We start from the raw sequence: 487,587 nt of genomic DNA on the forward strand, positions 1-487,587 counted from the left end.
CTCTTATCTAGATAAAAACCTCCTAGTTAGCCCCCTGTTTCTGTCTTGCCTCTCCCATAGCTTTTCTTTACATGGGCTCAAGAGTGACTCCACAGTGTAAGTAAGACCATTTTACTCCCTTCTCAAAACTCTGGAGTGGTTTCCTGTTTCATTCAGATGAAAAAGACAAGCTTATAAGGCTCCATTTGACATAGCCATTATTGTCTCCTCCATAATCTCTCAATTTCCTCACTCTGCTCACATTCTGGACATTCTCTTGCCTCAGGCCCTTTGCTCTTCCTGATTCCTCTGCTGGAAATGTTCATCAGAAAGGACAAAGTTTGGCTGTAAAAGATGGAAAACCCAAAATAACCATGACTTAGACAAGATAGTAGTGTACTTCTGTCAAAGAAAAGTCCAGAGATCATGGCTCCAGGGCTGGTAGGCTGTTCTATGGCCTCAAAGCTCCAGGTTTCTCCAACCTGGGAAGGATTTCATTCTCAGACCCCCTCATGGTCCAGCCAGCATGAAGGAGCAAAAGGTGCAGAAAGATATGGGTCAAAAGAAAGAAAACGGATATCTTTAAAGAAAGGGCTGCTAAAACTTCCTCTGTACTTGTTGCCTGACATTCCATTGCCCAGAATGTAATCACATGGTCATAACTTGCTTTGAGGGAGCCTGGAAAGTGTGGTATTTATTCTGAGGAGCGATGAACCTAGTGGAAACTGAGAAGTTCTACTCCTGAAGACGATGAACTGAAGGATATTGGGAGGAATACCAGCAGTCCCTATCTCAGCAACTATTAAAAAGACAAAGATGGGGCATCTGGGTGGCTTAGTCAGTTAAGCATCTGACTCTTGATTTCAGCTCAGTTCCTAATTTCAGGGTCATGAGATTGAACCCCACATCCAGCTCCACACCTAGCATGGATTCTCTCTCTCTCTGCCCCTTTCCCCACTTGGGTGTGCTCGCTCTCTTTCTCTTTCTCTCTCTCTCTCTCAAAAACCAAACCAAACCAAACAAAAAAGACAAAGATGCCTACTATGGCTTGGGCAAGGTGGTATGAAATTAGATTGGAGAGACAGGTTGGTGGGAAAGAGAATTTCCAGAAATGGTTGCCAAAAATTCCTCCCATTCTTGAACATTTAAGTCACTCCTCTAATCAAGAGTCAAGTCTATCTTCCCTCCCCTTGAGTCTGGGCTGGCCTTGTGATTTGCTTTGACCAATAAAATGTGGTAGAAGTGATGTTATGTGTTTGGCTTAGACTTTAAGAATACTGGTAGCTTCCTTTTCTGTCCCTTTGAGATTCAGCCACCAGGAAAAGACAACTGACCTTGCCCACTAATGCAGAGGGACCATGTGGAGAGGGAGAGGCCCAGGCAGCCATCCTGGCTGAGGAGCTAGACATGTGAGGAAAGCCATATTGCACATTTCAGCCCCCTATGGGTTCCCAAACAAATGCAGCCATACAAGTGATCCCAGCCTATACCAAATGGAGCAGAGAACTGACCAGCTGTTCTTTTGCTGAACATCATGAAATATAATAAATTATTATTGCTTCAAGTACTAAATTTTGGGATAGTTTGTTATGCAAGAGTAGGTAACTCAAATAGCAGGGGCCAGATCATGCAAAGGTTTAAGGCTCGAGAAAGAAGTTTGGCTTTTATTTTTAGTGCAGAAGGGAGCATTAGAGGTTTTTAAATAGATCAGTTACATGATCTGATTTATACCCCCAAGAAGGTTACTCTGCTACTCTCTGTGTGGAGAAAGGGTTGTAGGACCTCAAGAATGGTTGGAAATGAAACCAGGCAACTGCTGCAGTTGTCAGAATGAGAGATGGCAGGTGAAGGTGGCTACACCCAGGTCAGTTAACCCAGTAGAGCTGAGAAGTGGTTCCATTCCAGAAATATTTTAGAGGAAGAGCCAATAATACTTATTTATGGATTAGACCAAGGAATGAGAGAAAGACTAAGAAAGATTATTCTTAGGATTTTTTAACCTGAAGCTGGGAAGACAGTAATATCATTAATCACTAGATTATGGAAGAGCAGGTTAAAAAAAAAAAAAAAACACCAGGAATTTTAATCCAGTGGTAGCTGTAGGTGGGGGCTCAACAAGGAGGAAGTGCTGAAGATATAAATTGTATGACGACGAAGGATCCTTGTGCTATTTCAAGGTAGGGCTGTTGCTTTGCCCTGTCCTCAGTTCAGGCTTCAATTTCTTGTACATGTGTAATGTATTACTGAAACCAAATGTTAGACTTTTATACCTGGAAGTAAATTTTTAAAGCACATTGTCCTTGACACAGAGTTTCATGACTTCCTTGGCACCTGGTATGCCCATGCATTGGGTCTGGGATGATTAATGGACAGGATTGTTCATGACCCACTTATGGGCTGTTTCTTCCATTATAAACCATTTGAAATCTGGAAGCCTGGCTGGATTTCATTTCAGTTGGAAATGCTACCATTCTTTGTCTTTTTTTTTTTTTTTTAAATCATAAAACCAAACAACCCATCCCCCAAATCCTATGGTCTAGTCATAGATCTCTAGATGTTTTGTTATTAAAATATAGTGTTTTGTTATTAAAATATAGTGTTTTATTATTAAAATATATTATAGCATCTGTGTGTTGTCAAAATATTGTCTTATCTGTTAAACTATTCATGATGGGAAATAAAGATCTGAAGCTGATTAGCTCTCGGTTTTAGTGATCAACGTTGATCATTCAAGAGAAACTTACTGTGGAATATTCGTGGCTTTTGTTGTTCACAACGTCTCACCAACAGGCAGTGCATGAGGAAAGAGGAGCAAAACCTTCTTAATACCTTTTCCTGATTGACTAATCCAATAAGCTGAAGTCAAGACTCATCTTTTTGTGTGACATTGAGGAGTTTGCTATCTAATGGGGAAGTTAAGACACATACACAGGCATCTAGCACACTCTGGCCACTGGAAGTACCTTTTCTTTATTTTTTTAAATTGAAATAATTCCCTTCCCCAATCCCATTAACTCTCTAAGGCTGAGAACAGGCCCAGTGCAGCAGACATTCTGGGCGCTCTTCTCCCACGTGCGTGGTTCCCCTGTAGTCCGGTTCTCCTGAAGCCAAGAGGCCACTGCTGCCGCTGTTCCTTGTCCCAGTCGGCATGCACTGGGCTCCCTGTCCAAGGCAGACTTCTCTCTTGGCAGTCCCCTTCCTTCTATAAAGCCTTATGAAGCAGTTGGGTAGTCTTCCCATCTGAGGTTCTGCTGCTGCCTGGGTCCTGGGTTTCAGAAAGCTGGTTGTTTGAGGGCTCCACCAACCTTTTATGGCTTCTCCTCCCAAAAGCTGGAAAGGTGGGTTCTTGCCATTCTACTTCTCAACCCCAGGAGCACCTCCGTCCCCTTCCCTCTTGTCCACTCAGCTTAAAAGATCAAGGGTCTGGCAAACTTTCTCCTTAAAGGGCAAGACAGTAAAGATTTTAGACTCTGGGGGCCATCCAGTCTCTGTCACAACTATTTAACCCTTGCTGTTGTAACATGACAGCAAACATAGATCATAAGATATGGATGAGTGTGCTTGTGTTCCAATACAACTTTATTTACAGACACTGAAATTTGAATTTTATATAATTTTTCTTAATCAAAAAATGGTTTTCTTTACAATTGTTTTCTAACCCCTTAGAAATGTAAAAACTAGTCTTAGCTCACAGGCCTTGCAAAAGCAGGTATCAGATAGGATTTGGCCAGTGGGGCATCATTTGCTGATCCATAGGCTAGGCTTTCAAAAGCAAAGTTCTGTTTAGATTTTGTTATGCTGCTGAACTTCTTTAATTGGTATTATTTAAATCAAATCTAATGTTAGGAATGTGTTCAATCTATCAATGCCTGACATATTACCAACAAATAAATTCTTCTAAGGCAAAAATAATATCCCTTTGCATTTTTCCTATCGTACCTTATGTGGTAGTCTACATAAATCGATTTATAATAGCACCAAAAGCAGGGAACTTATTATTTGTTCTTTACTATGCTTCATTGTTTCCTCATTTGAAGAAGAAATGATAAAACCCACACTAATGGGTTGCCATGACAATTAAATGACATTGTTTCTGGGGTGATGCTTTGTCAATTGTTACTGTAAAATGTCAGGTGGTATTGTGATCATGGTTTGTAGGTATTAGATACGATGATGTCTCACAGGGTGGTGGTTCTGTAGAGAAGAGAAATTTGGATTCTATTCTTTGATCTCCTACAGTATAGTTTTGTGACCTTGAATTCAATAATTTCTCCATCTATACAATGGTGATAATGTTCTTGACCTGCTTGTCATATGGGAATCAAATGAGAGAGATTGCTAAATGTCATAATCATGGAAGATTTAACTCTAACATTTGAGGTCTGTGCTAGGAGGGTATGTATGTTTCTGTGTGAGTAGGCAGAAATCTAAGATAACAGTCAATGTTCCTACACCTTGTATATATACTTTATATAATCCCATCCTCTTAAGTGTGGGCAGGGCTGCATATGATGAACTTCAGTTCCTTGGTCAGGTTATATTACATTGGAAAGTTGGAAGAAGTTTGCAGATGTAATTAAGGTACCAAACTGTTGATTTTGAGTTCGTCAGAAAAGAGATTATTCTAGGCTACCTGAGCTAATCAAATGAGTTCTGAAAAGGGACTGGGCCCTTCCTGGAAGACGAGGGATACAGCAGAGATGTTCTGCTGCTGGTCTGGCAAAAAGTAATCTGCCATCTTAAAAGAGGACATATAGATAGGGCCATGAGGCCAGGAACTATAGGCAGCTTCTAGGAGCTGAGAACAGCCAGCCAGGAATGAGGATCTCAGTCCTATAACAGCAAGGAACTGAATTCTGCAAATTATCCCTTGAATTTGGAAGGGGGTCCTGAGCTTCACATGAAATCATAGCCCACTTGACCTTGATTTCAGCCAGGTTAGACCTGAGCAGAGAACCCAGCTCCTCTGCCTGCCTCTGACCTATAACACTGAAATAACAAGTGGGTTTACAATAAATTTGTGGCAATTTGTTATACAGCAATACAGACTAATTTAATGTGAACTTCCTGTCTAAATGCGGTGATGAGGATAAAGCGTGTAAAAGATCAAAGTCTAACTGATGTGGTCTGGGTTATAGGTTATGTATTGCATTCTGAGAAGGTCAGATTGAGGGAGAATGTGGTGGGATGGGAGCTTCATAGACAGAAGTTTCCAAAGGTCTGCCTGCCCTGCATGAAAGGAAGAAGGAGAGGAGTTTCCTGGGAGAATGTGGGACTAGAACATGAGGGTTTTTTTTTTTTCCTCCATATAGTATGAGGCCCTAAAGACAAAGGTGAGAATTTCAAGAATGAGACAGTGCCTCACTGTCTGTGTCAAGCATTGCTGAAGATTTCAGAGGAGCTTGTAGAAGAGACCATTTGGCTAGGTGGAGGTCATCTATATTTTGAGCAATGTCAAGGGTGCATGATGAGTATTTCAAAAGTGAGTTTACCTTCACACTGAAGATGAACTGATAGTCAACAAGAGTGTCAAGACACTTCAACCAAGAAAGCATCGTCTTTTCCCACAAATAGTGCTGGAATAACTGAATATCTATATACAAAAGAATGGAATTAGACCCACATTTCATATCACATTCAAAAATGAATTCAAAATGAATCAAGAACAAAATGTAAGTGCTAAAACTATACAACTCTTAGAAGAAAAGAGGCATAAATCTTAGTGACCTAGGGTTAAGTAATGGTTCCTTCTGAGATGATACCAAAAGATACAAACAACAAAAGAAATAAACTGGGTTTCATCAAAATCAAATAATTTGGCGCTTCAAGGACACCATCAAAAATGTGAAAGATAACTCAGAATGGGAAGGAGGTTTTGAAAATCATATATCTGATAAGGGATTTGTATTTCAAACATATAAAAGTTCTCATAACTCAATAATAAAAAGACAAATAATTTAAAAATGGGCACAGCCTCTGAGTAGATATTTCTTCAAAGAAGGTATACTAATGGCAAATAAACACATGGAAAGATACAAAATAATAATCATCAGGGAAATGCAAATCAAAATCACAGTGAGATACCACCACACCCATGCAAAGATGGCTACAATCAAAAAGACTGATAAAAGCAAGTGTTGAGAAAGATGTGGAGAGACCAGAGGCCTTGGGCTTTACTGGTTGGAATGTAAATGGATACAGCCACTTTGGGAAACAGTGTGGCAGTTCCTCAAAGGTTAAACACAATTACCATCTGACTCAGCTATTCTGTTGTGGTGTATGTACCCAAGAGAGATGAAAACCGATGTCCACACAAAAAGTAGACCTGAATGTCCATAGCAGCAACATTCATAATAACCCCAAATTGGAAACAACTCCAATGTCTGTCAACTGATAAATGGATAGATACTGTATCTTCCTTGGAAGTTTGGTATATTGGGAAAAAAATCACAATTTCCCTCTCTGAAGGCCTCTAATGAATACTATTAGACATCTTACTGAAACAAACTTTGTTAATAAATCATTAATAGTATATCAATTTAGTACATTTTCTCCAAAAATTTAAAGTTATGCCTTCCTACACCATGTAAAAATAAGTGATAGGATTTGAACATTCCTAAAAGGGGTTATAGATATTATGTATTACTGAGAAGTAAAATTTTGATCAGAAGGCAATAAACACTTTTAAAATGTCACTCATTGAACACTTATGATATAGGCCCAGAACTGTATGCTCTTAACATTTAAAATCTCCTTTAATTCTGACAGCAGCCCTTTGAGGTAGGTGGTGTTATGCCCTTTCTACACATGGAGGTGCAGGTTAATTAAGTGGTGTACGCAAAGTCTGCAGTGAGTAAAAACTGGAGTTAGGACTTAACCCCTGGTCAGTGTGATCTCACAGCAGACTATCCTTGACACTGTCTGTTTTAGCGGAGTGTAGTTTTACCCATTTCCAGTTTGCTCAATGTTATTATTGGACTTTACTGTAACTTCATTCTAGGGGGTCCAATTTATTTATCTTGTAGTTTCTTTTTAGTCTGACAGGATGTGGGTATATCTTTTTATTCTTTTGCCTAGGTGTAGACTTTCCTTGTCCCTTGTCAGTTTTTCTCTTAGTGACTCTTGGATTTGTTCAGATCATTTTCTGTTGTTAACTTGGAGGGTTCGCCTGGAAATAGCTAGAAGGGAGGAAGAAGAGGGCATATTCTGTTTCAAACTCTGCCTCTCCTCACTCAGCACAGGCTTTCCTGTTTTCTTCGATGAAAGGTGTGGAGAAAGGCCTGCTGATTTAATTTTACACTCAAAATCCTCTTAGACAATGATGTCACTTCACTGGTTCCCACTTGGCAACAAGCTTTGTCATTTTGGCAGAACGCCTTCTGAACTTCTGAATATATATATATGTGGGGGTTTTTTTCATACTTATATATTTTAATTTTTCCCAATCTGTTTTATACCATGAGCATAATATAGTTTCCTATACATTTTTTAAAAACATGGTTTTAGGGGAACCTCAGTGACTCGGTCAGTTAAGCGTCTGCCTTTGGTCATAGTAGGTTTGTGATCTTGGAGTCCTGGGATCAAGCCCCACATTGAGCTCTACGCTCAGCAGGGATCCTGCTTCTCCCTCTGCCTGCTGCTCCCCCTCCTTGTGCTCTCCCTTTCTCGGTCAAAAAAATGAATAAAATCTTAAAAAAAAACCCCACATGGTTTTAATTGAGATACATATATGTAGCAAAGTACACAAGTGTTGAGTGTTTACCTATGATAAGTGTTTACCTATATAAATACCCATGTAATCACCACCTAGCTCATAGTTTTAAACCAGAAGTTCTCAAAATCTTTGGCCTCCGAGCCCTTTCACACTCTTAAATTGTTAAGAAACTCAGTTTTGCTTTTGTTAATTCTGTCTGTATTGCTATGTTAAAAACTGAAACAAATTTCCAAAAGTTGATCAATTCAATAAAATGACAGTAATCATGATAAACCCATCATGTTAGCATATTACTAGCATATTATAAAACAGCATATTTTAAATAAAACAATATTTTTTATTAAATATATATAAAACAATATTATTTTATTAAAAATACCTGTATTTTCTAAAAACCTGTGAGAAGAGTGGCATTGTTTTATATCGTTGCAAATCTCCTTAATGTCTGACTTCATAGATTTCTAGCACCTTTATCTTCAGTCTGTTATGATAGTCATTTTGATTGAAGTATATGAAGAAAATCTGGCTTTCCACAGAGATGGACTTGGGACAGGAAGACCTCAAGAAGGATGCTTGGTGCACAAAGGGGCCCTTGGTGTATGCTTTGAGACCATTCTCCTTCCCAGGGAGGAGACCACTATTCTGACCTCCTCCTTCAAGATTAGCATCACCTTTTCTTAATCGTAAGATTAACCAAGCCCCAAGGCTTGGCTGGATCAGCTAGCTATCACTACATAACAGACCATCTTCAAACTCAGTGACTTAAAATAACATTAATTTACCATTTCTCATGAGTTTATGGATTGGCTGGGTGGGTCCACCAGTCTGAGAAAGGCTTGGCTGATCTTGGATGCCTGCTCATGCAGCAGCTATCAGCTGGTGGGATGGAGGAGATGACAACATTTCACTAGTTTTCCCGCTTATTGGAGGCAACCTGTACATTTTCTCATGGCAGTGGCAGAGATCTGAGAGAAGGAGAAGAAAATGTGCCTTTGGTTGTGTCAAGTTTGCTTGTTTCCATTGGCCAAAGCAAAGGACACTGCCAAGCCCAGAGGAGGTGCAGGAGGATGATACACAAAGACTTGGACACAGAAGATCATGAAACATTGGGACCATTAGTGCAATCCATCTCCTGTGCTGGGATGTCCTCAAAGTATAATTATAGATAGTTTTTTTTTTTTTTTTTTTTTTTTTCAGCATAACAGTATTCATTATTTTTGCACCACACCCAGTGCTCCATGCAATCCGTGCCCTCTACAATACCCACCACCTGGTGCCCCCAACCTCCCACCCCCCACCCCTTCAAAATTCTCAGATCGTTTTTCAGAGTCCATAGTCTCTCATGGTTCACCTCCCCTTCCAATTTCCCTCAACTCCCTTCTCCTCTCCATCTCCCCTTGTCCTCCATGCTATTTGTTATGCTCCACAAATAAGTGAAACCATATGATAATTGACTCTCTCTGCTTGACTTATTTCACTCAGCATAATCTCTTCCAGTCCCGTCCAAGTTGATACAAAACTTGGGGATTCATTCTTTCTTTCTTTTTTTTTTTTTTTACAGCTTTATAAACATATATTTTTATCCCCAGGGGTACAGGTCTGCGAATCGCCAGGTTTACACACTTCACAACACTCACCATAGCACATACCCTCCCCGATATCCATAACCCCACCCCCTCTCCCAACCCCCTCCCCCCATCAACCCTCAGTTTGTTTTGTGAGATTAAGAGTCACTTATGGTTTGTCTCCCTCCCAATCCCATCTTGTTTCATTTACTCTTCTCCTACCCCCTCGACCCCCCATGTTGCATCTCCTCTCCCTCATATCAGGGAGATCATATGATAGTTGTCTTTCTCCGATTGACTTATTTCGCTAAGCATGATACCCTCTAGTTCCATCCACGTCGTCGCAAATGGCAAGATTTCATTTCTTTTGATGGCTGCATAGTATTCCATTGTGTATATATACCACATCTTCTTTATCCATTCGTCTGTAGATGGACATCTAGGTTCTTTCCATAGTTTGGCTATTGTAGACATTGCTGCTATAAACATTCGGGTGCACGTGCCCCTTCGGATCACTATGTTTGTATCTTTAGGGTAAATACCCAGCAGTGCAATTGCTGGGTCATAGGGTAGTTCTATTTTCAACATTTTGAGGAACCTACATGCTGTTTTCCAGAGTGGTTGCACCAGCTTGCATTCCCACCAACAGTGTAGGAGGGTTCCCCTTTCTCCGCATCCTCGCCAGCATCTGTCATTTCCTGACTTGTTAATTTTAGCCATTCTGACTGGTGTGAGGTGATATCTCATGGTGGTTTTGATTTGTATTTCCCTGATGCCGAGTGATATGGAGCACTTTTTCATGTGTCTGTTGGCCATCTGGATGTCTTCTTTGCAGAAATGTCTGTTCATGTCCTCTGCCCATTTCTTGATTGGATTATTTGTTCTTTGGGTGTTGAGTTTGCTAAGTTCTTTATAGATTTTGGACACTAGCCCTTTATCTGATATGTCGTTTGCAAATATCTTCTCCCATTCTGTCAGTTGTCTTTTGGTTTTGTTCACTGTTTCCTTTGCTGTGCAAAAGCTTTTGATCTTGATAAAATCCCAAAAGTTCATTTTTGCCCTTGCTTCCCTTGCCTTTGGTGATATTCCTAGGAAGATGTTGCTGCGGCTGACATCGAAGAGGTTGCTGCCTGTGTTTTCCTCGAGGATTTTGATGGATTCCTTTCTCACATTGAGATCCTTCATCCATTTTGAGTCTATTTTCGTGTGTGGTGTAAGGAAATGATCCAATTTCATTTTTCTGCATGTGGCTGTCCAATTTTCCCAACACCATTTATTGAAGAGGCTGTCTTTGTTCCATTGGACATTCTTTCCTGCTTTGTCGAAGATGAGTTGACCATAGAGTTGAGGGTCCATTTCTGGGCTCTCTATTCTGTTCCATTGATCTATGTGTCTGTTTTTGTGCCAGTACCATGCTGTCTTGATGATGACAGCTTTGTAATAGAGCTTGAAGTCCGGAATTGTGATGCCACCGACTTTGGCTTTCTTTTTCAATATTCCTTTGGCTATTCGAGGTCTTTTCTGGTTCCATATAAATTTTAGGATTATTTGTTCCATTTCTTTGAAAAAAATGGATGGTATTTTGATAGGAATTGCATTAAATGTGTAGATTGCTTTAGGTAGCATAGACATTTTCACAATATTTATTCTTCCAATCCAGGAGCATGGAACATTTTTCCATTTCTTTGTGTCTTCCTCAATTTCTTTCATGAGTACTTTATAGTTTTCTGAGTATAGATTCTTAGTCTCTTTGGTTAGGTTTATTCCTAGGTATCTTATAGTTTTGGGTGCAATTGTAAATGGGATGGACTCCTTAATTTCTCTTTCTTCTGTCTTGTTGTTGGTGTAGAGAAATGCAACTGATTTCTGTGCATTGATTTTATATCCTGATACTTTACTGAATTCCTGTACAAGTTCTAGCAGTTTTGGAGTGGAGTCTTTTGGGTTTTCCACATAGAGTATCATATCATCTGCGAAGAGTGATAGTTTGACTTCTTCTTTGCCGATTTGGATGCCTTTAATTTCCTTTTGTTGTCTGATTGCTGACGCTAGGACTTCTAGTACTATGTTGAATAGCAGTGGTGATAACGGACATCCCTGCCGTGTTCCTGACCTTAGCGGAAAAGCTTTCAGTTTTTCTCCATTGAGAATGATATTTGCGGTGGGTTTTTCATAGATGGCTTTGATAATATTGAGGTATGTGCCGTCTATCCCTACACTTTGAAGAGTTTTGATCAGGAAGGGATGCTGTACTTTGTCAAATGCTTTTTCAGCATCTATGGAGAGTATCATATGGTTCTTGTTCTTTCTTTTATTAATGTGTTGTATCACATTGATTGATTTGCGGATGTTGAACCAGCCTTGCAGCCCTGGAATAAATCCCACTTGGTCGTGGTGAATAATCCTTTTAATGTACTGTTGAATCCTATTGGCTAGTATTTTGGCGAAAATTTTTGCATCTGTGTTCATCAAGGATATTGGTCTGTAGTTCTCTTTTTTGTTGGGATCCTTGTCTGGTTTTGGGATCAAGGTGATGCTGGCCTCATAAAATGAGTTTGGAAGTTTTCCTTCTATTGCTATTTTTTGGAACAGTTTCAGGAGAATAGGAATTAGTTCTTCTTTAAATGTTTGGTAGAATTCCCCCGGGAAGCCGTCTGGCCCTGGGCTTTTGTTTGTTTGGAGATTTTTGATGACTGTTTCAATCTCCTTACTGGTTATGGGTCTGTTCAGGCTTTCCATTTCTTCCTGGTTCAGTTGTGGTAGTTTATATGTCTCTAGGAATGCATCCATTTCTTCCAGATTGTCAAATTTGTTGGCGTAGAGTTGCTCATAGTATGTTCTTATAATTGTCTGTATTTCTTTGGTGTTTGTTGTGATCTCTCCTCTTTCATTCATGATTTTATTTATTTGGGTCCTCTCTCTTTTCTTTTTGATAAGTCTGGCCAGGGGTTTATCAAGCTTATTAATTCTTTCAAAGAACCAGCTCCTAGTTTCGTTGATTTGTTCTATTGTTTTTTTGGTTTCTATTTCATTGATTTCTGCTCTGATCTTTATGATTTCTCTTCTCCTGCTGGGTTTAGGGTTTCTTTCTTGTTCTTTCTCCAGCTCCTTTAGGTGTAGGGTTAGGTTGTGTACCTGAGACCTTTCTTGTTTCTTGAGAAAGGCTTGTACCGCTATATATTTTCCTCTCAGGACTGCCTTTGTTGTGTCCCACAGATTCTGAACTGTTGTGTTTTCATTATCATTTGTTTCCATAATTTTTTTCAATTCTTCTTTGATTTCCTGGTTGACCCATTCATTCTTTAGAAGGATGCTGTTTAGTCTCCATGTATTTGGGTTCTTTCCAAATTTCCTCTTGTTCTTGAGTTCTAGCTTTAGAGCATTGTGGTCTGAAAATATGCAGGGAATGATCCCAATCTTTTGATACCGGTTGAGACTTGATTTAGGACCAAGAATGTGATCTATTCTGGAGAACGTTCCATGTGCACTAGAGAAGAATGTGTATTCTGTTGCTTTGGGATGAAATGTTCTGAATATATCTGTGATGTCCATCTGGTCCAGTGTGTCATTTAAGGCCTTGATTTCCTTGTTGATCTTTTGCTTGGATGATCTGTCCATTTCAGTGAGGGGAGTGTTAAAATCCCCTACTATGATTGTATTCTTGTCGATGTGTTTCTTTGATTTTGTTATTAATTGGTTTATATAGTTGGCTGCTCCCACGTTAGGGGCATAGATATTTAAAATTGTTAGATCTTCTTGTTGGACAGTTCCTTTGAGTATGATATAGTGTCCTTCCTCATCTCTTATTATAATCTTTGGCTTAAAATCTAATTGATCTGATATAAGGATTGCCACTCCTGCTTTCTTCTGATGTCCATTAGCATGGTAAATTCTTTTCCACCCCCTCACTTTAAACCTGGAGGTGTCTTCGGGTGTAAGATGAGTTTCTTGTAGGCAACATATAGATGGTTTTTGTTTTTTGATCCATTCTGATACCCTGTGTCTTTTGATTGGGGCATTTAGCCCATTAACATTCAGGGTAAGTATTGAGAGATATGAATTTAGTGCCATTGTATTGCCTGTAAGGTGACTGTTATTGTATATTGTCTCTGTTTCTTTCTGATCTACTACTTTGAGGGTCTCTCTTTGCTTAGAGGACCCCTTTCAATATTTCCTGTAGAGCTGGTTTGGTGTTTGCAAATTCTTTCAGTTTTTGTTTGTCCTGGAAGCTTTTAATCTCTCCGTCTATTTTCAATGATAGCCTAGCTGGATATAGTATTCTTGGCTGCATGTTTTTCTCATTTAGTACTCTGAATATATCATGCCAGCTCTTTCTGGCCTGCCAGGTCTCTGTGGATAAGTCTGCTGCCAATCTAATATTTTTACCATTGTACGTTACAGACTTCTTTTCCCGGGCTGCTTTCAGGATCTTTTCTTTGTCACTAAGACTTGTCAATTTTACTATTAGGTGACGGGGTGTAGACCTATTCTTATTGATTTTGAAGGGGGTTCTCTGAACCTCCTGGATTTTGATGCTTGTTCCCTTTGCCATATTGGGGAAATTCTCTCCAATAATTCTCTCCAATATACCTTCTGCTCCCCTCTCTGTTTCCTCTTCTTCTGGAATCCCAATTATTCTAATGTTGTTTCGTCTTATGGTGTCACTTATCTCTCGAATTCTCCCCTCGTGGTCCAGTAGCTGTTTGTCCCTCTTTTGCTCAGCTTCTTTATTCTCTGTCATTTGGTCTTCTATATCGCTAATTCTTTCTTCTGCCTCATTTATCCTAGCAGTGAGAGCCTCCATTTTTGATTGCACCTCATTAATAGCTTTTTTGATTTCAACTTGGTTAGATTTTAGTTCTTTTATTTCTCCAGAAAGGGCTTTTATATCTCCCGAGAGGGTTGCTTTAATATCTTCCATGCCTTTTTCAAGCCCGGCTAGAACCTTGAGAATCATCATTCTGAACTCTATATCTGACATATTACCAATGTCTGTATTGATTAGGTCCCTAGCCTTTGGTACTGCCTCTTGTTCTTTTTTTTGTTGTGAATTTTTCCGCCTTGTCATTTTGTCCAGATAAGAGTTTATGAAGGAGCAAGTAAAATACTAAAAGGGTGGCAACAACCCCAGGAAAATATGCTTTAGCCAAATCAGAAGAGATCCTGAATTGTGAGGGGGGAGAAAGGGGATAAAAAGGGGCTCAGAAAGAAAGGAAAAAAAAAACTATTAAAAAAAAGAAAGCCGATAAAGAAATAAATATAAAAAGAGGAAAAAATATATATATATTAGATAAACTATTTAAAAAACGTTAAAAAAAAGAAAATGGTAAAAGTTAAAAAAAAATTTAGCAGAAGAAGAGAAAAAGAAAAAAAATTGAAAAAGAAAAAAAAATTAAATTAACTGGAAGGCTAAAAAATCATGGGGAGAAAGCCATGAGTTCCGTGCTTTGCTTTCTTCTCCTCTGGAATTCCGCCGTTCTCCTTGGTAGGTGAACTTGGTCCTGGCTGGGTTTCCCGTAGATCTTCTGGGGGAGGGGCCCGTTGTAGTGATTCTCAAGCGTCTTTGCCCCAGGCGGAGTTGCACCGCCCTTACCCGGGGCCGCGCTGAGTCATCCGCTCGGGTTCGCTTTCGGGAGCTTTTGTTCCCTGAGCGCTTTCCGTAGAGTCCGGAGGGCGGGAATAAAGATGGCGGCCTCCCGGTCTCCGGCCCGGAGGAGCCGAGAGCCCGGGGCCCCACTCCTCAGTGCGCCCTCAGAGAACAGCGCCAAATGACTCCCGTCACCCTGGCCTCCGGCCGCGCTCCGAGCTGACCGAGCCTGCGACCGGTTCAAGGCAACCCCGAGCTGAGAGTCACTCCTCGGCTCTGTCTCTGCAGCCGGCTTCCCCGTTCTAATACCGGTAAGCTCTGCGACACTGAGACACCCCCGATCCTTCTGCGACCCTGTGGGACCTGAGGCCGCGCTTACCCCGCCTGGGCTTCACCCCAGTTAAGCCTCTGGAGCTATGTCCCTCAGCAGAACAGACTTTTAAAAGTCCTGATTTTGCTCCGTTGCTCCGCCGCTCGCCGGGAGCCGGCCCCTCCCCCCGCGGTCTATCTTCCCGTCGCTTTGGATTCACTTCTCCGCCAGTCCTACCTTGCAGAAAGTGGTTGATTTTCTGTTTCTGGAATTGCTGTTCTTCTTCTCTTCAATCTCCCGTTGGATTTGTAGGTGTTTGCAATCTTTAGATAAGCTGTTTAGCTGATCTCCCGCTACCCGAAGTAGTCTCAGCCTGCTACTTCTCCGCCATCTTGACTCCTCCCCCTATAGATAGTTTTTTAAAAGAGTATATTACTAGTAAAAAAAAAAAAAAAAAGAACTAGTTGAAAGTGTAGAGCACAATAGTAGCCTTCTAATAAATATATATATTTTCCCCTTTTAGGATGTATGTACCAATTTTTTCTAAGATTTTATTTATTTTCTTGAGAGAGAGGGGAAGAGAGAGAGAGAGAGCACAAACAGGAGGAGCAGCAGACAGAGGGAGAAGCAGGCTCCCCACTGAGCAGGGAGGCCCAATGTGGGGCTCCATCCCAGGACCCCGGGATCATGATCTGAGCAGAAGGCAGCCACTTACTAATCCACTCGGGGTCCCATCCAGTTCTGATTTTTATTTTTTTAATTTAAATTCCAGTATAATTAACCTATAGTGTTGAATAATTTCAGGTGTATAATATCATGGTTTACCAATTCTACTTTAGTCACTGCTCATCACTGAAAGTGTATTCTTTCACCTCTTTTTTTTTAAATTTTTTATTTTTTCAGCATAACAGTATTCATTATTTTTGCACCACACCCAGTGCTCCATGCAATCCGTGCCCTCTACAATACCCACCACCTGGTGCCCCCAACCTCCCACCCCCCACCCCTTCAAAATTCTCAGATCGTTTTTCAGAGTCCATAGTCTCTCATGGTTCACCTCCCCTTCCAATTTCCCTCAACTCCCTTCTCCTCTCCATCTCCCCTTGTCCTCCATGCTATTTGTTATGCTCCACAAATAAGTGAAACCATATGATAATTGACTCTCTCTGCTTGACTTATTTCACTCAGCATAATCTCTTCCAGTCCCATCCATGTTGCTACAAAACTTGGGTATTCATCCTTTCTTTTTTCTTTTTTCTTTTTTTTTTTTTTTTTTTTTACAGCTTTATAAACATATATTTTTATCCCCAGGGGTACAGGTCTGCGAAACGCCAGGTTTACACACTTCACAGCACTCACCATAGCACATACCCTCCCCAATATCCATAACCCCACCCCCCTCTCCCAACCCCCTCCCCCCATCAACCCTCAGTTTGTTTTGTGAGATTAAGAGTCACTTATGGTTTGTCTCCCTCCCAATCCCATCTTGTTTCATTTACTCTTCTCCTACCCCCTCGACCCCCCATGTTGCATCTCCTCTCCCTCATATCAGGGAGATCATATGATAGTTGTCTTTCTCCGATTGACTTATTTCGCTAAGCATGATACCCTCTAGTTCATTCCACGTCGTTGCAAATGGCAAGATTTCATTTCTTTTGATGGCTGCATAGTATTCCATTGTGTATATATATCACATCTTCTTTATCCATTCGTCTGTAGATGGACATCTACGTTCTTTCCATAGTTTGGCTATTGTAGACATTGCTGCTATAAACATTCGGGTGCACGTGCCCCTTCGGATCACTACGTTTGTATCTTTAGGGTAAATACCCAGCAGTGCAATTGCTGGGTCATAGGGTAGTTCTATTTTCAACATTTTGAGGAACCTCCATGCTGTTTTCCAGAGTGGTTGCACCAGCTTGCATTCCCACCAACAGTGTAGGAGGGTTCCCCTTTCTCCGCATCCTCGCCAGCATCTGTCATTTCCTGACTTGTTAATTTTAGCCATTCTGACTGGTGTGAGGTGATATCTCATGGTGGTTTTGATTTGTATTTCCCTGATGCCGAGTGATGTGGAGCACTTTTTCATGTGTCTGTTGGCCATCTGGATGTCTTCTTTGCAGAAATGTCTGTTCATGTCCTCTGCCCATTTCTTGATTGGATTATTTGTTCTTTGGGTGTTGAGTTTGCTAAGTTCTTTATAGATTTTGGACACTAGCCCTTTATCTGATATGTCATTTGCAAATATCTTCTCCCATTCTGTCAGTTGTCTTTTGGTTTTGTTCACTGTTTCCTTTGCTGTGCAAAAGCTTTTGATCTTGATAAAATCCCAAAAGTTCATTTTTGCCCTTGCTTCCCTTGCCTTTGGTGATGTTCCTAGGAAGATGTTGCTGCGGCTGAGGTCGAAGAGGTTGCTGCCTGTGTTCTCCTCGAGGATTTTGATGGATTCCTTTCTCACATTGAGATCCTTCATCCATTTTGAGTCTATTTTCGTGTGTGGTGTAAGGAAATGATCCAATTTCATTTTTCTGCATGTGGCTGTCCAATTTTCCCAACACCATTTATTGAAGAGGCTGTCTTTGTTCCATTGGACATTCTTTCCTGCTTTGTCGAAGATGAGTTGACCATAGAGTTGAGGGTCCATTTCTGGGCTCTCTATTCTGTTCCATTGATCTATGTGTCTGTTTTTGTGCCAGTACCATGCTGTCTTGATGATGACAGCTTTGTAATAGAGCTTGAAGTCCGGAATTGTGATGCCACCAACTTTGGCTTTCTTTTTCAATATTCCTTTGGCTATTCAAGGTCTTTTCTGGTTCCATATAAATTTTAGGATTATTTGTTCCATTTCTTTGAAAAAAATGGATGGTACTTTGATAGGAATTGCATTAAATGTGTAGATTGCTTTAGGTAGCATAGACATTTTCACAATATTTATTCTTCCAATCCAGGAGCATGGAACATTTTTCCATTTCTTTGTGTCTTCCTCAATTTCTTTCATGAGTACTTTATAGTTTTCTGAGTATAGATTCTTAGTCTCTTTGGTTAGGTTTATTCCTAGGTATCTTATAGTTTTGGGTGCAATTGTAAATGGGATGGACTCTTTAATTTCTCTTTCTTCTGTCTTGTTGTTGGTGTAGAGAAATGCAACTGATTTCTGTGCATTGATTTTATATCCTGACACTTTACTGAATTCCTGTACAAGTTCTAGCAGTTTTGGAGTGGAGTCTTTTGGGTTTTCCACATAGAGTATCATATCATCTGCGAAGAGTGATAGTTTGACTTCTTCTTTGCCGATTTGGATGCCTTTAATTTCCTTTTGTTGTCTGATTGCTGAGGCTAGGACTTCTAGTACTATGTTGAATAGCAGTGGTGATAACGGACATCCCTGCCGTGTTCCTGACCTTAGCGGAAAAGCTTTCAGTTTTTCTCCATTGAGAATGATATTTGCAGTGGGTTTTTCATAGATGGCTTTGATAATATTGAGGTATGTGCCGTCTATCCCTACACTTTGAAGAGTTTTGATCAGGAAGGGATGCTGTACTTTGTCAAATGCTTTTTCAGCATCTATGGAGAGTATCATATGGTTCTTGTTCTTTCTTTTATTAATGTGTTGTATCACATTGATTGATTTGCGGATGTTGAACCAGCCTTGCAGCCCTGGAATAAATCCCACTTGGTCGTGGTGAATAATCCTTTTAACGTACTGTTGAATCCTATTGGCTAGTATTTTGGCGAGAATTTTTGCATCTGTGTTCATCAAGGATATTGGTCTGTAGTTCTCTTTTTTGTTGGGATCCTTGTCTGGTTTTGGGATCAAGGTGATGCTGGCCTCATAAAATGAGTTTGGAAGTTTTCCTTCTATTTCTATTTTTTGGAACAGTTTCAGGAGAATAGGAATTAGTTCTTCTTTAAATGTTTGGTAGAATTCCCCCGGGAAGCCGTCTGGCCCTGGGCTTTTGTTTGTTTGGAGATTTTTGATGACTGTTTCAGTCTCCTTACTGGTTATGGGTCTGTTCAGGCTTTCTATTTCTTCCTGGTTCAGTTGTGGTAGTTTATATGTCTCTAGGAATGCATCCATTTCTTCCAGATTGTCAAATTTGTTGGCGTAGAGTTGCTCATAGTATGTTCTTATAATTGTCTGTATTTCTTTGGTGTTCGTTGTGATCTCTCCTCTTTCATTCATGATTTTATTGATTTGGGTCCTTTCTCTTTTCTTTTTGATAAGTCTGGCCAGGGGTTTATCAATCTTATTAATTCTTTCAAAGAACCAGCTCCTAGTTTTGTTGATTTGTTCTATTGTTTTTTTGGCTTCTATTTCATTGATTTCTGCTCTGATCTTTATGATTTCTCTTCTCCTGCTGGGTTTAGGGTTTCTTTCTTGTTCTTTCTCCAGCTCCTTTAGGTGTAGGGTTAGGTTGTGTACCTGAGACCTTTCTTGTTTCTTGAGAAAGGCTTGTACCGCTATATATTTTCCTCTCAGGACTGCCTTTGTTGTGTCCCACAGATTCTGAACTGTTGTGTTTTCATTATCATTTGTTTCCATAAATTTTTTCAATTCTTCTTTGATTTCCTGGTTGACCCATTCATTCTTTAGAAGGATGCTGCTGTTTAGTCTCCATGTATTTGGGTTCTTTCCAAATTTCCTCTTGTTATTGAGTTCTAGCTTTAGAGCATTGTGGTCTGAAAATATGCAGGGAATGATCCCAATCTTTTGATACCGGTTGAGACTTGATTTAGGACCAAGAATGTGATCTATTCTGGAGAATGTTCCATGTGCACTAGAGAAGAATGTGTATTCTGTTGCTTTGGGATGAAATGTTCTGAATATATCTGTGATGTCCATCTGGTCCAGTGTGTCATTTAAGGCCTTGATTTCCTTGTTGATCTTTTGCTTGGATGATCTGTCCATTTCAGTGAGGGGAGTGTTAAAATCCCCTACTATTATTGTATTCTTGTCGATGTGTTTCTTTGATTTTGTTATTAATTGGTTTATATAGTTGGCTGCTCCCACGTTAGGGGCATAGATATTTAAAATTGTTAGATCTTCTTGTTGGACAGTTCCTTTGAGTATGATATAGTGTCCTTCCTCATCTCTTATTATAGTCTTTGGCTTAAAATCTAATTGATCTGATAGAAGGATTGCCACTCCTGCTTTCTTCTGATGTCCATTAGCATGGTAAATTCTTTTCCACCCCCTCACTTTAAACCTGGAGGTGTCTTCGGTTGTAAGATGAGTTTCTTGTAGGCAACATATAGATGGGTTTTGTTTTTTGATCCATTCCGATACCCTGTGTCTTTTGATTGGGGCATTTAGCCCATTAACATTCAGGGTAAGAATTGAGAGATATGAATTTAGTGCCATTGTATTGCCTGTAAGGTGACTGTTATTGTATATTGTCTCTGTTTCTTTCTGATCTACTACTTTTAGGGTCTCTCTTTGCTTAGAGGACCCCTTTCAATATTTCCTGTAGAGCTGGTTTGGTATTTGCAAATTCTTTCAGTTTTTGTTTGTCCTGGAAGCTTTTAATCTCTCCTTCTATTTTCAATGATAGCCTAGCTTGATATAGTATTCTTGGCTGCATGTTTTTCTCATTTAGTACTCTGAATATATCATGCCAGCTCTTTCTGGCCTGCCAGGTCTCTGTGGATAACTCTGCTGCCAATCTAATATTTTTACCATTGTACGTTACAGACTTCTTTTCCCGGGCTGCTTTCAGGATCTTTTCTTTGTCACTAAGACTTGTAAATTTGACTATTAAGTGACGGGGTGTGGACCTATTCTTATTGATTTTGAGGGGGGTTCTCTGAACCTCCTGGATTTTGATGCTTGTTCCCTTTGCCATATTGGGGAAATTCTCTCTAATTATTCTCTCCAATATACCTTCTGCTCCCCTCTCTGTTTCCTCTTCTTCTGGAATCCCAATTATTCTAATGTTGTTTCGTCTTATGGTGTCACTTATCTCTCGAATTCTCCCCTCGTGGTCCAGTAGCTGTTTGTCCCTCTTTTGCTCAGCTTCTTTATTCTCTGTCATTTGGTCTTCTATATCGCTAATTCTTTCTTCTGCCTCATTTATCCTAGCAGTGAGAGCCTCCATTTTTGATTGCACCTCATTAATAGCTTTTTTGATTTCAACTTGGTTAGATTTTAGTTCTTTTATTTCTCCAGAAAGGGCTTTTATATCTCCCGAGAGGGTTGCTTTAATATCTTCCATGCCTTTTTCAAGCCTGGCTAGAACCGTGAGAATCATCATTCTGAACTCTATATCTGACATATTACCAATGTCTGTATTCATTAGGTCCCTAGCCTTTGGTACTGCTTCTTGTTCTTTTTTTTTGTTGTGAATTTTTCCGCCTTGTCATTTTGTCCAGACAAGAGTATATGAAGGAGCAAGTAAAATTCTAAAAGGGTGGCAACAACCCCAGGAAAATATGCTTTAGCCAAATCAGAAGAGATCCCAAATTGTGAGGGGGGAGAAAGGGGATAAAAAGGGGTTCAGAAAGAAAAAAAAAAGAAACTATTAAAAAAAGAAAGCCGATAAAGAAAAAATATAAAAAGAGGAAAAAATATATATATTTGATAAACTATTTAAAAAACATTAAAAAAGAAAACGGTAAAAGTTAAAAAAATTTAGCAGAAGCAGAGAAAAAGAAAAAAAAATTGAAAAAGAAAAAAAAATTAAATTAACTGCAAGGCTAAAAAATCATGGGGAGAAAGCCATGAGTTCCATGCTTTGCTTTTTCTCCTCTGGAATTCCGCCGCTCTCCTTGGTATTGATACTGTACTCCTGGGTAGGTGAACTTGGTCCTGGCTGGGTTTCCCATTGATCTTCTGGGGGAGGGGCCTGTTGTAGTGATTCTCAAGCGTCTTTGCCCCAGGCGGAGTTGCACTGCCCTTATCCGGGGCCGCGCTGAGTATTCCGCTCGGGTTTGCTTTCGGGAGCTTTTGTTCCCTGAGCGCTTTCCGTAGAGTTCCGGAGGACGGGAATGAAGATGGCGGCCTCCCGGTCTCCGGCCCGGAGGAGCCGAGAGCCCGGGGCCCCACTCCTCAGTGCGCCCTCAGAGAACAGCGCCCAATGACTCCCGTCACCCTGGCCTCTGGCCGCGCTCCGAGCTGACCGAGCATGCGACCAGTTCAAGGCAACCCCGAGCTGAGAGTCACTCCTCGGCTCTGTCTCTGTAGTCGGCTTCCCCGTTCTAATACCGGTAAGCTTTGCGACACTCAGACACCCCCGATCCTTCTGCGACCCTGCGGGACCTGAGGCCGCGCTGACCCCGCCTGGGCTTCACCCCAGTTAAGCCTCTGGAGCGATGTCCCTCAGTGGAACAGACTTTTAAAAGTCCTGATTTTGCTCCGTTGCTCCGCCGCTCGCCAGGAGCCGGCCTCTCCCCCCGTGGTCTATCTTCCAGTCGCTTTGGATTCACTTCTCCGCCAGTCCTACCTTTCAGATAGTGGTTGATTTTCTGTTTCTAGAATTGCTGTTCTTCTTCTCTTCAATCTCCCATTGGATTTGTAGGTGTTTGCAATCTTTAGATAAGCTATTTAGCTTATCTCCCGCTACCCGAAGTAGTCTCAGCCTGCTACTTCTCCGCCATCTTGACTCCTCCACTGAAAGTGTATTCTTAATCCCCAACCCCAGTAACCATCAGTTTGTTCTCTGAACATCAGAGTATGTTTATTTGGTTTGTCTCTTTTTTTCTTTGTTCATTTTTTGTTTCTTAAATTCCATATATAAGTGAAATCATGTGGTATTTGTCTTTCTCGGACTGATTTATTTCACTTAGCATCCTACCCCTGATTTATTTCACTTAGCATCCTACCCTCTAGATCCATTCATGTTTTGCAAATGGCAAGCTTTCATTCCTTTTTATGGCTGAGTTTGTTCCATTGTGTGCATATATATATAAACATATACATATGTATCTTTTTAGTCATTCATCTATGATGGACAATTGGGCTGTTACCATAATTTGGTTATTGTAAATAACACTATTATAAACATAGAGGTTCATATATCTTTTTGAATTCATGTTTTCATATTCTTTGGGCAAATACCCAGGAGAGGAATCACTGGATCATATGGTAAATATATGTTTAACTTTTTGAGGAACTGCATACTATTTTTCACAGTTGCTGCACCAGTTTGCATTCCCACCAATAGTGCATTAGGGTTTCTTTTCCTCCAGATCCTCACCAACACTTGTTTCCTGTGTTTTTGATTTTAACTGTTCTGACAGCTATGAGGTGACATCTCACTGTGGCTTTGATTTGCATTTCCCTGATGATGAGTGCCATTGAACTTCTTTTCATGTGTGTGGCAGCCATTCGTATGTCTTTGGAAAAATGTTTTTTCATGTATATTTCACCCATTTAAAAAATGGATTATTTGGTTTTTCTGGTGTTGAGTTATAGAAGTTCTTTATTAATTTTGGACACTAACCCTTCATCAGATTGCCATTTACACATTGTCAATCTAAAATGAACAATTTTTTTTTTTAAATTTTAAAGAGAAAGGAAAAGAATTTTACTTGAACCCAAGTTAGGACAGCTGCCTGGAATACACAGTCTACACACACACACACAAACACACACAGTGCTTTGGGAAAGGAACATTTGATACAGGGTTGTAAAAGTTTTTACATAAATAGTTACAAATCAGCATAATATAAGACATTCCAGAAAACTACAAACTTTATCTTATGCTTCTAGTATGTATAAGGTTATAGGCTTCAGAAGTATGGGAACTTAGATTTTTTATTCTTTAGTTTGAAATGTTTCCTTTAGGTTATTTGCTAATGAAGCAGATAGACAATATGTCCGGGGGTGGCGAGCAGAAATAGAGCCCTTGCTTTGAAATTTGGTTAAGTCATTCTGACCTTGGTACAAGTTAAAGTATAGTTTTCTTGGGAGCCTTAGGAGCAGGGCCCACAAACATTAAAAGTTGAAAGCTTCCTATATAATTTCCCCATTTTGATCAGTAATCTTTCTTTAGGGATCCCTGAGTGGCTCAGTCAGTTGAGCCTCAGACTCTTGGTTTCAGCTCCCATCATGTGGGATCAAGCCCAGCGTCCAGGTCCACACTCAGCCCAGAGTCTGCTTGTCCATCCATCTCCCTCCCCCTGCTTGCTTGAGGGCTCTCTCTCTCTCTCTCTCTCAAATAAATAAATAAATAAATAAATAAATAAAGTCTTTTAAAAGTCTGTCCTCAGAGAGCATTGATGATCTGGGTTTTGTTTTTATGTCTCTCAATGTGAAGGTGACTGGCTTATCTGCCCTGCGTCTACCAAGTCTCTTGTGGCTAAGTATGAGTATTTATACCATTTTAGGGTTCCTCATTGGGGAGAAACTTATTATAACATCAATGGCGGGAAGCTTATATATTTCTTTATTAAGTTGAATTTGCAAGCAAGCAAGTTCATGTGCTTGGCTTAGATTGTTTGGTTTTGCATTTGGTAAAGCATTTATAACAAAGACACATGGACAGTTAATGAATTCCAGTAAGTACAATTTAAAGGAAAAATGTGATGTTGGAATAGACTCAGGAGAAAAAAAAATCCAAAGACTCCTTCACATACATCTTGATAAAAGGGTAGGGAAATTTATGATTATTCATCAGAAAAGATGAAGCCTGTGCGTTGAACAAGCATAGATGCCTCATATATCACATGTTCATTTTGGGATGGAGACTTAATATTGGAAGAAGGCAAAATTCTTTCGTCCCTGACATCAGAAGTTTAGGGCAAGAAGAAGGGACTATGGGCATGCTTTAAGAGCTGGTTTAACCTGTGTGGTGTCTTTGGCTTGTTGACTTAATTAAGGAATTCAGGGCGTTGCTTGCTAATAGGCTGGAGGCAAATCAGTTGCCCTTGAGTCCAGGCTTCTACAGAGACAGCTGGTGAGTTTGTCTGTGGCATCTGAAAAAACACACTAGCTGATTGGGAAAATGGTTCTCTGAAAAACAAGCTTTAGTTCTTTTGCTAGTTTCAATTTCATTGACCTTATGGGGCATGCTTTTAATTCCCCTCTGAGTTATGATCGTACTTGAATCTCAGAGAATTGGGATCATGACCACTCTCGCTACTTCCTTATTTCCTTGGGCGAGGTGGGTTTTGGGTAAAGAGCAGTTTTTGTGTATCTTAGCTGTAGCATGCCTATGTGCAGGGCTAAGCAGAGGTTCTTAACCTGAGGTCATAGCAACAAGGGAAATAGAAGCTATATGAAGTCAGACATGCTGAGATTTTTCCTGTTATAATTTCCCATTATTAGTCCTTTATGCCATTTATCTGGAACATGAGTAGAGGTCTATCTTCTGTAACTTCTTCAAGTTGAATCAGAGGGATTTGACATCATGCAGGCTGCGACTTGTGGTCTCTTTTTCTAATGGAAGGAATATTGGAGATAGTTCCTTATCTGTGAACTTGGGTATTTTCCTATATAGTTGAGTACTATACAGGATCATTAATTTTATCCCCAGTGTATTCGAAGGACTAGTGACAGTAGAGTCAAATGCAACTTTATCAGTCCTTCCCACGTTGATCTGATATCCACAGGTATCCTGGAGAAGAGATCAATAAACCAGTCCCAGCCACCTTGGGAAAGGAAGGTATGGTAGTCAAGGGCTTCCTGTAACCAACTGGCTTACTGCCTGCCTTTATCTCTATGGATTCTAATTACTGGGAGGAGTTAATATGGATACAGCAAGTAGCATTAGTCATCATATAGACTCTGCCTTGCTCAGTAAGTAGGCAATGAATAAGGGGCATTTCTATGGAAACTAAAGAAAAATACAGGCTAATGTTTGGAACAGATCATAAACCCAGTATCTGAGTCTTGAGTGCTGCCCAGTGAGAAGATTTGTAGATGTCAGACTGGAAGCATCCTCAGCTGGCGTGGGAGAAGGTAGCAGCGATCTGATGAATATTACCGGTTTGTAGTTCAAAGGTCTTTGGTGATGTTTTGAGTGGCTCCTAGAGCAACAGGCACTCAGACTGTCTATATAAAAGCTCTAGTGGCAATTTCTCAGAAGTTTATCTCAAGCTGTCAAGCTTCAGTTTGCAGGGCTTCAGGGAAAAAAAAAAGCAGTTTTAGTTCTTCATGACTTGGGAGAAGATGGGGAACCTTAGTTTGGAGACTCACAGCCAGATATTTGAGAAAACGAGAAAGATTCAGGATCTAACCACATTTTAACAGGCAACCAACAAACACTCAAAGACCATCAGAACTAGAATCTAACATCTACAAAACGTGTGTTACTGAGATTTAATTTCTCTCTAAAATCAGCCCCATTTCCTGTCAAAGAAAATCAAATGAAGGGTAATTTATTTGTAAAATCAGTCTGGTTTTAATACACTGGGCCACTTGTTTACATAAGCACAGCAAGAATAGTGATTGACCAGATCAATTCTTTTAAATCTGTTTTGTTGGGCCTTTTTATAAGGACTTTCAGATTGAGCCTTTAACAGCTTTTTAAGGCCAAAAGCTAAGCCAAATATTTTCCATCAGACTTGCCTACAATACCTGTAGATGTGGGTGAATTCCTCTCTTCTCAAGTTCCCCAAAACATCTTGAGGTTCCTGAACCTGCCAGGAAGTAACCTTCTTTACTCACCTCGTAGGGCTCCTGGGAACGTGGTGAGCAAAGTATCAGGCCATTACCAAGGACTCTATTGGCTCTATAAAGTCAACCCTACTGATTTAAAGCTGTCCGGTCTTATCTGAGTCTATGCATGTATATCTCAAATATGACATTCCAGTCAGAGCCTTGGCAATATAACACATGTTTCCAATAGTGTCCTGTTACAAGGAGTACAGATTCTCATTGAACCTATGCAAATAATTATAATTACCATGAAAGGAAGAATACTCATGGAGAGTCTCTGAATTCTGGAAAGTTCAGATAAGGAGAAAGATTAATGTTCCAATTTGTTCACAAAGAGCTACTTTATCATACTTTCCTAAGTCATAAATATCTTAAGAGAAAAAGTTTCCTTAAATCTGGAGGAGCAAACATTAGAGAACCAGCCATGTTTCAAATGAGAGTCAGGAAAACTGTAATCATCTTACTTAATTTATTTAGTCCTATGTTAATAATTCTTATTCTGTTGAATACAGTTTTCCTACTAGTTCTGGAAGTTCTTAGTTTTAGGATCTTAAGGGTATCAGAAACCTTTGTCAAAAGTCCCTTCTATCAATCTCCTTGAAGCTGAAACTCATTTTGCAAGAGCATCAGAACAATAACTGTAAATGACAAAACACTCAAAAAATTGTTGTGGTTGATGAGAATTCACTATAATGCAACTGACAGGGAAATTCCATTGTTTCTGTGACACACAATATATTAAAAGAATTTTAAGCAATGACATTACACCAGAATGTAGGGGAGCCTGTGTGGCTAAGTCGTTAAGCCTCTGCCTTCTGCTCAGGTCATGATCCCAGGGTCCTGGGTTTGAGTCCTGCATCGGGCTCCCTGCTCAGCTGGAAGCCTCCTTCCCTCTCTCCCACTCCTCCTGCCTCTGTTCCTTCTCTTGCTGTTTCTCTGTTAAATGAATAAAAAATCTTCTAAAAAAATTATACCAGAATGTCATAAAATTTTAGGAGTTTTATATAATTTCTGGAACACTTACAGCATTTACCCACATAATGGAACCCAAGAAGTCTTATGAAGACTTTTGACAGAGCTTCCCTTATTACTTAACATATCAAATAAAGAAGTCCAATTAGAGGGAGACAAGATGGCAGGGAAGTAGGAGGAGGCGACCTTTCAAACTGTACCCTAAAGTGAGCTGATTACCTACCAAAGAACTCCGATCACGCATGAAATCAACCTAAGATCAGAATTATACACGTCTGGATCTCTATGGGGGCAGAAGACGCCAGTGGGCAGGTAAAGCGGAGTGGGAACATCAGACTGATATCGGAAGATAAGCAAAAGGGGGAGGGAGCCACCAGAGGTGACCCATTGGAAAGTAATAACCCAGTACGAGAGTGCCCTGTGACTGGGGACCAGCATTAACTTGGAGTCTGGTTGAAAGCACTCAAAAGAGCAAAGGATTGTGGGTGGAAATTGTGGGAATCAGGGTGGTTAGGGACAGGGGCTTAAGTCCCTGGACCCAGGACAGCCACCCCTGGTGCTGAGCCAGAGAGAGTGCGGCGGCAAAACCAGGTCTTGGTCCCTGAGCTGCCAGTGTGCCTGAGAATGCATGGGGTCTGGCTCCCGTGAGGGGCTGGGAGCCTTGCCAGCTAGCAGAAGTACAGCCTTTTTGCACTCTCCACACGAGTGCCCCACCATGCTAGCAGAGCCTGAGATGCGCGCGCCCCACACCCTCCCTGAGAGAGGTGCGCGAAGGCGTCAGCCCAGTGCTCTCGGACCCAGAAAGACCAGGCCAGTACCCAGCCTGGGCCAGCGGGAAAATCTTAGTGTGTGATCCACTGCTTAGAACCTCTCTGGTGGTGCAGAGCTGCCCAGACAGCCGCGGCTGTCCTGGTTTTGGGTACAAGCAGGAGTTCCTGCTTCCCCAGGGACCACGACTGGAAACGTGCTCTGCCAGCGGCCGTGGGGGAACTTATGTGCTCTGCAGCACCTAGAGGGGAACAGACTGAGGCTTCTCTCTGAGAGGGAGGTTGGGGTGCAGTTTGCTTTCCTCTAATCCTCCAAAAACCATCAAAAGCTGTCAAGGCAAGAGAAAAACAAACAAACAAACATAAAAACCTCCAGAGAACAAAAGCCTGAAAAACCGGTTTCCTCAGAGCCCACCCCCTTGAGAGGGGTGGGAGGACTTAACTCAGGGGACATTGACTGAAAACCCACGTGGCAGGCCCCTCCCCCAGAAAACCAACCAGGAAAAAAAAGAAAAAAAAGATGACAAGAGAACAACCACCACTACTTCATAGATACAACTTTTATTTTTAATTCGTTCCTACTATTCTGGTTCTTTTTTTTTTAAATAGATAATTTTTAACCTATTTACCATCACAGTGAGATGTGCAGTACATCAAATTCCATAATAACCTTTTAACCTGAACTTTTTGATACATATACCCGTGTTTTTCTTTTGCTTTTCTATTTTTTAATTTTTTTTAATTTTAGTTTAGTTTATTTTTTTTTACATTTTTGTTTTTTAATATTCATATAGAGTTAAACTTCAAGGTAATCCCCTGTCCCAGATAAATGCTACCCTTATTAGGTAAACCAATTTTTAGTCCCCCTTTATCTTAGGATAGTTGAGTCCTTTAACAAAGATATCAAGATACATCCGGGAAGAATCAAAATAAACCTTCCTCGCCCAGGCTAACCACTCTTCCATCTTTTTCTTCTGCCAGTGTTTCTATGTATTTGTGTTTGTCCTGATAGTATATAAATCTTATACTTGGGTTTTTGTTTTTTGTTTTTTGTTTTAGATTTTGAAAAACATTTAATATGGCTTTAAATTATCTCCTGATTAATTATAAACTTTTACCTCCATTTTGTTTTGACTACTTGGGGTTCTTTTTGACGAGATTCTTCTTCTTCTTCTTCTTCTTTTTTTTTTTTTTTTTGCATATATATATATATATATATATATATATATATATATATATATTTCTCTTGTCAAATACTTTTATCAGTCTTTTTGTTTGTCTGTTTTTGTTTGTATACTTCATAAATCTTACCTTGGGACCCTTTTGGGCTGAGCCTTCTCTTTTATCTTCCCTTTTTTCCCTCTCTCTCTCTCTCTCTCTCTCTTTTTTTCTTTTTCTTTTTTTTTTTCTCTTGTTTGGGTGGGGACTCCTGATTGCTCAGAAGCATTCCAGGGTGCACCTTGACTGCACCACGGTCGATACATCCAGCTACATCCGTTCAGGCATCTCTCACCAAAATGACTAGGAGGAGGAATGCCCAACAGAAGAAAAATACAGAGGATGGGCCTTCGGCAACAGAGCTAATGGCTATTGACATAGACAATATTTCAGAAAGGGAATTCAGGCTAACAATTATCCAGGCAATAGCTAGGTTGGAGAAAGCCATGGATGACCAAACGGAATTGATTAGGGCAGAACTGAAAGCCACCAGGGATGATGTTCACAATGTTAGGGCAGAACTGAAAGCCATCAGAGATGATGTTCACAATGCTCTCAATGAGTTCCAATCTAATCTAAATTCTCTAAAAGCTGAGTAACTGAGACAGAAGATAGAATAGTGATCTGGAGGACAAACAGATAGAGAGAAAGGATCAGGAGGAAGCCTGGAACAAACAGCTTAGAAGCCATGAAAACAGAATCAGGGAAATAAATGATGTCACAAAACATTCCAACATCAGAATTATTGGAATCCCTGAAGGGGAGGAGAAAGAAAGAAGTCTAGAAGATATAGTGAAACAAATTCTCCATGAAAATTTTCCCAATCTCGCGAATGGAACCAGCTTTCATGTACTAGAAGCAGAACGGTTTTCCCCCAAGAGTATAGATTCTCAAAAGTCCTCCAGACACCCAATAATAAGAATGAAGAATTATAATTGTAGGCAGGCCCTCTTGAAGGCAGCTAGGACAAAGAAGCTCCTTACGTACAGAGGAAAGCCCATCAGAATAACATCAGACCTGTCCACAGAAACCTGGCAAGCCAGAAAGGGCTGGCAAGATATTCAGGGCACTAAATGAGAAGAACATGCAGCCAAGAATACTTTATCCAGCAAGACTGACATTCACAATGGATGGAGAGATAAAGAGTTTCCAAGACTGGCAAGGCTTAAAAGAGTATGCAACCATCAAGCCGACACTGCAGGAAATATTAAGGGGGGTTCTATAAAAGAGGAAAAATCCTTAGAATATCATTGAACAGAAATATAGAGACAATCTACAGAAAGAACGACTTCAAAGGTAACACGGTGTCAATAAAAACGTATCTATCAACAATCACTCTCAATGTGAATGGCCTAAATGTGCCCATAAAATGACACAGGGTTGCAGATTGGATAAAATGACAGGACCCATCCATATGTTGTCTACAAGAGACCCATTTTGAACCTAAGGATACACCCAAACTGAAAGTGAAGGGATGGAGAAGCATCTTTCATGCCAATGGGCCTCAAAAGAAGGCCAGGGTAGCGATTCTCATATCAGATAAATTATATTTTAAACTAAAGACTGTAGTCAGAGATACAGAAGGACACTACATAATTCTTAAAGGGACTATCCACCAAGATGATCTAACAGTTGTAAATATCTATGCCCCCAATATGGGAGCAGCCAATTACATAAGAAAACTATTAATCAAGATAAAGAGTCATATTGATATGAATACATTAATAGTAAGAGATCTTAACATGCCTCTCTCAGTAATAGATCATCCAAGCAGAAAATCAATAAAGAAACAAAGGCATTGAATGATACATTGGACCAGATGGACCTCATAGATATATACAGAACATTCCACCCTAAAACAACAGAATACTCATTCTTCTCAAGTGCACATGGAACCTTCTCCAGAATAGACCACATACTGAGTCACAAATCAGGACTCAACCGATACCAAAAGACCAAGATAATTCCCTGCATATTCTCAGACCACAATGCTTTGAAACTGGAGCTCAGTCACAAGGAAAAGTTTGGAAGGAACTCAAACACCTGGAAGCTAAAGACCACCTTGCTTAAGAATGCTTGGATCAACCAGGAGATCAAAGAAGAACTTAAACAATTCATGGAAACCAATGAGAATGAAGACACTTCGGTCCAAAACCTATGGGATACAGCAAAGGCGGTCCTAAGGGGGGAGTACCTAGCCACCCAAGCCTCCCTCAAAAAAATTGAAAAATCCAGAATACACCAGTTCTCTCTACACCTTAAAGAACTGGAGAATCAACAACAAGTCAAACCAACTCCACACATAAGAAGGGAAATAATCAATATTAGAGCAGAGATCAATGAGGTAGAAACTAGAGATACAGTAGAACGTATCAATGAAACGAGAAGCTGGTTTATTGAAAGAATTAATAAGATCGATAAACCATTGACCAAACTAATCCAAAAGAAAAGAGAAAAAAGCTCAAATTAACAAAATTATGAATGAAAAGGGAGAGATCACAACTAACACCAAGGAAGTAGAAACAATCATCAGAAGTCATTATCAACAGTTATATGCCAATAAGTTAAGCAACCTAGATGAAATGGATGCATTCCTGGAAAACTATAAACTCCCAAAATTGAACCAGGAAGAAATTGACAACCTGAATAGACCAATGTCTAGTAATGAGATTGAAGCAGTGATCAAAAACCTCCCAAAAAACAAGAGCCCAGGACCTGAAGGATTCCCTGGGGAATTCTACCAAACTTTCAAAGAAGAAATAACACCTATTCTCCTGAAGCTCTTTCAAAAAATTGAAGCAGAAGGAAACTTCCAGACTCTTTATGAAGCCAGCATTACCTTGATCCCCAAACCAGACAAAGACCCCACCAAAAAGGAGAATTTCAGACTAATATCACTGATGAATATGGATGCTAAGATTCCCAACAAGATCCTAGCAAATAGGATCAAACAGCACATTAGAAAAGATTATCCACCATGACCAGGTGGGATTCATCCCTGGGTTACAAGGATGGTTCAACATTTGCAAATCAATCAATGTGATAGAACAAATCAATAAGAGAAGAGAGAAGAACCACATGGTCCTCTCAATTGATGCAGAAAAAGCATTTGACAAAATCCAGCATCTGTTCCTCATTAAAACGTTTCAAAGTATAGGGATAGAGAGAACATTCCTGAACTTCATAAAATCTATCTATGAAAAACCCACAGCAAATATCATCCTCAATGGGAAAAGCTCACAGCTTTCCCGTTGAGATCACGAACACGACAAGGATGCCCACTCTCACCACACTTGTTTAACATAGTATTAGAAGTCCTACCAATAGCAATCAGAAAACAAAGAGAAATAAAAGGTATCCAAATTGGCAATGAAGAAGTCAAACTCTCTCTCTTGGCAGATGACATGATACTTTATATGGAAAACCCAAAAGACTCCACCCCTAAACTACTAGAACTCATACAGCAATTCAGTATCGTGGCAGGATACAAAGTCAATGTACAGAAATCAGTGGCTTTCTTATACACTAACAATGAAAATACGGAAAGAGAAATTAGAGAATCGATTCCATTTACAATAGCACCAAGAACCATAAGATACCTGAGAATAAACCTAACCAAAGAGGTAAAGGATCTGTACTCGAGGAACTACGGAACACTCATGAAAGAAATTGAAGAAGACACAAAAAGATGGACTACAATTCCATGCTCTTGGATCGGAAGAATAAACATTGTTAAAATGTCTATACTGCCTAGAGCAATCTATACTTTTAATGCCATTCTGATCAAAATTCCACCGGTATTTTTCAAAGAGCTGGAGCAAATAATCCTAAAATTTGTATGGAATCAGAAGAGACCCCGAATTGCTAAGGAAATGTTGAAAAACAGAAATAAAACTGGCAGCATCACATTACCTGATTTCAAGTTTTACTACAAAGCTATGATCACCAAGACAGCATGGTTCTGGCATAAAAACAGACACATAGACCAGTGGAACAGAGTAGAGAACCCAGATATGGACCCTCAACTCTATGGTCAAATAATCTTCGACAAAGCAGGAAAAAATATACAGTGGAAAAAAGACAGTCTCTTCAATAAATGGTGCTGGGAAAATTGGACAGCTATATGTAGAAGAATGAAACTCAACCATTCTCTTACACCGTACACAAAGATAAACTTGAAATGGATGAAAGACCTCAACGTGAGAGAGGAATCCATCAGAATCCTAGAGGAGAACATAGGCAGTAACCTCTTCAATATCAGCCACAACAACTTCTTTCAAGATATGTCTCCAAAGGCAAATGAAACAAGCGAAAATGAACTTTTGGGACTTCATCAAGATCAAAAGCTTCTGCACAGCAAAAGAAACAGTCAACAAAACAAAGAGGCAACCCACAGAATGGGAGAAGATATTTGCAAATGACAGTACAGACAAAAGGTTGATATCCAGGATCTACAAAGAACTTCTCAAGCTCAATACACACAAAACAGATAATCATGTCAAAAAATGGGCAGAAGAGGGGCACCTGGGTGGCTCAGTGGGTTAAGCCGCTGCCTTCGGCTCAGGTCATGATCTCAGGGTCCTGGGATCGAGTCCCACATCGGGCTCTCTGCTCAGCAAGAAGCCTGCTTCCCTCTCTCTCTCTCTCTGCCTTCCTCTCCGTCTACTTGTGATCTCTCTCTGTCAAATAAATAAATAAAATCTTTAAAAAAAATGGGCAGAAGATATGAACAGACACTTCTCCAATGAAGACATACAAATGGCTATCAGACACATGAAAAAATGTTCATCATCACTAGCCATCAGAGAGATTCAAATTAAAACCACATTGAGATAGCACCTTTCACCAGTTAGAATGGCCAAAATTATCGGGACAGGAAACAACGTGTGTTGGAGAGGATGTGGAGAAAGGGGAACCCTCTTGCACTGTTGGTGGGAATGCAAGTTGGTGCAGCCACTTTGGAGAACAGTGTGGAGATTCCTCAAGAAATTAAAAATAGAGCTTCCCTATGACCCTGCCATTGCACTACTGGGTATTTACCCAAAGATACAGATGTAGTGAAAAGAAGGGCCATCTGTACCCCAATGTTCATAGCAGCAATGGCCACGGTCGCCAAACTGTGGAAAGAACCAAGATGCCCTTCACCAGACGAATGGATAAGGAAGATGTGGTCCATATACACTATGGAGTATTATGCCTCCATCAGAAAGGATGAATACCCAACTTTTGTAGCAACATGGACAGGACTGGAAGAGATTATGCTGAGTGAAATAAGTCAAGCAGAGAGAGTCAATTATCATATGGCTTCACTTATTGGTGGAGCATACCAAATAACATGGAGGACATGGGGAGATGGAGAGGAGAAGGGAGTTGAGGGAAATTGGAAGGGGAGGTGAACCATGAGAGACTATGGACTCTGAAAGACAATCTGAGGGTTTTGGAGGGGTGGCAGGTGGGAGGTTGGGGGAGCCTGGTGGTGGGTATTAAGGAGGGCAAGTATTGCATGGAGCACTGGGTGTGGTGCAAAAACAATGAATACTGTTATGCTGAAAAGAAATTAAAAAAAAAAGAAGAAGAAGGCCAATTAGTCAAAGTGACTTCATTTAGAATTTGCATTTTGGAGAAGTTTGTTAAAAAAAATCTCCTAAGGTTCTAAAGCACATACCTAAACAGGATTACAGATCACTACAAACTTAGTACTTACCTGTTAAACCAAGGTGGCCAGAAAAGATTCTATAGAAGGTTGTAAAGTTGTTAGCAAAACTTAGCTCCTTGCATACTGAGAGGTTGTAATTTTTTTATGTAATTAAAGGCCTGATAAAAATAAGTATGGAGTTGCTTTCCTTTTCTTTTCTCAGCAGGTTCAATTTTATTTGGTAGAATTTTAACTCTTAGAAATTTTAGTCTTCAGTGAAAACTAAGTAGTAATTAGTTGTGATCTATTAACTGAGAATTTTTTAGAATGGCAAATCTAAGAATATATTTCATAATTTCTAGAAAGGTCTTTTTCTCATGGTATAATTTCTAATAAAGCATAAAGCATGCTTACTTACAGCCTCAAATATCTTTAGTTTCTCTGTAATATGTCAAAAACAGATAAACCTCTGTTTAGTAATGAATGTTTCAGTACTTTTTCTTATTTGGAAGAGTTAGATATCTGATGAATTCAACCCAATTTATCATTGAACTTAGCAAAACATCGAAGTTTGGGGTTACTAATGACTTTGATAAGCTATTCAAAAGTTTATCTATAAACCTTTTTATTGATTTAATCTACTTGTTCTTAATAATTATCCATGAAAACCTCGAGATAGACAAAATCAATTATAATCTTAAGCCATTTCTTTTTCTTTTCTTTTAAATTCCAGTATAGTTGAGATACAGGGTTATATTATTTTCAGGTGTATAAATAGTGATTCAGTGCTTCCATACATCACCTGGTGTTCCTGCGTGCACTCCTTAAATCCCATCACCACCTATTTTACCCCCACCCCCACCCCAACTCCCTTCTGGTAACCATCAGTTTGTTCTCTATAGTTAAGAGTCTATTACTTGGTTTCTCTCTCTCTCTCCTTTTTCCTTTGCTCATTTTTTGTTTCTTAAATTGCACATATGATTAATTCCTATGGTATTTCTCTTTCTCCTACTTATTTCCCTTAGCATAATGCTATCTAGCTCCAGCCACATTGTTGCACATGGGAAGATTTCATTCTTTTTTGGTGGCTTCCGTAATTTGGCAATTGTAAATAATGCTGCTATAAACATAGGGGTGCATGTGTGCCATTGAATTAGTGTTTTTGTATTTTTGAGTAAATACCCAGTGATGTGATTAATAGATTGTGGAGTAGTTCTATTTTTAATTTTCTGAGGAGTCTGCATACTGTTTTCCACAGTGGCTGCCCCAGTTTGGATTTCCAACTCTGAAAGAGGGTTCCTTTTTCTCCACATTTTTGTCAACACTTGTTTCTTGTGTTTTTGATTTTAGCTATTCTGACAGGTGTGTGGTGATAGCTCATTGTAATTTTTGCATTGAGTGATGTTAAGCATCTTTTCATGTATCCGCTGGCCAGCTAGATGTCATCTTTTTTTTTAATATTTTATTTTTTTGACAGAACACAAGAAGGGGGAGTAGCAGGTAGAGGGAGAGGGAGACTCCCCGCTAAACAGAGAGCTGGACTTGGGGCTTAATCCCAGGACTCAGGGATCATGACCTGAGCCAAAGGCAGACACTTAAACAACTGAGCCAACCAGTTGCCCCTGGATGTCATCTTTATTTAATTTTTTAAAGATTTTATTTATTTATTTGACAGAGAGAAACACAGCGAGAAGAGAACACAGGCAGGGGGAGTGGGAGAGGGAGAAGCAGGCTTCCCGCTGAGCAGGGAGTCTGATGCCAGATTGGATCCCAGAACCCTGGGATCATGACCTGAGCCGAAGGCAGACGCTTAATGACTGAGCCACCCAGGCACCCCTGGATGTCGTCTTTAGAGAAATGTCTGTTCATGTCTTCTGCCAATTTTTATTTGGATAATTTGTTTTCTGGGTGTTGAGTTGTATAATCTCTTTGTGTATTTTGAAAAACAACCCTTTATTAGATATGTCATTTGCAAGTATCTTCTCCCACTCAGTGGGCTGCCTTTTAGTTTTGTTACTTATTTCCTTTACTGTGCAGAAACTTTTCATTTGGATTTAGTCCCTACAGGTTATTTTTGCTTTTATTTTTCTTGCCTCAGGAGACATATTTTTAAAAATATTCCTATGGTCAATGTCAAAGAAATTACTGCCTGTGTTCTCTTCTAGGATTTTTATGGCTTCAGGTCTCACATTTAGGTCTTTAATCCATTTTGAATTTATTTTTGTGTATGATGAAAGAAAGTGGTCCAGTTTAATTATTTTGCATATAATTGTCCAGTTTTCCCAACACCATTTGTCAAAGGGACTATTTTTTTCCCATTAGATATTCTTTTCTGCTTTGTCAAAGAATAATTGACCATATAATCATGAGTTTACATCTGAGTTTTCTACTCTGTTCCATGGATCTATGTGTCTATTTTTGTGCCATTGCCATACTGTTTTGATTAGTACAGCTTTGTAATATAACTTGAAGTCCATAATTATGATACTACTCGGGGTCTTTTGTGGTTCCAAATAAATTTTAGGATTTTTTTGTTTTGGTTCTATGAAAAATGCCATTAGTGTTTTGATAGGGATTGCATTAAATCTGTAAATTGCTTTGGATATTAAAGACATTTTAATAATATTTTTTCTTCCAATCCATGAGCATGGAATGTCATTCCATTTTTTTGTGTCATCTTCAATTTCTTTAATCAATGCTTATACTTTTCAGAGTACAGTTTTTTCATCTCCTTCATTAAGTGTATTCCTAGGTAGTTTATGACTTTTGGTACATTTGCAAATGGGATTGTTTTCTTAATTTCTCTATTGTTTCATTACTTGTGTACAGAAATGCAACAGATTTCTACACATTGGTTTTGTATCCTATAATTTTACTGAATTCGTTCATCAGTTCTAGGAGTTTTTGGTGGAGTCTTTAGGCTTTTTTATATGCAGTATCATGTCATCTGCAAATAGTGAAAGTTTTACTTCTTAACCAATTTGGATGCCTTTTACTTCTTTTTCTTGTCTGGTTGCCGTGGCTAGAACTTCCAGTACTATGTAGAATAAAGATGGTGGGAATGGACATCCTTGTGTTGTTCCTAACCTTAGAGGGAAAGCTCTTAGTTTTCCCATTTGAGTATTATATTCACTGTGGGTTTTCCTTGGATGGTCTTAATTATGTTGAGGTATGTTCCCACTAACTGTACTTTACTGAGGGCTTTTATCATGACTGGATGTTGAACTTAGACAAACACTTCTTCTGCATCTATTTAAATGATCATATGCTCCTTATGCTTTTTATAAAAATTATTTTATTAACATATAATGTATTATTTGCCCAGGGGTACAGGTCTGTGAGTCATCAGGCTTACACATCTCACAGCACTCACCATAGCCCATACCTTCCCCAATGTCCATAACCCAGCCACCCTATCCCTACCCACCACCCCCCAGCAAGCCTCAGTTTGTTTTGTGAGATTGAGTCTCTTATGCTTTGTCTCCCTCCTAATCCCTCTTGTTTCATTTTTCCCTTCTCTACCCTCCACAACCCCCCTGCCCTGCCTCTCAAACTTCTCATATCTGAGAGGCTGTATAATAATTGTCTTTCTCCGATTGACTTATTTTGCTCAGCATAATATCCTCTAGTTCCATCCACGTCATTGCAAATGGCAAGATTTCATTTCTTTTGATGGTTGCATAGTATTCCATTGTGTGTGTGTGGTGTGTGTGTGTGTAAAATCTCCCCCACATCTTCTTTATCCATTCATTTGTTGATGGACATCTAGGTTCTTTCCATAGTTTGGCCATTAAGGACATTGCTGCTATAAACACTTGGGTGCACATACCCCTTCAGATCACTACATTTGTATCTTTAGGGTAAATACCCAGTAGTGTGATTGCTGGGTAGCTCTATTTTCAACTTTTTGAGGAACCTCCATGCTGTTTTCCAGACTGGCTGCACCAGTTTGCATTCAACCAACTGTGTAGTAGGGTTCCCCTTTCTCCACATCCTCACCAACATCTGTCATTTCCTGACTTAATTTTAGCCATTCTGACTGGTGTGATGTGGTATCTCGCTGTGGTTTTGATTTGTATTTCGCTGATGCCTAGTGATGTGGAGCACTTTTTCATGTGTCTGTTGGCCATTTGGATGTCTTCTTTGCAGAAATGTCTGTTCGTGTCTTCTGCCTATTTCTTGAATGGATTATTGTTCTTTAGGTGTTGAGTTTAAGTTCTTTATAGATTTTGGATACTAGCCCTTTATATGATATGTCATTTGCAAATATTTTTTCCCATTCTGTCAGTTGTCCTCTGGTTTTGTTCACTGTTTCCTTTGCTGTGCAAAAGCTATTGATCTTGATAAGTCCCAATAGTTCCTTTTTGCATTGCTTCCCTTGCCTTTGGCAATGTTTCTAGGAAGATGTTGTTGCAGCTGAGGTTGAAGAGGTTGCTGCCTGTGTTTTCCTCAATGATTTTGATGGATTCCTGTCTCACACTGAGATATTTCATCCATTTGGAGTCTGTTTTTGTGTGTGATGTAAGGAAACGGTCCACTTTTATTCTTCTGCATGTGGTTGTCCAATTTTCCCAACACCATTTTTTGAAAAGACTGTCTTGTTAACATTGGACATTCCTGCTTTGTTGAAGATTAGTTGACCATAGAGTTAAGGCTCTATTTCTGGGCTCTCTATTCTGTTCCATTGATCTATGTGTCTATTTTTGTGCCAGTACCATACTGTCTTGATGATGACAGCTTTGTAATAGAGCTTGAAGTCTGGAATTGTGATGCCACCAACTTTGGTTTTCTTTTTCAACATTTTTCTGGCTATTTGGGGTCTTTTCTGGTTCCATATAAATTTTAGGGTTATTTGTTCCATTTCTTTGAAAAAAATGGATGGTATTTTGATAGGGATTGCATTAAATGTGTAAATTGCTTTAGGTAGCATAGACATTTTCACAATATTTGTTCCTTCAGTCCATGAGCATGGAACATTTTTCCATTTCTTTGTGTCTTCCACAATTTCATTCATGAGTACTTTATAGTTTCTGGATACAGGTTCGTTGCCTCTTTGGTTAGGTTCCTTCCTAGGTATCTTATGGTTTTGGCTGCATTTGTAAATGGGATTGACTCCTTAATTCCTCTTTCTTCACTCTTGCTATTGATGTATAGAAACACAACTGATTTCTGTGCATTGATTTTATATCCTGACACTTTACTGAATTCCTGTATGAGTTTTAGCAGTTTTGAGTGGAGTCTTTTGGTTTTCCACATAAAGTATCCTATCATCTGCAGAGAGTGAGAGTTTGACTTCTTTGCCGATTTGGATGCCCTTTATTTCTTTTTGTTGTCTGATTGCCAAAGCTAGGACTTCTAGTACTATGTTGAATAGCAGTGGTGATAGTGGGCATCCCTGCCCACTATTAAGGGAATTAAGGGATTAAGGGAAAGCTCTCAGTTTTCCCCCATTGAGAATGATATCCATTGTGGGTTTTTCATAGATGGGTTTGATGGTATTGAGGTATATACCCTCAATCCCTACACCCTGAAGAGTTTTGATCAAGAAAGGATGCTGTACTTTGTCAAATGCTTTTCCAGCATCTATTGAGAGTATCATATGGTTCTTGCACTTTCTTGTATTAATGTGTTGTATCACACTGATTGATTTGTGGATGTTGAACCAACCTTGCAACCCAGGAACAAATCCCACTTGGTCATGGTGAATAATCCTTTTAATGTACTGTTGGATCCTATTGGCTAGTATTTTGGTGAGAATTTTTGCATCCTCTTCATCTAGGATATTGGTCTCTAATTTTCCTTTTTGTTGGGGTCTTTGCATGGTTTTGGGATCAAGGTAATGCTGGTTTCATAAAATGAGTTTGGAAGTTTTCTTTCCATTTCTATTTTTTGGAACAGTTTCAGGAGAATAGGAATTAATTCTTCTTTAAATGTTTGGTAGAATTCCCCTGGGAAGCCATCTGACCCTGGGCTCTTGTTTGTTGGGAGATTTTTGATGACTGCTTCAATCTCCTTACTGGTTATGGGTCTGTTCATATTTTCTATTTCTTTCTGGTTCAGTTTTGGTAGTTTGTATGTCTCTAGGAATGCATCAATTTCTCCCAGATTGTCAAATTTGCTGGTGTATAATTGCTCATAATATGTTCTTATAATTGTTTGTATTTCTTCGGTATTGGTTGTGATCTCTCCTCTTTCATTCATGATTTTATTTATTTGGGTCTTTTCTCTTTTCTTTTTGGTAAGTCTGGCCACGGTTTTATCAGTACTATTAATTCAAAGAACAAGCTCCTAGTTTCATTGATTTGTTATACTCTTCTTTTGGTTTCTATTTTATTGATTTCTGTTCTGATCTTTATTATTTCTCTTCTCCTGCAGGGTTTAGGCTTTCTTTGTTGTTTTTTTCTCCAGCTCCTTTAAGTGTAGGGTTAGGTTGTGTACCTGAGTCCTTTCTTGTTTCTTTAGAAAGGTTTGTATAGCTATATACTTTCCTCTCAGGACGAACTTTGTTGTGTCCCAAAGTTTCTGAACAGTTGTGTTTTCATTTTCATTTGTTTCCATGAATTTTTTCAATTCTTCTTTAATTTCCTGGTTGACCCATTTATTATTTAGTAGGATGCTCTTTAGCCTCTGTGTATTTGAGTTCTTTCCAGCTTTCCTCTTGTGGTTGAGTTCTAGCTTCAGAGTGTTATGTTCTGAAAATATGCAGGGAATGATCCTAATCTTTTGGTACTGGTTGAGACCTGATTGGTGACCCAGGATGTGATCTATTCTGGAGAATGTTCCATGTGCACTAGAGAAGAATGTGTATTCTGTTGCTTTTGGATGGAATGTTTTGAATATATCTGTGATGTCCATCTGGCCCAGTGTGTCATATAAAGCCTTTATTTCCTTGTTAATCTTTTGCTTAGATGATCTGTCCATTTCAGTGAGGGGTTTGTTAAAGTCCTCTAACATTACTGTATTATTGTCGATGTATTTCTTTGTTTTTGTTATTAATTCGTTTATACAATTGGTTGCTCCCATGTTAGGGGCATAGATATTTACAATTGTTAGGTCTTCTTGTTGGACAGAAGCATGATTTTAAGCATGGTATAGTGTCCTTCCTTATCTGTTACTATAGTCTTTGGCTTAAAATCTAATTTATCTGATATAAGAACAGGCACCCCAGCTTTCTTGTGATGTCCATTTGCATGATAAATTGTTTTCCACCCAGTCACTTTAAATCTGGAGTAGTCTTTGGGTCTAAAATGAGTTTCTTCTAGACAACATATCAATGGGTCTTGTTTTTTAATCCATTCTGATATCCTGTGTCTTTTGATTGGGGCATTTAGCCCATTTACAGTCAGGGTAACTATTGAAAGATATGAATTTAGTACTGTTGTATTGTCTGTAAGGTGACAGTTACTGTATATTGTCTCTGTTCCTTTCTGGTCTATTACTTTCAGGCTCTCTCTTTGCTTAGAGGATCCCTTTCAATATTTCCTGTAGGCCTGGCTTGGTGTTTGCAAATTCTTTTAATTTTTGTTTGTTCTGGAAACTTTTTATCTCTCCTTCTATTTTCAATGACAGCCTAATTGGATATAGTATTCTTGGCTGCACATTTTTTTCTCATTTAGTGCTCTGAATATATCATACCCGTCCTTTCTGGCTTGCCAAGTCTCTGTGGATAACTGTGCTGTCAGTCTACTATTTCTACCATTGTATGTTACAGACCCCTTGTCCTGAGCTGCTTTCAGGATTTTCTCTTTGTCACTAAGACTTGTCAGTTTTACTATTAGATGATGGGGTGTGGACCTCTTTCTATTGATTTCAAGGGGGGTTCTCTCTGCCTCCTGGATTTTGATGCTTGTTCCCCTTGCCATATTAGGGAAATTCTCTATTATAATTTGCTCCAATATACCTTCTGCCCCTCTCTCTCTTTCTTCTTCTTCTGGGATCCCAATTATTCTAATATTGTTTCATCTTATGATATCACTTATCTCTCAAATTCTCCCCTCATGGTCCAGTAGTTTTTATGTCTCTTTTGCTCAGCTTCTTTATTTGCTGTCATTTCATCTTATATATTCTAATTCTCTCTTCTGCCTCATTTATCCTAGCAGTAAGAGCCTGCATTTAAAAAAAAAAAAAAGATTTTATTTATTTATCTGATAGATAGAGACCACAAGTAGGCAGAGAGGCAGGCAGAGAGAGAGGGGGAAGCAGGCTCCCCACCGAGCAGAGAGCCCAATGCTCTCTCAGGCTCTCTCAAGGCTCAATCCCAGGACCCTGGGATCATGACCTGAGCCAAAGGCAGAGGCTTTAACCCACTGAGCCACCCAGGTGCCAAGAGCCTGCATTTTTTATTATACCTCATTAATAGCTTTTTTTATTTCAACTTGGTTAGATTTTAGTTCCTTTGTTTCTCCAGAAAGGGGTTTTCTAATATATTCCATGCCTTTTTGAGCCAAGCTAGCACCTTGATAATCATCATTCTGAACTCTAGTTCTAACATATTACCAATGTCCATATTGATTAGGTCCCTAGCCATCACTATTGCCTCTTGTTCTTTTTTTTCTTGTGGTGAGTTTTTCTACTTTGTCATTTTATCCAGATAAGAATATATGAATGAGAGAGTAAAATACTAAAAGGGTGTCAATGACCCCAGAAAAATATATATTAACCAAATCAGAAAAGACCCGAAACTGGGGGAAGAAAGGGGGAAAAAATTATACACACACACACACATACACACACACATATACACGATATATATATACACATGTGTATGTACATATATGTATGTACATACACATGCGTATATATATATGCATATATATATACACACATGTGTATGTACATATATGTATGTACATACACATGCATATATATCGTGTATATGTGTGTGTATGTATATATGTGTATGGGTATGTGTACATATGTACACATGTGTGTACATACATATATGTATATGTATGTATGTACATACACATGCGTATATATCATGTATATGTGTGTGTATGTATATGTATATGTGTGTGTGTGTGTGTGAGTGTATATATATATATGTACATATATATATATATATATAGTAGACTGGTGAATAGAACAGAGCCACCTGCTTGATTTGGGGTGTATTCTGGTCTCTTAGAAGAATCTACCTCCCAAAATTTTAAAGAAAGAAAAACTTACATATATACAAAAATAAGGGTAAACACGATGAAGAGATGGAATATAACTGTAAAAATGAAAATTAAAAAAGATTCTAAAAAAGGAATCGGTAAGATAAGTTGTTTGGAAAAAGAAAAAAAATGAGAGAATGCGATCGGGCTGGAGCTAGATTTAGGGTATATTTTGATCTATTAGAAGAAATTGTATCCCAAAATTTTAAAGAAAAAAACAACCTATATGTATACCAAAAATAAAGTTAAATACAATGAAGGGATAAAATGTGACTATAACAATGAAAATTTTAAAAGATTTTTTTAAAAAAGGTATTGATAAGATAAAATAGTTAAGAAATGTTAAAAGATGAAAGAGGAAAAGTTTAAAAAAATAGAAAAATAAAAAATAAAATTAAAAAATTTAACTTTGCAATTCTAAAGGATCATGGGGGAAAAAGCCATGAAGTCTAAGTGTTGCTTTCCCCTAGGTCTGGAGTTCCACAATTCTCATTGATCAGTGAACTTGTTCTTGGCTGGATGCTCTTGCTGATCTTCTGGGGGAGGGGCCTGCTGCAGTGATTCTCAAATGTCTTTGCCTGAGGCAGAATTGCACTGCCCTTGCCAGGGGCCAGGCTAAGTATTCTGCTCCAGTTCACTCTCTGTAGGTTTTGTTCCCTGAATGCTTCCTGTAGAGCTCTGGAGGACGGGGATGAAAATTACGGCCTCCTGATCTCTGGCCCAGAGGAGCCGAGAGCTCAGGGCCCTACTCAGTATGCCCTCAGAGAAAAGCAGTCAATCCCTCCCATTTCCCTGGTCTCTGGCTGCGCTCCATGTTCACCCGGCCTGTGACCGAGCATTTCTATCTCTGGCGTACAGCCCCGTTTGGAGTCTCCAAACCCAGCAGATTCCTACACTGCTCCTCTTCCTCTCCTCCTGGAAGAGAAATTAGAGGGGCTCTTTGGATCTGCCACTTGTGGGGTCCCTTTTCGAAGAACAGTTGCCCGACTGTGCCTTGGATCGTGGTTTAAGGTAACCCTGAATTGAGAACCCCTACCTCTGCTTCGTCTCTGCAGCTGGCTTCCCCCCTCTGATACCTGGGAGCTCTGCCACACTCAGACACTCCCAGTCTTTCTGTGACCCCACAGGTCCTGAGACCACACTTTCCCCATGAGGGCTCCACCCCCACTTAGCCTCTGGAGTGACGTGCCTCAGTGGAACAGGCTGCTAAAGGTCCTGATTTTGTGCTCTGCTGCTTCATCACTTGCCAGGAGTCAGCCCTTCCCCCAAGGTCTATCTTCCTGTCACTTTGGAGTTACTTCTCCACACATCCTACCTTCCAGAAAGTGGTCAATTTTCTGTTCCTAGAATGCTGCTCTTCTTCTCTTCTATCTCCTGTTGAGTTTGTAGGTGTTCAGAATGGCTTGATAACTGTCTAGCTGAACTCCTGGGACTTAATGTTATTTCAGTTTCCCACTCCTCAGCTATCTTGCTTCCTCCTGCCTAGGCTTTTTATTCATTCTCTTATTGCTGTGATGCATCATTTTGATTGACTTGTGAATATTGAACCACCCTTGCATCTCTGGAATAAATCCCACTTGATTGTGTGAATGATTTTTTTAATGTATTGTTGGATTTGTTATGCTACTGCTTAGTTGAGGACTTTTTCTTCTGTATTCATCATAGATACTGGGCTGTATCTCTGATAAAAGAGAACCTTTTTTTTTTTGTGGTGTTGTTATTTGGTTTTGGTATCAAGGTGATAGATTATCACCTTTATAGAATGAATTTGGAAGCTTTCCTTTTGTCTACTTTTTGGAATACTCCAAGAAGAATAAATATTAACTCTACTTTATTATTTTTTTTTAAGATTTTTTTTTTTTATTTGACAGAGAGAGATCACAAGTGGGCAGAGAGGCAAGCAGAGAGAGAGAGAGGAGGAAGCAGGCTCCCTGTGGAGCAGAGAGCCCGATGTGGGACTCGATCCCAGGACCCTGAGATCATGACCTGAGCCGAAGGCAGAGGGTTAACCCACTGAGCCACCCAGGTGCCCCTTAACTCTACTTTAAATGTTTGATAGAATTCATGCATGAAGCTGTCTGGTCCTGGACTTCTGTTTGTTGGAAGTGTTTTTAATTACTGATTCAATCTTGTTGTTAAGAAGTCTGTTCAAATTTTCAACTGCTTTCTGATTCATTTGGGATATTATAGGTGTAGGAATTTATCAATTCTTCTAATTTGTACAGTTTGTTGGCATATAATTTTTCATAATATAATTCTTTGTATTTCTGTAATGTGGGTTGTTATTCTCTTTCATTTCTGAATTGGAGTTATCTTTTTTTAATGAGTCTAGCTAAAGGTTTATCAATTTTGTTTATCTTTTCAAAGAACTGGCTCTGGGATGACTGAGTGGCTCAATCAGTTAAACATCTGCCTTTGGCTCAGATCATGATCTCAGGGTCCTGGGATTGAGCCTCATATCAGGCCTCCTGCTCAGTAGAGAGTTTGCTTCTTTCTCTCTTTCTCCTTCTACCTATCACTCATTCTCTCTCTCTTTCAAATAGATAACATCTTTAACAACAACAACAACAATAGAAAACAAAGAACAACTCCCTGATTTCATTGTTGTGCCCTTTTGCCTTTAGTTTCTGTTGACTTTATTTCTGCTCTAATCTTTACTATTTCCTTCCATCTACTGGATTTTTGTTTTATTTGTTCTTCTTTTGCTTGCTCCTTTAGGTGTGAGGGTAGGTTGTTTATTTGAGGTTTTCCTTATTTCTTGAGGTAGGCCTATATTGCTATAAGCTTGCCACTTAGAACAAATTTTACTATATCCCAAAGACTCTGGACTGTTGTGTTTTTATTTTTATTTGTCTCCATGTATTTTTCACTTTCTTCTTTGATTTCTTGGTTGACCCATTCATTCTTTGCTAGCATATTATTTAACTTCCATATATTTGTGTTCTTTCCAGATTTTTTCTTGTGGTTAATTTCTAGTTTTACAGTGTTGCCCAGTATGACGTCAATCTTACTGAATTTGCTGAGACTTGTTTTGTGGCCCAAGATATGATCTATTTTGGAGGATGTTCCATGTGCACTTGAAAAGAATGTGTGTTCTACTCTTTTAGGATGGAATAATCTGAATATATCTGTTAGATTCACCTGGTCATTGTGTCATTCAAAACCACTGTTTCCTTATTGATTTTCTGTTTGGATGAAGTATCCATTGATGTAAGTGGGGTGTTAAAAGTCCCCTGCTATTACTGTATTACTGTTGATTACTTCATGTTTGTTATTAGCTGCTTTTTGTATTGGTGTTCTCCTGAGTTGAGTGCATAAATTTTACAATTGTTGTATCTTCTCGTTGGAATATTCCCTTTATGGTTATCTAGTGTCCTTTGTTTCTTGTTACAGTCTTTGTTTTAAAGTCTATTTTGTTTCATATAAGTACTTTTATCCCTACTTTTCATTCATTTCCATTTTCATGATAAATGTTTTTCCATTCTTTCACTTTCAGTCTTCATGTATCTTTAGGTCTGAACTAAGTCTCTTGTAGGCAGCGTACAGATGGGTCTTTTTAAAAGCCAATTCCCTCACCCTATGTCTTTTGATTAAAGTGTTTAGTCCACTTACTTTCAAAGTAATTATTGATAGATATGTACTTATTGCCATTTTGTTTTCTTTTATGTGGTGGGCTTTTTTTTTTTTTTTTTTTTGTAGTTCTTCTCTGTTTCTTTCTTACTCTCTTCTCTCATGGTTTGCTGGCTTTCTTTAGTGATATACTTGAATTCCTTCCTCCCTATTTTTTCTGTATCTATTACTGGTTCTTGATTTGTGGGTACTATTGGGTTTATATATAGCATCTTCTGCCTATAGCAGTCTATATTAATTTGATGGTCACTTAAATTTGAACCCATTCAAAAAGCACTAAATTTTTATTTCTTAACCCCACCACCAGCTTATAGATATATGGTGTTATATTTTATATCTTATTATTTTGCGAAGCTCTTGCTTGATTTTTATAGATATACTTAATTTTAGTGCTTTGTGCTTCCTTCTTTTCTTACTTATGCTTATGGTCTTTGCTTTCCACTCAACGATTCCTTTTAACCAGCTTGGAAAGGCTGGTTTATTGATAATGAATTCCTTTGCTTTAGTTCTCTGGGAAACTCTATTTCTCCTTCTATTCTGAATGATAACCTTGCTGGATAGCTTATTCTTGGTTACTTTTTTTTTTCTTTCAGCACTTTGAATATATCATGCCACTCCTTCTGACCTGTAAACTGTGCTGAAAAATCCACTGATAACCTTATGTGTTTCTCCTGAATGTAATGTTTTCTTCTCTTGTTGCTTTTAAAATTCTGTCTTTATCACTACTTTTGGCCATTTTAATTACTCTGTGTCTTGGTGTGGACCTGCTTGGGTTGATTTTGTTGGGGACTTTCTGTGCCTCCTGGTCAGGATTTCTGTTTCCTTCCCCAGATTAAGGAAATTTTCAGCGAATATTTTTTCAAATAAAATCTGCTATCTCTTCTCTCTCTTCTTCTGCTGGGATCCCTATAATGCAAACTTACTACACTTGATGTTGTCACTGAGTTCTCTTAATCTATTTTCATATTTTATTATTTGTTTTTCTTTCTCTTATTCAGCTTGACACATTCCATTATTCTGTTCTCCCAGTCATTGTTCCATTCTTCTGCTTTTTCTAGTGTACTATTTAGTCCCTCAATCATATTTTCTTTTAAGTTACTGAGTTCTTTATGTCTGTTCCTTTTTATGTTTTCTTTCTCCTTGTTGGGAGTGTCCCAAGGTCCTCCACTGTTTTTCCAAGTCCAGTGAGTATCTTTAGACCATTACTTCAAATTCTCTACCAAGCATATTTCTTATCTCTGTTGTGTTTAGCTCTCTTGGTGTGACTTTGTCCTGTTGTGTGTGTGTGTGTGTGTGTGTGTGTGTGTGTGTGTTTTGTTTTTCTTTCATTTTGGACATATTCCTGTGTCTCCTCATTTTATCTAACTCTTTGCATCTGTTTCTCAGTGTTGTCTTGCTCTTACAAACTGTGGTCCTATGAGGAAGAGATCCTGCACTGCAATGTCCCCTGTTCATGAGAACTTGGTTCTCTTCTGTGTGTTACATGCACCTTAGTTTTGTGGCTGAGCTAGGTTTGCCTTCAGTTCAGTCATTTCTAATGGCTCATTTTGATTGTTATGGGCAGGGTTTGTTCCCTGTGTTAGTAGCTTGAGTTGAGTCAGACCAGATGTTTGCCAGAGCTGAGGAAGCACCAAAATGCAGGGAATTTTCCTTGTGTTCTCCCCAGAGAAGTTATTGTTGGTGGGTGGGGCCTGAAGGCAGAGCAGATTTCTGCACCCAGCCACTGCTGGGGTTATAGTCAGACTGGTGTGTATAGTTTCCTTCTCTCCCTGGGGTAGGAGTCCCTTTGTGGTGATGCTTGCCCCTGTTGTTGTTGCTTACACATTGCCATGCTTGTGTCACAACTTTGGTTGCACACCTGCCATAGGTGTGTTGGAAGGGGCAGGGTGTGCAACGTTAGCAAGGTCCACACTGTTTGGCTACAGGAGGGACCTGCAACCCTGGGAAAATTGCAAAGGCCAGGATGGTGGGTGTGGGTCCCCAGAAGAACACATGGGAATTGTTAGCAAGCTAGGTGAGTGTGTTCCTGTTGCTTTCATTCCCCAGGTATCTGTGTACCTAGGCTTGAGGCAGGGGAGGGAAATGGCATGCACCAGCTCTTTTGTTCTTTGAGAAGTCTTTCAAAGATCACTGTCCCTCCAGCACATGCTCTGAGATTAGTAAATTAATTATCTTCCCAAACACCCTAGGCATTTTTCAAATTGCTGCTTCTATCCTGTGTCTTAGTGGAGCTGTTTTGCTCTCTCTTTAAGGGCAGGGACTCAGTTTCCTCTCCTCCTCTGGCTCTCCTAGACCCCAGCCCATTGATTTTTTTTTTTTTAAACATTTCTGGTGGTAAGCCCCACAGACGTTAAGAACTTTTGAAGTTCCCTCTTGGTTTCAAAGTCAAATATTATGAGGATTCATCTTCCTAGTGTGGGTCCCATGTGCCTGAGGTGCCTGGAATGAGGGTTTGCTCCTCTCTCTTCTTTGTGTCTGCAGCATCTTCCCCTCTCACAGATAGTCCCCTGGGTCCAGTTAGTTCCTCCCTGTGTCTCTTCTCTTGCTACCCTTTAATGTGGCTTCTTCTATTCATTTAGTTGTGGATAGTCTGTTCAGCCAGTCTTTTGGTCATTTTCTGGGCTACTTATACTGATGTGGTTGTTTTCTAGTTGTATCTGTGGGATGAAGTGAGCCTAGGATCCTCCTACTCCACCATTTCCCCCCAAATTCTAAAAAATATTTTATCAATGAATAAAGTTAGTTCAATGCCAAAGTTGTGGCCAATATAACTATCTGGGTGAGTCAAGGTTTGTAGATGGATTTATAATATAGTGTTACAGCCTGTAGAGTTTAATATGCTGAATATACTGTATTATCCATACTACATTGAACACATATACTAACTTTTTTCTAGGGAAAATCAAAAGATAAAATGTGTGTGAATTCTGAGAAGATTATATACATACATTGCTTAAAAGGGATAAATAGTAATTATTTTGATGGACCAGTATAACATTCTTCACTCCAATTTTAAGATACCAAAATTCAAAGGCAACCAAGGATATTTTAACCTCTGGTTTTTTTTTAAGGTTTTACTTATTTATTTGACACAGAGATAGAGAGCACAAATAGACAGAGCAGCAGGCAGAGGAAGAGGGAGAAGCAGGCTCTCCACCAAGCAGGGAGCCCGATGCAGGGCTTGAACTCAGGAACCTGGGCCCATGTCCTGAGCTGAAGACAGATGCTTAACTGTCTGAGCCACCCAGGCACCCCTGTTTTAGTTTCAATACATTATGATTCACCTAAAGCCTTGGTCACGGTGTGAGTAATTAGGTAACAATATTAAATTGGCTTCCTTAGGGAAATTTTTCTAAATTTTATCTTGGTGGAGATTTGAAAGGGTCTCAAATATAAAAAATAAAGTTATATCATTCAAGATATAACTTTAGGACTGTTCCTCACCCCATATTTCCAAGAAAGTGAAAGGAACCGTATCACTTACAGAGGTGAGCACAGCCACCTATTTTTTTCCTTTTGGTATAGAAAAAAAATTGCTATTTTTAACCATCTCCCTGCTCCCTCCCCTAATATTTTTTCATTATTCTAATCTATGGAGCAGAACGCTTTTCATGAAATATTATTAAAGAAATGGCTCATAAAAATTCATCCCAGAGGCACTACCCTGGATTTATTATGACATTAAAGATGCAATTATTAAAGTTTGTGTTTGGGATTCTGTTAAATGCCAAGCATCAAGAACAAGTTGTAGAAAAGCATGGTCTTATCCCAGATATACAGAAATGATGGGGAAGAAAAGGGTAACATGAGCTGTTCCCTCTTCACTCTCCATAATCACACTTAATGTTGATGTGTCTTTTAAGTATCAGTTGGCCATAGTCATATTGTTTTGAAAGAATGCTAACAGTAAGACTTGAGGAAAGTTATTTTCTTGAAATTGAGAAGACAAGTCACAAGAAAGCTTAGGTTAGCTCTTCATTCTGGTTTTCAAAGACACTGGCTGTCTAAGAGGCCACACAGAGGCAGTTACAAATCCTTCATTCTGCCTCACAGAACATAATTTAAATAGTCATTTTATAAATACTGACTATCTGTTTTTCACAATGGGAATAAACAAAGCCTGTAAAGCAATTAGTCTGGGCTAGTGGGAATGCTATACAGTTAAGTAGCTTTTAAAGCATAAATGGATAAATTCAGAAGGGAGAAATACAGAAGCTTTTAAAGTCTAAGTGGAAAAAATCAGGATATTATTTCTTTCTTGGGGGAATGAGAGAGTTTTTGGAGATGGTATCTTAAGGACTGATAGAACATCATTATGTTATGTGGCTAGAAAAGATGTGTGCTATGTATGTATGAACAGAGAACAGTGATAAATGCAGTGAATAAGTAGGTTGGGACCAGAAACTGTTGACATCAGTAATTTTAACATTGTTCTTTAGGTAGTGGGTAGGAATTCAATATTTTTGAGCAGAGTTAATCACTGGGAGAGATTAGTCTATATGTAGATTTGAAGGCCAAAGAAATTCAAAAGGAAGTTACTAAAATTAAGGGATAAGAGAAATTTTAAAGGAGCAGAGGGAAGCTTCCAAGACAGGGTAGAATTCATAGATTTTATCAATAGATTGGATGTGAGAACAAATGAGATGGAGCAGAACAAGATGGACCCATAGTTTAATATCTGTTATGGGTTATTAAAATAGGGCAGGAAGGGTCATTGATTTTTATTAATTACACACAATGAACATGTGGGCCATTTTTTTTTTAACTCTGAAAATGTAAGGGGAAGAACCAGTGTTTAACAAAAGAAAGGTCAAGGTTAAAGTTAGGGGTTTGAGATTATATTCAGAGAAGTAGAAATTGAAGGCATATGATGATCACATAAGACAACTAAGGGAAAATACATATAGACAAGATCCTCTGAATAGATGGTGAAAGATTTCTTTCCCTTTCGTTGGGGGTGGTGCTGGCAATACTGTAATATTGAAGCAATGATGGGTTGGTTTAACATGTATTTTCATTTCTGAAACTATACTGTATTTTTAGATTATTAAATTTTACATTATGAACTTTATAATTAAGAGAATGGGACTATGTCTCTACTTATATAGAAATATTTCCAAGATACAGTGTAAAGTCCAAAAGTAAATTGTAAAACAATAGCTATAGTATAAATCCATTTATATAAATATCTCAAAAACCATAAAATAATATTACATATTTGTGTATGTAATTTTCATTTGTGTAATCAAAAACAAAGAAATTTCACTTCACCTATAGAGTAATTGCAGGAATCCTTAACCATATCTATGTGAGAGAATTCTTAATGGGCTAGTTTTTTCTTAGTTCTAATTTTAGGCTGACAAAATTAAATGGAGATATTTTCTTAGTGTCAAATCTACTCCAATAAGAAGGGAGTTGAGGGAAATTGGAAGGGGAGGTGAACCATGAGAGACTATGGACTCTGAAAAACGATCTGAGAATTTTGAAGGGGTGGGGGGTGGGAGGTTGGGGGCACCAGGTGGTGGGTATTGTAGAGGGCACGGATTGCATGGAGCACTGGGTGTGGTGCAAAAATAATGAATACTGTTATGCTGAAGAAAATAAAAAATTAAAAAAAAAATCTACTCCAATAGAAATAACTTGTCTAATGACTTGCCTCTTTAAATTTACTTTGTTTCATAAAGCATTAATTATATCTATATGTTACATACCATACAATAGTAACATAAATACTACATATTTGTACCATACATATTATATAGTACATACATACACCATATATACATACACATATAGTTCATATATACTACATATACTGTGTATAGACCATGCACATAGACACCATATACATATGCCATATAGACCATAAACATACACACTCTGTGTGTGTGTGTATCCACCATATATATACATACACACACATTACAATATATGTCTTATTTAATTCCAGTATAGTTAATATACAGTTTCATACTGTTATTTTAGTTCAAGGTGTACAATACAGTGAACCACAAATACTGTTTGTTACTCAGCGCTCATCACGATAAGTGTACTCTTAATCCCCTTCACTTATTTCACCCATCCCCTCACCCACCTCCCCTCTGGTAACCATCAGTTTGTCTTCCACAGTTAAGAGTCTGATTTTTGGTTTGTCTCCTTTTTTCTTTGTTTTGTTTCTTAAATTCCATATATGTGTGAAATTGTATGGCATTTGTCTTTCTCTGACATCTTATTTAGCATTAAACCCTCTAGATCCATCCATGTTGTTTTAAATGGCAAGATTTCATTCTTTTTTTATGACTGAGTAATGTTCTATTTTATATATATATGATGTATAATATATAATTATAAATATTATATATTAATATATATAATACATATAATCTTTCTCTATATATAGAGAGAGATCTCACATCTCATCTATATATGTCTCACATCTTCTTTATCCATTCATCTATTGAGGACACTTGGACTACTTTCTTCATTTGGCTATTATAAATAATGCTGCAATAAACATAGGAGTGCATATATTTTTTTGAATTCACATTCTCACATTCTTTGTGTAAATACCCAGGAGAGGAATTACTGGATCATATGGTAATTCTATTTTTAATTTTTGGGGACCCTCCATACTGTTTTTCACAGTGAGTGCACCAGTTTGCATTCCTACCAATAGTGCACAAGGGTTCCTTTTTCCTCCACATCCTTGCCAACACTTCTTCTTTCTTGTGTTTTTGGTTTCAGCCATTCTGACAGCTGTGAAGTGCTATCTCATTGTGGTTTTGATTTGTAATTCCCTATTGTTGAAGGCAATTGAGCATCTTTTCATTTGTCATTTGACCATCTATATGTCCTTGGAGAAATGTTTGTTTATGTCTTCTGCCCACATTTTAATTGGATTATTTGGGGTGTGTGTGTGTGTGTGTGTGTGTGTGTTGAGTTATATAAGTTCTTCATATATTTTGGCTACCAGCCCTTTATTGAATATGTCATTTGCAAATATCTTCTCCTACTTTAGTTTTTTTGATTGATTCCTTTGCTGTGCAGGAGCTTTTTATTTTGATGTACTCCTGGTAGCTTAATTTTGGCTTGTATCCCTTGCTTCAGGAGACACATCTAGAAAAGTCTTACCTCGAAAAATGTTACTATGGCCGATGCCAGAGAAATTACTGTCTGTGCTCTCTTCTAGGATTTTAGTTTCAGGTCTCACATTTAGGTCTTTAATCCATTTTGAGTTCATTTTGTGTATGGTGTAAGAAAGTGGTCCAGTTTCATTCTTTCCCATTTACATGACCATTTTTCCCAACATAATATGTTGAAGAGACCTTTCCTGCCACTGTATGTTCTTGCCTCTTGTCAAAGATTGTATAGTCATGGGTTTATTTCTGGGGTTTCTTTCAGCTCTTCTTTTGGTCTATGTGACTCTTTTTGTACCAGTCCCATGCTGTTTTGATCACTACAACTTTGTAGTGTTACTTGAAATCTGGAATTGTGACACCTCCAATTTTTTTCTTTTTCCTGATGGTTTTAGCTATTCAGGGTCTTTTGTGGTTCTATACAAATGTTAAAATGATTTGTTCTAGTTCTGTGCAGGGTGCTGTTAGTAGGTGTTAGTATTTTGATAGGGACTACATTAACTATATAGATTGTTTTGGGTAGTATGGACATTTTACCAATACTTTGTTCTTCCAGTCCATAAGCATGGAGTATCTTCTCATTTGTTTGTGTTGTGTGCAATTTCTTTCATCAGTATTTTATGATTTTCAGAGAAAAGGTTTTTCATCTCCTTGGTTGAGTTTATTCCTAGGTATTTTATTATATTGATGCAATTTTAAATGGGATTGTTTTCTTAATTTCTCTTTCTGCAGCTTCATTATTGGTGCGTGGAAGTGCAACAGATTTCTGCACATTGATTTTGTATTCTACAACCTTACTAAATTTATTTATCATTTCTAGTAGTTTTTTTGGTGGTCTTTGGGGGTTTTCTGTATATGGTATCATGTCATCTGCAAATAGTGATAGTTTTACTTATTCCTTGCCAATTTGGATGATTTTTATTTTTCTTCCTTATCTGACTGTTGTGGCTAGGACTTCCAGTACTATGTTGAATAAAAATGGTGAGAATGGATATCCTCATCTTATTCCTGATCTTAGGGGGGAACTTTCCAGGTTTTCACTATTGGGTATTATGCTAGCTGTGGGTTTTTTTTCATATATGGCTTTTACTGTGTTGAGATATGTTCCCTCTAAACCTACTTTGTTGATGGTTTTTATCATGAATGGATGATGTACTTCGTCAAATGCTTTTGGTGCATCTTTTGAAATGATAATATGCTTTTTACCCTTTCTCTTATTGCTGTGATGTATCATGTTGATTGACTTGTGAATATTGAATGACCCCTGCATCACAGGAATAAATTTCACTTGATGGTGATGAATGATTTTTTTAATGTATTATTGGATTTGGTTTGCTAATATTTTGTTGAGAATTTTTACATTTATGTTTATCAGTGATGTTGCCCTGTATTTCTTTTTCTTTCTTTTTTTTTTTTTTGTAAATTTTTAAAAAAAGATTTTATTTATTTATTTGACAGAAAGAGATCACAAGCAGGCAGAGAATCAGGCAGAGAGAGGAAGGGAAGCAGGCTCCCCACTGAGCAGAGAGCCTGATGTGGGGCTCGATCCCAGGACCCTGGGATCATGACCTTGAGCCGAAGGCAGAGGCTTTAACCCACTGAGCCACCCAGGCACCCCTGCCCTGTATTTCTTATTTCTCTCTCCCTCTCTCTCTCTTTTTTGGTGGTGTCTTTATCTGGTTTTGGTGTCAGGGTAATGCAGGCCTCATAGAAGGAACTTGGAAGCTTCCTCTCCTTTATCTCTTCCCTATCCTTTACCTCCTCCTTCTTCTCCTCCTTTTCTTGCATGTAATGTTTTCTTTTCTCTTGTTGCTTTTAAAATTCTCTTTATCCCTAATTTTAGCCATTCTAATTACACTGTGTCTTGGTGTGGAACTGCATGGGTTGATTTTGTTGGGGACTTTCTGTGCCTCCTGGATCTGGATTTCTGTTTCCTTCCCCAGATTAAGGAAGTTTTCGGGTGTTATATTTTCAAATAAATTTTCTGCCCCATTTTCTCTCTCTTCTTGTGGAATTCTTACAATGCAAATGTTACTACACTTGATGCTATAACTGAGTTCTCTTAATCTATTTTCACTTATTATTTTGTTCTTTCTCCTGTACAACTTAATTACATTCGATTACTCTGTCCTCAAGTCAATAATCCGTTCTCTATCCTCTAATCTACTATCCATTCTCCCTAGTGAATTTTTAATTTCAGTTATTAAGTTCTTCATTTCTGATTGATTCTTCATTTCTGTTTTCTTTCTCTTTGTTGAGAGTCTCACTGAGGTCTTCCACTGTTTTTTCAAGTCCAGTGATTAGCTTTATAACCACTACTTTACATTCTCTACCAACATATTACTTATCTCTGTTTTGTTTAGTTCTTTTGGTGTACTTTTACTCTGTGTCCTCAATTTGTCCAGCTCTCTGTCTCTTTCTATGTGTTAAGAAAGTCACCTGTTTCACCTGTGTCTCTTGCTTTTGAAAGTAGTGGCCTGAAGAAGAAGAGGTCCCACAGTGGCCTGCAGTGCAATGTCCTGTCTACCAGAACCTAGCACTTTGGGTGTGTCTCCTATGGGTATTGATTGTACCCTACTGTGATGGCTGCACTACCTTTGCCTTCAGTCCTGTCATCTGCAGGGGCTTGCATTGCCTGCTTATTCTCTGTGTTTGTAGTGGGCCCATCTGGGCCTGCCTTGGACTCAGATTGTGTCAGACCAGGCATTTGCTAGATGGTAGATCTAAACTACTGGGCACTTTCCTTGTGTTGTCCCCGGAGAAGCTTTTGTTGGCGGGTGGTGCTTCCAGTCAGACCAGAGGCCTGCTCCCAGTCCCTTCCTGGTATGTGTGGTTATCTTCCCCTCTCCCTGACACAAGTCACTTTGGAGTGGTGCTGAATCCCTGTCGGGTATGCTTGCACACCACTATGCTTGTGACACCACTTTGGATGGGCTCTGGCCAAGGGTGTATGGGAGGGGTGGATATGCAAGAGAATGTGGGGTGGGGCACATGGTGCTGGCAAGTTTTGTTGGGGGTCTCCTGTGGGCGGAGATCTGGGACATGTCTGTAGAAGATGGGGGTGAGTCTCACTGTTAGTAGACTAGATCGATGTTGGTTCTGTGTTGATTCCTGCAAGTAGCCTTGTTGGGGGGAGCAGGGGAGGGAAGTGGTGCCTGCCAGCTCTTTTTATCCTAGGTATGTCTCTTATAGATTCCTGCTCCTCCAGCACATGCTGTGAGATTAGTAAGCAAATCTCCTTCACTTACATCCTAGGTGTTCTTCAAATTGCTGCTTCTATGCTGTATCTCAGCCAGGCTATTTGCTGTGCTCTTTAATGGTAGGAATTCAATGTCCTCTCACCTTCCAGGCTCTCCCAAAGCAGAGCCCTCTGATTTTTAAAGCTCTAGGTATTAAGCCCCACTGATTATAAGAACTCATGACATTAGGCCCCTCTTGTTTTAAGAGTTAAGTATTATGGGGACTTGTCTTCTCTGAGGGCTCCCGTGCCTGGGTAATAAGGTCTGCCTCTCTACACCTGTGGTATCCCTCCTTCCCATGGACTGTCCCACTGGTCTATTAAGCTGCTGACTGCACCTTTGCTCTTCCTACTTCTTTGATGGGGCCTCTTCTCTTCATTTAGCTGTAAACAGTCTCTTCTGCCAATCTATGGGTCATTTTCTGGATTATTTATACTCGTGTGTGTTATCTAGTTGTATCCATGGGAAGAGGTAAGCTTAGGATCTTTCCACTCTACTGTCTCCTCTGGAAATCCAATTTTCTTTTTCTTTTTTTTTGAATTGCTTTGAAAGAAAGGTCATAACTAAATAACAGTCCCAATCACAGAAGTGTTCTTTGCTTTAGGTTTTCTGATATGATGTTCCTTTTGCATCCTGTCTTCAGTACTTGCCTTCCTCCCCCACCTCCCATCAACCCTCAAATCTTGGGATTTGATTAGCTTGTACAATAGATTTGAAATACTATTTAATGGATTCCAAGATACACATATTTTCACATTTTAACATCTCTGAAATTGAGGTGTCTTTCAATCATGGGGTGATGTGTCCTCATTTAATTGGCACCATGTTTTCATTCCTTTTGGTATATAAAATGATGATGATGTTATAATCTATGCTGTTTTAGATCTGATGAACTATAAATACTTCCCAGAGGGTTTCCTTATTTTGGCAACCTTCCCCCCTCACCACCCCCTGCCGGAAGCTTTTTATCTTCCCAAAAGAAAAGAACAATCTGCTTAGGAAGGAGGAATACAGTCTTGTATGGGCATTCCAGTCATTCAGGAGTAAGCAGTTTCCAAATCTTTTTGGGCTGAGGAGAAAGAGAAAGAATTGAGACTCAAGTGTCCTGACTCCCAAGTTGAACCAGAAGTCCTGCTGGGTGGGAGAAGCAAGATATAGTGGAGATCCAATAGGCTTGGGACCCGATATAAAGCAGTCTTGCTTTTTGCTTCTTCGGCCATTGCTCTAACAAATTGCAAGCCTCCTGGAGAAAGCCTCATGATGTTGGAACATGGCATCTAGTAGCTGACAAATGGCAAAGGTGATATTTAAATGAATGGACTGGAGTTAACACTTCTATTTCCCCCATGGCCACAAAGATCCAGAAGTTCCTGCATCTCCCAGAAGAATGCTAAAATAAACTGAGTCCAGGGTGAATAATTGACTGAGCAGAGACCTTGAGCCATTGGGATGGAAGGACCCATTTTGCAGGGCTGCAGCACAGGGCAGTTCGGACTGTCCAACAGTGGAGAGACCAGTGCCCCTCCCCATTACCATCTGGGGAAAGTTGTAGGGAGACCTGAATGGGGCTGGGACTCTAATGGGGGTCTTTTAAGTCTTTTAAATGCCTCTGAAATAATGTGATTTTTAAGCTGGAAAACACTGAATTGGCAAGATTTTGTTTCCTTCATTAGTAAGAATGCAGAATTTGAGTGCAATCTGAACTTATAATTGAAAGTAAAACATTGTTTTGTTGAACATCTGAGCTGTATGCACATTTTAACCCCACTACAGTGGAATCTTTTTTGAGGAGGGGGGTGATAGGAAATCTCAAATACTGGAAGTAGTCTGGGTTAAAGAAAAAAAAATGGCTCTGGGCATAGTCCTATAAAATAGAAATATTTATGGTGGTGTGAAAGGATGAAAAAGCAGAGAAGATCAAAAAAATGGGAAAATTGGGAGTGCCTCTTGGAAGCAAAGGAAAGAGGAGGCATTTGCTGAATTCTGAAATGCTCTTGTAGAAGTCCTTTGATTTGATGAGGAGCCATTTGGAATTCTTGAGAATGGGTCATCCCAATGTGTTACTGTTTTAAAAAAATTTTTTTTTTTTAAGATTTTAGAGAGAGAGTGAGTGAGTGAGAGTCAGGGGAAGGGCAGAGGAAGAGAGAGAATCTCAAGTAGACTCAACACTGAGCATGGAGCCCAAGGTGTGGGGCTCGATCCCCTGACCCTGAGATCTTGACCTGAGCAAAAACCAAGAGCAAGACACTTAACTGACTGAGTCACATTGGGGCCCCAGTGTGGTGCTATTTTAACAACCATAGGTTCCCATGGGATGTTGGTGCTGAAAGATGTAGTCTAACCTCATCGTCCTACAGATAACGCATACAGGGAACCAGAGCAATTTCACAGAAATCAGTTCAAATGATAAATATGAGAAAGAAAAGAAAACAAATACATTAAGGAGTCAACAGGAATGAGCCTGTTTTGCATCAGTTGGGGAGAAGAATATTTTGGGGCATGAAGAATCCTCCTCTGGAAATAATGAAGAGGTCATTTGTGAAGAAGGCAAAAAAAATCTACTGGAAAGTATACATGCTGACAGGCGCTAAATGTGTTTTAATTTTTTATTAGAGAAGTTGAAAGTTTAATGTCAGTCTTGACGGTAACATAATTTTCTTTGCTTTGTTCAGAGGAACACAGAATCCATTTGTACAAGCATATACAATTCAGTTGGTGCTTTGTGTCCTAAAATCAATCCTCTGATTAGTTCTAGACTACTGTTTCCATGCGCTCCTCCCGGCTTTGGCAGCATGGCTCAGTTCCCTGCGGAATACTTTTTCATGCACTGTCTGCAACGCAACTACGGCGGGCTTAAAGACCATGCAGATAAACACTGTAGCAAATTGTTTTAATATTGAACAGACGTAAAAAGGTTATTTCCTGATATGAAATTCTGAAAATCTGCATAAATATTTTTGTGTAAAATTAAATTAGTTATGTATTTTTTTTTGAAACTAGAACTTGAAGTATCAAGAATGCCCACATAATTCATATACACATATATATAGACTTTTTCATTATGCTAAAAGTCTTGATAGTCAAATTATATTCTGTGCCATACATTTATTTAGCCAGTGTTTATTTGGCATTAGGTTAACTGCATGTGTACGGATTAGTCCTAATGGGTGCCTATGTATCATGCAAACATAGTTCTAGTATTCCTGTTGACTAATCTTGTCATGTGGCAATACTTAGATGATTTTGCTCTATAACAGTATGAATTAGGAGTATAAATACTTTATACATGGTCACATTTACAAACGTTTGCCAATAACCACTTCACAATCTTCATGGTGGAATAGTGTGTTATAATGTCTGGAATCGGCAGAAGCAATTCCTATAAAGCAAATATCAGCTGTAAACGGTCTTATGTGTACCTAACAGAGTTCTCCCTTGAGCCCTGATGAGTTTTGGCACAGGTACACTGCTCTATTTTTTTTTTTTTCTCTAATAATTTCCACAACTGTTATAGGAAATTAGCTTCTTATGGCATGGCAGAGACATGGCACTTACTGATGAGGTAACTTAGATGTAAAAAATTCTGCAAAATTATTTGTCTAGCAGATTGCTGCTTCTGCTGATGAATTCGTAGACAGAGTTTTGTTTTTTTATCCCCCTAGTGCATGCACTTGCTATTGAATTACTAATGCACTATTTTTGCTGCAGCTCAAACATGTCCTAAATGCATCACAGAGCAGAGTTGTTAACACCAAGCTCATTCACTTGTGATGGTATTTTATAGCAAACATGTTTAAGTTGTAATAGCAAGGGTAAAACTCTGCCTTACTGGGATAGTAATTTTGGTGGATTCGGAGCTACTTTTGGTTGGCCAAAGAAACCCAATACTCAAAACATTACATAGAAGTATTTCAGTCTCTATGGTTTCGGGTCACCTCTCGTCTGCGCCTAAAAGACAACAGCCGTCTTGCGTGAATCTGTGTTGGGAAGGTTGGGGGTGATCTTTTGATGCTGTGTGGTGTTGCTTCAGTTTGAATTTTGGAGTTTCACACTACTGTTGCTGGCCTGCGGTCCATCTCGGCTTCCAACTTCACCATCTGCTGCATCTCCTTCGCCTGTAACATCAGAAACGAGGCCTTAGGATACTGCACATGCAGCCACCCCAGACTCTCTTCTCCTGCAAATCTGATGCTATCACTCTATCCCTGCTACTCAAAGTGAGGTCCAGGGATGATCAGCATCAGCACTGCCTGGGACCTTGTGAGAAATGCACAATCTTGGATTCTAACCCAGACATATGGGATCAGAATGTGCATTTTCCACAAGATCCCAAAGACATTTTTTATGCACATTAAAAGCTGTGAAGGACTAGTTCTACAGCATGCCAGGAAAACCATCTGAAAAGAGGCTAAGCCAGTCAATACTTAAGACTAGGTCATGTCAAACCGTTTGCTTTCTAGAGATGGACATGTTGCCTTGACTGTGTGTAATCTGAAATTTTAGGAGTGTTGCTTATGCACACAGTTTTCCTCCAATAGCCTGAAATTTAATTAATTCCCTAAGAATCTGACTGATGGAGAAATTTAGGTGGGATCGTATCACGTTGGTTTGGCTCGAGTACCTTGCAAATAAAACATTACATGAATATGTAGGGTTCCTAGAAGCCTATTGTCCAGAAATTCTCCAGCTCTCACTTCTTTGGGGTAATTTTTTATAGGCTTCATGAGACTGCGTTCACCATGGCTTAAGACTGTCACTAGACAACCAGGTGGTTTTAGAGGTAGAAAGGAGTCAGAGGGTCAGGGCGGTGGCGCATGGTGGGGAAGATTCCGGTGACAAATGAACTCTCTTATTTCAACATTTACTTTCCAACTGGTTTCTGGATGTTTGGGTCCAACCCAATGCATGCATCTTTTGAAGGAAAAATAAAGCATCCCTTTCGTCTTCTTGTGACCTACCACTTTGAAATAAAGGCCATTTAGGAATGGAAACATGAATATATATAGCTATTACTCAGAGGAGGACTCTGAAGAGGTCTGATGTTACTCCTCATCTCTGCTTAGGTACTCCCAACTCAATGGAAGGTCAGTGAGGGAGGGGGAGAGAGGAGGTCAAATCCATAGGTCATCCTACGAGTATCTAAATGTCCCCAAAACTAGTTTGATCCATGGACATACAGGAAGTCTCTTATTTCTACATTGTGGCTTTAAATTTCCTTTTGGCAAATATAGATACAGTAATACCAAAGAATTTAATCTTTCTGCTCAAATATGGGACAGATGGTTCCCTCTACCTAGAGAGTTTTCACTGCCTGAAGTATACTAATATTGAGAGAAATGAGAAATGGAGAAAAATATACAAACATGAAACTATGACACAAACAGTATTCATAAGAGATGACAGTGAAAACGTATCAGCATTGGAAATTAAATACTTTTATGTTCCAAAAGTAGTAATAAAAGATGCCCTATTCTTCTCCCTGCTTAGCATTTAAAGACGATATTGAACATATGTCGTTATAGGGCTAGTCTCAGAGCAAGGGTCTCAAATGAGCAGGGTGACCATTCATTCCCAATTGTTGGGGACAGTTCCAAGTTATGCCCATAGTCCTGGCAAGTATGAACATCATCCCCTCTCACTTGCAAAACTATCCTGGTTCAGATAATAAATTATATGGTCACCCTACTTATAAGAGGTGATTAGGGTCCTTGGCAGACCAGATCTAGCAGAAAACATGACAAGAGTCACTGTATAATGACACTGTATAATGAATGTTTCCACACGCAGACTATAACTCTGTCATTAAAAAGCACCAATGAACTTTTAGTAGGGTGCTTTAACAATTAATTGCAATCCTATTAATGCTTGTGAAAGTGCTGACTTTGTGACCCAGTCTTAGCTGTGGTCAGTCCAAATGACAGTTATATATCACTGTTCTTGATGCCTGGGAATATCTTCATTAGCATGACTTGAGTTTTCTAGGTCTGCTGTAGGAACCATTGGCTAAGACTCCTTCAGAAATAATTCTCAAGATTTTGGGCATTTCCATTTGAATATTACCTCAGAAATCCAAGCATGAAATAATCAAGCTTTTAAATCCAAACCCGTGAGATACTAATAAGTTATGATCAGAGGTGAATCATAAATGGAGACTGCACCGAGCATACTAACAGAGCTGAGAAGGAAAGCAATGTCTTGCTTATCAGAGTTTCGGTCCTACCTTGTGTTTGGGACACTGCATGGCAGGATTTCAATAGCTGTTTGTACAAAAATAGTAATGTCAAAATTGAGTCATACATATAAAACAAAGAAAATAAATGAATACTGAATAAATGAATACTTGAAAAATGAATGCAAAACCATATACAGAAAAGCAAAGAGCTAAGAATAAAACATGTATATGCCCATCAGTGACGAACTCCCCTCCCAGGTTGGTCTCAACAGAAAATTAAAAAACAACAAATAAACAAACAAACGAAGAAAAACCAAAGCAAACAATCAATGCCTAGGACCCCAGACTGTCCTCTCCTGCAGGAGTGAGTGGGAAACTGTCCCGTTAGCAAGAACCTTCACTTCTCTTTATTAAATGATAGGATTGATGACAAAAATCAACTTGTAAAGCTTGGGTATGATAGTAATGGAGGGTTAATGTTTGAAATGGTACATGGCAGGATGGATGACATACTCGTGGCTGGAAAGTCTATGGGAATATTTAGTAGAAAACTGCCCCCCGACCCTTGGAGTTTGAAGCATTGGATGACCAAGTAGGCAAACCCATTAGGTGGCTTAAAAAAGAGCACATGAGGTTAGGATCCAGAATTGGGGCCAATTATATTAAATTATAAATTATATTAAAACTTGAGTTGTTTCTGCTAGTCCCCCAACGCTGGTCTAGCTAATTAAGTAGCTCCTTGGGGGGATGGAGTGAGCTTCTGGGAGTAAGGTCACAAGGAAGCAAGTAAGAAGCCTTAAAGCAATATTATGGATGAATGTTCAAATTATTTTTGGCTTAGAAACAGAGAATAGTCTTTGGGTTTAACAAGGAAAAATTTAGGATTATCTGGAAATAGGAAAATGTTCTGCCAGTGAAATGTTTAATTGGTTATGAAGGGAGCTCTTCTACCTGATTCCAGACCTTGCCTAGCATGAGGGAAGAGATGGAGTGACCTTGTCTTTTGCACCTATACCTGAGTTTGTAACACATGGACAGGATAACTAATAGCTCTCTGACCTTTAAATTCCAAACCAAACAAAACCACACTAGAAAGGCCTGGGACTGAATTTGTGATTGAACAGCCCATGTTTTGGTAAAGCAGGGCTTAGCACAGAAATTCAAGTCCAAATTCTACCTCTGCCAGAAGCATGGATAGAATATTGTGAATTTCTTTTCATTGAATGTCCTTAACTCTTCATCAAATCTCAAGCTTCCTTGCGATTTGTGCTTTCCTAAGCTTCTGTGACTCAAAGTGTCAGCTGTGGGTGGTAGACATTGTTTATGACATATCGAAAGGCATTACATGAATTTTTGGGGAAAAAAAGCCACTATCCTCCCGATACGCTCAATCAGTCCAGTTATCACTAATCCCATATATTTTAATTGCAAGAACTCTGGTGTGGTTTGAGTTCTCCATGGGTTAGGATAAAAGCTCAAAGTGATTTTTTATTATGTACTTGGGATCTGAAATGAAAAACAGTAGTTAGGTGTATTTTCCAGCTCTGATATTCACCACTATTGTAGTAATGAGTAATTTTTAGCACATTTACATTCCTTAGCCAAACTTGTTGCTAAGCAACACAGTAATTTCTAAGTAGTTTCTTAATTTAGTTAACTGAAACATAACGGTGCCTTACCTTCATTGTGCCTTCTTCTGAGAGGCATCCTTATCCCACCCAGCCCTGAATCACTGAAGTAGATCCTAATGTTTTGGAGATGGAGACTTTACCTTTATTCACATTCCCATTTTGCCCAATGGGAACACTTTCTGGAAAGTGCTTTAAGAGCAAAAACATAAGCTAGGTATCCTGTACCAGAACATGATGTATCTATGAGATGGTCACATGAATTAGACCCACAGGACAATAAACGTTTATTGTCCCCCTTGAGGATCTGTGGACTGTTCATGAATAGAAGCATTTAGCTGAAAAGGAAATGTGAAACATAACTCAGAAGTATGCTGATGAATAGAACTTTGGTCTACTGAAAAGTAACAAATCTGAAACCGGAAGTAGGATTTGTTACCCAACTGTAATACAAAAAAGAAGATTTTATGGTTTTGTTTTACTTTCTCAAAGATACATTTTAGTGTAATTCCAACTGAAGTGTTTTTCAACAGAAGCCATTTACTCTGAGAAATATACCTTCAATAGAAGTGCTTTATAGATGAAATAGGAAAGAACAATGTAGTATGAGAACCAATTTCATCAAACCCTCTTCACAGTTTCTAGATGGAAGTAGATTATCTGGATAAAAAAACTTCTAAACAAGCTATACCTTACGACTGAAATTTGAGACAGACTGAAATTGAAACTGCTCTGTAGGGTCATTTTAAACTAGAGGGTTTTATATATATATATATATATATATATATTTATATATATATATATATTTTTTTTTTTTTTAGCTGTAGGGTCTTATAAGCTAGAGCTATGGCCATCAGCTGAAATAAATGGCCGATGGATTGTGTCACCCATTGGGAAGGAGCCCACCTGCACTGCCTTTTAGGTAAACATACAGAGATCTTGCTGTTGCTCTCTAACAACAGCTGATGGCTAACTCAAGAGGTGGATTTTGGATAACTATTGGTGTTGACTTCTTAGTGTTTTGTCTAAGGAAAAACACCAAGAGTATAGTATCCACTTGCATTCAGTGGTTTGTAGAGTTTTGGCAGCTCCTTTCTGTGGGTCCCACTTGAAAGCCCTGAGATTGTTTTAGGACTTTGTTTTTTAGATTGACATTGAAAAGAGGTAGTTTCTCTCATTTGCTCTTAAGCATAGCAAATGTCTGAATTTGCTCACTCCTACGTTGCAAATTCTAAAACTCTAAATGAAAATGAAAAAAACAATTTGTAACCTTCCTCTTCTCTTCTCAGGGGCATCATTCTTAGAACCATCACCATCTATTCAAAGGATGACTTTGGGTTCCCCGCTATGCCCCCCACCATGGCTATATTCCTCTCCCACTTCCAAAAAGAATTCTTTGTCTTGTTTGATGAAATGGGGAATATACAGCAAAAGGGGTCACATTTTTACTGGCCACCTTTCGACACCACTACTCATGGCATCTGCCCCCCAAAGCAGGCTGGCTCTGTCTTTTCATGCCTTTTAGGTAAGATACCTGCTCATTCTGTTTCTCTAGGAACTCAAGGTGTTCAAGCTGGACTTTTTTCAACTGATCCATTTCTTTGGACTGTTTCATTGCAAGCTGTAAGAAAGAAAAATTCAGATAAACTTTGGGTTGTAATCCGAAAACTTACAGATGAGGTATGACTGGTAAGTTTACAATTTAACTGAGGGAGATGTTTATAAAAAAATCAAGAAAAATAGTCTGAAAACTGAAGAGTTTAAACCCATAATTATTAGTGGGAAGATCTTCTCTGCTAAAATCTTCTCAGAACATAATAGAATATTTATGCACAATTAAAGCTTGGCTTTCTTTTCCATATAAAATGGTGCCAGATTAATACCATCAAGATTTAAGAGATAGATTAGTTAGCTCTCAGGGAGCAGGCAAGAGAAGGTTTGGAATGTTTAATGTACAGAAAAATCAAATTAAACAAATTACCCAGAAGAGGTTTGATACCTAAGCATGAGTTATTGTTTACAGTGCCAAGAAAATTACAAAATACTTACTCTCTTTCTTTCTTCCAGAAACTTTTTGGTGTTGCTGCTATTTAACTCCCTGACTCGCCTAAAAGTAATCAGTACAAATAACAGTTGGCATGACGTTGAATAGAATTAACATAATATTACATAAGAAAGCGTTATATTCCATTTAATTCTCTGGATGGGATTATCACTTTTCCTAATTTTTGCGGAATTTTTAAAGACATAATGTAGAGAGAGAAATACAAACATCTTTGTACCCATCACTCAGGTTAATTAGTATTAATGTTTTGCCCTTCTTGGCTCATCTTTTTAAAGGAAACAAAGTGTTACAGATACAATTAAAGTCCCTTTTGTATTTTTCCAGATTCCATTTCCCTCCTTCCTTTCTCTCTAAGACATAACCACTATTTTGAGTTTGGTGTGGACATTCCCATCCATGTTTTAACATTTTTATTTCATATGGATGTGTATCCCCTTTGTAATACAACAAACACTTCTCAAACTTTTGGGTGCCTACAAATCAAATGGAGATACTCTCAAAAACACAGATCGCTGGGCTCACTGCCAGAGGATCTGATTCAGTGGGTCTGGAGTAGGGCCTGAGATTCTGCATTTATAACAAGCTCCCAAGTGATACTGCTGGTCTCCATTGTTCTGTTTCCCAAATTTACATAAATGGTAACCTACTCTGGGTTTCTCCCCATAACTTAAAACTAGAGATATAACCGTGTTGCAAACTATTTCATTACTTTCATCGTTGTATGGATTTTTTCCGTTTATGAAGAGAATACAATATTTCCAGTTTGCCATTAATGACAAATAGGTTATTTCCCAACAATGCTCCAATGATCTGGTGCATAGGGCCCTGCAATGCTTGGAGTGCTGACGGTCTATTGATTTAATAAATGTAGGGCATACCTTTCTGTGCATATGAGCATGGACTTCTCTAAGGTATATGCCTAGATTTGCAGGTTGGTAGGGAATGAACAGCTTCATCTTCACTCCAAAGCGCTTATCTTTATTGGCATTCATAACCAGCGTCTGAATGCTATACTTCCTTCAGGTCTTTGCCCCTGGTATTGTCAGACACTCACTTTTGTGTCAATTAGTTCTGTGAAATGGCGTAACAACCAGCGAGGCTGGCATGATCTTCCTGACTGAATAGACCTCTAACTGATTGAATTTGCCTAAAGCTATGAGTCTCTTCAGGTTTTCTCCTTCCTTTTCAGTCAGTTTTGGTTATTGGTATTTTTCTAGGCAATTTTCTATTCCCTTTAAGTGTTCAAACTCACTGCCAGTATTCTTTAAGTAGTCTTCCTTTTCAAAAATACTGGTTAGATCTGCAGTGATTTCTCCTTTTTATTTGTATATTTATTTATTTATTTATTTATTTTCATTTAAAATATTTTACTTATTTATTTGACAGAGAGAGGGAGAGAGATCACAAGTAGTCAGAGAGGCAGGCAGAGAGAGAGGGGGAAGCTAGCTCCGCATTGAGAAGAGAGCCCGATGCGGGATTCGATCCCAAGACCCTGAGATCATGACCTAAGCCGAAGGCAGAGGCTTAACCCACTGAGCTACCCAGGTGCCCTCTATATTTATTTATATATTACTAACTTGTGCTTTTTCATTTCTTGAGCAGTCTTGCTGGAGGGTCACTGGTTTTATCTTTTTTCAAATAATAAGTTTTTGTTTTTGGTGATATTCTACATTGCTTTTTTGCTTTCTACTTCGTACTTTTTGCTTTTTTATTTCTCCCTATCTGAGATCTTTGGGTTCATCCTGTATTTCTAATTTTAGACTCTCTTGAGTGTTTAACTCACTAGTTTGCATTTATTTTCAAAAGTATATACACCTAGGGGCACCTGTGTGGCTCAGGGAAGCATATGGCCCTTGATTTCAGCTAAGGTCAGGATCTCAGGGTTTTGAGATCAACCCCGCGTTGGGCTCCCTGTTGGGCATAGAGGCTGCTTACCATTCTCTCTCTTCCTCTGCTTCCCACTTGCTTGCTCTCTCTCTCTCTTTTTTTTTTTTTTTAATTTTATTTATTTATTTGACAGAGAGATAGAGAGCACAAGTAAGCAGAGCGGCAGGCAGAGGGAGAGAGAGAAGCAGGCTCTCCGCTAAGCAGGGAGCCCGATGCGGGGCTCCATCCCAGGAGCCTGGAATCATGACCTGAGCCGAAGGCAGCTGCTCAACCAACTGAGCCACCCAGGCGCCCCTCGCTCTCTCTCTTAAAAAAAATGTATATACAGTGAGTCTATAATTAATTCTCAATCTAAACATCACTTTAGCTACCTTCTTTTTTTTTAAGGTGGAAACATTTAAGACCTGTTCTCTTAGCAACTTTCAAGAATATAATACTGTTAACTATAGTCACCACGCTCAATATTATATATCTGGAACTTACTCATCTTATAACTGGAAGTCTATCCCCTTTAACATTTTCCCATTTCTCCACTCCCTTAACTCCTGGAAACCATTGTTTTACTCTAAGTGGAAGCATAAGTTATTTGTCTTTCTCTGGTTTATTTCACTGAACATTATGGCCTCAAGGTCCTTCGATGTTGTCACACATACTAAAATTTCCTTCTTTTTAAATGACTGGATAATATTTCTGTGTGTGTGTGTGTGGGCGCACGCGTGTGTGTATGAGGACATACAATGACACTGACTTTATCTATTCATCCGCTGATGGGCACTGAGGTATTTCCAGGTCTTAGCTACTTGAATAATGCTGCAGTGAACACAGGTGTGCAAATATTGCTTTGGTATAGTGACTTCATTTCCTTCAGATAGCTACCCAGAAGTGGCGTTGTAAGATTATATGGTATTTCTATTTTTAATTTTTGAAGGAACCTCCATATTATTTTTATAGTGGCTGCACCCATTTACATGGCCCCAACAAAGCAGAAAGCTTCTCTTTTTCCCACATCCTCACCAACACTTCTTTCTTATCTTTTTGATAAATAGCCATTCTAACAGGGAGGTTTTATTTCCTTGTGGGTTTGATTTGCATCTCCCTGATGATTAGTCACCTTGAACACTTTCCGTGTATCTCTTGGCCATTTGTATGTTTTCTTCGGAAAAATGTCTATTCAGGTCCTCTGCCCGTTTTAAAATCAGATTGTTTTGTTGTTGAGTTGTATGAGTTCCTTAAGTATATTTGGATATTAATCCCTGATACGTGGTTTACAAATATTTTTTCCCATTCCACAGCTGCCTCTTCATTTTGTCGATTCTTTTGCTATGTGCTTTAGCTCCCTTCTACACACTGATAGACAGTACTTGCATTGTTGTTCCATTTTCAGTGTTGCACTGTTGTTGAAATGTCCTTGTTGACTCGGGAATAGAAGTCAGCTTCTATAGGTCCTTCTAAGCTATCTGATTGTAATTTCTTAGATTTTATTTCTCAGTACTTTGGTAAAGTGGGCACACATATATAATGCGTGTGTTTGCACACACGAATTATTTTTAAAACCAGCTATTTGTAGGTGTTTTAGTACCACCTACCACTGGAGACAATGTCAAAACAAAAAAGTTAAAAACGTCGTTAATTATCAGTAACTTAGAATTTAAGATAATTTGACCTCAACTGGGCTGAAGTCAACTTTGTAACATACTTGAAAAAAAGTGAAAAAGAGCTCTTTAATGATTAGCACATTTATCCAAATGAATTCTGTATTTTCAGGGAAACTAAAATAGTTCATATTGATGAGGTTTTCCCATGGCTGGAATATTTTACGTTTCTGAGCTAAAGCAGATGTCATTTCTACTATACAAGGCCCTTAAACAAAGTTCCTTGTCTGAGAATAAACAAAGAACCACAACCGGATGGTGCGAAGAAGTATTGATTAAATGGAGTAATCATTTCCCTAGATGCTTCATGTTGACTGAGAAATTTCTCGGCCAACATTTTATTTTATTTATTTATTTGACAGAGAGAGAGACAGCAAGGGAGGGAACACAAGCAAGGGAAGCGGGAGAGGGAGAAACAGGCTTCCCACTAAGCAGGGAGCCCGAAGTTGGGGCTCGATCCCAGGACCCTGGGATCATGACCTGAGTGGAAGGTAGACGCTTAACAGACTCAGCCATCCAGGTGCCCCTCGGCCAACATTTTACAAAGTCAATTCATTTCCAAGTCAAATTACTGTGGAATTCCATACCCAAATGATGACCCATTCCCAACTGTACTTAATTCAAACAACACTTCTGCATGAAAATGCACTGGATGGCAGGATGCTTCATATTTTATCATACTTCATGGTTAACATTATTTATAATTGAGTTGTGCTTTTAAAGAAATCAACGAAATTGAGGTAGTTGGACAGCAGTTGTTGCCACATTCAAAACAAAAAGGCAGGGGTGCCTGGGTGGCTCAGGCGTTAGGTGTCTGACTTCGGTTCAGGTCATGATGCCAGGGTGCTGGGATCGAGTCCCAACATCGGACTCCCTACTTAGTGGGAAGTTGGGCTTTTCTCTCTCTCACTCCCCCTGCTTGTCTTCCCTCTCTGTCAAATAAATAAATAAAATCTTAAACACAAAAAAATGAAAAGAATAAAAAACCCTTAAAAAACAAAGAGGCAACATTTGGTATCCAGTGAGCCTCCATGAGAGACCACATAGACAGGGAGACCGTGAAACATAGGCACTTTCCTTTGCAGCTGTGAAGTTCTCCAGCAGCTCAGCCTCTAGCTCAGGGAGAGCAGACTGCCTTGAAGCCCTCAACACGCTCACGTCTCAGTCCCAAGAGCTAATCTTCATGCGGCTCGGTTATTTTGGGATCACTGAGAATCAAGGGATCTCAATGCCCTCTCTTGGGTGACAGGACTCCTGATACCCTCTCAAATCCCGTGTGCCTAAAGAGTTTGCACCTGGAAACTTCTCTGGAGGTCACACACACCTTCCCCCACCCCCAGGTGGCAAATGGCTGATCAACACAGAAGGACAAAAGCCAGATGCCCTTGGTTCAAAGAGATCAGATAATTGTGCAGCTTATCCTCCAGATCAGGCTTAGATGAGGCTGGAGAGGGCCTGTAGCAGAGACCGATATACTCTTGCTCCGTCACGGCCTTGGACCTTCCCTGCTTCCCCTACTCCTCTTCTCTGAAGATCCCTTCCTCAGTAAATGACTTGCATCCGAGTTCCTGTCTCAGTCTCTGTTTCTAGAAAACCCAACCCAAGACAAGGTGGAACCAGAAAACTCGAGTGGGGACTTTTGAGGTGTTCCCTGGGTTCAGGGACAGCACAAGGCAAATCAAAGGGAGAAGACTGCCCTCCTACAGGCTGCTAGTCAGAACCATCCCATCCAGAATGCACCCACACCTGAGCAGGTGAGTTTCTTGAGTATTTTATGCAATTTGGTGTGTAGACGAGTGCACGTATTTTACTAGTGGTAGTAAAAAATCAGAAGACCAGTGTTCTATAGCAACCTGAATACATCTGCATAGCAGTTCTAACAGCAGAATTCATAGCCAACACTCACGAGGATTATGAGTAGTGTGTGTGCGCGCATACCAACGTTGTGTTTATGTCTCCCAGTCAATGTTCCATCCCCGCAGGGAGTGCGCTCAGTCTTACCTTTCCCGTTCTGCTTTGTTCTTGATAGATTTATCTTGGCTGATGGCTTTGCTGTTTTCCATAGAAATCTTAGCCTGGTGTGCTCGCATTTCCTTGCTTTCCCTAAGTATTCAAAGTAAAGAAATAGGGATTGGGGGGAAATGGGGAGTTAGTGTTTAGTAGGTACAAAGTCTCAACTGAGGAAGATGAAAAAGTCTGGGAGACCAATGGTAGCGACAGCTACACAACAGTGGGAGTGTACTGACTGCCACACACTTTTAAAAATGGGTAAAATGGGGCACCTGGGTGGCTCAGTCAGTTCTGTCGGTTCCGGTCATGATCCCAGGGTCCTAGGATCGAGCTCTGCATGGGGCTCCCTGCTTAGGGGGTAGTCCGGTTCTCTCTTTCCCTCTGTTCCTTTTCTCTGTATCACATTTAAAAAATCTTAAAAAAATGGTTAAAATGGCAAATTTTATGTTATAGATATTTTACTATAATAAAACAATTCTACAAGTAACAACAGGACTATGTTTGCTTTTTTTTTTTTTCCACTATTAAGATCATCGAGTTATTTTGTATCCTGTGGGAAAGAGGGAAAGAGCTCCAATACATGAGAAGTAGAAGTGGGTCACCTACTGAGGAAGTGTCAGTGATGAACGGGAATAAAGAGACATTACGTTTGTCCATTAAAAACATATTTTCCAGTTTTGCCCTACATTTCTTGGGATCAAATGGCCTGGAAGAGAGAGGATGTTCTGAACCTCACTAGTGACCTTCATGTTCTCTGACAGCTCATGGGAAGGAAGGGTACTGAGTAGTTATAGATAAGCATGGGATATCAGAGGGCTGGGGAGGGGAGGAAGCTTACATAAGGCCCCTGATCCCTGCATGTGCTGGGATGTCAGTGTGTACATGAGAAAGACTCATAGATTATTTATGTGTACATTAAAGGTATACATTTTGGACCACTGAAATGAGTATGGTTAGCAAATAATTTTTTCTGAAACCTATAGAGGTCTCTTTGAAATCCTGCCTGGAAACAAATGACCAAGGAGGAGTCAGGTGTTCTAAGTAGTGTCCGAACTGTCTCAAAAGAGATGGACAACACTGGGCCCACAGAGACAAGAAAATGCACAGAAACTCCTGGGCTCAAGCAAATGGCTCTCCAGTTGTTCCTTCAGTTGGTGTTATCAACCAACCATTTCCTTATTAATTTATTCGACAAGCACTTCTCAGTGACTAAATGTGGCTGGCCAGTCTTAAAGGGGGCAAGATTTTTTTAACCAAGAGCATCAGCTGTGATTGTAAGGAAGACATACATCACACAGGGTGCTTGAGAAAAATCCAAATGCTCCTGTTACTTGGGAAAATGTCCTGGCTGTGCATTTATTTTTTAAGGAAATTAGTAATTAGGTTATGCTTTCTTCAAATAACTTCCAAAGCAATGCAAGAATTAGTGAACTTTTTCTTTTGAGAGCTAAATTCTTTTTTTTTTTTTTTTCATTCACTGACAAGAAAGAGGAGAGAGGAGTAGCCTCATCCTGTGAAGTATCTTTGGAGAAGGAGGGATGGTTACAATCTGGTACCGGGGCAGTGGTCAAAGACAGAGTGGTGAGCAGACCTTTTTGTGTACTCAATCAAGAGCACCTCGCAGGGAAAAAAAATAAAAGACCACTCCTAACCTATATAATTTCATAGGATACTTTAAAACTTAGCACCGTCTACCTCCTTTAGTTGCCTTGAATGAGAATTGGCCACCATATTCTTTTTTTTTTTTTTTTAAAGATTTTATTTATTTATTTGACAGAGAGAAATCACAAGTAGGCAGAGAGGCAGGCAGAGAGAGAGGAGGAAGCAGGCTCCCTGCTGAGCAGAAAGCCCAATGTGGGGCTCGAACCCAGGACCTGGGATCATGACCTGAGCCGAAGGCAGCGGCTTAACCCACTGAGCCACCCAGGCGCCCCTGGCCACCATATTCTTAACGGCGGGATCGATCTCTCCAGAACCAGGCTGGGAATTCATGAACGTGCCCAGATAATTTTTGCAGTTGGCATTGAAAAATGTTTTTGTTTGCTTTGTTCATGTAATGCTTCTATTTTCTACTCTTGAGTGTGTATCAATAGACCTAACAGTGGCATATGTGAGGCATGAAGGGCAAAGCTGCCAAGCTGGAACAAAGCAGTGATCAGAGGATGTAATTGACATGGACGCTCTTCTGCTGGGGGTGGGGGATCTAGCTCATCATTTGCAGAATTTAAAAAGGATTCTTCAATTCATAAACTAATACTTCTTCGCTGTTTCTTGATTAGGCCTATCTTCCTAAAATTCCTAGAATTCCTAACCATGTAAAGTAGGATCTCACCACATTTAGCCACTGAGTGATCAGATCCAATCTGATCAAGGAACTTAACTGGTTGGTGTTCATCTCTTTCTGTGTCCTCTCTCCTAAGAAGCTCCAGGCTACTTTCCAGAGCCCAGCGTTGGGCCTAACATTCTGTGAAGCCTCCATGACCGCTCTAGAGTCAGCAGAGCTCCTTTGGGCTGCTCTGCTTTTTAGTACACATCCCATACTATTTGTAAGTCAACTGAATTTTTCATGTGTGTGTTAAGACCTTGCTAACACTTGTAAGCACTTTGATGGCAGAGGCCATTGCTTATAGTTCACGTTGCTTGCCTCAGCTGTATGACATGATACTCATAACAGCTCAGGACTACTACAAAATTAGTGGTTCCCTCTGGGGAAGGCGCACTTGCCTACCTGTCATGGGACATTTTCAGCTGCTGGGTTTGCTGCTCATGGGCATTGATCAGTAGTTTTCTCAGGAGCTCACACTGCTGGCTGAGGTGTAGGTCCCGGATTTCTTGCTCCTCAGCACTGTGGGTGTTGATCATTTCTGACCACTCCTTCGTGTGCTGGGCCACTATCTCTTTGACCTGTGTTGGGGGAAAAAGGGATGGTGCCACTTGGAACTCTCACAGATCAGGTATAAAATGAAAACACAGTATCGTTCGTGCATTTCAAATCCCACCCACCAATTTAGCTGGTGAATCAGTAGACACTCCAACCTGAAAAAAATATGTACCAATCCATGGGAATCAGGAAGTCAGAGCTTCTTAAAATAATCCATCACTTTGGTTCTAAATATTCAGCCATGACCTGTGATTTCATTGCCTAACTTGTCCATGTTCCCTTTTGTCGGGACTCTGGCCTCTTTTATGGATTCTTTCAGCTTCTCATTTCCTCGTGCTCTTCCCGCTTCACATCCACAAGGCCACAGGTCTGAATGGAAAAACCCTATGTTCTCTTATGGCTGGATTATGACTCATTGTGTCAACCCTACCAGACGTTGGGGTAGAAAGTCTCCCCTTCCCCATATCCATGCTCTTTGCAATGTGGTTTTGTACCTTTCCTCATCAAGAGCTAGTGTCCATTTCCCCACCTCCTTGAATCTGGCTGCCCTTGGGACTTACTTCATCCATAAGACAGTGGCCTTGGGACAGAGCCTACACTAGCCTGCTGGAGGATGAGAGATCATACAGGAAAAAGCAACCAGCCACCAGCTAATGACCAGGGTATCTGAGTACAGCCATCCATCCCAGTTGATTGCAGACACAGGAGTGAGCCTAATCAAATACCTAGAACTATTCAGCAGAGTATGGCCCAAATTCTGACACAGTCAGTTGTAGGGTAATAACTGGTAGGTGTCTGAAGTCACTGAAGTTTGAACCGGTGTACTGTGAAGCAAAAGCTAGCTGATATCATGGCCAAGGTTTCTACTTTCCTCCTTTCCTATCTGTGCAAAGCTTCTAGAAGTCACAGCATGTGTCTCAGAGACACAGAGCTTCCTGCTTCTATAACTTCACATAAGGGACACAAAATACGTAGCATGAGGAGAACCTCTGTTAAAACCACATTACTTGCCCATGTGAGCAGCAGGGCTACTGGCCAGATGACAGAGCTGTGTAGAGACACAAAGAGGCTGGCTGGTTTGACCAAAAGCTAGATTTGGGAGTTTTAAGAGTACCTTATCCGCTTCTGTAACTATTATTGCTAGAAGAATTATTTGTGTCCTTGACTGGAACTTGCGCTCAGTTCCTCAAAGGTCTTCGAGCAAGTTAGTCTCCCAAGTTCTTATTTTCTTGTGCTTTTGGGGAAATATGAGTAATTGAACTCATCTCCTATAATGTCAGCTCTTGATTTTTTTCCCCATCCTAAACTTCCACAGCAAGGTTAGAATGGGATAAATATCAAAGAGTTACTCAATCCCCAGGTTGGGGGCTTTTCTTCCCATGTTTAATGTTACTTCTCTAGAGAAGCATGTTCTGTATTTTATATAGTATTTGTCCTGTTTCACTTGATGCCCCAGAGGCAGGAGGCAGACAGCGTACAGACGGTATGCATATCTCTACAGATGAAGGAAACAATGTTCCATGAATGGACCTTTTCAAAGCCAGTGAGTCTGGAATGAATGTGAATGCAGAGACCCCTTGACTTCTCAGAGCAGCCCCAGGTTACTGTTATTTCTGATTTAGGTTAGGTAAGGTTTCTAAAAAATTACAAAGTATCTTCTGCAAGTTCCTGATGTAAAAATAGGCATTTTCTTACCTTAGATTTGTGATCTGATGTCAGTGTCTGAATTTTAATTTCAGTTTCTTTTTTCATTTCGAGACAATTACTTCCCCTGAAAATGGAAAATCATAAATGTGTGCCAGATGTTAGATTTCTTCCCATTCCCATGGGGCCTTGCTCCAAAGCTTTCTAATGAAGACAATTTGTTCATCAAACATGGGATGCCATGGCTCATTGGGCAACATCAGTATTTCTAGTAATAGATGTACACCTTACAAAACCTCTACATCGTGATTACTCAATTCAACCACTACACAAAGAGACACTTCCCATCTAACAATGATTTCATTGTTAAGAGTCTGTGGTCAGAGTTTCCATTTTGGTTCCTGCTTTTCTCGAGGCTAATTTTTCATTTATTCAATAAAATATTATTGGAGATAATAACTAGAAAATAAGTCCTCAGCCTGGAAGTGAATTTTTAAATTCTTTCTGGTTATAAGGCCAGATTTTTGTCTTTTACACATGCCAGAAAGGCAGAAAATAGCATTTCTTGGCATCCTAGGGCAATTTTTGCTTTTTATTCCATTGTGACTAGGAAATACATACGAGGCAATTTCCCAACAACCATTACTGCTTATTTCAGTGATAATTTTTCCCTTTTGGAAAATCTGTAGTGTAGCGGAAACCAGAACAGGTCCCAAGCTTCTGCCTTCAGCATAAACGCTCTGATGTATTATGGCCTAAGTCAGAATGCCTCATTATATTATGGAGAATGTCTCTGAGAGAAGCATTATTCTAAAAATGCCAGGACTCTGATCAAATCTATTATTTCTCAAGGGCAGGCATGGAGGATGCTCTCCCTCTAGTCTGTTATTCAGTGAGCTTGTGCCATCACAGAAAGATCCCCCTGGCTTAATTCTAGACAAAACTGCTTTATAGTAAATGCAGGAAGAGAGTTTAACAGTCTTGTCTGTTGGCATCCACTGAAGATTCTTGTAATATTAAAAGTCAAGACTGCATTTTTTTTCCCTCAGGAGAGCATCAAACTTATTTTCTGGCTATGCAAAAGGATTTCTGTAATTTCAAAATTTCCCAACTTTAGCTTGCCCTTCCTTCTGCCCCCATTCACCTTAAAGATACCTGAGTGGAAAACACATGAGAGACATATTTACGGTGTCATCAATGAATGGCAGTCCTACTGGAATAAAGCTCCTCTTTTCTACTTCAATCCCTGCCCTCAGTTGGACGAGTCTCTTATTTTCCAGGAAAAATTTTTAATGGGATGAAAACACAGTCAAGACTATGTTCTTCTTTGACCCAAATAGTTAACTGAACTGTTGGGAAAGACAAAAATATAAAAAGGCAAAAAGCATCCAGAAGGTAAAGAGCCATTACCCTTTCTTCTTCATTGCTTTCTCTAGGATTTTCTCATGCGTCGACTTCTCTTTGTCGTACTGTGCCACGATTTTGTCAACTTGTGTGCAGTGCAACTTCTGCATTGTGCTGTGCTCCTGAAGGAGAAGAATCTGCTGTCACAAGTTGGACTCTGGCAGGGTCTGACAAAATTTACCTGTGTTGGGCTGGCATGATTTTCAACAGCTTTCCCAGAACATCAGTTTGAGGTGAAACCAATTCTGAGAAGTGGAAGGATTTCCAATCTCCCACCCAACACAAGAGTTTCTGGTACAGAGGCAGCCCCAACAAAGGAGTATATATCCTCAGCCTGAAGAACATGCCCACAGAACATGCCCAAAAGGTATCCCTGCACACTACTGGGCAGGACCAATCATCCCAAAGTTCTCTCTTCTACACATTCATGTTCTCCACAGAACTTCTACCCACTCATCTTTGTTCTGTTAGAGACCACTAATTAGTCTACAGTACCTTCCACGCCTTGGTTCTCAAATACCCAAGTTCAGCTACCATACCTTCTCTATTTCACATGCTAAGTGTAACTATTCACATGTGATATGGCTTCTCAATACCCAACATATTTTTGGAAGATCTTAAATACCATGACCAAATGGTAAGAATTGCCAGTAGGGTTGTCACTGTCAGCTGACTTCAAATCCCCATCATGCCTTTGTGGGAAGACTTGGAGAAGACAGGGGCTGGGTGGGAGAGATCCTCGGGACAGGAAGTGACAACGGGGACAAGAGAGTGGTCCAAGGGTGCTGTGGATTTGGGATCAGGGAATCATATGGAACTGTATCTTCCTTAATTTGTGGTTGGAACAGCTCATAAATCTAGCCCCATTCCCAATATGTGTGCGCTTTGTGTTAGAAACACATTTCAGCCAGGGTTTTTGCAGTATGGTAGATTGGGTTAAGGCCATGGGTTCTTCAGGCTTAAGTCCTAGGGCAACTCATCTAGCCTCTTGGTCTGTTCATCTTTATAACTGGGATAGAGATATCTAGGTCACAAGGTTGTTAGGACTGAAAGTAAATATAGTAATATTTCAAATCCCTGTTACACCTTATTCAAAATATAGTAACATGTTCATATTATTCAATATCTATGATAATATACAGAGAGTGACTTGGGATAAAGGAGAACAAGTAGAATGATTAAATCAGTCAACGTTCCCTCCCACTGAATCAGCCCCCTCAGGAAATCAACATGTTAAGGTCTCCTTACTTGAATGGATTTAACTACTCTTGCATTGCTGTGGACAACAACGAGCCTACTAAAATGCCTTACTAATAGTCTTCCTTTTAAGATTTAAAGGCATCACGCCTGCCCAGCACATGCGTTAATTTTCCTGGGCAAATAAATAAGGAACTCTGTGCAAGTGCAGATTCAAACAGATTAGAATAATCTTTCTGCTTTCCTGTTTCTTGCAAGTACCAAAGGGAGGGTGGAGAGGATCGTTCTTTAAATAGCCTAGTGCAGCACAAGAAAAGGAGTGGATTTTGAGGCTTGGAAGTACACTGACAGACTATTTCTTAAGGAAATATTCTGGTGAATCTTATTAACCCAATTAGAGATGACAATGAGGCTGTTTGTGACAAAAGGCATTCATGATGGATTCCAGTAGGTAAGACAGGTTCTACGAAGGCAACTCAAGTCTTTGTTCAGCAATACATGGCAAAAAACTTGGTTCATAGCAGGTGCTCATTAAATATTTGTTGTTCAAATGGAAAACAAAAAAAGCCAAGGGAAAACAGCAGTCAGTAATTCTGGTCTTAGTTCAGTCAATAATTAGCCAAGTGGCCTTGTACAACTTATATAAATCTTTCCAGCCCTCACCTTCTTTCTTAGAAAACTGAACAAGAGCCATTTGCCCCACCTCATTCATGGGTTGGTTATGAGCTGCAAAGTTACCGAATGTATGCAGGAGTAATATGGAAAATAAGGGGGCACCTAGGTGGCTCTGTAGGTTAATCATTTGCCTTCGGCTCAGGTCATGATCCTGGGGTCCTGGGATCAAGTCTCGCATCGGGCTCTCTGCTCAGCGAAGAGCCTGCTTTTCCTTCTCCCTTTGCCCCTCTCCCTGCTTGTGCTTTCTCTCTCAAATGAATACAATCTTTAAAAAAGAAGTATGGAAAATTAGAAGCACGTTGAATCAAAGTGATTACTGTTAATACAAATAACAAAGTTGGTCTTGAAAAATTATCTCTGTGTTTCTGTTTCCAGATCCCGCTTTTCCTTTCACAAAGGAATGAGCTCCTAATTATGTGATGGTGGTGAAGCCTTAGCTTCCTGAAGTGTAAAAGAGAAGAGCCAGGAAATGGTCCATTTTAATTCAGAAAAAGTCCATCATTGGTTTTATTCCTTGGTCCTTAATTAAATCATGAGACACCATCGAAGGGGCATAAATTTTTTTTTCATTCATTCAGGTCAAGAGTACCAAAATTAGATATGTTGACTGGAAAGTCAATCTTAGTTGGGATATTTTTGGGGAGAATACATATACAGCTTTTAGCAGGATTTACAGGTTTCTTATTAGAGTTAAGAGTAAATTCATCTTCTTGTGGAAAAGACTTCCGCTGCAATTCATTCTTGTGACTGATGGGGCAGTGGGCATGAATGACTGTACCACAAATATTGCTGAAAAACTGGATTAAGTCATGATTGCTCAGCATGAAATTCTGAGGTCACCGGTAAGCTGCTTCTGTGGGTGGTTGCCGTGTCTCTTCCTAACAGAGTTGTGGGTCTGGCTCTGGGTCTTACTGCTAATTACAATTGACAAGTTTAAGAGCAGTCTTGATGTTATCAGCTAAATTGCTTGCATAGCAAAGAACAAATTCTCCATGAGTAGATTTACTGAATGCCACATGTTAGTCCGTTTCTCAGGCATTTCATTTGACTCATCTGCTGGTGATCCTGCAAACCAGTGGCCCCAGGGATGCATTCTGCCTACAAATGTGAGATTTCTCCCCGCTCTACATGATGTTTTGAGAGAAGACTGAATTAGGACTAATATTTAAAGATCTAGAAGTTCATATAAGATTTCATATTTTAGGAGTCCTCTTTCAAGAATGAAGCTGGCCCATGGACTCTCAAGGTACTGATGGTGGGGAGCTAAGTCTGATTTGCCTTTTGGGTGGGAATGAATGCTCTTTTCCTCTGTCTGACCAACTGCCTTCATTTACTTGCTTAATCCCTATAGGCATTTAAGTTGTAATTATTCTTCTAACATGTTACTGGGGATACTTACCGAACTTTGCTCTAAGGATCTGACCACATCAGGCGGTTGAACAGTATGCCCATTTCTTACTGAATGAAGCTCCAGTTCTGGACTCTAGTGACTCATGCATTAGGGGAGATTACTGTTATTTAGTTCTGCTTTTGCTAGCTCTCATCTAATGGACACTTGAAAACCATTCCCCCTAGTTTCCGTTTCAAATTAGAGAGCTAGTTCTAGAAAGTGAGAAACACAGAGAAGTCTGATTGCCAGCTGCACTCACAGGGTCAAAAGCAATGGCCAATGACCATTGCCAACTGCCCGAATGTAGGCATGTTAACTAGCAACCTAATCTCATTTGGGGCTCACATGGCCATTGTCCCTAACTTTTCTGCTTGGTGTCCTAAAAGCAGCTGACACACCTACTTCTGTGTCCCTCTTGCAGAAGGCAGATCCTCATACACCACAAGTCCTCCTCCATCCTATAGCTAACCTTCAAGTTGGAAAAGAAGATTTCTTTTGCATATTACATTTGTGTCTTAAGCCACTGGGATTTATCTCTTGGATTCCCTTTAGTTCTAAGAAGTGGCATTACTTAGCTAGGCTGATGTCTGAGAGCTGAGAGTGCTCTATAGTCCTAATATGGAATAGGCAGGAGTCTCTGCTCTTAGTTGCCAGTTGCCAAGGTTGATGCACGGACGCTGTGGTTGGGAGCAGACTGCCTGAGCCAGATTCCCTCCTCAGTAGGTTACTTTATAACCCAAGGCCTTAGGGTGGCAAATCTTAGCCCCATGTTAGGGGGCTCCAAAATTGTTAAAAGGGAGTTGTAAGGTGTTATTTCACAGAAAGGTTGGGAGCATTTATTCTCATTAGTGCTTGACAATAGGTCAAAATCTGTTTTTGTAAGGAGGCCTCATCCTCAGCTTGCGGAAATTAGGGGGACTTCCACTAAGGGGTCAAGGGACATAATAGAGTACCAGGTTATATTCCTAAAGAAACAATTCTCAAAATGTAATGTGTGCAGGAGAGGTGCTTAAATTTATCTCCTAGACCTCTTCTTGGAGATTATAACTAAGTCTCAGATGCAAGAATATGCAGTTTTTACAAAGCTTCCACTTCTTGGTCCAAGAATCATATGTTGAAAAAAGAGTCCCAAAGGAGGCCAAGATATTTGTGCCCCAAGAGAATCATGACTGGCTTTAAAAACCTTTTACTAAGGCCATCAAGAAGATGTAAGAAATAAAAATCAATGTGGGAGTACTCAGAGATAACACAGTAGAGTGGTTAGGAGTGTGAATTTCACTACTGGGTGTGTGAAAACACTAACTCCAAAAGATATATGGACCTTTGGAATTACAATAGCCAGGTTGTGGAAGCAACGCATGTGTCCACTGATAGACACATGGATAAAGAAATTGTGTTGTGTGTGTACAAACACTCACACATACATATAAAATGGAATATTATGCAGCCATAAAAAAGGATGAGCTCATGCCATTTGTAACAACATGGATGGATATAGAGGGTATTATGGTAAATGAAGTAACTCACAGAAAGACAAATACCAAATGATTTCACTCATATGTGGGATCTTAAAAAAAACAAAACCAAATGAAGAAACAAACAAAAAGCAGAATCTGACCTATAAATACACACTTATGGTTGCCAGAGGAGAAGGGAGTTGGGAGATGGGCAAAATGGGCAAAGGGGAGTGGGAAATACAGGCTTCCAGTTATGGAATGAATAGGTCACATGAATAAGAAGTACAACATAAGGAATATAGTCAATGCTATTGTAACAGCATCATATGGTGACAGATGCAGCCACACTTGTGGTGAGCACCGCACAGTGCACAAACTTGTCAGATCCTTACACTGCACACCTGGAACTAATTGAACATTGTATGTCAACTATACTAAAAAAAAAAAAAAAAAAATCTTGAGTTCTGGAGTCAGAATTTTGATTTACATCCTAACTCCACCATTTAAAATCTAGGTGGTTTAGTCAAGCTGTGTTCTTTTAAGCATAAATCATCTCACCTTACAAATGATTAGTAGAAAGTTTACAAAAATGGCCACAATTCATATTCTCTCTGTATCCACTCTCTCCATCCCCTGCTATTTTGTAATGTGACTTTGTGGCTCCAACATTCCTGTAAATCCTTCATCTTAGAAGACAGTTCAGATGAGACCATGGCAAGGGAGATACTGTAGACTGAAAAATTATAGAAAGTTTATATACAGGAAGCTCAATTTCAAATGATTATTTGAAATTATTTGTGAAACCCTTAGTTAAAATAGATGAAATGTATTTTTAATAAATGGTGATAATGTGGTGAGTTGTAAAAGGTGTGGGTTAGATGTATGCAAATGAGGCCCATAATCAGCATTAACTAGTTATATGGCAGGAGATAAGGGACTCACCTCTTTGAATTTCATTTTATTTGTTTTTAGAATGTGGACAGTGTTACTTAGGCTTCAGGGATATTGTGAGGAGTTGCAAATGTGCATAAAATGTGTAACACAAGGGTGCCTGGGTGGCTCAGTTGGTTAAGTGTCTAACTCTTGATTTCAGCTCAGGTCATGATCTCAAGGCTGAGGGATGGAGCCCCTAGTTGGGCTCTGCACTGGGTATGGAGCCTACTTAAGATTCTCTCCTCTCTCTCCTTCTGTGACCCCTCCAAATGTGTAACACAAAACTGGCACTAAATAAATGTTAGCCTTATTAGTAGTCTTATTATAGAAACACTACAGAGCTACCCTATGACACAGCAATTACACTACTAGGTATTTACCCAAAGAATACAAACATAGTGATCCAAAGGGGCACCTGCACCCCAATGTTTACAGAGGCAACATCCACAACAGCTAAGCTATAAAAAGAGCCCAGATGTTCATTGAGAAATGAATGGATAAAGAAGATGTGGTCTATATATATATGTGTGTGTGTGTATATATATATATATATATATACGCACAAAATGGAATATTACTCAGCCATCAAAACATGAAATCTTACATTTGCAACAATGTGGGTAGAACTAGAGGGTATTATGCTAAGCAAAATAAATCAATCAGAGAAAGACAAGTGTCATATGATTTCACCCACGTGGAATTTAAAAAAGAAAACAGGATCATAGAGGAAGATAGGGGAAAAAATAAGACAGAAACAGAGGGAGACAAATCATGAGACTCTTAACTACAGGAAACGAACTGAGCACTGCTGGAGGGGAGGTCAGTGGGAGGATGGGGTAACTGACTGATAGGCATTAAGGAGGACACATGACGTAATGAGCACTGGGTATTGTACGCAACTGGTGAATCACTGACCTCTGAAACTAATAATATGCTAGATGCTAATTGAATTTAAAAAAAAAGGAAAAAACCTTACAAAAACACCACAGAATTCAGAATTCATAACTTATACTGCCAAAGCTATCTGAATAAAGCAGGTCCCCTGTGTATTTAATGTGGGAGAAGGGATTCATTTGTAAGCTCATAATCACACAGTTGTAATGGGAACTTCTGCAGTGCATGAAGGTCTGAAAAAGAAGCTGTGAAATGCATTGCCCTGCTCAGAAATACTCCTGGAAAGCCCTCTGGAAAGCAACAGGCAAGCATGGCATATCTTATCGGGGCAATTTTCCCAGATGTTCGACCTAAGGAATTTTGAACACTTCCTCCAAAAATGCACACTAAAGCGGTTCTGTAAGTCCACACAAATGCAGATAGTTGGATTTAGGGAAATTTAAAATCTCCTTTTAGGTATTAATTCTACTATATATATGGGACTCCAAGAAGCTCATTTGTTTTCTACAAAGGAAAGCAACATGGATTCCCTCAGCCATCTGGGATCTACTGGTTATTAAGTAACATGGAGATGTCCCTGCCAGCAAGCGTGAAGAAATGGGATTGGCTGAATGAAGTACAGTGGTGTCTGGGGGCAGGGGAAAGATCTACCAAGGCCAGCTCAAATGTATCACAGAATAATAATTTTCCACCTATTAATGGACTGAATGTTTCTATTCCCCCTCTGAATTCCTATGTCCTACCCTCATTCCCAATGTGATGGAATTTGGAGGTGGGGCCTTTGGGGGTGACTAGGTCATGAGGGTAGAGTCCTCAGAGATGGAATCAGTCCCCTTAGAAGAAGAGACATGAGAGAAATGATAGTTCTTTCCACTATGTGAGGACATAGCAAGGAGGCTCTTTGAAGTTCAGGAAGGGGGCTCTCAGGTGGCATGGAACCTGCGGCACCTTGACCTTGGGACGTCCAGCCTCCAGACTCTAAGAAATAAATGTTTGTTCGTCCATGGTCCATGCCAGTTTGTTACAGTGGCCCAAGCTGATGTCAACACCATCTTTGTTTGCCACTTTTCTGATAAAGCAGATGGTCCTGTTTGTTGACCTGAGTGAGCTTGGACTCAAAGGTCCAGATGAGGAAATCAACAGATAACTTTGCTCCGTGGTACATAGGTCATGTTCTCAAGAATCGAGGGCCATTTCTTAGCAGCTGTACAGATAATGAGTGTACGGACACCTTCCAGGCTAGATGGGGATGTTCCTAACATCCCATGGGCTACCCCTGCATTTGATGCAACAAGGGGAACTTGTCTAATTACAAAAGCATATGATGTCCTTCACAGAATAATGCAGTAAGTGTATGGGTGCTAGACTCAGGTGGTTTGGGTTAAAATTTTGGCTCTGCAGCTTTCCGATGTGGAGTGAGCAGCACAACTGCTTAACCTCCCTAATCATTAATTTCTTAATTACACATGCAAAATGGCAACTGAAATAGAATTTGTCTTCTAGGGTGGAGAGTATTAAATGAAACAATAAATATAAAGCGATGAGCACAGCATCTGGAAAGTACTGAGCATGCAAAAATTCTAGCCACTATCCTCCTTATTTTTATTGTTGGTCACAGTATATGTTTCCTGGTCGTGCCTCAAGGAAATATTTAATGAAGGTAAGGTCAAAAGTTGGAAGTTTCCCCAAAGCCCACAGGCCATGGATATGCCTGCCTAGTGACAGAGATCCAAATTGAATGGAAGGAAGATCTGCGGGACGCTGTCTTACGATGTGGGTACCAAGTCCATCCCTATCACCAAAGTCAGGTAAGTTGCCTTTTCTCCCTCTTTTCTGTTGCCTTTCCATATTCTAGGTTGTTGCCAATGGCCAACAAAATCGAAAGCACTGCTTTAAGTGGCTCTGTCTCCAATAGTCCCACACTTCTAAAAATCTATGGCAAGAGTGCCCTATGGGCAATAAAAAGGAATTCTATTAAATGGACTTAGTCATGACATTTAGGAGCAGAGAGTGTACAGAGTGACCTCTAGATCAGCAAACCCACCGAGCTATCAGTTCAACAACACAGGGGATATTACGAGGCCTCGATCAGGTTGAATTTCTCAAAGGAGCTCAGACTTAAAATGGAGTCCATGTGCCCAGCAGTCTAATATTTGGAGTGATTCAGAGATAACGTCACTCAAGTCTGGCTCTTTAAGACATGCCTTAGTTTGAGTACTGAGTCAGATTACAAAGAAGTGGAATACAAAATCAGTTTAAAAAGAACTCCGAAGTCCTTTAAGAAATTGAGTTTCTCTTGCTCCCGTTGCCCTACACGGATGAACCCACACGTTACCCTTCCAGCCCCAGGGGGTTGTTGTGATCCGTCTTGGGAAGGAAAGAGGAATTATGTTCTCCTCCTTTCCCTGTGAAGAGTGACGGGGACCAAGATGATGCCTGAGTGTGGTGAAGTTTCCAACCCACACGAGAACTCCTGAGGCCAGCTGCTGCTGTTCTCTTGAATTTGCCACCAACTCTCAGAATTTCTCACAATCACTGTCAAAAAAACCCTCTTCTTATGGGCAAAGAGGAAAAACAACTCTATTTTAGAAGTAGGCCACTGAGCAGAGTTTACATAATGGGGAAAGTGAGAGGTGTCCCCTTCTCCTGGAGCCGTGGGTAAGAGGTTCAGATCCAGCTAGTACCCCCCTCTGTGCATGGTGTGGCAAACGACTCGCAAGCCAGGGGCTCTGGGTGCTTCTAGGCTGAGACTATGAGCTGGTCTTCCAGAGTCTGACGATGGCCCACTATTTTAGATAAAGTCTGACTACTAAATGATTTTGAAATGGGCGAAGCTTTGTTATGCTTTTGAAAGAACTGTTAGAAATGCAGATTACAAATCAGTGATGGCCAATCCCCAAAGGATTCTGTTTTTAAATTTCATTTGCCAATCAGTGGAAATGAAGGTACTACCGTCCAATTGGCTGGGGTCAGTTTCTAAGCCATGGTTTTGCCTGTGAAGAGTCCACTGGTCCACTCCACAGAATAACGACTTGAGGTTTTCATCAGAGAGCAAAAAGTAGAAAACAAACAAGCAAGAAAAATCGTACAGACATATTTAGGTACGCACATTCAACACACCCTACCTTTGCGTGCTTCTTCTTTAAAGAATTTAGTTCCTTCTGTTGTTTCTTTAAGTGCTTCAGGTAAGCCTGTGGAAGAAACCAAGAGAATACCAAATCAGTGTTTTGCAGCCACGATGAATACATCTGGTGAGAAACAAAAATATATCAGTGTCACCAATATGTGTCACACAAGAGTGCTTGCAAAATGAGTGAGCCATTTTACCTTCATCTGCTTCAAATCTTCTATCCTCACTTGAGGGATAAGTTCGATACCTTAAAAAAAATTAAATCACTGTGTGTATTAAAAATTAGAATAACAGATAACACAAAATTCACCATTTTGAAATCTCATCTAAAGATTTTGAAGCAGCTTTACATGTAAGGTTATGGATATAAACATCTTCATTTCTTATTACAAAGCAATTAACTAGACACTTCACTGGCAGGCTTACTGTCTTCGGTCAGGTTCCTTAGAAGCAGAGCCTGAGCTGGAGTTCTGTGTGCATGTGGCTTACTGAGGGAGGGCTCTCAGGAGAAACCCCAGAAGCGAGAGAAGAATAGGGCAGAGGAAGTAGGCAGGGGGCACTTCCGGCCAAAATCCAACCTGATCCTGCTGGGGGCTCTTAAGCATAAATGGTCATCCAAAGTTGCCGGACCTTGAGGTACGAGACTGGGCTTTCATCACCCCAGAACAGCCAGCCAGTGGCTTCAGAGACTGTACAAAACCTTCCAGGCATTTCCAGGCAAGGGAACTCCCACAGTCTGAGGGCAATCCTCTGAGAAAGTGGCAGCTGTGATTTGCAATCAGCCAATACACAGAACAGCTGGAGGGAGGGGGTGCTAAGCCCACAAAGGATATCAGATCAGGCACTGCAGCATCTGTGAGTGTTACTTTACTCTTTGTATTTCAGGGTCTATCATCCCAGTCAACTACCTCCCTCTTCATCGTCATCAAAGAACAAAACTTTTTTTTTTTTTTCCTCAGCTGCTTTTGAGTACTGCCATGCCTTCAACACACAGGAAATCCTGGAATCAAACTGTGGTATAACAGGATGTTGACATGAGGACCCGGAGTCATATACTCCATTATCCTGCTACTGGAGGGATGCTAGGCCAGGTGTTGTCATGGCAACTGGAGTTGTCGGAGAATCCCCAAACATTTTCTGTTTGACTGCAGATTTTTCATCTTACAAATTAAAAGGAATGTGTGTTTTGTACTCTAATTGAATTCCATTAGACTCCAAAAAGCGAGGGATGAGATATTCAAGAAAGAGAGGCCTCGAGTCCCAGGCTCTTGTTTTTTAGTTTTGTTCATTTTAAGAGGAGGTGCACAGCCAGTGTGGGGGTAGGAAGGCGGGAAAGGGAGTTAGGGCTAAGAGAAATCGGTCCCGGGATCTATACCATCTATGATAGGGGTGTCCAGAGAACCTGGGGCTGTTCTTCATTTCCTAAGTCTGATGTCACAAGGCAACTCCCCGCTTTACTGCAAGAGCAAGGGGGCACTATAGGGCAGAGATGTGAATCTTGCCTGTAAAATGAACAGAGGACTGGGGTGCGTGCTGGGTCCTCCAGAGAGCTAACAAATATTAAGACTGAAACCAGTCCAATGAGACTTCTCTTTTGGTCTTGGTTAAGTAAATCTTGATTAACGGGAACCTACGGAAACATGAACTTGGTTTTACATTCTCTTGGGAAAGATAGAAATAAGTTGTAAAAATTTTAGTTCCTATAAACGATGTATCTAGGAAACACCCACACTCTGCATGCAGAACAGGAACTGGTACATGCTTATTTCCCTCTATGGGCCTAACAAAGTGTGTCTGACAGAACTTTCGGTGACCTTGGCAGGGTTCTATGTGGGGGTTGTCCAATGGAGAGCCACGAGGTATGTGTGGCTCTGGGCACCTGAACTGTGGATAGTGCAAATAAAGAGTTCAAATGTTCATTTTAACGTTGAAATTTATAGAGGCACACGTGGCTAGTGGCTGCTCCACTGGCCAGTGTAGTTCTTCTACAAGCTTCCCTGGTTAGGGAAGGGTTAAGTACGGAACTTTGGGCTCCAAAGATTGTAGTTAATTCAAGTTTCACTACGTCAAGTTTTTGTTCTTATCAACAAAGCTCAAAAAGAACTTGTTTGCTCTCAAGCCACCTTTTGGAGGCCAACTCAGAGTTTAGTTTTAATTCCTTATTCTTAAAATTAAAAAGAAAATCAATGCCTGGTCAGTCAGCACGGAAGCTAATTTTAAATAAGGAATATGGTTGCAGCCCTACCTACTAGCTGAATGTTAGCACATGGGACCAATCATTCCTTGTGGTGACACCTCTTGGGATATTTTGGTTCACCCACAGGAAAGTATATAGAATTGGCCTTCAAATGTCCATCTGATAATTTTACAAATAATCATGGATGCTGTATATCTACTCATGGGAGCAACCTGTCAAGAAGGGAATCTAGAAATATATGAACAATGATGATTCTGTTGGTTCATGAGCCCACTGCCTGTCCAGATGAGTGACCGGAGGGGTATCCAGGAGAGTGTGGGGATGACTTAGCAAAGTTCACTGCGTGGAAGTTCTTTCCATTAGGGAGTCTAAACCCTTTCTAAAACTATGGATATGGTACCCAGGGCCCTAAGTTGAAGGGGATCTAGTAGATGAAACAAAGGTTGACTTCTGTTAAACACTCCGGGAAATTAAGTAGTTTGTCCAATCTACAAGAAAACATGCTGCTCTTGAGTTTTACAGGGCAATGAAAATTGGAAAAATTAGCAATTCTAAATACCCTCATAGAAGGCTATTCAAAACGAGTCTAAAATTGCCAGAACAGTTAAGGAGCCCTAACCCCTCCCCTTTACCTTTCTTTGCTTCCACGCCAGACCCCAGGGCCGCCGTGGTGGTTGGTCTGAGCTCAGAGCTGCTCTGTGGGGTGACGTTTGCTTTGGCAGTGTTGGCTTTTCCTTTCTTGTCATTCTTAGAAGTATCACTGGGCACATCTGCTATGTCACTCTGGAGCAGAAATGTTTATGTTAACCTACGCAAATGCCACCTTGCTTTCAACTGTCTTGCCCTTTCTCTCTTTTACTGAATCCGGTTTGAATCACTCAGCATCTCCCCTACAACTCTCTTAATGGATCACTGCCTGGCAGGAGAAAGATTACATGGTTTTCTCAGGCTTGAGGCAAAGGATGAAGCCAAGGAAAAAAGATGCCACTCTTTTACAAGCAGGGTATGGTAAAGGGAGCTTTAAAAACAAAGGCACAATCAAGGCAAGTGTGCACAACAATGGGGAAGGTTGGATGCAGGACTGGTAAGCAACAAAGACACATACATGTCAATTTCACCAATTTACTGACTTGGGTTAGCTGGTAGTCTAGTGTATCACAAAAGCATCCTCTATCTGAAACATTACTAAAAGCATTATGGATTTCCATTTCATTTAGTAAATGTTTTCCATTTTATTTATTAAATATGCTACACTTTACAGACCCTTGAAAATATTTTGTTGAATTGATAAATGTAATTTCAAAAACACTCTTCAAGTTTGGTCTATGAATTTATCACTTTGTCTTGCTCTTATAATCACTGACCACTGAACTTCCCCAACTTATCTGTCCTTAGCCAACCACTGCTACTTACAGTTTCAATGCCCATAGCTCTCATTTGGTCTGCTCTCTTTTCCGTAATGGAAAGAAATTTCTTTGGATCTGATAAAGCATCTACGATATCTGAAAAAAAAAAAAAAAAAAGTCAAGGGGCTGTTGATTCTCTGTTTTACCGTACACACACAGGAAAATTCAGCTAATGAACAATTCATAATCCTAGACCTCTGTTAAGTCTTCTGTTAAGTACCCTCGCCTAGGACTAAGACAGAATTAGGAAAGCACAGCAGTTATAGAAAACAGAAATAAGGGCAAGGACAAAAGCCAGATGACTCTCTCTTATTTTCTCTTTGGTTTTCGCCCAAATAAAGATGACAGTGTGGCAGGGTAGGCCAAGTGAATTGCCTTGTGTTCTTGACTATTTATTTATAAGCAAGTTGATTCATGTCTCCAGCTCAGTTTCTTCATCTGAATATTAGGGCTGATACCTCCCACTCTGAAGGGATACGATGAGTATTCAATGAGATGATAACTGTAAAAAGTGCTTGGAACATAGCAGACACCACTGGTATCTAAGTCTTATTTTTAGGTAAGAAGGCTAATACATATTTAAAGCCAGTTTTGGTTCCATTGTAGTTAAAATGAAGTATTCTCCTGCATCATCTTAGCTACACATTAAAATTGGTAAAATTTCATGTTTTACATAATGTCATTGAAGAGTTCCAAGTACTTTTCAGTAGAATCTCATGTAATTTTGCATTATTTACCAATACTACAGAGGTAATATTATGTTCATTACCTTAAAACAGTACGTAATTTACAATTTTCAGAAACTCTATGTACATCAATTTCTTCCAGTAAAATCACCCTCCCAATTATAGACTTAAGATAATTTTTCTCCATTGAATATACGTATTTCCTTTTATAATAGAAAATAATACATGTACATGATAAACATTCAAACATATAAAATGTAAAAATCTCCTCTCCTGCCAATCCTATCCTTCGTATATACTGATAACCATTTCTTGCGTCCTTATTGAAAAAAAGAACAAAACAAACAAGCCAAACTCCAAATGGGTTCACAGTTTCCTGCACCTATTTTTTATTTTAAACTTCACATATCTTGGAGACACTTCTTTATCGGTAATGTAGGTCTACTGTATTACTTTTAAGGGCTGCTTTGATATTCCATTTTCAGAATGACTACCATTTCTTTAACAGTGTTCCGTATTGACAGACTGTTAGATTACTTCCAGTTCTTTGTTATTATAAAGAGGTATTGCAGGGAATATCCTCGAATGTCAAATCTCAGCGCAGACATTTGCAGTATCCATAGGATAAATGCCTAGAGGTTAGAATGATGTGTAAGGGTATTTGTCCTTTTGGTCATAGCATTGCCAAGCTACCCTCCAAAGAAGTTGCATCAATTTATTTTCTCCTACCAGGGCTATATGAGAAGGTCTGACTCTAGTTATCACTCAGGTCCCTAAGAACTCTTTGTCTCGTAATGGGGGATGTTTCCAAATCAGCTCTTAAATCTTGCTTAGGAAAAATGACAGATAATCATTTTTTGGAAGTTAAAGTTCCAAGGCTATATTTACCTACTTTAAGTCCAAATTACAAACATTTTCATGCATACACAGAAGTTAAAATAACCCCCCATATACTGTTGAAGCCCTGTTTATAAATAGCCCACTACATCTCCTTTATCTAGTTATCCTTCCCTTTTTTCCTTTCTCTCTTCTCTCTGCTGACACATTTTGAAGCCAATTGCAGACATTATAACATTTCATTCCTAATTACTTCTCTATGCGTCTCTAAAAAAAAGTGCATTTTCTTTCAGAACCAACTGTGGCAGCACTATGTTCAACCAAGCTGGCAGTGATTCCTTACCACTAATATAATAAATGGCCCATCTTATTATTTCCCCTATTGACAATTTGTTTGAATCAAGCTATAAAGCCCATACAAGGTCCCTGATAACTAAGTCTCTTGAACTTACTTTAATCTAGACTAGTCCCTGCTACTATTTATTTTTCATAATGTATACATTTGTTGAGGACACAGATCAGGTATCCCATAAAATGTCCCACATTCTGAGTATCAATGCTTGCTTGTTGTGTTATGAGGCTCGACTTTCCCTTTTTGTAGGAAAACTCCAAAGGAGATACCATGACATTCAGTATGGGTCCCATATAAACAGATAAAGCTTGACTACCCCACTAGCCCTGGTGCTAAACTCACTGAGTTGGCTCAGGACCTTTAATCCATCTGTGTCTGACTCCCATATGCCTCCTCCTTGCCCTTGTCCACACTGTTACAGGCCAAGGTGAAACTCACACTGTGTGCACTAAACCCCCTGCCCGTGGTGGGGAGGCCCTACCTGTACACACCCACACTGGATACACTTTGCCTTGGCTTCCCACTGGAATATCTCAGTGGATGGTCCACATGGCTGGCTTGTTAGGAAACAAGTGCTCGCTTTTTTTTTTTTTTTTTTTTTTGGTGATATACAATTACGTTGAAGGCCTGGAGGATATATATGGTATTTTTCAGTGGTTACTGGTAGTCCTTTCAGTAGGAATAACAAATAACACTTAATCACTTCCAGCTGATCATAAAACCAAGAAAGCAAGACCTTAACGTGTGAAATGAGCCATAATCATTCTAAACTAACCAAACTACTTCCCTTTTTGTATACTCTTGTGTCATTGTTTTCCACGTGAATACATATTTTATATGGTTTATTTAAAATTATATAATCTCCTTTTATCATTATTAGGTTATACCTGTATAGTTCTAAAGCTGAACTTCTATTGAATGAATAATGTTTCATAGAGTTTATGTACCAAATTATTCTCTACTTCTAGATATTTAGATGGACTTTCAATTTTTTTTTTTATGAAAGATGACTTTGCAAGAAATATGTTAATATAGAAAGAGGTCATTTCTTTTTATCAGAGAATTTGTAGTTTAGATACATAAGATAGAAACTTATATACTTGATGAGTATCACTAACAAAATTTGTTCCTAATAAGCTTTAAAATATTTAAGAATAATTAATGGAAGGAATGAGTACAAGGAAACTATAGCAGAATTAAGAGGGTATAGGAAGTTGAATACTGCCCTTCAAAATTCATGACTACTGGGGGACCTCGGGACATCAGCTTATTTACAATAGGGTCTTTGCATATATAATTAAAGACTGAGATTGCACTGGGTTAGGGTAGGCTCCAAATCTAATAATTGGTGTCACTCTAAGATGAGGAGAGGTCATACAGAGAGACAAAGAGAAAAAGGCTAGGAGATGACAGAGAATAGAATAACATAGCTATATGCTAGGAACACTGAGGACTGCCAGGAACCACTAGGAGTTAGGAAGAGGAAAGGAAGGATTTCTCCAAGAGCCACCAACTCTAGGATTTCAAACTTCTAGGCTCCAGAACCGTCAGAGAATACATTTCTGTTGTCTCAAGTCTTCCAGTTTGTGGCAAATCTGATTACCAATGGTAACTGAGAAAAAAGTTGTTGCTATTGTTTTAGTTTTTGTTGTTTTTAAAGGAGACAGAAGTTTATTGAATACACTGCAAGGTAGCAGCAGAAGCAAAGGTGGGACTGTCTGCCACAAGGTGGTAGGGAGGGGTCATAGTTGCAGGGCAGAGTGAAGAGGTATGGGAACGTATGAATTTTGCCTTTTTTGATAACTGTGCCTGGTTGTGAGTAGTCCATTGGTTAGTTAGGGCCTATGGTTATTTTGAAGTAGGTTGCTTAATGAGCCTGTTTGCATGCTCGAGGTTCCATTGCTCAAGCCTGTTGCCTAACGGCCTAAAAGGGCCTTTATATTCCCACCTGACAGATCGACAATGACAAATCTTTGGCATTTGGGTGGAGGCCTCATCTTCAGTAGCTTCTTCCTGATGAAAGAGCTGTGGAGAGGTATCCCTATCCATTGGCCAACATTGGTCCGTTGGGAATTTGTACATAGGAATTACAAAGGTAGAGGCAACTGAGTCTAAGGTAGACAAGATATACGCATTTCCCTAAGTAGAAGGGATCATCTGTCAGCTTGAAATTATGGCAGCGAAGGAGTTTTCTATTCTTGGGTATATCTTTCAAGCAAAGTAGGCTTTTTCATTGTTAATAAAAGCATCCCTCAGCCCCTGGAGGCCTCTTGAGGACCCGTCATGGTGTGATCAAAGAATATATCGGACCCTAGAGTATTCTTCTTGTTCCCTGCAGCAATGTCTTGGTCCCAGCCTTGAGGGCTGATTCTGCACAATTCTGACTGAGAACATAAGTGCTGTATTTTATAACAGAGTCACGAAACAATACGTAATTAGGTCATATATTGTTTTGTATTACATGGACAAACTGGCTAAGATGTCCTTGTCAGCCATCTGCTGAAGGATTGTGTAGATAGAGCCTAAATTATACATCAAAATAAGATGCCACAGATTTATCCATTAGTTGGATACATATCATTACTTAAATCCGTCTTCAATTACCAGTATTAACAATTCTAGAAGCTATTAGAGAATTATGTTCCCAGATCCTGAAATATTGCCTTGTTACTCAGAGTTTAAATGAGATGCTTTTTTCACAGTTACGTGGGCTTTTGATATTTTTCTAGTATACGATATAACTCAATATAATAGTGTCTTTGGTCAAATGATAACAGAAACACACAAAGTCTAAATAAGGCTTTCAAACTGAATCACATGGGACAAAAACGAGATAATGAAATGCCTTGAACAAGGCTTAGGTTAGCCGGTCACTTAAAACAAGTACTTCATTCCTGGCAATTTTGAATAATAAATCAGGTACTTCTAGGACACAGGAATTTGCCCTGTGGTGGCAGGTGCTCATTCTGTAGCCAGAGCAACAGATCAGTGCAGAGGGCAGCAACTGGGATAGTTTCACCAAAATAAATCTGGCGTTATCTTGGCCAAAGATTTGCATATTTAAGTAACCCTGTTATCTTTCTTTGGTGCCAATGTGACATTTCAAAGGTATCCTCCCCATGTATTAGAGGAACATTGTGGCTAGGTAGATCCCACGTAGTTCTGCATTCCACGGGACACCCCTCTGTGGCAAGAGTGAAGTTTAGATGCTGGTCAACATTGACTCGTGTGCTAGGTGTCTAAGGTGAGGCCACACTGACCTACTAACAGGGTAGAGACCTGTGCACACACTTTGATTCTATGGAACCCACAGGGTGAGCTGAAACCTCCTGGATGCACAGGCTTTGGAATCTTCTTTTAAAAAAGGAACCAGTCTGCCTTTTCTCATTTGCTTCTTTCTTCTGGACTAACAGAAGTTTTACTTATTTGTCCTTGAAAAAAAAAAATGCCATCTATTTCTAGGTTTAGTGCCATTTCCAAAAGTCTGGTTGCTTCTGGTGAAGACTTTCCATGTATATTCGTTTTTTCCTCCTCCTTCCCTCCTACCCATCCTTCCTCATTTCCATATAGAGTTGAAAGCATCAATTTAAGCATCCCCCCCAAACTGAAAAGAAGATAGCAATTCCTCAGCACAGACTTCCAGATACTTGCTGGTTTTCAAGGGAGCTCTGTCTTTGGTTTGTCTGCTTCTTTAGCGGTTGCTTTCCAAGGCACTTAACTTGGGTGTCTTGGTGGTGAGCACCAACTGTGGCACCTAGACAGTGTGGCTCCATGTGCTTGCTCTTGGCTCAGGTTCCCTCGTAGTCTCCATTCTACTGCTTCTATCTTAGCAAGAGGTAAAGGCAGCAGAAGAGTTTGTGTTCCCTTAATGGCTACAAAATGATGTTAATGAAGATCAACAAATCCTGTAACTATGATTTTAGATGAGGTCTTTTAGCTTCTACCAAATGACTAAGCATTTCCCAAACTACATTTCTAGAATGTGAAAAGATACATTGGGGGGGGGGTGGTTGGTGCAAGGATCCTGTGGTCAAATAAGACTGGGAATTGCTTATGTGTTCCCTCTTCCCAGGTTCCACAGTAGATCCCAAGGAATGCAATCAGGAGCCTGATTAAACTCACCTAGCTGGGCAGTTCCTGAGGGAATGTCATTTTAATCCATCCTGCCCCATTCTGGGCACTTTTCTTTAGTGTTCTTCTTTTTTTTTTTTTTTCTTTCTTTAGTGTTCTTACCAACATTTTCTATAGTTCAGAGGAAGCCATCAAAATGGTTACTACTGCAATGCAAATCAATTTTTCAACAAATATTTGATGGAATAAAGCATCTTATCATCCATCAAGGAGAGGACAAAATAAATGGAAGGACTTTAAATTCTATCAGGAAATCCTGAGATCATAGCCCTGAAATGGCATCTCAATTAACAATGTTCCTCCTCTGGGGCTATGTCATGTAAGGGACAGTCCACTCTCTTTGCAGAGGGTTTGGAAAGCAACCCTGGGAAGATGGTGGGCAGAGAGAACAAGAAACACCCATACATCCCTGATGTATCTTGAATCCCAAGTCAGGCAGAAAGGGGGAGCTGGCAAATAAAAAAAAAGGGCCGCTTCCTCTTTGCTTGCATAAAACAGCCTAGGTGCAGAAGAGAAAACAAAATGTCCAGCTACAGAAGTGAGATGAGCACTGCGCAGGGAAGGAGTGTCGAGCAGCTCACTCAACCCATCTCGGAGCAACATTTCCATATAATGCCCATGTGCCCTGTATTCGGGTAGCAGAGCATCAACTCTCTTATTTGTTCTCCTTACCACTCAGTGATAATAAAACCTTTGCAAGTGATCAAGTCCATCAAAAGTAACAGTGGGTGGCACAAAAGACTAATGCTCATTTAATTGCCATCTGCTTGGGAACCGGCTTCCCATCACCAGCAGCAATGGCTCACAGGGATAGAGCTGGGCAATGGGTAGGCACTGATGTCCTCCACATTTGCACCTACAGATAAAGCAGCAAAGACAACCCCAGTGCTCCGAGGCTCAGTGGATTTGACAAAGGAAAAGTCACCTTAGCACCCAACCTAGCACTTTCCTTCTGTAGAGGAGTGTGAGGGGTAAACAAGAGGGCTCTTTTACTTGATATTCAGCAGAAAAATAATACTGGAGAAATCAAAGTCTTTTTGATTCATTCCTAGTCATCCCTCTCTAAATGTCACCATTTGTTTTTTTTTCACGTGGAAATCAAGTTTTTGATAGTTAAGAGTCGTGATCTCTTCTTCCGCCCAGAGATATTTTACCACCACATGGCTTAGGAACAGAACCATCTGTGGAGACAGCTCAGAAGGGCTAGCAGTCATTTTTGTTCTGTGTTTTCTTGTGTGTGTTGAGAGTTTTTATTCTTTAGCAACGAGGAGAAGGAATTGCACTTAAATTCCCTGGCTCTGTCTCCTGACAGGGCAAGGAAAGATAACAGGGAACTGACAAGAGAGGAGAAGGGTCGGGGTGGAAAATACTGGATCTAGACCCATGTTGGGAGGGAACTGGGGCAGCCCAGAGTTCAAGGCTTCTAAAGATTACCGTATGCGAGAAGGTAAGACTAGTTAGGGGCAATTGAAAAATCTATGAAATTATCTCCGTCAGGAGGGATTCCTCATTCTCTGGTGATCTCACAGCACAGAACCTCAATAAATAAGTGAACCAAAGCTCCTGCCGATGCTCAAACCCTCCCTAAGGAATTGTCTTAACTTGGAAGAGCCTCTTAGGAACACTTTTCTTGTTTCTATTAAATGATGCCACCCACCTGATGTTACCAAGATTTAAAATTCATTTAAAGATCATGTAGAACACTGAGTTGCTGGTGCTTAAAGAAAATCATGGTAAAATTACTAATGCATTAGAATTCTGAAACTTTGTAGTCAGCACGGAATTAGAAGATTTTTCTTACGACGACGAATTGCTCAAGACAAAAGAGTTTGCTGCAGCAAAGTAAAGGGCAAAGTTGGGGAGAAGAAAATAGAACAAACGGATTTCTCTTGAGCTTGTTACAAATAAATACAAATGAAAAAAAAAAATTAATGGAAGGATTGCTGTGGTGAGGTGTTACTCCTAAGCTGTGGGTCTCCAACCAGTGTTGTCAACTATGACCTCAATGAAACAGCATCCTGGCAGGCCAGGAAAAGTAGACAGTGTTTGAATCCACAACCATTACTTTCTAGACATTATGATGTATTGGACACCGCTTTGAAGTTATATGAGGTGGGGGGGGGACTTAGAAGTAAAATAAAATTTGATTTGAACAATTACTTAAAAAATGAAAAACAACCCAATTAAAAAAACAAAAACAGAACAAAATAAACAAACAAACAAAAAAAACCAAAGACCAAAACTCAAAAAAACCCACAAAGGGTACTAAGAGAGTATTTTTCAGGAAAGGGAAAACGAATGACCAAGAAACAGATGAAATACAGTCAATCTGACTTATAATTGTAAATACACAAGTTAAAATGATGAGATACCACTTTTATTACCATTACTGGGGGAAAAAAAAAAAAAAAAAGATTTTTTTTTAGAATCCAGAACTGGCCATGGTGAATGAGAATAGGAGTCTTGTAGGCACTGGGTGGGAGTACTGATCCAACCAAAGGGCTGGCTAAAGAGATAGTGGTAGATACACATATGGAATAGTACATAACCTTCAAAAATAATTTAAAAGTCTTATGTGCATTGGCAAGGATGTTCTCTAAGATATATTATGTGAAGAAAGCAAAGCACAGAACAGGATATATTATATTATCTTTTGAGGTTTAATTAAAAAAGAAATATATCAGGGCGCCTGGGTGGCTCAGTGGGTTAAAGCCTCTGCCTTTGGCTCAGGTCATGATCCCCGGGTCCTGGGATCGAGCCCCGCGTCGGACTTTCTGCTCAGCAGGGAGCCTGCTTCCTCCTCTCTCTCTCTGCCTGCCTACTTGTAATCTCTGTCTGTCAAATAAATAAATAAAATATTAAAAAAAAAGAAAGAAATATATGGGGTGCCTGGGTGGCTCAGTTGTTGGGCGTCTGCCTTTTACTCGAGTCATGATCCCGGGGTCCTGGGATCGAGCCCCACATCAGGCTCCCTGCTCGGTGGGGAACCTGCTTCTCTCTCTTCCACTCCCTCTGCTTGTATTCCCTTTCTCACTGTGTCTCGATCAAATAAATAAAATCTTTTTTTTTTTTTAAAGATTTTATTTATTTATTTGACAGAGAGAAATCACAAGTAAGCAGAGAGGCAGGCAGAGAGAGAGGAGGAAGCAGGCTCCCTGCTGAGCAGAAAGCCCGACGCGGGGCTCGAACCCAGGACCTGGGATCATGACCTGAGCCGAAGACAGTGGCTTAACTCACTGAGCCACCCAGGTGCCCCAATAAAATCTTTTTTTTAAAAAAGAAATATATGTGTGTGATATATACACAGAAACTGCACATTTATGCATATACATATGTATTACATATGCACAGATAGGCTTTATGTTTTATAACCTTTTGATGTTTTAAGACATTTCTGTCTTTCTTTTATTTTAAAATGTTATTAATGAGGGCACCTGGGTGGCTCAGTGTGTTAAATGTCTGCCTTCAGTTCAGGTCATGATCCCAGGATCCTGGGATCAAGTCCCACATCAGGCTCCTTGTTCAGCAAGGAGCCTGCTTCTCCCTCTGCCTGCTACTCCTCCTTCTTATGTTCTCTTTCTCTGACAAATTAATAAAATATTTTAAAAAATGTTATCAAGAACTATCTAGGTAGCAGCATAATAGGTTGCTTTAATTTTTTCTAAATTTAAAATATATATCTATTTTAAACTCTTTGTGCCGTTTTTATATTACACCGTTGTTATAGAAAAATAGGGCAAAATACAATTTTTAGAAATTTACAGAGGTTACATATGCTTACTTAAATGATCCAGAAATAATAAGTAGAGTCCTACCATATGGGATACTGTGCTCTCTGTGATGTTCCTGGAAGTTGTCCAATGCAGTGGGCCAGCTTCATTAACCCTCATTCATTAACCCTTACCTCTATTCTCAAAGAGATAACTATTCTTTTTTTTAATTTTTTTATTTTTTCAGCATAACAGTATTCATTATTTTTGCACCACACCCAGTGCTCCATGCAATCCGTGCCCTCTACAATACCCACCACCTGGTGCCCCCAACCTCCCACCCCCCACCCCTTCAAAATTCTCAGATCGTTTTTCAGAGTCCATAGTCTCTCATGGTTCACCTCCCCTTCCAATTTCCCTCAACTCCCTTCTCCTCTCCATCTCCCCTTGTCCTCCATGCTATTTGTTATGCTCCACAAATAAGTGAAACCATATGATAATTGACTCTCTCTGCTTGACTTATTTCACTCAGCATAAAAGAGATAACTATTCTTAAACTTGGATGTATATCCTAACAGAATTGTTTCTATCTACTTCATATGTGTGTGTGTGTGTGTGTGTGTGTGTGTGTGTGCGCATGTGTGTGTGTAAACAGATAGTTAAGGATCTTTGTAACTAACAATCGGATCATTTTGCAATTCACTTTTTCTCTTGGTAATAAATGTCATATTTGTGTTCTGAACACTAAGATCCAAGTCATTATTTTTAATAGCTACATGGTCTTCTACAGAATGGCCTTCCATATTTTACCAGTCTCTGGTGGACTTAGGTTGTTTCTGATCTTTTTTATACAAATAATGCTGCATGAAATTATACCATGGATTTAAGATAATTGCTTGATTTTCGTTGTCAGATTAAAGAAATACCTAATTCCTAGGTTAAGCATTTGGTGAATTATAAAAGTTGAGATTTCGTTCACTTGGTCAGGTGTAAGAGGTCTTACTTCTATAATTAGTCTAAACTTGTGAAGTGATTTTGGAGAAATGGACCCACTCAAAAGCTAAGAAAACATAACTAACCAAATTACTTAGTGTCCTGAAAATGTGACTATTTCCCTTAAAGTGCCGAAATTATTCAACAAGAAGAGTACACTCTTCTTGGTAAATGACACTAGCTTTTCATGATACATCGTCAAACATGAACCAGAACTTTTCAGTTTTAGTATCATATACCCTGTGTTTCAGCTTCCTCAGAATATGTAAATAAGTCCAGCACTTCCCTGTCTGAAGAGAAAATCAGTTTACCTCTCTGCTGTGATTCATCTTTCATGGTCCCAACATGGCCACCGAAGGACCCCTCAACCCCACTCTAATAACTTCTTAGTTCAATGCCCCCAATATCCTCTGGTTTACTACCCTGTGGGCACGGATATAATAAATTACACTTATTATGTATATGTACATGTATATGTGTACAGGGTTGGAAAATTCTTGAGGATAACTGTAGATGATGTTTTCAACTTTATATCTCTTACTCATAGAGTAGGTACTAAATAATAATGACTATATCTTTTCCTTTGAGAAAAATAGTTTGAATTTACTCAGAAATTGTCTTTACTGATTAAACTGGTAAATGTTAACAAAAGTTGCAATCTCATACATACACTGCTGATGGGTTATTTGGCAATCTGTATCTAACGCTTTAAATATACATACAACTCTTGGGACACCTGGGTGGCTCAGTCAGTTAAGCGTCTGCCTTCAGCTCAGGTCATAGTCCCAGAGTCCTGGGATCGAGTCCCACATCAGGCTCCTTGCTCAGCCGGGAGCCTGCTTTTCCCTCTGCCCTTCCCATCACTTGTGCTCTCTTTCTGACAAATAAATAAAATCTTAAAATACACACACACACACACACACACACCACACGCAGCTTCAAAGAATTCATCTACAGGAAGTGATCACGAGTATTTCCAAGGCTTTACATTTAAGGTTCCTAGGCACAATATTTTTTATAAGAAAAAAATGGAAATGACTTCAATGTTTATCAAAACTGAAGTATGGATAATACATAAAATGGAATCTCATGCAGCTAATAAAAATATTTCTATGACATAGAAAAATAGTGTCTATTAAGTGGAAAAAAATTAACTCTCTGAAGAAATGAGTCCAAATGACTAGGTGCAGTAAGCACTATTTAATTAAAATAGAAGAAATGAAATTGAAAGTAAAGAGACAAATATGGCAATAGAGCTCTCTCCAGGTGGTGGAATTATGGATGACCTTTTTATTCTTTGTGCTGGAAGAATCTCTTTCTGATACATAGACATCTATTTTGCCTTTTTTTAAATTAAAGATTTTATTTACTTATTTGACAGAACAAGTGTGTGTGCACGTAAGCAGAGGGGGAGGAAGATGGAGGAGAAAGAATCTCGAGCAGACTCCACGCTGAGTGTGGAGCCCAACTTAGGGGCTCCATCCCATGACCCTGAGATCATGACCTGAGCCTAAACCAAGATTTGGATGCTTAACTGACTGAGTCATGCAGGTGCCCCTATTTTGCCTTTTACAGAATAAAACCTACCAAACATATTTGTGGAATGAATAAATCCATATTATCTTTCTTTGGCCATATAAAAATCTGAGATCTATATCAACAATTTACCTTTTTGTTTGTTTGTTTGTTTGTTTGTTTCCTAGAAAATGCTGGCTTGCAAGGCGGCCAAGTTTCATTTTGAACTTTCCCCTATGGAATCAACATAGAATATCAATGTTCTAGGGAACAGGGACTCCACAGATTTCCTACTCTGCGGGCTCAAGCACATAAATGTTCAGAACCGAATGTGGGAGGTTAGTTACGCAGATGAAATAAGGACAACACACTGTGTAAGTCAAGAGGCCGTAAAGAAAATCAGAAAGCGAGGAAGAGATGATTCTTATATTCTTATGTTGTTCTCCTCAGGTAAGTCCCTCAAGTAAATGCTCATGGCGCCTGCCCTCGGTTTCGTCACATATGAAAGAGATGACCGACAATTCTGAATAAGCAGTCTTGGAATGTCATATTGAGGTTAAGACATGAACTGCAGAATCCCACCCATGATAACACAGTATAGAAATTTCAAAGGCTTCTGATACAAAGTAAGTGACTACAATGACACTGTAGGAAAAAAAAAATATGAGACTATTTTTAAGGAGATTAATCTGAATCCATATGTACACAAATGCAGACCCTGGGAAGGAGCTGCCCTATAAGTACAGACATTTCTTCAGCACAGACCTATAGGCGCCCACATCCCTTCTCCGCAACTTTTGGAATTGATGGACAGTGCTTGACACAAAGTAGGAACAGGACAAACTATTTCTTTCCCTTTTCTATTCCAGCTGCCCATTTCTCTGGAATGAATTCGAGAGTTCCAGCTGGAAAGTAACCCATGCAGAGGGAAAGAGACTTGTAAGTTTTTGGCCATGTTTATTTATACAGCCATTTCTAAAATGTATCAGGGATAGCGCACTGCCCACGTTCAAGTATGGGGAAGATGGTGTAATTCATCTGCTGATGTCCTAAAAGCATACTGTAGGTTTTTCGTGTCTCTTTTCTTATCCACTTACCCAGCCCCACGGCGTCCCACCCAGACTCTTTTTTGTGCTTTTATATCCGCTACAGTATGTTCTGGCTTCTAATATAGGCTTTCTTTTTAAATGAAAAGCAGAGGAGGAGGAGGAGGAGGAAGGAGTCTTTACTCTGGATTTGGTAACTGAAAAAATCCTTACGGTTCATGTCCCTTCTTGAATCTGCAATTGGGTTGGTAAAGCTGAAGATTAGAGAACATCGGCTCTTCAGAGATGCAAGCAGTATTAAAAAACAAACAAACAAACAAACAAAAAAACCACCACAGTATAACCCCCAAATCCCCAAACAAAACCAGGATGTGTTCCAGCATACTACAGAAACAATACTCGTATCGATAGCAGACATACTTGTGTGTGCACATTTCCGAGCCTTCCTAGGTCACGTGCTGTAAGGGTCAGTCCTTCACAACAATGCTGTGAGGGAGGCAGTAGGAGCATCTTCACTTTACAGGCAAGGGAATGAGGGTTTGAGAGGTTGTCACTGTCCCACGGTCACCCAGCCAGGAGTAGAGACTTAGAATTTGCACCTTGGTTAATTTGACATAATCATTGTTTCCTTAGGGCTCAAGAGACTGAGAGTATAGAGGATCTTAGTCTTCTTTTAATGTTCTTGGCTTAACTGATGGTTACAAAAAGTTAGCATGCTAGGGTATAAGCAAAATCTTATGATTTGGTCTGGGTTTTTATTTCTCCCATTGATTATCTTAGTGAAACCAAAGATGGTCTCCTGTGGATGGATGACTGGGATTTTTTTGGGCAACTGAACTCGCTGGTGGATTTGGAAGAAAATCCAGAAAATCCATGTTGATATATGAGTTCAATTTAAAATTTTTAGGGATACCAAATGATATCTATGGTTCCATGTTACTTATGTCCTTTCTCCCTTTGGATGACGATGTAAGTAAATCCTTCACAGACGTATTTGCAAAAATTGATAAACCATACAAAATTACAGTATTTTAAAATAAGAAAGAACCTTAAAGATAATCCAGTCTTGCGCTCTCATTTCTTCCTAGGAAACCTGAAGCTACTCTCTATCCTTGAATTCTTTGAGGCTACGGGAGTTGGCAGCACTGGTAGGAACATTTTTTTTTTTTTTTTAGCGATTGGTGAAATATTTTATAATCCTCTAATTTAGGACTTCTGTACTCAAATGTTTAACTTACCTCCAAATCCATCAGGCACATATGTTTTAAGAACAATATTGCAGAAAATGGTTGGCAGTGATAATGGTTTATTTCCCTCGTTTCGAAGGGAAATGTGTCGATAACCTGCTTGGAGGCCATCCAGAGGAAGGATCCTCTGGCCTATGAGCCTGTTGTTGTCGTCATACACTGCTATTCTCAAGACTGCCAGGTCAGGGAGGATTACCTGCAAACAAAGAATGGTACCTTTCAGGGGTATTTTGGAAAGCTGTCCCCAAGAGCCCTGATTCGAGGAATCTGAACCATACCCACACTGTCCTTAAATGTGCCTTTATGGTGAAAAGAAGCCCAAGATTGATTTGGATTCCTGAAGGATACTGTCCAAGCTGCGGTATCCAAGCTATTGAGAAAGCAATTGAACAGGCTTCCTGGAAATCATCTCTTTGAAAATTTTAGATGAAAGGGATGTGAACGATTACCAGTCCAACCCTTGTCATCTTTGCCCATCCCCATGCATAAAAATGGACAAACAAAAGGAGGCCCCGAGAGATCAAGTGACTTTCCTTAATCTCTGAGATCAGAACAGCTGGGCCTGGAATCGGGGCCCTTGCCTTTGAATCCTGTGGTCTGCCTCCTACCTGGGGTGCTTCTCTGCTTTTTAGCTTGGCCTGTTTTTGAGAATATGGAAAGTATCTTTGAAGAAATGTTCCACGTATAAAGGACAACGTACACAGAAATTTGGATTTTCCCTTTTCCTTGCACTCCCAATATTTTGGGATATTAAATAGAGTGAGATGGGGCAGCTAGAAATATTAAATTATATCTAAGACATCTACTCTTGCTATCTTCAAAATAAATAAAAGGACATAAAATCTGAGCTCAGCCAGCAGAATCCTAATTCAGATATAAAATAGCAACAGGACACAAGAAAATCCCATGTTTTAAATCAGGAATGACTTTTCATTGGCTAAGAACAATGAAGACATCTTGGCTAGTTTGAGTACTGTATCTAAGGCTAGACAATGGATCGGTTGTCTAGTTCTGCCTAGAGATTATAATTTAATCGAATTTCAAGATGATGAAGAGGAGAAATCAAGTTCAAATTCATCCAACTTCATTTGCGCTATCGTTTCTCATGTGGGTAAAAGGGGGTTTGCCTTGTGAGATCAGTGCAAAGACCAAAAATATTAAAAGCAAGAGAGAACAAAAAGTGAAAGCACTTGGTCCTGACGAAAAGCAATTTAACTTCTGAAAAACAGTGAAGGGTGTAGAACTGGCATCTTGTTTCTGGGGCCAGTAATCCTATATGTAAAAAAGCAAGTCTGATGTCTCCTCACTCATCAAAAACAATGAATGTCTGAAGTCAACTTTCTGAATTTCTAGAAATGTATCTAGGGATTATTCATGCCGCCAAAGAACACTGGCCACACTGACAACAGATCCAGCTATAAAAAGCCATTAAAAAAATGGTGGAAGAAAAAAGGCGCATGACAAGTCATATCCAATTTCCACCACACCCTGTAGGAGAGAAGGTCATGGTGGGGGTTGCATGGAAATAACAGCGCTCACATAACAAGGGGAGCCTGAATCTCATAATGGCTTGTTTCACTGAACTACTAACCTTCTGTAATCTGGTTTCTGAAAACCAGTTAGCCAATTCTGAAACTGCTAATCTTCATTTCTGTTAAGCTAAGAAGCCAAAGATCTGTGTTGGAGGACATGCACGTGGAACAGAAACACTGGAAGCCCTGGGCCTGAAGCAGCAGCAAGAAGCTATTCTGGTTGGGATAACAGAGCAAGTGAGAGAGAAAAACAGCTCTAGTTGGAGATGGCACTACCAATGCATGGATTTTTCAATACATCTTACACTGACAAATGAGAAACAAAGGGAAAACGTGATTACAAGATAAAAATGAAATCATTATAGAGTATGACTGTGGTCTGGGGATCAAGGTACAATGGTAGGAACCCCCCCAAAACCCAAAATAGCACATGAAGTACAGACTGTGGGGGTGGCAATGGGTATCACAATTTCTAGAGGTACAGGACAATACCAGCTGATCTATTTAAGGACATTTATTGGTCTTACTTTTGGGTTCACCATCCTACCTGTCCTCTTGGCTAAAGGAGCATTGCAAGTTACTAGCCACTGCCAGGGCACAAAAGAACTCTCCCGTGTGTATGATACCCACCAGTGAGGACACATTCTAAGGACCACCCATCTGGAACTTGAGCATTGCACACAGAAGATGGGCTCCTTGGAGGAGAAAAGGAGAGCCACAAGGACAAGAACAAACAAAAGTAACAATTACACAGCATCTACAGAACTTACCCACTGGAAGAAGAGAAGAAGACAATATTTGGGGTTGTATAACTGCCCCATGTCATGTAGTATCTATGTAGCCTATGCACTAAAATGTGGCCCCTGAGTTAGCACAGCGAGTCTGACACGTTGAAAGTACCCTACCTTCCGGAACACAAATGATTCTTCATTGTAAACTGGATTGAGTCCGTTGTTCATTACCATGCGAGTTCGGAATTCCTTACGTATGGTGTCTGTGGGCAACCCATACATATCCACTTCTACGTATGTACCAATTTTCTTATCTGATAAAAACTGACCTGATATGACCTGCAGCAACACAGAAACAGGGTGAGAGAGAAGTCAAGTCTGTGTCATTATCAAGAGCAATGAATAATCCAGAAGTAAGAAATTGTCTGTCCATCTTTAGAAATTTTAGTTACCTATGGAAGTAATGTATTCATTCCTTACTAAAACATTATTGAGCAACTACTTTATGCAAAAACAAAACAAAAACAGAAAACAAAAAACCCTGCTCAAGACGGAGGTTCTGATGTTGAGAACTGCCTATAAAGAGAAGACAGAAATAATGAACCCTATAATACAAAGAAATAATGTCCACAAGCAGCTTAATTCCACCTAAATGTCCACAAAGTGATGGGTTCAAATATGCCCTAGGATCCCATCAGAGCTCTGAAATTCTGCCCTCTTATACTTTATTAAATTCTTTTATAAGTCTTAGAAAGAGATGCAATAAAGAAAAAAGCAATGCTAAAATGCCTGTTGCCTGTTATCCTTTACTGATATCAACAATGGTCGGAGGTATATACTTGCAAAGTCCAGCATTAAATTCCATCTATTATAAAGCCATGGACAGACTATTTTTCATTTACTTTCCAAAGGACTATATAGCCACGTAGCAGGGTTTCTTTCTGTATTATTGAATAGATCATAACGTCCAAAGTTTTTCGAAGTAAAATCTGACATACAATAAACCGTACATTTTAAAGTGTACATACGGTCCATTTTGACGTATGTGCACATGTATGAAACTGTCACAGTTTTCACTTTTCCAGAATGTCACGTAGTTGCAACCATACAGTACAAAGTCTTTTCATTTGCTTCATTCCCTTAGGAATATGCACGGAAGTTTCCTGTATGTGTTTCCATGACTTGCTAGCTCCTCTCTTGTCAGCACTGAATGGTGTGGGTGCGTCACAATTTATGTATCCAACACCTAAGGAAGGATATCTTAGTTGTCCAATTTTTGGCAATTTTGAATAAAGCTGCTACAAATACCTCTGTGCAGGTTTTGTGCAGATGCAAGTTTTCTATCCATTTGGGTAAATACCAAGGAGCATGATTCCTGGATTATAGGATAAAAGCATGCTTCCGAAGTGGCCGCCCCATTTTGCATTCTCACCAGCAATGATTAAGAGTTCCTACTGCTCCATATCCTCCAGTAGGTACTTTTTCGATCTGGTGTCTTCTGCTGAATGTAGCTAATAGTTCCACTAGGGAACAAAATGTATCTCTTAGGAAGAAAAGGGGAAATCGCAAAGTTGAGAGCAACAAATGGGCCTTGCAACTTGACATTAAATATTTCAATGTGGCTTCTTCAGGCTTTTCCAGGACCATCCGCAGACATGTTTTTACAGTTCTGAGACAGCAGGGGGCTTACCTGGACTGAGCAAGTGGCTGCAATAACGCCATCGACAGGAGTTTCAGAGAAGGGATCGAATGTTCGATCGGGCCGTCTCATGAAATCTGGTTTGAGGAGGTACCTGGTGGGACCAAAGCAAAGAAGGAGTTTATTAGTTGCATTTACAATGACCAACACACTCATGCTTCAGACACTAAGTACTTCTTTTCTCCTGTCTCTAATTTAAGAGCTAGGGTTTTAGGTAGAGGGGTCTAAAGATTGAAGAAACTATTCCTTTCCTACGGATAATCCTGAAGAGAGGCAGGAAACGAGGAATGCTTTTAGATTCCAGGCTCAGTGACACCAAGCTTCCTGATGCTATTACATTCTCTTGAACTTTTTTATGCCATGGACCTCCTTAGATACTTACTCTCATGCACACAAAATAAAATACAAGGAATAACCAATTATATGAGCTCTAGTTACTAAAATAGGGCGCCTGGGTGGCTCAGTGGGTTAAGCCTCGGTCTTTGGCTCAGGTCATGGTCTCAGGGTCCTGGGATCGAGGCCTGCATCGGGTTCTCCGCTCAGCAGAGAGCCTACTTCCCGCCCCCCTTTCTTCCTGTCTCTCTGCCTACTTGTGATCTCTCTTCTCTGTCAAATAAATAAAATCTTAAAAAAAAAATAAAATATGAGAGTACATGATATCCTACTTTGTGTTTTAATGACTGCATTGAATTATGAGATATGATGCTAAGTTGATAACTATAATTTTAAAGTACTGATATGCATAAAAATATTTTGTGAGATCTGTAGCAGTAGTAATGATACAAAAATATCTGTGATTTACATTGGTGTCAGAATCACAGGTACTGTTAATAGTATTGCGGATTGTTGTCTTTGTTCACAGTGAAAAGAACCATGAAATTTCAAGTTAGAGGCAGGTGAACATAAAGATGTAATTATTTCCCTATTTCTAGCTAGTGCCATTAGGCAAGAAAATGGAATAAAAGGTATCTAGATGGAAAGAAAGAAGTAAAACTCCTCTTCACAGATGACATGATCTTGTATATAGAATATACTTAAGGAATTTACCTAAGGAATCTACTAAAAAATGATCAGAGGGGTGCCTGGGTTCAGTTGGTCGAGTGTTTAACTATTGGTTTTGGCTCAGGTCATGATCTCATGGGTCATGAGATCGAACCCACACTGGGTTCCACGCTCAGTGGGGAGTCTGCTTGAAGACCCTCTCCCTCTGCCCCTCCCCTAGTTCATGCTCTCTTTCTTTGTAAAATCCTTCTAAAATCTAAAGAATATATATTTTTTAAAAACCCATCAGAACTAATAAATGAATTCAACAAGGCTACAGGGTTAAAAACCAATATACAGAAATCAATTGTATTTCTAAATACCAACAATGAATAATCCAAAAACTGAAATTAAGAAGATTCCATTTATCATAGCACCAAAAAGAATAAAATACTTAGGAATAAATTTAACAAAATAAGTCCATGTAGTTTGAAAGCTACAAGATACTGTTGAAAGATGTTAAAGAAGATCTAAGTAAATGGAAAGACATCTTGTGTTCATGGATCAGAAGATTTAATATGGTTAAGCTGGCACTATTCACGAGATTGATACACAGATTCAATCCCTATCTAGATTCCAACCGGCTTCTTTAGAAAGTGACAAGCTGATCCTAAAACTCAAGGACCAAGAATAGCCAACACACCCTTGAACAAGAAAAACAAAATTGAAGTTCTCCTATTTCTCAATTTCAAAACTTTCTACAAAGCAACAGTAATCAAGGCAGTGTGGTATTGGCATAAGGATGCACACATACATCAATGAGATGGAACTGGGAATCCAGAAATAAATGCATGTATCTATGCTCAGTTGGCTTTTGACAAGGATGCCAAGATTATTCAAAGAGGGAAAGAATATTCTTTTAAATAAATGTTGCTAGGACAACTATAATGGCCGCATGCAAAAGAAGAAAACTGGTCCCTTCCCTCACATCATATACAAACATTAACTCAAGATGGACCAAAGACTTAAATGTAAGAGCCAAAATGATAATTTTTTTAGAAGAAAAATAAGGATAAATCTTCATGACTTGGCAACGGGTCTTAGACATAACATCAAAAGCATAAGCAACAAGAGGAAAACAAAAAGATAAAATTAGCCTTATCATAAAAACCTCTGCACTTCAAAGGACAATATCAAGATAGTGAAAAAACAAGCTATAGGATGGGAGAAAATATTTGCAAATCACATACTGATAAGAGGTGTGTGTCTACGATATCTCAAAAACAACCCAGTTGACAAGAGGGCAAGTGATCTGAATACATATTTCTCCAAATAAGAGAAACAAATGGCCAATAAGGACATGAAAAGACGCCTGGTATCATTAGTTTTGAGAGAAATGCAAATCAAAATCACAGTGAGTTGTCACTACACACACATTAGGATGGCTATAGTAAAAGAGTCAGATAACACTAAGTATCATCAAGTTCACGGAACAAATGGAACCCTCATACATGGCTGGTGGGAATGTGAAATGACACTAAGACAGTCTGGCAGTTCCCCAAACAGTTAAACAGAGGTGCCATGTGACCCAGCAATTCCACTCTTAGTAAATACCCAAGAAAAATGAAAACACATCTACACAAAAACTTGTCTGTGAATGTTAGAGCAGCATTATTCCTAATAACCAAAAGATGGAAACAATCCAAATGTCTATCAATATATAAGTGAATATATAATATGGGGCATATCCACACTATGGGAAATGACTTGGTAGAAAGAAATGAAGTACTGATATGTGCTACAGCATAAACCTTGAAAGCATAATGCTAAGCAAAAGAAGCCAGTCACAAAGACCACATACTACATGAATTAATTCCTATAAAATGTGCTGTCTGTACAAATACAGAGAGACAGAGAGTAGACGGTGGCTGCTTATGACTGCAAATAGGGAGCAGGGGTTACTGGGAGGTGATGGCTAAAGGGTATGAGTTTTCTTTGTGAAGTAAGGAAAATGTTTGGAAATTGACCCAACTCCACAATGTCTGTCCCTTATCTCCTTTGGTTACAGTCACATAATCAGACCTCAGCCAGATTCCATAACTACCCTGAACTTGTATCAGACTTGATCTAAGAAAAAAAATTTTGTTTTTACAAAGGACTATAACCACAGGTAGGAAAAGTCCATCCTAACCTGAACAGCAGATAAAGGACAATAAACGTACTTTCCCCCAATCTATGGGTTTACTTTTAAGTATAAAAGAATCAAAATTAGAGGGATCAAGTCTTTCCTATTCTTTAGGAGTGTAACTTTTACTGATTTTAACTCTCATGCTGTCAAATTTATTATCTTTTAAAATCCAACCAGAAAGGATTCTGGGGCGTGACTTTTCTCCTTAAAGACAAATTCCCAAGTTCCATTTTTGTGGTTTTGACAAAGTTGTCATTCGTTGTCATCTTCTAAGTTTGAGCAAAAAAAGTGTTAAAATAACCACACATTCAACTTAGATGTAATCATCAGTAAAGAACCTCCAAGGACAGCACTGATTTTTAAATTGAAGATATACAGAGTTTTCAGAATCATTCAAATATTAAAGCTGATTTTGAACTTTCACCTGTCTCCAAGAGAATGTAACCCTAAATATTAATTTAAAATTTAACTGCACAAAACACATGGTTTCCTATATTTACAGTTTTAGATTTGGGACTCCCCCCTTTTTTGTGGCTAGTGTTAGACACTGGAAAATATGATGATATGGCAAAAATTGAAGTCTTAGAATGGAAAGTAGATGAGATACTACAATATTAACACACACTACTTCAAGCAAAGCCTACCAGCGTTGACAAAATATCGGCCGTTAGCTTCAAGGGGATGTAAGAGAGGATGGTTCTGGCTCTCACAAGAAGGGGAACATGGATTCCAGTTGCATGGAATGAGGTATTTGCCTCCTGAGAAAAGCAGGGGCAGGGGCTCTCTGGAGATTCCGTACTCTCCACTCCCCACAGCCATTTCTGAAGGGACCTTTCTCACCAAAAATAAAAAATTGTGATGCTGATGATTTCTGGGTGTCCAAAACATTCTTCCATGTTCCTTCCTTCCACATTGGCTTAGAAGAAAACTCTTCTGTGAGAGCATGAACCAATACAAAATAAGAAGTGCCAGGGGAAAAGGGCAAGAAACCGAAGTCCAATTCTCCAAGGCAGGCAGCCTTCAGTGTAATGTATTGATCTTATATACTTAAAAAATAATAATAAATAAAAGAAAGCATGGAGACGTTTGACAGGGCCAGGAGGTAAGTCCTGGCTTGGGGGTGACACTGAGTCAGCTTATCTTGAAGGGGTGTCTGCTTGGGGCCTGTGGGGACCTGCAGATGCAGCAGAGGCCGCCACTCACTGGTGCCCCTGCAGGTCCAGGGAGCCCCGGTCATCAGTAGGACCTGTGTCGTTACACAGTGCTCTGAACTTAGAAGAGTTTTGTGCCTAGTTTAATGCTCTGCAGCTACTGTCTCGAAATGCTTAAAAATTTGTGAACAAGGGGTCTTTATTTTCATTTTGCACTGGGCCCCACAAACCAACCATAGCTGGTCCTGCCTGGTGTTTTTTGGTACAGAAAATAAATTCATTCCAAGCACCCAGGTCTGTGTGGTGGACTTGGGCAGAGACCAAAGCCAATGACAAGTGAAGGGAGCCTTTGTAGGGTCCTGGAAGGCAAGAGAGGAAGAAAAGAAGGGCCTTCAGCCAGGTGGGTGGACAGAAGCCATAAGAATCAGAGGATGGAGTCATAAGGAAGGACAACCTATTTCATCACACCCAAGATGGCGCCAATTGTTCAATACTTCACCATCTTCTCTACCAGCAGGAAAGCAAAACGGCTGATTGTAACTATAAGACCGTCATGGATTTCAAGACACATTTCACCCTGAGAAAGTTCTACAAAAAGTATGCATCTTTGGATCCTAAAACATCCTACTATGTTGGTCTCAGCCATGCCAATTTCCTCTGAAAGTATGCGGACTTGAGAAATTAACTTGCTCTGTCTCGTTTCCTTGGGAATTATACAAATGCCTTCCATTTTTATACCTTTAGAAAGGAGTCTATCATGAACTACCACTCACTTTCCTACTGAAAATCACACTTACTGAGCTCAGGGGCACAGTCTTCCAAAAGATCAGCCTGGAGAGCAGACAGGGAGTCCCGGGCAGGTTCCCAGTGTTTTGCTAGCATTGGTGGATTCAGAGGGTCTGCATGTGCTTTGCAACACTGCTGTTCTCTATACAACCACTACCGTTTGCCATCCTAAGCCTAAACGGTTCAGAAGGCCTCTGTACACCCAGCCCTCAGACACGCCAACAAGGAGTGTTTAACAAGTCCCTGCAGGTGGGTGGGTGAATGACAAAGGCAACATAGGGAAAGCCAGAGTGTCCTGGATGCCCTCGCTCCCCAGAAATACACCTGCGTGGCCAGCCCCGTATTTACCAGCTATGACCGATCCATCGCTGAGAGTGATGGGATCGAGAAACACACAGCTGAGGAAGACTCTTTCCCTCTTCCCTGCCGGTGACAAACTCTACCTCCAGGAGGGGCAAGGAAAGGGTGGGGGATGGTAACACATGACAGGACATGACTGTCAATGGCTCTTCAAGGCGGGGCACCCCACTGAACAATCCTATTTTCCTAGTCCCTCTGGTGGGACATAGGTTTTCGGTCACATCACTCCAACACTTCAGCATGGAATTCGGGCTCCAACAGCACTGTGCTTGTCTGGGAACACATTTTAAAATAAGCAGTGGTGCCTAAAGGGAGACACTGATCATGTGAACCTGGGTGAAACAGGAAGGGAAAGGAACAGAGGGCACGCATACAGCTCCTGGTGGGACCTCGTGACCTGGCAACAGTCCCCCTCCCCGTGGAAGTACTGGCTGTTGGACAGCTGCAGCCAAGAGGGCAAACTTTTTAGTGTCACTGGGCCACAAGGGAGGCTCTGAGGAGGGAGCGCCGCAAGGGGTCGGGGTGTCTGGTATGAACCAGGACGGCTGGGCTTCAGTGTGAGCTGTCATCCCCACACCACTGCTGTCCCCCACAGCCTCGCTGCCTCAGTTTGCCCCCATCAATTTATGTGCACCATCTCCTGGTGATGAACGCTGTGCATTAAATACAACAGAGCTGTAAAGAATTCTAAAATGCAGGGGCACCTGGGTGGCTCAGTCCACTGAGCATCTGCGTTGGGCTCAGGTCATGATCCCAGAGTACCAGGATCGAGTCCTGCATCGGGCTCCGTGCTCAGTGGGGAGATGGCTTCTCTCTCTGCCCCTCCCCCTCACTCATGCTCTCCTCTCTCTCTCTCCCTCTTGCTCAAATAAATAAATAAAATCTTTTTTCTTAAAATATTTATTTATGTGACAGAGAGAGAGACAGTGAGAGAGGGAATATAAGCAGGGGAAGTGGGAGAGAGAGAAGCAGGCTTCCCGCTGAGCAGGGAGCCCGATGCAGGGCTCCAACCCAGGACCCTGGGATCATGACCTCAGCAGAAGGCAGATACTTAATGACTGAGCCACCCAGATACCCCAATAAATAAAATATTTGAAAAAATAATTCTAAAAATGTGTATTTGGCAGTTTTCTTTTGAATTACATAGCTTTTACTTCTTTCTGTAATTGACATATAACATATTAGTTTACGGTGTAAGACTTTGATTTCTTTCAAAGCACACAGCAGAGGAAAACATAACATATGTGCCAGCGATGCATGTGGGGGTCACTCATGGGTGGAGGTACACGGGTGGAGAACCGTCTGGCAGGAGGAAGGGGGCGAGTGTGCCCTCTGAACCTGTGACAGCTGAAAAATGTTATCTTGGCTGGCTGTTCTTAGTGATAAAATTGAGGTATTCAACCAGGGAGGCTTAGAATTTCCTGACAGTAGTATTATGGATGGGATGGCACTCCACGGGATTAATTTAGAGGCTCCGGGACAGATGCATGAAGGAAAAAAATAAATATGGCCACACTGGTTTTCTTCTCCACAGAATTTAACTTCACATTTTCACTTAACTTTTCCGTGTTGTGTTCCACATTACAAAATTAGGAAATCAACATTTCTTATTCCACTCCTTGGTTCACAGATGTTAAAGAATGCCAGTTAACTAAACTAGAACAATATTCATAGCATTAGTTTTTGATAACCACTCTTTACAAGACATGCAAAAGAATCAAGACAGGACAAAGCTTTCTTTCTAGGTCTATTACATTCAAATTGACATTCATAACTTCCTTCCATACTAAATCAACTTCATTCCTCTGTGTGTCTTAGGGAAAATACATATACTTATTATCTATGTTTCCAGTTAATGTCCAAATGAGCAGGGATCATTATTTGTCGTAGCTATAAAAACCTCCACTCTTGAATTTAAAGCGAGGGAATTAAACTCGAGTGTGTATGATAAACTGCTTAACTTATGGTTCAATTTTTAGGGGGACAATTCTGCTTAATAAACTGCGTAGATGAAAAACGTATACTTACAAATACAATCTATCTAGGGATTTCAATTGTTTCTATCCAATTCCTCAAACTCAGCTTAAATTGAGCAGCCCTTAATTAAAAATGACACAGTTCCATTACAGCTGTAGTATGGGTTCAGGAACACAGTGACAACAGTTTAAATCATATTACTCACCCGCAGGATCCATTATACTCAAATTTTCCCTGATTCAATTGCATCGCTAAATCTGTCAAGAGACGAAAATAATTTTAGCATCTCATCTCCCTGCACAAAGAAGACCACGATGGGTGATTTTAAACAATGGAAGTCAGATACGGATCCTAGACTGAAAGGTCTTTTTTAACATTTCAAGTTACGTGTGGGTCTGTTGAGTGCACACGACCCTCTTCCCTGTTGAAATCATCTGTGTTTAAGTCAAACATAAAATGTGTTTTCATAAAGATCATGCTAGAATTGCATTAAAAATTGGATTCAACATATGAGTCAAATGATTGTCCAATCAGTGTTGAAATTATAGGTGTCCAACTGGGGAGAATGTGCCTTACGGTCACAGAGGAAGAAGGATCGGCTGCAGACATTCCAAGAAGGTCACAGGAGTACAAACTCGATTAAAAAAAAATAATAATAATCCAGGTAGTATCATGGAAAAATTAGTGGCTTGCTCCTACTTTTAAACCTAGGGAGAATTCTTCTAGCAGTGTCTATGCTGGCAGGGCATGGCTTGGGATTTTTCGCTCACAAGTGGACACAATCTTCCCTTTTTTCATTAGCAAAACAAAACAAAACAAACAAGCTGGTAGATTTTTTTTTTCCCCTTCTTCAGCATGTTGTGGTTGATCCTAATGTTATAGAATAAAACACATGCTGACCTAGTGAATAAACTGGTTTAGGATAATTTAATCCATATAATGGACTGACAACTGAAAATACAACTTGACCTCCCCCACCCCCCACCCCCGCTTTTTTTAAAAAGTAAAAGCAGCACTCTATTTTATTTGGTTTCTGCTAGAAATATTATGGGCTTGTACTGGTATCTGGTCATAGCAAGGACTGATGGGGATGTTGTGCAGACATTTGACCCCAGCTTCCGGTCCCTGAGAACTCGTCAAAAGTACTATTGAGCCCACATTTATGGCAAAGGGATGAAAGTCAAGAGGACTTTTGGTCAGGCCAGATAATAGAAAACAAAGTGGATAGAAACTCTCAACGTATGGTGGATGGACTGGAAAAGGAAAATGCCCCCCAAACCAGGAAACGTGGGAGGCACCGCCTTATACAGCAAAGGACTGAACAAGAAAATGTTCTTGTTTTGCCAACTTTAGTGACCAGGCTATGGGATTAACCACAGCATGTGAATGGTTTTGTGGCATATTTATTTATTTATTTATTTATTTTTTATTTTTAATTTTTTTATTTTTTCAGCATAACAGTATTCATTATTTTTGCACCACACCCAGTGCTCCATGCAATCCGTGCCCTCTACAATACCCACCACCTGGTGCCCCCAACCTCCCACCCCCCACCCCTTCAAAATTCTCAGATCGTTTTTCAGAGTCCATAGTCTCTCATGGTTCACCTCCCCTTCCAATTTCCCTCAACTCCCTTCTCCTCTCCATCTCCCCTTGTCCTCCATGCTATTTGTTAGTTGTGGCATATTTCTTACCTCTTTTAGGTAAACAACTAGAGCCCAGAATTTTTCTACCTCTGATCTTAAAATTGTGATACTTGGCTCTTAAGCAGACTTTAAAAACTTGAAAAAAATTGTTTATGCATTTTAAAAATTCACTCCTCTCCTTCCAGGGAGGGGGAAAGATCATATATTGGAAGCCTGCCTTTGAATACACTTTGGAGGACCAAGTTACGGATTAGTGCCTCTAAGAATATATAAATCCTTACACACTGTTTTAGTGGAGTTTACTCTTGAATATTCTGTACTTTTATGATGAGATGCTGTGTTATTGATACCTGCTGAATGTTAACAGGGAGAAGGGTACTTTCTAAAGGAGAAATGAGTCAGAGTTCCTGACAGAGATACTCAGATTTTTCTCATTTAATTCTGTCTCTGGGAAAGAAGATAAGTTTGATCTGAAAAGAAGAAAAATTAAAAACATTTTGGAAAAGGGGACAATGTTTGGCAGATTAGTTGTGGTATTTATGAAAGGAAATTCAATTTAAATCAAAATATTTTGTCTTCCACCCTTTACAGGGCTCTATTTTTGGTGTTTCGTATCTCACCATTACATAAATCCAACATCACATTGTTTTGCCATATGTCTCCTTCCTTTAAAAAAAAATGCCCACGGCCAACGGATGGCAATGGTTGGCACCATCCTGTCAAAGTGTTCTCCTGGAATTTGAGGTCACTGGACATCAGTTCCTACCTGGGGTTTGATAGTTCAGTGAAACCATCTGGCAGCCAGCATTCCAGAAAATCTGAGGCATGTAATTACTGGAATCGACCCGGCCTCCCTTGGGGTAAATGCGGCTCATTTGCCGTTTGTTATAACTGTGTAACTTATTAAGGAGAATGAGGGGACAAAAAAGAGTATTCCAGAAGTAATAAATACACAACAAAGGCTAGACCAACAATGACAAACACGAAGCTAACAGAGAGGAAATTTCTCATGTATGAGTGAGGCTGAGGAGAAAATCCAGAGTTCACTGTGTAAACAATTCACATTTGGGCAGGTTTTCACAGTTGCTGTGGTCTTTCACACATACTATTTTATTAGCTCGACAACCACAATTATCTATTCGCCATTCATCTGTTTCAGAGACTCCCGCCAAACTTAAAGGGCACTGGCCGTTTACTCCATTCACTATGTAAGGATACTTCACAAATTCAATGGCGTGCGTCTTCAAGTAGCCCAGGCCGACGGACTCATTAAAAGAAGACATGTTATAATGAATATTGCGCTCTGTAAAGAAAAATAAAGATGCACTCAGCAACGCTTCCATCCAACCTTGTGGAAAGACAAGCAATAAATGTAATTACATCTCAAATCACGAGGCTTTGGAGGCAGGTGTTCCATTATGTTATCAGTACTGCCTACGTTCATTAATGTCCTGGGGCTGGAGACAGATGACTTAAATAGTGATGGATTAAATCTGGAGTCATGAAACAAATTATGTGTATATGGCCCACACAGCCACCCCCAAGATATGTCTATTTGATGACTAGCGTGGCTTCTCCAGCCCCAAAAACTGATTATGAAAGTTTAAAAATCCTGTGGATATTTCTGGAGGTCTGCTTTTGATCAAAAGGGGTCTTCGTGAAGATCCGAGCTAACAGGATCCAATGGTACGTTAAAAAGATTATCCACCATGACCAGGTGGGATTTATCCATGGGATGCAAGGGTGGTACAACATTTGCAAATCAATCAATGTGATAGAACAAATCAGTAAGAGAAAGAGAGAAGGACCACAGGGTCTTCTCAATTGATGCAGAAAAAGCATTTGACAAGATACAGCATCTGTTCCTGATTAAGACAATTCATAGTATAGGGATAGAGGGAACATTCCTCAATTTCATAAAATCTGTCTATGAAAAACCCACAGTGAATATCATCCTCAGTGGGGAAAAGCTGACTGCCTTCCCTTTGAGATCAGGAACACAACAAGGATGTCCACTCTCACCACTGTTGTTCAACATAGTACTAGAAGTGCTAGCAACAGCAATCAGACACCACAAAGAAATAAAAGGTATTCAAATTGGCAAAGAAGAAGTCAAACTCTCTCTCTTCGAAGATGACATGATACTTTATGGAAAACCCAAAAGACTCCACCCCCAAACTACTAGAACTCAGGAAACTCAGTAATATGGCAGGATACAAAATCAATGCACAGAAATCAATTGCTTTCCAATGTGGATGGAACTAGAGGGTATTATACTGAGCGAAATAAGTCAATCAGAGAAAGATAATTATCATATGATCTCTCTGATATGAGGAAGTTGAGAGGCAACGTAGGGGGCTTGGGGGGTAGGAAGAGAATAAATGAAACAAGATGGGATCGGGAGGGAGACAAACCATAAGAGACTCTTAGTCTCTCACAAAACAAAATGAGGGTTGCTGGGGGGAGCGTGGTAGGGAGAAGGTGGTTGGGTTATGGACACTGGGGAGGGTATGTGCTATGGTGAGTGCTGTGAAGTGTATAAACCTGGCAATTCACAGACCTGTACCCCTGGGGCTAATAATACATTATATGTTAATAAAAAAATAAAAAAATTATTAAAAAAAAAAAAAAGAAATCAGTTGCTTTCTTACACACAGGAAGATCCACAGAACGCAAGAGGCAACACTAAGAAATCTGCAGTACCTCAGAGCCACCCTGTGGACAATGTGGGGAATGGCAAAGCAATCTCGAGGCATGCCAAGGACAGGAGGCTATAGGCACAGTCTGTGACACAAAACACAGTGAGGAGGAACGGGGCTGTGCTCAGGAAAGAAAAATGGCGACAAGTCAGAGCACAGTTCAGCAGTATGACAGAAGAGAAGCAGACCAAGAAAGGCAATAGAATTTAACCTTTGGTGTTACCTTCAGCCACATGGAAACCTTGAAACTTTACGGGTTGTGCATAGTTGATCATTGTAGACAAATACGGATGGATGTTAGTGGTAGCACCTACATATTTATAAGACGCCATCCATGCCTGTTCATCTTCCACGGTCACCAGGCCCTACGAGCACAATGAAAGGAATATACATGTTGAGGACTCAGGTGGGACAGGAACCTGCTACAGACGTCCTCACGAAATACGACCTGCACGCATGAACTGAAAGAGAAAGACCTTTTCTTCCTCCATTTTGCTACAGGATAATTTTAAAAGCACCTGTCTCTGGTGCCTGCCTGGTTCAGTCAGGAGAGCAAGAGACTCTTGGTCTCAGGGTCATAAGTTCGAGCCACACGTTGGGTCTGGAACATACTTTAAAAAAAAAAAAAGGTTCATGTCATCATAGCCCCTAATAATATAAAAGGAGATAATAATAAAATATAAGGCTTCTCTCTTACATTTTTCTAAGATTGCCAGAGGACTTTAAGGTATACTGAGGTTCATAGCAATCTATGGAAATATGTAGCAAGTATTATCATTTATAATCTCAAAAATTGTGGCATAAAATGGAAAAACAACTTCAGTATGTATCAGAATCCCCTGGAGGGCTTGTTAAAACATACATTCCTGGACCTCATCTTTAGAGTTTCTGATGAAGTGAGTCTGTGGGGGAGGCCCAAGTATTTCCTTTTCATCTAGTTCCTAAGTGGTAATGACGTGACTGGTCTGGGGACCATATTTTGCTTAACACTGGTTTAGAATTTAAGCCACATATAGTAGTCTATGGTACTTTTTAAAAAAGCTTATTCTGAAAATAATCTGATAAACGACTACAGAGGACATGTCAAAATTGCATCATTTTACATAGAGGTAAATTATTTTGGTTTATTTCTTGGTAAATTGGAACAAAATAAACAACAAAAACAATTCCTTCAAAAATGATCCACATTTTGTTGAGAGCTAGCTCTGAAAACCTGATGAAGACTCACTTTATTGGAGAACTCAGAGGATGAGGTCCAAGAATTCATGTTTTAATATGCCCTCCAGGGGATTCTGACACACACGGAAGCTGTTTTTCCACTTTGTGCCATAATTTCCTGCATCGACTGATACAGGTGGATGAACTACTTACTTAGTCCATTCCTATGGACCAGTCCTTGGAATGGACTAGTGAGAAAAGTGGTCAGATTATCTTATCTGATGATTTAACAATCTGAGCATTCTAAATCCTCAAACTGATTTCACCAATAAAAGCCTGAGGTAAATAATCAAATAATGTAACTTGTTTTCATTTTTAGTCATTTCTTTATATGTCCCATCCACCCAAACAAGGGCAGGGGCTGCGTGACTCCTTTCTTGGGTATCTAATGATGGTAAGTAACACCAGGACCCTGTGTTGGGCAGTGGGCTGAATTCCTGCATGCACAACTTCATTACTGTTAGTAATCATGTGGAGTAAGGAAGAGAGTCCCACCCACTGACCATGTGAGAAGACCGGGGCCTTGGGGATGAAAGCGATTTGGTCGCAGCTATTCAGCTAATACACGGCAGTGACCAAACACTAACCTCTGCTTTGTTGACCTCAATATCCTCTGAAATTCTAGAAGAGAAGTTCATGAACATGATGGGGGGGGGTTGAGATTGGTCTTATCCAAACTTACTCTTTACACAGTAAGCAGATAGTGTCTCACTCCAAATAAGATAGGGCCCCACAGACAGCCAGACATGATGTTCTCCAACTCCGAAGAACGGGAATCAAATTACAAGGCAAATTCCTGTCTGTGCCTGCCACCAATCTCCCACCCATAACAAACCATTCGCCTGGACTCAGAGAAACCACTGTGCTACCATGAAGAACGTCAAAGAGGACAAAAGAAATAAAAAATGGAACTCGATTCATAATAAAGTCCGTATCTAAGAACACCAAATTGAAGTCCTAGAATGCAGGCAGTGTAAAATTAAATTAAATTAGATTAATTAATGATCTTTTAAAATGCCAGTGTAGTCGGAAACAAGATCACCTTCCTAGTATGCTGGAACATCTGATGACCTATTAGGTCATTTTTATTTTCAAATTTGATGTGTTGACGATTATGTACTCTTGTAGAAATGAAATCTCTAATGCCAACTAAGTGTCTGACTGTACTAAACACTTATTTTCAGGAAAACCATCTTATTCACCTGCCTTCGTTTTGTGATTTTTATCAGGATTTATTTCACCACTGTGAATAATTCTTTCTTTTGAAGACTCTTGCAATGAGATGCATTAAGCATGTGAATATGGTAAACAGTAAGCCTGACATTCCACGGGTGGAGGTGGGAGGGACACAGGGTTAACAACATTTAGTACAAACTGTTCAATATTACGGGGGCACATTTGGTACTCTGTAATGAAAGCAAACTACACAAGGAAATTATTTTCTTACCTTTTTGTTGATTTCATGTTCAAGGTCATCTGAAGCCTAAATTAGAGAAAGACTAATTTGTTTACTTCTCTAAAGGGCAAAATTCCAAATTTACCAGCCATGTATATGTTAATGTTTAAATAAATATGGGTAAGCCTGTTATTGTTTTTATTTGTGAAGGTGGAAAATTACTGATGACATAAAGCCATCAGCAAAATAAGGAGGAAAGATACAACAGCCTGACTTATACACCAGAAAAATAAATCTTAATACTGTCTCCCCTCCCTTCTTGATAGTCTTTCCTATTTAGATGTTTCCTTACAGTAGATTAATTATTTCGTCATGGGGTTTAGGAAATCATTTGATGTGGCCACCTCTCCTGATATGTAAAGGGCAGGCAAGCATGAATGGTTACTCGATTCAGCATTCATGTGTGGCTAGTGATAAAGGCTTTATGTGGTAAGGGAGCGTCAAGGTAGGCACTGAGTCTTAGTAGGCATCCAAGAGTCCCAAAATAGAGGCAATACTCTCTATCAGAAGAGGGAGGGTGTAATCAAAGTGTTCCTTTGGCGTTGCTCTTCCAACACTCTCCCAATTTCAACTACTACCAAATGGATGCACCTACCTACACCTTCAGCCACTGTCTTCAATGATTAAGAATCCTTGCCCCAAAACATCACCATGAATACCATCCACTCCCCCCTTCTCCAGGAACTCACAGACAGTTATGCCTTCTCTCCCTCTCGCAAGCCTAATCTCTCCCTCTCTATGGCCCCACTTCCAAAAGTTTGCAAACACACTCCAGATTCATTCCTTCTAAAAATAACGCTCCCTTGACTCCTCTGATTGCCATTACCCCCCAGCCTATTCCTTGCTTCCCTTTACAGCAAAACTTCTCAAAAGTATAGTCTCTACTCATTCACATCTGTCTGTTTCCGTGGTCCCCACCACACCCTTGCAACTTCTCTTTTCAAGGTCACCAGTGACCTCCATGTTGCCAGCACCGGAACTCTGGAGTCTTCTTACTGAGTTAATCAACAGTAGTCAAACACCAACCACTTTGCCAGGGTCCAGGAGGTGGGAGAAATGGGGAGGTGTTGGTCCAAGGGGACACGTGTCTAGTTATAAGAGTAGAACGTTCTGGGGATCTAACGAACAGCATGTTGTTCATATTTAACATTTTACTGCATACTTGAAAGTTACTCAGAGAGCAGATCTTAAATGTTCTCACCACATAAACACACACACACACACACACACACACACACACACACACAGGTAATTATTAGGCGATGGAGATATTCACTTACCTTATTGAAAAAATCATTTCAGAATATATACAGGTATCAAATCATCGCTTATACACCTTCAACTTACACAATGCTATGTGTCAATTATATTTTAATTAAGCTGGGGGGAGAACACCTCTCTTCTTGTCTTCCACCTGTTCTCTTGGCTTCCTTGATCTCATCGATTTCCATCCTACCTCTCAGGCCATATCTTGCTGCTCTTTTCTGGCCTGCCGTCTCTGCCTCTTCCCATAGGTCATCTCACTTATTTCCATGGCTTTAAATCCTATCTCCTGAACTTCCAGTTTATATCTCTAGCCCCACCTCTCTTCTAGTACTTCTAGTTCTAGATACAGGTGATTACGATGCTCACAACGGTGAAGATGAAAATGATAACAGAGCAGCAGTAATGAAGGCCTTAATGGGAATGACCATGTGCTAGGCACCACCAGAAGCTCTTTACATATTCTAGACCCATCAACTCTTCAAAATGGACCAGTGAGGTAGGCACTATCTTCACCTTGCAGTGTAGAAAACCTAGGCACTGGGAGCTTCAGTTAACTTACCTGAGGTTACACAGGTAGGAAATGAAAGCAGCATCAGGGGTCAAGGCTATGGGTGCCTTGGTGGCAGTGCACCGGAGTATCTCACAGCCCTCAAAGATCCTGTCCCACTTGAGACACTGAGTTCTTCCTCTTCCAGTCTTCCCCACTATCCACCCAGGTCCTCAGATTCAGACACAGAGAGTCATCTCGCTTCCCCATTCACTCTCATTTGCCCACATTCAGTCCATCAGCAAGTTGGATCATTTGTGTTTCCTCAGTTGACATTGAACCCACTCAGTCCTGTTTCTACTGTCCGGTTTAAGCCTCAGGGTCTGGCTGAGTGCAACAGCCTGGCCTAACCACTTTTCCTGCGTTCTCTCTTATTCCCTTCTAACCAGTCTCCATATGGCAACTGTAGTAGTTTTTCAATAACCCCTATCAGGCTGCCCTGCTCCCTTCTTTGAACATTTTTAGGGGCTTCAGATTCCACTTAAATTAACATCTGAGTCTCTCATAGTAGCTTCCGAATCCCACGCACCACCTAGCTCTTACCTGCCTGTATGATCTCATCTTGTTTCCTCTGCCCCTCACTCAGCCCGCTCCATTCAGTGTCTCTGCTGCTGTTTTCCCATAACTGGGGCCCTTCCTCTCCTTTTGTGCATGGCTGGTTCCTCTTTACCTTTGGGTTCTGGTTTTCTTATTCCTTCAACCTCGTGATTCTCCCTTTTAGCCCTCATTTTTACTTTCATAATAGTACTTATCACAAATTGTATTTACATATTTGATGGTTTGTCGTTGTTTCCTATTCTCTTCCAATAAACTTCCATCAGTTTCCAATAAACTTCCATCATCTAAGCTCCAGGAGAGCAGAAACTAAGCCTGTTTTGACCTTTTAGGGTTGTTACAGCCTAGGCTATGCCTGGCACGTAGTAGGTACATAACAGCCATTTTTCTTGGCTGGATGGAAATACGTTCATGTTTATTCTACATTAGGAGGGAGAGGAGAGAGCTAATTGGTAGGACTAGTTTTCTAACAAGGACTTGCTTGGGATAATCAGGTAGGTCATTTCCCCAATGACTTCATTGGGACTTCAATAGGCTGCTGTTGTTGTCTCCCTATTCACCTAAAATAATGCAATAAATGATACTACTTAAAGGATACTGGAGAAACAGGTGGTGGCCAACAGTGAGGATGGCTAATGAGCCATTCAAATATCCTTTCTAACTTACTGCCCATAGCTTGCATTAAGATATTGATTCTGGCCACCCAACATAGAAGGGGGAATTATAGGCTACTTTATTTTCATGTGGTTGTCACATTTTTAAAATTTCATAGCTATTAGCTACTACCTCTTCTTGACAGTCTTGAAAAAAAAAAGGAATACTGAGACTCTGACCTTCTTGACACTATTTGCAACAGCCTCCTTGTGGCCCAAGTCATCAGCAGAAAGTTCGTTTCCAAATTTGTATTCGGGGTGAGCTTCCTCCTCTTGGTCAGCTGTGTGCAAGACAAAAGAAAAATCCATGAAACCTAATTACTGCCCATCAGTCAGATCTTCAGAATCTTGGGTGGAGGGGAAGAAGGAAGCTAAATGAAGATGGGAACATTTAAACAGGCAAATTTTTTTCAAGTAAAATTCTCACTAGCTCTCAAGTTCAAGGAGCACATCTTGTTAGCTGTTATTTCTTGCCCGTCTAGCATGATGTTGGACACGCGTGTTGCTTAATGCATTTCTCTTAAGTGAGTACTGATTTCCATCCCAGTACACTCACTGTAAAAATTAAAGCCTCAAGTACTCAGGAACAGCTGTGACTCTCAAAGGGTGTTATGATCTTCCCTGGGACTTAGGGAAAACACAAGGAAGGTATAAGAAGAGGAAAATACACTTGATCATTTTTAAAAAGAGATTAATGTGTATGTGAACGTTATGGGTATAGTGACTTGTGGCCAGGAGTGGTGAGACATAAAAGAGAAAGAGCTTGGAAAGACTAGACTGCACCTGTACACCACCTTTGAACCCGGGCTTAGGTTTCAGAGACTCTAGAATCATTCCTAGAGCTCATGCCAACTGAGAGGCTGGAAATGGGAGCTAGATAAAGCCGATGGCCCGGGAGCATGGCCCAGGCTGTGAAAGGAGGTACAGAAGCACCGGTCCAGTCCAGAAAGTGACAGGAACTGTGGCATCTTCCTGAGGCTGGTACCCTCCCAAGGCTGTCAGTGGAAAAAAGATATCCACTAGAAAATGACACATGTTGGTGTGAGATCTGGATTCCCATGATTCCTCATTCTGCAAAAAACTCCCAGGTTAGGAATCTGCCTAAAAACTTGTCAGGATCAGGAGAAACCCACAGGCCTCCCGTCAAGGCCAACATAAATCCACACTGTCACAACACAGGGCTTGAGGGACCCCTACTGGAAACAACAGTGAAATAATTTCTGAGTATGGACTCCTGACAGCGGGAAGCAGACCCGTAAGAAGTGGCGTTGTGTGTGTGAGTGTGTGTGTTTTAAGCATGTTTAAAATGTGCAAACAACTCAAGAATAAGATTTCATCACTTCTAAGATGCATTTTTTTCACATAGTAATATTTCTGATGTTGTAACGTGTTCTTCTAATTGATGCTGTTTTACAATTACTTGGAAGCAGCTTTCTTTCCTAGTCATTATAAAATAATGTTGTCTTTCAACTGATGGTGTCTTCGATCTGGAATTTCTTGAGGGATTGCTTTTTGCAAAGTGTTATTTTTTACCATCTGTAAAACTTAACCTAAGTTAAGGAACTGATTTTTACATAATATTCATCTTTTCAAATTTTAGAAGTATTTTATTGACCTTTTCAAATAATATTCTTTTCAGGATTTTATTCTGAAATCATGTTCAGGTTTATTATTTGCCAAAAAAAAAAAAAAAAAAAACAACCCACAAAAAAACCAAAACGTGAAATAATAGGGCAGAATGGTTGACAGCATTTTCCAAACACAGCTCCAAGAATACCTCTCCTACATGCACTTCTAGAATGTGATCTTGCCCCTCACCCACCCCCTCGAAGCTGGGCGGGCCTTAATTTTGCTTTGATGAATGAAATATACAGGCAATGATGATGGGCCAGTTCTGGGCATTGTTCTTAAAGTAGTTTAGCAGCTTTTGTATTCTGCCTCTTGGAAAACTGGCTTTCACGGTGTGCCATCTAGAACCTTGGCCACCATGCTGTGAGAAGCCCAAGCCACATGGAAAGGACAAAGGGAGGAGTTCTGGTCCTCAACCCTGCTGAGCTCCCCACAACAAATGCCAGCCACAGGAGTGGGCCATCTGGGACATCTGGCCCAACTGAACCGTCAGATGACTCCAGCTCTGGATGTCATCTGCCTGCAAATGCATGAGAAGCTTAAGGGAAAATCATCAGTGTGAGCCCAGATGTCCCCACAGAACTATGGGAGAAAGTAATAATGTGTTATTTAAAGCCTCTAGATTTTGAGGCGGTTTGTTACCTAGTAATAGAAAATTATAACAGTCACCAATTAAATAATTCCAGGTATCTCTGCCTTCTTGGACACTCATTGCCATGTACAATATATGAAAGTCAGTCAGTATTTGTGTTCTCTGGGAGTGGGGCTGAACCCCTGGTTTGGACACACAACACACACCGTCCCGGTGAAGTCTGTTTCATGGTGAGCCATCTTTATAAAGCTCTCTTTTTTACTGAGATTAGTTAATTCTCACGACTTTCAGGTTTTCACCTATAGTAGCAAACCTTCCTAAAATCTACTCATATATTTCAGATTTTCATATAATAAGTGGAGAGAGTTTCTCCAAGTGTTTCTACATTATGTAGCCCCAACCGTGACGTAAATACAAGACAGTAGTCCAACCAGTAGACACACAATTTTGCTAATCAATTTTCATACTACATAACGGAGAAAGAATTTTCTAAAACATTCCAGACCTTTCAAAAGGTCCATTTAAAGCCAATCATTATGGCTGTGGCTATATGGCCCAAGTAATGTAGAGGATAGTAGCAAATATTCTGATTTTTTAAGCAAGGCTACCTTTGCTAAAATCACCTACCTGTCTTGGTAATTCTGGTGAGCTGGTTATTTGAAAGAATATTAACTGGAAATTTTAATACTGGCTTTGAATTTCCAGTTCATTTCATGTGTGCGCACAAACCCATCATTTCCCTGAGGGTCCCTATTTGTGTTCCTTTCGTGGTAACTTGCCTTACTACTATCATCATTAACAACGCTGAAGTTTATGTTTTTGTTTATAGAAAGGATTACAAAATGTTCTTTTTATTCCAACCCCTTGCCTTCTATAGCAAGGATTCTCTGGCTCTGAATTTCAGATGAGCAGCTGATTGCACAACAGGAAGGGAGATGACTAAGCCACAAAAATTTAGTGCCCATGTAAACTGGAAGGAACATTTGGGAAAATATCAAAAAATACCAAAATATGAAAGTTTGGTGCTTGAGTACACACCTGACTAATTAGACTTAAGCCATCACATTATGTAAAAGGATCCATGGAGACAAACTCATGTTTTTCTTATTTTAAAAATTATTTTTGTGAGCACCTGGCTAGCTCTGTTGGAGAGCATGTGACCCTTGATTTTGGGGTTGTGAGTTCAAGGCCCACGTTGGGTGTAGAGAGTACTTAAAAATAAATAAATAAACTTCTAAAAAATATATTTTTGTGAAACATAAATTAGAAGAAAACTGACTCACCACTTTCTATTTCCTCTTCATTATCATCCTCTAGGATGCTAACCGGGGCAGCAGATTCTCCAGCTTCCATCATGCTTTTCAAAGCCTCGAGCTGTTCTGTTATTCAAAACAAATAGGAAGGAGATGGTGACACATGCCAGATGACTTGCAAAGCCCGAGTCCTAAGATCAACACCAAGAAGGGAATGTATAGTCTAAGTCCCTTGTGGTTACATTCCTAAGGTCACTGTCTCACCCAGATCTGCTGGTCAGACTTCTCTTGGGATGTGCAACCTTCATCAACATTTGATGAAGGACTATGGGACATCGGTGAAATGCCCAAAGTTCTGGTCCTAAATTGAGAGGAAGCCTCAGTCACTGAGAAGGATTTAAGTCTTGGTGCCAAAGGCCCACAGTTTCGAGAATAATGATGTTAAGTGACAGGAAAGAGACAGGCACACCGGAGAGTGATACAACTTCAGAGAAAAAGTATCTGTGATCGACAGACCCGAGATTATTATTCTCACATATAAAAAGCCCTTATACGTCAGTAAGACAAAGAATTTTGAAAATGGAAAAACATGTAGAAGCACGTTATAAATAATGATATTATCAAGAAACGAGTTACTAAGAACATTACTATCAAAAAACTAGAGTCTTGTTCTCCTTCGACCCATCGGACACACATACGTACAAGCTGGCCAAGAGCCAGCAGTAAGAGTATCACTGGGAAACAGGCATTCTCGTGTATTGTGGGGATACTGTAAGTTGGTACACTTTTTCTGAAAGAAAGTATAACAAGATACATCACAATACAAAAATGCGTACATGTTTTGGCCAACCGATGTGAATTGCACCAACTGATTTCAAGGAGAAGCTGTGCAAATCGGACAAAACGAACACTGACTTAGGTTTATCATTGTTGTTTTTATAGTAATAAAAAGCCATCGACTTGGGACTGGTTAAACGGTAGCTTATCCCACACAACAAATTCTATGGAGTGTTTCACACATCAGAAGTCAAGTTAGTATGTAGTAACATTAGTAGGAATGTAAGTATACTTAATTGGTTTTATTAAAGATAAAAAAAACAGCATATTTTTGAAAGATTTTATGTATTTATTTGACAGAGACAGAGCTCACAAGTAGGCAGAGCAGCAGGTAAGAGAGGGGTGTAAGCAGGCTCCCCGCTGAGCAGAGAACCCAATGTAGGGTTCGATCCCAGGACCCTGAGATCATGACCTGTGCCAAAGGCAGAGGCTTTAACCCATTGAGTCACCCAGGCTCCCCCCCAAAATCAGCATATTTAGACTGATCCCAGTTTTATAAGAAATGTATGTCTAAACATGTAGCTGTAGTACATGTATCTATGTGTAAAATACAGTGCTATTTTATTGTGTTCTTATATTTTTCTTTGTTTTCATTTTCTCATGGTATTACTTTTGTAATAATGATTACTATAATTTAAAACTGAGATATAGATACAGTATATATATACACATATATATGTGTATACACACACACACAATGGAATACTACTCAGCCATCAAAAAAAGAAATCTTGCCATTTGCATGATGTGCATGGAAATAGAGTGTATTATGCTAAGTGAAATCAGACAGAGAAAGGCAATTATTATATGATCTCACTGATATGTGCAATTTAAGAAACAAAACAGAGGAGCATAGGGGAAGGAAGGGAAAAATAAAACAAGATGAAGCCAGAGAGGGAGACAAACCATAAGAGACTCTTAATCATAGGAATTGAACTGAGGGTTGCTGGAGGGGAAGAGTGTGGGGGTGTGGAGTAACTGTGTGATGGACATTAAGGAGGTTATGTGATATAATAAACACCTGGGTGTTATATAAGACTGATGTGTACCTGAACTTTACTTCTGAAACTAATAATATACTATATGTTAATTAATTGAATTTAAATTTAAAAAATAAAACTTAGAATACCTAGGGTAAAAACACAATGCAATCATCCCCATATTTCATGTTACCAATTCACTGAATTAAGAGACTAGCCAAAAGAAAATATTTTCAAAGAAAATCTCTAGGGAAAATACAGGGGAAATATCTATATAAAATCACTTCTCTCTCGCCACACATACACACATTCATGCATTCTCACATTCACCTAGGACCCCAAGATATGTGTATTTCACAGAGGCAAACTGTAAAGGGAAAGCTTTTAAGAGGACTTTAAAGCATATTAACTGAAAAAAAAAAAGGAGTTCCTTCTATCTTGGTAAATTCTAAAATGCCTCTTTCACTTTCTTCCCATTTTGCCTCGGGATCATTCCAAATCCTGCATCTTATGAATATATGAATATGCTTTTCCCACTGCAGGAACCTACACTTAAATGTCAGTGTGGCCACTTTGCTCTGAAAAGTAAATGCAACACTGTTATGCTCCCTTCCTCCCCCAAATCAGTGGTTTTAAAATAGATTTCATTTTAGACAGCTGAACTGTCCAAACACACAATGTGTGCATGCTTTATCATTGGTGTGTCTTTGACTTACTTTTTTCAACCTCAGGTTTCAGCCGCTTATTTTTGATGAGTATTTTTCTTTTGAGGTCATTGGGGGATGGTAAGGGCCTGCCTGGTTCAAGCTAGAGAAAAACAGAAAAGGCTGAATTAATGATGTGCTTCTTCAGTCTCATTCCCAGCCCAGTGTGAGCACGGAGGCCTGTTATACAGCCCAACATCCACTAGATGGCAGTCAGCACAGTTTTATGTTTTCATTCCCCAAAGTCTATCAGCCTACTGCAGGAAACTCTGCCTTAGACTGCAGACTTGACATCTACAGTCTCCCAGAGCTGTGCAGAGCTACTCCACCTTCCCCAGCAGGAGCTAGGTCTGACCTGGAGTGCTGCTGGGCGAGGGGCTCATGCTCAACTTCCGATCTTGCTCCTTTTATGTATCGGGTAAAGTACAAGGAGTCATTGAGATGGCGGGGGTCACAACGGCTTTCCCGGGCAGAAGTCGAGGGCTCCCTTGATCCCCTTAAATGTTAGGTTGTATTAGGAAGCCTGTTTACTCAGTAGGCTGATGTAACCCCAATACTTGGGATTATGGTTTTGTAGGTTCAGTAAGAGAATCAAGAAGGGAGTGGTCAGTTACCAAAACCTGACCTCTATTGTGATTTCATTTGCCTGGATTTATGGCTGCAAAGGCAGTGTCCTTTCTTCTATCACCTCTGACCCATACAACTGCGCCATATCTAGTCACCCCCTCCCCATTCTCTCATGCATCCACATATGCACCCACCCACCCCTCCATCCACCCGTCTTCTCCATGCATCCACTCGTTTTTTCAAAAGTAATCTTTATGCTACTTATTACATGCAAAGCACTATGCACTCCTATGTCTGTGTTGCCCCAAACAAGGCTCTTTGCCAAAATTCTGCTTCCTTCCAAAGCCTGCTATAACCGGTCAATTCCCCGGGGATCTCTCTTGAACCTGGGTATCTCTAGTGTTCAGTATGTCACAGGCCATCCTCCTCTGTAGCTCTAATTTTACCTGTGTTCTGTGTCTCCCCCCTGGCCCCCCTCAAGACTGAAAGCTTTTCACTTCAGGGAGGTCCCACTCCCATATGTATTCACATACGCTCCCCACAACATTTTCCACGTATGTGCATATCACTCTGCAAAGAACACAGTAGTCTTTCCACAGGAACAAGCACCTTAGCCCAGTCAGAAAAGTAAACAGAAGGTCTAGGTAAAACAAAAATAAAATTAATAAAAATCCGGGCTGTTTCTTAGTTTGGGTTCCCTCAGAATCAGTCTCTGAGAAAAGGATGTGAACAGACCCAAAGTCTCTTTGGGAGGCAGCCGCAGGAATGTCCAACCGGAGGGTGGGGGTTAGGAAAGTGAGAAAAAGGCGGCAAGTAGCCAACCCCAATGGGGTGTTATCAGGCGAGTTGTCACTGAGGGGAGCAGGCGTGTGGTCCTGCTGGGGAGCCTGGCAGCTGGTGTAGATCCCATGCTCTGGAGCTGTCCCTCCTGCTGCGTGAGGGGACTGCGGGGGAGGGGTGTGAGCTCTGCAGCCCTTCTGGCCTGTCCTTCCCATATGGGCAGAGCCTGCTCTGGTGACCAGAGCACCCCACCTCACCTGAAAAGCCGCAGGCACTGGCAGCCATAAGCAGGCCAGTGTACAGGGAAGATAGAGAGCGAGCGCAATGCAGGGCTGGATCCCAGGACCCTGGGATCATGACCTGAGCCAAAGGCAGAGGCTTTAACCCACTGAGCCACCCAGGTGCCCCAATCTTTGTTTTATGAAGCAAGTTACAGGTGTAAAAATGAAGCTCAAAAGTTTTAAGTATACCATTTTCCAAGTGTTTGTTAGTTGTTGTTGTTAAGATTTTATTGTATTTCTTTGAGAGACACAGAGAGAGAGTGAGTGAGCACGTGTGCAGGCAAACACACGAATGGGGGGAGGAGCAGAGGGGAAGGGAGAGGGACGGGAAAAAATCTCTCAAGCAGACTGCACTGAGCATGGAGGCTGACCTGGGGCTCAATCTCAGGACCCCGAGATCATGACCTGAGCTAAAACCAAGAGTCGGACACTCAACCGACTGAACTACCCAGGTGCCTCCATCCCTCCACCTCCGCCCGATTATCTGTTTTGGAGTTGGGAGCTTGAACGTCAGACTCTTTTGATTTCAATTTAGGGGACTTCTTACAGCAGTGGGGTCCTATGGGTGCTGAACCCTATGTGCACATTTTATTCACCTGGAGGGTTTTTTTAAAAAAACATCATGATCAGGCCTTACCCCAGATCAGTTCAAAATCTCTGAGTAAGGCCCTGGCAAAGGTATTTTTAATAGTCCTTCTAGATGGTTCTATCAGGCAACCAAGTTGAGAACAAATGCTGAGCATAGACCCTTGGCCAGTGGGCATTTTGTGAAACTTTAGGACAGAGATCTCAAAAACCATAAAGGCCTTGAGACCCTTTAAATTAAAGTGAACCAGATGTTTACTTTATGTCTCTCTCTACACATCTGTCCAAAGCACGAAAGCTTTCCATACCAATGAATTTAAATAAATACGAAGATCTTTAGTCCTCTAGCACTACTTGACCCTTTAGAAATGAATTTCAAAACAAATCCATTCAGGTTAGAAATATGGTTTGCTAAAAATACATACTGGATGTGATTCAAGTGCTTGTTTCAACAGGAGATCCCCAAATAGATCTTCGCAATATTTGGACATCTTGTACTGCTGATATTTGCTGGAGAGAGAGAGAGAACTGGCATTCGTAAATTCAAACATCCATTATGTGTCCAAGAACAAGAAACATCCATTCCTAGGTGATTCAAAACTCCCACTCTGCAAAATCCATACTTGTGCTCTTGATGCTAAATGAGACACTCAGTTACATGCCAGAGACTTTAACTGGAATGGTTTCAAAAGCAGATCCTAACCTCCCCCCCCAAATAAGAGCTGGAAGGCAGAATAAAAAATGGCTTTCAAGTTCATCAAGTCTGCTTTCCAATCCACTGCCACATCTTCCAGCTCAGCGGAACTTTGAACAAGGTGTCCTGATCGCTCACCATTTAGAGGGAGCATCTCTAAAACACAGCAAGATGACTTGTTTTTTCCCCTTTGAATTTTCCTTTTTTTTTTGAGGTTGGGGTGGTGGTACTGGTGGTACTGGTTTGAGGCTTTTCTTTTTTCTTTTTTTTTTTTGCATAAGACTAAGTGTCCTTACCACTACCCCCAAACCATTCAGCTCTTTAAAAAGATGTAGAGCAGCAGTGGGAATCAGGTGGTAGATATTTCAAATAGAACTCGTCGTTATACCTGCAGTGATTTTCAAAGGAGAGAATTACAGGATATTCGGATGTGACAAATGCGGTTTCCTTGATGGCTTGAATAACATCCTTTAAAGATAAAAAGTGTTAATGAGAGAGAAGAGCCAAAAAACAAATTAAGGCACCTGAACCCATTCAGAGACTATTAGTTTTGGCTTTTCAGAAAGTCCGTTCTGGCAATTAAGACCTGGAGATCCCATTCACCTTGATACCGGCACAGGGAGAGCCCCCTTGCGGTTAGACCCAAGCACAGCTAATGGTTAATGACAATTTTTTTTCAAAGCTACCGTGGACTGCTCCAAAATTATGATGCTATTAACTGACAAGGAATTTCGTCTCAAGGGCATGCTGGCTCCTTGCTCGATTACCTGGCAAGACAGGTTCAGAGCTCATCTTTCTTGCTGAAGAGCAGGTGGGGTTTTGGCTACATTTCATTAATTCGATGAAGATTCCTGTGACATTCGCAACATCCCTTGTTTCTGATTAGCCTGATGAAAATGGCGGTGGGGGGAGGGGTCAGGTGACGAGGGAGGCTGTTCTCCTTGATCAAGCAACGTGTGAGGTGAGACAGGTGGTATTCCGGCTGCCCCTTTCTGAACTGGAAGCTCAGTCATCTGAAACCCCCTTTGAACAAGCTGAGCATATCCTTCCCACAGACAGCTGGCCTTGCTCTCGGCTTAGCTTTAGAAAGCGTGGTTTCAAACCAATGTTTCTACAACCACAGCATCATACTTGGTAAAAATCCCCAAATTCTTACTGGCTTATTGCTAACCACAGGGAAAATCCCACCATTCAGTTATATTATTAAAAATTATACAATAGTAATCTAGGCTAGTCCCTTTGAAACCCATCTAATGCCTTGGGTTAGAGAATCATGGAGTGTTTTCAGGAGCATCCTTATGCCTAAGGTGGTCCTTTAATTATTCTTGCTTCAAGTTTCTTTAGGTGAAAACTTCTGTGACCTTGCTTGCCAACTTGAGTTGACCAAGAATTACTCCTTGAGGAAAATTTTGGCTCTGCCCCAGGGTTCTCCTTTGCTCACCTCCAAGCTGAGAAGAAATAGCCTTCTTTTCAGCTAAGCTTCTATATTAGGCCCCATAATTCTCTAAAGAGGACAACCCTTCCTGTCAGTTTAGTTGGCTGTGCAAATTCATGGCTTCCTACTGGAGTACATTCTTGGTATTTCTCAGGCAGTGCAATTCCTTCTCAGGGAACATAACCCTGAATTTGCTGCTGCTCAAATTCACCAACATCTGGCTAAGAGAAATGGTATGCATGGAGTGTCATAGGTATAGGGCCCAGGCATCTTTTCTTACAAATACCTCTGGTGATTTCCCACATGCAGGCAGGGTTGAGAACCATTGCTCCAGATGTTGCAATAACCATCCCAAATTACGTGCAACTGACAGAGACAGATGTACCTGAACAGTGGCCAACCACAGAATTGCATTTTTTTTTACTTGTTTTTTGGCAGGCTATCACTGGAGCATATTGTGGAATGCTGTAAGAAACTAACCTTCCAACTGTACACAGAGATCACCAAAAGGCCATTACTGAAATGCCTGTTTGTAAAACTGTAGATGCCTCTCTTTGAGGGTCCTTGGGGAAAAGCCTTCTTTCTGGCATCAGGACTGGGAACAACTATGCTTCTTTGGATCAATGGGCCAGGTTCTATTTTGCAAAGCTTGTGAATCATCATGTTTCTCTCCTCGCCATGAATTCTAGACAGTTTGGAACCCGTCTGCGGCATGGCTTGGAAGTTTATAGACTTGATATTGAGGATTCATCAACTTTAACCTAGTCAAAGTAGCTTCTTGCTCTGATAGGCACTATTTATAATCTATTTTATTTTCTGTATTCTATTTATCTTCTTATGCCATTTTGACGTTCTTCAGAAATAACGCAAAATAAGCAAGAAAACCAGACTTTTTAAAAGTAGTTAGAGTCGGGGGATTCTGACAGAAGAAGCCTCATTATATGGTGCTGTCACCATCTGAAAGCAGCAAAGTCAGAAAAGGAAGGTGCTATGAAGTGGAGAAAACATTTTTCTTGACTTTCTCTTCAAAGCTGGAGGAAAGGAATACGAAGGTAAAACACTTGAGAAAATGAATAATTTGTTCTCTCCACTTCATCTATCTCTACTGTAGTCTGGAAGAGACTATGACTATTTTGAAACTTACCTTAAAAAGGATATCTGTACACATTGCTTTTCCATGAGTTATTATTGGTTCTTGGTCTTCACCTTTTCCATCCCAACAGTCAAGTTCAACGCATCTAGGCACACAGTGAAATTACAAGACTGAGCCCTTACAATAAAATACTGAGTGTGTGTGCAAATTAAAAGGAGAGACATCAAAATAAGTTGTTTTCTTATAGAAGCAGAACATGGGATGAGTTAAGTAACATGATTATTTCATGGAGTATGCAGGTTAAAATCACATTATATTCTTTATCACGTTGCTGTCATGAAAAAGGGACTGTCAGAGATGAAGTCAGACTTTGGAGATACAACCACCAGTGAGGTTCTGGATGAAATTCCAGTCATGACAAATCCACAATGAAGGACAATTTGGGGACAACTGGGAACATCTGAATGTGGGCTGGGTTTTAGATGATGTTAAAGAACAGTTTTGAAAAATTTTGTTAGGTGAAATGATGTTACTTTGGCCATAAAAGAAAATGTTCTCATTGTGTCAAGTATTCAGAGGAAGACGTAGTGATGTCATTTCCTTAGAGTCTCCCCATCCACAAAAAATAGTGAGTTATTAAAAATAAGGTACGGCTATTAATAACCAAGAAAAAATATCATAATGTAACTACATTTCTTATATTTCACTTTCAGCATTTTTTCCATATTTTAAACTTCAAATATTTGCCAATTTCCACAGAAGGAAAATCATTTTCAAAAATCTTCATTCTCAGAGAATGACATTTTAAGACTTCTAACATTAAGTAGAGCTAAATTTGCAAATGCTTCAGACCAATAAGAAACTTAACATGACTTCTTGAAAAATTTTTTTGCAATTTTGAGGGGGGGGAATATTTGTTTACTTATTTGAGGGGGGATATTAAAAAACTTATAGTAAAAACTATCTTTTGGCCCATAGGAGGATTTTAGAACTTTCTGGAGCAAAGATTATCTGTTCTTTTTCAAGGTTACATGACCAGCATAATCAATTAAAGAGAAAGAAAAAATGTCCTTTCATTTGGAATACTACCTCCTACTTTTTTAGAGAAAAATCTTAAATTGAAGGGCATCATATTAAAAAAAAAAAAAAAAAAAGGAACTGTCCTGAGTTTCTGACCTGCAACCAGCCAGGAGAACCTGTCTGTACATTTCTACTGAAGATTTCCCGCCAAACTGTCGGCCCGTGAGATAGGTGTTATGGGAAGAACTGATGAAGTAGTGGGCCAGAGGATGGTCCATTTCTTGGTAAAGTTCTAAACGATCCAGGAAGACTGGGGCATTTTCATCTGACATCAGGTATCTGCAAAACCCATCGCTTGATATGAGGCCTGGGGGAAGAAACAACAGCTAGTAGACATGTGGCTCGGAAGATACACCTCTCACATTTTTCTTCATGTAAGTTGAGGCAGCTTAATCTGGAGTAAACGCTTCTCATTATCTTTCCCAAGAACCTTCATCCTTTGGAACTTGAACAAAGTAACAGAGTTGCACATGACAAGTAACCTAACTCATTCCACAAAACAGGGCACTTTCTGCTTTTGTAAGTAGGATGACAGAAGCACAGATTCCCTGAGCTCAGAATCGTAGCGCCAGGAGTTGTAGCGACCAGGGGTCAAGGGGACCTTTTTCAGTTCCGCTTCTACCACTCACTCCCTACGTTCTTGGGTCTCAACCTCCTCTTCTGGCAAATGGGGGAGAAATACTGGCCACACCCGCTTCCCAGGACTATCCCGAATGATAAAGGACAAGACATACGAGAGGGAGTCTTAAAAAAGTGGAAAAGAGGGGGGCACCTGGGTGGCTCAGTAGGTTAAGCATTGCCTCTTGAACTCAGCTCAGGCCATGATCTCAGGGTTTTGAGTTCAAACCCTACGTTGGGCTCAGGTGGAAAACCTACAACTGTAGGGCACTACTGTTCTCACTGGATTGGAGAAGGAATGAGCAACCTCTCTGGGTTTAAACAATTCATTTCTCCTATTTTCTCTATGCACAGGGTGTAGGACTGGTGAGAAGAGTATTTAGTCATCACTGAAATGTGCAGTGGCCCTAAGAGCCACTGTTCATTTTGGTCAGTCCTTTCTGATACAAGGCCGGTCCCCTGTGGTCTCAGGAGAAGTGATCAATATTTCTACATCTCCCACCCCATCAACCACCAACTGCCTCAGCCTTTTGGGTTGTTTTTTTTTTTTTTAGGCTTTTGTTTTTACTTAAGCATTTGCAAGTTATGAACTGATTTCAAGCTTATAAATAACTTATAAGCTTATAAAAAACTATGGACGCAGACCACAACTTCATAACATCTTCCCTTATTTACTGTTCATTTTTCCAGAGGAATACATAATTACGGATGCCTCTGCAGCACCCTGGCCTCCCACCCTCCATTCTACTGCAGTTCCTCTTTCTAGTCCCTTGTAGACAACCATTCCCAACTTTTTGTATTGAACATTCTCAAAATGGCTTTGTAACTCTACTACATACGCCTGTATCCAAACCATAGGTAGTTGTGAATATTTAAAAGATTGTATAAAAGAGAGTCCATTATTTGCATATGCAAATTTGCTAATGTTTCATTTTCTTATAACTGATTCAGTTAGTATAAAGAGCTCTTGGTCATTTATTTTCCCCTGAATAATGTAGAGTAGTAGGTATAGGGGTGGTATGTAGGACTGTAGAATATAGAATAGGTCCATGTCTGAATACATCCATTTATTGTCCATGATTCTGTTGATGGGTATTTAGGCAATTTCTAATTATAATTAAACATACTACAATAAAAATCTGTGCACCTGTCTCCTTGGGCACACACATCCATTCTAAGAGCAAGTACTTTTGAAGGCACTGGGACAGAAGAAGTGATGGGAGACACAGACACGCCCAGCCTTCACAAAACATACTGCGGGAAAGAGAACAAATAAATTAGCAAATAAATATAAGTATAATGTAATGTCATGCAAGTGCTAGAAAGAAATAGAAAGCAGGGAATGAAGGTGATCAAGAATGCCCAAGATGCTGTGTTAGATACAGGGCCAGCAAAAGCCCTTCTGAGGAGGTCACAATGATGAATAGGGAGCAAGCCGCATGCAGTCTGGGGAATCATCCCAGGTAGGACAAGCAAGTGTGAAGACCTTGACACAGGAGTGTATGACCCAGGGGAGAGGGAGTTAGAAATGAGGCTAGAGAGGAAGCCGAAAGCTACATTAGTTGGCCTGAAGTCTTCGCTAAGTACTGTGGGTTTTACTCTACGTGTGTTGGAAAGCCTTGGGAGGGTTCCAAAGAGTGGAATAATATGATTAGATTTAGTTTTCAATTGTTTAGTCTGGCTGCTGTGTGGAACATAAACTGTAGGGCACCGAGTAGAAAGAAGATTAGTTAAAAGTCAGTTGCCATCATCTAAGACGACATGATGTAGGCATGGATAGACCAATGAAGGTAGAGATGGTGAGAAGTGATTTATTCAGGACTTATTCTGAGGATAGATCTGGGAGGTTTTACTGATGGATCAGAAGTGACATGAAAGAACAACAACAACAAAAGAACAAGAGCAAGTCAAGGAAGATTCCAAGAGTTTGGGCCTATAAATTCAGGTGAATCATGGTAACATTTATTTTCCGGGCTGAGAAGGGAACAGGTCTGAGGGCAGGGAGAATCAAAACATGTTGTACATATACATTTGAAATGCCCATCAGTATCCAAATGGAAGACTCTACTGCAGGTCTGTAGTTGAAGTTAGAGGTCAGAAGTGGAGAATTTGAAAGTCATGTGTGTAGAAGAAATTTAAAGCCACTGACTTGGGTGAGTTTGCTTCCTCTGACATCCAGAGCTGGGAACAAGATGGGAGGTTCTCTAGGATACATACCTGGAGGTGGATAGGCTGGGCTGTAGAAGGGCATGTTTTCTACTCTACCCCTCATTGCCAAAATATTCAAAAAGGTGGTTGTTTGTAACAGTTTAAGCTCCTCCCAGAAGTTTATAATGCCTTTGCACCCCATTCTCACCCATACTTAATAATGGAAGACTTTAACATTTCTGTCATTTATGATTTGGTGAAGCTATGATTTTTAGATGCATCAATGCAATTTCATAGACATTAGGATCTGGAAGGACTTTAGAAATAATGAAAGATATACCCCTATCATAACATTTATCATACTGCCAAGGAACTACTGAGCCTTGTCCTTCAACAGATCACAACTGTCTTACTTTTGAATTCCCAACATCTGGTCCAGGGCTTGGCAACCAGTCAGCCCTCTGTAAACTTCAAGAAATGAAGGCAGGGGAGCAGAATATTAGTTGAATGACTGTATGAGCTCCACTGTGTTACGAGCAGGGAAACTGAGGCCCAGGAATAGGGTCCCTTGCTCAAGGTCACACAGTGACAGGACAGCAACAAGAATCAGATCAAATATTGCAAAGTGTTATATGAGCTATCAAGCCACCCCTTCCTTCACTTTAATCCCAAGCAGTGTAGAATAAAGACTACTACTCAGAGTGTTGGCATAAAGGTAAATAAGGAAGCACTCATGCTGGAAGGAGTTATTTGGGGCCCTAGAAGGAAGTGTAAGTGTATGACAATTTGACTTGGAAACAGATCAGGCTGGGTCATGTGGTGTGGCAGGCCAGCATGAATATACATGGGTTCCATGTGGGTCCAGAGATTATATAAACCTTTTAGCCACATTCACTGAGATACAAAGAAAAAAGAACATGGAAACTGAGGCCATACTATCCAGGGACACATGGGAAACATAGAACTTGAACCTGAATCTCCCTTCAACCCCCCACTGGGACACAAGGCTGAGGCTCAGGTAGCCCTTGTCTCAGGACCTCCTGTCCAATTATAGTAGCATCACCTCTCCCATCCTTTGCAGGTGCCTCCCTCTGCTACAATACTGATCTTCAATTTCCTCTCCATGCCTTTTCTTTGTCAAATACTGGAATGGACAGCATACTGCTTCCAATGTTTCATTGAAAGAGACAAATATTCCGAAACCCTAATAACTGATTCCTGACCATTTAATTTCCTATCAGTTGCATTTGTATTCCACAACAGAGGTCAAGTGATGGGTAGGCTCATCAAATCATGTATTAAAATTTACTCGGCTTGGCAAAACAAAAGGGAGAAAGAGAAGGTATAAACTTTTAAAAGACGTAAAATTCTTTCCAAGCTGGCAAACAGAGACCATATGGGCATTTTTGCAGTTTAAGCATTAAGTAATACCAAAGATCGAATGTGAGAGATTACAATGGGGAAAATATCACTAACATGTGTTTAAAATACAGTAAGTTTACATTATGCCTCAGGCAGCATGGGCAAATTCTAATGTAAGGTAAAATTTATACTAACTTAAAACAGGGGAAAAAAAAAAATCAGTCCATTAAAAATTCTTGGCTCTAGGGAGCTCCAAAGCATTTAAAGATGTCGTTAACTAAAAATCCAAGAATGTTTAAAGTTGCATATAGTCTTGCTTTTTCTTTAATAAAGAAAATTGTCTTTTTTCACTTTTGTTACCTTTTTTCTTCAAATCTTCATCGGGCTCATACATCTCGATGATCTGCATTGCCCTTTTAGCATCGTAAAATGGGAATAAAATTTCATTCAGTCGAGGGTCTCGCTGATGCTATGATGAGAAAATAACCTCATTTAGGTTGACATTTCTCACCCTTGGGTCATAACACATCATTAAAGTACGTAATTTCTAAAATAAGGTCTATTTAGAATTAATCACATTTATAGTTACAAAGATAGGATCTCACTGTCCTACTGTCTTTCTCCCTAAAATATACTTCAAAAAAGTCCAACTTTGGGAATGCTTTGTTGGTTTCCCTCACTGAACTAAAAAGAGAATACAGAATATATATTTTTTTCCTTCATAAGCTCAAAGATATATAAAATGGTGTGCATGTAAATTGTACTGTCTTCTAGTTCCCATACCACAGGTGAGAGATTTAGCATAAATATCTATAAAAAATGAGGTAAAAAAATCTTTGGGGGAAAAACAAAAGCAAAAACCAAAAAAAAAAAAAAAATAAAAACCCAAAAACCAAAAGCCAAAAAACAAAAACCCAAATAACTCAAATTGGTAATGTACTAACTTAAGTGCCCAAAAAGAAAAACAATAGTAACAACAACAACAACAACAAAAATCCCTAAGGTTAAAACAGGCAAACATCATTTCATTTTCTTTTTTTTTTTTAAACATAAAAGTTTTTCCGGGCAGTCTGCAAACTTCATTTTCTTGAGTAAATGTTTATCAAATCAAATCAGTTATAATAATGATGACAATTAATCAGCACAAGGATATGTATCAATTATTGACAATATGAAAATCTGCATTTGAGTATCAGTAGTTCAGAAAGTCTTTTTCACTATGAACTAGAACTGGGTTTGCCCTGAGGAAATTCTCTGGGCAAGGCAAGTCCCTGAATGATTAAGGCACCTAGGAAGCTGGCGATGCCATTCTTTTCAAATCAGCACCTGGATGCTCATGGTACTTGGAGACACCAGGAAAAATGCCATTTCTGCAGTTCTGTCATCCAAAATTCACAGCAGTGGCGAAAAAAGTGCAATTTACTGACTCAGCTACAGTTTTGTGTGTGTGTGCCTGTGTGTGTGTGTGTGTGTGTGTGTGTGTGTGTGTGTGTGTGTGTCTATATCTGGAGGCAGTGGGTCCATGAAACTTCCTTAATGTTCACCGTGACTTGGACCCTGGTCATTCATCAAATCTGTAACTTCCATGGCAATAATGGGAGATAAGCAGATGTGAGCAAAACCTGGTCAACAGGTAGAACCTCGGCAACATTTCTTTACCCAAATATATGCACAGACGTTAGAAAACAGTATTGAGATGTTGTTTGAGAAACAACTGTGAAAGGTTCATATGGATTTCCCTTCCCCATTTGTTGTGAAATGAAAGTTTGAAAAGTGGGTAACACAGAATGAATGCCTTTGGCCAACGCAACACGCACGACGTGATTTCCTCCAGCCCTGGTGGCCTAGTCTAGTCTGGTCCTCCCACCTCTTCGCCCAGCCAAGAGTGTTAACTCATAAGGAATCGGTATCTTTTGGTCAGTTTATCCCAATGAAGCATGCTTCTGTTGTAATCTAAGAAATTACAGCTCACAACAGCTCACGTCCATGCACGTGCAAGAGCAGAAACTTATTTTAACAACAGGCCTGGAAACCATAAAAAAAACAAAACTCGTGGGGCGTGCAGAGAGAAACCGTGAGGTGGACCGTGGAAGGCCAGGCACGTGAAGGCATGCTACAATCTTATTTATGAAACAGAGGGGCATCATGCAATTCTAGAGCCTGCAGGGCCATGACAAGCACCACCCCTCCGGTGAGAAGGCATCGCTTTTAAAAACCAACAATTACACCAACGAACAGAAAACTCTTTCTAGGCACATTCCTTCTCCCGTCTCTGTAAAATATCGTCTCGGAAGAAGATGGCGATGGGAGGAAAAGTCCTTTTTAGACCCCACTGTAGTCATTTTCATGGTTGGCCACTATGTTATGCTTCCTTATTAAAAGTAGGTTTTGTTTTTTTGTTTTATTTTGTTTTGTTTTTTTTTTGTTTTGTTTTTGATTCAAAGATATGCTCATTGATAAGAATTCTGGACTCATGGTGATGATGGGGGCAAATCCATATGAATTTAAAAAGTGAGAGAAGGAAGAGATTAAGCTGCAGAAGAGAGAAGAGATTATATTAGATAAAGAAGGAGGAACCCGGAAGTTCCTAGGTGCTTTTTATATGCCTATATGCCTGTTAGTCCGGTGTGACTTATAATGTGACCCACTGATGGCAGCGGTGGCAGCACCTGGCCCTAGAAGTTAAAATGCAGATTCTCAGGCCCCACGAAAGACCTACCAGATCTGATTCTCTGGGGTGGAACCCATGAATCTGTGTTTTTAACAAGCTTTCCAGGTGATTCTGCTATGTTCAAGCTTAAGAAACACTGCTCTAACATGTAAAAGTATGCATTTTTAACATATTTGTATTATCAGTAACACAAAAAAAAACAACCAACCAACCCAAAGACCTACATCCTGCAAGGATAGAATGCTAAATCTTTGAGATGTCCTCCTAATTAAAGCCCATTGAAATTTAGTCGCAGGGCACAATATTCACTAGAACATCCTGTCTATCAGAAGCAAAAGCCAGGAAAACCAAGCCCTAAAATGGATTTACCATCACCCCCTAATTGTACATTTAAAGCAAACAAGCACTAAAAGCGGACAGTACGAAACCGTATTTGTCTTTGCATCGTCCACCAGATAATATGATTTTTGCTTCATTAAAGCTTTCATATTTCACAAAGAAAGCATAGCACACCCTGGATAGTCCAAAGGCAAGGAAGAAGATAATAAAATTTGCATTAGAGTCACAAAACAATCATGTTTATAGGAAATAACAAAGAGGAAGAAGATCACTCCCAGGTGAACTCAGAGTAATGAGGTCGCAGAAGAGTCCCACCCAGTCGTAAGCACAGTGGGGCAAATGGTCTACAACTCTGAGGGTTCTCTGGTTTTCCGTAGGGATTTGGGGGAGTAATGAACCTACGACATTCACCTCTGGACCTACAGAGCACTGTAAAGTGAGATCTAAAAAACTTCTAAAAGTAGGTCACAGAACTGTGCCCACGTGCATGAGGAGACAGGGGTCATCACTCCATTAGTATGTCCTTACTCTTACTGAGATAAAGCATCATCTGGCTTTAACCCAAGCAGCATTGGGAGAGACAGATGTTGACCAAAAAATATTCAGATGAGATACAAAGAAGATAAAGGAATAATTTGCAAGAGGGGGCTTACCCGAAACACTAAATACCTCCTTTTCTTCCTGTGTCTATGTATTAAAGAATAAAGATATTATAAATGGAAAGTGATCACGAGCCCTTTCCTATGCAACAGCAAAATAAAACAAACAGGTCTAGCCCTAACATGATCATATAATGTGTGTGAGGCAGGGGGGAGATCACTAGCAACAAGTAAAGCCGATTCTGGAAAATTGTGGTCTTCTCAGACCTTTTCCTTCTTTTTTCTCATCTCGATCTCTCTCTCCAGGCCTCCATGCATCTCCTGATTCTGTAGGCTGTCCCCATCAGTTATCACATTTGTGAGAGAATAAAGGTAAAACTGAAAGCAATTTGGCTTCTCATTGGAAATGTGGAAAGAGAAGTGAAATTAACTAAAGCTCAGGGACATTAATTCGCTCCACCACAGATAGCTGAGTTGGAAGCAGTATCTAACCACATGGCAACTCACAGTGTGTATATCTCTACAGGCTTCCTCCGACTCTGGTTTACTATTTTCATAAAACAGGAAGGAGAAAAGTTTCTCTTGGTCCACTGATGTGATCAAGAGGCATAGCTGTGGCAAAATTTTAGATCTGAGTGCTGGATTTCCATGACTAAATCCATCACGGAGAATAACGGAAGGTATATGATGCTCACACTCTTCCCATCCATACTAAGCATTCCAATGAGGAACCTATGTAATTCACTAGGGCAGTGCTTCACAAACTTTAATATGCAGACAAATCACCTGGAGATGTTGTTAAATGCAGATTCCAAGTCAGTAGGTCTGGGGTGGGACCCAAGATTCTGCATTTCTAACAAGCTCCCACAGGATGCTGCTGCTGGTGGTCCATGGATCACGCTTTGAGGAGATACTGAGAAGCAGATGAGAAGAAGGTCTAAAGCTACTAATGAAAGTATCCATGGATAGGGAGGAGGTGGTACAAACCCCTATGTGGTGACCAAGAGAGTAAATGGCCAGTACTCTCTTCTCTCATTCCAGCTTCCTGAAAATACACATGAGTACATTGAACGTAAAATTTTATCTAGAGAATAAAAGGATTTACAAGCTGGAAAGTGGTGGGAGGTAGCATGACTTTTTCCCTATTACTTATTCTAATGGTTAATGCTGGTATACATGTGTCTATTGATTTTTGCTCTGTCAGTCTGGTTATTCTGATGAACTCTTACTCAAAGAGTTTTTCAGTTGATAATTTTTGATAGGGTACTCAATCATCATCTTCAAACAATGAGTAGAACCTTGTCCTTTTGCATTCACGAGACTCATTTATTTTTCCTATCTTATTGCATAATATGGTGCTCTAACACAATGTTGAATTTTGGCTTGTTGACATGATGTAGCTAAGGCATTTTGAAAACATTTGGATCTAAGCTTTTGGAGCCATAGACTCTTGCACTGCAATGCCTGCTTCCTTCTTGAGTGAATTCTGTCTCCTTTCATTATGGGCTTTGAAGGTGTTCTGCCTAAAGTGTGCTTCTGATTTTGGAAAGAGGAGAAGGGCCACTGTAGGACCCAAAAGAGGGTACAAGGAGCTGGCAGAATATTTTCTAACTCTGACAAACTTCTTCAAGGGTACTTTCAGATTGCTCTCTAGTCTTTCCAATTCCATTTGCTAGGATAGAAAAGGATGAGATTTGGGCACTTAGATTAAAAACAAAGGCTGTACACATTCCTGGACAATCTTACAGTCTCTATGATCTAAAGAAATAAAGAATCATACTGATTCCATGTGTCCCACCCCAAACGGAAAGGTGCTTCCTTACCATGAGTGAGAAGCCAAACAAAAGAAAATATAACAACACATGAGTGCTACTGGCCACTGTGATATTGATGTATAAAAGCTTATCAAATAATAAGTATTTGAAGAAAGAATTTGGATGGCAGAGCCAGGAAGCATGGATCGATCATATCTTTTAAAAATTAAATGTTACGTCTTAGACTCACAAAAATGACAAGTGATGACGGGGTAGGCTTACAGAAACAACCCATAAGAGAAAAGACATGAGATAAGAGCCCACGGATGTCGCGCCTGTCCTCAAGACTTCAGAATTTTTCTTTATTTTCATGGTGACATACATCATAAGGTCTCTGTCGTGTTTACTAGATGCCTGCACACCAGCTTCATCTCAGAGTAGGCAAAGACCTTGTTCCTAGGAAGGAGCAAACCAAAGATATAGATTTTCTCCATGCCTCCCAACAGTCTTCCCTCTTTAGCAAAAAGCAAGACTTTCCTGCCCATCTCACCAAAACTTAAGATGATCAGTGACCCAAAGTGCATGAAGAAGCTGAAGGAAATAAAAGAATACATCTTAAAAATAAAGCAGAAGAGGGGAAAGGAGTTAAAGGAAACAAAGCAAGGCAACTTAACTTCTGAGTGATAGTGGCACAGGAATGTGGATAATATCTGGGTAAAGATTATGAACATAGTATTCACATGACCAAAAACTATTGGGGTGGGAAAACTTGAAATGTCTTCAAGTGAAATCAATTCTGTATTGTACTGAGAGGCTTATTAAAAGTAGAGGCATCTGTGTGATAAATGGAATAGCTAGTCTTCCCAGCACAAAGGCTATAGGCTCTGGTTATTGTAGCATTGACGGGGCGAGCCTACCAATGGGAAGTCACTGAGCCCTAACAGGGCAAGAAAACAGAAGCTCTTTGGCAAAGATGTGATTTGTCTCCACAAACTGCCAAATCAGTCTGCCGGCTGCTGCCCATTCTTTGGGGTGGCACCTCATGTCTGGTGTGATACTCTCTCTTCAAAGCTTCTCTCTTTATATGGGATAATGGCTAAATTATACTAAAAACATTGTTTTGAAACAAAAATATATTGTCCATTCCATTAATGTGCTAGGGAAAGAAAAAAAAAAAAAGGACATTTTCCATTGTGGATTAGCAAGAGCTTCAGTGGGTTTCACTGAACAGAACAATCTTTCGTACGTGTAAAGAAAAAAAAAGTTAATTTTAGTTGTCACAAAAGTTGCAACCATTACGTGTTCCAAAATACTTTTCTCTTGTGCTTCAGCAAATGTTGTCAACCAGTGCTGGTTGTTGAGTGAATCATATTCTAAATTGAGCCCTAAACTTGTTACAAAAATAAAATGTAAAAATTTGACCCGCCATCTAATTGACCTATTATGTACTATATTTTCACCCAGGAACTCCACTGTTGTGCTCGTTGTCAAAATATTCTCTTGGAACCTACATATCGTTCTTACATGCAATCCATTAAAAGACAAAAATAAAGCTTTCCAGTCCATGCAAAGGTATGAGAAAAAGTTAGCAATGGAGAATCTGGCTACAGTGTGGATAATTTCAATCCATTCTCTATTTAATGAGATCAATAGGAAGAGAAAAAAAAAAGTACCTTAAATATCATCTTGCAAAAACATAGACACATTTAATTAAAGGAAAATATTATAAAATTCACACACACACACACACACAGAACCAGAGCTATACATCACAGCAAGGAAACCAACGAAAAAAAGCGGTGTGCAAAGCCGACGTGTAAGAAATGCACGAACACAGGAGCAGCAGCTGATTTTCGCACCTGGTAAAGGAAGCCATAGGGAAAGATCAGCAGGTCAGAAGCAAAGCGAACAGGGCCAATGGAGGCGGGCATGCAATGGGGACACTGGAGGAGGCAAGCCACTGCACACAGACTTTATGGAGTTAATGTATGAAAAAGCTTACTTCATTTAGAAAGCTCACTAATTGGTCTACCGTTAAATAATCAGTTTTGTCTCCATTGCTGAAAAGAAATTTATTAGAAAAAGTAAGTTTTTGTATATGATGCTACAGTAGGCACGATTTACATGTTGACATTTGTTGAGGATAATTCTAAAATTATCTTCTAACCCTGAAGTAGTGGTGCATTCTTAAAATGGCCAGAGACTGTTTGTAAGAACAAAAACCAAAAAACCAAAAAACCAAAACCAAAAACAAAAACAAAAAAACCAACAGCAACCCAACAACAAGAGAAAGAAAACACTCCCACTAGCTCACGGAAAATGTCTACAATTCTTCCTTTTAGCATTATAGAAAGCCGTTACTTTAAAAACAACATGTAAGTCATCCATTTGAAATAACTAGAATGAATGAACTTTTCCACAACATAGTAACATTCCAAATCAAATCTAGTTAGTTCACATAATGGGTTAATACCTAAAGGAGCAGGTTAAAATTGTAGGTAGTTAGTAAAGCCAATGCAAGGGGTGGAGGGGAGATCGTTCCAGATGCTGCCATTAATTTTTGTAAAAGTTTCTCAAAAACTCAGAGTGAACTTTTACAGTGATAAGCTACGGGGTGAAAAATGGAACCCTAGCTACATAATCCTGGAGACTCTCAAAATACTATATTCAAACATTACCACAAAAAAATGTTTTAAAAGTCTAAAGGGACAAGAACGTGACATTTTCTCAGAAGGAGAACTTACATTTTTTTAAAGAGATCCTCTATATCTGTCCGAGGACAAATTTTTTGTGTCAGTTCATAGAACTTTTCATAAGTAAATGCCGCAGGCTCAATTTCGTCATTCTGTAAAGAACAAAAGAGTGTCATAACTCATGCAACCTCCTTCTCCTTGGAGGGAAAGAATGTACAGGATCATGAAGCAAAGCAAATGACCACCTGGGATCCCAGGGCCCCTATCTTTGAGTCTTACTGAAAGAAGCCAGAAGGCCAATCCCGGCTGTGACCAGGCCATCCCGTCAGCACCCCTCGTGTGTAAACGGGTGTTTCCGGTGACCAAGGGCGGCCGTGACTTGTGTGTTCAAACACTCACTGACTACAGCTGGGCTCGCTCTGAGAAACACTCCATAAAACAAACATAAAGAAATATTTCCTCTTTCTCTCTTTGACAGGGAAAAGCAAGTGCCTGCCTAAGGACGCTGAATAAATCCAACCTAGTGATTACTTGGGCTTATCTTGTGAATTTTCACAAGACCCCATGAAGGAGCTCAGGACAACCACGTAAAATTTTACTTCTCAATACTGAAGTTTGTATTTCCAATTGGATTTGTTAAAGTAGTAACAGGCTTAAGTCTTTCTTGCAGTCCATAAATTAATTTCAATTATTCTAAATCCAAAGGGCCAGGAACGCAAATGGTTTGTGGAGGGAGGGGTGCTTTATAAAATACCCTACAGCCATCTTGAAGCACTGGTTATATTAGTCAGTTCAGTCTGACATTGTGCTTAGTCAAGGCAATGTGGATGGGCCTCTCTAAGAAGCTTTCCAGGGGCGCCTGGGTGGCTCAGTTGGTTGGGCACCCAACTCTTGACTTCTGCTTGGATCATGATCCCAGGGTCTTAGGATGGAGCCCAGCATCTGGCTTTGCGCTGGGCATGAAGCCTGCTTGAGATTCTCTCTCCCTCTGTGTGCCACCCCCCTCCCTACTCTCTGTTTCTCAAAAAATGAGTTTTCCAGAAGCTGTATGAAAAAGCAGCCTGGCTGTCATTTCCTTTTCTTAATAAAACTGATAAAAACATTTTCAAGTACACTATTTGAATTTGAAAACATTTAGTTTAAAATGCCCAGAAAAACAAAAGGCAGGCAGGCAGGCAGACAGGCAGGCAGAAGGGAAAGCTACCTGTACTTTACGTGACTGAAACCAGTTTTGAATCTAAATAGCGTCAGCTGAACATAAATCACCTGGCTTATTACATATGAGAACATAAACAGACAAAATCATTTTAGAAACACATGGTTAAATGAATAAATACCTTTCCACTGGGAAGACCTAATTCCTTGAGTGCTTGAAAGATCACTTTTTCTGTTTTCCCCGATGCAAAGGTTCTAGTAATACTAGGACAGAAAAGAAAGGGGGGAAGAAAAAGTCAAATTATTGTTAATTCTGTTTTCTGTAAGGCAAAAATCCAAGCAATACTCAGGACTGTAGGATGGCAGGGGGAGAGGGGGAAGGAAAAAATACACTTAGTTTTCATTTCTAGGTATTTTTCACTTCCCTAACTAGCTCCCACAATATCCCTCTGGTTACACTCACGAGGCAACGTGATTCTCAGAGGGGTGTCCCCCTGGGTGTCCCAAGAAGCCCTGGACATACATAATGTTGGACCGAAACAATGACAAATGTTGGTCCTACCAAATAACTTTCTCAGGAAAAAGGAATGTGGCAGATGGAATAGGTCTAGAATAAAACTCATGTTGACGCTATCCAGGCTTGGGGAGAGAAACAGTCTCCTCTGAATTTCAGCCTCTGCCTGGGATGGCCCTTATACTTTGCTTTCATACTTACTACAGCTGAGATGCACTATCAGATGAGTTTTTCATTTTTTTTTAACATTTTATTTATTTAAGAAAGAGGGGGAGAGCATGAGTGGGGGTAGGGAGGGGCAAAAGCAGAGAGAGAAGCAGACTCTGTGCTGAGCCAGGAACTCCCCAACAAGGCTCGATCCCAGGACCCTGAGATCAAGACCTGAGCCGAAGTCAGATGCTTAACGGACTGAGCCACCAAGGTGTCCTTACATTTTTTTGAGCTAAGTAAGCACCCTTGAGCTACTCCAAAATGCCAGCTGCCTCAAAGATTAGGAACTTTACTGAGAAAGGGATAGGTGTGGTGGGGGGGGGGTTGGGGGGGACAGGGGAACACTCCTTCAGTGTTTCAGTAGAATCTTGGTACTGCCCTAATGCGTGGTATTTCTGAATAATGGTGCCGCCCTTTATCCTGTATGGTATACATCGAGGCTAGTAAAATGGGTAACACCTTAATGAGCCTGTTTGTCTTCTGATAAATACACTTGCGACACTCAGAATGACCTATTGAGGGGCGGAGCCGGTACCCTAGAATCCAAGTTTGGCTGAGCTGTGCCTTAGCCAACCAACGGAGTCTTCATTCATTCTGTGGCTGGAAGCCTGGGGAATCTGTCACTCTAATAAATGAAACTCTAATTTCGCCAAGTCCAGCCTTGACATGAGGGGAGAGCTGTTTCGTGTGGCAAGCTTGGCTTTGGAAAGCCTCCTCTGTGAGCACAGGGGGGATTTGTAAGAGCACCTCCCCACGCCCAACCCTGTCACACACTCCGCCATCCATGTTAAGTGGAAGTCGGCTCCCAATGTAAGCATGGAGAGCCAAATATTCTGGATGAGTAGGCGAGAGCACCTCTTCAAGTGCCCAGTACAGCTTCCCAAAATAGATTGGGGAGAGCTAACTTTAGGTAAAGGAATTGTTATGTGTTCATTCAAAGCTTTATTGTTTCAAACTTGGTCCAAGAATACTTCAAGAAGTTCATTTTTAAGAATGGACACAGCAGCACTCGGCTCCAAGGAGGCCCACGGATTCTCTTTAACACATCTACAGACATGGTAGAGCGTACATATTTGACATCGAGTAACCTGGTTTCTAGTGTAGACGGTGTTATGTCCACACTTTCCCACTTCTCTAGAGTTCATGGAATTTGGATACATTAAATTAGGTTGAGAAGCAATTTAGCTGACCTTTGTAAAATAGGGGAAAGTAGCTATTCAATATTCTCTCTCTCTCTCTTTTTTTTTCCCATTTAATTATGTATTAATGTGAGAGCCAAAGGAGCCAGCATCTTCACAATCGGCGTGCCTGCAGGAGAAAACGCTCAACCTCGCTATCTCAGGGGTATCTTGGCGAACTTGAGCCTCGGTTAGGTTCGGATAGGCATGAACAAGGAGATGAGAACTGATCGACGTGGCCATGAATGTAGCTGGCACAGGGCCTGAGCCTTTCCAGCGAAACAGAACTGGGTGTGGGGTCGAGGGACGGAAGGGCAGGGAGGAAGGGGAGAGTGTACAGGAATAGAATCTTTTGGCTAGGACTTGCTGAAATGCCAAGAAATAAATAGGAAGCAGAATAAGAACGTCTCGCAGGAGGAGGAGATCCAAGCATATGTACTTGGGGTGGGGGTGGGGGGGGACAGATAAAAAGATTGAGAGAGAAAGAAAAAAAAACAGGGCGTCCGCTGCCAGGAGAGTGGAAAATCCATGTAGGACTATATTAGTGAGGGCAAAGTCAAAGCCCAACAACACAACTGTGCAAAAACTAGAGGTAAGAGGTGGCCATGTGGCTAGAGGGGCTTATTCTCTGCCCCCCCCCCTTCCTGAGGGGGCAATGTCACCAAGAATTTTCCCACCTCATTCAAAAAGAGACCAAACCCAGGATGGAAAATAGGAGCAAGGAAGTTGAATAAGAGTAAGACCATTCCCCCTGTCTATCTAATAAAGGGCCTTTATGGCCTTAGCTCCAGAGAGCTATCGGACAGCTTGGGCCTCAAAATGGATTCCCTCAGGGGTAAGGCAGGTTAGGGTGCAAAGGTGAATTCTTTGAGTTTCCAGTTACATTAGAGGCCCAGGAGAATGTCCTTTAGCAGGGTCCTGAGAGAAAGGCCATTTTTTTTTTTTTTTTAGATTTTATTTATTTATTTGACAGACAGAAATCACAAGTAGGCAGAGAGGCAGGCAGAGAGAGAGAGGAGGAAGCAGGCTCCCCGCTAAGCAGAAAGCCCTATGCGGGGCTCGATCCCAGGACCCTGGGATCATGACCCGAGCTGAAGGCAGAGGCTTTAACCCACTGAGCCACCCAGGCTTCCTGAGAGAAATGCTTTTATCAAAGCCTAGGGACATTTTAGATACCGTCATAGGCATTTGGTGGGAGAGTATTTATCAAGAACTGTGACTGATTCAATCCTTGCTATACACCCCCATGCCCACAAAGTACAAGTTAGGCTTTATGGCTAACAGGTACTCAGTGAGTTTTTGTTGAGTGAAAATAAACCACCTTCCCCAAAGGAAATGCTACAAAAGCAAATACGCTTGAGTGGTGCCCAGTCCTATTAGAGTTCTGGTTCAATTCCATGTTCCAGCAGACTTTACAGGTGACTAAGACAGTAATGATTCTAGAAAGCAAGTGAATCACACTCTTTCCTTGCCCTCGATGGGCCTACAATTCACTGAGTGGTTTTAACACCATCTTTGGAAACATTCAGGGAGGGCTCATGTAGTCAAGCCTCAGTAGAATCCTACCCCCTTCACAGACAAGCTAAGCTTTGGGGACATAGATGGATTACACAGGAGCTGGGCTGCCATGACCATACCGGAAGCTCTCAGCCCTCTTTAACACAACAGTCTTCTTTAAGACTACTTCCAGCCAGAGCCCACAATTATTGTCTGGCTACCATTTCCCGACTCTCTAGCCATTGGTTCCAACTCCAGGTTACAAGGAATAGAAAATGGCAAAGAAAAGAGTGACTTTCAAAGCCTTGGTCTAGGTGGGACGATACTGAGTGCAAGTTCGTAAGTTTGAGAGAAAGACAGACTACGTAAGTTCATATACAGGAGGGTAAAAAGAGAGGGAGATAAAGAGTAAGACTTTCTTCATTAATCATTTGGGCAACGTCCTGGATATTAAATTTCAGCTTATACTCAAGAGCAGGGGCCATTCCCAAGCTATGGAATAACTACGAAGCCAGATCCCTTCTAACAATATGTACACTATACTAATAGTTTCCATCTTCAGAACTCCAGAATGAAAGCGATGAAGTTGACATTTTAAAAGTGTTTACTCTTCATATCCATTAAAACATTCAGAACAACTTCCACCTAGCCCTTGGCAGCTCATCCACCAGGAGACTCAACCGCTTTTGTCTGGCTTGGTGTCAATTCTCCATTGACTCTGAACAAACGGCCCCTGAGTCACAGATGTCTTGTGTCAAACACCTGTTAATGCTGGCAGGCACCAAAGGGGTCATGTCAAAGCGAGCTAAAGAAAATGACAAAAGGATGGTAATAATTTTGGATGCGAACATACCCATAAAGATCTTTGAACCATAAAAAAACTTCCAAGTTTGTCTAACAATGGCTTGATTAGAAGGATGCATATAAATGAAACCAGAATTGCTACTTAGAAGTGCTTTGATTGCAATCTATGTCTTCTACTTTGTAGAACCATTTCCTGAGCCTTATCTTGGAAGAAAAAGCAGGATGGCAAGGTATGTAAAAACAGATCCAACCTAAATTTCTGTTATCCACAGTGCTGTCTGTGCAAAGTTTGGACTTATTACTTCAATATAGATTTTAAAGAAAAAAGGTACTATATGTTGGTCAGTAGCTGTAGAATGCTGGGATATATGAAAATAATTGTCCTGCTGTTGCTCAGCAGAGCAAAGGATTTGAAAAAAAAAAAAAAAAGAATCAGTGTAAAGTATCTTTGCCAACAATTATCAGTCAAGGGTGCTAGCAGGGCATTTTTTTTTTTTTAATTTATTTTATTTGACAGAGAAAGACTCAGCAAGAGAGGGAACACAAGCAGGGGGAGTGAGAGAGGGAGAAGAAGGCTTCCCGCTGAGCAGGGAGCCAAATGTGGGGCTCGATCCCAGGACCCTGGGATCATGACCTGAGCCGAAGGCAGAAGCTTAATGACTGAACCACCCAGGCACCCCCCATCCTTTTCTTCCTTAAGATTCATTTATTTATTTTATCTCTAAGATCAAGCGCTTAAGCCGGGGGCAGGGGTGGGTGGGGAGAAGAAGGGCAGAGGGAGAGGGAAAGAGAATTTTAAGTAGCCTCCACGCTCAGCACAGAGCCCCACACAGGGCCTGATCTCCCTGAGATCAGTACCTTTTAAAGAAAGATCTCTCTGAGATCAGGACCAGTGACTGAGCCATCCAGATGCCCCTGTTTCCTTCATGCTTGATTCCATTACCTTGGGCAGAGCAAGGGGGAAAAGTGACAGCTCTGAAGAGTGTGTGGTAGCAGGGAGAGTACACTTAGAGACCAAATGTCAAGAAGCCAAAGGTGTCCATGTGCCCCGTCCACCAGAGGAAGAACAAGGTCCAAACAGAGAAGCATCACATCTCCACACAGTGGAGACACAGTCTACACACTTCCACTACAATACAATTTACGATAAAAACTTCTTTCATTTTAGCTAATAGTTGCTCAGTGTAAGTAGATGAAAGACATTAAAATCCTAAAAAAACTTGAAGATTAAAAAGAATACATCTTCAGATGTTCTTTGTCGAAGTAGAGTTAATGCTACCTATTCTGAGGAAAAATGCAAATTTACATGCACAAATGACTTTTACAAACTGAACACAGCATTTGATGGAGTGATTTAAACCAACCTTCCAGAAATATCTTTAGTGAAAGCGATTAACAAGCACTTGTGGTGGGCTCTGTCTTTGGTCTGGTATCACAAGGGTTGGCCCAGGGTATGGAACCCAGACAGAAATGACTGACTTACCTCCTAACTGGAATTTTACCATTCGTGTTGGTCATAAACGCCAATTTCATCCAGCTGGAAAACAACCGTGACAACACTGTTTCAATGTTTCTTAGGAAGAACACTTCAATCCAGCTAAGAACTTTTAAAGAAAGTTCATTCAAACAAAGAACATTTATTCTGAAAACGGGAGACAGTATAATACACTGTGAGATCAATTTATGGTTGTCAGGATTGGCCAATACAGGAACCTCGGTTAAATCTGAATTTCAGAAAACAACCATTTTTTTTTTTTTACAAGTATGTGCCAAATACTGCCCAGGATATGCTTATACTCAAAAATTATTACTTTATCGGAAATTTAAATGTAACTCGGAGTCCAGTATTTTTCCCAGCAACCCTAGATGAATTAGAAATTTGGGTGCTTGCACTGAGCATAACAAATTTGCAACTGGTACTCTTAAAGCACCTGCCAAAGAGACCAAAAGTAAGGGTGAAGGTAGCCTGAGGGCTGCCCTCTGTTCCTCCTGCTGGACAGTCCAAGGATTCACACCCTTGGTGCTGGGCCTGTTTGCGAGTGCAGGCTTATTCCTATAATTTCTTAGTATAGTTCCCTTCTGTACCTACAGCTGCCAGCCCATGGCCTCTTGATGGCAGGGAGCCTGCTTCCTCCCTAAATTCCTGATTTTTAAACAGGCTGACTTGGGCTTTGGCTGGTCTTTTGACTTGAGTAACTTTCACTTCACTCTAATGGAATAACTTTGGAAGGGTTAAAAATCTACAACTGTGATCTCTCTCTGGATTTTGGATTCTGTGAGCTGGGCTAAGGCCCGCACGTTTAGATCCCTGACTGAGTGCTGAACAGTCCTTGGGGCCAGTGCTCCTTTCTGACACTAGAAAAGGGAGCTCTTGGAAGTGCTTCTCTTGGCCGCACTCCCCAGTTCTCAGTCTCACACAACAGAGGTTCCAGCTACAATGGCACCCAACTATGGCCTGGGGCATGGAGAAATCTTTACCAGCACTCAGTCTGGGCCTAGGACCCAAAGACAGTGGAGTTCCAGCACCTTCCTGCCAGCAACCATTCCTTTCTTATCAGTTTGGGCCATGGGTTGATCACACGTGCCCTGCCAAGTGGCATGAAGAGTCCAGGTGTGTGTCGGGAACTTTTTCTCCATGTCGGGAGCATGGAGGGGAAGACAAGGATGATGTCGCCTGGCCATATATTAAGCCTTCACGTCCTAAACCGACCTTTTCCTTTTTAACATCCAAGAACAAAGAGTGATGTAAATAAAACTCACTGTTTCTTGAGGCAGGTCATTGGACTGACATTGTTGGCCCTGAAGTTGTGTATGATTGATCTCAGTCCTTCTACCCATTGCTGAAAGAGAAAGAAAAAGCATTCCTGGTGAGCAAAATCCACAGGAACTGAAAATGGTGGTTTTTATTAGACAGCCTGTATCCACTCAGTATAAGAATAATGTAAATTTTTCTTTTATCTCCTCCCTGCCACAGAGCAATCTTCATTTTGCATGCCATACTTTATTCTTTAATAAACAGCTTTCATTCTTTCCATGAAGATAAATGTAACATCTAGAGCATCATTAAACACTGGGTTGTCACAAAGGAACGCTGCCCACTGATTGACTTGTTAAACCTTCTATTTCCAGCCTGTTTAAATAGAAATCCTTTCTCAGCCACTGGCAATCTTCATTATTTCCAAGCAACGTTATACAACACATGATGACATATTTAGCTATTTCCATTTTTAGAGGATGAATGCATTTGGGGTTCATTAATTTTATCGTGGGATTCTATTTCAATCTAAGAATTTGGTACATAGCTTACCTGTCTGTGTTGTCCAGCAGAGCCTTAAAAAGGAAAGCATGCACGGATTGCCGGGGAATCCAGTGCAAACAGCAAAGGGCTTACATAATTTCTGTATAAGGGCTTGGACCTCAGTTTTAGTTCATAACATCACTCCATGGATTTACAAGGAAACGTGAAGGAAGACTGTACATGGCAGTAAAGGAATTTGGGTCTCGTAAGGACATTCTATTAGAAAAGGCTGGCCTATGAATTAAGGCCAACTCTGCCCTTGAGTCCAATAACTGATACCAATGAATGCCACACTAAGTTGCTAAAATAAAGAACCACACCCTTGGAAACATGTTTTGCAGCAAATTGATACTGGGGGGTGGAAACAGAGCGGAGGCCTCCACAAAAGCCAGTATCTTACCTTCTTTGGTTTATAGTCTGACTGCTGTAGCTCTGTGCTGAGGAAGGGAACATATTTGGGGATAGAGAGTAGTAAAGCCATATAGCCTACCTGCACTGTCCACTAGGCACATGTGACTGTTTAAATTGAAACTGAATAAAGGTATAGTTCAGTGTCTCCATTTCACTCATCACATATCAAGAGCTCGAAAGCCAACATGGGGCCAGAGGCTTAACCTGCTGAGCCACCCAGGCGCCCCAATATCACCAGGTTTTTTAACATGGACTAGTGATTTAGTCCTTGTAAGGGCCAGAGATAAAGACTGAGTTCTGTAACGTGTGTGTGGTCTTAATTCACTGTGATAAAATGCAAGTGACATTAAATTGATTGTCAGAACCATTATTCAGTGAACAGTTCCATGGCATTAAATAATATTCACAATGTTGTGCAACCTTCACCACCATCCATCTCCAGAACTCTTCTCTTCTTGCAAAACTGAAACTCTGTCTCCATTACACAGCTCCCTATTTTCTTCTCCGTCCCTAACCCTGGCAACCACCATTCTATTTTCTCTCTCTATGAATCTGCGCTTCCTAGGTTCTTCATAAAAACGAATCATAGAGTATTTGGTCTTTGACCAAGTGCACTGGTATAATGTCCTCAAGGCTCAGTCAGTTCACAGCATGTGTCAGAATTTCCTTCTTTGTAAAGGCTGAATAATATTCCGTTGGCTGTGTAGACCATTTTGGCTTCTTCATTCATCTATTGATGGACACCTGGGTTGCTACTGTGATTAATGGTAGCTATTGGAATAGATGCTTCTGTGAACACAGGTGTACCAATATCTCTTCAAGTGCCTGCCTTCAATTCTTTTGGGTATATACTCTGAGGCAGAATTGCTGGATCCTATGGTAATTCTGTTTCTTTTTTTTTTTGCAGAACCACCACGCTGATTCCCATGGGAGCCGTGTCATTTTCTATTCCTGCCAACAGTGCATGTGGGTTCCAATTTCTTCACGTCCTTATCGACACCTGCTTTGTTTTGTTTTTTTCCTGTTTTTTTCATTATGAGAATAGTCATCCTAATGGGTAGGAGTCTAATGGAGAGTTCTGGCTTTCCTCTTTATGCTCCAGTCATACCTAACAGTTTTCTGAAGGAGGACTTAGGAGCCAAAAGAGGTCAGTTTCCTTCCACAACTAGAAAAGGCCATTTCCTGAGGACCATAGATAGCACTGAAAGCCTCATGATGGTGACACCAGGATTGTGAGAGAGGAGGAAGAAAGGCAATAGTAGAATTAAAGAAATGCCTTATTATTTTCATCATCAGGCTTTACTTCCTCTGTCAGGCTAAATATGGGACTCTAACTCCCTGGGGACCATCAAATATCCTGCTGTTGGTCTAACAAACCACAGGCTCACACAGTTTCCCAAGAGGAGACAGAAAAACGTAAATAACTAGGTTGGCATTCACTGGGTAGCATTTTCTCAACCTGAAGGCTTGTTACGTGTCCCAAAACACAAAACAGAGTCCATGGTTTCCTAGGGCAAAGAACTGGGCAATTTCTGAGACTGTTCACTGGCTTTTTCTGAGCATCCTAATTTAGTTGTTCCTAAAAATAAACTACAGAGATACCAGACTTTGAGGAGGTTTAAACAACTCATCCATCTTTTGAAAATGTAATGCTGGTAAAGAAATCTTGTTTATTGTGACAGAAAGGTCTCTGGGAGTGACCTTTAAGGTCACCACTCCAGGGACAGTATTCATGCTTTAGTTAGTAGGAAATGCCACTAGAATCCTCCTAGGCCCTAAAGGGCACCGGGGTCGGGGAGATTGTGGCTTCTTCTCTTTGTGATGATGAAAGTGAGGGTCAAGGGCCTTGCCCAAGATCACAGAGCAGCTGGCACGGGGCTGAGAGGCAGTCAGAAGTCTGTTGTCTGCCCGTCCTTAGGGCTTGTTCACACTTCTCCCTCCATGACATGGAAAAGTCCCATCAAGCCATTCCTTTTCTCTACCGTCTCCCAGGTGATGGACACCTAGCATATTAAGGTCAAGAGACCTTAGGAAATAATGTTCAGTGGTTTGTTTTGCTGTTTGTAACAAAGTAGATGAAATGCCAGCAGGTGTCAGTAGAGCCCTAGAGTTTAGCGGAAAAGTTGGACCCGGGGTGAACTGGATACATAGAAACTTCGTTGAATGTTTCTAGATGAACAGAAGCAAAAATAAAACAAAAAACTATGACTTAGGTATGTTTCCCTGAATTGCTGGAAATAAGCACATACATTGACAGTCTCTGTAATGCCCCAAAAGGTGCAACTTCAAGCCCAGGACTACACGTTTCTAGAAGGATCATTCCCTGACACATGTTGCGCACGCTCACTGGCTCAAGGGTGACACGCTGGTGATAGGATTCCTGCTACGCTGGGTGCTTCCCTCTGGCCCGGCGATGCTGAGTGGGCCCATGCAGCCTGGAGGCAGGAAAACCAGCCTAAGGGATCCACTGGATTCAGACGTCCAAATCAGCAGTTTCTCCCCGTCCCCACCAGGTTGTTCTCTTCATGTCTTCGATCTTTTCTAATAACTTAAAGCTTATTTCAGCCCATCTTAGGAGAAAGGCAAGAAAGGTCCTTTCAGGGACTCTTGTGGGCTTGGATGGATGGCTTAGGAGAAAAGGAGGGAGGAAGAGAAGCTGCCTCTCATTTCCTCCTAGGGACTTACAACCTCCCCTCTGGTACTCCTTGTTCTCACCATACAGGCCTGCGTCCATTTTCCAGGCAAAGGGCATGGCCTCGCCCTTAGCGGTCTCCTTTGCACCGCCCCCGGCAGGGGGGGGGCACTGGACTGTCAAGGGCAAAACAATCCTATTCCCACTGAAAAAAGCAGCTGAAGGGCATAGACATAACAAAACGAAACCAAAAAATTACGAATTTTTACAGGGTGTATACCTCCCTTTTTCCCTTTAAAAATATTTGATAGGTTTTTTGTTTGTTTGCTTTTTTAAAGGTTAGGGAACCAGTATTCAAATGTCTTTTGCAAAAGAATGTAAAGCAAGAAAGTATACAGCAAAAAGTAAACATCACCTCAGACTCCTACTGACGTCAAGAGTGAGCCACTGACAACTTTTTGGTATTTGAACTCTAAGCCTTTTTTTTTTTTTTAAATGTACATATAGCTTTGTCATCCTAAAATAACTAGTCCCATTACTTGCTAGTCCGTACCACGTCAGGTAGAGTTGATGTTCTTTTAACTCCATCTTAGCTCTAGGTTTTTTTCCAGAAGCGTCCTTTTCAGTCTTTAGTCAAAACAGCATGTTGTCAAAGTAAAAAAATAACACAGACCCTGTGACACTCTCCAAGTGTGCTATGTGATTTTTTTCCTCCAAAGGGAACACTCAGTGGCATCCCCCTTCATCCTTTGGTGGGTGATTCTTCGCTCTCAAAGAGGAGGCTACTGGTGGAAGTGGCAGAGGCATCTTAACTAAGTCTGCTCCAAGTTAACTACAGACTTGTTACTCGGGGTGTAGTCCAGGACAACAGCGTCACTTGGGAATTGTTAAAAGGCAAATCAGTAGGCCCTATCTATGAAACCTGTCTCTAGGGCTGGGGAAGAGAAACCTGTGTTGGAATGAGCTTTCCAAATGGCTCTTTTGCAAATTTGCATATAAAGGCACAGTTCTGAACCCAAGCCACTCAGACAAAAGGTTGGATCCTAGACCAATACCATCAGCATGTCCAGGTTGCTCGTTAGAACCACAAAATCTTAGGTCTCATCCCACCGAGACCCACTGGGTCAGAATCCTCCTTTAATAAGATCCCAGGGGCACGTGTGTGCACACCCCAGCTTGAGAAGCACAGATCTAGAAGAGGGCCCCCCCCCACACCTGGAGTATCTACTTCTGTTGCCCACCTAGGAAGATCCGGGTTTCATTTCCTATGGGAGAGGATGGTTTCCTACAGGGTCTTTGGCTGGGATATCCGGTCTTCTAGTAAGGGCTCTGGAAAGAGCTCCCCTCCAGTTCCCGACTTACTTTGTTTTTGTCCTATCCCTCCCTACCTGGGCTGAACAAATCTGCATTTTCTAGCATGTGACCTACTTGGTTTCACTATCCTACATGTGCAAACAGGAGGTAGCAAGACTTTGCAGGGAGTGACTTTCACCTTCCCGATGTCCACGCTGTGAAAAGAATCAATGGACAGGGCCCTCTGAGATGTTTAAAATATGGGACCTTCTTGTTACATATAACTCATAAACCCTGACCCGTGGAGAGCTTTTGTTTTTGGTTTTGGTTTAAGTACATGGGGATCAGAAAAAGTCAAGGCAGATCTCAGCTGGCTATTCTCAAGGTGTTCAATTGCTCTAAACAGTTACTTCCTTGTTATTTGCTCAAACAACATGAGCCAGGAATTTATAGAACTTGAAATACAGCCTTGATTCCACTGTACTGTGACTTCTGGTAATAAGACTCGTTTTACTGATGGGGTTCAGGGCGGGTCACCCCAGAATGTGCCACTTTGGCACTGCATTATTCTGAGCTGAAGACAATCAAGGCCAGATAAACTCAAGAAGAGCTTTTTACCTCTCTCTTAACTGCCTAAAAGAATTTAGATAGAGGCCTGTACCAGGAAGAGAGCTACTACCAAAGATAACTATTTTCTTTTTCTTTTTTCTTCTTCTTCTTTTTTTAAACACAATAAAGTCTTCACCACAGGGCATGACAATCATTTGTTTCCAAACATTTGCCTTTCTCATCTTCCTGTGAATTGTCTTCCTCACCTCTGAAGCCCCAGAGCCTTGCCCCCTTTCTCCTTAGCTCAGGACGGCAAGTATACCTCAATTACCTGATTATCAGAGAGCCTTTCATATCTTGGGGGGCTCCTGTACACACGTAATTAGATTTCTTTTTCTCCTGTTCATCTCTCTCTTATTAGAGGTGGATGTCTCAGCCAGGAACCCAGAAAGGTAGAGGGAAATTCATTTTTCCTCCCTTAAAACCATGCACTAGAGACAAACTATGAAGCTTTCCAAGATTTCCACAGGGTCTAATGTTGCAGCAAGATAAGACTCTTTATAATGTGCTAGGATGTAAAATTGCAACATCTCACAAAATTCCAGAGGAAGAATCAGAGTGGCGTAACTATCTTTATATTCAACCAGAAACTTGGTTTTAGGAAGGCATTTGAGCTTTAAAGGGTGTTATTAGACTGAAAAGACACAGTAGGTAGAACTCTACATATTTCCTCTAATGGGTCTATTCATGTAAGGGGAAGGAAATGAATTCAGTTGTCAGGGTCAGGTATCAGTTGCCATTAAATTGTCAATACTGACCATTTCAAAGACAGGCCAAGCAAAAGCCATTTCCAGCTGGTAAACTGTTACAGCAATACTGTGTGGCTATTACTCAGAGACCAGATTAGTAGTTCCCAGAACTTGTTGTACCTTAGAAGCCTCTGGGGAGCTTATAAGACATTTCAGAAGCCTGGATGCCTCTCCTGGAGATTCTCATTAACAATCTGAGCCCAGTTGGACCATCAAGCTACCTTTTAGAGACTGTAGGTAATTCTAATGTGAACCTACAATGGAGGACCACTGAACCAGACCACGTGTGCTACATTTGGTGTAGGCCAGTATTTTTCAGACTTTACCCGGCATCTGGATCACTTGGGAAATTTTCTCAAGACAGATTTGAATTTAATAGGTCTACAGTGTCTGTGCTGAAGAGTCTACATTTCTTGCAATCTTCCAGGACAGGCCATGGGGGCTGGCGTGACCTTCTGTGCCCTGTTCACACAAGAGTAGCAACGTTTGGACATCATTTCTAGAAAAAAAATCACTTATCTTGTACACAGTTAAGAAGTCCACCGATGAGAAAGCAGTCCTACTCTCCATTATGCCGGCTTTTCTCAAGTGGCCCTCCGATCAGCAGCATGACCATCCCAGAGGAGCATTATTAGAAATGACAACTCTCAGGCCCCATCTAAAATCTACAGATTTGGCCATGCCGGGGAAGGGGCCCAGTTACCTGCATTTTACCAGGCCCTGCAGGTGCCTCTAATGCCACAATCACGTGATGCTAGTGTCAGAGTACCTGGTACTGATCACGGATAAATATAACTGAAGAGCGTGTGGAGGTGGCCACAGGAGGACCGACTTATCTGGTTTCACTTTTTGAACAATTTTATTGAGGTACAATTTATATACAATGAATGGCCTAGGAGCTGTTGATTCAAAGTTCTTAAATGCTAACTAAGCATGCTTAGGGTTAAGAGTACTGCCAAGGGAGACACTTTGCATTTTAAATCTTCATTCCCTTGTTTTGGATGAAATTCACACAAAAATCGCAGTATGTGCTCAAGTATTTTAAAGAAAGTTACAAGCACCACAAAAGCGGAACCAGTGCCCAGAAGGAGGCTGGCTCAAGGGCTATTCCCCAGCCCCAGCATATCTAGTTGCCAGTGATGTTGTAGGATCTCATCAGGCAGCAGGAGATGGCCCCTGGGAAGGCCCTTAGAAGTAACAGCTCTCTGGGACTGTGAGAGAGGGAAGCATAGCATCTGGACAGGTCAGATCTGGAAGTCTGGGCTTTGGTGAGAACATTTATTGAATAACTTCGACAGGGGCGCCTGGGTGGCTCGGTCGTTTAAGCGTCTGCCTTCAGCTCAGGTTATGATCCCAGGGTCCTGGGATCGAGTCCCGTGTGGAGCTCCCTGCTCAGCAGAGAGCCTGCTTCCTTCTCTCCCTGCCTCTTCCTCTCCCACTGCCTGCCACTCCCCCTGCTTGTGTTTTCTGTATCAAATAAATAAATAGAATCTTAAAAAATGAATGAATGAGTGAATGAATGGTACAGAAACAAGACAGATGTCTGTTTCCCAGAACTAGGGTACTTGTGCCCCCAACGGTCCAGCGAACAGGCCTGAGCACCAGAGCTGGAACCAACACAGCAGCAGGACTAAGTAGGGGCCAAGGGCCTGTGTTCTTAAAGTCCTGGTCCCTATGGCCTTCACCCCAGTGCTGGAGCAGAGCCTGGCCCAGGGATGACCAAACCCCAGAGGCAGACACAGGAGAGCAGAGAGATTGGTGACTGATACAGGATTTGACGACCCCCCCACCCCGCTGCCAAAATCACATTTTACTCTCCAAATGTGCTCATCTAAGACGCTGAATCCATTCTAAAATGATGTGGGAGCAGATCTACCAATGTCTGGATATCACAGACCGATTTCTACGTCACGTTAAGAAGAAAAAAATACAATCGTTTTCTCTTTCATGTAAACAACTTCCTCCAGGTTCTCCTAAGGAGAGAAAAACACAGGTAGAACATACGGAGTGTCAGTCATCAGGACAGATCTGTAACAGTGCTGGAAACTCCCTCCTGGCCGGGGACGGCAGGCAAACAGGCAGACAATGACAGCACTGACTGCAAGAACAAATCGGGCAGAGAAACCTGAAAGTCACCCCTGTTGCTATCCAGAGAGAGAGAGAGAGGGAGAGGGAAGAGGGGAAGATAAGGGAGAGGCTGAAGAATCCAAACACAAAATGCAGAAGCTCAACTTGAGATCCCAGATACAATCCAGCTGATAAGCCCCCGATGGAAGGGGAAATGAGGGAGCCTATAATGACCAGTGACGACCGACCGAAGCTAGTGCCCAAACAGTCATGGGGATCTTGCAGAGAAAAACCCAAGGTCAGTCGAGCGACAACTCCATGGTAATCACAAAGGCCCTTGGGAAGTCGGTAATAATTCTGATAAAATTTTCAAATCTCAGAACCAAGACAGGAGTGAGGAAAAAGGGAAGAGCAACCTGGGGCCCTTTTCTCTTGACATGGTCTGAGTATCTTCCAGAAAATACAAGTTTTTCATCTGCTGTTCTCTGTCCTCAGAGGAAAGCTGATCAAGGTGAAAGGAGGAAGGTACTGAGTGCCATCTGATTCTCCAGTCACCTGCAGAGCATGGGGAAGGAGTATTTGGGCAGGAACCAAGCTGCCATAGATGGGTTTTGTGTGGCTGTGTGCAGAAGACAAATGTGGATGGGCCTGGATAATATCTGTGCTTTCCTAGTCAAGATTAGTTTAGTCACTCACAGATAGTCAAAACAGTTTGTCAGCCTGGCTGGTTATCTTGACAACACTGGGAACAGTTAGGTCAAAAAGAACCTCTAAATAGTCATAAGAAATGAGAGGACACTGTGCTGTTCTAGGTCATCGTTCAGAAGCTCAAGTGTTGAACTCCGCTACCAAATGGGTTTCTGTTCATTACCATTCCAAGAGACAACTTTTGCATCACTTAAGCCGGCTTTTACAGATCCCCTGTAAACATGTCCTAGTACATCTATAGAACCTTGTCTCAAATAATCACATTTTATGCCAGGTATCTACTCCGATAAATATGCTGTTGAAGGAATCATAAGCCACCCAGAATATGCCATTTTGGTATAAAAATTATTTTGAGCTGAAGGTATCCGAATTCCTGAAATCCCTTGTCTGACTACAAGCAGGGCCTTCCCCAAAAGAACCCCACTGTCAAAAATCCCCAACCAGGAGCAGCTCTAACCTTCCTTTCTGGAAGACGCAACGGTGACACCACACTCAGACAGAAATTGTCACAAAATTTTCATGTCTATATATTTTCCTAAGGGCCCTTGATCTTTCCTAAAAAATCATTTGCTCTCCTGAAAGTTGCCTTTTGCCTCCTTTCTTTCCCTTCCTCAGAAGGGAAACCCCCAAATATCCCCGCTCCTTTGGGTATTTACTTTCTCATGTGAGGCTCCATGCACACAAAATGAAAAATGAACAAATTTGTGTGCCTTTTCTGTTAATTTGTCTCTTGTCAGTTTATTTCGTAAACAGACCTAGCTGAAGAAACACGAAGAAAATCTAACCGCAGCTATACACTCAGAATACATGAACGCCTTACATTCACTTGTGCCTACAGACTTTAAGTAATACGCGATGTTCTTTCCTGACTCAGGTTAAAAGAGCACCTCCATTCCTACAAACTCCAGAACACATTCAAAACCCCAGTGAGAAAAACTGAAGAATTTCAAGATTTTAAGAAAACCAGGATACCTCCTATGCCAGGTAGAAGCCAGTTTTGTGAAAGTGACTTTGGGGGTTCAATTGTCAAATCTGCAAAGTCCTGGTGGTAAGAAAAGCATAAACAGCTGGTGAATGAAAAGGTATTCATGGGGGGCTCAGTTTGTTAAGCATCTGCCTTCAGGTCAGTTCATGATCCCAAGGTCCTGGGATGGAGGGCCATGTCAGGCTTCCTGCTCAGCAGGGAGTCTGCTTCTCCCTCTGCCTCTGCCCCTCCCCTCCTCAGCTCCTGCTCTCTCTCTCTCAAATAAAATAAATAAAATCTTAAAAAAAAAAAAAAAAAAAGAAGGTATTCATGAAGTTGTTTCACTGGCTGATACCTGTACTTATAACCCCTGAAGCCATACTCCTACTACACGAACTGGTGGATGATGTTGGCAAAGTAAGCCAGGCCAAAATGAACGCTATCTCACCATGCGGAAGCTCAGTGATAAATATAAACAAATCAGGGAACCTCTGGTGAACTCTGGCCTAGAGCTCTCAACCTACAGAGTGTGGGCGCATCAAATCGAGAGGTACTCCCATAAGCTAATTAGGATTTTCAATACAAGATATCAAAAAGAATCTAAATCAGTGCGTTTTTGTTTCATTACCTTTCTGTTTTATGGACGAGTCCCCTGACCTTCCCAGGCAACAAGAAAGGTGTGGGGCTGGAGGTGGTGTGAGGGGGAGGGGAATGTGGCAGCAAGAAAATGGAATCAAAAGCATATGTATGTAAAGATGAATCAATAAGGGGTGCCTGGGTGGCTCAGTGGGTTAAGCCTCTGCCTTTGGCTCAGGTCATGATCTCAGGGTCCTGGGATCGAGCCCCACATTGGGCTCTCTGCTTGGCGAGGAGCCTGCTTCCTCCTCCTCCTCCTCTGCCTGCCTCTCTGCCTACTTGTGATCTCTGTCAAATAAACAAATAAAATCTTTTTGAAAAAAAGATGAAACAATGAATGTTTAGATGACACTGCTTTCATACTTCTGGAAAACTATGGGGCTGAGAATGCCTCTATGATACTGCTTGTTGACTTTCCTCCCCAACAAAGCAGTAGTCCTGGAAGGTTTTCATGTGTGTGTCTTCAATAGGCAAGAACAAACAAAGAAACAAAAAAGTCTGGTAAATAATTCAATACCACCCCCTGTGCGTGGAGAGTCCACCAGAACATTACAGCTTCGTGGAATACTACGGTAAAGAAATCTAACAAGGCCCTCTCGGGCTTCGTTGACCAGGGAGCCTCCTTTACATGTAGGCTATTTTGCAGAACCGCCCCCATTTGGGAAGTCCTGGTGTATGATTTCAGCTCCCACAGATAAGGACATTAACTTTTACCTCAAAAGTAGTGTACAATTTTATAATGTTCAGGAGGAAGTCACTGGGCGGTGACAGAATACAGAATCTGGAGGGAGGCCAATGCCTGGCTTCAAGACTCTGCTGCATATGGGCTGTGTGACCTTGGGCAAGTGACTCAACCTCTCTGGGCCTAGTTCTTCCTCTGTAAAATAGTAACAACCATGTCCATCCTAGAGGATTGCTGTGAGAATGAAATGAAGAATATATGGTCAAGCACTTTGAACATTACCTGGTATCCAGTATAAACTAAAAAACCCCATGGCTGCTGCTCTTATTAATTATGGGGGATCTCTGGTCAGCATTTCTCTAAAGGGCCAGAAAATATGTAGTTTAGGTTTTAAGAAGGCCGCCGGTGATTCTGTGTTGTAGTTTTTATGTTTCATTAACGCTTTAAAAATGTCAAAGCCATTCTTAGCTCACTGGCCATACAACCTTGGGCTGACGGGTGGGTTTGGCTCTGGGCTGCACTTTGCCAGCCCCCCATTGTGATTATTAAACTCGTTCTAGAAAATATTACTCAGGGGGTGAGGTATCCGACCCATCTCCTCATGTATCCTATTCTTTAAAGAAAACAAACCAGCGTGTGTGAGCTCGTCTTCCACATACACTCTGTTCACAACAGCCACCTCTGCCAGCAGGGAGACCTGGGGCTGTGTGGTAAGTAGAGAAGCAATTTAAAGCTAGAGACAGTTTCCTCTCCCAGGGGCCAAAAGGTGAAATCCCAACCTCCTATTATGCTTTTGGAACAAACAGAGGAACTCATTTTGCATTCCCTTGGTGGAGTCATTTGATACCACTCACAATTAGGGCAAAATGAGCTGCTTGGGGCTAGGCCTAGAGCACAGAGTCTCTTCCTAGGAAACCTGTCAAGTTCATGACACACAGCAGAGAGAGCCCCCCCATCCTCTACTCGCCCCCCCTGCCCCTGCAATGAAAACCTGTCTCCCAAGAAGCCCCTGCATTCTGCCCAGAAGCCCCCAGGGGGGCTAGAAGTTTTCTGAGGAAGACTGGGCAACACCAAGAAAATCCACCTCCAAGATCGTGGGGATTTACAATTATACCAAAGCCCAAGAAAAACACTGTAAGGATCAAGAAAATACATGTGATAAAAATTTTAAGTGAAATACAGTACATGAAACTCTATAAACAGCACAAGCCCAACTGTGTTTAGAAGAAAATTGTGTGAATTCAAAAGGCCCACTGGGGTGGCTGGGCTGGGGTTGCAGGGAGTCGGGAATGGGGTTTCCTTTGTGGGGAAGATGAGACTTTTTTTCAAGTTTTTATCACATGCCCCTATGCACGGCCTTCTGTCTTCTGGTGGACCGCACACTGCAGACATCACCATAATGGGACCAGCAGCAAGTCCTGCCTCTTTTATGAAAAAACTTCTCCCCTCTCCCTGTCTGACCACAAAACCTCCTTTCTTAGCAGTGTGAGGACTGGCTTTGGCGAGGGTGATATAACCCACATTAAGCTAGGGACGTCTACCTATATACAAATGTCCTCCAAAGCAACTAAGCCACAACCTCCTTGGCATCTAGTATATTTTCTCTTGCAAAGAGAGTCCTGAATCCTTAGAGGAGAAAATAACTTCCAGGGTCACTTGGTACAACTTCCCCATTTTTTTTTTTTTTTTTAAGATTTTATTTATTTATTTGACAGAGAGAGAAATCACAAGTAGGCAGGGAGGCAGGGAGAGAGAGGGGGCAAGCAGGCCCCCTGCGGAGCAGAGAGCCCGATGTGGGCCTCGATCCCAGGACCCTGAAATCATGGACCTGAGCCGAAGGCAGAGGCTTAATCCACTGAGCCACCCAGGTGCCCTGATGTCTTACTTTTATCAATGAGAATAAAAAATCCCATGTACTGGAAATGATTTATCCAAGCTTAGAATCATCAAAAAGTAATTCTTGGATGAGTAGCTGGATAAAAGAAGGTAAAAAGGAAAACAAAAACAAAAAACCCAAAAAACCAGGCATCTTCATTTAAAATGCCAGCAAAGTAAACACATTAGGTAAATATTAGTATTTATCTTACTCTAAGTGCCTTCATGCGGCATGCTGGCTGATGTCTACAGCTAAGGTTGTAAATGAGCCACAGAGAGTCTGTCATTTGGCACATTGGTGTTTAAAAATGAATATATTTGTCAACATTTTAGCTTCAGGAGATTTCATGTAAAAATAAATCCATGTCCAGTATCTCATGGAAAACACACCACCATCTTCAACCATCCAACAACCTCAAGGCGTATATTCCTACATCATTGGAAAATTGACTGGAGACAGGTAGATGTTGCCCCCCTACCTCCCGAGGATGTATGGACACTCCAACTCGCTACCGTCTCTACCATCCCTTATTTGTCTTCACCTGGTACTTTTTCATTATTCAAATCAACTTCCTCTCTCCCAAGGCACCTGGGGTCGCAACTCACCGTCTAAAGGAACTACTACTTTTGGTATCACAGGGAGAAACTACGAAGTTAGGGCTGACAGTGTGCCACCGAGGAGACACAGAAGAACTGAGTTCTGGAACAGATGGTCTTGAAAAGCAGGACGAGAACCAAGGGAGCCACAGAGATGGAAGGTGGTCGTGGGTGGCCCACGGAGACAAGTTTCACCCACTCCACAGATGAACCAATGATCTCAGCCCTCCCTCCGAAGGCAGACAGAGAGTGGTGGTTTCTAAATTCAACCCAGCAGTAAGTCAAATGAACCCCATTATCTTCATTTGCAAGAAGTGAGCGCCCAGGTGGGATGGGGGCATTGAAGCTTACAACACCCACTCGCTCATCTGCTGATTCACAGCTCTGTCCTGAAGCAGGCCTTTTAACTGGCCCTCTCTGCTTTGCTTCACAGGAATTCAAAATGGTTTAAAGTGAAAACAAAACAAGAACAGGCCAACTTTCAGCTTCAGAAACGTGAAAACGCACACACGTCTCATCCCAGAGTGGAGCCTCAAAACCCATGGAAGCGATGGGGGTGGGGGGAGAATTCAATCAATCAGTGTATCGGGTCTTGGGAGATAAGAAGCTGAGATTTACAATTTGGCTACTTCGGCATTCAGTGGACATTGGCTCAGGAGAGCCTGGACAGCCCAGGGAGTCAGTGGTAGTTCTTTAACAGAGCGGGATCTAGATGCTCCTTACTGAGCAATGCTTCTCACACGTGAGTGTACCCCAGACCCATCTGGAAGGCTCATGAAAACAAGGTTACCGATTCAGTAGGGCTGAGAATCCGCCTCTCTGATTCAGTTCCCAGAGACTGGGGAGCTGCTCGTCTGGGGACCAGGCTTGGAGAACCACTGGCACAGACAATACCATTAAAACTCTGTGCCGAGGGGCGCCTGTGTGGCTCAATGAGTTAAGTCTCTGCCTTCGGCTCAGGTCATGATCTCAGGGTCCTGGGACTGAGCCCTGCATTGGGCTCTCTGCTCAGCGGGGAGCCTGCTTCCCCTTTCCTCTGCCTGCCTCTCTGCCTACTTGTGATCTCTCTCTGTGTCAAATAAAATCTTTAAAATCTTTCAAAAAAACAACACAAAACAAAACTCTGTGTTGAGAAACATCATTTTGCCAGGGAATGCTCTGAAACAAAGCTATTGCTAGGTCACGGGCACGAATTCATTTTAATGGTGCTTTTGGGTGTTCTTAGGGAATTCTGAACAATGACTAAGCCAGTGGAATCCACAGGTCTACAGATTAACCTGTTTGCTGTGGTCAATTTGACAAAATAATTATTTGAGTTCACAGTCATTGTCAATTTCAGACTAAGTCCATTTGTACACTAAACCAACAGGACTCATACTTCACCCTGCTTGAGAATCCCACAGCAGGCTAGTTTAAAAGAGATTATGGGGCTCAGCCTCCAGAATTCCAGATTTCTGGGATTGGGTAAATTTGCATTATGTAGGGGCTCTCCAAGCTCTGTGTTTGGCAGGAAAGAGAAAACCTAGATGAGGGGAGGGAGGCTCTGCAGGGCCTTTCCCACAAAACTTTGCAGTTAGCCTTTCATTCAACATAATTCAAGTTCAGCAAAGTGGTTTTGGCCTTCAACCCAAGCTACTAAAATAAGATTTTATTACCTCTAATAAACTACCTGACTTTATCTTTTTTGTACACGAAAGAGAACATGTAACATTTTTCTCATTTAATTTCTATAGTACTTTTTCATGGGCTTATTTGAGGACCTGGTTACAAAGCATAATTTATAGAGTTTGCCAAATATTTACAACCTGCACGAAGTATAATGAGCAGTCTGGAAATTGTCTAAATTCAGTCCAAATCTTTGCATTTTGAACCTCATAAAAACAGCTTATTTTTGTAATCAAAGGAAAATTCAACTTAGTATAAAATAACACACTTATTTTTGGGGATTTTAAATGAGGGCTGCATTTCCATCTTATGTACAGTGACTCTGTGATTTCAGTTTGCTGTGCAGCGCCAGCTGTAACTTAATGAAAGACATCTGAACTCCCTTCAACAAGCCAGAGACATAATCCTTCCAAGCTGGTTGCATTCTGAGAGAGAAAAAAATGCAGTAGAGAAACCGAGTTGCTTTTCTAAGGAACGCAGTCACAATGCTCCATGTTATTTGCAAAGAGATGAGGATGAGCCGGGGGGGGGGGGTAGTATTATTACAGATCAGAAAAAGATTGGAAAATATCTCTTCACGTGGCTGCTTTTATTCCCAGGCACGTTAAGCTGCATATCTAAGTCACCTATTACCGAAAGGCACATATGTTTGAGGAAGAAATGCCAAGATCCGTTGGCCAAGCCTTTTAACTGAGGGTTAAGGAGAGGGGAAGAAAGCTAAATTTTCTAACTGGAATGACAGGAAGGATTTAGGCAAGCATAAAAATAATGATCCAAGTTGGAAAGAGGAAAGACACCAGGTGAAAACCTCCAGTCTTGATTTGCAACAACAGTCCCCTTGTCTCCTGCAGTGACTCTAAAAATAACATCATGGAATCCCAGACCTTTGGACTATCAGTACATCACATTCTCTTGGGCTTGTGGTCTAAAAGCATTTTCTGAAATTTCCTTAGAGCTAAACGGTACAAAACTGGAGGTTATAGCAAGAGGCACCACATACATATATATGTGTGTGTGTGTGTGTGTGTGTGTGTGTGTGTGTGTGTGTGTGTGTGTGTGTGTGTGTGTATACACATACACATACATCTATCTATATCTATAAATAGATAGATATAAATAGATCGATTGATCAATTGGGTTAGAATTTATCAATTCTGTTCATAGAAAGATCTCAGCGAAGCTGGTATTTATTAAGCACCTACTAAAAGTTGGGCACAACCATTCCAGATGTTGGGAATGCAGCAGGAACAGGACATTGCCCTCACGTCAGCAGAGGAAGGGACTAAATGAATAAATGCTACGTAGCGATCAATGCTATGAAGACAATACAGCAGGATAAGGAGTGAGGGTGAACCACAGGTGGTTCAAGATGTGGAGCTGAGGCGATATTCCCGCAGAGACGTGAGAAACGTGAGAGAGAAAGCAGTATAACTGGGGGAACAGTGTGTTCTGGACAAAAGGAACAGCAAATGCAAAGTCCCCAGAACTGGAGGGAAATGCAAAAGAGGAAAGAGGGAGAAAGGTAAAGGAAATGCAGGTGGTTTGCTTACAAGGTCTTGTACGTCTTGGAGTGACACAATCTGAATCAGATTTTAAAAGCGTCCCACCAGCTGCTATTTTGAGAATAGACTCAAAGGGGCCAGGCCAAGGCAGAGAATCCAGCGAGGGGAGACAGGATACGGGCTTCGATCATGCTATAGTGATGGTGATGGTGAGAAGCAGCTAGATTCTTGAGACAAGGGTTTGTGTCGACAATGGGCTGACATGGGAGACAAGGAAGGCGTCCATGGTCTCAGCTGCTGGTGTGGACAGTGGGTGAAGGGTCTAGATTTGGACGTAAGTTTACAATACCAGTCAACATTTATTTTGTAGGGGAGAACAAGCACAGAACTGAGATCAAATTTCTAAAGAGGTACAGCCACAAGGCAACCTCTTAACTCAAAGCAGAGAAGGCAGCTAGAGAACACACAAGCCGAGCTATAAAGATGTTTTTTTATATCTGTGTCCTCTTTTATGGAAGAAAAGCACAACCCTATTTTCACAGTCATACGTACTGGACAATATTTTGCATTTATTTGAAACCTCAACTCTGAGAAACTCAGATACTACGTAAAAAATACTATTTATTGATTCTTTTTTTTTTTTTTAAAAAGATTTTATTTATTTATTTGACAGAGAGAGATCACAAGCAGGCTGAGAGGCAGTCAGAGAGAGAGAAGGAAGCAGGCTCCCTGCTGAGCAAAGAGCCCGATGCGGGGCTCCATCCCAGGACCCTGAGATCATGACCTGAGCCGAAGGCAGCGGCTTAACCCACTGAGCCACCCAGGCGCCCCCTATTTATTGATTCTTAAAAATCCCACTTGAAATAAGAAGAAAAAAAAATATCAGAGACCCCCTTGGGGAACAGGAAGAACAAAGAACATGAAATGTCTTGCTCAAAGTCAGGAAAGGTTCCTCTTCCGTGTGAAAGCTGGTTCTCCAGGGAGAGCCCACAAAGCTGAAAGTTGGCCCATTCGCCTGGATGAAAGGTTTGGTAAAGTTGTGTTTTGCTTTTTTTTTGTTTTGTTTTGTTTCCCCCAGAATGGGCAGGTCATCAGTGTCAGAAGAGCCCAGGAATTAAGAAGAGGTTCAGGAATCTCATAGGATAAACACTCCTAAGCAACTTCTCTACTAGAAACTCTCTCGTTTTCTCTCTCACTGGTTAGACCAGTACTTGTCAGATGTTCACACAACAAGCAAAACTCTCTGACCACCCAGGGAATGCTGAACTCTCATAGCAAGGTACTGTCCGGGTATGTTGAGACCCTTTGTTCTTACTTCACATGCTTACTACGAGTTACTCATGTTTGTTATCAAACCTGTTATGTCTATTGCAATTTGAAAATTTTATGAACTGGGACACCTGGGTGGCTCAGTTGGTTAAATGACTGACTCCAGATTTCTGATCAGGTCATGATCTTAGGGTAGTGGGATTAAGCCCCACATCAGGCTCCTTGCTCAGCCAGGAATCTGTTTATCTCCCTCTGCCTCTGCCCCTCTCCCCACTCATGCTCGCACACATGAGCACTCGCTCCCTCTCTCAAATAAAGAGATAAATCCTTAAAGATATAAAAATTATATGAACCCATGAAATATGTTTGTGGGAAGAAAGAGGGCTGTTGTTTCTCTAAGTTGGATATTTTGGAAAGATATCTTTAAAGGCAAGTTGCATCACGTATTTTTTTTTTCTCAATCCGAGTGAACAAAACAACTACAGGATTAGGGAAAGAAGTTCTACAACTGTAGGATTCTGCCCTTCCATTGCTCCACGGGTTGTCTTTAAAAGCCTCACTTCAATGCAACCAAACTGGGCATTTGAGACCGTGCTTCACAGGTCAGATAAAGGCAAAAACTCCCTTGACCCCAATCCACAGACCCACACTTCATGAAAATACTTCATCCCTGACCCAAAAAGATTGGCCAACAACTGAACCCCATTTATATGCTTCTAGTTAAACAATCAAGTGTTTAAGGTCCGCATGTGTTATTTAAGAAAAATGATGACTTGCTTTAAATGATTCTTGTGATAAATTGACCAGGAATGCAGGGAAGGAAGAGGAGGGCAGTTAGCTTACCCTACAGTACCATGACTCTAGGCTCGTAGGTCGTACTCAGGCTGAAGTGGTACATAGAGTGATAAATGCCATTTTAGGAACACTGGGCTGTCTCTACATTTCTCACCTGACCTGACGTGAATTGTGAATTCTGCCATCATTCTGACCTGATGCCATTACATCTGTGTGTATTCTGTATAGATCCTCTCACCTCAATGGCTTGCGTGTTCTGGTGGGGATACGAACACATACAGAGGAACAGGAATAAAATGGAGGCGACAGGGAAAATATTGTCAGTGCTGGAGGGAGTATTAGGATATGAATTAGTACAGTTAAGTTTTGAGATCAGGAAGCAGGCCAAATTACCTACATATATGTATACTCCGTGAATAAGTTTTTCCAATGCCTTGGATAAAAACCATTTAAACAATGCTGGGTAAGGTGTTATTCTCATAAAAGCATCTTCTTTCAAAACAAATGTATTTCTATTTTCTATAAAAGTTATAGTTACAGGCTACGCTAAACCAGAGTTAATTACTGAGATAATATGAAAGAATATTTTGAAAGACTTGTAGAGTAGGACCAGATAATGACTTACATCATTATACTAAACAATTACACAGAACTAGAGAACTGACTCAGTAGTAAAACTGAGTTTTTTTCAATATCTCCTACTCTGTCAGTGGAAACACTATTACAAAAAGAAACCTAAATCTTAACTTTCTCTCCTTACCCCTACTTCAAAGATAGACATATCTACTATCTCCTCAGAAAGAGAGGTTTCGGACCACGGTTGTTAAATGAAATGGACTATGATTGATAGCACTCAACTCAGGAAAGAAAAAGGGTTATGAGATTTACTGGTCTGAGCCATCTTTCCAGGACTGTACCTGCTCAGGGCATCAGGTAAGATGGGCAGGAGTATCTCATGGGATATCAGAAAGCCCGAGTGTGAGGCCAGACTCTGATCTACCTGCTGTGTAGTCTAACATGAGTTCTTTTAACTCCTTGGCCTCACTGAAAAATGATGTGGTAGGAAGTCCTTTCTAAACTCCATTTCTGGCTCTAATATTCTGGGACCCTGGTATCATCAGGGCTAACACTCATCCAAGGCTTTCAATGAGTGACACTGCACTAACCACTTCCCAGGCAGTAACTCATGCAATCCTCATGACACGCCTAACAGCAGAGGCTTTGGTATTATTCCCATTTCACAGACGAAGGAAATGAGGCACTGAGAGGTCAGGTGTCTAAGTCACACAGCGGCTAGTGGAAGAGCAAGGTTTTGAACCCAGGCCACCTGATCCCGAAGCTCAAGCATACTGCTTGTAACATGACGAGATGACAAAAGCCAGAAGACACAGGTCTACAGAATGGTCTTTTTGTAAAATTTGGGGCAGCTCAACATCTGTATCTGATTAACGAAGTTTTTTCTTTATGAGTGGTCAGCATGGACTTCTGGGATTGAATGTTGCTATGGCAAACGGCTACTAAAAAAGACCTCTGCAGCAAAGAGGCAGGCGTGAACTACAAAAAGCAGGAAAAATACACGTTTAGATCAGCAGGGTTCAAGGGACCAAACTGGCATCGATCTAAGCAAAATAACAAAAGAACTTGAAGGCTTTGCAATCTCTATTCTCCCAAAGTGAGGTAACTTGGAACAAGAGCACAAAACCAACAAAACCACCATGCGGCAGATACAAAGGCTCCCCTGTAACGTGGAGTACCCATTCCTGGCTCCAAAGTCTGAGTCTGGGAGCGGCTTGGACTTCCCTGCACATCTGAGTCATCTGCGGCAGGGAGCGGGAGGAGTCTTGTTAAAAAAATGAAGATTTTGGATTTGTAGGTCTGCATGGACCTCAGACCCCCAGGTGTAAGGAGCTCTAAGGTGAGACTGTGTCGCTGGAATGTGGATCATCCTTTGTGAGTTGGGGGTAAAGAGCTTAGAGGGTCTCAGAGTCTACAGGACTCACTTCTGCCACCGGGTAGCTCTGGTTCACAGTCAAGGCTTCTAAGCTTGGTTCTGTCCGATGAGCCTATCTGTACATTCCCGTCTAGCTCTAAAACCCGATATGTGTAATGATGACTTTCTCATTCAACCCTACATGGACTTTCTTCTGGTAGCATTAAACGGGAAAACGAAATGCCTCCCACAGCCCCCACACCTGGGTCTCTGTAACAGGAGAATCAAGGCTCAGGCCTTCCCACACCTGTTACAGAAAGATACTGAGAGCTCTGTGCAGAGGTAAAGCCACCCCTCAAAACAAATGTCTTGCAGAAAAGTGATTTATGTTTGAGGCTTTTGGCTTTGGCCAAAAGCTCTTGGAGACTCACTTGCCAGGGCAATGGTACGCTGGGTACAGTATTAAAAGACAGATCATGACCCAGTACTGTAATAACTTATAGGGGTGAGGGGGTGTGGAGCTTAGATATCTTCACCATCTAGACCTATGCTATCCAGTATGGTAGCCATTAGCCATATGAGGGGGTGTGGAGCTTAAATATCTTCACCATCTAGACCTATGCTATCCAGTATGGTAGCCATTAGCCATATGTAGCTATCGAGCACTACAGATATAGCTAGGCTGAATTGAAAGTACATATCAGATCTTGGAGACGTGCTATAAAAAGAACGTAAGATGTCATTAATTCATTTTATATGGGTTTTAAGTTAAAATGACAGTATTTTGGGTATGAACAAACTGTTTTACTGAAATTAATTTCACCTGCTCCTTCTTTTTAAATGTGCCTGCTAGAAAGATTTAAATGACATCTGTGGCTTGATGGATAATTCTACTGGGCACTGCTGATCTAGCCCCTTGTTATTCAAACTGTGGTTCTCAGAGCAGCGGGATGAGTATCAGTTAGGAACCTGGGAGGGATAATTTTGTTGCCATCTCGGACCCATCGAATCACCATGTTCCTTTTGACAAAATCCCGCGATTCCTGTGCACCTTCTAGTGTAACAGGTGCTGGGCTAGTTTCTCCTACAACATATTCACAGACGTACTTGTATTCTTGGTATATTTAGGTGATACACTCAAAGAGTACTGTGCTTGCTGAATTTTCTACACCAACATTCCACCTAGGCAATGGAAATATGTTTTTTAAATTTTAAATTAAAGCTATTACTATACAATATTACTATATAAATCAAAATTATACATAACATATTAGGCAGACCACATATGTACATATAGGGAGGGGAAAGAGAAGGGAGGTTTTTTTCACTAAGGCTACCTTAGTTACTTCTGGATTTTCAGCCACCATGTATGTGAAACTGATGTTCACCAGATCTGTGCCACTGCAAACACAAACTATCCGCCCTTCCAGATCATTCTCTGACTTTCCAACAGCTTCGAGAGCAGCCAGGATTTTGGGATCCTGTGTAAAGCATACAAATAGGAAAAAATTGTTAGATCACAGAGCATGGAGGGAACATGCTCATTTGATGTAAAAATACACAGAAAGACAAATGTTTTCTTTTTATTGAAAAATGCCCTGATATGTAGCATTATCCTTTTTTAAAAAATTTTTTTACTGTGTTATGTTAGTCACCATAAAATACATCATTGGTTTTTGGTGCAGTGTTCTAAGATTCATTGTTTATGTGCAACACCCAGTGCTCCGTGCACTACATGCCCTCCATAATACCACCACCAGGCTCACCCATTCCCTCATCCCAGTCCCCTCTAAAACCTTCAGTTTGTTTCTCGGAGTCCACAGTCTCTCATGGTTTGTCTCCCCCTCTGATTTACCCCGATTCAGTTTTCCTTTTCTTCCCCCAATGTCCTCCATGTTATTCCTTATGCTCCACAAGTAAGTGAAACCATATAATTGACTTTCTCTGCTTGACTTATTTCACTCAGCATGATCTCATCTAGTCCCATCCATGTCGATGCAAAAATTGGGTATTCATCCTTTCTGATGGCTGAGCAGTATTCCATTGTATATATGGACCACATCTTCTTTATCCATTCGTCTGTTGAAGAGCATCTTGGCTCTTTCCATAGTTTGGCAATTGTGGCTATTGCTGCTATGAACATTGGGGTACAGATGGCCCTTCTTTTCACTCCATCTGTATCTTTGGGGTAAATACCCAGTAGTGCAATACACAGAAGGACAAATGTTTTCTTTCTGTCAAAAAATGCCCTTATATGTAGCATTATTCTAAAACATGCAGAGGGAAAAGTTGTAACACTACACACTACCTGAACTCATTTGGTAAGAAAAGTATTCTAATATTACTGATTGAGAAAACTAGGTGCAAGGGTCTTTCTTTAGGTTCTTGGTTGCAACTATAGGAGGCCTGGAAGATGATAATGGGATGGAAAGGCTCTGACCAGGACCTGCTTGTGTCCACAGAGATCAAAGGGGCCTTTTAGCAGAGGACAGTCCCTGACGTCTCATGCCAATAAACATAGACATCTGCACAGCCAGCAACCAACGGTTATTAAAAAGTAAGATTGAGGGGCGCCTGAGTGGCTCAGTGGGTTAAAGCCTCTGCCTTCGGCTCAGGGCATGATCCCGGGGTTCTGGGATCAAGCTCCACATTGGGGTCTCTGCTGAGCAGAGAGCCTGCTTCCCTTCCTCTCTCTCTGCCTGCCTCTCTGCCTACTTGTGATCTCTGTCAAATAAATAAATAAAATCTTTAAAAAAAAAATAAGATTGAGTCTTTCAAGCAACCCGGACACAAAGAGTGAGTATGTTCAGTCTCCTAGAAGCCACGGCATCTTTATTTGGAATGAAGACAGTGTAAGTTTACCCTAATTAGCACGTAAAATAGCATCTTTGTCCTCCAAAAAACTCAGGAGGAAATGCCAACAGTTACTCGGAAATTTTAACTAACATAAAAGAGGGCAGCTTTGAAAAAGACACACAGAAACAAAATGAGGCACGCAATTTTGTTTTTCAACATCTAAAAACCTGCAGGGCTATTATGAAAAAGGGAATACATATTGTGCTTTAATATTCTAGAAAAAAGCCAGCTTCCAAACTCCCAGCACCACTACGCAAACAGCTTCTTATTCAAACAAGTCAATCACTGTGAAGAAGATTTATATGCTCTGTCATCTTTTTCTCTCAGAGGTAAACGGAGCCTCCAAGGTGAGCCACTGTCTGCGTGCACAGGTGCACAAACATGGAACTAACCATGCCATTTAAATTCCCACATCAACTGCAGGCCAGAAGTGACACAGTTTGCTTAAGGAAAAAATGGCAGCAGAGGGAAGGGGCCCTTGATGCATTAATTTCTGAGTTAAGGAAACTGTTTCTTTGATGCAAGCATCTTCTCTTTGAAAGGTGAGTAACACTTCTCGCTTCTCATAGAACTGAATACAACGCAATCCAGACCACCCAAAGGATGTAGGTGAAAAGACTTCTAAACCGTGTGTTCTTAATTCCCCGCTGATGAGTTTGGGGCAGTGAAAGCTTAAATAACATCCCGGCACCCTTTTCCAAACTAAGTCAATCTGTGTTTAGAAGAAAAGCAAACACCAATCAAGGGTACCTTGGGCGTGGCTCCCAATCGAATACTGTTGATGAGGGAACATTCTAGCACTTGTCCTTCCTGGAAAGAGAGAATATAATACAGCAGTGAGCTGAAATCCTGCCAGACCTGCGGCACAGATGGGCGACGCAATTTTGAAGGCAATGCCAATGACAGGAAGGTAGAGAGGGAGCAAAAAACAAAGGACAGTCATCGAGATACCCAACAATCAGAAATAGTTGTGACCCCACACGTTTCATCCACTTCAGATATACTTGTCTATGTGGATGCAGGTCTGAATAATTATTTATGTTTATAAAGTGTTGTTATCTTATGCATATAATACTGTGCTTAGAGTAAGACAGCATTAAATGTGAGTGTACATGTAATATTAAGTGAGTACCGCGCTTTTGTAGGATTCCAATTCTACTTCCTTAAACTCAGTTCAAAGATTCATTTAATGTGTGCGCTGTGCTCTGTATTGAGTGAAGTCCCGGAGTGTAACAAGATGAACATGCTCTTAATGCAGCTCTGAGACTCAGCTTGAAACTCTCTTTTTCTACGAAACCTTCCTAATTCCAAAGATTAAATCAGATCTGCCTGTTTTAACTCTTGTAACAACCTGACCTCTTTCACAACATTCAGTGACTTGTATCTTTTTTTTTTTTTTTTTTTGGAATGCCTCCTTCTCCTAGATTGGAATTTATGAGATCTAGGACAGTATCTCCAATGCCTGCCATAGGGGAGCACGTTTTTAAAATCTTGAATAAATAAGTGTAGGGGTCCATGCCCTTAAGAGGCCTTCTGCCTACTCGTTGAGAAATACAAGGGTTTAAATCAGACGGCAGGAAAGAACAACTTGCCTACCTTGCCTTCACTCCTCCAGGTCAGAAAGAAGCCAAATTCATCCACTTTGAAGAGGCAGTTGGGTTCAAACACAAAGGATTCCTGTTAAAAAAGAAATGTGTTGATCTGTATGACTCAGCCCCATTTTGAATCTAAGAGAAATGCAAATATCTTTTAAGTCTCTAAATGAGGGAAAATGAAAAACCAGCCTTTTGCATCCTAAATCTAATGACCACATTTCCTATTATGGAATAGTTTCATCTTAAAATCTCTCTGCATTCGCTTCTGTATTGAAAGACTGATCAACTTTATGCAGCATTTTCCTCTAGAGTAGCTTTAAGGACAAAAACGCACTGATGTCCTGTAGGTCATAGAGGAGAAATTTCTTCCAAGACCTGGAAGGAAGAAGGACTCCCAGATTCCAGCCAACTGGTCTCCCTCCACAAAAGAACAATTGTTGCCTATATTTAATATAATGTAGAAAATCATATTTTTTTAAGTCACTGATTTTGTTTGTCTACATCTTTCAGCATTCAGATGTTTACTCAGAAAATTTCTGAGATTTTTGTTTTTACATTCAACCTCATGTGGTATCCTCTAAACCAGGACTCGAGCAGGATTTTGAGCTAAGCAAAGTATAGTCCTTGGACCAGCAACATCAACATCATCTGGGAGCTTGACTCAACTGTGGAGTCTAGGAATCCAGCCCAGATGAACCGAACCAGAGTCTCTGGGAGCACGGCCCAGAAATCTGCATTCCAACAACCCCTCCAGGTGATTCTAAAGCATGCTAAAGTTTGAGAACTCCTGCTGTGTTCTTGGACACCAGAAACTCTGTTGAAACTTAGAGAATCAAAATTTGCATCAAGAAGGAATGTTAGGGGGCGCCTGGCTGGCTCAGTGGGTTAAGCTTCTGCCTTCAGCTCCGGTCATGATCTCAGGGTCCTGGGATCGAGCCCCACATTGGGCTTCCTGCTCTGCGGGAAGCCTGCTTCTCCCTCTCCTGCTTCCCCTGCTTGTATTCCCACTCTCATTGTTGCTCTCTCTCTCTCTCTCTCTCTCTCTCAGATAAATAAATAAAATTAAAAAAAAAAAAAAAAAGAAGAAGAAGGAGGAATGTTAGGCCCCACATGCAGGGGTTTGGGACAGCTATGCTGTACTTTCCGAAACATTTCTGGTCTTTAGAAGGAAAGTACCATTGTGCTTATGAGCACCAGGTAAATTCTGTATCAGTAAAAGAAAAAGTGTATTCAGGAAATGAACCCAGATGCCCTCTGCCCTCTGACGGTATTGTACCAAGACTTGGCACTCCTGCATCAACAGATCCACACTTCCTTCTCAGGATCTAAATAAGTGGTCTTCCTTGATAATTACGGGGCCAACAATAGGGAGCCTGTCTGCCACATGTGGATCAGGGCAGTGATTTAAAACAAAGAGTAATTATAGATTAAGACTTTAAGGGTAGTTCAGACTTATAGTTTCACCCATCAAAACATATCTTTCTAAATTTCAGGGAAGCAGCAGCATTTATCAAGGTAAAGCCAATGTCAAGAGACTGGGCCACCATAAGGTGTCAGGATTTAGAGTCCCCGGGGCCTGGAACAAAGCCAGCCTTCAAATTTGTTTGGGGAGTCTTCTGACAGGTGAAGAATATCATACATATTTCAACTGTGTACCAGATGCATGCCAAGCGCTGCAAATATAGCAATGAAAAATACAAAGAATGGGGGCATGGTATGACCTTTGCCTTTGGAAACAAAACCCAGTTCTGCCATTTGTTTTTTATCATCTCCTAGAAAGGCCCTTCTAAGTCTCAGAATCCTTATCTAATGGAGGTATTTACACATATGTTTCAGGCTTGTAGGAATTACGTGAGTTGATAAATATAAAGTGTTTGGCACACAGTTACAATTCGGTGAGTGGTAGCTACTATCAGTAATGAATGGCTCAAATATGCATTTGTGATAACAGATTACTAACAACATGACATTGCCAGTATTTGACCCACAAAGATGGCCCTTTTGGATGGTTCAAGTTTTTTGAAAAGCCTTGCCCCAGGAGCTCACACTCTAGATGGGTCTTAGAAAATGGGTAGTAGTTATCCAGGTGAAACAGCACGCTGAGCAGAGGGAGAAGCGTTTGCAAGGACATGTACACCTGACCTGACATTGGGAACTTTGGAGGAACTGGTATGGTCAGAACATCTCAAGGGAAGAGCAGCAGATAAGACTGGACACATGAATTGGGCTAGATCAGAAGGGTGTTGCATGCCACACAAAAGGTATTAAACTTGACCAAAAGGCCACAGGGAGTCTTGTTATCGTTACTGATAGAGACACAAGAATCACTAACTAAAATATGAAAATTAACACATTTTAGAAGATTTCCTAAGCAGTATCTTAATGGCGGTACAGAATTCTGGTGCATAACATTCAAACATCTGTCCTAATATGGCATTTGCAGAGTAGACCCACAGTAAATCAGCTACCATCGCTATTACTTATTTATGTGCACCCTCTCCTTTTCCAAATAAGGATTTGAAATGATCCATGAAATATACATGATAAATAAGAATGGTTTTACAACTTACTTTGAACTTTCAGTTCCTTGGCATCCTTAACTGTCATGATTTCTCTTTCTTTCTCTGTCAGTTACAAAGTACCCCAGGGCTGATCACCACCACCTTGAAATTTCTATTCCTAATGTCCCACTCTTGGACCACGTCACCTGATCTCTCTAGTCCCTACCTTGACAGTACCCATTCTCCTATACCCATTTGACTTCAAAACTTCTTATTTGTTAACCTTGCTGATCACTCACTGTCCACCAGACTTCTCCCTCCTTTTACTTCCGCCCTTGTCTAGCTTATTTCCATAGTCCAGTATCACAGTCATTCCCTCACAGATACCCTCAATCCCCTAACCTCATTTCTGATTTCTTAGTCACAGAGCCAAGTCCATCTTATCCATATTTTATCACTGAAACTGATGAAGAAAATCACAGAACCGGATTGACAAGCTTGAGTTGACATTCAAGATCACAAACGTCACATGAATAGTCAACAATGATTTCCAGACTTACTAATTCTTTCTTAAAAGTTTCCCAGCCCCATGAAAGGACTATTTCATGGCTTCTTCTCAAACTCCTTTAGTTCCAGCAATTACTGTGCTTCACTGAGTAAAGAAAACCCATCCAATGAGCACCTCTCTCTTTCTTCCCTCCTCAGGAAGCATACTTTCTCTGAACAGAGGTCCACCCACCCTCTGCCATTTCTGCTCCAGATGCAATCCTCCTTCACTCACACAAGCACTGCAGTCTTTCATTCATCACCATCCAACACACATCAGCTTTTCATTTCTCTATTGGATCCTTCCTGGCAGCACCCACATGTTCTAGCTGTTCCCACTTCTTCTTTCACTTATTACTTTGTGTCTCTGATCCCCTTTAGGGTATATCTTGAGAAATTTGCCCATATTCACTGCCTGTCCTACCTCTCCTCCATACTATCTTTGATCTTCCATCTGCCTTCTGTTCCTGTCTCCCTCTCTAATTTCTTTGGCTGGGTTTACCATGGCTTTCATGCAGCCAAATGCCACACACATGTTCTTTTTCTCATCTGATTTGATCTCTGAATGGTAGACTATTCCCTCCTTCTTGAAACACTCTCCCACCTTGGTTGCATACCATTCCTTTAGTCTCTCTTCCTTCTATACTCAGCTTCTACATGCTTTCCAGGACTTGGTTCTGAGAATTCTCATGGCCACGATGTTCCTAGATCTCCTTTAACCCCCTGGTTTCAATACCATCTATTTCTTGAAGACTTCCAAATTTGAACAGCATCCCAGTCCTCTCTGAGTTCCAAACTTTACTCTCTACTTGACATCTCCACTCAGATGTCTCCAAATTAAATGCCCATAACAGAATGCTTTATTCCCTAGCCTCTCTCTAAGCCTTTCCAGCATTAAGACATAAAGTTCAAATAATGTCCCCTGTATCTACTAATTTACAGAAACTGAGCCATCCTTGACTTTCCCCCTCACTTCCATTAATGAGTCTCCTTCGTATTTCATACATATACATTTTTCTCCATCTCACCACCACCTTGATCCAAACCATCATCATAACGCCCAAGGACCGATTTTTTCACCTCTATTCTTTCTTCCTACAGCAGCCAAATGGACTCTTTAAACTTTTCATCACTTCATTAAAACCATTCAGTGGATTCCTGCATTAATTAGGGTAAAACCTACTCCTTACCAAACGTTCTAGACAAGCTGGATCCTTTGGACCGTATATCCTGCCATTTTCCATTGCTTTCCTTTCTTCACTATAGCCATGGGAACTCTTTTCCTTGAACTCCTCAAGTTCTTTCCAGCCTCAGGGTCTTTGTGCTTTACCTTCTCCCTCCCAGAAATCTTTTCCTTCTGCCCTTGGCATAGCTGGCTCCTCTGCATCCTAGGGACCTTGCCTTAACTTATCTTCAGAGGGGCTTCCCTAACCTCCTTAAAGTGTATCTCATCTTTTATTTTCTATCACAATATCTCGATTATTTCCTTGCCTGCACCAATCACAGTCTGCCATTATAGGGATCGGTTGATTGTCTGGCTTTCACACCGGAGTATAACATCTACGAGGGCAGAGTCCTTGAGAGATTCTTATTCATACCTGCATTCCAAGTGCCTAGCACAGCAAAAGCACCCTGAAACCAAATTCATGCACTAAAAAAAAATCAATGAACACATGATCTCCTGTTTCAAATAAAATAGTTTTTAGCAGGCCAGTCTATAAAACAGATAAACAAGCAATTACTTGAATTGAAGGGGTTGTAGCAAGCCCAGAACCCATCACGGTCAGTCCTTGGAAGGCTGCCACGGACAGATGCACAAATCCAAGGGCACTGTGTTGAGGCTGTCTGCTTGGCATGGGGCTCCTGTTTTAAATTCATACAAGCTCATCTCAGAGTTTTGGTGTCTCTTTGAGGCACCTCCAAGGCTCCCTTGGACCAGGAGCACTGTTTGAGTGCCCTTCAAAGAAATCATTTTCAAAACAGGACAAGGAATGTGGGCAAGGAGAAGACAAGTAAGATAGTAAAGTAAAATAAGCTTAAAATTAAAGCTCTAGAAAGGCTTGTCATAAGATCCTAATAGAAGATACCAATTTGGCTCTGGGCTCCCTAGCAACAAAAGCAAAAAGGGGAAAAATAGTATTTACTAGGAACCCATAGAGTTCACAGATAAAAACACTTTGGGGGTCAGGAGAGGCAGTTGCCAGAAAAGAAATTCTCTGTGGGAAGCTCCAAGAAGCTCTGACCAATGCTACAGACAAGTTTCCCAGTAAAGAAGCCCAAAGTAATGTCGTCCACTCTGGCCACAAGTTTCACAGACTAAACGTGTTCAAACTACCCATAACAGTCAGAAAACAAAGCTGGGGAGCATGAGGCAATCGTCTGAAAGGAATGGAAACACAATCTCTTTGTCTCCACTCCCAGAAACACACAGAAGGACCTGGCCCTCGGGGTGAGCAAACATACAGTCCTTAGTCTTTTTTCCCTACCAGCAGTGTTAAGTTTCACACGGATACCTACTGACCACAACGTGGGTTGTGGCCCCATGACCTGGCAGAGGCAGTACTACCCTCAGTCCCCTTCTCAGGAAGAACTTGCCTCCAGACTTGGAGCATGGCTGTGGAGGTCATGAAAGGAAGCCAGCTTCTTTCTTCTCTGCCAATCTGTTTTGCAGTTAGCAAATGGGAATGGGATTCTCTAGTAAGGAAACAAACCGTAACAGAACTTCCTCCAGGGAGCTCAGAGTTTCAGTTCTCACAGGATTCTGTTAAAATTCGCCACAGTCACACTTTAGAGCTCAAGGACTGGCCAACTCCTCCAGCCAAGCTCACTCTTTCCTCAAGCCACTGGGAGAGACAGGATGAAAGGTACAGCAGCTCCTTTGGTGAGACTGTGGACAAGCGGGGGACCAGAGTGGGGCATGCTGTTTGAGAGGCAAGAAGGATCACTTTTTCTGGAGTCACTATAGCTAGAAACTTTCTCTGCCTCAAGGATCCCTGCTTTGAAAGGCTTGTGCCGTGATGGGCTTCCTGAGCACTTCCCTCATTTCATCAAGGATAGAGTATATTTAAAAGCCGTGTGTCTCAACATTATTTTTAGCCTATTTTTCCCACTAAACACATGTCACTGCAGCATTATTCAATATCACGACCTAGCTTTCAAAGATTTAAGTCACTTTCAAAATGACATAGATTGGGGCGCCTGGGTGACTCAGTGGGTTAAGCATCTGCATTCAGCTCAGGTCATGATCTCAGGGTCCTGGGATCAAGCCCCACATCAGACTCTCAGCTCAGCAGTAAGTCCGCTTCTCCCTCCTCCTCTGTCCTTCTGCCCACTTGTGCTCTCTCTCTCTCAAATAAATAAATCTTTAAAAAGTATGACATAGATTAAAATATTTTTCCTTTGTTTCAAGTTTAAAAGTCTTTTGGTTAAACAAAATTTAAGCCCATTTCTTATAAGGAATGGCAGAAGTCTGGGCAGGGGGAGTACTCTGGAGGATGCAGGTACTCCCAGGGGGTTTCCAGACAACAGGTGGTTGAGTTTATTCTGCTTGTGTTCTTTCTTACCTTTGCTCTCCTGACTCTTGCCCACCATCATTTTTACCCAGGCGAAATGCTATACCTTTCTACTGTGGGGTCTGCATCATCAAACAGGGAAAAAGGTCAAGTCTTACCACCAGCCAGGGATAGGGATTTTGGATTGGCTAATCAATGCATCCACTCCACTTTATTTAAACATTAGCCGCTTGTGATTGATGGGTAGATTGGGAGACACAGAAAAGTGAGATGGGTGGGGACAATCTCATTCCAGCAGAAGTCCCCTACTTTCGGAGGAGGAAGAGGACCCTCATAGGAGGTGGTGCTGGGGGACACCTGGGTGGCTCAGTCGGTTAAGTGTTGGCCTTTGGCTCAGGTCATGATTCCAAGATCCTGGGATCTAGTCCCACATTGGGCTCCTTGCTCAGCAGGAAGCCCGCTTCTCCCTTTGCCTGCCTCTCCCCCTGCTTGTACTCTCTCTGACAAATAAATAAATAAAATCTTCAAAAGGAAAAAAAAAAAAAAAGAAAAAAGGAGGTGGTTCTTGGCTCCAAAGCCAGCCTCCCCACCAGGCATCTGCTGCAGAATCTTGGTGGTGGTGCTGCCCGACCTCACCAAGCTTCACTTTTCCCATCTGTAAGTTGAGAACATGGATACCAATCTCACAGAGCTCTCAAAATTGAGAAAGCCCGAGTGCCTGGGACAAGGCAAGTGCTAAATGAATTGTAGTCGTTATTAGAAAACAGCATACTATTTAATTTGGGGCTACGGTGCAAGACATTTCACAAATATGAGCTCATTTAAATCTGCCAACTTAGCAAGGTTTTAGACTAGATCAACCCTGCCCAATTGATTTTTCCATATGCACATGTTGGCAATGGGCATAGCCCAACATGGTAGCCATGAGAACCACATGGGGCCATGAAACACTTGAAATGTAGCTAGTGCAACAGAGGTGAATTTTTTATTGTAATTCATTTTCATTTAAAGAACCACAGGAGGGGCGCCTGGGTGGCTCAGTGCGTTAAGTGTCTGCCTTCGGCTCAGGGTCATGATCCCAGGGTCCTGGAATCGAGCCCCATGTCTGGCTCCTTGCTCAGTGGGGAGCCTGCTTCCTCCTCTCTCTCTATCCCTTCCTGCTGCTCATGCTCTGTTTCTCTCTTTCTCTCTCTCTCTCAGACAAATAAATAAAATCTTTAAAAAAATAAATAAATAAATAAAAGAACCACAGGAAATAAATAAATAAATAAAATCTTTAAAAACAAAAAAGTAAAAAAATAAATAAATAAAGAGCCACAGGTGGTCAGTGGTTACCATATTGAACAACACAGTTGTAGAGATAAGGGGAAACTTTTTCAGAAAAGACTAAGTTCTTTAAAGCCACAGGTGGTAGGTATCAGACCCAGGATGCAAACTGGTTTCTTGGATTCCAGAGCCCATGCCTGTTCTACTTTGTCAGCATTGACCAAACAGCTCCCCCTCTGCTTGTCACCAATGGATGACTGGATGGTCAGTAAATGAACACTGCTTTTGTAGGCTCCAACTTTGGGGACACATGGGGCTCACTGTCCTTGTTTCCTGGTTTGTTAAGAACAGACAGGAAGAAAAAAAATGACTTTATTAAGATTGGAGAGAGTCAAGGGACATCTGAGTTAGGGCCAGGCCACGGGATGGGGGGGCTCTGATCAAACATTGATAATGTTATAAACCCCTACCACAAAAATAGATGAGCTTGGGAAGGGCCTTAGGTTGGAGACACAGGTGGAGTCTGGGATAGTTAACCAAAAGCTCCTGCTTTCTATCAGATCCTGGAATCCCAGAGCCCGAGTGATGCCACATGGCCTATTTGTTTCAGTTCTTTATTCCAGAGGAATTGGCTAAGCTCTGTAGTTAGCAGCAGCAGATCCTTTCTCATTCTGCAAACACTTCCTCTTTCAGATAGAATCACAATTTTTTTTTAATATTTTACTTTTTCAAGTTAGAACTAAAGCCCTTGGTGATGACATTCTATCATCAGAATGATTTATAGACTGCTGTAGCAGATGGGTCCTTATGTTGTTTTTACCCTCGTGGGTCTGCTTTCCCCTTGGAAGAATCCAGAATGTTCATTCCATGTGTTAATCTCCCTTCTAATTTATAGACCTCATGAGAATGATGGGACTCTGGGCTTCTCAGCTCACATGTCATAGAGCAGCAGGAGGACCTCGGTCATGGCTGCCCCACCTCGGACCCTTGTGACATGCTACCACCTTGTGAAGAGATTTGTCGGATAACACACGAGCATTTGCAGCTTTTGTCTTCCTTTCCATGGCCTTTGATTCTTCGGGCAGAATGTCCCTCCTGGATTACGTTGTTCAAATTTCATATAGACCTTTGCTCCTCTCTCTAAGGCTCAGCCAGAAACCAAGAAGGATATATAGTCTGGGTGTCGCGAAAAGCAACCCAAAATGTGTCTGTGGCACCTACTGCCCAAGGTTCCGCTTCTGTTCCGCGGCGCCAGCGGCCCCTAGCGGAGATGCGCAGTATTACTGAGCACCGGTGGATGCCCCCGGCCCTCCGTACACATTCACCTGCTAACCTCCCCGCACTCCTACAAGAGAGGTACTACGCTTATTCCTGTTTGAGAGAGAAGACCCTCGAGGCGCAGGAAGGAAGCATCTTGCCCAGTATGGGACAGCTGGTGGGGCAGAGCCGAGACCGCCCACTCCACCGAAGCACACCCCTGAACCACACCTGCGCCCAGGCTGGTAAGTGACAGCGGCACTCTCGGGAATGGGCCCAGGGAACTGCTCAGCAGTCCCATCTGGAGGCCCCACTGTTCTCCCTGTCGCTGAATGCCTGCAGCCATCGCTAGGGTTAGAAGGGCGCTGGGAGCTTTTGAGGTTTAATTACCCCATTTCTGAACCCTCCCTTTGACACCCCCCCCCCCAAACCATCCTTCACTGCCTCCCAGCTGCACAGATGGTATGTATTACCAGGGTGGAACAGAAGGGGCTTTTCCACTGCCTTGCATCATGTCAGAGTGTGTTCTGGGATCCTAGTACCAAGGAAAACGGTTTGTCCTGATCTGTTGCTTCCCTTGCAATCTAGTGGACAGGGTGAGTCCTATAACTGCCTTTCCTGCATCGCTTTGACCACCAGAATCACAAGTAGCCACTCCACAGCTCACTTATTCCAACTTCCTGGAACATTCTTGCTGCCCACAGAGTGGCTGCCTGCTCATTTTCCTGCTAATTTGATGTCTTTCGCATGGTTCTTTTTCCCGCACTCTCTTCAGCCTAAATCCCGGTTCCATTCACTTTTTTCTGGTGGTGCCTATTTCTGCATGACAGCTTACTTAGGAATATGGAAGAAACGTGTATAAATAAGTACAGAAACCACTTCAAGAACACCAAAGGGGGGCGCCTGGGTGGCTCAGTGGGTTAAGCCGCTGCCTTCGGCTCAGGTCATGATCTCAGGGTCCTGAGATCGAGGCCCGCGTCGGGCTCTCTGCTCAGCAGGGAGTCTGCTTCCCTCTCTCTCTCTCTCTGCCTGCCTCTCCATCTACTTGTGATCTCTCTCTGTCAAATAAATAAATAAAATCTTTAAAAAAAAAAAAAAAACACCAAAGGGACACCTGCGTGGCTCAGTCCGTTACATGTCTGCCTTCAGCTCAGGTCATGATCTCAGGGTCCTGGGATCGAGCCCCACATCGGGCTCCCTGCTCAGCAGCAAGTCTGTTTACTCTCTCTCCCTCTGCCACCTACCCCTCTGCTGCTCATGCCATATCAAATACATAAATAAAATCTTTTTTTAAAAGCACCCAGAAAAAAAAAAAGCACCCAGAAATTACTGGGTGTTTTGCATTGGTTTTGGGGTCAGATAGACCAGATCCAACTATGGCTGGCTCCATTACTCCATCGCCAAAAGCAGGGATAACCAAAAATAATTGCCCATCTCACAGGTTACCTCTGGACATTCAAGTGCTTGATGCATAATCTGAACCCTAGTAAATTATCACTGATTATTAATAACACAATAATAATAATATTGTGCCAGTATTATGATTCATCATCCAGGAACAAAGGTAAACACCACCATCCCTCCCTTATGGATGAGTAAACTGATCTTAACTGAGGTTAGCAAGCTGCCCGAGAGGACACAGATAATAAGCAGTGAGCTCTATCCGCATTGTGGTGGGAAGAGCATTTCTGTCATGTGGATCCTTCCGAGCAATGCTATCACAGTGTGCTTATCTCCACCGACCCAGGAGGCACATCTGGGAGTCTAAGCATGGCGGAAACCCAGCATTTGTAAATTTCTATTGCACTAGACTCAGTGAAATTCCATTTTTTGCCCACGTAAGTCAGGTTGTGTTTGTTCTCTGCCTGAGCTAGCCTCGGGCTATATCAGGCACAGAGGTTCTGTCCTCAGAACACAGTTTTAGCTTCTACCTTTTTCACTGGCCACGTTGGGGAACAGTGACCCAAGGAGATGATGCGGGGCTTGGGCATCCCCCCTTCCACCCCTGCACCTCCCTGATATGGTGGATCGTACTCTCAGATGGTGAGAGGGTAACCCAGGGAATCATCTGGCAAACTTCGCAAGGTGCTAGAGACCCACTGTCTATCATGACTTCTGAATTCCAGAGAAACAAAAATGAAATGTTCTCCCCCTCCATAACCAGCCGTGAGCACATAACCTGCTCATTTCAGCAATGACAGAGATAAAGTGAACCATTCTGGTATCAACTGGAAAGTTTTCATCCACTCATTTCATCTTATTCTTTCCTCAGAAAAAAGACTATCATCAACTTTCCAAGCAACCTGGGCTTGGGAGAGCCGATGAAGGATACTGAAAAGCAGCAAGGGGAAAACACAACACCTTTCCTGCTCCTTCATGTTCTAGATTTTTTTAAAACCCTGAAATGTGGCCCGATGATACTTATTATTAACAAGATCTCTGACAGCCTTCGCTGTGAGAATCTGTGGTCAGCTCAAGTAGGATTTAAATTTGGGAGGGAGAGAGTGAGGGCACGCATGGATGAGATACCTAAAAGTCAAACTCTGTTTCTGTTTATAGTATAGTCATGAGTAGTTGTGAAGTCCCACTTTTCCTTCTACTTCCAGATAAAGACGTTAAATCCCTGGGGTTCAATTTTTAAGGTCTGCCGTTTAGCGATGCTGGACTCTAGGTCTGTCTCTATTCCTCTTCCATCCTGAAGCATCTCTGATGTGGAGATTCTGAGGCCAAATCTGGATGGTCAGGCTCTAAGAGAGCATTGTGTTGTGTTGTGTCGTGTTATGTTATGTTATGTTGTGTTGTCTTAAGACAATGGGACAGGCTCCCTGATTTTTGCCATGGGACACCTGAAACAATTATTCCCAGGATATTCAGCGAACAACTTCTCTGCTTACAGAAGGAAGAGCAAAGTCTAGGAAACATGCTTTCAAGGAGTGGGTGGTCACTCAAAGTAACTCACTTGGACAGGAAAACTGTCCTGTTAGCCAAAACTTAGCAACTTAGTAGTCTTAGCAACTAAAATAAGGAGAAATTAAAGAAGACCAACTTACACAGGGCCAGGGAGGAAAATAACTGGTTTTGTAATAAATGTTTACAACAAACTTTTTTTAAAAAGATTTTATTTATTTATTTGACAGAGAGAGAGATTACAAGTAGGCAGAGAGGCAGGCAGAGAGAGTGGGGGGAAAGCAGGCTCCCCGCTGAGCAGGGAGCCCTATGTGGGGCTCAATCCCAGGACCCTGAGACCATGACCTGAGCTGAAGGCAGAGGCTTAACCCACTGAGCCACCCAGGCATCCGTTTACAACAAATTAAAATACACATGTGCCCTTCCTCCCATTTCCTTTCCCCTACCCCCAAAGGTTCTCTTCCTTGAGTAAACCTTAGGCTCCTCTGAATCTTCTTCCTGACTAGACCTCCACTGTCTGTCTTGTCAGTGATCAATTTTTAGCAGGAATCCTGCTAAGTTGCTTTAGCCAGACCCTCCCACCCTCAATATCTGAGCACCTTTGCTATCTGATCAGGTGTCTCAACCTCCACCATCTCCAGGTGACCTCCACCTGCTGCTCTTTGGCTATAAGCCCCCTTTCCTCCTTGTGTTCAGAGTTGGGCTCAACCTCTCCCCAAGTACCGCATACCCCCCCCCATTGTGTCATATCTTGAAAACAGTATGCCCGATCATTCTTTAACGAGTGAGTGTCAGGAATGGCTTTTTCTTTAATGCCTCCCACCACACCCAATTACTCTAAGAACAACAGGAGATGTGCTTTGCTGAAGGGCCTGAAGCATGCCCACAAGCGGGAAAATCCTTTTCAGTAAAGCACTTCTCATTAAACCACAATTTGTTCCAGAATAATAAACTGCACTGAGCAAATGATTAGAAATATGACACAGGGGCGCCTGGGTGGCTCAGTCCTTTAAGTGTCTGACTCCTGGTTTCCCCTTAGGTTATGATCTCAGGGTCATGTGTAGGGCTCTGTGCTGGGCATGGAGACTTCTTAAAATTCTCTCTCCTTCTCCCTATGTACCTCCCCTTTGCCCAGCTCACACTCACTTGCACTCTCTTGAGAAAAAGGAAAGAAAGAAATAGAGTGACAGAGAAGACATATATCTGAAGAAGCGGGTCAAGGGAAGAATGTTTTGAGCTACTGCTATGTGGAGATGACAGTCCATGCTGAACAGAGTCATTGAAAGGAATCTCAAATGACATCCATGAAATCACCCTCTGAATGTACGCATTTCCTAAAATGCCTGTCTTTACACTCACTGCATGAGATGTCACTCCTTTCCACTTTGTCTTCTGAACTAGCTTCTATTTGGGCCTCAGAGATACAGTCCCACTGGATCTTGGGGCCAATCCTGGCTCTATCACTTTTTATTGTCTAAGAGAAGTACAGAAATTACTGGACCATGCACACAAAGGCCTCTGCTATCACCTTGAGAATTCTGCAGAGAGTGCAGAGCTGTAGAAAACTGCAGATCTGAAGGCTTAGCATGTGGTTGTTCGAACCAAAGGGGGCTGCAGCATCAGGGGAAGGGGAGATGAAGCAGGGAGAGCCCTCAAACCATGAGGTGGGACTAAGACCTGTGAGAGAGGAGAGGAAAGAGGAAGGGTCCCCGAGGACAGCATGGCTCTGACAACATCTCCACCAGGTGGATGGAACTCCCAGAGCAAGGAGTATCCACTGGCCTCATCTGGGGCAGACAAGCGCCAGCTCTAGAATCTCTGCCATGTTGCTCACTGGCTGGGAACCTCAGCATGAACATTGTTAAGAGTGCAGAAGCTGAGGCAGCTAGAGGCTGCCTACTGACCACACAGCTCATGGCGGGATCCACTGGAAGGAGAGGTTAGTGGCCTACCTCCATGGCTGCCAGAGACAGGATCTCTTGCTAACTCTTCTCCAGATTCCCGGAAAAGGACCTCCAGTTCCTGTTCCTTGGTACCCTTAAGATTCCTGAAAAACTAGGGGCCATTTAAATACCCCCAAAATTGGGGTCCCAGATAGGTAACTAAGGATTCGTTGGATCACGATGGGTGCTTATTAGTATCTGTTGGGTGATGAATAATTTCCCCGCTGGGAATACAGCAGCAAATAAAAACAAAGGATCTGCCCTCATGGCCTATATTCTAGGGGGAATTTGCACAATGAACAAAAAATAATATATCAGGAATTGATAAACGTGACGGTAAAAAAATCTAAAAGGGTAAGGGTAACGTGTGTGTGTGTATAGGGTAGGTGGGTATACTGATGTAATAGGGGGAAGGGCAGTCCAAAGAGGGGACTGGAAGTGCAAAGGCCCTGAGGTTGAAGCGTGTCTGGTATTTTCAGGGAACGTCAGTGGGACAGTAGAGTGACGGGGTCATGTAGAGGGACTGTAGGCCATAGGAAGGAATTTGGAAATTATTTGAAATGAGCTAGAAAGCCCCTGAAGGTAAAGCTATTTCTGTTTAACTCCAAACCCGTGCCCTTAACCAACTGTGTGTATTTCAAACTCTTCAATAAAGAGCTCTCTGGCCAAGATTTTTACCCTAAATACCACCTAGTACAAACCCTTTCTTCATTGCAAACAATATCCTGGCAGCTCGACTTTGGTGAGGATCCAAACACTAGGCTCCTTTTTGCAGTTCACCATTAAGAGGATCATCTGTCCTTTCAGGTACCTGGGAGAAGAGAATCCACAGCAGGAGAGCAACAGGGGTGCCAACAAAACTGTTTCCAGGGGAACTCCTTAGCAGAAAGAGCAAGGCAGACTCCAGACCTGAGAAACCATACTGGCTCAGCCAACACACGCATTACATGTTTCCGACAAGGTACCATTTCAGAGAAATCGCTTACTATTTATAACTTGAAGAGTAAGGACTTTAAAAACATATTTATTAATCTATCAATATTAAGTATTAAAAGATAGGCTTCCCCGCTGAGGATATTTTATGTCTATTTTCATTGATTGAAAGAAAATATTATGTTCCTTCCATATACTGCATTTTACCTAGTTTTCCCCCACCCACAAAAAAAAGTTAGAGACTACAAAGTCTGGGTTAATACTTTTCTCTTGTTAAAGGCTGATCTTCACTGATTATAAGGTAAAGGTATTAATGTTCTGAGGGACACTTATTTGCTGTGTGAGACAAACAGATGAAAAATAAATTCTTTCCATCCTCATTTCCTTAAAAGAATCAAATCAAGAACTCCTGGATATAGGGGGCGCCTGGGTGGCTCAGTGGGTTAAGCCGCTGCCTTCGGCTCAGGTCATGATCCAGGTCCTGGGTTCGAGCCCCACATCGGGCTTTCTGCTCAGCGGGGAGCCTGCTTCCTCCTCTCTCTCTGCCTGCCTCTCTGCTTACTTGTGATTTCTCTCTGTCAAATAAATAAATAAAATCTTTAAAAAAAAAAAAAAAAAAAAAAGAACTCCTGGATATAGTAACATAATTATGGTCTGAAATAAAGCAAATAGGTTACTAAGAAAGTTAAGTAGCCTCCATTACTATGTGTATGTGTGTATACATAAATATTTTAAAAATATCATGCATATCTTCAAAAAACTGGAGGGGAAGAAAACATTTGGGGGCACCTGGGTGGTTCAATCTGTTAAGCATATGCCTCACCTCAGATCATGATCCCAGGATGTTGGGATCAAGCCCGATACTGGACTCCCCACTCAGTGGGGAGTCTGCTTCTCTTTCTGTCCCACCCCGCTCCCCCCACCCCCACTCATGCTCTCAAATAAATAAAATCTTAAAAAAATTAAAAAAAAAAGTTTTCCTTAATCCTCTCAAGGTCCCTGACTAGGTCTGAAAATTAAACTGACAAAGACAGATCAGCAACAGAAAAGCATGCAAATTTATTTACTCTAAATTTTATGTATAATAAAAAGAACCACAGGCCCCAAATGAGGTCACTTATGTGAAGGTCCTTGTCAGCAAACCAAGACTTAAAACCTAAAGTAACTGTAGTTTCAACCCTGAAAGTAATGTGACCTGCAACCAGCCAACCCGGAGTTTCAGGGTCAGCCCTAGGAGGCAGCCCACTGGTAGACCCCCTCTGTTCCCCTTAGGAAGACAACTTTGCCTAAAACCATGCGTTCTTTGCTAACAATCCCCCCCTTTCCATTCCCTCCTTGCTTTTAAAAACCTTTCCTTTCCCGCAGTTCAACAGAGCGCCTTTCTACTTGCTGGATGGATTGTGGGATGTTATGCAATTCGTGAATTGTTTAAGGAAGCCAACTTGATCTTACATTTACTTGGATGAATTTTGTTTTTAAACATGTGACATGATAGTCTGCATAAGAAAGTGAAGACAAGAAAAAAATGGCTAAACCTGAGTATTTTTGTGTTAGGTGTGATGAATAGTGTGGACAATTAGAAATAGCATAGGTCAAGGAGTATGAGATTAAGTGTAGTCAGCTGGGGGTGGGGAGTGTCTTAGAAAGGCCTGTTTGTTCAGATTCTTCTCAGAGCACCTTTGTCATGGAAGATATGGATGCTTCTTTCTTGTAGGTATAGGGAGGACACCTCTCACATGTGGGTTTTTTATGACCTGCTTTGGGAGTGGGGGAAGAGGAGGGATGCTTCTGAATGACCTTCAAACTCCTTCTGCTTAAAATATCCAACATACCGAGGTGCCGTATTTTGAACCTCATCATTTATAAATGGCAGCCATTTCAGGGTCCCAAGTCATGATACAGGTAGCTGTGATTCACGTGTGTTCTCTTGGTCAGTACATCAGATCTGGAGGCAGCCTCCAGCAATCACTACATGTTGAATAGTAGGCAATTCCTTAATTGATTTAGGCTTCTCTTTCTTTTGTATAATGTGGAAAATAATCTCATTTAATCCTTAATGCCATCTGAGGGTTTGAAAGATGATGACTGATGTCAGGTGCAAAACATACTGAAGAGTGAAATAAATCTAATGCATTCACATCCTCTGGAAAAAGAAAAGTTTCTTTTACTGAACAGTCCCCCCCCTCTTTATCTGCATTGCCTGTTTGGGGGAGATCAGCTGTGAAGAACTTTAAATGCATTTTTTTTTCCTTCTGTGGAAATCCCAAACTCCCTGACTTGCTCTATGCCTTGTGGTTCTCAAACTTGAACTGCATCATCAGAATCACCCTGGCGGCTTTAAAAATAAGGATTGCTGGAGCTCCCCGCCCAGAGTTTCTCATTCGGTTGGTCTGGGGTGGGGCCTGAGAGTTTGCATTTCTTTTTTTTTTTTTTTTAAGACTTTATGTATTTATTTGACAGACAAAGATCACAAGTAGGCAGAGAGGCAGGCAGAGAGAGAGAGAGGAGGAAGCAGGCTCCATGCTAAGCAGAGAGCCCGATGCTGCGGGGCTTGATCCCTGGACCCTGGGATCATGACCTGGGCAGAATGCAGAGGCTTTAACCCACAGAGCCACCCAGGCGCCCGAGAGTTTGCATTTCTAACAAGGACTCCAGGTGCTGCTAATGCAGCTGGTCAAGGACTACACTTTGAGAACCACGACAGGCTAGCACATGGAATCTTTCTGGTCAGTTGTGAGCAGCTATGTGGCCTCAGATGAGGTATTTAACCACTGTAAGCCTTGGTTCTACAGTTTATAAAAGGAGGTTAGAGATCTACCCAACAACAGGCTGCTGCTGCTTTTTTTTTTTTTTTTTTTTAAGATTTTATTCATTTATTTGACACAGAGAAAGAGAGAGCTAGAGATGGAACACAAGCCGGGGGAGTGAGAGAGGGAGAAACAGGCTTCCCGCTGAGCAGGGAGTGTGATGCAGGGCTCGAACCCAGGACCCCAGGTTCATGACTTGAACCAAGGACTGAGCCACCCAGGTGCCCCAACAGCAAGCGTCTTCTGAGGTTTAAGTGAACCAGTGTTTGCTCAGCATTTAAACAGCAACACCCCTTACAGAGCACCTCGTGGAGGCTCACGGTGGCCATGGCACCTATTTCTAGTGAAAGGACTAAAAAGCACCCTCCCTAAACACAAGCGAAATCAGTAACAACAGTGCAAACATTTCCCCCTAAATTTTTAGGAACAGGGAACTCATTCCCATGGAGTGGAGTTTAAAGAAACAGAATTGTATTACTCAAGAAGGGACCTGAACAGGATTCATTTTAACACATGTGGTATATTTCACTGGACGGTTCATTTGTTCACCCTTGAACGAACTCTATTAATTCAATGGCTAGACCACAAGCATTAACAGAGGGCACTCCCAAAGAGAATGCGCCAACGGCATGCAGCCTGGATGTCCTTCAGGCCTCCTCACCATCAGCGTGGAGATCTGCAAGGCTGCACTCATCCCCCCGAATGAGAAGGATTCTCTGGCCGCTGTGCACCTGCTCACCCGTGGCCACAGACATGGCTGGAAGGGATTAATACTGAGCATTTTCCTATATACTCCAGCTTGAATAGAAGCAAGAAAGAACTAGCACTTCAGTGGCTTCTCAGCCCCTCTATTTTAATTTTATGGGTTCATTATCCATACACTTTCTTCGTATATTGTTTTGTTCTTTTTCCACATGCTCCTTGTAAATCTATGCCACCCCAGGTTTCCATCTCTGGTTTCCTCGTGGATGCATCTCACGTCTTCCAGCAATAAGCAGACCTTCGTGCACCCCTGAACAGAATACATCTCAAGCCATAGAGTTTTCCATGAGACTGACTCAGACGCTATTTCACGGGTGAGGTCCTTCTATTCCAACAGGGGATAAAGTTATCTTCTACCCTTGTGAACAAATGAAGAATAGCAAACCCAAGGAAACTTCATGGAGAGGGGGAAAAGAAAAACATAAAAATGAAAAGAGTAATTAATAAGCAAAACCAAAGCAAACTGGGGCATCTTATAGAAAAGAAAGACCCAAGTGGTTCACTGCACATCAAAGCTGATAGAATTCTAGAGAAGAGGGAAAAGAAGTGGAGAATGGCTAACCTAAAAATAAAATAAGACATTTGTAAGGGCAAACAATGGGCTCCAAGTAACTACTTGGAACTGAAAGTATCCTTACCACCCAAACTAATGTGTTATTCATTTCTGTGTAACATTATTTGTCTTCTGAGCAAGGGGTCTGCAAGCTACAAGCCTGTGGGTCAAATCCAGCGTGCCCCCGTTTTTGAAAATAAAATTTTATTAGAACATAGCCCATTCATTCAATGATGGATTATCTATGTTCTGTGACTTTTTGTGCCACAAAGTCAAGTATTTGTAACAGAGACCGTGTGGCTTATAAAGCCTGATAAATTGTCTAGTCCCTTATAGGAAAAGTATGTTGACTGCTGTTCTAAGCCTTTACTACATAAAGAGTACCTAAGAGAACTGTGGTTGATTACATAGACAGCCCAATCCTTCATGCCTCCCTGCATCCACACCCTTTGCAATGTGACTTATAGCTTCTCCCATCAGGAGGTGTCTCTACTCCTTGAGTCTGAGATGGTCTCATGACTCGCTTTGATCTAGAGAATGCAGCAGAAACACGGCTGACTCCAAGAGACAACAAGCCTCGCCTGCTGGCAGAAGGATGACAGAACAGGTGGACTGGAAAGGAGAAGGTCTTGCTAAGGCCATCTGAAATCAGCCAGCCCCAAGTCAGCTCAGCAGACACTTGAGTGAGCCCAGCTGAGCTCCACTCGGATGGCTGACCCACAGAATCTTAGGCTATTTAAGTGGTTGCTATCTTAAACTTTGGGATTGGAATATATCACTCCCAAATATGCCACTTGGGCATATGGATTATGGTGAACTGAAAATAACTGAGAATCAACAGATGCAGAAAAAGGCCTTCTCAAAGCTTCCCTCATCTGCTTAAAATCAGAAACTTTTGAGAAATGAAGGCAGCCATGAATCCCGTCTCCAGAGAGTTATGGGCATGAAGACAGAAAGCTGGCACCAAGATGAGTCTGCACAAACAAACCTTTCTAAAATAACCTCTATCTCTCATTTGTTTCCTCATATATATCTATCTTCCCACAATTTATTGCCCCTAGAAGCCCAAATCCTCTTTCACTTTATCTGGTCACTACTCCACAATTTATCATCTTTTGTTAAAACGGTATACAAGCTTCTGAGTCTACCCATTTCTTTGGGTTTTCACTTTCCGGTGAAGCTCCTGTGCCTGTAAAAATAGTAACATCAACACAATTTTATGCCTTTCTTCCTGTTCATCTGGCTTATGTCATCTTAATTTGCTAGCCCCAGCCACTGAACCTAAGAGGACAGAGGAAAGCTTGGCTCCGCTATGTCATTAAGCTTTGGTGTACTGTGTTGTGTGTAACAACACAACAAAAACTGATACAATTATTGACCAATCCCTGATCCTTTTATACACTTGTCTTTTCACGTTACTAACTCGTGCCTTTCTTTACTTTCAGGCCTCAAAGCTCCTTCCAGATTTGATGTCCTATCTCCTAGTGGGACTTCAAATCAGGTTCACACTTGTTCTCCTTGCTTTGCTGGAACTTTACCTGCTGGTTGGTCAAGCCTGACCTTTGGTTATTTCTCTTTGGGGCAACTGTCTCTTATAGTTCCAATACTTTAGACTTCTTCACCTCCAAGTCCTTGTATAGGTTTGTACTTAGCACTCTGGAAAACCTCTCATTTAACATACATGTTTTCATTGGTTTAATCAAGGCACACTTCTTTTTTACCAAGGGCAGCGAGTGGTTTCTTCCTGAAGCTCACACACTCAGAGGCAAATAGTGACAGGGCAGATCCGCAAACTGTGATTTGAAATTGCTCTTCTAACCTTACCCGCAAATAAAGGAGCAAATGTGCACCAAGGATCTATGAGTGAAAATCTGGGATTATCCTGGGCTTCTGTTATATAATCCCTCACTCTTAGTTAGGGTTAAAAAAAAAAAAATGAAAGGGGGGAGAGGTTCAAGCCATTTATGGCAGAAACATTAGAAGTCTGATTATTTATGCCAAGAGTTTGCACTGGTTATCTTTTGAGTTATTGGCTGAACCTTTTATTCTGGATAAGCACTGGGACACAACAAAACAGACCTGGTCTCAACCATGATAGAGCCTTTGTTCTGAAGACACATCCCATCCACACACACGGGTGACTCAGACTCCTACTAGAAAGCTCTGGCATGGATAAACTGACACGCAGGACAGATGCTTACTCAGACAGGTAAAAGGACTTGCTCAAGGTCATAACTTGCAAATATCTGGGTCAAGGCTCAAACCAGAGTCTTCTGCCTTGATACCCATTTTCTGGAATTTTCCAAACCATACAGACTTTTCCTTAATGCTTCAGGGTTGGATGCCCACGAGCTCTAAGCTTTGGGAATTTGAAAGCACAGTTAATAGTATCAGAACTGTTGTTTTAAAATCTGGTCTAGGGGCACCTGGCTGGCTCAGTTAGTACAACATGCAACACTGGTTCTCAGGGTTCTAAGTTCAAGCTCCATGCTGAGCATGGAACCAACTTAAAAAGAACAAATATATTAAAAAAAAATTAAATCCGATCTAGAGGAAGGAACAGGCCTGGGTGTTTTTGCAAAAACTTGGCTGATGTTAGGTGGTACAGTTTTGGGTTGTTTCCATGCTCAGGTCAACTAAGTGCCTAGGCACCTGGCCACAACTTTCTTATCTTGTAAGGAAGAAGTCACATGGCTGAGATGACAAGAAAAGTACCTGAAAGCAGGCTGATATAGAACAGCAAAATCCTTAGGCCCACCCACCTTATTATCTCTATTGTAGCACAGAGATGGTAAGAAAATTATGTATGGAGCGGCGCCCGGGTGGCTCAGTTGGTTAAGCGACTGCCTTCACCTCAGGTCATGATCTGAGGGTCCTGGGATCGAGCTCTGCATTGGGTTCCCTGATCAGCAGGAAGCCTGCTTCTCCCTCTCCTACTCCCCTGCTTGTGTTTCCTGCCTCACTGTGTCTCTCTCTTTCTCTATCAAATAAATAAATAAAATCTTTAAAAAATAAAAAGAAGAAAGAAAGAAAATTGTCTGTGGTGATACAGCCAGTAGGAGGAAGGAGTAAGACTCTAGCTTGCCTTTCTTCTGTTAAATTCCTTGTGTTCTCCAACCATGCATTCCCATCTCCTACCTACTTTGCTCGTGCCTCCTCCCCCACCGACCACAAACCATTTTCAACACAGCCACCAAAGTGTTTCCAAAATGCCTACCAGAGCACATCAGTCTCGCTGAAATGGCTTCCCACAACGACCCGAAAGAAATCCAAGCTCCTTGTCCTGGTTCTACAACCTTGATTCTCATACTCGAGTGTGCTTCCATTTGTTCATCCTCTACTTATGCTCTTCAATTCCCTTTCTGCTCACTTTATTTTTAACTAAAACTTAGGCGATTTCTATTATAAGCAAAATGTTTCTTAGGTACTGTGGAAGATACGATGATAAATGCTGTTCATTTCAGGAAGAGGAACTGCCTAAGTGCATCCATAAATCTGACCCTTCTCTCTGCCTCCCTTGGGGACCACCCGAGCTTCCAGTGCCAGAGACTCCCACCTCACCTTACAGTCTTTATTCTCCTTCACCTTCTCCACCCACTGGGTCAGAAAATCCTCTGATTCATTCTCATACCTAGCCTCTCCCCTTACTTCTCTCCATGGTGTGGACACTGTCCTTCTGTAGTTTCGGTTCTTGCTCTCCCGCACCCTTCCCTCGGTCCTAGCTGGACAAGCCCCTCGCCTCCCCCACACCCATGGCCTTGAGCAAGCTGTGGGCTCCACCCACCTCTCAGCTGTGGTTTGATCAACTGGTTGGCCCTTCCATTAAGACTCAGCCAGAAGGGGGTCTGCTCTCTTAGGCATCCCAGATCAGCCCTGCGCACTGGACACCCCTTCCAGCCCTCTCACACCACAAGGAAGATGACCCACCACTCTCCTCATCACAACTTGACTTTGGAGGAAAGGACGGGGTGAGGATGGTGGGGCACCTAGGCCACCGGCTAAATTTCAAAATCACACGTCTGGACTTAATTTGTTGGATAATGAAGTGATCTCAACACATTATTGTTTTGCTTTAAATATCCAATTCTAGTGGGGACTGGAGTTTGAGGAAAGTGAGACTTGTGGCAAGACAAGCAATTCCTGAACTAATATCCACCAGGCACATGTAGTAATAGGTTCCTAGGTTGAAAATTCCATAATTAAACTCGGCTGAGCTCATTTCCCTACTTTTTCTCCACTTCCCCACTCCAAATTTGAAGTTATATTATTTTTGGCTTTGTGACTGGCAATTTTAGGCTTTAAATAATAGAAGCATGAGCTTCTATTCCATGTACCATCAAGTGACCATCAGCAATACCTCCCAGGAGAATATTAATCTTCTGGTCTTTCCTCCAGTTTTTTTTTTTTTTTTTTTTTTTTTTCCTCCAGTTTTCTAACCATTTCGACTCCAACACCTCCCTGCGTCCCTCCTGTGTGTGGGCAAAATTAACGTTTCATTCAGTTCTCTCACTAATCATTAAATTTTTGTCCACCTTTTAGAGTACTTTAAAGACTAGGGACACCTGGGTGACTCAGTGGGTTAAAGCATCTACCTTAGGCTCAGGTCATGATCCCAGGGGCCTGGGATCAAGCCCTACATCGGGCTCCCTGCTCAGCGGGGAGCCTGCTTCTCCCTCTCCCTCTGCCCCATCCCACCATTTCTGCTTGCTCTCTTGTGAGTGTGTGTTTCTGCCCCTCGTTCAAATAAATAAAAAAATTTTTTTAAAGCTGAAAAACCACTAAATATTATGATTATCATTACCATCATGGTGACTCTGTAAGCATTTTTCCCTGCAAATACAAGTAACAGGCAAAATTCTACACTCCACTCTTTGAGCCCAATATCCTGATCCTGTTAGTACAATTCAGTTTAAACGATCCAAAACTTGGGGACGATTAAAAAATAAGTAGGTAAGTAAATAAATAAATAAAAGGTTAACTATCACCTGGACAGTCAAAGGGAACACTGTCTAAGAGGCCTACCAGAGGATTTATTTCTATAGAAGAATGTACTTTGGGTTGATCAACCAGTTACTCAGAGTCTTTGCAGTTAGCTAGAGATGTTGCACCTGTTTTGTGTCCACAGAGACACGTGGGATTTGTGGCTGGTAGAAAAGACAACCACAGAACTCATAGTTTCATGGTCCTACAGGACAGCAACCAGCTTTGTAGTGAACTGACCAAACTTGGGTTAGCTTCCCTCTCCTAACTATATATAGTTGACCTTCAAACAGCATGGGTCCACATAGATGTGGAGGTTTTCTGTTTTGTTTTGATAAACGCAGTACAGTGCTGTAGATGTATTCTCCTTAGGATTTTCCTAACAACATTTTCTTTCCTGTAGCTTCCTTGATGGTAAGAATACAGCAGAGAATACATATGACACACAAAATACGTGTTACTCAACTGTTTTGTTATCAGTAAGACTTCTGGTCAACAGTGGGCTATTAGCAGCTAAGTATTTTGGGGAAGGCGGAGGTCAAGATGGTATGAGGATTTTTCATGGCAGAGAGGTCTGGGCTGCACCCCCTGAGTTGTTCAAGGGTCAAATGTACAACTCTCTTCTTCCAGTGCTCTTAGAACTAGCTTTGCCATCTTGCCGGTGTCCTCACAGAGGGGTTAAATAAATCTTGAAGCCAAAATACTTTCTATGAGGGTTGTGTTTTTAGGTTTTTTTTTTTTTTTGAAAATTATATTTAGAAAATTCTTCACTTCCCTGATGAACAGCCTGGGGTGTGTAGGCTGTCTGGGCCTTTCAGAGCTTTGCTACATGGTCCTCCATTTGAATTTCAGAGCTGTCCTGGAAAGAGGCAATTGTTGGCCTCTCACACTCAGACCTACTTTAGGCTGGTCCTGGTCCTGCACTTTGACATTTCACTGGGTCTGATGACAGCAATAATTGTTTCCCTTGTCCTGGTAACAGGTGGAAGCACCTACAGATTCCACTAAAGTGTGTGTTGGAGGAAGGGTTGGAGGGTAGAGGGTGGAAGGGGCTAGGACAAAGACCAAGGCTTTTCCAGAAAACAGGGCTCTACCTGGGCAGCTTGCCTCAGTGACAATGAAGTCTCAGGGTAAGAAAAAGGAGTAGCCCCCACCTGGGGATCCAGGACATGGAAGGATGGGAGCCTGAGGTGAATCATCTGTACAACATTTAAGTCTCAGCTCTAGCTGCCACCAAGAAGACATGGCCGAAGCAAACTGTAGATTCCAACCAAGGGAACTGAGAGCTCCTTCTTTCTGTTGAGAAATCTGGTTGTCGTTTGCGCTTGTTGCCTAGAACCGTGCTGCCCAGTAAGACAGGCACTGGCCATGTGCAGCTGGGTAAGTTCAGATTAAAACCAACTAAAGTGAAAAACCCAGTTCCCGCAACCCCACCAGGCACATCTCAAGTGCTGGGCAGCCACACGTGGTCAAGGGCAGCACAGACACAGACCACCTTCATCAGGCAAAGCTCCCTAGGTGACCACTTGTCTAGAAGGATTATGTGAGGTTACACAAAAGCAAAGGTCTCAGGAGAGTCTGGCCCCCTTTTTACCTCACACTCTCACTTCAAACTGCTCAGGATGAGAAGGGACTAAAATCTTCTGTTTTGGTTGTTTGGCTTAAGAGAGAGAAGAAAAAAAACTTTTTTTTTAATTTGGAGAAGAGGCATGTGGAAAAGAGGAAACAGGTAAACTGGAAAAGGAGTCTGAGGGGGAGATTACAAAAAGAAGAGAAGCTGGAACATGCATCTTAGTGGAAGAGAAGGGGGGAAAGGAGAAGACGATGAGAGCCAGTCCCTGGCCAGGCTGGTGAAGGAAATTTGTTGAGCGCCATCTCTGATGTTTAATCTTGAAGTGAGTCCTGTTGTGTGCTCCAATCCTCCTCTGCTACCAGCAAATCTTACATGAAAGTCTATTTGATACAATGCTCTTGCTCTGGGGAGTTGATGATATATACAAAGTCCTGGGGACAGAAAGGTAAGAAGGCACGAAGGATGCGGGACATCACCAAGAAAGTGTCCGCAGGTAGGAATCTAGGGAACACCAGGGAGGGCCCAGTGTAGCCAGGGCATAAGGTCTTCGGTCTTTTAATATGTTATTAAAGGAAAATCAGGAGACTGTTTAAGCTGGAGACATTTGGGTTGCAAGTGTTTTAAAAGGTATTGTTATTTCTCACCTCTGCAATAGAAAAATCTCTGCCTTAAAGACTGAAAAACAAGTATCTCTTAAGGAAACAAAATACATTTTGCATTTCAGTAACTTTTAGGTCATGTTGGTTTGGATAAAAAGCAGATTTACAAGTGTCATGGGAATAAAATCAGGGGCTACAATGCAGACTGCTACAATGCAGACTTACACAGTCTCTAAGAATGTGGCCAACCTCAAAAGCAATACCGAAATAATAAAATAATGTTTAAATGCAATTGCATTGATTACATTTATTGGCAAAATAACATATACTTTCAAAACAGTGACGAGTAGGGGCACCTGGGTGGCTCAGTCGTTTAAGCGTCTGCCTTCAGTTCAGGTCATGATTTCAGGGTCTGCGGATCGAGCCCCGTGTCAGGATCCCTGCTCAGTGGGGAGTCTGCTTCTCCCTCTCCTACCTACCCTCCAGGCTCATGCATTCGCTCTCTCTCTCTCTCTCAATAAATAAAATCATAAAATAGTGACTAGTCAACACTTATTTTCTGATCTAGAGCATGCTCACCCACAGCCTGACCCCCTTCCTTGCCTTCTTTAAACACATGCGCTGAACACAATTGAGTATCTGGCTGATCCGTCAGGCCCTCATGATAACGTTAGTTGTCACATGGTGCTGAAGGCATTTATGCCCCTTTGTAAATGATCCCTTTGCTATGATGCTTTTGGGATACTCGGGCTGTGTCTTCTCTAACTTCTGCTCCTCTCGCTTGCTGTCAGCTGTCATTTCCCACTGCTGTTCACACACACCGGAGAAACAAACCTTCTACACTTGCATTTTGTCGCCTTTAATATTTTAGCAGCTGTGGCTCCAAAGAACTGAATCTTACAGGACCGGGAAACGCTAATAAAAAGTGGCCACGGTCCAGTTTCTAATATCGTGACTTTCTTGTTTGATACGTTGTTATGAAGAGAGGCATCTACTTTATTAAGTGAAAACTTGTTTTGCTTATATCCTGATAAGATATCACTTAAAGCTGAAAGCTGAGCTGGGTTGTATTTAATCCTTGTTCAAGACTGTGACCTCTACCTCATTTTCTGAGGAACCTGGGTGAAAAGCAATGGCCCTTAGGAGCCCACGTAAATCAGTGTTTTCTAAATATGAGTGATTCATGATGATTAATGGCTAAAGAAAATCATCCTGAGAAATAAAAATAATAACCTCCAGCTCATCAAATCACAGTTCACTTGATAAAGCATAAAACTAGCACCTTTTTCCTCTAATGTGTTTCTGCTTACATAACAGTAGCCAAGATACTCAGCCAGTGATAATATTTAATCTCTTCAAAATGACCTTCTCTGTTTGTTAGACGACATGCAGTATTTTTAAGTAATCCTATAGATTTCCAGGGCTTGGGATGCTGCCTGAGGAAACTGCCAAACTTCAGGATAATACTCTAGTAGTTCCTGGGAGTGATGTCCCACCAGCTCATAACCCAGGGTCAATGGTCATTATCTTGGTGACTCTAGTGCTCAACCTGGAGCTGGCTTACCTGGGAAAATTGCTTATAAGTGCTAAGCCAGTCCATAGCCTTCTTTGCCACACTGGGTAAAGTGGATTAAAAACAGCCAACTGCAATAACTTACTTTGTACTAAGCTTGAACTATATCAAATTGTTGATATTGGTCACTTATTATTTAAAAGATGAAACCTGTTATACAGTTTACACTATTGTTTTGAGTCTATTGAGGTTCAGATCCCCATACAGAGCTTGACGATTATCAAGTACTCTCACCATTTCACTTAACAACAGGAATAAACAATAATAGAACCAGACCGAGTTGGAAACATTTTTATCTAAAATTCTCTGTAATGCTACATCAACAGTGAGTTTGGCAGTTGCAGGCCTCCTGCTTGTCCCCAGAGAAAGATAAGTAAAAGATGGTCTTTGACCTCAAGAAACTCAGAATACAGTAGGAGACATAAAAACAGCAAGTAAAATGTGAATATGGTGTACAATGTGCAAAGGTAGGTTGGTGGTGGCACAAAGGAATTATCAATAAGATTTTATTTATTTGACAGACAGAGACCGCAAGTAGGCAGAGAGGCAGACAGAGGGGGGGGGGAAGCAGGCCCCCTGCTGAGCAGAGAGCCCAATGTGGGTCTCCATCCCAGGACCCTGGGATCATGACCTGAGCCAAAGGCAGAGGCTTTAACCCACTGAGCCACCCAGGTGCCCCAAGGAGTTAACAATTCTTATTGAATGGGTCAAGGAAGAGATCAATGATGTAGAGATTTCTCATCTGGGTTTTGAAGGATGATTAGGAGTTCACCAGTCACACTAGGAGGAATAAGCCATTTTAGAAAAAGAGAGCAGCATGCACAAAGTATGTAAAATAACAGTATCTTGGGGGAACTGTTAGGGGATTTTTATGGTGAAAGCAGAATGTGTGTGTGTGTAGCAAACTGGTGGGAAATGAGGCTGCGGTATTAGGCAGGAACCAAATCAAGGAAGGCCTTATATTTCATCTTATCCTACAACAGAGAATTATGGAAGCCTCTGAAATAGAGAAAAAGCAAGTTCTGATTTAGATTTTCAAAAGATCAGAATCACAATTCTGGAAGAGAGAAAAAAAGAAGAAAAAACAAACAAACAAACAAAAGACTAAGAGAAAACTGCCAAAGAATTAATAGTGGTTATCTCCAGGGGGTGAAATATTTTCTGTCTTCGCATAGCAAAATGCAGCTAACAGTTCCTTCGCAGAAGGAGTCAAGTTTGTCCTATAAACAGCTGTCACTTCAATATTTTAATTTACTACAAGGAATAGTGACCACTCTGGGGCCCATCCTTAGCCTTTCTCAATTTTGTTTACTGACAAAGCAACTATGGCATAAATCTAGAGGGTATTAGGATACACATTTTGGAAAAACCAAGTCGATAAGTACTGCGTCACGTCAGCCCACAGACCTCATGAAAAGGCCTGACAATCCGAACCTCTGAGGGGGCCATCACAATCAGCCACGACACACATTCCAGAGCTTTCCAGGGGAACTAATTATGACTTGAGATGAAGTCTTAAACAATTTTACATTTCACTTTGCCTCAGAGGTGACAGTCTCCTCATACCCCCTTCCCCAATTCACCTCAAATTCAAGTACAGTCCAAGAAAAACAATGCATTTACAAATGCTAATGAGGCTTCAACTCACAGACCTAAACTTCCCTAATAGATTGGTGGCCCCAAACTCCTGCTCTATAGAAAGTCTGGAGTCCATGTTGTCTTGCAAAGGGCACAAACGATAAATGGTAGAAACCCAGGCATGCAAAGCTTTGATCCAGCTGTTCGGTACGAATGAAACCAGCAAAGCAAATGACTGGCACAAAGTCCAATCACTATTCCATTTACAACAAATATGAAGTTTTATGTAGCAAGCCTGCCAAAACCACTTCGTTAGGCAAAAACTGTTACTACATGAAACCCATCTGTAAAAACAGGGTAATAATAGCAACAACCTTATAAGGTTGTTGTGAAGAATTAAACAAATAATACACACAAGTGCTCAGAAGACTGTCTGGCACACAGTGAGCACTCAATAATTTATAGCATCATTATCCTGATTATATCTGGCACACGGTAAGTGCTCAATAAATTACAGTATCATTTTCATTATTATTAGATCTCATAACTTGCCTCTTTCCAACTATTTCAACTTATAAATCTCAAAGATGTTCTTACTTATGTCAAAGACTATTTACTCAATACTGTAATTAAAATGAAATAATTATAAGAATGTTTTGAGAGAAAAGATTAATAACACTTCTTTACCTCTTCATATCTGTCAAAAACGGCTCCTTCTTGCAAAAAGGAAGGAACTTCCTTCTGCCAGTTAAATTCATAAGGTTTGGCCATGATTACACTCAAGACCTAAAAATGAAAAAGAACATCTCATTAGTGTGCAAAATTTAAAAACAAGTGAAGATCAAAGGTTAATCACTTTATGCGTTTGCGAAAGCTCTTCTTAATACACATAGAGTAAGCCCATAAATTGTCTCTTTCTTCTTCTTTTCTTCATCCGATTCCAACTTCCCTTCGCCTCGTCTCTAAACCTGGGGAAATACAGTTGGCTCTTGAACAACACAGGTTTGAACTGGATGGGTCCACTTATACAAGATTTTTTTTTTTTAATAAATATAGCACAGGGGCGCCTGGGTGGCTCAGTGGGTTAAGCCGCTGCCTTTGGCTCGGGTCATGATCCCAGGTCCTGGGTTCGAGCCCCACATTGGGCTTTCTGCTCAGCAGGGGGCCTGCTTCCTCCTCTCTCTCTGCCTGCCTCTCTGCTTACTTGTGATTTCTCTCTGTCAAATAAATAAATAAAATCTTAAAAAAAAAATAAATAAATAAATAAATAAATATAGCACAGTACTTAAATGCATTTTCTCTTCCTTAGGATTTTCTTAACATTCTCTTTCCTCAAGCTCACTTTATTATAGAAATACAGTATATACTACATATAATATACAAAATATGGTTAACCAACTGTTTATGTTATTGTAAGGCTTCTGGTCAACAGCAGGCTATTCATAGTTAAGTTCTGGCAGAGTAAAAAATTATATGTGAATTTGTGATCACGTGGAAAGTTGGAGCCCCTAACTTCCCTGTTGTTCAAGTGTCAACTGTAATAGCCACAAAGAGGTGATCAACCAGAGGTGATCATTTGGGAACCTTCCCCTCCCTCTCCAAATCATATAAGATAGTAAGGTATGTATTTTAATCTGATGGCATCAGATAAAAGAGAGAAACCACAATCCTGACCCTATTTACAGGAGAGGCCTACTGCTAAGGGTGGGTGGTTCTGCCAGCCTACACTATGAGCCTAAAGATGGACGCATGGTCAGAGAAGTCCACTGGATGATGAGTTGCAGAATCAAACAGGAGTAGCTGAAATATTTTTACTGTTCTTGGTTCTCTCAATAGCCCTCTCACCCCTTCCTCACTTGGGCCACTCAGAGGACTGCAGAAGGTCTGCTTTCTAGCACAGGGCAGCATATATTACACTGAAAGAGAACATGGACATTCTTCAGGGTGGCTGCCTGTACTTTGGAAGAAGCGGGCACTCTTGCTACCCACACTTCTTAGCATAACCCACCATGGTCTACCTCTAGTAACTGCAAGCAGGAAATCTTCAATGAAAAGGTTTAAAATGAATTAAATGAAAAGGAAAATCTTCAATGAAAAGGTAACCAAGAATTACCAAATATTTAAGCAAGGCCAAGAACATGGAAGATGGACACCAAACCCATTAAGTAGAACTGACACCCAAGAAAACAGAGTTAACAGGAGCAATTGATCCTGACTTTGGCTTAAGTGTGGCTAATAAGTGTGGGGGGAAACAGTGCACTCAGTTCCAAAAATATAATTAACTAGAAATCTAGAAATTTAAAAAAGATTGTTGAAATCAAACTCTTATCAGATGAGCAGAATTATAAAGAGAACTCAGCTGAAATGCTGAGCCAAGGGATTCTCAGAGAATGCAACACAGAAAGAAAGCACAATGGAAAAATTTAGAGAGGTAGAAAATGAAAGCTGAAGATTCAACCACCACCCAACGAAACAGCTTCTTCCATCAGAAGGAGAGAAAACAGAGCCAATAGAAGGACTAATCAAAACAACAGTGGAAGAATATTTCTGAAATTTGAATATTTGCATATTCAGATTTGAGTCCTCAGTGTGAATATCTGAGTCCCTGGTTGAAAAAAAATCCACTAATGCGAGCAGCATAAATGTGGGGAGTGGGTAGATACACACACTTAAAAATACCTTCGGTGTCACTGAAAACAAGAGATAAGAAGAGAAGTTTTGAAATTCCTAAGAGATGCGCAGAGAGAAGACAATTCAGAGGTGAATGACAGGTAGATGGAAATCGGGCATACTGTTCTCAATATTGCAACCTCAAAACTCTGGGGGACAATAATTTTGGACTTGAAATTGTGTCCAATAAACTAATAGTTTAATTTGTAGGAGAAAATAGAGGTATTTATGGACTTACAAGGTACGAAAGATTTAATGACCTACTCTGAAAGATTTAAGGTATTACATGCTCCATCAAGAAGAAAAATAAATGTAGAGATGGGATAGGGGAAGTAATGTGGAGACAGTGAAGACAGAAGAAAAAAAAGGGAAAGTTTACTCTTAAGTTTTACTTACTCTACAAAAAAAAAAAAAAAAAAAAGGATGAAGAAATTATAATAATTTTGCTCCCAAATTGCTGGTTATATCAATACAGAGGTTCTGGCAGCTTATGTGGTGAAAGGGAAGGAAGTATGGACCTAAGGGAGGTCAACCATTTGGGGAGTAGAATATCAGTATTTAAGACTCTTGACACTGGCAGAAAGATAGAAGTTTAAGAATTTAAGAATTTTCCTAGAGGAAATTAAAAATGGAGAGTAAAACTTGCACATCATTAGGGAGAGAACAGAACAAAGAAACACGAGTGTCCTTTAAAAAGAAAACAGCTGTGGGGAGGAGGGGGAAAAAGAACACTATACATGGAAAACACAAAAGAAAATGACAACATATCCCAGTTATAACAGATATAAATTGGCTAAATTCACGTATAAAAAGAAAAGACAGAGGCTTTGACATTAGGTAACACTGTGATTGTTTACCATAAGTATTTATAAAATAAAAATGATACAGGAAGTTCAAAAATGAAGGGATGAATAAAACAGTCTAATAAGCACATGCTAGGAGGAAAGAAAGCAGGTGTCCACAGTAATGTAGCAGATAAAACAGACTCAGGGAAAACAGCAAGAGAGAGTGATAAATCATATTAGGAAAAGAGATGATCACAGTGACTTACCAGTCATTAGCATTAAAGCATGTGAGTACATAACATCAGAACATATACTGAAAAACTGGTCAAATACAAAGAAATCTGACAAAGTCACAAACATATTAGGAGACAATGAATGAGTCTCAGAAATTAATGGAATGAGACAAAAATGGAAGAATATTGAAGATCAGAATACTGCACTTACTAGTTTAACCAAAACAATTTAGATGACTTAATTTAAATATAATACTGAATTTAAACATGCCCCTGCCTTTCTTTACATATATATACACATATACAAACATAGAATATTGACTCTTGAATAGATAATATATTATTATTGTATATTTTTTTCATTCCCTCTTTGTATTCAAGCTACCCCCCCACACATATAATAATCTCAGAGTCAGTTCATAATTGGGCCATAGAGGAAACCTCTGTCTTTTCAAAAGTCAGAGTTTAAGGTGGCCATGCTCATTGGCCAAAATTAGGCCAAGTTACAAATTGATGAGAGAGTGAATAAAATCTATATGCATATAAATTAAACATAAACATACACAGACTTCTAAATAATTCTTCAGTAAAACAGAATAGTCAAAGCAAAAATTATAAACTTCTTAGAAATGAAAGGTGGGAGCATTATGTATCAAAACCTAGGTAAGTAATATAGAGCCAAAAGTTGTTTTAAGATGATCAGTAAAAGTTAACTGCTTTCTGAATATTCACATATTAGATAAACATTTGTCGAGTGTTGGGGAGAGAGAAAGATTGGGAAGGAAGAGGATGAGGAAGACGTATAAATTCACAACATGTGTGATGACAAGGGGGTATAATTACAAAGAGAAGAAAAACACATGACAGAATAGTACATGTAACTTTAACCAAAATATCTGAACACCTAAATAAAGTGGATGGGTTTTTCAAAGTTAAAATAAATTTAACTCAAAAAAGGAGAATACATAAACTGAACCTTGGAAGAAATTGAAAAAATAATAAAAGATTAGACCCGCATGGGTCTATTGATGAGTTCTACAAATGTTCAAGGAAAAGGCAAATCCTACTTACCTAACATTTTTCCAGGACACGGGAAAAAGTAAGTTACTCCCTGACTCATTCCACAAGTCCCATGATCAGGTCCTGACAAGGACACCATAAGGTAGGTCAACAAAACACCAACCGACCCTAGAGTTCAATCCTCACAAAGCAAAAATTCTAGCTGAAAGATGAAAAAATCTATCCCAGAAAGTGGCTAAAAGAAGAATTCTGGATGGTTCATCACTGAAAGCAGATCCTTGTGATTCACTACCTAAAGGGATTAAGGAGAAAAGTCTAGTACACACATATCCCGGCATACCATACAATAGGAACTCAACCTGAATGTCAAAGGTCTCTAACACATACCATTAAATAAAACCCGGAAGCCACAGAATGATATGCTCTATGAACGGTGTGATACCATTTACCTAAATACACAGCTACAGAATAAGACCAGTGTAATACCTAATACCACTGATGCACATACACAGACATGAGACAAACCTATGTACTTCTCTAGGCACATTTATGTGTATATAGATAAATTATTAAAACATTTGGAAATTTGTGGGTTACCTGGGTGGCTCAGTTGGTTAAGCATTGGAACTCTTGATTTTGGCTCAGGTCATGATCTCAGGGTCAGGAGATGGAGCCCCATGTTGGGCTCTGTGCTGCTCTGTGGGCTCTGTGCATGGAGCCTGCTTGGGATTCTGGCTCTCCCTCAGCCCCTCCTCCACTCACACAATCATACTCATTCTCTCACCCCTCCACCCCCAAAAAGGAAATTCATCTACCCCTGGGAAGGAAATAAAAATTGGAGCTGAAAATCGAGGTATTTTTAGTGCTATCTTTGCAATGCACGTTTTTATTATAGGAATATTTTCTTGCACTTATGTGCTGCTTGTGTAAATAGAAAAGAATGCAAATTTCAAAGAGGAACAAAAAAGCTGAAATCCTACAGATCGGCAGATGTGTGATTCTTTAGTCCCAAACAATTTAGAAAAAAAAAATTTTAAGAGTTTATTTATTTGACAGAGAGAGATCACAAGTAGGCAGAGAGAGACGGGGAAGCAGCTCCCTGCTGAGCAGAGAGCCTGATGTGGGGCTCGATCCCAGGACCCTGGGGCCATGACCTGAGCAGAAGGCAGAGGCTTAACCCATTGAGCCACCCAGGCACCCCAGTCCTAAACAATTTAAAACAGCAGCAGAAGAAAGTAGTAAGTCATGGCTCTTTGAAGGAGGAATGACTCCATTACTCACTACTGACCAGACTAAAAGCAGGTGAGAGAAGAAAGGGCATTCTAACCAGGGCAGCTGAGGTCGGTCATCACCAAGGCTTCCCATGGAAAGCCAAGATGAGCCAGGCAACAGACAGTGCGAGAAGAGAGAGGAGCTTCCTCCCAGTCCATGTCTCTGTATCCCCAGTAATGACTGTAATTGGGTCTCTCTTCCTAATTCTCTCCACTCATTGGTTTGTTGTTTTCTATGTCTTTCCAGGTCTTTTTCTTGGTGTCTGTATTGGAGAGACAGACACATATACACAGCCCCTTCACTCAAGGTGGGTTAGAAGCCAGCTTCTGGTACAGTGCTGTGTATTCATGCTTTCTATGCCATAAAACAGATTAGCAGAGCAAAATAGACCCGCAGACCCCCTCAGGCTGTCACAGATGTGTTATTCAGTGATCTGTAATGAGAATAACCAACTACAGGGAGCTAAGTGATAGAACTGAAGACAGATGAGAGAGCTACACGGTGCCTTCCCCAGTTGACCAGACATCAGAAATCAGCAGGCAAAACACCTCTCCTTTGCAGAACTTTGTGTTCTATGACCTTTTCACTCCTGCTAACCATACCTTTTAATATTTCCGTTTGGTTTTATTTAAAAAAAAAAAAAAAACAGCAACCACAGGCTACTGATATGAAATGTTTGTATTAAAAATGAAAAGAAAGCTTCTATCAACTTGCATCATCTATCATTGGTTTAACTGGTTCTCCCAGAATCTTTGCAGGGAAAGGACACACAACATAATCCCCAGTACACGATGTTTCTTAGATTTCATTACTATCTTTACCATTAAAATATTCATCTCTACCTTGGGTACAAATTTCATCACAATGGTCTCATTATGGGAGGGACTTTGGCGGGAGCTAATGGAAGGAGGGAACTCTTGGCCTCAATATCTAAAGAGATCTGTAGCAGAGGTCGTAGCCCATTGCATGGCTTACTTTTTCAGAGCTCTGGGGTTCTGAACAATGTAAGAGGCACTTTCACAAAATGACACTGGAGTATCCTGAGTCGCCTCAACCTTGAACTGGTATGTGGGGGCTATTCTTTGCACTGACCCCAAAATACATTCTTGGGTCCAGCATTAGGAGCAGCGGCTGGCTTATTTTATGTAGATGGTAAGACCTTGACCTACAGACTCAAAAACGTCAGCCCAGCCTTCACAGCTGTTTGATCCAGGTAATTGATTTTAAAATGGGAACAAAGGAAGAATTGTGTCTCAGCCCAGCTGACTCCAGAGAAAATTAAAGAGACAGTTACTTATTTTAAAAGGCAGGGAGGGGGGGTAATGGTCACTCTATGACTATGCCCTTTTTACAATCATCTCAAAGCTCCACCTACCAGCTAACTGATTTAAAAAAAAAAAAAATGCTTTCCTTGTACCATGAGAAAGCTTCCTCTTCTCAAATTCTCTGGTTGGCCTTTTAAGGCCTCACTTATACAAGGTCCCCCAGGGTTTGACTGCCTCCTTCACCTCCACAGAACACCACCTCTCCATACAGAGTCCACAGGAAAGGGTCCTCCTTCTCCTTGAGGGACACAGGAAGTGAAGGAGAATTTACACAAAGAATGGATATATAACCCCGCACCTTTTCCAGAGTAAACACTGAAGTGAACAGCTACTGGAGGGAGGTCAGTGGGCTTTTAAATAGTTGCATTGTTCCTCAACTCTTATGCAACTGGAACGGATTAGCTATCGCATTGGTGGCAGAGGAAACGCTCCCTGGACTGCAGAGCTTGGCAGAGAGGGGACGAGAAAGGAAGGGAGTCCTCCCTAGAAGGCCTTGCTTCAAAGCAAGTGGCAAGAAGCTCCTTCTGAAGATGATGAGAAACTGAAAGTGTTAGTATAACGTCAACAAAGGAGCCCAGGCCAACTAATGGGGACCAAATATCACATTGTTCAAGTAAGACATGCACATTATGCATGAAGTTGGACTTCCATCCATTCATTCGCTTGGGTGAGGAGAAACTGAGGAAGAACAGCTTTCTATTTGACTATTCTGCCCTGCATCTTTAAAATCTGCTGTCTTGTCTCCCTGGCTGGACCTACCTTCAAGACCTATAGACTTACAAGACCACATACCCTGGATATGCTGAATCAATTATGGAGTCAACTCTGCCCATCCCCCACCACCTCCCCAGACATTTGGGTCAAAACATTGGTAAAATTTTTTTCTTTCTGGACCCATGCCTCATATTCTGGTAGAGAGTGAACAGGCAGAAACACGTGAAATCAGGTATTTTTAAGGTCCTGGGTATGGTAGGCTGGATAATGGCTCCCCAAAAAGATACCCACATCCTAATCTCTGAAATCTGAGTTTTAACCTTACATGGAAAAAGAGGACTTTGTAGATGTGATTAAAGTAAGGATCTCAAGATGGGGAGATTATCTTGGATTATCCAAGTAGGCCCTAAGGGCAATCATCCTAAATATCCTCGCAAAAGGGAGGCAGAAGGAGATTTGACACAGACAGAAGATGATAACGCAATGTGACCAAAGAGGCAGAGACTGGAGCGATGCCGTCCAAAGCCAAGGAGTGCTGGCAGCCACAGTCATTGAAAGAGTCAAGGGATGGAATCTCCCCCCTCACCTGGACGGAGATGGTCCCACAAACCCCTTCATTTCAAACTTCTGGCCTCTAGAACTGAGAGAGAATAAATTTCTATTGTTTTTCAGCCACAAGTTTGGGGTAATTTTTTTTTTAATAGCCTGAGAAAACAAAGATATTTCTACAGTATAGAATATACAGACCTGATATACAGAGTCAAGATGGCGGAGATGTAGCAGGCTGAGACTACTTCAGGTAGCGGGAGATCAGCTAAATAGCTTATCTAAAGATTGCAAACACCTACAAATCCAACGGGAGATTGAAGAGAAGAAGAACAGCAATTCTTGAAACAGAAAATCAACCACTATCTGAAAGGTAGGACTGGCGGAGAAGTGAATCCAAAGCGACTGGAAGATAGACCGCGGGGGGAGGGGCCGGCTCCCGGCGAGCGGCGGAGCAACGGCACACAAAATCGGGACTTTTAAAAGTCTGTTCCGCTGAGGGACATCGCTCCAGAGGCTTAACTGGGGTGAAGCCCAGGCGGGGTTAGCGAGGCCTCAGGTCCCACAGGGTCACAGAAGGATCGGGGGTGTCTGAGTGTCACAGAGCTTACCGGTATTAGAACAGGGAAGCCGGCTACAGAGACAGAGCCGAGGAGTAAGCTCTAAACTCGGGGTTACCTTGAACCGGTCGCAGGCTCGGTCAGCTCGGAGCGCGGCTGGAGGCCAGGGTGACGGGAGTAGTTGGGCGCTGTTCTCTGAGGGCACACTGAGGAGTGGGGCCCCGGGCTTTCGGCTCCTCCGGGCCGGACACCGGGAGGCCGCCATCTTCATTCCCGTCTTCCAGAACTCTAAGGAAAGCGCTCAGGGAACAAAAGCTCCCGAAAGCAAACCCGAGCAGATTACTCAGCGCGGCCCCGGATGAGGGCGGTGCAAATCTGCCTAGCGCTTGAGAATCACTACAACAGGCCCCTCCCCCAGAAGATCAACGGGAAACCCAGCCAGGACCAAGTTCACCTACCAAGGAGTGCAGTTTCAATACCAAGGAGAGCGGCAGAATTCCAGAGGAGAAGAAAGCAAAGCACGGAACTCATGGCTTTCTCCCCATGATTTTTTAGCCTTGCAGTTAATTTAATTTTTTTTCTTTTTCAATTTTTTTTCTTTTTCTCTTCTTCTGCTAAATTTTTTTAACTTTTACCGTTTTCTTTTTTAACGTTTTTTAAATAGTTTATCTAATATATATATATATATTTTTTCCTCTTTTTATATTTTTTCTTTATCGGCTTTCTTTTTTTAATAGTTTTTTTTTTTCTTTTTTCTTTCTGAACCCCTTTTTATCCCCTTTATCCCCCCTCATGATTTGGGATCTCTTCTGATTTGGCTAAAGCATATTTTCCTGGGGTTGTTGCCACCCTTTTAGTATTTTACTTGCTCCTTCATATACTCTTATCTGGACAAAATGACAAGGCCGAAAAATTCACAACAAAAAAAAAGAACAAGAAGCAGTACCAAAGGCTAGGGACCTAATCAATACAGACATTGGTAATATGTCAGATATAGAGTTCAGAATGATAATTCTGAAGGTTCTAGCCGGGCTTGAAAAAGGCATGGAAGATATTAAAGCAACCCTCTCGGGAGATATAAAAGCTCTTTCTGGAGAAATAAAAGAACTAAAATCTAACCAAGTTGAAATCAAAAAAGCTATTAATGAGGTGCAATAAAAAATGGAGACTCTCACTGCTAGGATAAATGAGGCAGAAGAAAGAATTAGCGATATAGAAGACCAAATGACAGAGAATAAAGAAGCTGAGCAAAAGAGGGACAAACAGCTACTGGACCACGAGGGGAGAATTCGAGAGATAAGTGACACCATAAGACGAAACAACATTAGAATAATTGGGAATCCAGAAAAAGAGGAAACAGAGAGGGGAGCAGAAGGTATATTGGAGAGAATTATTGGAGAGAATTTCCCCAATATGGCAAAGGGAACAAGCATCAAAATCCAGGAGGTTCAGAGAACCCCCCTCAAAATCCATAAGAATAGGTCCACACCCCGTCACCTAATAGTAAAATTTACAAGTCTTAGTGACAAAGAAAAGATCCTGAAAGCAGCCCGGGAAAAGAAGTCTGTAACGTACAATGGTAAAAATATTAGATTGGCAGCAGACTTATCCACAGAGACCTGGCAGGCCAGAAAGAGCTGGCATGATATATTCAGAGTACTAAATGAGAAAAACATGCAGCCAAGAATACTATATCCAGCTAGGCTATCATTGAAAATAGAAGGAGAGATTAAAAGCTTCCAGGACATCAATAACAAGAGGAAATTTGGAAAGAACCCAAATACATGGAGACTAAACAGCATCCTTCTAAAGAATGAATGGGTCAACCAGGAAATCAAAGAAGAATTGAAAAAATTTATGGAAACAAATGATAATGAAAACACAACAGTTCAGAATCTGTGGGACACAACAAAGGCAGTCCTGAGAGGAAAATATATAGCGGTACAAGCCTTTCTCAAGAAACAAGAAAGGTCTCAGGTACACAACCTAACCCTACACCTAAAGGAGCTGGAGAAAGAACAGAAAGAAACCCTAAACCCAGCAGGAGAAGAGAAATCATAAAGATCAGAGCAGAAATCAATGAAATAGAAACCAAAAAAACAATAGAACAAATCAACGAAACTAGGAGCTGGTTCTTTGAAAGAATTAATAAGATTGATAAACCCCTGGCCAGACTTATCAAAAAGAAAAGAGAGAGGACCCAAATAAATAAAATCATGAATGAAAGAGGAGAGATCACAACGAACACCAAAGAAATACAGACAATTATGAGAACATACTATGAGCACTCTACGCCAACAAATTTGACAATCTGGAAGAAATGGATGCATTCCTAGAGACATATAAACTACCACAACTGAACCAGGAAGAAATAGAAAGCCTCAACAGACCCATAACCAGTAAGGAGATTGAAACAGTCATCAAAAATCTCCAAACAAACAAAAGCCCAGGGCCAGACGGCTTCCCAGGGGAATTCTACCAAACATTTAAAGAACTAATTCCTATTCTCCTGAAACTGTTCCAAAAAATAGCAATAGAAGGAAAACTTCCAAACTCATTTTATGAGGCCAGCATCACCTTGATCCCAAAACCAGACAAGGATCCCAACAAAAAAGAGAACTACAGACCAATATCCTTGATGAACACAGATGCAAAAATTCTCGCCAAAATACAAGCCAATAGGATTCAACAGTACGTTAAAAGGATTATTCACCACGACCAAGTGGGATTTATTCCAGGGCTGCAAGGCTGGTTCAACATCCGCAAATCAATCAATGTGATACAACACATTAATAAAAGAAAGAACAAGAACCATATGATACTCTCCATAGATGCTGAAAAAGCATTTGACAAAGTACAGCATCCCTTCCTGATCAAAACTCTTCAAAGTGTAGGGATAGACGGCACATACCTCAATATTATCAAAGCCATCTATGAAAAACCCACCGCAAATATCATTCTCAATGGAGAAAAACTGAAAGCTTTTCCGCTAAGGTCGGGAACACGGCAGGGATGTCCGTTATCACCACTGCTATTCAACATAGTACTAGAAGTCCTAGCCTCAGCAATCAGACAACAAAAGGAAATTAAAGGCATCCAAATCGGCAAAGAAGAAGTCAAACTATCACTCTTCGCAGATGATATGATACTCTATGTGGAAAACCCAAAAGACTCCACTCCAAAACTGCTAGAACTTGTACAGGAATTCAGTAAAGTGTCAGGATATAAAATCAATGCACAGAAATCAGTTGCATTTCTCTACACCAACAACAAGACAGAAGAAAGAGAAATTAAGGAGTCCATCCCATTTACAATAGCACCCAAAACTATAAGATACCTAGGAATAAACCTAACCAAAGAGACTAAGAATCTATACACAGAAAACTATAAAGTACTCATGAAAGAAATTGAGGAAGACACAAAGAAATGGAAAAATGTTCCATGCTCCTGGATTGGAAGAATAAATATTGTGAAAATGTCTATGCTACCTAAAGCAATCTACACATTTAATGCAATTCCTATCAAAGTACCATCCATTTTTTTCAATGAAATGGAACAAATCATCCTAAAATTTATATGGAACCAGAAAAGACCTCGAATAGCCAAAGGAATATTGAAAAAGAAAGCCAAAGTTGGTGGCATCACAATTCCGGACTTCAAGCTCTATTACAAAGCTGTCATCATCAAGACAGCATGGTACTGGCACAAAAACAGACACATAGATCAATGGAACAGAATAGAGAGCCCAGAAATGGACCCTCAACTCTATGGTCAACTCATCTTCGACAAAGCAGGAAAGAATGTCCAATGGAACAAAGACAGCCTCTTCAATAAATGGTGTTGGGAAAATTGGACAGCCACATGCAGAAAAATGAAATTGGATCATTTCCTTACACCACACACGAAAATAGACTCAAAATGGATGAAGGATCTCAATGTGAGAAAGGAATCCATCAAAATCCTCGAGGAGAACACAGGCAGCAACCTCTTTGACCTCAGCCTCAGCAACATCTTCCTAGGAACATCACCAAAGGCAAGGGAAGCAAGGGCAAAAATGAACTTTTGGGATTTTATCAAGATCAAAAGCTTTTGCACAGCAAAGGAAACAGTGAACAAAACCAAAAGACAACTGACAGAATGGGAGAAGATATTTGCAAATGACATATCAGATAAAGGGCTAGTGTCCAAAATCTATAAAGAACTTAGCAAACTCAACACCCAAAGAACAAATAATCCAATCAAGAAATGGGCAGAGGACATGAACAGACATTTCTGCAAAGAAGACATCCAGATGGCCAACAGACACATGAAAAAGTGCTCCATATCACTCGGCATCAGGGAAATACAAATCAAAACCACCATGAGATATCACCTCACACCAGTCAGAATGGCTAAAATTAACAAGTCAGGAAATGACAGATGCTGGCGAGGATGCGGAGAAAGGGGAACCCTCCTACACTGTTGGTGGGAATGCAAGCTGGTGCAACCACTCTGGAAAACAGCATGGAGGTTCCTCAAAATGTTGAAAATAGAACTACCCTATGACCCTGCAATTGCACTGCTGGGTATTTACCCTAAAGATACAAACATAGTGATCCGAAGGGGCACATGCACCCGAATGTTTATAGCAGCAATGTCTACAATAGCCAAACTATGGAAAGAACCTAGATGTCCATCAACAGACGAATGGATAAAGAAGATGTGGTATATATACACAATGGAATACTATGCAGCCATCAAAAGAAATGAAATCTTGCCATTTGCGACGACGTGGATGGAACTAGAGGGTATCATGCTTAGCGAAATAAGTCAATCGGAGAAAGACAACTATCATATGATCTCCCTGATATGAGGGAGAGGAGATGCAACATGGGGGGTCGAGGGGGTAGGAGAAGAGTAAATGAAACAAGATGGGATTGGGAGGGAGACAAACCATAAGTGACTCTTAATCTCACAAAACAAACTGAGGGTTGATGGGGGGAGGGGGTTGGGAGAGGGGGTGGGGTTATGGATATCGGGGAGGGTATGTGCTATGGTGAGTGTTGTGAAGTGTGTAAACCTGGCGATTCGCAGACCTGTACCCCTGGAGATAAAAATATATGTTTATAAAGCTGTAAAAAAAAAAAAAAAAAAGAAAGAAAGGATGAATCCCCAAGTTTTGTAGCAACATGGACGGGACTGGAAGAGATTATGCTGAGTGAAATAAGTCAAGCAGAGAGAGTCAATCATCATATGGTTTCACTTATTTGTGGAGCATAACAAATAGCATGGAGGACAAGGGGAGATGGAGAGAAGAAGGGAGTTGAGGGAAATTGGAAGGGCAGGTGAACCATGAGAGACTATGGACTCTGAAAAACGATCTGATAATTCTGAAGGGGTGGGGGGTGGGAGGTTGGGGGCACCAGGTGGTGGGTATTGTAGAGGGCACGGATTGCATGGAGCACTGGGTGTGGTGCAAAAATAATGAATACTGTTATGCTGAAAAAAATAAAAAAATTTAAAAAAAAAAATAAAATCTTTAAAAAAAAAAAAAAAAAAAAAAAAAAGCTTCCAGGACAAACAAAAACTGAAAGAATTTGCAAATACCAAACCAGCTCTACAGGAAATATTGAAAGGGGTCCTCTAAGCAAAGAGAGACCCTAAAAGTAGTTGATCAGAAAGAAACAAAGACAATATACAATAACAGTCACTTTACAGGCAACACAATGGCACTAAATTCATATCTCTCAATACTTACCCTGAATGTTAATGGGCTAAATGCCCCAATCAAAAGACACAGGGTATCAGAATGGATAAAAAAACAAAACCCATCTATATGTTGCCTACAAGAAACTCATCTTAAACCCGAAGACACCTCCAGGTTTAAAGTGAGGGGGTGGAAAAGAATTTACCATGCTAATGGACATCAGAAGAAAGCAGGAGTGGCAATCCTTCTATCAGATCAATTAGATTTTAAGCCAAAGACTACAATAAGAGATGAGGAAGGACACTATATCATACTCAAAGGAACTGTCCAACAAGAAGATCTAACAATTTTAAATATCTATGCCCCTAACGTGGGAGCAGCCAACTATATAAACCAATTAATAACAAAATCAAAGAAACACATCGACAAGAATACAATAATAGTAGGGGATTTTAACACTCCCCTCACTGAAATGGACAGATCATCCAAGCAAAAGATCAACAAGGAAATCAAGGCCTTAAATGACACACTGGACCAGATGGACATCACAGATATATTCAGAACATTTCATCCCAAAGCAACAGAATACACATTCTTCTCTAGTGCACATGGAACATTCTCCAGAATAGATCACATTCTTGGTCCTAAATCAAGTCTCAACCGGTATCAAAAGATTGGGATCATTCCCTGCATATTTTCAGACCACAATGCTCTAAAGCTAGAACTCAATAACAAGAGGAAATTTGGAAAGAACCCAAATACATGGAGACTAAACAGCATCCTTCTAAAGAATGAATGGGTCAACCAGGAAATCAAAGAAGAATTGAAAAAATTTATGGAAACAAATGATAATGAAAACACAATGGTTCAGAATCTGTGGGACACAACAAAGGCAGTCCTGAGAGGAAAATATATAGCGGTACAAGCCTTTCTCAAGAAACAAGAAAGGTCTCAGGTACACAACCTAATCTTACACCTAAAGGAGCTGGAGAAAGTACAAGAAAGAAACCCTAAACCCAGCAGGAGAAGAGAAATCATAAAGATCAGAGCAGAAATCAATGAAATAGAAACCAAAAAAACAATAGAACAAATCAACGAAACTAGGAGCTGGTTCTTTGAAAGAATTAATACGATCGATAAACCCCTGGCCAGACTTATCAAAAAGAAAAGAGAGAGGACCCAAATAAATAAAATCATGAATGAAAGAGGAGAGATCACAACGAACACCAAAGAAATACAGACAATTATAAGAACATACTATGAGCAACTCTACGCCAACAAATTTGACAATCTGGAAGAAATGGATGCATTCCTAGAGACATATAAACTACCACAACTGAACCAGGAAGAAATAGAAAGCCTCAACAGACCCATAAGCAGTAAGGAGATTGAAACAGTCATCAAAAATCTCCAAACAAACAAAAGCCCAGGGCCAGATGGCTTCCCGGGGGAATTCTACCAAACATTTAAAGAAGAACTAATTCCTATTCTCCTGAAACTGTTCCAAAAAATAGAAATAGAAGGAAAACTTCCAAACTCATTTTATGAGGCCAGCATCACCTTGATCCCAAAACCAGACAAGGATCCCAACAAAAAAGAGAACTACAGACCAATATCCTTGATGAACACAGATGCAAAAATTCTCGCCAAAATACAAGCCAATAGGATTCAACAGTACGTTAAAAGGATTATTCACCACGACCAAGTGGGATTTATTCCAGGGCTGCAAGGCTGGTTCAACATCCGCAAATCAATCAATGTGATACAACACATTAATAAAAGAAAGAACAAGAACCATATGATACTCTCCATAGATGCTGAAAAAGCATTTGACAAAGTACAGCATCCCTTCCTGATCAAAACTCTTCAAAGTGTAGGGATAGACGGCACATACCTCAATATTATCAAAGCCATCTATGAAAAACCCACCGCAAATATCATTCTCAATGGAGAAAAACTGAAAGCTTTTCCGCTAAGGTCGGGAACACGGCAGGGATGTCCGTTATCACCACTGCTATTCAACATAGTACTAGAAGTCCTAGCCTCAGCAATCAGACAACAAAAGGAAATTAAAGGCATCCAAATCGGCAAAGAAGAAGTCAAACTATCACTCTTCGCAGATGATATGATACTCTATGTGGAAAACCCAAAAGACTCCACTCCAAAACTGCTAGAACTTGTACAGGAATTCAGTAAAGTGTCAGGATATAAAATCAATGCACAGAAATCAGTTGCATTTCTCTACACCAACAACAAGACAGAAGAAAGAGAAATTAAGGAGTCCATCCCATTTACAATAGCACCCAAAACTATAAGATACCTAGGAATAAACCTAACCAAAGAGACTAAGAATCTATACACAGAAAACTATAAAGTACTCATGAAAGAAATTGAGGAAGACACAAAGAAATGGAAAAATGTTCCATGCTCCTGGATTGGAAGAATAAATATTGTGAAAATGTCTATGCTACCTAAAGCAATCTACACATTTAATGCAATTCCTATCAAAGTACCATCCATTTTTTTCAATGAAATGGAACAAATCATCCTAAAATTTATATGGAACCAGAAAAGACCTCGAATAGCCAAAGGAATATTGAAAAAGAAAGCCAAAGTTGGTGGCATCACAATTCCGGACTTCAAGCTCTATTACAAAGCTGTCATCATCAAGACAGCATGGTACTGGCACAAAAACAGACACATAGATCAATGGAACAGAATAGAGAGCCCAGAAATGGACCCTCAACTCTATGGTCAACTCATCTTCGACAAAGCAGGAAAGAATGTCCAATGGAACAAAGACAGCCTCTTCAATAAATGGTGTTGGGAAAATTGGACAGCCACATGCAGAAAAATGAAATTGGATCATTTCCTTACACCACACACGAAAATAGACTCAAAATGGATGAAGGATCTCAATGTGAGAAAGGAATCCATCAAAATCCTCGAGGAGAACACAGGCAGCAACCTCTTCGACCTCAGCCGCAGCAACATCTTCCTAGGAACATCACCAAAGGCAAGGGAAGCAAGGGCAAAAATGAACTATTGGGATTTTATCAAGATCAAAAGCTTTTGAACAGCAAAGGAAACAGTGAACAAAACCAAAAGACAACTGACAGAATGGGAGAAGATATTTGCAAATGACATATCAGATAAAGGGCTAGTGTCCAAAATCTATAAAGAACTTAGCAAACTCAACACCCAAAGAACAAATGATCCAATCAAGAAATGGGCAGAGGACATGAACAGACATTTCTGCAAAGAAGACATCCAGATGGCCAACAGACACATGAAAAAGTGCTCCATATCACTCGGCATCAGGGAAATACAAATCAAAACCACCATGAGATATCACCTCACACCAGTCAGAATGGCTAAAATTAACAAGTCAGGAAATGACAGATGCTGGCGAGGATGCGGAGAAAGGGGAACCCTCCTACACTGTTGGTGGGAATGCAAGCTGGTGCAACCACTCTGGAAAACAGCATGGAGGTTCCTCAAAATGTTGAAAATAGAACTACCCTATGACCCTGCAATTGCACTGCTGGGTATTTACCCTAAAGATACAAACGTAGTGATCCGAAGGGGCACCAGCACCTGAATGTTTATAGCAGCAATGTCTACAATAGCCAAACTATGGAAAGAACCTAGATGTCCATCAACAGACGAATGGATAAAGAAGAGGTGGTATATATACACAATGGAATACTATGCAGCCATCAAAAGAAATGAAATCTTGCCATTTGCGACGACATGGATGGAACTAGAGGGTATCATGCTTAGTGAAATAAGTCAATCGGAGAAAGACAACTATCATATGATCTCCCTGATATGAGGGAGAGGAGATGCAACATGGGGGGTTAAGGGGGTAGGAGAAGAATAAATGTAACAAGATGGGATTGGGAGGGAGACAAACCATAAGTGACTCTTAATCTCACAAAACAAACTGAGGGTTGATGGGGGGAGGGGGGTTGGGAGGGGGGGTGGGGTTATGGATATTGGGGAGGGTATGTGCTATGGTGAGTGCTGTGAAGTGTGTAAACCTGGCGATTTGCAGACCTTTACCCCCGGGGATAAAAATATATATTTATAAAAAATAAAATTAAAAAAAAAAAAAAAGAATATACAGACCCCATGATGAGAATAACTAAGGTTGTTATCCAGAATACAGGGCTGGGATAAAATCTCCACAGACTCAACGTGAATTAGTTGGTTATCAAGCACATTTCAATGTCTTGTTCTTCAATCTTTAAATAAGATACCCCTATATTTCTAAAAACAGATGGACATCTACATTGGATCACCCCAAGCTTTGGATAAATGACTGCCCTTCAAGGGAGAACCTACTTTGACACTGATATATTACATCATTAATGAAAATTTCTCCCATTTGCTAAAAATACCTTCCTTTTCATCAAGCCATTAAGTAGCCTTTTCCAAAAGCACATATAAATTGTGCAGGATTACAACAATGATAATAGGCAATGCTACTGAGGGTTAGGGGTAAGGGCATTCTTGCACAGTTTGGTGAAAAGGAATTTTGTAGTGCATGTCTATAGTCTTGAAGTCTCCATACTCCAATCTAGTAATTCTACCAGTAAGATTTATCCTCCATCAATGCACACAAAATCTGTGGACAAAGACACTGTCGTGCTGCTTCTGGCAGAAAAATACCTTCTTTATACGATCATCGCTAAGCAATTGGTTAAATATACTACAGTATTTAAATATTCTGTGCTCATCCAAAATAATGCTTTCAATGATTATTTGTTGAACAACAGCAAATTTAGAATAGCTTCTAAAAATAGTCTTAACTTCCCTCAAACAAATACAAATGCTCTCAATATATTATTCCGCAAGTAAAAAAGCTGGTTATTAAACTGTATCCAAGAAGGATCCAAATTTTTATTTATTATATACGTATTGCTTACACACACTTTTTTTAATAAGAGAAGAGTAACAAAACATACACTAAAACACAAGATAAACAAGTAGTATATCTCGGTGGCAGAATTTTAGGTGATATTTTAATACTTTGTGTATTTTAAAATATTTATAGTGACTATAATTTTTATAAAATCAGGAAAAAATGTCCTTTAAAAACATTAAAAATCTTATTTTTTTCCCATACAAACCAGTTTTTAAATGTTTTCTGCCACAACTCCTGGCAAGTACAAAGAGCAGGAAGAAACTAATAAAACTGTAAAATGTTCTTTTCAGGATTTAAAATCCCGACTATACATTGGAACCTTCACACACTGATTATGACTGGTTCCTAGGAAGAGTTACTTAATAATACTGATTAAAACTTGGGTATTAACTCTAAAGCTTCTACTGTACTTCTCCTTGGAAGGAAAACAGATTATGGTCATGCTGGATTTAGGCTTTAATGAACTCTGAACTACAAAGAAACTTAAGGCTTCTGCCATGATAAATCTATAAAATTAACCATAAATATGTAATAAATTTTTTAGCAATAAAGCACCACCTGGTTCAAAATAATTTCCTGGCATTTGTAAAACACAGGCACTGAACAGAAATAAAATGAGAACAGCAAACATCTGCTCTTTGTATCCATCTTCCCCTTAACATTAATAAGAGGCAGATGTAACATTTTAAAGTTTATTATAGAAGATATGGATAAAAATATGATGAATTTACCTTCATGAATTTATTAGGAGATAACTATGACCATATTATTTGGTTTCATTATTTAAGAATTTTACAAAACATCTAGAAGATATTTAGGACCAGCTTAATTTGAATATAATGAATGATTACTAAGATATAATTCAGTCTGTAATGACTAGTTTGCGAAGAAATCAGAATATGACAAAGTATATAGTTTTCCAGGGAAGGAACTGGTTTGTTTCAGAAGGCTCCTTGGATGTTGGTTGTTTGACTACGACAATTCCCTTGAAAAGGCCATCCAAGTTTATGTGTCAGTACTTCAAGAGCCTCTTAAATTCCGTGAGGGCTGAAACTGTATTAATAACACCAAAGGCAAGGGAAGCAAGGGCAATAAGGAACTGTTGGGACTTCATCAAGATCAAAAGCTATCGCAGAGCAAAGGAAATAGTCAACAAAACCAAAACACAACCGACAGAATGGGAGAAGATATTTGAAAATGACATACCAGATAAAGGGCTAGTATCTAAGATCTGTAAAGAACTTATCCAATTCAACACCCAAAGAACAAATAATCCAATCAAGAAATGGGCAGAAGACATGAACAGACATATCTGCAAAGAAGACATCCAGATGGCCAACAGACACATGAAAAAATGCTCCACATCACTTGGCATCAGGGAAATACAAATCAAAACCAGAGTGAGATACTACCTCACTCCAGTCAGAATGGGTAAAATTAACAAGTCAGGAAATAACAGATGTTGGCGATGATGCAGAGAAAAGGGAACCCTCCTACACTGTTGGTGGGAATGCAGGCTGGTGCAGCCACTCTGGAAAACAGTATGGAGGTTCCTCAAAAAGTTGAAAACAGAGCTACCCTATGACCCAGCAACTGCACTACTGCGTATTTACCCTAAAGATATAAATGTAGTGATCCAAAGGGGCACATGCACCCGAATATTTATAGTAGCAATGTCCACAATAGCTAAACTATGGACAGAACCTAGGTGTCCATGAACAGATGAATGGATAAAGAAGATGTGATATGTGTGTGTTTGTGTGTGTGCACACACAATGGAATACTATGGAATACAATGTAATACTATGTAGCCATCAAAAAAGCAAAATCTTGCCATTTGCAACCACATGGTTTGAACTAGAGGGTCTTATGCTTAAGCAAAATCAGTCAATCAGAGAAAGACAATTACCATATGATATCTCTGATCTCTCTGATTTGAGGAATTTGAGAGAAGGGAGGGGGCTTGTGGCGGGGAAAGGGAGGGAAAAATGAAACAAGGTGGGATGGGGGAGGGAGACAAACCATAAGAGATTCTTCTCAGAAAACAAACGGAGGGCTGCTGGGGGGTTGTGGGGAGGGATAGGGTAGCTGAGTTATGGACCTTGGGGAGGGTATGTATGGACTATGGTGAGTGCTGTGAATTGCGTAAGACTGATGAGTCACAGACCTGTCCCCCTGAAGCAAATAATACATTATATGTTAATTAAAAAAAAAAAAGTAGTTGTCTATGGGATGCCTGGGTGACTCTAACCATCTGCCTTTGGCTCAGGTCATGATCCCAGGGTCCTGGGAAGGAGCCCCATGGTCTGCTCCATGCTCAGTGGGGAGTCTGCTTCTCCCTCTCCCCTACTCTGCTCGTGTTCTAATAAATGAATAAAAGCTTTAAATGAATGAATGAGTGAATGAACGTCGTTGTCTTTGACTGGGATTCTTTGACCTGATGAGGTCTTGCTACTCATCTCTTCCCGCACAGTTAATTCCCACTGAAGGGCTCTGACAGACCCCTGGCTTTAGGGAGCAATATTGGTGAACGAAGCTGAGAGCAGTGGGGTTGTATCTGCTTACGATGTCCTCTGAGGTGTCGGATTCCTAAATGTCTCGTGAGTCCCTGGCTTACCAGTATTTTGATCTTCCAGAAATAAAATATATAATTTGCATATTAATGATTTTTAAGTAGTGAATTACAGACGTGACTTCTAAAAATAAATTTCTGCTTAATGGGATGCAAGATAAATCGACTTTTAGTGTATGAAAATACATAGTATGTGGTAGAAACCTGGGGATAGGAATACATAAATTAACTTCATGTAACAACAAATCTATTTCAGCAAGAGTTTTTTTTTATATTATAATTCTGCACAGTAAAGGCATTTTATTTCTCTTGTGCCTCTGAAATAAAGTACTTTTACTGACTAAAAGGATACAGCAAACAGCAAAAGTTGTTTTATTACTACTGACTATGTAAAGTAAACAGAGTTAACCCATCAGCCCTGAGGATTAGAGCAGTCCTGAGAAGCAATTAGGCATCTTGTAAACAAGGACTGGGCTTTTTTTTTTTTTTCTCCCTCTCTCATAAGTGGAAGAACTGTCACTATTTTCAAGACCAGAACTAACAGAATATACGGCGGTGTGTATAGTTCACCAGCACAGAAACTTCTCCCTTAGTAGCAGGAATTAGTCACGCGCCACAACATCTGAAGAGAGTTCCTCCCTTCTCATTCCCATAATAAGGGCTCTGATAAGGTCTGGGGAATAGAAAACAAAACTGCATCATGACAGCGGAAGCACCTTAAGTACATTTCGCTGGAGCTTAAACATAAATAATACAAACTGTGGTCTCTCTTCGATCTTGCTCGCTCGAGGCTGTTCTTGACTGTGCAGCTAAGACAGTAGTCTGTAGCTTTGTCCTTGGAGAGCCCCAAGGGTTCCAGGCTGGGGACTATGAGAATGGGGGACTGATCTCTCCCTCAGTCTTAGTTTCTTCTTAACTACAACATTCTTTGAGCTCCTGATGATAATATCTGGATAGCCCAGGTGGGGACACAAGGCAGGAGCACCGAGGAAAAACCAGAGAAGGCTTAAGTCTCATGGGATTGTTTAGACTAGTGGTTCTCAAAGTGTGTTACCCAGACAGTAAACATCATCTGGGGATTGATTACAAATGCAAAATCTCAGGCCTCACACCCAGACCTTCTGAATTGGAAAGTCTGGGGTATGGCCCAAAAGTCCATGGTGTGTCCAGCAGGCCCAGCGATTCTGACATCAGGTAAAGTCTGAGAACAACTGCCCTGCATCCAGAATTCATTACAAAGAAAAAGGTGAAGGGGGAAAAAAAGGAAGGGAAAAGGATCTTTCAATCTTCATCTATGGGGAGAGAGACCTGCTAGGGATTTGGGACTAAAGCTCAGGTGAGAAATAAGGACAGTTCATTTGTCTAGAATGCATACCTGTCTCAGGAAGGCCATGGAAAATCAGAGATATAGAAATTCTAGGTCCTGGTACTTACTTCCCCATCAAGATCAAGAGTAGATACCAAGATGGCCCCAAGTAAATGGGTAATTTCCTTCACCGTTCTTTTAAGCTTCATCTTTTAGGGTTAAGGCTGAAGAAACCAGCTAAGGGTGACAGGTGACTTGAAGAAAGCAAACAAAGGGTGACAACCAAAAACCCAACACACAAGCTCTTTAATCTACAATGCAGACAGTGCAGTCACTTGCCAAGTAATTTTAAGCACTTCCTTCTTCTGGCCCAGACCTTTAGGGTCTCTGAGAACGACAAACTATGAATGCTAATATTTGTCCTTAGAACTCAAAAAACAAAACAAAACAAAAGGTGGGGGGGGGAGACTCAAGATTCACCCAACAAAGTCAATCTTTAAGAAGCTGCAATTAAATCAAACTGCTGAGGAGAAAGACCACATTAAAACATAAGGGTTCTAGAAGAAATGTGCCCTGGGCAGCCATGAAAAGCAGCAGCATCCCAAAAGATGCTCAAAAAAGGATCACTTTGCCATTTACATTCTTCTTTGGGTTTATCAGACTTGACTCACTGCCCCAAAAATACTGAGCCTTTTACATTTTTCTCTTCCCTTTCTGTTTCCGAACTTCTCTTTTCAGCTTGGTTAATTCTGCTTGTCCTCTAGGGATCTGAAGAAACTTAGGTACCACTCCTGTATCTTCACTTAAACACTCTGAACTTCCCTCTTTGTAGAGCTCACCCTGCTATGTTGTAAGCAGTCGCTGGGTATCTCTGTCTTCACTGTAGGAGGAACTCTGGGAAGACCAGTTTTGTTTGCTATTACAGATACTCCTTTATCATGATGGGGTTACATCCCCATAAACCCACCCTAAGTTGAAAATATCCCAAGTGGAAAATGCATTTAATATTGGCCATCTACTAAATGTCAGCTTAGTCTAGCCTACCTTAAACCTGCTCAGAACACTTGGGGCACCTGGGTGGCTCAGTGGGTTAAAGCCGCTGCCTTCGGCTCAGGTCATGATCCCAGAGTCCTGGGATCGAGCCCCACATCGGGCTCTCTGCTCAGCAGGGAGCCTGCTTCCCCCTCTCTCTCTGCTTGCCTCTCTGCCTACTTGTGATCTCTCTCTCTCAAATAAATAAATAAAATCTTAAAAAAAAACCAAAACACCTGCTCAGAACACTTAACATTAGTTGCATTTGGGCAAAGTCAGTTAACATAAACCTCTCTGATAATAAAGCGTTGACTATCTCCTTGCGATTTATTATGTGAATTATTTCACTAAAAGTGAAAACCAGAATGGTTGTACGAGTACAGAATGGTTCCGAGCCTATCAGTTGTTTACCCCCGGGGTGGCGTGGTTGCCTGGGAGCTGTGGCTCACGGCATGGCCCAGAAGCACAAGAGAGCACTATACTGCACAGCCCCAACCCTGGGAAAAGAGCAAAATTCAAAATGTGTACTGCAGTTTCTACTAAATGCGTTTCATTTTCACACCGCCGTAAAGTAGAAAGATCGTAAGTTGAACTATCCTAAGTTGGGGACCATCTGTGTAAGGTGAGGGCACTCAGTAAATATAGGATGAATGAAAGACTGTTCTATGCAAGAACTCCCAACCAAGACTAAGAGCAGCCAAGGACAATAAGCTCTTCCCCTGTTACCCAAATGCACATGTCAGTCCCATGTTTGTGGACACCTGCCCTTTCCTCCAAGATCCCAAAATGCTGTTCCCAGACTCTCGCTCCCAACTCATACCCTGCTGTCCCCTGGGTCCCCCTTGGTGCCTGGCTGGAACTCAGCTGTGGAATGACTTTGCGCTCCTCACCTGGTTCTGCAGCTGGTTGGTCCCATGACTCACTTCTTGGCGGACTGTACATCCCAACCCCTACCTCCACTGTGTCCCACCCTGGAGCTTGGACCTCTGACCACTGAACCTCCTTGAGGATGACTCAGATGGGCACCTGGGTCCTCAAAGGTAGGAACACACCCTAGACAAGCCAGCATGGGGTGTGTGGTTTTCTTTTCCATAGAAGCTGCCTCTTCGGAGGACGGCAGCAGACTGCTCCTAAGGTCCTCCTCTCTTGCGCTCAGCCCTCCACACTTTGACCTTCATTTGCCCTTGGACTGTCTCTACCACAATTATTAGGCAAAGCATCACCAACATGAATGTCATACCTCTTTAGGGGCTTGATTTAGCTTTAATTATCTGAATATTTTAAAGGAAAGATTTTTATTTTATCTTTGCTTGAATAATCTATCTGAATGTTGCCTCAGGCATGTGCTTGGGATAAGTTTGATGACTTCAAGACAGGACTTCACAAAAACAGGGGAACCGCTTGGGCCTAGGAGCAGGCACAAATTCAAGGGCTTGAGAAATCCTTTATTTTAAAAACTATTTTCTTATTAAAATAAACACACGCAGAACAACGGGCTCTTAAATTTAATCAAGATTCCTGATATTTAAGTGTTCTCCAAGCAAATTTATAAATAGGCCTTTGCTATTATTACACAGGAATCATAAGAAGAGGATAAAGAATAAGGCGGTGTATTGGAATGGAGTCCAGACCATAAAAGGAGAAAATATTTTTCCTTAGGTTTTGAGCTAAAAGGTATCCAAATTTAACAGTTTTCTATGTTCATACACACAGAGGTACCATAGGACCTGAAAATAACCTGTGGTCAAAGAGATGTAATCTCAATAAACTCAAATCTCACACAAATTTAATGATCTCCTTACATGCTCAGAATTGTTCCACCTCCATTCTTGAAATGCCTTAACTAAGAATAGAGATGGAACTCATAGAGATAGTGAGACAAAAAAATGACTTGGAATTTGAGGTTTTATAAGGCTTGATTTCTTTTTTGCTATTTGTGCCCGTGCTTTAAAAAATCCACAAACCTTTCTTCCTTGTTTATTAATGCAATTTTTATACAATTCATCTGAAAGGAAAAAGAAGCAAAATCTTTAACCTCAGTTCATTTGTGGAAGAAATGTTATCTTTTCGGGTTTTTTTTAATTTTTTTCCAGATGTGGCATCATAATGAATCATGATTTCCAATGAGGCAGAGAATTTACTGGGTGTTGATTTACGGAAGCAAAAGGGTACATAAACACTAGGTGGACATATTATGGGGCCCCTGGCTGGCTCAGTCAGTACAGCATGCCACCCTTGATTTCAGGGGCGTGAATTCAAGTCCTACGATGAGTGTAGAGCTTACTAAAAAAAGAACTGGATATACATATTAGAATGTACACTGTCTTGGACTTTGTCTGATAGACCAGCAGGAGACGGAACATTTCATGTTTTATCATTGTTATTTGCCTAAGTAATACCAGCACCGGTGTTCACACCCTTTGAAATAGGTCTTACAATGGACATTAGAAAAGTGAATTACAATGATCCAAATTTTATGGTTAAATAATTTGGCCACACCCTAAAAAGTAGGTCTGACTTTAATTATATATTGCATTGCTTCCTCAATTAATACTAAACTAATAGGACCTATACAGCCTGCTGAAATGGAAGAGGGGGCAGTCAGAGATGGATGACCTGGTTTCCAGTCCCAGCTTTGTCCCAGCTAGCTGTGGTGTCCTTGAGAAAGACCCTTAAGCTTTTGGAAACTTTAGTTTCCTTGTCTGTAAAAATCAGAGGCTGAAACAGTCATTTTTTTTTATCTCTTCCAGCTCTAATCGGTTTGATTAAATATTATGTGGGCTTCAAATAAATGTAAATATTATTTAAAAACAGTATATGTCCTTCTCAAAATAGGTTTTATTTCCTAAAATTAAAGCCACATTCAGATGGCACCAAGTAAAATTAAAAACAATGCACTACTATTGTGTATTGAAGAGCAGCTGACCAGATAATGACACGGTGACATTTCTAGAACAGCTCTTCAGTAGCAAAGCAGACTTTCAAGATGCCAAAAGCTTGCCCAATTCTGGTAAGGTCAACAGCCTCCAAATAATTGTTCCTTTCAGATGATGTGTGCTTCTCCTGGATTATTTAAAATGTGCTTGCTTCCATTGCTTATATAGAAACTGAAAAACATCCCTCCCTCTCACAAAGCCTGGAGGCAATGGGAAGGATATCAGAGGTCAGAGAAGTCGGATGTGAGGCAATTCCCAAGGGTTCATGTCGTATTTTATTTTAGCAAATGTCTCCAGCTTCTAATTCAAGCCATATCAGCAGGCTGGGAAAAAGAGCAAAAAACAGAGCTTCTTGAATGAAATTCCCGGCCCCTCTGTTGGACAAACCCTTGGATCCCCCGCCCCCCATACCCTCCAGAGTCAGCACTAACAAGAAAAATGGCTGAAAATCGCTTGGGTTCTTGTGCCTGCAATCAATTATTTTGTTTCTTCAGAGGTAAAGTTTGACCCAGTGTATTTTAAAACGCTACAAGATTGCAGGCAAGTTTCAAAGACACCAGGAAGAAGTCAATGGCCTGACCCCGGAACTAGGAGAATGACATTCTCATTAGGCGAGAGAAGGGAACTTCCTGAAGTAATGAGGATGGATGTGGCTCCTGTCACCACTCAGCCCTGAATGCAGGTGCTGGGGGCTAATGCCACTGATCACACAGCTCTCCCAATAAGGGCTCCTGACATTTATGTGATAGTTACATTTTACCCAGTATTTTCACAAACTCATTTCAAGTTGGAAACCATAACTCAGCCGCCAAATGTGGAAAGCAAGGCTCAGAAAGCTTAGACTCCCTCAAATTACAGTAAGAACTAGCACTTAAAGCCTTTTGATTTTAAACTCTCGCTGTCTGGCCCTGGTCCTCGTGAGGAAAGTTCTTTAAATTCAGTAAAACAGTTTTGAAGATAAGGCCTCTGTCCTCAACAAGGGAAATCGGTCTTTTCTTGGGGCTGTATTCAAGCTGTTTTAATAAAAGGTAGTTCAGCCACAAATAAGGGCTGCCTTCATAAAGGAGATGCCTACATTAGTATCAATAACCACTTTCTCACTTCAGACTTACCCGACAGAGATCCTGGTTATCCCAGTTTCCAAATCAGGAGGTATTTTATATTTTTTATATTTTATATTGTTCAAAAGTTTTATATTGTTAAAGTTCCTTTTATTTAATTTTAAATGCTTTGTAATTTTCACTTTAAAACAATCAATGGATCTTTAATTCTTAGTCCTATTCTTAGAGTCTTCTAAATGTAACAGAAAACTCAGTTTTATCAAAAAATCAGGATCGAACCAGTTAGTCCATGACATTCACTGGCCTATGATGCTATTTTAGAATATTTGTGGTGGGCATTTTAACAAAATTAGTGTGGTTGCTTATATTTAACTTCGATGAAATCACAAGGGTGAGTAAGCCCTGATACATATTTTTATTTTTCTTTGGCCCTAACTGAAATCAACCCTCGTGATAAAACAAGAAAGGAGACAGAATCCAATTACAGCTATTGCATGAACGAGTTAAATCAGGTTTTGCGGACAAAACGTCTACTGAAGTTTTAAAGATAGGAATGCTATCATTAAGGGATGTTTTGGCCATCTACATTACATGCTTCCATGGCCAATTTTCCTTAAATAATAAAAATAAGCTGTGCTCCATGTCACCATATCCTAACTGCTACTTTTCCATAAATGCTTTAAAATATGAAATCTACCTCAAATTCACTGCTTAAAATGACTTTTTGAGAAGGTGGGCCTTTAAGTCTTTAAACTCAATACCCTCCTCTTGGTCCTTCTGGAGGTTGGCTTCTAAACCTCTCCAGCATTTAAATGCTCTCTTCACCCTATACCCAACTGTTCCTTTTTCCCCATGTGCCTATTCCCCTTCCTGTCCTCCATCTTTGTTTGCTCTCATTCTCCCTCCTGTGGTGATCTGTGGTATCACCATTCATTTCTCCTCTCCTGAATTCCACTCCTCATGTTCAATTGCCTTCTAAGACCTCTCCACCTCTGCTCCCAGCACTTCGGATGTCTTGATATGTCCCAGCTCAGCTCACTGCTACAAAACAATTGCTTGGAAAAATGGGTCAAACTATCAAGATCCATGTAAAAGTAACCAAAACAAAGATCTTCATGGAGATTAAAAAAAAAAAAAAAGGAACTACAAGACCAAATTAAAAAAAATATTGGCTTAAGAAACAACAGGTGTTGGTGAGGATGTGGAGAAAAAGGAACCCTCATGCACAGTTGGTGGGAATGCAAACTGGCCCAGCCCCTGTGGAAAACAGTTAAAAATAGAACTACCCTACCATCCAGTATTTGCACTACTGGGTATTTACCCAAAGACTATAAAAACACTAATTCAAAAGGATACATGCACCCCTATGCTTATGACAGCATTATTTAAAATAGCCAAGATAGGGAAGCAGTATCTGTCCATTGATGAGTACATAAAGAAGATGTGGTGTATATACAGAATGGAATACTATTCAGCCAGCAAAATGGAATCTTGCCTTTTGCAATAATAAGGATGAAGCTAGAGTATAATGCTAAGTGAAATAAGTCAGAGAAAGACAAATACCATATACTTTCACTCATCTGTGGAATTTAAGAAACAAAACAAATGAGCAATGGGAAAAAGACAAACCAAGAAACAGAAGCTTAATTATAAAGAACAAACTGATGGTTACCAGAGGGGAGGGGGGGCGGTGGGTTGGAGGAAATAGGTGATGGGGATGAAGGAGGGCACTCGTCGTAAGTGATAAGGGGGAATTATTGAGTCATATATCATACAGATGAAACTAACATAAAACTGTATGATAAATAACTGGAATTAAAATAAAAACTTTTGAAAACTGGCTTTTTTTATATGAAAACCATCTGAACTTTCAGTGAACTACAACCTTCATGAGCTAATGGTAAAGAGGTCATTGTTTATATTCCAGGGCAGTCTTGGAGAAGACAAGAGCTCAAAGAAGAGATAGAACCATCTCAGCAAACTCTTTCAGATCCCACCACTGCTTTATAGTATTTTGTAAACCCTGTGCCACAATTTTAAGAACCATATCAACAAAACAAAGTGTTGGTGGAAGAAGTCACACCATTTAAGCAACACTTAATAAAAGTGGTTTCTGGGGATGTCAGAGTTAATCTGAGCTCTTCCTATAACTGGGTGGGAAGAAAAGGCAGGAACTGGTGAACTGGCTGAGTCCCACAGCCCTACTGGTGGAACTGGGAAAGAACCATATCCTTGAACCGCTGGTCCAATTCCCATGCTATCCCCATTCTGACAGACAGCATGTACTGAAACTCACTCATATGGAAGAGGGAGTAATATAGACATGTTGCATTCATTCAAGGGAAAAACCACGTACCAAAGATTACCGGTCTTCGGAATGTAGACCTTAAATCAACAAGAAAATTACTGAAAAATGACAACTATGAATTTTCAGATTTCAAAGTAGATGCTTCTCATCACTTAAGGTCAGAGATGCTCCTCTGTTTTCGGAAGTTATAAAAGGATTGGTGCACTGGGCGAGAACCTTTCAGAAAATAAAGTAGGGCTAATCCATCTCTACGTCTTATCAGCCTCTTTCCAGATTCCTCTGACCCAAAGTAGTTTAAACATTCTCTCAACTGAAAGTATGCAGTGAAATGCTTTTTGATGTTTATTCTGTATAAGAATATCAATTAAAATTTGGGTCTCCTGGTTGGCTTAGTTAGTGGAGCATATGACTTTTTTTTTTTTTTTTTAAGCGTATGACTCTATCTCAGGGTTGGTTCAAGCTCTACCCACATTGGGTGTAGAGATTGCTTAAAAATAAAATCTTGAAAATAAATTCAAGTGATAAACAGATGCAGAATGATTGATTGTTTCTGAAACACTTGTCCAGCTTTGTATTTGCAAACAGTCTTGCAACTTAATAAAAGGCACAACTTCCTACTCCTTAAACATCCATTGCCTTTGATCTGTGAACTTGAGTCTTCCAAGAGTCAAGCCATCAAAAAGACCACAGAAAGCAGTTTAGAAAACAATGATTCATGCTGACTACACTTATTAAGATTTTTTCCACCCTAAACTAGAGTAAAATGTATTATAAGCTCAAAGTCATGGGCTTCAGATTTTGGTCATTTTTGGTCATTCATATGCCAGTCTCTGGGAAACAAAGAATTTCAATTTCAGGATAGCAGCCCACATATAAATTTTGGGAAGTTGCAATTTGTTTGCCAAACATCCATTACTTTAATTTTATAAACTGGATATGGTAATCTCACTCAACACTTGTCCTAAGCCACTGTAGATGGCTTTGCTTCTAAGCAGCTGCTACATGTCATCCCCGAACTGTATTTTCAATCTTAAATATCTGAAACTTAGGGGTGAGATTTTCTATCTGTTAAGTTGTTTCGAACAGCATGGAGACTGTTAGAATTATCAAGACAAGTGGCACATCAGCAGCACTGAAATGATACAGGTTGTAAAGGGAAACTAGGTCTTTGAAAATTCTGCGTCTGCTCTCTAGTTTAAATTATTCAAATTACTGTTTGGCTTGAGGGAAAGAAAAACACAAGGGATCGGAAGACGGGAGATATAAGATAAACCAGGAAATGCAGAGAAGTCATACTCTCGTTCCAGAAAGTTCCCATCTCTTCTGCAGTTTATATCACAAAGTGATTTTATTAAGGTTTTATGGAAAGGTTGCTATTGCATTTCTGTAATATTAAAAACTATTTTAGCATACAGAAATCCCACATGAGCCTGCAATATTAGTTCATGACTAAGTTTATTAAGGTTTTGGCATGGCTCAATATTAACATTCTCCAAACATTACAACCATTTCAAATCAGATGAACAGAGGGATATAAAACTGTGGTTCATAAAAATAAAATAAAATAAAATAAAATAAAATAAAATAAAATAAAATAAAATAACATTATTCTGTATTAGTTTTTTTTTAATTTTTTTTTGAAGATTTTATTTATTTGACAGAGAGATCACAAGTAGGCAGAAAGAGAGGGGGAAGCAGGCTCCCCACTGAGCAGAGAGCCCGATGTGGGGCTTGATCCCAGGACCCCGAGATCATGTCCTGAGCCGAAGGCAGAGGCTTAACCCACTGAGCTACCCAGGAGCCCCTCCATATCAGTTCTTAAAGATTAACTTTAAATATATTCTGAAACTGTGAAGCAGCTTATCAGAAACAGTTCTTTGTGCCCTGGCCTGTTCACTTCACAAAGAAATCAGCCACCAGCCCAGGTAAGGTCTACGATGGCATTGACTGAAGTCAACTGGTATTCTTAAGACAAACGCAAATTCAAGTGCCAATAATAATTTGAGTTATCCATGCAACCCTTTCCGTCCCCTGATATCATCACCTATGAATGCATGATGATTAAACAGAGATAAGTCTTGTGTGTCTATACCTGGGTCAGGTGAGTCTGCTCTCCTAAGTTCTCAGACTCTTGTATTTCAAAGAAGGTGTAAGGTTGATCTGACATAATCAGACCATGGAAGCCTTGACTTTGGCAGTGTGTGAAATTGATGTCAGGGTTTCTTTAAAAAAATAAAATCTTCATTGACAACAAACATGTTGGAAAATGACGATACTCCCTAATGAGAGAAAAGCACCATCTGAAATTTATAGAGCCCCCACCACTTCACCAGAAACCCCATAAGTAGAGTCATTCTTTGACTCACAGGCAAAAGATTGAAGACATCCCTTGGCCTGCAGCTCTGTGCCCAGGAAGATGGCCCTGGAAACATTCCTGATTACATGACTGTACAGATTCTAGGGATGGAGGGTCTAACACAGATGCTGATGGCTCATGAAAATGCCCTCTCAGTGGACCTCAGACCCTCCCATTGGTTATTTTGTTTCCTACAGATTTTAATAGTTGATTCAAATCCTCTCCCTGTAAGGTCATGACTCATGATGACCTCCTTGGAGTGGGTCGTAAAGATGGACTCCCACTGCATTTCGTGACTATTTTAAAGAAGATGTAGTACCTCAAGGTACCTTCTTAGTTCTCTGCGAAGATGTAGTACCTCAAGGTACCTTCTTAGTTCTCTGCGAAGTAGTGTATCAGGTTCAAAGGGTTACGTGATTGGCAGCAGACCTGGCATTTCCTTTCTTGGTCAGAAGAATGAAATGTTGGGTCTCAACTATTCTTACGCAATGAAGACAGGCTTTAAAAGCCTGCAGAAATGGATGCTAGGGATGCAAAACCAGAAGCCAAAGAATCTTCCCTAAATGCTACCTCCAGCCTCTTCCACCATAATCATAACAGCTTCCTGATATGCTAAATAAGGACTCACCTCTGCAATTTTTTTTAAAGTGTGAGGGAGGCACACAACACATAGTTTTATAGGTTAGTTATATTTTCAGCCTACTTTATTATTAAATCCAGTTGAAGGCATCTGCATCCAAGAAACACACAGTAAGTGGCGGAGAGACCCCAAACCCTAAACTCTAGCCTATTTTCAAATTTGCATCAATACACACACCTACACAGGACAGCTCACAATTACATGAGGCACCGGAGCTCAATCTAGTGGACAAGAGTGTACTGAGTGGAAAGGACTAATTTTAAGACCTGATTCAACCAATTACCATGAAACCAAAGGTGAATCCCACAAATCACCCTTCAAGGAGTTTCCCCGACTAAAGATGGACATGCTTATCATCTCATTTTGAAACAGTTTCCCAAGGGAGAAGAGAATACATCCGTAGAAGGCTCTTGGGACAATGAAGCTCCCTATACATTACTTATGGAATTATTTCTTAATAGATACTGATTCTGTTAGCAGCCACACAGCGTTCTAGCCTCTGCCAATCCCCAGGTTTTCTTTTTTTCTTTTTCTTTTTTTTCTAAAAGATTTTATTTATTTATTTATTTGACAGACAGAGATCACAGGCAGAGAGGCAGGCAGAGAGAGTGGGGGAAGCAGGCTTCCCACCGAGCAGAGAGCCCAATGCAGGGCTCGATCCCAGGACCCTGGGATCATGACCTGAGCCAAAGGCAGAGGCTTTAACCCACTGAGCCACCCAGGTGCCCCAACTGCCAGGTTTTCTATGAATTCCAAGACTCGGAAGACTAGGTTATGCAAAGGGAATGAGGGTCAGGTTTTATGTACTGAGGGCCACTGCAAGTAAAAATGATAATTTAATTTTTTCTTTGAAAATGCCCAAATTGGTCACATGAAAACAATAACTCAGTTATAACCAAATTCCCCTGGAAAGAAATTAATATGTTCACAACAAGGCTTGTTTGGCTTGGTTTAAAAAAAAAAAAAAACCATTAGGAATTAACTATATTTCTAAAATATCCTAAAAATTTCTACATTGTCTGTATTTATTGTTACTTTTGTAACAAATTAACAAGTATATTTCTACCACACTTATACAGATAGCTCTTTGTGCTTGATGATTTTTTTTATAAAAAATAAGTTTGTGAAAAAGAAAATACTGGGATGCCTGGGTGGCTCAGTTAGTTAAGCAGTTAAGCGTCTGCCTTTAGCTCAGGTCAGAATCTTGGGGTCCTGGGATCTCAGGGTCCAAGGATCCAAGCATGGGGATCCTTGCTCTGTGGGGAGCCCGCTTCTCCCTCTGCCTCTCTCTCTCTCTCATGAATAAATAAAATCTTTTAAGAAAAGGAAAAAAATATATTAAAGCTAGTTGTGTTGTCACACAGAAAGTCAATGCTCCCTCCTCTGCATTGTTCCATGTGCAGCCATATGACAGGAAGGTCATTTTAAGGCCAATAATTGTTTGTTTTTACTTATACAGTTAGTTTGGTTTTACTAAAACTACTGAAGTATAGCTATCTCTACTTGGTCAAAGAAACCTATCTGTTTGAGAACCTAAATTATAATAAAAGCAATACATAAATATGGGATTCATTTTAAAGATCTCATAAAATGACTAGAATTAACAGCAAAAGATACAGTCTATCCATCCTTGAACTATTTCTGGTAGAAGGAAGTGTTTCTACACATGTCTGAATATGGTATTTATTTTTGTAGGTTTTGATGATTTGCTAGCACATAGTCAATCTTGAAAGTAGATTTTTCACAGACGGATCAAGGTGAAAAACCTGTTTACTATTGGAGGAAAGGGAGAAAAAAGGCCCTAGGATAGAAATGCGCAATGTCGCCTTCTTCCCTCTATCTCCCCAAGCCCATGAAATTCTCAAAACCTTTGGTTCTCTATCCTTTGCATACACAGCTCTTCCCTACATGACTAACTGCATGGCTCTCTGTAGGCAGATCACTGTCCCCATGTCACCACACTTGAGAGGCCCCTCCTGGTCACTCATTTACCAAATAGTACCTCACGCCTCCCACCACCAGCAGTTCTTCCCTTGCCTGTTCTATTTTGCTACATAAGACACGTCAACATCTAGTATCTATTATTTTATATATTTTGTAGTCTATATCCCGCCAGCAGAGTAGAAACTTCACCTATCTTCTTTTCTGCTGCATTTCTGTCATATAAAACATGCGTGACACCAAGTTGGTGTTTCATATATACTTATATAGAACGAATAAATGCCTCCCTCTTCTGACTTTTTTGCAGTGAAGGAATTAACAGAGGGATCCAAACCTTCAGTGGCCTGATATGTTGGTGACTCTACGTTGGTGAGTCGGGGACAGTAAACAATTAAATGGGGCATTAACATTTCCAATGCAAAAGGAATAAATGAGGGCACTAGGGTTAAATATAGCCTTCTGCCTCTTCCCCAAGGGATTATCTGTCACTGTGTCCCTGTTCGACTAGGACACTATCTAGAATGTGATAGCAGGGAAGTCATGGGCCCCACACTTAGAAACCCAATCCAGCAGGGAAGAAGAGGTAGGTAGATAATTCAACACAAGCAGTAAAATATTTTACAGAATTTAGAGACAAGAGAGGTGACCTCTACCATCATTTTGCTTCTAAAACCACAAACCACTTCATACAACTCTCTGCCCTCTCTCAAAACCTTATCATTAAAAGACTCATCTCCAACCTCTGAAAGCCTGAAGACAGAAACTCTTGGTGTCTCAGAATCTGACTCTCAAAGGCTTGAATGGATTTTTTGTTGAGCAAAGAAGCCAGTTGTAAATATCATTTGAGACAGTGTAACACGTAATTGCACAAAAGGCTATACTTTCCATCCTTCTTGGCCTCTAACCTCAGTAAGGTGCCACATGACTAGGTCCAGCCAAGGGGTTCTGACCAAAGACAAGGGGGGACCCTTTTGGGCTAAAACATATACTGCTCCTTCTCCAGCCAATATCGACAGTTTGCAAAAATGGCCACAAATTCTTCTCCCACCCCAGTATCATGCCCCTTGGCAATGTGATCTTACAGCTTCTCCCACCAAGATGTGGAGATGATTTCTCCACATGGGTCTTGGATCTGGGTTTGGCATGACACTTGGCTTTGTTGCAAATCAGACACACATGAAAAGCATGTACAAACCCTTGTACATTGGGCTTTTTTTCTTGTTTCTCTTTGGAATTCTCAGACTACTCTGTTAAAAGACTTAGGAAGCCTGCTGGAAGAAGACAGGCCACATGGAGAGAAGGCTCCAACAAACCAGTTATCTTGGCTGAGAGCCAGAACACAAGATTCAAGGCCATCCTCGATCATGCAGTCCTAGCTGAGCCAGTCCAGACTAATCAAACCTCCACATGAATACTCAGAACTGTGACAAGTAACAGTTGTATTATTTAAATCCACTAAATTCTTAGGTGGTTTGTTACATGGCAAATGCTAACGGCTACACCTCCTGAACAAGGATGGGTGGGCTGAGAGTTCTCTATAGGACTCTAGAAGGAAGTGTGCAAGTTATGTTATATAAACACTGCTCTTAAAAAGGATGCAAAAGATCCAGGGAAGAATGAAGTCCAGAAAAATAAACAAACAAACAAACAAACAAACAAATAAATAAAGGAGCAGTGAGAAACCAGCAAAGCAATCCGGGGTGTGAGTAAGGGAGGATAATAAAATCACAGTCAGCTAACTGTGACTGTTTCAAGCCAGGACTTAAAACAGCAACATCAGTTTTCTGGAAGACTGTAATTATTAGGAGCACAAATCTGTCCACTTGACTGTGAACAATCTGACGTAAAGAGGTTTGTACCTTACCTGTCTTTGAATCTCCCCAACCTGCTTCTCCAAACTCTGTACTTAGCAGAGTGACTAGTATTTTATGAGGTAATTAGAGATGCTTAGAGGAAGAGGGAATAGTTGCAAGAGGAAAGAAATGACTCCATTATGCAATGTGGTAACAAAACGTAAGTCTACACTGTACTCCACATCCCTTTGATGTCAGGCTCTGCATTCTCCCAAATGGTTCTTGTTTATGGCTCCCATTCTGTTCACAGGAATAAGTAGGGCAAAGATTAGGTGATAAATAACAATCATGAAGGCTCTGCGTTAGGGTATCTGGGTGTTAGAACAGCAGGGACTGTAAAAAAAGCCATTTACAATATTTAGCTGCACTTTTTACTTCTGGATGTTTTACTTTGTTTCACCCACATGGCTGATCTTTGTAAACTGGTACCCATATAAATAATGTAGTTATGTAGTATTTATTGACGTTTTTGAGTGTGTTTAACGCTTCAATATTTCTTTTTCCCAATTAAGCTAAATAAGGAATATTAGCCATCTAATGATAGAGTTTTCCCGGGGACCCTAAATATAACTCATTCTCAATTTAACTTCACAAAATCATTCAGCTCCACATTTCCAACTAAACACAGATTATCATTTTTAAATACAAGAACCTACACTTTGTGAGCAAGTTTAAGTAATATGATTATTATGTGATAAACATAAACATTCTAGAATTCAGTTTAGAGATCTCTCAAGCTTCACAGCTCAGTTGACTGATTTTTGACTCTCCCAGGCTGGAGTGTTTTCGTTCTATCATTTTAACCTAATATATCATGAATTGTTATGAATGTGCTCAAGTGCCTAGCTTATAGACCTGACTCATAGCCGGATAAGTATGGTTGCAAATTTTTCTTTTGCATGCAGAATATCACTTGGATCATTCACAGATTATTAGTCGCATTTTCAAGTACTTAGATTTATTTCCCATTGGGTTCTAAACTGTTTTCTCACATCTAATCTGTATCAGTACTTGGTGTGATGGGTGCTATTATTGTGTCTGTTTTATACACAGGGAAACTAAGGTCTGGGGCAATTTAGTCACTTGTCCAAAAAGTCACAAAGCTATTAAATGATGGGGCCAATATCTGAATGAAGCCCGCCTCATCTCAGAGTGGAGAATTCCACTTTCTCTCAAAAAAATTAATAGAATGGTTCTTTTAAAAAGTGAAGTTTCTAAGAAAGTTTGGAGCATGATTTAACATAGGAAATTCCAAAGAAAGGTTCAAAGCAGCATCTATTATATAAAATGTGGTATACCTTTCTTTGGCAGGGGGCGGGGGTGGGGTGGGGTGGGGAGTTCTCACGGAGCAGATGTGTCTTTGCCTTAAGCTAATAGTCTCCTTTCTGTCTCCTTCCTTTGCTGAGCTGTAAAACGATCAGATCTTCAGGCACTGTTATTATGAACATACAGAATACTGAACCACACTTCTGATATACCCATCTGCTGGGACTGACTGGATTTACTGGAACATACTCAGTGAGGACTTGTGTCTCCCCCTATTTCAATGACCTTCTCTTAGAGTGAACTTTCATGAAGGAAAGTTGGGGCCAAAGCAAAGAAGAACCAATGAAGAACAGGTCAGACTCACAGCATACAACAAACAAGTCAGAAACATGGGTATTCGGTGACCCTGAAAACCCAAGCAAGGCAGGCATGACTTTACTTCTCATTTTTCTTCCTGAGGAGAACGCTTTCCTGGTTGCTGGCTCCAACTAATGGAAACAGAAATCTACTGACACTAGGGAAGCATCTCTCCTCCCTCCCTACCCTCCTTATCACACCGGTACATTCCATCTTTCAGGTCAAAGAAGGGAGCAGAACATACTTGCCCTCTGAAGGGTCTCCCTGCCTCCTCATCTTAACTTGGGAATCCAATGTGAAGAGCCAATGTTTTGGCCCAAACTCCCCTGGGAAATGGGAGTAACCAAATGACCCTGGGTCTGAAAGTCAATAAATCTCCTTCTTGGGGTCCAACTCAGATCAAACATCTCAGGGGACATGTCCCAATAGTGAATTAATCTTTACCCCCAGAAACTCCACAGCTCCCTTCTCTAGTCAGAGGGCTGATTTTTTGTGTACATGAGTCTCTCAGTTCCTTTTGGTGCCTAGCAGTTAAACAAGCCAGTCCCCATCTCAGCCTCGGTATCTTGGCTTTACCATCTGCAAAATACAAAGGGGCTAGCTGGCAAACAGCCAGTCTGTTTACAGTGGAAAACATGAAACACCCTAAGCCTCCAACAATGGGGTGAGTAAAGTCAACTGCGACAAAGCCACCAGACGGAACAGGACAAGGCCATTAAAGGTGATGGTTCCGAAGAGCTTTTCATAACACAATTCCCTGCTGGTATTTTTTTTTTTCCATTTTGAAAAATTATATATATTCTTTTAATAATCCCTGCTGGTATTTTAAACAGTAGAACGTAATCCATGATGTCAACTATTCAAAAAGATGCACACCAACAAAATGCAAAAGATCTGAAGGAAAATACTCAAGTGTTAGCCGGGGGTTTCATCCAGGTGAAAGTTTCTTGCCAAGTTTTTTGTTTTCTTTTTATAATTTTATGCATTAAATTTTTAAATGATCATGTCTTATTTAGATTTCTGAAAAATATTCCAATCTCCATAAGAGATTATCAACATGATGACGAGCTCTTGGAAGCTGCTAGCTAAGACGACTCTTGGTACCCCTGATGTTACTATCATAGCTCACAGTTCAGCTTAATTTCTTGCTGCTCACTCTTCTCCAGACTTTTCTTCCCCATTGTTCTCTTTGCCTGAAGTGAACCCCCATTAACCTAAGCTTCCCATTTTATAATACTGCCTGTCCTTTGAAGTTTGATTCAAATGTCCTTTCCTCCTCTAGCTGCTCTCGCATTCTCTCTTCCCTTAAACCCACAGCCCTTTATACGTACCCCTCCCAGGCGATGAACCTTTCCATCTAGCACTAGAATCATTGCTTTAAAAAAGGGGGGGGGGCACCTGGGTGGCTCAGTGGATTAAAGCCTCTGCCTTCAGCTCAGGTCATGATCTCAGGGTCCTGGGATCGAGCCCCGCATCAGGCTCTCTGCTCAACAGGGAGCCTGCTCCCAACCCCCCGCCCCGCGCCTCTGTGCCTGCCTCTCTGCCTACTTGTGATCCCTCTATCTCTCTCAAATAAATAAAAACTTTATTTATTTGACACAGAGAGAAAGAGAGAGAGAGAGAGACACCACAAGTAGGCAGAGAGGCAGGCAGAGAGAGAGAGGGCGAACCAGGCTCCCTGCTGAGCAGAGAGCCTAATGCGGGGCTTGATCCCAGGACCCTGAGATCATGATCCGAGCTGAAGGCAGAGGCTCACCCCACTGAGCCACCCACGCACCCTGCTAGAATCATTTCAAGTTCATGTCAAAGCCTGAAAGAAATTTTAGACACATAGGAAGCTGAATTCATCTTTGTATATACCCCATACAACATACAATACCTCACACATAGGAACTCAATACTTGCCAACAAAGGACTAGAGATGAAATAAACAGGAAAAAGAACAAGTTAGTAAGCAAAGCATTTCATTTTAGGTTTTATTTTATAATCTGCCCTTAGAGATCTTCTCATTCTCTAGCGAGGTGCCAAACCCCAAATTTTGGTCCCTACACTTTCACAGAGTTATCAGCCTTGTTGCTTAATGGAAGCTGTCCAGCGTACAACCAGTCTTCATTAACATGCAACCACCGAAGGAAGGAAATACAGTAAAACTTATAACTAGATGGGAAACTCCAAAGGGCAGGGCCCGTGAATCTTTCTCATTTTTATGTTCTCCTGGAACATGGTAAATTCTTAATATATGCTTGTTAAACAGATGAAATGGATGAGGGAATGAGTAGTCCTTGCCTGAGATGCCCCACAACAGTCATGCACGTATGGATGACGTTCATTTTCATGTCTGTTGTTAATGAAAAACCCATAGGAATGACTGTGTTGGATGACAGTGGAACCCCTACTCTCATCTCTGCTAGCTGTGAGATCCTATGTAACCCCTTTAAGCAGCATGCTACGGACAATAGTATCTACCTAAGTTCCTATTACTGTGGTATTACATCAGTGCATGCAGAGGACTGAGCACAGTGCCCAGTAACAAGCAAAGCATGACACGAAAGGTAGCTCTTACTGTCATTGGGAGCACCTGCTGGATAGAACCATGGATGAATTAGTGAGCAAACACCTTTGCTCCAAGATTCCCTAGCATGCCATTTTGGAACTTCATCAATAGAGTTACTGTGCTTGTCTTGAGTAAAAAGTACTTGCAAACTTAGAATAACTCAGTTTCTGGGTGTCCTGTGTAAGCAGTGCACACCCTCACACACCACGCTGTTCTTAGACATCCAATCCTGCCTGAAAGCCTTGCCAATGGAACATCAATAACAACTTGTTTTCAATTTGACTGCAACGAAGTATACGGGCTTGGGCATGGCAAACACCTTCCCTGATTTACAGAACATTTCAGTCGGTGGGAGAAGGGCACTGCCATGTTGTAAAGTCTTCAGTTTGCAAGCCGCCCCTCCCACCCACCAAGAGCTCTCTAAGTACAGATGTAACAGGGAGATTCCACACCACTGGAATGCTGCTCACCCTGACCTTAAGCAAGTTTCTGTTCTCGGTGTCCAGATCTCCAAGAAAATAAGATGGAAACATTCGCTGAGTGGCTTGTGAGATTTAATTGAATAAAAATAGCATAAGGTTACCTTCTAAGGCAATCGTGTGGTCCTGGGCTAGAACAGTAGTACTGTTCCTGATCTGTTTCTTTTAAGGAAGAAAGCACAGACGCGGAGGAACATTACCAAGAGAAAAGAACTGTTGGAAAATAATTTTATATTATGGTTTCAAAACAGTAGTGCCTGGCCTGTGCATCTTCGAAGCATGGACTTCAGGCTCCATTTCTCCTACACAGGCAGGCTGTCCACGGTCATCTGTCACGGCACTTGGGGCCCTTGACAGGGGACATCCCCCTGCCTTCATCCTCTTCAGTGAATGGTGCCTTAAAGGAAGTGAGTACCGTAAGACTCCTAAGGGAACCAGTCTCACCGCAGGAAAGACCTTCCCTGAAGCACATCAGCTATTAACAATCTAACCCACAGTGGCCTTTTTGTAACTGTGGCTCAAGGTTAACAGTCGAAACCCTAGTAATTGGATCACTGTGGGAAATCTGGAATCGGAGGGCAGATGGTTTCATGGTGCATGTCTTTCATCTGTTTTTGCCCTAACGATAAACTGTAGCAGGGAAACTGCTAGGGCTGAGACTCCGAACACAGGACTCAGGTTCTCCGGAAAAGAAACAAAGCTGCTCTTTTTAGAAAAATCAAATTGTTGTTCACAAACCCAAACAGCAAAGTTCTCTTTTCTTCTGTTTTGCTCAGGCCTGTTTGGCTTATCTATGGAAACAGCTCAGGCTTTTCAAAAACTGGGCTGAGCTGTCATTCAATATTATGTTGCTAAGTAGTCCTTTTTTAGGTTAAACATGTTTACGCCACATAAAGGCTGAAATTTTGCTCAACTGCTTATAGCCCGTGACTAACAGAGTGAATCTACCTCTTCTCATGTGTAGGAGAAAGGGGACAGTCACACAATAGGATCCGGTTGAGAAGTTGGATTATAGGACCCAGGTCCAAGGCTTCTCAGGCTTTGTCCTACGTCCAGATCACGAGCCTGTTAAAATGACCAGTCCTGCTCAACAGGTCTGGGGTGAGGACTAAAATGTACATTTCTAACAAGCTTCCTGGTGCTTTCCATGCTACTGGTCCAGGGACTGTATTTTGAGTAGCCCAGGATTGGGATTTTGATCTTACTTTCTGGGGTTGATCCTTATCCCAGGACTTCAACTGTGGCGAGTAAGCTCCTGGTAATAATGTATGTGGTCAGATGGGAAAAAAGAACGAGGCTCAGGAATGAAACCCAGCCATGCTGGAGTTTCAGCTCTACCAATTAAAAGTCACATGACCTTGGGCTACTCCCCGAATCTCAATTCTTTGTTTTGTAATATAAGAGAAATTATCCTTCTCTCACAAAGCAGAGAAAATGAAAGATACAAATAATTACATGGAGGCGTGATTCTAATAGGGGCTTGTGACCTACAGCTGATAGATCCGCAAAATCCATGCATTTCTCATCTTCCGGGACCCGTACACAGCCCATTTACCTGCCTCCCTTGCAGTTAGGCAGAGCTGTGGGGTGGGTCTGGTCTGTGAAAGGAGAGTGGCAGTGACGGGCATCACACCTAGGCATACTCACAACATTCTCCCACATGCATCCATTCCTCTATGCAATTTGCCTCTTCTAGGTGGCCATTATCCCCCTGGGGGAACTTGGAAGGTAGATATTAAAGATGTCAGAGCTCTTATCAGCTTCCATCCCTGAATAACTGAAAACACACAGCAGCCTTGCCAATCTCCTCACCTGTCTCGTATTGCTAGATGAACCACACACACGTGAGCGATCATATATTTGTGGCCCTCCTGGTTCAAAGCAGCTAGCCTTCCTATGCTGTTATCTTTCCCATCTTTTTCCTTCCTTATTCCTTTTCCCTGCCTCCCTCCTGTGCTTCCCCCTCAACTAGTCCCACACGTATCCTCAATTACGTGTACCAGGTAAAAGCATCAACTTTGGAAAGGAAACATTAGATCCAAAATCATTTCCATCCTTTCCTTGTAACAGAATTGGACAAGAACAGCTAGATTAATTTCCCAAGTTCACTTTAATCAACCTTGCAATAATCACCCCATTGCTCACCTCTTGGGAAGGTCACATAAGAGAATGTGAATAAAGCAGCTAGTGCTCACTCCAGAAACAGCGGTCTTTCTTCTGTTCTTCTATTCTTCCTTCTATCTTTTTTAATTCTCATACGAATAGGGTCCCATTTTATAATATGCCGCCTGCTTCCTCCCCCCTGCCTAGGCAATGCTGTGTCATAAAGAATACGATAAGTCATTGTCCAAGGGGTGACGTCAGTATTATCCTTGATATGGTACAATTCTAAAAGAGTCTCCATTACATTCAAAGAGTTCCAAGCTAGAAAAATTTTTCAAGCATAGTGAGCATGGTTCTATCTTTCTCACACTTGAATGAACAAACATTACAAAGCTAAAAGGGGGAGGAGGGAAAGTACTAGGTAATTAGTACAGATTTTTAAAATTTTACACAGGCAGGGAATTTACCATTTGCAAACCTGGATTGTACATAAAAAGCAAGACTGTCAGCTAATGAGGGACATTTATGTGATACATTTATTTTCATACTGGAGCAACAGATAAAAACCTATCAGCCAGCAGAGAAACCCTTCACAGAAACAGCTTCTGTTGTCTGGGTATTCCAGAAACAAAGCACAGAGCAAAAGCGCAAGGCAGGGCTTTCATAGGACAAATGATACGTTTCTCTTTAACACTATGGTATGTTTAAGGATAGAATTTTCCATTATGGAAATGCACTGCTCAAGGTTGCTGGAAATAACTTTGTTGTTCCCAAACATACCTGTGAAGGTTTACATTGTACACAATTCCAAACGTGTTTACGTGTATCAAAATAAAGTCTAAATCTGATTATTTGGAGGTAAAGACACAGTCTTAACAGCTAGGGAGCACACAGCACCCATGATGCTGGAGAAGATTCACAGAATCCCTTTCACCCTGCTGATGCCCTTCCGATGGCAAATTAGATGGCAAATTAGAGGGATCAGCACTGCTGTCCTTTAAAGACTGCACGCATACAAAGTCTATTGAAAGAGCGTGCCAAGAATAACGTGAACTCAAGAAACTACAGCATTCTAAAAGAAAGCCACAGGGGCCAGGAGGGCATGGAGAACAATACATACTGTTCCTCTGACACTGAACTTGCCTTTTTCTTTCTATAGGGAAATGAACTGTGAGAACAAGCAAATGCTGGGCTGGAACAGAAACTGTGAAATTCACACTTTAAGCTTCTTTAAAATGTGACTCCGTCCTCTCAGTCATTTCTGTTGTCCATCCAGTCCCTCCCACTGATCCTATTCCTCGGATCTCCCTCAAAACTGCCCCCTTTTCATGCCCCAGTCTGAGTCTCCTTCACTCCTTCTGTGGGCTGCAGCAAGGTCTCCTTGTTATTCTCTGCACACAGTCTTCTAACCTGCCCTTCCTACCTGTCTCTACACAGGAGTCTAACTCAGTATTCTAAAAATTCCAGTTTTATCCTATCACCTGATTAAGGCACTTCAATGGCTCCCCACCATTTATAAAATGGAAATTCATTTAATAGCATCGTTTAACAAAGACTTATATATCTGTCTCTCACAATGTACCTGTATCATCCACCCCAAACTCACACACACATCCCCCAACTACAATGACCAATGCTGTATATGGTGTACCATCCGAACAGAATACTCTTACAGCCTCCACTACCTCCTCCTTCACTTGCCTAGCTCTTCCCATCATCTAAGACTGAACACCGATATCACTAACTCTGGGAAGCCTACTTTAACCCACAACTGGTGGGGAGGACCCCTTGGCAACCACCCCCATTTCTCCCATCTTACCAACAGACATCATTCAGCTGTACAACTATGGACGCTGGAGTCAGACTGCCTGGATTCAAATCCCAGCTACATCTTTTACAACTGTGTGATCTTCAGGAGGTTACTTAAACCTCTCTGTGCCTCAGTTTCCTCATTTGTCAAATGGACACAATCATGGTGCCTACTTCAATAGGGCCATTTTGAGGATTAAATGAGGTCATATAGAAATGGCTTAGAAGAGGGCCTGACATCTCATTATTGCTCAATAAATGGTAGGCATAAGTAATCATAAAAGTGGTAGCAGAATCATCCTATTCTCCATCTATAGGTCTTTCACTGTTTATTAGATGCTTTGCAAAAATAGATCTATCATCATCCCTCCTCCATGATACCAGACCCATGTCAAACATTTAATACATTATGCTTTTTTTTTTTAAAGATTTTATTTATTTATTTGACAGAGCGAGAGAGACAGTGAGAGAGGGAACGCAGCAGGGGGAAGTGGGAGAGGGAGAAGCAGGCTTCCCGCAAAGCAGGGAGCCTTATATGGGGCTCGAACTCAGGACCCTGGGATCACGACCTGAGCCAAAGGCAGACATTTAACGACTGAGCCACCCAGCTGCCCCATAATACATTATTCTTTAATAAGTATTCACTAACTAAAGATTCAAACCAATCAAAGATTTTCCATCTCATGGAAGAGCTTTCAGCCTCCTCTGAGTTACATGTGTAGAATTCCTCCCATGCAACTTTAAAATCTTTTCCACGAGAAAAGAAAAAAAATGTAGAAGTACCTGCTGTTGGGGAGCCTGGGGGGCTCAGTCAGTTAAGCATCTGACTCTTGGTTTCAGCTCAGGTTATGATCTTGGGGTTGTGAGATCAAGTCAGGCTCCATGCTTAGCTCAGTGTCTATGGGAAGATTCTCTCCCTCTGCCCCTCCACCCACTTGTACCCCACTCACACACGCTCTCTCTCAGGTAAATAAATCTTTAAAAAAAAATATCTGCTGTGTATCAGACACTGTACTAGGCACCAAGAGAGGCAGAAGGAAAAGAGAAAAATGATTCTTGTAACCAGAAGCTGGGAGGCCCTACCTTTTCATTAGAACAAAAAGCAAGTTGACCTTGCCTAACATCAACCAAGACCATCTTTGGGATTTTAAGGGTGTGCTCACCATAAAACGTGTCACACCTACTCACCCTCTGGGACCAGAGTATCCCAAAACATTGTTGTCAACAGCCCCCAGAACAGAGCTCCTGTAGCTCATTTGCTTTGCAAAGAGCCATGTAGCAAATATACAACTTGTCACAATGAAATGTACTTAGAAAGTGCTGAAACAATGTTGTCCAGAAGAACATTTAATGTGGGGGCAGGAGGGGAGCACATGGGATGGATAGCCTAAGTTGGTGACTTAGCACTTTGTTATCACTTTACTGTAATAATTACAGCAGCGTATAAAGCGTCAGTAAGGCTCTATCTTGGATTTCTGACCGCCAATCAGCATCCTCATTAGCAGAGCATTTTTTTTTTTTTTAAATGTACTAAAGCACCTGCAAAGTTTGGGATACAAGGCCCTGACTTCAGTTCCATCAAATTACTTTCAAATGATATAGCAGAACCTGATTGAAACCAAATTCTGTTTAGAAGATTTTTACTTTATCAGGAGGTCAAAACATGTCCCTCTTAAATCTAATAAGCACACACACTAAAAGCCTCAACTGATGGAGAAAGCCTGGACATGAAATGCATCTTCTGATTCCAGGCACAGGTGCTGTAAAGAACTCCATTATGTTTGCATTGGGACAACCTTTTGGAAGAAGCTCAGTTCCCAATTAGCCATCTCACTGGTCCACAAACATTTTATGCAGGATGTATTATTCACTCACACCTCACCTTGTTCAGAAACGATTTGTGGAAATCATCTGGATAAGCAGGTATCATCTTAATTATAGATACATATAATTTGATGTATACAAAATAGTGCTGACAATGTCAAAGTCTTCTAAATGACATCAACCTCACATGCAAAGAAAAAGCCAAAACTCAGAGGTCAAAAGCATGAACTTTGTTACCAAGTACTTGATGAGCTATGTGAATTTTGGGGAAGTACCTAACTTTTTCAACCTCAGCTTTTTTACCTGTTAAATGTTGATCGAACTACTACCTCCCTGATAAGGTTATGAGACAGTGAATGGAATACACAGGATGTCTGGGGTATAGTAAGCATAAGCACACTTCTTGGTTTCTTCACCCGTGACTGCTCAGCTGAGCCCAAGAAAGTACAGTGCTGTCAGGGTTCAAATAAGATATGAAATGGACGACCAAGAGACTCGACATAACGAATGATCACAGAACCCTTCAGAAAGGAGATGGGGGATAAGAACTCAAAAGAGGAGAACCCAAAGCTCATTTACTGATTCTGCCCACTAAGTCCATTGGGAACCTGATACCGATGATGCAACCTTTTTTCTCTTTTTCTGAGCTGTTGGCTAACGGTGCTTTCTCCTACTGCAAATGATAAATGAATTTCTACAATGAATCATCAAAACATGCTGAAATCGGTCTAGAGGAAAGGGTCGCTTGAATAGAGCCAAAAAATATTTCCCCTTTTTTTGAGATGGAGATTAAGGTGGCCTTGCTGGCCTTTCCGTTCTAATCTGGCACCAATCAAGAGATAATTCATTTGGAAAGTATTTCATCTTTTGGGGAACTCACTGAGGTGGTATGAATAGGCACTTGGTACACTGTAGGTACTTGGTCTAAATATTAGAAAGAATAGATAGAATCCCATTTCTTGAGCTTTGTCTAATTATCCTGCTCCTATTCAGGAATCATGATTAGACTACATAACCTGATTGTCAATAAAGAACACTTAGTTTGAGGTCACCCAGGAGGGGAAGACATTTGCCTTCTTCCTTTCTTTATTGTGAGTAAGAGGCAAAAGGGGGTTCATAATACCCATGCTATTCTTATTTTATTTTTTTAAGATTTTTTATTTATTTACTTGACAGAGATCACAAGTCGGCAGAGAGGTAGGCAGAGAGAAGGAAGAGGAAGCAGGCTCCCTGCTGAGCAGAGAGCCCGATGCAGGGCTCGATCTCAGGACCCCGAGATCATGACCTGAGCCAAAGGCAGAGGCTTAACCCTCTGAGCCACCCAAGTGCCCCAACCCATGCTATTTTTAAAAATAGAGATTCTGAAAAAAGGGGAATATGTGATACTCTCAAAAGTCATGAATAGGGACGCCTGGGTGGCTCAGTTGGTTGAGCAGCTGCCTTCGGCTCAGGTCATGATCCCAGCGTCCTGGGATGGAGTCCCACATCGGGCTCCTTGCTTGGCGGGGAGCCTGCTTCTCCCTCTGCCTCTGCCTGCCATTCTGTCCGCCTGTGCTCGCTCTCTCTCCCTCTCTCTGACAAATAAATAAAATCTTAAAAAAAAAAAAAGTCATGAATAGCTTATGTATACAATGGAATACGACTCAGCAATAAAAAGAAAGGGATTATCTATACAAGGGACAAAATAGATGAAACTCACATGCATTGCCCAAATGTCAAATTCAATACATGCTGTATGATTTTATTCTAGATCATTCTGGAAAAAGCAAAGCTATTAATGATGGAGAAAAGAGCAGTGGTTGCCAAGGACTTAGGAAAAGGCTGGACTACCAACAGGCAGCAGAGTTTTTCTGGAGTGTCAGAATTGGTGTTCACCCTAATTAGGTCAGTGGTTAAGGACTCCATGCATTTGTCAAAACTCATATAACTTATACCAAAAATATAAATTTTACTATCTGTAAATTTAAACATAATTTTTCAAAAAGAAAATACGCTTTTTACTGAGGCTTAATCTTAACACTATTTAAACTTAGTAGAGAGATGGGTTTCTCCTGATTAAAAAGGGACCTCATTCATAAAATCCCAGGAGAACCTACTTCTTCCTTCACCTTTCATGGGTAAAAATAAAATTTTTTTATAAGGGACTAATAAAAATTGTATAAATTTAAGGGCTACAACAGGATGTTTGGATATAGGTATATACTGGGAAATGATTACTACAATCAAGCTAATTAACATTATCATATCACATAGTTAACATTTCTCATGTGTGGTGAGAACGTTTAAGATCTACTCTTGGCAACTTTCAAGTATATGATAGTGTTATTAACGATATTTGCCATGCAGTACATTAAATCACCAAAATTTATTCATCCTACATAACAGAAACATTGTCCTCCTTTGACCAGTATCTCTCCATCTTCTCTAGCCCCTGGCAACCACCATTCTATTCCCTGCTTTTATGAGTTTGGCTTTTTTGGATTCCACTTAGAAGTGAGGTCATGTAGTGTACCTTTCCATGTTGTCACAAATGGCAGATTTCCTCCTTTTTTAAGGCTGAATAATATTTGTGTGTGTGTGCGCACATGCCCATGTGTGTACACAAATACATATGCATATGCCATGTTTTCTTTATCCATTCATCCACTGAGAGACACAGGTTTTTCCCACGTCTTGGCCATTATGAATAAGACTGCAATGAACATAGGCATGCAGATAATGGAAATGTGGATTTTATTTACTTTGGGTATATACCCCGAAGTAGGCTTGTGGAATCATACAGTAGGTCTATTTTTAATTTAATGTAATTTTTAATTTTTTGAGGAAGAAGGAGAATCCATTTCTTAAAGTTGCAGTATATACTGTGGATGGTCTCTGTATACTTCCATTCTACAATTCTTTAGTTGGGGATGTCAGCTAAACATCCAGGACTCCTTTGCAGCGAGGTTCCAATTAGAATCGGAACCAACTAGAAGCACTTAAATATGTGAAGGGCGCGTCTGGCGCTCTTGGCGAGCAAGGTTTGAAAATGTCTTAGAGAGGCGTGCCCTTGCGCTCAAAAGTCCAGTGGTGGCCACAGCATTCCTCAGTCTCTAGAGGTGGAAGCCATTCTTTAAGGACCTAATCCCCTGCACGAAATCTTTTCCTGCTTGAAACACCAAGCATGTGTTGTTTTTTATCCTGCCATGGTCTCTATTGATATAAATTTGGCTATAAAATGGCCCCATGTCATGTTCCCTAAAGATAGGATTATTTGGAAGTTCCAGAAAAATTCCATCTAAATGCAGCAATCCGTGGCCAAAGTGTAACCCCCTTCTGTCTTCTAGATTTTTCAGTACCACTCAGTGCTTGCTGACTATGTTGGAATGATGACACATGTTAGTTTAGCAAACGATCTCTTATTGGCAACATCTCCAGGCTGATAATCCACAATATCAAACCCAGCAGGAAAAAGACCACTTTCCAGGTAACTCGAAGTCTTAAATTGAGTTCGTTAATTCTGGTTGGTCAGATCCAGGTAGGCTGTCCATTCCTGACCCATTCCACCCCCAGCTTTGGAAGGTCCTAACCCAGGTCACTACCATTATTGACAAATGAACCCAAAATATTAACCTTTCATCTACCTATCAACTGTTAGCCTGTTCCTCATTGGTCTTCTATTGTTCATTACTTGGGGAGTTTAAATGCACCTTTCCTTCTCTGTTAACAACTAAACACATTAGTTAAGCTTAAAGTCAGTGCTACAGACTTGTTTGGGGAAAAACTCCCCAGGAGACTTGGCAAACATAGCCTGAAGCATTAGGAATAAGCTTCATTTTTAGATGCCTAGGAACTGAGCTACCTGCACTATGCGCTCTAGGGAAGATACTCGAGCAAATTCAATAGGCGCACCTATCTTACTCAAATGTTAAAACAAGCAAAGCACTGTGGACAGACAAGGTATGTGACAAGGTTCAAAAGAGGAATGTGATCAGTGAGCACAAGCATCATGGATGCATGGTTGAAGGGCCTTGCACAGAAGGTACACAGGACATTGTTATCAAAGGAATGAATTCAGATATGTATTTTGGGCTCCATGGGAATAAAGAAGTTTGGTTTGAGCTAATTAGATGCATTTCTAGATCAGAGGTTCCTCGAGGGCAGTGGATTTTGGTTCTTTGCCCTTTCACATCTCTCCCCTTTCTATTGATAAGCTTACCTGGTGCTCTGTCCTCCTCTCAGTTCCTGAGGTTCCAGTAATATGGACTCCAGGAGGAAAGTCTGTGACTGGGGCTATGACCTCTCATAACTAGAGACAGAAGGGTCTTAGTTCAGGGACAGACAGAGTACTTGGATCTGACCAGCCAGAATTAACAAGCTCAATTCTGAGCCTTTATTTGAGATACCTGGATAGTAGAGTCTGTCTTCTCCAAGGTTCGATGCTACGGGATATCAGTCCAGAGTGGTCAGTGATGGACCTGTGAAGCCAGAGAAGCATCCAAACAGAGCAGAAGGCACGTCACAGAGATAGAACTCAAGTATAATCATGCCAAGAGAGACCCTGGAACCTTTTCAAGCTATGTGAACTAGAAAGTTAGCCTTTTTAAACTAACACTCCTAAAGTCAACATACTAGTTAACAAAAATAAACCAACAAAATAAACTATCCAAAGAATCTTTACTGAAACATTATTCTTCAGCCCAAAATGTATATCTTTTCATATTTTCATGTGTCCAGAATAGAGGTCCTTTGGCTTTCATGAGATGACCCAATGAGTTGTAATCCCTCAAAACTTCAAGAACCTCTTTCCTACAGAGAATACCTCAAAACCTGATGAAAAATTGCCCTTTTGTGGCACACTCTTATTTTTACAAGCAAAAAGAAAAACTTGACCAGTTTCTACTTATAAATAGAAAAGGTAGATACGGACTAACCACAGAAGAGAAAAAAAGGGAAAAAAGTTAAGCATGGAAGGCCAGGGTTTTAAGGTCTTTATAGCTCTAGGAATGCCTCCCCCACCCTGCAAAGTGACCCTCCCAAATCATATCAAACATACTAAACAGAGACCCATAGCAAGTGTAGTTTATGCAGTTATATAGACGTACATGAGGATGATTTAAGTTACAAGTTGCTACAATATCACAGTTGATTAAAGAGTTCATGAACTACCTTATTTGGAAGATGTTTAATGAAACACTTCATCATTTAAATATCTTATTTTCATCTTGTTCTGGAGACAGTAAAATTTTTTCAGAACTCACATGTTTTTTGAGAAAGCTGAAAATAGGTCTTGGGAACCTAGGAACTAGAACCAGAGTACCTAATGGGTGAAATCATTACAAAAATTATTTTTTTAAAGATTCTATTTATTTATTTGACAGACAGAGATCACAAGTAGGCAGAGAGGCAGAGTGAGAGGCAGAGGGAGGGAGAGAGGGGGGAAGCAGGCTCCCCGCTAAGCAGAGAGCCCGATGCGGGGCTCGATCCCAGGAACCTGAGATCATGACCTGAGCCGAAGGCAGAGGCTTTAAGCCACTGAGCCGCCCAGGTGCCCCCCAAAATTATTTTTTTAAGTTGCTACATAAGAATATGGGACACAGTGTGCTGTGTTCTGTCTCCATCTATTCCATGCTAAATTTGCCTTGTTCCAATTGTGAAATCCTAAATTGCTCATGCCTACTCTGAAAAGGCCACTGCACAGGACTGGTTCTTCTCAGCGGTTAGTGTAGAAAGTTCCACCGCTGGAATGAATGGCTCCTTTAATGATTTTTTCCCTTTTAAAAGGAAATTCTGCAATATTAATCTTCTCCTTTAGCCTTTTATTGAGACTGATGCTGACATATAGACATACCAACGAATCAAAACAAAACGAAAAACAACCCACCAATACTCTATGCCTATCCATTTTTTCCCACCTATTTTAAAGAATTAGTCCAGATACCAGAAGAAATAAGTTAATTATTTTCAAGCAATATAGGAATTCAGACTGAGATTCTAGTTTTAAAAGAGACAAAAAGGGGAAGGAAAAAGTCAAAGTGTAATTTCCCGCAACAAAGAACAATAAGGGCTGAAAAGCCTCAAATAGGTAAAAATACAAGGACAACAATAGCTACCAACTATTCAATTTAAATAAGAGCAAACTTAACATTTTTTTTCCTGGGTTTGACTACAGATATATGGGTGGAAAGACTACTGAAAGGTATGTAATTAATATTACTAAGGTAAGAGAAAGTTGACCTTATGGTCTTAACATCTTTACAGAACAGTGCTCCTCAGACTTTAACCTGCAAATGAATTACCAGGAGATCTTACGCAAAAAAATAAATAAAATATGCAGATTCTGATCCAATAAAAGGGTGGGACCCAGATTCTCCAAGTCCCATAAATTCTCAGGTGATAAGATAACTGATGGTCAGGAGACCCTACTTTGTGTAGCAAGTTCCCACATTTTGGTATTTTTTGCACATTCCCCTTCAATTTGAATCAGCTTGTCAACATATAGAATATTTCTTATTTTTAAACAGTTAAAAGTTCATACTCATAGAGGCAATTTCTCTTCACTGTGTTAGATAAAGAGAATGTTTTTCTATATTTTTTCCAAGGATTATTTTTAGGACAGTGGCCCCATTCCCTCAGCTTTAATAAGTCTGGGGCAGGGCTCAGAGTTTGCACTTCTAACAAGTGGCCGGTAATGAAGATCCTGCTGACCCAGGAAGCAGCCATGCTGACTCACTGTCTTCACTCACTATCTAGAATCCTGCTAGAAACCTCTGTATGAAGAACGCAAACAGAAAATCTTTAACATCAGAGAATCAAGTATTAGGGCTTTAGAAGACCTAAGATTATTTCCCAAGGTCCTCATTTGACAGGCAAAGTGCTTGCCTTAGTGGAGAGACTGGGTATCTTACCTGGTACAACAGAGCTGGTTAGAGAAGCAAAAGGAGGACCAGAATTTCACTCTCATCGCTACCCCAGGACTCTTGCCCCTACACCACACTAGTGTTCTTCAGTCTTTTTCAAATATGCCGGAGTCACTTACTTATGGATCCCTGTGATCTACCACTCAACATGAATTTTAGACCTACTCATCATTTTCCATTTAGAAAAAGCCTTAGAAAGCGATTCTGAGTATGGCGCAATGGTGTCCTCTATTGGCATTACAGTGGGGCTTGGGCCTGCTTACAGATTTTGATTCCTTCGGCTGCCCTAATACGACTATATTTGATTCTCTGGCTAGTACCCCAGAATCTGCACTTTAACAGGCAACCCTACCAACACCCACCTTATGGGACTGTTTGATAAATAGGTCAATAGATGACAGTTCTCAAGCTGGGTCATACAGTAGAATCCTGATGGGACGAGGAGGTTTAAGACTCCCCACACCTGTGCTGCACACAAACAATTACAATGGAAACTCTGGAGGTGGTCTTCAAGCCTCAGCAACTGTCAGAAGTTCCCAGTGATTGTATGCGCAGCCAAGGATGGCGCAAAGTCCGTCAAAGATTCCAAGTACTTCTTAATTTCTATCCAGAGAAAAGAGGCTAAATGTCCAGACAAAACGATGCCTTGTTTTAACAAATAGAGAACCATGGTCACCTAGAATATCAAAGGTATTAGAGTACTTGGCTTTAGCAAGTCCTATCTGATCCAGTCAACACATTTTTATTCCAACAAAATATGCACTGATGAGAGATCTGAATTCATGGCAGACGGTCTTGCTGTGGTCGCGCCTTCTGGTTGTCCAGAAAAATAGAAATTCTTATTATTTCCATCTGGTCGTTTCTAACGATTACCAACTAAGAATTTTTATAAGAAAATTCTAATTCCTATGGGGGCACCTGGGTGGCTCAGTGGGTTAAAGCCTCTGCCTTCGGCTCAGGTCATGATCCCAGGGTCCTGGGATCGAGCCCCGCATTGGGCTCTCTGCTCAGCGGGGAGCCTGCTTCCCTCTCTCTCTCTTCCTGCCTCTCTGCCTACTTGTGATCTCTCTCTCTGTCAAATAAATAAATAAAATCTTTAAAAAAAAAAAAAAGAAAAGAATTCCTATGGATTTTCTGGTCAAGCTGCTAAGTAATAATGTTCCCCCCAACACGAGCAGATTTGAGTTCATAGTAATGGCAGGTTATAGGACCCTATTAGTTCTCAGGGCTCTTTAAGGAGTAAATAAGAGAAACTACAGGAAGACAGAACTCCTGCAAACTATAGTGTCTGAAATGTATCTTCCTAGATTTCAAAGTCCAAAACACAAAAGGTGAGTTTCTTGAGGGTGTCTGTGTTCTAAACCAATAATCTAGTGATCTTAGCGCACAAAGAGCTCAAGCTTTATAAAAAGATGCCTTTGCAAAGACTTTAAAGACTTGAAGAGCTGGACATAAAAACAAGAAATAGAGTGGTTTAATATATGTGACATTTACTAACCTCAAAAACATGACTACCTAATTAAAAGCAAGTTCAGGGATACTTCTGTTTTGGCAATGATATTAACATCTTGATTGCTTTTTCTTTCCTTTTCATCATCCCACCCATCACCCCTGGGTGCCGACCCACAACAGGAGGCATTATGGTTCCTGCATCAGACACAGGCATCTCTCTCCATTCTCATCCAGGACCCTGAATTTCTAGAAGAATCATCTTCCAAAGGTCCATACCCAACAGTGGCTGGCAGCTTCCTGGGACTCCCTGTGAACAATCTGTGACCTTCTGCAGGTTATTTAAAGGGAGACTTCAGGGGCACCTCTGCTCAGCAGGGAACCTGCTCCCCCCCCAACCTCCACCTACCTCTCTGCCTACTTGTGATTACTCTGTGTCAAATAAATAAATAAAATCTTTAAAAATTTTTTTAAAAAAGAGCCTTTATTTCCTTATGGAATGTCAGATGGTGTCAACTCTTCACACTCCTCTAAAAATTAAGATTCTGTTCCCTTCAATCTACTTCTTTCCCATTTCCTTCAATCTTGTTATGCTTATGTGCCAAGTGAAGAGAAACTCTGCCTAGTCTTCCATCACTCCCTCCCTATGCAGGTGACTCCCATCCCACCCCATGGGAGACAAGTGACTGGCCCACAGAAGGCATCAAGAGGTGGGAGCTCTCCACTCTCCCATTAACCTAATTACCTCTTGGAGCCTCCCATCTTGTCTTACCACACTCTTGTTATAATCCTTGTAAATGTCTCTGCTCTTCCACTTTAAAAACAATTTAGTGGTTCTCCTCTGGTGACACCAGCTCCTAGATCCCTAAACCATAAAGACCATTCCCTCCCCAACCACCACCCCCTAAACCCCATTCGTCTGCTTGACCTCAAAAGAGACATAATTCTATACCCTCCCCCATTGTTTGCATAACCACAACCATGTCCCATCTCTCGTGACAGGTATTAGACTTGGCAGAGGTGGACTTCACCTAGATAATGGTACTTTATGCCAAACGAGTCATTAGTTAAAGGTAAACAACCAGGCAAAGATGAACCTACAACCTTTACCTCCTTGAGGCAAGAACAGAATCTAGATTCATTTTTGTCCTAAGATGCAAGGTTATAGCTTCACGCCACATTGCATTAATGAAGTCTCTGCTTTTTCAACTATTGGTGGGTACAGAAGGGCATAACCAGATGGTCTGCATTAAAAGATGTGTCCTCGGACATGTCTTCCACATCCACAGGGAAGATTTCCATTCTCATAATATTAATAGCTTAGAAAATCACTATTGTGAGAAGACAGAGATTTCATCTTTTCACTTGTGCTATCAATTATACACTCAGACTCAAGTAAAGGAATAAATACATTCAATCCCAACTTTTAGCATGCTTTAATTGATTTCTTGAAAGTTCTCTATTTCAAAGTCATTAAAACTATGCTTACGAAGAATATTCAACACCATGAAAAGCACTCACGAGAGCATGTTCTTCAGAAAAAAAAAAACAGCCAATACATGGTATACATCTGAAGTTTTAAAATAATGTTTATGCCTAGAAATACTAGAAATAAACACAACAAAAGGTTACTGTTTATGTCTGGATATTAGGCTCATAATAAATATTTCATTTGTTCTTTGTAATGTTATGAATTTTAAGAAATCTTTTCCAAGCACATGGACATTCATAATTAGGGAAAAAATAAACATTACCTATAGATCTATGGTCTACATTCAGCAAATTAAAATGATCCGTGTAACTCCTTTGTTTCAATTGTCCTACTGGAAATACAGCCAATTACTGTAATACGATTTGCTCAGATGCTTCTTTATGTGTTGAAAGTGAAAAAATGAGCACTGGTAGAAGACTTGGTGCTTCCCAAGACCTGAGCCCAAGTGGGGATGAGGAAAGGAATCAATTTCAGGGTTGGTTTGGAAGTGGTAACCCTCGCCTCTTGGACTCCTCTATTTGGAATGGGAGAGGAGGAAAACAATGGCTTTAATACTTTTTGTGTAACTTACCCCCTTCCTTTTAAGATTTCTAAGTACACTGCTTTCTAGCTGCCAAGGCAACGTGTTCTGCTTTAAGAAAGCCCTGACTGTTAGAGCGTATTTAAATATTTATTTTAAATTCTTTAATTCCTTAATATTTTCATTTGGAAAATACAGAAAATGATCAAAGCTAAGTAAATAATACCATTCCACGATCATCTTTCTCTGAAAATTTATCAAACCAGAATATGAAACCCCCTTCTTTTGTCTGGCAGGCAGACTTCTGAAATAAGTGATGTTATCAGTAGCTGTATATGGACCTGTTCCTATGCGAACAAACATGTGTATATCTATGACAGCACATGTACATACATAATTATAAAATAGATACACAGTAATACCTGCTTTTAAAAACCTGGCATCAGCTTTAGATAGTTCTTTGCATTGTGCCTTTTTAAAAACACACAAAACACATATCATAAAGAGACCCACTGAATTGAATGTCAGACACCTTTTAAAACTTAATGTTGCCAGATTATGTAAACAAACAAAAAATGATAGAAGGTAGCTTCCACTTAAAAACTCTCTTTAGGGGTGCCTGGGTGGCTCAGTGGGTTAAGCCTCTGCCTTCAGCTCAGGTCATGTCTCAGAGTCCTGGGATCGAGCCCCACATTGGGCTCTCTGCTCAGCGGGGAGCCTGCTTCCTCCTTTCTCTCTGCCTGCTTGTGATCTCTGTCAAATAAATAAATAATATCTTAAAAAAAAAAACCCTCTCTTTAAAAGTGACTATGATTATTTTTAATAGTATGAAGTAATACAAATTAAAATTTAAACAACAGCCTTGAGTGGGGAGGGAAGAGTGCCTTCTAAGTAAATGGGGAGCTGTTTTGGTTTTTTCCTTTAACTGGTTGGTGATCAGGAAGGTTATCTTGTTATTGCTCATGCTTTTCATACATCTTACAAATATCCTTTTGAAACTACTCAATATTTAGTAAAAATGATTTTCTAAAATACATACAAGTATAAAACAAAAGCCTTCCTTTCCCACTGCACCCAGTCCATTCCTGCAATGTGTATAAATAAATTGATCATTTGTGATTTCAGTTTCTCTAGTGTACCTCCATCTCTCCAAAACAGGGGCTGTTCAACAGAAGTAGAGTGTAAACCACATTTGTAAGTTAAAATGTCCTAGTAATCACACTAATGAGAAAAAAAAAAAAAAAGTAAAACTAGGGGTGCCTGGCTGGCTCAGATGGTGGTGTGTGTGACCCAGTCTCAGGGTCCTGAGTTCAAGCCCCATATTGGGCATGGAAACACTTAAAATAAAAACATTAAAAAATAATGGTCTGGGGTGCCTGGGTGGCTCAGTGGGTTAAAGCCTCTGCCTTCAGCTCAGGTCATGATCCCAGCATCCTGGGATCGAGCCCCACATCGGGCTCTCTGCTTGGCAGGAGCCTGCTTCACCCCCTGCACCCCATCTGCCTCTCCGCCTACTTGTGATCTCTGTCAAATAAATAAATAAAATCTTTAAAAAAAAATAATGGTGAAATTAATTTTAGCAATATGTATTTCACCACGATATCCAAAATTATCAGTTTGACATATAATTAGTACAAAAATTATGGAGGTATTTTATGTTCTTTTTTATTTTACACAAAGTGTTTGGAATCTGATGTCTATATATTTATACTTATAGCACATGTCAATTTGCACAAACCAGGGGCTCACTAACCCCACTTGGCCAGTAACTACTGAATTGGAGAACACACATTTAGATGATACACTCAAACCCTTATTTAATATTTTTGTCAACCTAAAACTGACCATTTGATTCCATGGTATGCCTTTCCCTTTTTCCTGCATTCCATCACCACTACCGTTGTTTCAGTAGTTCATTTCTCAATTGTCGTTTAGACCCCTGTATTTACACCCCTTGCTTCCCCCACCTCCCTGCTTTTATCTGGTTTTCTATTTAGGGAGGAGTAAACTAGCTTCTTTAACTCCATTATGGCTGGAAGTGGAAAACAGATCATTTATTTTTAAATGATTTTAAACCTCTCTTTCTTGTGTGATACACAATGACTCTTGGAACACTAAAAAATAAGTTTAAATAAAATTAAAAAAAAAACAAAAACAAAAACAAAACAAAAAAAAAACCCTCTTTTTCTTAATTCACCAAAGGAGACAGTCTTCTCTCCCCTGCCTCTATAAAATGAGAGATTAGGGTCCCTCTACTTCCCTTCTGCTCTCTTTTCTAGTTCCTGATTTTCCCCCAACAATTACACAGTCACCAAAATGTGACCACTCCATTTCTGGTCACCTGTGAAACAGTTTTGGGGGATCCTTTTATCCTGACACACAGCCTGGCAACCATGAACCATTTGGATTAAAAACTGGGTTTTCTCATTGTAATTTTTAAGAATATGCAAGGTGAGGGGGTCAGCTGGGTGGCTCAGTGGGTTAAAGCCTCTGCCTCTGGCTCAGGTCGTGATCCCAGGGTCCTGGGATCGAGTTCCGCATCGGGCTCTCTGCTCAGCAGGGAGCCTGCTTCCCTTCCTCTCTCTCTGCCTGCCTCTCCGCCTACTTGTGATTTCTGTCTGTCAAATAAATAAATAAAATCTTAAAAAAAAAAAAAAGAATATGCAAGGTGAGGATGTCATGGCCATTATTTGGGGGTTAAGCTTTACCTGACAGATGAAGGCCCATGGTTATACTTAGCCACAATAGCTACATTCAAATAGGTTCTAGAATTAATTCAGTATCACAGAACTTAGTTGAAGAAAAAAATAATTTCACTTCAAGTCTAAACAAATCAATAAATGAATCTATTCATTTCATTCTATTCCCATGTACACATTTGAGGATGTCCTACTAAAGCAAAAAGACATTAAAACTGTATAGGTACCTCTATCTTCTTCTTCTTCTTCTTATTATTATTATTATTACGGTAGTCTATGCCAAATAAAGAACAAGTAAGTGCCTGATGGAGAAGAAAATAAATACCACTTCAGAGGGGAAGACAAGAATCCCAAGATACACAAGTAAAAATTAAAATGGTCTCTGGGAGCTTATTTAATTGCTTTGCTCTCAAACTTGCATCAGAGTCATCTCCCAAGAAAGTTACTGTGTAACTAACTGTTCTCTGTTCGGGTGCTCTAAGCTAACCAGCCCCCTGCCATGAAACTTTGCTCTAATGTGCGCTCGTCCCCCATCAGAACAAAGACGCGCTTACAAAGCTGAACGCACAAATTGCCTTCCACTGATTTCTCCTTCACCCTTTCCTCAACCTTGCTAACCCATTCACCAAGGGTCACATCTAAAAGGAGTCCTCCAACACTAAAATCAGTAAAAGATCTTTCTGAAGAGGTCTTTTCTGAAGTGATTACATATGCATGTTATGTAACATTTACATAAGAATGTGAATAATGAGATTTAATTTTCCAACTCAGATGGTAAATACTGCTAACACAGGGGATACTTAAAAAGATACGCTGCCCAGGGGAGAAGACTATACAATGTTAAATATCTGGAATGAAATATAACAGCCACCAAACAAGACCAGATGCCTCAGCAGATGGTCCAACTTGACCTCCCAACATCCTTTCTCCTGATTTCCATGGGTGATGAAAATGAACCCAGTTAAAAATACCTGCTTATCAAGGCTTTCTTAAAATGGGTGGTAGCCTTACGACCTAGTTTAATCCAATGAAAAGGTATGTTGAGATTTGCAGGTGGTAGGTTTCTGGTTTTCTAACATAGATACAGTTGCTCCCTGCTTGCTTCTCTTCTCTTCTGCTGGGAGTATGCATGTGACACCTGGACGCACAGCACACATTTTGCAACCATGAGGTAATGAGCTTCCAGAAGAAAGCTTATCAACTAAGGATGGCGGAGAGTGAATCTGGACAGAGGCAGGATCCCTGAGGGAATGACTTAGCTTCTGAACCAGCCCCGAACCAAACTACCTCTGAACTTCCTGTTATGTAAAAAAACATGAACCTCTGTGTTTAAATACTTGTGAATCACAGAACTCATTCCTGATGAATGCACTGGCAATTACATGAATCTTAATTCTCCAGTCATCTGTATACAAGGTCTTAACCCTTCACTAAAATGGAGAGAACTTTCTCTTTTAAAAAAAACTTTAAAATTTTAGATACAGCCCCATGATTCCTTACAAAAACAAAACAAAACAAAAAACACTTGAGGTCTGATATGTTTCAGATTTAGAAAGGTAACGTTGTGCATATATCATACATTATGCATGAGCCTTGACAGATCTACGCATTTAGTCCAGCGGCTGACAAACAATGGCCAGAGGGCCAAGTCTGCCTGCTATTTATGTCTGTAAATAAAGTTTTATTGGAAGACAGTGATTCCTTCAAATACATATTGTCTGTGGCTGCTTTTGTGCTAGCCACAATGGTAGAGTTGAGTCATTACCGCAAAGACAGTAGGGGTCTAGGAAAAGAGAAGAAGTTTGCTGATCCCAAACACACCCGTATCTATGCAGTGAAAGCTATGGCTAGTCCCTCTAAGTGGGATAAAGGTAAATGACATAAATCCTGTTGATTCAGGCATAATCTTGCCACGAAGTTTCTGCCAAATTTATAGGAAAACTAAGTTTTCAAACTATAATATTTTTAGAATTATAGAGAAAGGGACCAAATTTCAATACTCCAGAGGGGAGAGGACCAGGTTGGTCTACCCCACAGGGTGGTGGGGTGGGCAGGGGGAGGCTTTTCCAATTCAGTGGCTGGTCCCTTTATGTCTAAAAGCCCAGGATGGCGCCTGAGGGCTCTAAGAAATAAAGAGACAGCATACTGCAGTGAAGAAAATACCAGCTGATGAGTAAGAAGAATGATTTCTAATTCTACATTCTTCTGACTTGAGGTATACGTTGTACCTTTCTGGGTCTTGGTTTTCAAATCTGTCAAATGGGACCAAAATGTTACCAACTCTGCCCCAGGCAGAGAAGATGGCGGGATTATTCTAACAACACTATGAACATGGCAAGGCACAACACACCGTCTGTTAGGTAGATTGTCGCATAAATGAGATCTACATCATTCTATAGGCAGGCATAAACACATATTTCACTAGATATAATGTGCCTTTATTTATTTTTTTTAAAGATTTTATTTATTTATTTGACAGAGAGAGATCACAAACAGGCAGAGAGGCAGGCAGAGAGAGAGGAAGGGAAGCAGGCTTCCCGCCGAGCGGTGAGCCCGATGCGGGACTCGATCTTAGGACCCTGGGATCATGACCTGAGCCGAAGGCAGAGGCTTTAACCCACTGAGCCACCCAGGCACCCCAGATTCCTCCTATTTCTTAATTCTAAATTCTAGGTGGTTGACATTAGACTTTTAATATTCTGCTATTCTACACATAGTTTGAGTCACGTTGACCATATTTTTTTAGGGAGCTTCACTGAATAGCCATTGGACCACCTCCATAAATACCTAAAAATGTCATGGGGACTTTACCATATTCATTTTTATGGCAATACAAGTATGAGACAAACTTTATGTAAATGTGATAGATTTTAAAATTAGACATTTTTAATCCTACAACTTTTTTTTTAAAGATTTTCTTTTTAAGTCATCTCAACACCCAGTGTGGGGCTCAAACTTACAACCCCATCAAGAGTTACATGTTCTATCAAATAAGCCAGGTAAACACCCTCCCCCACACCACACTACAACTTTAAATGTCAAAAATAAGACTTTTCTAATCTAAGGCTTTTTTTTTTTAAATCATAGATGCTATACCATTAAAACACTGACTTAATTTTTTGAGGTAAGATAAAAAATGGATTTTGTTGGCTCCTATAACTTTCTAAATGCTCAGTCTTCACACACTTGATTATACAACGTAGACTAAAAACTTTTATACTTTAAGGATTTCTAGAAACTTATAGGCTTCACTTAAAATCTAGTTCTCTTCTAGTGAATACAAACTAATATGCAATTGTTTTATTTATTACACAGCCTATGTGTCTTAATAGCCTAAATGTTAGAGAAGTCTTTTTATTAGATTTGACAATAATTACTTATCACAGAATTGTATCCTTCCCAGAAACCGCTCTACCAAGGAACAGGTGAGGTTCCAAAGGCTGCCAGAATAGTCTCTTTGTTCTCAAGTCCAAGGGACCACAGACAGCATCTTTTAGAGCTGGGCAAACTCAGCGCTTTCATTTCAACATGGCTTTGTTTGCAATGGTGAGAACCTCCCAGGTAAAGATTCCTAGTAAGGGAGCACCTATTTCTTCCAACGTATGTCCTGTTCAAGTCCCCTCCTTGGAAGAGAAACTTTGCAGCAGAGGCATAAAAACGTACATGGCCATGCTCTGAGGTATGGGCACTTTTTGAATCTCCAGGAACCCAGAGGAGTGCATGTGGGCCGCTTCCAAAGCACCCCAATATGATCATAAAACTCACATCTCAGTCAGAGCTCACGGATTGATTGTTCTGAGTGAGCCGACTTCACTGCCCACCTCACCTGACCTTCTCATCAGAGAAGAGGTAGAACACAAAATGCAAAACAAAGGCAGAATTATGAACACCTGAAGGAAGCTAATTCTGGAAATGCCATCAGGAACGTCTAAGAACTATGAAAAGGCCATTGTCTATGAAACATGGATGTGGAGTTAATGGATAACAAGAAAACAGAGCAGCGAGGTGGCAGAACAACACGGTAGTCACCGACGGCCTTCCAGACTGGCTCTGGGTATGAATTAGCACCAGGCAAGAACCCTAAAGCCCTACCCGGAAGAAAAGAAGATAATCAATGGTGACAGTGTTGACAGGGAAACAGAGGCAAAGAGTTAGTCAGTGGCCAAATTCAGAAAGGAAACTAGGAAAGAGTAACCCTAGCAGGTGTAGCAGATCCCAGCCAGAGTCTTCTCCCAGCTGGAAATATCCACAGAACAGGGGAATCAAGTATGGAACCATTGTTGGTGACTGATCCTAGTACTTCTACTACGATATCATCCAGGTTGCTGTGCATCTGAATCTTCCGGGGAAGAATCAGGACTGGTCTAGACCAATGTGTCTCAAACTTGACTGCATACTGGAATAAGGAGTACTGATGCCTGGACCCCACCACAGAGAGTCTGACTCCAAGGTTCTGGGGCTGTGTAAGCATCAGTGTTTCCTAAAGTCCCCGCATTCATTCTAAACCGTAGCCAAACTTGGGAACATCACAGACTCATGCTGTTCAAACTCTATGTGCATTAAAGTTAAAATACAGGTATTCATTGACTAGATCTAGGGTGGAACCCCAAGTTCAGTGGTGCTAACATGTTCTCAGATGATGCTGTTACTATGCTCTGAATAGCAAGGCCCAGTCCTGCACTGTCCAGTGTGATGGCAACTGGCCACGTGTGACTGCTGAGCCCTTGAAATGTGACTGGTGGGACTGAGGAACATTTTTACTTTAAATTTAAAATCTCAAACCTGATTATTGGGAAATAAGGATACATGAAGCAATTTGGGCATGTGAATACTTTTCAATTGTGACTTTTGTAGGACGCCTGCATGGCTCATTCTGTTAAGTGTCTGCCTTCGACTCAGGTCATGATGCCATGAGCCCCATGACAGGGCCCCTCTTCATCAGGGGGGTCTCTTTCTTCTATGTCTTCCCCCTCCACTCTCTCTTTCTCACTCACTGTCTCTTCTCTCTTTCAAATAAATAGAGCCTTTAAAAATTTGTGATTTTTGTGAGAACCAAATACAGATCAAGTATCTCTGATAAAAACTTAGCATCCGATTTGAGATGTGATATAAGCATGAAGACTTGACTCCAAGGACTTAGTTTGAAACCAAGAATATAAAATATCTCACTGGTAATTTTTGTATGTTGGTTACATGTTAAAATGATAATAGCCTAGATAGATTGGATTACATAAAATACACTATGAAAATTAACTTCAGTTGTTGTTTCATTTTTAAAATGTGGCTACCAGAAAATTTTAAATTGTATATGAGGCAAGCATATTTCTTTTAGACAGTACTGGTCAAGACTAAAAGCAATTGAGGCTTTCCTATTACGTGTTGCAGTATTGGCCTAATGGGTGGTCTAAGTGGTTACCTGGTCTATGTGACCCACACTAACCTGATGAGGAAGTCCGCAAGAAACCTTCTGAGAAGGAAAATATCACTTAATAAAAAGAGAAAGCCACAAAAGAAAAAAGCCCTTTACGTCTGCCTGCTTCCAGCTATATTTAAATGCAGTTAGAAGAAGATAGAATACAGAGAGCTTTGGCAGCCATTTTGCCACCAGGAGGAAATGAGACCCCAAGTTCTAGATGCCCCTTAGAGTTCCAATTAAAAAAAAAAAAAAAAAGGATTCTCTATCTCTGAATTTCTTGTTAGATTAAAAAATGAATGTCTTAATGATTCAAATCAATGCTTCTTAAATGTTGCTATGTATATGAATTACCTGGGGATCTTGTTACAGAGCAGATTCCCTTTCAGCAAATCTAGGGTGGGGCCTGAAATTCTGAATATCTAACAAGTTCCCAGGTGCTATTTATGTAGCCAACATAAGTACCATACTTTCATTCCCAAGGGTTTCAACCCAAATCACTCAGATTCTTTAGGTTCCCGCTACTGAAAGCATTCCTAGTGGACATGGAGGGCAAGGCCAACCTCTGCCCATTAGCTCCTCCATTTGGACCCTGTGGCTGGCAGCATGATCATGATTGACCAACTGGGAACCCAGGACCTAGAATCTGTCCCTTCCCAAAAGATACTAGCTATTATGGGAACCAAAGGGCAGAAGGCAAGGGTTCTGTGGTCTTAGGAATTTGGAAGATGCTGGGGTAGAAACCTGAAACATTTCTCTACCACCCGATTTTGCATGCATAATCACCACTAAGCTAGTACATGCCTTAATTTTTAAAGTATTGTTAATTACAGACTTGACAACAAAATACTTCCTTTTCACACGGAATATGACTGGATTAATGTGGCATGGAACACATTTTCTGAGTTGTGTTGTGTTATTTAGATCATGAATTAGAAAACACTGAGGCCAAGAAAATGCAGTTTGTGCGATATTCAACTGTTTAAGAACCACGGAGCTTGGGGTTAAGTAATCTAGATTCCAATTACTCACTGTGTTGCACACATCATATAACTCTGTGATGGACAAGTCACTTAACACTCTGGGAGCTGAATTTCTCACCCTAAGAGAGGAAAAAGAACACCTACCCACATCATCAAACTATGGTAAAGATAATATGTGTTCACACTTCTCAAAATGACAGTGCTTGTATTTGGAACGGAGTTGAAACTTTTTCAAGATCTATTTAGAACTACACAAATACATTGGGGAGGAGAATAACTCACATACAGTCTAAAGATAACACCTGGGAGAAACTCTGGGCTTTCTGAACCTCTTGGGGAAACCATTCATTTCCTTCTGCTCTTAAGCATACTTACAGAAAAGCTACATGTAGTTAGACGTGCTTTAAAGCCAAAAAGCTCTGAGTTTGAGGACAGCTTGTGGGTACCACTTGGCAAGAGTGGGTGAACTACTCAGCTGGTCTCCCCACAGGGCATCTACCCCCTCACGTGGCCATCACGTTCCAAACTTTGCAGATTCAGGCATGAGAGGGTAGGCTGCCCAGAGTTCAGAAGGCTTCAAAGAACTGATTCATGGTAAAAAAATAATAGTAATAATAATAAATAAATAAAAGAAAGCCAAGACATGGATGTTTAATGCCAAAATATTAACACAGAGTGAGAAAAATTATAATAAATCTATCAAGTGGATGATAGGCTTTCACCAGTGACATTATCTGCTTAGACCCCACACACATGAAACTATTCTCCTGGGCGTAATACTGATGGTTATCTGACCATTGTTGCCTGCTTCCATTTTCTATACTACTGTAGTTGAACTTCCTTCCTTCTAACTCATGTGTCTTTGGATAAACTTTATATGGAATCAGCATTTGTTCTAAATATATTCACCTGGTTCTTTCAGTGTCGCTATATATTATAGAGAGCCCAGATGTGATAAAGAAATGGTCACGTCCTGTCCACAGGTTAAAAGACACAAAAAATATATACGTAGAAAGGATGTATGTGAATAATAGCAAGTTGAAACAGCTGTCACTAAGACCATATGAAAAGTAAACGAATCATTTCTGGTTTACCAACCACATTAGGCAGACTAATAGCTCCCTAAAGACAACCTTCCTAGTGCCCTGACCTGTGAATAAGTTGTGCTACACAGCAAAAGAGAATTAAAATTGCTGATGGTATTAAGATTGCTAATCTGCTGGGACCCCTGTGCGGTTCAGTCGGTGAAGCGTCTGTCTTTGGCTCAGGTCATGATCCTGGGGTCCTGGGACCAAGCCCCACATCAGGCTCCTTGCTCAGCGAGGAGCCTGCTTCCTCCTCCTCTGCCTGCTCCTCCCCCTGCTGTGCTCTGACAAATAAATAAAATCTTAAAAAGAAGAAGAAGAAGAAGAAGAAGAAGAAGAAGAAGAAGAAGAAGAAGAAGAAGAGAGAAAGAAAGAAAGAAAGAAAAGAAAAAGAAAAAAGAAAACATGCTAATCTGCCGACTTTAAAATAAAGGTGATCCTGGGTTCTCTAGAGGGACCCAATGTCATCACAAAGGTCCTTCAAAGGGGAAGAAAGAGGCAGAGGAGTAAGATGCAGGAAAGGACATTGCAAGAAAGACCCCATAGGCCGCTGATGGTTTTGAAGACGGAAGGGACCACAAACCAGGGCAGCCTCTAGAAACTGCAAAAGGCAACAAGGAAACAGATGATCCTCTAGAGCCTTCTGATAGGAACGCAGCCCTGTCAACACCTTGGTTTTAGCCCAGTGAAACTCATTTAGGATTTCTGACCTCCAGACACCTATAATAGATGAGTGTTGTTTTAAGCCACTATACTTTGTTGTACTTTTCTACAGCAGAAATGAGAAACTGATATAGGGGATCAGACTGAATTATGAAGGAAGCAGCCTTAAGTTGGGCCTTAAGGAATTTTTTTAAGATTTATTCATTTTAGAGAGAGAGAGAGAAAATGCAAGCAGGGGGAGGGGCCAAGGGAGAGGGAGGATCCTCAATCGACTCCTTGCTGAACGAGGAGCCCGAAACGGGACTCGATCCCGGGACCCTGAGATCATGACCTGAGCTGAAATCAAGAGTCAGACGCTTAACCAGCTGAGCCACCCAGGCGCCCCAGGGCCTTAAGAGATGTGAAGACACAGCTATAATTACTCAAATTTAAAATAAATACATAGCTCTTGATGTGCAGAAGGATTCACTAGGTCAGATTTAAGTTGTCATTCAATGAGACAAAAATCAAAAATGACACAAACTCTTTGTGCCATTTTTACTCAATCTCATGCAAAAGGCAGCCCCTCTTACACGCTAGTGAAATGTACAAGAGATGTCCGCATTAACAAATAACTAAGTACTGCTCTGAGAACTTCAAGGGATTACTACATTTATACTTAATCTTACAAATGATCTCTTTCTCCCACCCATACCAACGAACTATTCAAGTTAACGTGCTGTATTAAAAGACTGCCATATTCGGTATTGGTCTCCAAGTCAGCTGTATTCACAACATGCTCCCCAGTTGACACAGGCCCACAGAGGATTTAGATGGCTTGAGAGAGAGAAAAATGTAAATGTCCATTCCCAAAAGAATGGTCAGTGTTTAGGTAAACACCATTCTAGGTGAGTTTTATTTGTTTTATTTTTTATTTTCTAAGAATAGTTGTTTTTCTTTTTCTTTTTTTTTTAAAGACTTTATTTACTTATTTGACAGAGAGAAACACAGTAAGAGAGGGAACACAAGCAGGGGTAGGGGCAGAGGGAGAGGGAGAAGCAGACTCCCTGCAGAGCAGAGAGCCTGACGTGGGGCTCGATTCCAGGACCCTGAGATCATGACCTAAGCCGAAGGCAGACGCTTAGTGACTGAGCCACCCAGGCACCCCTAGGTGAGTTCTAATCATCGTGTGTGTGTGTGTATACATACCTACGTGCAGATGTTCTGTGTATGTGATTATACATAACACATATTATGTGTATATGTGTGTGTATACATATGTATATACTATACACAGACACAGTAATGGATAGACAGAGATATGTAATATATATAATATAGGCATTCATCTTAGATTTTTTTTTCTAAAGATTTTATTTATTTATTTGACAGAGAGAAATCACAAGTAGGCAGAGAGGCAGGCAGAGAGAGAGGAGGAAGCAGGCTCCCTGCTGAGCAGAAAGCCCGATGCGGGACTCGAACCCAGGACCTGGGATCATGACCTGAGCCGAAGGCAGCGGCTTAACCCACTGAGCCACCCAGGCGCCCCTCATCTTAGATTCTTAATTAACACAGCTAACAGGTGAATGATACAATTAGAAACACCATCCACAACACTGCAGTTTCAGTGTTAAAAGAATCCCTGCACTGATCCAATTTGACTTTACAAACTCCAGGATGCTGGAAACCAGTGCCTCGTACAATGAAGGAATAGGAGTTTTTTGTTTTTATTTTAAACAGGCTTCTTTTAAGAAATGAATAAAAAATGTTTTCATGGAATTTCTATCCAGAGTGAATGGAAGCTGCATTCACAACATGCTCCCCAGTTGACACAGGCCCACAGAACTCAGACCACAGGGCAACATCTGGGGGGCGCAACCAGATCACACAGGGCCCGGAGCATCAGTGTCCCCTGCCACTGCCTGGGCCTCCTGCAGAGCCATAATGGTTCTACTCTGCAGTTTGTGTCAGATGACAAGCTGCCCCAAGCCCCTTTGGAAGTAGGAAAGCCAGCTTCCATAGTATCAAAGTTACTTGTGCTTAAGTCACCCTAAATGCAAGCAACGGGCTAATCCAGTACCATTAGGGAGACAGCCAACTGAACAACTCAATTCAACTAAAAAACTGCCCAGGAGATTTAGAAACAGAAATGTGTCCAAACTGGGGCATGGGCCACAAGTTACAGCTGTTTGAAAGGCCTCAGTTCCTACGCTGTGGAAGGCAATGCGCGCGACAGTTACTTTCCATCTGCCCTGAAGGAGGCTGCATTATTATTCAAAAAAGGTTTTACACTGTGCCTATAAGATCTTAGGTGCCCTGATATATGGGCCAATGTTCTGAAACTTCTTGCTGACCTCTAACCCCACAAAGTACTTCAAAACATTTAGCGGAGGCTCTGAGTGACATGACAATTAAGCTACACAGAGACTGGTGTTAGAGCTATTTCTAGAGCAAGCTTTGCAGGCCCTTGACCTGGACCTAGAGAATTCAAGGAGCGGGGGTGGTTCCCATCAACTAAGATAGGAACAAAGTTTCACCTTTATTTACACTGGCTTCTCATTAAAATCTGGAGTTTTCCTCAATGATGGACTTAGGCAACAAACCACCATAGTCTTAGCAGGCTTTGGGATTCTGTCATCAATAGAACCACAGATATGTGCGTATCACATTATGGTTGTTGAAGTATCTTGAAATTCTGTGTACTCTCATCACTACCTTGAACTTAGAGTAGTTAATAGACCTACAATGAAGAATTATTTTATGCATAAAGATGAAGATCTATTACAATACCACAATTCACATCTAAGTGCAAACAACTGATTTTTTGGGTAACCCTAGTTTATTTTATTTTCTGCCTTAACCACAAGCATTATTCTGCCAAGGATCCACAGGCTTCCCCAAGTGCCAAATGGGTTCATGACACAAACATAGTAAGATGTCCCTGAGCTAGAACAACCCTTCAATTCACCCAGGTGGTTTCAAAATCAGACAAATTGAATGGGATCCTATATGAAAAGACACGGCAATGAGAAGTATTTTCCTTTTAACCCATGTATTCACTCATGCAGCAGATACTAGATACCTTCAAAATCCCATGGCAGGTGAAGCGGGAGATACAAAGACAGGGAAGGTAATACTGTCCTCAAGGCTCTCAGAAAGGAACGACACAAATAACTGTACACTTTTGTACAAGGGTAGCGAGGGTTGGATTAAAGAATATTTGCAATTGAACATCACTGAGAGTGTTTAGCCAGAAGTGACTTGAGTGGATGTTTTTCTTTAGAAAACTAATCTGGTGGAGCAGTCTGTAGGGTGGGCTGGAGGGATGTTGAGATGATCCAGAAGAGGACTATCATAATTCCAACAAGAGATACCAGGGCCTGATGGAGTGAAGTGACAAGAGAGAAACCGGAATGGTGATTCAGGGCACAGGGCTATCTGCGTTGCCTCGTGCAGATGGCTTCCTCTGAAAAGCCCAAGGAAGTGAACTGCCAATACCAAGGAAATGTTTAGCCAGACTAACTTAATATATGTTATATATTATCATGCAATTCCTTATGTCTTGTATTATGCATACATATCTGCATATTGGATAATGCTATTTAAAATAATGTTTTCAACAACTCTGTAACATGGGAAAATGTTCTGTCATGTTAAGTGAAAAAGAACTATACAAAATTATATTAATTTAGGAGTATATGTGGATGATAGCAATAATGTCTTCCATTCTTTCTCCCTTCCTATACCCATGCCTGTGTTGTTCCCTGTGTGTGTCATGACAAATTAACAAAACCAGGTAACTTAAAACAGCAGAAATTTATTCTCTCACAGTTTTGGAGGTCAGAAATCTGAAATCAAGGTGTGGGCAGGACCACATTTCCTGCAGAGGCTCTAAAGATTTCATTTCTTGTCAATTTCCCGCCTCTCTTGGTTGAGGCCTTCCTTAGCTTGAGGCCCTATCACCCCAATCTCTGCTTCTCTTTATATCACCTTCTGTTCTGGTGGGGGGGGGGGTGCAGATTTCTCTGGCAAACTGTGCCTCTCTCTTATAAAGATGCATGTGATGGCATTCAGAGCCCACCTGAATAAAAATACCAGAGAAACATTTCCTCTCAAAAAATCCTTAATTTAATCATACATTTTGCATTCTGTTACCTACAGTTAACAATATTCACAGGTTTCAGAGATTTAACATGGACTTCCGGGTCGCTTTGCGGCTGAACACGAGGCCCTCTGTCACGTGATTCAGCAGCCCCTCCCACCAGGAGGTGGAGTCAGTTGTTTCATCCCTAAATCTAACTGACCTTGGGACTTGCTTTGGCCATGAGAACACGGCAGAAATGACCTTGTGCCGATTCCTAGCTTAGGTCTCCAGAGACCTTACCCATTTCCACTCTCTCTGCCAATAACAAAGAAATGTTTAGCTAGACTTAATAAGCACTATGTATCAGCAGGCCAGAAAACTTGCCTCACCGTGTGAACAAACCCATACTAGCCCTCTGGATGATGAGAGGCATGTGGCCTAGCCAGTGCATCCTCAGCCTCTAGCTGGCAAACGCCCAGAGGTCTGAGGGAGGCCATCCTTGACCAGACAGCTACCGGACAACAAACACATCAGAGGAGGCAGACACAAGAGCAAGGCTGGCAAAGATCAATCAAACCATATCCACTTACTCAGAACAGCCCAGTGCACCAAAACTCAAGAATAATAAACGCTTAATGTTTGAATCTACTGACATAGACACCACAGAGCATTTTCTGTATCAAAAAAAAGAGAACCACGACCACTTTCTGTCAGAATTTGAGCCCTGGAACACTAAGTGCTCGTTATTTGGTAAATTCAAAAGGGAGCTTCATTTAAAGAACACATTTAGGGGTACCTGGGTGGCTCAGTGGGTTAAGCCTCTGCCTTCAGCTCAGGTCATGATCCCAGGGCCCTGGGATGGAGCCCCGCATCAGTCTCTCTCCTCAGCGGGGAGCCTGCTTCCTCCTCTCCCTGCCTGCCTCTCTGCCTACTTGTGATCTCTGTCTGTCAAATAAATAAAATATTTGGGAAAAAAAATTTTTTTTTAAATAAAGAACACATTTAAACTTTTCACCAAAATAACAACACAAGAGTTTAACTTGGCCTAAACACTCATTTTCCTGACCGAGGAAATACAGCTGAGTCCTGAATGGACTGATAAAACTCTTTCTAACAAGGCCATGAGAGGCTTCAGTCATGTGCAAACTGAAATCACAGCAGGTATGCGGCCGATATTACAGGTTTGTTTTTTTTTCTCTTTAGAAGTTCAGGAAGAAGATCAGCTGATTTTCCCCTTCAAAATTCAGTTGCCAAACACAACTACTCTCAGTTGGACCCATAATTCTGGTACAAGCTAGTTGTCAGGTTTAAATTTTTCCATGACTAAATCTGTGTCCTCACTAGGCAGAACTGAATTGATTTAGAGTTCAAGTTTCTCAAAAATATTTTGGAAATGTCATTATGTTCTCTGTGACATTACATGGCATTCTTTTACAGCTGTTTAATTGAATTCCATTTGTAATGGGAAATGAAACCTAACTCTCTTGAGGGGTTTCTGGAAGATGTGGGAAAGAAGGAGAAATGATTTAGGACTTAGGGGCAGGGACACTGCAGAATATCATCCCTGGGAGTTGAAGTCGACACTTCAAAATCAGGGGTCACAGAGAGGGGCAAACATCACTGCTCACAAGGGACAGCTCCTCTCTCATACACAACAATGAATTGACTGTTCAATGCCAGCATTTGGCTAAAACAGCCTCTGAATACCCAGCACAGAGACATTCAAGTCCTTAATCATGTAAAATAATATTGAATGAGGGCTCACTACGTTCCACACACAACTCTTATGTTTTACATAAGATCAACTAAGCTGCACAACAACCCACGAGACATTAACTAATCATTAATCATTCCCATTTTATAGGTAAGAAAGCTGAGGCACAAAGTAGCTACCATAAATCCACACAGCTAAGAAGTGGCAGAGCTGGGATTCGAACCCACGTAGTCTGTTTCTAAGGCATCCTCTTAACAACTGTCTTACTACCTTTCCTTCATGTCCATGTTCTGAAAAACCAAACTTCCAGATAAACTCTAAGGGTCTGAAAAACAAAAACGATGAAGACACGATAATTTTTTTTTAAATGATGCAAAATTGCAAATTCAAACAATTTTTTTTTTAAGATTTTATTTATGTATTTGACAAACAGAGAGAGAGAGATCACAAGCAGGCAGAGAGGCAGGCAGAGAGAGAGGAGGAAGCAGGTTCCCTACTGAGCGGAGAGCCCGATGCGGGGCTTGATCCCAGGACCCTGAGATCATGACCGGAGCCAAAGGCAGAGGCTGTAACCCACTGAGCCACCCAGGCGCCCCAAATTCAAACAATCTTAAGAGCAGTCGCAAAGGCCCCTGAAAAGTAATCTGCTCCAGGCCCCTGTTGTCAAATGCTTCTCTAAACTGTTCCTTCACAAACACAGGTCAGAGAAAAGGCTGCATCACAATGATGTGAAATTTCCAAATGCATCTGAGTTCCACTGAGAATCACAAAAACACTCAAGAACCCCCACTGGAGTCATTCATTGACAGGAAGTCTTGCCTCTTCCTAGAAATTTCTTCTGGGTTAATTTGAGCAGCCATACAGAACAGCTCAGCAGCATTCCCTTTAAGTAAAATCCTCCAAATTCATAACCCTACCAGGGTCCTGCTCTCTGGGTTCATGAAGTCAGTTTCTTTAACCTATCTTTCTAGAATTTCTATCCTGCTCATGATCTTGATTGCTCTTCTTTGAACCCTCTAAATTTTTCTAGGCCTCTTTTTAGGGCTGCCAGAGAAAACATAAGGTAGGTAAAACACAGGATACTGCTGGTCTAAGGTCCACACTTGGAGAACCAATACTCTTAATTCCCTGAGTTAGGTAGAATATGGCAACAGAGCACCCCCAAGTCCATAAAATCCCCAGCTAGACTGCACAAGCTCAGAGAAGAACACGGGAGTCTCATCTATGCACTGTGAGTGTCCAAGTCCCCTTCCCTCAATGTTCCTAGGAAACCAGAAAATGCCAGACTAAAGAATATCCAGCCACTGTTCACCTTGGATTAGATTCCTGTGGAGGGAAAGAACCACTTTAAGGCTCACGTGACTTACTGTCCTGAAGCAAGCTTGTCAAGGAACCTATGGAGCCAACACTTTGTTTTCATCTGCCCCTAAGAGAACCCGTTTCTAGCCCCCAAGGAGGAGCCTGGAGAGGGCTCCAGCCTAATTTCCCTCCTTAGAAGCAGATCACTTCGTAATGACTATTTGCTTTAGTCTCTGACCTTTCTCCAACCTAGGAGCCCGGTGAACGTCTAGGACCTAGGAGTCTGACCAAGTAACGGTCCAGTCCCCCAGGGACAATATCTGGTACAAGAGCCTGAGGCAGACTACTCTGATGCCTTCAATTAACAGTCTGTCTCCTTTCCCATTTTCCTGTAGCTCAGAAGTCTCTGAATTCTGACTCTGAATTTGGACTTGGGACTTGTGCGGGCTAACAAAATGAAGCAGAGATGATGAGCTGATTCTGAGTCCAGCCCTTCAAGAGGCTGTGCATGCTTTTGCTTCTTCTCCTGGAACCTCGCTCAGCCACGATGAACAGGCCAGCTAACCAGACAGAGCCTGAGAGGCCACAGTAAACAGAGCTAAGGCATCCCAGCTGAAGTCATGTAAGATGAGCCAGCCCCTAACTGAACCCACTAGCTGAACACAAATGCGAGAGAAATCCCCAGTGAGCCTAGCCCAGACTGGCTAAAATGCTCAGCTGGCCCATGAATTTGTGACCAATAGTAATTTATTATTATTAACAACAAGTTAATAAGTTTGCTATTGTTACAGACTGAGGTTCCAGAATGAGGATGATGCATCATTATCATGGCCATGGGTAATTGGTAAAGTGTCTGACAGAATCGTCATGCCTCAGCTCAACCTTGATTCTAAGGATTTTGTTAAGATGCCTCCCTGCCTGGTTCCTACTAAGACTTGCCTCTAGGGAAGGAGCTATCCTTATTTTGGGCCCGTCAGGTTATACCCTTGGCTTAAAGCCTCCCATTTCCAATGGAGCCCTGGGCATATTGAACATATTGGCTGACTCATCACACAGCTATCTCGAACTCGACAATCCTATTTAGGGTTGCTTAGTAAGAATCACAGTTCTTCCATTTCCATTTCTTTTATGCTTGACCAATTTTGTTTCCCAGTCTGCTTTTGGCTTGCTGGTTTCTCTTATGGAGTTTCAAGGACATGTGTGTGTGCACACTCATGTACACATACGCGTGCTGTTGGCATTTGCCGTGGAACAAATAAGAGAATGACAGATTCACTCATCCCTGCTTCTCAGACACCGAGAACTGCAAAGGAGATGTACAAATGGGCAAGAGAAACAGGGAAGGGGGGGAGGGGGGGACAGTGTTTACCCCATTTACCTTGGATATTTATATCAAAGAAATCAGAGAAGTCTTCCCCCATTCAAGTGAGTAGGTCTTTTGTTGTCAACCAATAAAACTAATTCCACTGCAAATTTTTTCCTACTTATTTTTCGTTTACTTACTACTTTGCTTGTATTTCAAAGAAAACTAGGCCTAAATAGCTCTTCCACTGGTATTACCTTTTATCCCGTAACTTTAAGAAAGGATATGGAGGAAGGAATGTAACTGATTCAATGGGCTTGATAAAATTTCTGTAACTGGGATAATTCAATTCTTTGCTACTGGGGAAACACAGTAACAAAGTTCTCATGCAGGCCACTGGCCATCAGAGCAGAAAACAGAAGTACAACACGAGTGGCTAGGGCTGTTGGACTGAACTCATGTGCTTGTCTTCCCTCCCTTCCTCCCTCTCTTCTTTCCCCTAGAGAGTCTCCCGAGTCCCCCAGTGAGAGCAAAGGAATAAAGAACATCATGGACTGAAAGCCAAAGAGGAGAAGGAGTCCAGATTAAACAAGACTAGAAGATAGAGAAAAAAAAAAAAAAGAAAAAAAAAAAAAAAAAAGCAAATGTGTGCTAAGATCAGAGTAGGGAAAGTTCCAGCCCAGAATATGATGGGAGGGAGTCACAGTAGGCATGGCTTGGGGTTGGCTGGAGCAGAGGCTAAGAGGAAGAATCAACCTTGGACATAGCAAAGAAGACTTAAAAATGGTTGCATTTAAAGCAAAAGCCAAAAGGCTGAGGATCCAAAGTTATTTACAACAAACTGGTGTTGTAGAGAGAAGGAAAGAGAAAGCTGGGCAGGAGGGGAACAGAGGGAAACAACATGGTTATGGAAATGAAGAGACATCCTTAATGCTCCATACTATGCCTCCATTAAAATCAAGTTTGTAGCAAATATATAATGAGTGGGAAAATGATGATGGTCTAAGGTGCGAAAAAAGAACAAAGGAAATGCTTTAATATTTGACAATGTATAAGTAAGAGGACCTATTCAGACAAGTGGAAATGACAGAAAGTTCCAGGAAAAGGAGAGTGGAATCGAACACCATCACTTTACCTGATGGGCAAGTCAAGAGAATTTGAGTTATTGGAGGAAAAAGAAACAGGGGTTCAAAAATGCTACATAAACTAACACAGGCCAAGGGCACCTTCGTGGCTCAATGGGTTAAGCCTCTGCCTTCAGCTCAGGGTCCTGGGATTGAGCCCTGCATCGGGCTCTCTGGTCAGTGGGGAGCCTGCTTCCCCCTCTCTCTCTGCGTGCTTCTCTGCCTCCTTGTGATCACTCTATCTATCAAATAAATAAAATCTTAAAAAAAAAAAAAAAACTAACACAGGCCAGTAACAGAAGGAGGACATGCAGTAACGTAATTATCAAAAAAAAAAAACAAAAACAAAACTAAACAAAATCCAAGGTTGTCATTTATAGGAGGAGTTAAATCCTTATTGATTAAGTCAACAGCTAATGTTCAAAACTGACTAAATGCTGGAAGATGAGAATATAATTTAAGTTATAGCTCTAACCAAAAGAAGATTTAAAAACATATCGTTCCAGTGATTGCTTGCAAAGCACTGGTCGGGGAGGAGTGTGTGCAGTGCAGGAATCAATCCATTTTGTATTTCTTCAGGAAGTTTTTTTTTCTTTCTTTCTTTCCCTTTTTTTTTTTTTTTTTTAAATAGGGATATATTGCTCTTACAAAAAATGAAATTTAAATGTTCTGCTCTTCCTACTAAAAAATTCAACATAGATGGCCCAGTTGTTCATCCAGAGGCACAAGGAGGGTGTTTACTGTGGTAAGTCAGGAAGTCCCTCAAATATAACCTGTCTCTGAGCACCATCAGGAAAACGCCACCACAAGGCTCCTCAGTCACAAGGAACGGCTGACAACTGCATTTTCCTTTTATGCCCCGGAAAATCACAGGGACAGGTATTGTGGTATCAAAGTTGAGGTAGCGCCCACCCAGAAACACGGTGTCACTGTAGAAAGGCCTGGAATGGTAAGATCAGATTTGGAAATCAAAGGCTGGGCTGCTTTCCAGCTCTCCTGCTCCGGGCTGATGGACAACTATGCCTATACAGGATGGAATGACAGCCTGGGGGGACCAGCCCACCTGCTCCTCCACAGCACACGTGCGGCAGTCTCTCAGGATGAACTACAGCCATTTTCAGAAACCACCTTTATGGGCCATGAGGGGTTTTGCTTGTGGTGAAGTAACAGGAGAACATCTCTAGAGTCGAATGTGAAAACAGTTTGGGCTGGTGCCATATCCACAGGCTCTAAGCCCATCCTGCAAAATCCTGACTACCTCCCCGCCCTGCCCAACCCTGCACCACCACGATTCCAGTGCTAGCAGTTCCCAACTGGACCACTCCAGGAGCCTCCTCACGGCAGGGCAAGACCATCATTTCCTTCTTCCCAAACCCACAGCCCCCCAACCAACCCAACTGTCTGAACCCACAACAGACATCCACATGATTACTCACAGAGTCTCACTCCCTTCAGGCTATTCCATTTCCTTTCCTGATGATAAACTTTCTTTGGCTCATCATTGCATGCCATGGAATGTCCCCCAAGAGTGTAAGGAGCAGTACTAATCCCCCTATTCATTCTTATAAAAAATGCTAAGAAAAAGAAGAAAAGGATTCCATGGAAAAACAATTTGCAGAACACTTACATACCATAACTCCCCTGGGGAGATTCACAATTGACAGTAGAATATATTGGGTTCTGGAAATCCCATGTAAAGAAAAGGATCTCACTTCAGTCCAACATTTCTCTTCTACATAAAACAATTATTAACACCACTGGAATTCCTCTTTTGTTGAGCAAACTTTGGCAACACTAGGGGTCTGTGGTCTCAGGAGCTACGGGTGTGTGGTGGTGCTTCTCAAACCTAAGCATGCATAAGGACCACCTGGAAGGCTTGTGAAGAAACCCAGATTGTTGAGGTTTACCCCAAAGATTCTGAGGCATGTAAACCAGTAGAGGCCACCGATTCAGTATGATGCTCCTGGCCCCTTAACAATACAAGGGACAAATTTCTCCAGAAAAAAATCGAAACTCCTTAGCACAATGTTCAAGTTCCTCCTTATTTTAATCAAGACCCTCTTCATTAAAGAAGACCTTCCTTCTCTTCCATTCCTTTGCTTTCCTTATCATATGCTGTAGCCCAAAGAACTTCTTTATCCTATATCCTAATCGTCCTCACTGGCCTCCATGATCTCCCTCTGCTCAAATGCTTCTGTCTTCAAGGTCCAGAACAAACAGATGCTTGGTGGGCTTGGCTTGACCTTACAAAGTTTAGACCTTACATAGTTTAGAACTTCCTGTCCTGATTTGTCACTGCTTATTTGCATTGCTTAACTTCTACCGTAGACTAGAACCTTAGGAAGGCATATTCTCTGACTTATGTTTACAGAGAATATCTGGCAGAATGCTTTGTAGACTGTAAGGGCTCGAAAAGCCCTTGGTAAGTAAATGAATGCATGGCTGGCAAAAGCAGCTGATCTGAATTAGGGGAGACCCATATTAACCCCAAACAGCAAGATGGGTGGGTAAACCCACTCTGGTGAAATGAACTCTGCTAAAGTCAGTGAAAATCCACCAAGCACCTCTTAGAAATTAGGGCTTAGAAATTCGGCTGCCACCAATGGTTTTGTAGGTTGTTTACTGCACAATAGGAGCAGCTGCACATGGAGGCCCAGGTGAGAAATATGAGAAAATGATCCCCAAAACACACTGAGGTAATAGAGACTATGGAGTGTGTGTGTGTGTGTATGTGTGTGTGTGTACACACAGGTCAGTCAAATATACACACACATCTTGGGGCATGTGGGCGTCTGCTTTCGACTCAGGTCGTGGTTCCAGGGTCCTGGGAGCAAGCCCTGGTTGGGCTCTCTGCTCGGTAGGAAGCCTGCTTCTCTCTCTCCCACTCCCTCTGCTTGTGTTCCCTCTTTCATTGTGTCTCTCTGTCAAAGAAATAAATAAAATCTTTGAAAAATATATATATATATACACACACGTGCGCACGCACACACACACATACACACCCCTTGATGTGTGAAGCAGTCATACGGGTGTATATACCCATATAAGTTCATGAACTAAGACATACATCTCCCAGAATGTAAAATTATACTCCAATAAATAAAACACAGTGAAGAAAAGTGAGGAAAAATACAGAAGACAGAAAAGACCACGTCTTAGAGTTCTTATTTTGTCTTTTTTCATCCATTCTCTCAAGACCTGGGGTAGAGTGACCCATTGTTCCACATTCTGTATTTTTGTGACACGGTAATAACATCAGCAAGGCATCACTTCGGGAAGTAACTAGAGGTAAAACTATCTCACAGGTATCATGATGGCATATGGGGAGTAATATACAAGAAGAGCAACCTGCACGCTGGAGGGTAAATAAAAGTTTCTCAGCTGTCCTTTCCCATGAAAGAACTTATTGTTTCTTCCAGGCCAAGTTTTATCCAAAATCCTATCACCTAAGCCACCTTTGGAGGAAATGGCATTTAGCAGTTGATCTCATCAGACATTGCTGGTTTCCATAGAAACTCCTGGAGAATGTTCCTGCTTGTCGGGACTAAGTGCCTCTCCCATCAATTCAAAATGAGTCCAGGAAAGCCCTGCCTTGGCGCCTGCCATCGCCCAGCCCTGCTCTGTTGCAGAAAAACAGAAGAGCACTTAAGTCAGCATCTGCTATCCTTATCAGAAGAGCCGTCTCCATTACAGACACACAAAATGGAAGATTAAACACGGCCTTGTCCAATTAGCCTTGGTCTAAATAGGTTGTTCCCTGCAAGAGTCTCATAAAAAATGTTCCTGAGGTTCATATTTGAAAAAATAAATAAATAAAAACAAAAAGCCAAACCCAAAGGAAAAAGTCAGGATACTACAAAAGGAGCCCTGTGTCCTATCAATTTATATCATTACATAATTACCGACAGACTTTGAGGGTAATGTCTTTATGCTGGAAGGTTGCTCTTTCTTGCCGTGGGGAGAGAAGGGGAGGAGAGGCAAGACTTTTAGGCCTTGGAAGGAAGGTCATTTAAACCTTCTTCATTTTCTCTAGCATACCTGCTCAGATAACCAGGTTATCTGGTGCAAACATCAAGACAGAAAATTAATCTGCCATGTAAGAAGTCAGTAAAGATGTTACTCTTCCGTAAGGGATAGTGACTAGAAGAGGTCATGAAGGGGGGCCTCCCGGGGTACTGGAATATCTTATTTCTGTAGGAGGTTACCTGGGTGCATTCATTTCATTCAAATCCAACGAATTAGGGTGCCTGGGTAGTGCTGTCGGTAAAGTGTCCCACTCTCTGTTTGGGCTCAGGTCCTGAACTCGGGGTCATGAGATCCAGACATGCGTTGGGCTGCACACTCAGTGCAGAGTCTGCTCCAGGCTCTCTCCCCGTTTCCCTCTGTCCCTCCCATTCATGCTTTCTCTAACATAAATAATCTTTAAAAAAAAAAAAATCCAGTGGGTTGTACACTTAGATTTGTGCACCTACCTAATTGCATGTTAGTTACACTTCAATAAAGAGACTGTATAGCTAAATAAGGAACAGACAAACCAAGGCATCTAGACAATGGAGAGATCTGGCCTGGACTAGATAAAGGCAATCACAGCCTGTGACGTTTCCTGCTGAGTTAAACCGGAAAGGTAAGCTAATAACAAGATCCAGACTCCTCGTGAAAGATGCCAGAAACAGTGACCGTGGGGCCTACGTTATATTCATTCTTCAGTAAGAGTTTGTCCAGGAAGTGTGTCTAGCCTGAGACTTTCTTCCCCACCAAACGATATAAAACCACTGGTATTTGTAGGAGGCCTTTATGGGATTATCCGCCCAACAACCCGCATCTACAGCTGGGCATCTGGCCAGCTCTGGATGGCTGGTTCTACAAAAGCCTGGGGATCAGTGTTAGGCCATTCATCATCTTCCCAGGGATTCCTGAAAACAGGACTGGAAAAGTGGTTTGTCTTTCTGGATGCCTGAGGCTAGGATATGTCGAGTTTATTGGCTGTCGGAAGTCACGTTTTCCACTAAAGGAAGAAGTTTGGTCTATATAAGTAGAGCACCTTTACATCATTTGCAGCCAAGGGGGTCCTACACATGATTATATATTTTTCTATAAAACTGGGATCAATACATTTTACCATTCATGGCCTAAGAGAAGCAAAGATGCTTGACTTGTTAACCTCCAATGATATCTTCATCCACCCAGCTTCAGTCACACATGCTCATGGGCTTTTGCTTGACCTTGATATTATGAATTTAAAATCCTTGGGCAAGCATCCCTTCCCTGCCCACTGGTTATCTTCTCTATGGTTATAACTCCCATGGTTCTAATTCCCAATCTCATGGAGACCTGTGACTCAAGGACTGTATCACTCTTTTGCTACCTATCACAGCCCTCAGGCCTCCCTCCCCTCTTAGCCATCCCAGTCCCACTGACCACCATGCCTTACAACCATTCTCCCCCTTCCCCCCACCTCCAGCCTCTCCCTCCCTCATACTCCTTTGGCCAATTCCCCACTGTGGCTACAACTCCTTCTTGGTCTGCTAAGCAGCTGTGGTCATGGAGGTGAATGAAGCTGAAGAAAACTCCATAGCCAGACTGACCAGCCTTCACTTTCAGCTGAAGACCACGACTCTCAAAGGAACACTCAAAGATCGTCTGATAGTCCTTCTTCAGTATGTTTACTCTTCCACTCTCTTAAAATACGCTCTCCTTAAAACCTCCAGTATCCCCTCCCTGTGGCCCTTTCCAATAATGCTGACTCAAACCCAACTTCTTAAATGTGTCAACATAAACAAACTTCAGTTCCTCACCTCTCTCTCTCTCTCCTCAGACTGCTCCACTGAGAATTCTCCCCTTCTGTCAACATCCTCAATGATCTCTCTATTGTGAAAGTCAATGATCGTCTTTCTGGCCCCATCAACTATCTCACCAGCTTTGACCCGATTAACCATTCTCTCCTTGAAATGTTCTCTTCTCCTGGTGACAGCAATTCCATACTCTCCTAGTTATTCTTGCTCTCACCAGCCATTTGTCCTCAATCACGACCTTTTTTGCTTTGCTTATTAACCTTCACACATGTCAGTGACCCAAGGCTCTTCTCTCTATATGTTCTCTTCCTGGGTGATCTCATAGGTTCCTGATGCTCTAAATTTCTGTCCATTGCTCACATTCCATCTCTAGCCCTCATACCTCCAAATGCTCAGACTCTTATATCTGATGACTTCTTTGACATTTCTACCCGAATACAAAGCATATTAAAGTTTAAAGCAGAACACTTGATTTTTCAAAATAAAATCCATATATTTTCTCTCATCTTTTCCATATCAGTAAATTTCATATCATACACCCAAATAAATCTTCATCTATAAATCCAACTGGATCATCTACCCCACCCTAGTCAGCCTCTATCATCAATCTCACTTTATTTTCTTAATGCTTATCACTATATGAAATTCTCTTGTCTTTCCATTTGTTTACTTCCTTATTATCTATTTCCCTCTACTAGAAAACCACCCTCTAAAAGATTAGGGACAGGTCTCACTGTTTTCTTTAAGTGCTTAGGGCTGGTACACTGCGGACACCAGGTAAATATTTGCTGAATGAATAAGTCAGACATAAAATAGAAAAAAAAAAGAGACCATTTAGAAAACACTAATGAAAAAGAAACCATCGGGGCGCCTGGGTGGCTCAGTGGGTTAAGCCGCTGCCTTCGGCTCAGGTCATGATCTCAGGGTCCTGGGATCGAGTCCCACATCGGGCTCTCTGCTCAGCAAGAAGCCTGCTTCCCTCTCTCTCTCTGCCTTCCTCTCAGTCTACTTGTGATCTCTCTCTGTCAAATAAATAAATAAAATCTTTAAAAAAAAAAAAAAAAAAAAAAAAAAAAAAAAAAAAAGAAAAAGAAACCAAAAAGTTTCTCTGAGTCAGCATCATTATCATTTAATATTAAAACATTAAAAAGACGAAATCTGAAAGTCATTTCTCAATTACCCAAACAAAGCTAAAATGAGATACATTTTAGTCACTCTGAGCAGACTGTAATTTGGCTAAGAAGCAAAACAAAATCTGTTCTCATTTTAGCATCACCAGCATTTGACAACATAAATCACTGTCTCTAGCACTCTGGGGCATGAATGACATCTGCGAATTAATAAACCCTTTCATGCTAAAAGAAAACAAGTTGTTCTTACTAAGTTATATGCAAATACTGAATCTAAATAAACACAGGACAAACATTTTTCTCACAGCTCTATCTTTTCAACGATCAGAGAGCGAACAGACCAAAAGAGGCTCTTAGCAGCAGGTTCTCCATGACTAGATTGGACACTTCCAAATAATTTTAAGGGACTTTTGTCCCTTCCAGAACCGTATACATAGAACATTTACCCACTTTTAAAATACTCCGGTTTTCAAAGAATAGGAGTTGATTGACACGAATATATGATCTATGAACCATAAACTCGAGCTTTCTCTCCTTTGCCCTGCATCGCATATGGACAATGGTCTGTTAACTTTACCCAGCTGCTCCTCCCACAGTTCAGCCATAGAAGTGATGTGGCCCCAATTCTGTTAAAGAATGTTCCAAATTTGGTTTTAATTAAAAAGATGGCGGCTTAGTCACTTGAGCCAGATCTACAACATGATGAGACTACATAAACATTTACTTGCATGTTCTTGCCCACTGTCTCCAACCATGGACAACTGAGAGACCAATAAGTCTAACAAATAAGCTTCATCTAATGAGAGCTTCTAGAAAGTGTCTAGACACCTTTAATCTTTCCAAATGTCCCCTCTTAATGACCCTAAAAATCTTACATTGCCCTAATGTATGTCTATTTTATGAATGATTTGTCCCAAAGAGCTAAATTTATTGAGGTGTGTGTTATATAAAATAAAATGTACCCAGGTAACTAACTAGTACCACAACCAAGACACTGGAAGTTTTTTCCATTAACCCAAAACTTCCTTGAGGCATCCTTGCCATCCTCACCCCCACACCCTACCCTATACACACACCAACCACAAGCTAACACTGATCTGCTTTCTGTCACTACAGATTAGATTTTTCCTATTCTAGAACATCCTATAAATACCACTGCATGCTCTCTTTTACGTATCATTTACTTTCATTTAACAGGGTGTTTTTGAGGTTCACCCCAGTTGTTATCTTACCAGTAATTTGCTTCTTTTTCATGGCTAAGCAGTATTCCATTGCCTGCACACATCATAATCTCTTTATCCATCATTCATAGGTGGATATTTGATTGTTTCCAATTTTTGCTATGATGACAAAAGCTGCTATGAACATTCATTGACAAGTCTTTGTAAGGACATAAGTTCTCATTCTCTTGGGGAGAAAACTTAGGAGGGAAGTTGCTGGAGTCATACTGTAAGTGCATGTATAACTTTCTAAGAATCTGCCAAATGAGGGGCACCTGGGTGGCTCAGTGGGCTGAAGCCTCTGCCTTTGGCTCAGATCATGATCCCAGGGTCCTAGGATCGAGCCCCCCATCGGGCTTTCTGCTCAGCAGGGAGCCTGCTTCCCTTCCTCTCTCTCAGCCTGCCTCTCTGCCTACTTGTGATCTCTGTCTGTCAAATAAATAAAATCTAAAAAAAAAAAGAATCTGGGGCGCCTGAGTGGCTCAGTGGGTTAAGCCGCTACCTTCAGCTCAGGTCATGATCTCAGGGTCCTGGGATCGAGTCCCGCATCGGGCTCTCTGCTCAGCAGGGAGCCTGCTTCCTCTCTCTCTGCCTGCCTCTCTGCCTACTTGTGATCTCTGTCTGTCAAATAAATAAATAAAAAATCTTTAAAAAAAAAAAAGAATCTGCCAAACGATTCTTTTATGGAAATGCTCTAAAAATAGGTTTATTGTTGCTTTCCAGATATATAACTTTAATGGAATTTTCAGACCCTACACACCAGTTGCCTTTCTCTGCCCCCAAAGGTACTTGTGTTCTTTTCAATCTCTATGGAAACTCAGTGGACTGGAATCATCCAACATGGGGCTAAGAAGCAGCTGGTATACACTGCATTTTCTTTTTGTTTTTATTTTTTAATATGAGATACTGAACTAATTAGAGGAAAGAGTCCTTTAAAGGACCCCCCATGTAGGTACGACTAGTAAATCTGGTACGGAGGTAACGCTCTTCTAAGAGGGTTATGAAGCATATTTTCCCATATAAGGTGTCAGAATTGAATTTGCTCAATACCCTCCCTAAAGAATACCGCAGAGATCCTGTTTCTCCTGCTTCAGCTTTATGAGGTCTATTGCAATGACATGAGAGCTGAAGGTTTCTACTAGACTCTTATTTCCAGGGTATTTAGTATTCTAAGTAGCATAAGGGAAGAAAACTGAGCTCTCCCTCAGCATTCTCCCAATGAGGATCTGTCCCAGTGATTTGTCTAGACCAAGCCACGCAGGACTGACAGACACCCAAGGCTTACATAAATGTTCTAATTAAATTATTCATCCCAATTTGGGAATAAAGAACCATCACTCACTCATAAATTAATGCACTTGCAATTCCTTTCCAGAATGTTGTTTTCTGATTCATGCGTAGAAGCAAAGTCTATTTTGAATATAAAATAATATAGGCAATGGAACTTTGACAGTCAAATAATCCTCATCTCAAAGCCATTTACCTGAAAGGGTCTACACTTCCCCACCTCTTGAATCTGGGCTACCCTATGACTGGCCTTGGTGAATAGAATGTGGCAGGAATGATGGGTGTGCTTTTGCACACACTCACTCTCTCCCCCTTGCTCTCACTTTTCCTGTACTTGGCTCCTGCCCTGTGAACACACCGAAGCCAGTCTGCTAGAAGGCAAGAGACAAGAGGAGAAAAGGCCCCATTCCAGCTGGGGCCATCCTAGACCATCCTCAATATACCCAGCAGCTGACCACAGATACTTAAGTGAGCCCAACAAAGCGTAGGAGAACTTTCCAGCCAAAGCCAAGTCCACATTGCTAATCCACTGAATTGTGGGCTAAATAAATGGTCATCGATTTAAAACACTACATGGGGGGGGGCAGTTATTGGTCTGTTATACAGCAAAAGCTAAGTGACATATCGAACACAAGGAAAACACCTTCTTCCCCATTAGCAGTGCACAGAGTCCCCTCTCACAACTTTCCTGGTCCCTCATGGCCCTGAGCTTTTATCTGCTTCCCTGGTTCTTTTTTTTTTTTTTTTTTTTAAGATTTTATTTATTTATTTGACAGAGAGAGATCACAAGTAGGCAGAGAGGCAGGCAGAGAGAGAGGAAGGGAAGCAGGCTTCCTGCTGAGCAGCGAGCCTGATGCGGGACTCGATCCCAGGACTCTGGGATCATGACCTGAGCCGAAGGCAGCGGCTTAACCCACTGAGCCACCCAGGCGCCCCTGCTTCCCTGGTTCTAATGTCCTACTTGATCTACGCCTTCCTCGGCACACCTAACACTGCCTATTATGGGCTAAACTCTGTCTCCTCAAAAATTCTTACACTGAAGCTCTAACTCCCAGTTACCCAAGAATGTGATTGTATTTGAGACAGGGCCTTTAAGGAGGTGATTAAATTAGAATGAGGTCATGAGGGTAAGCACTAATCCAATCCGGCTGGCGCCCTTATAAAGAAGGGGAAATTTAGACACACAGACACCAGGGCTGTGCATGTACAGAGACAAGTCTACATGAAGATACAGCAAGAAAGTGGCCATCTGTAAGCCAAGGACAAAAGTCTTGGGAGAAACCACTCCTGATGACATTTTCTCACCATTCTAGCTTCTAGAATGGTGAGAAAATAAATTGCTGTTCTTTAAGCCACCCTGTTGGTAACATTTTGCAATGGCCACTCTAGATGACAATAGTGTGACTATATATGGCATGCGAGGGGGAAATAATGAAGTTTTCCTGTATTTTCCCCTTATGATCACTCTGATAATTCCTTTCTTAAGCTTCTTCAAAGATCATTCTAAACACAAAGAATCCATATTTGTTGCAAAAAATGTTTTCACTAAAGCTACCACATAAAGTACAAAAAATAAGCTTACTTTTTGGAAAAAAGAAACTCGGACACGCTCATGGAGAGCCCTGCAACTTTCACCCAAAATCCATTTCTTGCTACCTTGTTTCATTTGTCTAATACATGTCCCTTCATAGTTACTTGGGTTTTTCACTCAGTGCTCTAAATGAGAGTTCATTAGTACATACACATGTATATACATAAACACACATGTAACTCTTCTCTTACTCTAATGAGGGTCAAGCAGAAAACACAGGCCTGTATTTCTTACCTTCCCATTGTGGAGTGTCTAGGGCTTAAAGCAGCCTTCTCCTGCCCACCCCCCCACCCCCCAGGAGCAATCTCTCAGCTTCTATTAGATGAGGACTTTGGGGCCATCTGGAAATGCTTAAAAAGCATTTGCTGAGGATTCACAGATAAGAGTAATTTCCAAAAGGAAAATCCCACATATTCTCAAAGGAATGGACCAGAGGTCAAACATGCTGGAAACAAATGTGAGTCATCCCAGCAACCGATCCTGGCAAAATCACCCCTTCTCCCCCCGGCTCTGTCTTTCCATCTTCTGACTACTTTCTGATTTTGATGCCTAGGTCAGAGCTTTCCTTTATAGGAGAGGTTTATTGGAAAGTTGTTTATATATTGAAGATCATGATTAATACAACTAAACATATGCACAAACCAAAAAACAATATCTAGTTATCACAGTAAAGAGGAGACTGTATATTTGTTTTGTTTGTTTGTTTTTTTCCCAAAAAGTTGCCTTGGAATTCTAACGAGCAGCTTCAAGCCAACAGCCTGTGCACTGGGTTTGCTTTTAATACCATCAATGCGGCTCTTGTCAAGGTTCCTAGGGAATGAATGACCTTAAGCAAGAAAAGCCTTTGGGTTCTACCACACCTGCCTATAATAAACACGCAGCTCTAGGACTATTCACTGGGTTGCTGCTCTGTTCGGAGGCACAGTAACACGATTCAAGAATCACTGCAGGACAAAACAATAATCAAAGAGGAGGACAAGGAGCGCCTGAGTGGCGCAGTGGGTTAAGCCTCTGCCTTCGGCTCAGGTCATGATCTCAGGGTCCTGGGATCGAGTCCTGCATCAGGATCTCTGCTCGGCAGGGAGCCTGCTTCCCCCTCTCTCTCTCTGCCTACTTGTGATCTCTGTCTGTCAAATAAATAAATAAAAATCTGTAAAAAAAATAAAGAAGAGGAGGCCGAGCCCTGAATGGGCAAAACAATATTGGGAAAAAAAACAAGGCTGAAAGACTCATTCTTCGTGATTTCAAAACTTACTACAAAGACACAGAAATCCGACCAATGTGGCGCATGGCCAACAGACTGTCAGGAATGGCACATGATTTCACTCACATGTGGAATTTAAGAAACAAAACAAATGTAGAAAAAAAAAAAGTGACAAACCAAAAAGCAGACACTTATCTACAGAGAACAGACAGTTACCAGAGGGGAGGTGGGTGGGGGGAGGGGTGAACTAGGTGATGAGGATTAAGAGTTCACTAATCATGGGGCACCTGGGTGACTCAGTTTGCATCGGCACTGAGCCCTCTGCTCACATGGGAGTCCGATTCTTCCTCTTCCTATGCCTCTCCCCACTCTCTCACTCAGGCACTCGCTCACTCTCCTCTTAAAGATAATTCTTTAAAGACAGTACACTTATGATGAGCACAGAATATTGTAGAATTGATGAATCACTATATTGAACACCTGAAACTCATAACACTATGTGTTAACTATGCTGGAGTTAAAATTTTAAAAAATAAATAAAAAATCAAGAATGCCAAGATCTTTCATTGGAGAAAGAACAGTTTCTTCAATAAGCTGTGCTGGGACAACCAGATCCCTATGTCAAAAGAACGAAATTGAACCCCAACCTAATATATTAAAAAATTTAACTCAAAATGCATCAAAGCTTTAAACCACAAAACTCTTTGAAGAAAACATAAGGGTAAATCTTCAAACCTTGGCTTTGGCAATGGATTCTCATATAAAACAATGAGAGCACAAGAACTACAAAGGTTAATTCAACTCCATCAAAATTTAAAAAAATTTTATGCATCAAAAGACATGATCAAGAAGGTAAAAAGACAACCTACAAGGGCACCTGGGTGGCTCAGTTGGTTAAATGATTGCCTTCAGCTCAGGTCATGATCCTGGATCCTGTACCGCATTGGACTCCCAGCTCCACAGGGAGTCTGCTTCTCCCTCTGACCTTCTCCCCTCTCATTCTCTCTCTCTCTCAAATAAATAAATAAAATCTTAAAAAAAAAAAAAAAAGACAACCTACAGAATGGGAGAAAGTTTCTGCAAGCCATATATCTGATACAGATCAAGTATTCAGAATAAAAAACTTTTATCAAAAGGCAATCGACCTGCTTAAAAAAACAGATAAAGGAGTTGAACAGACATATCCCCAAAGAAGGTATACAAATGGCCAACAACCACATGAAAAGATGCAACACACCATTAGTTATCAGAGAAGGAAAATCAAAACCACATGTGGTACAAGTTCACACCTGTGAAGATGGCTATGATAAAAAGAAAAGGAAAATAAGTGTTGGTAAGCATGTGGAAAAAGTGGAACTCTCATACATTGCTAGTGGGAATACAAAATGGTGCAACTATGATAGAGAAGAGGGTTACAATTCTTCAAAAAGTTAAACACAGAATTACAAGGGGATCCAGAATTTCCATTCTTAGGTATATACCCAAAGCAGTTGAAAAGGACTCAAACACATACATGCACGGTTCAAAGCAGCACTATTCACAATAGCCAGAGACGGAAGCAGCCCAAATGCCCACTAATGGGTAGTGAACAAATTGTGGTATATACATACAACAGACATTAGTTTACTCAGCTATAACAAGGAATCGAGTACAGATACGTGCAATATAACATAGATGAATGTGAAAAACATTGTGCCTAGTGAAAAAAAGCCAGACACAAAAGGCCCTGTATTGCATCATTCCATTTATATGAAATATCCAGAGACAGAAAGTAGATTGGGGGTTGGCAGGGGCTGAGGAAGGAGAAAGTGGGGAGCAACCATATAATGAAATTTTCTTTGGGGTGATGAAAATATTCTGGAACTAGAGAAAGGTGGTAGTTGCACAAGATTGTGAATGCACTAAATGACACTGGATTGTTCCCTTTAAAATGGTTGTAGGGGGGCGCCGGGGTGGCTCAGTGGATTAAAGCCTCTGTCTTCGGCTCAGGTCATGGTCTCAGGGTCCTGGGATCAAGCCCCACATCGGGCTCTCTGCTCAGCAGGGAGCCTGCTTCTCCCTCTCTCTCTGCCTGTCTCTCTGCCTACTTGTGATCTCTGTCAAATAAATAAATAAAATCTTCAAAATAAAATGAAATAAAATAAAATGGTTGTAGGAAACCTGGATAGCCCAGTCAGTTAACCCTCCGACTCTTAATTTCAGCTCAGGTCATGATCTCAGGGTTGTGAGGTCAAGCCCCGCATTTCACTCCACCTGAGTGAGGAACCTGCTCTAGGATTCTCTCACTCCCTCTCCCCACTCCAAAAATTAATTAAAACCATAAAAAAACAAACAAAAAAAATAAAATGGTTACTTTGGGTTATGAAAATTTCATTTCAATCAAAGGCGAGGCAGCCCAGGTCTTTAAGACTGAAGCCCCGGAGGATGGCAGAAATGAGCAGCAGCTGAGGCAGTGGTGCCGGGAAACGTGGGTGGAGGGAAGCAGAGATACTGTAATACCATGGAAAGAAAACGGTCAATGCACAGAGATGGTCTTCCTAACCGAAGCGCAGCGTATCTGTACACAGTCTGGAATCCACAGAAACATCACTTTGTAGAGTCCCAGGGGGCAGAGCACCCCTAGGCAGGAGAAGGTCCTTCACGAGGGGACAACATGGTCACTGGAGCTCTTCCAGGCTGGTCCTTTACAGACCATTTATGCCTTCACTTTTTTATAGAAGAAAGAGCATCGGGCTGCAGAGGAGCAGAAGGCGGCCAGCCGGTTACGTAGCAATTAGTCTGGAGCCTCAGCAACATCCACGGGAAAGGAAAACGAGAAGGAACGTAGCGGGTATAATAAGACAGGTCCCATGTATGCACCGCCTCGTTCTCAGGAACAGCTTTCAGAACCATCTCGCGCATTTTCCAGATGGGAAACCAAGGCCCCGGGCTCCCAAGCTCCCCTTCTGACTCCCACACCTGTAAGGCACCCAAGCCAGGTGAGAAATTAGAGAAGTCCCCAGGAGCACCATCCAGTTTGAAAGGAAACCTCTAATTGCTAGGGGACTTGGGGTTGACTTCTATTTCCCTATCAGGTCCACTGAGACCCTCTGACAGATCTCTGATGAGAGGATAGAGTGCACCTCCTCAAATTCGAGACCGCTGTATTATTACCCAAGAAGTATAAAAAACATGATCATCACATGAGCTTCTTGCTGCTTATTTTCTTTTTCTTGGGAGTACTGCCTTCTCCCAGCAACCAGAAGGCTCCTGGTGAGACCGTCCGTCCTCTGGCTACACGGATGGGCCAGCAGACCCCAACAGCACTCTCACCAACAGAGCCTCCCAGTCCTCCTCAAACTGCCCTCCTCCTGCCTTCATGACATGGATTCCCCCAGGGGCCACAAAATATGGCAAGAAAGGAGGCAGCTGATCAGGGAGGTGGCTACAGCCCAAGGTCACAGGCTGGTTCCTCTCCCGGGAGGGTTTATTTTAGTCCTCAGGCCTCCGTCGGTTGCCCTTTCCCACCTGAGGACAGCTGCCAGGCTGCCTGCTCCTCTTTTCATTTCGGAAAAGTAGGTAAGGACTTTTCAAATGCAACCATTTCCACTGGGCTTTCGCCATTTTGTTTTTATAGCACACAAAATTTACAAAGAGCAGAGCTAGGGTTTTTTGGGTTTTTTTTCTCCTCTCTTTTATAGAAACAGACCTAACAAAGTGAATAGTTCCATTTGGCAGTGGGGAGTCTGTATTTTAGGCCTGGAAAAGACTCCGACACTGAACTCAAAATGGGGAGTCTGGAACAGTGAGGGGAGAAGTCCTTGGTGTGGCGCCCACACAGGGGCGCCTGGGAAATGACACACAGAAACAACTGCATTAGCATAACGACTTCAAGGGTAGCATCTCACAAGCTACGTGTGAAAAGCCCAAAAAGACTGAGAAATAGAAAGGCAAAGAGCTAAAATTTTCTATCCAGGACTGTGAGGCATTTTCTAGTTTCTTCTAGTCTTTTGGGAAATGACGTGGAACAAACAACTTTGCTAATACCACAAACTTTTAGACGCCTGCAACTAACTTTTTTGGAGGGTTTGAAGAACAGGACAAACCTTAAGTACTTACTAGAGTAGAAAACTGACCTTTTTGGCAAATGTACCCCACTATAATTTTATGGTTAATACTTTTCTTCTCTACCATATTTTTACTGAAGTATAGTTGACTCTAAGATTTTAAAAATAAAGAACTGTGGGCTGTTTGTTTTTTTACAGTGAACAAATGTATTCCCACCACCTAGCTTTTCCAAATAGGTGGCTTTTTATCCATCCATCCATCAGATTTTTAAAAGATGTATTTCACAGTAAGTTGCAGAATTCAATACACTTCACCTCTAAACTCTTATGCTGCTGACATTTTAATCTTTTCTAGTTGAAGGTTGTGACTTCACAAGAGGAAGGAGAGAAAGGAAGTCAAATTTCATTGTACCTAGTTTCAGGGTCCAAGCTGAGATAAATTTGAGATTGTAACAAGGGATAGAGATCTTCCTGCGAAACCCAGGAAGCACCAGAAAGTACAGAATGCTGACCTCTGCAACTGTTAGGTAAGTTATCTTCCCAAAGTCATGGTGCTGGCCCCACACCCATCTTCCCTCCTTCCAATCACCTTGTGAAAAGAAGCCCAGTTGGCCATGAAGACCCAAGAAGTAGGCAACAGATAGCCATCCCAGAAATAGAAAGATGGTGAGAAAAACCCTGTTACTGGCCAGGGTGTAGAATTCTCTCTCCTGAGGAGGACACCTATGGGTAGAAGAGGTGTGCCTTTTTGGTAACAGAAGTAAAGGGTTAGAAAATTCTTCCTTTCCTTTGTTTTTGCTCTTTTCTCTCTTTTTTCAATTCCCCTACAAATCAGAAAACATTTGAGGCTGGGGTATGCCCACCACTTGGAATGCCTCTGTCAGTAAAGACTAAGTGAAGGTAATGAAAAATGAATGGAAGGCCAGGGCTGGCCATTCATTGACTAAGCAGAAGACTTTAGATTTTTCCTAACTCTAGCCCAGTCCAGCTGACCAGGAAAGGGAAGGAGAGGGAGCCACTGGGCAGCAGCGTGCCCAGAAAGGAATGGCCTCATCAGTTTACACACAAGTACCCAAACTTTTTTTTTTAGAACCTTCCAACACACATTATATTCATAAACACACCCACTTTTCCGTTACCTATGATGCTCTCCTTTTCCTCTTGGAAATCTTTCTATATACTAACCTTCATTCAGGATCCATTTTCCCCCAAAAAGTGACCCTAGGATTCTGTACTCTTGAAGGTTAGCATTGACATCTCAGCGGCCAAACCCAATCATTTTACTTATTTTAGAGACAGAAAGAGACTGAGGAGAGCGAGAGATCATCTTAAGCAGGCTCCATGCCTAGCATGGAGCTCAGTCTCACCATCTTGAGATCATGACCTGAGCTGAAATCAAGAGTCTGATGCTTAACCCACTAAGCCACTCAGGCGCCCCCAAACCTAATCAGTGTAGTCAGAATCCGTGACTACAGGGCATTACGTTAACAAACGCAAATAACACAGGTTCCTCCAAGACAGATCAGCTCACTTTCTTTGGAAAACAGTGCTGCCTCCTGTTTTTAATGAACAGTTACCAAGCTGAGAGATTCAGGAGTGCTAACAAAGTCTTATCTCAGAGGAAGGAAGCCTCTTACCCAGGTTTTTCTCTAACATTCTGAAGTTGCACAGTGCCATTAGCCAAATGTGGCTTTTGAGGACTTGAAATAGAGCGGGTCTGAACTGAGATTTAAGTATAAGATATACACCAGATGAAAGATACGTAAAAATCTCATTAATTATGTTTTTATTAATTAAATGTTCAAAGAATCATTAGGATGTGCTAGGCTAAAGAGATTATTAAAATTAATTTCAGCTGTGATCTTGGACTTCCCAGCCTCCAGCTCAGGCTGCTATAACAACAGATTCTTTTTTACTTTTTTAATGAGGCTACAGGAAAAACTGGAATTGCCTATGGGGCTCACATGAAATTTCCATTGGATTGTACTTTTGTGCTCTACTGAATTGAAGGTGCCCAAGGAAAACCATCTATATCTCCCTAAAAAGTTTGTGGGAGAAAATACTCTTAAAGGCAAAGGTCAAATATTAGGGCATAAAAAGGAAGGTTAAAAGAGAAAGAAAAATAACATTTAGTATGTATGCTCAAAAATGCCACTAGCAGAGTAACTGCCAATCATACAATCACACAATATCCTTGCCTCCTTTTTTTAGGGCAGTAAAATCATTATTCAAGATGATGCTCATCTCAGGAAAGCCTTTGAAGTCTCAGATTTTATTTTTTTTAACTCTAATATATGTAGAAATTTTATTCACTGACAACTACTGATTCACTGATATCTCCACACTGCGATCTCTTTAGGACTTGGATATTTGAAGCAGAAGCTCGGTACCTTCTCTAGGGAAGAAAGTGCATTTAAAGTGCTTCTGAGAGTGCAGAAGACTTGTCCCAGGTAATGGCTAAAAGCCTCAGGGATGAAAAAATGGGTGTGCAGGGGTGAGGGAATGGCCTGGCATGCTGCTAGGGAAAGCAGACAATCCAGGGTCCCGGCCAGATACCACTGGGCCCCTTTCCACTGTCCTGTGTGCCCATCTCCCGGCTTATATGTACTTTGCTTCTAAGGGATGACACTTGCCTATTTCTTCAGAGGAACATCCCTTAACTATTGGAGCTGCTTCGCCCGCAGATGCAAAGAACCAAAATGCTTCCAAGTTCACAACCCCTCTCCCACTAGTCCACAGCTGAAGGCTGAGGCAGGGATAGAAAACACCAGCCCCCCACCCTGAGGCAAAAGGAAGAGGTTTTCAGGAGCCATCATGTTCCAGAGCTTTCCTCCAGGATCAAGGCTGAGGCAGGGACTCTGCTTGAAGTATCCCTCTGCTTGCTTCTTCCCTCTCTCTCCAACTCATGTGTTTCTCCTGGGAGCACTGCCTTAATAAGACACTTGCACAAAAATCCCTCATCTCGAGTCTGGTTTCTGGGGAGCTCAGCCCAAGACTCTTGTCATGCATGAATGCTCTGTAAGAAAACATGAAACCAGATTCCTGTTGTATCAGGAATAAGGGCTTCTATATATAATACTTAGGAGTTTAAAATAACTGCACTATCCACATCTTAATAAGAATCATCTTTTTAACTAAAGAGCATTGCAGCAATGCTAGAACACAGGTTTTAGGTCTAAAAAAAGATGCTAATAGCTGGCTACACACACACACACACACACACACACACACATACGTCACTATATGTCTATGTCTATATCTCCAGGTGTGAGAGAAATTAGAACAGCATGTAAGGCTCCAAAGTAGAGGTAAAAAGAAAAGAGAATTCAACATTAAAGTTTAGTGAGCTTCCTACCTGATGTTATAAATTCTGCACATAATCAATATTTAATACAAACAATTTAAAATCATTCAGAAAGCAAGCATCCCTAAATTTAGGTAAATCTTCCAAACTGCAATACCGCAGGAAAGAAGGAATCACAGGTTGTTCTCTTTCTTTCCATGAAATCTGAAGACCACCTTTGGTTTGACTAGACTTACAGATTCCCCTTCACCAAAAGTCATCCTGAAGCTAGAATTACAATGGTGAGGGTAATTAATCCAAGAGTAGTCCTTTTGGTCTATATATAAATATTTTCTATTTTAGGAGCAGATACCTAATACTGATAAAAAGCCAAGTTGAATGAGACATGAATAAGAATATATTCACCTTATGCCATTACAGGAATTAAAACACATTCTGAATGCCTACTGTGCACACAGCAGGCCTAAAACTAATGTTTTGAACTAATGCACAGTCAGAGGTTCTCATGGTGGGAATCAGGGAGAAATAAAGCAGGTGCTCAAGATAAAACCAGAAGAGTTCCAGCTCCCAGCTCTAGAAGTTCCCAATTCTGAACATGGGAAGAGATTATAAAAGAATACGATTTCAATTCAATGCCTAGAAAAACCTGTCTCTTAATACAAGATACCCAACAATTAAATGTTCCTAGAGTTGAACTTGCAGAATTTTTAAATAAAGGACAGAAGGAAGTAAGAGAAGAAATTCTTTCTTTGGGAGGAGGGCAAGACTAAGGTAAGGACGACCACCTCCTGGTGACATGTGGGACCCCGATTCCAATCCGATCCTATTTTGAGGTGGGAATAGAAAAGGAGCCCACATACTATATTAGCTGTCTTGGCCCCGAGTCCATTCAGAGCCTTTGTAAGATAATTTACATCACTTCATATAAAGAAACTTCTTCTTGGAACTTAAAATACTTAACAAAAAACTTCTGTCTTTTTAAAATTTTTGTATCAAGTGTTTATTTTTGCTAAGCACATAATTCTTCATGTATAATCAGCTGATGAAAATGATCTATTTCTTAAGGATAACAACTATTATGCAGAGACAGTGAGCAGTCCAGAAAAATGTAATAAAGGCTAAAAAGCAGATGTCATGTCTACACTGATTTAAAGTCCCTGGAGAATTATGTAGCAACCCCCTACCCCAGCACTGGTTTGCCTGCTAGGATATGGTTTATGAGTCATCGTGAAGCAGTAAATAACAGTGCCTTGACTAAAAATAGGTAGGGACATTCAATAATAAATCTACTTTCCTGATATCCTCATGTCAGCATTAAATAGCAGATCTCTTAAAGAAGTGTGATTCTTCTCTCCCCATCCAGAAAAGCTGGAAGAAAATCAGCTACAGACCCCGCTGGAAGGAGTGTGCGACAGGACTTGCAGTGTAGAGGGGAAAAAATAACACTGACTTCAAATGCCTGGAACCTGAAGTTCACTTACCAAGATAAAGAGTAAAATTGGTTTTCTTTTTCAGGTGTTCACTATAAAATGACTTCTTGTCTGTTGAAATAAGAAACAATATAGAGTCCAAGTGTTGCCCCTGGACAGCAATTAGGAAACAGGAATCTGATTAAGGGGTCAGGAAAGAACAATCTCTCATATTCACCAGCTCTAGAATGAAGCATTGGCAAGTTACAGTTTGTAAATAAAAAGATTTGGCCATATAAAGATATTTCTGGTTCCCATTTCAGAATTTCTTTAAAGATTTGTAAAATGGAACTCTAGAGGGGCACTGGGAGAGAATTTATTTATATCATCTCCACAGGTAGTTTCCCACAAAACCGTCAGTGTCTGACCATAAGCGCAGTTGTGATTTTTTTTCACCTCTGTGGGAATCTTCTGAAACAACACCTACATAGGACTGAACGCAAGTCATGCATTTCTCCTCAGAAAGAACTGCAGAGAATAGTTACTTAAATAATACCAGACTGCTCACTAAATGCAGGCCCTATTACCACAGATAGCAAGTAGGACATCTAGTAAAGGATGAAGTGGAATGAATGAGCTAGAATCTGGAAAGTGCTGGGGCATTAATGCTCCACTGCATGAAGGAAAGTGTCTGTGAATCAGTTTTGAGAGGCATTTCAGTACTTCAAGGGTACTTGTATAAATCAAGGGGGATTCACTGTGTAGAAAGTTCTAGAATGCCACAACTAGAAACTCTACTGCGGTGGGCAGAATACTCACCAGGTAGGTCTGGATGGGCTGCGAGTGACGTCCACTTAGTTAAACCCACAGCGTCGTCCTCTGTGAAGCAAGGAGACACAGACCAGAGAAAAATCAATGTGAAGGCCCTTCAGGATTCTCATGTAAAGAAACAGTTTTTTGCACTTCAAAATCATAACCTGTGATTTTTTAAAAAACTCATTAGAAAGTCACATTAATTTAATAGTGACATTAATTTTCCAAATGAACAACAAAGATACACAGTCATCAAATCAGAAATATGACTGCTGGGCCAGCCTACAGGGTTTAAACACGCTTTTTACCAAGCTGCTCATCTACGCAACCTCTTACTAAGATAATTAAGGAGCAATTGAACAAGGCCATCTAAAATCTTTTAGAATATAATGATCTTCTCCTGATTAACAGTAAAATGTCCTTAGATGAACCATAATTTTAAGAAAAAAGTTTGCCCTTTCAGCAAAGAACAGGGCTGAACGTGAAAGATTTGCAGCTATCTACAGAGAAAGTATTTTTTCTGTGTGTTTGTTGTTGTCTTTGTTAACACGTTGCTTATGTAGATTCTAGATTTGACACTCAACTTTTGGTTTGCTGAAAATTCAGATTTTGAGATCCTTCCAAGCTGGGGTTGGCATTCAGTGTGTGTGGGGGGGGGGGGGAGGGGGTGGTCCCAGGTGGTATCAACAGTACACAAAAGTTAAGAGGAAGACCATTTGCACTTGGGAAGAAGGGCAGAGGCAGAAAATTTGGCAACTGAGACATGGGAAAATGATGTCTGTAAAAGTTAAATTGGGTTATCATGAACATCATCGTCAATGTATATAGATTTCTACAGTAGGGTCCTAGGTAGGATGGTACACCCACAATGAAAGACTAGGCCAATAAAAAGAAAGAAGCAGAGGTGCCTGGGTGGCTCAGTGGGTTAAAGCCTCTGCCTTCGGCTCAGGTCAGGATCCCAGGGTCCTGGGATGGAGCCCTGCATCGGATTCTCTGCTCAGCAGGGAGCTTGCTTCCTCCTCTCTCTCTCTCTGCCTAGTTGTGATCTCTGTCAAATAAATAAATAAAATCTTCAAAAAAAAAAAAAAAAAAGAAAGAAGCTAACATGTATTTATGTAGACAGATATAGAAAAAAAAAATCAGGTCATGGTATTAATTTTTAAAAACTCTAGAAGAGAAATATATGTACCATGACCCCACCATGTTAAAACAAACCTCACAGTCATGTATAAACATTGTTAGATGCACAGAATATATTTGGAGGGATAACAAACTTGAGTTTGGCTACCTCTAGAGAATTGGTAGTAATTCTAGAAGGGAAGTAAAAAGAGAAGGGAGTAAAAAAGAAAAAAAAGAGGGCACCTGGGTGGCTCAGACAGTTACACCTCAGACTCTTGGTTTAGGCTCAGGTCATGATCTCAAGGTCCTCTGAGCCCCACATCAGTCTAGGCTCAGTACAGAGTCTGCTTGTCCCTCTCTCTTCCCTTCTGCTCGTCCCCTTCCCTGCCCCCCCTTGCACACTTGTGCACTGTCTCTCAAATAAAATCTTAAAAATAAATAAATAAATAAATAAAAGGACCTTTGCATTGTAATCTAACATTTCACCATTATGTAATCTTTTACCACGAAACCTATTACTCTTATAATTGAAACTGAAAGAGAAAGAATCCAATTCATCCCTCTCTAGAAAAAAAAATTCCATTTTAAATATACAGAATTACAGAACATCCAGTTTATCATGTACGCTTACTTACTGATTGAATGAATATTAACTATGACCCAGGTTCTAAGCATGGATTATATTATCATGTTTAATCCACATAAGAACTCTAAAACGTATATATTGTGATTATTCCCATCTTTATATAGAAAACTGAGACATGACCCTTCAGGAACCACACAGAACTGGCATTCAAACCCAGGAACCTTGACCCATGTTTAGTGTCCATGATATTGCCTCCTGTACAGCACTTACCCTATTTTCATATTACATTTATATTTGTAATGAAGTCTCATAAGAAAGTACTGAAAACCATCATGGATACCCCCAGCGCCTAGCACAGTGCCTAGCGTATACTGTGCTCAGCATGTCTTCATTGAACAGGTGAATAATTAGGTGGCCTGCCTACAGCTGGGAAATTAAACTATGTAACTACTTTATGCCTCCTGGGCCTAGAAAGCAAGCTGACTTCTAAAGACACTCCTCGATGAATGATCCTGCCATTCCATGCTCCTCGTTTTGAGAAGCGATTTGCCATCCAATCCTCCTTGTAATAAAAGATTTAAAGACTGGACGTGGTTTCCTTTTCCTTCTCTAATCCCCTGGTAACTATTCCGCATAAAACTGATGCATCATTCCATAGACCTTCCTAATTCTGTGCACAGCTCGGATACTACAACATTTCAGGAAGCCAAGGATGACATACTTACCCACCAAGAAGTGAAATGGTATAAACAGTTTGTCGTAAACTATTTAGCTATCGGCATATGGCAGAGGAGCTACTACAACTTAATGTTGCAGTCATAGATGAATCAAGGTATCAACCTACTGCCTTCTTCTAATATTATTACTCTCTGTGTTAAAGGGTACAAATGCGTCCTTGGTAAAGGAGAGACTGCGTGCAAGTGAGTGTGTGTAAGTCTCTGAATGTCTGTGTTTATATGTATCTTTGTGTGTGCTTTTGGTCTTTCAAAAGTGGAATATTTCTCTATAACACAGAAAGCCAATAAACAGACAAAAACTCAAATCCTAGAATCCGACCGGTGCTGATAAACAAAAGGCTGCTTTAATTCAGCAGGGTGCCAAGATTAATCAACGTGGAGAGAACCTACTCAGGAAATGTGTTGGGACAACAGGATAGCCACATGCAAAGGAATGAAGGTGGATTCCTACCTCATACCATACAGAAAAATTAGCTCAAAATGGATCACAGATGTAAATATAAGGGCTAATGCTATAAAACTCGTAGGAGTAAAATAACATAAGTAAATCTTTGTGACCTTGGGTTAGGCAATGGTTTCATAGATGTGGCACCAAAAGCACAAACAATGAAAGAAATTACTTGACTTCATCAAATTAAAAAATTTTGTGTTTCAAAGGTCACTATGAAAAAAGAGGAAAAACAACCCACACAATGGGAAAAATTTTTTGCAAATTATTTCTCTAATAAGGGACTTGTATCCTGAGTATGTTAAGAACTATTGCAGCTCAACAACAAAAAGACAACCCAATTTAAAAATGGATAAATTAGGGGCGCCTGGGTGGCTCAGTGGGTTAAGCCGCTGCCTTCGGCTCAGGTCATGATCCCAGGTCCTGGGTTCGAGCCCCACATCGGGCTTTCTGCTCAGCAGGGAGCCTGCTTCCTCCTCTCTCTCTGCCTGCCTCTCTGCTTACTTGTGATTTCTCTCTGTCAAATAAATAAATAAAATCTTTAAAAAAAAAATGGATAAATTATCTAAATAGGTATTTCTCAAAAAAATAAAAAAGATACACAAATACACGGAGAGATGCTCAATCAGCAGAGAAATGCAAGTTAAAATCATAATAAGCTATTACTTCACACCCACTAGGATAATTATAATCAGAAGATCGATTATAACAAGCATTAGTGAGAATTCAGAGACATCAGAACGCTCATACATCGCTTGTGGAAATAAAATGGTGCAGCCACTTTTGAAGCAGTCTAGCAATTCCTCAAATGGTTAAACATAAAATTACCATACGGCTAACTAACTCCACTCCTCGGCATGCACCCAAGAGTAATAAAAGCATATGTCCATATAAAATAAACTACATGCTTTTTCATAGCAGCATTATTCATAATAGCCAAAAAGTAGGAACAATCCCAGTTTCCAACAAGTAATGATGGATACACAAAATGCAAACAGAAGAAGAGGGCCTTTAACTCAGCAGTAAAAGAATGCAATGCGGAGATGAGGGACATCGTGGATATACCTTAGGAAGCATTATACTAAATGAAAGCAGTCACAAAAGACCACATGTGCTAGGATTCTGAGTATATGAAATGTCCTCTTCTATGCAAATCCACAGAGATACAGAGCAGGTTAGCAGGTATGTAGGAATGGATGGGCAGGGAAGACAGGGAAGGACAGCTCGTGGGTGGGAGTGATGGAAGTGTTCAAAAATTAAACTGTGGTAATGGTTGCACCAAAACTCACTGAAAACGTGCATTTTAAATGTGTGATCTTTATGGTAGGTAAACTATATTTCATTAAAGCTTTTTTTTTTTTTTAAGGCTGCATTTCGGGGAGTCTGCCCGTGGATGTTAGTTGGCTTTTTTCAAAAATGACAAAGCACTTATTTGCACTCTTCAGGGAAACCCAGTAAGTGGTGAATATTTACACTTCTAAAAGACTTGCTGTCATAATTCTCCATGGGATTCCTTGTGATGGGAAACACGTATAATCGTGTCTCACCCTCACTAAAGAGGAGCACACGCACGGCACCGCTTCCAAGACATAACCAAGGAACAACATCTCACTGCAAACCACCAGTAATGACAGACATCATGGTGTTTGCGGTATGGTCTTATTTCAAAGCAACAGGGGAGCTGTAGCCCAGGGTGAAGATTTCCCAGTAGAGGGAGAAGAAATCTACAAATCTTTGAGGGGGACACTGTCAGGTCAGTTTTGGTACATCTCCGTACTGAACACAAAAGGACTGGCACTTAACACGCTCCCCCAGATACTCAGTATTGAGGTTTCGGTTTTCAAAGGAAGAATGACTGAGCAAGACTGAATCAAAACAGCGTCTATTCACCCTGATCTGCTACTGAACATGGAAATGATTGTTTTGTAAACCATGTTTGAAAAGAGTCACGTTGGTGAATTCGAGCAGCCTGACAAACCACCTGAAACCTTTGTTGCTTAAATCAGTAACTCTTTTGGTTCTCCTTGTGGTCTCAAGTTTGCAAGAAGCACAAGAGGTCAGGACCCCACATACAGGCACTTTCCAAGTCTCTGCAGGGTCTGATGGGTTAGCACAGCTTTGGGCCAAGCTAGTCAAATGGTCAAGCCCACCCTTAAAGGATGTGGCCCTTGCTGGGCCAGCGCACCCTTCTAGGGCGTGGGTGCAGGGACAGGAAGACGTCATGGCCATTTTTGCAATCTGCCACAGCATCGTGACCCAACTTGGAACACTGCCTTAATGATCCATGGAGAAATGTCTTACAATCTCATTACAGTTTATTATTAATGGTGCAGCTTACATGTAAGGTACAGGTAACTTACGTGCACAGATAAGGTATGGTGCATGTTTACTAACGCCTGTCTTCTCTTCATGGACAACAGTGTCATTCTTCTATTGAAGTATCGCACTATGAATAGAGTTCCATAGCTATTTACCGGAGTCATGTTACCATACTGCCACACAGTTGCTGTCTGTGTGTTTTTGCTTGTTTTCTGTTTGTTTTTACCCAGTGCGTTTTCTTTTTAAGTAAATATACGCAAATGGAAAAGATGAGTGATACGTTCAGCTGTCCAATTTGGCCAAATCCATACAAGTGGCTCATGAATAACCCAAGGTTTAAAACCCTACCGGGGAGGACAATGCTTCTCGAACTTTAAAACGTGTACAAATCACCAAGATTATGTGCCTGAAACAGAGATTCTGTTTGGGATAGGTCTGAGGTGGGACCAGAGATTCTGTAACTTTAGCAAGGTGAGGTTGGAAGTATGCAAACGCGCTCAGAGGAGCAGGCAGGTGGAAGAGCAGAGGCCTGACCATCAAATCAAGCAGAGGGCAGCCTTTACTAGCTGTGTGGTCTCCAGCAGCTGACCTCACCTCTCTGAGACCATCTCCTCCTCTTTGAGACGCAGGTCATATGAGGACCCATTTAGAAAGCTGGGTCAGGGTAAAAGGAGATGAGACGCACACCAGGTACTAAGAGGGCGCGAGCCAGACAGAAGGGCCCAATACTGGCTTGCCTTCTTTCACAGTTAATGACTTCCCATACAGTCCTTGAGCGGAACTCTAGGTTAAGAAAGTAAGTGGCCAGGCCAGAAGGACCCGGCGTTAGCCCAGAGGGGCACCCTGTCACGGCAGTAAGAGTAAATGGATTTTAGAAACATCTATTGCCAAAGCAATCACATTTGATATTTTTTGCAAATCGACATTTATTGAGCACCCACTGGGTGCCAGACCCTGCTCCTGGCTCTGAGGACAGGAAGGTGAACAAAAGCCAAACTCCAGGTCCTCACTGAGCTCACACCCTCCCATTCTCTGTCTCCCCAACACATCCTCCCTCCTCCGGGCTGTACTGGGGAGGCAGCTAACCAGCGTGGTCTGACTACATACACGTTTCAACAATCACCTTGGGAACCTGTGAAGTTTGAGCTGGTTGCAAACATTTAAAAATGGGTGATTCCATAGACATCTCTGGAGCACCAGCTTCTCTTGGAAATCTGGAAGATTTGGCATCACAGACCCAGGGTGCTGCGGGTAAAGCAGCTGCTGCTGACAGGCATCTGCCCCTTCTAAGAAGGCCTGGATTCTAGCTCCCCACAGCTTCTCTCCCTACCCCAGCCCCATCTCTTCCACCCAGACAACTCCCTCACCTATGTTCTCCTGCTCCCCCTTCTCCCCCGAGTTCGTGAGCCCTAAATTAAAGGCACTGTCAGGGATGCCTGGGTGCCTCAGTGGGTTGGGCCTCTGCCTTCAGCTTGGGTCATGATCTCGGGGTCCTGGGATCTAGCCCCCAGTCGGGCTCTCTGCTCAGCAGGGACCCTGCTTACCCCCACCCTCTGCCTGCCTCTCCGCCTACTTGTGTCTGTCAAATAAATAAAATCTCTCTTTCAAATAAATGAATAAAATCTTTAAAAAAAAAAAAGGCACTGTCAGAACATTTATAAGCATGAAGGAAGGGGCTTCCTCCTCCCTGTTCTGCATATTCTTCCTTTACCATCATGCAATCAATGTCCTGCAAGAGAGCAATTTAGCACCTTACTGAGTCTCCAACCCCCGGTTTGAGAAACCTCTCTAAACTCTGCCCAGAAAAGTGAACAGCTCCCATAGCTGTCATTTACTGTGGCTAATCAGCTTTACAAGCAGTTAACTGGGGGCTCTTTACAGGAGCTTATTCTGAGTTATTTTGGGACTTTTTTCCCTAAATAATAACAGTTTGCAATTACCCACCTACTTTTTTTTTTTTTTTTTGCCTAATTTCCCACATGTACCGGTTTTCCAGGGCTGCCACAAACTCTGCACCTTAAAACAACACATATCCATTAGCTCTTAGTCCTGCCGGCCTGACGTTGGTTGGGCACGGTGGCTGGGTTCCCTGTTCAGCGTCTCACAAGGCTAAAATCAAGATGCCTTTGAGGCTTCCTTTCCCGATGCTGAGAAGTAACTGGTTTCTAAGCTCAGTTGGGCTATTGGCCAATTTTATTTACTTGTAATCACAGCACTGTGGACTCCTTTGCTTGCTGGCTATCAGCTGGGGGCCGCTGCCAGGTCCTAGATGCCACCTCCACTCCTTGCCATCTGGCCCCCACCATCTTCCAAGCCAGAGGTAGAGCATTTCCCATGTGTGGAATCCTTCTCTCTCCCTTTGAATCTTTCTTCAGTCCTTTATAGGTGCTTAGCTGATGAGGGCAGGTCCACCAAGGTTAAGCTCTCACTGTTAAAGCTAACTGTGCTATGCACCATAAGCTAACCACAGGAGTGACACAGCCCCAGTCCTGGGGATAAACAGGGTGCACACATCAGTGGGTGGGTGCCGTGGGGCCATCCTGGAATTCTGCTTACTACACCTACTAATCACAAGCATGCCTTTGTCTCTCTGCCTGTGGTCTTCTTCTCAGGCTAGGAGCTGAGGTCACGTCACAAGAGAAGCTAACCGGCCAACAGAGGGAATCTATGAAAGTTAAAACCAAAGAGTATATTTTTAACAACTCTTGCATTCATCATTAGAAGCGTTCATATTCTTAGGATTCCACTATCTTACCTCAAGACTGCACATACTCGCCAAATTCCAAATCTACAGCAGAGGTTTCTCCCTTTCACTTAAACTGAACTGTTATAAAACTAAATCTCTAGAATACTAACATTCTAAAAAGAGGAGGAGGAAGAAACAAAGATGAAAAACAAGTACAGACTAGTACCTAGAAGGACAAAAAAAAGTTTTTTTAAGACAAGGGACCCAAAAAAAAAAAAAAATGCCATGGGCTAAAATTTTTTAAATTAAATTATGTTTTCTACATGGCATCAACCAATTAAACTGCTTTTTCAACTAACTAACTTATTTGTAAGTTACACAGAGGCAATATATACAAAACCTTGCTGATACTTAAAGGAAAAGGATAAAGATAATTAAAAGCATGCTTCATACGTCTAAAGCACAAGACTTTTTTTTTTTTTAAAGAAAAAGAAACTTTAAGATCTCTCTTTGGAAACACATTAGAGAGCAAAATGGACAGATCAGGAACAAATAATAGTAATAATTACCAATTAATGAGAAATTACTATGTCCAGGTATCGCTCACTGGTTTATGTGTATGAACCCATCAAGTCTCACCAAACTCTATAGATGAAAACTTTTTCCTGAAGAGGACATGAATACACCCAGCAGTTACATCACTTACCCAGAGGCACATGGTAAGTGAACAAAGCAGCAGGGCTTTAAACCCTGATGATCTGGCACCAGCCCACCTCCTTTTAAGCCCTGCATCTGACTCACCTACCTGGGCTTCCAGTGCTGGGAGACAGGGGCGCTTTCTGCACCTTCTATACAGCACAGGTGGTGGCTGAGTGCTTATGCACTATATTCAGATAGATCTGGCTCACGGCCATAGCCAAGGGACAAATGGCTCCGCCACCCTGCCAAGAGGTGTTTCTATCCTTTGCATAAAGACGCCCTATGTACCAGCAGCAGCCTTATCCAAGGAAAGGTATGAAATAACTCAAACATTCTGCTACCCCCAAGATCTTTATTGGAAAGGTGGGGGAGTGGGTAGGGAGAGGAAAAGTATAACTGATCCCTTTTTTACTCCTTACAAACCCACCCTTTGCCACTACTCTGCATTCTGAAATTCAGAGGTTATGAAAAGATAGGAACAAAGCAAAAGCTAACACTAGAAGCAAAGAAGAAAAACCACCGGCTCCCTTTCCTTCTGTTGAAACCAAAGTGAGCTTTCCTCTAGGTCATGAGAAAGGAAGAAAAAAAAAGAAAGAAAGGCGGGGGGAGGCACCTGGGTGGCTCAGTGGGTTAAGCCTCTGCCTTTGGCTCAGGTCATGATCTCAGGGTCTTTCGGTGGAGCCCCACATCAGGGTCTCTGCTCAGCAGGGAGCCTACATCTTACCCCGCCCCCCGCCTGCCTCTCTGCCTATTTGTGATCTCTATCAAATAAATAAATAAAATCTTTTAAAAAGACAGAGAGAAAGAGAGAGAGAGAGAGAGAAATCTATAGTTGAACCACCTCACACCTTATACCTTTCCCATTAACTTCCTCTAAGCCACCAGCAGCACAGATGCCAAGAAACCCACGCTTACTAGTTGTGGTAATAAGTCACTAGGAGTGGAGCTGGGATGGGGAACACAATACCACATGCTGACTTTTGCATGAAACACACATTTGCATTCAAGATTCATTTCCACAACTAGGTTGGATGAACCCACAAGCTGGGTGGCATTCCCTCAGGGTTCTTTCCTGGTACTGGCAAGGCATGACCAAGGACTGTTACACTGCCAGACCCTCTGTGCAAGGAGCGAGAGGCTGGAACTAGACCTCCCTCAGTCCTCTCTATGGCTCACCTCTGATCCCCATCTCAGCTTCAGAGTCCTGCAGGCAGTCACATAGCAGAAATCACAGAAATAGGGGCGCCTGGGTGGCTCAGTGGGTTAAGCCTCTGCCTTCGGCTCAGGTCATGATCTCAGGGTCCTGGGATCGAGCCCCGCGTTGGACTCTCTGCTCAGCAGGGAGCCTGCTTCCCCCCCCCCTCTGCCTGCTGCTCTGCCTACTTGTGATCTCTCTCTCTGTGTCAAATAAATAAATAAAATCTTAAAAAAAAAAAAAAAAGAAATCACAGAAATAGCAACTTAATTACAACGACATGTTTTTTGTTGTCTGTATTTGTAATATATTTAATATTTTTACATATGTATTCTTTATATTATGTATAAAGACAAATTTTGTCAGAGAAGCCTCCCTTCAGTATGATGCTTGGCGGTGTTGCTTGTTGTAGGTCTTGGTCTTTACACAGTTTTATTTGCTTGAATTTCTCACGCTATATAATTTGCTTGAAACTTGCCAGGCACTGAAGCCAGAAAAAGTTTAAGTATGTTCCAGATGGAACAAAACCCTTACGGTCCCTGGCTGCCTGTGGTCATCAGTGAGCCTCGGAACATTTAAGCAGGGTCTCAGTTTCAGAAACCTGGATGTGTGCCAGCCCAGGTAATTATTCTCGGCCTACCTAATTTCCCCAGGCAATTTAACTGAAAATGGTATTATCCGTCACCTCAGTTCTCATCTGCTCTGAAGTGTCCCTGTGTCCTGCTTCTTCCCTCCATTATAAGCTAGCTGAGCTGGTTTCTTTTTGAAGCTTAAGTTGAAAAAAAGTGTTTCGGAATCTCTCGAGGGGGAAAATATCAGATAAATATGAGCCACTTAATGAGTCGCAAACCAGTGTACTGAATAGTGTTGGCAGCAGCGGCAAGACACCCCCCACCCCGACTGCCTACCCTTATGAACAGTCTCTTTTACAGGTAGAAATACAAAGGGTGTCTTACTGAAAAACTGACCAACCCCGCCCCCCCCAAAAAAAGAGAGAGGAGGCAAATATGAGAGATCTGAGAGGATTTCACTCTTGAAATCATTTTAAAAGGCACTGTTCCATTGTTCCTTTCCAAATAAGCTGATTTAGAGTCAGCAGAACAAAATATAACACCTGACATAGGAATGCCTAAAACTCAATGAAAACACAACAGAAATGTGCTTTCTGATTACTTCCAACAAACATGAATTATGCCAGGGCTCTCCAACATTATAATTTTAATTTAATTTTAAACCTTCTAGTAACAATGTTTAAAACAAGCAGAGAGAGTCAATTATCAAATGGTTTCACTTATTTGTGGAGCATAACAAATAGCATGGAGGACATGGGGAGTTAGGAGAAGGGAGTTGAGGGAAATTGGAAGGGGAGGTGAACAATGAGAGACTATGGACTCTGAGAAACAATCTGAAGGGTTTGAAGATGGGGGGATGGGCGGTTAGGGGAACCAGGTGGTGGGTATTGTAGAGGGCACGGATTGCATGGAGCACTGGGTGTGGTACAAAAACAATGAATACTGTTATGCTGAAAATAAATTAAAAAAAAAAAGACTAAAAAAAAAAGGATATGCAAAACAAAACAAAACAAAACAAAACAAACCTAAGAAACAGGGGGCCCCTGCATGGCTCAAGTTGGTTTAAGAGCCTGCCTTGGGCTCAGGTCATGATCCCAGGGTCCTGGGATATACCCTAGCCTTGGGCTCTCTGCTCAGTAGAGGGTGTGCCTCTCTCTCCCTCTGCCCCTTCCCCTCCCATTCCTGTTCCCATTGTTGTATGCTAATAAATAAAATCCTTTAAAAAAAAAGTGGGAAGGAACAAAAGACTACTACTCAACAGTAAAAGTAAAAATCTGACAACAGCTTGAATGGGTCTCAAGAGCATTTTGCTCAGTGAAAAAAGCTCACCTGAAAAGTTACAAACTACAGGAGACTCCCTTTATATGACCCTCGTGAAATGATACCGGTATACAGATGGAGAACAGATTAGTTATTCCCCGGAGTTAGGGGAAAGGGAGGAAGGAAGGGAAGGAGCAGGTGGCTATCGCTATGGAAGCTGAGCACAGGAAATCCTTGTGATGGAATTCTGTATTTTGACTGTGGTGCTGGTCATATGCATCTATACTAGTGATTACACAGATTTACACAGACACGTACACGCACATGTGCATGAAACTGATAAAATCTGAGTAAGGTTAGCAGATTGGATCAATGTCAATTTCACGGTTGTGATATTATACCATAGTTTTCAAAGAGGATACCAGTGGGGAAAAAAAGAAAATACCAGTGGCCTGGTAGATCACTCTGTATTATATTTTACAACTGCATATGAATCTACAATAAGATCAAAATTAAAAGTTTAAAAAAAAACTGAATTCTAAAAATATATTTAACCCTACATTACAGAATTTTCTACCATAATTGATGTAAATGCAATCAATATAAAAATTGAGATATTTTACCCTTTTTTTTTTTTTTTTTAATTCTTAGTCTCTGGAATTTAGTGCATAGTTTACCTCAACAGCACACTTCAAACTAGTCACATTTCCAGTGTTTGATTGCCATGTGTGGGCTGTGAGTTCCAGTAGCGGGCACCAAAAAGATCTTAAACTAAGCCTAATATCCATTTCCCAGTCCTGTCAAGTGGCACATTCTAACATGAATCATTGTTGCTTTCTGGAAGTCTCTCACAGAGCAGGTTCATAATGAAACCCTTAGAGCTTAAACAATCACTGAAAAATATGATCTGACTGGGAGAGAAAATTTCATCAGTGGTACCAACCTCAATCTCTTTTGGACCACAGTTTCATGACAAAAATAACTAATCCCTATAAAAGAGACCTCTAGTAGCTTCTATGAAATAATGCCTAAGAAGAGTTTTAAGAGCTATAGTACTTGACCCTGAGATCAAAACCAGAGGTGAGATCAAGAGTCAGATGCTTAACTGACTGAGCCCCCCAGGAGCCCTTCAAGAATTAACATTTTTAATTATTTTTGAACCTTTGTGATTTTTTTTTTTTCTGTTGTCTCTCTGCTTTCCTATTTCTCCTTGGTGATTAAGCTTCTTAAAATGAGAAGGTCTTGTAGGTTTGTTCTTTAAAGCTATGAAACTATAAGGCCCCATCTTCCTCTACAGGTAATCACGGAGGAGAAAGAAACAAGTGTGTAAAGGCAGCTTTGAAAAAATACATTAAATTAAGCTAAATCTCTTGGGACGCTGATAAGTAAAACAACAAGCAGACCTGGTTCTCAGACCAGGTCTGACAAAAAGCTCAGGGCTCAATCTCAAAAGACCAGTGCCATCCCCATCCACCAAAGAAAGTGGGAAAGCGGTGAGAAATCACTATTCCCAAATGGAACCTTCAAGAATAAAGAGAGCAGGTTACAGAATGAGGGAGACTGATCGTTGAGAATACAAGACCATTAATCTCTCTCGGACCTAGTTTCCTGGTTTGTAAAGCAGCAAAATTATCTACCTCGGTCATTGTTGTGTAGTTAAATGGAATAATACGTGAAAAGTGCCTATCACATTCCTGCAGTCCCGCGTGGGTGTTCAATTACTGTCCTTTCCCACTCTTTTCTATACTCAAGGAACTACCCATCAAGAGAAAATGATCTGTGCATGGGAAACCAACAAGAGTACCATTTGAAACTCAAGAACTATCGTTCTAGAGTAATGCCAAGGAGAAAAATGTCATTTTAATCTATTGTGATTCACTTCTAATCTGTTAGTAGGAAGCTGGTTTCACTTTCAAGCTAGGTATATAGCCCTCCTGAGACAGTGTTACAAAAGCAGGTATGCCTAAAGCAGAAGCCCCAAAATAATTTAAAAAAATGGAAACTGTACTGGTTTCACCAGAGAATCAAGACCTCAAAAACTTTTATATATTCATGTTCTTTATAAACATACAACATATCTTCTAGTCAGCAAGTGAGAGTAGAAAAAAGACTATGGCACTGCTTAGAAGAACCACTCATTGTCTGAAGTTCTCTTGCTACAAATTATAGAACTTGGAGATGGGTATTTATGTTTGTCAGATAGTTTTTGGCCACAGACAACTGACTATCTGTTCCAGGAGAAATCCCATTGTGAGCTGGTCCACTGGTCCCAGAATATAGGATTGCAACAGTAACTCAGTTTTTATAGACACAACTAAACTCTGCAAACTCTTTAAGACCCAGAACACAGCTACCAATATCAGAGCCCCCGGATGGGTACAATATTGAAGAGAAGGGCTCCAAATGCACATCTTGGGGGTGATTTGTATGGACAAGGGCCTGTTGCTGTAATTCTGTTTCCTGTTCCTGTCTCTTTGGTTTTAGGAAGGAACTGAAACAGGCAACTTATCCACAACTTGAATATGTGGGACAAGATCCCAGATTTTATCAGCATTGTCACTACTGCTAAGAGGGTCCCTCTGAAGATATGAAACAGCTTCTAAGAAAATATGGGGCTGTTTTCTGCCATTGATCCTTCTGACATTAGAGTCAAAGTCCACCATGCTGCAGATACCATGTAAAGCAGGATGGAGTCTCTCTAGAAAAAACACAGCAACTGAAGTAAAATGAAACAAGAAACTAAACCTTAGATGTGCTCACCCATCTAAGACGTTCGTGCTTCATCAATGCCTGGGTAGGCATAACTGGTTTTAATAATCAAAAAAATTCCCAGTTCCCAAGTTCAAGAGGTAGACACAGAAAAATCCTGAACTCACTTCCTCCCCCAGATGCACTAAATCTATGGTGATATATGGAACAATTTCCTCTCCAAAAAAAACCAAAAACAAAAACAAAAAAAAAAACCCTAAAAACTGGCAAAGTGATCCCTTCATATTGGGCAAATGAGGGGAAAATCATCCTGAAGTGGGTATAACACGCTGAAACACCATCTCACCATACATCCCACACACGATGTGGCAACCCACAATCAGGTGGGAACTCAAAATCTGGAGTTCTGGAGGAGCAAGGGGTTCATACCCCATATCAGTCAACCCAGTGTTTAAGATCAGCACCTGAGGGGCACCTGGGTGGCTCAGTGGGTTAAAGCCTCTGCCTTCAGCTCAGGTCATGATCTCGGGGCCCCGGGATCGAGTGCCACATTGGGGTCTCTTCTCAGCGGGGAGCCTGCTTCCCCCCTCTCTCTCTGCCTGCTGCTCTGCCTACTTGTGATCTCTGTCTGTCAAATAAATAAAATCTCTTAAAAAAAAAAAAAAAAAGACCAGCACCTGAGAAGTGAGCTCCCCAAACATCAGCTTTGAGAACAACAGGGCTCACACTCCTAAGAACCCCAAGGACATGGTAAACCAAGGAACACTCTTCAAGGGCCTGTGGTCAGACACCCAACTCACCCAACCAGAGCCCAGCACAGAAGCAGCCTGTGGAAAAGTGCCCAGAAAACTTCGTGTGAAAGAGACTCATTTCTAAGTTGAAAGCATTGGTCTGAGGGGTAGGGGCCTGCACTGAAATAATTTCCGTGGTCAAAGGTCAGTGGGAGCCATCTTTCTACTCTCCTGCTCTGCTAAAGCCAACAGGCACCATCATGTTTGGTTTTGTTTCCTTTCCAGGAGGTGTCATTATTTTGGCTCCAGCAGACAGGTACCATGTGTAAGCTCTCTCTCCCTACAAGGAGGAGATCGGGGGAGGGTCCCTTTTTCCTTGTTTTTTTCCCCAGTTTTTGTCACGTGCCCTCTTTTTGCCATCTCCCTTGGCCTCACTCCAGCCCGTGTCATCTTCACACTCTCCCTCTGCTGCACACCAGAGTGCCAGTAGAACCCAGAGGGGGAGCTTCTACACATGTCTGGTGCCCCGGTTTCTACGTCTGGTGACCTGGTTTTTGTAGCTGCTGCCCCAGGGACACCCCTTGATTGTCTGGCTCTGGAGGCCAGTGGGGGAGGGGCTCAAATTTCTGGGTCCCATGGGAATGTAACAATCAGAAAAACAGTTTTTGGCAGACTTCTCCTCCTAGGGCACTGCACAGACAGCAGACTGAAACACACCCAGCCTTTCCAGGAAAGAGGCCTATTTGCTCGTCCTAGAGCTCAGGCTCAAGGGTCAGGCTTCTGGTTTGATACACTCAGAAGAGCTCCCAGGGAACACAGGCTGGTGGATGCCTCCTCTGAAGTTTCTCTCTACCTTGCTTCCAGTTCACTGGTATCTTCTAAAAAGGAGCTTATATCCTTGTCTGGTGCCCTAATTTTTGCAGCTGCTACCAGGGAACACCTCGGTATCACCTGACTCTGGTGACAAATACGTTTCTCCTCACAGGTCCCAGAGGACAGTCACCTACAAAAGAACGAGTTCTTTAACACCTACCACACCCAGAGCCCAGCAAGGGACAAGAGATCAAGGAGCTCTGTCTGTGAAGGAGGACTATTAGTTCACCATCTTAGCTACAGCCTGCCAGATGGACTTCTACTTAAACATGAATCTAAAGACTGACTGAAATCCTACCTGAGGTTTTGGAGGGCAGGCGCTACCTTTGCACTCTCCCTCCGCCACACTCCAGAGCACAAGCATCTCCAGGAAGGGAGCTGTTGGACATTATATATCTGGTACCCCAGTTTGTACAGCAGGTGCCCTGGGGATACCCCTTTGGTCACCTAGCTCTGGAAGCCAGAGGAGCTTAGGTTCCTAGGTCTCACAGGACTGTAATAAGAGATAGTTCCTGGAAGGTTACCAGCCCCAAGGCACCACATAGAAAACAGATTGAACCATACCCTTTCTGTGAAAGGGGCCTACTTGCTAGTCTTGGAGCTCCAACCTTAGGGGAAAGATTCAGGTTTGGCATATATCTAGAGACTGCAGGGCTGCTCTCAGGTAACACAGGCTAGGGGACTTAGACCCTTCTGCTCTTCCTCCACCTCATTAGAGCTTCCTGGTACTTCCCAGAAAGGAGCTCACACATGCATCTGGAACCCTGATTTTTGACAACTGATACCCAGGGTACACCTTCATATTGTCTGCTTGGGGGCCAATAGGACCTATGCTGACAGACTCACAGGACTGTATACATTTGCGTTCTTTTTTTTTTTTTTAAGATTTTATTTATTTATTTGACAGACAGAGATCACAAGTAGGCAGAGAGACAGACAGATAGAGAGAGAGGTGGAAGCAGGCTCCCTGCAGAGCAGAGAGCCCGATGTGGGGCTTGATCCCAGGACACTGGGATCATGACCTGAGCCGAAGGCAGAGGCTTTAACCCACTGAGCCACCCAGGTGCCTCTACATTTGCGTTCATTAAAAGCTGTGGCCTGAGGGTCTGGCTTCAGGCGCTGGCTGACATTCTCTCCTTTGAAACACTGACTTACCTTGGCATACATACGACTACTGAGAGCTCTTGAAAATAAAATAGGTTCCTTGGACAATCACAAATTGTTTGAGAGACAACCAAGAACTAAAGCACGATTGAATAGTAAGTGTCATCTCTTACACAAGGCCAACGAATCCTTCAGGATTGGGAGAGGTGACTGTATCGTCTACTATACAGAAACCAACAGAGAGTCAAGCAAAATGAGGAAGTAGGGGACTATGCTCCAAATAAAAGAACGTAAAACCTCAGGGAAAAAACCTTAATTAAATGGAGATAAGTAGTTGACCTGATAAAGAGTTTGAAGTAACAATCTTAAAGATGATCACCAAGCTGGAGAGAAAAAGAGATGAACACACTGATAGCATCATAAAGAGATAGAAAATATGAGAAAGTTCTAAGCATAAGCCACAGAACTGAAAAATACAATAATTAAACTGAAAATACACTAGAGGAGTTCAATAGCAGAGCAGATAAAGCAGAAGAAAGGATCAGTAAAATAGAGCAAAGAAACTCACCAAACAGGAAAAAAAAGAAAAAAACTGACTTATAATTTAAGGGACTTATAGGACAACATCAAATGGGCCGGGGCGCCTGGGTGGCTCAGTGGGTTAAGCCGCTGCCTTCGGCTCAGGTCATGATCCCAGGTCCTGGGTTCGAGCCCCACATCAGGCTTTCTGCTCAGCAGGGAGCCTGCTTCCTCCTCTCTCTCTGCCTGCCTCTCTGCTTACTTGTGATTTCTCTCTGTCAAATAAATAAATAAAATCTTTAAAAAAAAAAATGGGCCAACATTCACATTAAAGGGGTCTCAGAAAGAGCAGAGAGATATAAAGGGGCAGAAAACCTATGTGAAGGAATAATAACTAAAAACTTCCCAACTCTGCTAAGAAAACCAATATCCAGATGCAGGAAGCCCACAGATTCAAAATATGAGAAAGCCAAGGAGAATACCAAGACATATTATAATGAAAACATCAAAGGCAAGGAAAGAATATTAAAAATAGCAAGAAGAAAACAAGTTGTTATGTACAAGGGAAATCCCGTAAGTTCATCAGCAAATTCTTCTGCAGAAATGTTGCAGGATAGAAGAGAGTGGTGATGTAATCAAAGTGCTAAAAGAAAAAAATTTGCACCAAGCATACTCTACCCAGCAAAGTTATCATTCAGAATCGAAAGATACATACAGTTTCCAGATAAGCCAAAGTTAAAGGAGTTCTTCACCACTAAATCAGCATTACAAGAAAATGTTGTAAGGTGGAATTCTTCAAGTTGAAAGAAAGATTAATAGTCTTAACAGGCAAGTATATAGTAAAGGTAGTGGATTTATAGTTATAAAGGTAGTATGAAGGTCAAAAGACAAAAGCAGTAAAAATAATTATAACTACAATAATGAGCTGAGGGATACACAAGATAAAAAATGTAAAATGTGATATCAAAAACAAACATGACTGGGGGAGAGTAAAAACGCAAAGTTTTACAACACCCAAAGAACAAAGAATCCAATAAAGAAATGAGCAGAAGACATGAACAGACATTTCTGCAAAGAAGACCCCCAAATGGCCAACAGACGCATGAAAAAAATGCTCAACAACAACAAAAAGAAGAGAAAAGAAAAGAAAAAAGTGCTTAACATCACTTGGCATCAGGGAAATACAAATCATAACCACAGTGAGATACCACCTCACACTAGTCAGAAAGGCTAAAATTAACAAGTCAGGAAATGAGAGGTGCTGGCAAGGCTGCAGAGAAAGGGGGACCTTCCTACTTTGTTGGTGGGAATGCAGGCTGGTGTAGCCATTCTGGAAAACAGTATGGAGGTTCCTCAAAAAGTTGAAAATAGAGCTACCCTAAGACCCAGCAATCACACTACTGGATATTTACCCTAAAGATACAAATATAATGATCCGAAGGGGCAAATGCACCCGAATGTTTATAGCAGCAAAGTCCAAAATAGCCAAACTATGAAAAGAACCTAGATGTCCATCAACAGATGAATGGATAAAGAAGATGTGGTATGTATATGTACACACACACACACACACACACACACACACACACACACAGGAATACTATGCAGCCATCAAAAAACTGAAATCTTGCCATTTGCAATGATATGGATGGAACTAGAGGTTATTATGTTAAGCGAAATAAGTTAATCAGAGCAAGACAACTATTATATAATCTCTCTGATGAGGAATTTGAGAGGCAGGGCGGTGGGTTGTGGGGGGAAGGGAGGGAAAAAATGAAACAAGATGGGACCAGGGAGGGAGACAAACCATAAGAGACTCTTAATCTCATGAAATAAACTGAGGGTTCCTGGGGGTGGGGGGGTTAGGGATAGAGTGGCTGGGTTATGGACATTGGGGAGGGTATGTGCTATGGTGAGTACTGTGAACTGTGTAAGCCTTATAATTCACATACCTCTACCCCTGGGGCAAATAATACAGTATATGTTAATTTTTTAAAAAGTGCAGAGTTTTAAAATGTGTTATCAACTTATAGATATAAATTGTCACATATAAGCCTCAAGGTAACCACCAAGCAAAACCTATAGTAGATACACAAAAAATAATGAGAAAGGAATCTATGCACACCACTAAAAAAATCATCAAATCATGAAGGAAGAGAGCAAAAGAAGAAAAATGGAACAGAGGAACTACAAAAAGCCAGAAAACAATGAACAAAATTGTAATAAGTATACACCTATCAATAATTACCATAAACATAAATGGACTAAATTCTTCAATCAAAAGACAGAGTAACTGAATGGATGAAAAACAAGACCCTTCAGGGCACCTGGGTGGCTCAGCAGTTAAGCAATTGCCTTCAGCTCGGGTCACGGTCCTGGAGTCCCAGGACTGAGTCCCACATTGGACTCCCTGCTCAGGAGGGAGTCTGCTTCTTTCTCTGACCCTCCCACCTCACGTGCTCTCCCTCTCTCTCTCTCTCTTTCTCACTCTCAAGTAAATATAAAGTCTTAAAAAAAAAAGACCCATCTATATTCTGCCTACAAGAGAGTCATTTTAAAGATTTTTTTTTTTTTGACAGACAGATCACAAGTAGGCAGAGAGGCAGGCAGAGAGAGACAGGAGGAAGCAGGCTCCCCGCCGAGCAGAGAGCCCGACTCAGGACTTGATCCCAGGACCCTGAGATCATGACCTGAGCCGAAGGCAGAGGCTTTAACCACTGAGCCACCCAGGCGCCCCAAGAGAGTCACTTTAGATATAAGGACACACACAGAGTGAAAATGAAGGTATTCCATGCAAATGGAAACCAAAAGAAAGTTGGGGAATAACCATATTTATCAGTAGACAAAATCGACTTTAAAACAAATATTGTAATAAGAGACAAAGAAAGGCATTACATAATGATAAAAAGGTCAATCCAACAAGAGGATATAACATTTGTAAATATTTATGTACCCAACACAAAAGCACTAAATATACAAAGCAAATACTAAGTGACATAAAGAAGGAAAAACACAGCACAAACATAACAGAAGGAGACATTAATACCCCACCCATACCAATGGACAAATCATCCAAATGGAAAATCAATACAGAAACATCAGTTTTACATAACCTGTCAGACCAGATGGCTTTAACAAATATACACAGGATATTCCATCCAAAAGCAACAGAATCCAGATTCTTCTCACATGTACATGGAATATTCTCCAACTCAGATCATTTGTTAGACTACAAAACAGGTAATAAGAAATTTTAAAAGACTAAAATCACATCAAGCATCTTTCCTCACCATAATAGTATGAAACTAGGAATCCACTACAAGAAAACTGAAAAATTCACAAATATGTGGAGATGGAGACAACATGCTAATAGACAACCAATGGGTCAACAAAGAAGTCAAAGTGAAATCAAAAAATACATCAAGACCAAAAAAAGATCGAAGTACAATATACCAAAGCTTATGGGGTACATCAAAAGCAGTGCTAAGAAGAAAATCACAGCAATTAAAGCCCTCCTCAGGAAGCATAAAAAATCTCAAACAGCCTTACTGTACATGTGAGGGAACTAGAAAAATAAGAAAACTTAAAATTAAAAGGAAATTTAAAAAATCAACACAGAATTAAATGAAACAGAAACTAAAAGGACAATAGAAAAGATCAAAAAAGTCAAGAGCTGGTTCTTTGAAAAGATAAACAAAACTGATAAAACCTATAGCTAGAATCTCCAAGAAAAAAAATAGCATGCTCAAATAAGTAAAATAAGAAATGAAAGTGGAGACACCACAACCAATACCACAGAAATACAAAGGATCAGAAAAGACTACTACAAACAATTACGTGCCAACAAACTGGATAACCTAGAAGAAAAGGATACATTCCTAGAAGCATTCAACCTACCAAGACTGAATTGGGATGGAAGAGAAAATCTGAACAGACCCATTTACTAGTAAGGAGACTGAATTAATCATTTTAAAACTCCCTACAAACTCCCAAACAAACATCCAGGACCAGAGAGCTTCACTGTTGAATTTACCTAACATTCAAAGAAGAGTACCAATCTTTCTCAATGTCTTCCAAAAAAATAAAAGGGGAGGGAACATTTCCAAACTCTTCTTATGAGCCCAGTACACACAGAAACCGTAAGAAAGTTCAATGACTGGCCAGTATCCTCGATGAACACAGATCCAAAATCCTCAACAAAATATTAGCAAACTGAACTCAGCAATAAATTGAAAGGATCATATGCCATGATCAAGTAGGATTTGTTCCAAGTATGCAAGGATGGTTCAGCATCCACAATTCAATCAACGTGACACCCCACATTAACAGAATGTAGACTAAAGATCATATGATAATCTCAAATCGATGCAGAAAAAGCATTTGACTAAAAACAACTTCATTTAGGATAAAAACTCCACAAAGTAGGTATAGAGGAAACAGACCCCAGCATAATAAAGGCCATATATGACAGGCGCACCGCTAACATCCTACTAACTCTAAGACTACAATCTCTGTTGGTGGGAATGTAAATTAGCAGAGGCACTCTGGAAAGCAGTATGGAGGTTCCTCAAAAAATTAAAAATAGAACTACCATATGATCCAGCAATTCTACTGCCTGGTATTTATCTGAAGAAAATAATGACAATAAGTTGAAGAGATATATGCACTGCCATGTTCACAGCAGCATTATTTTTAATAGCCAAGCTACAGAAACAATTTAAGTGTCCCCAGTGGGACAAATGGATAAAGAAAATGTTGTAATGTGGTATGCCCATAAAATATTCAGCCATAACAGAGAATGAAATCTTGCCATTTGCAACAACATGGATGGACCCTGAAGGCATTATGCTACATGAAATAAGTCAGAGAAAGACGAATACCCTATGATTTCACTTACATGTGGAATCTAAAAATAAAGAAACAGTAAGTTTGTGTATACAGATGGGTGGTTGCCAGAGGTGGGGTGAAGGATACACAAAATGGGTGTAGGAAATCAAAAGGTACAAACTCCCCATTATAAAATAAATAAGCCATCAGAATATAATGTACAGCAGGGAGACCACAGTTAACACTGTATTGCATATTGGAAAGCTGCAAAGAGAGTAAATCTAAGTTCTCATCACAAGAAAAAACATGGAATGGGTTGACTTATTATGATCCTTTTGCAATGTATACAAATATCAATTACATTGTACACCTGGAACTAATGCTGTGTGTTAATTATGCCTCAAGAAAAACCTTTAAAAATTCTTTATTCACATACATTAAAATTCATTCTGGTATATAGTTCCGTGAGTTTTGACAAATGTATATAGTCATGTAAGCCACCTGATAATCCAGATATAAAACTGTTCCATTACCCCCCAAAACTCTCTCCTGCTGCCCCCTTGTAGTCTGTCCCTCCTCCCAATCCCACCCAAACCACTGATCTGTCATTTGTTCTTATAATGTCACCCTTAGTGTACAGAATCATACATTCTGTAGCCTTTTGAGTCTGACTCCTGAAAGGATTCACTTAGCATGATGCATTCTGGGATCATCAATGTCAATGTTTTCATCAATAGTTTTGTTCCTTTTAACTGCTGAGTCATATTTCATTGTATGGATGTACCAGCCTTATTTTTCATTCCAGCTGAAGGACACCTGGGCTGTTTCTAGTTTCTGACAATTATAAATAAAACTACCATAAATAATAGCATACAGATTTTGGTGTAGACAAAGTCTTCATTTCACTTGGATAAATATCCATGAGTGGGACAGCTGGGTCATATTTAAGCATAGGTTAACAGAATAAGAAACTGCCAATTTTTCTCCTGAAGTGGCTGAATGATTCTGTGTTCCCACCAGCACTGAATGTATGAGAATTCCAGTTGCTCTGAATCCTCTCCCACTTGGTACTATCTATTTTTTTTTTCTTATTACTTCAGCTATAACAAGGGTGTAATGCTATCTTATTGTGATTTTAAAACTGTGAATCTTTAAGATCAGATTTCACAGTACCATATATTTCTACCTTTAAGTCAATAATGTGTTATTATATTCCTTTTGTGGATAAAACAACAAGCCCAAAACAATGAAGTGAATTCAGAGTTACAACATGAAGAGGAATTTCTCCTGATAAAAGAAATGTTCCTTCTGCAAGTTTGCAACCATGTATCTGATACCTACAAATAATAACAATACATCAATAATAACAGATTCCCAGGGTACCTGGCTGGCTCAATTGGTAGAACACTTAATTCTTGATCTTGGGGTTATGAGTTTGAGCCCCACACTGGGCTGTAAAGATTCCTTAAAATGTAAAAATTAAAATAAGTTTGCCAGTTAACAATAAGAAATAACTCTCTAATCCAAAACTTTCATTAGTGTAAAAATCATGAATTATTGACAATTAAATGTGTGTTATATATAATTACAAATATAACATACACGCAGATACGTTTTATTATAATGGGTAGTCTGTCAAGTACATTGATAATTCAAATTTGATCACAAAAGGAGTATTTAAGGGTTTAGAAAAAGGATACCAATGACACTACACTTTGCATAAATTAGTGGTCTGATTACAAATGTTAGCTGTCCCAAGGAAGATCTCTATTTTTAAAAAATGAGTCTTTGTCCTATTACTGTTTGCACTTTAAATTAATTAAATATATGGTTTAGAATTTTTACCATGTCTTATTTTTACCACTTTATTGTAATATTTATGTGTCATCTTCTGCTAAGGATCATATAATGCATTCCTTATCTATTCCCATAGATGGAACAGGAAATTAAATATCTTCCATGAAAAATAGTTACTTCACCCATTCAACAACTATTTATTGCATTCCTAGCAAGTCAGCGGTGGGGGGCAGATTCTATTTTAGATGGGAACTTCAGGAGGGACTCTAATGAAGTGGCATATAAGCAAAGACCTGAGAGAAATGACAGAGTAAGCCTTGTGCAGATATAAAGAAGAGGATTCCAGAAAGAAGAGATAGCAGGTGCAAAGGCCCTGAAGGGAGTATTTCACAAGGTTGATGAGATCCATGCAGCTGGAGCATAGCAGAGTGAGCAAGGGGACACTACAAGGAGATGAAATTGGAAAAAGGGTGCCAGATCATGCAAAGACATTGACCGAATCGGATTCTCAGTCAAATGGAAAGCAACTAGAGCATTTTAAGCAGCAAAATTAGGTAGTCTGAACTACGGTTTTAAAGGATGCGTGTTTCGCTACTTGGAGGACTACAGTAGGCCAAGGGTGAAGCAGAGAACCAATTAACAGGCTGCTACGAGAGCCCAGAGGGGTGAGGACACTGGCTTGGTCAATGCTGATGACAGCTGATGTCGAGAAAAGTGGTCAATTAGGTAATACTTTGAATGTAGAGGCAATAGGATTGGCTGATGGGTTACATGTGGAATGCAAAAAAAGGACATGACTTGGAAGTTGAAAACTAGCATTGAAATGTTAAATGAGGGGCGCCTGGGTGGCTCAGTCAGTTGAGCATCCAGCTCTTGATTTCAGCTCAGGTCATGATCTCAGGGTCCTAGGACTCAGCCCTGTGTCGGGCTCTACGCTCCGAAGGGAGTCTGCTTGAGGATTCTCTCGCTCTCCCTCTACCCTTCCCCCAGCTTGTGCTCACCCATTTGTGCACATGCGCACGCTCTCTCTCTAAAAATAAATAAATCTGTAAAAAAAAAATGTTAAACAAAATCATTTAGTCTGAAAACAGTGAGTAGTTTCATTTCAACTAGGATCTTTAAGAAACAAGCACAGTAACTGTACTGACTAGCTGGCATCTAATTTTTGAGAGCCAAGAGTGAAGATGAAAAACTGTCATTTCCAACAGCTAACTTTTGGAACACCTGTTGTCATCAGTCACTGCAGGAGAGTCACTGAGAATTCCAGGCAAAGCTCAAAATCAGAATAGCATTCTTTCTCTTTTGCCCTCAATGACTCTTGTGTAATATGTTCATATCAGCTATGGTAGCTGGGTCTGGAAGGAATGATGCAGATGAACAGATTCACAACAGATAAACAAGATGATTGAAATGTAAACAGATGGAGATTAATGCAGTGGAGGGCATAAACCATCATGCAGGAAGAGATAAAATTCAAAATGGTGAATTATAATTCTAGAAGTTTCATACACTCGATCAACTGAATTCACAGAAATCTGGACAGCCTGGAGTTTAGAATACACTTTTCTTTTTTTTTTTTTCCATTTCTCTCGGAACGTGAAGGATACTGTTAAGATTCAAACCATTTGTGGGGTTCTCTTAGTTAAGCACCTAACTCCTGGCTTCCGCTCAAGTCATGGTCTTAGGGTCCCGAGATTAAGCCCCATCTCCATGCTCCACAGGGAGCCTGCTTAAAGATACTCTTCCTCCCCCTTTGCCCCTCTCCACACATGCTCTCTAAAATAAAATCTTAAAAAAAAAAGAGAGAGATTAAAACCACTTGAGATGAAGATAACCTAATGCTTTAAAACTGAGAGTAATGATTTTAAAGAAATTCAAGATGGTTTTAAAGAAGAGGCTGAAATTATAAATAGCATTGGACAACTTTACCAGAGATTTCACTGTCCCCACCACCTGAGATCCACAATGAGAAGCACATTTCAGTGCTGCACTAACACGGTCCTCAGGACTCCACCAGAGGTAGGGGACATTGAAAAAGCCAATGTGGAGCCAAGCACTCCTCATACTGGCCTCTAGGGTTATTCTCCTTCCTTTACACAGTGTTTCCACACCTTATGGTGTTCAATAAATGCATATGGCAAGAACGAAATTTGCCACCACCTTTACCCAGGGAGAAAGCCTTAGGATGGTGACAAATACATCAGGCAGAGTAGGAAAGTAAACCCCTCGTTTTACAATCCTTCCCCAAGGCAGGCCCAATGTACTTTCCTAGTTAGGATTCTGGGTGTTTGTCAAGGCGAGTTGTTATAATCCAGAAACTTACAGCATTAAAAGGGGCGGGGGGGAAGAGTAGAAACTGTTTTGAAATTTCTTCAGAAATTTAAAGTACATCAACATTTAGTGAACTTGAATCACTAAATTGTATACCTGAAATGAATATTATACTGTGTGTTAAAACAACAGGAATTTATACACCTACACACACACACACACATACACGTATATACACATTTTTTTTTTTTTAAGAGGAAAAAACATTTAGTCCCACTTATGAGTAAAGTCCCACTGGTAATTCATGTTCTTGCCTCCCACACTGCAAACAGCATAGCCTAACTAAGCGCCTTGGAAATGCTAAAAAGCTCTCCCATGGAATTACCAGCCCCAGAATGTCCCTGTCAGCTTTGAGGATTCACCGGAGATTGAACGAGGTTGAAAAAAATCCTTGTACTATTTTCATAGATGGCCTTCAAGAAAGAGCAATGGTGTTAGATCAAAATGCAGGGACACGGGGATACGCTGGTGAAAGAATTCATGGGCCATTCTTCAATCCCAATTTATCGACACACCATCCCTCCTTCTCCCCACGATGAGAGTGCAATGTTCATCATTCCTGTCTCCGGAGCCGAGATAATCTGAGGACAAACGTGTGACCAAAGATATTGGGATTCATAGGACTACTCAAGCCACATCACAGTATTCATTTCAAGTTAAGAACCATAACTCTATTTAATAGCACAAATCCCTACATTCATCTGCATCTTCTGAGCGATCAGTCAGGAGCCTGAAGCAGCTGGCTAACTCATCTCGCCCCGTCTCCTCACCTCAATTCAGCTGCAGAAATAGGATTGCGGTTTGCTTTCAGGAACTCCCTGACAACTTAGAACCGGAAAGAATCAATTTACTTTGCTGATTCCCTGTATTCCATGAGGAAAGAGAACCGATCATTGTGATACCCATTTAACTGATGCAAAACTACCTCTTCTTTCTTCCATCTTTACAGTAAGATCAATGTAGAGCAAAAATGCACCTTATAACTTTTCTTTGGTTTCCATATTCTCTTACCGGATTTGTTGCTGTGTGTTTCCAGAAACAGACGCCCTTCAACGGACGTCTAACTCTTAGATAATAGTTGTCAAACGCTGACTTAGAACAACGTGAAGAAAAAGTTAAATGTAAATGATGTAAATACTTTGAGACTGTTCTGGAAAGACTTAATGTGTTTGCCTTAAAAATAGGATTAACTTGCACAGAGTGCTCTTTGCGCTGAGAGGACAACAGAATTGAGATCAGGAAGCTCCCCTAAGCCACCACAAAGTTTTGTTTTGTTCTTGTTTTGAGACAGGGAAGTTTGAGGATTTAAACCTCTCCAGTAAATGCCTACGTGGGTCTCTCAGGGCAGTCTAGACCAGCACTCCCCAAAAGAAATAAAACATGAGCCAACTGGGTAATTTTAAATGGATGCGTTGCCATGTTAAAAAGGTAAAAACAGGTCAATTTTAGTATTTTAAGCCAATGTACCCCCAAATGTCATTTTAACAAGTAGTTCATGTACAAATATTATTAACGATATACTTGACATTTTTAATACGAAACCTTTGAAATCCAGTGTGTGGCACTTGAAAGCACATCTCAGCTTGAACTGGCCACATGCGCTGGGGACTCCTGTATTAGAGGGCACAAACGTTAGAGAGAATCTGGACTTGAGTACTGGGGAGTCAACGTGTTTTGAGCGGCAATCACAGTCACTCTGTTACAAGGTGACTGGAAGACAAAGAACTGGGTCACATGGTCCTTGGCCCAGAAGAACTTAGGAATTCTATAAGTTCTTAGAATCATCAGAACGGAACTCTTCTTTGATCCTTATAGCCCCAGGCATTTCACTGGTAACCTGAATGTGCAAAAGGCTCAAAAATTAATCCTTCACATTTGCAAAAACTACTAATTTATTGTTGTCCCTCTACTCTGCACATCTTGCTTTCTTGACATCATATATTCTCCACTACCTGTTATTTTTGTTGCTATACTCACTTGGTGAAATTCAAATTCACATTCAATTCATAACTCCAGCTCTCATCTTTTATATATATATATTTTTTTAAAGATTTTATTTATTTATTTATTTATTTGACAGAGAGAGATCACGAGCAGGCGGAGAGGCAGGCAGAGAGAGACGGGGAAGCAGGCCCCCTGCCGAGCAGAGAGCCCGATGCAGGACTCAATCCCAGGACCCCTGAGATCATGACCTGAGCTGAAGGCAGCGGCTTAACCCACTGAGCCACCCAGGCACCCTCCAGCTCTCATCTTGAAATGTAATCATGAGCTATAGCTCAGGAAACCTTTCTAAGATAACTCTTCCACCTACTGAAAAGCTATATGCCATATATTCTCTTAGACACTTCATGAACATGGTCTCCTACCCACTGAAGGGAGATATTATTGCCCTCACTACAGTAAAACAAAACTAGAAGGATAACAACAAGGTCACAGGATCAGTTCTGTCTAGTCCTCAAGTCCATAACTTTCTACAGCCCTTCTCTGCCTTAATAATCACAGCCAATGTCCTTGTATTCCTAAATTCCCCACCCCAATGCAAGCATCTTTGTATAGGTTTGAATTCTGAACACAATTCCTACTTTATTCCTCTGGGAACAGAAACCAGCAGAAAATAAGAACCATCTGTCATTACTGAGCTTACAAGCAGCAGAGGAAAAACTTTTCTCCACCCAAAGTCGAAGATAAAGAAATGCACTGAGTACCACCTACACTACACAATCCTCCCACCCAGGTGTCCATTTATATGCCTGACAGTCATTTTAATTGCAAATCTGAGGTCATCCCTGATAATAAGGCCCTCCTCTTCCATTCTCAGGGCACTCTGGTCCCCAAAGTCATTAGTGCAAACTTACAGAAATTGCTTTTGATTCTGTCTGCACACACATTTCTCTGTAGGGACCGCTGCTATTCCAAGCTCCTGCTCCCTTTGCTTGGGTGGTTGCTAAGGAGAAGAGAGCTCTGCCTTTGTAATTACCACCGGAAATTCTTCTGTAATCTCCACCAGTCCTTTCCTTAACATCAAAGGCCCCATACTGCTCAAAAGTGTAACCTCTACTTTTTGTGTCCCTGGGCAAAGCCCAGCAGCTTCCATGTGAGGTCATAAACAATGGACGCCCTCTACTAGAAATGCAAATCAGTTACTTCAGGGGCCTCCAAGCTTTAAGGAACCCTCCCTCCCTGGAAAACTGTGGGTTTGGGCAGACGAACAACAGTTTAGATGTTCTCAAACCAGACTATAAAAAAATAAAAAAGGCAAGCATGCCCCCCTTTATCACATCTCTCCATTTCACCTGCTCCTGGGAAGATAGGTGGTCGACCATCCCATATGCATAAAAAGGGTTTTCTGCATCAGAAAAATTTTCAGGCTGACTTACCTCTACAGTCTCTTTTCCAAAGCAGTCAGGCCCTCCCCCAGGTATAGCCTGGCCCCACAGTCAAGCAAGATGGGCCCCAAAACAAGTTATCTAAGGCTCTGCTCCTCTACAGATGCCCACGGACCAGCAGCATCAGCACCATCTGGAAGCTTCTTAGAAATGCAGAATCTGCATCTTAATAGTGCCAGGTGATACATATCTACATTAAAGCATGAGAAGCCTGGTCCAAGACACAGCTGAAAAGAATGTGACTTATGATTTTATGAACAACTAGACAGTTGATAAAAATGGCAATTGTTCACTTAAGTCCCATTATGCTAGTAATTGTTGGGTTTTGTTTTTAGCCTATTTTTTTAACCTAAACCTGGACTGAAAATAAAAGGGTTCCCAGAGAAAAATCAACTTTCTTCATGTGGCCCTAGAATCCTGTCATCTCTTCCTTTATTGAGGTGAAAGTTCATACTCTGTGACCCCAGATATGCCCAGAGAGACACTAAGGACTAAAATATTTGTGCAAATGAAGTTGAGGACAAGGTACAAAGTAAGTGCCAAATAAACAAGCAAACACGGTCTTATCACTGACTAGCCCTACACATTTCCTTTTGTGAACACTCAAAGTTCTAGAGGATTTAGGAGAGACATAGTTTTATTAAGCAGCTATCAATGTGAATGGGAAGAAATGAGAAAATATGTTGGATTTTAAGCTATATGAAACTATGCTTTACAGGAAAATGTAGCTAAACCTTCCTGAGTTCACCTTTCAAGTGTTTTTGCAGTAGAAGTACAGTTATAAAATGTATTTTAATGATAATGTCTATATGGTATCAGGCAAACTAAGTAATTTTGGAGCCATTTTATCTTGTTTTATCATGAACAATGCTCTTCACCATGTTGTTCCAACAAAAGAGTAAGAATCATTTTTTCTAATGTGAATATTTACATTTTACTTCACAATCCTACAGCTGTGGCAGTTATATTTTTTGCTTATTATCTGTTTAAAAACACAAAGAAATACAAAGTCAACAAGGAACATAATAGTAATATAAAGCTCCCATTTTTAAAGTAATTCCTGTTTAAGGAAATTTTCCCACATTTTAATGAAAAAATTATTTTGCTTTTGAAAATTTTAATATTCTGATTAATGGTCTATGACTGAGAAAACCTTGAGTATAGATGAAAAGATGCCACAGTATTTTAAGAAGAAATCAAGAAGCCCAACAACCAAATGACCAAATACTATCTCAAAGTTACAAAGTTTTCAGAAAACCAAACTGCCAAAGATCACAATATATTTTCACCTTTTGTCTATTATGTATTCTTTATGATCTTAGAATTCTATTTTTCTCGATGGGTGCCTCTTATTATTGAAAATGGAAGAAGAAAAAAAAAATTCTCCCTTCCTTTTTTTTTCAAAAAAGAAAAAAAAATTGCACAAAGCTAAAAATCCCAAACATACTCTGATTCTACTCTCTTTGGTCTCTCCAGTTTCCAGTTGAAAGACACCATCTCGTTTCCAGCAGCTGCCATTTTTTCATACTGGATAAGCAACAGAGTGGAAAGTGCCTCATGTTATGACTGCTATGAGCAGGTCATCTGGCCCCTGGCCCTTCCTGTCTCTCTCCACAGAGAGAGGAAACAGGATGATGGATCTGTAGAGTTATTAGATCTAAAAGCTGGCTCTGTGAGCCTCAGCAAAGAAGAGTATCCAGAGTGTGAACTCCAGGAAGACAGGGACCACACTCATGGAATCCCAGTGCCTGATGTGACAACTCATGGCCTATTTGTTTAAGGAACATCCTAGGCCTTCCCCTGGTGGCCTCTCTTACATTTCCACTCTACCATGGCCCATTGGCTCCTCTGCAGCCTCAGCAAGAACACTGTTCTACCTCCTTCCCAGTCCAAGTGCTCAAGAGTGGACAAGACTGGTGGACTGGGAAAGCCATGGCAGTGTCTTTGTCCAATGTTGCTTCTATGTCAGATGTTAGTGACTCACACCTTCCATAGCCTGTGATGCAGCCAGCCAATGGAGCCAATCTTAGCTGAGAAGAGGATGAGACATTTGGTTGTGTGAATCCTTTTGCTACAAACACAAAAACCCCGAAAGCTCAGCTACAATACACAGAAAGAAAAAAGTGAGAAAAGCAGCGCATACGTAAATGTTCCAGTGAAATCTTTGGATCCTGCAGTAACTACGTGTCAGGGCACAGCAAGGGCCAGAGTGGGTGTCAGGGAAGCACTGAAGGGCAGCGGTGATTGGAAGAACTAAGGCCAGGTGGCTCTAAGAAGGGAAAAGTGGTCCCAGTGTGGAGAAGGGGGCCGAGAAGCAGGGCCCCTCAGAGCCAACAAAAATCAAGAGCTGAGGCTAAAGCAAGAACATGGCAGCAAGTCTGTAGGCAGCGGCTTGGGCTGGGTGAGTGCACTGTTGTCCTAACACAGCACAGCCAGCTTGTCCTTTCCAGAAACTCTAGCCCCTTGAACTCTGATTTCTGATCAAGCAGAATCATCTCTCTGCTTCTCCCTATCATCCTTGGTCATCATCTGTTGTCCACCTGGAAGGCAGAACTATTCTTTTTAGAATTTAAATCTGATTGTGTCATTCCTCTGCTCAGAATTCTCTAATAGATTCCTGAAACACTCTGAACACCACCTAAAATCCTTACCCTGATCCCCGGGTACCCTATTCATCTCACATCCTACCCTTCTTTCCTTTGATTATTCCACTCCATCCAAAATAGCCTCCGTGCTCTTCCTCAAACCCCCTCCACCTGGGATATCCACATGACTCTCAAACTGCATCCAGGTCTCTGCTCAAATGCCACCTCTTCAGGAAGGCCCTCTCTCTACAAACCCATCCAAAGATGGCAGCCTCACCTCTGTCATGCTTCATCTCCTCACCCCTGGCACCCACCCATCTTACACTCACCCACAGCCTCCTCCTCCCAGTGCTTTTGATTCTTTGCCTATAACCCTTCTTTGGCCAAGAGCTGTGTTCATCCTTTCACAGAGGGGCCAAAAAAGCCCAAAGGATGGTGCTCAGCCAAAGATGGGTGATGGTTAGTGGGTAAATAACCAGCCTCCAAGTCCTTCTATGGGACAAATCCAAGGCTTGTTCTACGCTGTCTTCCAGGGGTCCCCGTGGGATTGTGAGCTGGTTGCCCACCAAGATAATCAATCCTAAATTGAATTCCTTCGTTTCTTTGCTTCCCTTCCTTACTCTCCTGCCAGTATTTCCAGGGATCACTTGCATTCCAATCTTTTTGTCTCAGGATCAACTTTGGGGGAACACAAGTTCAAGAGCTCACCCATGCCCTCTCCCTAGCACAGTCCCAACACATAGTAGGTGCTTAGTATGTATCTGTTGAATGAATGAACTGCCACAGTTAATCTTCACCTTGCTGATGCTTATCAAGAAGCATCCTGTGTCCCATCTAAAACTTATCTTATAAATGGATGGTAAGTCCTTGTTTCAGTTAGAACAAAGACTCTGAGAAGGACCTAGGATCCCAGATCACTTCCTTTTGAACAACTCAGTGCTGTTTATAACAGCCATTCCTCTACTGAATGGGTCTACCATCTAGCAATATGCTCTTTCTCTAAAGTCAATGGATACTCCAATTCTCGAACCCTAAACTGCAGCATGTAAAGAAACATGAGATTAGTATTGTAGGTTGTTCTTAAATGCCCTCCAGATGCAAAATCCTTCCTTCTTTGTGGTCTCCCCCTGCAAGCTAGAAGTCAAGGATAAGAGCCAGCTCTTAGGATCAGGACTAGCTACGTAATTTGCAGGATCCACTGCTAAAGGAAAACATGGGCCCTTTGTTACTACAAATTTCAAGACAGTTACAACAGAGCATTAAACCAAACACAGAGCCCTTCTGAGTCTGGGCTCTGTGTAACTGCACAGGCCACACACCCATGAAACTGGCCCTGCCAAGAACTCATCAAGGATAAACTCTCAGAGACCTCCTAAGATTGCTCCCTTGGCACCGATGATTCTCAGAGGAAGGAGAAACAGCAGCCATCTGTTTTAGGTCAAGCTCCAGCAAGACTACATGAGTTGTAAGAGCCGAGAGGTCTGTGGGCAGCTCTTCAGGACAGTTCAGTTCACATCACCTTTGGACTTCGCCAACACCCAAGGAATCAATCATGGTGCACAGCTCCCCACTGCCTGCTCCGTGGTTCAAACTGCTGACAACTCCTGGATTGCAATGACTCTGCTGAGTCCCACAATTTAAACACACAGATTATATAACCAAAGAGAAAGAGAACCTGTTTTTAGATAGAGGATGCAAAAGATCTTAGGGTCTAGTTCAAGAAAATCCATTTCTGTTCATCACCTGAGGGTCCAATGCCCACATAGCTAAAAGTCAGAAGAGTCCACTAGAAAAATGAAAGGGGTACGAAACGGCCTGTTAATGTCGTATTTAGGCTTCAGGGACATGTATATTTGAGAGAACGTGCAGATCAAGGTGATATCAGGACACAGCCATGACTAGGGCAGACCTATAGAAACACATCCAACATGGGAAAATGGTGTAACAGTAACCGTGCCTATGAGGTGCTTAATACATTTTAGGGAAGAGAAGCAGTCTGCTAATATGCACTGTAGATTCCCAGAAGGATACAGGACATGCTTCCAAACACAACTGACCACAGAACCCTTAATGAGCCCGGTAGGGCTCAACAGGACAGACTTTGAGAAATGGTTGCTTACACCCAATCAACCACAAACCTCATTTCCTGATATGCCAGGTGGCTTTACTACACTCAGTCATTTCTAAAGTGTGTTTTTGGTCTTGTATAAGATGCAAAGAAATGACCACCTCCATTTAAAATGTCAGCCTTTAGTGGAACTTCACGTTATGAAAAATTGCTGAATGAACTTCTATAGGGCGCATGATACTACACGATACTAATGGCCTCATGCGGGGGACTTCTGGAACCATCCAAAAGCACTTTCAAGAGTAGCAAGGAGCTGGGGATTAGTAGACAGACATTTCAGCATTAAAATTCCGCTCTTGTTCTGTAGAGATTGTGTGACTTGGTACAGTCCACTACCTTCATTGAGCTTCAGTGTTCTTTTACTGCAAAGGGAGAGCATACCCCCCACTCCCAGGGAGACTGTGAGGGAAAAATCAGAGGACTATCCATGTTCTCAAATGCCATATGTTCAAACTGAACTCTAGACGCCCCCCCAAAACCAGCATCTCACCTGCAAGCTCTGTGCTTGGGGCCATGTCCTTGTAGCTAATTTTGACTCCACTTTGACATCCACTATCTGGTCTGTCACAAATCCAGGCAGCTCTTCATTCAAAATATCCCAAGTCTGATCACTCCTCACCAATCCCAGCCCACCCCAGTCCTGGTTCTAGGTGCACTCACGTCCCTCCTGAACTTTTGCTGCATCCCTCCCAGGCTTCCTTGTCCCACCTGTGGCCCTATTCAATTTATCCTCAACATGACAGCCAGAGAAGTCTTGGTGAAACCAAAAGAACCACCCCAAGTAACAAAGTCCTTACTTGGATCTAAAGCATTGGTTCTCAACTCCGGTGTGACTTCACACCTTGGAGGACATTTGGTGATGCCCGGAGACACTTTTAGTTGTCCCCTTTGGAGGCCGGGGCTGCTCCTGGCATCTAGTAGAGTCCAAGGATGTTGTTAAACAGCCTACAAGGCATGGTACAGCACCCACAGCGAAAAATTATCCAGCCCACGAAGTCAGCAGTGCCGCAGTGGAGAGAAATGCTTGTGTGAGGGACTGAAGTGGTCTGAACTCCATCCACCTCCACCAACACATCTAGTCCTCTTCCCCTACGCTCCCTGCTGCAGAGCCCTAACCTTGCTGCTTCCACACAGGACAAGCCACTCCCACACACAGCCACTGCTCTCTTGGCCGAGAATGTTCTTCCTACAGATATCCTCAGGGATATCTTTTGCTCATTCTTTTGCTGCCTTCAAGCCTCCACCAGTCATCTTGCTTTAAGTGGCAGCTCCCCTCCCTCCTGCTCAGCACCATCCTCCCCCTCTTCTCCAGAGCGCAGGCCATCCAGCATGCCTGTCCCTGGACTTTGTCATCTTCCAACTCCTGGAATGCAAGCTTCGTAAGGTGGGAACTTTTGACCAATTTATCCTTGCTACATACTTGGCAGATAGCAGGAATTCAATAAATCTTTGCTAAAATGAACGAGTGAGTGTATAGCTATTTCCCTGTGGAGGTACTGCACTGTGGCTGGGAGAAGGGTTCTAGTCTGAATGGGGAAAAAAGTATGTATTTCGACTTATTGCCAAGGCCATTTTCAGAACCTGTTGTGTATCAAAACAGAGCTTTAAGAATAATTCTCAAATGGACCCCCTAATGCTATCATGACAAATGCATGGGGGGTCATAGTGGGAGCCTAGCCTGTCCACCTTGAAACTTCCTTCAATCACAATTCATAAATATAAGGGATTAAACTAGTTGATGTCTATGGCAAATTGGCATTTTCCAAACTCATCATCGGTGTGTTGTTGGAAAAATACAACGGTATTTATGGAAGAGAAAAGGATAGAAAATATTAAAATCAGGACAGTTCCAGAAATCCCAGACTAACCAATGTTTTTATGCTCAGAATACCTCCCATCAGCAGTACTCCATGATTCTATGAAATAGTATGAAATACACATGGGGCACTTGGGTGGCTCAGTGGGTTAAGGCCTTTGCCTTCACATCAGGTCATGATCTCAGGGTCCTGGGATAGAGCCCCGCAATGCGCTCTCTGCTCAGCAGGGAGCCTGCTTCCCGCCCCCCTGCCTGCCTCTCTGCCTACTTGTGATCCCTGTCTATCAAATAAATAAATAAAATCTTTAAAAACAAATTAAAAAAAAAAAAACATACACAGCTAGGCATGGCCCATGGGGCCAGAAATTATAAAGAACACAGGGTCCTGGCCCTCAGAGCATTTGTGGTCTGGCATGGAAGTGAAGATGGTTGTACTGATGACCAACACCAGGATGACTAGTTTCCATGTTACAAGAGAAACACTGGGGTCCTCTGCAGGTGGGGGCAGGCAGGGAAGGTGGGGAGGGAGAGATAGCCCTAGGGTTTCCTGGAGAGTGAGCAGAGGGAGGGAGGCCTGTGTTTTGGAAGTGGCGAGTCTTCCCCTTTGGTTGGCACCATAGACCACCAGTAAGGAAGTGGTGGAAAGCAAATGAAAGGTCCCTGAGACCAGTGGCACAGAGGGCTGAGCGCCTGGGACAGATGGTTAGAAGACCATGGGCTGGGTTCATTTCCTGGGTGGAAGGAAAGGACGTCGATAAGCAGGTTGGGAAGAGAAGCAGAATGTAATGAAATAATCCTAGCTAGATGGAGAATGAACCTATGAGAGAAGAAGACAGCTGGTGTATGCAGAGAGGGCCGGGACCATCCTGTGGGAAGCAGGGGAGAAGCAGCTATGAAACCGCCCAAGTTTTCCCACACCCACAAGGCACACAAATAGACAGGAAGGCAAGAAAGGGCATTTGAGCAATGCCATGACCTCAGGACTATTCAAGCCATTTTACAACATTACAATGCCCAGTGTTTCTGTTTGGTTTATCAGGTGGTTTCAGAGAAGTGGAATCAAGGGTACGGGATTATTTTCCACAGATATTAGAATGGACCCTTCCTGGGAAGGGCCTCACCCCAATCCTCTGAAACCTCTGCAAACCACATGGAAGTTTCTAGATTGTGTTGGCAGAGGCTAATCTCTCATTAACAGAATCATCAAGAATGAGTTATAACAAATACTATTTTGTATTAACATATAATGTATTATTTGTTTCAGGGGTACAGGTCTGTGATTCATCAGTCTTACACAATTCACAGCATTCACCATAGCACATGCCCTCGCCAATGTCCATGACCCAGCCATCCCTTCCCTCTCATCCCCTCCCCTCCAACAACCCTCAGTTTGTTCCTGAGATTAAGTCTCTTATGGTTCGTCTCCCTCTCTGGTTTCATCTTGTTTTATTTTTTCCTCCTTTCCCCCAGGATCCTATCTTGTTTCTCAAATTCTTCATATCAGTGAAGTCATATGATAATTGTCTTTCTCTGATTGACTTATTTCCCTTGGCATAATACCCTCTAGCTTCAGCCACGTCATTGCTAACAGCAAGATTTGGGGTCTTTTTGATGGCTGCATAATATTCCTGTGTGTGTATATGTGTGTGTGTGTGTGTGTGTGTGTGTGTGTGTGTGTGTGTACCACATCTTTATCCATTCATCTGTTGATGGACATCTAGGTTCTTTCCATAATTTGGCTATTATGGACATTGCTGCTATAAACATTGGGGTGCACATGTCCCTTCCGATCATCACCAAAGGCAAGGGAAGCAAGGGCAAAAAGAACTATTGGGACTTCATCAAGATCAAATGCTTTTGCACAGCAAAGGAAACAGTCAACAAAACCAAAAGACAACTGACAGAATGAGAGAAGATATCTGCAAATGACCTATCAGATAAAGGGCTAGTATCCAAAATCTGTAAAGAACTTATCAAACTCAATACCTAAAGAACAAATAATTCAATCAATAAATGGGCAGAGGACACGAACACGAACAGACATTCCTGCAAAGACAACATCCAAATGGCCAAAAGACACATGAAAAAGTGTTCCACATCACTCGGCATCAGGGAAATACAAATCAAAACCACAGTGAGATACCACCTCACTCCAGTCAGAATGGCTAAAATACACAAGTCAGGAAATGACAGATTTGGTGAGGAAGCAAAGGGGAACCCTCCTACACTGTTGATGGGAATGCAGGCTGGTGCAGCCACTCTGGAAAACAGTATGGAGGTTCCTCAAAAAGTTGAAAACAGAGCTACCCTACAACCCAGCAATCGCACTACTGGGTATTTACCCTAACGATACAAATACTCTTCTTTTTAAACTTTCTTTTGACTCATCTCATTAGTGGACATGTAAAAGAGGAAGTCTGAAACCAAAACAATAGGAAATGGCTTTAAGACTTGTTAAGCCTGATTTCTAAAAAGGAGGACTTGTAGTCAAGGGGTGCTATGGGCCCATCCATCACCCGGAGAGAGCCTTCATTTACGGAAGAGGTATATAAAGCCTACCCTCGGAGTCAGCCACTATGAAGGTGTTTGGGCCACGTCAGTAAACAAATTCAAACCGACCCAGGGGGACACACACATGCTAGAGAAGGGAGAGAATGTCAACATTAAACCCAACAGATTGCTTAGTTAGAGAAGCTGAAAAATGGTCAGTGCCATGGAAGGAGGACAAAGGTAGAGAACGGGATGGGTGTTAAGTAGAAGGTACGCAGACTTGAAGGAGGTGAGGGAATCAGCCAGTGAGATGAGGGGGGAAGGAAACGGACTCATGACAGCGGAAGCAGCCGAGGCAAAGACCCTCGGAGGGCAACAGAACTGTGTGCACAAGGAACACAGTGCCAGTGTGGCTGAGCCAAGGGAGCTTGGAAAGAGGTGACGGAGGTAACAAGAGGTCAGATCACGCAGGCCCAGGAGGCCACGGTCAAGATCCCGACTTGTACTGGGAGAGAGAGGAAGACCTAGGAAGGGAGGGACTGGGTCGGACTTCTGCTTAGTCACTCTGGCTACAGAGGGGAGAAGAGCTTAATGGGAGAGGGGGTGCGGAAAGCAAGCCTTGGGGAAAAGAGACCAGTCATCCAGGTGAAGGAGGGCAAGGCCTACACCACGGTGGCAGAGTGGAAGAGGTGAAAGAGAAGGCGGGTGGACTGGGAAGGCTTGGGGATTCAGCCGGGATTCACCAAGAGACCGTGTGTGGATGATGGAAAGGAAGGCATCAAGGACGATTCTAGGGACGGAACTGTGCAACACACCCTTGTTAAATTTCAGCAGAAACACCCCAACGAGCTCTAGAACAGGTTCTCATTCAAACACCAGGTTTCCATTTAGCACCTGCTATTTATTACATAGAAGATTCCAGTCCAGGAGTATGTGGTCAAAGCAATTTATGGTCTGCAAGTTGCACTTACCTGTGATTTTGTTCCAACAGAAACATCAGAGCAGTCTGTCATAGAGAAGGCATTACATGAATTAACACATGTGGCTGCCAAGGTACTAGTTCGGCTAATAAGGGCAGGCACATGACGTTATGTGTCATGTGTATGTAACCATTCACAGAAGTACCTTACAGACCATAATTCAGTCCAGAGTGGCAAAGTTTCATTTCTTTAAAGTAAACAAATAATACATTATATGTTAATTAAAAAGTCAACTAATTGCATTAAAAATATTTCCTAATCATAAAAAAATTTTGGGGCGGGGGGCAGGATACTGGATTATGACCTTTTAATGCTTTCTCAGCTAATCTGAGTTTCAAAACAACAGAAAACCCACAGTCCTAGTCGTGTTATTGATCTGAATTATTTCCAGAACTACAACTATGGGTGGTTTCCCAAACAGAGCACATTCGGGGCGCCTGGGTGGCTCAGTGGGTTAAGCCTCTGCCTTTAGCTCAGGTCATGATCTCAGGGTCCTAGGATCAAGTCCCGCATTAGGCTCTCTGCTCAGCAGGAAGCGTGCTTCCCCCTCTCTCTCTGCCTGCCTCTCTGGCTACTTGTGATCTCTCTCTCTCTCTCTCTCTCTCTGTCAAATAAATAAATAAAATCTTAAAACAAAAACAAAAACAAAACAGAGCACATTCAAGGATATCAGGACGTGGTATCCACCACATGGGTGTGTTTCACCGGGAGCTTCAAAGGAAGTGCTTTCTACGGTGAAGAAAACATTTCACAAAAAACCTGCCTTGATCTCATTGTGAGCCAAATAAGTCAAGGTACTCAAATAGGAAAAATGGAGTTGAAATAAAGTCCAGAGAGAAGATAAAGCATGTTGATCCCTACCTATTGCCATAATATCAGCATCATGGCCATTTTTGACCAAGGATTGCCCTCAAAATCACAGCAGTGGTGCTAGGACTCTAACAGTCATTGCATCGAACAGGACGCCTTCTACCTCCAATTTCATCCCTTCTTTGAAAGTGCTCATCTTCTAGTACATTCCAGATACTTTAGAGATTTGAAATTCATTTTGCCTCCTTCAAAGGAAACCCAGGAAAAGAAAATCCGAATTTGCAAAAATGACAGAGCAGGGAGGGTAGTTCTTGCTGAAGTATATTCTTCAGTTTATTAATATATTCGCTACAGAGTTAATAGCTTTATAGATTAATCTACTTGTGTCTAGATAAAAGACCAAGATGGTATAAATATATTAGGATGAACCATATGAAATTATGAACCATATGAAATCCATCATTTTGACCAACAAAAACATCAATATCATGCAGCTCAGCCTAAGACTCACGAGCGATCTGTCAGAATGTCCAGTTCCAAATAAAGATGTGTCTCCAAAGCACCCAGGAACAAGAAAGTGAGATTCCATTTTCCCTAATTTGATTTGCGTTCAACTTTAAGTATCTGCATACAATAGTTCCCAAAACCATAAAAAAAGCCCACTTCAAACAGTATTCATCACTCTTTGATTGCAATCACAGACAAGAAAAGCTTCAAAATATAGATTAGACCTGCATTCTTATCTAAATAAGTATCTCCAGTTCGATGGTCCCTTCTGATGCTGCTCCAGAGCTTAACTGTGAAAATCCGCCACATCTTTCTTCTCCTTTACCTGTGGTCACAGGACAGAGTATGTTTCCCCGGGTTTATCACACAGTTCTCGTGACCTGTCTGACCTCGTTTCGGGGCTGCCCCCTTATCTTTGGGATGAGCCCCACCAGTCCCTTCCTAACTTTACCCCCCACAACACTAACTGAAGGAGAGAAACGCAGACAAGGAAAATTCTTCCTGCCGTTGCATCATCAGAGATGGGCTAAGTAAGCCAATCTGCGGTCACCCTGTTATACTTAGGGGCATCTTGAGGCACAAACAAGAGCATATTTTCATGGGATGGGGGAGTCCCCAGCCCTACTGGGCTGGAAGACGCACTTGGATCGTAAAGTAGAGACCACCTGTGTTTGGACAATATCCTCCAGGGGCAAGAGGGGTTTTAAACCTTGTTCTCTCTCTCTCTCTCTTTTTAAGACTTCATTCATTTATTTGAAAGAAAGAGAGACCATGAGAGAGGGAGCCAAGCAGGGAGAGTAGAAGAGGGAGAAGCAGACTTCCTGCCGAGCAGGGAGCCCAATGCAGGGCTCAAACCCAGGACCCCGGGACCAAGACCTGAGCCGAAGGCAGACACTTAACAACTGAGCCACCCAGAAGCCCCATGAACCTTATTCTCTCCGCAGTTTAACTGACACACACAAATTCTCCCTGGCTTTGCTGTGAGGAGAGCACTTTGACTCCCTGGCCTCCTGAAGACATGTTGGGCTCTGACATCCCCACTGAATGAAAGCTTCAGGTCCCAGTAAACATATTCTTCCTTATAAATACAACTTGAGGTGAGCAATTAAATGTGATTCCACGGGAGTGGTATTTTACTTTCCCTTCACATATACCCCCAAACCGTTCCCCCCGATGATGCCTCAGAACACAGACAGGACTCAGGTGAGACAGATGAGCTACACAGGTCAGGCCCCTCACGGCCCCGCTGCAGAGGAACAGGGATTTCAGCCCTAGGTGACCAGCTGGTCCTGCACTGAAAACTGAAGATCCCAGGCCCAGGGGCCTCTCCATGCTATGACAGGGAGGCTCCATTGTCTCTTAATCTCACCCTCTACCAGAAGCTTCCTGTCACTGGTTTTTAGTCAGGCCAGTAAACTGCCCAAGTAGGGACTCAATAAATAACCATAAGTGCACCTTCTGCTATAACCCACGGGGTGCAGAGGCACAATCTGGGGTCATACTCATGGATGACTGGGTAAATGCCCATCAGCCTTCACTTTTGGACAAAAAAGGAAAAAGACAAGGCTCCCTTAAGTACCTCTGCCTGGCCTAATGTAGCTTGCCGCCCAGCCAGCTCTAAAGAGTCCCAAGTGATTGGTATCATGAGGGTGAGAAAAAAACCTTTAACCCATTACTGGCATGAAGTGGGTTCCAAGCATGGTGCCCAAAGCTGAATGGCAGTTAAAGACAAGAAACAGGGGTGCCTGGGTGGCTCAGTTAAGCGTCTGCCTTTGGCTCAGGTCACGATCCCAGGGTCCTGGGATGGAGCCCCAAATTGGACTCCCTGCTCAGCGGGGAGTCTGCTTCTCCCTAGGCCTCTCCGCCTGGCTTGAGCTCTTTCCCTATCTCTCTCTCTCCCCGCCACGTGTACAAACACACTCTCTCTCTCAAATAAAATCTTCAGCAGCAACAAGAAGATTAAAAAAAAAAAATAGCTCTTCGACAATTTAGTTATTGCTGTAAACCATTCCCACTAATGATCAATTCATTTAAAAGTACTTGTTGAACAATTATCCTGGGTTGGGCTATGAGATGCCATGGAAAAAGGACAACAAAACAGACACCCCCTTCTACACCAGCCCCACATTTTCACGGCTGTTCTGAAAATCAGTTACTTATTCTACTCTTCTCCTCAAAATCACTTCAAGGATGTGAGTCCAAGATCTGAAAGTAATCCCCTAATCCCACTATTACCAATACTCATCTTCTTCCTATAGCAACAAAAACAAAACAACCCCAAAGAATGGCTATCTTCTTGGGATACTATGTTATGCTTAAAAAAAAAAAAAAAAAAAAAAAAAAAAAAAAAGTCTACAGAACAATTTGTCTCATTTTCTTGTCCTAGTGAGGCTTTTATGGACTGGAGGTTTGTGTTTCCTAAAATTCATATGCTGAAGTTCTAATCCCCAAGCTGATGGTACCTGGAGGTGGGACTTTTGGGAGACAATTAGGGTTAGATTAGGTCTCAAGGATAGAGCCTCTTAGTGGGATTAATGACCTCGTGAAGAAGAAGAGACAGGAGATCTGTTCCTCTCCACATGCATGCACCAAGAAAGGCCATATAAAGACATGGACAGAAGAGGTCTCCCTGCAAACCAGGAGAAGGAGCATTAACAGACATGGAATCTGCCTGCACCTGAGTCTTAGACTTCCCGCCTCCAGAACTGTGAGAAATAAATGTGTGTTGTTGAAGCCACCCAGACTCCAGTATCTTGTCAGAACAGCCAGAAAGGACCAAAAGAGAGATCCAGAAAGTGCAGGGAAAAAATGCCTTACCCAACAGTCCTCAAGGAAACACTTGGTGATTGTTGTACGTTATAGAGACTTATTCTGAGATACGCCTTGAACGGCGATCGATACGGCAAGAGCAGACAATGCTGATCACTGAGTCCCCTCACCAGCTGTCCCAGGACACTGGCAGTCTCTCTGCAGACATGGAGTGCATCATCTCCCGTGACTACATTTCGATCAGCTATTCCAAGTTTGGTCAAGGTCATAATTTCCAAAGCACGTTCCCCAGCAACCCAATCGGACACAACACGTGGGTTCTGCAGCTTACAGGGCTCGTTCACGGTGGACTTAACCATCTCAAGTCTCACCACAGCATGAGGCAAAGCCCAGGTCTGGACAGCAAGTTCAAGGGCATTTGTTCAATGAGGACTCAAGTGCTTAAATAATTGTTAAAGTTTTCTAGGGTAGAAGGAGCAAAAGATGATCCAAATGGAATCACATTTCAAACTCCCTGTCAATGAGATAACTGTTAGTTGGGGCTAACAAGGACTTATTTTTTTTTCCTGCAGAGTGTGCAAGTGGGGAGTCCCTGAAGGGGTGAGAACAGATATGACGGTGATCTTCAGCCAGGGCCGTAGACAACACTGAAGTATATCCCACATGACACCGATGAATGCAGTCCACCCCTCAGCTTAGCAAGAGGGCCCATCTCTGTTCAAGACAGCAGTGGTTTTAGACATTTATACTTTTTCTCCTGTGCAGAAGGGGATTTTCGGTTGGATCAGTACTCATGCAAAACTGGGATAGGACAAGAGGTGGCCCTCAAAGACTGACTTTGGCATGCATTCTCCCCTTTTGCTCTCCTGAAGATCCCTATCCTCTAGAGACAGCCTAGCCTACACCTAGCAAATTACCCACTTGCACAATCCAGACGGTAGCACCAGCTTTGTAAGGCAACCATTCTCCATCAGGCAGCAGATTCTCCCGGTGAGATTTATAATCTCCAAACAAAGGAGCCCCAGGGCTCATGACAGGAATGCTTTCAACACCTCCCCAGATTAGGTTATGGAATAATCCACAGGGAGGCCAGAATACAAGATATTTATTTTTATTAGGTATCTGGCCCCCAAGCTAGTTTGGACAACACATGCTTCTATTCAGAACCTTCTATTTCACTGACCTTGATGCGAAATGAGTGATCTCAGCACAAAAATCCCAGGGCACATGTTGACTGATGTCTAGCACTTAGGAATGCTGCACTTCCAAACAAGGCATTGGAAGCCTGTGCTCATATTTTACAGCAAATGCCATGTTCTTGTGTTCACCAGCAATTCCTACATGTGTTTCCATTTGTCTCATTCTCACCCAACAGGAGACTGTCCTGAGTAGTTATAGATTCTATTTTATGGAAGCCAAATAACTTCAGAATTTTCGAGCTGAAGGGCACCTGAGGTCCACTATTCCAAACCCTAATTTTGAGGATGAGGACCATTACGTATAGAAAACTGAAAACAAGTAAGCTTCAAATAAAGTGCTCCTTCCTAACTACATTCTCTCATTTGCTAAAGCAAGCATGTACTCAAAGAGGTCAGAATGCCCACGACCCTAGACGGCTAACGTTTGGCACCTCTAATTCAGTATCTCGTGAAGAAATATGCATTCCTCAAGAAAAACCTGGGCAAACCAGCTGTATTCCTTTCCTATTTGTTCCCATAATAAAACCCACAGCCCTAGTGGTTTAAAACACAAATTCATTATCTTAAAGTTTTAATAGGTCAGAAGTGTCACACGAGTCTCGTGGAGCTAAAATCAAAGTGCCCACAGGGCTGTGCTCCTTTCCCCAGGGTCCAGGGGAAAAACTGATTTCCTCGCTCTACCCAGCTCCTAGAGACTAGGCACATTCTTTGGCTCCTGGCTCCCTTCCTTCCTACATCTTGGAAGCCTGCAACACTAAGTCCCAAGTTCCTTTCATATTTTGAATTTCTCCTGCCAGGTCTTCTGATGTTCCAGTTCTCTCCCTCTCCCTCCTACTAACCACCCCTCAGACAACAGAAAAGGTTCTCCACTTTTAAGGACTGGTGATTAGATTGTGACCCCCTGATTACCCAGGCTAATGTAGCCATCTCAAGGTCCTTAACCTTAATCACAACCACAACACCCTTTCTGCCACATAACGTAAAATTCACAAATTCTAGAAATTAAGACTTAGACATTTTGGTGGGGGGCATTATTCTAAGTACCACATCTGCCCTCACCGACTCTTACATCATGAAATGCCCCCACAGTCTATCTGATGACTGGGTCAGAAACTGGGGAGACATGCCTCAGTTAACCCCACTTGTTTATACTCCACATCCAGTTAGTGGCTAAATCTCACAGACTCCAAATCCTAACTATGTCATGTAATGGGGCCTGCTCTCTACACTCTTCTGTGCCCAGGACCGGGGCCTCCCTGAATTCTTTACCTCTTTTCCTTCTGCCACAGGCTCATTTTTTTTTCCAGTTTTATCAACACTGTCTTTCTAGGGCCATGTGCTTCAGGCAAGGTGTGCTCCAGCCCCACGTTCAAGGGATAAGTCTTGATTGGTCTAAACTAGTCATGGTAGCCTGCTAGCCCTTTGCCATCTGACAAGAATGTAACATACAGACCTTAATTCATGGAGTTCATCAACACATGGGTCATTTTACCTTGCAATTTCTTGTTGGGGGACACAGTTATTTTGTTATTTAAGCCACCTTTAAGTTCCCTCTTACTTGCTGTTAGAAACACCCTGAATGGTACATTACTTATTAAAATGACTGTGAGATTCTATTCATGGTTTTACTCGCTCCTAGTCTCGCATTACTTCCAATGTTCACACTGCACCCTCCCCATCTTCCACTTGGATGCAAAACACCTTCTCTTCAAAGCCATCAATCCTGTAAAGTGTTCCCTTCTTCAAAAGGTTTCTGGGAGGTCCCATTACCCACCATTATGTTAGTTCTCAAAAGTCTCTATTTCTGTCCCTCTAGAACAATCTAGAAATAACTGTAATCAAAAATCAATTTTAAGTTAATATCTTAATTTTTTTCATCCTACTTTCAAAAGACTTGTTAACGATGTAATTTCTGGCATGCTGTCAGTGTTGATATTTTAAGTAAAACAGCTATTATATCGCTCAAAGCCATAAGAATCTAAATCTAATAATGAATTGATACTCATGATTTCCCACTTAAAAATAAGCTCTTCTTGGGGTGTGTGGGTGACTTAGTCAGTTAGGTAGATGTCTGACTTTGGTTCAGGTTATGGTCCTGGGGTCCTGGGATTGAGCCCCACATTGGGCTCCCTGCTCAGCAGGGAGTCTGCTTCTCCCTCTGTGTGCTTGCTGTCACTCGTGCACGCGCTCTCTTTCTCCAATAAATAAATAAATCTTTAAAAAAAAAACTCTTCTTTACCATTCATGTTTTATTGTTCCCTTTTCACATTTCCATTTTACTTCTCCTGCAGGTTTTATCCTAATGAACAGATCTTTATGATTCCAAGTATTTTATTGACTAAACTATCATACACACATCAAAAATAGGCATATCAATTAGAGCTTTCTGTTTACTTTGAATGTAGCCCCTAAGGATGAAATAATTTCTTCTGAATTATACTACATTTACCAGTAAACAACTGAAAAAAGAACACACATAAATATATTTAATAATTGACCAAAATACTAAGAACAAACCTATTTGAAATGTACCTCTTGATACACAGAGCTTTAAAAAAGTTAACCCACGCATTCATGAATATTACTTAATGCTAAAATAACAAAGGTTTGGCATCAGTCTTATTCCAACTTTTCATATTTCTGTACACAAATTAGCCTAAATAAGCAGAGGAATGTAGGAGTTTAACAGCACTTATATCCCTGAGCTCCTTTGGAGCTTCAAGCCAAAGACTGTGATCCATCATCAAATTTATTTTTAATTACCCATCAATGGATGATCCAATAGGTCTTTGATTCTGTCATAAGAAAAGTGTCCTCGTTATGCTGAAAAAATTAAAAAAAAAATTAAAAAAAAAAAAGAAAAGTGTCCTCAGGCTTAGCCCTTGGGATATTTCAGATCACAAGACAATGTACCACACTAAAATTCTGAGAAGATGAGAGGAATGCCGCCCTTCAGTAAAAAGGGAGAAAGGAAAGCAAACGCATTCTCTGATGGATTAATTTTAGGAAAGAAGACGTATAAAGCTGAAAACCGGATAGCTATTCCCTTAAGTCTCTGAATCCTTCAATGTACCCTACTGGAATATCTTCATTTATGGCCAATGGTATGCCTAAAGTCGCTCGGACAATGGCTGACCTATAGGAAAAATCGAAATGTCTCTGCATAGAACACAGCCCCTTTCCTGATTGGATGCAGGCTCATGTTCCATCGCCCACCTTTATCCTACACCCGCTTGAGCAATTCCATGACGTAGACTGGTTCTAAGTTTGCTTTCGAGAGGAACATGTGTCAAAAAGGCTTCCTTCCTCTACTACACTTTGCCCCCTCGTCTGCTGCTATTTTAGACACAGAGATGAGTCACTGAAATTTATCCCAGCACCTTGCCCCTGGCTCAGGCCAGTCCCAGGGACTCTGCTCTCAATGGGACATAAATTAGTAGCCGCAGCTTAACTAGTCATCATACCTATCAGATAAAATTCTGTCCAAACAACCACAAATTTTATTCTGGTGCTCTAGGAACACTATTCGACAACTCCAGCATTTCCTATATACAGATGGAATTCTTTTTATTATTTTATTGTTCTGTTCCACTACTAAAGGCTCTTCCGGAACCTTTCCTCAATTTTCCCCTCCCCATCTCAGCTACAGAGTGAGTCACTCTCTTCCCTGACAGCATGCTGCTTTTACTTCTGTTATTCCTCACATTCTGCTTGGTCTTATGGTGATATATCTCTAAATCTGGTTTCCATGTCTCCATGGTGGCCACATCCATTGGTCCCATCCCCACTCGATCCCTGGGTCCTGACCACCCCTCCTTGAAAATCTCTTTCCTCGCTTCCAGTCAATTCTTCTGTTCCTTGTAAGATCATTCTTCCTCACTTTCCCTCATCTGCACCCCCCGTGTCCACTGTTTATCTCATAGGTCCCTGCACCTTGCATCATGCGGTCCTGGAGGGCTCTGCTACCCCAAAGTAAGCTAACACCAACCTCCTGAGACAGTTACCTTTTCCCAAGTCAGAGGGAAAAAAATGATCATCTTCTTGGGTTAGGGTTGCAATTATTTTTCTAAAGATTGCCACTTAACAGTCAGTAGTAATAGCCAGCGAATGATAGAAGCAAATAAATACTAAGGAAAAACAGAAATCAACCACTTATAGGTAGTTTAAGGGTTTGTGTTTATAAGCTTATAGGTTAGAATTTTATATTGTATATAAAATATTTACTAGCAACATTGATGTTCATCTGAAACATACCTATATTTCTATGTGTGCACATACACAGACTTATATAGGTGTGTGAAATGTAAAAATATACAGTTGACAGTAACACAAAATTACGTTTCTATTTGTCTGAGATCACAGCATGTGAAAGTGGACCAGGGGAAACTCTCAGGCATTGCCGAGATGAAAAATAGGATCCCAACCATTTGGGAAGCCAGTTTTTCATGCAGCTGAACATGCATAGAACTGGACATTCCATTCTTAGATATTTACCCGAAAAAGAAACAAGTCCACACAAATAACTGTACATGAATGTTCACAGCAACTTTAATAGCCTGAAACTAGAAAAATACCTATCTCCATCAACAGGTGAATAAACTAGGATACATCCATACAGTTAATACCCAGCAATTAAAAAAAAAAAAAACGAAAACTACTTGTACACATGTCAGAATCTCAAAAACATTATGCTAAAAATTAAAAAAAAAATGCTAGATGAAAAGAATAGGATTCCTTTTGTAGGAAATCCTAGAAAAAGCAAAAAGAATCTATAGTGACAGAAAGCAGACTAGTGATTGCCTGGAGCCAAGGAGGTAGGAGGGAGCGACTGCAAAAGGGCTTGAACGCACTTTTTTGGGGTACCAGTAGGTTCCATATAATGACTGGGGTAATGGTTACACTGGTGTACCCATCTGACAAGACTCATTGAAATGCATAGCAGACACGAATCATGGATGCATGTTATTGCATGTAAATTAGAGTTCAATAAAATTAAGTGGTCCCATGGATTTTTCACCAAATTTGGAGACCATGTTATGGATGACCTGACATGCCATGGACACAGCCATATGTGGTAGGTATAAAATTTACTTTCAATGACTTTGTAGGGACAGATAGAGAATTTTTTTTCTCTTACATGGAGTAACATGGTGTTTCATTTTAAAGGTTCCAGAGAGTTGGGGTGCGTGGTTGGCTCAGTGGGTTAAAGCCTCTGCCTTCGGCTCAGGTCATGATCTCAGGGTCCTGGTATAGAGCCCCGCATTGGGCTCTCTGCTTGGCTGCGAGCCTGCTTCCCTTCTTCTCTCTCTGCCTGCCTCTCTGCCTACTTGTGATTTCTGTCTGTCAAATAAATAATAAATAAAATCTTTTTAAAAAGGTTCCAGAGAGTTGAAACATTGACACGTATGGAAACTGCCATACTTTTAGAAGATGGGAAGTGGGCCTAAAATGAACAAATTGGTGGGCTCCAAAAATGAGATTTGTGTTTACTTTGGTACAACTTAAGCTTTAACCCCTGTGGATAGACTCTCCAAGTAAGAGCTACTTCTTCTGGATGCCAATGCGTAGATTACTACCTAAGGTGAAATAAAGGGACTTTGGACAGTCTACCGGAATTGTAAATATTTCCGATGAACATAGTTAATTGGAAGTGATATCCCTGGTGACTGGGATTAGTGAATAAAATTATCTAGAAAAAATACCAAGAAGAGTTCATCCTCCTCCCCTGCCCCCTAGGCTGACAATATACTAGGAGATCTTCAACTTGATTTTGTATCAGAATCTTTTGGAGAACTTGTTAGAACATAGACTTCTGGGCCCCAACCCAAGAAGCTTCTCATCCAGTAGGTCTGGAGTAGAGCCTGGTAATTTTCATTCCAACAAGTTCCTAGGTGATTCTAGGAACCACTTAGTGTGGCCTGGGAACCACACTTTGAAAACCACTGCTATATGCTCTGGTCTTCTGCACCAGTGTCTTTGTAAAATTCTAGAACAGCCTTATCCATGAATTCAGTAGAATGAGGTCTGATTAATTCATTTCACTAGCTGCACTATCAGCACTAACAACAGTAAGAAAGGTCAAAAAGGAAAATATCAAAATTCTTGGAAAACATGGGACAAATTATTTCTGCTCCAGATACCTTTGTATATGGATGAGTTTTTCCTCAATTCTTAAGTTACTAAGCGGCTTATTTCTGACATTAATTTTGCCACTCTCTTATCAGTAAAAGCGGATATTATACTAGGTTTTGCTGATAAATGGCAATGTCGCACGTTCAAAATATACATCGTTTTCTACTGTCAGAGGAAAAAGACAAAGATACAAGAATTGTTAGGAAGGAACCAGAGAGTGAAAAGAAGAAACTCCAGGAAAAGGTGGAGAAACAAGGAAAAACACAAATCACAACAGAACCAGAAGTTCTGGGAGAAAAGACTAGCGTTTGAGAGATTCATAGTCAAGGGACCAGGGAGGGGAGAAACGGTTTCTTCTATACGTTAGAAGAAAACCACAGTGTAAAAAGCAGTTGAAATACAATGTCGGGAAAAATAAACACAGAAGAAAAGTCAAGCCAAGAGAGAAGGAAGTGGTATTTTTAAATGACTGAACATTTAGAAAATATACCAATAGAAATATACAGAAGATAGACCAGTAACCATGATTTGTGAAGAAAGGGGGAAAGGATCAATTTTGCAAATACTTCCATCTTATCTGTCAGATAAATATCCAACTCCAGGTTAATGGAAACTGACTGAAATGGTTCATCACTTTGGCGGTGACAGTCTGAAGAGGTCAGCTGTGTCACTCGGGGGAGGAGGCAGACCTCAGGTCTGATAGGCAGAATGAGATACCCCACCAAAGATATCCACATCCTAATTCCTAGAACCCGTGCATAGCTTACTTACGTGGCAATAAGGACTGTGGAGACAAGATTAAGTTAAGGAGCTTGAGATGGATGGACCCAATGTCATCAAAAGGGTTGTGTTTTTGTTTTTGTTTCGTTTTAGATAGGTGGTTTTTTTAATTTATTTTTTTATTAATTATTTTTATTGACATATAATGTATTATTTGCCCCAGGGGTACGGGTCTGTGACTTGTCAGACTTACACACTTCACGGCACTCACTATATTAAAAGATTTTGTTTATTTATTTGAGAGAGAGCAAGAGAGAATGAACAGGGGAAGGGGCAGAGGAAAAGGGAGAAGAGAGACTCCCCACTAAGCAAAGAGCCCAATGCAGGGCTCAATCCCAGGACCCCAGGATCACGACCTGAGCTGAAAGCAGATGCTTAACCAACTGAGCCACCCAGGCACGCCAAAAAGGGTTCTTATAAATGGTAAAACTTGCAAGTGGTAGGATCAAAGAAGGAGACAGGACAATGCAAGCAGAGGTCAGAGTGACCTAATCATGAGCTAAGGAATGTGAGCTGCCTCCAGAAGCTAGATTAGGTAATGAACAGATCCACTCCCCAACCTCCAGTCTCAAGAAACAGCACAGCCCTGCAGACCTATCTTAGACTTTTGATCTCCACAACTCTGAGACATTTGTGTTGTAAGCCAATAATGCATGTCAATCTATTACAGCAGCAACAAAAAACTAATACAAAAATCTCAGGGAGGCTGGGTTGAACGGGAGAGCACATGCCTCCTCTAACAAAGAGAACACAATTCCAACTCCCAGTTTTGCCAGGTTCCCCCATTTGTTAGGACATGTAGAAAAATCTGTCCACATGAAATTAGCAACTAGTAACACTGTGCAGGACAAAGTATGACCTTGACCTTTTTTTTTTTTTTTTGCGGGGGGGGGTGGGTGGGTGGGTATTGGATATATCCAATCATGTGACACAGCTAGACGAAGGATGGATAAACCACTGCAACCATCTTTTCCAGCTCAGAGCTCCGCTCCAGAGCTGACCACATCAAACTTTGCCCAAGCAAAGAGCTCAGCTATTAATGGAACCCCTCTAGAGAGCTCGTGCACGGAGTTCGAAGGCAGGGACAGAGAGAGAGGGTGAGTCTTAAGCAGGCTCCACGTGAAGTTGAGCATGGGGCTTGATGCAGGGCTCAGTCACATGACCCTGAGACCATGACCGGAGCTGAAATCAAGAGTCAGACGATTAACCAAATGAGGTAGCCACCCAGGAGTCCCAAAACCCCGCTATTTCTTTCTTCTTCTTCTTTTTAATGATTTTATTTACTTGAGAGAAAGACAAAGAGAGAGAGAGAACAAAAGGGGAGAGGAGCAGAGGGACAAGCGGACTCCCAGCTGAGCAGGGAACCCGATGTGGGACTTGATCCCAGGACCCTGAGATCATGGCCTGAGCCAAAGGCAGATGCTGAACCAACTGAGCCACCCAGGCGCCCCAATTTCTGACCAGAAAACACAATGCAAAGTGTGGTCCATTTTTCTGCGGACAAGTCATTCAGAAGCTGAACTTCAGAGTTTAGGTTTTTCTTACATTCTAGATAATCAGTGCCGACTACCTACTCTAAGAAATCATTCTAAAAAATAATTTCAAAAAAACTTGTTCTTTACAGATGAAAGGAGTTTTTAAAGGGGTACTCTTTGGACTATAACTGAAATATCTCCAGCTCCATGGTAATAAGTTATAAATGAAGATAAAAAGAAAAAAATGTGCCAAAGTATCTTGCCTCAAAGTCATCCTTCTATTAATTCTAAGTTGGTAGAAGAAGAATGAGGCTAATCACATTCATAGAGACAAATGGCCTCTCTTAATATTCAGATGGTCAGCCAACAGTGTTTATTGAGTGAAGGGTCTCCAAAGCACTACAACAAGAAAAGGTAGAAAACATAAAATAAGAAAAGGTAGAAAGTGTAAAAGAAATGTAAGCGGGCTCTTACACAGAGGAATTTATAATGTCACGGGGAAGGCAAGGCTAATATATAAAATAGAGAGTAATTAATAGTCTTTATGTGCCCTGAAGAATGATGCCAAGAAGGTCTGTAAGTCAGTAAGAGAGGTACTCAAGAAAAGGAGGGACAGGCAGACGTTTGATGGAAGGGAGAAAAGCTTTGTGCTGACTGTGAAAGAGGAAGTAAATGCATATAGAAAAAGGGTAAGCTAACCCACTCAACAGAGTGGGTTTGGGGACTTCTCTCCCATCCTAAAATCTTCAATTTTTAATTGAAGCTGAAAATACACTAACAATTTGCACAAATGGCTGTCTTCTGTTCTAGGATGAACATATAGTCAAGACAAGAGCTCTGCATGATTGGAGAAAAGACAATGGAGATTTCTTTCCATTCCATGGGGGCTTGGTATTATTAGAAGGAGGAATATCCCCCACCATCTCCCACAATTCTCTATTTTGTTATACATGTGTATAAATAAATGCAGATGATATCCACATATACACACAAGCCTCTCGTGCCCCCAATTACATCATAAAATATCTAAACAGAAGTCTCATACTATTGTAACCCAGTAGAAAGCCGCTAAGATTTATAACCTGAATTTTTTTTTTCTTAAAACGTGGTTCTGAGTTATTTTATCAGAACTGACTTCAGCAAGTGGTTGCAAAAATTACTCCTGTCCATTCATCTCAGAAGTAATAAATTAAATAGCTTAGAAAACAAAGGGAGTTAAAAAAAAAATACACATGAAGGGATTGTTTCTTCTGGCCTACAGGTAGCTAACTTTATACATTCTCTCTAATGATAAACAGCCAGACTCTGGTTTACATTTTTGAACAGATAACTGTTGAGAATTTGTTCAATTTGGTTCTAAGGGTCACACACTGTACTTTTAAAAACTGCTGGGATATTTTCTTGCATACCTTTGCCAGCAAGAAAACAAACTATTAAATGATATACCTTTAAAAATCACTATAAATGTCTACCAAGTATTTAGGGGCAAGACTATTTAAGAAAAGTTAATATCTATTACTCTGAGTTATATTCTGGGTTTTTATTGCTGAAACCAGCTGAATAAAACTACTGCTTATAGCTCAGAATTTGCTGAAAAAGCAAGACATGCCTAAATGTAAGTAACAGTTGAAGGAGCTACGTGGTCTTTCAGAACATAAATCACGTGTTCAAGGGTGTTAAAGTGACTAAGGTGAATGAAAAGAATAAGAACTGGGAGTTTTAAGGCACTCTGAAAAAACTCAATTTGAGTACTTTATAGCCCCTGAACAACTTTATGAACTCACTGGTTTTGACCAAACCCTTTCAGCTACACTACTTTCCTGCTAGATGTTAAAACACTGCCTCTTTGTGGGGCGCCTGGGTGGCTCAGTGGGTTAAGCCTCTGCCTTTGGCTCAGGTCATGATCTCAGGGTCCTGGAATCGAGTCCCACATTGGGCTCTCTGCTCCGCGGGGAGCCTGCTTCCTCCTCTCTCTCTGCCTGCCTCTCTGCCTACTTGTGATCTCTGTCTGTCAAATAAATAAAATCTTAAAACAACAACAACAACAAAAACACTGCCTCTTTGTGACCAAAGACATCGTGGAGCATTGTTTGCTTTCTGGTTACAGGTCATTCTGAGAACCTGGCGTTTCCGGCACACTATTGTCTAGATAGTGGAGGTTTTACCCGGCTCTGTGTACCTCCCCCCAACCCCACTCCTGCCACCCAAGGGGGATCCAAATCAGTCCCACCCTTCGTGAAGTATTGAGAGTAAGGCGAACACAAATGGCCACACACAGAAGTGAAATGTCAGGAATGTAGGTGATCCTAGGAACAGAGCTTTCTGCTTCAGATACAAGCTTCCAGTTATGGAAGGATTAAATCATGGGGATGAGAGGCACAGCACAGGGAGTAGAGCCAGTGATTCCGTAATGGTGTTCTATGGTGACAGATGGTAGCTACACTTGTTGAGGGCATAACTCATTGAAGAGAGAAGTTGAATCATTATATTGTACACCTGAAACTACTGTAACATTGTGTCAACTATACTCTTATTTAAAATAAGAATGCATCTAGATTTAACAAAACATGTGAACCAACATCTGTATCAGGCGAAATCAGGAGAGGAAGAGGTTTTCAAGTAAAATCTTCACAGTAAATTGCTGGCCAGAGAAGCCAGCGGTATTGACCCAAAGAACCTTAGAATAGGGTTAACCTCCAGATCTCCACGTCTCCATGTTTTTGACCTTACCAACCATCTTGTAAAAGGTCAGAAGAATCCACCAAGCCATTGGCAAGGAATCTGCACCAGAAACCAGATATTCTAAGTTACAGTTAAAACTTCAATGTTTGTCAAAAATAAGAACGCCGGGAGTTAATCCAAACAAAGTGTTAACTTGCTAGAAAGTGTTTGTTGTCCAATCTATATTTCAAAGTAGATTAATCTGTATGAAATAAAATTGATTGACATGTAGTCTGAAGAAATCACTCATTTGTGATGAGTTCTTTTGCAGGCAAAGATTCACAAAAGCACATAAAAGCTGAGAAAGGGCCATGAGGGAGCTTTCTCGGGTGATGGTAATGTTCTATATCTTGCTAGGGATTGATTTACACAGGTGTATCCATTTGTCAAAGCCTAATTTACACATAATTAAGAATGTGTATGGTTCATCATATATAAATTTCATATAAAAAACTCAGTATTAAACTCTAGCTAAAATAAGCATGTTGAAATATGCAAACGGATGCCTGTAGTTTATTTTTAAATGCATCAAAAGATAGGAAAAGGAAAGGTGGATGGATATGGAAGGATGTAAAGTATTAAAGGTGGAATCTAGGTGGTGATACATACAGTTGTACATTGTAAAACAAATTACCAAATGTGTGAAATTTTCCTTAAAAACACAGAAGAAAATATGATGGAAATGAATCACTGAAGAATGCAAAGTAGCATGTTGCCACCCCACTATCTACTTTCTTCAAGAACTTCATGGTATCTAGGACACAGTAAGAATATTTAAGTTGAAACTTCGAAGCTGAGACACAGAAGGTGTTTTTAAACACACACACACACACACACAAAGCACCTGGGTGGCTCAGTCAATTAACCATCTGACTTGGCTTGAGTCCTGCCTGATCTCAGAGTCACAGGATCAAGTCCCGCCTCAGACTCTGTACTCAGGCGTCTGCCTATCCCTCTCCCTCTGCTTCCCCCACCCCACTCATGCTCCCTATCTCAAATAAATCAACACGTACACATACCTGCCTGAAACTGGCTGATTACATGGGAAGTGGTGTGTTAAGTCAAAGAGAGAAAAGTAGCTCCCCACAGAGAGTTTCTATATTTAAAATCAGTGAAGGGCACGGGGCTGGCTCAGTCGGGGGGAACGTGCAACTCGTGATCACAGGGTGGTCAGTTCACCACCCCAATGGGTGTGGGGATTACAAAAAACCAAAACCGAAAAACAACAAAAAAATCTTCAAAAAAATAAAAAATAAAAATGAGTGAGCTGAAGTTGGGCAGGAGATGCTGTCGAAAGACTCTGGTGCAAACAGGAGTCCAGTCCAATGCAATAAAAGCCTCGGGACGAGTGGGAGGGGACAGCTGCCAAAGGAGCAGATGAGGCTTGGTGGCAGTGGCAAAGCAGACTGGGGCGCCTGGGTGGCTCAGTGGGTTAAGCTGCTGCCTTCGGCTCAGGTCATGATCCCAGGTCCTGGGTTCAAGCCCCACATCGGCTTTCTGCTCAGCAGGGAGCCTGCTTCCTCCTCTCTCTCTGCCTGCCTCTCTGCCTACTTGTGATTTCTCTCTGTCAAATAAATAAATAAAATCTTTAAAAAAAAAAAAAAAAAGAGATTTGCACTGAACAGGCAAGGGCCAGGCTGCTGGCAACAAGTCCCGGGCAAGGGGGGCTATGGCAGCTCATCAGAGGTTATGATGCCCCTCTCCCCCGTTCCTTCCAGAGCAAACAGCAGGTCACACATCAGTTACATCATCTCAGAAGGGGCCCGTGTCTCCAGCTCATCAATGCACCCCAATCACATCCTCAGTTATTTTCTTTGCAAATTCACCGCCTGATATTGAGAGTGTCCATTAATTAAGAAATAACCACCTAATGGGGCACCTGGGTGGCTCAGTTGGTTGACCGACTGCCCTCAGCTCTGGTCAAGATCCCGGAGTCCCTGGATCAAGTCCCTGTCAGGCTCCCAGCTCCACGGGGAGCTGCTTCTCCCCTCTCATGCTCTCTTTCACTCTCTCTCTCGCAAATAAATAAATAAATAAGATCTTTAAAAAAATTAAAAACAAAAAATAACCACCTGAGCATCTATTTGACAAGGTGCACGTACTGCATCAGCATTTATCATTTAACCCAGTCACAGAGGATTCATGTTCACATTAAAGTGTGAGGAGCAGGGAAAGATCTTACACACCTACAGACCAAGCCTCAGTAACTGAACTTGTCTCTGGAGCGGCTTTAACTTCAGACACAGAGGACAGTCACAGGCCAACAGGTGAGCAGTAGGAAGCCCTGGATCCCTGTCTCCCATAAACACCATCCCCTCCCTGCCCACTGCTACTACCTTCGTGGCCACTTCAGTCCTAGCTTCCACCTGTGCAGGAGAATCGTCCCCCCTGCCCCAAGCCGGAGGCTGCCCCTCCCTCCCTCAGAGTCTCTCCAAATCAAAGACAGTTGAGCTGGTTTTGAACATCTGGGAAAGTCTCCTCTTCCTCAATAGGTCTAGGAATATCCTGGGTGCCTTTGGAGAGTGGATCACTTTGCATGCAATTGCTGCCTAATATAAGAAGCGTAGAAAATGTTTTCTCCAACAGGAAACGGAGAAAAAGAGCTCTCGGCCACTGTCCTAGTTCAACCGTGGGACAGCTATGAAAGTTCAATCCCCTTAAAAATAGCCATGGAATGTCACATTTTATTCAGGTATACATCTGTCTAAAATAAGTCTATTTTAGTGATATTTTGTTCACTTCAATCATAATACAGACTGTTTTATGCTCAACTGTCTGTGGCTAGTCATGGTTCACACAAAGCTAAAAGTTTTAACCTTTTTTTATAATGACAGGTCTTTAAAGATACTAAAATTCCTGACAAAATAAAGTACATAAACATGAAATCTTTTTCTAAAGCTATCTGAAGCCAGTTTTTCTATGCTAACCTCAAGTTTCATACCTTAGCATCACTTTTTTGTCTATGAATACAGGTAATGACATGTATTCAGTTTTTAAAAGAGACCATCCCCAAACGCACATACCAAATCCTGTTATTAATTTCCATTCCATTATCTCAGGAAGGATTTTTACACAGTGTCCAAGACCATGAATAAGTACACTTTCAATAAGTACAAAGTATATTTTCATGCTTTTTTAAGACTTAAAAAATCATTTTGCCTATCTTAATACAGGTGAACCAAAAAAGTGGCAACCAGAACAACATAAACAGGTCCCATACTTTAATTCCTAATTACAAGAAATTAAAATGAATTGGTTTTGCAACAATTTATGCATGATGGAAAAAATGTTTAACACTTTGTGCTGTATTGTATCATAGGGAGGTATTCACGGAAAATATTCAAGAGACTGGTTAAATTTTTACTAGTTTTAGTTTTAGATTCATAACAAAATTAGATGAAAGGTACAGATTTCTCATATGCCCCTTGCCCCCACATAGGTCATTTTTAAAATAGATTTACAAAGTGCTAATTCACACACACACACACACACACACACACAAACACACACATCCTACCAGCCCATAAAATCATACTGATAAATACTGATAAATGCCCTATTAAAAAATCTATTTGAGGGGCACCTGGGTGGCTCAATGGGTTAAAGCCTCTGCCTTCGGCTTGGGTCATGATCTCAGGGTCCTGGGATAGAGCCCCACGTCAGGCTCTCTGCTCAGCAATAAGCCTGCTTCCCCCTCTCTCTCTCTGCCTCCCTCTCTGCCTTCTTGTGATTTCTCTCTCTCTGTTAAGTAAATAAATAAAATCTTTTTTAAAAAAATGAATAAAACAATCTTCATAAAAAAAGTTCGAGTGGTTAAAAAAATTTAGAGGCTGAAGTATTTTCTTTTCTACCACTACCCCTTCAGCAACCACACAAAGAAAATTGTGATAGCCCTTCTCCAAGCCATTAAAAAAGCACAGTTACCTAAACTACTCTCCTTTGTAAATCTCAACTGCTACTCATAAAGCTGAAAGTATGTTCTCTTACCTGAAAAGGAGTGAGGAGGATTTAAACTTCACCCAGTCAGAAGCAGGCTCTTGAGAGCATGCCTGATGCAGGCTGAGAATTGCAGGGACAACCACAATTCTTGGATAAGCTCACTCTTTCCAGAAGGGGAGGAGGGGGCAAGAGATGGGATGAGCAAGCTCACGCAGCCCAGAACGTACCAAGACTGGTCCTTGAGGCAGAGCCCCACCCCTTGGCTACAAAGTGAGAGGTTGGGCCAACAGTGCCCACAGCCACAACAAAATATCCAGACAGAGCCGGCCAGCAAAGACTCTTTTCACCATTCTAAGCAGAACAATAAATACAACCAAATGCTTTTTACAGGCATCTTGCCGACTAACTGCCCAGGAATGAGTAAGAGGTCCTGCACACAGCGTGTCCCACCAGATCAGAGGTTGGGGGTTATCAACAGAAAGAGTAAAATTGGGAACGTACACCTGAGGTCTTCCTTAAAAAAAATTCAAGGTATAAACGTAAAGGAAAGCAAAACTGAAGGTCCGCAATTCCGGAGATGTAGTAACTTAAACGCTCCTGATGTTTCCACTTCCCTATCTGGTTGCCCCTTTTACCTATTTAACCTCCTTTATCATCCTTTGAGGGCTCAAGAAAGGAAATAAAACTTTTTGGACTTTCAAGTTACTAGTAATGCTGATATAAAGAAAAAAATCAGTAAGAATATCTAAAGTGAAGGCACCTGAGGGGCTCAGTCGGTTAAGCCTCTGCCTTCCGCTCCAGTCATGATTCCAGAGTCCTGGGATCGAGTCTCGCATCAGGCTCCTTGTTCAGTGGCAAGGCTGCTCCTCTGCCCTTCCCCTGGCTTGTGCACTCTCACTCTCTCAAATAAATAAAGTCTTAAAAAAATATATCTAAAGTGAGATCTGGATATTATCTCCCTTGCACAAATAGTGACATAGACTTTTGTCTCTAAATAGATTAAAAAGATTTTAATTCTACATCAAATTAAGACGCTAACACTTACTTGTATGTGTAATACTTACATATACAAGATTTAACCATCCATGGATGGCAATTAACAACAAAACAAAACAAAACAAAAAAGACAAGCTTTTGCCAAAATGTGCCAAAGAACATACAATGTTTCACACGACAAGGTTCCCAGGTTAAGTTTTAGGATGGTCAACCTATACGATCATCACCAGAATCCTATGCTGCAGGATTTCTCTGAGTTTTTAATAGGTTCAGAGTCAATCTATTAAATTTTGTGCCTTGTTTCCCCAAACTTATTTAATCACGAAACCCTCTGAATGTCATTCAGAGAGAACTGTATCTTGTGAGAGATTGGGGAAATGCTAATAACTAGAATCCACTTGACAGGGTTGTTTTTTTTTTTTTCCTAAAGACTTACTTATTTATTTGACAGAGATAGCGTGCACAAGTAGGCAGAGAGGCAGGCAGAGAGAGAGGGGGAAGCAGGCTCCCTGCTGAGCAGAAAGCCTGACGTGGGGCTCCATCCCAGGACCCGGAGATCATGACCTGAGCCAAAGGCAGAGGCTTTAACCCGCTGAGCCACCCAGGCACCCCGACTTCCCAGTTTTTAAGCAACAAACCTGACATGGTGATCAGTTTCCAAAGCACTTGCAAAAGCTATTCAATCATTCAGCTTCCCACCTAGCTCAACTTGCACTATAGCTCCAAAATTACAATGGGATCCATTTCTACCAACCCAGTATCATAAGGCTAAGCCTGCCTTCCTAATGAAAGCATGTGGAAGGAAGGTGTCCTATACGTGTATGTAAGAGACACCTATATTCTTCGAATTATGCCAGGAAAAAAGGAGGCAGAGGACAGAGTCTCTCCTCAAGAGGCTGGACATTTTGCTTTGGACCTCTGCCGTCATGTGAGTGGTCATGCAGGTGCACCGTGGACACCCATTTGCCCTCAAAAGTTCAGTGTCAGACCTCGAAGATTCATATTCAGCCAACGTATCTTAGAGAGCGCACCCCAGCCAAAACACGGACACCAAGCCTGGAGTAACCATTACAAACACCACCCAAATGCAATGCCAAAAGTGCATATTTCAACCCCTTTTGCACACAGACTCAAGAGGAAGAAATACTGAATTATGCGCCTTCAGCATAATTCAGCATAATCAGCACCTGACTCCCACCTCAAACTCTTCCATTTAGCTCAAATCCTAGAGTTCTGTAATCCCCACACATACCCATAGCCTAGCACTCTGTTCGTGTAGTTTAAGTTTCCAGGATAGAACCAGAATAGACCAGTGGTTCGCAGCTGCTCCACTGAGATAATTACATCAACTTGTCCAATCACCCCAGCTACTCCATAGCTAACCACTCCACACAAGCGATCCTTCCGTGTCATTTTAAGACAAAACTTCCTAAAATGAGTTACACTCCTCCAATCCTTCCAGAAAGAAGATACTTAATATGATTGCCTTAATTCATATAGATCCTACTGAACAAAATCATAACACTCTATTGAAGAGACCACTACATGTTGAAAAAAATTATTTTACTTAAAAAATGATTAAAGAGACATAGGATGGGAGGATGTTGAGCAAACAGCTTGATTTCCCTGAACCTTATTTTCTTCATTTGAAAAATAAGCAATAAAATCACTTGTAAAATAATAATTGTCACAAGGCTGTGTGAGGCTCAAGAGAAAAATAGGAACTACAAAGCTCTGGGTACATCCAAGATACAGATACTGTTACAGTATCTCAAGATGTTCCTTCAGCCACTATCTACTGTAACAAAAAAACAGGAGCTAAACAGTAAATGTTGTTTACCATGAAAAACACCATCTGTGTCTCATTATACTACATGGATATAGGCTGGGATGTCCTAAGGATTGCGAACGTAATGCAGACAAAAAGTTCAGACCACAGAAGGCATAAAATTACAAGTAAAAACTCCCTCTATCTTTCATATTAATTACAACCACTTTGGAGTTTTAGTGTACATTTGCCTGTAATCACTTTCAGATGATTCATATTCAAAATACAGTTTTCTAATGAATGAGGAGTTTATCCCATCTAAATTATGGTTTCTAATAACCAGGTGATCTGGATTCTTTTTTTTTTTTTTAAGATTTTATTTATTTATTTGACAGACAGAGATCACAAGTAGGCAGAGAGGCAGGCAGAGAGAGAGGAAGGGAAGCAGGCTCCCTGCTGAGGGACTCGATCCCAGGACCCTGAGATCATGACCTGAGCCGAAGGCAGCGGCTTAACCCACTGAGCCACCCAGGCGCCCGGTGATCTGAATTCTATCTCTTGTTGTTAAACTTCATGGTTTGACAGGATCTTTTGCTGTTTTGTTTTTTTTTTTTTTTGCAATGTCACTTAAATACGAAACAGAAGCTAAGCAATCAGGGTATACAGAATGGAATGAAAATCTTTTAAATCTCACTGCACGTGCACATGCGCGTGCACAAACACACACAAATAATAATAACTATGCGAGGTGATGAAGGTGTTAACTGCAGTTATCGTGGTAGTCATTCTACAATAGATACTTACATAGATCATCACAAGGACCTTCAACTTACACAATGGTATACGTCAATTATGACTCAATAAAGCTGGAAAATAAGTACAGCCCTACTAAGCAAATACAGCCACTAAACAAACTGTAAATACATATGTGAAGTGGGTGAGAAGATCGTGATCTTCTAGTTTCAATAACCTCCCCCAACACCTTCAGCCTTTCCACTTTCCCCTTTTACATTCAACTAACCAGTGTACTAACAAAAACGTTCAAGAGGAGAGAAAAAGGTGTATGCTTTGAATGTAAGTGTGTACACTTCAAACTTACAGAAAGTTATGCGTCCCTTAGATCTCAGTAAAGTTGGAAAATAAATCAATACAGGTATAGCAACTATATAAAAAGAAAACTGTAAATTCTAATATAAAAACAACAAGTAATATAATCAAGAGATTGGATGGAAAGAGGAGAGGAAGAGTGTTTTGTTTAGTTTAGTTTTGTTTTGTTTTAGTTTTCATACCTAAAAGTCGGTACTGTATAAAGTTAGTAAGTGAATGAACATAAGATTTTATGTTATTCCTCAGAATTGCAATAATTACCATAAAAAAGGAAAAGACAATTTTATACACCTAAATTACAGAAAGAAAACAAGGTAATACGGAAGGTAATGCCTAACCTAAGACACAAAGAAAACGTCAAAGTCGAACAAGCAGGGCTTCTCCAAGAAACCCACCTGTGCTTTCAACCTCTCGTTCCGAGGACGAGGACGAGCTTTCTGCCTTGGCCTCACAGAGCCTCTGCCAGCTGGGGCTCTAGGAGAGCTATGCCTGGACTTTCTTTGAATTTGCTCCAAAGATCACCAAATTTGGCAGACATGCTTCAGAGAGCCTTAACATTTGGTGGTCAGTCCTTTCCTACTTTCATTGAAGATTTTTTCCCCACTTTTCTGTAAAGGGTTTTGTCTCCACAGTCCCAGGGAAGAAAAGAGAACCTTTCACTCCACGTCCTTTGCCAGAAACCCCCCACCTCCCAACTTGCTCCCAGTTTCTAATTAACTTTCTCCATTCTTCCATTTTTCTGCCTCTACGTGGCCTCCCGCTAACCACCTCTTCCCTTTCTAATCTCTTGGTGCCAAAAATCAGTGATGTGCTGAGCCAGGCTACACTGCCAGCAAGATACAACCTTGGGCCTCTCCTCCTGGGTCCATTTAGGTGGAGGCACCTCCACCCCAGGAAGCCCAGTCCGCAGACTGCACAAACCAAGCTACCTTCTCCCACCAATCCCCCCAGCCAGGTGGTTCAGTGTTGACCAGCACACCACCAGAAAGGCATGGGAATTTTTTAAAAACAGCATTTTTAGAACTGTGTGTAAAGGAAGAACACAAAAATGTTTAATGAGAACAAGACAAGGCTTCCATTTGGGCTTTTCTTAATTAGTTGATAAATACAGTTTACAGGTTTGACAAGGCCAGATAAGGAGACTCGGCAAGACAGAACGATGTTACTGTAATTCTATAAAACCAGTGAACACGAATGAAGGCTGTGTTTCCAGGGCAAATGGCATCCTTTCCAATTCCCTTTAGTGTATTTATACAACACCTTTCCCCGTAGTAGCTCTAAGCTGTACGTTAAGGTTATTGGGGTTTTTATCTGTTTGTTTGTTTTGACTCTCCCTACCAAAGGAATTTTTTTCATTTTTTTAATTTATTTTTAGCATAACAGTATTCGTTGTTTTTGTACCACACCCAGTGCTCCATGCAATCCGTGCCCTCTCTAATACCCACCACCTGGTTCCCCCAACCTCCCACCCCCCCACCTCTTCAAACCCTTCAGATTGTTTTTCAGAGTCCATAGTCTCTCATTGTTCACCTCCCCTTCCAATTTCCCCCAACTCCCTTCTCCTAACTCCCCATGTCCTCCATGCTATTTGTTATGCTCCACAAATAAGTGAAACCATATGATAATTGACTCTCTCTGCTTGACTTATTTCACTCAGCATAATCTCTTCCAGTCCCATCCATGTTGCTACAAAAGTTGGGTATTCATCCTTTCTGATGGAAGCATAATACTCCATAGTGTATATGGACCACATCTTCCTTATCTATTCGTCTGTTGAAGGGCATCTTGGTTCTTTCCACAGTTTGGCGACCGTGGCCATTGCTGCTATGAACATTGGGGTACAGATGGCCTTTCTTTTCACCACATCTGTATCTTTGGGGTAAATACCCAGTAGTGCAATTGCAGGTCATAGGGAAGTTCTATTTTTAATTTCTTGAGGAATCTCCACACTGTTCTCCAAAGAGGCTGCACCAACTTGCATTCCCACCAACAGTGTAAGAGGGTTCCCCTTTCTCCACATCCCCTCCAACACATGTTTCCTGTCTTGCTAATTTTGGCCATTCTAACTGGTGTAAGGTGATATCTCAATGTGGTTTTAATTGGAATCTCCCTGATGGCTAGTGATGATGAACATTTTTTCATGTGTCTGATAGCCATTTGTATTTCTTCATTGGAGAAGTGTCTGTTCATATCTTCTGCCCATTTTTTTATATGATTATCTGTTTTGTGTGTGTTGAGTTTGAGGAGTTCTTTATAGATCCTGGATATCAATCTTTTGTCTGTCATTAGCAAATAACTTCTCCCATTCCGTGGGTTGCCTCTTTGTTTTCTTGACTGTTTCCTTTGCTGTGCAGAAGCTTTTGATTTTGATGAAGTCCCAAAAGTTTATTTTCGCTTTTGTTTCCTTTGCCTTTGGAGACACATCTTGAAAGAAGTTGCTGTGGCTGATATCGAAGAGATTACTGCCTATGTTCTCCTCTACGATTCTGATGGATTCCTGTCTCACGTTGAGGTCTTTTATCCATTTTGAGTTTATCTTTGTGTATGGTGTAAGAGAATGGTCAAGTTTCATTATTCTACATATAGCTGCCCAGTTTTCCCAGCACCATTTATTGAAGAGACTGTCTTTTTTCCACTGTATATTTTTTCCTGTTTTGTCGAAGATTAACTGACCATAGAGTTGAGGGTCCCTGATCCCCAAACCAGGCAAAGACCCTACCAAAAAGGAGAATTTCAGACCAATATCACTGATGAATATGGATGCTAAGATTCTCAACAAGATCCTAGCAAAAGGGATCCAACAGCACATTAAAAAGATTATCCACCATGACCAGGTGGGATTCATTCCTGGGCTACAAGGATGGTTCAACATTCACAAATCAATCAATGTATTAGAACAAATTAATAAGAAAAGAGAGAAGAACCACATGGTCCTCTCAATTGATGCAGAAAAAGCATTTGACAAAATCCAGCATCCATTCCTGATTAAAACGCTTCAAGGTATAGGGATAGAGGGAACATTCCTGAACTTCATCAAATCTATCTATGAAAAACCCACAGCAAATATCATCCTCAATGGGAAAAAGCTCACAGCCTTCCCATTGAGATCAGGAACACGACAAGGATGCCCACTCTCACCACTCTTGTTCAACATAGTATTAGAAGTCCTAGCAACAGCAATCAGACAACAAAGAGAAATAAAAGGTATCCAAATTGGCAATGAAGAAGTCAAACTCTCTCTCTTCGCAGATGACATGATTCTTTATATGGAAAACCCAAAAGACTCCACCCCCAAACTACTAGAACTCATACAGCAATTCAGTAACGTGGCAGGATACAAAGTCAATGTACAGAAATCAGTGGCTTCCTTATACACTAACAATGAAAATACAGAAAGGGAAATTAGAGAATCGATTCCATTTACTATAGCACCAAGAACCATAAGATACCTGGGAATAAACCTAACCAAAGAGGTAAAGGATCTGTGCTCGAGGAACTACAGAACACTCATGAAAGACATTGAAGAAGACACAAAAAGATGGAAGACCATTCCATGCTCTTGGATCAGAAGAATAAACATTGTTAAAATGTCTATACTGCCTGGAGCAATCTATCCTTTTAATGCCATTCCAATCAAAATTCCACCGGTATTCTTCAAAGAGCTGGAGCAAATAATCCAAAAATTTGTATGGAACCAGAAGAGACCCCGAATCGCTAAGGAAATGTTGAAAAACAAAAATAAAACTGGCGGCATCACGTTACCTGATTTCAAGCTTTACTACAAAGCTGTGATCACCAAGACAGCATGGTACTGGCATAAAAACAGACACATAGACCAGTGGAACAGAGTAGAGAGCCCAGATATGGACCCTACCAAAGGAATTTAAGATGTATCAGCATATTCATTTCCCAGGACCGGTAAATAAGAACACTTTCAGGTTCACGCAGATATGCCTCTTTCCTTTCTCCTTCCTCTCCCACCAAATCCCCAAAACACACACAAATCATGCCTTTTACTTCTTTTCCCCAAAAGTGTACTGATTAAAAAGACCAAAACAATAATTTAGTAGGACCTTGATCCTTTGGACCCTGCTAACAATTGAATTTAAAGCCAACGCCTCAGTCCACTCAAGGTAAAGTCAACTCATTGTTGCAGGGAACAAAAGACAAGTTATCAGGGGCGCCTGGGTGGCTCAGTGGGTTAATAAGCCTCTGCCTTCAGCTCGGGTCATGATCTCAGGGTCCTGGGATAGAGTCCTGCATCGGGCTCTCTGCTTGGCAGGGAGCCTGCTTTCTCCTCTCTCTCTCTCTCTCTGTCTGCCTCTCTGCCTACTTGTGATCTCTCTCTGTCAAATAAATAAATAAAATATTTAAAAAAAAAAGACAAGTTATCAGACATAATTATTTTCAAGCATGGTAACAACATTCTAACCAACACTACAATTCGTTTCGTCCTGGCAACATCAACCAGGACGTGATGTATGAAACAGAAAGACGTGACAAAAACCAAAAAGAACACTCTCTGAAGAAATAAAATATGCGAACTTATATACTCACCAACATTCCTCTAATTCTTCACTCAACAACTTCCATTGTATCACGGCTTATCACTCTCAATTCATTCTATCAATAGCATCAGTATTACTGAATCACATTACAAGTAACAAGTGGAATTGTTTTGTTTAAAGCTAGAACAATCCACAAACAAAGACGCTTCCTATGTTCTATGTATTTTATCTTGTTCCAAAAAAAAAAAAAAATATATATATATATATATATATACACACACACACACAAAACATGACATAAACACTGCCAGATATTATTCAAGAGAGAGAACTTCATTTTTGTCTCACTATCTAGAGTCAAGAAAATACAGTTCATTTCACGGAACAGAACTTGTGAACGGGCAGAGCTCTATGCTGCAAGTCAGACCTCCCTGCCATCGCGGACCTGACATTGGTAACCCACAGCTCCCGGCTTTTAAACTAAGCTGGAGAGCATGAGACGGTAGGTAAGAGCATCAGGCTGCAGGTGGGTACACCTGGGCTGGCATCAGAGTTCTTTGATTTAGGACACGTTCCTTAACCTCCCTATAGCTCTGCTTTCTCCTCTCTAAAGTAGGAAGAGAAATACCCACCTCACTGGGTCATCGACCATTTTAAAATGAGAATCTACATCAGACACTTAGCATACCATCTGGTACCTAGAAAGCACTCAGTACACGGGGATAAGGACTCCTCACTGTCACTCCCTAGTGTTATTGCTTTGGCCCAATATGCCAATCACTCAGCTGTCTTGAAATACACAGTGGTTAAGGCCAGAATGTCTCAAACTTTCACATGCACGCAAAGCACCTCGGGCTTCTCTTAAAGGTGCAGACTGTGATGCAGAAGGTTTGCTGTGGGGACCTGAGACTCTGTAGTGTCAGCCAGCTCCCAAGTGGTGCGGATGAAGCTGGTCTGGGGACCACACTTGGTGTATTAAGGATTTGGTCCACCTGGACACTACTTACGCATGCCACAGAAACACACATGCATGCCCAGGCACAGCTAGCGAAAACGCAAAACACTGAATACACCATCCAATATCCCCTTCCCAAAAACAGAACTCTTTCTTTAAAAATGGGAAAAGCTATGAACCACTCGGGATAACTGTTAAATATAGAATATAATTAAAAGAAAGGCAAGGGACTGTCTAACCCGGGGGGGAGAACTTGGGTTTTTGAATCAGACAGGCCTGGGTTCAAGCTTTAGTTGCACATACTAGCTGTTAATGTGGCTTTGGATTATTTACAGACCTCCTTATTTATTTCAGTTTCCTGATTTGTAAAATGGGGATAATAGTATCTATAAAATCAAAGACATCTCAAATTAGCCGTTGTCTCAAAACTAATTACTCTTTGTAAGTCTATCCCATGGCTTGACACACAGGAGGTGCTAAGAACATGTCGGCTGCCTTTCTGCCTCCAAATACATTTTTAATTACTTGCTAATATAATTCTGGCTTGCTTTCTTTCACTCAACTTGGGCCCTTTCCCTTTCTAGCAAATTGTCGGAAGACCTGCCACTACCAAAAGTCTTTTTCATGCTATTTCAAGCTGCCAACACTAGTAATTTCCCAAGAGAAAGAACCTTATTTACTCGTATGTTCTACTAATCCTCAAGACCCAAGTCCGGAAGAAAACTATCTGTTTTCCACATGGCTTCTCTCTATTCTAAATCCTCGCAGGCTCTTTTTTCTTGCACAGACACAAAAAGGAAAGGAATAGAAGTCCTGGCCATCTTTCTCTCTGTCCCTAAAGAGACTGTAACTATCTTTTTCAATCAGGGAACCTTATTGTGGGAAACCAGCCACTCACTCCAAGCAACTCTCTGTATTTTTTAGTTCCCAACACTGAAATCAATCCTGTTTCTTCAAGAAGCTATAAAACACACACACACACACACACACACACACACACACACACTCATACCCCACCCCACCCCCACAGTTTTGCTGTGGTTTCCTGTAACCCAGTAAAAATGATAGGATGCCATAAATATCAGCTGGCCAATTTGACTCTGTTCTCTCATTGATTCGCCACATTATTTACTGAACACCTGCCATGCGCTTGGCGCCATGTCCCGTGCTAAATGTATACTGGTGCGTAACCGACGTGACACACACACCCTCGAGGATTTAACTCTCCTGACCTTCACTCTTCTTATTTCTAAAATCAGGCCGCACCGCCGGAGCCCAGGGCAGAGGAGGACAACTATAGGATATATCTAAATAAGCCACAGCAAAACTGTTAGGGTTCAGCTCTGACCACAATCTACTCAGAACATGCATCAGGGCACTGCCCAGATGAAATCTACAAATACAAGCGGTCTCGACTAGACCACCAAATAGCGGCCGACCCTGCCCACCACACGGTCCTGGTGGAAATGGAGTGGCTGCCCCCTCAGAGACACAGACCCCACAGCAATGTCAGGTGAGAAGATGTTCCTGCAATAGGCCCACCTCTTCCCCCTGACCATGAGCCCCTGAACGCTGAAAGCTCTCAGAAGCTTTCTGAAATTCACCGGCACGCTGAACCACAGATGGTGGAAACATTATCACCAGCCACATAAGCCACATTTAGTATCTTGATGCCTATCTGCAGCTGTAATGCTTAATTTTAATATTTGACTGTACTCTTTTATAATACAGGGGTGCTTAAGTAGCTCAGTCGATCAAGCCTGCAACCCTTGGTTTTGGCTCAGATCATGATGTCAGGGTGATGAGATGAAGCCCCGCATCAGGCTCTCTGCTCAGCTCGGGGTCTGCTTGAGATTCTCCTCACCCCCCTTCCCCACCCCCTGCTCACTCTCTCCCTCCTTCTCTCTCTAATAAATAAATAATAAAAACTTTTTAAAGGTAAAAAATAATTTTTTATAATTATTTTTATAAGATAAATAAGATAAAATGGAAAACAGAGGTGTTGGTTGAGAGGAAATCAGGTTCCCCCCCCATCTTCAAGTCTGTTAAAACTTTCGTCAAGCTGAGTTCTATCCATTACACGCCTCATCACATATGGAAGTTCTGTTACTGGAATCCTCTTGATTAAGAATTCATATAATGTAAAGAGCATAGAAAAATGTAATCAAAATATATGGAAATTATGCGACCAGATAATGAGTAAAACCTTCAGATGCAGATTAATTTATTGTTCACATTGATGAGCATAATTATGTCTATGGATTGCTTTTACAGAGACCTGTGAACAAAAGAAAGATTTCGCTTCTTTACATGTAAGCACACTAAGCCTCCTCATTTATGTTACATGGGGAGATAAAAAGACACCTTTCACTTTTCTCACCATGACCAAATATACTAATCCTGGATTAAGCATGGAGAGTGCCTGTGTAGACAGAATGTCATCTTGGTAACAGAGAAGGGGATATTATTCCCAATGATCTTCCAACAGGTATTTGAAAGAGGCCCAAAGCCCTTGGAAATTTCAAACCAAGTATGTGTCAAGACTGAATCAAAGCTCAATTTAGGGCCATTTTCTAAGTAGTCTGCTTTAAAATCCAGCGGTAACCACACCTTCTTCTACGGATCACAACTTAGGTAAAAACTACCCATTGGCCTTTCTACAAAGCAATCTGAAAGGTCGTCTAGGAGCCAAGTGAATACTTCAGGGTTAATAATTCAGACAGCAGCTTTGCTTGGACAGGCTGAACTAATAAGGGCCTGAATTCATTTCAGCATTCCTCGGCTTCACTTTCCCCAAGAAAATTCTGAAGATGATAGAAAATCTTCTGTTTTAATGTTTTTTTTAAAAAAAGATATTATTTATTCATTTGACAGAGATCACAAGTAGGCAGAGAGGCAGGCAGGGGGGTGGGGGGGGAAGCAGGCTCCCCGCCGAGCAAAGAGCCAGATGCGGGGCTCAATCCCAGGACCCTGAGATCATGACCTGAGCCAAAGGCAGAGGCTTAACCCGCTGAGCCACCCAGGCGCCCCTTAATATTGTTGTTGCTGTTTTTAACTGAGCTTTATGCCCAACATGGAGCTTGAACTGAGGACCCTAAGATGAAGAGTCACATGCTGTCCCGACTGAGCCAGCCAGGCACCTCAACAACTTCAGATTTTGGGTAAGTGATTCCCAGAATGTAGGAGCCCCTGCCAGTGGTAAACTACAAGATGATTTTAGGTGAATATACAGATTGAGTGTGGAATAACACAGAACTCCCCAGCAGGAAAGGGAGATACCTCTCCCTCCCCCTCTCTCTCTCAATAAAGTGAGCACCAGTCCCCCCCGTCTCTCTGATTTCATTCTCTCTCTCTCTCTCCTCCTCTCTCTCTAATAAAGCCAGGGCAGGCCTCTGACTAAGGGGTTTTGGCAGGCACTGGCATCTGCTCAGGACTGAATGACACTATTTGCTTTTCATTTTTTAACTTTCACTGGATATCTCCACTATTTGTGGCACATCAGAGTTTTCCATGTAAGGCAGTGATTTAATGTTTTCTTTTTAAATACTTTTTTTGTGGCCAAGAAGTGAAAAACATGAAATAAGAGAGGTAGAATACAATCATGGCACAAGGCATGATTGACTGATAGTTGGGAAACACTGTAGCGTATGGATTAAGATGGTCTGAGTTGGAATAGAGCTTCACAACTAACTCTGCTGTGTGACTTTAGGCAAGTTACTGGAGATCTCTGTGCCTTGGTTTCCTCATCTGTAAAAGAGAGGTGACACTAGTACCTACTTCAAAGGTTTATCATGAGGATAAAGGGGTCATTACAGGTAAAGCACTAATTTGTTACCTGGCATAAAGCAAGAATTCCATATATATGAGGTATTATAGTATTTTATAAGTAAATCTAGGTAAATAATGATATATTCAAACTTGATCCTCTGCCCTGTGAATTACAAGGTAAAGAGACTTCTTCATGGGCTCCTGTACAGGTTAAAAAACAAAACAAAACTCTGTTTCGTTTTATTTTGAATTAAAAATGCCACCAACTGAAGAGTTTTAAACTCATGTGATCCTTGGAAACCAGAAAACCAAGTGCACTATCCTGAATTCCACTGTAATTTCCTTTCCACTCTACTTTAAAAATCCCAGTGACTCAATTACTAAGAGTGTAAATTGAGGCTGCCATTCCTTCTCCATATGACACAAACAAAAATGTATTTACAGCCAGGCACAGGGTCCCTCCAACATTTTCTTCACATTCTGCCTGAATCATGTAGCACCTCAAAAATTGCTGTTTTCTTGATATTGCTCCAGTAAATGACTTTTTGTTTCAATTATGGCCACATTACCTGCAACAGCTTTTTAAAAATCTGCTTGAATACTGCTATGGTCTGAATGTTTGTGTCCCCCCAACACTGATAAAATCCTAACCCCCAAAAGATGATGAAATTAGGACAGGAGGGTTTTGGGGAGGTACTTAAGTCATGAGGCCAGAGCCCTCATGGATACGATTAGTGTCCTTATAAAAGAGGCTGCAGAAAGTGCTCTAGTCTCTTCTCCCATGGGAGGACACAGGCAGATGTCTGTGATCCAGAAGAGGGCCCTCACCCCACCAGGCAGACTCGAGCATCCGGAACTGTGAGAAGTAAGTATCTGCTGTTGATAAGCCACACTTGTGGTTTATAAGCCGTAAGTCTGTGCTATTTTGTCAGAGCCCCAATAGACGAAGACTTAAAAGACAATAGGTATCACTTATTTATCTTTCTCTTTATAGGATTTTTCTCTCTCCTTGGCTCCAGGGGAATTCCTCCCATCGTTCACACAGTGTAGTGGGAGCCCCTGGAGTGAATCATAGAATGGAGAGGGGAAGTCACTCTCTGCCAACATCATAAACTTTATCACTCTGCAGTTTAATGGGAACTTCGGACTGAAATGAAGGACAGAGAATACTGCTCGGTGATAGTGGCTTAGAGATCCACACAGTTCAGCCACGCTCCTGAAAGTGAGTTCACTCTCTGCCCAATATGGCTTCCTGAACAATAAATTTTAATCGTCCCATCAAATCCCACAAATTATCATCTCTGCTAGAACCCAACTAGAAAAGAAGAAACGACCCTGCATCTACTGTGAAGGAAAATGGTTAACAATGAAATTAATGATTGCAAATGTAACCTTCAAGAGGCGCAGGGCCCAGTAATCCCTCCAAGAACGGATAATACAATCTGATTGCTTCTGAATGTCAAATGTATCTGCAAGAAATAGCTATGTAAATTTCCAGGGCAGGCTTGGTGCAAGGAGTCCAAAGTTAATTTTTAAAACCGAAGTCATTGTTCGCATCCCTCTCCATTCTGTCAAAATTCGCCCTTTCCTTCTTTCATTTTTTAAATGATCATGTACTCACAACCCCGAGGCAGCTCTTCAGACTGACCTGGAGACAGGACCACGGGGCCATGTATGTGGGTGCAAACCTCAGGTCTGTGAAATCTTGGCATGTTACTTAACCCTTTTGTGTCTTAGCAACATCTCCTACGAATGGAATCAGAGCACCCTACCTCACAGGATTGTTGAAAAGGGTTCCATTTATGTCACATGTCTTACTTCCTGACAGTTCAGCTAGAGAGCACACAGGACACGGAGCAATATTGCTGTCCCAGAGAACAGCAAGTGAGGTCACAGAGTGCTCAGGGAAGTCTGGGTACTCAAATAAATGTGGGAAATATTCTAGCTCCTGCGTCCTGCTAAGATCTGGGACGGTACGTGGCCCATGGCAATTGATCAATATTTGAATGACATGAAATTAGCATGCTGATCTGAACATCAGTTCCCCTAGGAAAGGGGGCCAGAGCAAAGAACAATCAGGAAGTTTCCATTCCAGTAACCATCAGCCTCCTGAAGATTCTACAGACAGAACACTGACAGAATTCACCTGTGCATACTTTATGCCAACAACATGTCTAAAGTTTGGGCCAAGGCATTTGTCTTACCATCCCGAATGTGGCACGACTGCTCGTTATGACTCCCCATCCATTCTCTGCTCCATTGGTCAGACAACCTCAAGTGTGCTCAGCTGAAGAGTACAGTTTCGGGCTCTGTTGTAGCTGGGTGTGACCATGACCAAGTGCCACCTAGAACTTCCAGGAAAGCTGCAGAAATGAAGAGGGTCGCCTCTCAACAGAGAAGGCTCCTTCCTTCTAATTCCCTTTTGCTGCACATGTGGGCAGCAGACACACTAAACTGGCCCTAAGTGACCTTGCAAAGGGAAATCACATGACTAGGACAGTGGGGACAGAAAGATGGGAGTCTGGGCTCCTGATCACAGAAGGAAATCATCATGCCTAACTGAATTTCTCTGCCATGAACTTCCCATCTTAAGTCCCTGCTACTTGAGGAACACCTGGGTGGCTCCGTGGATTAAGCGTCTGCCTGCTGCTCAGGTCGTGATCTCAGGGCCCTGGGATCGAGCCCCACAACAGGCTCCCTGCTCAGTTGGGAGTCTGCTTCTCCCTCTCCCTCTGCCCTAACTAGTGCATTTGTTCTTTCTCTCTCTCTCTCTCTCAAATAAATAAGTAAAATCTTTAAATCACTGCTATTTTACATTTCCCTGCTAAAAACAGTCAAAACTAATTGCAATTGACACTTCAAACATAATTTATTTGACACATCAAAATAAGTCTCCCGGGGAACACATATTTAGGAATCCCTGACCTTACAGCTTCCCGGATTTCTCAGGACCATTTACCCTGTTTTGAAAAATTATATTTTATAAAGGAGGCATTGCTTTCATTTAGACGTAAAGAAATAGTGAACTAATTTGCTATGCCCCAACAATGATGAACACCCACTTACCGAAACACCCACTTGGCTGCTAGGGCTTTAGCTGTTAATACTTAACCTTTTCCTACTACTAAAGAGCAGGGAGCCAAATATTAGGAAGTGAAGCCACCAGATGAATCCCATCCATGCACGTGAGCCCCGCCCCCCCGGTTCTGCATCACTCCGTGAAGGAAAACATACATGGCTTCCCATCTCCACTCTTCCTTGTGGCCCCTCTTTAAGCAGCCAATTATACAGAAATTACTTGTTTAGGCTTATTCCTCAGGGAAATCCCGAAATTAAATCGCTCCGCCAACAAGGCCAGGAAAACAAATCATTTGTGTTGCGGCTGAGCCATAAGGCTCACATCATAAACACAGGCAGAGGGTGCACAGTTCTGCTCTCACAAAGCCATTTGGGAGAAGATTTTTATGGCAGCAGCTGAAATGTTTCTACCAAAACAACACCTACACTTCGCTCGAGTTATTTTCAGAGGAGGTTCCCCCTACTGCTGCTGAAATCGTTGAAACGTTTAGTTAAAAGCGTGGGTTCAGGGGTGCCTGGGTGGGTTCAGGGGTGCCTTCCTTTGGCTCAGGTCATGATCTCAGGGTCCTGGGATCGAGCTCTGCATCAGTCTCTCTGCTCAGCAGGGTGCCTGCTTCCCGGTCCCTCTCTCTCTCTCTGCCTGCCTCTCCGCCTGCTTGTGATCTCTCCGTGTCAAATAAATAAATAAAATTTAAAAAAAAAAAAAAAAAAAAAAAAGCATGGGTTTACATGAGTCTGGGTTGCAGCCCCAGTGCGGGAACTGAGCGGCCACTTCCTGGCTGGGTGGCCGAGGGCAGCTGCCTTCACTTCTCTAAGCTCGGGTCCTCCGCTGGAAATCGAATCCTCCTGGAGAGTCGTCCAAGGAACTGATCAGACAGGCTTATAGCACGGTGGCTATATAATAAGTGTTCCAAAAATCTGAACTGTCTTCTTTCTTACCCTATTTGATGCTAAATGCCTTGACTGTCTTGGAGAAGGAAGACCTGAGGACCTAGGGGTAAGCCATATTTAAGGATACCGTGTCAACAGTAATATAAAATTATACCTGTGTTAACAGTGTATCTGTAGAGAACACAGAACACTCGTGTTCTGTGTTCTGCGGATGCAGACCATTTATGCAGCTCTTCCTGGACCCTCTAGGACAGAGTTAGGACAAGGAAGTCAGTAAAAATGCTGACTAGCTAAGAGGGACTAGGTGGCGCAGTCAGTTAAGCATCTGCATTTGGCTCAGGTCGTGATCCCAGGGTCCCAGGATCGAGCCCCACACTTAGCGGGGAGTATGCCCTATCCCCTGCCTCTTCCCCTCTGCTCCTGCTTTCTCTCTCTCAAATAAATAAATCTTTAAAAAGAAAAGAAACTCCAAATAGGTAAACTAGACAGTGTCCACTTACTGGCTATATTTAGCCTATTAGTAATGTTAATATTATTGTGCATTCCCCAGGTCCTGGGCACCCAGCAACGCACTTCTCATGGAGTAACTATCTTTCACGATAATATACCGGGAGACAAGCTGGAGACACTGTGATAACGAGACCCCACTTTAGGACTAAAGAACTGATCTCCCTGCTCTGCCAGTCCTGCAGACAGAAGGCAGACAACGGCTCTGAGCTGAAGAAAGTTGTTTCACCTGAGGGTAGGCTCCCACCTTGCTGCTGCCTTCAATGGCCAACATCAGTCAATAAAGGCCCCACCTGCTCTAAAGCTCCCTGTGGGGTTGACGAAGGCTGCCAGTAAGACAGCTTTGCACCTCAACTTCTCCCTCAGCCCAGTCCCAAGTCCTCCCTTTCCCCTCCTTCCACACCCCTCCTAGGTGTGGATCTTAAGGGTCGGTAATTGACTTTCAGTTTTTGGATGAACACAGTGAGTCTCAGAGAGGATGAGAAGCTTGCCCACAGTCACACAGCCAATGAGCGCGAAGGCTGGGATTGGAACCCAAGCATTCTAGTGCCAGAGCTTAGGCTCTAAATTGCTCTGCTCTGCAGCTCATGCAAGTTTGCACTTTCAGGTCCCATGAAAGAAGCTGGTTAGGTTGGCCGCTGTCCTCATAGCAGATTGCAAGAATCAGAACGAGAGGGAGTTGCGGGAGAAGGCGACTTCAAGAAACTTATGAAAGACAACCAGGACACAGAAACTATGTCTTTCAAACCAAGGGCTGCGTTACAGAGTGAGGGAATGGCTGAGAGGCCAGGGAGGGACCAGAGAGACAGTCCAGACACCAGCAACTGTGGGGGGTGGCGAGTTTGTCTATGCTGGAGGGATAAGGGGAGGAAATGGGGGGTTTTAGAGCCAGGGACTGGGACCCACTGGTGGTGACCAGCACAGCAGCACTCCCTGGAGGGACATCTGGTGGGGGCAGGAGCCCATGAAAAAGACACAGCCATTGCTAGAGTCACTCAAGAAACACAGAGGAACAGGGAGTGATAGCCTCCTTCCACCAGCCAGCGGGCGAGCCCAGGAACCGCCATTCCCTCCAACGTCGAGCAAAACCAGAGATCGTCCAGGAGTGAATCTGAGAGTGAGTCTGTGCTTGAGCCGATCAACTGGCAACAAGGAAGCACAGAGAAACACTCCAAAAGTAAAATACAAGAATTGAAGCAGATCTGCCAAAAGCTAGCTGGAGGACACGTTGTCCTACATCCTCAGCAGCCCGAAGCAGGTAACACCAGCAATCCTGACCCATGGGCGGGGCCCTTTACCAGGCAAGCGGGTTTATTACTGCCCAGTTAGACCACTGAGGTCTAAAAGAACGAGGCGGGTAGGTTTCAATGATTCTGTTTAGTAAGTCGGGGGGATATGTGTAATATTATGAAACTATTTCCATCATAAAAATAGCAGATTTAATGGACAGTGGTTAAATGGACAGAATTTCACCATCAAGATCTTACTTACGTAAAACAAATTGTTCCCCGCCACTGTGAGCTAAATTAGGTGTTAATGTAGCTCCCATTCTGGAAGGCTAGATACACCTTGATGATTTTATCTGCTTTTTAATGAAGCAAGGGCTAGAACACAAATTCTCTCCTCTCTTCTCAGAAGTCCTCTGCTGACTTCTCCGAGGCAGCAGAAATTCTCAGAGAAAGGGAGGGGGGCAGAGGAGAGAAAAACTCTGCAAATGAAAACATATTACCCAGAACCTCCAAGAATCTTCAGCAGCACAGATACTAACACTGCAGTGATACAAAGATTACATGATCCCTGTGCAAATTCCTGAAGCCTTCCATATTTTGGTTTTCTTTTTCTAATGTTCACGGGTGGGAAAACAAAGGCTCTGATTAGCGAAATGACTTCTTCAATTGAAGGCCCCTTCCACTATGCACTTTTCCTCCATCCCCAACTCTTCCTCCAAAAAAAAGGGGGGGGGGTTCTCAATGATAATATTCAGCAACCACTCAGTGTTTATCCACTTTGCCCTTCCAAAGACCTCTAACATCTATTTTATTTTTTTTAAGATTTTATTTATTTATCTGACAGAGAGATCACAAGTAGGCAGAGAGGCAGGTAGAGAGAGAGGAGGAAGCAGGCCACCCACTGAGCAGAGAGCCCGATGTGGGGCTCGATCCCAGCACCCTGAGATCATGACCTGAGCCGAAGGCAAAGGCTAACCCACTGAGCCACCCAGGCACCCCTCTAACATCTATTTTAAAAATTATTTATATTCTAGTCCCTCTCAAAGAAATGTGATTTGTTCCTTATAAAGATTGTGAATAAATTTCAGTCCCTTCCAACCCCATTTTGCCTCACCCTCCCTCCTCTGAACAAAGCTACTTTGATATAATTAAAACCCAAATAGCTTGAGAGAAGATCTGGGTTTGAGACTCAGCTTTGCTTTTAGGAAGGTGTGTGGATATAGGCTGGTCAATTAATGTCTCTGGGCCTCTGTTGCCTCATTTCCAACACGACATTATGAGAACTAACGTCCACAATCCTTTCAGCCCTGACATGATTCCATGGAAAAGTAATAAAAGTCCTGTGCACAACCAGATGAACTCTCTCTCACTTGACATGGCCCAGACATCTGCTGGTGAGACTGATTATCAAAATTAAAAGTACAATCTGTGGCCATGGCATAGAGAAACAAATCTGACCTCATTCCTTGCTCTCAGATGACTGTAATCTCACCCAGCAATTCTCAAGTTGGGTTCTCGGGTGGCCTGACTGCAAAAAGAGCCCAATTATTCTCCCTCCCTGTATCTACGCCTTCTGCCATTTACCCTTGTAGTGCCCTCCCACTTCGGGACCAGTTGTGTGACTTTTTTGGTCAATGAGATACTGACAAATATCATACAAGCAAATGCTTGAAAAGTGCACGCACTCCTGGGCTTGTTCTCATTCTTGCTCCTTTGTCATGGCCAGGAGAACACGCTAGGTCAAGTGTGCTTAAGGATAAGAGAGAGACAGATAGCAGAGATGAGTCACCCCAGTCTTCCTAAGGCTATCCTAGATCATCCAACGGCCAGCTGAGCCCCAGACATGGGAGCAAACCCAGCTGAGAGGGGCTTCTTGCCCAACCCACAGCTGACCACAGGCATGTGAGTGCGATCAGCTGAACACCCAACCTGTAAGCTAAATATGTTTTTATTACGTTCCACTGAGGGTTTGTATTTTGTAGTTCTTTGTTACATAGCATTTTTATGGCAGTAGATAACTGATGCATATTCCTTGGAATAATAGCCAGACCATAACAACTATTTCCAGAACTATTTCCAGTGGTAAAACGAGTCTGGGATACATTGCATACCTTAACTTACATTAAAGGTTCACAAGAGGGACGCCTGGGTGTCTCAGTCATTAAGCATCTGCCTTCAGCTCAGGTCATGATCCCAGGGTTCTGGGATCCAGCCCTGCACTGGGCTCCCTCCTCAGTGGGAAGCCTGCCTCTCCCTCTCCCTCTCCCCCTGCTTGTGTTCCCTTTCTCGCTGTGTCTCTGTCAAATAAATAAATAAAATCTTAAAAAAAAAAAGGTTCTGGGTGCCTGGGTGGCTCAGTGGGTTAAGCCGCTGCCTTCGGCTCAGGTCATGATCTCAGGGTCCTGGGATCGAGTCCCGCCTCGGGCTCTCTGCTCGGCAGGGAGCCTGCTTCCCTCCCTCTCTCTGCCTGCCTCTCTGTCTACTTGTGATCTCTCTCTGTCAAATAAATAAATAAAATCTTTAAAAAAAAAAAAAGGTTCATAACATATATGAATGCTTTTAAGTCGCTAAGAAGTCCCACAGTAAATAAACGTATTTAACTTTGTCTAATTTATGTTTCCCCCAATGTATTTTACTAGACCTCCAAGTATGATGCACTAAAAAAAAAAAAATCTCCCCTAGTCCTAGATCCCACATCCAGGTTGAGCTTCTATCCCACCTTCTTGCAAGTTAGGCAACTTCCAAGGCAGTTAATGAACATTTCAAAAACAAACAAAACAAGACAAAAACTTCAAGGTACTCAGAAATCAAGAAAGCTTTTATTGTTTATATCCAAAGTCTAATGAGTGAAGAGGAATGTTCCAAAAATATCTGAAACCCATATACAGCCTTAGTCTAAGATCAACTTTCCCATGATTAAAACTGTAACAGAAGCTTCACAGTGACTTGCCATTGAACATTCTTCAGAGGCTCCCCATTGCCATCCTTCCATCACAGTTCCCAAGCCGGTAATAATCCGGGCCCTGATTTCCTCTTCTGCTACTCTTCCTCCCCTCTATCTTCCTTCCTTACCCCTACTCTCAGGTGTACATACTATCCATGAACTACTTTCAGTTCCATCTCATAGGCCATGAGCTAGTGCTCTGAAAGTCTCCAGAGTCTGGTGCTATTTGATGTGAACTTGAACTATGCAGCTTTGAAATAATATAATAGCAACAACATGGTCTCACATTAATTTGGATTAATGTTAAATCCAAGCAGAACATTAATATTCTTGGAGAGCTTTCCCTTGGAAGCTGGCTGGACCTAAGGAACACTAAACTCTGTTTACACAGTGGCCATAGGGTGGCGCTACGTTTGCTGGTGAATGGAAATAGCCACCATCTTTTGTCAGATTATTATTGAAAGATGAGAGTTCTGAATTTGCAAAGACTTCAGAAACACAACCCTCACATAAAATGTGACCTCTAGAACATGGAGTTTCTTCTGCTGGAAACTGTCCTTACTGCTTCATCACATCCAAGCCCAAAGACACAGAGTTCATCTGGCTAACTTCAATTCATCCAAGCATCAGTGGAGAGAATACTTATGCCTGGAAAACTGTCCCTGAAACCCCCAAGAACAGATTGCAAGGACATCCCATAATAGAATTTACCTGGTTTTATGTCAATGTCTATCATTTGGTCTAGACTCCTTCATGGGAAAGACCCTAGCATATTCCATCTTCCATCCAGAGCCCAATACAATGCCTGGTTCATTGATGATCACTGAGTATCAGATGGGCTCATGTGTGGTTGGATGAATGGAGAAATGAACAAGCAGGATGGGCCACTGAATACAATGGACTGATTTTTGCTGATCCTCTCCTCTGCCCAACATCAAGGAAAGATGAGTACAAACACGAGGCTATGGCTGAGGAAAGAAGATAGAAAGAACCTTGATAACCTTTAATCAACTGGATAAGAGTGACCATTATAAATTTAGAATCAATGCAGGCCCACATGTTTTGAAGTGAAGGCAACTGTCAAAAATATAAAAGATAATCAGAAAAAAAGTAGGATGCAAGAGTGTCTTCCTCTTCCTAATCAGAGAAAATCTGAAGACACAGCTTTTATTTTTTGGAGCTAAACATTTTAATTCATTTGTTGAAAGTAAAGGATTCACTCCAAGAGCGGTGTTATATGATGAATGTGACCTCTCCGATGTAGCAAATGAAAATGGAGGAGAGAACTTTCTTTAGAGATTTGTGGGGTCAGATTTCCTGCATCCCATCATGAAACACCCTTGAAATATTTTGTTTCTCTCTCACGTTTACCTTGGACACCAAGTGCATGATCTTTGTTACCCCAGGAGTTGTCCTCTTTAATGGGGGCAGAAATGAGCACAAACACAGATAAGACACTTTGAAACCCCCCAAAAAAGCCTTGTCTCCAATGTTCCTTCTCACATGGCCTTGGACTCCAGACCAAACACCCACTATGCCTCTGGCACTTACAGGCAGAGCTTGGAAAACAGCTCTGCCACTGATTTCTCCTGCCAACTGACACCATGCCGTTGTCTCAGGGAATGTCACGAGGATGGTCTTGTGGCTGTGTGTCTTTACAGCCTTGTTCTCTGCCCTTTAATCTTATTTGACCTTTCTTTTGACTCCTTATAGATACTATATTTGAAAACAATGGATGTATAGTATTGTCACGCGCTAGAGAAATCCAAAACAATTTTCCACGGATTGTTTTAACCCTAGCATAAAGCAAAGCTATACTCTACTGCTGTTTTTCAGGTTCCTTTGTGCTTTATTTCCCTACTGGCTGAAGTCCCTTATATGTAAATAAGAACCTGGTCATTCAGTTCAATCCTACACCACATCAACGGTGGCAGTAAGGAACACTGTACTTGGTTCTCCCAAATCTCGACCTGAAAGATGTGGGAAGAGCCCAGCTTCTTGGGGCAGCTCTGTCTTTTGGTAGCTTGTTAAACTTTCAAGAATTCATTTCATGGGGCACCTGGGTGGCTCAGTGGGTTAAGCATCTGCCTTCAGCTCAGGTCATGATCCCAGCGTCCTGGGATCCAGCCCCATATCAGGCTCCCTGCTCGGTGGGAAGCCTGATTCTCCCTCTCCCACTCCCGCTGCTTGTATACCCTCTCTCGCTGTGTCTCTCTGTCAAATAAATAAATAAAATCTTTTTTTTAATTCATTTCTGCTTCCTTCGGCCTGTTTTTCTGCATGCATTCTTTCAAAAGACATCTGCATCCCCTGATAAGAGAAGAGAATGATACCAAATAAAACAAAAAGTGAACTTCAGAGGGAGTTTTCAAGCAAAGTCTCCCAAATAAGGAGTAATTTCTTTACTTTGTTCTTCCCTTTCTCTCTTTAACCCACCTACAGTTAAATCAATGAAGGCTCTTTATTCTCTCTCTCTCTCTCACTCTCTTATTTTTTATTTTTATTTTTTTAATAAAAAGTGCCCACCAGGTAACCAAATCAGGATTCCTTTCACGGAAAGGAGACCAGCCAGGCAGCTGCCTTCCGGAGACCATGCACCATCGCCACCAGGACTCCCAAAAGGCCCAGTTGAATCTGCCCTGTGTTGCTTGCCAGTGCTATTCCTTAATTGGCCATGAGTACGGTCCACCCCAGGAATTTCTGCGCCCTGTATAGCATAATCTCCTAAAACATCAGCAGAGAGTTGAAGGGCCAAATTTTTAAATAGCATCCAATTAATAATTGTAGTAATAATGAAAGAAATGCCAAACTGCTATGTGAATTCTAAAGCCCAAAGTGGAAGCTAGCTAAATGAAGCAAAACTATTCTTCCACACCCCTCCCCCTCTCACTTTTGAAATGTCCCACTACTAAGGGGAATTTCTAGAGCTAGATTGTGCAAAATGTTAGGATTTCATATTTCAAGTCCTACGTACTTTTCCAGCTTTTACTGAGTGCTATCCCTGGATATAAAAATGAAAATTCTTGACTGTCGATCTCAGGAAAGTCACAATTCTATTCAAACACAGAACCTGCTAACAGAATTTCCCTCACTTAACAAATGATCAGTGAGTACCTGGCACCATTCCAGACACTGAGGATGCCACAGTAAACAATATGGGACAGAAATCCCTACTCTCATGCAACTTTCATTCTGCAGGGGTAGACTGACCACCCCCAATAAGTCTGGGCACCAGAAGATACTGAAGGCTACAGAGGAAAGAGGCAAAAGTAGGGAAAAGGGACAGGAATGTAAGTCACAGGTGGTGCCAACACTAAAGAGGAGGGTAAAGGAAGGTCCCAGCTGGCAAAGACTTGAAGGAGATCATGGAATAAGTCCTACAGAAACTGAGAAGAAGAGCTTTCCAGGTCAAGGGACAACATACAAAGGCCCTGGGGGAGGCAAGGTGTGTCTAGTGTGTGTATGTTTGTGTGTGTAAGGAACAGAAGCTAGCAAGGGTGGTCAGCATGGAGGGACCAAGGGGGCGTAGTAACAGATGACATCAGAGATCAAAAGCACGGGATCATAAGAGTCCTTGAAGGGCCTGATAAGGGCTGCAGCTCATGCTTCTCATGAGGCAGGGAGCCAGTGGAGGCTAGAGGTAGAGCAACATGATCTGACTTCCATTAAGAGGATCACTTAGAGGGTGCCTGGGTGGCTCAGTTGGTTAAGCATCTGCCTTCAGCTCAGGTCATGATCCCAGAATCCTGGGAATGAGTCCTGCATTGGGCTCCCTGTTCAGTGGAGAGCCTGCTTCTCCCTCTGGCCCTCCCTCTACTTGTGCTCTCTTTCTCTCCCACTCTGAGTCTCTCAAATAAATAAATAAAATCTTAAAAAAAAAAAAAAAGATCACTTGGGGCACCTTGTGGCTCATTTGGTTAAGCATCTGACTCTTGGTTTCAGCTCAGGTCATGATCTCAGGATCCTGGGATGGGGCCCCATGTCGGGCGTCACTCTCAGTGTGGAATCTGCTTGAGGATTCTCTCTCTCCCTCTCCCTCTACTCCTCCATTCATTTGCTCTCTGACTCTTTCCCTCAAAAATAAATAAATAATTCTTAAAAAAATAAATAAATAAAAATAATAAGAAGAGAATCACCTGGGCTGCTTTCTAGAGAACAGACTGTAGGTGGGCAAGGACATAAGCAATCCAGAGGAAGGGGGACGGGGTCGGCACCAGTGGTAGTGATGAAGGGAACACAAACTGTTTAAATTTGGGATCGGTATTTGAATCTAGAACTGAATTTACTGATGAGCTCAATTTCAGTATTTGAAGTTAAAGGATTTTTATTTTCTGAATCAAAATGCCCAAATTTGTGTCCACTGTGTTTAGGTACTTCCAACGTTCTGATGATGCACTAACGTACATCTCCAGCCTTTACCTTTCCACTGACCCACGGTTACCTGCCACTGCTTCTAAGACACTTCATTCCTCCAGTCTGCTCTCCCTCAGCAAGACCATCTACTCCCAGCCTCGGTACTGGTGATCATGAAACTAATTGTCCACTCACCCAGGGCCAATGTCCCTTCACGTCTTCCACCGTTGTCTTCCCCACGGTAAGTCCAGATATGAAACTCTGCCAATGCTTCCTATGACCCTATTTTGCGCACCCCCCTCCCTCACAGTTCCTATTGCCCACTCCCTGATGCCAGCCCCTACAATCTCCCAGGCCGCCTTGCTGGCTCCAACCTCTCTCTCAACAAAACCACCTTGCCAACTGTCATTAAACTAACATTCTCAAACTATAGGCGTTATCACAGGACTTCGTCTGCCTCCAAGGGTCTCTCCCAATGACTATGGATTTCTCCATGGCCCGTCGTTAGACTCTGACCCCACAGGCACTACCTCTGGAGTATGAGAAGACCTTCCTGCTCACTCTCTCACTTTCACTTTTACACGTGGGGCTTTCCCCTCTCTCTCCCTCTTTTCTGTGCAAACTTTCTTAAATCTTCTCATCCATGGAGACTAGCTCGAACTCAGCTCCCTCTATAAAAATGCCCCTAAAGACTCCAGCCCCTATCCAGGTCCTATAACAACCTTTTCATTAGGATCTCGTGTCTCAGGTACACGCCCTATCTCCTTGGTAGAGGTAAACATCAAGGTCATGCACCACCTTGTATTTGTTTTTTACCCCTCCATGGATCCCATAGTGTTCAATACGGTATGTGCCAAATTAAATTATTTCAGTGAAATAAATGAACTGAGATAATATTCCCCTTATCTTTGTCTCAATCTCCAAAAGTGAGGAATTGAAAACCCCTAGAATTCAAAGGATACACAATCTCTGAATAAGAGTATTATTTCTTATGCTATCTGTTTCTCTTCTGCCATTTTGATGCTCCCACTAACTAGTTCTGGGTAGTGTGCCACAGAAGAACTGAACAAGAAGTTATGGCTGGGGTTATCTCATGGAGATTATGATGTTCACAGGCACATCACACCCCAAGTCGTAACGTACCCAATCTTTGACTTATAATCAAACGAGATCCTGGCTTCATGGAAGAGAAACAGGAATGGAATGAGCCATTCTGGTCCCAGTCACAAAGCCTGGCCATTGCTGAGATCCCTGGGTATAGAACTAGAGCCACATGGTGGGAGAAGCAAAAACAAAATGAAGTTGGCATGTAATCAGGCACTTAGGGTCTATTTCTGGGCAGAAATTCCTGCTACATCTCGGACACGGCCATGCTGCCCCCACCAGTATGTTCTTAATGAGAGGACTTGACTGACTCATGAATCACCACTCCAGGGTTCCACGAGTGTGTCCTTCCAGTCCCCAAAAAAGGCTACTCTCAACTTCTCTCACCAAGATAAAGACTCTACTTCTTCAAGATCACCACCTCCCATTTTTAATTCACACGAACTTTAAATATCTGCCAGAGCCTAACGTGAGCCATGCTCAGCCACTGCCGCCCTGAGGAAGACAGACACATTCCTTTGCCTTCTGGAGTCTACAGTGGAAGGCAGATGGTGATCAAGTAGTCACACAGGCATAAAATCATAAACCATGATTAGTGCAACGAAGGAAACAGAGATGGAACAGGGGATGAGACTTAATCCAAAGGGTTCCGTGCTCCCCTGAGGAAGTGACACTTGAGCTGAGATCTGAAGAGTAAGCTAGAAGTTAAATGACAGATGGGAGGAGAGAAGAAAGAGTTCTTGTCACGGGGACATGGGAGGACACAGGGGCAGGAGAGAGAGTGATGCCCTGGAAAACCTAAAAAAAAAAAAAAAAAAGGCAAAGCAGGGGGAGAATGGCTTAAGAAGTTAGAAGGCAGAAGGTAGGTCAAGCAGAGCTTTGTGGAACATGGAAAGAAATCTCTAGCCTCAGAGAAACAGGCAGGCCTTGAGAGTTCCCATCTGCCACTGCCTACTCTGACCACAGTTCCTTTGTGAAAACCCATCCCACCTCAGACCTTCAAAGAAAATTCCTACTAGCATAAGGCTTGGCCCTGTCCATCACAGATGACTAGCCCTGCTAGCAACCAATATGAGTGTTTCATGAACTTGGGAGCCTTTGAACTTGGGAGCTCTTAAGACACAGATGATGCTATTGCCAGCTGGTGAGGAACATGGAACTAAAAAGTTTCCATGAACAGTGAAGGCTGAGGGACATGGTGGTCATGCTGGAATCATGTGGAAAAAAAAAAAAAAAATTTTTTTTTTTAATTGAAAATCGTCACCCTTCCCATTTATAGATCAAGTGTCTTGCCCTCTCTGGGAAGCTGGCCCTGTGACTGCTTTGACCAACAGAACGCAATGGGAGCAGTCATCAGGGATTTCGGAGGCCTGGCCCTAAGGGCACTGGCAACTTCCACTTCTGCACATTTGCCAAGCTCCCTCATGAAAGCCAGCCCCCAGGCTGCGGGGGCAGGGCTACATGGAAGAGAAGTGAGGTGTTCCAGCGGAAGTGTTGGCTGAACTCCCGTCCTGGAGCCAACATCCCCTGCCTGCCCTGTGAGAGAGGCCCCTGGAGTACTCCAGCTCGTAGGAGCCCCTGGATAACTGTAGCCCCAGCCAACACCGTGCAAAGCAGAAGAACTGCTCAGCAGAGCCTACCCTGCCCAGGCTTCCGAGGGATACCAAACGGTGGTCGGTGTCCGAAGCCAAGAAGTTTGGGGGTAGTTGTTGCGAAGCAAGAAATAACAGAAACAGAAACAGACTGAGGTAGCAAATACGATTAGGAAAGAATCCAGCAGATATCCAAAGAAAAGCAGGGATATGGCCCCTGCATGACGAGGAGTTCAACCTCCATTCTAGACCTTCTCACCTGAATGGAGGACTCTTCCTCTCTCTGTAATTCACGAACCTCGTCTCTTGACAATAAAATGACCTTTAACAGGACTAGCTTAAAGGCTTTCTGTCCACAAAGGTTTTTACTATAATACCCAGGTATTGCAGCCACCATTTTTCTCCTGCCTCTCCAAAATAATTCTTGCTTATCAGTGTCCAACTTAATAGGCAGCACCCAGAAATTCCTCGTGTAGTATTGGTAAGTCTTTACCAATTACCTGCCTTTGGGTATCAAGATTACTGATCCCTAAAATTTTACAGACCAGACTAATTGGAGGGAATAAGGCTCAAGTATTTCTTATGGTAAAGGTGTCAGATATGTCCTGTGAAACATGTGATTGTGAAATACAGGGGCTAACATAATCATTAGTAACTGAAAAGGCAATCCACCATATTTCCAAGTTACCCACCATATTTCCATAATGTAGATTACTCTAACGTGATGCAAGGTGATTTCACAGTGATAAATTTGGTTTAAGTGCCAATCTAGTAAAGGCACACACTGAGAGAATATGCCAATGGGTCCGTCTCCCTATTTTGAGATATTCATGAATTAAAAACATGTATTGCTCAGATTTTAGAACACATGCTCTTTGAGGTCTAGCAATTTGTTAAGATTCTTAAAGCCATTATCTTTGTTTTGTTTTGTCTTCACTCCTAATATTTTTAAGGTGTATGTGTTGTCTATGAATCAGAGTATGTGTGTTGTGATGAGTTTTAAGGATTAGATGACCACTCTATCCCTTGGTCTCAATTCCAGGCACTTCACCAAAGGCCACCAGCATTTGGCCAAATAATTACATGCCTCACTGATTGTCCAACCCTACCAAGAAATTCCACACCTCCTTTCATATCATTCCTCCCCTTCTCTCCCCGGTAAGCTCACTACCATCCTTCAAGACCCTACTCAATGTTGCTTGTTCTATGAAACATTATCTGACCTTCACCAACCTCTCTGCCTTTTTCTCAACAGATTTAGTTACACCCTCATTTAGAGTCACACAATACTCCGTATATATCTCTAATACTTGAAATTTTTATCATAGTTAAATTTGTTTGAACTTCTATTTTCCCAACTACATTGTGATTCCTTGAAGGCGGTGATCAAATACTATTCATTATTAATCCCACGGTGCTTAGCAAAGTGCCTGGATCACAAGGGGCCCTCTAAGAATATGTACAGGGTGAGTGATTTTTGTTGCTAGGATGCCTTATTCTAAGTAGCTTCAAATGCCTTTCACACCATTTTTTTTTAAATTCTCAAAAAAAAAAAAAAAAAAAGGATTACAACCCATTAGAGGGATGAGAAATATAAGGAATTAAGAGGAAAAGATGTACTTATCTAAAATTAGAATACATGAGAGAAAATCTCTGAAATTTCCAGATGGATAGATCCATTTCACCCTTCTGTTACTGTGAATTACATTGGATTCCATCTTATAGAGTCAAATAGATTATAATTAACTGCATACATGGTCATAATAAGGTAGAACTTCCAATTTTCAATTCACTACTCAAACAGGGCTAACCATAAAAGACAAAAAAAAAAAAAAAAGATTAATTACAACCTAAGGCACCCCTCCAAAAATGTCTTCTTTAAAGAGTAACTGTTCTTTTGTTAATACATCCTACATTCTGAGTGTCCTTAGGGCTCAAGCACAATTTACACTTCATTATCTTATATCTTCATAACATCTCTAGTGGTTCCATCACATCCAATTCTATCTGGAGAGCAAAGTCTTCAAAGATGGTGCCTCAGTCAGGGTCCTAGTGGGAAACAGATGGCCCACTCACAGGAGACAATGGATGTTTAATAAGGGGGTTATTTATCAGTCATGGTGGAGTTTAGGGAAGACAACCATGGAATGTGAAGTGCTCTGAGCCTAAAGGGGTGGGAGGACAGAGCTATGGGGACCCAGAAAAATGCAGTTAGCGATACGAGAGGGCCACCTGACCGACTGTGGCTTCCAGGAGAGCTACAGAGACCACGGTCAGCCAGGTGGCAAGAAAAGACCTAGAGGAATGAATAGGCCGACCCCATGGTCCTCCTCCACCCCCCCAATCCCCTGCTCCATGAATGCAACCGGAAGCTAGAGGGCAGGGAAGCCCACCAAGGCAGCACGTGACAGCCCTCCCCTGTAGGACAGGGGCAAGCTGAGGAGAGTGGAGGATGGATCTGGAGAAGCAAACAGAGAAGAGCCAACACCAACAGAATCATTATGGGTACTTATTTCTGAACCCCCTCCTTCCCATACAACAGCACTATTAGCACAGAGGGAAAAAGAAAGAGCCAAGACATAGTATTTAACGGAATCACAGGGTGTGCAGGAACGTTCCACATACATCCATTTCCATTTCTTTCTCAACACATACGAGTCGCCTTTCCACATTTGCTCTGCGCTCCATCCCCAGCCACACGGAAGAGGCCTTACTGCAGGCAATGCCTAGGAGGAAGACCTCCAGGAAAAACCCTCCAATTGTGATAGAAGAGTCAGTAAATAAATAGCTCAACTTCTCCCCACTCCAAGACACTAATGTGAAGCACATTCTAGAGTTTCCAGAAGACAACACTCCCGCAGACAGGAACCTTCACTGCCCTTGGTGGAATCAGCCCATCACCACACCGAACCCTGGCAGCATTTCCTTCCTTATCTCACTGCCCCACTCTCCCCACCCCCGTGCTTCCAGGGGTGACCTCCTACTTGCACTCCAACCCTCACCTCAGGCCAGTGGCAGGAGAGGCCAATCTCAGACAATGTGTGAGTTGTAAGCCACACCTCTGAGAACGGACCCATCACACCTCTGAGAATGGACCCGTCACGAAGAACGAAGAACGTGTAAGAGTTATGTGCATGGGCATGTGTGGGCTACCAACCCTCCCTGATTTTCTCTGCACCAAAGTAAAAATACATTAAACTTAAAATAAAAAAATGTGACTTCTAAGGCTCCAACTTGGCTTTGAACTTGCTCTGGGAAGCTGAGAAATGACCTCTCCGGGCCTCCATTTCCTCATCTGTCAAATGAACTCAGATAAAGACCGCTATGTTTCTTGTCTAATTCTCAAGTTTGGTAAAGATTTTCAGCAGTGAAAGAGACATAAATCATTAAAGCCCAGTCCTTGAACAGACATGAAATTCCATTCTTGGGAGTATTTTCTTACTTAGGGAATTCACAAAAGGCAAAAAAACACTTTTGCATCACCATAAAGAAAACAACTTTCAGAAATTAAGAATTTAACCTATCAGCCAAATGGCTATTAGACATTACTTTAAAACAAATTTCCTTGATTTGACAGCATTCATACAATCAATTATTTCAAAACGCATAAATCTTGTATAAACATCTATTGAGTGCTCCCTTAATCTATTATAGGATATATGTATAAAAATACCAAGACTGGACCTTTTTTATAAAGTAATACCTCAGGGGCATCTGGGTAACGCATCTGGTTAAGCATCTGCCTTTGGCTCAGGTCATGATCCCGGGACCCCGGGTTCCTGGGATGGAGCCCTGCATCAGGCTCCCTGCTCCATCAGGAGTCTGCTTCTCCCTCTCCCTCTGCCCCTCCCACCATCGCTCATGCTCTCTCTCCCTCTCTTCTTTCTCTCTCTCCAATAAATAAAATCTTTTAAAAAAATAAGTAAATAAAGTAATACCTCAGAAAATAGAGACTGGCTTTGTAGACCTGCTTCTGCTATAACTTCAATTTTCTCCTTGGGCAAATGATTTCACTTCCTCAACCCGCACACCCAGCAGAACCTCCAAGAGAGCTGGGCCTAGGGCATTCCATACACAATAATCAAGCGATAAAATTGAAGAACGGCCCTGAGCTTTAGTTTTACTAAATAGAAGAGGAATGGGTGGTGGGTCATGCTATCTATATCATCTTGACAATCTCTTCCTACCCCCACCTTTCCTCTTGAAATGAAACAGAGTATAGTGATCTTAAATTCTGCAGTTCCAAATGACTGTATCCTTCTCTTGAGAGCCATTGCCTCTGTCCAGCACTGCCATCCTAGAGCAGAACTTACCTATTCAGGGGCAGAAGCCCCTGAATCCTGAACTTTCATAAAATGAGTTTTAAAACACACACACACACACACACACACACACACACACACACACACACACTTCAATGCTAGATATGCAGTGCCATGGAATGAGCGAGACCCATGTTTCTAGCCCTCATATTTAAAAGAATGGCAAAAATAATTCCAACCACTGGTCATGAGTAAGACTATTCTGACAGGGGACCAAGACCTTGTCTCAGAACTATGTGAAAACATTTGACAGGCGAACAAAAAGCCTGGGGAAGGATTGGGGGAGGGAGCAGAGGACATGAAGGGGAATGTGATAAGGTATCCTTTCACTTCTCTTTCTTAACTAGCACGTTCAGAACAAATATACTATTATATCTATAATAAAGTGAAACATCTGAAATTAACCTGAGCCTCTTGAAGGACCTTCTGGGACTCTGTTGGCTCTCGCTACTTTTTCTCTTAGGCACAAAGAATTCAAAGTGTGCATGTATTGGAAACAGGAGAAGCAGGACAGGAGCCAGGAGGAAAGTTCTAATTTTGTATCTTTGTGGGCAAACTATCAAAAAAATGGTTTCCTTCCAATTTCCTCCAGCATGAAGAATGGTCAACTGCTTCTCTATGATATTTCATCTGAGTTTCAAGGTCAAGAGGGAGGAAGAAAGAAGAAAACGAGGTTATACAATGTCACTAAAAAGTTAGCTAAATTATCTTATAGCAGTTATAAATTTCAACAAAGATATAAATACTCATTTATTATTTACACCAAAATGACAAAATTGTTAGGAAAGATTAAGTTACCAAGAAGGAAAATATTAGATGACTTTGGAAATGTTAGTATGAGTAAATATAACGTACCTAATTGTCTTCATCGGCAGTTCTCAAAGCTGGGACATAGAGAATTACCTGGGAAATTTTTAAAACTTCTGAAGCCAACAAGGCTAATTACGTCAGCATCATCAGGGTCTAGACAGCCAACAACAGTAGTTCTGAAACTGCCCAGGTGACAGTGATAATGCACAACAGTTCAAGATCAAGTGACCTACATTATGCTAAGTCAACGGTAATGTGGCTTGAGGCAAAGGATGGTGTCTTGAACTCTGCTTCACTTCTCAAAACCCTCCCTGACTTGCTCCTTACAGGTAGACATCCGGGGCACAAAGCTTCACCTCCCCACTCTTCACCTACCTCAGGCTGCCTCTCTACTCCTTCAAGCCTACCTGAAGTTGGACATCGATGCCAGATATGAGGTTTAAGTGACAAAGAACACCAGGAAATACAGTGACTTTAAAACAGTGTGCTGCAGGGAGAAATGGTGTCCACAGTGCCTTTGCAGTTAAGAATCACACACTGGCAGAGAAAATGCACTGAGGGTAGGCCAAGAAATGCTATCAAAACATGCAGCCTCAGCCTCCTCTTCCCTGGTCTTACTCAACCCTTCCTTTATTCGCTCACATATTTACTAGCCAGGTGCCTTGTCCTAAGTTCACCCCAAACTCACAGCAAGTAGGAAAAAAGATCTTAAGAAGTAACTGCCACTCAGTGTAATTAGAAAAGTGGAAGTAGGTACAGACACAGTGATAAAATACACAGAATAATTACCCCCAGGGAAAGGGTTTTCCAGGCTACGGAAATTTTGCATCAGCAAAGGGTTTTCCAGGTTAAAGAAATCTTGCACAGGAGCCACAAAGATGAGACAATATGAAAACAGGAAGCTGTCTCGTACCGCATATGGAAAATGCATTCAAAGAGTGAGGTCTGAGATCAGAAATGTGAGGTCGGAAGAGAGCAGAACAGTTAGGAGCTGGGGCCTTACCCCAGAGCGGGGTTTCCCCACAGCGGCACTTACTGATATTCTGGCTGGACCATTCCTGATGGTGGGGGGTCATCTGTGCCTTGTGGGATGTTTGGCTGCATCCTTGGTTTTTATTCACTAGATAACAGCAGCACTCACCCCCACCTTCCATACAGGCAGTAATGTCCCCAGACATTGCCAAGATGTTCCTTGGGAGAAAAGTCACCCGTGCTGAGAACCACTGTCCTGGAGGCCGTCTAGCCATGTTGAGCAGGCAGAACCAAGTCAGAATGTGATAGCAGCATGGGGTGTGCAGCGGAGTGGTGTGACATCACAGACCATCCATCCAGGACAAGAACCTACATATCTGTGCTCACACTTCTAACCACTTGAACAGCATAGGAGAGAGTCCACACTTAACAATTAGCTCAAATTTTATTAATTTAGACATTAGGCTTTCAAAGAAGAATCAAGTAAAGTTTTAATGCTATCTTTGCAATAGAAAAACTTCCCAAAGTTGGCCTCTAGGTGGTGGGATTCTGGTTCACGGCTCTCCCCTTGATATTTCTGATATTTTTCGGTATCTCTCACAATCTGAACAAATAAAAGAGCAATCACTTTTCAAGATACCATCCTTAGGTAATTCCTCTGTGAAAATAAAATAGTGCTTGCATGACACAGTTGCAAAGGTGGAAGCAATGATCCCACAATGTGTGCACACACACACACACTCTCTCTCCCATCCTTGCTCACTGTGCTTTCAATTATTATGGCATTATAAAATTTCATTTACCATGAACCAAAACATGCATAAGGGTATCTTTGCAGAACATACCTTTTTGCATAGACCTTTTGAAGTAGAGCATGGTTTCAGTTATCTATTGCTGTATAACCAGCCATTATAAAACTTAGTGACGAAAACAATAATGATTTATTATCTCTCAACAATTCACTGGATTGGCTGGGCTGTTCTGTTCCACATGGTGTAGTTAAAGTCAACAAACTACATTCATCTGGAAGCTTGACTGGGGCTAAAACATTCAAGATGGCCCTTCGTCCTTTGAGTCTCTCTCCACATGGCTTATCATTTAACTGTATAGTCTAAGCTTTCATAAAGAACAAAGATCAGCTCCTAAGAAAAAGCAAACCCAGGGGACAAGCCCGAATATGCTTATCAAGCTTCTGCTTGCAACATGCTTGCTAATATCCCACTGACCAAATAGATCATGGCCCAGTTTTGAGTCCATAATTATGGCCAAGTCTAGAGTCAATAAAGAGGAGACTATACAAAGGCATCAGTGCTGGGAGGCGATGTTCACAGGGGCCACCAAGGTAATAGTGTATCACAACTGGAACACGGTTTCCTTGTAAAAAATGTCCTTTTACCCAGACTTTTTGAACTAAACATCAACAGGTTAAAACCCAGAAATTACAAATATGGAACAATCCATACCAATTACAACTAAAGCTACCGGACACCTTCATGCCTTCCGTAGGCCAGCTCTTACTACAGAAATAGAAATAATTCAATCTCATATTTCCTAACGGTTAAAGCATTTCAGAGGAAAAAAAATCCTATTTTTCCCTAACGGACAGAAATGCCAATGATGAAAGATTCCCTCACTAAAGGTTAGATACTATTGTTTGGATACATTTGAAAATTTCATCATGAAAAGACACTCACTGAATTAAAACAAACTGATCCAAATCTACCATCAACTCCCTTCTTCCCAATTTTCTTCTTTGGTGAACAAACTGCCTTTGAAGAACGAAGTACAATCCTAACAAATTGTGCTTTAAGTTTTCATGCACTGAAGAATAAGAAAAGTCACACACCAGTTATCACATGCAAAATAATAATTTGCTTTAGCTGAATGAGTAAAGGTTCACTTCAAGATTGTTTTAATGCATACCATTTATTATTTTACTATTTTTATGCATGTGAATTATGAAAACGCATTCTCTAGGAAGAAAAGTTATCTCCATTATGATACCCCTATAACAGAGCAGTCGACACAACCCACAGAGTGGCGGGGATGCCTGGGAAAACACCAAGTATCCATCTGAATGGGTTTATCTTATGCATGGGTACCTTGAGACGTGACCAGTGAGGAGGTCCTTCCTGGTTTCAATATCATAAATAAAGGATGCCCAGACCAGGGTGATCTCAGCCAGGGTGAGCTCCTAAATGAATCCGACATGTAGGAAATAACAATAAATTTTCAAGATTAATTTGGGTCACTCAATCTCAAAAGAGTTCAAAAGATGCAGAACTAGCAGAAAATCTTTTTAATAAAAATTACAAATCAAAAGTACTTTTAGGCCATTTTCAAACAGGTCTAATCAATATTTCTGGTGAATCTGGTACATCTAGAATTCTATTTTGTTCAATAAATATTTGTCAAATGAACAAAACACAACCTACTGGGAAAATGGCCTTGGAGACTAGGTCAATGGTTTTCCATTGGTTCTTAGTAAAACAGAAGGAGGACAGGAGATGTACAGGAAGTGGAGAGGTGACTACTGCTTTATACCTTGAGCTTTCACATGAATAAAAGTTACTTCTGTTATTTAAAAAAAAAAAAAAAATCCACTGCTAGTGAGCTAACCCAACATCCTTGTTCTATGAACAAGAAAACAATGCAACCAAGGCCAGACACAGAGAATGGCAGTGTCACAACCAGAACTCAGGACCGGAGAAAAATACTGGCATATACAGTTGGTCCTCAATACTCACAAATTCACCTACACACCAAAACTTACCTGTAACTGCAAAATCAGTAAGGTAGAGATTTGGAGGTCTTCGCTGGACATGTACAGAGAGGCAAAAAATTTGAATTAATAATGCACGGGACCCTGCTGATGTCACGCAAGGTTCTGCTCTACCTTCTGGTTTCAGCTTTCACACTGCAAACAAGTATCCTTTTCACTGTTTAAAATAAGCCCCCCCCCCCCCCCGGATGCCTGGGTGGCTCTGTCAGTTAAGCTGCTGCCTTCAGCTCAGGTCATGATCCCAGGGTCCTGGGATCGAGTTCCACATTTGGCTCCTTGCTCAGCAGAGAACCTGCTTCTCTCCCTGCCTCTGCCTGCCACTCTGCCTGCTTGTGTGCTCTCTCTATCTCTCTCTCTGACAAATAAATAAATAAATAAATAAAATCTTAAAAAAAAAAAAAAAAAGCCACCCCCCACCCCACCCAGCAGAGTGATGAAGTGCTAGTCTGCTTAACTGTAGTGTTCCTAAGCATAGGGCTGGGATGTGCCTTGAAGAAAAAAATGCCTGTGCTAGCTAAGCATCATTCAGGCATGAGTCATAATACTGTTGGCCATGAGTTCAACAGGAATGAATCAATAATACATATTAAACAGGCTGTTAAAAAAAAAAAAAAGAAAGAAAAGAAACACACATGAAACAAGGTTATATAGGGATGAGTTGATGAAAATGTTGTGACCAGAGGCTCACAGGAAACTATCCTTTTATTTCCACTAGGAGCAGTGATTCAATGTTCACTAATTCAGGGCTCATGGAGACTTTGTAGGACATAACTACTGGAAACAATGAGATCAACTATACATAACTTACACATCTTTAGTTTGTTGTTACTGAGAGCCTTGAGAACTGGGCACTAGTACTGCTGAACCAGACATCAGGAAATACCCTAATGAAAGTGCCCCCTGGTACCCCTTTCAACACTTTTATTTTTTCTCATAACTGATGACATGAGCTTTACTGATTGTATGGGGATTTTGAAGTATTTCATTTTGAAGGAAATCTTTTAGTGTTATGAGGACTGTTTCCCAATTTGCTAAATACAGGACAGCAAAGGAACCATCCTAGAAGTCTTCCAGTCAAGGGCTACTAACCTGAGTTCCGTGACCACCCAAAGAGGTTCACAGATATATCCAATGTTCTAAAAACTGGGATGGGAAAAAACAATTACATGGTTATTTTCACTAAGCTCTAACTAAAGTGTGGCATTTCCTCCAATTGAAAATATAAATCACAAACCACAATAGTGTTGGCTGCACGTATGACTTGGGTTTTGATGGAAATTCCAGAAAGTTTATCATATTAGAATTTCTGCAGATATTGCAAAATATCACTTATACTCACCAATAATTTGAAATTACAGTAGTTATATCATCAAATGTTAAAATGTACATATATTACTATGCCACACGTTAACTATTTTTATATCTGATTTCAACATCAAGGTTTCCTTTGCAGTTCTGTATATTTTATTTTATGCATTTAAAAAATTATTTAGAGAAGCAGTCCACAGAGTATCCACCAGACTGCCAAAAAGGTCCGTAAGAACTCTGAAGCCCTTCTCCCATTCCACAGATAAAGAAACATGATCTAGAAAAAGGAAAGTAGCCTTGATGGTCCCATCATTGGTCAGGAGCAAACCCAGGCCTGAAACCACACAACATCCAACTTGGATGGGGCTCTATGAGTTGTGCTAAGCTGCTTAGCTCTACACCCAAAGTCTAAAAACTGGGGCACCTTATCCCTCAAAGTTCAGCTAGTGGTGAAGTGAGCCCTGAGACTGTACATCAATATGAACGCAGAAGCATGTGGCCCTAGCAGGGAATGGTGAGGATTTTACAATGCGTCAATGAGTCCCTCCTGGCCTATCCAAGATTCAGGTCCCATCTCCTGGGTAATCACCGTTGCCTCGCCCACATGGAGCAGAGTCACTGTGGAGCACAGTCACCGTGGTGGCAAGTCAGTGTCGTTGGTGAAACTATGTGTCATTCAGCTGGCTAGCCCAGAACAGAGAAGCTAGATCATGTTTCCTCCCGTCACCCCATCACCCCACGAGCATCCTATGCGCCGGCCACAACGAAGTAACTGCTGTACACCAAACACGCAGAGCTCTTTCCGGCCTCCCAACACAGTTCTCTCTGCTTACAATGGCCCTGTTGCCTTTTCTCCCTGGCAAACCCCTCTTGTCCTTTGATACTCAGTGACGTGTCATCTCCTTCCTTTATTTTTGCCAGGTAATCACCCTTGTCTCAATACTAGACTGTGAGCTTTGTGAGGATGAGGGAAGGTGACTGGGAGGGAAGGAAGGAGACCAAGCATGGAGTGCGTGCAGATAAGATAGATGATGATAGCAATAACAATGTTAACATTTACTGAGCATTTACTATCCACACACACTCTTCTAGGCAATTTATATATATTGTCTCATCTGATCTTCCCAACAGCCAGTAGGTACGATTATGATCCTAGTTTCACAGACAAGGGAACTGAAGCATAGTGAGGTTAAATAAGTTGCCTAAGGTCACAGAGACAGGAAGCAGTACAACAGGGATTGAAATGGAGGCCCTCTGACGCAGAGACTCGCATATGCCTTTAACCAGTGACTGCACCATAAGGAGCCATCTACTCCCTTCATTCAACAGGTAAGGAAGTCACAGGTCACAGAGGTTAGACAGTATCTTGTTACAGAGCACCCGAAGTAACACTAGAATCAAAGCTCAATTTCCAGGATGCTGTCTCTTACTTTAGTTTGGATTTTTGTTTGGAATGAGAGAGGACAGAAAGAGAGGGAGCAGAGAAAAAGATTCATACATGTTAGTGTTAGCTGATTGGTGTGTAAATCTAACGACTGGTCAATAAACAGAGAGGAAGGGGCACCTGGGTGGCTCAGTGTGTTAAGCCGCTGCCTTCGGCTCAGGTCATGATCTCAGGGTCCTGGGATCGAGCCCTGCGTCGGGCTCTCTGCTCAGCAGGGAGCCTGCTTCCTCCTCTCTCTCTGCCTGCCTCTCTGCCTACTTGTGATTTCTCTCTGTCAGATAAATAAATAAAATCTTTAAAAAAAAATTAAAAAAAATAAACAGAGAGGAAGATTAATAGGTAAACAGAGGGACGACTGGGTGGTTCAGTCGGTTAAGTGTCTGCCTTGGGCTCAGGTCATGATCCCAGGGTCCTGGGATCCAGTTCCGCATCCTGCATCAAGCTCCTTGCTCAGTGGGAAGACTGCTTCTCCTGCCTGCTGCTGCTCTCCATGCTTATGCGCTCTCTCTCTTCCTCCCTCTGTCAAATAAATGAATAAAATCTTTTTAAAAAATAGGTAAACAGAAAGAACTGAATCACTTCCGGGTATCTCCAGCACAAAGCAGGTCTGGCTCTGATTGCTCTTAGAGCCACAAACAAATATCAAGACACGCTCCTACTATACCACTCGAGTGCCCTCTAATTTGTAAGCCCAAATTATGTAATGTAATGTAATCCCACATGATGCTGTGTGCCAGTCAGGAGTCCCACAAGCAAAGCAAAAGCAAGAGGCTTAGAAATGGTGAGTTTCCTGCCCAGGAATCCCTCAAGAGATTCCCTTCACAAAGAAGAAATGACTTTATTTTTCAGTCTAAATTAGCCTTCCTGTTTTTCGACAGGCATGATGAATATGATGTTCTGCATTAACCCAGAGAAACCAGGACTAAGTTTGCTTTGCTTGGTTTTATGTTAATTTCTCACTGACCTGCTCCCAACTGCAATTGATCCTAGTAAAAAAAAGATTATTTCTTTCCAGAGTGGCCACTGTGCAAAGTCAACAAAGATTTCCGACCTCCAGCACTTGAGACCAGCTAAGTATGCTCCTGACCTAGGGAACTAAACTATCATGTGCAAATATCGTTCATGGTTTCATGGGAAAACAGTTCAAACGCAGAAAACATCTGCTGTGATGCTCTTTCCACCACTGTAAGGAGGAAACCCTTGCAGTGACATTACCGTCTATTTTCTGTCGCTGAAACTGCTTTCTACTTTCAAAGTTATTCATTTGCTGTAAACTGGCTAGACGACACATCAATTAGAGCAATTTATCTTTGAAACTGGAAATAGGAAGATGGAAACAGACATCCTGAAGGATACATGCATCTTCGTCCCACCACATCTACTGGGTTGTCACACAGATGGTTAAAGATTTATGGTTGGTTGGAGGTGGTGCTGGTTAGTTTCAGTGTTCAGAAAGGTACACTTTTTCTTCCCCTTTGTCTCCCCAAGTCTAGGACTTACTCTCTGTGGTTTTGCAGCAGCTGCCTTAAGTAGAGTTGGTCCGTGAAGGCTCTAACGAGGTACGATATTAACAGTGCCCAAACATTAGTGAATGTTCACACCTCGCTAGAAGTCAGGCTCCCTAAAGACACTGAGGCAAAGCTCTGACTTAGATCCCTGGCTCTGTCATTTTGAGCAGCAATTTCTGGTACACGAAGCAGAATCTGTTTTTCAAGCTTGTTGCTAGATACATAATTTTATATTAAAAATACAATACACGGAGAATGTCAACGTGAGCCAAAAACAACAAACTAGATGCAACTAAGGAGAGTCCCAGAGGCTAAACATGGTAGCAAAAACAAGAAACAAGCATCTATATATAGAAAAGGTCTGTCTTAACCAACAAGAAATCTACTTGCTTGTAGAACCGCTTTTCTTCTTTCTTTGGGATCTAGCTCCTTGAATGGTAATTAAGTTAGGGGACTGTGGTTAAGACAGTAAAGAGGCAAAAAGGGCCCTCTGAAAATATGTTTCATGTTTAAGATGTTACAAAAGCAAGGTTCGAGTGCTGACGTGAACTGGTTTGATTTTCTTCTGGAACATCCAGCTGGAAGGGTTGAAAAGGCAACCGCACCCAACTAAGAATTTACCTCAAATATCCAAATCTGGGTAGCTTTCCACCTCTAGAACATTCCTAGGTATAAAGAGGTCGTCACAGCATGCCTTCTCAATACCGTTTAGTTTGGGTTTCTTCTGAGGCATACCCTAAGACAAGGAGTTGAGAACAAGTAGTTTGTTTTGGGAGGTGATCACAGGAAGCTAGTACTGGAGTGGAGAAATGAGACAAGAAAGCCAGTGTAGGGTGTGACATCCAGCAAGTTATCATCGTGAGTGACTGAGGACGAACCCCACTGGGGAACTCTGGGAGAAGGCGTAGACACATTCTCCAGCTCTAGCATTCAGGAGGCAAGGGGGCTGGTATACTTGTACATGGATTCATTCTCAACCTCCATGCCCATCGCTGGATGAATGGGTAGACCAAATGTGGTATCTGGAATACTATGCAGCCTTAAGAAGGAAGGAAATTCTGACAGACTACAGAGCAGATGAACCTTGAGGGCATTATGCCAAGAGAAGTCAGCCAGCCACAAAAGAACAAATACTGTATGATCCCACCTTTCTAAGGAAGCTAGAGTAATCAACTTCATAAAGACAGGACATAGAATGGTGGTTGCCAGGGGACTGGGAAGAGGGAGGAACAGAAAGTTAAGGCTTAATGTATATAGAGTTTCATATATGGAAATGAGGGGTGCCTTGGGGGGCTCAGTTGGTTGAGTATCTGACTCTTGATTCCGGCTCAGGTCATGATCTTAGGGTCATAAGACAGAGCTCCACGTCAGGCTCCCCACTTGGCAGGGAGTCTGGTTGGGATTCTCTCTCCCTTGCCCTCTACCCCCACCCCCAAATAAATAAATATTTTTTTTTAAAGTTCTGGAAATGAATGGTGGGGAAGGTTGCACCACATGTGAATATAATTAATGCCCTGAATAGCACATTAACATGGTGAAATTGTAAATTTCATCTGACGTGGATTTTATAATTTTTTTTAGAAAAGGCAAGTGCCCAGGGTGATAGAGATAGAGCCCCTAAAGTATATCTGTTCTAATAACCACTCAAAAACCTACCTCAAAGATAGATACTCAAACCACCCCTCCCCCCACTGTCATAGGGATTTGATAAAGCAAATGATGCCCAAAGACAACCCATCGATAGAGATTTGGGGAGCAGCACTCTCCTAGGTAAAAAACAAATGTATTCACCTTTTTTCTGATTATATATGACCACAGTTAAAACTTAGCAGATAGGTATTGTATTAACCAACTGAGTGGCTCAGTCGGTTAAGTATCTGCCTTCGGCCCAGGTCGTGATCCCAGGGTCCTGGGATTGAGCCCCTCGTCAGGCTTCCTGCTCTCCAGGGAGGCTGCTTCTTCCTCTCCCTCTGCCTGCCACTCCCCTTGCTTGTGTTCTCTCTCTCTCTCTCAAATAAATAAATAAAATCTTTAAAGGAAAAAAAAAAAAACTGAGCAGATAGGTAAAAAGAAGAAAATTTAAGCCATCTATAATCTGATCATGGGGGAGCTCTCTCAGGACTTGCAGCATGGAGAACGATGTGCAGGAAGAACAGATCAGGAAATCAGCTCCCCAACCTCAGCCGCCAGAGCGCTCCTGCGGCTGGCAGAGCTGGGCTGCTGCCCCCTCTCGATCCCACTCTCCCTACTGGTAAAGAACAGACTCCACGCCAGTGTCTTTGAACACCTTACTACTCAAGGTCAGTGGCCCAGCAGCATCTGTGTTCCCTAGGAGCTTATCAGAAATACAGGGTCCTGGGGCCCTACCTCACCTGTGCTGAATTGGAATCTGCATTTTCACTTTTGGTTTAAAATGCAGGTGATTTGTGTGCACTGCTCTAACACAGACTTTCTCCCTCCACCTATGATTTCTGAAAAGTGCCAGAGCTAATAAACCTCTAAGGTGTTGATGTTAAAATTTCCACCTTCTCTTGCAGAAAACCACCTCCCCATCTAGCTGTCAAATGAGGCAATCCAGGATCTGGCACAGAGCAGATGCCAGGTAAATGTGGGCCAGTATTGCTAGCATAAGTATGGTATATAATGTCTCCCGAAAGAAAATCCACTAAAGGTGACAGCAAATTAGAAATTTTTCATCCAAAATAATAAATTCAATTTTCTTTTGCTCAAATAGAGAAATGTATCCAAAGGCAAGCTGAAAAGAATAAAATGGTTTTCCCCCCAGACTGAATACTTCTTTTGTAATACAGTTCAATATTCCTAGACTTTTTTCAGACCTGGAAAAAAAAAAAAAAAAAGTAAATGAAACGACATGTTGAAACTTGCACTGACCCTCTTGCATTTCCAAGGCTGCTGGTTTGTTGTGCCTACTGTCTTTTTTTTTCCTTCTTTGTAAGCAACAAATAGGACTTTGTTAGCTTGTGCAATGATGCAATTATAAGTGCATTAGCCCTCTCACCCACAAAAAGAATCTGATTTCAGAAACAAAAAATGAAATTCACCACTAAAGTAATATGCTATCCCAGTAGAGTTCTTTAAATTTGGGGAATACTATCTACTTTTGCCTGGATTTGAAAGTTTGAAAATATGGAGGGAAGGGAGAAAAGGGATGGGGAAAAGAAAACAGATTGAGCTATGAATTAGCCTTATAATATTTTGATTCTTAAAGGCACATATCAAAAACCTTGACATATGATTATTCTTAGCTCCAGGAATTCTGCTCCTAGGATGGACAAAAATGCTTATCTTCAGTGAAAAATATTCCCCATGGCCTTGCTTATAAGTAATTTTTTTTAATTTTTTATTTTTTATTAACATATAATATATTATTAGCCACAGGGGTACATGTCTGTGAATCACCAGGTTTACACTTCACAGCACTCACCATAGCACATACCTTCCCCAATGATAGCAGTGATTTTTTAAAAAAGAAAATTAGCTTATTGGTATTGGACTCGTTAAATAAACCTTTCGCTCATATAAAAGTAAAGCGTGCCACTCAGAATAAGGCTTTTTAAGAGATATCTTTAATGGCCAGACACACACCCCACCCCCAGACCTTTGTCCTCTTTCCTGTTCTAAATTTTCTTCACAGCACTCACCGCCATCAGTGACCTGTTGGTTACTAACCAACTAAACAATATAAACTTCAGGCAAAAGGGGGCTGTTCTGTTCATTTCTGTGCCCCCCAGTGCCTCACAAGGTGCCTGGCAAGTACTAGATTAGCAACAAATGTGAAATGAGAAATAAACGAAAGACTGAATATAAGCATATGCGCTTGGGCACGGAGAAACAGACACAAGACAACTGAAGATATTCCCAAAATTAACACTGTTATGGCTAGGTGGTGAAAAGACACACACTTTATTTTCTTCTTTATGCCGATCTACTGATTCTACATTTTAAGCCATAAACTTCTTCCAAAATAAATATATATATATACACACACATATACATATATCCCCTCTTACTTGCATGCATGCCTGTGTACCTATGTGTGTATATTTTGTATGTGTGTATATTTTCACACTTATACTTGGTTACCTCGTAAGAATATCCTTTATTCCCCAAATTGCCAAGTTATACAATGGGGAAAAAAAAAATGAGACCCTAACTCTCCACTTCAAATGAATAAAATGAAACATGGTGGGGGGGGGGGGCGCCTGGGTGGCTCAGTGGGTTAAAGCCTCTGCCTTCGGCTCAGGTCATGATCTCAGGGTCCTGGGATCGAGTCCCGCATCGGGCTCTCTGCTCGGCGGGGAGCCTGCTTCCCTCTCTCTCTCTGTCTGCCTCTCTGCCTACTTGTGATCTCTCTCTGTCAGAAAAATAAATAAAATCTTAAAAAAAAAAAAAAAAGAAACATGGGACAAGTGGTTTAAAAGAACCAACACCAGGAACCCCTTCTTGCTTCTTAGCTCACACACTTTCATTTAGTCACATACCAAGCATGTGGTCAGATAGAATAATCCCTAATAAAGTGTTTAACAAAAATACGCTTTTTAAGCTTTAGAAAACTCTGTTGTTTTTGCAAGTATGGTGGAAAAGGACAATTTCATAGGTCTCACAATAGGTGTCCTATCGGTTTATTTTTATTAGAGTAAAACTCGCAATTGCTCCAGAAGGCAGCAAAACTGGATCACAGTGTTCTCACTGGTCCGAAAGGAGAAGTGCCATCAAGAGACACACATCTGGCCAATGAATAAAATCAAGAGCATCAGAAGCATTCAGGCAGCATGCCTTGAAATAAATTAAACAGGCCAGCCTTAACCTTATAAAGCACCTATTGAGGGACGTTTAACATGTAATGAACGGATTTCCTATGCCATCTTCAACATTTCTATTTTATATTCTAATAATACTAAACTTCATACTTAATAAACTTTTAAAAACCTAATCCAGGGTATGTAAAATAAAAAATAAAAATGTAAAATGCAAAATTAAAAAAATAAAACATATAGACAGGGCCTGCATATAAAATATTGTCCATTATAAAGATGATACTTGTCAAATGACTGCAAAATGAAGTCCATTTTAAAAGATGATAGGTGCAAATACAGGTCTCCATGTGAAGCAGGATGTTATATTCATGCTGTGTTTGCAAAACGGGCTCAGGAATACTTCTCCCTACAGAAGTGTTAAAGGAATTTGTGAATTGGTCAAGACACTTTGACCCTTTGGTAGTTGAGACCCCCCCCCACGAACTCACTCTCAGCCTTTTATCTCTTACCTTTGCTTGCTTCCTGAATATCTTCTTTCATCACTGAAAAAAGTATAATTTTTTTCTCCCTCCAGACAAGAGGTTGGCAAACTACAGCTAACAGGTTAGTAAACTCTAGCCCGTGGGCCAAATCCAGCTTGCTATCCTGTCTTTATTTTAGTTTTTTTGTTTGTTTGTTTTGTTTTTAAGATTTTATTTATTTGTCAGAGAGAAAGACCACAAGCAGGGGTAAGGGAAGGCAGAGGGAAAAGGCTCACAGCTGAGCAAGGAGCCTAATGTAGGACTCGATCCCAGGACCCTGGGATCATGACCTGAGTCAAAGGCAGACGCTTAACTGACTAAGCCACCCAGGCGTCCCCAGCTATCTGTTTTCACAGCGCCCATGAGCTAATAAGATTGGTTTTACATATTTAAGTAGTTAAAAAAACAAAAGAGGAATACTATTTCATAACACAAGATAATCATATGAATTCAAATCTCGGTGGTCATGAACACAGTTTTCTTGGAATACAGCCAAACCGTTCACGAAGGCTCTGCATGTAACTGTGTTTGGTGCTAAAATGCTGAAGGGTGGCGACAGAAAGTGCAGAGGCTATAAAGTCAGAAATACTTTCTGGCCTGTTTCGGGAAATGGTTGCCAACTCCTGCAGGAAAAGAGAAATTTACATGACAGCAACATAGAACACAGATTGTAGATTCCTGGGTTATAGTGCTCTATGTATCCTATTTGAAAAGAAATGAGGTAATTTGCATGGGAACATCTATAGCTCATCTCTGGATTATCATCCACTTGCCTACCTACTCACCGACCTCATTTTGTACAGACTAGGATGAAAGATCTAGAAGAGTAGTTACCAAACTGCTAACAATGTTACCTCTGAGGCAGAATGTAAGACTAAAGGGTGAGGATGAAATTAAATAAAACGTTTACTTTTTACTCACTTATGTAATTTTACTCCTGCAAGCAGGTACTCTTTTTGCATTACAACAATTTAAAAAAGAATTACAGTTCAAGGAGAACTTTTTACACCCCGAATACTGACCTCTCAGAATAACATAAAATTAAACAGTTGCAATGTCAAATTAAAAAAAAAAAAAAAAATCGGTTTTACAAGAGTTTCTTAACATCATGATCATTTAGAATTGGTGCATTCAAAGTACATCTCTAACCATGAAAAAAATGTGAATTGGGACCCAGTTATATCATATGAATAAAAAGAAAAGCCATAGCCAAGTATTTTAAAAGTATATAGATTTTGAAAACCCAAATATTGTTCAGAAACTAATAATAAACAGGTAACACAGACTATACATTGTGAGAGATTGTAGCTCGCTTGAGTCACCTATAAAGACAAAGTTCTTTTTTTTTTTAAGATTTTATTTATTTATTTGATAGAGAGAGAAATCACAAGTAGAGAGGCAGGCAGAGAGAGGAGGGGGGAAGCAGGCTCCCTGCTGAGCAGAGAGCCTGATGTGGGGCTCGATCTCAGGACCCTGAGATCACGACCTGAGCCAGAGGCAGAGACTTAACCCACTGAGCCACTCAGGCACTCCAGTACATTTTTTTTAAAAGATTTTTATTCATTTGAGAGAGCACGAGCGTGCACAAGCTGGGGGAACAGCAGAGAGAGAGGGAGAAGCAGGTTCCCCGCTGAACAAGGAGCACCATGTGGGGCTCAATCCCAAGATCCTGGAATCATGACCCTGAGCCAAAGGCAGACGCTTAACCGACTGAGCCACCCAGGCACCCTGACAAAGTACATTTTAATATTTCCAATTTCCATCCTTCTCACTCCAAAATATCGGTTGAAATTAGTTCATTCCATGCTTAATAAAGAACCACTGGTCATAACTCTTGGTTGAAAAAAAAACAATTTTCCCAAAATATATCATAAGGAACATAAAACTTGTGAAGCCATATGCTCAAGTGCACATTTTTACTGTTTCTTATTTTTAAGTGGACACTAAGAATCTTCCAGAGACCAGACAGGGCATCCAGACAGCGGCATGATGTGGCACAGTCTCAATGAACCACCACATTTATAATTCAATTCCTGCCATTTATAAATGCTGGCTTTTAAACTGCAAGCCCAGTGGCCCCTTTAACTACATGGAGATGCACAATAATTGACAGCTCATTACGACAAGTGGTCTCAAGAGTGAAGTATTATAGCTAATGGTCTGTAAATGCTTTAGTCTCCAAACTTGGGCCAACATTAAGGCAAGCAAAACTGGGCCTTTCCTTAAATGCACTTGATTTTAAATGCCTGGATGATATACCATTATTCAAAATTAATCTTCCTATTTCTAATGTCTGAAATACTGCATATTTAAATTGAGAGTACACATCTAATTAATTTTATGTTTTCTTATGAAATACACTGTAATACAACAATTTCTAAGTATCCACATCTTGAAGAGAGGCAGAAATGATTTTAAAGCAACAGAAGGAAAAACAGAACACCTGAATATACAGTAATAGAACATGTCTGAAATGTTATAGTTCTTCATCATTTAAAAGCATGCAACCAGGGGCACCTGGGTGGCTCAGTTGGTTAAGCATATGCCTTTGGCTTGGGTCATGATCTCAGGGTCCTGGAATTGAGCCCCACATTGGGCTCCTTGCTCAGCAGGGAGCATACTTCTCCCTCTCCCTCTGCCTGCTGCTCTACCTGCTCAGGCTTTCTCTCTCTCTCTCTCTCTCTGACAAATAAATAAATAAAATCTTTTAAAAAAACAAAATTTTTTAAGTATGCAACCATTAAGAGCTACTTTTAAAACAAAATTGTGGGGGCACCTGGGTGGCTCAGTGGGTTAAAGCCTCTGCCTTCGGCTCGGGTCATGATCTCAGGGTTCTGGGATCGAGCCTCGTATCGGGCTCTCTGCTTGGCGGGGAGCCTGCTTCCTCCTCTCTCTCTGCCTGCCTCTCTGCCTACTTGTGATCTCTCTCTATCAAATAAATAAATAAATAATCTTAAAAAAAATTGTGTAGGAAGTCATCACAATACAATGTTAAGAGATAAAAAGCAGGATAAAAATTGTATGCCAATATAATCCTCATTTTATAAAAAATACAATCTATGTCCTATGTGATGTAGATAACATTACATTATAGTGACTTTTGTGTGTGTGCATGGGTGGTGGACCAACACTGGCTTTCATTTTTATGTTTTCTTGGATGTTCCAAGTTATCTACAATAAGCATCATCTTTACAGGTAGAAACAAAATGTGGATAATGTTCCTTTGTCTCTATTCCTGTTGGTTCCTCTATTCCTCTATTCTTCACTAAAGGTTAAACTAGTCTCTCCACAGCTGGGGAAACCCAAAAACGTACTCCATGATTAATTGTATCTTTAAGTGCAAACACTTGCCAAAAAAGAGAGAGAGAGAGAAATATTTAAGTAAATAACATTTGTACGTAAAGTCCTGGGAAAAACAAGGTAATAATTAAAATTGAAAAGTGTAATATTTTCTAACTACTATTTTCATGTTTTAGGCCTAACAAACCCACTGTCAGAAATAAATCTTAAAGGTGACCAACTTAATATAAGTAACTGGAAAAAAGCAGCAATAACATAATCTTAAGTATGGCTTTTCTAAGACTGAGGACCCTTACCCATATTTGTCAGACAGGGTTGTCTGTTTTGGACACATTTAATTCAAAACCGCATTTAAAGTGCTGTTTCCACTGAAGACTGATCTATGCCTTTCACAGGAAGAGCCAACGACTCTCCCTAAAAGGATATTTTAGCAGCTCACTTTACAAGAGGGTGTTCGATAACTGGCCTACTTGTCTTAAGAAATTACAGACAGGCCAGTTCCTATGTTTAGACCAGACAGAAGCTGGTCCCAGGGCTTGGGAACTAGCATCCTGACCAACACTGTTTAAAGCTAAGGGGAAAAGACCCAGTGGCTCAGAGAAATCCTTTCACAGAAGTGATGAGAAAGTAGGGCAAAAAATAGGGAGCAGGTGGACCTATGCATTAGAGGAACCCAGAGCCCTGCAGAGAAGCCAGAAGCCAGGGGAAAACAGTCTGATCATTGCAAGTGTTGGTTACTGAGAAAAAACAAAACAACAATAACAACAAAACCCCCCAAAAACAGCAAAGGGCAGTTAAAGAAAGAAGAGGAAAAAATAGAGCGCTGGAAATGTGCCACATCAGGGACTGTGGAAGTTGAAGAAGCATCTGTCCACTCACTGAGAGAGAGGCAAGTGCTCGAAGGCTCGCTGAAACTGTGCAGGACACACAAGCAGGTTGGTGTCACGCTGCCTTCTAGAAATTGATGGGCAGGGTCTCTCCAGTGATGGATGGATGAATAACCACAAAGGGAAAAGCTCAGAGGATTTCCAGAGTGTCCCAAAGAGCCAGAAGATCATCAAGACAGGCGAGATGCTGGGGCGAGGCAGGCCCGAGGCTGGGTGTGAGCAAGGCTCCAGGGAAGCAGCGCTGGAGGGGGCACGTGATGGGGACACACAGGTGAGGAGGCCCAGTGCTGCTCAGGGCAGGGGGGCGCACAGGTGTGCAGGGTGCACACAGTAAAAGGACAGCTGGCTTTGATTAGGGGCCACATGATTTTGAGGGAGGCAGCAAAGGCAATGAGGGAGGTAGAGGCAGCCCAGCACACAGGAGACTGATTGCTCAGTGAGCAGTGGAAAATCAGAGGAGATGTCATGGGAGGGCTGGGGGACCGATGCCGAGAGAAGACAGTGCCCACAAAAGAAGACAGGTGAGTGCAGGTGAGCGCAGGTGAGTTTTCGAAGAGGTCGGGAGGCAATGACACTCTACAAGTAAAAAGGAGTGTTGAGGGGCGCCTGGGTGGCTCAGTGGGTTAAGCCTCTGCCTTCGGCTCAGGTCATGATCCCAGGGTCCTGAGATCGAGCCCCACATCGGGCTCTCTGCTCAGCAGGGAGCCTGCTTCCCTGCCTCTCTGCCTACTTGTGATCTCTGTCAAAAAAATAAAATCTTTAAAAAAAAAAAAAAGGAGTGCTAAAAATGGAGCCAAGAGGATGGAGGTGAGGGAGACCTCCGAACTGGAATGGAGAGCAACTGACCACTGCTGGCTATGAGGAGGGAAAGAGAAAGAGACGGCACTGGGTGCTGGGAGAAAGAGAGGTTTAGAAGCAGAAAGATCAAGGCAGTTCAGATGAAATGAACTGTGAGTAAGATATGCAGAAAGGGCTTTGAGTCCCCCCCACCCCAAAACCCTCTCCCTTTTTTTTTTTAAACTCCGAGGTGGCTGGCTCCATGGGGAATCCATCACAAGGCAGCACACAGTAGGCCCTCAGAACAGCACAGCGCTCCGTCAGCCCACTGGCTACCACGATGCCCATCAGCCTCTCCAGCAGGGGAGCCCAGGGTCATCCTGGCTCCAAGGGAAAGGGGAGCTGCTAGCTCATGTGTCTGACTGGCTGGCATCGCTGCGCTGTCTCTGCTATCCGCAAACACACCCAGAGCTTCTTAGAGGTACATCATCTGATCTCCCTAATAGACTGTCATGTGCTGAAGGATTAAGAAAAAGAATTCTTACATCGCCCAAGGCGGCAGCGTGGTTTGTGTTTAAAAAAAAAAAAAAAAAAAAAAAAAACTGGTTCGGTGGCAAAGAAATCTCCTCAGGAAACACTGCAAGTTGAGCTGTAAAATGTACTACACTGAGTAAACACGGGCAGATGGATGCCAACGAATCTTTAATTATCTTCAACTCATTATGCAGACGTTAACCTTGACAAATGAATCAAGGTGAACTAATAAACTTGTGGGCTTACGTAATTTAAGTAGTTCCCAGTCACAGAGAATGTATACAAATTACATGTTGATAAAACCATTTAAATAGGCTCTTTTTCATCCTTCTTAAAGCAAAGTGGTAAAATAGCTCTTGAGTGACAAGGGTTTTGTAGCTCTTTTTCCCCCCTTTTCTCTTTTTCCGTTGTAAGGGAGACCGAGATAGGTTCCAAGCTATTAAACTATTTGTGATGTACAAGTCATCATCATAATTGGGGGCACACTTTCTTTTGACCTTTACGAAACTTTCATTTCCCAAATGTGACAGATAAGAAGTGCTTTTATAGCACCAATAATGATTTTTTCCTATGGGAACTTGCCAATTATAAGTTGAAAAAGAAGGAAAGACCATATTGGATATACATTTAGAATCTCAATGCACCTAAAATATAGCTGAAATGCTTAGGAATCACACTTATAGGATAGTTCTGGTGAGTGAAGGATCTAATCTGGGGAAATACATGTTAAAACCGGTGCGAGGGCAACTGTCCACTCACTTGAGCACCTTCACATAATGCTAAGTGCCCAAGAAATGTGTTCGAGCAAAAGTGACTGGATGGTGACAGCACCTGCATCTGCAACTATTAGTCCAAGTTTTTAAATATTAGTAACAGTTAGACTGGGGAAATGGGATCCACAACACACAGAGATTTTTCAGTAACACGCATGACCTACACACAGTGAGGCAGCAAGTTCTTACTAACTCACCAGACTTCAGACATCTTGAGGACTTTACCTCACTTTTCTCATGCTCTCAGGGCCCAGTATGGATGCTTGGCACACAAGGGCCTTGAGAAAGGGCACACTTCACTGAAACCGTTCGGATACCACAGTAGCGTCTTGAGAAAGGACCCGTGCTACCTGTGTGCTTCTCCATGACAATAAATCCCCCTTTATGGGACCTTGATTTCACTGTTCATAGGACTCAGCCTTTCATTGCCTAGACACACGGAAGTTAAATTCATTCATTTGCTGGTTCATTCATTCAGCAACTATTTATTGATTTCTTATGTCGAGCATCTTTCCAGCCTTCCACTATCCCACATGGTAGCTAGCAGCTACACAGGGCTCGTGGGCACCTGAAACATGGCTGCTCCAAACTGACATGGGCTTATGAGTCCATTACTGAAAACAAAACAAAACAAAAGCATGATATCTCAATAATGTTTATGTTGATTACATGTGAAAATCATACTAGTTTAGATAGAGTGGGTTAAAAAGCCTTATTAATATTAATTTGACCTTTCTCATCTTGCCTTTTTAAAGATGCTACTAGAAAACTTAGTAGATGATGATAACTAAGACTTGAGAAGAAGCCTTGTTTTCAAAGACTGGACACTTTAGTAAAAGAAGCCCAAGGCAAACAAAGGAGTAAGCGGGAAGCAATATTATGTCATTTCAGACGCTGAATAATGTGTGAAGAATCTAAGGCAAGGTGAGAAGACAAGAGCAACCCAAATGGGATACTCTAGGTACAGTGACCTTGGAAGTCCTCTCTGGGGAGGTGAAACATGAGCAGGAAACATGAATGGTAAGAAAAGGTACTCATACAAAGACCCAAGGTGTGTTGCAGATAGGGGGCACGTGGTGAGCCAAAGAGGAAGGAGGTATGCAAGTTTGAACAACAGCAAGAAGACCAGTGTGGCCGGGACACAGAGGGGAACAGCGGCAGAGGAGGTTAGCAGAAAAAAAGGGGGCCAGAGTACAGAAGTCCTAGTGGAAAGGTTAGGCCCACTAAACCAACAAATTCCATGTAATTCAAGTCAAAACTCCTTTGGGATTTCTCATGGACCTTGACAGGCCTTTTCTTTAAACTCATGTCTTGGTCCAGGGACCAAGAATAGCCAAGATTTTGACCTACCAAATACCAAGAGCTGCTCTGAGGCCACAGCCAGGGGCTAAAACCAGGGTGACGCCAGTGAGGCTCTCAGCGCCTAGGAGCAAACATCCCGTAAATCCTGTGTTCTGAGCACCCCACCCACTGCACCCTAGTTTTGCAATGTGGGACTGAGCGAAAGTCAGATGAAACAAAGACAAGGGCTGTGAAGTGGGCCGCCACAGTGGTGCCAGCCACGTAGAGTTTTAGGATACACGACACTGTGTGCGTACACGTGTGTACACACACGTATATAAGGATTACAATTATGCATATCCACACTATGTTTGCATGTGCAGATGTGTGCAGATGTGTGTGTGTGCGTGTGTGTATGTAAATTTGTGTGTGTGCATGTGTGTATGTGTGTGTATACACACATTTGTGTGCGTGATAAACGTGTGTGAACGTGTATGTGTATATATACACATGTATGTATATGCACACGTATAAAGGACACATATGTGAAGCAAAAGGATAAAACATAAATGGAAAAGAAAAATGGCAGCCTAAGGAGAGGAGCTACTTCTTGGGAGTGAGAGAAACAGTGTAGTGAGGGGATTAGGGCACTAATACACTCGCAATTTTTCATTCTCTTTCATAAAAGATCTGCAGCTATACAGAAACACACATACACACAAGTGGAGTACAACATCAGAAATGCCAATTTTATAAGGGAAGAATGATACAAAATTGTTTATATATTCTCATTTTTAACTCTAAATATAGAGGGTCCATATGGGAGACCAAAAATGACCCCCAAAGGATATGTGTTATTATGTTCTAACCTCCTGTTACATAATTTTAAGAGTGGTATTTAATATTTAGTAAAGAAAACATATTACAGATCAGAAAAAGACTGAATTTAGGGCCCACAATTATACTTACAATGTGTGATTTAGGGTAAACTTTATCATTTCTGAATAGCAATGTGCTACCTATAAGAATTCCCCAGGATTAAAGAGAAACCAGCCTGTCAATAAATCAACTGAATAAATTCAGGTTAATTATACTAAATTTAATTTTAATTATACTATAAGAAATGTTTCAGTCTACTATTATTCATAGAGCCCTAGAGTGTAGAGGTATTTTGATTATTAAATAAGACAGAATTTCGGGAGAGTCGTATATGTATTATCCCTGGAAATACCTTATCTACCTCAATAAAAAAGCTGTTCAAATTTCACTCAATTTTGTCTAGAGCCATCAACACTGCTGTGGTTTCAAATTGTTACTTCAGGACTTAAACATGGATAAAATGAGGTGTATGGAAATTTTACAATAGTCTGTAGATGCATTATCAGAACAGGAACCAACCCTGGGAATGAGGTTCGCTACTTAAGGAAGTAACTAGAGGAGAAAAACAGAAAAAGTCCTTCACCTTTGGTCAAGCAGAACAGGTCCACAAAGGAGACTATTTGCAGAACGAATGCCTCAGAGACACAAGAGTAAGGGAGGGACAGCAGGCCAGTTACTGTGTGAACTTCCGTCATCGGGCGGAGTCATGGCGATCACCAACCACCCCAGGCTGGTGTCACAGCTGCCCTCCTCCAGGCAACAGAACTCATTGTGCGCAGGCCCTTCTGTGAGGGTGGTCAAGGCCATCAGAAGGAAGCGTGTCCTTTACAGCCGTGTTCTGGGACAGGAAGAACTGTCCTTACTCAGGCATCTTAGAAGCTGTGTTAATTCTCCCTGGGTGCCACACAAAGGTTCCAGAAGGCCACCTTTAACTAGGGAAGCAGGTGGTTAAAACGAGCTGGAGGGGGGCACCTGGGTGGCTCAGTGGGTTAAGCCGCTGCTTTCAGCTCAGGTCATGATCTCAGGGTCCTGGGATCGAGTCCCACATCGGGCTCTCTGCTCCGCAGGGAGCCTGTTTCCTCCTCTCTCTCTCTCTCTCTCTCTCTGCTTGCCTCTCTGTCCACTTGTGATCTCTCTCCGTCAAATAAATAAAATCTTTAAAAAAAAAAAAAAAAAAAAAACTAGCTGGAGGACTCCCGGCGACCTAAGGCAAAGACAAGGCCTTGGCCACCCAGGGCTGTGAACATCTCACCGGCCACTGCTCAAAACGGCTTCTCTCCAGGATGCACAAACGGATCTCGATATTCCTCCTCGCCTAGCAATCTCCAAAGGGTCACATAGCTCACTTCTTTGCTGAAGACAAGGACAAGGGGGAAGGCTCCTAGCTGGGAACAAGCTTCAGGTTTTGTACTCAGCACTTAACTTAGTGCAGTGGGCAGAGATGAGCTATCACCACGGTCCCTGACGCGCTCGGTCCCGCTCGGTCCCGCTCGGTCCTCATCCTCACCTCTAACCCTCTCCTGGGCTGCTGCTTTCACTTTCTAAGTCTTCGAGGGCTGCACAAATTGGCCACGGCCTGGCTCAAAACTCAGCCATGAGGTTCTCCTCCTTTTTCTTCTTTGCTCCTCACCTCTGCAAGACCCATCGGAACACATTTTTCAGCACGGTCCTGGGTCAAGCCAGAATTATCCTGCTGGAAACCTGTGCCTCCAACAGGAGTGTGCGCCTCCCGATGAGACAACACATTTTCAGCAGAAGTCAGGCTGTGAACTTGATTCTGGTCCTCCCCTTCTACCCTGCTGCAGGCCACACGATGCTGGGTACATACATCCAACTCAATCTATTTGCCTTTCTTTTAACAGGGACACCCCACAACTAGAATGTCATATGAATGCAATACCGCTAATGACCGGGGGATGCCGAATCAAATGTTTGGAATCAAATGGAAGTTTAATTAGGTTTGGCATTATTTTAGCAACTCGGTGTATAAGATTATTTACGCAATTTAGCAGCTTGAGTTCTTCGTAAACAAAATCTAGTATTTTAACAGTTTGGTTCATTAGAAAACTAATAATCCACCCAAGTGTCACCAGTAATAGGTGACCTTCTCCCACTACACTCATTCCTTCTATTTCCTGGCCAAGATAAAGCTGTTTCTTTGAACATTCCACCTATTACACATCTGAAAAAAAAAAATAATAATAAAAGTATACACTTTACATGGAAAGCAGAAAGCAACCTTACAATGGAGACCACATCCTGCCCACACGACCAGAACCAGAACGCAAAGTTCCCTTTCGCCACAGCTATGAGGTCCTCAAAGAATGTTCTCTTGGGGGGCTGCCAGTGTTTTGTGTTGCTATCTGAGGAAACATTTTGGGAGGTGCCCGTGAGCTAAAGCAGCAGAGGACTGCAACTCTGACACATTTCAGGCATTTTAATTTTTATTACAATTTAAACTATGTTGAGCACAGCCCTCGGAAAAAAAAAAACAGATGACTTGATCATCAAACTTTTCTTTTATTCCCCTTTAATGAGTCCATCAGTTTTTCGTCTAAGCATAAGCTCTCGGATAGCACCTTGACACTCCCATAAATGATGTACAAGGTCACAGGACCACCACTGCCTGCCTGTGGCATCACTGCATCTCAAAACCTCAGTGTCCCACACGAGCTGCTGTCTGAGGGACCTGGCAGGAGGGTTCTCAGCAGTCAATTCCATGGGCAAGGCTTGTCTTGGTGAGAAGGGGAAAACCTTATACTTAACACGTTGAGAAGCTGAATTTAAAAAAAGAAAAAAAAAAAGGAAGAGGAAATTGTTATAATTATAGCGAGAGCTTTTGCATGCAAATTCAGTTTTCCTTGGGGAAATTTGCATACTCTCTATAAGGAGTCCCCATGCCAAAAGTACACATAATGCTTTTCAGCTTCAGTCTTTAAAAGTGATGCACTTGTCCAGGAATTGCATAGGGGAAGAGTCCATGAATGTGTTCCAGGCCTGGCCCAGATATGCTGTCTATAAAAGGAAGGCCTTTACAACGTTGTTTATAGTATTTAAAAGGAGTGTTCTCTATGCCGAACAAACTGATGGGTTATCAATCGGGCTGAGACAACCAATAAAGAGTAAGGCATCTGGGGGCGCCTGGGTGGCTCAGTCACTAAGCATCTGCCTTCAGCTCAGTTCAGGTCATGATCCCAGGGGTTCGAGCCCCACATCGGGTTCCCTGCTTGGCAGGAAGCCTGCTTTCCCTCTCCCACTCCCCCTGCTTGTGTTCCTGCTCTCACTATCTCTCTCTCTCTTTCTCTCTCTGTCAAATAAATAAACAAAATCTTTCAAAAAAAAAAAAAAAAGAGTAAGGCGTCTGTTTCAACATGTCTCCGAGATTTAACTAAACCCTTGTTCATGATATAAACACATTTTGAAAGATAAATGTATTTCTCCTTAGATTCTTAAATTTCCAACTAGAACTGATGATCATAAAAGCTAACTACTGAGTGCTCAGATTCAAAAATATTTTTGTGATAAAGGAAATAAAAAATAGGCGAAGGGAACATCCAAAATGAAGAACTGTTTTCAATTTGATTTCAATTCTCAGCAGATATATGTCTGCCTTTAATTGTAGAAAACGATTTTAGATGATCAAGCATGAAGGAAGGATGCCAGTAACCCTTCCCATTTGCAGGCTTTAAGAAACACTAAATGCACATTTCTGCTTCACGGTGGAAAAAAAGACTCTGAGGAGGCAATAGATAGTCTAGATCAACGTAATCATTGCTGTATGGAAAAAAATCCAGCATGTGGGAGCTCCTCAGAGCAGGCTCTTCTTCTCCAAGAGGCTATTTTTACAACACAATAAATAAAACACTCTATTCCTAAATGAATTGCCCACCAACAGGAGAAAATTAGCCATTTGCATGAGAAGCAGCCTATTTTCGTGAGGCCTTTCCAAAGCCAACAGTTAGCCGTGACTTTGGCGACGGTAAATCCACAAGCTTCAACAGCAGTTGTCCAAAATTAAAGGTCTGTTGGAACAAGTGGGGAAAAGGCGGAAACGAAATGAATGTAAACATGTCATACCTCAGAATCATTCACAATGGTCACCAAGGGCTGAAATCACCTGTCACCTGGGTCAGGCCCCAGCTGAATACACAGAACTTTTATACATGGACCACTTTGAGAAATAACAAAGAGGGAAAGGATTTGGGGAAACACTTTTTTTTTTTTTAAGATTTTATTCATTTATTTGACACAGAGAGAGAAGGTGAGAGAGGACACACAAGCAGGGGAAATGGGAGAGGAGAAGCAGGCTTCCCACGGAGCAGGGAGCCTGAAGCAGGACTGCATCCCAGGACCCCGGGATCATGACCTGAGCCAAAGGCAGCCACTTAACAACTGAGCCACCCAGGTGCCCTGGAAACATTTTTTTTTTAAAGATTTTATTTATTTATTTCATAGTCAGAGATCACAATTAGGCAGAGAGGCAGGCAGAGAGAGAGGAAGGGAAGCAGGCTCCCTGCTGAGCAGAGAGCCCGTTAAGGGGCTCGATCCCAGGACCCTGAGATCATGACCTGAGCCGAAGGCAGAGGTTTTAACTCACTGAGCCACCCAGGCACCCCCATTTTTTTTTAAGTGCAAAACATTCGTAATATGTTTAGTGGAAAATGCGGGTTGCAAATGCACAAGAACTCAATTTTACAAAACTAACAAAAACAAAATGCGATCTGCATTGCTGTCTCAAGGACGCTCCCGTGCAATGTTAACATTAGTAGGTATACTGCCAAAGCAGGTCTGTACCCCCAGGGTCAGAGCAGAAACATCCCTCCCAGGTGGAGGGGGGTCCTGAGGAGGTCCAGCCCTGAAGGGGGCATCTGTGACCAAGCTGAGTCTACCATTACTCAACCTGGCATTTACCAAAGATCTGTGACCATGGAAAGCTTTTTTTTTTTTTTTTCCCTTCCCCAGAACACCCATTAACATCCTTACCCACCCCTCTTGGAAATAGCGTGTCAAACCAATAGCTTAAAGAATACACATAGATCTCAAGAGAATGACGATAAAAATACCAACTTTGGGGATTCTATGGGTTATAGGATTTCAGATTATAATAATTTTCCTAATTTTCTGTAACACACACATATTACTTTCATCATTTGGGTGGGGGGGGGAAGGCATAGTTTTTAGGATGATGAAAGTGCCCCACTGTTCAACTTTCTTTATTCTCAACTATTTATTGACCAGAAGTGCATTTGGTACTTCAGATGTCAGCACACTCGCTTGGAGAAAAGTAAAAAGGTCTGGCAATCTGTGCATCGCCACATGAAGACCGGCTATAAAGGAACTGTGGTCTGCTTAAATACCGTTCTCAGATTTCGGGTCTCCTATGAAAATACATGGAGCAAGGAGTCCAGCCCTGGCAAAAGATGAAGGAGGAACTCTGCCTCTCTAATTCCCTGCTTATTCTCTCTGATGCCAACCATCACATGCAAGGTTGGCGAGAAATTTTAAATATGCAGAGATAATCTAAACACTGTTCAGTCTCTTCATTTCCCCCCCACAAAATTCAATGTAAATAGGACAGAAATGGTCACTTGAGAGCTATTTCTAGGTCTCTGTGACCATGACGCCTGTATGAATGGAAGGATGTTAAAATTCCATGTTTTAAAGTTCCAAGTTTTATTGAAATAAATGCTAATTAGTAAAAATGTTCTTTGGGGTCAGATGTATATTTTCCCTGTTTTCAACTGTAATTTTTATTGCAAATCAAAAAAAAACAAAAAACAAAAAACACCACAGTTCCAAACAAAATTACTGAAAGACTATATGTGACCCTTGACAGTGGCGTCTTCTTCGGGCTGGGTTTCAGAATGTTCCACAAATTAACACACTGCAAAAAGACATGAGTTCTGCTGAGTAAAATACCCATTTATGAATAACAGAAAAGCTGCTAAGCTTCTCTGTCCAAACTTGTCCATGAACTAGAATAACAGATGCCCAGAACATAAAAACTGGAAAAAAGAGGTGAATCTGCCCTTCCACACCCATCCCTGAGATCTAATTTGGATACAGAGCCCACTAAAGGTCCCTGCTAGTTGGCCGGGTGACAGTTTCCAGTAGACTAAAATTTTGGAGCCGTAACTAAAAATTCTCCGAGTTAATTAAGACAATGACTGCATCTCGGCCCTGGTAAGAACAAAGAGATAATATTTATGTGAGAATGAACGCATTCCATCTCTGTCTGGTACACAAATCTTTCCCTTCGCTATAAGAGGCTTACACTTTAACTTGTTCTGCCTGTTTCCAAATAACTCTTGGCTGATGCCAAGGAAAAACCTCCTGTTATTTTATCTGAACTCCACTTTCGTAATTTGATAAGCACTAGAATATGTGTATTGTGTGTGTGTTTGAGAGGGAGGGATGGTGTTCAAAATGTTTATTCAGGCAGCGATCATTTTAGCCTACCACAAAAAATAAATAAATAAATAAATAAATAAATAAATAAATAAATAAATAAAATAAATCATTTTATTTCCCGAACTTGTGCATTCAGACCCCACATGAACTCCCTGCAAGTGAAAAAGGTGACGTTTTCCTTTCTACTTAGGGAAACTAGTACAATTATAAAGTTTTAGTTTAGCATTTGTTTCAAAATTTTCTAGAGAAAAGTTACCCAAAATGTGATAGCTTTTTATCCAATCGACGCCTAGGGAAGAAACTGGCACAACTCCCGGGACTCGAAGACACCATCTCCCCAACATTGACTGCATTTGGGCCTCAGAGACCCGAAGTCACCACTGTGCCCACAGTGGACTGTTTTAAGTGTCAGGAAAATGGTTCCTCCATAAAGAATGTATACATTTTCAAGTCTATCCAGGCTAAACTACTGTTCAAAGCAGCTACCATGTTTCTGGTATTTTATTCCTGGAGACTCAACTAACTTTATCTGCTTCAAGCATGAGTGATTCTCTTGGGTTTTCCATGTTTCCCCTATTCTCTCTCTCTCTCCTTCACTCTCCTGCTCTCTCTCCCTCCCTCCCTCTCTCCTTTCTCCCTCCTTTGCTCTTCCTTCCTCTCCCTCTCCCCCTTTTCCTCCTTCTCTTTCTCTCCTCCCCTCCACCCTCCCTCTCCTTCCCACTCTCTCTCCTTCTCCCTCACACTCTCCTCCTCTCTCCCTCTCCCTCTTTCTCTCTCTCCCTCTCTTTCTCTCTCTCAGTTGACTTCACTTTCTCACTGGGCCTCTCCCCATGGATGTTCCCTGCTAAAGCGTAACCCAAGTTTGGCCAGCTGCATCTGCATCAACCAGCTTTATAATTAATTTACGCTCTCTGACAGGACATGGGAAAACTGTCTTTCAGTAATTTTAGTTTCTTTGTCTTCCTTTTCTTTTTGGCTGCTATATTCAATTTTAATGGCAGGGTATATATTTGACATTCCTGACAAAGAAATAAGAAGACACTGTTCCTTCTGAATTCTTAAAATGACAATAATTACTGGCTTCCTTCTCATCATCTCCACGCTTCACAATTCGCACGCCAGTAAGGAATCCAAGCTGGCAGATCCCGTTGATCAGACTTTCATCTGAGCTCTGGGTTCAGTCAAATCTACAGCCTCTTCCTTGACAGCCCTCTGATTACTCTCCCCGCCTTGAAACACTTATCAGTGGGCTTCTAAGATACCCCCACACCCTTGGTTTTCCTCCTACTTCATTAGGAGGAAGAAACCTCACTCCCTGATTACTAATGTTGATCCTCCCCTCATCTCCCTGCTCTTAAGGGTGAATGACCCTGGGCTAAGTTCTCAGACCTCTTAGCTTTCCACATGCATTGACATCTTTGGTGACCTCACCCAGACTCACACCTCCCACATTTCCACATCTTCAGCCCAGACCTCTCTCTGAATTCCAGACCCTTATATACAATGGTGTATGGGACATCTTCACTTTGATGTCTAATGGACCCTCAAATTCGATGCCTCCCAAACCCACTCTTGAGCTTCCCCATTCGAACATCTGGTGATGGAGTCTTCCCCCTTCGAGTAAACAGCACCTCCATCTTTCCAGGTGCCCAGGCCCCAAACCTCAGAACCACCCTTAACACCTCTCCCTCTCTCACACCCTACATGGGATCCCTGAGCAGATTCTCCTGACTCTCCCTTCAAGATAGATCAAAATCTGGGGCGCCTGGGTGGCTCAGTGGGTTAAGCCGCTGCCTTCGACTCAGGTCATGATCTCAGAGTCCTGGGATCGAGCCCCGCATCGGGCTCTCTGCTCAGCAGGGAGCCTGCTTCCTCCTCTCTCTCTGCCTGCCTCTCTGCCTGCTTGTGATCTCTCTGTCAAATAAATAAATAAAATCTTTAAAAAAAAAAAAAAGAGATAGATCAAAATCTGACCCCTTCAAACCATTTCTACCCTTCCCACCCTTGTCCAAATTAGGATCATCCACGTCCTCCCTGGCTCTCACAGTAACCTCCCATCTGATCTTCCTCCATCTGGACCTGCCCCCTTACAGTCTATTCTCAATTCAGCAGCCAAAATGAGTGTCTGAAAATATAAGCAATCTTATATCTCTCCTAGGTTCAAATCCCTCCAGGGGCTCCCTATTTCACTCAGAGTAGGAGCCTAGTCTTCACAGGGGTCCATAAGACCCTTCACAGTGTCTCCTACCACTTCTGCCCTGGTGTCTCCATACCCTGGTTCAATCCAGTCACAGGGGCCTCCTTGCTCTTCCTCACACACACAAGGCTCACTTCTGCCTTAGGTGTTTACATTGGCCACCCCCACCCCCCAGCAGCCGGGAGGTCTCCCCAAAGACTGCTGCATGTTTCCATCTTAGCAACTTAGGTTCTTGACTCAAATACCACCTCCTCCGGGAGGCATTCTCTGTCCATCCTTCCTGAAACTACAGCACCCCCAATGCTCCCTATCCCCCTTCACTGCTTGATCTTTTTCTGTAATAGTGAAAGGTAACTATATAGTATAATTTTGGTGGTTGATTGCCCTGTCTTCCCTATGAGAATGGAAGTATCTAGCTGAGTTTCTTTTTTTATCCACTCGTAAAGCCCCAGCTCCTAGAATAATGCCAATTCTGACGTCAGAATGCAATCAGTAAATTGTTAAGAGAGTGAAAAAATGCTTCTCTATAACCTTTCTTCTTTTATTTACAATGATCATCTTTCCACATAAATAAATGCGCATCTAATACCAAGGGCTAGGGACAAATTTGGCCATAAGTAGGTAATAGCTGAAGCCAGGTGATGGTTGTATGGGGATTTTTTTATACTATTCTTCCTACATATATTTGAATTTTCTACCATAAAAAAATTTAATACACAACATTCACCGAATTATTTATAATGACTATATAGTACTCCACAGTGTGATTGTACCATCACTAGTTAATCCCTACTCTACTGAAGAATATTGGGGTTCCATCTTTTTCTGTGTAACAGAAAAGGATAGAATAATCTTTTTTTAAAAAAAGATTTTATTTATTTATTTGACAGAGTGAGAGATCGCAAGTAGGTAGAGAGGCAGGCAGAGAGAGGGGAGAAGATGGCTCCATGCTGAGCAGAGAGCCCAACGGGGGGCTCGACCCCAGGACCCTGAGATCATGACCTGAGCCAAAGGCAGAAGCTTAACCCACTGAGCCACCCAGTTCCCCAAGGATAGAATAATCTTACACAACTATCTGATTATGGCCTTGCAATAAATTCCAAGAAACAGAAGAGTCTGCACATTTAAAATCTTATACGTAATGCCAATCTTCCCTTCAGAAATTTTGAACCAAAATATGTTCCCATTAGTGCATGAAAGCAGCACTTCTCAAAGTGTGGTCCACAAAATGGTGCCAGGCTGCAAATGGTCTGTTACTGGCCCACCACGAGATTGGTTCAGAAACCGAGAGTAAACATTTAGAAATTTTCACAGGAATTTGACAGAATAATTTTCTATCTGATGAATATTTCATAGGTATATAGAAATATATTTGAGATTTTATTTTGTATATTTTTCATTGTCTTTTTCTGGCTATTTATTTTTACAAATATCTCTTCAGCCAGAAACAGAATTAGAAACATGGTCCTTCACCTCAGTTTAAGAAAAATGACATGATAGTACTTGTTTCCCTATACCATCCCCAATTGTAGACATATTTTGTTTGGTTTCATTTTATTTTTATTGTTTCAGGTACAGAGATATGCCACTGTTGACTTAATGTGCACTTTTTTTTTTTTAGATTATTTATTTATTTATTTGACAGACAGAGATCACAAGTAGGCAGAGAGGCAGGCAGAGAGAGAGGAGGAAGCAGGCTCTCCGCGGAGCAGAGAGCCCGATTTGGGGCTTGATCCCAGGACTCTGGGATCACGACCTGAGCCAAAGGCAGAGGCTTTAACCCACTGAGCCACCCAGGTGCTCCTTAATGTGCACTTTTGATAGCTAGCAGGTTTGCACACCTTTTCATAGGTTGGCTGGCCCTGTACTCATTATTTATGAATTACCTATGTTTTTCCCTCACGATTCTATTAAGACATTCATCTTATTGATGAAATTGTAAAAGCATATTGTAAGAGCACTTTGTACATTAGGGACATCATGTTGATTCCATATTATGCAAACAAGTTTCAAACTTTCAAACAAATTCAGATGATTCTCCACTATACTAAAATAAAATAATGAAGACTTAAAATGCTGTATGTAGTTTCTTCTTGAGTCTTTCCTTCATGTTTTTTACTTAGAGATATCCTTTCCACCAAAAGATGGTAAAAATATTGACTCATATAATATGCACATACATTTATAGCTTACTTTGTTACACTTAATAATTTTTATCCTCTAGAATTATTTTCTCATGAGTTTTCTGGTAAGGATTCTGCTTCATTTTTCTAGATGACTAGGTAGGTTTCCCAACACCTTTTACTGACTAATTTATCTTTTTCTTTCCAATCCGAAATGCCAACCCTATCACCTACTACATATGCCTATGTATACACTCTATATTTTATTCGTTGATATAGCCTTGTACCAATACCTCTGTTCAGTCATCATTAACTCATATTATTCTTAAATATTTGAGATGGCAAGTACTTTGATAAATATTTCTTATAATTCTGGGATGGTTTTATAGGTTCATTCTTCCAGATCAAATTCAGAATCATATTGGGGTTCCCCAGTTTTGATAGGGATTGTATCATGTTTGTGCTTTAATTACACAAAAATAATTGCATGTAATTGTACTGAATCTTACTTTCCAAGAATAAACTATCCCTCTCCACTTACTTGAAATGTATCTTATGTCCCACAATTGAGTTTTCTAGCTTTCTTCACTTAGTCCCTCAGCTGTCTAGGTAAACTGCTCCCTACTTCCGTATAGCAACATTGTAATTATAAATGAAATCTTTCTTTCAATAATTCTTCCTAACATTCACGTCACAATTAAGTCATCAACCTATTTTTACTTATTTTGTAGCCAACCAGCAATCTTAATCCACAATCATAGTGCTTCTAGTAGGTTTTCACAAGAGTCTAAGCATACTCTGTAATTCCATTCATACTCTCGATTCATTCATTAAAAAAAAAGCAAGCACTGTGACATACATCTCAAAATACTGGTGCAGTTGAAGATTAATATTACATAAAAATATAAAGCCCCTCTGAGGAACATAAAATCTACTAGAGTATATAAAACACATACCCACTTATTCTTGCATAAGATAGCAATTGAAGGATCTCTAAAAAGGCACAGTTAAAAAGTACTGTGAGAGGGGCACCTGGGTGGCTCAGTGGGCTAAGCCTCTGCCTTCCACTCAGGTCATGATCTCAGGATCCTGGGATCGAGCCCCACATCAGGCTCCCTGCTCAGCGGGGAGCCTGCTTGCCCCCTCTCTCTCCCAGCCTTCCTGCCTACTTGTGATTTCTCTCTCTGTCAAATAAATACATAAAATCTTAAAAAAAAAAACAAAACAGTACTATGGGAGAATGTGCAAGGACACACTGCAGAATAATGGAGAGCTCAAGGAAATCTTTGTGAGAAGGTAGCATTTATTTTAAGCACAGAATGTCAGGATGTGAAAAGATCAGAGGGATAATATTCTAGAAAGAGAGGGAAAAAAAAGTACATGATCAAAGGCAAAAGGAGAAAAAGCCCAGAGTTTGGCTGGAACGTAGGGGAATGCTAAAGGGTGATAAATGGATCATTCTGAATGCAAGATTAATTTACTTCTTATTTGGTAGGCATTGGTGAGCTACGGCATGAACAGAGCTATGCTTTAGGAAGACGAATCTGGAGGCAGGATGCAAACATGGGGCGATTTGCGGGGGGAGAACTGAGGCAGAGAAAACCACCATTTTTTTTTTTTTAAAACAGGGGCCCAGATTTCTTTGACAAGCCTCTCCTTGAGAGGTGGGGTCTATGTCCCCTCCCCTTGAAAGTGGACTTTGTAACAGCTTGATTAATACAATCCAACAGAGGTTACGCTGGGTCCATTCTCAAGGCCAAACCTTAAGAAACTGACACTTTTCTAGTGCCCTAGTGCACTATTCATGCACTACTGGTGGGAATGCAAACTGGTGAAGCCACCCTGGAAAACAGCAAGGAGGTTCCTCAAAAAGTTACAAATAGAACTACCCTATAATCCAGCAATCACACTAGGAGGTATTTACCCAAAGGAAAGAAAAATATTAATTCCAAGGGATACATGCACCGTGATGCTTATAGCAGCATTATCAACAATAGCCAAACCATGGGAACAGCCCACATGACAATCAACTGATGAATGCAGAAAGATGTGGTACGTGTATACACACACACACACACACACACACACAGAGCCAGGAAAAAGAATGGATTCTTACCATTTGCAATGACATGGATGGAGAAGAGAGTATGATGCTATGTGAAGTAAGTTGGTCAGAGAAAGACAAATCCCGTATGATTTCACTCATATGTGGAATTTTAAAAATAAATAAATAAATAAATAAATAAGCAAAGAGGGTAAAAAAAAGAGAGAGGCAAACCAAGAAATTGATTCTTAACTATAGAGAATAAACTGATGGTTACCAGAGGGGAGGCAGGTGGGGGTGTGGGGGAAATAGGTGACGGGGATTAAGAGGGCACCTGTGATAAATACACTTGGGATGTTCTGTATGGAAGTGGTGAATCACTATATGGCAAACCTGAAATTAATATTGCACTGTATGTTAACTAACTAGAACTTCAATAAAAACTTACCAAAAAAAGGAAAATGACACTTTTCACATCCTGTCTCCTGGGACACTCACATTTGCAACTTAGCCACGATGCAATAAGGAAGCCCAGGTAATCCATAGAAAGCCCACATGGAGATAACCTGAGGCTCCTGGTCCTTAGTTCCCAGTCGACAGCCAGCTAGCTCCACTGGCCAGGCGTGTGAGTGAATCATGGCAAAAGTGGATGTCCCAGCACCCAGCAAAATACCCCAGCAGATGAAGTAGGGAGCAGAGTCAAGGTCTCTCTGCGGAACCCTGCCCTAATAGCAGATTCAAGGTTGCTGTCCTTTGAAGCACTTAGTTTTGGGTGTTTGGTTGCACAGCAACAGTAACTAGGATAGAGACGAATTTAGAGTCTCTTGCGACAGTTCAGATCAATAGCACGAAGAACAACTGGAGAAGTGACCATTGAGAAGAGGGTAAGTGCCAGATGCCAGCGCTACTTTGAAGACAAAATCCATGGGACGATGGCAGCCTAAAATTAAAATTAAAATTTGTTTCCTGAGTTATTTTTCTGATTAAGAACTAGCCGGGTAGATGGGGCGCCTGGGTGGCTCAGTGGGTTAAGCCGCTGCCTTCGGCTCAGGTCATGATCTCAGAGTCCTGGGATCGAGCCCCACATCGGGCTCTCTGCTCAGCAGGGAGCCTGCTTCCTCCTCTCTCTCTGCCTGCCTCTCTGACTGCTTGTGATCTCTCTGTCAAATAAATAAAATCTTTAAAAAAAAAAAAAAAAAAGAACTAGCCGGGTAGAAAGGGTTATTTACTAATATTTTAGAATTGCACATTGTGGTGGATCAGAATATGTTAAAGCCAATATTCCTCTCCCTATCTACCCCCACTCTCTCTCCACTGGAAGAATATGCTTTCCTGCCACATTGATATTAAGCTTTGGCCATGCAAGTTTGCTTTATCAATGGCATGTGAGTTTGAAGTGATGGTGGGTCAACTCCAAGTACAGGCCTTCAGAGACACTACAAGTTTCTGCGTGGTCTTTACACTTCCGCCATGACAGAGGAACGTGGTGTGTGCAAGTCTCAGGAGGGAGGCTCAGGAGCAACTTTGAACCCAGCCTACAGCTTGGAGCCAAGCCCAGGAGAGCATAGCTTAGGTCGTTCAGATCCCAGCCAACCTACAGGCACATAGGTGAGAAACACTTATTATAATAAACAACATGATATAAATGACAAGTTACTACAATAAATAATTAAACAATCACTGCTTGTGGTATGGCACTGATGTCTTATAGGGGAAGTCATCGTGTCTGATGAATCCACTCACTAACATTTGAGAACAGCCCACTATCTCATCACAGATGTAAAAGATCATAATCCTAATTACCAATACTTAGGCACGCCTCTCCACTGGAGAGATAAAGGTAGAGAGACACGCACTGACATTTCAAATGCTTCCACTTGGGTCATTAGGTGACGCAGCTTTCTGTACATGAAACCAAAAGAGAGTGTTTTTAATAAGTCATGCAATTTTTCCTCTTATCTTTGCTTTCTTACCATAACCACACTCACAGGATGGGGATGTTTCTGGTACAAATAGATGACAAAACTGGAGATACTCTAAAGACAGGCTTTAGGGCTCTAGTATAGAACAGGTGTTCTCAAAGTATGGTGCCTAGCACCACTTTAGGGGTTCCAGGAGGTCCAAACGATTTTCATAAGGATATTAAGACATGATTTGCCTTTTTTCACTGTCACTCCCTCACAAGTTGGAGATTCACAGAGGACTTATCAGGTTTGAAATCTCAGTTGACTGACTGCAGGAGCAAACAAGAGAATCCAGATATCTTCCACGAAGCCAGAAATTAGAGATGTGCAAAAAAATCTAACAGTGCCACTCTTCTTCCCAAACTTACCTTGTTTTAGAAAAATACAGTCATTTTTCATTTGAAAACAGCTTTCTATGTTAACGTAGAATGGGTTCATTACTTACTTGAAAGGAATTAATCCTAAATACTTTTAAGTGTCCCCATTTTCCTTCCTCATATGGCAAATATTTACGACAGAAGCCACATAATGTTAAGCCATTTGAGACACTCTCAATTTTATATAGAGTATAAAAGGCTCTGGGGCACCTGGGTGGCTCAGTGGGTTAAGCCTCCGCCTTCGGCTCAGGTCATGATCCCAGGGTCCTGGAATCAAGCCCCGCATCGGGCTCTCTGCTCGGTGGGGAGCCTGCTTCCCCCTCTCTCTCTGCCTGCCTCTCTGCCTACTTGTGATCTCTGTCTGTCAAATAAATAAATAAAATCTTAAAAAAAAAAAAAAAAGTATAGAAGGCTCTAAGACCAAGAAGTTTGAGATACACTCCACGCTATGGTATAAAGTATGCACGGCTGTGTTCGAAAATACAGTGGGTGGGGAAGCACACTTTAAGAAGAGTAGAAGCGGGGCACCTGGGTGGCTCAGTGGTTTGAGCCTCTGCCTTCAGCTCAGGCCATGATCTCAGGGTCCTGGGATCAAGCCCCACATCGAACTCTCTGCTCAGCAGGGAGCCTGCTTCCCCCTCTCTCTCTGCCTGCCTCTCTGCCTACTTGTGATCTCTGTCTTTCAAATAAATAAATAAAATCTTTAAAAAAAAAAAGAGTAGAAGCAATAGGGTTGAGTTCGTGGGGTTCCTATAAGAACAGTCTTAGACTTAAATATTATCACCTTCATAATTGAGGTAGAAATTACAGCCTCCTGGCTCTTCGTGCAAACTTTTTACTTTATTCAACACAATCTTGCCAAATAACGCCTTTAAACAGTAAAGAATATAGCAGGAGAGATTAAATCATCTGTCACAGGTTACACTATGCTGAGACTAAAAACGTCTTCTATTTTGTTCAAGCTATGACATACCATTACTCAGATGCTCTAACATTATTAAGAGAAAAAGATGGCCGTGTACTAAGTCAACAGAAATGAACAGCTAACATGAGTAGTTATTTGTGTTTATTGAGCACTTTTCCCCCAAAGGACTCAAAACATTTCAAATATATTAGCATGCATAAAACCTCTATGAATAACCTCACAAGTGAATGGTTGCTACTTCCACATTTTAGAAGAGGAAAATGTTATTACTAATACATAGTAAACTCTAAAGTCAAAACATTAAGCCCCTAATACCTCATCTCTGACAACCAACCATTCACACATGATGCCCGACATAAAATGGATCATCTCCTGACCCACCACATTTGAGACTTCTGAATGAATATACATGCATTCTTCCAGTGTTTAAATCTAAGATAATTGCATAGCACCCTTCTATACAGCCGATGTGAAACCCTTCAGCCCAGAAAATGCCTTCTAATAAGACTGTCATAGATTTTCTACACATTTATGAATCTAAAATTAGTCACTGAACTTAGATCTTCAGGCACCACAATCTTCATGGCCAAGAAGTCACTCAAAATGCTGCATCTACATTTTACGAAACTGGCAACTTGTTCCTCCAAGGAGGCATCGGACCCCCCTCTAACTCTGGGGTCTCCCTGTAAGCAGGATGAGGCGATGGAGGGAAATAACGTTCCTAGCTGCTTCCACAGCCCCATTGTGACTACGTATAGAACCCATGCTAACAGTAGAGAGGTAGGTTCCAGATAAAGGCTAACTAAAAACGGAACGTCAATCACTGATAAGAAGAAATGATGAGATTTATGTGCTGAATGAGGGTGTACATGAGTAATGTCAGCTTTTGTAACAAATAGATCCAAAAATACATAAAGCCTCAACACAACAGAAGTTAACTTTTCTCTCTCCCTCTCTCTCATGTTCATGTAACTTATGCTCCCTCTTCTTTTTATTTATTTATTTATTTTTATTATTTTCAGCATAACAGTATTCCTTGTTTTTGTACCACACCCAGTGCTCCATGCAATCCGTGCCCTCTCTAATACCCACCACCTGGTTCCCCCAACCTCCCACCCCCCCACCTCTTCAAACCCCTCAGATTGTTTTTCAGAGTCTATAGTCTCTCATGGTTCACCTCCCCTTCCAATTTCCCCCAACTCCCTTCTCCACTCTAACTCCCCTTGTCCTCCATGCTATTTGTTATGCTCCACAAATAAGTGAAACCATATGATAATTGACTCTCTCTGCTTGACTTATTTCACTCAGCATAATCTCCTCCAGTACCATCCATGTTGCTACAAAAGTTGGGTATTCATCCTTTCTGATGGAGGCATAATACTCCATAGTGTATATGGACCACATCTTCCTTATCTATTCGTCTGTTGAAGGGCATCTTGGTTCTTTCCACAGTTTGGCGACCGTGGCCATTGCTGCTATAAACACTGGGGTACAGATGGCCCTTCTTTTCACCACATCTGTATCTTTGGGGTAAATACCCAGTAGTGCAATTGCAGGGTCATAGGGAAGCTCTATTTTTAATTTCTTGAGGAATCTCCACACTGTTTTCCAAAGTGGCTGCACCAACTTGCATTCCCACCAACAGTGTAAGAGGATTCCCCTTTCTCCACATCCTCTCCAACACATGTTCTTTCCCGTCTTGCTAATTTTGGCCATTCTAACTGGTGTAAGGTGATATCTCAATGTGGTTTTAATTTGAATCTCCCTGGTGGCTAGTGATGATGAACATTTTTTCATGTGTCTGATAGCCATTTGTATGTCTTCACTGGAGAAGTGTCTGTTCATATCTTATGCTCCCTCTTCTATTGCATAGAATTATTACTGAGAAAAACTGCAAATATTGCCATTGATGTTCTATTCAAGGGACATCTGGCTGGTTCAGTTGGAAGAGCATGATTCGGGGTCGTGAGTTCAAGCCCCACGTTGGATATCCAGATCACTTACATATATAAAAACTTCAAAAAAAAAAAAAAAAAAGATTTTCTATTGAAGAATATGTGGGTGTTCCCGGTGGGGAAAGAGCCCTCCTTCATGCAGCCGTGTAGACCCGGTTTCTTCAATCCTGTCTCCCCAACATCCACTATGGTTCATGGTCATCTAGATCCAAGCAGAGGAAGAGGAAGATAGAGCACGGAGCTTGTTAGAAGCCTTGCCCCAAATCTGACACACATGATGACACAGAGGGGTCCCACAGCTGCCATGTGCATCAAAGTGGGGAAGCAGCACAAGGAGGAACAGACTAGAGGCTCAAGCACAACGTACAACAAGCGCCACAGTCTACTCATTCTGGAAAACAAATTAAACAGGCCAATCGACCCAGGTGGCAAGAACCAAAACTGTTGTGATTGTTCACAGGTAACGGCTTTGAATAGGTTCTCAGTAAGAAACAGAATTATAAATACCAATCTCTACCAAAAAAATAAAAATAGATAAAAAGAGTTCTTTCTCTACTAATCCAAAGGAGGGTGTTCATAATTCCTATATATGCAGTCTTCCATGTACCAATAATGAAAGTGTTTCTTTCCATAAAAGAATATCAGAATATCTTACTTGGGTGCTGGCTAAATTAAGGAATCGCTGATTTCTGGTTCTTTTGATGTTCTTTTGTTATCCTGTTACCATGATTCCATGTGGAGGAGGATGTCAGTTAGAAAAGGGGAAGCTACTCTCCCATACTTACATATGCAGAAAAGTTGTTTTCCTTAGTATTTCTCTTTTGATTGCCACAGCCAAACCACCTGCCCCCAAAGCCACAGGCTCCAGTCACTGCAGGTGGCTCTGTCCACAGCCACAAATGCCGCTGCCTGAAGTAGTGATGGGCGGAATTCTGAAGCACCTTCTGCCCTTCTGAGTTTTCTCTCCCAAGCCCAGTCCCATGCTTGCCAGACCTTCCTGTGCTCCTGCTTGCTGGCACAAGTCAGGAAAAACACAAATGTGGGCGTTTCTCTTTGGGAAATGAAGAGGAACAGGGTCCTCTTACCCACCCAGCTTCACACAATGATGGATTCCCCCAAATTTAGGAAAAGGATTCAGATGGCCGGCAGCCCAAATGGTGACAAAGGTCTACCAAAGACACAATAAAATGCTAACAAATCAAATGCATGCAGATCCCTGCCGCCTGTCATGGGATGGGGGCTGTCATGAGAGGGAGAACTGGAAAAAGATGATGAGGAAAACAATTTTCTTTTCCACTCATGCTCTAGGGAATTCGTGTCCATAAAGTTCTCTACGATTCTATGGGGCAAATCGGGTTCTGTCTTCTCCACCTAATGCCAGGGGCAAAGCTACTAAAAGTATAGATAATCATACCCAGCACTGTCTAAAAAACTTTCTTTGTCTAAAAAACTGCCTGGGTGGCTCAGTGGGTTAAGCCTCTGCCTTCAGCTCAGGTCATGATCTCAGGATCCGGGGATAGAGCCCTGCATTGGGCTCTCTGCTCAGCAGGGAGCCTGCTTCCCCTCTCTCTCTCTGCCTGCCTCTCTGCCTACTTGCGATCTCTCTCTCTGTCAAACTAAAAACAAACAAACAAACAAACAAAAAAACCCACTTTCTTTGATGATGGAAATGTTCTATCCATGTGCTGTCCAGGATATAGCCTCTTGCTGAACGTGACCATTAAGCACCTGAACGATGGCTACTGTGAAGAATGAACTCAATTTTTAATTTTCCCAATTAAAATTTAGGTTTAAACAGCAACACGTGGCTTCTGTCTATGGGGCTAGAAAGTCTAAGACTAGCCTTGTGGAGTCTAACAAATCCATTGCCCCAAGTCACCTGATCTAAAATTTAAAAAAAAAAAAAAGAAAGAAAGAAAAGAAAACTATTTCTTTCCCATAACTATTGAAGAACATTCTGGCTCTGTTGTGGTTAAATCCTGGGCTCAATCTTAACCTGATTTAGATGCCTTCACTATATCCTAAAACAACAGTTCTCAATGTCTCTGATTATGGTGACCCATTTTTGTTAAAATATTTTATTTATTTATTAGAGAGAGAGTGCATGAGAGAGAGCAGGGGCAGAGGGAGACGGAGAAGCAGGCTTCCAGCTGAGCAGGGAGCCCAATGTGGGGCTCGATCCCAGAACCCTGGAATCATGACCTGAGCCAAAAGCAGATGGTTAACCAACTGAGCCACCCGGGCGCCCCGTGGTGACCCATTTTTAATGTCAAAACAAGTTATTAACCATTTATAGTAGTGGTGCTTGAACTCCTATTAAGAAAATCCATTACAGGGGCATCTGGGTGGCTCAGTCGTTAAGCATCTGCCTTCGGCTCAGGTGATTATCCCAGGGTCCTGGAATCGAGCCCCGAATCGGGCTCCCTGATCAGCGGGAAGCCTGCTACTCCCTCTGCTGCTCCCCTTGCTTGTGTTCTCTCTCTGTCTCTCTGTCAAATAAACAAATAAAATCTTAAAAAAAAAAAAAGAAAGAAAATCCATTATAGCAAAAAGCTCCTCTGAAGTCAATAAAAACTTTATATTCCTGCGTATTTCCTTGTAACAGTAGCAGCTATACTGAGTGGTCAAATATACATAAACAGCAGAGACAGTCTCAATTTAATATGTCAGCAATCCTTGATACAAGCATGGATTCCAGCAAGTCTTATAATATCCCACAGCCTCCTGGGCTCTGTGAACCACACAGGTTAGGAGCCCACTTCTAAAGACGCATCCTTCTGAGCGGCCAGCAGATCCGTGACGATGTGTTCCACACCTGAGGGTCATGGTTCCCAACAGGGGCTTTGGACTCGTATTGGAGAAATGAGAATGAGCAACCTTACTAACGCTGGGCAGTCAAATTTTTTCAGGGTCTAGCTGGTAGAGGACATATAATATAGATTATTTATGCTCTAGTTAAGCCCGGTTGCCACACTAACATCAAAGAAGATCAAGGTCTAACACTCTGGATTTTTTTAAAAGTGTATTGTTATTACTCAACAGATAACAGGATGTTGTTCAGCTCTCTCCCTATCATCGCTTTGTCAGCAAGTACGCTCACTCCCTGGGATTCACTTGTTTCTCTGTGTCAATTTGAAAGCCAAAATCTTAAGAAGAATTCACGTGAGGAAAAAAATTAAAGTAAGCATTTACGGAGCGGTTTCCAGGCTGGAGCTGGCCATGTTCCGGACAAGTTCATTTGGAGCTGGAGGTGAAAAGTCACTTTTGTGAAACAGATGGAAGAATGAGGAAAAAGTCTTAATTATATTAAAAGTCTTGATTATAGGGGCACCCGGGTGGCTCAGTCAGTAAAGTATCTGCCTTCAGCTCAGGTCAAGATCCCAGGGTCATGGGATCGAGTCCCACAACAGGGAGTCTGTTCTCCCTCTCCTTCTACCCCTACCCCCTGTTCATGTGTGTGCTCTCTCGCTCTCTCTGGCTCTCTCTGTCTCTCAAATAAGTAAAATCTTTGAAAAAAAATCTTGATTCCAAAATGGGGAAGAATGTTTCTACACTATAACCTCTTTGCCCAGAAATGACCGAACAGCTAAAATCTTACAATTTGGCAGGAAACAGAAAGGAAAATAGAAGGGGAATGTCAGGTGTGTGACCTGTGTGATCCTGAAGCATCCCCAGATCTCTGAGATGTTGTGGTTTGCCGTGACAGCCTCATCAGGCCCCACCATAACACTCATGGGTCCAAGGACCTGTTGGGACCCACCGCTCTCCTCAGAATCAAAGTCCCCAAGCACACCTTTTAGAACAGGAGCGCCGCTGAGGTTGGTTCACGTTACAGAGGTAAAGGTATTAGATGAAAACAAAAGCAACCGCTAGGCTCAGAGCTCAGTCCGTGAAATCTAGAAATCTCTCAGAGACTCCACAGGTTACAGAAAGCTCTAGAAACCTAAGAATGCCCACAGCTTGGTTACAGCTGCAAAGTATCAAGATGTACGATGTAAATTATTTATGCTGCAGTTAAGCACAATTATCATTCTGGCTTCAAAGAGGAGAAAGGTCTAACAAAGTATCATGCAAACCATGGTCCACCCTGTGAAAAAGAAATCTCTCGGAAAAAAACATGAGCTAACACAACTTGAGCCAGAGACCATTTCATACTTCCCAGCTCCCTGGGCTTCCGAGAACGAAATCACCCACTGAAAAAGAGGAATATATTTCACCAAGGTAGATGGATATTCATCTCTCTCAGTTTTTAAAATGAGAGACATTCACTTACTACACTTCACGGGCATTGACTGCTATAGACATCAACAATTCGCTCAAAATAGATACGCTTTGAAAAGATTGGGAAATTCAGTATTGAACTTAGAAAGCTGAATCTGAGGTTTTAATTCAATGCATAATGGCTTGCATTAGCAGCATAAAAATTGCTTCTTGATTAAGTAGTCTCGGGTTGTAATTTACTCAAGCTAAAATTTTTTAAAACATTACAAATTAATTCTAAAAAGCATATACACCTACCTTTTTAAGAAAGACCACGTTTTGGGATTCCGTATCGTAGAGTAACCGTCTTTTCCTGTAACAGTGGAAAAGAAGAAAGACTATCCAACTGATAACAGAAAGAAGCGAAGGTGAGCTTTGAGAGCATCGTGCTCTAATATCATGTCATGGCTTCATGTGTAATATTAAACAAATGGACGTTTCTGAGGTTAGACTTAAAGTATTTCTTCATTTCTGTCTCAATGAAATATTTCGAAGATTTTGATTCCAATGATTTGACTTCTAAGGAGCAAATGAACAAAACCAAATGGAAACAGATCAAAATGCATAGGAATTTATCGAAATGAGAATTGAAGCATTTACTTCACATCTATCCCAATGACATATACTCGATACTGTCATGCCATGAAACAAATGAATAACACTCGACTCCTGTTTCTATTTTTCTGGGGGGAAAATGAGGTGAAGAAGTTGTAATAGCCTGAGTAGATAACAGAAGGTAACAGAACTATAAGCAGCTGTTACCTTCTGTTGTTTATTTTTTATTGTCCTAGCTAATAAGCCATATTTATGGCTCGATTTTTTTGGCTAAGACTTTTGGATCAAGAAAAATATATAAAGGAAAATAAATCAAAAGAAGATCTCTCCTGTTTTATTTCACATTTATTGTTTTCAATAAATAATTGACATAGAAACCTGCTAGTCCCTGATAAACACTAAATGTGACTTTTCTTTTCCAAAATTACTTGTCTGCATACATGAAGTTCCTCTAATATTTTAACTTTATATACTCAAGCCCAAATAAGGAAGTAAACCGTTTAGAGTTTAATATAAGTTAATCATCGACTCCTATAAATTGTTTCTACCAAATCTAATTGAAACTGCCACCGGAACACTGTCCCCAAGACTGTACTTGTGACTCTGACCCTGATATGTTAGATTCCATGTATAAAGTAATTTAACTTCCAGCGGGGATAATGATGTGTAGAATGAAAAACAATGACCATAATTTCTAACCCGAAAGAGCTCCAAGAATCTGAAATGACTACCAGAGCATTAACTCATGGAGATGCCACTCTGAGTAAATGGAATTGTTGTCTCTCTCTCTCTCTCTCTCACTCTCACACACACACACACACACACACACCCCACATGGGGATGCCCTATATTACCTTGTGCTTTCTCCAGCTGCCATCTTCTTTTCTGACAATAAAAACCCTCTCTAACCCTAAAGTAAACTTAAAGGAAGACATTCTCCCAACACCTTACTGAAAGGCGTGAGAACCCAACACCCCAGCCACACTTACATGTCACCTTCCCGAATACAACCTGCTTGGTCACACTTAGCTCCAGAACTTCTGTCCTTCAAGACAATTCCCTGCACGGACTCCCCAGAGTCAGCTGGCACTGGAGGCCCTGTCTCTCCTGCTTCTCTTCACTTCAGAGCCAGCATACTGCCAACACCATACAGTTAGGGTAATGGCAGTGTGTCCTATTTTCTGAAATTATAGGTGCAGATAAATTCAGCTAATGACAACGACCAAAATTTGCCAAGACAAATGGATGACCGATTCGGAAACATGGTTCAACACGCACGCGCTGAGCCAAATCATAATCTATGGCCCGGTCACAAGGAGTATGGAGCGCCTCATAGATCTTCAGTTTCTATGGGGCATCCAGAAATAACCAAGTATCTGGGATTTGCTTTGAAACAATCCAGTCGGGGTTGTGGACGAGGAGAGGTAACAGATGAAACAAGTGGTCACTGAGTTTGTCATAGTTTAATGAAGGTTGCATGAAAGTTCATTGTAGCATCTGCTCTACTTTTTGGTTCTATTTAAAATTTTCCATAACAGAAATTTAAAAGATGGTCATCCGGGGCGCCTGGGTGGCTCAGTGGGTTAAAGCCTCTGCTTTCGGCTCAGGTCATGATCCCAGGGTCCTGGGATCGAGCCCCACATCGGGCTCTCTGCTCAGCAGGAGGCCTGCTTCTCTTCCTCTCTCTCTCTCTCTCTCTCTCTCTCTCTCTCTGCCTACTTGTGATCTCTGTCTGTCAAATAAATGAATAAAATCTTTAAAAAAAATAAATAAAAAAATAAAAGATGGTCATCCAATGAAAGTTATGTGTGAAAATAGGACAAAGAGAGAGAGAAAGGCACAGATCATACATGTCCTAGCCTTCCTGTTTTCCAAACACCCTTCAACACATAGGGGAAATAACTAGGGAAATAAGCAAAAAAATTTAAAATTAAACATCGCACTAGAAAAAAATGAACAGCCTGCAGTTATGGTTTTATGGACGAAGTGATAATGGCCTTGAAGCTATTTTTCAATACTTCAAATGCCGAATAACAATAATACCTACCTTCCTCATTTTTTTAAATTATTCCAAGTATATCTGCTTTAAATTAAGTGATAGAAACACAGAAACACTGCTTTTCTCATGTTTGTCAGAAATTGTTGGTTGTTAAATATACCTTTGATTACCACAAGTAGGAAAATGGATGACTTATAATTAATATCAATGTGATCTATTCCCTGAACTATAATCTTTCTAAATAAAAGATCCAAGAGGGGATCATTTAAAAAGAGGGGGGTGGGGACCTGGGTGGCTCAGACAGTTAAGCATCCCACACTTGGTTCAGTTCAGGTCATGGTCTGTGAGCTTGAACCTCACATGGGGCGCTCAGCATAGAGTCCGCTTAAGTTTCTTTCACTCCCACTCTCTCTGCTCCTCACCCCTGTACTCTCTCTCTCTCTTTAAAAAATAAATATTGGTGGGACACCTGGGTGGCTCAGTGGGTTAAGCCTCTGCCTTCCGCTCAGGTAATGATCTCAGGGTCCTGGGATCAAGCCTCGCATCAGGCTCTCTGCTCAGTGGGGAGCCTCCTTCTCCCTCTCTTTCTCTGCCTGCCTCTCTGCCTACTTGTGATCGCTGTCTGTCAAAAATAAATAAATAAAATCTTAATAAATAAATAAATAAATATTGGTACAAACTTTGGGATCGCAGGTATAAACTATCAAATCTGCAACCCACTTACATATGGAGCAGAGTGATCTGTCACTGGGGGACCGCAAAAGATGGGCACTTTCAAGATGATAACACTAATTCGCCTAGAATGTGAAAGACACTGGGAGGGGTCATATGAGGCTAATGCCCAGCTTTCACAATAAGCTGGGAAAGTCACATACCAAGTAAAACCATCTTCACAGCCTCAGAATTTGACTTCCTGACCCTGCCAGACACCACTATTGGAAATCTGACACTGGACATAAATTAGAAAGTGGGATTTATGTCATGGTTTGGGGAAAGAGCGTGTGTAAAGCTTTGCCAAACCTTCTTCAAAGATAAACCAGGGGCAAGAACCAACCTTGGTTCCCTCCGAACAGAACAGCACAAAACCAACACTAAATCCTAACAGGAGATTTGATCTTTTTTCCTTTTTTTTTTTTTTTTAAGTAGCTGATGGTTTTCTATTTTCTTTTTCAAGTTTTCCTGGCCTAAAACAATCTGTTTCCTTTCCAATAATGGAACAATGCCAAATTCTGAAAAGGAAATTTGTTTGACTTAATGGATAAGCACATAAAAGCTGGAAAAGGGAGTATTATGGGAAAACCAGAACAACTCGGCCTTACGAGGCAGCCTTCCAAATGTATCAGCAAAAGGATCAAGGGTGAGAGAAGGGAGTACATGGGTAATAATTATGAACAAGTTGTGTGATGGAGGTCAGCTAAACAAAATTCACTTGTCTTCAATTTGAAAAACACAGTTCCAGCAGTTTACTACATAAGCTAAGAGAAACTGCCATTAGCTTACACCCATACTCAGATATTTTTCACATGTTATTAAATTAGGAATGGCATTCAAGTATGCATTTAATAAATATTTGTCAAATAAATGCATTAATGAGGTGGTGAATGCTACCAAATCATGAAATCTGAGCCTAAGGTCATTAGAAATGACAAAAATAAAATCCTCTGATAGAGCCATCATGGCTGTTTGTCTAACCAACGTGCGTAACCTTGATTTGCTTGTAGGTGGCCATATGCCAGGTTGAAAGGGTTTGTTCCCCCAAACACCCTTGCAACTAGGGGTGAGCCTCGGGATGTAGTTCTGACTGATGAGATGCAAGAGAGGGGGCTCTGAGAAAGTCTGTTCTCATTATATGTACGTAGTCCCTTCGGTCTTTTCTGGGAATAGCTACTGGGAGGTGTAGAGACATCTCACAACCTCGAGAACAAAAGGCAGACAAAAAGGAGTAGAAAGAAAGACAGAAAGAACCTGGTTCTCTGGTGGCATTGCTGAGATGCTATACGTAACACACCCCCTGCCAAAACAAAACAAAACAAAACAAAACAAAACTGCTTAGGTTCCTAACTTGCATTTCATGTTAGGAAGGACAAACCTCTGCTAGTTCAAGTTCCTGTTTTCTAGAATTCACAACGGAACGTATTCTAACACCAGATCCAATTTACCTCCCCGACACGGCTGTGTTCTTAAAGCTGTTCCTACTTTCACTGACTGATGCTCCCAACAACTATCTGATAACACGGTCACATAGTTATCTCTGACTCATCCACAAGTCTCCCCTCATTGACAGCATGCCTCCCACTAAAAGGTCAACAAGCTTGAGGGTGAGCAGTCATGAGGAAAGCCTTCAGCAAACAGGCCATGGCATTCTGCTAGGTCACAGGGTGCCCTCCTATGGACCATCACACTCCGATGTTAGGGATACGAAAGACAAGGATGCCAAAGGAGAGAGCAATCTATTCCAGTGATCAAGACATAGAAAATCTTCCACCTTAAGAGTAACCTCAAAATCTGTATGTCTCGACAAAGAAAAGGAAATAATTATAAGTATGGCTCAATTCAATGCCAGAAACAAAACAAGTCTAAAAACAGAAAACAAGAAGAGGAGGATACACCTTGAGGGCTTAAGGGATGTCCCATGTCCTGGCCCAGATGCCCCTGCTTTGTGCTTCCACACGGCCTTCACAATGCACCTTCAGTGGAACTTAAAATTCTAGACATTTCTCTCTTAGATATTGATCTTTCTTGACAAAACATAAATTCCCGGAGCTGAGGGAAGCTGGCATGTAATAAGTACTGACAAATGCTGAATGGATGAATGAATGAATGAATGAATGGGCAAAACAACATACAGATTACTTTTCCAAGTTTATGAAAAGTATGCAATCCTTATTTTAAAAAATCTGTAAGCATCATTTCTACAGATACATGCAATGAACTGTATGTACTGTTCAACTGACCCAACATAACACATTTGTCAAATGTCTAGAGAAATGTCAAATTTCTAGAGAAACTGTCAACCATCTATACTTAAGAAGTAGCTATTATAAGCCAGGCGATGTGTTAGGCACTTTGCATACAGTATTTCTTAATCTTTACACACACACACGCGCGCGCGCGCGCGCATGCGCGGTTGGTTACTTCCCTTTTAGAGGGGGTCAAGTTCAAAGGGACCTAAGGAGCTCACATAAGGTCATGTATCTAGTAAAAGGCACAGCTGGTATTCAAAACCAAAAAGGTCAGCCCTCACTTTTCTGCTGGACCATGCTGCTGCTTCTTTTTGGCCTTTTGCTGCTTCTTTTTGGCCTTTACTAAAATACTGTTTATAACTTGTACACATTAGTCAAGGTAACAGTCACAAGAACCTTTCATTTATGGCCTCAAAAACAATTGCTGGGTGAGGGTTCACTGTAACCTTAAGTACAATTACTTTTGTCCATGTCAGAAATCTGACGTGGTTTGGCATGACACAGACAGTGACCTTCTCTAGCTCATCTTGGAGCTGTAAGGAGTAAGAGAATGTCTACATACCTACAGCATATTAAAAGCAAGCCACTATGTACTTATATGACCTAGAAATGATGCAAAATAAACCCATGAGTCTACAGCTTCTGTTTCAGAAATCAACAGCTCCGCACCTCCAAACCCATGTAGGTTACACGTGTGCATCATACTTTCCATGTACCATTTACGGATCCGTGGCCCCAAGAGCTTAGAGACTGGTTGGCAGGTGGGCTTACAAATAAAACATACTGTTTCCATGCATACAACATATCAGATCCATTGAAGCAGTTAAAATAACAGACTATCTTGAAACAAAAGGGGAAAAAAAATCTACTGCAGAATTTTTTTTTAAAAACGGTGCCTTTTGTGACAGTCTCCTAACACTTTTCATTGAATAAATAATTCCTCCTTGAAGTTGATGAAAATTTAGTGAAAACATTTATCCAGTAAACATCTTAATGAAATAAACTGTTATGACTCCAATTTAACAACTTCATAAATTCTGATGGAGAAGAAATAGACTCACCACCCCCGAAACATTTGGCAATTATTTTTACACAATATGTGCACAGTCTATGATGTACATGCTAGATGGAAAAGCAAACCTCAGTGTATTAACCTAAGCATGAACTTCTTTGTTCTGCTATTTAAGCCTAACATTTCCACTGATTTTCAAACAATATGGAGCATTTTGCAAGTCATGATTTCTATCAGGACAGCTAGCCAATACCCATTAAAAAAAAAACAAAAACAAAAACAAAACAAACAAACAAACAAAAAACTTGAATTGAGGTAGTTATTATGCGATTAAACCACTTTTCCATTTTTTTCCTTCCCCTTACTATAACTATAGTTTACCTATATTTTAAATTTTTTCCAAATAGACATCTTTGGAGGAAAAAAAACACGACTTAACACTGAATCTTTTTCCAAATACTGGCTGAACTATCTATAAGAAGATAAACATACTTCTTTTTTTAAGCTACTCACCTTTTAATTCTTTCCCCGATTCAGGGGGAAAACAAACAAACAAACAAAACAATATTCTCAATTAAATAACTCTGCAGCACTCACAGCTTTTCTTCTGTAAAGTTATTTTTTAAAGTATTCACTCTTCATCAAAGGCTAATGATTTTATTTATTTTTTTTAAAGATTTATTTATTTATTTATTTATTTGACAGAGAGAGAGAGAGAGAGGTCACAAGTAGGCAGAGAGGCAGGCAGAGAGAGGGAAGCAGGCTCCCTGCTGAGCAGAGAGCCTGATGCAGGGCTGGATCCCAGGACCCTGAGATCATGACCCGAGCCCAAGGCAGAGGCTTAACCCGCTGAGCCACCCAGGCACCCCAAGGCTAATGATTTTAAAGACAAGCTTCATTACGAAAGAAACAGGATAATGAGGTACTTTTACAAAGACAGTGTCTGGGGGGCACCTGGGTGGCTCAGTGGGTTAAGCCTCTGCCTTCACCTCAGGTCATGATCTCAGGGTCCTGGGATCCAGCCCCGTATGGCATTGGGCTCCCTGCTCAGCAGGGAGCCTGCTTCCCCCTCTCTCTCTGCCTGCTTCTTGGCCTACTTGTGATCTCTCTCTCTCTCTGTCAAATAAATAAATAAAAATCTTAAAAAAAAAAAAAAGACAGTGTCTGATAATAATTAAAGCAGAACTCTGTATACAACTTCTATTAGATATCTGGCTAAAACTCCAAACTGTCTATCAAATTAGCATTTCTTCATGAATGCTTATCTTACTCAAAGTATACTCCCCCCAAAACAAGCCAAAGGCATTTATATTCCCCCTTGCATTTGACCCCACAATCAGACACTGCCCCATTTACAAAACAAAATATTATGGTCCTCCTTAGATTAACTGCCAGTAAGCATTTCCAGTGTTAGAACTAAAAACAGACATTAAGTGTTTAAAATACCTCTTTTCTTATGCACCAGCTCACTTTCCTTATTTCTTTTTCTGCATCTTAAAGTAATTCTTAACAACTGACTAAGGCTCAGAAAATTACATCAAAATCTACTCTACAAATAAAGTTTGAAAGTTATATTTAGCAGATTTCTGATTATATTGGACACAGTCTTGGTATAGCTTCCCACATATAAAGTCTTGCCATGAAAGGGAATTCTTATTAGTCTTTAACAGAAAAAGTAAGTGAGCTGATTAAATATAGATCAAAGGAAGTTCTACCATGAAAGGACCGATGTTTTATAACTTGTGGGGAAAAAAAATGTATCAATAAACAAAAAGCAATCTGGTGTTTCTCATTCTGGCGTATAATGATTATCTGTTTATGATAAGATTAAGAGCGCTTTGCTGCCTTCTTTGCGCTTTTCAGTTATTCTCCAATATTTTTAGCATGATCGTGTATTATTTTTGTAAGCTCCAAGGTTATTTTTTAAGCATTAGACACTACCTTCTTAGACCTTGATATTCAGATAAACCACTCCCATATAATAAATGATAGATGTTAATATATTCTGAAAACATACAAGTAATTAGTTCCAGTCAAAATTAAGTCTATATCTTCATGATGACTACTTATCATATCATCACCGATAGGCTCTAGTACAAAAGCATATTAAATGTTTGAAGATCGTTTTCTACTTTAAGATAAGCTAATCAATAAACTGACAAATGCATTTTATATTCATCTGGATCTGCTCCAAAAATTAGGAAATTCTCCTTTATCTATGCCATTCATTCTTTGCCAACTCTTAAAATATACTTAAGGTAACTCCATCATATGTCATTGCTTTCTCTGACAGCTGTATCAGGACTATAAATAATACATACACCTATGTGTGTGTATAAACATATACATTAAATATACACGTATTATACATACATATGTATAATACATTCATATCATTTATATAAAACATATAAATATATATACGATCTAAACTATTTAGAGATTTCCACAAGAGGTGACTATCAACTTAGTTTCAGGTTTCATCTGCCTTGGTCAACCTGCCCAACTAACTCTAAGACATTGATGAAAGAAATTGAAGATGACAAAAACAAAGGGAAAGGTATACCATGCTCATAGACTGGAAGAATCGCTATCAAAATATCCACACTACTTAAAGCAATCTACAGAGTCAATGCAACTCCTATCTCAAGACCGATAACATTTTTCACAAAACTAGAAAAGAATAACCCTAAAATTTGTTTGGAACTACAAAGACCTTGAACAGCCAAAACAATTTTCAGAAAGAACAAAGTTAGAGCTCCCAGGTTTCATGATGTACTACAAAGCCTTAGTAATCAAAACAGTATGGTACTGGCACAAAAACAGACACATTGATCAATGGACAAAATAGCCCAGAAATAAACCCACACGTATGTGATTAATTAATCTACGACAAAGGAGGTGAGAATAACCAACGGGGAAAGACAGTCTTTTCAATAAATGATGTTGGGAAAACTGGCCAGCTACAAGCAAAGAATGAAACTGGACCATGTTCTTAAACCATACAAAAAAACAAAGTCAAAATGGATTAAAAGACTTAAATATGAGGCCTGAAACCATAAAACTCCTGAAAGCAAACATAGACAGTAATCTGTTAAACATTGCCCTTAGCAACATATTTATGGATATGTCCCCTCAGGACAGGAGAACAAAAGCAAAAATAAACATCAAAATAAAAAGCTTTTATACAGCGAAGGAAACCATCAACAAAAGCAAAAGGTAACAATAGTTTTGAATTATATTTTTTCCACCTAAGTGACTGATTGTTTACCCAAATTAGCAAAAAGTGTTACAGATTAGAAACCTCATTCCTCTTATCATATTGATCCTTACTTTCCCCAGAGACCAATAGCCTGTAATCAGCATGAGTAAATTCATTAAGCATTTATTCTATACTTAGTATTTCTCATTACTGTGAAGGGAGAAGATTATAAAGTGTGGTAGTTCACAAGTTATAAATGTAGCTGAAGGTATAACACTTACCTGTGCATTTTGCTAAAGAGCCAATAATTTCTAAATTCTTTTAAACAGAGTAGAAGAGGAAGTCTCTTAACTGTTTCAAATTTTCAGGTAGAGTCTCAGTGTTAAAGACAATAGGTGATGAGTTCCCTGCATATGATCACAGGATGGGCTAACAGGGGGCCAAACTGGTCCTGAGGTCAACCGCCACCCCCCAAGTCTACACGTGAGAGGAACTTGCAGAAGACATGTCTTCAAAGAGAATTCTCAGGAACTGAAGAGTGCTTCCCTTTCCTTCCCTCTGTATCAGTTCACACCAACTGCCTACAACAACCCCTCGCACCCTGGGGCTACTGGTAGGGAGGGAGGCTGATATCCTATGCCCTGGCTGGACATTTGCCTCTGTGCAGAAGCACACAGCCTGCCTTGTGGGGCGTATGTGAGGTTGGGGCACAGGAGCCTGGCTGACATTGCGGCTCAATGGCAGAGCAAGGCAAGAGAGGAAATAGGCTACATTTCAGAGTTGGATGCTGTCGGCATGTGAGTTATCCTGTAGACCCAATGGACACCAGAGAGGGTAGTGAGGTTTGAGAGAACCCAAAAGATCTCCACCCAAATAGGCTGCCTGTACAAGGGCTCAGGGACGCTCCAGTAATAGACCACTGGAAGACAAGAGCCCAAGATCATGAGTGATTATGCAGGAGTCACACTGCCCACATCCAGTAATGGCATGGCGTCAATGCACCTGCATGGGATCTCCCAAAAAAACCCCATCATGCTGTGTATGAGGATGAGCTGGCCGTGAAAACAAATAGCACCAGCCAAGTAAAACTGTCTTCATGCCCTTTCTGCCCCCTGCCAACTCTGGAGGAGCCAGATACACCCCATCCCCTGCTGGGTGGAAGGAAAAACAAAGAGGAGAATTAAACCAGAAATGACCTTTCTAACTCACTAATGATCACTAAGCCACTGGTCGGACCTAAGGATGGAAAAGGGGAGAAGTTCTAGACTGGACAGGAAAATGGAAGTTTTGATTCATATTGTAACACATTTTTATCTAATATTCGAAAATTAGTTTGTTTCAATACTTTACAGTGACTCAACAGCTACGGAATCTAACAAAAATATCAACCAACGTCGGGGGGGGGAGAATAAAACTGCTTCCTGTTTGTGTCTTACTATAAGTGTGACCCACTCAACAAACCAGTTACACTAATAAGTGTCCAACCTATACAAGATTTTCTTTCATAAGGTTAAGTTAGAAAACTGAGAAGATACAGAAAATCAAAATGTGCATGTAATACACCTCTACAAACTTTACCTCCAGAATATAACCATAGAGACAGCTCCTTTAAATGGCATGGACTAACACTCCAGTCAAATGGCAGACTGTCAGAATGAATAAAAATAGTAATAATAATGATGATAATAATAATAATAAAACTAGAATCAACCATACTTGCCCAACAAAGAGAAACACTTTAAAGAGAAACACACAACTAGGTCAGAAGAAGGGAAAGTCTGAAAGCTCTAGAAGCCTAAGTCCTTCATTTATGAGATAAGGAAATTGAGACAGGTGACTTGCTCAAGGACACTTAGGTAGGGGAATGGCCAGCTACAAGTCCCTTTTCCTAATTTCCTTTTCCGACCCTTCTTCTTATAGCCAGTACCTCTAATCTGATCTCCTTCAACATGAAAGCCACCAGCCTACTTGGTTGAAACCATCAACTCGGTAGCTACGCAAAAACACAGCCTTGGGGCGCCTGGGTGGCTCAGTGGGTTAAGCCTCTGCCTTTGGTTCGGGTCATGATCTCAGGGTACTGGGATCAAGTCCCGCATCAGGCTCTCTGCTCTGCAGGGAGCCTGCTTCCTCCTCTCTCTCTCTCTGCCTGCCTGTCTGCCTACTTGTGATCTCTGTCAAATAAATAAATAAAATCTTAAAAAAAAAAAAAACAAAAAACACCACAGCCTTGGAAAGGGGACTATATGAAATGGGAGACAGAGAGTTGGGTCATGAGCAGGGTTCGGTTCCAGATTCAAGCAGAGCACCTCACTAGTTCTGTGGCCCTAAACAAATTTACTTAAATGGGCCTCAGTTTCTTTATCTACAGGACAGGGAGATTATCACATAACTCACAGGACTGATGTAAAAAAATGAAAATGAAGAAGATGGTCAGTAATTTGCCTGAGGGATAGTCAGTGACATAACTAGAGCCCCACCACACACACACACACACACACAAAACCATGTTGTTAAACTGTCTCCCCAATGAGTCATGCCCAAATGAAAGTACCTGGTGGAACGCCTGACCTTTACTGGGCACCTGAAAAATGTTGGCTTTCCTCCCATACATTGATGCTACACTTTGTAAAGAGAACAATTTGGAAAGGTATTTTTCTGTGTGGAATCCTCAGCTCTAAAATCTATCCTTTTGGGGGCCCCTGGGTGGCTCAGTGGGTTAAGCCTCTGCCTTCAGCTCAGGTCATGATCTCAGGGTCCTGGGATTGAGCCCCACGTCAGGCTCTCTGTTCAGCAGGGAGCCTGCTTCCCCCTCTCTCTCTGCCTGCCTCTCCCTACTTGTGATCTCTCTCTCTCTGTCAAATAAATAAATAAAGTCTTTAAAAAAAAAAAAACTTAAAAAAAATAAAATCTATCATTTTCAATCTAGATAAAAGTTTCAGATAATCAGTTTTTCTTCTGTTGGCTTTGCCTGACTCTTCATAAAGTCATATGGTCTAAGTGAGTAAAGCAGACAGGGTAAAAATTTCAATGATAATTTAATTCAAATCACCTCTTATACTAAAAAATGAGTCACGCAATAGACACATTTTGTAACATTCCTCCAAAAAAAAAATGTAAACATATCATTTTGTTCATAAGAAGAAAGAGACATTCCTCGCGACGTTGTGATTATAACAACCAAAGAGTCACAGTCTCAAGACTGTAACCCTAACCTTCAGTTTGGTGAAAGATTCTTTAGAAAATGAACTCTTTCTTGTGGGTAAGTCTTTGCTGTACAAAGCCAATCTCTATATAAAATGTTCAAGTATCCTGACCATTTTTCTGTCTTCTTCTTATTGTGTAATTGAGGACATTATAGGAACAGGCATTTACGATCATACAGGGCTTTACGTTTTCAGAGTCTAGTCAATGCTCCTAAATGTCAAGGTTACAATCAAGGTCAATATATTTTCAACTCAGAAAAGTGGGTGTCTGCAAGGTAGATAGCTGCTCACTGTGCTGCCTCATATAACCACAAGAAATTTAAGAGTAAGACGAAACTTGATAATTAATGTTAAAAAATGCATTGCTTAGCTACCAATTTTAGAAATAGCAGAGTGCATACAAATCCAAAATAGGACATACAAAACCATGAAATAAGGGAGAGAAGTATTATAACAGCATATGGTCAGTGTCCCCATCTTACAAATTCATTTTAGGACACATTTAAGAGCCTACTGTGTGTTACCCACTGCACAAAATCTAATTTAAATAGTGTGAATGAGGGGCACCTGGGTGGCTCAGTGGGTTAAGCCTCTGCCTTCAGCTCAGGTCATGATCCCAGGGTCCTGGGATCAAGCCCCACATCGGGCTCTCTGTTCGGCAGTGAGCCTGCTTCCTCCTCTCTCTCTGCCTGCCTCTCTGCCTGCTTGTGATTTCTCTCTGTCAAATAAATAAATAAAATCTTAAAAAAAAAAAAATAGTGTGAATGAGGGGCACCTGGGTGGCTCAGTCATTATCCCAGAGTCACGGGATCAAGCTCGACATTGGGCTCCATGCTCAGTGGGAAGCCTGTTTCTCCCTTTCCCATTCCTCCTGCTTGTGTTCTCTCTCTGGCTATCCTTCTCTGTGTCAAATAAATTAAAAAAAAAAAAAAAGTGAATGAGTTATGATTGCTTGAAAAAGCCAAAGGGCTCAAAATTAGTGTGTTCAGGGGCGCCTGGGTGGCTCAGTGGGTTAAGCCGCTGCCTTCGGCTCAGGTCATGATCTCGGAGTCCTGGGATCGAGCCCCGCATCGGGCTCTCTGCTCAGCAGGGAGCCTGCTTCCTCCTCTCTCTCTGCCTGCCTCTCTGCCTGCTTGTGATCTCTCTGTCAAATAAATAAATAAAATCTTTAAAAAAAAAAATTAGTGTGTTCAAATACATTCAGATGAGTTCACACAGTCACTGAAATTTCATGCACATACAAAAAGGAGTCAAGACATGTTATTACGTTGACCCCATTCAATACTGTACCTATGTCATGTTCTGGGCAGAATATTCCCAGGAAAATACATCATATCTCAGCTGTCAGATTTCTGTGTGATTTAACTAACAGAGCACTACCCTGTCTAAAAAGCACCCAATCAAGGAAAACACTCTACTGTACCTCATGAAAGGCCACACAATTTATTCTTCACACAAAAGAATATTAGAAACAAAAAGCACCAACTACCTAAAAAAATAAGAAATGTAAAGTATTTCCTCGACTACTTAAAAGGTCAGTTAGAAGTTAAAAAGCAAAGAAAGCAAGCCCAAAACCATTTTTATTTTGTTTTTAAAAAAACTACTTACCCCAGGACTAGATTGATAGCAGTGAAATTCAATAAATACACATTACTTATCAAATTGTAAATTAGGCAGTGATTCAAGTTCCTAATTATGGGAAATGATTTAAGCTCATTTAACATGAAATGTTTCAACTCTAAGACTCCTTAAAGAAGAATGTTAAACTCATAACAGAAAAAAATCGAGGAACTGACTAGAGGCACTATATGGTATATCCAAATCCCTATCTGTCAACAAATTGATGTGAAAATTCAGGGAAAACAAATTGGTTAAGCAAACTTAACCAATTTAAGACAAAAGCGCCTTTTGGAATAAGGAATATATGCTCAAATACCAAAATTATTATTTGTAGTGATAAAAAAGCACTCGTGTTTTTTATCATTATTCTAATCAACCTTCTGCTTTCCTAAACATTGTCAAGTACCATTAGTTGACCCCTGAACAATAAGGGTTTGAACTGCATAGGTCCACTTATGTGTGGATTTTTTTCAATAGATATAGTACAAGACTGTAAATGTATTTTCTCTTGATGATTTCCTTAATAACGTATTTTTTCTAGTTTACCTTAAGTGTAAGAATACAGTATATAGGGGCACCTGGGTGGCTCAGTGGGTTAAGTCTCTGCCTTCAACTCAGGTCATGATCTCAGGGTCCTGGGATCGAGCCCTGCATTCGGCTCTCTGCTCACCAGGGAGCCTGCTTCCCCCTCTCTCTCTGCCTGCCTCTCTGCCTACTTGTGATCTCTGTCTGTCAAATAAATAAATAAAACCTTTAAAAAAAGAAAAAAAAAGAAAACAGTATATAATACTAATATATAAAATAGGTCTTCATCAGCTATCAGTGGTATCAGTAGGGCTTCTAGTCAACAATACGCTATTAGTAAAGTTTCCTGGGAGCCAAAATTATATGCAAATTTTTGACTGCTCAGGCAACTGGCACCTCTAACCCCCATGTTGCATAAGGGTAGACTGTACTTTGTAGTCGATAATTTATTCTACAAACAAGTATAAAGTGCCTGCTATGTGCAAATATTGTGCTATGAAGGAGGAAACAGGAATTGGCAACCTCAGCCTAAGGAAGCTCAGAGAGAGTGTGTGTGTATGTATGAGTGTGTATGTGTGTGTATAGGGGCAGGACAGTGGAAGTTAAAGTAAACAAAGCACAGTGTCACAAGACCCATGGGGACAGAATTCACACAAAAAACAGTAGAACAAATAAATCATTGAAATTATTTGGTTTGTCAGTCAGACTTCAAACAGCCACACGTAAAGGGAACCCCCCATCCTAGGCTGCCAGGCTGCCATACAGACTACCACAGACTGGGTAGCTCTAAGAAGGTATGTTCCTTCTCATTCTGTAGGCTGCAAGTCCAACATCAAGGATGCCGAAGGGGCTGTTTTCTGGAAAGTCTCCTTGGCGTGAAGATATCCACCTCTCAGTGTGTCCTCACATGGCCTTTCCTCTGTGCACATACAACCCTGCTTTCTAACCCCCATCCTGATAGCTTCGCCTCTTCTTATATGGACACTGTTCAGATTGGATTGAGTCCCAACAGAAGAGCCTCATTTAATTTTTATTTATTTTTCAAGATTTTATTTATTTTTTGAGAGAGAGAGAGACACAGCAAGAGGGAACACAGGCTGGGGGCGGGTCGGGGGTGGTGGTACTGAGAGGGAGAAGCAGGCTTCCTGCTGAGCAGGGAGCCAGATGCAGGGCTCGATCCTGGGATGTTGGGATCATGACCTGAGCAGAAGGCAGACGCTTAAGGACTGAGCCACCCAGGCGCCCAAATAGGCTCATTTTAAACTTACCTCTTTAAAGGCCTCATCTCCAAATATAGTCACATGCTGAGTTAGCAGGGGTTTGGGCTTCCAGGTATGAATTCTGGAGGGACACAATTCAGTCTATGACACCCATCAGAGCAATGAAATCAGTCACCTCTCCTTCTCCGTGAACAAGAAACTCGCAGGTTAAGTTGATCAGAGCTGCTAAAGCCACTCCAGTAAGTCATCAAGAAACTAGATGCCCCCTGCTTCCGGTTCGGCCACCCTCAGTGTGTGCTCTCACCGTCACAACCACAAGATGGCATCTGCAAGTCTAAGCATCACGTCCAGGCTCCAGGAAGGAAAGGAAGATCAGGAAGGAAGAGCCCACCCAAGGATGTGCATCCATGTCCCGCTGGCCAGAACGGGGTAACACAGTCTTGGCCGCAGAGGGGCCATGGAGCGCAGTATTTTTAAAGTGGGCCCGTCGCTGCCCTGAGCCAGAATCATGGTTCCATCAGACGGGAAGCGGGGGTAAATCTGTGTCCCCTACAGCTGGCCGACCACAGATGTCGCTGCAGGGTTGCAGGCCGCCTTCAGGTGGAGGCCTGTCTGGACCACCGACCAACCATGTGACCTTGAGCGACCGCTTTAATCCCTGGGTTCTCAGAGGTGGTAATTACACCTAACCTGCAGAATCACTGAGAGAATTAAACAGGGTTGTACTCATTTGTCAGGCCCGGGGCACACTACCTCAGCCTAAAGGACACTGGCTTTGGGGCCTGGGATTTCCTGGGAAATCCCAACATTCTGAGTAACCCAGAGCCACCCAGTAAGGACTCCAAACTATCAAAGAAATGACTCCATTTCTTTACAAGGGCCCTTCTGACATATCCTGGTCTAGGGCATTGTCTGAGAGCCTGGAGTCTCTGTGTGTATGTGTGTGCACGCGTGTGCACGCTGCTTTCTGATGGTCTTACGCCTAACGTGAGAGCAGGAAGCACTGATTCCCTGTACCCTGCTCCTTGCATCGTGCCCCTTCTGCAACCAAAGGAAGTCCTTATTCAGCAGTGAGGTATATCATTCAGGTGACTTATGCCTTCACCTCTCCAACAAAGCCGGGAGAGGCTGGTTTGGTAAAAAGTGCAACCTTTCCAGGTTTTTTAAAACTCATCTGTTGCTCTTCATCGAGGAGTAGATTCCTCCTGGTGATCAATCTTGATGGAAAACCTGGTGGCCTGCCACATTTATCAATTTGAGCTGAGAAAATGAAAATTACCATGTAACAGAAGGGTACGCAAGAGCCTGCTTCAAGCTCTTGCTTTCACGAGAGGTATTAATACCCAAGTCATCTACACTTTCAAATTCCCTCCTTTCCCTCTGGTAGCTGTGCAAGAAATCTCTGCATGTTACTTAAGGCAGATGGGAGAGGAACTTATAACTTACTTGGAAATTCTTTCAAAGGGAATGAAAAATCAACAGAATGAGGCCAGTCTTAAGGTTCTCGGAGGGCCTCACAGGTCCAAAAAGGCTAAATAAAAAGAACTATTCCCTCTCCATATTTTCAAAGAGCTGTTGTGAAATTTTTTCTCAGCAGCTGTAAACTACACAGCAATCCTTCTAACTGCTGTCCCCACTCAAATCTGAAAGATGATGCATCTAATAATTAACATACTTAACTAGCACTTTTTCAACACAAAGCTAAAAGAAATTTGCTAAATCAAAAAGATGCCAATTAAAAAGAAGAAACCTCCCAACGCAACTGGTACCCCAAGTTTGGTGGGGAGGGCAGCATGGTTAAGACAGTCAGAGCCACTATTTTCATATGATTCACACTGACATCAGGAATAATTTGGGAACTCCTGATTTGGAAACTATAAAAAATACTCTCTTAAAAACAATATTCAGGGATGCCTGGGTGGCTCAGTTGGTTAAGCAGCTGCCTTTGGCTCAGGTCATGATCCCAGCGTCCTGGGATCGAGTCCCACATCGGGTTCCTTGCTCATCAGGGAGACTGCTTCTCCCTCTGCCTGCCATTCTGTCTGCCTGTGCTTGCTCTCTCTCTCTCTCTGACAAATAAATAAATAAATAAATAAATAAATAAATAAAACAATATTCAGCAGAATATTTTCCTTCAGTTAATTAATAGCACTCCTGCTCGCTCTCTCTCTCTCTCTCTCTCTGTCTCTTTGGCACTGATAATATTCACAAACCATTTTTGAAAAGAAAATACTCTAAGAAAATAAATACAAAGCATTTTAGATTACCAAGAGTTCCACTTCATAAAAATAATCAGATTAAATCAATGCTTTTTTCCTGTGAATTTCTAACCAAGTTTGAAATTTACAAAAGTCTCTGCTTCAGAGATCTAACACATTGTAAGAAAAATAAGCATAACGTGATTAAAATCTCACTCGTAAAGTAGAAACAACCATGTGAGAACGTGCTCAGCAGGAGTAAACAATAACCCATCTTCAGGGAAACGTCTCCTCTGGTTCTGACACATTATCAACTGATCAGAACTTCTGTTAGCAGAATTAATGAACGCAGAGTTTTCAGATTACTGATTGTCTTTCCAAACTGATCACTGTGCTACCCTTCAGAGGCCAGTGTAAATAATCATGGAATACTTGTTCCTTCTGTAGTAAGTCTGCAGATGGTTTCAGTTTATTTAACATGGTACCTCTTCTGCTTATTCATCAGATTGCTTCCCTAATTTGCCCAACGTGCAGACTCTGTGATCATGGCATTTAGTTCAATCATTTAAGACACAATGATTTAGTCTTCTCATATGCACCAGATTCTTCCCTTCCCCCAAGGAAGGCATGCTGTGGCTAAAATTTGCAAACCATGCAACAGTAGGACTAAGGTGGGGCATCCAATCTGGAGTTGAAATCTAGGCAGGATTTGCAGGGAAGAGGACAGCTGTGGTGGGGGAGCGGCGGGGGTGGGGGTCCTGTGAAGGCCTGCAGGGTTCAGCCAGGTGCAGAAGGGAGTTGGGTGCAAAGTCAGCAAAGGCACTGTGGCCATGGACCTTATGTTCTTGGAACTTTAATACAGCTTAAAATAGGTGACAAAAACAAAAACATTAAAACTTCACTGTTGCGGTCCGGTCGTGGAATGGCTCGTATTTGGCAAATTAGGGAAACAGAATTAAGTCCTGAAAGCAATAGAGAACTGTTGAAGCATTTTAGAGGTAATGCTATAAAAAGATTTGTTTTGTGCAAATTACTTTAGCTAAGTAAGGAGAATGGAGTAAAGCGGCAGAAATGTAAATTCATTTTTTTTTTTTAAGTGGCACCTGGGTGGCTCAGTGGGTTAAAGCCTCTGCCTTCTCCTCAAGTCATGATCCTGGGGTTCTGGGTCAACCCCCACTTTGGTCTCTCTGCTCCGCGGGGAGCCTTCTTCCTCCTCCTCTCTCTCTTTCTGCCTGTCTCTCAGCCTACTTGTGATCTCTATCTGTCAAATAAATAAAATCTTCAAAAAAAATTTTTTTGAAGATTTTATTTATTCAGAGAGTGTGCGTGCATGCACAAATGAGCAGGGGAAGCAGCTGAGAGAGAGGGAGAGAGAATCCCAAACAGATTCTGCACTGAGCACAGAGCCAGAATCCAGGCTTGATGCCACAACCCTGAGATCATGACCAGAGCAGAAACCAAGAGTCACCAGATGCCCTGGGATGTAAATTTATAAAGTAGCTGTTTATCTACCTCCTCCAGTAAACTGTAAACCCCTGAGGGCAAGAGCTACAACTCACTGTTACAGTATGTGGTACTCAAGAGCCAGTAGAACACATGAGTGAGGAATGAACGAGACAGAACAATAGGGAAGCCGATTGAAACATTACAGGAACAATCAAGGCACAGAATGTTGTGAACAACTTTTAGGCGGTGGCTGCCGGAATGGACATGAACAGACAGAAATGCAAGATAGTCACAGGGTAGACTCACGAGATCAGTGGCTTGTTTCATGAAGATTTAGAACCCAGGATGAGAGAGACATTGATTTGGAGTGAAGTTGAGGACTTCTCTTTTGGATACACCAATCTGACAGTATCCTGTAGAACTTGAATCCAGCAGAAATCAGATAAGAGGTCAGAGACAGAGGAGTCATCAGTAAATAGGTTGTCAAAATGGTAGAAGTGGAGGAGTTAATCTTATACAGAAAGTAAATAGAGTAAGATGAGTTATGAGCAATGTAGAGACCTCCAGAGAACACCAGTTTAAGGGATGGGTGGTAGACCAGATGTCACTGCTCTGCCTCTCCTATATGAAAATTGTATAGGATGGACAAGCAAGGCACTGCAAACAGGAACTTCCGGAGTCTGTAAGGGAATAGCAAAAATGAACTAATCTAGTGCAATTCCTTCAGATTGGCAAAGTGATGTGACCTCCCCAGAGTCACCAACTCAGAGAATTTGCACAGAAGCAAATGCTAATAACTTAGTTTCTTACACCGTAACACTTGGAGGTAAGAAGAGATGAACTCTGATATTCCTTTCAGCAGTATGATTTTATGATTCTAATCAAATTTCACTGCTTGTTCATTCAAAACAAGTACACAAACCAAACAGAGCAGTCTTTTCATCTTTTCAAACAACAGGGCCACGAAAATGAGAAAATAAATGAACGCAAAATCTCCAAGCCTTCCTGCCATGTTGAACAAATGGGAAAATAAACCTTGCTCATTTCCATTCAGAGATGCTAATGATTCCATTAAATTGACTTCTTTGAAGGAAAATTACTGCTAATAACCTTAATTTCCTCCTAGTCTCTTCCCCTAGGTACCTGACATTTTAAATAAAACATTGTCATAAAATATTAAAAGCAAAGGAATTATATCTTAGGTATCCAATTCCATATTGACAGACTTTACTAATCCCTTCTATCTCATCTGTCTAGGGCCTACACTTTGGGATCTTCAGATAAACACATCAAGTTTCCCATTCTAGGCATATGCCAAGAAACACAATTCATTTCAAATGGACCAACAATTTTTTTGCGGGGGGGTGAGGGAGTTTCTCTATGGCCCACCACAAGTCATACTGATATCAGCCATGTGGTGTTCTAGAACATTCTTACCTTCAATTTGAATTTAATCACTGTAGATATTTTCTCTTTTTTGTCCCCCAAAGCAGGCTTTCCACCCTGGCCTGACCTCTGAAACCTATGTTCTGGATGGCAGATGGGTAGCGTCTGCCATCTGCCTCCCCATACCCATTTGCCACGCTTCGCCAGCCTTGCCTCCTTGCCTAAGTCCCTTGGCTTCTGTATGGATTCAGCTAAAGGATGATACCAGCCAGAAGTTTGGGAGGCAAGGGAAGAGTGAGGTAGGCATATTTATTTCCCCACTGTCTCCCTGCAGGCACAAGATAGGTTGACTGTGTCTTCCCTACAAAAGGACACAGCCCTTGCCAGACAGCCTTCTTGCCCCTCCACTCAGAGCAAGAAGAGTTCCCCATCGTTACTAAGTCTTTCTGCAGCCCCCACCTGGTTGTGTTCTCTACACCTGTCCAAACCTTCCAAATGGCCCCTTTATTAAACCCACCACAGAGGACTCAGTTTACACATGCCATCTGCTCCTTGGCCGGCCCTAAATGACACGGAGTTAAAGACAGACCAGGGTAGGCCTTCCACTGTGGGTCTCGCAGACACAATCAAAAGAAACTGTAAACTGTAAATCGTTGTCACATTTCCATGAGCAAAAACCTAGTACACACTTTCTTGAATAGCAAGGTTTCGATGCCAAGGAAAGAGAACTGAATCCTACCATATTTCTACAATTCAGCGTGCTGTAAAAATAAACATGCAGAAGGCATACAATCAGAATCTGAATGTCACTGCCAAACCTAACCAGAATTCTTCTCAAAAATGGGTATCTGGAGAAACATGAAAAGAACCAAATCCATCCTTGAAAACAGAAACATCTCATTTTCCTACTCTTTATCCACATCAAGATTATTAAACCAGATACTGTGACACTTTAAGGTGACTCCAAGTCTTTCAAGGGATGGCACGAAATTCTAAAAAGTACTATTAATTCACTTCATCTTATTGGTAACAACTACAGTTACTGAAGTTGTGATTTTTGGAAAAACTTGGGAATCAGTGACCTAGATTTTTCTGTATTTTCCCCAATATCTCTCAAAATGAAAATAAAGAGGAGTCTAATGTATATAATAGCCCTTTATCTATATATCAGATCTAAATATTATGGAAATTACCTTCAGGTAGCTACTAAATAAAACTCAATAAAATAGCATTATCTCTGAAGCTTACAATTCTCTAAGTAGAAAGCAAATGAGATTCTTAAGTAAGTATTTGAAAGTTGAAAGCTATAAATACATCTGGACAGAATTTTTAGCATTGAAATTAATGGATTTTCCCAGGTCAAAATCAGCCCCTGTTGGCTGTGCAGTCCCTCTCTTCTTTGAGGTATATATTCAAGGGTGTTTATGACATGTCCCTGCTGTGAGTGATCTAGAATTCCACAGCTAACCAAACTGATCAGAATACAGATTTTCAATTCTGAGTCTGCAAGGTATCTTTTTACTAAAGAGTTTCTAAACTGGCCTCTTAACTGAGAAATTCCTTCTAAGTATTATATTTTCAAGAAATTTAAGAACATAGACTATTTCTCCATCATTTCCTCGTGCACTGTATATAACTGACAACTGAAATCTGACTGAATTAGTGAACTAATGTAACAATATGGGGCATGCTTCAATTAGAGGATATGTTCATAATTTGAGGTTCCACGAGATAGAAACTCCCTGGAGGACTTTCTTAAAGGCAATTTGGCAGTGCTCTCTCAAAATGGAAAATGTGCATACCCTCTTGACCAATTATTTCTATTTCTAGGAATTTAGCTGCAAGAAAATCCTGCACAGGTGCACAAAGGCCTATGTACAAAAATCTCTAATCTTGGGCTCCTAGGTGGCTCAGTGGGTTAAAGCCTCTCCCTTCGCCTCAGGTCATGTTCTCAGAGCCCTGGGATAGAGCCCTGCATCAGGCTCTCTGCTCAGCAGGGAGCCTGCTTCCCTTCCTCTCTCTCTGCCTGCCTCTCTGCCTACTTGTGATCTCTGTCTGTCAAATAAATAAATAAATAATCTTTTTAAAAAATCTCTAATCTTTCAGGGTGCAATGTATCCATAGTACCGAAGTTTCTATAATGTTAGAAAGAAAAAGATATCCAGCACATTGACATGGAAAGGGCTCAATGACTTACGTTCAATGAATAAAAGCAAATCATAGAAAAATGTATAAAGAATAATCCTGTTTATGTCATAAGAAAAAGACATGTATATATATACACTTACACATGTAAATGCACAGTAAAGGGAGAGGAAAGAGGCACTCTAAGCTGTTCCCAACAGTCATATTTTGGGATGGGCGCAGGTGGGTAAGAGCATTTTACATTTTGTTTCTATATTTCTGCATTACCATTTGCATTGAAATATATTAATGTATCATACACATCATTTTAAAAACCCACGAAAACAAAAAGTTAACACAAATTTTAGGGACACCTGTGTCTCAGTCAGTTATGCATCTGCCTTTGGCTCAGGTCATGATCTTAGGGTCCTAAGATCAAGTTCCACATTGGGTTCCCTGCTCAACCAGGAGCCTGCTTCTCCCTCTGCCTGCCACACCCTCTGCTTGTGCTCTCTCACACGTACTCTCTCGCTCACTCTCTCTCTGTCAAATAAATAAATAAAATCTTTAAAAAAAAAAAAAGAAAGAAAGAAAGAAAGAAATTCTAGATGGTTTGGTGATTTGTCCAATGACAGTGCATCAGCAGATATGAGAAACCCATCTCAAAGGGATTTCACCCTCATTTGATCACTTGTGATCACTCATTTAAAAACCAAAAGGAAAATGAGGACTGTTAAGTCAACCACACCTTGAAATACCAACCTGCAGAAACAGACTACAGTCTGCATGTTCAGGACAAATATGGCAACTACCACGTAGCAGTGAAAATATTTTGTGACTGTGATGTATAAAAAAGAACCTGCATGTCCCCATAAATGAAGTCACCCATTTCTTCATACTTGGCATGTTCTTATTTAAAGGAGCACTGGGGCCGCGTGGGTGGCTCAGTGGGTTAAAGCCTCTGCCTTCGGCTCAGGTCATGATCCCAGGGTCCTGGGATCAAGCCCCGCATCAGGGGCTTCGCAGAGAGCCTGCTTCCCCTGCTTCTCTCTCTGCCTGCCTCTCTGCCTGCTTGTGATCTCTGACTGTCAAATAAATAAATAAATAAAAATAAAGGAGCACCGGGATATAGGAAAGAAAACCATGTCTTGCCTCCCTCAACTTTGTATATTTGCTAACATCTTAGAAAAATGAGGGAAAAGAAAAACAGTGGGAATTCAGAATCTAAAATCTATGTCCGCTGGAAATAAATGACTACAGCAACCTTGGTAAGAAATTTAATAGAGGAAAAAAAAATGATGCTGGGCTTACTTTTAAGATGAAACTACAGTTCTGGCAATTTCTAGTACACACTCTTTCTGAGCACAGTAGACAAAACGCTCAAAATGGGAGCTGATGGGCCAAATTGGTTCCACACACGGGTTTTGTTTGGCCAGCCCAGGGACTGACATGTTTGTTTTTATGTTAATTGATTTCTAAACCATTTTCAAATGAGATCTCACACTTAAAAAGAAATCTGTCTTCATGCTTCTCTGAAAATTGTGGCGGCGATGGCAATCCTGTGCCGGATACTGACCCGGGGTGCGGGGTGGGAATCCATCAGCCCTGCGTGCCCCCCACCACTCCCACATGTCTCTACCACCTGGGCGGCGTCCCCAGGTAAAAGCTGGCCCTGCAGAACACCAAAGTTGCTTTCTAGGCTTCCCCAGAGTAGCCTTTCGTACTCTCCTTCTCTCAGACTTCTGGCCCAAGCACCTTTGGAAACAAAAGTTTGCAGGATTAGAGGACACGGGGTTCAATGCTCAACTTCCTATTTCAATTACACATTCCCAGCAGGGTTGCCAGAACCTTCTCTATCAGACCTCAGTCTGGTCACTTAAAATAACGGTCACCAAACATCTTATGGCAACACATCTTTCGGCAGCTCGCACCTCCGCGGCAGGTAAGGCAAGGCAGCGCTGAGAACTTGCAGTTCCGGCATCCGTCCACCTGGGGCATGCGTCCCTCCTGGAAATTTAACTCCCTAAAGCAACTTCGCCTTCCCCAGCCTCCGTTTCCCCAAGTGCAAACAAAGAGACTATTAGTAACCACCAAAGAAAGGATCCAAGGACGTGGCACACGCCCGTCGCTCAATAAGTGCCTGCTGGGTTATGTCCACCGCTTCTGTTACTGTGTGACGTGCCGCCACTGAAGACCCATGCGAAAGCAGGAGGCACCAAGCCTCCTAAACACCAGAGATCTCCAAATTATTCTAGGCAATACCTCTCTCCTTCCAGGCCTACATGGCTTACGGTGGTCTTTTTTAAAAGCCTGGCTGGAGGCACAGATGCCCTAAGGATAACATCTGGCGCACTGAGCAGAGTTTGCAGCCCCGCTGTCACAGAATTTGAGGCAATTAGGGCTGATTTAACAGGGTTAGGCAAGTCCAGGGGGGATGATCTGGAACTTCCCGGCAGCCCTAAAAGGTGACCAGAAGAGGCACCTGGGTGTCTCAGTGGGTTAAAGCCTCTGCCTTCGGCTCAGGTCATGATCCCAGGGTCCTGGGATTGAGCCCCGCATCGGCATCGGCATCGGGCTGTCTGCTCAGTGGGGAGCCTGCTTCCTCCTCTCTCTCTGCCTGCCTCTCTGCCTACTTGTGATCTGTCAAATAAATAAATAAATAAATAAATCTTTAAAAAAAAAAAAAAGGTGACCAGAACTTTCTGTACTTGCAGAGGGGCACAGCAAGTATCTCTTGTTACGAGTTTGTTTGTTTGTTTGTTTGTTTGTTTTTAAGATTTTATTTGAAAGAGAGAGAGAGTGCACACCATGAGCAGGTGCGGGGGTGGGGGGAGGTAAAGGGAGAGGGAGATGCAGACTCCCTGCTGAGCAGGGAGCCTGTCCTGGGGCCGGATCATGACCTGAGCCAAAGGCAGACACTTAACCAACTGAGCCAGCCAAGGAACCTCTGTTACAAGTTTTATAGGAACTGACTCAGCCTACTTTGTATGGCTAGGTCAATGGCATCTGCCCCTCCAGAGAAGGAGAGAATGAGAGGTAATACTAGCATATGAGGAGAAAGACTAATCTCGTCTGTAGCAAAAGTAACAGAAATACAATACCCAGCGTGAGACACAGTACAGTGTGCTGTGCACTTTTGCCCTATGGGGTTATTCTCCTTATTTTAGAGATGGGGCAAGTGGGTAGGTGCCCAGGATCACACAGTTAATACAGGACATCGTTGAGTTTCAAACTCAGGTCTGCCTGATTCCAACACCCGAGGGTCTTAGCAACTTTGCACCTGCTGAAAGCAAACCCACGATGCAGCCCCCCACTTAGTCCCCAGCTGCGTCTAAGACAAAGTATTTCTAGAGCAGTTGTCCTTTACCTTCAGTGGTTCACAAAGCCCACCCTCTGCCAAATCTGGGGAATCATATAGACCCTATGAATGTAATATTTTTAAATGTATAAAATGAAGCACAAAAGAAAACAACTGATATTGGAATATACTTATCAAAATAATTTTTTTTTAATCTAGGCATACCTAGTAATGCATGTGTTTCTTTTTCAACCCATTAAATGCCAAGATCCAGAGTGACAATAATACTTAGCCTAATCATCATTTGGAAGTAAATGCAAATAAAGACGTAATTCATTTGCCAGCTAAATTCACCAACCCACCAAATTCCATCCTCAGGCCATTATAGGGTGGACCCGAGATGAAGGACTCTTGCTCCAGAGGGCAGCATGAGATGTCAGGTATAAATCTAATGGTCTGCGGTCTCTTTCCTCTGGATGACCTGTTTATAACGAATGACAACAAGTTACTTTCTTCTCCTTGTTCTGAAGAGGTGGCTCAGTCATGTCAGGGAGCCAAAAACACCCTATTGTTCAGGAGCAAAAGAATACTTTGAGGGCAATGTATCTCAAAGCAATGGCTTGTCTGACCCCAAGGGTAATGTGGTCGCTAGAGGTAGAATTTCCCAACCCTCAGCATCCCAAAGGATCATAGGAGAAGAGCTGTGACAGAGACTCCCAGTCAACGGGTGAGATAACACTATCCTGCCATCACATGGTATGCGACCTTCTCAAAGAAGGTTTTATAGGTGGGAGGCTAGAAAGGTGTTCAGAGAAACACTTTCCTCTGATTTCTGTCTCTTTCAACTATTTTGATTCCTCAAAGAAAAGGAAAGAAAAAGTAGAGGGAGTTCATGCAGAGAAAAAAAAAAAAAAAAAAACCCTGCTAACCATTCATCCTCCTTCATGGAAGGATCTCCCAGGTAAGACCTGGAAGGTAGGGCTGCAGCACCTTCACTCCCCTGTGAACTTGGGTTACACCTTGAGCATTATGAAAAGCATCCAAAGGCATGAGCTTCCAACCAGACTTTTACAAAGTGGGACTTGAGGGTGGTTGTTTGCAACTGGGTGCAATGGGCCTTGAGAATAAAAGTGACTCTGGGTGATTTTTTTTTTAAGGCAGGCTTAATTCTGATGAGGGCCGTGCAGATTTCTCCCCCATCTACACAGTGATGCGTTAGCACCCAGCTCTGCTTCCACTGGGGTGGAGTAAATCACCCATTTTTCTATTTGGTTAGTGAAAGAATTATAGCCTCTGAATGTGCTAGACCTTCATATCCTTCTAAGGTATAACTAGATAAACAGTACTACACCCTGAGGAAGTATTTCTACTTTAAGGGGGAAGGCTTTATCCAAAGAGAAACTGTTACACCGAAGAACAAATACTAAGGAATGGAGGAAAGACCTATGCAAGGTCATTGCATTTCTTGACAACTGCAGGGGAGTACAAAAATACAGAATGGACAGTACTGAGAACTAAGCAGTGTCCTTGCGCCAGCAAAACCACAGAAAGTCGCTGCTGCCCACCATCGGCAATGAAAAGCTCTATTTATTTCTTGAGAGGTAGATGAGTCTTTTTGGCAGACACTAATATGGCCTACAAGTTCACATTATGAGGTGAAAAGCATCTATTTTAGAAACTTCAGTCTGGACATGAAATACCAAATGTGATCATTAAAGCAGTTCCATTAGTCCTTGACCTCATTCTGCATATAAAACGCAGAAGTTCTTGGTTTTACAAGACTTACTACGATAGCCAGTTTATTAAAAACCTAGGTCACGCGTACTAATAAACAGGCTGTTTCATCCTTACTTTAGAAGTGGTCCTTACAAACGATGATAATTTAGCCACAATCTGCTAAATAATTTAAAGTTCCAAAGAATATTTTTGCTTCCTCCAAAATGTTTGAGTTCACTATTCACTACTAAGGGCATTTGGGGAGAAGGGAAGAAATACATAAGCTTTCTTTCCTATGACTACATTAAGTCCTGTGATACAAAAAGGTATAATTTATTCTCAATGTAAGATTTTAAAATTTTAAAAATCAAATAAACTCAGCAGCTAATGACTAATGTATTTTTTTAAAAATCCTCAAAAGTTATTAATTGTGATATCTGAGTCGGCGGGCTACATCTGTAAGTTTGAGGATGGAAATGCAACACAACATCCAGAAATTGGCCTAACTTATATCACATCCGTTCACAAATTAGCATGCCAATGTGATCCGTTCAAGGAAAACAACACGGCAGCACTGAAAGGCAATTTTACTACAATTTTAATTTTGAGGGTGGGTTAGGGATTACTAGGCAAACACATTTCAATTTCTAATAAACGTAACTGGCCCCTGATGCCAGCAGTGCACAATAAGGCCAAAACGGCTGGATGTATTCTTGGGAAAGATATAATAGCGGGCAAAAGGCATTGGCTAGGTCTCTGCTGGAGATGAAATCGCTCAAAGTGATACAGATTTTTAAAGTTCATTTTCTGCAAAAGTTTTTCCATAACGCTTACCACTTTTTTTTTTTTTTTTTTTAAGGCAGAGACCCTTACCACTTTTTAAACCTCCCTATTTCGCTCCCTCATAGGCGAAAACACACTACCTCAAGATTCTGGGGCTGAGTAGTTTAATATCATTCACATTGTCAGGCACACAAATATAAAACTCCGAAGACAGTATTTGAGAACAAAGCACTTCTGTGTGGGTGTGCATTTGTAAAATAAAGGTAGCATTATTCCGACAGATAGAAATGTGTATTCAGTGATCAAATGGAGTCTTAGAAATTCTGTTTTGACAGTTACTCGTAGAATAGCATTTTCAACAGCCATTAATTCAAAGCTGGGCGGTGATATCTTCAAAGCTAAATCAAAACGAAATTCAGATAGTTGAGTAATCACAGTTGGAGGGATATATAATTGGTAATCTACTAGAGGATACCTTTAGCTATGCCATAATACATTACACGCAAAGGGTTACTAGCTCTGGCAGCAAAAGTCTCCTGAAATAAAAATGCCAATAAAAAAAAACGCTCTTCCATTTAAGAAGTAAATTTCTGGGGCGCCTGGGTGGCTCAGTGGGCTAAGTCTCTGCCTTGGGTTCAGGTCATGGTTCTGGGATTGAGCCTGCATGGGGCTCTCTCCTCAGCAGGGCGTCTGCTTCTCCCTCTCTCTCTGTCTGCCTCTCTGCCTACTTGTGATCTCTCTCTCTCTCTTTATCAAATAAATTAATAATCTTTTTTTTAAAGTGAATTTCTATGAAAACAGGTGTTCTCCCAAGATGGCAATCATTTATTAAACTTCTACAGTTCAAAAGGAAGATGACATAATAGATTAAAACACCAGCAGAAAACTATGCAAGACTGTCCTATGAAAAACATCATTCTAGATTACATAACATGAATAATGGCAGATTAAACTACACGCCCCTACCCAGCTAGATTTCTGTGCTCTATAACTTAGGCCACTTAAGTTTGAAGAGTACACAACCCTAGGTTCTCAGTTCAACCACATATTTTTGAAACCAAGTGTCCGGAAAAAACTAAAAGGATAAAGTTAAATTTTACACACACAGAGGCACAGTTTTCCCCTAGGAACACAGTTCCTTAGACATTTTCTTACCCTCCTCATAGATGGCCCAGGTAAAGTCACCAGTTGCTTTTCCTGGTCATGTACTTTATGAATCTGATTTCCCTTTAAAGAGGAAACTCAATTCCATTTTAGATATTACAGGGCTGCCTATGTTTGAATGACATTAGTGCCAACCAAACAGAACTATTAAACAGCTATCTCCCACACACTCCTAATTTATAGATCACCCTGTATCACACTTATGGTTTTAAAAAAAGGCAATCTTCCACTAATAGTTTGACCGAAACTAAATTTTAAACTCCTGTGTATAACAAGAGATTCGCTACAAGAGCTAAAAAAATAAATAAATAAATAATAAAAAAATAAAAAAGGAGTAGGAAGTTATCTCTCAAATACATGCATAAGTTTGAAAATATAATAGGCATTTATATTTTCTCTAGAAAAATCCTAGTTTATGCGAGTTTTATGATTCTAGATAAAGGCACGCTTAGAAACAATTGGAAGTTGATGACTTCCATATTTCCATACTTCGGTACTGCCTGCAAAGTCTACAGGCAGAAGAACGGTACTATATAGAAAGAGTCTAATTAGTTAAGGAAAAGACAACTTTAAAATTCTGGAAAAAAAAAAAAAAAAACCTTTAATCTCCATCATTTATAAGCTTTTAGGAGGCTCAAACACTGCCCCCCACCGAGTGCTGGCCTGTCAGTGTTGTTTTAAGTGGAAATAGTCAATCATTTCTATTACCTCCCCAGAAGAGGTAAGAAGATCCACATGCATACACATTTACATGCTTTGCACGGTGCCAACTATTTCCAACCAAAATAATCATATACACGTCGAGCCGAGCTATTTCTAGCCAGAAGCGGTTAACGTCTGGACCGAGTCGGAGGAAACCCAGTAGGCGATGATTACAGGGGAGGGGGTGGCGCACGGACCCCTGCCTCCCGCGCGCGCGGCGCCTAGCACCCCGCACCTGCACGGGCTCCCCGGCAGGGCATCCGGGTGCGCGCGCACGCGTCCGGGACGCACCCGCCGGGAACAAACAAACCCCGCCGGCCGGGGCGGGCGGGAGCATCCTCGGGCGGGACCCGAAATGCCTTCTCCTACCTGTCACTTTGCCCGGAGCTGCTGCCGGGGATGCGGCCACGGCCGCCGCCTGGAGACCCAGTGTGTGCGCGCGTGTACGCGCGCGCGCGCGGGTGTGTGTGTGTGTGTGTGGTGTGTGTGTGAGATCTTGTTTGCGGTGCGGCTCACTTACTGCTCCCCGCGCCACCGGCCCCCTCCCCCCAACCCCTGAGAGCCGGCCGCTGAGCCCCCTCCCGGCGCGTCCGGTCCCGCCCTCCCGCCGGCCCCCGCCCGCCCCCCGCTTCCCCGCCTCCCCGCGCGCTATCCTCACCTCTGCCGAGGGCGGGGGGTCTCCGCGGGCGCTCCTCGCTGAAGCCGCGGAGCAGCGCCGGCCCGCTCCGCCTGCCCGCCTGCCCGCCTGCCCGCCTGCCCGCCTGCCCGCCTGCCCGCCCGCCCGCGGGGTTCGGCGTGTCCCCGGCCCCGGGTCCCGCTGCCCCTTCGTGGCCGGCCGCTCCCTCTGCCCCAACCCCGAGTCTCCCTCCCCGTTCGCCTCCCGGCTCCAGAACCCGAGCTGTCGCCTCGCAGCCCCAACCTGCCCAGGCTACGGAGCATGCCCAGTGCGGCGCGCCCGGGCTGGGCTGGGGGTGGGCAGGGGCAGGGCTGGCCGCCCGGCTGCCGCGAGCCGGCTGGCGGGGAGGGGGCGCCGGGCGGGCCGGGGGCGCAGCCTCGCGGCAGGGGGCGGGCAGCCCTGGAGGGTCGCGCGCCGCACCGGCAGGCG

The 487,587-nt window shown here is 41.4% G+C and overlaps 1 protein-coding gene and 1 long non-coding RNA gene across 10 annotated transcripts; one reads left to right on the forward strand and one right to left on the reverse strand.

Moving 5' to 3' along the window:
* Positions 1 to 61,104: 61,104 nt before the first annotated feature.
* Positions 61,105 to 487,234, reverse strand: PLCB4 (phospholipase C beta 4). Of its 9 annotated transcripts, none has more exons than XM_047745397.1 (40): positions 487,141 to 487,234; positions 455,625 to 455,679; positions 317,212 to 317,271; positions 217,253 to 217,351; positions 187,277 to 187,357; positions 186,431 to 186,490; positions 184,162 to 184,305; positions 161,903 to 161,982; positions 160,626 to 160,679; positions 155,122 to 155,203; positions 153,836 to 153,936; positions 153,094 to 153,151; positions 146,089 to 146,197; positions 141,697 to 141,907; positions 140,572 to 140,665; positions 138,381 to 138,460; positions 137,724 to 137,808; positions 135,098 to 135,188; positions 132,595 to 132,690; positions 129,271 to 129,371; positions 126,061 to 126,096; positions 123,619 to 123,760; positions 121,915 to 121,999; positions 121,463 to 121,587; positions 119,256 to 119,307; positions 111,599 to 111,701; positions 110,083 to 110,247; positions 107,637 to 107,841; positions 93,136 to 93,224; positions 92,355 to 92,505; positions 89,723 to 89,772; positions 89,521 to 89,586; positions 79,856 to 79,971; positions 78,497 to 78,572; positions 76,649 to 76,824; positions 73,912 to 74,013; positions 68,356 to 68,413; positions 67,841 to 67,927; positions 64,727 to 64,763; positions 61,105 to 62,621 (listed from the first exon to the last, which is right to left on the reverse strand). In XM_047745397.1, exons 4-40 carry the CDS (start codon positions 217,334 to 217,336, stop codon positions 62,533 to 62,535), a joined length of 3,621 nt encoding a protein of 1,206 aa, XP_047601353.1. In that variant the 5' UTR covers positions 217,337 to 217,351; positions 317,212 to 317,271; positions 455,625 to 455,679; positions 487,141 to 487,234; the 3' UTR covers positions 61,105 to 62,532. The 9 variants fall into 9 exon arrangements, with proteins under 9 accessions (XP_047601353.1, XP_047601354.1, XP_047601359.1 ...); XM_047745398.1 differs by lacking the exon at positions 487,141 to 487,234 and adding an exon at positions 486,852 to 487,016; XM_047745403.1 differs by lacking the exon at positions 126,061 to 126,096.
* LOC125108927 (uncharacterized) lies at positions 312,069 to 316,443 on the forward strand. The gene is made up of 3 exons (XR_007130053.1): positions 312,069 to 312,206; positions 314,039 to 314,129; positions 316,347 to 316,443. It is a non-coding gene; the product is annotated as an uncharacterized LOC125108927 (long non-coding RNA).
* Positions 487,235 to 487,587: the final 353 nt, after the last annotated feature.

This window comes from Lutra lutra, chromosome 9 (genome assembly GCF_902655055.1).
Source record: "Lutra lutra chromosome 9, mLutLut1.2, whole genome shotgun sequence".
In the NCBI taxonomy this organism is placed as follows: domain Eukaryota; kingdom Metazoa; phylum Chordata; class Mammalia; order Carnivora; family Mustelidae; genus Lutra; species Lutra lutra.

Excerpts from the sequence above, each read along its gene's own strand:
- PLCB4 (XM_047745397.1), bottom strand. The coding sequence starts at position 217,336 with ATGGCCAAACCTTATGAATTTAACTGGCAGAAGGAAGTTCCTTCCTTT. Across the intron at positions 184,306-186,430 it reads GATTGGGAGCCACGCCCAAG|GATCCCAAAATCCTGGCTGC; the intron begins GTACCCTTGATT and ends TGCTTTACACAG. Across the intron at positions 140,666-141,696 it reads GTTCTCCTGGCTGGTTGCAG|ATGCGTTGAACTTGACTGTT; the intron begins GTCAGAAACTCA and ends CTGTGTGCCTAG.